Raw genomic sequence first — 534,924 nt, forward strand, 5'->3', positions numbered from 1 at the left:
TGAGTCTAGAATATACCTTTGGGAGCCATTAGCATGTAGATGGTGTGTAAAACTCTGGGAGTGACTGAGATGATCTGGGGGAGAGGATGAGGTATGCAGAGAAGATGGCCAAGACGTAGTGCTAAGTCTTTTAGAGGTTGAATCAAGGAGGCTGAAAGAGGATGGAAGCAAATGGAGACTGAGGGGTGATATCAGAGGAGACTGGAAGATCTTCAAGGAAACCAGAGGAGCTTAGAGACATGATTCCCAAAAGTGAGTGCTATTAGAAAGCAGAAGCACCTAGAGACTGTCATACAGAGTGAAGTAAGTCAGAAGGAGAAAAACAAATATCGTATATTAATGCATATATATGGAATCTAGAAAAATGGTACAGATGAACTGGTTTGCAAGGCAGAAATAGAGACACAGATGTAGAGAGCAAACGTACGGACACCAAGGGGGGAAATTGGGTGGGGGGTGGTGGTGGTAGGATGAACTGGGAGATTGGGATTGACATATATACACTAATATGTATAAAATAGATAATTAATAAGAACCTGCTGTATAAAAAAATAAATAAAATTCAAAAATAAAATAAAACACATTAAAAAAAAAGAAAGCAGAAGCAATCTCTTGTTTTATCTTTTCTCCCACAAAGTAATTTTTCAGCTATCGCATGATGGCTCAAAGTTAATTTCTTCATGTAACTTAAAACTTAGCCATACTGAGACTATTCATTATAAGCTGAAGGTACTAAGTAATTAATCTGCTGTTGTGTAGCGTAATTACAATCCTTTCATCAATCTTTTTTGCCTATTACTGTTTATTGAAATTTATACTTAGAATAAATGTTACCCTTAGAAATACTTTCATTCTTAAATTGCTTCATAAGGTTATTTTTGTTCCCAACTGCCTGTACTTTCATCTTTGTATGGATATCACAATATAGTTGTAATCAGAGCTGGGTAGAGTGGGGTGGGTGGCTGGGTGAAATGAAGGAGCATCAGGACAGGTGGGCTATTAAAGGAATTATAGTTGACCCTCTGTATCCGTGGTTATGCGTCCATGAATTCAACCAACCATGGACTGAAAATATTAAAAAAAAAATTTGGAAATCTCCAAAAAGTAAAACTTGAATTTGCCATGTGCTGGCTACTATTTACATTGTATTTACAACTGTTACATAGCGTTTACATTGTATTTGGTATTATAGTAAACTAGAGATGATTTAAAGTATACAGGAGGATGCCTGTAGGGATATGCAAATAATGCGCCATTTTATATGAGGAACTTGGACGTTGGTATCCTTAGGGGTCCTGGAACCAATCCCCCACTGAAGCTGAGGGCCGAGGGCTGCCTGTAGAATTATCCTCACTTATATACCAGTGTCTTTAAAGTTACAGATATACTGCAAAGAGATCATAAAAGTTGCTTTAAAAATTGTGGGATGGATATTAATATTTCATCTGCTCAACTAATATAGATTTAATAAATCAACTTATCAGGCTGTGTGCTACTTAAACAAAGCTAAGTTTGATTTGATTTTCTATAACATTATCAGAAAATTAATTCTGCTTCATTGTGGATGTTGCCAAATAATTTCCTTGGTTTTGAACTACTTCAGGGAGGTCTTAAATAAATGGAGCCAAACACGCATTTTCATAGTTGATTTTATCTGTCCTCTAATATCCTGACTTATTTTATTATTTAGAAATGTACTGGAAGCGTCAGTCACCTTGACCACTGGTAAAATCCATGTTATTTTCTTCTCTCAGAGGAAATTTTCCTTTCAATTTAGGTACCGTGTAGTGTTTCAGCACTGCTCTCTTGGGCCACGAAGAAAATACTGCACTCTCTAGTATTACAGAAAATCATATACAATTACGGAAGGCAGCCTTTGCTTGAAGTTATTTCTTACTGGCCCAGGCAGTGTTTATCATTGCATATGGAATATTTTAATTTTAGATAAAATGCTAAAACCATTTTTTATTAGCTTTAAAGTATCAGCAAAATGATTTCTCTTATAATTATTGTTTCTGATACAGGTAGGACAAAGTGTTCTGAATTTGTACCTTCATGTTAATTTCAGTTTGAAAATGTGAGAAGTGAAGGCTTAGAAATCTGTCTTGTCATCATTTATGGACACTAATCTCTCTCTCTCCCTGTCTTCCTCCCTACTTTGCTCTCTCTCCTCTTTCTTCTTCTCTTCTGTTTCACAAAGATTTAAAGCGGCATGCAAAGATATAAAGAATAAGTTAAAATAAATATAAGAGCAGTAAGAAATAGGAGGCAATGGAAAATATAAAGGATAGGAAAGTAGAAGGGAATTAAGAATGAGGTTAAGTGCCCAGATTCTCGCCACAAAATCACATGTACTTGTGAGAGGCAGGCTGTGAGTGGAAACTAAGACTTCTAACTGGCAATATGAGGAAGGAGAAATATGCCAGTCACCTAGAATAATCAGCGTTATTCCTACAGTGAGACCAGAAAGACTGTTTTCTAGCCTTGACCCTCATAGAGGAAACACTATGTAGCGTAACAAACAAAGTCTTTACCAACATTCTTGATGATTAACGGTAGGGATCATTTTCCTGTGGGCTTATGGTATTAAGCCAAAGTGCAACTTAGTAAAAACAATTCAGGTTCACAGGGATGGGAGAGTGGAAGGGGTACTTACCGTATAATGTGGTCAAAGTGAAATACTCCCTAATGATCTACTGTAATTTGGATTATATAATATTTAGATGAATGGTAAGTTTCATATCCTTGAGGACACTAATTTTTAAGCTACAGGTTGCATCTGTTAGAGGATAATAAAATTAATTCAGTGAGCGGCAACCAACATTTAAAAAGGGGGAAAAAAGTAGAAGAGTACAAAATAGAAAAATCAGTGTGTCTTGAGAAACGTTTCATGATTTCTTTCAAATGGGTGTACTGGGTCATGATGCAAAATGAATTTCTTACTGTGAGTCTAGTTCAAAGGTTTGAAAAACCCTATATTGAGGCAATTCTCATAAACTGTCTTCCTTGCCTAATTCTGCGGAGGGTACTGCTTGGCAGTAACTGTAAGATGATATCCCTGGGCAACACCTTGAGGACGCAATTCTGAGTTCAGTCATCAGCTGTGGGATGGAGTGTGGGTGCAGCGGTGGGAGGGTAGGGGAGTAGCTCTGGCATACATTTGGAAAAGAGAAATCACTGACAAGCCTTCCACCCTGCGGCATGACAGTAAACCAAGACGCTTCACACCAGGGGAGCAAGAGGAAGGTCTGCAAAACTAAATTCACAGCTTAGTGTGCAGCCTCATCTATAACCTAGTTAAACACTGAGAGTCACCCATCCAAAATAATAATTTAGGTCCTTTTTACAGGTGATAAGTAGACTGCAGGTCTCATAATAAGTAATAAGTTGACTGCATAGTTGTGATAAAATCACAGAATAACCTCTAGACAGGTACCTTTTGTTTCCACAAGGTAAGTCTCCCTGATGCTAAAGATTATTTCAACTCTCTATAATTTGATTAATTTCATCAACTATTATTTAAAAATTCAACCTATGTCACTCTCACAAACTTCAAAAGTAATTTCCTGTGTGTTGAAGTGAAACCATTAGAAATGTCTCAGAAAATATGACTTCATACGTGATAATTCCTACATTCCATTTGCCCCATAATTAAACCCATGAGGAATCACATAAAGGGAGGTTATAACACTGCCTGTCTTATAAGTTATTCTAGTTTTTAAAAAAGATTTACTTGGAAATAAGTCAGATAGAGAAAGACAAATACTGTATGATATCACTTATGGGAATATCTTGGGAATCTAAAAAATACAACAAACTAATGAATATAACAAAAAAGAAGCAGACTCACAGATAGAGAGAACAAACTAGTGGTTACCAGTGGGGAGAGGGAAGGGGGGAAGGGCAATACAGGGGTAGGGGATTAAGAGGTACAAACTATTAGATATAAAATAAGCTACAAGGATATATTGTACAACATGGGGAATATAGCAAATATTTTATAATAACTATAAATGGAGTATAACCTTTAAAAATTGTGAATCACTATATTGTACACCTGTAATTTATATAATGCTATGTATCAGCTATACTTCAATAAAAAAATGAGCCTAAAAAAAAAATAAAAAAAAATACTTGGGTATTGTGAATTGTCTTTTCATTTTTTCTTTTTTAAAAACTTTTATTGGAGTATAGTTGATTTACAATGTTGTGTTAGTTTCAGGTGTACAGCAAAGTGATTCAGTTATACATACATATATATCTATTCTCTTTCAGATTCTTTTCCCATTTAGGTTATTACAGAATACTGAGTAGAGTTCCCTGTGCTATATAGTAGGTCCTTGTTGGTTATCGATTTTATATGTAGTAGTGTGTGTATGTTAACCCCAAGTTCCTGATTTATCCCTCCCCTCCCCCCCACCTCTCCCCTTTGGTAACCATAAGTTTGTTTTCAAAGTCTGTGAGTCTGTTTCTGTGAATTGTTTTTTCACTGGCCTTGTCTTATCCACCATCTGTAGGCTTCCTGAGGTCAGTGACAATGTTATGTAAATCAAGTGAGTTTACTAATATGTAATTTCTACACAATGAAATTCACCCTTTTCGTATGTACAGTTCTAATGAATTTTGACAAATGTACACAGTGTTGTGTAAGCACCATGGAAATCAAGGTATAGAACTTTTCCATCCCCACAGAAAGGTTCCTTATGTCCCTTTCTAGTCATTCCTCTTTGACCCTAAGCCCTTGAAACCACTGGTCTGCTTTGGTCCATATTATAGTTTTACCTCTTTCAAAATGTCATTTAAATGGAACCATATAATATGTAGTGTTTCGAGTCTCATTCATTTTGTTACATGTACTGGCAGTTCCTTCTTAATGCTGAGCTGTGCTGAGCTGTGTTCTATAAACGACCTATTTATCCAGTTACCCATTGATGGACATTTATGTATTTTCCAGTTTTCAGTGATAATCGCTAAAGCTATTGTAAACATTTATCTACAGATGTTTGTGTGGACCTATGGCTTCATTTCTCTTAGGCAGATGCCTAGCTGGGTTGCTGGGTCACATAGTGAATGTATATTTAACTTCATAAGAGCCAAGCTTTTCTTGGCTACAGTCATTCGTCACTGATTGTTGGCCAAGGATCAATGCTGATATGGAAAAAAATTGGGTACATGTGAATGAAAAACCACCAGCCAGCCATTAATCCCAATGAAATTATTACCAGAAAACATAGGAAAATTGACTGAACTTGCCTTCTACCTCCTTAGTTCCCCTTGATTACTCTGAATTTGTTGCAAATAAACACAGAAATGGCTCAAAGGGAGCAGAAGACAAGCTAGAGAAACAACTGAAAGTGTGCTTAATACATAAATTAGAAAATGAGGGACTTCCCTGGTGGCGTAGTGGTTAAGAATCCACCTGCCAATACAGGGGACAGGTTTGATCTCTGGTCCAGGAAGATCCCACATGCCGTAGAGCCCATGCACCACAGCTACTAAACCTGCACTCTACAGCCCGTGAGCCACAACTACGGAACCCGAGTGCCACAACTACTGAAGCCCGCACACCTAGAGCCCGTGCTCCACAAGAAGAGAAGCCACCGCAATGAGAAGCCTGCACACCACAATGAAGAATAGCCCACGCTCGCTGCGACTAGAGAAAGCCCATGTGCAGCAATGAACACCCAATGCTGCCAAAAATAAATAAATTTATTTTTAAAAAATGAGTGTCTAGAGAAGTAAGGATTAGATATGCTTACAAATCATGCAGAGTGCTTGCTTTTATCATCTTCCTACTTTGAACTAGAAAAATAATTATATTTCTAAAGATGCTGGCTTCAGGTTAAAAGAGTTGAATTTACGTGCAAGTAACATAAAAGTGACTTAGATTATTTCTTTTGAAAATGCAATCTAAAAAATCAATTTTGTATTTATTGCGATAAGTTTTAGTCACTTCCACAGAGACACCTCAACAAATGCTGTCAGACTGAAATGCTCCCTGATCGTCAAGTGCTCCAATGTATTGCCATAAATAAGAAACCAGCCACAATATGAAATTCACATTTTAATCAGTCTCTCTGTCTGAATTTCCAATGTGTCTTTCCTTGTGATTTTGTATCCGTAAAATCTCAATTAATTATTTTGACTGAGGCTCAAAACACCGTCCATTCAGTGAAGAGCCATTTTATGTATTTAGTATTTATTTATTTAACATCTTTATTGCAGTATAATTGCTATACAATGTTGTGTTAGTTTCTGCTGTATAACAAAGTGAATCAGCTATATGTATACATATATCCCCATATCACCTCCCTCTTGCATATCCCTGCCACCCTCCCTACCCCACCCCTTAGGTAGTCACAAAGCATGGAGCTAATCTCCCTGTGCTATGCAGCTGCTTCTCACTAGCTATCTGTTTTACATATGGTAGTATATATATGTCAGTGCTGCTTTCTCACTTCGTCCCAGTTTACCATTCCCCCTCCCTGTGTCCTCAAGTCCATTCTCTACGGCTGCATCTTTATTCCTGTCCCACCCCTAAGTTCTTCAGAACCATTTTTTTCTTAAGATTCCATATATGTGTGTTAGCATACGGTATTTGTTTTTCTCTTTCTGACTTACTTCACTCTGTGTGACAGACTCTAGGTCCAATCACCTCACTACAAATAACTCAATTTCGTTTCATTTTATGGCTGAGCAATATTCCATTGTATACATGTGCCACATCTTCTTTATCCATTCATCTGTCGATGGACACTTAGGTTGCTTCCATATCCTGGCTATTGTAAATAGTGCTGCAATGAACATTGCAGCACATGACTCCTTTTGAATTATGGTTTTCTCAGGGTATATGCCCAGTAGTGGGGTTGCTGGGTCACATGGTAGTTCTATTTTTAGTTTTTTAAGGAACCTCCATACTGTTCTCCACAGTCGCTGTATCAACTTACATTCCCACCAACAGTGCAAGAGGGTTCCCTTTTTTCCACATCCTCGCCAGCATTTATGGTTTGTAGATTTTTTGATGATTGGCCATTCTGACTGGTGTGAGATGATACCTCACTGTAGTTTTGATTTGCATTTCCCTAATGATTAGTGATGTTAAACATCCTTTCATGTGTTTGTTGGTAATCTGTATCTTCTTTGGAGAAATTTCTGTTGAGGTCTTCTGCCCATTTTTGGATTGGGTTGTTTGTTTTTTTTGAAATTGAGCTGCATGTGCTGCTTGTATATTTTGGAGATTAATCCTTTGTCAGTTGCTTCGTTTGCAAGTATTTTCTCCCATTCTGAGGGTTGTCTTTTCGTCGTGTTTATGGTTTCCTTTGCTGTACAAAAGCTTTTAAGTTTCATTACGTCCCATTTGTTTATTTTTGTTTTTATTTCCATTTCTCTAGGAGGTGCGTCAAAAGATCTTGCTGTGATTTATCTCATAGAGTGTTCTGCCTATGTTTCCCTCTAAGAGTTTTATAGTGTCTGGCCTTACATTTAGGTCTTTAATCCATTTTGAGTTTATTTTGGGGTATGGCATTAGGGAGTGTTCTAATTTCATTCTTTTACATGTACCTGTCCAGTTTTCCCAGCACCACTTATCGAAGAGGCTGTCTTTTCTCCTTTGTATTCTCTTGCCTCCTTTATCAAAGGTAAGGTGACCATAGGTGCGTGGGTTTATCTCTGGGCTTTCTATCCTGTTCCATTGATCTATATTTCTGTTTTTGTGCCACTACCCTACTGTCTTGATTACTGTAGCTTTGTAGTATAGTCTGAAGTCTGGGAGCCTGATTGTTCCAGCTCTGTTTCTCTTTCTCAAGATTGCTTTGGCTATTTGGGGTCTTTTGTGTTTCCATACAAATTGTGAAACTTTTTGTTCTAATTCTGTGAAAAATGCATTGGTAGTTTGACAGGGATTGCATTGAATCTGTAGATTGCTTTGGGTAGTATAGACATTTTCACAATGTTGATTCTTCCAAACCGAGAACATGGTATATATCTCCATCTGTTTGTATCATCTTTAATTTCTTTCATCAGTGTCTTATAGTTTTCTGCATACAGGTCTTTTGTCTCCTTTGGTAGGTTTAGTCCTAGGTTATTTTATTCTTTTGTTGCAGTGTTTCCTTAATTTCTCTTTCAGATTTTTCATCATTAGTGTATAGGAATGCAAGACATTTCTGTGCATTAATTTTGTATCCTATTTTATCAAATTCATTGATTAGCTCTAGTAGTTTTCTGGTAGCATCTTTAGTATTCACTATGTATAGTATCATGTCATCTGCAAACAGTGACAGTTTTATTTCTTTTCCGATTTGGATTCCTTTTATTTCTTTTTCCTCTTTGATTGCTGTGGCTAAAACTTCCAAAACTGTGTTGAAAAATGGTGGTGAGAGTGGGCAACCTTGTCTTTTTCCTGATCTTAGAGGAAATGTTTTCAGTTTTTCACCATTGAGAATGATGTTTGCTGTGGGTTTGTCAGGTATGGGTTTTATTATGTTGAGGTAGGTTCACTCGATACCTACTTTCTGAAGAGTTTTTTTTTTTTATCATAAATGGGTATTGAATTTTGTGGAAAGCTTTTTTCTGCGTCTATTGAGATTGTCATATGGTTTTTCTCCTTCAGTTTGTTAACATGGTGTATCACATTGATTGATTTGCATATATTGAAGAATCCTTGCATTCCTGGGATAAACCCCTCTTGATCATGGTGTATGATCCTTTTAATGTGCTGTTGGATTCTATTTGTTAGTATTTCATTGAGGATTTTTGCATCTATGTTCATCAGTGATATTGGCCTGTATTTTTCTTTTTTTGTGACATCTTTGTCTGGTTTTGGTATCAGGGTGATGGTGGCCTCATAGAATGAGTTTGGGTGTGTTCCTCCCTCTGCTATATTTTGGAAGAGTTTGAGAAGGATAGGTGTTAGCTCTTCTCTAAATGTTTCAGAGAATTTGCCTGTGAAGCCATCTGGTCCTGGGCTTTTGTTTGTTGGAAGATTTTTAATCACAGTTACAATTTCAGTGCTTGTGATTGGTCTGTTTATATTTTCTATTTCTTCCTGGTTCAGTCTTGGAAGGTTGTGCTTTTCTAAGAATTTGTCCATTTCTTCCAGGTTGTCCATTTTATTGACATATAGTTCCTTATAGTAATCTCTTATGATCCTTTGTATTTCTGCAGTGTCAGTTGTTACTTCTCCATTTTCATTTCTAATTCTGTTGGCTTGAGTCTTCTCCCTTTTTTTCTTGATGAGTCTGGCTAGTGGTTTATCAATTTTGTTTATGTTCTCAAAGCACCAGCTTATAGTTTTACTGACCTTTGCTATCGTTTCCTTCATTTCTTTTTCATATATTTCTGATCTGATCTTTATGATTTGTTTCCTTCTGCTAACTTTGGGGTTTTTTTGTTTTTCTTTGTCTAATTGCTTTAGGTGTAAGGTTAGGTTGTTTATTTGAGATGTTTCTTGTTTCTTGAGGTAGGATTGTATTGCTATAAACTTCCCTCTTGGAACAGCTTTGCTGCATCCCGTGGGTTTTGGGTCATTGTGTTTTCATTGTCATTTGTTTCTAGGTATTTCTTAATTTACTCTTTGATTTCTTCGGTGATCTCTTGGTTATTTAGTAGTGTATTGTTTAGCCTCCATGTGGTTGTATTTTTTACAGTTTTTTTTCCTGTAATTGATATCTAGTCATATAGCATTGTGGTCAGAAAAGATACTGGATGTGATTTCAGTTATCTTAAATTTACCAAGGCTTGATTTGTGACCCAAGATATGATCTATCCTGGAGAATATTCCATGAGCACTTGAGAACAAAGTGTATACTGTTGTTGGATGGAATGTCCTATAAATATTAAGTCCATCTTATTTCATGTGTCATTTAAAGCTCATGTTTCCTTATTTATTTTCATTTTGGATTGTCCATTGGTGAAGGTGGGGTGCTAAAGTCCCCTACTATTATTGTGTTACTGTTGACTTCTCCTTTTATTGCTCTTAGCATTTGCCGTATGTATTGAGAGGTGCTCCTATGTTGGGTGTGTAAACGTTTACAATTGTTATATCTTCTTCTTGGATCGATCACTTGATCATTTTGTAGTGTCCTTCTTTGACTCTTGTAATAGTCTTTATTTTAAAGTCTATTTTCCTGATATGGGAATTGCTACTCCAACTTTCTTTTGATTTCCATTTTCATGGAATATCTTTTTCCATCCCCTCATTTTCAGTCTGTATGTGTCCCTAGGTCTGAAGTAGGTCTCTTGTAGACAGCATATATATAGGTCTTATTTTTGTATCCATTCAGCCAGTCTATGTCTTTTGGTTGGAGCATTTAATCCATTTACATTTAAGGTAATTATCAATATGTATGTTCCTATTCCCATTTTCTTAATTGTTTTGGGTTTGTTACTGTCCGTCTTTTCCTTCTCTTGTGTTTCCTGCCTAGAGAAGTTCTTTTAGCATTTGCTGTAAAGCTGGTTTGGTGTTGCTGAATTCTCTTAACTTCTGCTTGTCTGTAAAGGTTTTAATTTCTCTGTCAAATCTGAATGAGATCCTTGCTGGATAGAGTAATCTTGGTTGAAGATTTTTCCCTTTCATCACTTTAAATATGTCCTGCCACTCCCTTCTGGCTTGCAGAGTTTCTGCTGAAAGATCAGCTGTTAAGCTTATGGGGATTCCCTTGTGTGTTATTTGTTGCCTTTCCCTTGCTACTTTTAATATTTTTTCTTTGTATTTAATTTTTGGTAGTTTGATTAATATGTGTCTTGGCGTGTTTCTCCTTGGATTTATCCTTTATGGGACTCTGCGTTTCCTGGACTTGGTTGACTATTTCCTGTCCCATGTTAGGGAAGTTTTCAACTGTAATCCTTTAAAATATTTTCTCAGTCCCTTTCTTTTTCTCTTCTTCTTCTGGGACCCATATAATTTGAATGTTGGTGCACTTAATGTTGTCCCAGAGGTCTCTGAGACTGTCCTCAATTCTTCTAATTCTTTTTTGTTTACTCTGTTCTATGGTAGTGATTTCCACTATTTTATCTTCTAGGCCACTTATCCTTTCTTCTGCCTCAGTTATTCTCCTTTTGATTCCTTCTAGGGAGTTTTTAAATTCATTTATTGTGTTGTTCATCATTGTTTGTTTGCTCTTTAGTTCTTCTAGGTCCTTGTTAAACGTTTCTTGTATTTTCTCCATTCTATTTCCATGATTTTGGATCATCTTTACTATCATTACTCTGAATTTTTTTCAGGTAGACTACCTGTTTTCTCTTCATTTGTTTGGTCTGGTGGGTTTCTATCTTGCTCCTTCATCTGCTGTGTGTTTTTCTGTCTTCTCATTTTGCTTATCTTACTGTGTTTGGGGTCTCCTTTTTGCAGGCTGCAGGCTCGTAGTTCCCATTGTTTTTGGTGTCTGCCCCTGTGGGTGAGGTTGGTTCAGTGGGTTGTGTAGGCTTCCTGGTTGAGGGGACTGGTGCCTGTGTTCTGGTGGGTGGGGCTGGATGTTGTCTTTCTGGTGGGCAGGGCCATGTCCGGTCATGTGTTTTGGGGTGTCTGTGAACTTAGTATGATTTTAGGCAGCCTCTCTGCTAATGGGTGGGTTTGTGTTCCTGTTCTGTAATTGTGTTCCTGTTTGTGTAATTGTTTGGCATGGGGCGTCCGGCACTGGAGCTTGCTGGCTGTTGGGTGGACCTGGGTCTTAGTGTTGAGATGGAGATCTCTGGGAGAGCTCTTGCTGAGTGATATTACGTGGGGCCCAGAGGTCTCTGGTGTTCCAATATCCTGAACTCGGCTCTCCCATCTCAGAGACTGAGGCCTGACACCAGACCGGAGCACCAGGACCCTGTCAGTCACATGGCTCAGAAGAAAAGGGAGAAAAAAAGAAAGCAAAATAATAATAAATTAAAAATATTATTAAAAGAAAATTATAATTAAAGAAAGAGAGCAACCAAACCAATAAATAAATCCACCAATGAAAAGAAGCGCTAAAAACCAAACTAAGATAAACATAAAAATCAGAAACAAATCAGTCACAGACAGCAAACCCCAAGTCTACAATTGATTCCAAAGTCCATCACCTCAATTTGGGATGATTCCTTGTCTATTTACGTATTCCACAGATGCAGGTACATCAAGTTGATTGTGGAGCTTTAATCCGCTGCTTCTGAGGCTGTTGGGAGAGATTTCCCTTTCTCTTCTTTGTTCTCACAGCTCCCAGGGGCTCAGCTTTGGATTTGGCCCCGCCTCTGCGTGTAGGTCGCCGGAGGGCGTCTGTTCTTCGCTCAGACAGGACAGGGTTAAAGGAGCCGCTGATTCGGGCGCTCTGGCTCACTCAGGCTGTGGGGAGCGAGGGGTACGGATGCGGGGCGAGCCTGCGGCGGCCGAGGCCGGCGTGACATTGCACCAACCTGAGGTGCACCGTGTGTTCTCCCGGGGAAGTTGTCCCCGGATCCCGGGACCCTTCCAGAAGGCGAGGTGTGGATAGTGACCTGTGCGTGCACACAGGCTTCTTGTTTGCTGTAGCAGGAGCGTTAGCGTTTCATGCCCGTCTCTGGGGCCCGAGCTGATAGCCGTGCTCGCGCCCATCTCTGGAGCTCATTTAGGCAGAGCTTTGCCTTCTGTGGGCAGACCAGGAAGGATCCCCTCTCCTCATGCACCCTGAAACAATGGTCTCTTGCCTTCTAGGCAGTTCCAAACTTTTCCTGAACTCCCTCTTGGCTACCTGTGGTGCACTAGCCCCCTTCAGGCTGTGTTCACGCAGCCAACCCCAGTCCTCTCCCTGGGATCTGATCTCCGAAGCCCGGGCCTCAGCTCCCAGCCCCCATCTGCCCTGGCGGGTGAGCATACAAGCCTCTCAGGCTGTTGAGTGCTGGTTGGCACCAATCCTCTGTGCGGGAGTCTGTCTGCTTTGCCCTCTGCACCTCTATTGCTGCACTCTCCTCCATGGCTCCAAAGCTTCCCCCCACTCACCCCCCTTCTCTGTCAGTGAAGGGCCTTCCTAGCGTGTGGAAACTTCTCCTTCTTCACAGCTCCCTCCCAGAGGTGCAGGTCCTGTCCCTATTAGCAAAGACAGGATTTGCTAATTGACTGTTGGTGTGTGGGTGGGGACAAGAAAAGGCATAAGACAAAGATGAGGCAACAGGTAGTGCAATGGGAGGCAAACCAGGGGAGCATCACATTTGGGGAAAAGAGCGAGAGGTGTGTTTTGATGAGATTGGTTCTGAGATGCCTATTAGATAAGGAAATGTGTCAAGGGGGCAATTGATACATAAGTCAAAAGGTCAGAGAATAGTTTGGTGGCAGAGATGTAAACTTTCAGCAGGTGAATGTTATGTATTCATCTGGGGGGTCTGGAGAGAAGCAGAGAGAGAGAGAAAAAAAAGAGAGAGAGAGACTTAGTTATGAGAAGGAAACAACTCTGGAAAAAGTAGTGAAGAACCTTTCCATTTAGTGTAAAGGCAGAAGAGGAAGAACCAGAGGTCAGATGGAGAAAGAAGATCCAGGCAGAGGGTTGAAGAGGACTTTTCAATGAGTTAAGAGGAAAACCAGGGAAGTACATTGTCACGAAAACAAGGGAGAGAGTATTTCAAGTCAGGAGTGCTTAAGTATATCAGATGCTACTGAGAGGAGGAGTAGAGAACTGGCCGCTAGATTTGGCAACGTGGTAGCGCTGATAACTCTGACAGACAACCTGTAGGTTCATAGGGTCAGAAGATAGAGTGTAGGGGATGGAGGAGGGGACAGGTGCTGAGGAAGTGGACACTTTTGAGAGGTTCTCTACTGTGAAGTAGAGAAATGGAGATGAAGTATAATCTTGGGCCAAGGGTGAAGGTTTGCTTCCTTTCTTTTAAAAATATGCACTGGAACATGTTTTTAGGCCGATGGACACAGCTGGGTAGAAATAGAGACTTGATGATATGGGAGAGAGAGGGGATGATGACAGAGTGAAGATCTCGAGAAGGCCAGAGAGACAGGATCCACCAAAACAAGGTTTGAACTTGAGTAGGAGGAAAGACACATTTTCTATTTCAAGGAGGGGGAAGGAGTAGAAAACGGGCGCTGGTGCAGGAAGGTTTATAGATTTGGTGATAAAAGATGAGTGATTTCCTGTTTGATGACTCCCATTTGCTCCATGAAACATGAAGTGAGGTAACCAAATGAGGGGAATGGGAGAAACTTGAGGAGTGAGGAAAAGGTATAAAACAGTCCTCCTGGAGAGCGGAAAAGCAATGGGGAAATGCAGTCAGATTGCTGGTGTTTCGAGGGCAACTGGGGTTTATGGTCGTGAGTGTTAGGTGAAAAATCAGTCGACTTTCCAGTGTGATTTTCTGCATTAATGTTCAGCTGTTTAGTTATCCATGTCAAATGGTGACATCAACCAGGGATCTCATTTTCTACTGGTAGTTACATTTAGGGACAGAGGGGTAAAGAAGATGGGCTGATGGTGAAAAAATGGTGGGGTCCGTGGAGTGGAGGTCTTAATAAGGTTCAAGAATTTTGTCAGTGGGGTATTGAACAAGTGAGCTAGAATGCCTGCAAGTGATGACTGGAGAATGAAATGCTTGAAATTGAGATTTTGTTGGTGGAGCCATTTCTGCTGATAAAACATAGGGCCTAGGATATAACCACAGTGTGGGTGCCTGTGGTGGAATGGGGCAACGTACATTAGAGACGGTGGCATTAAACAAACTAGAGACCCAAGTGGGTAATCTTGTGAAAGTTGATGTCATTATGTGACTAATGGCCATAGTTTCATGGAGAGGAAGAGCATACGTAAAGAAAGGGGGACGGCAAAGGACTAGCAGATGACAACGAACAGGAGAAAAATGAGGTGGTGTATTCAGGCGGTCTGCACAGGCAGGGAGAAGAACATGTGCTCTCTGCTCACCTCTTCCTCTCCCCCTCACCTGCAGAGAATGAAATTCACTCTTTAACTCTTATAACGGCCTACAAGGCTCTGCACGCTCTGGCCTCCTCGTCGACCTCTCCTATCTTTTCTAGTGTATTTCTGAATATTACCCACATTCCAGCCGCAATGGCCTTCTTTCTTAACCTTGAGAGGCCAAACTCTTCTATCTCAGGGCCTCTATATGTACTACTTCCTGTGCTTTAGATTCTTTTCACATGAACGGCCCCGTCTCAGCCTTGGCTTATATATCATTTCTCTTCCTTGACCTCATACATTTAGATGTTCCCTCTTGTAGTGCTCTTCTTCTGCTTTGGGGTACTTATCAGAATTTGAAAGTATACATTTAATAATTGGTTTACTTTTTAATTATTTATGTTAGCTCCATGAAAAGAGAGAATTGTACTTACAGTAACTGGTAGGCAGCTCAGCAGAGGAGTGCAACCTAGTGAACTAGGTGTGCAGGCTCTGGGGTTAGCTGGCCTGAATTCAAATCCCAGCTCTACCAATACTATTTATGTCATCTTGGGAAGACTACTTCACCTCTCTGTGCCTTTATCATTTTCTACCCAATCTGTAAGAGAGAGAAAATGATATTTGTCTCCTGGTGTCAGTGTGAGGGTTAGAAATAATACATACAGTTGGAATACCTACCACAGAGTAAGTGCTCAATACTTTTTTGCTAAAGGATACTGTAAATTAACATTCATTGATTCAACTTTCTATTGTGATTTCCATTTGTTATAGAAAACTTCTTTTAATCGTTCAAACATATCCTCTCCAAGTAATCAAACCTTTCTAATGTTCAGTTTCTTCAGCTATAAAATGAGGAAACTGGGCATTGTGATCTCTTTTTTTTTTCTAGTTATAAAATATTCAATTATATGACTGTACAATAGGTTTTGTTTTTCTCCTTTGACTTGTCATAAAAGCAGTCATCCTCAGTTACTTAAAACAGTGAGGGTTTTTCTTTGTTTTCTTGTTTGTTTGTTCTAATAAGAGTTGGAGGACAGTGGAATCATCTAGGAAGTTTTTAAAGTTACAGATACCTTTGGCTTTGATTCTGGCTCAAGTGGGGAGAGAGTGTTGTAGTTTAAAAATCTCCCCAGCTACATCAAATCTCCACCTCCAGCTTCCCCCACTGATCACCTTCTGTGACCTGTCCTATTGAGAACCATTGCTTTAACACATATTATGAAAGAAGAGATGTTTAGCATTACTGCATGTATATGAGCCAAACATTACAGGTTTTCTTTTTTGGATAACATGATGACTACAACCATGTACCACTGATTTTCCCCAGTGGAAATTGTTATTTATGTCTCTGTTCCAAAAATGATTCTGTTCGTGGCTCTGTGCAACTACATCTCCCCAATCCTTAAAACTTCTGTATCAACTAGCGTTTTATTATCACAAATCTCTCTAAATTAAATACACTATAATAATGATGTGAAAGGATTGTAGTCACTTGAATTTTCTTGTAGCCTATTGCAGTGAAAATCTGTTTAGATTTTAAAAGGCATGATATCTTTGAAGTATGTTGCAATCAAATCCCAATGAAAAAAATCACCACAAATCTAGTTTTCCAGTATAACATTTTGGATAAATGTTTCATTCTACTTGTCTGGTTTGCTTCAGCTCTTCACTTTACCTCCCAACCAAATAAAGGAAAGGCGAAGGCAGATTTACAAATGACAGGGGCATAGGAGTTGGGTCAGGTGTGGGATGTTTGACCTTAGTAACCACCAAGCTTTGGTGCCTGGAAAGCCCAAGGTGGATTTTTGGCTTTCTTGATGGTGGAAACTGATTTATTGGCTTAGGTGGTAGCACTGACCTAGCTCACCTCACGGCACTTCATATGCCTTGGATAGACATCCCCTGAGGCCCTTGCTCTCTGCACCTGCAGTGAGGGAAATTTCTACAGCTTGAGGAGTCCTACTCTACAAAAACCACATAAAGAGAAACATTCAATAGAAAACTCTGAAACCTAGTCTTACCTCTCTTTCATATTCTTCTTAGCATCTTAAATTTTTCAGGTATAATCAATTTTGCTGTGTGAAATTTCCACGTCAATCAGCACCTGCCCCCAAAAGCTTTCCAGATCATTTCTAATTTATACCTGCCAAAGCCCAGCTCCTGTTTTGCAAGGGGTTTGTGTAGGAAAACTTTTATCTGGGTTGAGGAATCTTTTTGCAAATTCTTGTCTACATTTGCTGTTGCAGATGTAACTGAAGCTCTAATCAGCTCATTATGTCAACACTCTCTTAACAAAAAAAACCTCCCAGTGTTTCTGATATCACTGAACATCTGAAATAGAAAAACATAGTTTCTGTGAAACTTTGAATGGAAAAAAGTTTGTCTATTCTTTAGTGCTGAAAAAACTCAGGCAATTTATTTTATGCAGACTTAGTGAGAACATTTCAGAAGAGAACTTGGAAAATTCTGGCACCAAGAAATGTTTGTTTCACTTTGTGTTTAGGAGAGTAAAGTCTAATTGCCTTTTAGCTCCAAAACACAGAAGCTTGAGAGAATTGCTTCTCCATTCCAGACGTCTTCTCTGAACTTGAAAAAAATTCAATATTTTGTGAAGATTAAGACCAGAGCACACAAGTGTGAAAGCATTAACCTCCCAGGAACCCTAGAGGGAGCTCCCACTTTTGAGTGTGGGTTACAAGCACACTTTAAAAAAAGTTTTTATTTTTATTTATCTATTGATTTTAATTTATTTTTTATTGAAGTATAGTTGACTTACAATGTTGTGTTAGTTTTTAGTGTACAGCAAAGTGCTTCAGATATACACATATATATATGTATACTCTTTCATATTCTTTTCCATTATGGCTTATTACAGGATATTGAATATAGTTCCTTGTGCTAGGATCTTGCTCTTTATCCATTGTATATATAATAGTTTGCATCTGCTAATCTCAAACTCCCAATCCATCCCTCCCCCACCCCCTCCCCCTTGGCACCCACAAGTCTGTTTTCTATGTCTGTGTGTCTGTTTTGTAAATAAGTTCCATACGGTATTTGTCTTTCTCTTTCTGACTTACTTCACTTAGTATGATAATCTCTAGGTACATCCGTGTTGCTGCAAATGGCATGATTTCATTCTTTTTTATGGCTGAGTAGTATTCCATTGTGTGTGTGTGTGTGTGTGTGTGTGTGTGTGTGTGTGTGTGTGTGTGTGTATCACACATCACCTTTACCTATTCACCTGTCAGTGGGCATTTAAGTGGCTTACATGTCTTGGCTATTGTAAATAGGGGTTATAAGCACACTTTGATTCAATTCCACAATGTTTAATATGTGCCTACTAAGTGCAAGACAGTGTGGGAAATAAGTGTGAATGAGTCTTCTGGGAGTTCACAGTCTAATGGGGGAGGCTGAGATTTATGCATATGATTTAAGTTAGGGAGACCATGAATGATGTGTTAGGGATATACAGGAGAGGCTCTGGCACATGGGAAGGGGCTAGGAAATCTTAGGAAGCTTCTTGAGCTGAGCCTGGAAAGATGTGGCTGGCATAGTGGTTTCTGAAATGCTTTCTGTTTCCTATTAAGTATCACATACCCTTGGAAATAAACCAACTCTAACATTTAATCATTCATTTACTCATTCAAAAATATTGAGGACTCACTGTGGGCCAGTTACTGGACCTTCCTGGATTTACTCAATATTTATTCATTCAATACATATTATTTGAGCACCTATGACAATCCAGTCACTGTCCTAGACTCTTCTGCCTAGGACTGTAATCTCTTCCTAGGACAATAATCTGAAGATGGTCAGCTGCTGGAACCAGCTTATGACCATGGAGTCCAATTCATTCTCCCAATCCTTCACAACCAATCCAATGTTGTTTACCTTACTACCATGACTGGATTTTTTTTCCAGGGACCATTTTAAATTTAATTGATATCATAGTTTGGGAAAAAAATGATGGACGAGGAGACAAACTTGAGTTCTAGTCCTGGACTCACTACTTACTATCTTCATCTTGAACAAGTCAGCTTCTCCCTGTCTGTTCTGCACCTTTAAGATGAGAATAATAATTTTGACGTTTTAATATTAGAGTGGGTAGTTATGAGGATTGAATAAGAAAAGGTACCTGAAGGCTCCTCATCAGCTATGAATCCATGTAAAAATGGAATATTTTATTGATTAGCAACTTGCTTGGCACAGAAGGTACTAGACATTTGTAAAATATTTGATGACAATGAGGAAGATGATGGTAGTAAATGCTTGTTGCTGTTGAAAACTATCAATACACCCAACAAATGATATTGGAAATGGGTCCATAATGGACTGAGTTGTGTTCCCCCCAAAACTCATAAGTCGAAGCCCTAGCCCCGGTGATTGTATTAGGAGATATGGCCTTTAAAAGGTAATTAAGGTTAATTGAGGCCATAAGGATGGAGCCCTAATCCAGTTTGACTGGTGTCCTTACAAGGAGAGGAAATATACCAGGAGTGCTTGTACACAGAGGAAAGGCCATGTGAAGACACAGCAAGAAGGCAGCCATCTGCAAGCAAAGGAGAGAGACCTCGTGGGAAAGCAACTCAGCCAGCACCTTGTTCTTCTACTTCCAGCCTCCAGAACTTTGAGAAAATAAATTTCTGTTGTTTAAGCCACCCAGTCTGTGGTATTTTATTATAGCAGCCCTTACAAACGAATACAGGATCCTTATATAAACTTGTCGTTTTTTTCACTTTGTTAATGGTTTATGCACACCACAACTAAAATCATCATTAGAAGACAGAAACTGTGGAATAAGGCTCACTTGGAGTTTTAGAACTGAGTCACTTAAAAACAGTAACAACAGATTCAGCGGATTACCAGATATTTAACTGCTATAAATTTGAGAAAGAAGTTGTGATATTCCACCTGATATAATTGTTCTTTGTTGAAATGTCAACTGTAGGATTTTGAATTATACTCAGCCAATTTTACACCAACTAATGCACATCTGTGAAGATGCACAGATGTGTGATTTGCAAAAATTTATCTATCTATCTATCTATCTCCTAGTAGAAGGGTCAGATGTTAGAATAATGCCCATCAAAGAAATGAAATGCCAGAAGTCTGCAGTTCTTCACTGGGCTCATTTCTTATCCAGTAGGGATTATATTTATATATGCTTTGATATCTTGTTTTCATTCAGTGTGGGAAGTTTTTCATTTGCAACATATATGTCCCTGCCTTCTTCAAATCCCCAAATATATGAAGTGAGAAATACTACTTGTTTTATTTTTGTATTTCATGTATCTACACTATAATTTTATTTTGGGTTCTTTATTTTTTTAATTAAACAAGGATTATTAATTCATGGCTAAAATGATAACTAGTCTTCAGAATGAATCACTTGGTACTAAAATGTAGGTTTTAGAGTACATATATTTCAGTTTTTATTCTCTGATAACCATAAAGCATTATTTTATGCATATACGTATGTTAGCTAGTTTTCATTTGTTAAAACTAGCTAACATTTTAATCTGATAATGACTCAAGTGGAGGGTTATTCTGAAGATTTGGCAGAACAAATGTATCCTTAACAAAGAAGTGGAATGATTTGAAAGTTCAGAAACTGATGTAGTAATTAATGTGGGACTAACCACACCATCTTTTGGTTACCAAATTGGTGTAACCAAATAGTTGATAGCAATAGATGAATAGACGCTATGGACAAATTATGCAGTATAGTAATAATACAGTGAACAAAGAGGACCCATTCCAGTAATGTACTTCGTGGTCAGAAGCTTTGTTACCAGAAGAAGAAATAAAGCAGGAAAGTTAGCCATACATTCATGATAGAGTAGTGATGGGGGTGGGGATGGGGTAGGACAAAAGTTACCCAAAAGCATTAACACTGATGTGACTAATTTAGCACGTTTAACCTTGAGAGCGGTTCCTTGTTAATCTATGAACAGTCCAGTCATCATTTATTGTCTGCTTAATACTACTCATCCTCACGCTGATCCTTGGTCTAGTCTCTTGCCCCTCAAAGCATGGTCCGTAGACTAGCAACCTGAGTCTTATTAGACTTATTAGAAGTGCTGACAGGGAGATGAGCTCAGTGATTTGTGACCACCTAGAGGGGTGGGATAGGGAGGGTGGGAGGGAGGGAGACGCAAGAGGGAAGAGATATGGGAACATATGTATATGTATAACTGATTCACTTTGTTATAAAGCAGAAACTAACACACCATTGTAAAGCAGTTATACCCCAATAAAGATGTTTAAAAAAAAAAAAAGTGCTGAATTTAGCTGCACCTCAAAGTGCAGACATACTGACTCAGGATCTGCACTTTACCAATATCCTAGGTGATTTACTCACACATTAAAGTTGGAGAACACAGTTCCTCTCTACTTTTAAGTGTGTAAGAATCACCTGAATACCTTATTAACATGGAGATTGTAGATTCTGATTTAGTAGGTGTGGGGTAGAGCCTGAGATTCTGTGTTTCTAACAAGCTCCTGGATGACACCCACGCTGAGGGGGACCACACTTGGGCTAATCAGGATTAGAGCAGTGGTTCCCAGACTTCTCTGATGATAAAGTCACCCAGAGAACCTATTAAAAATGCAAAATTCTAGGTATATTACCAGAACCATTGAATTAGAATGCTCTGGGGAGTGACCTGGGGAAAGGTTTGACTTTTAGTTTTTTTATTTTTTTAATACTTTAGGTAATTATCATAAGACGTTTGGGAAACTCTTGTAGGCCAGTCCTTGTATTTTGTACACACCATCTAATGCCTCAAAATAGGACACACTCACCAATTACTCAATGACTAGGGTTGTATAAACACTTCTATTTGAATGTTCAGTGAATTCCTGGACATATTTGTTTTCCTCAAAATGATTTTACCTAGCAGGGGAAGATAATTTTACAAAAACATTTACTTTACTGTAGCTTTCTTTGTTTTGTGGTGTCTCTCCAGGAATGTAAGAGAGGATGAAAAGGAAAGAAGAATCCACATAGTTAAAACACTTTCTCCACCTTGGAGGTGAATCATCAGCCTGCCATTCTCTCCATCATCTTTCCCAGCTTCTCAGGGTGGGGTTTTGCTCTGGCCTCTCTCACCATGTTTTCCTGAACGTAGAACCTTTCCCAGGGACCTCAAGTCAGGCTGGCCAGCCAGAAGCAAGTCTTTCTGGAGGCCACTGGTCATTCTTTGGTTGGTGCCTGCCTCCCCCAGGGCAAGGCTCCAGGAGTATGGCGGACTCTCCTAAACTCTGAAGGCTTATTCTTGTAGCCTTCAGTGCCTTGCAATATATTTTGACCTAATTATTATAAGAATTATAAAGAAAATCATTTTTAGATAATTTATTGATGCATTTCTTGACTGTTTTCATTTCCCAAATCCCATTTTCTTGCATTGTTCTCTTTACTTGGAATGGCTTTTCTTCCTTCATTTATCTGAAAGCTACACATCTTTCACTGTTAGCTTTAGTCTCCATAACTCATGAGCTTCTCTTGGAAGTTCCATCTCTTATCAGTTCTCTGTTCCTTAATTACTACAGTACTAACATTCATACACAGGAAGGTATATGGGTAAGGTAATAAGAGAAGGAACATGTTTCAGAGTCAGAAGATCTGGATTTCAATTCCATCTCTGCCACTTACTAGTTTTATGGCTTTGGGCAAGGGATTTAACATCTCTGAGTTTCATATGAAAACGGGAATTATAATATCTACTAGTGTTTACAGGGGACTCATGAGATCACATTTGTAAGGAAGCTTGCACAGCGTATGAGACACTGCAGGGATCCAGTAGTTCATAGGTCTTGTTATTATTACTGTTACTACCATGTATTACAATTTAACTGCTCCATGTGTATAAGTTTTTACCTGCTTTAAAAATAACCAAAGACAGAAATAATATTTGACTCTGTTTTTGAATTCCTTTTGGTTCTCAAAATGGTGCAGGTCTTTGGACAAAGGTTTAAAAGGTGCCACTTGAAGATAAAATGTGAAACCCAAAAATAAATTCAAGAAGTTCTGCCCCCAGAGTTAGGAGCCAACACAGACACAGACACAAAACACAGGGTACCAGCTGCAGCAGCATTTTCCAAATGACGCTGTGTAGAATCCTGTAGATTCTATAAGATGATCTTGGGAAATGCATAAACTGAAAAAAAATCCTTGAGTTGAAATTAGTTTAAGAAACATTGCTACCTACAGACTCTTCTCAACTAATGACTAATATCAAAGCCTTGCTGTTAAGAAATCTGTTGAACTTAGTTTAACCAAGTGTTTTCCAAATGGTTTGACTGTGAAACACTTTCTTTTCTTCCCACTTAACACCTATGCACAGTAGACCTTTGACTGGTGTAAGAACCATTATCGTGACCTTCAGAGATAGCTGTCTGACTGATCTTTGTTCTGTTTTCAGCAGCTCTGTGTTCAGCAAAGTACTAATCTAGGCTGTGTTAACCTAGAGAGGGCAGGGGTGAGCCTATGCCTCCATACACTATTCTATACCTTATTTCTTTGTGATATTTTGTTTTGGTGAGTTTCACCTGGCTCAGATGAGGTCATCCCCAGCACACATCTAGACTGCTCCATCAGCAGAACTGTTTCAGCCATGTGTATATAAACACACATATAAAGCTTATATTTGAGCTTGATTTGGAGGAGGGCAATTGAGTTTCACTTACTGTATTGTTCAAGTGGTGAGAATTGGGTTTCTATGCGACTACAGCTTCATCTGGTCAAGAAAATATTGCTGATGTCATTAATGCATCTCCTTATTAGGAGAATTTATTCTCTTAATAGGCTTTATTCTCTATCCTTTAGATAAGTAAAACTTGTTTGTGATGTCTGTGCCTGGTCTATCACTCTAAACCTACTCTTGGTATTTGTCAATGTAGGGGTCATTATTATCCAATAAATACCGGAAATATTTTCCCAGGAGTAACCCAATCCTCCATTTTGATTTGGAAGCAGTTTATATCTTTCTGTGCTTTTAAGAAGCTATCATTGTCAAATGTAAAAAAAAAACCACATTTTAAACTTAGAAATTACATTACAAAATTATGGTCTCAACCAACGGTCATTAAACTAACGTGCCCGATTAATTGTGCTCTCACTAAGTTACTTATCCAAAGTAAGATGTGCTTGATCTCACACCTGATTGTTAGTTATACTTTTTATCACACTTTCATAATTTAATTAGATATTACATATCCAATGACAAGAGTGCAGAAGATTGTTGTTGAATGCTTTGTATAAAAACTAGTTAAAAAGTAAACTGTCAAAAAAAAAACCCTAAAAAATAAGTTGCCAGCTCTTTTACGTGGCGCCTCAGAGGCGGTCGGCCGCTTCAGAATGAAGCTGAACATCACTTTCCCGGCCGCTGGCTGCCAGAAACTCTTTGAAGTGGACGATGAACGAAAACTTTGTACCTTTTATGAGAAGCGTATGGCCACAGAAGTTGCTGCTGACGCTCTGGGTGAAGAATGGAAGGGTTATGTTGTCCGAATCAGTGGTGGGAACGACAAACAGCGTTTCTTCATGAAGCAGGGTGTCTTGACCCATGGCCGAGTCCGCCTGCTACTGAGTAAGGGGCATTCCTGTTACAGACCAAGGAGGACTGGAGAAAGAAAGCGCAAATCTGTACAGGGTTGCATTGTGGATGCCAATCTGAGCGTTCTCAATTTGGTCATTGTAAAAAAAGGGGAGAAGGATATTCCTGGACTCACTGATACTACTGTGCCTCATCGCCTGGGGCCCCAGAGAGCTAGCAGAATCCGCAAACTTTTCAGTCTCTCTAAAGAAGATGATGTCCGCCAGTATGTTGCGAGAAAGCCCCTAAATGAAGAAGGTAAGAAACCTAGGACCAAAACACCCAAGGTGCAGCGTCTTGTTACTCCACGTGTTCTGCAACACAAATGTCGGCGAATTGCTCTGAAGAAACAGCGTACTAAGAACAATAAGGAAGAGGCTGCAGAATATGCTACACTTTTGGCCAAGAGAATGAAGGAGGCCAAAGAAAAACACCAGGAACAGATTGCCAAGAGACGGAGGCTGTCCCCTCTGAGAGCTTCTACTTCTAAGTCTGAGTCCAGTCAAAAATGAGATGTTCTAAGAGTAACAAATAAATAAGATCAGACATCAAAAAAAAAAAAAAGTTGCCAAAATATTATTGCTGTAAAATTATGTGTGGGTAAAACAATTATAAAAGTTGGGAGAGGGAGGGTCATAAACATCTGGAAGTGCCTTTAAATTCCTGGTTCACTTAAAAGACATTAAAACTGGACATCATAGATAATGTATTATCAATTATAAAAAGACAACAGAGAATTCCAATCCGTGAATCCTTATGGTAATGAAAAGTTTGATTCTAAAGCAAATCTTGGTGAATGGATGTGTTCTTATGCTTTTAGTCAAAATAAATTATGTATGGTATACAAGTTTTATTACGTATTGTTTTTTAAAATGACCTTCTGGTTTAACTATCTTTCTTTCTCAGTTAACTGACCAACTTGTTGGTCCAGTCCTGTTATACTGGACAAGAGGCTTCTGTTGTACGAACACTGTGATAAATGAAGCTTCAGATTTCCCCCTGTCATTTCAGCTCTCCTCCCTCACCCAGCTGTAATGTGAACATACTGAAAACCACAGAACCCTGTGCTCCTTTTAACTGAAGTTGCTGCATCCACCTTTTGGCTCATTTCTGCTCTACAGTCTATGTGCAAAGTGTAAAAGATGACAAGTAGGCTTCCCCCTTGCTTCTGGATCTCTCAGCTATTACAGCCATTGCCTTACTCTCTCTGAATTCCTGAAGTCCAGACATTTGCCTGTCTGAATCCCAGAAACCCAGTTTGTCTTTCTTAGCACTTCATTCCCTTCTTTAAACTGGCGACTTGCTTTGGTAGCGGACAGCTCAGATTCTCTCACCTTTGCTTCACCTCCTGACTCATAGGTCTCTCACCTGTCCTGCCTATGCTTTCCATGGCCTCATACGTCTCCGAGTTGAGCTTATGGTTGATGGTCCCTTGTCTTGGTCTTCACCTGGCAGTGTCTTCATCTTCGAGTTTTGAATTTCCTAACTGGATGGTGAAGTGATTTTGCCCTTTTTACTAGGTGTTTCAGCAGAGGCAGAAGGCTGAAACTTAACTGGGATGGCAGCTATTCTTTTCATGTATTGCTCCCAGTTCTGTTCTTTGTTATTTTGAACTGATAAAGGATAAAGCTTGGAGGGACTCATCTCTTGTAATTATGCAGATTGTTCACAGGCATCTATAGTAACTGTCCACCACATGATCTCAAGCTAGCTCTGGATTATTAATTGTATATATCTTGATCATGGTTTTGGCTTTTAGGAACCAAGGCTAGGAGTTCAATCCAGCCGTGGAAGGCTGGTGGATTTTGCCAATAAACAGATAAAGAGGAGCGAGGTGGGGTGGCGGTGGTAGTGGTGGCAGTGAATGGCTGTTCCTTATTGTAAAGATAAACTATATTCTTAGGTCATGGTAGAGAGTAAACTCAATGAAGTTATGAATACAGAGGCTGAAAGGGAATAAGAAAATAACGCTTTTGCTTAGAATACTTTGTAGGACAAATAATACTTTGTTTAGAGTTTAAAGTTTAAAGAAGGAACTAGAGTAGTTTAAAACATTTTTTTAATCATTTAAAAAACTGAAGTATAGTTGATTTACAATGGTGTGTTAGTTTCAGGTGTACAGCAAAGTAATTCAGTTATACATACATACATATATGTGTATATATATATATATTCTTTTTCAGAATCTTTTTCTTTATAGGTTATTACAAGATACTGAATATAGTTCCCTGTGCTACACAGTAGGTCCTTATTGTTTACCTGTGTTATATATAGTAGTATGTATATGTTACTCCCAAACTCCTAATTTATCCCTCCTCTCCCTTTCCCCTTTGGTAACCATAAGTTTGTTAAAACATATTTTAGACTTAATATTATTACAGGAACAGAATGAGAATGAGAACATACATCACCCTGTAGTTCTGTTCCTCACACCTCTCTCCCCAGATACCCTTGCGTGATGCTGAATCAGGGCTGTCCAGTGACATAGCAGATAACAATCCACATGAACAAGTACAAAGGTCAATATGCCTACACCAATTATTAACCCAGACTGAATCTCCAGTCTAACCATTTATTTCCAAATGGACTTGTAGATGTTATTACATGGTTTTATAGCTCATTCAGTATTGAGACGTCTACTTCTGTTTGGAATTTATCTGTTAGATTTAGATAGCACATGTGTTGGAAGTATTAATAAATGTGACTCAGTCTTAACTAAAAAATAGTCTACAGTGATTCTACTTCTAGTATCTTTCAGTTCTTGATTAGCAAGGCAAAAGCTTAGGGGTGTGATTCAGTGATACAGAAGACAGACAGAGTATATTGCATACTATGCAAAAAAACCCAACAAACGAAACAAACCCTAGTATCCTGGGTATAGGTACAGGAATAATTTCCACAATAGAAAAAGACACCGTATCTTTAGGTAAAGCAATACTGGTAGTGTAGGCTTCTCCTACACAGTAGGGTATGATAACTGTCCAGATACCTTTAGCAAAAAGACACCATCGCATGCCATTCAGCCAATAGCTAAAAGCAAAAGATCCAAAAACAATAAAGAATCTTATTGGTATTAGTAGACCATTTGTGACTGCTTCTGCTTGATACAATGAGGGGTGATAATTCAAACAAAAGGGATGTAAATGAATTTGCATGGTGTATACTAGCAGTAACACTAATTTAAATTACCTTCATTTATGGATACATTGATTGTTAAGATGCAAAGATTTCAAAGCACACATCAAAGATTCCTTCGTTGACATATGCAAAATGTTGTACATAAAAATTTCTTCCACTTAATAAGCCATGTTACAAGATCAATTTGGAACCTGCTTGCTGTGCTAAAAATATATGATAAAAACACAGTTCCAGGGCTTCCCTGGTGGCGCAGTGGTTGAGAATCCACCTGCCGATGCAGGGGACACGGGTTCGTGCCCCGGTCCGGGAAGATCACACATGCCGCGGAGCGGCTGGGCCTGTGATCCATGGCCGATGAGCCTGCGCGTCCCGAGCCTGTGCTCCGCAACGGGAGAGGCCACAGCAGTGGGAGGCCCGCGTACTGAGAAACAAACAAACAAACAAACAAAAAAACACAGTTCCAAAGATCTCAGCAGAATGTAGTTTTTTGACAGAAAAGGTACGATAACGTTGAGTCATGTCTCGGGGTTCTCATGAGGTCTGCTTCACACTTCCAAACAGAAGCTTCCTGTCCTAAACAGGTGATTGCCTGAAAACACTTTAAGAAGGTCCCTTCCGGGTTATATTAGCATCAGACTATGTGCACTAACTCCTATGAAGTTACGTTTACATAATCATGTATAAGGCAGTGATTCAGCTCTGAGCAAGCACTCTGGATCTTTGTTACATAGCATTTTTAATACAAGGCAGCCATACACCTGTGCCATAGCCTTGTCTCATCTTTGGGTGACAATCTGAACCAAGTATCTCCTCTCACTAAACCTCTCTACTCCAACCACTTCATTGTCTCTTCGAGCAGTGCCTGTATAACTGATGTACTGAAAGAGCCGGGAGCAGGAAACTGAGGCGCTAAAGCAATATTTTATCTTTGTTTTCAGCCCCTTTAAACTTGGTCTCTGACTTTGTTCTTCCACACTCCTGGAGAAAAAATTCTAGGCAAGTCCTAGATTTTTTTGAGACTCTGAAATAAAGAACAGTATCATTTTGGTGATTAAAATGTCCAGTTGAGTGTAATAGACAAAACTCCAATCCTCACTTGATCGATATGTCCTCTTCTCCCCTAGCCTGGGCCTGATTCACTCTGGGAGCCTGTAAGGGGGGTGGGTGGGTGGGGATGTGATGGGCTTCTTTCTCCTCACCGCCACCTCCTTTCTTCAATTGTTAGATAAGGTTTCTAGCCTGTGTCAGCTTGCACCCAGGGGGAGAGGAAATTAACAAAAGGCATGGTTCAGACATTTTAGGTAAGGTTGTAAGGCTCTAATGTTGCCCTGGTTTCTTCTGGGAGTGATGGAGGCACTTTAGCTAACTCTTTCCCCAGTGGGGGGTGTGTTTTTGTGTGTATGTGTGTGATCTACTTTCTAGGGACCTCTGATTATAGTGACATTGTTGTACTCAATGCCTACTTATATATATCTCTATCTATATATATCTCCCTAGCTTAACCACGGGATTTTTTGGACTACCCCAAACAAATAATCTCTGTTGGATCCCTTCATCTTTTCAGGCAGAGGGAGATACCTTTTAAAATAAATAAAGGTACCTGACTTCTCCCCCATAGGTCCCTTTGGCCCTGAGACATCTCAGGCATCCTTTCCCCATCATCAGAGGAAGTAAACCTCACTCCCATGTACGTTCTCTTGTTCCTTAGTGCCAGATGGGTGGTTCCAGATACAGCCTTGCTCTTAATTTCCTACTGGTAAGAGTCATTCTTCATCCCCCTCAAGTGCCAGGGAACATGAAACGAGTTCTCTCAGTGGTTCTTCCAAAGTCTCTCTCACCTGGCCTGAAATAACGAGGAAAGGTCTCTGCTGCATGCTCTGTGGATGTGTGAGATTCTGCGTGGTCCACTGACAGCTCCCCAGAGCACTCTCCCTCCCTGGCATCTCTGACATCATCGCCATTAAGCTGGAGGTGGGTAAGCATTAGTGCCGGTGGAGCTAGGTTCCTACTCTCTTAACTTGCCCTCCTCTTATTGAGTCCGTGACAGACATTGTTTTTACAGACATTTGGAGTGTCTGCCAAAATTCCTCAAAACCAGGAAAAAACCAAATTTAACATCTTGTTACATTTGCATTTGATCTTGTAATATGGCTTATTAAGTGGAAGAAATTTTTATGGACAACATTTTGTATATGTCAATGAAGGAATCTTTGAGGGATGCCCAAATCCCAATGTCTTTATTTCTCCCAGTATGAGCAGAAGTGAGGGCAGGGGGACTAACAGAAAAAACCTCAGTAAGTGTGTGACACAAATAAATGTTTAGTTCCCCAAACAGAGGGAAAATAAAAGATAAGAAGATGCTGAAACCCAGAAAGTAATGTCAGACTTACATGCACAAATGGAAAGGGACCAATATAAGAAGCAGGTTAGTATGTTAAAAACCAGCTGAGTCTACCTCAAACGAATAGGGGCACATCAGAGGAAAACAGCACTAGAAATATTTCCTATTGCTACCAAGAAAGATGTGATGGAATTGATGTCCTAGAATCATGGTAAATTCAAGAGCTGAGGGTTTCAAAATTTTTGAGAAATGCATGTCAGAAAACCTATTGGTTCCCATTGACCCCTTGAAAGCAATGTCTCTAAAAGTATCAGCAGGAGCTTCAGCTCAGGATACTGGCAATTGTCAGACAGGTGTGGGGATGAGGGAGCAACCTACCCTAAGAGGCAGGTTTCATGGGCCTAAGACATCCAAGAGCTAGAGGCACTGGCAACAGCCACTGGGGCTTAGGGAACGCATGTCTTGAGACAGGAGCAGGAGACAGGACTGTGGAGAAGACAAGGCTGCAACAACATGGGCTGTTCTGACTTTGGAGTGAGGGAAGCAGTGTCTCTAGTGCCAGCTTCCTAGACAGCGCCCATGCTTAGCACAGCATACCGAGAAGACAGGGCTTCAAAGGGAAATGGAAATTAAGAGTTTTTAAACATGAGATGGGGAAGAAGACAGCTTGAAGTAAGATGTTATGGCTGGGGGTGTCACCATAAGGTCATTTTCTAAATTTTGCAAGAAGACCAGAATGTCTTAAATGCCACTTTCTAAAGGAGAAGGTGCTGGTGGGATTCCTCTACCCCTCCTCCTTACCATAGGCCATGCCCACAGGGGTCATCACCAACCTCTTGAGGTGATATTTCTCCTGACCCAGTTTGGGTCACGAGTTCTGGACTTTGGATGCCTGGCAGAGATGCATCATATTCCCTGAGCCTGGAAAGCCTCTTCTAGTGTTTCCTCTGATGACCCTCCTTCCTCCAGATACAGTCTCTGCTTGATGGTAACCACCTCCAATGCTGCTGCAGGAATGCATGCTTTCCAGGAGAAAGTCCAAGTTCTACTGTTGAACGTACTCCACTTCTACCAAGGCAGTATTACCAAGGGAGACTCTTGGTTGAAAGTGAGCTTAATGAGACATATTGGAGGGAATTTGGGACTTTTATTTCTTTGGTCTTTAACTCACAAGGGTCTGTAATTTTGGACTTTAATTTTCATCTAGAAATTTACTCATGGAAAGGTTTGTAGTGTTCCAATGTGAGGCATATTTTATACTATTGATTTTTCTTGTCATTTAGGTTTATTAAAACCTCCGTTGTGCTATTTGGGCAGCATGGCAGGGTATAATTTACGATGAGAAATAGAATGGGGGGTAAATTTTTAGCTTCAGGTAAAAACATGGTCATGGAGTTAATTTAAAAGTTCCAACCCATTTTAGAGCTCTCTGAGGACAGAAATTGGAAGGGTCATCATCATTCCAAGAAGAATAAACAAAGGAGCGATAGTCGCGGGGAGCAGCCACATGGAGGTGGAGGCAGGGCTGCCCTGATAACCTGCTCTTCTCCTGCTAGGGGTCCACCTCACCCCTGGCGACCACAGCTGAGCTGGTGAGTCAGATGGCTTGAGAGCAAATGGTTAGAAAATGTAAGGGAGGGACCAGTTTCTCCTTTTGCCCGTGCTCCTCTTGACCCATAAATCAGGAACTTATACCCTGTAGGAAATATTGGGGAGTAGCTTCTGTCCCCTCTTATGTCCCCTTCAGCCACACCTTTCTGAGGGAGAGACTCGATCCTGTTACCGAACCAAACTTGGGTCTGCTTGCCCGACGCACAGCAAAGCCAATCCACTGACACCGAGCTGTGATGAAGGAAAACACAGCATTTATGAAGAGGCACCCAAAGTGGGGCTAAGCAAGGAGAATGGGCAGCTCATCCATGAAAGACCAAACTCCCTGATGGCTTTTGGCGAATGGTTTTATAGGCAAGGTGAGGGAGTTTGGGGTCGGTAGAGGCAAATTATTACATTTAGAATGGATAAACAACAAGGTCCTACTGTAGAGCACAGGGAACTATATTCAATATCCTGTGATACACCATAATGGAAAAGAATATAAAAAAAGAATGTCTATATGTGTATAACTGAGTCACTTTCCCATATAGCAGAGATTGCCACAACATTGTAAATCAACTATACTTTAATAAAAAATATTAAAAGTTTTAAAGGCAGGGTGAGGGAGAGAGTTGTGGGGTGTCTGATCAGCTTGTGGACATTCTTCTGATTGGTTGGTGGGGGGGGTAACCTGGGGTATTTCAGGAGTCAACATCATCAACCTTCTGGTTCCAACCGGTCTGAGGTTTACCTGCTGGTGGTCCGCAGTGAACTTCTTCCACCTGGTGGGAGTTTTATTATCTGCCAAACAACTCAAGGATATGGCTCAAGATATTATCTATATATAAATAGATAATATCTGTATATTACTGAGGAGGTACTAAAGGTCCTTGACTTTGTTTTATGGCTAAACTATTACAGTATTATTTTGGCTAAAGCTTTTCTTCAAGCAAGAGGTGGGGAACACAGTAGGGGCGGTGTTTCTGTTCCGGGAAGGCACCACAGGGTCCTGATTGGTTTCACTCCCTGCTCTTCGAGGGGAACCAGACCCAGGCTCTGCCCCCATGCAGGGAGGGCTGCCCCTTCTCGGGGGTCAGCCTTAGAGTGATGAGATTCATTGTGAGGGTAAACAGGGAAGTCTGATTCAGGCTGCAAGTCAAAGCCATGCTCTTCAATATAATATTACCAACAAAATATGATATTTTGATGCCCGTTTGACCCTCTGTTTATTTCTCATTTTGTCCAGAACCTGTAGGGGTGGGATTATCCCTCTCAGAAACCCCAATTCTATTACTAAGCCCTTAAAAAGAATGAAATAATGCCATGTGCAGCAACATGGGTGGACCTAGAGATTGTCATACTGAGTGAAGTAAGTCAGACAGAGAAAGACGGATATTATATGATATTGCTCATATGTGGACTCTAAAAGGAAATGATACAAATGAACTTATTTACAAAACAGAAACAGACTTAGACTTAGGGAACGAATTTAGGGTTACCGGGTGGGAAGGGATAGTTAGGGAGTTTGGGATTGAGATGTACACACTGCTGTATTTAAAATGGTTAACCAGGGACTTCCCTGGTGGTCCAGTGATTAAGATTCCGTGCTCCCAATGCAGGGGGCCTGGGTTTGATCCCTGGTGAGGGAACTAGATCCCGCATGCCACAACTAAGACCCGGTGCAGCGAAAGAAAGAAAGAAAGAAGGAAAGAATTTTAAATAAATAAGTAAATAAAATGGATAACCAACAAGGACCTGCTGTGTAGCACAGGGAGCTCTGCTCAATATTATGTAACAATGTAAATGGGAAAAGAATTTGAAAAAGAATGGATATATGTACATGTATAACTGAATCACTTTGCTGTACACCTGAAACTATCACAACATTGTTAATCAATTATACTCCAATATAAAATAAAAAAGTTAAAAAAAAGAAAAAAAAAGAAACACCAATTCTCCTGACTCTCATCAAAGGATGGAATTTTAAATACAGCCTCCAGGTTGCAGGTGCAGACCTCTGCCCACCTCTTGGTCAGTTGGTCACTCCCAACTCTCAGCCCCTGGTGCTTCTTGGGGGTAGGATGACATGGAACAGATGGGATGATCTGCAGGAAGAATGTCAAAACAACACTTGGCAATTATGACTTTTTAGTATTTCTCCAGGGAAGAAGAGGCTCTGACTCTACATAACCAGTTACGTTTATTGACACAAAAATACAAGGGAAAACGTCTGAGGAAATATAAGAATTTGATATAAATATCCTCTGACAGCAAAAACCTCCAGGTGCTTTAAATGTATGCTTGTTAAAGCATCTTGCTTTTATTCTTCTTGGTGGTCTATTCACAGGATTTTATTGCTATCTTTCTTTCCAGCCTTTTGCCTTTATTCTATTTAGGGAATTACTCTTACCTCCACCTTTGGGGACTGATTTTTGCTATTAATATAAACCATGAACCGTTGACTGGGGAAAATCCTAGACTCACTGCTTGATTCTCACACAGATGCCTAGCATTCCTGTCAAAATTTCCTCTTTTGCCTGAGCTATAAATCCCTCTGTCTGACTAGCTGCCCCGAGTCCTTGGTCTGTTGAGCGCCCTGATCTTCAAATCCTGCTCTGTCCCTTGGCTTAGTCTGATAACCTACGTTCATGACATAATGTCTGTCTTGAACTTTGTGCTGGAGCATATATGTGTGCCTTTGCCTGGGAACTAAGTTAATAAGATCGGGTGGGTCAGTGGTCCACCTTTCTGTCCTCACAATAAGGATGGTTTTTGTGTGTGTTTACAGGCATGTGGATTTCTCATGGACAAGCTCTCTGAGTACTCTGAAGCCTTGGGTGTTAGCACTTTTGCACTGTCTTTTATTCTAAAGGGTTAAGCAACAATTTACAGATATGGAAAAAAGAAACAAAAGACAAAAAGAGAAGAAGAAATTTGACTAAGAAAAAAAAGGAATAGGATTGGAAAAATAAGATGAAACCAGGGATGAGGTTAGCACACAAAATGCATGCTGAGGCCTGCCACACTGACTACACTTGGGCCACAGATTTGCCTTTGAGTTTTCTAGCAGCCAGTGCAGAGAAACATAAAAATACATAATATTTTTGTGCATGTAGTAAAAACTTGTTCAAAAGATGGATGACTATTCTTTTTCATAATTTATTTTTTTTAAGTTTAAAATTATTATTTTTTTAAATAAATAAATTTATTTATTTATTTTTTAAACTTATTTTTGGCTTTGTTGGGTCTCCGTTGCTGTGCATGGGCTTTCTCTAGTTGCAGTGAGTAGGGGTTACTCTTCGTTTCAGTGCGCGGGCTTCTCATTGCAGTGGCTTCTCTTGTTGCAGAGCACTGGCTCTAGGCATGCAGGCTTCAGTAGTTGTGGCACACAGGCTCAGTAGTTGTGGCTCGCGGGCTCAGTAGTTGTGGCTCGCGGGCTCTAGAGCGCAAGCTCAGTAGTTGTGGTGCATGGGCTTAGCTGCTCCACCGCATGTGGGATCTTCCTGGACCAGGGCTCAAACCCATGTCCCCTGCACTGGCAGGAGGATTCTTTTTTTTTTTTTTTTTTTTTGGCGGTACGCCGGCCTCTCACTGTTGTGACCTCTCCCGTTGCGGAGCACAGGCTCCGGACGCGCAGGCTCAGCGGCCATGGCTCACGGGCCCGGCCACTCAGCGGCATGTGGGATCCTCCCGGACCGGGGCACGAACCCGTGTCCCCTGCCTCAGCAGGCGGACTCTCAACCACTGCGCCACCAGGGAAGCCCTGGCAGGAGGATTCTTAACCACTGTGCCACCAGGGAAGCCCTGGATGACTATTCTTGATGTTTATTCCTGTGTGGATGCTTTCCGTGTTTTTGTAAAGATCATTCTGTGAAATTTAATGAACCACACCATCAGTCATGTCCTCTTGGTAAGACAACAGCAAATATTCTGGGATTTTTTCCTCTTGGCATCATCCCACAATGGGCACAGCTGACATGGTTATGAAACACAGTCCGTTCAGTCAGAGCAGTTCTACAGGGACCAGACAATGTGGTCAATTGTCTGAAACCCTCAGAGTTTCAACTTGATTCAGGACAAATTGAAGTTTACAATTTATATGCTGCTTATGCAAAGCTTAGGGAATTCTTAAATAGTGCCTCTCTCAATGGATGCTCACTGGGAGGCAGTGGGCATGATTTATGGTTACTTTATAAGTTCCTGGAGTGCAGACAGTTCATATTCAGAATCTTATTCCTTAGATTCTTAGAAACATAAAAATCTTCAGGTGAGCTGGAAAGTAGGACTGACATTCTCTTTTCAGATTTAGCGATCCTAATGAGGATCCCATTTCCTAATAGAAGAGGTAATTCACATGCACAGGATAGTAGTTTTGCTTCTCTGAAACACAGTGAAAAATTGTTGATACAAGCAAAATAGTTCTATTCCTTGGAGCCTGACTACAATAATTTTAGCCTTGACATGTTTTGAAGTCGGTGTTGGAGGAAAGTCAACTCAACCATAAAAAATAATTCAGGGCTTCCCTGGTGGCGCAGTGGTTGAGAGTCCGCCTGCCGATGCAGGGGACATGGGTTCGTGCCGTGGTCCGGGAAGATCCCACATGCCGCGGAGCGGCTGTGCCCGTGAGCCATGGCCGCTGAGCCTGCACGTCCGGAGCCTGTGCTCCGCAACGGGAGAGGCCACAACAGTGAGAGGCCCGCCTACCGCCAAAAAAAAAAAAAAAAGTATATTGGGAAAGAATTGTTACATTTTTACTATTTGAAACACAGCTGTTTTTAGTTTAGAAAGGCATCAGGTAGAATGTTTTCAGCAGCAAACAACCAACGCCTTATCGCTAAAGACTTAAAAATAAGGAGATTTATTTAACTCCCATAATAAGTGCCTGGGTAGGGCAGACTGCACGGGTCGCTTCAGGTTACCTGTGTCCTCCTCTGAGAAGCCCTTTGCTCCACCCTCTTCTGTGTATTAGTGCCATCTGCAGGCTGGTAGCAGAATTACAAAACAAGTTTCCACAATGCTAAGAGTTCTCAAAGTGAGGTTCCAGACTGGCTTCATGAGGATCATCTGGGAGCTCATTAGGAATGAAATTCTCAGGCTTCCTAAATCAAAAATTTGGGAGTGGGGCCCAGCACCCTATGGTTTACAAAACACTCCTGGTGATTCTTGGCTCACTCAGCTTTGAGAAACAATGGCTCAGACCAGAAATTTTAAATCCTAGCTGTGCACTGGAATCACCTGTGGAACTTTAAAGACACCAGATGCCAGAGCTCTACCCCAGAACTGTTGGAATTGGAGGGAGGGGGGTATCAAAAGGGGAGGAAGGAAGGGAGGGACCTAGGCATTGGTACTTCACAAGGTTCCCTGGGCTGAGAAACTCTGGCTTCACCTAACTGTGACCCATCCCCTGGGCTGGGAATAGCCTGGACCCAGACTTCCCTGAACACATGGTGTTGTGAGGAAGGTAGACGTCTGCACAGCATCATGGTCTTGTTGGGAAAATGATGGCTGGTGGGAAGGCTACCAAGTGCACCTTCTCAGATGGTCCATAGTTATAATCTCAGCACAAATCCAGATTTGCTCTCCTTCCTTCTCTTAATGTTGTAAAGTATTTTCATATTGTTATATAGTTTTATTTCATTGTTATTGCCTTAATGTCTACACAATGAATTGAATCATTTTGAAGATGAAGTGTATGTAATTTTCACAAACTTAAGCAATGTTCATGAAGACGATGAGGAGCTGGTGTTATATAAGCTTAAAATGACCATAGAAACAGGTTCTGCAAAGCTATGCTATCAGAGGCATAGTCGATGTGTGTGTGATGATGTGTCAGACATGAGGAAAACACAGCTTTGGGGGGCTGTGCTGAGTGTTTTTCTACCTTCCCTGATGACAGGACCTGTATGAAAATAATTCCAAGCAAAAAACTGCGCAAAAGGTTTTCTCAGCTGTACTCTGTAATCAGTAGAATACTCGGTCTTTTACGTATGAGATAGAAATACCATGATTCATGTTGGACAGTTAAATATTTGGGAAGTCATTGCCAGATATTTCCTGATTCTCTCTTGACAAAGATCACACGAAATGGGAAGAAGACCAGTTGACAAATCAAACAATATCTTGTAGGTATGTCAATTAGACACCTATAAGACTTACCTACAAGATAGTGCGCTAAGGGATATGCAAGAGAAGGAGGGAGATCCCTGCTCTTGAGGCACTTATATTATTGCTGAAAAATGAATCTCTGCATATGAAGTGGTAGCTAATTCAAGGAACCAGCCAAATAACTAGTAAGAGACTGTGCATTTATGAAATAGCTACTAACAATGAGATTAATAGGTGTTTAGTGGAAGGCTTTGGATGAGGGTGATGTGGGACACACTTACAGAGGTTTGATTGCAGCAGGATTCCAAAGGATGGACAGCATTTAGATCGACACAGGGAGGATCATGGGGCAACATAGTAAGGCAGGGGAAAGGCACAAGCAGGTGTAGTGGCTTTTGAAGGTGAAGGAGAGGTGTGTGACTGGTAGGGGGAGAGGGGAAGGATTTGAAAAGTAAGATAAAGTCCATTCCTATTGTGCTTCTGCTTAAAGCATCTGGATTTTTTGCATGCCAAATATGAGTTGGAGACTTGTAGAAAATGAGGTAGGAGATATAGGTGTGGGCTAGATCATGGAGGTGTTTGTGAGCCATGTTATGGTCTTAAGCTTTCATTTATAAAATGGGACTAATATCTCAAAAGATTTTCATTAGGGTTAAATGAATTAGTACAAGTTCACGGCACATAGTAATGGGTTTGGTAAATGTTTTCTATTATGAGTAGTATTAGTATTAGTGTCTTATTAGCAAATGGGAGACCCTTAAAGAATATTAAACAGAAGGCACAAATTATCCAATTTGCATTTTCAAAATTTCCCTGGCTGTAGTGTGGAGAATGGACTGATGGCAGAGGAAAGGATAGATGGAATAGGGAAATTAGGAGGAAATTACAATAATCTGGTTGAGAGGTAGGGCCCTGGATGAGCCAGTGGAAATGTGTTGGATTGGTATCTGTAGTACTTAACTGGATATTTCTTGCAACTATCAAGCTAATAATTATTGAGTTCTTAGACCATGTGCCAGACACTGTCTTAGTGAAAGAGTATAATGGTAAATAAACAAGAGAGGCAAGATTCTTTTCCATTTAGAGCTTAGATTGCAATAGGGAGGGTAGATAAAACACATGCAAACTAATAGGTAAAAGACCTACCAATTGGGATAAGATTTATAATGGGAACAGACAAACAAGGGACTAAGAAAATAACAAGTCAATGGTAGAGGTGAGGCTAGATTTCGATGCTTCTTTTAGGAGAGGCTACTCCAAGGTGACTTCGAAACTGGGAACTAAATAATGAGAAGAAGTTGTCCAGCAAAGAAGGGTCCAGACATTGGCAATGGCACCCACAGGATGGAGCTAGCATGGGAACAAGAAGAGAAGCCGTGTGAGTGGCCGTGAGGGAGGTGTGGGAATGGTGGGGGGAGAGGTGTGTGACTGGTGGGGGGGGAGGCGTTCAGGAGCCAAGTTATGCAGAGTCTCCCAAGCCTGGAAAAAGAGTTGACTTGAACTACAATGTTTGAGGTATGAGTATGAGAAAGACTTAGAGCTTCTGGTGATATTGTGGTGATGTTGGAGAAGAGACTGAGAAGTTGTGAAATGAAATAATAAACAAATGAGGACACGCCATGAAAAAGGTATAAACAAAATGTTCCGTTCCTCAAAGGAAGGCGTTGCAGTAAATGTGTCCATTTTAGATGGATAAGCCTGGGCATATAGAATTATACTCGCTAATGTAGTCAAACCACTACTGAAGAGATCTCTCTTCTATTTGACTAACACTGTAAAGGGCCTTTAATATTAAAAGCACTAGTTTAATACCATTTTTTAAAACCATAAGGATAGGTTTTTCTGTTCTTTTTGTATAGGTGAAAATGGTAGATATATCTGTACTAATTTTTAAAATGCCTTTCTGAAATTTCAGCTAATTTTAAGTTGTCTTTTTCTCTTAAAATATTTTTTTTTAGTATCATACATTTGAAAAACCATTCTTAACAGGCAAGTTCAGTAAAGTTAACAGATAAATGAATCTTAGAACCCTAGAGTCCTAGAAGCCTAAGGGCAGCTATGTCTCATCTTGTCCAAATTTCTACCTCAGGTCAGGATTCTTTCCTACAAAGCCCCCTATTCTGCAAAGAACAGCTCATCTCTGAGCTGGTTCACCACTTACACACCCAGACCGACCTACAGGCAGGCAATACTAATTCCTCTACTTACATTGAAACTTACATTGATATGATACCCGCTTTCTTTGAATTTCACACACTGGCTCTAATTTTACCTTCTGAATTAACAGAGAAGACATCAACATCCTCTTGCTTTAAAATATTTCGTAATGATGGATTTAGTTCCTGTGTATCTTCACAAGTATTTTCCTTTTTGAAGTCAAAATATCTTCTATTTCTTCAGACATTTTTAGAATAAAAAATATCTGTGTCAGATTACCTCATCAATCTGGCCAGCCTCTTCGATCTCATATTTAATGGTCTTCTGATCGTTAAAACTTAACAAAGTTAAGAGTAACTAGTCTTGCACTGTGGTGCATGAGTAGCTAAAACCCCTAATTTTCATTTGAATTAAGGAAATTTTCTTCTAGCCTGGACTTGTGTCTTGATATTTTTCTGAACAAAAGTTTAGGATTTTACAATTATCTTTATTTAAATTTTTTCTTTTTCTTCTAGGTATCAGTTAAGTATTTTGAAAAAACTTTGAATATTTATTCAGCCAGCCATTGAATTAAGTACATTCTAAATTGTGTTCAAAAGATACTAAGCAACCATTATCATGCCATCTTTATTCATTCACTGGAAAAATGATAGAAAGTCATAGAAAAGAACATAGTTCTGGGACAAAACTCTTGTGTCTTTTTAGCAGTTTGACGTTAATCCATTAATTTACACTAATGATTAATTGCTTATCAAGTGCAAGGTACTTCAATAATTGCATTGCGTACATTATTTAATATAATACAGCAACGCTGTAAAGATTGTATGACAATATTATTTCATTCTTATCATTGGAAAAAACCCCAAAACTTAGAAACAAAGTAACTTCTCAGGGTCACCTGAGCTATGGAGCTAAGATTATAACCCAGACAGTCGGAGACTGAGTTCATGCTTTTAATCACTAAATAGTCTTCTATTTGAGCCAGCTAATTATATTATCATCCAGTATTTCTCATCTTGATCTCAAGAATGCAACTGAGTATTTTGTCCAACAGTGGCCTAAAATTCATTTTCAAAATATTTAACTTATTTCTCTCATTTACTAGTATTTTACCTCAATTAAAAAAAAAGAAAAAAAAATTACTCTATGTGGAAACATTACAATTTCTTTATTTTAAGGACTTTTCCTTTAATAAGGTGTAAATACATACAGAGTCCATCTGAGTCATTTATTCCTCAATATGAATGAGACTGGCTTTGATTGAAGGAAGAAGATAAAGCATCATCGTTCTTTACCTACGTTCCAATCAGAAACGATGTTGGGACATAAAGTAAACCCAAATCAAGATAGTCAGTATAAATAGAAGTTATTTGGAGGATTCTTTAAAGACAAAACCTCACAATATTTGAGAAGCAAACAAAAATAGCACATAAAAAATAAACCTGGGCTTCCCTGGTGGCACAGTGGTTGAGAGTCCGCCTGCCGATGCAGGGGACACGGGTTCGTGCCCCAGTCCGGGAAGATCCCACATGCCGCGGAGCAGCTGGGCCTGTGAGCCATGGCTGCTGGGCCTGCGTGTCCGGAGCCTGTGCTCTGCAACGGGAGAGGCTGCAGCAGTGAGAGGCCCGCGTATCGCAAAAAAAACCAAAAACCAAAACCCAAAAAACCCCCTTAAATTTGGGGGAATACTGTCAAATAAAAAGAGGAAAGAAATTAAGGCATTCATAATTCCACCATTTAGAGATAATCCCTTTTAGTAGAAACATGTAAATTCTAGACCTTTTTCCATATTTCTCTTTTTCTTTTCTAAATTTGTAAACTTTACTTTTTAGTGAAGTTTTAGGTTCACAGCAAAATGGAGTGGAAAGTACAGAGAGTTCTATACACCCTGCCCCCACCCATGCACAACTTGCCCCGCTATTTATATTTCTCACCAGAGTGGTACATTTTTTATAATCGATAAACCTACATTGACTCATCATAATCACCCAAGGTCCGTAGTTTACATTAGGTTCACTCTTGGTGTTGTACATTCTGTGAGGTTGGACAAATATATAGTCACCTGAGTTCACCATTATAGCATCATACAGAATAGTTTCACTGCCCTAAAAATCCCCTGTGCTCTGCGTATTCATCCTTTCCTTCTCCTAACACTGGCAACCACTGATTCTTTTACTGTGTCCATAATTTTGCCTTTTCCAGAAGGTCGTACAGTTGGAATCATATAGTATGTAGCCTTTTCAGATTGGCTCCTTTCACCCAGTAATATGCATTTGTTTCCTCTATGTCTTTTCATGGCTTGATAGCTCATTTCTTTTTAACCCCATAATATTCCATTGTCTGGATGAACCACAGTTTATTTATCCATTCACCTGCTGAAGGACACCTTGGTTTCTTCCAAGTTTTGGCAGCTATGAATAAAAATGCTATAAACATCGTGTGCAGGTTACTGTGTGGAAAAGTTCTCAGTTCATTTGGAAAAATACCAAGGCACAATTTCTGGATCATATGGTAAGAATATATTTAGTTTTGTAATTGAGGAATACATTTTAAGTTCAACTGAGCCATATCGAGGTTTGAATTGCAAAGTTAGGTTTCTTGAGCGCTCATGATGCCTCATCTCTCTTTCTCTCTTATTTTTGATTTTCCTCTCCAGCCTGACTTCTTCCTGTTCTGTTGCTCTGTTGTAAGTTCGGCTGGTATGTGGTGCAGATCCAGCATGAATCAACACATAACTTTCCTATTCAGTGTACATCGTTCTCTGGTGGTCTCTATTCAAATTTAGGAAGGGGGAAGTCTGATTGGCTCAATCTAGGCTGTTTGATTGGATCGATTGGTTTCCTCCAGCGTGAGTGTTCAGCCAGCTGGGGCCAAAGGGCAAGGCCAAAGCTTTTAGACCTGCTCTTCAGGAGAGGCGTAGAACATAGTGAGGGTGGAGCAACTTTCAAATCAAGGAGTTTCAGCTGGGAGGTTGTGTTAGCTCTATACCATTAGATACTGCTGATCTCAGTTACCTGTTTCTCTGATCTAGTTATTAACAATAGTACTCCCTTGTAATTTCAAAACTATGCTCATTTGAATGGCAAATTATATGTGGACCCTAAGTACAGCCTACTTAGAAGTTTTGACTGGGATTATATGGTTATCAGGTACATGGTAGGGAGGTATTCTAAAAATCTCCTCTCCTGCAGACTTCTCTGTGTGTTTCGTGGAAAGTAAACTGCATGGTATAAGTAAAACAAGAAAAAGAAAAACAAACTAGGCCCCAAGTTATAGTCTGCAGGAGTTGCATTACATTTGTTTCAGACTAAGTAAATATTAGCTCTTAAAAAAAAGAAAACATGAAACATTTCGGAAATTTTCTGAAGTTGACCATCTTCTATGATTAACCTACTTTAGTTAAATGCAAATGAACATAAATGTCTTGCTGGTCCAATTTACCCGTCAATTAAAGAGCTCTTATTTTTTGCATCCCTCCAATATTTGAGCAAACCAGACATTTAATGGCAATACTTCTATCACACAAATTCAGTAGTTCTTCCTGAAAGGTAATTAACATGTAAATAGTTGGCTTTTGTACCCATTTAACCAAAGAGTGTTTTTTTTTCTTTTTTTAAAATTTTCTTCTCTAGCATGCTTTTCTTTTAACATCATTTAATGAATCTCAAGCAGTTCTAACATTAAAATATATTTTTAGCTTTTTAGGATTACTTTAAATTTACTTTCGCTTTAGTTTTGTAATGCTAAGTAAAGAGAGAAAAAAAAGGAGTGGATTCTATAAACTATATTGGTCCTTGTCACAGGCAACAAACATTTGTCAAGATATGATTATATAGCCAAGATGATGATAATCTGCTGTTTTCAAGGATAAATATTCTAATGGTAAACATGAATCCTTTCACATTATTCCCTTATGTTTCTTTTATTGCATTCTTTAAATAAGTCACAGAGGACTGTATGTAGGGAATGAAATGAAGATCAAATTAGAACTTGATTATCAGAAGTTTGGGAGATGGTTGTTCAAGTTTAACTCTCTGCACTGGTATTATTTCAAAATCCTCTTAGGAAAAAATCTATAGACTGCTCTGAGGATATGAGTATTGTAAACAATAATTTTGACAATCTGCTTGACATCAGCCAAGTGACGAAAAGGATGAAAATGTTCTGAAGTGGAAGGATAAAAAAAGTTATGAAAAAGTGCTAGTTTCCAAGTGTGATGAGCCCTACAGTTAGAATCACCAACTTATCAAATACCATTATAATATCCAATTCAACATAATGGGGCTTTTTCCGTAGTCTGGTCTACAGTCCACGCAAGCAAGCATTGCTTTTCTTATGTCAATACAAAGGAATTTATTACACTAAAAGCTTATATAAGAGAAATGAATGTTGACTGCAAATCTCTGCTGCCCAGTCAGCAGACTACTATTAAATGGAGACATTGTCCTTCTGAAAAGGAGTTGGGTACAGTAACTCCTGGAATACAATGGGTGATATTTTTAATGCATTTGGACATGCTTGATAGATTCCCCACCCCCTTCTTCTTCCAGGGCTGCAGATGCTGGTATCTAAGACAGAGCTCTGTCCTCAGACCCAGCCCCACTGTGGTTGATGGCATTTATGTTTTAGGATAGGCTCAAATTGTATCTCCTGACCAATACCATCATCTCATGATTACCAGCTAACTTTAGGACACCCAACCCTTTTATCACTACTAGGTCTCAATATGACCAGTAAGCAGTCATTCATCAGGAATTACTCTCTAGCTGCTTCACATGTGTATATGTATTGACCACCTTGTCAAGGACCATGTGTTCCAGTAATATGTATTCTTTAAATGTCAGGTACTACAGTGAACAAATGAAATCACTCTTTGATTGTTGAATAAAGAAAGCTAGAGGCCACACAACTTTTAAAATTGTTTCCCCATTTTACTACTTAAATGCAGATACTCAGAGATGGATTTAATATAAAACGAACTAGGCTTAAGCTTTAGGGCCCCTTCCTTGCAGGCCCCCCTTTAAGGCACAGAGGTGGTCTTAGTGTGTGTTCACATGGTCACGTGATTTTGTAAAATTTGCAGTAGTTGTCATTTTAACCTTAATTAGTTAACACTGTTACCTCCTTCCACATATACTTACCCCTGTCACACTTCCTCTCATAGTGAGTGGTATTAGAGTGGCTGTAGGCATTTTGGGATCTAGCTAAGGGGAATTTGATTTACTTTGGTGTTAGTGGGCTGTTTTTACATGGCTTGCAGTCATGTCTGACCCTAGGTTAGTTATTGTCTTGGGGTAGAAACAGCTTCCAGGAATATGCCCCCTGCTCTTTGTAGTGAATTACAAAGGGGCAGCAGGGCTAGAGAGGTTGTATCATGATGTCCTATAGTGCCCAGCTCTGGATGTATGTTGAGAGTAGAAGAGAAATAAGGTTCAAAATGTATAGAATCAAAAGCAAGTATATGAGAGAATCTTCCAAGTATTAGAACTTAATTTTTTTAAATCCCTCACCTATTTCTTCCCTTCCCCCACCCCTTCTCCTCAGGCAACCACCTGTTTGTTCTCTACATCTATAACTCTGTTTCTGTTTTGTTATGTCCTTTGCTTTGTTTTTTAGATTCTTCCATGTATGAGTGAAAATCGTATGGTATTTGTTTTTCTCTTGTCTGGCTTATTTCACTTAGGGATATACTTTCTATATCCATCCATGTCATTCCAAATGGCAAGATTTCATTCTTTTTTATGGTTGAGTAATAATATATTCCATTTTGTGTATGTGTATATCATATCTTCTTTATTTTTTCCATTCATCTATTGATGGGCACTTGGGTTGCTTCTGTATCTTTGCTATTGTGAATAAAGTTGCTATGAACATAGGAGGGCATATACTTTTCTAGTTAATGTTTTCATTTTCTTTGAATAAATAGCCAGAAATGGAATTGCTGGATCATATAGTGGTCTATTTTTAATTTGGGGAAAATCTCCGTACTGTTGTCAATAGTGGATGCACCAATTTACATTCCCACCAACAGGGCGCAAGAGTTCCCTTTTCTCCACATCTTCGACAACAATTATTTGTTGTCTTTTTGATAATAGCCATTCTGACAGGTGTGAGATGATAGTTCATTGTGATTTTGATTTACATTTCCCTAATGCTTAGTGATGTCGAACATCTTTTCCTGTGCCTGTTGGCTATTTGTATGTCTTCTTTGGAAAGACGTCTGTTTAGATCCTCTGCCAATTTTTAATCAGGTTTTTTGGTTTTTTGATGTTGAGTTGTGTGAGTTCTTTGTGTATTTTGGATATTAGTCCCTTATCATACATATTGTTTGCAAATATCTTCTTCCATTCACTAGGTGCCCTTTCCATTTTGTTGGTAGTTTTCTTCCCTGTCAAAGTTTTTTAGTTTGATATAGTCCCATTTGCTTACTTTTGCTTTCCTTTCCCTTATCTGAGGAGATAGAGCAAAAAATATATTACTAAGCCTGATGTCAAAGACCTTACTGCTTACATTTTCTTTGAGAAGTTTTATGGTTCCAGGTCTTACAGTTAAATCTTTAATCCATTTTGAGTTTCTTTTTTTTCAAGGTGTGAGAGAGTAGTCCAGTTTGATTCTTTTGCATGTAGCTGTCCAGTTTTCCCAACACCATTTATGAAGAGGCTGTCTTTTTCCCATTGTATATTCTTGCCCTCTTTGTTGTAGATTAACTGCCTATATAAGTGTGGCTTCCTTTCTGGGCTCTCTATTCTGTTCCATTGATCTATGTGTCTGTTGTGTGCCAGTACCATACTATTTTGATTATTGTAGCTTTGTAGTATAGTCTGAAGTCAGGGAGTATGATTCCTCAGCTCTTCTTCTTTCTCAAGACTCTTTTAGCCATTCAGAGTCTTTTGTGTTTCCATACAAATTTTAGAGTTATTTGTTCTAGTTCTGTGAAAAATGCCATTGGTATTTTAATAGGGATTACATTTACTCTGTGTATTGCCTTGGGTGGTATGGTCATCTTAACAATATTAATTCTTGCAATCCATGAACATGCTATATCTTTCCATCTGTTTGTGTTATATATGAAGAATACATGCACATACACACACAGAACACTAACACCACTAATGCCAACAATAAAAACGTTAATGGAAGTTTGACAGCATTCTCAGTAAGTTTGTGTTACTTTACTGATAGTGAGGTATGAAACAGATGAAATATTTTTCAAATTATTAATAATCAAAAAATATGAAGCCACAAACTGTAGGAGCCATCTCAAGGGGAAACTGAAGCTTAGGCAGTCAGTTAGACAACTTCCTAAGAAAACAAAAATAAACTATTTAGTGATGCACCCTTCAAATGTATTAAATTTGTGTCAAATTTAAACACTCAGAACAAGTAATTTGTGTCAAATTTAAACACTCAGAACAAGTAAAAATCTTTTCTACCTTGTTGGCTTATTTTTCATTCCCCAACATGGTGTATTGTACATCTATCTCCTTGTAATGTGCTAGTTCTAGTTAGTTTCTTTACCCAATATGCTGTCTTTAAATTCTTTCCACTTGGTCAAATTCTACCCTCCCTCAATATGCAGATCAAATCCCACTGCCACCTCTAAGAAGGCTTTTCTGACTTTCTGGCAAACAGAGCGATCCCCCTCCAAATGCTTTTGTACCAGTTTCTCAAAACCATCTTGTGACATCCCTTGTATTCTTGTCTCTATTAGCATTTAATTTTTTGTGTCTCAGTTTTATTCCCCTTATTAAATTCAGATTTTATTAGGGGCTTTTATTAGTCCTATATAATTATTTGAGGACCTAGAAGTGTAGGAATTAATGCTATTTTTGAATTAGTGCCTCATGAATGACTAGTTTTAAATCTGAGAATAAGATTTTAAGTGAGGGAGATCAGTTTGTCAGTGTAAGTTGCGGGGGGGGGGTTCCACTTGCTGAGATTAGACTACAAATATTTATTTTATTTTGTTTTGATGGAAGTGGAAACAGCTTAATATTTAAGAGTTTCTAAAGTGGTTTTTTTTTTTCCCCCGTTTCTATAGAGGCAGAGACTTGAATTCACATTTAAGGGAAATTGGCCCCCTTTTTTGGATCTTTTTCCTCCTCTTCTCCTCTTCTTTCTTTTTCATATGAAAAATGATAAGTAAATATTTGTATAAAAGATACAAATATACTCCAGGATATCTCATCTTTAAAAAATTCTCCCCTATATCCATTCCAACTATGGTCTCATCTTTTTGCTCCTCATTCACAGCATAATTTCTCATAGTCAATATTTGCTATTTCCATTTCCTATCTTTTCCTTTATCTACATAATTGAGTTTCTGTTCCCCTCTTTACTCCATTACAACTACTCTTGTCAAAGTCACAAATTATTTCCATGTTGCCAAAGTCAATGGTCATGTCTCTGCCTGGCAACACTTCCATCCACATTTACAGAATTCCACCCCAATGAGAACCTGTTACCAACCTCTGTGAACATAGTCAAAATGACAGTAAAGGCAGGTTGACAACAACCCTGGAATATGCAAAAAGAAATGGATGAGTGAACCAAGACTTGCTAGTAAACGGTAAATAACCCAATGATCACCATGGACCATCTTCTTTGGACACTTTAGGCAGTGGTGTGGCCAGAGCACCTCATGTGTCTGGGACACTTCGCAATACTACAGATAGATATAGTCTAAAAGTTTTGTTCCTATAAGGATATATTTTTATAAATCTGGGTTTCATATATAATGCATTGAAGAAGGTATAAAAAATCATGACCTTCTAGTTATGAATAGGGTGAAATGTTCACTTCCTCAGTTTTACGTGATGACTAGCACCACCATGCAGAGTCAGACAAGGCCATCAAGAACTCATTGCTAAAACACCAGAACTAAGATGAACTCCAGTGATTGGCTCTTTCAGCTAATGGAGACTTTCAAATTTAGCAAAAACAGAACGCTTTAATTTCAGTAAGACAAGTTCTTATTTTAAAGAAAAGACTCTAAAGCTGTTATTTACAGACACACAGTTCCCTGTGTTGCAAGTCCATGGTTGGAAGTCTATGTTTTGTCATTAATGGTTACATTAATGGAAGATGTGAGTTGCTTACTCTGATTATGCCATTTACATTCGTAGTCACTCAGGATATTTTATACTTACTTAAAGCAGACAACATTTTTGAATTTCAACAAAATACTGGCTAATTATGTTGCGTGGTAAGAGAAGTCTAAGCAAAATCCAGAGTTCCAGCAATATCTAAGCAAATCCCGGCTTTGCTCAGAGCCATTTTCCCATCCACATCACATGTCTGTGGTGGGCCTCAGCACCAACTGAGTAATACGGAGCATACACTTCAAGGGAGCCAAAAGGAAGGGGAAGGAGAGGGTTTAAAAGAGGAGAAAAGAACTGGAGCAGAAAAGAAGGGAGAGCCTGAGTCTGGAATAGGATGAAGGTAGGGTAGTGATGTCAGCTGGGGCCTTCCAGCAGGGTGTCAGAAAGCTGAGAGCTTGGTGAGGACCGGCAGGAGCGTGGAGGGTGGTGCAGGGCTCATCCCTACCCATAATCCACTCCTCTGTGCTTTAGTAATGGAGAAGCTTTAAAGAATTCCTGGAAGAAATTATAGCTTTGAGTTATTGGGACTAGGAGGAAATTGTAAACATTTTTGAAATTCTGGTACCTATGATCACTTCATATCAGAGTCAGCAAAGACTAACTGCTAAAGGAAAGCTGAATCTAATATTTTCTAAGGTTTAAAATAGATAGGGAAAACAAAAAGAAACCATAGTATATTGTTTATATTGTATAATAAAACTTTCCCTCCAAACAAATTGCTTTCTTTTTTTTTTTTTTTTTTTTTTGCGGTACGCGGCCCTCTCACTGTTGTGGCCTCTCCCGTTGCGGAGCACAGGCTCCGGAGCGCAGGCTCAGCAGCCATGGCTCACGGGCCCAGCCGCTCCGTGGCATGTGGGATCTTCCCGGACCGGGATACGAACCCGTGTGTCCCCTGCATCGGCAGGCGGACTCTCAACCACTGCGCCACCAGGGAAGCCTTAAACTGCTTTCTTTATATATGCAAACAAAAAAAACCAATTCCTAGCTTAAAGGCTGCTAGAAATGTCATTATCTGTAGTTATGAAAAATAATACAGCACTGAGAAAAAGGAGGCTAATTAACTTTTCATGGTACACGCTAAGTGAATTTTGAATACACGGCAGATGCATGCAGAAACAATGCAGGATTACTCTGAAGTTCATCAGGGATGTCTAAGGAACAGATAAATGTTTAGCTAAAGCAGAAATAAAAGAAGACCGTTGAACCATTCCTGGGGGTTAATGACAGGCAAAGGGACTGTTGTGTTTGACACTAAAGCAGCGGCAGTGGGGGGACCTCCCTTGTGCAGTTTATCAGCTGTTAATTCATGGTCATTCTTTGTATGCTGATATTGGTTTCATGGGGAATCTGAGAACAATTTTCAAATATGCATTAAGTGATTCCATTTTACGTCAATTTAAGGAACGTAGCAGATGAGTGGGTGATATGAATATAACAGAACCCAAATTTCCTTTTTTGTCTCAGTCTTGGCACAGATTTGAAGTACATCTATTCATCTTCCATCTATGTATAGCATCCTCTTAAAGACAAATATGGAAAGATATGTTTTTCTAGAGAATAGAGAAATAAGAACAAAAGAATATGACCAGCACGGCTTTATTCTGAATGAAGTAACAGTGCATTTTAAGTTATTCAGCTCTTAAAATGTTACATGGGTCACAGATATGGGGCTTAAAACCAAAATCAGCAAAAGAGTTTTGTTTGGCTTCTTAGCTTCTGGCTCCGTGGACTTCTAACCCTATTTATCTTTTGTGGAGCTCATCAATTTTTTCTTTTTTTTTTTTTTTTTTTTCCTCACTTGTCTGTTTGCATGACTGCATTTGTTAGATATAATTTTGGGAGGGGGAAAAAAAAGCTTCCAGGGGAAATTGCTTCCCCAGCTGAACTTTTAAGACCTTCAAATGGAGTCTTCATCCTGAGTCTGCATTCAATTGTCGCCCAAAACCGACTGTATGGTTTTTCCTTTCAGTGCCTCTGTGATGTGCTAAATGGTGACTTCTTTTCTCTCCGGGGTTCTGATTTCTAAAAAAGGCAACCCAGGGAACATATCATATGGATAGCCTACATTGTAGCTACTGGGATTATCTTCAAGCAGTTGTGGTTCTCAGATACTCCATTTGCTTTCATTGGTAGAGGGACAAATAAGAGGCAAAGAGTTTTGGATCTGTTGCCTTCTTCACTCAGACAAGCAGAAAGCTTTGGTGGAAGTTTGGGTTCCATGAAGGGGAACAAGATGAACCTTTGGGACCAGGTCATATGGATAATGCCCTGCCTTGGCATGATTTTTCATGTCTCCTGCTGGAATTCATATAGAACCACATGGAGAGGGAAAGCTCTATTCCATTTTGGGATTGGCCCTGCTAATCAAGAATTAACCTCACTTGTACGCATCAGATTTTAGGAATCATTTTCCCTACAAAGCCTCTCTGGGTTAAGGAGTGCTGACACTCCCGTCCCACTGTATGTCTCCTCCTTGATGATGGTGTTTGAGAACCTTCCCTCAGCTGTCCCAGAGTGACCATCATTCTGTTGCATGAATACTGTAGACTCGTCTGCCACCAACAGCCCAGTGTCAGACTGTCTAGCTCAATGGCAGAAGATCTTTTTCTTTGGTTATTTTCTAGATTGAGAGCAAGCTGTTTGTTCTCCTTGCAGAGATGTACGGTGGATTTTAATGCAGGGATTTGCTTTTAAAGATTAAAAAAAATTATTCTCCATACTCTTTGGTAGAATTAATCATTTTAGGATGTCTGATAGGAGCTATACTGAACCATAGAAGGATTATATCCCCATAGGACATTCATTGAAAGATGACAGTATTAATTTAAGTGGGAAAATTCTCAGCTAATTTATAAACAACTTGGTGGGATTGAGTGGTGGTTTTTCATTATGAAGATGTAACATTTCAGTGAATAAGTCCTATTGAATTCGTTACAGATGTTCATATTTGGGTTTCCTCCAGTCTCTTTCTAACATGCTATAAATACATCATCAATGTGAAATGCCATGATGATCGAAATTTGTTACAGCAAATGTCTTTGTAGAGCAAAACAGCCTGTGTATTCTGCGCCATCTTGCGGATAGCAGAACTTCATGATAAGGAGCACAAAAGAAGCATTTCCCACATGCTGTTATAAAATTTAAGTTGTCTTTTGTATTTGAAGCTGTCATTATTGGTGAGAAGACAGACTGTTCCAGGATGTAGCTGAATGCCTTACCATGACCCCAAGACACAGTCAGGTGGTAAATGGCTCAATAAGTGAAATATCAGTGGAGATACTTCCTGAGGGACTATGAGAAATCCCCATGGGGGTGCTTCAGGGGGAGAGCCAGCTTCAGAGGGTGCTTCAGGGGGAGAGCCAGCTTCAGGGGGTGCTTCAGGGGGAGAGCCAGCCTCAGGGGGTGCTTCAGGGGGAGAGCCAGCTTCAGAGGGTGCTTCAGGGGGAGAGCCAGCCTCAGGGGGTGCTTCAGGGGGAGAGCCAGCTTCAGAGGGTGCTTCAGGGGGAGAGCCAGCCTCAGGGGGTGCTTCAGGGGGAGACCCAGCTTCAGAGGGTGCTTGAGGGGGAGAGCCAGCCTCAGGGGGTGCTTCAGGGGGAGACCCAGCTTCAGAGGGTGCTTGAGGGGGAGAGCCAGCCTCAGGGGGTGCTTCAGGGGGAGACCCAGCTTCAGAGGGTGCTTCAGGGGGAGAGCCAGCTTCAGGGGGTGCTTCAGGGGGAGAGCCAGCTCAGCCTATGGTGTTTTTCTTCGGTGACTGGTCATGCTGCACAGTAGTCTAAAATAACTTGTTTTTAGAGCTGGTATGTCAGTCTTTTTTAAGGGCAGTATCAACCCAAATGTTTCCAAAGACTGAAGGTTCTGGGATCTCCAGAATGTTATATGTTGTATTTCTCTGATTCATCTGTGTTTAAAAAAAATTTCTTTTTTAATTCAGCTGTGTTTGTAATGAATAATCACACAGAAACAACACTCTACCATCCCAGGATGGATTAAGAAGTATAAATAATAATAATAAATGGTTACCAAATTACCAATATACATTTCATTTACTGAGTGACTCATTTCAATCTCAAGATTGTTAACATTGTCTTATGAGCTATAGATTTCTCTTATAGAAAGTATCACTTTGTAATTGTAAGGCTGAACGCATGAGTAGCTGTCAGTCAAGGAAACAACTTGCTTGATACTTGGCCAAGGGCTGCATGGTTTTAGTGGCCACCTACATGAAACACTGAGAGAAAATGAATATTTAAAACATTTCTGATGAGTGAACAGAAATATCTGCTCTTTATGTGTGAGCAATGCCATGACTTTATTTCTTAGGGTCTGCACTCTTAGGCTCTCTAGTTGCGTCTACTTTCCTGGTCACTGCCTTGCAGGTGGTTGGGGGAATAATTTAAGAGGAGAAGGGGATCATGGGAAGAGATGGAACAGCTGCTTCTCATAGCTCACTTCATCTCTTTAGCAGCAATGTGGTACAAAGACATGCATGTAGACTTCGAGTTTGCATAAGCCTTGTCTCCAGCTATTTCCCTGACAATCACTGGCCGTATGACCTTGGAAATGTTATTTAATATCCTGAGCCACAGTTTTATCTTCTGTAAAATGGGAGTACTACTACTGCTCCTAACAGCTGCCTTAAGGCATAGCTGTGAGAATTAAATGAACTAACGTATGTATGTCAAGCACCTAGCACGACTTCTAGTTTATGGCAAGCCCTCAATAAATGCTAGTTTTACTTTACCACTGTCCTGTATATTTTCCTTGATCCTGCTTTTTCCTTTTGACTTCCTGAGCTGGGAGAAAATTGTAAGCATGACTAGGTTAGTGCAGAATTGTAGTATTTTAATCCCTCATCGACCCCATTGAAAGGCTCCTGAGGTTAAATTGCTAAAACTGATGAATATACGTCAGTCCCTATCTTACTTGATCTTCATAGCATTTCACTCTGAGAATAAAAAAGTCCCCCTCACCTAGGAAAAGTCTGATCCTTCTATAGCCATGGCCATAACCAACAGAAAAGGTTTTAAACTTTTAAATTAATCAGTGACAGTTCTATGACTATGTTAGCAAGCAAACCCCAGAACTGGTTTTAAACATCTCTGATAGGTCAGTGACAACTCAGTTCATTGAATATGCCTTTGAAAGCCAACCAGTCAGGGACAGACTGACATTTAGAGAGTCAGACAGTGGGAAGTGGACTGGTTCCAGGAAACACTCTTCAAAGGCTGAGAAGTCAACTCACTCTTACCTCCGTGACCAACTCAAACCCAAACAAACTCATCCTCACAAAAATCTATATAAGATTAGCAGTTTGCTTTCCTGAATATGACCGAGCTTGACCAGAATAGCTCTCCTTTCCTCAAGAAAGCAATACATTCAGCTTTGATTTTTGTGTCAGATTTTCTCTGGTAGTTTTATCTTTTGATAATTTTACACAGATAGCTAAGGCTCAGCCAGGATTCAGACATTCTAGCAGCTTAGACCCGGTGCTTCTACTCAGACTTTGCTTTTGCTCCTTCTTCCCCTCTGCCCTTCTTCAATCCTGGTGTTCCCTAGGGTTTTATTCTTGGCCCCTCCAGTTTTGCACACTCTCTGGGTGATCTCTCCCACTCTAGTGGTTTTAGCTGTGACCTTAATGAATCCCAAACCTACATCACTAGATAGAAATGTTTTTACTTACAAGTTAATCTGTCCACTGGATATGTCCACATGATGAGGTACCTCGGATTGGATGGTTCTCAAGCAAAATTCATCTTCACAGTCAATCTGCCACTTCTGTATCCTGTGGCCCAACCACATAAGCCAAGACCTAAATCGCCTGTCCTACGCTCCTAACTATAGTGAAGTTAAATTTTACTTTCTGAATATCTATGTGCCTGCCCTCTCTTTTCAGGCCCCATTCTCATCTTTTGCTTGTATTATTAGAATAACACCCTAAATGGTCTCTTTGAGTTTAGTTTTGCTGCGTTTCAAATCCTCACTCAGGTCAGGGCGCTCTGTGTCCCACTGTACCAATTGTGAAGGCTTTGCTCAGCTGCAAATAAGAGAAAACACAGGTAGTGGTGATTTAAATAATACAACGTAAGTTTTCTGCAACCTGAGGGTTTGTCTCGAGGTACCAGTTCAGAGCTGACTGAGTGGTTCCATGATAGCATCAAGGACCCTGGTTTTTTTTACTTCTGCTTTGCTATTATTCACTGTTGGGTTTTTGTCCTCATGCTTGATGCCTCATGATTGCAAGATGGTAGCTACAACTCTATGCAGTAGGTCTTACTTGACAGCCTTTATGTTTCAAAGCTTTGTGAACGTCTGTTCTTTTTTTCTAGGAAGACAAAATTTTCACAGAATGTCCCTGATGGGTTTACTCTCACAGTTCATGGGTTAGAACTGGGTCCTGTAGCCCTCTTAGCTATAACGTGGGTTAGCAAGTAAATGTTTCATTTTATTCCCCCAACCTCCACCATGGGAGGTGGGCAAGGAGAAAAGAGGGGAATAGATGCATTGGCTAACTAGCAGTGCCTACCCCAAACTCATCAACTAATCTCCTGCCTAAAACTTCTCAAATGAATCCCTGTTGCCCATAGAACAATGCCCAAGTTTCTTAGGATGGCGTATAGACGCCTTCCTCAACTGGCCCCTCTAACGTTGTATTTCCTGATATTTTTCTTTCACCCACCCTCCACTTTTGTGGAGCCGGGGAAGGGAGGAGAATCTGAGAGATTAACTATATTATTTCAAGTGAGAAAGCATTTAGCTAAAGGAACTGTTTAAATTATTACACTGAATAGAGTTTAAATTAATATTTCTTTATATTATCCTGTGCGTAGACACATATACAAAGATTAATACTGTTGTATACAGAAAAAGAAGTTACATTTTCTTTGCACAACTGAGTGTGGTGTGGTAAATTTGCTACCTATTAGACACTGGAAGAGATTGGGGAAGTTTGGATCATTTGGGAAATTGCCTAATATAACAGCTGATATCTTTGCAATTTAAGATCTCAGGGAACAAAGTTTAAGAATTTCCTCAAAGACAAAGAATTATGTTTTTAACAGATATATTATTTTAAAAATTTTATTTACTGTGGTAAGAGTACTCAGCATGAGATCTACCCTCTTAATAAAATTCTACGTGTACAATACATTATTGTCGACCATAGGTACAATGCTGTACAGCAGGTCTTTAGAGACTATTCATTCATCCTCTTAACTGAACCTTTGTGCCCGTCGATTAGGAACTCCCCACTTCCCCCTCCCCCAGCCACTTTAACAGCTTTATTAATTACAAGTTTTACCCCTAGACAAATAGACCCACTCATAGTGGCCTCAACACCAGAAATGTTTTGTCTCATAGTTCTGGAGGCTGGAAGTCTGAGGACAAAGTATCAGTAGCGTGGGATTCTTATGAGACCTCCCTCCTTGGTTTGTAGATGGCCATCTTCCTGTGTCTCCAGGTTAGTCTTCTCACTCTGCGTGTCTGTGTCCTAATCTCTTCTTCTTATGAAGACATCAGTTATATTGGATTAGGGCCCATCCTAATGACCACATTTTTATCTCTAAATACAGTCACATTCAGAGATACTGAGGTTTACAACTTCAACCTATGAATTCTGGAGTGATATGGTTCAGCCCATAACAAAAACAACTCAAACCTAGATAGCCTTTCCAACTCAGATTTTGTGAACTTTCCCTTCCTACTGCTTTTGCCACACTGACAGAGTGTATGATAACCCTGGGAGACTAATGAGATTAGCCGGAGGTGATTAGCAGAGCTAAGGTCCATACCATTCTCATCACCTAGAGGAATGAAACACAAATGGTTAATTGTTACTGTAAATTTTTCAAAAGGGGCTGTAATGAGCAAGGGGATGGTTTTAGTCATTGCTTTCTGCTTCGTGAGCATCTCATCCGGTTTATGACATTAATACCGTCATTGCCTTGGGCCTCATCTATTATGGTAAATCCCTGCAAAAGTGCAAAGGCCAACATTCCGTTATGTCTCAGAATAAAAGACAGAGGTACGTCAACGATGGAGACTTTTTCTTCTCCAGGAAATACCTCTGATGAATAGGACTGCGTCAGCGTGCTGTGCTTTTTGGGAATGGCTAATGAGGAATTGTGATGCAATGTCTGGGTCTGCTTTCACAGTATGAGCAAGATGCTTTGGTTGAAAACAGCAGACAGTGTATAAGAGGGAAAATGGATTAGTTTCTTGTTTTCTCCTGGATTACTTTTTTATTCAAACCCCACCAAACACTGAGGATATTTTAGATCCTGAAACCAGCATGTTTAATAGCAATAAAAAGGGTAATAAAAAATTGAACCAATAATTGTTTATTTAGTGTCTATGTATATGTGCCAAATACCATGCTGAGAATGTAACGGATACAGGGAAATTTAAGTCTCTGGTTCCCTATTATTCCTCAGATTCAGTATTTACATTCCAGTTGGAGAAACAAGATGCATATGAGGAAATTTAAATACAGTAACAGCCTGAACCACAGCAGAGAAGATAATAAATAATTATTGCTGAATGAGTGGAATAAACACTAAAGCAAAGAAATTTTGTGGAAGAAGAGGTCCTTTCCAGCCGTGTGGGTAAAAGAAGGCTTAAGGAGGGAGAAGAAATTCGAGCTGAAAGGAAAACAAGAAATGTCTGGAAGGAAAAAAAAAAGATTTTGAAGGCGATGATTAGGAAAAAAATTGAGTCTTATGGCAAGTTCTAGTAGAACTGAAGTAGAAGTACATACAGTAGGCTACATAAGATTTTATCCTGGCATGGAAAAGTCACTGAAGTTTTGGAACGATAACACAAGGTGATGAGATTGCCATTTTAGGAATAGTTCAGACACTGTTATATCATGCTTATGTGTGGAGTGACTAAGAATCTGAAATATGCAAGGTGGTATAGAAAAAGGAGGGTAAAATGGAGGGAAACCAAAAATAAAGAATGGGATGAGCTTGGTGAACACTGCGATGATGTGAGGGAGAGGAAAGAACAGAAGGTGATGCCTGGGGTGTTAAGCCTGGATGAGCCTGGGGACCTGGAGGAGAGTGATGAGATTAGTGATGAGTGATGACATTAGTGACTTGGGGAGTAAGGAGAGAACACTATTTCTCTCTGAGAGGATGAAGAGCTTCCTAGATGGGGCTGGCTGGAAGTTCAAGAGGGAGTATGCTGTGGGTAGTTGAAGATGTAGGTTTGAGAGGCAGGAGAGCAGCTAAGGCTAGAAGGACACAGTGAAGGGTCATCTTTATAGAATAAGAAAGCAAAACAGGGAATTTAACAGAAACAGGCTAGAAAAAGTAAAATTTGAAAATAGAAACAAATAACACTTTAGTTATTAGCAGCTGGAATTTTCCTTTTTCGTCCATCTGAGTATGTAAGTAAAAGTATATATATATCTCCCCACTTTAAAGCAAATAAAGGCAATCTGGACTCTGATATATGCGACATTTAGAGGAAATTATGTATGCTGATTTGTACCTGTGAATGAGCACAAAAATGGCGATAATTTTTATGACTCAAGTAATCATGTTTTGGGAGGGTGAAAGGAGTATGATAAACAGATACGAGATGCCTCTGTGAATCAGATAAGACAGACGTGATACTGCTATCACCATTGTCAGTGTGATGGCCATTACTACAGTGGGTCAGGTACTCAATTACACATAACATTTTTAGGTCCCATTAAAAAAATAACTTATCAAAAAGTCAAGCCCGTGTTCATAAACCTAAGACATTATGTTCTGACTTTTAGTACATTTAGAGAATTTGATGATGTGGAGTTAAACACAAGCCACTTTAACAAGTGCTTCCTGAACATATGCATGACACTGATGGGGTCATGGAAGTCTACAAAGATAAATTAGACACTGCCTCCCTCTGGGTGTAAGGAAACAGTACACATTCATTAAGTACTTGCTTAACATGAGCCAGGCGCTCTGCTCAATCCATGCTAGCCTTCACCATATGCGTTATCTTATAATCCAGTGGAAGATGAGACACATATCCAATGACCTAAAATCAGCTAAGCCTCGACAAGTCAAATGATAGAGGTTAGCATATGAAACAAGGAGAATAATTGCAGCTGGGAATAGCCAGGAAAACTCTTCGTACAAGGTAATAGCTGAGCTGGACTTTGACACATGAGCAGGAAAAGGAATATTTTTTAATAGAACCATCCAAGTGACATGAAGGCAAAATCAGTTGCTAGAATGAGTTTTCAGCCTGTTAATATCAGACATAGGCAAAATCACTGAAAAGTTATTTTATTTAGTCCCTCAGTTCTAAGTAAATGGCCAAATACACTGACATCTTAGATGAAATGCTCTGAAAAATTTTGTGTGCAGATATGAAATAAAATTGGATTTTTCAGTATTGAAAGTATTTAGAAGAGATTCTTTGATCTGTGGTTGGCTGTTTGTGGTTGGTAAATGTGATGGTTAAGTCAGTGGTTGACAGGGGTTAGTGGGGAGGGAGGATGAATAGGCAGAGCACAGAGGATTTTTTAGGGCATTAAAACTATACTGTATTAATACAACATTGTAAAGCAATTGCACTCCAATAAAGATGTAAAAAAAAGAAAAAACAGCTATACTGTATGATACTGTAATGGTGGATCCATGTCATTATACATTTGTCCAAACCCACAGAATGTACAATACCAAGAGTGAAACCTAAAGTAAACTATGGACTTTGAATGATTATAAGTCAATGCAGGTTCATCAGTTGTAGCAAATGTACCATTCTGGTGGAGGATGTTGATCAACGGGGGCAGAAGGTATATGGGAAATCTCTGTACCTTCTGCTCACTTTTGCTGTGAACCTAAAACTGTTCTAACAAAGAAAGTCTATAAAAAGAACATAAAACAAAACAAAAAAACTAGGAGAAGTTCCGGGGAAGTCAAAGTGCCGAGAGCCAGTTGCAATGCAACATGGCTGTGATTTGTGAGCTCGGCAGTGGCGTGGTCACAGAGCAGCAGGTAAATGCACAAATGTGACTCTAGCATTCACACTTGCCTATTTTTGTTTTCTATTTTTCAGTTGGCTCTTCCTTCCACATTCTCCTGAATAGGGTTTAAAATAGGAACAATTTATCTCCACACCATACAAATACAGTTGGGGCTAAAACTTAAGTGAGGCAACAATGAGAATAATTTAGATAAACATTTTTAAGACCAGATATTTTATATTTTTCAAATGCTAAGGGAACATTTATTTAGCAAGACCAGCACATTCTGTAGGGATACAGGGCAGAGGAATTTAGACAAACGTTGCAAATACTAAAATGCATCATACACGACTGTCAGGGAACATTGATGGAAGCCCCATGAAAGCATTGAACAATACAGAGTAGTAGTTGTGTGATCCTCCTAAGCTCATTTAGAAATCAATCTTTGCTGATAAATAGAAACACACTCTCCAGTATTTCTAGCCCAATTTCATTTCGGAGGAGAAGGAATCTGCTTGTCACTTTGCAGCCCTCACTTGGAGGCACAAATGAGAGTGTCCACATCAGGAACCCTGTGCCATGGTCATTGTAATCGTTGTGTCATTGCTCATATCAAATGGCGTAGGTGAATAGCCACTGTATCTTTTTAAAGTACTTTGATGATGTGAAGTACCACTTATTAAACATTAAAAGTGCAGGATACAAAACTGTATGTAGTATATGATATCTATTTTGTAATATGTTTGTGGGCTGAGTTTTTCTAGGTTTCATTAGTCTAGCCTATGTGTGCAAATGAAGTCTCATGACTGCCTGTGTCACAAATTTTGCTGTCCATTGCCTCAATTTGTATAATTCAGCCTCACTGGCTGTGCCTAGGAGTTCCTGAAGCTGTCTCCTATGAACTTACAAAGAGTTCTATCAGTTTTGTTTACTTTAGGTTGCTTTGTTGGTATTGAGCAGCTATAGAGTTCAGGGTACTCAGCTTAGATTCAGGCTGGGATTATACACATACAAATCCAGATGCACACAGAAAAATGAGATGAAAATATACTGTTTTCTCCATGTCATGAGATTATGGATGGATTTTTTTGTACGTTTTTTTGTATTTTCCTAATTATTTTCAATAAACCTGTTGTGTTTTTAAAGAAGAAAACGAGATAAAGTAAGAGGAGAAAGGGAGAGGAGGAGGAAGGGTGTGGTGGAGAGAGAAAGAGAGAGGGAGAGGGAGATTGAGAAGAAAATGCAGAAAGTAAACCTCACCTTTTGGATCAAGGAAATGATTTTATGAATTATGTTGAAAATGCAACAAAGTCATAGACTCTTTCCACATTGGAGGTTACCAGTTGTAGAACTATACACTGAACTGCTTGCAAGCTCAGTGATTGGGTGGGCTGCTTGGAAACTCAGTGACTTGCTGAGAAGCTGGAGAACTAGCAGTTTTTGCCCACCACTCTGCAACTCTGAGGGAAAAGCAAGTCCTTTTGCTCCTGTGGGTCTATCTTTCCTATCCGTAAAACAGGAGACTTGAGCCAGGTCTAATAGATTTCTTGCATCTCCATCATGTGGGACCATAATTCTGTGAGCAGCCACGTTCACTGAAGCCCCATAGAGATGGTGTGTGGATTGAGGGTGTCTGAGAATCCTACCTGGACTAGGTAGAATGGGAGTCTGGTTTGAGCAAACACAGGTGACAGTGGATGTGAAACGAATGGTGTGGGTTTCCTGGAAAATGGCTGGAGATTTGTGGGACTAATAGGAGCAAGTGAAGCTTAGCAGTGTGTGTAGGAAAAGATGTGGGTGAGCAGACTCCTGGAGCAGTGCGAGACTGGAGTGCCTGCGTGCTTCTGGCCAGTCTCCTATCTTTCCTGTTCAGCTCAGGAAAGATCTGGAAAAATGAGTATAGGTGGAGGATCCCCAGGCTGCCCCTTGCGGAGGAACATTATTATATATTAGCATTTCCTAATTCTAATGATCCCAGTAATCTGTATTTTTCTAAGAAGCCTGACAACTCACTAAATAAATAAGGATTTGAAGTCCACTATATCTTGTAGTATTAAATACTGCCCTTCTAAACTTGAGTTTAGGTGCCAACGTGACCTACAGAAGGATCGTTCTGTTATGTGGCTCGACATACCTAGACAGTCAGCTCCTGAAGTATTGATGTCTCCGTATTTTTCCATTTCTGAGTCTACAAACTTTATTTCTGTGGTGGGTTGGTGTTTTTTTCCCATGACAGTAATTATGCACAATCTTTAACTCTAGTTTTTAAAAAACTGAATGGATAAAAGTAAATATTTCATTTGAAATATTAGACAATTTTTCGAAAGCTGATCCCATTCTTCTCTGAAAATTCAATTTCCTTAAGAAATGTGCATCTTGCATAGCTTAATATTGGCTGCAGCAACTCTTAATGCTGCTGGAATTTGAGGACATTTTGCAGCTCTATAAACAGGATGAGTGTCTGTGCGTGTCTTCCTTTCCATGTGCTCTCCCATCATCATCCAGCTCAGCTCTCTCCAACTCAGGGGACAGCTTACAACAAAAAGCAAGAGGTTGAACAGAAAGACCCTGAGGAGTTAATTTCAACATTAAGAGGCATGTAAATAAAATAAAATAGTGCTCTATTATTTTCAGTTTATTTACATACAGTATTTCATTTAAGTAGTTTATATGTGCTGTAATGGATTGGAAAATTTTGCTGATTTGTGTTTAGCAGTTTTATTTGAGCCACCCTCTTTATGTCCCGCATACCCCTCCATTTCCACAATCACCATTCAATGTTATTCCTTCATTTAGTAAATAGATATTTAACGACACAACATGATAGTGTACTAGGTGCTGGAGATACAATAGTGAAAAGACAGATATGGACTCTGTGGGGCTTATAATCAAGTGCACAAGGTAAACTTTCAACAAGTTCTTCCATACATGGTTGGAGAGTGTTATCTAAGAGAAAATAAAGAGGATTTGGGGAGCATAAAACAATGAGTCAGGGATAGTGTAACAGTCAGAGTCCCAACAGAATTCTACTCAAACGATAAGGCAATTTACAGAGGTGTCAACAGGCTTATGTGACCAGCGGATGTTGAGTTATTTAGAGACTAGTATCATGGGGGAGCCTTTATATATTTCACCTGGTGAGAACTAGCACTGAGAAGAGGGCATGGCCACTCCTAGAATCCCAGAGTCAAGGCAGGGGAGGAGCAAGGGCTTCTCTTGTTACAGAACCAAACTTGAGTCCACTCACCCAACACGCAGCAAAACCAAATTACTGACACTGGGCTGTGGTGAAGGAAAGTACGGTGTTTACTGCAAGGCACCCGACATGGGACCAAACAAGGAGAATTGGCAGCTCACACTCGAAAGACCTAACTCCCTGATGGAGTTCAGGGAAGGGTTTTTTTAAAAATTGAAGTAGAGTTGATTTACAGTATTGTGTTAGTTTCAGGTGTACAGCGAAGTGATTCAGTTATACATACATATATATCTATTTTTTTCAGATTCTTTTCCCTTATAGGTTATTACAAAATATTGAACATAGTTCCTGTGCTATACAGTAGGTCCTTGTTAGATGTCTATTTTATATATAGTAATGTGTACCTGTTAATCCCAAACTCCTCAGGAAGGGTTTTTAAAGGCAAGATGAGGGAGAGGGTCCCAACGTGCCCAATCAGTTTGTGGACATGCTTTTCATTGGTTGGTAGTGAGGTAACTGGGTGGTATTTTGGGAGTCAACATCATCAACCTTCTGGTTGCAACCTGTCTGGGGTCTACGTGCTGGTGGTCAGCAGTTAACAACTTCTACTTGGTGGGGGTCTTAGTATCTGCAAAACAACTCAAGGATATGGCTCAGGATGTTATCTATAGCCCTTGAGGAGGAACTAAAGCTGTTTTGTCTTGCTTGACTATTTTCCTTTGTTTCTGCATTTTCTCACTTTTCTGATTAAATTTGCTCTTTGTAATTCAGAGAAGACCTAGGGAGCTAAAGCTTTTCTACAAACAAGAGGTTGGGCACACTGGGGTCTGTCTTCAGGAAGGTCCCACAGGGTCCTGCTCAGTTTCACTCTCTTCCCCTGAGGTCTCTCTCTTCTTGCCCTCTGCTTTCCTACAAGTGCTTCCATTGCCATCCCAGCCAGAACCATAGGGCAAGGGAGCCCCAGTGAGGCAGGTGGTAGGTCTGAACCTTCTGGTACACAGAGCAGGGTAGGAAAAAAGAGAAAGGACTGAGGATGAAGGAGAAGAAATGAGGAATCACCATTACAAAGAGCCTCCTTAAGAAACAGATGGTTTCAGTTGAAATATGAAGGACAAATAGGAATTAGCTAAGCTAGGAATGGGGAAACAGGAGGTCACAAACCTGGGAAATGGCATGTTTGAATGTCCTGATGTGAGAAAGCAAGATATACCCAAGGAACTGAAAACACAGCATAAGGCTGGCATAAAGAGAACCAGGAAAACTGTAGCATGAAATGAAATATATTAATGATTCAGGATTTTATCTTGAGGGTAATGGGAAACCACAGAAGGCTTTGAGTAGAAAATACCCTGAATCAATTTCACACTTTAAACGATTATTCTGACTCCTATGTGGAGAATAGTTTGGAGCAACCAAAAACAGATGCAGGGAGGTCAGCTAGGAAAGTGTGAGAAATGGTGGTGATTAAGGAATAAAAAGAAGTGGACATATTTAAGAGTTATTAAGTGGGTAGATCATCAGGACTTGGGGATTAAGTGGGAATGGATGGTGTGTGATGAGGAGTGTCAAAGATGACTCCCAGGTGTTTGGTTGAGAAGTTGTAAAAACACCGAGAAGCAGCTTTGGGAATTGGACATGAGTTTGTGTCACTCATGGGTGGAGATATCCAGTAGAGAATTGGATATGTGACTCAGGACCTTGGAGAGTGCCATCTGTGCTAGAGATTCTGGTTTGGGAGTCATTGGCACATTAATGAAAATCACAGGAGCATGAATGAGATTATCCAGGGACAGAATGTCAACTTAAGGCATAAAACATAGAGCCCTAAGGAATGGAAACTTTTAAAGATTCTGTTGAGAAGGAGTGAGTTAAAGAGATTGAGAAGCAGCAAAGAAGAAACAAAACCAAGAGCAGCTAAGGGAGCAGAGTGCTTGGAAGAAAGGAAGCCATCAGCTGTGTTGCATTCAGGTTCTGATTATCTTGTGATGAACAACTGCAATGAATTCTTCCTGATCTTCTCATTTCTGGAGTCCTCTTTTTTGGTGTTGACAGACATAGAGATGCAGGAATCATTTTTTGCACATTTTGTTTTTGTTCTATACTTTCCCTTCTCAGGAACTTTTAGGAACTTCAAAACACAAAAAGAAATTCTTACTTCAAGATCTTAAAGATTTCTACTAATTAATTTTCTTCACTTTGGCTGCCTTAGAATGAGTATAATAATAATAATAGAATAAATACAATAAGAACAGAATAAAGTAAGTATAGAGTAGTATTTTTATTACATATATATTATCTTTACTACAGGAATAAATGAGGGTGAGCAGCATACAACTAACTAAAAGCCAGATGTGAAATCCAGCAGCACTCTCTGGTTTTATAAAAAGATACTTTCGAGCTTCCCTGGTGGCGCAGTGGTTGGGAGTCCGCCTGCCAATGCAGGGGACGCGGGTTCGTGCCCCGGTCCGGGAGGATCCCACATGCCGCGGAGCGGCGGGGCCCGTGAGCCATGGCCGCTGAGCCTGCGCGTCCGGAGCCTGTGTTCCGCAACGGGAGAGGCCACGGCAGTGAGAGGCCCGCGTACCGCAAAAAAAAAAAAAAAAAGATACTTTCATCTTCTGAATGAGAGGGTGAAGAAAGCTGAGGACCAACACTGGAACTTAATAGTCAGAGTAGATGAACTTCAAAAATGCCTTGATTGAGGACTTCCCTGGTGGTGCAGTGGTTAAAACTCTGCGCTCCCAGTGCAGGGGGCCTGAGTTCGATCCCTGGTCAGGGAACTAGAACCCACATGCATGCCGCAACTAAGAGTTCACATGCCACAACTAAGGAGCCAGCAAGCCACAACTAAGGAGCCTGCCTGCCACAACTAAGACCCGGTGCAACCAAATAAATAAATATTTAAAAAAAAACCCAAAAGACTCCTTGTTTCCACTGCAGGGGGTGTGGGTTCAATCCCTGGTTGGGGAAATAAGACCCCGTATGCCGTGCAGCCAAAAAAAAAAAAAGAAAGAAAATTTCTTGAACTGAATAAAAATGAAAATACAACATAACCTAAAAAAATTATGTAAAAAAATGCCTTGACTGGAATGCTTCATAAGTGATGTCGTATCCTTGTCAGGACATTGCATCTTGAGACTCTGATGTCCATCTGTCCTTATGTTGATGTTAATTTTTGAATCCAGTCAACAGGTTCAATTCTCCACCATATAATTACTATCTTTTTTCCTTGTAATTAATAAGCAATTCAGGGGAGATGCTGTAAGACAACTCAAATTTAATAAAAATTTCCCCCTAGATTTAGCATCATTGACGGTACTCATCTGAACCAGCCTTTAATATGATGGTTGCAAAATGGTTATTTGCCCGCTCTAGCTCTTCTACATTTTTCTGTCCGCACTTGGCATTTTTACTGTAAGCAAGATCCTGCCATTCTCCCCCATTTATTGATTTATCCTTGATTGATTTATTAGATAAATGAATCACGGATTCCAGTTTTTTTCAATGGTTTATAATTCATTACTGTCCTTAATGATTTTAGTGCCCAAATGATCACAGATATGACCAGTGTGAGCCAGAGGGTTTGCTTCATGTGCCTTGTGACATACCCTATCACTTGCTGAGTACTTCCTTACTTTTTGGCATAAGATTTTCCAGTTTCTTCTTGCACATTTCCAGTTTCTACTTAAAATTCCCAAGTTCTGGAATCAGCCATGTCTCTGAGGAGTCCTCATGTTTTCTAGTGAGGAATGGTATTAGAGATCAATGCCTGGGTACTTGGTGTGTTCATTGCTACTGGGATGTCTTTGCTTCTAGTCCCTAGTGGGCAGATCTAGGAAACATGCTTGTGTATACACATATAAACACACATACTTAAATACACACACATAAATATACATGTATACATATACAGGCATATACACATACACATACATATTTTAGAAATTATAAATCACATCAGTACCACCAATTCTAAGTTCTCCACACAAAGTTCTTTTTTACTTTTCCCCATTCCATATTTGCATACTCCTTCTTCCACAGTGAAAATCCAGGTTCTCAAAAACATCAATATATTTACTCATTTGTTCATTCCTGCAATGCATCTAAAATAGTTTCAGAATTGCTTTGTTCAAACCATTACAAAAAACCTACAAAAATAGTTCAGGATTTGTTTTTGGTTATTTGTCTTTGGGTGCCTTTTTGGCACTCTATCACTCCTAGGGCTGAGGGTATGTGGTTAAATACTGTGATCATATATTGCTCGGATTAGCATTTTCTCTCCCACCCTCTTAGGTGTGGCTATGTTATTTATTTGAAATACTGGTAATTTCTTTCAGTTTGCTTTCAGCTTTAGGTTTTTTTCCCTTTCTCCATCTTGTTGTCTAACTTTATTTTTAAATAAAAAGAACGTTAACGGACTTCCCTGATAGCGCAGTTGTTAAGAATCTACCTGCCAACACGGGACATGGGTTCGATCCCTGGTCCGGGAAGATCCCACATGCCGCAGAACAACTAAGCCCCTGCACCACACTGAAGCCCACGCACCCTAGAGCCTGTGCGCCGCAACTACTGAGCCCGCGTGCTGCAACCACTGAAGCCTGTGTGCCTAGAGCCCATGCTCCGCAACAAGAGAAGCCATCGCAATGAGCAGCCTGCACACTGCAATGAAGAGTAGCCCTTGCTTGTCACAACTGGAGAAAGCCTGCGCACAGCAACGAAGACCCAATGCAGCCAAAAATAAATAAAATTTTAAAAAAGAAGAACATTAACATGTTCCTCAAAGTCAGAACTATACAAGGTATTCTCAGAGAAGTGTCTCTCCCTCTTGTATTCCTTCCACTTCCTTCTTTTCTGCCTTAATATGTAACCAAGTTCACTGTTGTAGTAGATTGAATAATGGCCTCCCCAAAGATATCCATGTCCCCATCCTTGGAAACTATGAATGTTACCTTCTATGGCAAAAAAAAGGATCTTCTCAGATGTAATTAAATGAAGGATCTGCAGATGAGGAGATTATTCTGCATTATCTGGGTAAGCCCTAAATTCAATCACAGATTTTTTATGAGAGGCAGGAGGAGATTTCACGAATGGACAGAATAGGAGAAGGCAATGTGACCACAAATGCGGTGATTGGAGTGATGCAGCCACCAGCAGCTGGAAGAGGCAAGGAAGAGATTCTCCCCTAGAACCTCGGAAGGGAGGGTTGTCCCTCCTGGAACATTGACTTTGGCTTAGTGAAGCTGATTTTGGATTCTGGCCTCGAGAACTCTAAGAGAATGAATGTATATTGTTTTAAGCCACCAAGCTTGTGGCACTTTGCTACAGCAGCCATAGGAAACCAGCATAATTGTCTTCTGGCTTCTCTGCATTGAGACTCTAAGTACTGTCCTAACTTCCTTCCTGCACCACCCGCCTTCAGCTCACTTCCCCGAGTATTCACTGAACTTCCACTGTGTGTACAGAGTATGGGGTTTTACCGAGGGGGACATCAATGCTGCTTGGGGCTGAGAAGCTTTGGGAGTGGGAATTCAGGAAGAAAGCCCGGGGAGCTGGTTTTACTGTCAAGCACGATTCCCGCCTTCCTTCTGTACTTCCTCTCTACAGGCTCAGCCCAGGTTTCTGTCCTTGACCTGCCCTTGCTCCACGGGCCCATCCTGCTTTCCCTCCTACCACCACACCTGGGATTTGATTCATGCTTTCCCCTAGGCTATCCACGCATCGTCTGGCTCCTTGGGAGCCTCTTGCTGACCTGCCTCAGTGGTCATCCCCCTCCTTTCTGTTCGACTGGTTTCTGCTTCTACCCAGAACACAGGTGGTACCCTTACAGACTCATCTGGACCTCAAGAAGGGACTTGGACTTTGGCTTCCTGTGAGGCAGTGTGTTCTCTTACAGATACAGCTGTAGGCAATTTGCAGTCTCTTAGCTCCCGTAGATCTTACCTTCTATCTTCTAGAAACACTAAATATTTTCAGACGTAAAGTGATCAGTATGTCTTCAGAAAAGATTGTAAGGTTTGTCATGCCTTCAAGAGAGTCAGTCTTTTTTTATATTTTATCCTATACGGTATCTAGCACAATGCATTGCACACAGTGACCCTTTGAAGACTGTTTTGTACTCACTCAAAAAACAATTCTTTGTTGGAGGATCAAAGTTCACGATCAAGTGAACTGACTGCTCACTCTGTATCCTGGCAGGGAACGGGTCTCTCAGAGGCCCAGCCAGGATGAAGCAGAGCCTTTGAAGAGGAATGTAGGAATACAGGCAGGATTAAACTCATGCTGGGAATAAAGGTTGAAAAACATTACCTTAGAAGCAAAATCACTGGGTGTATTTATTTCAAAGAAAAAGAGCAATGTGGTGATGACTGATGATGAGATGGTTTATGGTATCTGTCTGAAAAGAATTTACCTCCCTGCCTGTCAGTTTAGGGCAGGGAGTCAACGTGATGATGCTAGGGTCTGAAATTCTGAAGTTCTAACATCCAGGTTATGGGCAACTACTTCGAGAATCTATGCCTACAAAACAAAAGGAGTGCAAACTCAGCAAAGGTGCTGGAGCCCATACAGCCGCGTGGAACAAACCTGTACCTTGAATGTGACACTTCTTTCTTTGAACCTTTATTTTTCTCAAAAGGGCACACCTAGAGTTCTGAAAGAGCGATAAGAATAGCAAACAAAAAAGGAGAGGGGCAGAGGAAAGGGTTTGTATTTACGTGACATGGAAGAAAGAGACCCTGAATATTTTTTAACAAGATGAGTATTTTGTGTCCACAACTTTATAGACGCGATATGCCAAATTCTCAAACTCGTGTTCTCTATTTCTGTGTTCTGGGAGAGAAGGATGGGATGTAGAGAGTGACAAGAAAGTGCTCTTGGGAACTCATTCTTGTGTTTGTTGAGAGTGTGGTGGTAACCCTGGTCATGCCATCTCCTGGTTCTCCTATTGCGCCGTGAATTTTATGCAACTGTTGCCATTTGGGAAAAAAGGAGCAACAAACTCAGAGTCAGAAAATGGTCTGTGTGCTGCTTTGCTTTGCTCTCTTATGGTCTTTCCTTTCTCAGCAAATGGCAATGCTTTTCTACCAGTCATTCTCGACATTTCTTACATTCTATCAGCAAATCCTGTTGGCTCTGTCCTAAAAATATGTCTGGAGTTTAATCACCACTCACAAATTCCACCACTACTACCCAGGGCCAGGCAGCCTTGATTATGACTTTAGCCTCCTTACTGGTCTCCTTGTTGTAACCTTGCCTCTTTACAGTCTGTCCTTCAGACAGTAGCCAGAGGGATCCTTGTAAAAATATAAATCATGTCCCATCACTCCTCCGTTTGAAGCCCTTTGATGGCTTCCATTTGGCTCAGGAGAAACAATGATTTTCTTCTAAAAGGAGGCCTGCAATGTCCTCCATGATCTGGCCGCACCCTATTACCTAGTCCTACTTGCTTCCCGGCTGTTTCTTGAACTCACTAAGTATGTTGATGCTGTAAAGCCTTTGCTGTTCCTTTTTGTCTGTAACATTCTTTCTTCAGAAATTGTTTTGTTGCTTACTTTGCATGTCAAAGCCCTGTGGATATCAACTTACCAATGAAGTATTTCTTGGCAAGAAACATTAACTCTCCCTCCCTAGCATCCCTGTCCCTCTTTCACTGCTTTGTTTATTTCCAGAGCACTTGTCAACATCTAGTATAGTATTTATTTATTTATTTATTTTGCGGTACGCGGGCCTCTCACTGCTGTGGCCTCTCCCGTTGCGGAGCACAGGCTCCGGACGCGCAGGCTCAGCGGCCATGGCTCACGGGCCCAGCCGCTCCGCGGCACGTGGGATCTTCCCGGACCAGGGCACGAACCCGTGTCCCCTGCATCGGCAGGCTGACTCTCAACCACTGCGCCACCAGGGAAGCCTAAAGCTGTGTTTTTAATTGTAAATTATTCAACCTTTGTCAGTTATTTAAATTTAATCTACACCAATACCTTCCAAAGGCCAAACATTTAATGAGGTGTGGCTAATGACTATAAAAAGTGCTTGTCTTCATAATGTTTATACATTATTTCAGTGTGAACTCTCCTTAGGATAAACAGGGATTTTTGAACCGTTTATCATCTCCAGGTTATCTGTAACAATGCTGCTTTTGACTTAAGGGCTACAAAGTACATTAATTGTGATGATTAATCTACAGTGTATTTACAATACAAAGTACCTAATAAGAATTTCATGTTATAGTCAATTTTAATTTAAACACAGTTAACGGGGTTCTTTGCGCTCTTGTGGAAAAAATTCTGAGACTACTTTGGTTTAGTCATTTAAAAATCTTTGAATTACCTGTTAAAATAATCCATGGTATGTTAAAAAATTTAATAGTCTTTAGAATATCATAAATACTAATACTATCCTGCCCCTTTTCTTCCTGCCTCTCGGCCCACTTTCCAGAAGTCAATCCCCTTAACCCTTTTAGCTGTTTTCTATGGCATTTATCTATCTTTTCTGAACAATATGGATATTTTGTTATTTTAAAAATTTATTGAAAACATAGTCTATTGAACTTATCCCATCAGTGGAGAAAGGCTATTTGTGTGTGATTGGGGTAAGATAATAAATTTCTAAAAAGCCAAATTAGGGCTTCCCTGGTGGCGCAGTGGTTGAGGGTCTGCCTGCCGATGCAGGGGACACGGGTTCGTGCCCCGGTCTGGGAAGATCCCACGTGCCGCGGAACGGCTGGGCCCGTAAGCCATGGCCGCTGAGCCTGCGCGTCCGGGGCCTGTGCTCTGCAACGGGAGACGCCACAATGAGAGGGCCGCCTACCGCAAAAAAAAAAAAAAAAAAAAAAACAAATTATACCCAATGCTGGCAAGGATGTAGAGGAACCAGAACTCACACTACTGTGGGAATGTAAAATGGTACAACTGCTTTGGAAGAGAATTTGGCAGTTTCTTAAAAACGTTAAGTGTGTACCTACCACGTGATCCAGCCATTCCATGCCTAGATATTTACCCAAGAGAAACAAAAGCATATATTCATTAAAAGACTTATACATGGATGTTCATAGCAGCTTTACTTGTAATAGCCCCCAAGTGGAAACAGCCCAAATGTTCATCACTAGTGAATGGAAATAAGCTGTGGTATATCCACATAAAGAAACAGTACTCAGTAGTACATTCATAAAGAAATGAACTACTGATATACAGTACAACACGGTTGACTCTCGAAGTATTTATGTTGGGTGAAAGGATCATGACAAAAAAGAGAATATACTTGAGGATTCCATGTATATAGAATTATAGGAAATGCAAATTAATTTATCGTTGACAGAAAGCAAATCATTGGTTGCCTGGGGATTAAGAGGAAGAGAAGTAGAAGAGGGGGATTACAAAGAGACGTGGGAAAATTTGGGGGTGTGATGGATACGTTCATTATCTTGATTGTGAAATTGGTTTCATGGGTGTAATCATATGTAATAATTGTACAATTTAAATATGTACAATTTATTGTATGTCAATTATACATCAACAAATCTATCAAAAATAATTTCAAAAGCTATAAATCTATCTCTAATTGCATGCAGCCTGAAATATCTTCACAAGCTATGTCCTTCCATAGTTACTAATTTTCACTTTTCCTAACATTTTCATCTAATTTTTATTCATTATCACACTTTCTTAATCATATTCAAATGCAAGATAACATTTGATTAACACACTGAGCCTCTACTCTTTGCCAGGCACCATGCTTGGATGTTTTCACTCACATTATGTTATTTATACATGTGTGAATATGTACATTTAACTTAACCGCTACTTTTTAATGCTCTGCTAACACTAGACCATTAACTGTCCCATACATGCCTTTCATTCCTGCATCCAGATCTATGCTCAGGTTCTCTCTGAGTAGAAATTCCTCTTCATCTGGTTTCTGGTTCTTATTATTAGTATTTTATTAAAAACCTAGCAGAAGCCCTTACTCCTCTAAGAAGCATAATCATATCACTCATAATTTAATCTCTCCTTTCCCTGTGTAGCACAGTCTGCCTCATATTAGTGTCATTTATGTGTTTATGTAAAGTTCTCTATCCTATTATGTTATGAATATTGGAGAGGACTGTTTCTTATTGCTCTTCACATTTTCAGCCAATCCTTGCATGTGGGGGACACTCAACACACATTTGTTGAATTGCATTTCTACTTTTGATGGAATTTTTGTACTGTTTCTCTACTGCATTCTACCCACAGGTGTCCTTTGCCCTTCTAATATTTATGTCTCATGAAATTTAAAGTAAAAAAGGAAAATTTAAAATGCTGGAACATAAGTTTTTTTAGGTTAGTCTCTTGATCCCACCTTCTGCTTTCTCCAATTTTAAAAAAACAACAACTCTGAATATGTGAGGACAATTTTTAGTTTTCAAGGAACTCTAAGACATAAAACACACATATTACATGCAAAATATTTCTTCGACAGTTCTCTGTGGGCAGCAAAAACTCACATGGTCCAAGATAGTGGTTTTGTTTGCTGCTCTTATAGTCTCTGAACTGCTGCCCTCACGTCAGGATTCCCTCAGTGCAGTTCTCAAAATCAGGTTGTCCTTCCAATTTTTATGCTACAAGGTGTTTTTTTCAAATTCATTTCCCCCTGACCTGGCTAGTTTTGCTGCTCAAACAAGATAATGGACTATGGGGAAGAATAAGAGCCTCACATGTTGTAGAAGCTGAAGAGATGTTTAAATCATGAATGAATGAATAAGTGGTTTTTAAGGACAGAAAGCCATTACCATTGAAATTTCACTCACTGCCCAGAATATCAAGGTAAGAGAATCAAATCAAAATTGAGTCAAATTGTGTTTGGGGATGTTTTCAGTTAAAATCAAGAATCAGAGAATCTGTTTTCAAGGCTTCCAGCAAAATTCACACAAAATCGTACACAAAATTGCACAGTGTCCATATTGGAAATGTGCTAATTTCCCGGGTGAATGTTTTATTAGTTTTGAGTAGAGAATTAGATCAGAAATGACATGAAATCTCTAGCCTCTCAAACTCTAGACATATCTATCCAACTTCCTCCTTACATATCCACTTGGATGTCTCAAAAACACCTCAAACTCTAGGTGTTCAAAACTGAATTCCTAATCTTTTCCCCTCAAACCAGTTCCACCCGCAATTTTTCGATCTCAATTGATAACAACTTCCTTCTTCCAGTTTCTCAGGCACTAGCCTTGGAGTCGTCCTTGAGTCCTCATTGTACGTCACCCCTACACCCATTTCACCCCTCCGTTGTCACTATCCACCTCCAAGCTGGCATATATCTTGCCTGGATTTTGGCACTTGCTTCTGACCTGTCTTCCTGCTTGTCTCCTGTAGTCCCTTATAGTCTCTTTAATGCAGGCAGTATAGTATGATCCTTTGAAAATGTACATAACAGAGCACTCCTCTGCTCAGAACCCTTCAGTGGCACCCCATCTCACTCAGAGCAAGTTCCTGGTCTTACCTGCCCCAGCACACCCTCTCACCTACTCCCCTATTCCTCTTCCAAGTCTCCCCGCTCCAGACTGGCTTTTGCTCTTCTCCAAAATGCCGGACAGGCCCTACCTTAGGGCCTGTGCTGCAGTCCTTTCCTCTGGCCAGACACTCCTTTCCCCAGAATTGCGTGGCTAATTTCCTTACCTGTTTTAGGTGCCATCCTCATACTCCCAACCCCCCTTCTCCTACTCTACTCTCTCCTTTTTCCTTAGCCTTCACTTGTATTTATCATTTATTGTCTAACTTTCCCTACTAGAATATAAGAACCACAGATCAGGAATCTTTGTTGAATTAATGGGTATACCCAAAGTTCCTAGAGTATGTGTGAGACACACAGTGGGTGCCCAAGAAATATTTGTTGAAAGAATTGAGACCATTGTCTTAGAAAAAATAGAGTATAAAATATTAGTGTTTGTCCATCTTTTCTGAGGATAATACACAAAAATATCGTAGCTATATTAGTATAAGGGAATTAAGTTAGATCCAACTTAATTAGAAAAAGCTTATATAATTTTATGATCTTAGGATGTTTAGAATTTACATATATTTCATATCATACCATCTGTTTTTAAAGAGTATTTTTAATACTCTGAGGGAAATATATATATATATACACATATATATATATATATATATTTTTTTTTTTGCGGTACACAGGTCTCTCACCGTTGTGGCCTCTCCCACTGCAGAGCACAGGCTCCGGACGCGCAGGCTCAGCGGCCATGGCTCACGGGCCCAGCCGCTCTGTAGCATGTGGGATCCTCCCGGACCGGGGCAAGAACCCGTGTCCCCTGCATCGGCAGGCGGACTCCCAACCACTGCGCCACCAGGGAAGCCCGAAATCTATATTTTTAAATAAGACTCAGTGATCTCAATATTATTATAGATAATAACTGTGCTATGTGTGTGGTGGTTAGTAAGAAGAAATAGTATACCCCAAATGTATGGGTAAACTGTTAGTCAGTAACACATACATACTGAAGGCAAATTTCCAGTGGTTATCTTATTGTGGACTACAACTTGGAAAACAATTTGTTAGATGATTGATCCACGGTACTGATGCCTTACATACGTTATTGAAAAGAAACAAAAACATTGCTGTGAAAGGGATGATAGCAAAAACTTTAGTGACCAACAGAGCAAGGCACTGGCCAATCAGGATGGTCACTGCTCTTCTAGTGACATCAGCCCTGCTGCCCATCCCTGATGTCTCTGGGAAAAAGAACCCAGGACTGAAGTTTATTGATCTTTCACTTCAAAAACTAGGAAAAAGGAAGACAGAGAAAGCATTTCCAAACAATGGGAATCAATAGTGACTTTGGCCAGAATTCAAATCCATGCCCTGAAATGAGAGATGGTAATGGGATCATATTCTACAGAAGCACTTAATAGCTAAGGGCATGTGACATACGAATATTTTGTTTTTACATACATAAGTTAGGGATGGTCATTTGAGAGACAAAAGAGCTGATTTATCAAATAATTCTAACGGAGTTCTCTTATGCAATAATTATCCCTGGTAGGTTTAACATATATTTTAATTTTAACAACCTGATTTCCACACTACTGTTTTTTTTTCACACTACTATTAAGGAAATAATCATTTGTGTAAAACGTAGTATACTTTTGTCTAAAGACCTGAGTTGGGAAGGAAAGAAAACAAAGGACTTAAGAGAGTGCTCCAAAATTTACTTGGAAGAAGAACACTAGCTTTTTTGCCAAGATGTTACAGTTTGGGAACTATGGAAGATATGACTACTTTGGTTTAGTGAGGTTTCAGAAGCAATAGTTTTTGGGTTTTTTTTTGCGGTACGCGGGCCTCTCACTGTTGTGGCCTCTCCCGTTGCGGAGCACAGGCTCCGGACGCGCAGACTCAGCGGCCATGGCTCACGGGCCCAGCCGCTCTGTAGCATGTGGGATCTTCCCGGACCGGGGCACGAACCCGTGTCCCCTGCATCGGCAGGCGGACTCTCAACCACTGCGCCACCAGGGAAGCCCCCAGAAGCAATAGTTTTAAGATTCTTTTGCAATGTCTCTGAAGCCCCTGCTGTGAAAATGGCAGCACAATATGGAAAGTCCAAGTAATCATAACTGGAAATAACAGAACCCAGCAGCTGATAAAGGTTATTAGATATTAGAGCAACACATTCTTTTGGCAATGGAGGCAGAATGGGAAACAAGAAAAGTTCTTTATTTGCTGGCAGTCACTGAATAATAGGCTGTACATTTCCAGTCACTCTGAGAAGGGTGAGCCTTACCATTGGGAGGGACCACCCCAGATGCTAAGTAGCCACCAGGGAAAAGCAAAACGTAACTGAACAGCCAACACCCCGTTTGTTGAAAGACACCTTTTAGACACTCAATCCCAACTGACAATGCAAAGAGCGGAGGAAATCTCAGACACCACTGATGCCAGTCACCGAAGCACTGATCTTTATTCTTGGCATAAAGTAGAAAAAGAAACAGTACCTAGACTTTTTTAAAAAAATGATTTTCATAAATATGCATTTGTCGTTACTTTGTAACTAAAAAAGAAAAGAAATTCAATTAATGATCTGTCCTTTCAATTTGGGTTTTTATGATCAAAAGAGCACCCTCGAAGGCTCATTTAATCCAGGTGGTTTTTCTCTTGGCTGGTGTCTGGAGGAGAGTCAAGGCTGAGAGATGTTAATTGCAAGAGAGGAGATGGATGCAGGTGAGAAATAAGTTCAATTTATTCACAATCACTGAGGCCTAAAACTATTTTTTGACTTATCATAAGATAAATAGTACCAAGAAGCACACTGCATGTGAATATTTACATAGAAGAGGATTTGATTAAGAACAGTGATCAACCATAACATAAATAATGATTGTAGGAAAGTAAAGCCTGGGCAAGTTTCTTAGTCACAAATGAAGAATGGGAAACTGTATTTTGCCTTTCTTCAGTGAGAAAGATCATTATTCCTAATGAGTTTTTCATCTTTTCTTTTCAGTTATTCAGAGTTCAGGACATGTTCCTTTATTCTGTTCTCCCAATGAACCAAGAGCTGCATTTCTACTCTTCTTCCTTGAAGTCCTTTTTTCTTTTTGAATGGGCTTCATAGTCTTGTCTTATCCTCCTATGATACATCATATATCTTTTGCCCAGCCTGATTCAATCTTTCCAGTTTTTGATCCTTCTTCACTGTGGGGAACTTGTTCCAGAGCCTTCTGGACTTTCTCACATCCCTTATTTCCTTCAAAGTTGTTTTTGTCTCTCCATTTGTATTGACATAGCTCACCCTTCCACTTAGATAATGTCCAGTCTCAAGTTCATGGTGATCAAGCATCCCATATGTCAGTCCTTAAAAGTTCTCATAGAGAGAATGAATAAAAAAGGGACAAGCTGAGACAATTACAAGCCAGGAAACATTTTAAGGACACTTTCATGATATAGTCTTTGTTCAGTTAACAAATGAAGCTAGATATAAATATTTATTTATTCATAAACTAATGTTTATTAAACTAGTATTTAATCAGCCATTGTCTGATTTCCTCATACCTCCTGGGCTTTGGGTGTATAAAGTTAGAGTTTTAAACAGATATATTCATATGTGATATGATGATTTTCCTCAGATGATATAAATTGCAAATGGAGTGTAACTTATTTTCACTTCATAATGTGTATGTGTCTTGGGAAATGGCTAAATGGGTTTTCTTGCTTTAGATTTGATTCAATTGAATGAATAAACTTTCACTGACTTTTTAAATTAAACTTTTAATTTTGAGATAGTTGTAAATTCTTATGGGATTGTAAGAAACAAGAGAGATCCTGTGTACCCTTCCCAAGTTATCTCAATAGTAACATCTTGAACAAGCACATTACAGGATATTGACATTGATACAGTCAAGATACAGAACATTTACATCAACATCAAGGTGCTTCATGCCACCCTTTTATAGCCACATCCACTTCCCTTATTCCCACCCCCTCCTTAACCCTAGCAACCACTAATCTATTCTCCATTTCTGTGGTCTTATCATTTCAAGGATGTTATATGAATGAAATTATGAAGTATATAAACTTTGTGACTGGCTTTTTTCAGTCAACAGATTCTCTAGAGATTCAACTAATTGTTGCATGTATCAATAGTTCATTACTTTTTATTGCCAAGCAGAATTCTATGGTATGACTGTATAGCAGTTTGTTTAACCATTCACTCATTGAAGAATATCTGGATTGTTTTGGTTTGGGGCTATTATAAATAAAACTGCTATATGCATTTATATACAGGTTTTTGCATGAACATAATTCTTTATTTCTCTGGGATAAATGTCCAGAAGTACACTTCCTGGATCTTATGGTAGCTGCATATTTAGTTTTTAAAGATTGCCAAGCCATTTCCCGGAGTAGCTGTACCATTTTACATTTCCACAAGAAATATATGAACGATCCAATTTCTCTATATTCTCACTAGCACTGAAGTCCCTTTTTTTTATTTTAGCCTTTCTAGTAGGTGTGTAGTAGTATCTCACTGTGGTTTTAATTAGCAATTCCCTAATAGCTAATGATGTTGAACATATTTTCACAAGCCTATTTGTTATCTTCTTTTTTAAAATTTTTATTTATTTATTTATTTTCTTTGCAGTACGTGGGCCTCTCACTGTCGCGGCCGCTCCCGTTGCAGAGCACGGGCTCCGGAGGCGCAGGCTCAGGCTCAGCGGCTATGGCTCACAGGCCCAGCCGCTCCGCGGCATGTGGGATCTTCCTGGACCGGGGCACGAACCTGTGTCCCCTGCATCAGCAGGCAGACTCTCAACCACTGCGCCACCAGGCAAGCCCTGTATCTTCTTTGATGAATGTATCTTCATGTCTTGCCCATGTCTAATTAGATTGTTTCCTTTCTCTCCACTTTTTGAGTTTTTCAAGTTTATTAATTTCAAATTCCAATTGTTTTTTGATGGTATATTGGAAATGAATTGGTTTTTGTGTATTAACCATGTATCCTGTGACCTTGCAATAATTATCTATTAGATCCAGGAGGTTTTTTTTAACATCTTTATTGGAGTATAATTGCTTTATATAATGATGTGTCAGCTTTATAATAACCTGCTTTATAACAAAGTGAATCAGCTATACGTATATATATATATATATCTCTCTCCATATCTCCTCCCTCTTTTGTCTCCCTCTCACCCTCTCTATCCCCCCCCTCTAGGTGGTCACAAAACACTGAGCTGATCTCCCTGTGCTATGCAGCTGCTTCCCACTAGCTAGCTATTTTACATTTGGTAGTGTAAGGAACGGCACCAAAAACGGAGGAGAGCTTAAACAAGCTTTATTTGGGAACGCTCACGGGTGAGGTTCACTGGTCCGAGAGAAAGGGGCCAGAGAAGTCGTGCCCGGGTGCGGGCACGAACAAAATTTATAGGGGTAGACGCAGGGGAGGCGCTTGCTGTGTGAAGCAGCCCCCTGTTTTGTAATCTTTCGGGTGTTGTGGCAATGTCAGGTGTCGGTTGCATCAGCCTCAGAGCCGTTGGTTCTGCCCCTCAGGGAGCGGGAAGACCGGGGCTGAGTGGAAAGTCCCGGGTCTGTTTCCTGAGCAGGTGGAAAGTCCTGGGCTGATGCCACTCGTGGGTCCGGCTGCATCAACCACCCTGGCGGGGGTTCCGTCTGACTCCCTGGGCCCTTCCCCGGACCTGCTGGCCTTACATCCCGACTTCTTTGGTGTAATGGGGCGACGTTTGGTCTCTGGCTACTTCCTGCTGTACGGGGGCGCCGGAAGGGAGTCGGGCGGCTAGCGGTCTGGAGGTTAGGGGAGGGCAGCAGCGGGGGGTTCTGTGGGTAGTAAGGTATATGGGTGGAAGAGCATCTGATTCACCGCCACCCGAGAGACTTCTTGTATACGGCTGCGGAGAAACCTGAGTAAACGGGGCAAGCATGAATAGGATGCAGATAAGGATTAAGGGGCCTAGGATTGGTGTCAGCCAGGTATAGAGGGTGGACCGCCACCAATTGGGGATGGGGGAGGTGGATTGTCGCTGCCTGCATTGGAGTTCTTCTTTTAAGTGCCAGAGAGCATCTACATTGTCCTCAACGACCGCTGTCTCGTTGATATAGTAGCAGCATTCTTCCTGTAGGAAGAGGCAGGTACCTCCTTTGTCGGCTGTCAGAAGGTCCAGGGCGCGTCGATTTTGGAGGGCAACTCGGGCTACTGAGGTGATCTGGCGCTGGAGGGAGGTGATGGAGGCGGCAGAAGCCTCGATGGCTAGCTGGAGTTTCTGTTCTAGGTCACGGGATGTTGAGACACTGTGTGTTAGTGCTCCTCCCCCGATGCCCGCAGCAACGAGAGAGGAGGCGAGGGAAATGCCTGCGACCATAGGGAGAAAGATGGCCCTTTTTTGTCGGCCAAAAAGTTGTGTGGTAAGTGAGAGAAATTCGGCTTGGCCATATAATGTGAGTTGTGGAACAAGGGTGATGGGGATACATGGGAAGGGGGAGGAAGAGTTGACCTCTTTTGTAAGGGAGCCGTTACACCAAAAGAACAAGCCTGGTGGGGCCCCCACTGGCGTAGTTACAGGGAGGGATGAATTGCAAGGGAGTGCATCATTAGTTAGGTTTGGGCGGCTGCCATAGCAAATTGTGAGGTTCTTTTTTAGCTATTCCGATCCGTTCATCTACAAAGAGGTGGAAAGGACGGTCTGGGTTAGGCAGAGAAAGGGGAGGGGAGGATATCAGGGTGTCTGTGAGGGTGAGAAAGGCCCATCGAACAGTGGAGGGAGAGGTAAGGGGTCCTTGGGGGGTTTCTTTAGCAGCTAAATATAGGGGTTTAGCAAGAAGAGCAAAGTTAGGGATCCAGTGTTGGAAAAATCCTATTAGGCCCAGAAAGGAGAGAATCTGGTCAGCTGTCTCTGGAGGTTGGAGGTCGCAGATGGCCTGCGTGCGGTCGGCTGTCAGGCTCTTTGTTGTGGGGTAAGGTGGATTCCCAGGTAGGTTACTGAGGGTGTAGACAGTTGGGCCTTGGTTGGAGAGACCCGATAGCCGCGAGAGCCGAGATAATTGAGGAGGTCAGCAGTGTGTTGTTTTGAGAGGCTGAGAGATGGGCTACAGAGAAGGAGGTCATCCACGTATTGGAGGACTATACTGGGGGTGAGAGGGCAGGAAGCGAGGTCCCGCGCCAGAGCCTGGCCAAAGAGGTGGGGGCTGTCGCGGAAGCCCTGGGGAAGAACCGTCCGGGTGAGCTGGCGGGAAGCCTGGGTATCTGGATCTGTCCAGGTGAAAGCAAAAAGGAAGTAGGAATCAGGGTGTAGAGGGATAGAAAAGAAGGCGTCTTTGAGATCGAGGACCGTAAAACGGGTGGTGGACGGGGGAATATGGGAGAGCAAAGTGTATGGGTTTGGCACGACTGGGTGGAGGGGAATTATCGCCTCATTGATCAGTCGGAGGTCCTGGACCAGGCGGTAATCTCCTGAGGCCTTGCGGACAGGCAGGATGGGGGTGTTGCAGGGAGAGTCCGTGGGGATGAGGAGCCCCTGGTCTAAGAGTCTGGTGATAATAGGTCGTAAGCCCCTTAGATGAGTTTCAGAAATGGGGAATTGGGGCCTGGATGGAAACTTGGAGAGGTCTTTAAGACGGATTAGGACAGGGGGGTGGTGTGTCGCTATTATGGGTTTTGATGTGTCCCAGACCTGGGGGTCTATCCAGTTGGGGGAGATGGGAGGAGGAAGAGAGGAGGGAGAGGGTTCCGCTACCAGACAGAGGAGGGGGAGCAGGAGTTGAGAGGAGGAGGCCTTAGGATCAAGCCTGGCCAGTTGGAGAGAGGCCCCTAATTGGAAGAGAACATCACGACCTAGCAGAGGAACCAGGCAGGACGGTATGACTAAGAAAGAATGGCCTCTCGATGTAACATGAGAGGGGGCCGGTCTGGAGCGGGAAGGACGGCTTACCGTGGATGCCCATAACCGAGATCTGGGAAGGAAAAACTGGCCCGGAATATGTAAGCAAGACCGAATAGGTAGCCCCTGTGTCCACCAGGAATGAGATGGACTTACCCACTACCTGTAGCACTACCCTGGGCTCGGCGAGGGTGATGGGGGTCTTCGAGTCCAGGTGTTGTCAGTCGTCAGCCAATCCCAGGAGTTTGAGTGGTGGAGCCGTCGGGTCGGTCCGCCCTCCACGTGGAGGCGCTGAGGGAGGGCCGGCCATAGGGCAGTCACTTTTCCAATGGCCTGTTAGCCCACAGTCAGGGCAGGGCTTGGAAGGAGGCCGGGGATTGGGACATTGGCAAGCCCAGTGCCCCTCTTTTCCGCACTTGACGCAGGCCCCTGGTGGGGTTGCCTTCGGCGGGTCCCGTGGATGTTGTCCATGGGAGATGGCCAGCCACAGGGCGGCTACGAGGGCTTGGGTCTGGAGGGCCACGTTTTGGTGCATCCGAGCCTGTCGACTGGATTCTGCCAAATCCTCACGGGCATTGTAGACGTTAAAGGCCATTTTTACCAGGTCTCGGATGGGAGTCTGGGGGCCGTCCTCTGCCCGCTTAAGTTTTTTTCTGCTATCAGGGGCTGATTGGGTGATACAGTGGGTGGCCAAGACAGTTGCGCCTGCGGGGGTGTCAGGGTCCAAGCGGGTGTAGAGTTAGGGCCTCTGTAAGGCGGTTGAGAAAAACGGCTGGATTTTCACTGGGCTCTTGGGTTATCTCTTTTAGCTTTTCGAAGTTGACAATCTTGTGGGAGGCAGCCTGCATACCAGCCAAGAGGCATTGGATCATTAGATCGCGTTTGCGGTGACCGTCTTGGCCGTCCTGATAACTCCAGCCCGGATCGGTGTCAGGAACGGCAGTGGCTCCGACGGGCATAGAGTTATCAGTGAGGTGGACCTGATCTGCGTGGTTTCGGGCAGCAGTTTGAATTCGTTCCCTCTCGTCGGGGGTCAGAGTGGAAGATAGGATCACAAAGATGTCGTGCCAGGTTAGATCGTAAGCTTGAGAGAGGTAGCGAAATTCTTTGATGTAGCGGGAGGAGTCGGCAGAGAAGGAGCCTAATCGCTTTTCTATTTGAGAGAGATCTTGGAGGGAAAAGGGAACATGAACTCTAACCAATCCTTCCGCTCCGGCCACCTCTCTTAAGGGACAGAGAAGGTTTGGGTCTTGGTAGTCGTGGTGGTGAGAGCGGGTGTGTGAGCTGATTGGCGAGGAGAGAGAGGTGGAGGGGGAGGAAGCGGGGGAAGGGGAAGCCAAGGGGGAGGTTGCCGGGGGAAGCAGGGGAGCGGTGGGGGGTGCTGGGGTGGGCTCAGGAGGGAGAGGGGCTGGTCCAGGGTAGGGTGGGGGTTGGAGAGGAGCTCTGGAGCGGGGAGAGAGGTGAGAGATTCGGGTGGGTCGGCTAGTGGAGAGGGGTCATCGTCAAAGGAAATTAGGGGCTTGGATGTAGTAGATGTTTGTTTGGCAAGAAGGATCTGGGAAGTGGAACAATCGACGCATAGGGAAGGGCAGGAGCGTAAATACCAGAAGGCCTGGACTAGGGGACCTCGGACCATTTACCTGTCCTGCGGCAGTAGTTATCTAAATCGCGGAGGATGTTGAAATCGGAAGTCCCTTCAGGAGGCCATTTAGATTGATTGTCTAGAGGGTACTGTGGCCAGGCCTCGGTAGAATAGAATGTGAGCCGCCTGTGGCGGAGGTCTTAAGAAAAGCCGAGTTTTGTAAAGTTGGCCAGGAGACACCCCAGTGGTGCCTTAGGATCTGGTTTGGATTCTGAAGTCCCCATGACCTCCGGTCTGTCCCCAGGTGAACAGAGAAAGAGAGAGACGTCTCTGGTCTCAAATCTCTGGTAACGGCGGATCGGAGAGCAGTCAGGCGGTTGGGACGTCTCCACAATCACCCGAGGCTCGGAGGGAGGATGGAGGAGTCCCTGATGCAGCCGCGGTTAAGGACAGGGAGTCTGGTGGGTAGGGACCCCGGGGGTCAAGGGGAATGAAGGAGGAACTTACCCTGCTTCTGCTGGATCGGGTGGGTGAGCAGAGGTCCCCGGTCGTCCCCTGGTGGGGAGGGGTGGCCCCGCGGTAATTTGTGGGGCTGGGTACCCCTCCCAGGTTTCGGCACCAAATGTAAGGAACGGCACCAAAAACGGAGGAGAGCTTAAACAAGCTTCATTTGGGAACGCTCCCGGGCGAGGTTCACTGGTCCGAGAGAAAGGGACGAGAGAAGTCGTGCCCGGGTGCGGGCGCAAACAAAATTTATAGGGGTGGACGTAGGGGAGGCGCTTGCTGTGTGAAGCAGCCCCCTTTTTTGGTAATCTTTTGGGTGTTGTGGCAATGTCAGGTGTCAGTTGCATCAGCCTCAGAGCCGTTGGTTCTGCCCCTCGGGGAGCGGGAAGACTGGGGCCGAGTGGAAAGTCTCAGATCTGTTTCCTGAGCAGGTGGAAAGTCCTGGGCTGATGCCACTCGTGGGTCCGGCTGCATCAACCACCCTGGCGGGGACTCCATCTGACTCCCTGGGCCCTTCCCCGGACCTGCTGGCCTTACAGGTAGTGTATATATGTCCATGCCACTCTCTCACTTCGTCCCGGCTTACCCTGCCCCTACATTCTTCAGAACCTTTTTTTTTTTTTTTTTTAGATTCCACATGTATGTGTTAGCATACGATATTTGTTTTTCTCTTTCTGACTTACTTCACTCTGTATGAAAGACTCTAGGTCCATCAACCTCACTACAAATAACTCAATTTCATTTCTTTTTATGGCTGAGTAATATTCCATTGTATATATGTGCCACATCTTCTTTATCCATTCATCTGTCAGTGGACACTTAGGTTGCTTCCATGTCCTGGCTATTGTAAATAGAGCTGCAATGATCATTGTGGTACATGTCTCTTTTTGAATTATGGTTTTCTCAGGGTATATGCCCAGTAGGGGGATTGCTGTGTCATATGGTAGTTCTATTTTTAGTTTTTTAAGGAATCTCCATACTATTGTCGATAGTGGTTGTATCAATTTACATTCCCACCAACAGTGCAGGAGGGTTCCCTTTTCACCACACCCTTTCCAGCATTTATTGTTTGTAGATTTTTTGATGATGGCCATTCTGACTGGTGTGAGGTGATACCTCACTGTAGTTTTGATTTGCATTTCTCTAATAATTAGTGATGTTGAGCATCTTATCATGTGCCTCTTGACCATCTGTATGTCTTCCTTGGTGAAATGTCTATTTAGGTCTTCCACCCATTTTTTTAACTGGATTGTTTGTTTTTTTGATATTGAGCTCCATGAGCTGTTTGTATATTTTGGAGATTAATCCTTTGTCTCTTGTTTCATTTGCAAATATTTTCTCCCATTCTGAAGGTTGTCTGGTTTATGGTTTCCTTTGCTGTGCAAAAGCTTTTAAGTTTAATTAAGTCCAATTTTTTAATTTGTTTTTATTTCCATTACTCTAGGAGGTGGGTCAAAAAAGACCTTGCTGTGGTTTATGTCAAAGAGTGTTTTTCCTATGTTTTCCTCTAAGAGTTTTATAGTGTCTCATCTTACATTGATGTGTCTAATCCATTTGGAGTTTATTTTTGTGTATGGTGTTAAGCAGTGTTCTAAATTTCATCCTTTTACATGTAGCTGTCCAGTTTTCCCACCACCACATATTGAAGAAGCTGTCTTTTCTCCATTGTAGGTTCCTGCCTCCTTTGTCGTAAACTAGATGCCCATATGTGCATGGGTTTATCTCTGGGCATTCTATCCTGTACCATTGATCTGTATTTCTGTTTTGGTGCCAGTACCATACTGTCTTGATTACTGTAGCTTTGTGGCATAGTTTGAAGTCAGGGAGCCTGATTCTTCCACCTCCATTTTTCTTTCTCAAGATTGCTTTGGCTATTCAGGGCCTTTTCTGTTTCCGTACGAATTGTAAAATTTTTTGTTCTAATTCTGTGAAGAATGCCATTGGTAGTTTGATACGGATTGCATTGAATCTATAGATTGCTTTGGGTAGTATAGTCATTTTCACAATATTGAGTCTTCCAATCCAAGAACGTGGTATATTTCTGCATCTGTTTATGTATCTTTGATTTCGTTCATCAGTGTTTTATAGTTTTCTGAGTACAAGTCTTTTGCCTCCGTAGGCAGGATTATTCCTAGGTATTTTATTCTTTTTGTTGTGATGGTAAATGAGATTGTTTCCTTAATTTCTCTTTCTGATTTTTCGCTGTTGGTGAATAGGAATGCCAGAGATTTATGCATTAATTTTGCATTAATTTTGCATCCTACGACCTTACCAAATTCATTGATTAGTTCTAGTAGTTTTCTCGTGGCATCTTTAGGATTTTCTATGTATAGTGTCATGTCATCTGCAAATCTGTGACAGTTTTACTTCTTCTTTTCCAATTTGTATTCCTTTTATTTCTTTTTCTTCTCTGATTGCAGTGGCTAGGACTTCCAAAATTATGTTGAATAAGAGTGGCAAGAGTGGACATCCTTGTCTGTTCTTGATCTTAGTGGAAATGCTTTCAGTTTTTCACTGTTCAGTATGATGGTTGCTGTGAGTTTGTCATATATGGCCTTTATTATGTTTAAATAGGTTCCCTCTATGCCCATTTTCTGGAGAGTTTTTATCATAAATGGGTGTTGAATTTTGTCAAAAGCTTTTTCTGCATCTATTGAGATGATCGTATGGTTTTTATTCTTCAGTTTGTTAATATGGTGGATTACACTGATTGATTTGTGTATATTGAAGAGTCCTTGCATCCCTGGGATAAATCCCACTTGATCATGGTGTATGATACTTTTAATGTGTTGCTGGCTTTTGTTTGCTGGTATTTTATTCAGGATTTTTGCAACTATGTTCATCAGTGATACTGGTCTATAATTTTTTTTTTTTTGATAACTTTTTCTGGTTTTGGTATCAGGGTGATGGTGGCTTTGTAGACTGAATTTGGGAGTGTTCCTCCCTCTGCAATTGTTTTGAAAGAGTTTGAGAAGGATGGGTGTTAGCTCCTCTCTAAATGTTTGATAGAATTCACCTGTGAAGCCATCTGGTCCTGGACTTCTGTTTGTTGGGACATTTTAAATTATGGTTTCAATTTCATTACTTGTGATAGGTCTGTTCATATTTTCTATTTCTTCCTGGTTCAGTCTTGGAAAATTGTACCTTTCCAAGATTTTGTCCATTTCTTCGTGGTTGTGCATTTTAGTGGCATATAGTTGTTTGTAGTAGTCTCTTATAATCCTTTGTATTTCTGCGGTGTCAATTGTGATTTCTCATTTTTCATTTCTAATTTTATTGATTTGCATCCTCTCCCTTTTTTTCTTGATGAGTCTGGCTAAGGGTTTATCAATTTTGTTTATTTTCTCAAAGAACCAGCTTTTCGTTTTATTGAACTTTGCTATTGTTTTCTTCATTTCTATTTCATTTATTTCTGCTCTGATCTTTATGATTTGTTTCCTTCTACTGACTTTGCGTTTTCTTTGTTCTTCTTTCTCTAGTTGTTTTAAGTGTAGGGTTAGATTGTTTGGGACTTTTCTTGTTTCTTGAGGTGAGATTGAGTTGCTGTAAACTTCTCTCTTAGAACTGCTTTTGCTGCATCCCATAAGTTTTGGGTCATCATGTTTTCATTGTCATTTGTTTCTATGTATTTTTAAAATTTCTTCTTTGATTTCTTCAGTGATCTCTTGGTTATTTAGTAGTGCACTGTTTAGCCTGCATGTATTTGTGTTTTTTACATTTTTTTTTCTGTAATTGATTTCCAATCTCATAGTGTTTGAGATGCTTGATACGATTTCGATTTTCTTGAAATTTCCAAGGTTTGATTTGTAACCCAAGTCACCTATCCTGGAGAATGTTCCGCGTACACTTGAGAAGAAAGGGTATTCTGCCACTTTTGGGTGGAATGTTCTATAAATATCAATTAAATCTATCTGGTCTCTTGTGTCATTTAAAGCTTGTGTTTCCTTATTTATTTTCTGTTTGGATGATCTGTCCATTGGTGTAAGTGGGGTGTTAAAGTCCCCTACTATTATTTTGATACTTTTATGTCGATTTCTCCTTTCATGGTTGTTAGCATTTGCCTTATGTACTTAGGTGCTCCTGTGTTGGGTGCATAAATATTTGTAATTGTTATATCTTGCTCTTGGATTTGCCTTATGTACTTAGGTGCTCCTGTGTTGGGTGCATAAATATTTGTAATTCTTATATCTTGCTCTTGGATTGATCCTTTGATCATTATGTAGTGTCCCTCCTTATCTCTTTTAACAGTATTTATTTTAAAGGCTATTTTATCTGATATGAGTATTGCTACTCCAGCTTTCTTTTGATTTCCATTTGCATGGAATACCTTTTTCCATCGCTTCACTTTCAGTCTGTATGTGTCCCTAGGTCTGAAGCGGGTCTCTTGTAGACAGCATATATATGGGTCTTGTTTTTAATTTCCGTTTAGCGAGCCTGTGTCTTTTCGTTGGGGCATTTAATCCATTTACATTCTGGTTATTATCGATATGTATGTTCCTATTACCATTTTCTTAATTGTTTTGGGTTTCTTTTGTGAGTGTTTTTCTTCACTTGTGTTTCCGGCCTAGAAGAAGTTTCTTTCCCATTTGTTGTAAAGCTGGTTTGGTGGTGCTGAATTCTCGTAGCTTTTGCTTGTCTGAAAAGCTTTTGATTTCTCTGTTGAATCTGAATGAGATCCTTGCCAGGTAGAGTAATCTTGCTTGTAGGTTTTTCTCTTTAATCACTTTAAGTATATCCTGCCACTCCCTTCTGGCTTGCAGAGTTTCTGCTGAAAAACCAGCTGATAACCTTATGGGGATTCTTTTGTTTATTAGTTGTTGCTTTTCCCTTGCTGCTCTTAATACTTTTTCTTTGAATTTACTTTTTGTTAGTTTGATTAATATGTCTTTGTGTGTTTTTCCTACGGTTTATCCTGTATGGGACTCTGTGCTTCCTGGACTTGGGTGACTGTTTCCTTTCCCATGTAAGGGAAGTTTTCCACTATAATCTCTACAAATATTTTCTCAGACCCTTTCTTTTTCTCTTCTTTTTCTGGGACCCCTATAATTCAAATGTTGGTTCATTTAGTGTTGTCCCAGAGGTTTTTTTTATAGCCTGGGAAATGCCTCATAAGATTCAGATGGGTGCACATTTCTTTTGCACACTAGGAGACAGTCAAGTGTGAAAAGGAAGGAAGGAAAGACAAAACCTGACTGCAGGAGTGGGTCTCAGACACATCAGCTTGAGCAAGTGACACATGGAAACTGAACATCTACAAAATGATCTCCTTAAAGTTGCCAAAGCCATGTACCCCTAGAAAGTCTTCAAACCCCTTCAGGGGTGTGCATATATATTTATACATATGCATATGTATATGTATATGTGTGTGTGTGTGTATATATATATATATATATATATATATATATATATATATAAAGCTAATTATTATGTTCTCATTGGAAGAATTGAGACAGAAATCAAATTCAAGCAAAAATTCACTTCCCTGAGCTCATTTGTCCTCAAGTCCTCTGCAAAATTTCTTGCCATACCCACACACGCAAATGGCTAAGATGTTTCATCTTAGGAGCTCCTTCTACTGGCAGTGGCTTCCTGGAGTGGTAATGAGGCTTGTCAGATTGAGTCTTAGCTCTAATGAGTGCCGAGAATTCCAGGAAGATGGCGGAAGAGTAAGACTCGGAAATCACCTTCCTCCCCACAGATACACCAGAAATACATCTACACGTGGAACAGCTCCTACAGAACACCTACTGAACACTGGCAGAAGACCTCAGACCTCCCAAAAGGCAAGAAACCCCCCACGTACCTGGGTAGGGCAAAAGAAAAAAGAATAAACAGAGACAAAAGGATAGGGTCGGGACCTGCACCAGTGGGAGGGAGCTGTGAAGGAGGAAAGGTTTCCACACACTAGGAAGCCCCTTCGCGGGCGGAGACTGTGGGTGGCGGAGGGGGAAGCTTCGGAGCCACGGAGGAGAGCACAGCAACAGGGGTGCGGAGGGCAAAGCGGAGAGATTCCCGCGCAGAGGATCGCTGCCGATGGGCACTCACCTGCCTGAGAGGCTTGTCTGCTCCCCCCGCCGGGGCGGTCGGGGCTGGGAGCTGAGGCTCGGGCACCGGTCGGAGCGCAGGGAGAGGACCGGGGTTGGCGGCGTGAACCCAGCCTGAAGGGGTTAGTGCACCATGGCTGGCCGGGAGGGAGTCCAGGGAAAAGTCTGCACCTGCCGAAGAGGCAAGAGACTTTTTCTTACCTCTTTGTTTCCTGGTGCGCGAGGAGAGGGAATCAAGAGCGCTGCTTAAAGGAGCTTCAGAGATGGGCGCGAGCCGCGCTAAAAGTGCGGACCCCAGAGACGGGCATGAGACGCTAAGGCTGCTGCTGCCGCCACCAAGAAGCCTGTGTGCGAGCACAGGTCACTATCCACACCGCCCTTCCGGGGAGCCTGTGCAGCCCACCACGGCCAGGGTCTCGTGATCCAGGGACAACTCCCCCGGGAGAATGCACGGCGCGCCGCAGGCTGGTGCAACGTCACGCTGGCCTCTGCCGCCGCAGGCTCGCCCCAAACTCTATGCCCCTCCCTACCCCCAGCCTGAGTGAGCCAGAGCCCCCGAATCAGCGGCTCCTTTAACCCCATCCTGTCTGAGCAAAAAACAGACAACCTCCAGCGACCTACACGCAGAGGCAGGGCCAAATCTGAAGCTAAACCCCTGGGAGCTGTGAGAACAAAGAAGAGAAAGGGAAATCTCTCCCAGCAGCCTCAGAAGCAGCGGATTAAAGCTCCACAATCAAGTTGATATACCCTGCATCTGTGGAATACATGAATAGACAACCAATCATCCCAAATTAAGGAAGTGGACTTTAGGAGCAAGATCTATGATTTTTTTCCCTTTTCCTCTTTTTGCGAATGTGTATGTGTATGCTTCTGTGTGAGATCTTGTCTGTATAGTCTTCATTCCACCATTTGTCCTAGGGTTCTATCCGTCCATGGTTTTTTTTTAAATTTTTTTCTTAATCAATTTTAATAACGTTATTATACTTTACCTTCATTCTTTCTTTCTTTCTTTCCTTCCTTCCTCCCCTCCTTTAGACAACGAATCATCCGAAATTGAGGAGGTGGTCTCTGACAGCAAGATTTATGATTTTTCCCCATTTACCTCTTTTAGTGAGGGTGTATGTGTATGCTTCTGTGTAAGATTTTGTCTGTATAGCTTTGCCTCCAACATTTGTCCTAAGGTTCTATCCGTCCCTTTTTTTTCCTAAATAAGAATTTTTTAATTCAATAACTTTATTATACTTTATTTTATTTTTACTGTATCTTCTTTCTTTCTGTCTTTTTTCCTTCTTTCCCTCCTTCCTTCCTTCCTCCTTCCCCTCCCTCCCTTCTTTCCTTCTTTGCTTCTTTCTTTCTTTCTTCCTTCCTTCCCTCCTTTCCTTCTTTCTTTCCTCATACTTCTACTAACTCCCTCTACTTTTTCTCCCTTTTATTCTGAGCCGTGTGGATGAAAGGCTCTTGGTGCTCCAGCCAGGAGTCAGGGCTCTGCCTCTGAGGTAGGAGAGCCAACTTCAGGACACTGGTCAACAAGAGACCTCCCAGCTCCACATAATATCAAACGGCAAAAATCTCCCAGAGACCTCCATCTCAACACCAGCACCCAGCTTCACTCAACGACCAGCAAGCCACAGTGCTGGACAACCTACACCAAACAACTAGCAAAACAGGAACACAACCCCAACCTTTAGCAGAGAGGCTGCCTAAAATCATAATAAGGCCACAGACACCCCAAAACACACCACCAGACGTGAACCTGCCCACTAGAGAGACAAGATCCAGCCTCATCCACAACACAGGCACTAGTCCCCTCCACCAGGAAGCCTACACAACCCACTGAACCAACCTTAGCCACTGGAGACAGACATCAAAAACAGCGGTAACTACGAACCTGCAGTCTGCAAAAAGGAGACCCCAAACACAGTAAGATAAGCAAAATGAGAAGACAGAAAAACACACAGCAGATAAAGGAGCAAGATAAAAATGCACCAGACCTAAGAAATGAAGAGGAAATAGGCAGTCTACCTGAAAAAGAATTCAGAATAATGATAGTAAGGATGATCCGAAATCTTGGAAATAGAATGGACAAAATGCAAGAAACAGTTAACAAGGACCTAGAAGAAATAAAGACGAAACAAGCAACGATGAACAACACAATAAAAGAAACTAAAAGTACTCTAGATGGGATCAATAGCAGAATAACTGAGGCAGAAGAACGGATAAGTGACCTGGAAGATAAAATAGTGGAAATAACTCCTGCAGAGCAGAAAAAAGAAAAAAGAATGAAAAGAACTGAGGACAGTCTCAGAGACCTCTGGGACAACATTAAATGCACCAACATTCGAATTATAGGGGTTCCAGAAGAAGAAGAGAAAAAGAAAGAGACTGAGAAAATATTTGGAGAGATTATAGTTGAAAACTTCCCTAATATGGGAAAGGAAATTGTTAATCAAGTCCAGGAAGCACAGAGAGTCCCATACAGGATAAATCCAAGGAGAAATACACGAAGACACATATTAATCAAACTGTCAAAAATTAAATACAAAGAAAGCATATTACAAGCAGCAAGGGAAAAACAACAAATAACACATAAGGGAATCTCCATAAGGTTAACAGCTGATCTCTCAGCAGAAACCCTACAAGCCAGAAGGGACTGGCAGGACATACTGAAAGTGATGAAGGAGAAAAACCTGCAGCCAAGACTACTCTACCCAGCAAGGATCTCATTCAGATTTGATGGAGAAATTAAAACCTTTACAGACAAGCAAAAGCTGAGAGAGTTCAGCACCACCAAACCAGCTTTACAACAAATGCTAAAGGATCTTCTCTAGGCAAGAAACACAAGAGAAGGAAAAGACCTATAATAACGAACCCAAAACAATTTAGAAAATGGGAATAGGAACATACATATCGATAATTACCTTAAATGTAAATGGACTAAATGCTCTCACCAAAAGACACAGATTAGCTGAATGGATACAAAAACAAGACCCTTATATATGCTGTCTACAAGAGACCCACTTCAGACCTAGAGACACATACAGACTGAAAGTGAGGGGATGGAAAAAGATATTCCATGCAAATGGAAACCAAAAGAAAGCTGGAGTAGCAATTCTCATATCAGACAAAATAGACTTTAAAATAAGGACTATTAAAAGAGACAAAGAAGGACACTACATAATGATCAAGGGATCGATCCAACAAGAAAATATAACAATTGTAAATATTTATGCACCCAACATAGGAGCACCTCAATACATAAGGCAAATACTAACAGCCATAAAAGGGGAAATCGACAGTAACACATTCATAGTAGGGGACTTTAACACCCCACTTTCACCCGTGGACAGATCATCCAAAATGAAAATAAATAAGGAAACACAAGCTTTAAATGATACATTAAACAAGATGGACTTAATTGATATTTATAGGACACTCCATCCAAAAACAACAGAATACACATTTTTCTCAAGTGCTCATGGAACATTCTCCAGGATAGATCATATCTTGGGTCACAAATCAAGCCTTGGTAAATTTAAGAAAATCGAAATTGTATCAAGTATCTTTTCCGACCGCAACGCTATGAGACTACATATAAATTACGGGAAAAGATCTGTAAAAAATACAAACACATGGAGGCTAAACAATACACTACTTAATAATGAAGTGATCACTGAAGAAATCAAAGAGGAAATCAAAAAATACCTAGAAACAAATGACAGTGGAGACACGACGACCCAAAACCTATGGGATGCAGCAAAAGCAGTTCTAAGGGGGAAGTTTATAGCAATACAAGCCCACCTTAAGAAGCAGGAAACATCTCGAATGAACAACCTAACCTTGCACCTAAAGCAATTAGAGAAAGAAGAACAAAAAAACCCCAAAGCTAGCAGAAGGAAAGAAATCATAAAAATCAGATCAGAAATAAATGAAAAAGAAATGAAGGAAATGATAGCAAAGATCAATAAAACTAAAAGCTGGTTCTTTGAGAAGATAAACAAAATAGATAAACCACAAGAAAAAAAGGGAGAAGACTCAAATCAATAGAATTAGAAATGAAAAAGGAGAAGTAACTGACACTGCAGAATTACTGCAAGCAACTCTATGCCAATAAAATGGACAATCTGGAAGAAATGGACAAATTCTTAGAAATGCACAACGTGCCAAGACTGAATCAGGAAGAAATAGAAAATATGAACAGACCAATCACAAGCACTGAAATTGAAACTGTGATTAAAAATCTTCCAACAAACAAAAGCCCAGGACCAGATGGCTTCACAGGCGAATTCTATCAAACATCTAGAGAAGAGCTAACACCTATCCTTCTCAAACTCTTCCAAAATATAGCAGAGGGAGGAACACTCCCAAACTCCTTCTACGAGGCCACCATCACCTTGATACCAAAACCAGACAAGGATGTCACAAAGAAAGAAAACTACAGGCCAATATCACTGATGAACATAGATGCAAAACTCCTCAACAAAATACTAGCAAAAAGAATCCAACAGCACATTAAAAGGATCATACACCATGATCAAGTGGGGTTTATTCCAGGAATGCAAGGATTCTTCAGTATATGCAAATCTATCAATGTGATAAACCATATTAACAAATTGAAGGAGAAAAAACATATGATCATCTCAATAGATGCAGAGAAAGCTTTTGACAAAATTCAACACCCATTTATGATAAAGGCCTGCAGAAAGTAGGCATAGAGGGAACTTTCTTCAACATAATAAAGGCCATATATGACATGCCCACAGCCAACATCATCCTCAATGGTCAAAAACTGAAAGCATTTCCACTAAGATCAGGAACAAGACAAGGTTGCCCACTCTCACCACTCTTATTCAACATAGTTTTGGAAGTTTTAGCCACAGCGTCAGAGAAGAAAAGGAAATAAAAGGAATCCAAATCGGAAAAGAAGAAGTAAAGCTGTCACTGTTTGCAGATGACATGATCCTATACATAGAGAATCCTAAGGATGCTACCAGAAAACTACTAGAGCTAATCAATGAATTTGGTAAAGTGGCCGGATACAAAATTAATGCACAGAAATCTCTGGCATTCCTATATACCAATGATGAAAAATCTGAAAGTGAAATCAAGAAAACACTCCCATTTACCATTGCAACAAAAAGAATAAAATATCTAGGAATAAACCTACCTAAGGAGACAAAAGACCTGTATGCAGAAAATTATAAGACACTGATGAAAGAAATTAAAGATGATACAAATAGATGGAGAGATATACCATGTTCTTGTATTGGAAGAATCAACATTGTGAAAATGACTCTACTACCCAAAGCAATCTATAGATTCAATGCAATCCCTATCAAACTACCACTGGCATTTTTCACAGAACTAGAACAAAAAAATTCGCAATTTGTATGGAAACACAAAAGACCCCGAATAGCCAAAGCAATCTTGAGAACAAAAAAAGGAACTGGAGGAATCAGGCTCCCTGACTTCAGACTATACTACAAAGCTACAGTTATCAAGATGGTATGGTACTGGCACAAAAACAGAAAGATAGATCAATGGAATAGGATAGAAAGCCCAGAGATAAACCCACACACATATGGACACCTTATCTTTGATAAAGGCGGCAGGAATATACAGTGGAGAAAGGACAGCCTGTTCAATGAGTGGTGCTGGGAAAACTGGACAGGTACATGTAAAAGTATGAGATTAGATCACTCCCTAACACCATACACAAAAATAAGCTCAAAATGGATTAAAGACCTAAATGTAAGGCCACAAACTATCAAACTCTTAGAGGAAAACATAGGCAGAACACTCTATGACATAAATCACAGCAAGATCCTTTCTGACCCACCTCCTAGAGTAATGGAAATAAAAGCAAAAACAAACAAATGGGACCTAATGAAACTTCAAAGCTTTTGCACAACAAAGGAAACCATAAACAAGACCAAAAGACAACCCTCAGAATGGGAGAAAATATTTGCAAATGAAGCAACTGACAAAGGATTAATCTCCAAAATTTACAAGCAGCTCATGCAGCTCAATAACAAAAAACCAAACAACCCAATCCAAAAATGGGCAGAAGACCTAAATAGACATTTCTCCAAAGAAGATATACAGACTGCCAACAAACACATGAAAGAATGCTCAACATCATTAATCATTAGAGAAATGCAAATCAATACTACAATGAGATATCATCTCACACCAGTCAGAATGGCCATCATCAAAAAATCTAGAAACAATAAATGCTGGAGAGGGTGTGGAGAAAAGGGAACACTCCTGCACTGCTGGTGGAAATGTGAATTGGTACAGCCACTATGGAGAACAGTATGGAGGTTCCTTAAAAAACTACAAATAGAACTACCATATGACCCAGCAATCCCACTACTGGGCATATACCCTGAGAAAACCAAAATTCAAAAAGAGTCATGTACCAAAATGTTCATTGAAGCTCTATTTACAATAGCCTGGAGATGGAAACAACCTAAGTGTCCATCATCGGATGAATGGATAAAGAAGAAGTGGCACATATATACAGTGGAATATTAACCATAAAAAGAAACGAAATTGAGCTATTTGTACTGAGGTGGATAGACCTAGAGTCTGTCATACAGAGTGAAGTAAGTCAGAAAGAGAGAGACAAATACTGTATGCTAACACATATATATGGAATTTAAGAAAAAAAAATGTCATGAAGAACCTAAAGACACAGACCTACTAGAGAATGGACTTGAGGATGTGGGGAGGGGGAAGGGTAAGCTGTGACAAAGCGAGAAAGAGGCTTGGACATATATACACTACCAAACGTAAGGTAGACAGCTAGTGGGAAGCAGCTGCATAGCACAGGGAGATCAGCTCGGTGCTTTGTGACCGCCTGTAGGGGTGGGATAGGGAGGGTGGGAGGGAGGGAGACGCAAGAGGCAAGAGATATGGGAACACATGTATATATATAACTTATTCATTTTGTTTTAAAGCAGAAACTAACACACCATTGTAAAGCAAATATACTCCAATAAAAAGAAAAAAACAGTTCCCAGGGGGATGCTGAAAAAAATAAAAAAATAAAAATAAATAAATAAAAAGAGTGCCATGGTTGATTAGCAATATCTGGCAGGATGGAGAAGTGATAGCATAAATGTCATATCAATCCTCCCACCTTAAATTCAGAATGACCGTACCAATGTCTTCTTGGGTCAGTCTCCCAAGGCAATAGAAATCAAAGCAAAAATAAACAAATGGGACCTAATCAAACTTACAAGCTCCTGTGCAACAAAGGAAACCATAAACAAAATGAAAAAACAACCTACGGACAGGGAGAAAATATTTGCAAATGATGTAACCGACAAGGGCTTAATTTCCAAAATACACAAGCAGCTCATACAACTCGATAAGAAAAAAACAAACAACAGAATCGAAAAGTGAGCAGAAGACCTCAATAGACATTTCTCCAAAGAAGACATACAGATGGCCAACAGGCACATTAAAAGATGCTGATCATCGCTAATTATTAGAGAAATGCAAGTCAAAACTACAAGCAGGTACCACCTCACACTGTTCAGAATGGCCATCATCAAAAAGTCTACAAATAATAAATGTTGGAGAGGGAAAAGGGAACCCTCCCACATTGCTAATGGGAATGTAAGTTGGCACAGTCACTATGGAAAACAGTATGGAGAACCCTCAAAAAACTAGAGTTGCCATATGATCCAGCAATCCCACTACTGGGCATATACCCAGAGAAAACCATAATTTGAAAAGATACATGCACTCCTGTGTTCATAGCAGCACTATATACAATAGCCGAGACATGGAAGCAATCTAAATGTCCATTGACAGATGAATCGATAAAGAAGATGTGATGTGTGTGTGTGTATATAAAATGGAATATTAGCCATAAAAAAGAATGAAATAATGCCATCTGCAGCAACACGGGTGGATCTAGAGATTATCATACTAAGCAAAGTAAGTCAGAACAAAAAAGACAAATACCATATGATACCACTTATATATGGAATCTAAAATATGACACAAATAAACATTTCTACAAAGCAGAAACAGACTCACAAATGAAGAGAATAGACTTGTGGTTGCCAAGAAGCAGGGTGGGGGTGGGGGGAGGGAAGGATTTGGACTTGGGATTAGCAAATACAAACTAGTATATATAGGATGGATAAACAACAAGGTCCTACTGTATAGCACAGCGAACTATATTCATTATCCTGTGATAAACCAGAATGAAAATAATATAAAAAAGAATATATATATAACAACTGAGTCACTTTGCTGTACAGCAAAAATTAACACAACATGGTAAATCAGCTATACTTCAATAAAAATGTTTTTAAAAGTCAGAATGACCTAAACAAACTACTTTATTTGAAGGTTATTTGGCTACCTGACCTTTAGTTCCTAGAACTCTGAATGTAGGTACATTCCAAGGAATACACATTTTTAAAGGAAATGTGCATGAGTCTTACTTTATCATACACATGTTATCATAAGTAAATGTAGGGGGTGGAGTCAAGATGGCGGTGTGGGAAGACGCCAAGTTAGCATCTCCCCACAACTAGGGCACCTGCTGGCCACTGGCGGGGGACCCTGATGCCCAATGAGATGGGAGGAACCACAAGTGAACCAGTAGGACATGGGGGGACTGAGGGGGGAGGAGAAGGAGAGGCCAGACAGGATGGGAGACCCTGCGGTCGGGGAGATCAGGAGAGGCAGGTGGGAGAGGCACTTTGGGAGGAGAAGAGGGCGTTTTCCCTGCCCACTTGGGCCCGGGGAGTTTGCTGAGCTCCCAGGCCAGTCCCCTGCCCGCCAAGGCCACCCTTTTCCACCCCCCACCCCGGCTGCATTGGTCCTGGGGGCATAGGAGGGAGGCCAGGAAGATCAGGAGAGGCAGATGGGAGGGGCCTTCTGAGAGGAGGGCATTTGCCTGGCCCACTTGAGCCCAGGAAGCCTGCTGGGCTTGCAGGTGAGGTCCCCTGCCCTCTGAGACCAGGGGTGGGGGGTGGAAAAGGGTGGGCCCCTTCTGGGCCCCTTCTGTTCCTTGAGACTAAGCCCCATCCCTCACAGCCCCCAAGGCCTTTTCCAGCCCTGTGGGTCCTGAGCATTGGCCCCGCCCACCACCCAGCCCTCACCCTTGCTTAGGCCCCACCCTCCACAGACAAGGCCTTCCCCCCAACCCTTTTTTTTTTTTTTACATCTTTATTGGAGTATAATTGCTTTGCAATGGTGTGTTAGTTTCTGCTTTATAACAAAGTGAATCAGTTATACATATGTTCCCATATCTCCTCCCTCTTGTGTCTCCCTCCCTCCCACCCTCCCTATCCCACCCATCCAGGCGGTCACAAAGCACCGAGCTGATCTCCCTGTGCTATGTGGCTGCTTCCCACTAGCTATCTACCTTACGTTTGGTAGTGTATATATGTCCATGCCTCTCTCTCACTTTGTCCCAGCTTACCCTTCCCCCTCCCCATATCCTCAAGTCCATTCTCTAGTAGGTCTGTGCCTTTATTCCCATCTTACCTCTAGGTTCTTCATGACATTTTCTTTTTTTTTCTTAGATTCCATATATATGTGTTAGCATACAGTATTTGTCTTTCTCTTTCTGACTTACTTCACTCTGTATGACAGACTCTAGGTCCATCCACCTCAGTACAAATAACTCGATTTTGTTTCTTTTTATGGCTGAGTAATATTCCACTGTATGTATGTGCCACATCTTCTTTATCCATTCATCCGATGATGGACACTTAGGTTGTTTCCATCTCCGGGCTATTGTAAATAGAGCTGCAATGAACATTTTGGTACATGACTCTTTCTGAATTATGGTTTTCTCAGGGTGTATGCCCAGTAGTGGGATTGCTGGGTCATACTCCTCCACCCTCTTCGGTGGGGACTCTGTGTATTTTTTCCTTTTCACCTTCTTTCCTATCACATAACACTTTTCCCCTGGAAAATAACAATGGTTAAACAGGTGGGCTTTGCTGATTTTAATTCCAGCTGTTTGGGCAGTGGTCAGGAAATCGCAAATTCCACTTCTCCAATGCATAATACTATATTTCACACTAGAAGGTATTCAATAAATATTTATTGAATAATATCAAACATACTTGAAAAAATATTATCCCAGTAGCAACAAGCACAGCTATCGCCCAGATCTTGGTCTCTAATACCATCCTCCAATTAAAGCAACCAGAGCTCCTGGGAGGAATGGCTGATTCTAGGATTGGGGCAGGTAATATATATATGAGCCTGGAGAATCTATAGTACAGGAAAGTGAGAAAGTTCTCGAAAATAAAAAGCCCACAATGATGGGGGTATTTCAAAGGGACATGTGAGCCAACTGAAAGAGTTCTTAATGGTCAAAGCTGGAACAGTTTACAACAAAATAAACAATATAGTACTGGATTGTAACCCAAAGTATAAAATCAATATCCATGAGTTCATATCAATATAAATAAATGATTGGCTTAATAACAATAAATGAGGAGAGTGGATAAACTTCCAGTGCAGAGTTTACTGTCACACTCAAGGAGGTGGAGAATAACGCCCCACTCTTTTAGGTGTGGGCTGTACATAATGACTTTCTTCCAAAGAGTACAGTATATGCAGAGGGTGGGGAAAGACTAAACTGAAGTGGAGAAACCTGAAAAACAGTACCTCAGCCAGGTGATCAAAGTTCACATCAACGTGATAAGTCATATTGACAATATAGATCATTGTTATAATATGATGAGAATGACACTGTATCTCTGTGGTCTTCCTCCCAGAAACTTGTAACGCCAATCTAACCATAAGAAAAATATCAGAAAAATCCCAGTAGAGGGACATTCCACAAACTACCTGACCAGTATTCCTCAAAAGTGTCAAGGTCATCAAAAACAAGGAAAATCTGTGAAACTGTCAAACCTAAGAGTATCCTAAGCAGACATGACTATGAAATGTAATGTGATATCCTGGGTGGGATCATGGAACACAAAAAGAATATTAGATAAAAACTAAAGATTTTGTTCAAATATTAAAAATACGGGCTTTAGCTAATAATAATGTGTTCATTAATTGTGGTTCATTAATAATGGTTCATTAATTGTGACCAATATACCCCACTAATATAAAATGTTAATAATAGATAAAACTGGGTGTGGGGTATAAAGGCACTCCCTGTACTATTTAGCAACTTTTCTGTAAATTTAAATCTATTCTAAATTTTTTTTAAGAACTAAGTTAATTTTTTATTTCTTTACAGAATTCAACTGGTAGTAAATAGCTGTATCTCTCTCATTCTTAACGTAAAAACTCAAAAGCATTTTATTAAAATTCTTTTATGCTTTCCCTTTGCTGAAAATAACTAAAGAGATGTTTTAATCACAGTATGATTTTACATACTGATCTAGCTACCTGAAGTTGGTAAAGACATTTTAATTTCAATCCTTTACCTCGAAAGTCATCAAAAAGAAGACAGAATAAAAAAGAGGAAAAAAATCCATCTTCAAGAAAGCAAATGTAATCTTAACATTTGACAAGTAGAGCTCAAGTGTTTCATCCAAAACCAACTCTGCTGGTGTCTTTGCTGTTCACTCCTGAAGCCAAGTTCCTCCCTGTCCCTTTGGATGAAAATTCAGACAGATTCCAGGGGTCTTATGGTCATTCTCAGATAATTAGAAGTCCTCTGATATCTTTAGTAAAACTTAAAAAAAAAAAAACTGTCTCATTTCAATAATTAACTTCTCCAGCTCAGTGTAGTAAAAAGTTGGTCTTCATCCAAAGTTAAATTTTCTCCTCTCTGGCAAACTTAAACCAGCTACAGGGAGCATGTACAATAGTAAAGGGTAGGAACGTTTTTTTCTTCTTTCCATCTCTGCCTTAGTTTTTCCCCTCTTTCCTCTTCTCACCCTCCATGCTTCCTGAGCCTATGGGTTGGTTGGGGCAAAGGATAATTGGTCAACAAAAATATGACTAGACTGGCCCTGTCTGGGACAGGTGCTCTCTGGACCTGACTCATTAATCTCAGAGGGCACTTTTAGGGATCCAGTTTGGGGACACAATATTTCTGAAGATCTCTTGTCTGCCACCCCCTTGATTAAACACTGCCTCTCTACTCTGGTTGCTCATGTCCTTCCTCAGCACTGGGCATCTTATGGTACCCTTCCAGCTCCTACCTGCCAAGGCCTCCTCACCCTATCGGCAGCTGTCTTGAACTTTATCTAATAAAAGTCACTCGCTATCTCTCATTTATGCCCACATCTGGCCCATGGAAACAGTCATACATCTTGCCTCCAGTAAGCTCTGGTAGCTTATGTTGTAACGATGCATTTCTCTCGTTCATTCACGCTGCTCTCAGAGCAGCCTGCCAGAGTCACGCACCCTTTAGATTTCTTAAGGTCTGAGCCAGACACCAATCCCCTGGGCTACTCAAGGTCCAGAGAATCTGAGTAGACCTGGAGACTCTCCTTGCCCTAGGCTTAGCATGAAGGATAGGTCCTCCTTCTTCATGCTTATTGCGGGGAGTAGGGGCAAAACTGGGCATCCCAGCACATGTGGGATTGTTGTCCTAATTTTTTAAAGGCTAACGATAGATGTTCAGCTAAGAGTTGAAAAATACTGGTTTTTGACCACTTCCTCCTTTGTGGGTCCTGCAGGTGAGGACCGTGCACCTCACTTTGTAGTGTGCTATCATTTGCCTTGGGCTCTTAGCCGAAACTGAGACTTAAGTAGGTCCTTCAGTGCACTCTCTTATATAAGGAGATCAACATAACCAAGGAAATAAACAGAGTACCAAGCACGCTGGGCAAACACTATGAAATCTGGACCATAGTAAAAGAGGAAGTTAAGAGCTAACACTTAAGTAGGGGATAGAATTTCCTAATCATAAGTGGCACAGTTCTAAAGAAGACCAATCAATTGTCTTTGCATCAGAACAAGTTGTGGAGGTGTAGGTCATCCAAGGAAGACATGGAGAAAGCCTATGGAGAGATCCAGATTCCCACAAAAGAAGAGCGGAGGAGGCGAAACCAAAGAGGAATTATACTCTCAAACCAATTCAACTGTTCACAACGCAGCCTCAAAAGTCCTTTGTATTTTAACTAGCAACATAGAAAAAGCAACCCAAATGTTAATAATAGTCATAACTAACGCTTAGAGAGTTTTGATTTCGTGCCAGGCGTTTCTCTAAGTGAGTTTGCATGTTCTACTTCATTTAACCCTCATAGCAGCCCTGTGAGGTGGGCATCGTAACTATCCCACCTCCCACTTGACAGATGAGGAAACTGAGTCACGGAGACAGAAAGTAAGTTGCACCAGGTTATACAGCAAGCAAATGTCAGAGCTAAGATTTTAAACCAGGCAGTCAGGCCTCAAAGACTGCTATTAATAATGACTCTAATGCTGTGGCTCTTTGAGGTTGAAGTAACTTGATTATCATTTCATTTGTTTTTAAATCTTTCCAGGAATTGTCTACAGCTATGAAAAGTTCAGTAAACAGAAATCTCCAAGTTTCAGCCAGTAGTTCCAGAGCTTACGACACTCTGATCAGTTTTCTGGAGGAATACAAAGATGGGTAAGATACAGCCCCAGTCCTCAAAGAACTTAGGGTTGAACTGAGGGTCAGATATGGATAAGAAAGGGAAGATGTACCTTGATTCCCACTGTAGTATAAGATTTTATAAGTACAATGAAGAGAATCAGCAGAGCACTGAGGGTGAGAGGAATACATATATATTTCCTTTAATCTTCAGAACGCAAGGAAGCTATTATGATGCTCATTTTCTATGAGGATTTGGAAACAAGATTGCTTAATAACTTGCCCGAGTTGACAGGAGTTTTGAGGAAGCAGAACTGAGATTCTCCCTGCATCCATGCAATGTCCCATCTCTTTCTCTGCTTGCTGCACTGTGGGCAGGAGGGAGGCCATCTTAGTGGAGGAGAACAGCAAGAGCAACGTAAGGGCAACAGTAAGGGATGAGCAGGCTTTCAGGACGTTGGGGATGAGAATGCATTGAGTTTGGGAACAGGAAGAAGGAGAGGAAGTCCAACAGGTAGGAGGGTCCGGACAGAGGCATCCTGTGGCCACCAGACTGAGGACTTGACGTGGCGAGCTACGGGGTATCACTGAAGTTGTATGGGCAGGGAGGCAACGTGCAGCCAGAAGAAGTAAATGGGATAAGGTGGAGACTTGACTGGAAAAAGGGGAAGAAAGAGGCACAGAGGAGGCTACTCCCACAGCCCAGTTCTTATAATGAACACTGGTTAAAAAAATTGAAAAGCTGCAGCATCTCAGTAATCGTTAAGCTGTGCAAAGACCAAAGGCAAAGGATAAATACATTATAAAGATGTAGCATTTGACAGAGGCAATAGGCATCCCTAGGGCTAAATCAGAAGCTGCAGAATAATAAATACTCGCTGTGTATCTAAGGTGGGACTGTGACATACATATATGTCTTTGGGAATGGCAGCCCTACCTTGGTATAGACAAATGGAGGTCAGGGGAGCCCAAGAACTAGAATTTTCTATAATTTTTATTTAGAAACAGAAACGTAGCAATAACAATTGGCTCCTTATTCTATTTTTGTACATGGGTCAGCATTTGAGTTTCATCAGTTTAACAGAGCAAAGGAAAAGATTGCATCCTGATGACAGGGACCCAGGGAGAGGCCCACAAGCTTGATTATATGTAGCACATTTGATACACAGGCTTGTTTGTGTTTTCTCCCCACCCAGAGCGTCTGGGGTCCTTGTGGACAGAGCCAGAGCCCTGTATTTCCTTCATATCCTCCACAGGGCTGGAGGCACAGCACAGGCTTCATAAATGCTTCTTTAAAGGGGAAAGTAAACCACACAGACAAAAAAGAAGGGAACAGCTAAATGGACAGTATGACATTTTAGAGCATGAGTAACATTTACATGAAAGGCTCTTACTCTCTTCTTGCCAGAAAAATGTCCAAAAATTCTCACTTACACACAATGAGGGTATTCAGAGGTAAGACCATTTAATGGATTGGACCTGTGAGAAAACTGCAAATTCCCTGCTCCCCTTTCCAACAGAGGTACACTTGAGGAGTAGGAAGGGGGCAGGGGAGAGAAAGAGAAAAAGAGTAGAAGAGAGTAAGACTTCTTTTTCTTCTTTACATGGTACCCAAGCTGATCGAGGCAGAGAGAAGCAGACATTCCCAGCCTCATTGCAGATGCACAGTTGTCTCTCCCCAGTGCTCAGAAACTTCCTCTGCAAGGGTAGAAATACTATGATCCAGTTTCTTGTAGAGAGAATCATCACACCGATCTGGAGCTTTTCCAGTGTCACATAACTTTTAGATTCCTTCCCCAAAATGCCCACTTATCAACTGTCTTTCAGTTGGACATTATTTTTTGTAAGTCATGTTGTTGCCAATAAACGATTTCTCATATAGGTTTACAGAAACATTTCTAAAAGTGACTGATGCCTTTGAATAATTATTCAATTCAGGAATATTCATGGGGTGCCTACTTTATGCCAAGTCCTGTGCCAGGTGTTGAGAGACAAAAATACTTTAAGACTCAGTCCTTCCTTACAAGTAATTCCCAGTTCAGTGGGGGAGACAGGCACACATCAGGTTAACTATTCCATAACGTAGCAAGCACAGCATTTTCGATCTTCACAGATAATCATAAGCGTAATCAGGGGAAAAGCCTAATGTGATCTAGGTGGCTTGGGGAAGACAGGAGGCCATGCAAGATTTCTAGAACTCTTGAGTCCTGAACAGATCTTTAAAATGGTGGAATTTTTTTTTTTTTAGGAGAAAATGAAAGGAAGAGATAAGAGTGGAGTTGTATTACATGAAAGAGAAGATCATAAACAAAGAACAGCATAGAGGTAAGAAACAACATGGCTTCTGTGCCAAAGTACAAGTATTTCAGGGTTCCTGGAACAATAATTATTGGACAGGGAAAAGGACGAAGAGTCAAGTGAAGCCACACACAGAGGATCCTGTGAGCTGTGCTAAGAAGCCGGGACCTTCTCCCATTAGGAGTGGACAGGGAGTCAATGAAGACTTGCAATCAGGTTAATGATATGATCCAGTTTGGTTTTGAACGAGTCCTTCTAGCAATTATCAGTGTGTGGAAAGTTCGAAGGGGGCTAGAACGAAAGCAGCGAGGTTAGCCTCTAGGTAGTGGTTGAAGCTCCACATGAGTAAAGGGATGGACAGGAGACTGGAGAAAAGTTTAAGGGAAAGCAGTGGAAATTGGTGATTAACCCTGTTATTAAGCTAAGGAAGAGGGAAAGATCAAGATTTCAAGGGGGATGCTACAACCAAGGCTACAAGAGAGGAGCACAGGACGGGGACAGAGCTGTTGAGTTAAATATTTGACATGTGTCTGAGGTGCCTCTGGAACATCTGAGTGGAAATATCCAGCAGACAGTTGAATAAATGGATGTGAAGTTTGAGATAGATTCTAGAGCTATAATTTGGGAGTCAGTTAACCACTTCTGCTTGTGACCCACTTAAAATATCCTGCTTGCAAATGCTGTGCAAACTCACTCTCTTAGTTGAAAAATGACATATGACTGGCTCACGTTGACATTATACTTATTTCTCTCAGGGTTTGTGACACTGTGATAATTTTAAAGAACATAAACTCTAAAAGAAACACCTATTAAAAAAAAAGCAATTAATTTCTCATGTACTCGTGAGAAGAAGAGACCCTAAGGATGCAGTTTCCATGGAACTGCCTTTGTTTCTCTAAAACTCAATGTCAGGTGGGGCTAATAATGCCTATACGTACTGACTACGTAGCTGGTTATCGACAGAATCAAGCTGAATATTGTGTTTTGAATAATCCCAAACAGTAAAAAGGCTTTTGCTGTTGATAGACTTAAAAAATACTAAGAAGTTTCTTTTTAAAAAAATTTTTAAATTGTTACAATATTGCTTCTGTGTTTTTATTTTTTGGTTTTTTGGCTGTGAGGCATGTGGGGTCTTAGCTCCCTGACCAGGGATCAAACCCACACCCCCTGCATTGGAAGGCTACGGTCTTAACCACTGGACCACCAGGGAAGTCCCAAAAGTTTCTAATTTTTGACTTGGGCATCTGGCTACTTATACATCCTTAATTTCTTTCAGAGACAACATGAGAATATTATATGAAAGAAACCGAAACTAGAAAAAGAAAGAAATCCATAGCAGTTTTATTTTTATGTATACAGAGGCCTGTGCTTCATTAGGCAGTGAATGTATCGGATCTCCATTAAGTCATTGGTGACACTGGCTCTACAACTCCAAATAGATCTGGTTTCTGTAACATCAGAGCACTGAACTAATTCAATTTTAAGGGCAAAATGCCAGGAGCTAGGAGGATTTGAAGGATAGGGAAAAGCATAATTAGATAAGCTGCAAGACTTAAATATGAACAATCGTTATGGCTGAGAATACGAGGGATGCAAACCTAGAAAAAACGCCCTTCGCCATTGGGAAATCTGACGACATTGTTGTCCAAAGTTAAAGCCACATGGAATGAAGTCACTGTCCCTTGGTTTCACTCGATCTCATCATGCACATCATCACCCAACTTGCCACTCTACAAAATGACCTCACTAATCTAGTTTTAATCGGCGTCTATAGAGTTTTTATTTACCTATTTCATTTTTGCACTTGTTTAATACATCCAGTTCCTAGTGTGCCTTCTATGTCTTTCTACATCTGTGTCGTGTTAGCATGACATGACACTTTTAAGCTGCCCTTGGAGTGTTTCACAAGGGGTGTCCTGCAGAAGGCTCTCTCCTTGTGGAGCAAGAATGGCTGAGACAGGATTTTGTGGTCAAATAAAAATGGGAGGGCTTCCACGGTGGCGCAGTGGTTAGGAATTGGCCTGCCAACGCAGAGGACACGGGTTTGATCCCTGGTCCGGGAAGATCCCACATGCTGTGGAGCAGCTAAGCCCGTGCACCACAACTACTGAGCCCGCGCACCACAACTACTGAAGCCTGCGCACCTAGAGCCCATGCTCCACAACAAGAGAAGCCACCGCGATAAGAAGCCCACGAACCACAACGAAGAGTAGCCCCCGCTCGCCGCAACTAGAGAAAGCCAGCATGCAGCAACGAAGACCCAACACATCCAAAAGTAGATACAATTAATTAATTTTAAAAAATGGGAAATTTTCTATTCTGCATTTCCCTCTTGGAGATTCAGGATGAACACTAGCATAGTAAAGGCTCTGCAAAAAAAGAAAACTGCTCAGCCTTTTAAATCTACCATTAAACTTGTCTGACCATAGACCCTTTCTTCTGGAACAACTATTAACAGCCTCAGAAGCTAGAGTCCAGTGAATCTACTCTGGGAAATAGCCCTAGAGGGTGGGTGGAGGATGGAAGCCTCACATCACACATTTATAAAAAGAACTGGATAAACGTTTTAATACAGTCTACCGTTTGTATCCATAGAACAGAGGAATAAGAAGCCTGGGTTTCAGCCCTGAATATGCAGCATTGAGCGTATTTCGTATTTTACACCTCTTTTCCTCCTCGTGGATAGGATGGGGTAATGTTGAGACTACGAGTCACTACATATTCAAGTACTCTGGGAAATAACAGATGTCATTTATTAAGTGCTTGCTGTGTGCCAGTATTATGCTAAACACTTTAAAACATCGCTTTTTAAATTCTCATAATGCCCCATTATTAAGTTTATAAATTTTAAAACTGAGGCTTAGAGAAGGAAGTAACAAACCCAAAATCAATCAGCTAAAAAATACACCAGGCATGTAAAACCAGTCTGTTGGACTCCAGAACACAAGCCCTAGCCACTACTGATACCCAGGCTCAGTGGCTTAGTCAAGAGGCAACATAATTACTTAGGTATTCCATATATTTCACTTTGAAATGCCATCATGAAATCACTTATCCGAAAAGCTGTTCTGCGTCACTGGGGAAAAGAAGAGCGAGGCTTTGTCTGCCCAGCCTGACAGTGTCTGCTTTCCACTCCGTCTCAGGAGAGACCAATGCCAAGCGAGCAGGAAAGGAGCAGGGTGAGGGTGGTAGAACTGGCCGTGGCAGTGATGCTGCTGGCCCCAGGTGCCACCATATCTCCGACATGAAATGAGCAGCGTGTCAATACTGATGCTGAAATTTGTGAGAAAAGCACATTGTTTAAGGAGTCCCCATAAAACACAGGCATTTCATTTCAAAGCTGAAAGTGCCTTTCATTATCCCATAGTCACTTGCCCACAAGGACTATAAAAGATTATTCCGTCCATCTCATCTCTCTTTGCCACACCAAGGCCATGGTGGTGAGGGTAAAGCCAAGTGGGGGTTTGTTGAGAGTGGAGCTAGGAGGGATGAAAGGATTGTGTTTTTATCCATCAAATAATATTTGTTGAATGCCTACTCTTCTAGGCCTTAGGGATACTACAGAAAAAGAACCAAGCTGTGAAATTTATATTTTTTGATAGATTGGATTATTGTCCTTAACAATAGGATTATTGCATCTAATTAGATCCCCATTGATTGTCAGGTGACTTGGCCTTGATCCTGTGAGAGGAGCATATATTCTACTTGCCTTTTTGACTTTGTGCTTGGTTACATGACATGCTTTGGCTAATGGAATATGAGCAGATGTGACTGTCACGTCTGAGCAGAATTTTTAAATGAGATTTCCTGCTTTGGCTCTGCTTCCATTTATATTCCTGCCTTTCACCATAAGGACAGTTTATCCTAGAGAAAGAATGTTTTTTCAACTCAAGTCTTGAAGTGGAAGCCAGCCTAGCTGAGCCTGAGTGAGCTCAGAAGAACCAAGAAATGCTGCAGCCTATCCACAGCCGTCGTGTGACATAAGCAAGCGATGAATGTTTGTTGTTGCAAACCACTGGGGTGCTGGGGCCATTTGTTGCTGCAGCAAAACCTGACTGATACACATACTATTTTGGAGATACGACAGTATGTACATATGTAATATGTCAGGTAGTAAAAGTTCTATACAATTGGCGATTCACTTTGTTATACAGCAGAAGCTAACACACCATTGTAAAGCAATTATACTCCAATAAAGATGTTTAAAAAAAAAGTTCTATACAACAAACTTCAGCAGAGTAAAGTGAAAGGAACAGATTTGGGAGTGGAGCTTGATATGGCATTAAGGTAGTAAGCAAAGGCCTCTCTGCCGGAGTTGCATTTGGGATTTTGTCTTTTTTTTTTTGTTTTTTTTGACCGTGCCTCACGGCTTGCGGGATCTCAGTTCCCCAACCAGGGATTGAACCCTGGGCCACAGCAGTGAAAGCCCGAAATCCTAACCACTAGGCCACCAGGGAACTCAGAGTTGCACTTGATCACAGACCTGAAGGAAGAGAGGCCAAGAAATATGCAGGTAATTTTAAGAAAAACATTCCGGGCAGAGGGAGCAGCAAAAGTAAAAGCTCTTTTGGGGATGAGGAATATAGGGGATGAAGACAGTTTGCATAATTTTCAGATTCCAACAGGCTATCTCACTGTGGATTATTTATAATATCTGTAGATGTGAAGTGGAAACTGGAAGACATTATAGGATGGTACGATTTTATTTCTGGAAAGCTCTTGGACATCCTCATCTCATATCCTCATTTCGTAAAAAAAGAAATTGCAACTCTGAGAAGTAATTTGCTTAACGTCATGCAAACAGACAGATTTTGGATTAGAACCCAGGTTTCCCGACTTTAATTAAAGTTCAAGAGCATGTGTGCATGCAGCTTGGCAATTGATCCGTGAAGAAATAGAACAGTCAGAAGCTGGGAGGAAGCAAGTGATGCTGCCTATACCAATATCTGAATTGACTAACACCACACTTGAATTCTCCAAGACAAAGCTACGCTACATACACCACTCAGTTGTCACCACGGACCCAATCATAGCTATTTTTAAGGTAACTGCACTTTTAAATGATTGAACAGTCCCAAAACATTTGGTTAGCTAGATCTCTACCTCTGCCATCAAAGTATATTTATGGAGAATCAATATATAAACTTAAATTATAAGCACACTGGAAAAATAATGTTGATTCTAGAAATTATCTTGCAAGGGGAAGGTCTTTTAAAATATGATATAAAACTCTGAATCATGAAGCATTGAAAGATTGAATGATATACAAATTTTAAACATATGTATCAAAAGAGATTATAGTAAAGGCAGTAAAAATAAAATATGGGGAAAAAACATTTGCAACTCAGCTGACAGAAAAAAGAGCTATTTTGTTAACGTAAAAGATACCTTTAAATTATGGTTAAGAAAAAAACAATAATAAAAAGGGCAAGGGACATGAATAGACAATTCATAAAAAAAAGAAATAAAATGCTCAAAAGGAGATGAAAAAGTGCTCGTCCTCTCCCATAATCAAACAAAAAGAATATTAGAACATATAAATAGAATTTTTTATATCTCACTGGCAAAACTTAAAAGCCTGAGGAGAGTCACTGGGGAGAACGCAGTCAGCCAGACACCTTCCCACGTTGCTGGTGGGAGAAGCCAGTAGCAGAATCATTTTGTAGAAAGCCTTGGCAAGATCCATAAAAATGGAAAAGACACGTTCCTGTGGCCTAGCAACTCCACACATAGGAATATGAACTTGAATATTCATCCTCTGAGTAAATATTTAGTGAGTATTTTCTATGTACCAGTTTCTATACTGGGAGCTGGAGACCAGCGATGTACAGGGAAGTGTGGTGAGATCTGTCAGAGGATGAGGGTTTGTCATGCAAGGAAACTGTCGGGACTTTGTACTAATGGAATAGGAATTAGAAAACCTAACTTTAGTTCTGCTTTTGTGGCCAAATTAATGCAATAACCTTGTACTTTAGTTTTTCTTTCAGTTAAAACAAGATTTGAGTAGGTTATAGCTTGGGTCCTATTTACCTCTAGAATGTTTATGACTTAAAAGTCCTCTCTGGGGTTTAAAGCAGAACCCACCTTTAGCAAATAGGGGAATGGGTGTGTCCAGGTCTTGCTGACACCCCAGACGTCTCAGAATCCCGGAGGGGTGGGGATCACTCTTCACAATGGGGCATTTTCTGGATGGTCTTTTTAGAACATAAATTCTACTTGATGGGAAATGATTCAAAACATCGTGTATAGTAAAAAAAAAAAAAAAAAGGTGTTATGAACAGAGCACAAAAATGACATCTACTTTTAAAATAACATAATATACATCACAAATTTTCTATTTGCTGCTAAAGCCTGTTTCACTTTCCTTAGTCATTGCGATAAATGAGTCAGGACTTGGTGGTTAGGATTATTTCAGTGGAAACCTTTCAGAAGTGCTGTTCTAATCCTATTGCTAGCTACTGGTCATAGAGTTGTATGTTGCCTTTTTGAAACCTTATTTTTAAAGTTTGATTCTGGCTAATTTTTCCCCTGAATTTTAGTTCCTCAAGAAGAGACTTCTAGCATCTCTTCACAGCGTAACCTTTATTCCAAACTGTTCTCATCCATGGAACAAAGTATATCTTGCCATTTGGCCAGCAAATGGTCACAGTTTTTAGGAAGCAACGTTTTTCCTCAACGACTTGCTTCCCTCATCAATACGGTCCTGACATTCTCCTTATCAGGCAAAGATCCCAGAGTTCAGACACTTCATAACAGGCCAGGATCCCTCGAAGTCCACAGGGGCTCCATACAAGTTGGTTTTTTGTTCACGTCTATTTTATTTTTCATAACTTTTCTCCATACAAATTTTCCATTTTGTTCAGTAGGCTGCATCCCCAGTGATTAAATTTCTTGCTCCATTAATTATGATTCATAAACCTTCCCTGTCTATTAAGATCATTTCCTTTGACACTCAAATTCCCCTTTGTGTTCCAGTAGGGAGCTGGTCAAGGAGATAAAAACAGGAAGACTACCATTTCAGCTGGCAGCCATGCAAATTTACTATTATCTTTGAGGTTTTAAAGGACGTGCTATGACTTCAGGGTATTATTGAATGTCACCAATTGACAAGAGTATTTTAAACCTAGAGAAAATTTTTTTTTAGTAATAAATTTGTTGGCTGTTATTGTGCCAGCCTTTGTGAATATCCACTATTGTGTTTTATTCATCCTGAAAATGCTTTTGGTAGTATAAGGAATGTTTGGCTGGGCAAACACATAGACAACCAGAATGATTTCCACCATTTCTTAATAAAAAACATTCTGCACACTCAGAAATCAATTACTTATTTTAACAAAATGAAAAATGAGTTCTAGTTTTACTCTTTTTTTAATCTCCCTACATATCATTTTCTGATTTAAAAAATGCACATCTTTTCTTCATCTTGTAAATAAACCTATCAACGTTGGATCAGATTTGTCAACATTTTAAAGTATTTCATTGCTTCTTTCAAACTTATTATTTGGAAGTATTATAATGAAGAAAAATGAAGTTTACTTCCTCCTGACCCCTTCTCCAACTTACTGTACACTCTCTTTTACCATCCTATGTTATATTCTGACACAACAGGGCAATTCTCTAAGATAAAATTATATTCTTTTTTTTCTTGGTACCAGTTAAGGGTAGGTCCCTAAACATGGTAGCTTGGTTTTACCAATTTAAATGACATTATACACATATATTCTCTTGTCTCTGGCTCCTTTTACTAACACTGTTTTTATAAGATTCACGTATGGTGTACATCACTGAAGTTCATTCATTTTCATTATATTCATTACATTCATTGTGTGACTATACCAAAATTTTATCCATTCTACTGTTGATAGACATTTAGGCTGTTATTAGCTTTTGGCATTTAGGAACAATACTGCTATACATATTCTTGAAAAACGTATCCTAGTGCATATATGCCAGAGTTTCTTCAGGTTATACACACTGAAGTGGAATTGCTGGGCCATGAGTATGTGCATCTTCAACTTTACTAGGTCAGGCTAAACTGTTCTGCTAAGTGTTTATACCATTTTAACTCTTGCCAGCAGTGTATTACAGTTCCTATTGCTCCACAGTTTCCTCAAGACTTAGTATTATCAGACTTTAACTTGAATTTTAAAAGGCTGTAGCTCTGGTTATAACCACTGCGATAACCATAGCCCTGAAGCAGCAAGGCTGTGTGATGCTAACCTCTAAGATCACTCCACCCTCTCTAGAAAACTAACGCTCCCTTCCCTCCTCCTTGTTTCCTTTGCAAACTTGATCTCTGTCTCCTACCAGGCTGGGCCACCCTCTGTCCCGATCTTCACTCCTTCTCTTCCCCCCCTTTCCTTTCTTCTTTTCCTCCCACTATTGTTCCTAGAACCTTCTCTTCCATTGAACCTTCTTTTTCAATTAGCTCCTTGGCCTGACTCCATCTCATTTCAACAGCTACTATTTATTGTACTAATTATAGGCTTTGTTCTCTTTTTAATTTCAAGAGGCAGGTAAGTGGAGACCATTTCATGTCCCCCAAAATGTCTCTGGATTGGACACGCCAATCATGATGGTATCACTCATATTCACTATCCTTCTAAGGGGAGTAGCCTCTGCCCACAACCCCTTAGGCTATTGTGGGATTTGAATTATGTGACTCGTATGATTCCTTCTCTGGTCACAGCCCATTGAACCAAGTGTGGTAGTTGACCCAAAGTCAGTCAATCCATGAATAGCAGTCCATGACCTGGCCCTGTAAGAAAAGATGAACCAGGCCAATTTAATTCTTTCTCTAGGGTAAATGAGTTGAAAATGAGGACTTTTATCAATAGAAACAGGAAATAAAAGGTAGTTTATAAAAGTCATGGGGGTCCACATGCAAACCAGAGATATGGGGAAGAGAAGCTATAAATAAGCAGACATTATACAAAAGAAAGAAGAGGGTAAGGGCGATTGGTGGTAGCAGGTGATTGAGAAGTAGACATTAACTATAGAGCCCAACTGTAGGACCACATGACCCATGCTGGTGGTCCCAGGAGCCCTTTGGACCTGGTTCTGGTTCCTATAAGGCCAGGATGTGACTGTATTCCTGGATGCTTATGAAGAATCTCTCTTGACTTCTGCCCCGTCTACAGCCCTCTGTTAAACATTTTCATTAACTGAGATAAGTTGAGAAAATTCCCTCTGTATGCTACAAGCAAAGAGCTGATCTAGAAAAACTCTAAATTTTTTATGTTTCTTCTCATGTGGGGCTCTTAACTGATGTTTCCCCTCAGTAGGCCGTTGGCCTTCAATGGAGGCTGACCTTCAAATGCACCTGCACACGACCCCTCTGCTCTTATAATTCACATTTGTCTCTCAGCACAGAAAGTTGTTATGTTCAGTTTGTTAAAGGGGCCACCAGCTGTTAGGTTTTTACATTTTTATCCATAATTTTTATCAAGAGAAACTATTTTTACTGAAAACTCTACCAGGAAGGATGTAGCAATGCATATTCCCAAATGGGAGTTTTTGTGTCTTCACACATCTCTATGAAGGGCACCCCTGAAGCCAAAGGATAAAAATACAACAGTGAAGATAAGACATGGTAAAAATAAACACAACATGTGATCTTGAGGGGATAACAAGGATGGCTGCTTTTAAACTAACATACACCAGACACTGAATAATGGTTTTAGATGTAAAACTCCAGCCTCTCCCTGGTTTTAATCCAACATAAGCATTCTCTAGGTTGGTACTAGGACCTTTTCCAAATATCTTCACCCTGACTATGAATTCTCACTAGTATCCCTGATGTTACAGATGAATTAGCCACTGAACTTTAATAATTCCGTGGGAAGAGATCTTCAGGAAGAGATCCAATCAGCCAACAAAAAAGAATTATACAGTCACAGAAGTTGTTCCACACTTGAGAAGGGATCAAGAGTTCAGCAAGTGAGGAAACAGGGTCCTTGAGTTAAAGTGACTGACCCGGGGTCACACAGCTCTAGAGGAGCCAGGATCAAAACCCAGATATTGTTTTCCTTTTCTTCAGAGCTTTGACCATTTATTTATACATTTTCCCAAAAACAAATTAATAAACTTCTGCCAAATCTTTACCTGACCTGTCAGTTTGAATCCCAGGGTATAGAGTTTCCTCCAGTCATTGAGAGTAGCTATGACTCTGCATCTTTTTTTTTTTTTTTTTTTTTGCGGTATGCGGCCTCTCACTGTTGTGGCCTCTCCCGTTGCAGAGCACAGGCTCCGGACGCACCGGCTCAGCGGCCATGGCTCACGGGCCCAGCCGCTCCGCGGCATGTGGGATCTTCCCGGACCGGCGCACGAACCCGTGTCCCCTGCATCGGCAGGCGGACTCTCAACCACTGCGCCACCAGGGAAGCCCGACTCTGTATCTTATGGAAGGCAAGTGAGCTGATGCAAAAGCAGGGCAAACACAGATATAGGAAGACATTCAGGTCAGTAAGTACGAGAGGCAGAGAGGCATGAATGGGAGAAAAATGCCATCAGGGAAGATGAGTGGTACACACACATTTTGGCCTACTTACTAATTTTTCTTAGGCCTTCTGTTGGCTAAACTGAAGTCAGTCTAATTTTCACTATATGCTGATAGAAAAAAAAAATAGATGATGTAATTATAGAGGCACATGATTTTGTAAGATGTGGATGATGAAATTAGGAAAACCAAAATAAAATCCAAGTTTTGTGTTGCAGGAGATATAAAAGGAAATGAGAAAACATTCTTAATATGGAAGACCAAGAAGAGAATAAAGGAAAATCGTTTATAATCATTGGAAGGAGGAGAGTTTTTTCTTAATGCTTTAAAAAAATTTTATGTTATTTAGAAAGCAGAAACTGTGGCAACTTGGGAAGATGAACAGGAAGCTTCCTTGCATAAGAAAGGAAAATTCAGATTCCACATAGATACCCAAAGCAATCTTTTCAAAATGCAAATCTGATAATGTCTCTATTGTTCCCCACTGTTGTTAAAAGACCAAAATCCTACATACATATACGAGGCTTTGCCTCACATGGTTCCCTGTGTACCTCTCTAGCCTCCTATTCATATTCCATCAATTTCCTTCCTCCATCACAATTTGCCCCTCAAGCCATGCTGATCACTGTGGCCATCAAATCCATCAAGAACCATGTTCCTTCTCCCCCCAGGGCCTTTGTAAGTGCTCTTCCCTCTGCCTTAATCCTCCTTCTTCCACCTGAACGTTCACCTTCACCTAGTCAGCTCTTACTCATGCTTCATATCTCAGCCAACACATCAGTTTCTCAGGAAAGGGCTCTCGAGTCCTCCTGACCCCAGTTTGAGTCCCATTTTTATGGCCTATGTATATTTCTTTTATACCAGTTATGATAGTTGCATGGTTACATTGTCATGTGATCATTTGAACTAGTCTATCTCCCCTACTACAAACTGCTGGGCAGCCCCCACTTCCCTTTCTGCTCACCACTGTTACCCTGAGTGACCAGGATAATATCTGCTACATATTTGTTCTGCCAATTAACATTTGTTCAGTTAGTATTAAATGCTAGAAATAAAACCTGAGATCTATGGTTTTTTCCTATAATATTTGCAATGGAACACAAAGTGAGAATCATCAATCTTTTAACCTGCTGTGAGGTTAATGATTCCAGAAGAGCAACCAATAAGAATGAGGTTGGAAGGATTTATTCTTGGAAACTATATGAGATACCTCTCTTATAGAATTTATTGTGAAAATTAAATGAATAAATAGAATAAGTGCATCATTAAGTATAATATGTATAAAATATATAAAATAATATCTAGGCCCACAGTAAAAATTGACTACATATATTATTGCTACCATTATTGTTTTTAAAATCAGCAGAAAATTCAACTTCCTGTATTAGTACCTAGGTTCTCATCTAATGGGACTGGGCAAGTGGGGTATAAAGATGCTAAGACATTTTAATAAATCATAAGAAAAGCCATTTCAAAACCCAAATAACACAGGATGAGGGGTCAGGAGACTGGTTCTGATCTAAGGTCTGTCAGCCCTATGTGCTGACAAAGATTCTTTGCTTGATAAAACTTTAGTCATTATCCTGAACCTTCCCCTGTGCCCATCTGTGCACTTCCGTGAAAATGCCAGTTTTAGCAAGAACCCTCATAATTCAATTTAGCAAGCTAAATGATAATAAAATCATAGTAAGCAAAATGGTAATAAAAATACAACATATCAAAATCTTGGGATTTAACTAAAGCAGTGCCTAGGGGGAAATTTATGGCTTTAAATTCTTATATCATAAAGGAAAACAAATCTAAAAATCCATGGCCCTTAAAAACCTAGAAAAACTTAAACCTTAAAAACCTAGAGAAAGAAGTGCAAAGTAAACCTGAAGTAATCCCATGAAAGAGAATAATAAAGAGAGGAAAACAATTAAAGAAAAACCAGACAGATAATAAAGAAAATTAGCATTTCCAAAAGGTAGCATTCTACAAAGATATTTTATATTTTTTTTGATTTTTTTTTAAATTTTTTAATTTTATTTTTTTATACAGCAGGTTCTTATTAGTCATCAATTTTATACACATCAGTGTATACATGTCAATCCCAATCACCCAATTCATCCCACCACCACCCCCTTGCTGCTTTTCCCCCTTGGTTTCCATAGGTTTGTTCTCTACATCTGTGTCTCAATTTCTGCCCTGCAACCTGGTTCATCTGTACCATTTTTCTAGGTTCCACATATATGCATTAATATGTGGTATTTGTTTTTCTCTTTCTGACTTACTTCACTCTGTATGACAGTCTCTAGATACATCCACATCTCAACCAAATGACCCAATTTCGTTCCTTTTTATGGCTGAGTAATATTCCATTGTATATATGTACCACATCTTCTTTATCCATTCACCTGTCGATGGGCGTTTAGGTTGCTTCCATGACCTGGCTATTGTAAATAGTGCTGAAATTAACATTGAGGTGCATGTGTCTTTTTGAATTATGGTTTTCTCTGGGTATATGCCCAGTAGTGGGATTTCTGGATCATATGGTAATTCTTTTTTTTGTTGTTGTTTTTTTTTAAAGCAGAGGTCTTCTTAGAAGCCCATATGATTTAAATTTATTTATTTATTTATTTATGGCTGTGTTGGGTCTTCGTTTACCAAGTGCCAAACAGCATTGGAAAATATTCCTTTGTAGGTATATCCCACTGAACATTCACCACCCCAAGGATAAAGAGAAAATCATAAAAGCAGAGAGGAAAAAAACCCCCAAATTACCTGCAAGAGAACAGAACCAGACTGACTTGAGATTTCTCATTACTAACAGTGGATGCTAAAAAAATTGAGCAACATTTTCAAAATTCTTAAGGTAAAAGATTTAGAATCAAAAATTTTATACCACAGTTTATTTTCAAACACATTTGCAGACAAGTAAGGATTTATAAAGTTTCCTATGAATACATCCTACACTTTAAATATTAATTTGTCAAGAAAGGAGTACGATCAAACAAAACAAACATTTCAGGATGAGGGTCGTGTGGGATGTGAAAGTATTGATAGCTACTGTCACTCAGAATAGAGAAGAAAGATGGCAATAAATTTAAAGAAGATTCATCAGGCCTTGATTCTTGGAAGCTTCTACTATGAGTGGCAAAGTTTTATTGATATGGAGCTCTCATTTATGGCTTCTGCCATAATAGTTGATTCTATAGGGAATAATGTTTACATGTTTATATTGTATTGACACATCCCATTTGGGGTTTCATTTTAAAAATTATCCTACAGGAGAAACAAAGAAGGCATATAGAGAATTCTAAGAGAATATATAGAGATAGATTGAAAGATAGATAGATGATAGATAGATGATAGATATAGATAGATTGGTAGATTATTGTGAACTCTAGAAGTATAAAAATAAAGATAACTAAAAATGTTTGGGAAGTAGACTGAGAAAAAGAGGTGGAAGGAAAATTAATGTGATAACTTCTTCAGGTTTCATTGCAGAAGATCAATAGATAATGTCTAAAGTTTATAAGTTTAGAAATAGAAGTATGACAGCTATGAGAAAAACCAAGTCAGAGGAAAAGTTTAGCAAAGGTTCCCCTGTGAAGGTGGTGCAGAGGAGCTGCCACAGGAAAATAGTTAAAGGAAGAGTCATACTTTATATTGCATGCCTTCTCTACAGTTTTAAATTTGTTACTGTGTCCATGGAATACTTCCATGATTAAAAGCTAGTTTATAAAAACAGAAGAAATCATATAAAAATGAACTTACAGTTAATCCATCTTTTGGCTGTGGAAAAGGGAAAACTCAATTGATCATCTGCATGTATTTTTCAATGCATTCAGAAATACAAAAGAGCATTAAAAACACTTCAGCTGTGCATAAAAGATCTAAAAATGTTAATGCCCTTCAACCAAAGACCGCCAGGGCTCTGCAGACCTCTTGCACTGAAGGAGAATGCCCACGAGGGGGTGCTATAAAGCCCTTCAGGGAGGGCGAGTTAGAAAGATGCTATTATAGGATTTAGGCTTTGGGTGGGTAATTTTGGGGAGAGTTGAAGGAAGCAGGGGCTCACTCTAGATTGAGTGCTGTCAGAAAGCAGGAGCAAGTCTATGACTGTGTGTCTGAACAAATCTGATCTATGGGGAGGGAGGCTTAAAATGGGGATACAACTGTAGTTGGTAAAGAAGTAGCCATCACTCATTTTAGCTGAGAACTGGGGATGTTTGCTATTTTGTGGGTTGCATGGTGTTTTTGTTTTGACTCATTTATCATATGGTGTCAAAGTGACCTTGTCTGATGTTCTGTGAATTTCTGTCCAATAGGAGAACAGCATGGCCTGGCTGTAAGCATCAGACCAGTTTCCAGCAGTCAGGGGCTGCTTTTGGCTTTCTCAGAAACAAATGAAGGAAAATATCTCTTCTTAACATGTGTGAGCTTGTACTTGTCTGGTGTGGAGTTTGAAGCTGCTCTCCTTTAGGATATATAACTATATCAATAAATTTTATATTATGTATCATCTATAATTATATATAATATATATATAACATATATAAAATATATATAGCATATAATTATGTAATACTATATAATTATAGAGTATATATTATATATAATTATGTAATATAGTGTATAATATTATATATATTATAAAAATACATTTATATTTATGTAATTTTATTTTGCCAGAAACAATGGTCACTGTGGTGAGCTCTGTTACCACTTGCTCTTCTCCAAAGACTCTCTTCTCTTGGTTTTGTTGATTTTTCTCTATATCTCTGACCTTGACCCAATCTCACAGAAATTTCCTTTTGTGCTTCCACACTCTCTCCCCAGCTGATCTCATCCATTCCCATAGTTTCAAATACAATCTCTATGGTGATAGGTTCTAAATTTATGTCTAACTCTGGCCTCTCCTCTGACCTCCAGACTCATTTATCCAACTGCCTACTTGACATCTTCTCTTGAAATTCCACAAAAATCTCAAACTTAAGGGCTCTAACAAGGAATTTATTGACTTTCCTCTTCTGGTCTTTGCCATCTCACAAAACAGTCCCACCATCTACCTAGATGCTCAAGCTTGTGGCCCGGGAATCAGGCGTGATTCACACATACCATCAGTCCCCGGATCTCATCCACCAGCAGATCCTGCTGCTGCTACTCCAGAAAGCATCTCATACCTCCCCCACTTCCCACCTCCTCCGCAGCCCAGCTCTGGTCCAAGCCCTTCATCGTCTCCATGACACCAGCTTTCTTATTAGTCTCTGGGCTTCCATCTTGGATCTCTTCCCAAGGTATTCTCACAACAGCCAAAGTCGTCTTTTATTTATTTATTGGCCGCGCTGTGCAGCTTGTGGGATCTTAGTTCCCTGACCATGGATTGAACCCCAGCCCTCGGCAGTGAAAGCGCAGAGTCCTAACCACTGGATCACCAGGGCATTCCAAAGTCAACTTTTGAAAGCATAAATACAATTAAATCACTTTCCTCTCACCTTGAAATCCTTCAATAACTTTCCAGTGCACTTTAAAATAAAATCCAAAGTCTTGCCCACAGTCTGTGGCCTGCATGACTTACACTCTCCCTACGTGTCAGACTGATCTCATCTCAGATGTCCCTCCCCACCCAACACATTCTTCTTCAGATTTTTAAATACTTTCCAAGTTATCAAGCTCTTCCCTATCTCAGAGCCTTTGAGCTTGCCCTTCCTGTGAAACCACCCACAAAGGCCTTTCTCCACCACCTTCCTTCCCATGGGAGGCCCCTGCTCATCCTTCAGTGTGTGCTTCAGTGTTCCCTCCAGAAAAAGTCTGTCCTTGACCTCCCTGTCTAATTAACTCCCCTAATTATCATGGCATCAAATCCTTTTCATTTCTTTCTTAACACTTACTGGAATGCATAATTATGTGTTAGATAATTTAATAGCTATCTCTCCCTCAAGAGTAAAAGTTCCAGCAAGGCAAGAGCAACAGCTGTTTTGTTTTTCACTCTGGTTCTGCATTTAGCACATATGCAGCGCTCAGTAAATATTTGTTGAATGGAGAGACATATTAATCCGTTATCAGTTACTGATATCTTTGGATAAGTTAGGTTTGTTCTCACCAGCTTCAGAACACTACAGGAGTGAAGGAGGGTAGTTAAAAATGTAGGAAACATCAAAGAACATCAAAATGGACTCTTGTGTCTTCAGCAGGTTGAACATGAACAGAGGGTGAGGGGATTCAGCCTTGGTAAAGGAGAAAGATCAGTGCATTTGGATGCAGAAGACTGATGGTCTGGACCAGATGCAGGAAGTTGAACAGTTCACTTAAGGCGCTCTGTGGTAAGCTGAATAATGACTACCCAAAGATGTCCATGTCCTAATTTCTAGAATATGGTGCCTTACATGGAAAAAGAGACTTGGTAGATATCATTAAATTAAGGATCTTGAAATAAAATCCTGGGTTATCCAGGTGGCCCAGTGTAAGAGGTCCTATAAGGGGAAAGCAGGAGGTACAGAGTCAGAGATGGAGATGTGCTGACAGAAACAGAGTAATGCAGGGCCATGAGCTAAGGAACGCAGGCAGCCTCTAGAAGCTGCAAGAGGTAAGGAAATGGATTTTCTCCTAGAGCCTTCAGAAGGAACACAGCCCTGCCGACCCACTTAAATTTCTGACCATCACAAGTGTAAGAGATAAATCTGTGTTGTTTTAGGACACTAAATTTGTGACAATTTATAACTACAATAGGAAATTCATATAAGCTCTAAGATTTATCTCTGAAATCTGTCTTATTTGCTTTTGTTAAGCTTTATCGCTGTTGTTGTTGTCTCTCTGTACTAAAGTATAAGTTATATAATAGAACAGGCTACATCTGTTTCCCACTGTTTTATTTCCAGAACCTAGAACGAGACCTGACACAGAACAGGTTTTAAATAAATGCTTCTTGAATCAATGAGAAGATGAACACAAATTCCTATCCAATGGAAATATTGTAAAGGGCAATATGCAACTCTGAATTATAGGCTATTTGCAAGAGTTGAGAAGAAGCCGTTCTCTCCATTCTCCCGTTTTTCTCTTTTTTTCTTCTTCTAAAAATTTTTATTGGAGCATAGTTGATTTACAATGTGTTAAGTTTCAGGTGTACAGCAAAGTGTTATACGTATACATATACCCACTCTTTTTTCATTCTTTTCCCATGTAGGCCATTACAGAGTATTGAGTAGAGTTCCCTGTGCTATACAGTAGGTCCTTGTTAGTTATCTATTTTATATAAAGTAGTGTGTACATGTCAATCCCAATCTTTTTTTAACTCTTTCATCCCCCTGCTGCCTCCCCATCTGGTCTCCTTTACCTCTCTCCTCATTTGTTCCTCCTTTACTTAATGCCCTTTTACCCACTTCTTTCTTTAGGCTCTCTACCCTTCATTATATTATAAGATATACAACTGTCCTGCTTGGGGATCCAGGAATGACTGGACTATATAATTACAGAGATAGCCACTTCTGATTTAAATATATGTCATCCATGCAGCCCTGTGCCCTTGATTAAGTTTACTATCTAATCGTGATGTGTTCATTTACCTTAATTTGATTAGACCATCGTGTGTGACCAAAATCCCTGGATCTGAAATTGCTCAAACTGATCACAAAAATGTACCATAATGTAGTGACTTGGAACATGTTTCCTTTTCAAGGGACAGTCATGTCACATGCAATGTTATCGAGGCAGGCAAATTAATTCCTCTAGGGAGAGGCAGTGCTGGAAAGGGGGCTGTGACCCAGCTTTCTTCCTCTCGCAGGCCTGCTGGGTAATCCTGTCATGTACTCTGGTTTACCAGGGAGCGTCTGTGGGTTTTTCTGGGATGTAGGTTTCAAACAAAATTATGTAAAAAGTGTGTGTGTGTGACAGAGAGAGACACAGACAGACAGACAGAGAGAAAGAGAAAGGCAACAAGCATACTGTATATATTATATGAAAAAATCTGACAAAATACAGACGACTCTACCTTTTTAAGCTTATAATTGGTGCTTTTAAGTATTCAGTGTTTGTTAGGTGAGATCATACAATCCTTCTCAGGAGGATTATTGACTGAGAGGGGTAGATGACGGGCCTCTGCAATGCTGGTCTCTCACACTTCTTTCCCTGAAATTCAGATGCAGGAGGGGTTGTGAGGGAGGCTAGGAGGAGAGAATGTTCACTATGGTGACCTTCATGAGGTAAGCGCTCAGGAAGCCTCCTCTGTGGGAAAATGTCTCCTACTCACATTTCAAACAGACATTCATTTGGGTGAACAGACTCCTATTTTGATTTTTTACTACTTAAATTTGTGAACACCTTTCTTTCTTGAAGATGGCAGCCTCACTGATGCATTAGTCCAAACAGGCTTGCTTAGCTCTCATATATGCATGATGTGGTGTGTGTGTGTATGTGTATGTGTGTGTGTGTGTATCAGAGAGCTCTTATCCTCTACTGGACACAGAGAAAATTACAAAAAGGATGGGGGTGTTCTTCAAACAATTAAGAGATAAGTACCTCTTGGGTAGTTAATCCTGTTACCGATTTGTATCTTTACTAATTTCAGTTACAAGTCACAGCAACATTTATCCAAATCAATATACAAGGAATTATTTCAAAGTTTTCTGTATTTATGATTGATGCTGTATCCATTCATTTCTTCATTTAGCAAATTTTCACCAAGTGTCTATTATGATACACCAGACTCTATGGTGGTTGCTGGAATTGCAATCATGAAAAAGAAATCTCCCTGCCCTTCTAGAGTTCAGAGAACAGTGGAGAGAGTAATATAAAACAGGTAAATTGTACACAATTGTGGTACAGACAATTCTTCTCAGACAATTTGTAATGCGGGATATCCATTAAGCCACACTGAACCACAGAACAGGTGAGAGAAAAGTCTTTTCAGGATCCTGAAATGTTCTTCTCTGTTGACATGGACAGTCCAGTAAAAATCAACTGTCTTCAAAGTAGAACCCAATCCCTCTTCCCTCAATGTCACCATTTAGGGAGGTCCGTCCCTTGGCATTGGCATTGGGTATGTGTGCTTAGCAGAATGAGAATCCAAGAAGTTGCCATTAAAGGCAGACAATCAAGTCACTTGTTGTTCAGGAAAGGTTACTTTAAAGACCTCTATTTTTATTGTGAAATATCATACATGCAAGATATGTATAGCTGATTTGGAGGTGGGGCCTCTAGGATGTAATTAGATCATGAGGGTGGAGCCCTCATGAATGGGATTAGTGCCCTTAAAAGAAGAGACATGAAAGAGATGATCTTTCTCTCTGCCATATGGCAATAAATAACTACATTCAAACCAAGAAGAAGGTTCTCATCAGGAACCAAATTTTCCAGCGTCCTCCTCTCAGTCTCCAGCCCCACAACTGTGAGAAATAAATTTCTATTGTTTAATCCACCCATTTTTGTTATAGCAGCCCAAGCAGACTAAGATATATATATATATATTTTAAGAATAAAAATAAAATAAAATTCATCTACCACCAGCCAACTTAAAAAAATAGAATATAACCAGTATCTTTGAATCCATATGTGTGTGCTCCCCTCTGAGATCCCCCTTCCTCCTCCAACCCTTGCTTGCCCAGAAGTAAACAAAACCCTGTATTTCTAATTACTCATTTGCTTGCTTTTCGAATAGTTTTACCACATATGTACATATCCCAACACAATATGTTGTTTATATTTTCTGATTTCGCACTTTGTATAAATGAATCACACAGTATGCTTCTATGCCTTTCTCTTACACTCAACATTTTGAGATTTAACCACAATAGTGTAGTGTAGCAGTAGTTCATTTTGTTCATTGCTGTTTAGTATTTCATTTGTGAATATAACACAGTTTGTTTATCCATTTTACTGTTGATGGACATTCTGTGCTTTTATCAACAGTGCTGCATGGGATTTCTGTATGTGGCTCCCAGTATGTGTCTGCAAGAGTTTCTCTAGGGCATGTGCTGTAAACATCATTAAGGCTGATCACATATATTCTGCTGCTGTTTCCCATCAAGGCTCATGTCAGGATTACACTTCACTGCCCACGTAGTTTAGGTATGGCCATGTTGGGCTAATGAAGTGTGAGCTAAAGTGATATGTGACATTTTGGGGCGGCAGGTTTGAGAAGCAATACAGGCAATGTTCTTTTCTCTCTTCTATAGTGCTGGAAGGGTTCCACATAGTAGCTGCTCCATCAGCACGAATCCCTGAGAAGGGGTGACAATGACATAGAGTCTGATCTCCAGCCAACCCATAATGACCATGTATCATGGGCCATGTATTGGGTCTGTTACCCAAAGCATTTTCTAGCTTTCCGACTGATACAGAAATTGGTACTAGGAGTGGACTTGTTTAGTATGCATCTATTCAACTTCAGTAAAATATGCCAGCTGCTTTCCAAGAAGACTGAGCCAATTTTTATACTACTTACCTAAAGTTGATGAGAGTGTCTGTTATTGCACAGCCTTGACAAAAATTGGTATTTTCCAACTATAATTTGAGCTGATGGAACTTTAGGAGATGGTGTCATTATTTTAATTTTTCTTTTCCTGATGACTAGTGATACATTTTTGTATGTTTATTAGGCACTCAGCTCTCCTCTTCTGTGAAATGCTTGTTTATAACTTACACCTATATTTCCATTGACTTATTTTCTGTATTTGTGTAGTGTTAGTCTTTTCCTTATTGATTCATTTAAGTTCCTTAAATCTTCCCTCTGTGCCTCTCTAACCCTTCTTCCTGTCTTATTTTTCTCCATAGCATTTATCACCATCTTATATATTATTTACTTGTTGATTTGTTTGTTGTCTTTCTCTCTCAAGCTAGGATGCAGGCTCCATGAGGTCAAGGACCCCCTGGACCTTTTTCACTGAAGAATTCCTAGTTCCTAGAGAAGTGTCCAGTACATAGAGGGCATCAGGTAAATACTTGAATAAATGAAAAAACAGTCACGTGAGTTGGCAACAGTACCTAAACATTGAGTATCTGAACACTGAGTATCTGAACACGGCCAGTTTCCCCATGTAGGCAGGTTTTTGCCTGATACCTGTAGACCCTTGAGCTTGATGGATTTCTGGTCCGATGGGGACTGGATTTTAAGTCCAAGTCTGAATCCAAAAATTTGAGAAACAGAAACACTGATGTCTAAGGGCAGGAGAAGATAGATGTCTCATCTCAAGCAGAGAGAGCAAATTCGCCCTTCCTCCACATTTTTGTTCTATTCAGGACCTCAATGGATTTGTTTGATGCCCACCTACATTAATAAAGCAATCTTCTTCACTCAGTCTACTGATTCAAATCCTAACTTCTTCTGGAGATGCCTTCACAAACCCAGAAATGATTTTACGAGCTATCTGAGCATCCTGTATACCAGTCAAGTCACATAAAATGAATCATCACAAGTCTACCCCTTGTCAACTTGGCACCCGTACACAATTTCTTAATCTCCAAATAAAGACAATAATAAAATCATAATTCCACCTAACATGAAACAGCTATCCTGTGTAACACCAAAAGTGCATTATCCCTTCCCAAGAAAAGAAGATAAAATCCTCGAGTGATATTTACTCTTCTCCTGATACCCTATAACTTAAATACTATGATGTAAAATTAACAATATTTAAATACTGATATAAAGTCAATACATTTTATGTTACATAAGAAGGAAATAAGAGAGGGAAGAAAACAAAGATATTTGCTTGATATATGTATATATGCCCACAAATATATGCATAACAAAATAAGGAAGAAATTCATATGACAATTACAGTCCTTGTTTCTATAACTGGTTATGTGGTCATAGCTGGTATTTTCAACTACCTTCTGCTGCTACACATTCTGTATTTCCTTTGCCTTCAGCAAGCACCTCAGCTAGTTGTGGTTCTTCACCTGGCAGATGGTGGCCCATGGTCAACCATTCAGTCTCTACTATGGCCCAAGAGCCTCACTAGCATCACACACAGGAAGTCCATCTATGCAGTTATATGTTACCAAAGCCATTCAGGAAACAGACTATACACTTGGATCTAATTCTTAACAAGTTCACACAGAGAATTTTCATATAAAACCACACTCTAGATTTTTCCTGTTAAAGAATAAAATGAACACAAAATCACCTCCTATGGTTTTTTTTTAGCAAACTATCTTCATGACAGGCAAGTTTACAGAAGTTTTTCTTTTCTTTAGCTACTTCCTTACCCAGAGATCAATAATTAAGCCTATGAATGGCTGGTTTCTCTTCAGACTCTGTCCTGCTCACTCAGCTGCCATAATAATAGCCCGCATTTGATGAAGTTCTCCTAAAGGAGTTAGGTTAAACATTACACAGTTTTAAATCTAGAGTGCCCAGGACATTTGTTGAGACCCCTGTTACAGCCTCTGAGCACAGCCTTTCTGGCACAGAGCACACATTCGGGTAGCTGGGGCTCTGCATGTGGCTGTAAAACAAAGAGCCACAACCTTGAGGGATCAAACATGATCCAATGATAAAGTTACTACCTTTATCATTCCTAATGTCAGGGAGAGAGGGCTCTTCTCATCCTTTGAATAACCACTGGGGTCTACGATGTGATTCAGACTAACAAGGCACCTGAGGGATTCCTCTCCATACTGCTGCCCTGCCCCAGCCTTCAGTAGCTGCTGCCTTGCAGGAGGGGAAGGCCTCATGTAGCTGGCTCTCATCTCTCCCATCATGACTCCAACCTTGGTTACTTGGCATACTTGGTGAAGGTCTGTGATGGGCTGATGAAGGCTGCTCTGTGGCTACAGCTTCTAATCCTTCACTCCAGCCCACACGCAGACATGAAGTTTGTTAAAAATTTGGCTAGTTTCTCCTTCACCTCCTACTGCTGTTGTGCTAGAGAAGGTCTCTTCTCCCCCAGGAAGGGCTCATCACTTATTAGGATTTAGTTCATTTGGGTTTCTTTGAGTCCTTAGATCACTGAGGTTTTCTTTTTTAACTATGATTATATAGTTAATATTGCTTCTCATTGTGAAGGTGGGAGTTCTCATCACCAGTGACTTTCTAACTAGAAACAGAAGGTCTGTAATAGATATAGGGACAAATAAAACCTATAAATATGCCAAGCAAATGTTATTCTTTCCCTATAAATACTTTTAGATGAGAAATATCAAACACCAAAACTTTTTCGGTGCTTGGAAAAGCAAAGATGAGAATCAACAGCATTTAAGCTCTCAACTGTTGCATATGCTCTGAAAAGTTCTAATTAACTGCCAAATGAGATAGTAATATATTCATTAAATTTTATTTCTAATTGAAAAGATGAAAATATTCATTAAAATATAGTGTAGGGGCTTCCCTGGTGGCGCAGTGGTTGGGGGTCCGCTTGCCGATGCAGGGGACGCGGGTTTGTGCCCCGGTCCGGGAGGATCCCACGTGCCGCGGAGCGGCTGGGCCTGTGAGCCATGGCCACTGGGCCTGCGTGTCCGGAGCCTGTGCTCCACAACGGGAGAGGCCACAGCGGTGAGAGGCCCACGTACCACAAAAAAAAAAAAAAAAAAAAAAAAAAAAAATATATATATATATATATATATATATATAGTGTAATTTTAATTCTCTAGAAACAGGATGTAAATATCAGGTATAATTTTCATTAAATTTATGAAGCGAGAAAGCATCTACATCCTGCTACATATGACTGTAACTTAAATTTTGTTTGGTTACAGAAAAAGAAGTAATACTTCTTAATGTTCTCTTAATAATTTCCCTATAGTAATTGTTTTTCGAGTCCAGGTTATTTTGAGCTCTTCTATGTTTTCCTCTCTCACCCATTTCTATATACATAATAAGAGCAAGGGCAAGGCAAAACACTTAAGAAACCCTAAAGTTCATGTCTAATTTTGGTCTATGGTACTCTTATTATTCCAACAGAAATCAAATGGAAACTTACATGTATAATATCAAATAATATAATGTAATATATAATATAAATATATGTGTAATATATAACAATGCAATGAATAATATAAACTAAGGGAAAATTATAGAAATAGAAGAGATTTCAAAAATCTTCTGGTCCAAAAAAATTAACTTACAGAAGGAATTGAGACCTTAGGAGGAAAAGAGATGTGTCTAAAGCCACACAGCTGGTTGGTACCTAAAAGTGAACTTATTGGGTCATAAGGTAACTATACATTTAACTTAATAGATGCTGCCAAATTGTTTTCCAAAGTGACTGAACCAGTTTACCAGTTTACCAGCATTATGAGAGTTCCAGTTATTCCACATCCTCAGCAGCACTAGACATTGGCAAAGAAATTAAAGATGATACAAATAGATGGAGAGATATACCATGTTCTTGGATTGGAAGAATCAACATTGTGAAAATGACTCTACTACCCAAAGCAATCTACAGATTCAATGCAATCCCTATCAAACTACCACTGGCATTTTTCACAGAACTAGAACAAAAACTTTCACAATTTGTATGGAAACACCAAAGACCCCGAATAGCCAAAGCAATCTTGAGAACGAAAAACAGAGCTGAAACAATCAGGCTCCCCGACTTAAGACAATACTACAAAGCTACAGTAATCAAGACAGTATGGTACTGGCACAAAAACAGATCAATGGAAAAGATAGAAAGCCCAGAGATAAACCCACGCACATATGGTCACCTTATCTTTGATAAAGGAGGCAGGAATGTACAGTGGAGAAAGGGCAGCCTCTTTAATAAGTGGCGCTGGGAAAACTGGACAGGTACATATAAAAGTATAAGATTAGATCACTCCCTAACACCATACACAAAAATAAGCTCAAAATGGATTAAAGACCTAAATGTAAGGCCAGAAACTATCAAACTCTTAGAGGAAAACATAGGCAGAACACTCTATTATATAAATCACAGCAAGATCCTTTTTGACCCACCTCCTAGAGAAATGGAAATAAAAACAAAATAAACAAATGGGACCGAATGAAACTTCAAAGCTTTTGCACAGCAAAGGAAACCATAAAAAGACCAAAAGACAACCCTCTGAATGGAAGAAAATATTTGCAAATGAAGCTACTGACAAAGGATTAATTTCCAAAATTTACAAGCACCTCATGCAACTCAATAACAAGAAACCAAACAACCCAATCCAAAAATGGGCAGAAGACCTAAATAGACATTTCTCCAAAGAAGATATACAGACTGCCAACAAATACATGAAAGAATGCTCAACATCATTAATCATTAGAGAAATGCAAATCAAAACTACAATGAGATATCATCTCACACCAGTCAGAATGGCCATCATCAAAAAATCTAGAAACAATAAATGCTGGAGAGGGTGTGGAGAAAAGGGAACACTCTTGCACTGCTGGTGGGAATGTGAATTGGTACAGCCACTGTGGAGAACAGTATGGAGGTTCCTTAAAAAACTACAAATAGAACTACCATATGACCCAGCAATCCCACTACTGGAAATACACCCTGAGAAAACCATAATTCAAAAAGAGTCATGTACCAAAATGTTCATTGCAACTCTATTTATAATAGCCTGGAGATGGAAACAACCTAAGTGCCCATCATCGGTTGAATGGATAAAGAAGATGTGGCACATATATACAATGGAATAGTACTCAGCCATAAAAAGAAACGAAATTGAGCTATTTGTAATGAGGTGGATAGACCTAAAGTCTGTCATACAGAGTGAAGTAAGTCAGAAAGAAAAAGACAAATACCGTATGCTAACACATATATATGGAATTTAAGAAAAAAATATGTCATGAAGAACCTAGGGGTAAGACAGGAATAAAGACACAGACCTACTAGAGAACGGACTTGAGGATATGGGGAGGGGGAAGGGTGAGCTGTGACAAAGTGAGAGAGAGGCATGGACATATATACACTACCAAACGTAAGGTAGACAGCTAGTGGGAAGCAGCCGCATAGCACAGGGAGATCAGCTCAGTGCTTTGTGACCGCCTGGAGGGGTGGGATAGGGAGGGTGGGAGGGAGGGAGACGCAAGAGGGAAGAGATATGGGAACATATGTATATGTATAACTGATTCACTTTGTTATAAAGCAGAAACTAACACACCATTGTAAAGCAATTATACCCCAATAAAGATGTTAAAAGATAACTAAAATAAAATAAAAATAAATATATAGCTATAACCTACAAAATAAAACAATAAGGTGATATCTCATTGTGGTTTTAACTTGCATTTGTCTGATGACGAATCATTTTGAGCTGTTTCATGTGCTTATTGGCTGTATCTTTTGTGAAGTGCCTGTTCACATCTTTTGCCTTTTTATTGGTACTTTGTCTTTTTCTTATTAGTTTTAGAACTTCACATATTCTGTATATAAGACCTTTGTATTGTAAATAACTTCTGGTCTATGGATTTCCTGTTCACATATTCAGTAATTTATCTGAGGTCACACAGGTAGTCTTCTGTTAAAGAAGTTCTTAATTTTAATAAAGTCCAATAGTTGTTACTTTGCTTTGTCACTTTTGTGATGACTACCTCTTGGGTCTTCTGGAAGAATCATGGCTGACCAGAAAGTCGTGAAAATAGTTTCTTATACTAGAGCTTAATTTATTTCTGTCTTCCAATAAGATGCTTAAAGTTCTATGATCCACTTCAAATTAATTTTTATGTATAGTTTGATATAGGAGTCAAAGGTTCTGTTTTTTTCCCATGTTTCTAATTGCTCCAGCACTATTCATTGAAAAGATCATCTGTTCTCCTCACTTAATAGAAGTGATACCATTTGGTAAACCAAATGGTCATATATGTATGTTTCTATTTCTAGCATCTCTGCTTTATTGTTCTGTTTGTCTAGCTTTGCACCAATGCCAAGATGGCTTAACTACTACAGTATTACAACTATACTGTAAGTCAAGATCTGGTGGAAGAAGACCTCCAGATTTATTCAAGACTGTCTTGGCTATCTGTGGCTTTTGCATCATCACATACAGTTTGGAACCATGTCTGCCAATTTTCACCCCCGAGGAAGCTACTCTGATTTTGACTGAGGCTACATTGAGTCCACAGATAAATCTGAGAAGAATCAACAGCCATATTGAATCTTCCAATACATTAATATATAGTATCTCTCCATTTATACATCTCCATTTAGGTCTTCCTTAATTTCTTCATTGTTATTTTAATGATAGATGTTTCACACATGTTTCCTTAAGTTAATTCCTAGGTATTCAAAGTTTTTGATGTTTTTATAAATGCTATTGTTTTTAAATTTTATTGTTCCAACTCTTGGGTGCTAACTACACAGAGACACAATTGATTCTTCCATATTGACCTTGTATTTGGCAACACTGCTAAATCCACTTATTACTTACAATAGTTTATAGATTCTTTTGGATTCTTTATGAAGCAATCACATTATCTAAGCATAAAAAGTTTTACTTCTTCCTTTTGAACCCACATGCCTCCTGTTTCCCTTGCATTATTTCCCTAGTAGTTCCTCTAGTATAAGAATAGAAGTGCTGATTGGGAACATCCTGGTCTTGCTGTCAGTTTCGGGGGAAAGCTTTCGTATTTTAACACTGAGTATGGTAATAGCTGCCCCTCTGAGACCCTTTTAGTCAAAGCCAGAACCTCAGTGAAAGAGGAAATGAAGAAAATTATTTTCACCAGCACAAAGAGGTGACAAAAGAGCCTGCATCCTGGCTAGGATTCTGGGTAGAATGTAAGAAATTACAGCCCCCACCTGCCTGCACTCATATAAGGTATGGTTTGAGTTTAAACTACCTATATGGTGTAAAAGCCTCTCAAGTACAAATTACCCTAAAAGTCAGTCGCTGAGACATTCAGCATTATCAAATGCAAAACCTATATGGAGGGATGCATCTCTGGGCCATGGGGCAAAAGATTTCTATAGATAAAGGCCTACTGAGGGTGTGCTCACAATATGAAACAACAAAGCACAGGAGAAAAAAAAAAATCCAACATGATCATGAGCTTTTAGAACAGGACATTTTGATCTTCAAGAACGGCAGATAAAATAATCTGTTAGACACTAAAAAATAAGTATGTTAAAATTAATATAAATCTGATTAAATCCACTTAATATGTGTAACAGGGAGAGAAAAGGAGGGAAAAACACTAAATTTCTTACCACAGCAATGAGTCAATAAATACTTTTTTGTTCTTGAAATTAAGTTAGAAAATTAATTTTAACTGAAGCCCCAGAGCTGCAGCTTTCCCCAGCATCCCACGCATCCTTGCTACATCATCGTGGACCTATCCTCTTGAGAACTGCTGTCATCCAGGAAGAGAGCTGAAACTGTATCAGCTTGGACACAATATTGTCTCAGTAGTCCATTTTTAAAAGAACCAGTACATGCATCTTAAAAATTTTATAATCTACTTAAATGGCTTTTCAAAGGTTATATTCATATCCATAGAGAGCATTAAAAAGCATTCACTAACATGGAAATATTTCAACAACATGATATATAAAGAGCAGATGGCCTAGAAGTATGTATAATATAAACCTGCCGATATAAAATTATCTTTCTATGGATCCAAAAAGCCATATGGTGGTACTCACAAAGAGAGGTCTGGAAGAATGTTCACCAAAACATTGATTGTGATTATTTCAGGGTAGTAAGATTTCCAGAGATTTTTGCTTTCATTTTTTTAGACCTTTTTAGTTTATTCGAACTTTTACAAGAGAAAAATTAAATAAGGAACTAAATGAAGGTCTAACTTAAAATTTGTTTTTAACTATTAGATTTGGAATTGGGACTGGCTTTTTCTTTAAAAGAGTAATTGGTGGGCTTCCCTGGTGGCGCAGTGGTTGAGAGTCCGCCTGCCGATGTAGGGGACACGGGTTCGTGCCCCGGTCCGGGAAGATCCCACATGCCGCGGAGCGGCTGGGCCCGTGAGCCATGGCCGCTGAGCCTGCGCGTCCGGAGCCTGTGCTCCGCAACGGGAGAGGCCACAACACCACAACAGTGAGAGGCCCATGTACCGCAAAAAAAAAAAAAGAGTAATTGGTATAAGATATTTTATATATATATATATATATATATATATATATATATATATATATATATATATATAAACTGAATCACTGGGCCGTACACCTGAAACTAACGCAACATTGTAAATCAACTATACTTCAATTAAAAAAAAAAAGTTTACCAGCCACAAGTAGATCCAGTTGATTTTCAGTGGCACAGATCATTTAGATGTTCACCCTTCCTGTCATCTGATTGCTGCTCCGTGTGCCTACAACCCTCTGCCCCCAGAGCCGGAAGAAAGCCATCTCCCTCTTTCACGGGAGAGTCCTTCAGACATTTGGAAATAAGCTCCAGGATTTTTTTTCCTCTGCCTCCTTTCCTCAATGGCATCTCATTCTCCAAGGTTAAATATTTACCATCCTGACCGTAAATCTCCTGCACACACTTCAGGTTATCATTACTGTCTGTTCAGCATAGAAGAAAGTGAGACTACACCCATCTTTTTTCTGGACCCTTTGATTCTAATTCACACTAAAATCGTATTAGTTTGGGGGGGGGCAGTCTTTTCACATGACTGATTATTTACACTGATTTTCTCAATTACAACCCTTATTGATAAGTGATATTAGTCATATCTCTCCTACAATTATAGAAACAGTTGGCGTTTTTAACTCAAATGTTAGCCTTTCAGTTATATCTATTAAATACCTATTTCATATTAGAACGAGAACATCATTATTTTGAATACTGAGCCCGTCATCTGATGTGTCCTCTACCCCAGCTTTGTGACATCTTCACATTGCTTCCATGTGCCCTCTGTATCTTCATCCAAATCACTGATGAAACGTTGAATGGAGCAAAACCACAGGTGGATTTCTAAACCATTAACCAGTTGTTTCGCATTCTCTCCCATCCTTCAGCCCATTAGGGATCTACTTCGGTTTATTGCTGATATTTTCCACACGCATTTATGGGTCTACTTACAACCTTGCCCTGTGCTCTGGGAGGCTAACCTGTTTGGACGGGTTCCCTGGCCTCTGGCAGTTGGGTGTTTTGGCCAGTAAGTGGCACCGACTGAAGTTCAGAGGGGAAGAGTGAGGGGAAGGCATTTAATCCCCGACTCTCTCTCTGTCAGGTCCTGTGGTTTGGCCCTGTTTCTCTATTAAACAGTGCATACAGGAGCCCTCTCTTCATTCTGGAAACCTCTCCTTTCCCTGGCCCCTTCAGGCTGTGGGTGGTAAAAATTCTCCACTGTTACCAACCCCTAGGTACTGTTACCAACCCCTAGATACTGTACCATCCCATGCTGGTTTTCCTAAAACATGCCCTATCTTTGCAAATAATCCCTTTATTAAATGCTCTTCAATTAACCTGTTTGAATGTTCCATTCCTACTGGGATCCTGACTGATCACTACCAACTATGATATCATTCATCCCACAGTTCTCGATATTTTTAATATTATAATGAAAATACCATGAAATGTTTTGAGAGGGAAACATCAAGATAGACATGATTTAAAGATTCCCTTTATTTACTATTCTATTGACTTATCTATAAAAGGAATTAGAACTAATCTGTCATCGTCTGTTTTTTGTTACTTATGCAGCCTCCACAGTCACCTCCCCTCTACACTCGAAGAGTGAGTTTGGTTTTTTTCTTGAAAATTTTTTTTTTTAAGATTGACAGGAAGTTCATCACTATATGATCTGAAATACTTAGTTTCTTGCCCTTTTTGAAAATCAGGTTATTTGCTTAATGCTAGAAAATCCTTGAGAATAAATATGTTTAAGTAATATCCCTAGATTTACTTCAACACTGAAATAAAAATTTGCCCTGTAGTGACGAAGAAGAGTAAAAAATAATGAGAAAGCTAGACGTTTTAAATAGGATTTTTTCTCGCTTGAAATATCTTCTTTTTCTGATTATAGTATCATATACGTGCATCATAGAAAACTGATAAGGCCCAAAGCAATATAAAATGAAGAAGTAAAAGTCAATCACATTTTTACAATTTGGAGATAATATGTATTTCTTTCATTTGCATTTTGTATAATTGGAATCATTCTATTTATACAGTTTTACCTTACTCTTTGGAAAAGTCATAGTATATGTTAATAGTAACATGGAAAAGCCTTTGATAATCTTTGACTTGGGGAAACCCAGTTGTTACGATCTCCATGCCATAACTCAGTAGGCACAGCATCTACTTGGTGACAGCAAACCCAAATCGTGGTCTTCAGAAAGAAAGAAAACTCTCTAGAGCAGTCCTTCTCAATCTGCAATGTGTACATGGTAAATCTGGGATCCTGTTAAAGTGCAAATTCTGATTCAGTAGGTCTGGGGTGGGGCCTGAGAGTGCATGGCTAACAGGCTCTTAGCGATGTCAGTGGTGCTTATCTGGGGATCACACTCTGAGAAATAAGAATTATTACTTGGGTAGTAGTGAAATTCATGAGCACGTTAAAGTTTCTGAAGCATGGATCTAGAACAATGGTTCTCAACACTGTCTTGAAAAATAACACCCAGAGATCCCTGTTTTGTAAAAACTTACCTAGTAATTCTGACATGCAGTGAAGGTTAACGACTACTTCTCTAGACCTAAATACAGAGCATGATGGCAAATGTAACAATTACAAATAACTCACATAGCCTTGGTTTCTAATCTCAATTGGAAAGAAAAAAAACAGCAACCACCACAAAAAGCAAAACAAAACAAAGTCCTGACCATCGTGTAGGAAGGCTGGTGCCACAGCTGAGAAACCACAAATCAAGATTTTGATGTGGAGCACACAGGGATTTCAACTGAATGGAGCCACCTGAACCCAAACTGGTTTGGAAATCTCATCAGCATGATTTACCCTGTATGATTCCACGGCTTCCGTTTAAGTTCTTCAGTAATTAGCTTAGGCAAATTTTAGAAGTGACACATATCCCAGCTTGGATTGCCTGGGTATTCAGTCACAACAGAGACCCAGAGGCCATGAGTCAGAAAAATATCTGTGCACACTATCTTTTGAGGCACGGGAATTGAGAAAGTAATCACCAATCTTTCTTAGCATGAGCTCTGTTACTTCAGAGCAGGACAGATCGGTTTGCATTTAGTTTTGGCTGGAAGACCGTAAACAATCAAAGCCTGGAAAGTGTCGCTGCTTACGGAGCCCTCCCTTTACAATACCATCAATGACTTTCATTGTGTCCTTTCTTCCACCATCTGGACAGGACAATAAATTGGATGGGAGCTGCTGCTGCCTGTATTTCATAGAACAACAGAAAATACACTGGAGCCTGTGAAAGTGCAATTTTCTTTGTTATGACAAGGAGCGGCACAAAGCCCATGAAGAGGCAGTTTGGTGACCTTGCCCAGGCCTCTGGGGCTACTTGCACTGCCTCTTGTGCAGGATGCCTTCACGCTACGGGGAAGGCACAAGAAAGGCGTGTGGAGGAACTCTCTGCTGGGCTTCGCGTCCCTGTGTTACATACTCCACTGTGATCCAGCCCTGGGTCTACTGCCTGACTTGGGAATGTCAACATTTCTCAATGGCCCTCAGGTTCCTTATCTGTAAAATGAGCTAATTAGACAAAATTGTCTCTAGGACCCTTTTTGGACCTAGCATCATGTGAGTTCTAATAATAAGGGTAATGATAATAATAGCTAATTGTATGGTCAGGCCCCATAAGACGGCTGTTCTCTTGTTCTCTGCATGTACATCTCCTGCCCAACCCGGCCCTGCCTCTCCCTCATCTTATGCACATGATTGCCTCCCCTTCCTAAGTTGAAAGTTTAATCAGAAACTACCTGTGCTGGACCCCCAGCTAACGATTGTTCTAGCCCTCAGCCCAGAAAAGCTCCAGCATGTTCGGTCATCAGCAGGAAAGGGCCCTCAAGATGGTTGCTAACCCAAAGAGCCAGGGGGGACACCCTCCAGCAGTCCCCCACCCCCCCAGGCAGCCAAGGAGCCCTTCTCATGCCCCTATAACTGGTAGCCTCCTTCTCCCCTGGGCAGCGAAGAGTGCTGGATTGCTACCGTGTCCTGCATGCCGTCAGCCGTCAGTGTACGTGGTGGGGTGTTGCTCGGGGACCTTTGCTTCTGACTTGTAAGGTTCCCTGTCCAATAAATCACTGATGTCTCCGTCACTGACTCCAGACTCTTTCTTCGGTCTCATGACTGAGCAACTGCAAGGACTGCAGGACTGTGGGGCACAGCCCAACACTAACATTTATTGGGTCCTTCCTATGTGCCAGAAACTATTCTAAATACTTTATGGGTATGGACTCATTTAACTATTTTTTTTTTTTAGTAGATATCTTTTTCTCTCAATTTTATAAGTGAGAAAACAGGTTCAGAGAGGGAAGATGACTTACTCAAAGTCACACAACGGATACGTGGACGAGATAGGATTTTAACCCAATAACCCAACCTTAGAACTTGAGCTCATAACCACTCCACTCAATTTTCTCATGCTGATGTTTACATTTACCCTTCTCTGAATATTTTATGAAACTAACCATAACTATTAGAGAGCAACGGCCAAACTGAGCAAGGAAAGAGGCAGAATCTAGCAAGGTCATCAGGAAAGTTCCTCAGTGAAATTGTTCTTGTTTCCGTAACTCCCTATCTGTCCAGTTTTTTCACTCAGGTATTCCAGCTGCCGTTTGATTTCACCAAGATGCTTCTTTGACCTCCCCTCTCATTGTTTTCCTTTTCAATCAGCAGCCTTCTCTCTTCACTCGCCTTCCCATTATAAATCTCATGCTCCGTCACATCAACTGTTGTCTTACCAACTCCTTTGCTCCATTTTCTTTCCACTGACCCACTTAGGCAAAAAAAAAAAAAAAAAAATCCTCAATGCATTCACGTGCCCAATTCTCTGAACCCACACTAGGCTTCTAGAGAAAAATCACACAGCCTCCCAAGTGGGCTTCACTTGAAAATCACAAGCTCCCGCTTGACCGGAGCCTTTGGTGCTACAGGTCAAACTTCTACCTCTCCCTAATCAGCCTCTCCTCCATTCACTGCAGGGCTGATTTCAGAGCTTCCTCATTTTTCAGGACTCCGATCCTGCCACCTTGCCCTTGCTCACGGCAAATTTTCTCTTCTCATTCTCAGGGAAAATAGAATCCATCAGGCGGTACCTCCCTCAGCTCTTGCAAATTTACCTGCACCCACACTCACGCCTTCTTCCTTCCCTCTAAAACAGCAGAAAATGAATCTCTTCTCCCAGCTCATATTAATCTTCTGCTGTGCCTTGAATTTTGTCTCCCTCTCTCTCAGGGACTTGATTTTTCAAGTACCCCATCTTCCCTTTAATCTCTCACTCTCTACTCCGGCTCCTTTCCATTACAATTAAACAGGCTCAGGTGCCCATTTAAAAAGAAATTTTCTCTCCACCCCTCCATCGACTGCCCTAGTCTTTCCTCTCATTTATAACCAACTTCTTGAAAGCATTATCCTCCCTTGCTGTCTCCACACTCTCTTTTCTACTATTTCCTACTCACTACAAAATGGCTACTATTCTCTTTTACTCTTTCGAAATTTTGTTTATTGAGATATAGTTGATTTACAATATTATATTAGTTTCTGGTGTAGTGATTTGGTGTACATAGTGATTTGATATTTTTATAGACTATACTCCATTAAAGTTATTATAAAATGATGGCTATATTTCCCTCTGCTATACAATATATCCTTGTTGCTTATCTATTTTAAACATAGTAGTTTGTACCTCTTAATCCTCTATCCCTATATTTCCCCTTCCCCCTCCCCTCTCCCCACTGGTAACCACTAGTTTGTTCTCTATATCTTTGAGTCTCTTTCTGTTTTGTTATATTCATGTGTTTGTTTTATATTTTAGATTCCACGTATAAGTGATATCATATAGTACTTGTCTTTCTCTGCCTGACTTATTTCACTAAGCATAATACTCTTTAAGTCCATCCACGTTGTAGCCATTCTCCGTTACTCTTATTTGATTTCTCAGCAGCTGTGTGGACATTGGAGGGCACTCCTCCCTGAAATGTATCCCCCGCCGCCATGAGTGTCTATGTTACCACCTGCTCATGGTTTTTGTCTTGCTTCCCTGGTCATAGTTTCTCAGTCTCCTTTTCAGCCGTTTCTTTCTCTTTATCACTTAAATGTTAAATGTTATAACCATATTTCTTCAGAGTTAGGGTCCCCTCATACTCTTCCCGGGCCAGCCCATCTAATCCCACGGCTTCAAGTGTCATGTTTATGCTGATGATTCAAATATACATCTTTGCAGCTCAGACTTTTCTCCTGAGCTTCCAATTCACACACTACTTGGGCATCTCCATATGGAGGCAACACACAGGGTACCAACCTGTCCAAAACTGTACTAAATTCATTACCACCCACCTGAAATCTACTGTTCCTTTGTGTTCCCTAATGGTAATGCCACTGTCTTAGCAAGATACCTGGTGATCAACATCACCTCCTCCTTTTTCTTAATCACTTACATCTAATCGATCACTATGTCCTATTGAAGCTATGTCTAGATTCACTCTCTCCACCGTCACTGCTATTTCCCTTTTCCAGGTCACCATGTTCACTACCTTGACAACTGAAACAGTCTCTTAACTTGTCTGCATGCTTCCCATCTTGACCTGCCATATATTCTCCACCTTGTGGCCAGTTACATTTTTCTAAATACACATCTAATTATTTCTCTCCTCCTTTTAATACCCTTTGATGTCTGCCCTTTACCTTAGAATAAAGTCATAAATACTTACCACGGCTGGCATGACCCCTTGAGACCTGACCTGACCCACCTCTCCAGCTTCGTCTCTGGACATTCATCAAATGTGGCATGTGATGTGACAGCCATATTGAACTCCTTTCAGCTTTTTGAAATTGCCTTGTTTACTATCACCCTCAGGTCTAAGTGTACATTATTACTTCCGCCTACAATATTTCCTATTTAACTTCTCACCTTTCAGGTCTCAATTTGGAAACCAGGTCTTCTAGAAAGCTTTCCTTAACTCCCTACAATATCCTAAAGTACTGAACTTTCCCACTGGAATAGAAGGTCCTTGAGGGCAGGCATTTTGCCTGTCTTGTTCCCCCACAGGATCCCAAAAACCTAGAACAGAATCTGGGATAGTAACTGTTCAACAAATGTTTGTTGAATGAACGGATGAATGATAATAGCATTTATCATGCTTTTTGATTACAGGAGGTTAAGTGAGAGCAAGGACCATAGGTATCTTAACAGTATTGTATCCTTAACACCCAGCACTATTCCTGACATAAATTAGGCATTCAGTATATTTCTGCTGAATAAATGAATATATGAATAACTTTTAGTTAATTTTGGAACCTTCAAAAAAGGCATTAATAATTTTAAGCACAGTAGGACTACAATTGGTAATGACATTTTCATTCTTCACACTTGCTTCAAGTAGGACATGTTGGTTTTGTTTGTTAGGCTTGGTTTGTCCATGTCTGTGGACCATTAATAGTCAGAAAATACCCTTTGTTATGGCTGTGCTTTCAGTATTACTGTGTAGTGCTAAAGTGCCTAAAACAATTTTCTTTAGTCTCTCTACATAAGCCAATTTCACAAGTTAGTACCTTTATGTTTTTTTGGCTGATAAAGAAATTAAGCTCTTGTAATATCAAGGAACATTATTCAGTTTATCATTCTAAGTCAAACATTTCACATCATTCAGTTTTGAAATAATTCACATCAATATATTAATATAACCTAGACTTGGCTTTGGTGTATGCTTTCCGGAAACCAAGGACACAATGATCCCCCTGACTCAGCACTACTTGCTAAACTCCTTCTTGGAGGGGCAGGGATAAAGATCAAGTAGAGAAACATAAAAAATGTCAGAAAAACAAGACTTGGGCATCAGAGGCTCAACCAGTTTTCCCTTTCCCTCTGCAGGTTCCCCCACCCCACGTCCCATCATACCTACACTTACTCCGTTCCTGAAACAACTGTGGTTTTACTTCCTATGCAAGATCTGTAGAGGTGTCACCTGGTGGCACCTGCTCAGAACCCTCTCCACATTTTCTGATGTCATTCCTGCTGCAGAACCTCCTTACTGAGCACCGCATTATCTCAACGTCAACTCTCCTTGCCAGATGACGGCCCTGGGGAAGCTGATCAGGCCCTGGGTCTTATGGACCATCTCCAGGTTGCCCCCACCAGCATACTTGCAGGGGGCTGGGGGGGACAGGGGAGAATCTCAGGAACATTACTCCTGCCCACCAATCCTTTGATTGACAGCCTTTTTTGGGTGGTAAATTGTTTTTATTTTTTTTAATTAAAAAATTTTTTAATTGAAGTATAGTTGATTTACAGTGTTGTGTCAGTCTCTGCTGCACAGCAAGGTGACTCAGTTATACATATACATACTTTTTTTAAAAAAATTCTTTTCCATTATGGTTTATTCCGGGATACTGAATATAGTTCCCTGTGCTACACAGTAGGACCTTGGTATTTATCTGTTCCACATGTAATAGTTTGCATCTACCAAACCCAAACTCCCAGCCATTCTTCTCTCCCACGCCCCTCCCCTTTAGCAACCACAAATCTGTCCTCTATGTGACTGACAGCCTTTTGAGTTGGTGAGTTATCAAGGCTCTGGCCTTAAGTGTGTGACTAGAAGAAAGCCCCCCCTGAAAGCCTGGATCATTTGAGGGAGCTCATGAAATCACTCAGGGTTGGGGGTAAAGGCATCTTCAGCAATCACCTGACCAACCCCTACATTTTCAGCTGACGGAATTGGAGGAGAGGCGATCTGCCCACCTTGCAGTGCCGGTGAGTGGCAGCGTCAGGCGCAGGCCCCCATATTCCTTCTGCTTCCTGGAGGCATTCATAGGTCTTTGGAGCAGTCCCTTCAGCTGGGGAGAAGTGACTGTTGATTGGTCCTACGATGCCCTCTGCAGCGCTCATGGGTGGGAGCCATCTGCCTCTGTCCCTTTCACTTAATCCAGCATGGATCATCCCGGAGGGCAGGCAGCAGGAGGGACACGTTCCCTCTCTTCCTACACAGGCCTATATTTAACCTAATGTGTTTGTCTGAGTGGTTAGATTCCATGGAGATGAGTGCCATAGAAATAAAGAGACCAAACGATGCAGGCGATGGCACAGGCATATAAGGGGGGGTGGGTGGAGGGAGAGACAGAGAGACAGAGACAGACAGACAGGAAGAGCGAGAAATAGAAAGCTAGAGAACAAGAGGGCAAGTGCATGAGAGCCTCGAGGGTGAAGTGCCAGAGAGGACCGGCAGGGAGGCCGGCAGGGGTCTTGGAAACAGGGCTGCCTCCTGGGCTGCCCGCCTCCACCCCATTCATTCCTCCAGGGGAAATGACAATCTGCCTCGTGGTATTTTTGTAATCCTCCAACAGTTCATCGCAGACGTGAGCGATCTCACGGCAGAGATGGACGCAGAATAATTCCAAACTGCCACCAGCTGTGGCGTTACACAGGGGAATGTCAGCAAAGGAATTAAGATTTTATTTTCAAATACAAAGTACCAGCACCTGAGCCAAAACAACAACGCAGTACACTTAACAGCTGAGATTATTTTATTCTCAGATGACTCAAGTTTCAAAATATAAATCAAAGTTTGTGTTTAGCACCCAGGTAGACATGACAGCACAGGCGGTGTGCCTTTCAATTAACTATCACAGGAGCAGATAGCTATACCAGCACAATTTGCTTAGTTTACTGGAAATCCAGAAGCAAAGATCCAAAGATTCTTGTTGGGTTTTTCTTACAAAATTTGTCAGAAAGTAAAGATTTGGCCCTCCACATAGCCTTATTTTATAAAATCTGTATGAAATCAAATATGCCAATTGTTCGCTGGCTTCCTCATCCAAGATGAATCTTTATAGGAATGGGAGGAGGGCGAGGACAGAGAGAAGATACTTTAAACAGCAACAGAAGTCCAGTCCTGAACTCTGTACATTTGTAAATCTGTCTGAAGTGAAATGGCCCTGTAAATCAGTACAGTATACGAACGGCCAATAAAATTTCACGTATGTGACGGCTCAGCACAACAAACCTAGTTATAATTCCGATTAAGATGCTATGCAATCCTAATAATAATAGGATCGGCCCTCCATATCTGTGGGTTCTGCATCCATGGATTAAGCCAACCGGAACAAAATTTTTTTTTTAATTCCAGAAAGTTCCAAAAAGCAAAACTTGAATTTGCCGGGGGTTGGCAACTATTTACATAGCATTTACATTGTATTACATGTTATAAGAGATGATTTAAAAGATAGAGGAGGATGTGCATAGATTACATGCAAATATTAACGCCATTTTATATAAAGGACTTGAGCGTCTGTGGATTTTGGTATCTTAGGGGGGTCCTGGAACCAATCCATCAAAGATGCCAATGGATGACTGTACCTACAATTTTTAAAGTGTCTTCTATATGCAGGCATGCATTAAGTATTATAGACCATGATTTTGTTTGAGCCTCTCAATAAACCTTATTTTACTGACAAGGACTCAAGACTCAGGGAGGTTAAATAACTTGTACAAGTACAAAGCACCAGGAAATAGTGCAGCTGGAATTTGAATGCCAGCAGCCCGACTCCAGAACTCTTAACCATTACAACACACCCCCTAACCCCTGAAATATTCTATGCCCAGAAAAGGTGATACATAATTTGTTTAGCCCATTAAAAGGATGCCGATCAGTTATACTGCCTGATAACTGCAAAATACGCAAGTTCCATTGTGCCAAAGAAAATAAATGTTTTTGAAATCTTAAAATTTAACTGTGGAACAGGAGAGGGAAAGACTGGGCAGATGGGAAATAACTATAGAAAGAAGTACAAGGAAGGCATTCTGTTGGGTCTTCGTCTTTTTAAGTCAATCCCACTAATTTTTTAGCACAGCTTTTTGATAAGGAAGTTTTCCACATCTCTTATCTCCCTAGGAATAGTACCAGAGGTCATGCACATTTGCATATTAAATAAATACATATACAGAAGTTCATTATGTCAGCCATTGCCTGTTGTCTAAACAAAAAGGCCTAGCATTATGACAACTGAGAGGGTGTTTGGACTGTTACAGGATTAAAGTGTTCACATCTGAGGGCATACCCTTCCCATGTACAACAATGAACACTGATACGTCAACAGTACTTGAATAAGGCCTGCCCCCTTATCACATCAGGAAATACAATCACAAGTCATAAACAGCAGCTTGCCTTGGCTTTGCTTGCCTATGATGAAATCTGCTATTTATCAGCCAAACAATCAGACTATTTGTTAGATAGCACCTTGACACCTTTGTCAAAACACAACGATAAGTACCTCAATATAGTTTCTTACACATGGTTGGTAAACAATAATTGTTGAATAAATTATGATAGTAGCTACTGCTTATTGAATACCTACTATGTGCACTGTGCCATATATTTGGGTTCGCCAAAAAGTTCATTCAGGTTTTTTCCATAAGATTTTACAGAAATACTAAAAATACAACTACCGTACGTTCCAGCAATCCCACTACTGGGCATATACCCTGAGAAAACCAGAATTCAAAAAGAGTCATGTACCACAATGTTCACTGCAGCTCTATTTACAATGGCCAGGACATGGAAGCAACCTAAGTGTCCACTGACAGATGAATGGATAAAGAAGATGTGGCACATATATACAATGGAATATTACTCAGCCATAAAAAGAAACAAAATTGAGTTATTTGTATGGAGGTGGATGGACATAGAGTCTCTCATACAGAGTGAAGTAAGTCAGAAAGAGAAAAACAAATACCATATGCTAACACATATATATGGAATTAAAAAAAATGGTTCTGAAAAACCTAGGGGCAGGAAAGGAATAAAGATGCAGACGCAGAGAATGGACTTGAGGACACGGGAAGGGGAAGGGTAAGCCGGGATGAAGTGAGAGAGTGGCATGGACATATACACACTACCAAATGTAAAACAGATAGCTAATGGGAAGCAGCTGCATAGCACAGGGAGATCAGCTCAGTGCTTTGTGACCACCTAGAGGGGTGGGATAGGGAGGGTGAGAGGGAGACGCCAGAGGGAGGGGATATGGGGACATATGTATATGTATAGTTGATTCACTTTGTTATAAATCAGAAACTAACACACCATTGTAAAGCAATTATAACCCAAGAAAGATGTTAACGAGGCTTCCGTGAAGATGGCGGAAGAATAAGACGCAGAGATCACCTTCCTCCCCACAGATACACCAGAAACACATCTACATGTGGAATAACTCCTACAGAACACCTACTGAACGCTGGCAGAAGACCTCAGACCTCCCAAAAGGCAAGAAACCCCCCCCCCCGTACCTGGGTAGGGCAAAAGAAAAAAGAAAAAACAGAGACAAAAGAATAGGTACGGGACCTGCACCAGTGGGAGGGAGCCGTGAAGGAGGAAGGGTTTCCACACACTACGAAGCCCTTTCGCGGGCAGAGACTGCGGGTGGCGGAGGCGGAAAGCTTCGGAGCTGCGGCGGAGAGCGCAGCCAGAGGGGTGCGGAGGGCAAAGCGGAGAGGTTCCCGCACAAAGCATTGGTGCCGACCAGCACTCACCAGCCCGAGAGGCTTGTCTGCTCACCCGCCGGGGCCGGCGGGGGCTGGGAGCTGAGGCTCGGGCTTCGGTCAGAGCGCAGGGAGAGGACTGGGGTTGGCGGCGTGAACACAGCCTGCAGGGGGTTAGTGCACCACGGCTAGCGGGGAGGGAGTCCGGGGAAAAGTCTGCACCTGCCGAAGAGGCAAGAGACTTTTTCTTACCTCTTTGTTTCCTGGTGCGCGAGGAGACGGAATGAAGAGCGCTGCTTAAAGGAGCTCCAGAGACGGGCGCGAGCCGCGGCTAAAAGCACGGACCCCAGAGACGGGCATGAGACGCTAAGGCTGCTGCTGCCGCCACCAAGAAGCCTGTGTGCGAGCACAGGTCACTATCCACACCCCCCTTCCGGGGAGCCTGTGCAGCCCGCCACTGCCAGGGTCCCGGGATCCAGCGTCAACTCCTCCCGGAGAACACACGGCGCGCCTCAGGCTGGTGCAACGTTACGTCGGCCTCTGCTGCCGCAGGCCCGCCCCACACTCCGTGCCCCTCCCTCCACCCGGCCTGAGTGAGCCAGAGTCCCGGAAGCAGCTGCTCCTTTAACCCGTCCTGTCTGAGCGAAGAACAGACGCCCTCTGGCGACCTACACGCAGAGGTGGGGCCAAATCCAAAGCTGAGCCCCTGGAAGCTGTGAGAACAAAGAAGAGAAAGGGAAATCTCTCCCAACAGCCTCAGGAGCAGCGAATTAAAGCTCCACAATCAACTTGATATAACCTGCATCTGTGGAATACCTGAATAGACAACCAATCATCCCAAATTGAGGAGGTGGACTTTGAGAGGAAGATTTGTGATTTTTTCCCCTTTTCCTCTTTTTGTGAGTGTGTATGTGTATGCTTCTGTGTGAGATTTTGTCTGTAGAGCTTTGCTTCCACCATTTGTCCGAGGGTTCTATCCGTCCTTTTTTTTAAAAATTTTTTTCTTAATAATTGTTTTTTATTTTAATAACGTTACTATACTTTATCTTTCTTTCTTTCCTTCCTTCCTTCCCTCCTTTAGACAACAAATCATCCCAAATTGAGGAGGTGGACTTTGAGAGCAAGATTTATGATTTTTTTCCCCTTTTCCTCTTTTTGTGAGTGTGTGTGCTTCTGTGTGAGATTTTGTCTGTATAGCTTTGCTTCCACCATTTGTCCTAGGGTTCTATCCGTGTTTTTTTAAAATTTTTTATCTTAATAATTATATTTTTATTTTAATAACTTTATTATATTTTATCTTTATTTTATTTTACTTTATCTCCTCTTTTTTTCCTTCCTTCCCTCCTTCCTCCCTCCCTCCCTCCCTCCTTTCTTTCTTTTTCTTTCTTTCTTTCTCTCTCTCTCTCTCTCCTTACTTCTACTAATTCTTTCTTTCTACTTTTTCTCCCTTTTATTCTGAGCCGTGTGGATGAAAGGCTCTTGGTGCTGCAGCCAGGAGTCCCTGCTGTGCCTCTGAGGTGGGAGAGCCAACTTTAGGACACGGGTCCACAAGAGACCTCCTAGCTCCATGTAATATCAAATCGCAAAAATCTCCCAGAGATCTCCATCTCAACACCAGCACCCAGCTTCACTCAACGACCAGCAAGCTACAGTGCTGGACATCCTATGCCAAACAACTAGCAAGACAGGAACACAACCCCACCCATTAGCAAAGAGGCTGCCTAAAATCATAATAAGTCCACAGACACCCCAAAACACACCACCAAAATCAATAGAATTAGATATGAAAAAGGAAAAGTAACAACTGACACTGCGGAAATACAAAGGATCATGAGAGATTACTACAAGCAACTCTATGCCAATAAAATGGACAACCTGGAAGAAATGAACAAATTCTTAGAAATGCACAACCTGCCAAGACTGAATCACGAAGAAATAGAAAATATGAACAGACCAATCACAAGCACTGAAATTGACACTGTGATTAAAAATCTTCCAACAAACAAAAGCCCAGGACCAGATGGCTTCACAGGCAAATTCTGTCAAACATTTAGAGAAGAGCTAACACCTATCCTTCTCAAACTCTTCCAAAATATAGCAGAGGGAGGAACACTCCCAAACTCATTCTACGAGGCCACCATCACCCTGATACCAAAACCAGACAAGGATGTCACAAAGAAAGAAAACTACAGGCCAATATCACTGATGAACATAGAAGCAAAAATCCTCAACAAACTACTAGCAAACAGAATCCAACAGCACATTAAAAGGATCACACACCATGATCAAGTGGGGTTTATTCCAGGAATGCAAGGATTCTTCAATATACGCAAATCAATCAACGTGATACACCATATTAACAAATTGAAGGAGAAAAACCATATGATCATCTCAATTGATGCAGAGAAAGCTTTCGACAAAATTCAACACCCATTTATGATAAAAACCCTGCAGAATGTAGGCATAGAGGGAACTTTCCTCAACATAATAAAGGCCATATATGACACATCCACAGCCAACATCGTCCTCAATGGTGAAAAACTGAAAGCATTTCCACTAAGATCAGGAACAAGACAAGGTTGCCCACTCTCACCACTCTTATTCAACATAGTTTTGGAAGTTTTAGCCACAGCAATCAGAGAAGAAAAGGAAATAAAAGGAATCCAAATCGGAAAAGAAGAAGTAAAGCTGTCACTGTTTGCAGATGACATGGTGTTATACATAGAGAATCCTAAAGATGCTACCAGAAAACTACTAGAGTTAATCAATGAATTTGGTAAAGTGCAGGATACAAAATTAATGCACCGAAATCTCTGGCACTCCTATACACTAATGATGAAAAACCTGAAAGTGAAATCAAGAAAACACTCCCATTTACCATTGCAACAAAAAGAACAAAATATCTAGGAATAAACCTACCTAAGGAGACAAAAGACCTGTATGCAGAAAACTATAAGACACTGATGAAAGAAATTAAAGATGATACAAATAGATGGAGAGATATACCATGTTCTTGGATTGGAAGAATCAACATTGTGAAAAAGACTCTACTACCCAAAGCAATCTACAGATTCAATGCAATCCCTATCAAACTACCACTGGCATTTTTCACAGAACTAGAACAAAAACTTTCACAATTTGTATGGAAACACCAAAGACCCCGAATAGCCAAAGCAATCTTGAGAACAAAAAATGGAGCTGGAGGAATCAGGCTCCCTGACTTCAGACTATACTACAAAGCTACAGTAATCAAGACAGCATGGTACAGGCACAAAAACAGAAAGACTGATCAATGGAACAGGATAGAAAGGCCAGAGATAAACCCACGCACATATGGTCACCTTATCTTTGATAAAGGAGGCAGGAATGTACAGTGGAGGAAGGACAGCCTCTTCAATAAGTGGTGCTGGGAAAATTGGACAGGTACATGTAAAAGTATGAGATTAGATCACTCCCTAACACCATACACAGAAATAAGCTCAAAATGGATTAAAGACCTAAATGTCAGGCCAGACACTATCAAACTCTTAGAGGAAAACATAGGCAGAACACTCTATGACATAAATCACAGCAAGATCCTTTTTGACCCACCTCCTAGAGAAATGGAAATAAAAACAAAAATAAACAAATGGGACCGAATGAAACTTCAAAGCTTTTGTACAGCAAAGGAAACCATAAAAAAGACCAAAAGACAACGCTCAGAATGGAAGAAAATATTTGCAAATGAAGCAACTGACAAAGGATTAATCTCCAAAATTTATAAGCAGCTCATGCAGCTCAATAACAAAAAACCAAACAACCCAATCCAAAAATGGGCAGAAGACTAAAATAGACATTTCTCCAAAGAAGATATACAGACTGCCAACAAACACATGAAAGAATGCTCAACATCATTAATCATTAGAGAAATGCAAATCAAAACTACAATGAGATATCATCTCACACCAGTCAGAATGGCCATCATCAAAAAAATCTAGAAACAATAAATGCTGGAGAGGGTGTGGAGAAAAGGGAACTGTCTTGCACTGCTGGTGGGAATGTAAATTGATACAGCCACTGTGGAGAACAGTATGGTGGTTCCTTAAAAAACTACAAATAGAACTACCATATGACCCAGCAATCCCACTACTGGGCATATACCCTGAGAAAACCATAATTCAAAAAGAGTCATGTACCAAAATGTTCATTGCAGCTCTATTTACAATAGCCCGGAGATGGAAACAACCTACATGTCCATCATCGGATGAATGGATAAAGAAGATGTGGCACATATATACAATGGAATATTATGCAGCCATAAAAAGAAACAAAATTGAGCTATTTGTACTGAGGTGGATAGACCTAGAGTCTGTCATACAGAGTGAAGTAAGTCAGAAAGAGAAAAACAAATACTGTATGCTAACACATATATATGGAATTTAAGAAAAAAAATGTGATGAAGAACCTAGGGGTAAGACAGGAATAAAGACACAGACCTACTAGAGAATGGACTTGAGGATATGGGGAGTAGGAAGGGTAAGCTGTGACAAAGCGAGACAGAGGCATGGACATATATACACTACCAAATGTAAGGTCGATAGTTAGTGGGAAGGAGCCGCCTAGCACAGGGAGATCAGCTCAGAGCTTTATGACCGCCTGGAGGGGTGGGTTAGGGAGGGTGGGAGGGAGGGAGACACAAGAGGGAAGAGATATGGGAACATATGTATAACTGATTCACTTTGTTATAAAGCAGAAACTAACACACCATTGTAAAGCAATTATACTCCAATAAAGATGAAAAAAAAAAGATGTTAAAAAAATTAAATTAAAAAAAGATTTTACAGAAAAACTGGAATGAAATTTTTGGCCAACCCAATATTTCCCAAATATCTCCAAATCTCATAAAAGTCATACAAGGAAAGCAATATCATATTCACTTCCCGATATGAAAATGGAGGTTCTTAAAAAATTTACTGATTTACTCAAGACGAAACATAATAGCTTCTGCCTATGAGAGCAGGCATTTAAAGCCAACTCAAGCTAATGCCGAAGTTTTCTTATTTCAACCATAGAAGGAAGGGGGGTGGTGGTGAGGGAAAGGGAAAGTGAGAGTATAGGAGGCAAGGAGAAAAATCTGAAAACTTTCTTTGAACTTGCACGACTTCAGGATTCCACCTCTTTCATACCTTAGGACAACAGTCACAAAAAGAAGAAATTATACTTTGTGAGTTTTCAGATAATCAAGTTGTCTGCATGACATGCAAAACACTGATCAGACAAGCCCATAATGAGTGGAAAGAAACACTGTAGGCAGGTGTTTTCGAAAGGCAAATAAGGGTAAGCAGCGTGTTGAAGATACTAATTTTCATGATTGCCGCCTTTGTTATTTTGCTTCATTGTCCCTCACGCTGCTGGTCTAAAAATACAAAATAGCATGAAAGAAAATTAGTTTTCAGGGCCAGTTATCTTTTGAAAAGCCATAAGAAAAAAAATGAGAATAAAGAATGGACTTTCCTGAAAATGCCCTTTCCCCTTTCAGTCTTCAACTTTGCTTCACAGTATGTACATGTGGCTCTACCTTATTTGTCCCACTGACAGACCACTAGTCATGAAATTCAAAGTCCAAGAGATAAACTCTCAAAAAGAAGGCAGCTGAGGGAAAAAACAAGTTGATTTTTTTGTGTATTCCAAAATGTTTTTCTTCTTATAAAATTTTTTCTGCATTTTTTTTTTTTTCCAGTTGGCAATAAATAACTTTTAGGGAAATAAATGTGAGCAGACTTGGTCAAGTGACTGGGATGAAGAGAAGGCTTTGCCATCTGTGAGGAGTACATTAGAATAGAATCGCTCCAGGAAAAGGTTATTTGTGTTGCCTGCCTTTATGAGATGACATTTAAATAAAAGTACTGTTTCACTTTTAATTGATCCCTGTACATTAAAAGGCATCTCAAAGAGAAGTGTGGTGTGAATAACTGAATCATGGGCTGTTTGTGCAGATGGAGAACCTTGCAGGCTCTGTGTGTGGAGATCCATGGTGACTATAAGCTATTTGAGGAAATTTGTATCCTGGGGCTTCTCATCACACTATCTCACAAAATGTCAACACATTGATGCACAGACATTTTCATAGTCTCTCAACAACAAGTTTCTGAAATAGTTTCCTATACATACAGTGAGGTTTTACGTATACCTTGATAACCTACAGGCTGAGCTTAATTAGAATGGGTGTGGGTGTGGATAGGGGGTGAAGAGGGAGAGGGAGAAGAAACAGAAGAGGGAGAAGGAACTTACAACTTAGGGCAACAAAATTTCCTTTGCCTGAAGATGGTGCTGGTTTTGGTTACCCAGTTTCGTTGCATATTACCATGTCCGGAATACATGGGCTCTTCAGAATGAAAACTAGAATTCATTCTCCAGCTGAGAGATATATCTGAAAAATTATGCGATCTGGAACTGCTCAAACCCCAAAATTTTAAATTCTCCTGGGAAGAGTCTCCCACTCCCCTCTTTAGTAAGTACTATTTTCAGATTTTTAAATCTGACCTATTCACTTGAAACTTTTATTTCTCTCTAGGTTTTCCTTCCTTATCCAGCTTGTAGTCAAACTTCCATATCTCTTGTGTTGATCTAAAGCAAATAGACTACTAGGTATTTCTCCAGCAAAAATGGTTTTTTTGGGATCAGCTGAGGATTGCAATTTGGGGTCTGTAACCATGGTGAACCACGGTGCAACTCTCTGCATGACAAGGTAAACAGAGCACTTTTTAATTAAACCAACAATTGTTGAATTTCCAATCTTGTTTTTCCTTTTCTGGTGCCAAAGGTTGGGCTTCTTTAGCCAGGTTTTCTAAATTATCATTTGGGGAAAGACTCCTTTAGACTATGACAGAGGTTTGGCTGCCGCTAGTTCCTTTAAGGGAGCATTCCTTGCAGAAATGTCAGCAAGGTGATTTCCCTTAGTTCCAGAGAGTCAAGTTTAGAGTGCCCTGGAATATTAAGAGTAGCTAAGGCGGCAGGTAAAATTATTGCACCAATAATCCCTGAACATAGAGGTCATTTTAAGTTTTATTTTTGCTGGAAGTAAGGAAGTCATGTTGCTTCCATGACATTCCAAAATCATTTGCTACTCTGAAAGCATATATACTATCTGTGTAAATATGGGCAGTTTTGTCCTTGGTTAAAGAAAAAGTTTATTTAAGAGCATGTAATTCAGCCTCTTGGGCTATAGTAGCCACAGGTAAACATGCTGCCTGAACAACATCAAAAAGAGTTGCAATAGTATCCCCAGCGCTACATTTGCCGTTGTTACCTTTTAAATAAGAACCATCAGTGAACCATTAGAAGTCAACGTTACCCAAAGCAATTTCCTACAGATTATCAGAGGAGTCAGGTGGTGATCCAACATCATTAAGCAGTCGTGAGGGACTCTGTCAGTGATGGAGGGGAGAAGAGTCAGCAGGATTAAGGTTATTACAAAATAAGAGTTATATGAGGAGCAATTAACAAAAGGACTTCACAGGAGGTAAGTCAGCTGACTGAGAAACATTGAGTGTGATGAGAATTCAGGAGGACTTCTATTGCATGAGGTACAAAAATGGTTAAAGGAATCCCACAGCCATTTTCTTGGTGGCCTTAACCAAAAAGGCAGTGGCCATAATGGCTCTAAGGCAAAGGGGGTATCTGCATGCCACAGGGTCCAGTTACTGTCTATAATACCCTATGAGTCAACGGTAATCCCCATGTTTTGGGGTGAGTACCCCAAGGGTACTCCCTTTGTTTTCATAGGCAAAAAGGAAAAAGGGAATCTGATTTGGGACACCCATGTTCAGGTAGGTCTATCAAACTTTCCTTTAAGGCCTTGAAGATTATGTCATCGAGTCCTTCTCATAAAAATGGATTGGGGTTGTTATTGTTGAGTAAAAACATACCAAAGATTTGCCCAGAAGAGAGAAATTTGGAAGGCAATTTCAGTAATAATCAAATAGCATGAGAAAACCTCACGGTTGGCACTTAGTTTTGGATTCCGGGAATCTTGGGACACCGTGAAATCTATCTGGACCTAGTTGAAGCCCTAAATATCAAACCCGGGTTTGGGCAAACTGCAATTTTCCTTTGGCAATCTTAAGTCCCTTTAAGGCTGAAAGTTTTAGCAAGCGAATGCTGTCTTCCTGTGAGGAGGCTTGAGAAACAGAGCAAAGAAGCAAATCATCCACATACTGAAACAAAGTTGAACCTCTAGGGAACCTTACATCATCCAGATCAGCCTTCAGGATTGGTGAGGAAATAAGGAGTCTCAGTAAAACCTGGACTCATCACTATCCAGGTGAATTGTTTGTTTCTTCCCAAGTGAAGGCAAAAAGGCATAGGGTAGCTTCATCAACTGGAATACCAAGGAATGAAATGCATAAATGAATTGCAGTAAAGAATTTAGTTCCAGATGGAATGAATGTTCGTAATGTATGAGTGTTAGGAAAAACAGGATGTGGTTTATTGCTTGGGGGTCCTGGACAAAGCCCTTAGGTTTTCTCACTGGTAAAATGGGAGTGTTACAAGGGCCAATGAGGCCTGAAGCCTTGTAATCTCCTATTATGGGCTTTATGCCTTGGAGGGCTTCTTCACTTAAAGTGTATTGATTAATTCTGGGAAGAGGTTTGGAAGTATCTATCTGAATCTTGATGGGAGGTGCCCTGTGAACTTTGCCAGCATCAGCTGGAGATTTTGCCCATACGGAAAGTGATAGCTGACTCAGTAGGGACAACTGATCACTGTTTCCAGAATCAGCTCTAGTACCATCAGAGACAGAACAAATAAAAGATGTCAAAGGGTCATTTAATTCACCTGGTTAGCTTTTTTGATGATTACCATCAAGTTCTAGGACTATTTCTCCCTTTTGGGAGAAAAAAAATTCTGGCATGATACTTCTTTAAGAAATCTCAGCCTAATAAATGGATAGAGGGAGGAACTAAAGAGAAAAGGGTATGTATCTCTCAAAGGGCCTAAACAAAAGGAAACAGGTTCAGAGACAGGAACCTCTTAAGGTTCCTTGGAGATCCCCACTATATGAACTGTTTTAGTACTCTCTGAGGCAGGGGCTGCTTTACAGTAGTGGGACTGAGCACTGGGAGTGTGGCTCCAGTGTCAGTTAGGACTGGAAGAGATTCATCCCCAATCTGGAAAAATGCTTCTCTGAGCTGATTAAGAGGGAGGATTGGGAAGGGCCCCCGTAGTTCCTTGGAGCTCTGTCATTGAGAATTGGGAGGACACTGGAAAGGCTGGTTAGAGGTCTGAAGGCACTGAAGCACTTAAATGTATAACAATCTCTTTTCCAGTGCCCTGGCTCTTTGCAATAATAGCAGAAACTAGAAGCATTTTGGTTTCCTTTAGAAGCCTTCGTTTGCTGGAGTTGAAGATTAAGAATTTTGGTTGTCTTGCTTTGAGATGGCTTCATCTAGAGTTTGAGAAAGCCAGTTTGCCAGATCTGGAGTGGACACAGTTTCCCATCCCATCTGCACATGAGGAAGGACCTCAGTCTTTAAACATAATCTCCAGAGTCCCTGAAGGGGGGTTGGGGAACACCCTCAAAAAATATTTGGAAAACTGGGATCCCATTTCTCAGATGTTTTTCTATAGAATAAAAGAATAATTTTCAAACAGCTAATACAGCTCAATTAAATTCAAGCAGCTTAAACTGTTCAAGTATCTCAAACAACTTGTGACTCAAACAAACAACATGCAGGCTTAATACCAGCTAGTTCTAAGGGAACAGCTTGGTCCTGGAGGAGCCAGGCTGAAGGCTTCTAAGCCAGTTCCCGTAAAACAGCCTCTATTCCCAATTATCGTACAATTTAGGCACAGTCTCAGTGAAGCAATCCCTGTTCCCAAAGGAATGGGCCAAAGTCTTATCAGCCACTTTCAGATGAAAGAGTCTGATCTCAAAATCAGACCAAAGTGTCAAACTTCGGTACTTGCATGCAGAACAAGGCCTTAATCAGCAAGGACGAAATCTTAAAATAAATCCAGAATAAAACCTAGAAATCTTCAAACACAAAGACGGAGGCTTAGATTGAGGAGAAAAGACATAGCTTAAAGCACCGGGGTCAGCAAGAAAAGCGGTGAGAGAGACAATGAGCTCCATGTGGGAACCTCACTTGTTTGCTCACCAGCCCCAGCACCCTCAGGGCTCTTCTGTGGTCCTCACATGGGCACCAAAACGTTGACCGAAAACAGACTGCCAGTTATTTCCCCAGCAAAAAAGGGGGGGGCGTTATTTGGGACCAGCTGAGAATTGCAACCTGGGGTCTGCAACCATGGCAAACCATGTGCAAGTTCCTGCATGGCAGGGAAAGAGACCCCTTTTACGGAGGGGAAAAGGAAGTCAGGAGACCTGTATTAAACAGGGAGTCCATGGCTTTTCATTGGCCAAGTCCTTGCCAGGAAAGAAGAGGAGTCTTTCTTCTTGCTGGGCTCAGCAATCATTGCAGGATGTGAGTGCTCCCCCTTTTGGTCTCCTGACTCTATTTAATTGAGGTTTCTCTTTATTGATTTTTTACACTTGTTATACTCTTCCTTTGAGCTCACAGTTCACCTACCCCAGCACACTTTGCATAACAACTTTTTAAATAGAAGTAAACCATTTGCAAGAGGGATAATATTTTGCAAATATTAAACTAACTTTAACTTTCTTCTTAAATCTTATTGCCTTGTAGCCTTCTACCCTCTGAGGCCAAATCTTTTTTTTTTTTTTTTTTTTTTTTGCGGTACGCGGGCCTCTCACTGTTGTGGCCTCTCCCGATGCGGAGCACAGGCTCCGGACGCGCAGGCTCAGCGGCCATGGCTCACGGGCCCAGCCGCTCCGCGGCATGTGGGATCTTCCCGGACCGGGGCACGAACCCGTTTCCCCTGCATCGGCAGGCGGACTCTCAACCACTGCGCCACCAGGGAAGCACTCTGAGGCCAAATCTTGAGGTTTATGTCCCAGGACAAAACTGTAAGCTTAAACAGCAGACTAGAGAGAAGATTTTCCAAATTCCTTTAGCTTACTGAGTACTAAGCCTTGATAATTGAGTTGTCTCTTCTAAGAACCTTGAGCCTTCCTCCCATGCAAGCTGGACCCTGAGGCTTCCTGCCCTATGAGACGATGAGGACCTCAATTAAGGGAAAAAAAAGAGAAGCCTGGTCCAGCCAGCCTGTAGCAAGAAGAGGGACAGAGAAAGGGAAATAGAAGTGGTAGGGGGAGTCAGTCATGTATGTTCCCATTCACCCTTTTCAGATTTCAACCAAGAAAAAATGGAGAGGGCTTCCCTGGTGGCACAGTGGTTAAGAGTCCACCTACCAATGCAGGGACACAGGTTCAAGCCATGGTCCGGGAAGATATGCCATGGAGCAACTAAGCCCATGTGCCACAGCTGCTGAGCCTGCGCTCTGGAACCCACGAGCCACAACTACTGAGCCCACATGCCAAAACTACTGAAGCCCACGTGCCTAGAGCCCGTGCTCCGCAACAAAAGAAGCCACTGCAATGAGAAGCCCGCGCACTGCAATGAAGAGTAGCCCCCACTCGCCACAACCAGAGGAAGCCCACGTGCAGCAAGAGACCCAACACAGCCAGAAACAATAAATAAAAATATAATAAAATAAAATTTTTTTTAAAAAGGAGAATGTTAGATACATTGAAAAAGATCTTGAAAGCAAAGGATTTTGTCCTATTTCATGTTTGGACTCATGGAAGACTTTATCTCACACACTATCCATGCCTACTCATCTCCATTCTCCCTACTGGCAAGTGAGGGATCAGCCATGATTGACAGTCACTGCTTTAGACTCTTATCAAGCCAAGAGAGACTGGGCAATATCACACATGTTGCACACTCAGCCATGAGGGCTACCAGGATGAGCAGCAGCCAGGCACACAAGGAACATCACCATGGAGACAGAGAAACCACAATATTTGAGGACCACATCTTCCCAGTCACCAGGAGATCATGCAAGCCACACCACTGCCCACACCCCCAGATGCCATTTTGGAGAGGAGAAGGTGGCGACCAAGATGGCCCTCAGCCTGACTAAACTTTAGACCAGCTTCTCCCCAGCTCCAGACTCTAACCCCCTGTTCTTATAGCATCTACTCCAGTAAATACATCATTGTAAATTCTTTCTCTGCCTCTTTGAGATATATATACATTATTTTTCTAATTTTTTAACTTATTTATTTTTGGCTGCGTTGGGTCTTCGTTGCTGTATGTGGGCTTTCTCTAGTTGCGGCTAGCAGGGCCTACTCTTCCTTATGTTGTGCAGGCTTCTCATTGTGGTGACTTCTCTTGTTGTGGAGCATGGGCTCTAGGCACATGGACTTCAGTAGTTGTGGCATGTGGGCTCAGTAGTTGTGGTGCATGGGCTTAGTTGCTCCGCAGCATGTGGGATCTTCCTGGGCCAGGGATTGAACTCATGTCCCCTGCACTGGCAGGTGGATTATTAACCACTGCCACCAGGGAAGTCCCGATGTACATTTTTTTTAAGCCTCTTGCCAGTATTACAAGCCAGAAATATCTTTCTCAAGGCTTTGGAGCCATCTCTTTGAAATGTAAGCCTCAAGGGAAATAGCACCCCTATCTCCTAGTTTCTGTGAGCCTAACTTCAGCAGGCACTTTGCTCCAATGTGTAAAACTACCTCCTGTCATAAAGACACACAAAAAGTCTGCTTTTCCTTTGGGTAAAAGCAAATTTGCAAACACTGATGTCCAGTGCTCTCTCTTCCCCAGGTGCTTAAAAATCCTCCTACTCTTTGTTTCAGCAGAATTGCATTCAGACTGAGTTCTAACCTCTTTCCTCTACTGCAATAGCCTTAAGTTAAGCCTTCCTTGCCTGTTTACCTTTGTCCAGTGCAATTTTTGCTTTGACAGTGGAGAGAGCAAAAGGAAAAAAAAAAATCTCCAAAACACTAGTGTTTTTTTTTTCCTTAACAATATTGAGAGTTGCCCAAAGGAAATATTAAAAGTGTTTCACATCAAATTAAGATTACCATATTGGAATAAAAGTTTTTATTTTTGCATTTGTTTCATTTTGCTTTCACTTGGTATCCAGCAAGTAAAGCCTGGGAGTATAAACAGAGCAGCTTTATGTGAAATAATCAACATTTTCTCTGCTTATCTGACCACTAGAGTCCACTTTTACCATTTACCTCATTCTCTGTAACAAGCTCAACATTCTTCCCTGTAACATCGGTGTCTACCAGAATACTGGAAGGTCCTAGAGAACAAGAACCATATCTTAGCATCCTTTCTCCCACCCTTACCTATCACACATCTAGGCATAAACTAGACACTCACGTATTTGTTTAATCCACCCATCAGTTAATACTAATGAGCAAATTCTGTGTCCCTAGCAATGTGCTAACTGCTAAGACTGAAAAGAAATGTGAATCAAGGTCCTGATTTTCAGGTACTTACAAATTAATTGACAAGAAAAGACACACACAGGATGATGGATAAATTATAAAATCCAGGTACCTTTTGACTGAGTTATTCAAAAACTAAGGTATTTTGAAAGTTCAGAGAAACAACCAGAATAAGAAGGGGAAATACAAAACTTGAACAGAACTTTTTAAAATTTTGTTTTAAAAACTACTGAACTCTCTCACTTCGTCCCAGCTTACACTTCCCCCTCCCCGTGTCCTCAAGTCCATTCTCTACGTCTGTGTCTTTATTCCTGTCCTGCCCCTAGGTTCTTCAGAACTATATTTTTTTCTTTTTAGATTCCATATATATGTGTTGGCATATGTTATTTGTTTTTCTCTTTCTCACTTACTTCACTCTGTATGAAGACTCTAGGTCCATCCACCTCACTACAAATAACTCAATGTCGTTTCTTTTTATGGCTGAGTAATATTCCATTGTATATATGTGCCACATCTTCTTTATCCATTCATCTGTCAATGGACACTTAGGTTGCTTCCATATCCTGGCGATTGTAAATAGAGCTGCAATGAACATTGTGGTACATGACTCTTTTTGAATTATGGTTTTCTCAGGGTATATGAGTAGTGGGATTGCTGGGTCGTATGCTAGTTCTATTTTTAGTTTTTAAGGAACCTCCATACTGTTCTCCATAGTGGTTGTATGGACATATATACACTACCAAAGGTAAAATAGACAGCTAGTTGGAAGCAGCCGCATAGCACAGGGAGATTAGCTCGGTGCTTTGTGTTCACCTAGAGGGGTGGGATAGGGAGGGTGGGAGGGAGATGCAAGAGGGAGGAGATATGGGGATATATGTATATGTAAAGCTGATTCACTTTGTTATACAGCAGAAACTAACACACCACTGTAAAGCAACTATACTCCAATAAAGATGTTAAAAAAAAATAAAATAAAAACTACTGAACTTACACAAAAGTAGAAGCTACAACAAACCCCCCTGGGAACCCATCCACCCATCACTTAGCTCCAACGACTATCAGTATTTTTCCCTACTGTTTATCCCCCTTTGGAAGGATGGGCAGCATTTAACAGCAGCCCCACCTGGCCCCATGTGATACGAAGTCTTGCTACTTCTGAGACTCTGACTCGCCTGGTGAAACTTCCCTTTTGCTCATTTTGCTTCGGCCATCCTGGCCTCTTTCCTCCAGATGCAACACAGCAAAGTACCCTCGTGCCTCAGGGCCTCTGTACTCAGCCTGGGGCTTCCCCTCTCCCCTACCCCCACCCCTCCCACTACACAATGTGCCCCTTACTCTGTGTGGGCCTCTGTTCCAACAGAGTCTACTCAGAGAGACCTTTGCCAGTGACATTTAAAACAGCACCCTCTACCCTCCTCTGTGCCCTTTAACTGAACTTCTATTTTCCACAACATTTATCGCTACCTGAATGGTGTGTCACAGTCTCTTTTCCTATTTTGTCACTTGCCTCCCCAACTAGAGTATAAGTTTCATGAAGGCTGGTACCATGTCACAGGACCGAGCAGAGCACAGGCACTTGACAGATAGATGTTAAATGGATGAAAAAAGAATGAATGCCATTCCCTTTGCTCAATAAATCTTCCTTGGCTTCTCATCAGAGAGCAGAAGTGTGCCTGGGTGGCCCATGGGCTAAATTCAAGGGATAGAAATGTGTCGCCTGAACTGCACCAAGTTTGAAAAATTTAAATTAGTTGACGGCATTTAGAAATGGAGAGATTTCATACAAATTCTTCTCTAAACAACTTTTTCAAGTGAGAATAAAATAATTCTTTGAATAATTTCTTTAAAATCTTGCAAGATCTTGCACTTCTGGGCTCATAACCTCACATAGCAAAAATGGAGAGTAAGAAGCAACTGTCTCTTCACACAGGCACGAGTTTTCTGATGGTCTTTTTTTCCCGTTGTCTTTTTTTTTTTTTTTTTTTGAGCCTCGGCTTGTGGGATCTTAGTTCCCTGATCAGGGATCGAACCCGGGCAGAGAAAGCACGGAGTCCTAATCACTGGATCACCAGGGAATTCCCTTCCCATTGTCTTTTTTTTTTTTAATTTTTATTTATTTATTTTATTTTTTGGCTGCATTGGGTCTTCGTTGCGAGTGCGCGGGCTTCTCATTGCAGTGGCTTCTCTTGTTGTGGAACACAGGCTTTAGGTGCGTGGGCTTCAGTAGTTATGGCACATGGGCTTCAGTAATTGTCGCTTGTGGGCTCTAGAGTGCAGGCCCAGTAGTTGTGGCGCATGGGCCCAGTTGCTCCACGGCATGTGGGATCTTCCCGGACCAGGGCTCGAACCTGTGTCCCCTGCATTGGCAGGCGGACTCTCAACCACTGTGCCTCCAGGGAAGCCCCCATTGTCTTTTGATGTTTGCAGTTGTGCTTTCCTTTCTCATTCATTTCTCATTCATTTCCAAACCCTGCCTGGATCCTGAGGGCGTTCGAGTTCACACATCTAACATCTAGGGTCTTCTTACATTAATCGTTTCTGAGAATGGTCTGCGCTTTTCAGCTCTGCGACTTTTACCTTACTCCATTTGCCCAGGTGAACAAAGAATCATCTTCTATTTCGGACGCCACGATCACCCATGACTTTGCATCAACAACATGAAGTGGGCTCAGGTGCTTCTACTGATCCTCAATTCAGTCTTTCCTCCCAATTTATATATTTCTAATTCCAAAAGGCCAGGTCCTAGGTTATTTCATACTTACTGATTTTCTTTTGATAACCGAATAGTAGAACTAAAACTGTAACCACTAGGTAAGGAGATAGCATACTGTTTATATGCTAATCAGAAGTCCTGCCTTCAAACACAGCACAGAACAATTTCTATGAATCTTTCCAACCTTCTGTAACCTCCCCTCCCCTCCCCTCCCAAACTTTGCATTAAACAATCAAATCAGTGACGTGAGATCAGCCGGGTAGGAATTTACCTACCCAGCCACTCAGGAATGGTGCCTCCCCCGTTCACCCAGAATTTTGACATTGACACTTCAGATGAAATCTTTTCTATCCCGCTTATTCCCCATGCAGGGAAAGAAAGCTCATCTTCGGATTTACAACAGAGTATAATAAATTGTCAGGGGAAGGGTTTGTTCTGAAAAAGGGTAATTCATTCCAGATGAGGAAATATTTCTAATAATTTAGATAGAAGTCATCATCCTTTCAGGAAATTAAAGACAAAAGCAATCAGAATGACAAATGAAATCATTTCACTGGTAAAAATAAATGAATAAATAAATCTAGCACAGGAAACGACAAGGTCCTGTGCTCTTACAGCAATGTCATCAACAGCATCTGTAACTGAAATAGGATGATCTGTCACCAAATCAAGGCAAGGCGCTGCAGACACCAGAGAGAGACAGCCCGGTGCTAGGTTGGGGGGGCTCCACTGGTCTCGTGGCAAATGGAATAGGTCACTGGCTGCAACGGGCAGTGAAGCTCACAATTAATATAAACAGACAGAAGTACAGGGTGACCAAGGACACACAGACGTAGAGACAGAGATAAGGAAGAACACACCTCTAAAAATATGAGGTCTGTTTGAACCTCTTCTGAAGGTGTACTAATTGTCTCCCTGATGCCTAAAGACCTCTTGGGATCTTCTGAGTGAGATTTCGGGTCATGTGTCTATTAACAGACCAAAAAACAAACAACAAAAATTATGACAATGAAAATAGGTAAGTATAAGGGTAATCGTCTTCCCTTCCCCGAGATCCTGCCTGGATCCTAAAAATAGGAGCTTCCAGCACTTAAACTCTCTTGAGGAAGTACTGGGAACATACCTGGTATGCTATTTCCTGTCCATACTTAAGGGATGACAGATTCACCTAGGGAAACCACTGAGAGGTTGACACCGATGGGTTGGCATTTTTCCTATGGGCAGGCACGCATCAGCAATCGCTGCTCACGTGTAACTCCATCTCTTATGATCTATCTGGTGTTTCTTGTCTTATGGACCAACAAAGCCAGAGCTCTTCAATGCCTCCCATTGCCCATATAATAACCAGAGCCCCCTCCCCAATTAGAGTCCAATTTCAGCTTCTTGTCTATTACATCCACAACATTAATAGAACTGATAAGTCGGTCCTATTCAGCCCCTGTGTCTGCTATCAATTGATTCAGAATCCAAAAGAGAGATCTTATTAATTAGACTCTCAAATCCCCAAAGTGTAGAGCTAAATCTCTACTTTCTTCTTCTGGCAAACAACTGAAACACTTCTCCCTTCTTAAGGCTACTTCCAGTGTTTTGATTTCCTCTGACTGTTCTGCAGATGTGAAATCAGATAGGTTAAGCTTCTCATTCATTCATTCAGCCTATGGCAAACCTGTATTACATGTTCTTACTCTGGAAGGTCCACAGATGAGCTGCAAGGGCCCAAGAATCTCTTAAATGCAGGTGCATATGCAATTTTTTTTCTAGAAAATGGGACAAAAAGTTTCCACTGATTCCAAAAAAGTTTCATAACATAAAAGATGTTCTATTGAGACACCCAGACAAGTAAAGAGGAAATTGCAATAGGGCAGAGGTTTCCAGACTTTGTCTTTTATGTATCATTAATGTTTTCATGTGCCCCAGGTTAAAAGAAATACCTAACAGTTCAATTTATTAAGTAGCTAGGTCCAAGTAACTTAATACAGTGGTCCATGTGATGTCCAACAGCTCTCTGGGTCTAAATTTCAAAATTTGAAAATATCCTGTGAATTTGCTGAAGCAACACCTCAATGAACACATTGTGAAGCTCAGATACAGTGCAATAAACATGATGATAGAAGGAACACCAGGATACTAAAGGCCCTAGGAGAGCCTGTCCTAATCTTGGGTTCCAGGGAAGGCTGCCTGGAGGATGTGTTGTCTAAGGTAAGTGTATGATGCTCAGAATTTAAGGTGCAGATGGGCTTGTGAAGGGGGCAGGTATTTCAGGAGCAGGAATGTATGTGGTCCTGGGGTGGGAAGGGTTTGGTTTGAAAGGAGTAACAAGCACAAAGGTGGGAGGTGAGCGAGTGGTGAGAGAGGAGGCTGCATGGTAGGCACAATCCAGTGTACCCCAGACCTTTTAACTGTGCTGAACTATACAAACCTCATCTCTTATTCAAAGTAGGCTTTGCCGTGTTCCACAAAGTGAAGTGACAGTGACATGATCAGATGTGAGCATTAGCAAGCCTTCCCTGGCTGCAAACAGGTTCAGGGCAGCAAAACTGAAGGCAGCTTAATTTTGTGGACTGTTTATCTCAGTGGATGGAAGAATTGATCATGTGAAATCTTTGTATGTGCACTTCAGGTAGAAGCAGCTGGCTCTCTGGAAAGTTCCTAATGATTCGCAGAGAAGGGCTTATCTGAAACAGGAGTTTTAAACTGTGCTGGGGGACCCTGGTGTTCTACGGAGGCACCCAAAATGCTGCACAGGTTTAAACTGACGGATGAGCCTGTTGTACTTGGTGGGGTTTCTAGTTTGAAGAGAGTGTGCCCTTAAAAGTGTCTGTAACGCACGGCTTTCAATCAAGGTGACACTGTCCCTACAGTGCTCTGTCAGGTGGGAAGGTGGTGGAAACTGTGCGCCCCTGTTCTTTGTGACTTATTTTGAAAGTGGGAGAGTGAGGTGTGAAGCTTTGGGAATGAATGAACTAAATAAGCCATTTATTCATCTCTCAAAAAAAAAATAAACAAAACTGATGGTAGCAAGACTAGTTCATTTCCAAGTACTCCAAGCAAAAAGTAGGAATAAACAGGGCAATGCAGAGAGGAGTTGGGGAAAGGTTGAGTACTAACTCTCCTTCCTCTCTGTCTTTAAACAATTCTATCTGCCAAGAATAACATTAAAATACCCCAGGTGGAGAATCGCCTCTGCAACAGACCAAGGCCCAAAACTTCCTATATTATTGTGAATTCTTACAACCATGCAAAACAGTATTATTATCCCCATTTTACTGATTAGGAAATGACTAGCTCTTTTTCCTATTCCTTTCCTGGCCATATTATCATGTTGTGCTTCTTACAAAGCAACCTATTATCATATTAGCTAATTCTGTTAAGGGATAGGAGCACTCAGTCAACCTGCATGTACCCTTACCCTAGATGGGTGCAGACAATCACGATGCTGACTTTGTATCTAAATCACCTACTCTTCCTTTTTTTTTAACATCTTTATTGGAGTATAATTGCTTTACAACGGTGTGTTAGTTTCTCCTGTATAACAAAATGAATCAGCTATACGTATACATATGTCCCCATATCCCCTCCCTCTTGCTTCTCCCTCCCACCCTCCCTATCCCACCCCTCTAGGTGGTCACAAAGCACCGAGCTGATCTCCCTGTGCTATGCGGCTGCTTCCCCCTAGCTATCTATCTTACATTTGGTAGTGTACATATGTCCATGCCACTCTCTCACTTCGTCCCAGCTTACCATTCCCTCTCCCCGTGTCCTCAAGTCCATCCTTTACATTTGCGTCTTTATTCCTGTCCTGCCCCTAGGTCCTTCAGAACCTTTTTTTTTCTTAGATTCCATATATATGTGTTAGCATATGGTATTTGTTTCTCTCTTTCTGACTTACTTCACTCTGTATGACAGACTCTATGTCCATCCACCTCCATACAAATAACTCAATTTCGTATCTTTTTATGTCTGAGTAATATTCCATTGTATATATGTGCCACATCTTTATCCATTCATCTGTCGATGGACACTTAGGTTGCTTCCATGTCCTGGCGATTGTAAATAGAGCTGCAATGAACATTGTGGTACATGACTCTTTTTGAATTATGGTTTTCTCAGAGTATATGCCCAGTAGTGGGATTGCTAGGTCGACTGTTCTATTTTTAGTTTTGTAAGGAACCTCCATGCTGTTATCCATAGTGACTGTATCAATTTACATTCCCACCAACAGTGCAAAAGTGTTCCCTTTTCTCCACACCCTCTCCAGCATTTATTGTTTCTAGATTTTTTGACGATGGCCATTCTGACTGGTGTAAGGTGATACCTCATTGTAGTTTTGGTTTGCCTTTCTCGAATGATTAGTGATGTTGAGCATCCTTTCATGTGTTTGTTGGCAATCTGTGTATCTTCTTCGGAGAAATGTCTATTTAGATCTTTAGCCCATTTTTGGATTGGGTTGTTTTTTTGTTATTGAGCTGCATGAGCTGCTTGTAAATTTTGGAGATTAATCCTTTGTCAGTTGCTTCATTTGCAAATATTTTCTCCCATTCTGAGGGTTGTCTTTTCGTCTTTTTTATGGTTTCCTTTGCTGTGCAAAAGCTTTTAAGTTTCATTGGGTGCCATTTGTTTATTTTTGTTTTTATTTCCATTTCTCTAGGAGGTGGGTCAAAAAGGATCTTGCTGTGATTTATGTCATAGAGTGTTCTGCCTATGTTTTCCTCTAAGAGTTTTAGAGTGTCTGGCCTTACATTCAGACCTTTAATCCATTTTGAGTTTATTTTTGTGTATGGTGTTAGGGAGTGTTCTAATTTAATTCTTTTACATGTAGCTGTCCAGTTTTCCCAGCACCACTTATTGAAGGGACTGTCTTTTCTCTATTGTATATTCTTCCCTCCTTTCTCAAAGATAAGGTGACCAGGGCTTCCCTGGTGGAGCAGTGGTTGAGAGTCCGCCTGCCGATGCAGGGGACACGGGTTCGTGCCCCGGTCCGGGAGGATCCCACATGCCGCAGAGCAGCTGGGCCCGTGAGCCATGGCCGCTGAGCCTGCGCGTCCGGAGCCTGTGCTCCGCAACGGGAGAGGCCACAAGAGTGAGAGGCCTGCATACCGCAAAAGAAAAAAAAAAAAAGATAAGGTGACCATATGTGCGTGGGTTTATCTCTGGGTTTCTATCCTGTTCCATTGATCTATCTTTCTGTTTTTGTGCCAGTACTATAATGTCTTGTTTACTGTAGCTTTGTAGTATAGTCTGAAGTCTGGGAGCCTGATTGTTCCAGCTCCGTCTTTCTTTCTCAAGATTTCTTTGGCTATTCGGGGTCTTTTGTGTTTCCATACAAATTGTAAAATTTCTTGCTCTAGTTCTGTGACAAATGCCATTGGTAATTTGATAGGAATTGCATTAAACCTGTAGATTGCTTTTGGTAGTATAGTCATTTTCACAGTATTGATTCTTCTAATCCAGGAGCATGTATATCTCTCCATCTGTTTATGTTATCTTTGATTTCTTTCATCAGTGTTTTATAGTTTTCTGAGTACAGGTCTTTTGCCTCCTTAGGTAGGCTTATTCCTAGGTATTTTATTCTTTTTGTTGCAAAGGTAAATGGGAGTATTTCCTTAATTTCTGTTTCAGATTTTTCATCATTGGTGTATAGGAATGCCAGAGATTCCTGTGCATTAATGTTGTGTCCTGCTACTTTACCAAATTCATTGATTAGCTCTAGTAGTTTTCTGGTAGCATCTTTAGGATTCTCTATGTATAGTATCATGTCATCTGCAAACAGTGACTGCTTTACTTCTTCTTTTCCGATTTGGATTCCTTTTATTTCTTTATCTTCTCTGATTGCTGTGGCTAAATGTTCCAAAACTATGTTGAATAATAGTGGTGAGACTGGGCAAGCTTGTCTTGTTCCTGATCTTAGTGGAAATGGTTTCAGTTTTTCACCACTGAGAAAGATGTTGGCTGTGGCTTTGTCATATATGATAGCCTTTATTATGTTGAGGTAGGTTCCCTCTATGCTTACTTTCTGGAGAGTTTTTATCATAAATGGGTGTTGAATTTTGTCAAAAGCTTTTTGTGCATCTATTGAGATGATCATATGGTTTTTATCCTTTAATTTGTTAATATGGTGAATCACACTGATTGATTATATTGAGGAATCCTTCCATTCCTGGGATAAACCCCACTTGATCATGTTGTATGATCCTCTTAATGTGCTGTTGGATTCTGTTTGCTAGTGTTTTGTTGAGGACTTTTGCATGTATGTTCGTCAGTGATATTGGCTTGTAGTTTTCTTTTTTGTGGCGTCTTTGTCTGGTTTTGGTATCAGGGTGATGGTGGCCTTGTAGAATGAGTTTGGGAATGTTCCTCCCTCTGCTATATTTTGGAAGAGTTTGAGAAGGATAGGTGTTAGCTCTTCTCTAAATGTTTGATAGAATTCACCTGTGAAGCAATCTGGTCCTGGGCTTTTGTTTGTTGGAAGTTTTTGAATCATAGTTTCAATTTCAGTGCTTGTGATTGGTCTGTTTATATATTCTATTACTTCCTGGTTCAGTCTCGGAAGGTTGTGCTTTTTTAAGAATTTGTCCATTTCTTCCAGGTTGTCCATTTTATTGGCATATAGTTGCTTGTAGTAATGCCTCATGATCCTTTGTATTTCTGCAGTGTCAGTTGTTACTTCTACTTTTTCATTTCTAATTCTACTGATTTGAGTCTTCTTTTTTTTCTTGATGAGTCTGGCTAGTGATTTATTAATTTTGTTTATCTTCTGAAAGTGCCAACTTTTAGTTTTATTGCTCTTTGTTAGCATTCCCTTCATTTATTTCTAACCTGATCTTTATTACTTCTTTCCTTCTGCTAACTTTGGGTTTTTTTGTTCTTCTTTCTCTAATTGCTTTAGGTGTAAGTTTAGTTTGTTTATTTGAGATTTTTGTTGTTTCTTGAGGTATGTTTGTATTGCTATAAACTTCCCTCTTAGAACTGCTTTTGCTGCATCCCAGAGTTTTTGGGTAGTTTTGTTTTCATTGTCATTTGTTTCTAGGTATTTTTTGATTCCTTCTTTGATTTCTTCAATGATCTCTTGGTTGTTTAGTAGTGTATTGTTTAGCCCCCATGTGTTTGTATTTTTTACAGATGTTTTCCTGTAATTGATATCTAGTCTTATAGCGCTGTGGTCGGAAAAGATACTTGATACGATTTCAATTTTCTTAAATTTATCAGGGCTTGATTTGTGACCCAAGGTATGATCTACCCTGGAGAAGGTCCCATGAGCACTTGAGAAGAAAGCGTATTCTGTTCTTTTTGGATGGAATGTCCTATAAATATCAATTAAGTCCATCTTGTTTAATGTGTCATTTAAAGCTTGTGTTTTTATTTATTTTCATTTTGGTTGATCTGTCCATTGGTGAAAGTGGGGTGTTAAAGTTCACTACTATTATTGTGTTACTGTCAATTTCCCCTTTTAAGGCTGTTAGCATTTGCCTTATGCATTGATGTGCTCCTATGTTGGGGTTCATAAATATTTACAATTGTTATACCTTCTTCTTGGACTGATCCCTTGATCATTATGTAGTGTCCTTCTTTGTCTCTTTTAATACTCTTTATTTTAAAGTCTATTTTGTCTGATATGAGCATTGCTACTCCAGCTTTCTTTTGATTTCAATTTGCATGGAATATCTTTTTCCAACCCCTCACTTTCAATCTGTATGTGTCCCTAGGTCTGAAGTGGGTCTCTTGTAGACAGCATACATATGGGTCTTGTTTTTGTATCCATTCAGCCAGTCTATCTCTTTTGGTGGGAGCATTTAATCCATTTACATTTAAGGTAGTTATCGATATATATGTATCTATTACCATTTTCTTAATTGTTTTGGGTTTGTTATTGTAGGCCTTTTCCTTCTCTTGTGTTTCCTGCCTAGAGAAGTTCCTTTAGCATTTGTTGTAAAGCTAGTTTGGTGGTGCTGAATTCTCTTAGCTCTTGCTTATCTGTAAAGGTTTTAATTCTCTGTCAAATCTGAATGAGATCCTTGCTGGGCAGAGTAATCTTGGTTGTAGGTTTTTCCCTTTCATCACTTTAAATATCTCCTGCCACTCCCTTCTGGCTTGCAGAGTTTCTGCTGAAAAATCAGTTGTTAACCTTATGGGAATTCCCTTGTATATTATTTGTTGCTTTTCCCTTGCTGCTTTTAATATTTTTTCTTTGTATTTAATTTTTGATAGTTTGATTAACATTTGTCTTGGCGTGTTTCTCCTTGGATTTATCCTGTATGGGACTCTCTCTGCTTCCTGGACTTGATTAACTATTTCCGTTCCCATATTAGGGAAGTTTTCAACTATAATCTCTTCAAATATTTTCTCAGTCCTTTTCTTTTTATCTTCTTCTTCTGGGACCCCTATAATTTGAATGTTGGTGTGTTTAATGTTGTCCCAGTGGTCTCTGAGACTATCCTCAATTATTTTCATTCTTTTTTCTTTATTCTGCTCTGCGGTAGTTATTTCCACTATTGTATCTTGTTGGTCACTTATCTGTTCTTCTGCCTCAGTTATTCTGCTATTGATTCCTTCTAGACAATTTTTAATTTCATTTATTGTGTTGTTCATCATTGTTTGCTCTTTAGTTCTTCTAGATCCTTGTTAAATGTTTCTTGTATTTTCTCCATTCTCTTTCTTTGATTTTGGATCATCTTTACTATCATTACTCTGAATTCTTTTTCAGGTAGGTTGCCTATTTCGTCCTTATTTTTGGTCTTGTAGCTTTTTACCTTGTTCCTTCTTCTTCTTCCAACCTGTCTTATTGTTTGTTTGGCTTGAGAGGTCCAGTACTGGAGTTTTCAGGCAGTTGAATAGAGCTGGGTCTTGGTGCTGAGATGAGGATCTCTGGGAGGTGTCACTCCGATTGATATTCCTTGGGGTCTGAGGTTCTCTGTTAGTCCAGCGGTTGGGACTCAGAGCTCCCACCACAGGAGCTCGTGCCTGACCTCTGTCCTGGGAACCAAGATCCCACAAGCTTCATGGTTTGGTTAAAAAAAAGAAAGAAAAAAAAGAAAAACAAAAAGAAAGAAAAAAAGGAGCAGTATTATATCAAAGAATAAAAAACAAAACAGAAAGATAAAAATTATATTAGGAAAAACAAAACTATAATTGAAACAACCACTCGCTGAGGGTTCCTCCCATCCCCTTATGTGTCTGTGGTCCCCTTCCTGTGCCTGGTAGGTGCCCTAGTTGTGAGGAGACATGAATTCTGCATCCTCTTGGTATGCCATCTTGACTCTGCCCTGGTTAGACTTAAATGCAACAGAGGGTTTCATCCAGCAGCCCAAGATGTCACCAATCTACACGTGAGCTTCTATGTCTTAGTCTCCATCAATCGCACTTCTTCCTGCTCCCATTTCTTCCTGCTGCTCAGAGAGCACATAGCCCTCTTTGTCTTTTTGAAGAACAATTTTGAGATCCCTCCAGCTCCTTCTTGACTTTCTAAGCAAATCTCATCCTTGGAAACAGAGAATACCTAGAAAGGACCTTTTTCATTATCTTCCTAGCTTCTGGGTCCACAACAAATTTATTATTTATATCCATTGAAAAATATGCCATATTTTTTATTGTAATAAGAGCTTCCAAACTCTTTTTATTATTTTATTAATAAAGTCTACCACACTTCTATGGTTAGATTTACAGCTTGGCTCTCTGAAAACCAAAGCTAAGGATAAAGATACTAAAGATAATAAGAAATCCAGAGTCAGTTTTAAATCACACAACAGGGAATAACCCAAGCTTATGAATAAGCCACATTCACTGAAACTTAGCCTAGAGCCTCCTTCGTCTTCCTTGGTCTAGAGTGCAAAATGGAATTTAGACTGCCTCCTTAGATCTGGCAGGAAAAGCTAAAATCTTGAGCCTCATGAGTGCTCTGTAAGGTGTGCAGAACTTAGATCCCATGAAAGTTAAAGCTCCTGCCTATCAACCCAGCTGGAAAATACTGTTGATGCAGTACATGCTGATTGTTTAACCAACACATGAAGGATCTAATCCCATCCCAGCCTTCTTGTAATAGCAAGCCAAACTGAAGCAGGCCAAACTTTAAAACCTAAACTCACTTGCCCTGGCCACACAAGTTAAAAGTCCATCTCACCAACCCCCAACTCTACCCACAATGGTAGTAACTAGCAGCATCACACAATACAGACACCTGCAGATGCCAAACTTGACACAATAAAAACAGGGCCTGACCCATTCCAAAGTCTCAATCTCTGTGAGTGTTACTTTTCTCCCCAAGTTCAACTCCTTGTTTATTTCCCAAGATCCTCAGCCCATGTACCAGATGTTGGGATCTGGGGAGGGTCACTTAAGGACACCTCTGTTCACCATCTCCCTACAAAGGTTGAGCCTGCCCCCTGAAATTTAGACAGCTTAGAGGAGCAGAGCAGAATGTGTGCTTTCTGCAGCTAGACACATCGCAACAAGAAAGGCCAGAGGAAAGGACTGAGCTGGGGGTCACTGTCAGATTCTACCCTCAAACTCTAGAATCGGAAAATTCAAATCTCTTGCCCTGGGTAGGGCAGAGTAAGGGATGTTAAGGAAAATATCTCTCTTTGTGGAAACTAAAAGTGGGTAATAAGTACTCTTCCAACTTTGATCATGAATTAATATAGGACCCAACCTGAACTATTTAGTGTTGTTTTCCTAGGAAGAGAGAAAGCAGAGAGTTGGTTTCATACAAGATTTTGACTTTCTTAGGAACCATGAATTCAGGGAGAGGTTGGTTTTAGCTGCCATATTTTAGTTATGAGAGCTATGTGCTAGAAAAATAAATACAGGTTGATGGTCATATTACCAAAACAATATAAAAGTGATGCTCAAGGGTGACTTAACAACAGCAAAACCATGTGAAATTTGGGATGCTGTGAAATGAATAGCAGTTAATGATTATTTCCACTGTTCTGAATTATTTATGAGATTTGAAATAAAAATTTAATGATTGTAATAATGTAATAAACAAGAATTTAAAGATAATTCTTATAATATTAAAGATAATTCTTATAATATTAAATATAGTTCAATAATATTGAACTTGAAATTTATTTTATATTAATAAATCCATGAGTAAACAGATTAGAGTAGACGGGAGTCTGCATTTATGAGTGTATTGATGGAAATTTTCTGCCAAAGAATTTAAACAGGATTGTTTTTCTAAGGACATTTCCTCATAGAAAGGTTTTTGTAGGTTACCAAATATCCTGAGAACTACAAAAAATTGCTTGACACAGATCCCTGGCCAAAAGAACATCAACTGATAACCTCAAGAGATTCTAGCAAAACTAAGATAGATGTAAAACATCAACAGAGAAAACAGACCTTCAAGTCACTTTAGTCCTGTATAAACAGAACCCACACGGGCATTCCACCAAAACCACAAGTGTCTCTCATTCTCTTCTTACTAAGTCTGGTCCCTCAGGTAAGGTCTCTAGTCAGTGCTAACTCTGGTGACTCACAACTAAACCATGTACCTGTCTGTAGTTGGTGATGAGACTTTGTGACAATTCTATTAAAAGTAGGAATTTCCCGTCACACTGCAAAACACTATATTGTTTAATTTGACAGAATGTCTTCCTGACAGGCAGCTGTCACTGATTTTTGAGCTATCCTTCTAGAATACTTACCAGAACAATAAAAGGAAGGAAGAAATACTTCTTATCTGGGCATCACATTTTCTCCAGTGGAGACTTTCTTACTAGATAGCATAGAAACATCCTTGTAATTAAAAAGTCTGAGAAGTTAAAATATGTGTTGGCCATGAGAAGGGGCTGTTATGGACATCACGGGCATCAGGACACAGTTTACGACGCTAAATTGTGTAGCTGTGTGCTGCCCTGGTTTAAGTGCAGGTTAGGATTAAGCCAATGTAGTTTTTCCAACAAAAAGTAATTTTCCAAGCCCTATGTTTACCTTGCCCATTCCCTTGTCATTTAATCTTACAGAAAACCTAATAAGAATGTACTTTGAAGGGTAAAGGAAGAAAACCAAACATTCCGTTTGGTACTTACCTAAAAACATATATATATATATATATATATATATATATATATATTTCTAAAAATTTATATATTTACATATATATATGTATTTCCTCAGCAAACATTCTATGAAGTTATCAATATTCTTCCTTCCAAATTCTCAATGTCCTCCCTTGTATCTTTTTCTACAGGTAATAAGTCAATCCAGGAAAAGAGTCACCTCTTTTCAAATAAGAACAAAAATGAGAACTTAAAAATATGAGGAGCTTGGGGGATGGATGAAAATGGCCTTCCGTTCTATTCATTTAATGGCCCAAATCTGCACATCAGAACACTCTCCTTTCCCAGCACAGAAGCAGTCTCTTTAAAAATAATGTCAATTGAGACAAGTATATTATAAAACAAAGAAAAAAAGAGAAGGAAAACAAAACACCGCTTCACTGCTTTCCTTACCCGAGAATATCTCCCTCCCGTTCACCTTTCTATTTTGGGGCAAATCTATTTGGGGCTTTACTGGGTCTTCACTAGCAGTAAACTGACAACTGAAGATTTTCTGCTGCCCGGCAAGCATTCACATGGAGTGACGGGCGCTCCTCGACTGCCCACCCCTCCCCACGCCCTCTCTTACCACCAGGCTGAGTGTCCTTTCCATCTTCCCCATTCCCAGCGCTCCCAGCTTTGGCTGCCAGGCCCAGAGGATAACATACAGCCCAGAGGCTCTAGGGGCTCCCTGGGGAGTTCAGGCTTAGCTCCTAGCTGATCTCCAGTCCTGCCAGATCTCTCAGAGTAGCTACAAAATGGATTAAATACTTTCGAGGTCTCGTCTGGAAGTCTGTCCACCAGTTATAGCCTTCCTTTCCTAAAAGAAACAGGAGGCATGCCCTTGAATTCTCACAGAGATTTTTCCACCCTCACCCTGGACGCACGTATCTTACAAGCCATAGGACATTCTTCTTGAGGTCTGCTATTGATCTGCCCGGATCCCTCCTGTCAAATATTCCCCATTGGTCAAAGTTTTCACCATGAGGAATTAACTTTCCCCTACTTAGGAGTTTGCAACATCCAGCCCTTTCTCTTTGTTCTTCTCTCACAAAGTTAGATCCCACTCTCTGAAGTAGGGTTAAATATGAGTTTGGAGGTGGCCAGATCTGTAGCTACCAAACAGGTGTCAGAGAATTTGTGTATTTATGCTGGTGAAAATATTGTATCTAGAGAAGAAAATATAATTCAAGCCACCAGTTAATTAAACTTGGAATAATTCATTGTCAATCCCACATCTTCTGCACAGGTCAAACAAGTGGATAAAATGAAAATGTGATGGCATTCACCACCCTCTGCCTTCCTCCCATGTCTTTGCAATTTTGGTACAGGACGGTGGAGAGAGGAGACTTTCATTCCACTCTTGCTACCACAGTATCCTAAACTCCACCCTTTAAGGAGCTAAGATAGGAGCATAATTATTTACTGTACACCCAGGAGCTGGAGAAATAACCACAGGATGGTTTGATGGATCCATTCAGTCTACTTTAGGATGCATCTCACCTTACAGATGAGAAAACTGAGTGAAGTAACTAAGTGCAAAGTGCCGCCCAGGACAGTGCTATTAAAAACCACCCCAAAGTGATTTCTGTAATGGAAACTAGCCATTCTGTCAGAGTAGCTATGGCCTCTGTTGTTTCTGTTTCAAAGTCTTTGTCCTGTCCCTAATAAATACATTCTCTTCACAGCTGGCGCTCGTAGAAACAAGAATAGTTCAGAACAGAATATCCCTATCGTTTATGATGTACTTGAAAAACAATTTCACATTGTCACTAAAGTCACCTGTGATTTGTTTAGACTGCATCACTTTAGCGCTTCTGAAGTTCATGCATTCTTCTTTGTCACTTCTCCGCTCCAACACATAGTCATTCCAGTCATCATGGGGGCAACTGAATGTGATCTACCTTCTCCCACGATCTTGGTACAACTAATACATCATCAGACTTTGGAAGTCTTGAGTGTGATGGCGTATGCCAAAGCTTAGATTAAGCCTGTTCCTAGAGCTGAATGCCATCTTAAGCTTGTGAGAAGGCAACATATCCTGTTCTTTATCTTGGTGTGCTTTAGGCATTTTGCAGAGCCCTTTTCTTTTACGGGCCCGAGTCATCTTTACAACTTCCATCAAATGTTATTACTATCTGTCCGCAGATTTCTGGATCCATATCAAATTTTCACCCCAGTAAATCCGTCCTAACAAAATGGATGAGAGGCTGAAAAGGCAAGAGCCACAGCCAACTCCCCAAATTCATGTCTTGAGCAAAACACAGTTCCTGAGGCTTAACAGAGATGTCACAATGATTCAGTCTCTTGCTCCTTGCCTGGAGCTGCCCGGCTCCCAACCAAGCCCTGCCACCATGTGACCCTAACTTTGTCTCTTCTCTGACCTAGAAGTTGGAGAATTTAGCTCAGTCTTTATTAAAGCCATACTCACCAGCTCCTTATATCCCAGGAATAACGAGTTTCTGAAGATGCCAGGGATCAAGTTTGTTATTTTTTGTCTATTTTGTTATCTTAGTTGTTCTCAAAATAGCTTTACTCACTTTACAACCCTTTAAGTACCTTTAAGTGTCCCATGTACATAAAGGATAGCAGTAGAAATATGAAGTGGAAAAATATCAGAGTCAAGATTAGTAATGAGGCATAGTTCCCAGCAGTTATAAACTTCAGGACAAAGAGAAACATCAATGTCTGGCTCCACAGTCTTGTGATGAACCGTTTGAATTTTTGGCACTTTTGTTTTATGCCTTATGCTATCTCTCTGCTGTTACTCCCTCTACAATCCTCCTGTCAATGGAAGAAGTTCTAAGCGTTACCCTCGGCCAGGCTTCTCAAACTTTAACGTGTGTCTCACTGACCTGGGGATCTTGTTAGAAAGTAAAGTCCCACTCAGTAATGCCGGTGGGGCCCAAGATGCCGCGCAAGGTGCCAGGCGACGCTGATGCTGCCGGTCCGCAGACCTCAGGTCACCCCTTGAACAGCGAGGCAGATGACAAGCTGCTGGAGAGAGGGAAGAAGCCTTACCACTGCTGCACCCACTTCCCCGATCACCCCTGACCCCAGGCCTCCATACCAACAGATCACTCAGTTAGTATTTGTTAACCCAACAATCAAGGACAGGCACTGCTCATCACCCTCTCCTGTCATGATCACGTCCCATTCCCAAGCCCCATGACCATGTTGCTTATTGGGTCTGTGCAGCAGGACATCAAGTCCTCCCAATTTGGCCTCCTGTATCTCTCTCACATGTGCTCCCTCCTTTGCCTCTTAGATCTTATGATCTAAGTTTCTCTAGCCTGTCTTCCCTCTAATCCTCTAATCCATCCTTTCTATTTTCCGTCACATCTTATGGAAAAACGCGAACGAACGTTTTGGCCAACTCAGTATTTCTGCCAGAATGATCATCCAAAAACAGGGTTCTCATTGCCTTGAGAAAAAGATCGAATCCCCCAGCCTGATAGAATACAAGCCCCCTTCACCTTCTGGCTGATGTTCAAACTGCCAGGCTAATATCACACCTCTTCCACACGTAAATCCTGGGCGCCTGCCATGCAAAGGAGGGCCAGGCTCCCAGAAGAGACCATGTTCTTTCACCTCCCTGCCTTGAACATGCCTTAATCTCTCTCTAGAAGATTCTTCTCCTCGCCTATCCCTTCTCTTTAGGTGAAACTCTTCCCACAAAACCCAGTTCAAATGTCATCTGCTCTCTGAGGCTTTTCTGAATTCCCTTCTCTCAGGCAGCCTTCTTCTGTATGCCTGACCCCTTTATGTTCTCCAAGCACACATTTTGCAATGTTTCCTTAGATTCCTTTACCTAGCTCTCTCTCTCACTAAAACTGAGGGTTCCTTGAGACAAACTGTGTCCTTTTTTTATTGAAGTGTAGTTGATTTACAATGTTGCATTAGTTTCAGGGGTACAACACAGTGATTTGATATTTTTATAGATTATACTCCATTTAAAGTTATTATAAAATATTGGCTATATTCCTTGTGCTGTATGTTATATCCTTGTATCTTATCTATTTTAAACCTAGTAGTTTTTGTCTCTTAATCCCCTTTCCCTATCTTGCCCATCCCCCTCTCCCCCTCCCCACTGGTAACCACTAGTTAAACGGTATCTTATTCGTCTTCCGGCTCCTGCCTCCACTAATGTGCAGAACAGTGCCTGATACCTAAGGGCTGCTCAGTAAAGTTTTGCCGTGTAAATAAATGGGGAGTAACACAGCTGTAGAAATACATTCCGACGACTTGCATGCCTGGGTGCTCACGGCCCCAGGGAAACCTGCTTCCCCACCACACACTTCTCTCACAGCACTTTGCCTGACCTCCAGTATGAGAAGACCTCCAGTACCTGGAAGGGGAAGAAGTATAAAGAGTAGATGGGGCCCCAAAAGCCCCAGTCTTGGCCTGAATATTTGGGCCTTGCCTATAAATGTCAGAGAGGAGCAATTTTAAAGATGTCATGCCAAAATTTCTTTCAGGAAATTAAATCTGGTAATAAACAAGCAGACAAATTTAAAGCTTAAAGGGTAAAGATCTCTTTTGTTTTTGTTCTTTTTTTTTTTTTTTTGTCTTGGCTAAGCACGATGTTTGAAATATTCACATGGAACGTGGGAGACATTTCACAGGACTTATTTATGACTAACGAGTATGCGCTCCTCTGGGAAAGGCACGATGCTTGTGGCGCGGGTTCAGTGCCTCTGAAACCTTCATTTATTAGTTGGGGATCAACTCCCACCCTCCTGATGGAGCGTCCTCCTATCTTCAGGCTCAGAGACTGGACTGCGTGCAGGGTACACAACCACAGCTGCTTCCTATTCAGGTCCGCCATGAATTCCAAATGCCCGGTGGGATTTCTTTTCCTGCAGGACTTACGCTGGGTGAGAACATTTGCCTTGACTAGTCCTGGCACTTGCCTGGCTGTTCCTACTTGCCCTCCTCCTCCCATAAGCCAAACAAAAAACACATTTTCTGAAGTAGACAGCATCGAAGTCATTTCTTGCCACCTTTTTTTTTTTTTTTTTTTTTGCGGTACGCGGGCCTCTCACTGTTGTGGCCTCTCCCATTGCGGAGCACAGGCTCCGGACGCGCAGGCTCAGCGGCCATGGCTCACGGGCCCAGCCGCTCCGCGGCACGTGGGATTTTCCCGGACCGGGGCACGAACCCACGTCCCCTGCATCGGCAGGCGGACTCTAAACCACTGCGCCACCAGGGAAGCCCCATTGAAGTCATTTCTTTTCAATGCTGTTCAACTGCATTTTTTTTTTCTTCACACCAATCAAGTGATGAAGGAACGGGAGACAACTCCGGGTGCTCCACTGAGCCTCTTCATTTTGCCGATGAAGAAACTGAGACCTAGTGAAAAGGAGGGACTGAGGCAACTCTGCCTGGTGACAGAGATGGAACCAGAATCCCTGAGTGCTGGGCTAGTTCCGTCTCTAGTCACAGTATCTGACTATTAACTGTACTTTTTATTAAACTTCATGGATATTGGAGTGAAAACACCTGGGTTCAACTTGTGGTCCTGCCAATTTTTAGTTCTTCTTGATAAGATACTGAGCCCAGTATTGTCACCAATAAAACAGGTAAACAATAATTACTACTCCCACAAGGTTACTGTGAGAAACAAATGCATTATGATTAAAGAAGTGTTTTGTAAAGACTAAGACATGTTACAAACATTAATTACTGTTACCTCTTTCTAACAAGCAGTTTGTCAAATTTTTTGCTATGGAATTTAATAGAATTTTGTGCCACCTAAAAATGAAGACAAACTGATTTTAAAAGTATTTACAATTCTAAAAGAACACATGTGAACTGCATAAGGTGAAGGGATTTCTTTGAGCTGTAAATTTGTCTTTAGTATTTCTTTTTTGCTACTGGCCATGTCCCAACACACCTCTTAATCAGTTTCAAGTATGTCAGTCTTGAGTATGTCAAATTTATTTTGAGAATTAGCCAGGATGCTCCAGCCACTGGCCCTCATCCTTTCTCCTCAGTCATTTTTTGCCTTTGGGACATCTAATGTCAAGCTGAGGTTAGGACAATCATAGTAATGACTCAGGGGACTTCTTCACCAAGTTTCCTTGAAGATTCAACAATTCAACAGAAATTTAAGTACCAACTGTAATAACGATAACTAACACTTGCATAGACCCCAACCACTAACAAAGCCATACCCACACAATCTACAGAGGAAGGGAACTTCTTTCCCCATTTAACAGAGGAGGCTCCCTGATGTAAAACAACTTTTTCAGGTGCCCTAGTGGCAAGTTCTGATACTAAATGCAGTGTATCTCCTATTCAGCACACTATTGCCTTGGTTACTCCCAAGGTTTAAAAAGAGTATATCTTCCCAAAGGAGTATCCAACGTGTGGGTACAAATAAGGGTGGGAGAAGAAGTTCTGAGACTTCTTGAGTCGTTTTTTAAATTTGGCGAAAATCCTTATGTGGTGTGTATTTATTATCGTAGGCTGTTAGCATTGTTAGTGAGGCTCAACAAGAGGCAAATGGAAGATGTTAAGGACAGTTTGCCACACGGTTGGTTTTGCATGGATATACATCCCTCTCCCTGTCGGTGACGTGACAGCACGAAGGAAGGAGGGAAAGTGTCCACGGGGACAGGCTCCAAGTCAGAAGCTGAGGGTGGGAAGCAAGGAGCGTTCTGTCTGGGAAAGCCTATGAATTTCACCCTATTTGCCAGATGCGAACAGAGAGAACAGTGAGGTTTAGATGCATTTAGTGTTCATGCTTGCCAGCCGCTGCCCACATGGGGTTCAGATCCAACCTCCAGCAACAGCTTTGCTTTCCTGTCTCACTGCACCCATGTACCCTGGGTTGGCAGAGCCAATGCTTTCATGATGTTTTATTGCTTAGATATCTGGTACAAGGAGACCTGTTTCCCTGGGCTACTTGAAAACTCACAAAACACGATTTGGCTGACCTCACGTGTTCGGCGCTCAAGTGTAGCAATAATATTTAGTACGAGAAGTTGACAGGATGTCAGAAACACCTCGACTCAGACACTGCACCTCACAGCCACCTGGTTCTTGGAGCTGCTAGCAGCCGCCGTTTCCTCTTCCTGGGCCCGTTCCCTCCAGGGTGCTCACAGAAGCCACCCAAAGGCCAGAAAATGACTAGGAAGCCTCACTGGGTACTACACGCCTCTGCGGCCAGTTAGGGTCTGTATCAAGGCGACTTGACTGTCCCCCAGGCTCCCGATGCACTTGTCTGGGCCTCCTTTAATGAATATCCTCTAATTTGACCCAAACACAAAATCACTAACTCTTGAGCCCTCCCTGATCTTTTCAGGCCTTCCAGGGTGCTGAAGATTTCTCCACCCTGTGTGGGAGAAACAGGCCTGGCTACATCATTTGTGGAGCCCACTGCAAAGTGAAAATGCAGGAACCTTATTCCAAAAGCAGGAGAAAACGTGCTTTAAAAGTGCTTGTATACAAACTTTGTCTTTCTTCCATGGCTTCTCTCTTCACTCATCATGGAATTTTTAAAAATTTAGTATTTAATGTTATTATAAATAAAGAAAAAATTTTAACTTATAGTCTGAATTTGACCATTCATCTTGATGATATTGTGCAACGCCAGTTTTAAATGAAAATACAAGAGCACTTACCTCATATGCAGCATCACCAAAATTACACAATTTGTATATCAGAACTGGTACAAGCATATGTATGTTTTTCTAACCAGAAGAGTGGGAAAACTGCACAAAACAAAATCACCTGTTTTTCTTGCACTTGTTTATGTATGCATATATGATCTAACTATCTTTTTGGCTTGCTGATGTGAAAGGAAGGAGCGAAATGATAAGAAACTCTGGGTTACCCCATCTTTCCCTTTCCTTCTATGTCATCATTTCAGCATAAGTGGTTGGCTAATGCAGGGAGGTACAGGAGTGGGAAAGAACGTGATAGAGACCCTTGGTCATTTGTGTTTCTTAGGATGCTACTGCCTTCTTTCTGTGCTTGAAGCACATTCTGGTTAGAATGGAAAGCCTGGATTATCAAGATTGTCATCATCTCCCCTCACTCAATCCTAGATGTAACGTGCTTACCTCGTCCCCGCCTTGAGTCTCACTGATCTCCCATGCACCCTCTAATCATGGGTACCCTGTGCTGATAGCACCCTGGGCTCACAGAATCCTGTGCTCGTGGGCACCCTCTGGTCATTGTATCCTGTGCTTACAGGGCTCCCTGTGCTCAAGGGCATCCAGTGTTTTGGCATCCTGTGCTCATGGATATCCTGTGCTCATGGACACCCTGTTTTCAGAGACACCCTGTGCCCATAGGCATCTTGTGCTCACGGGGCATGGTGAGTGCTATAAGCAAGTGAGGAGGGAAATGACCGACCACAAGCATATTTCACATATCTCCTTCCTCTGCACCTTTCATCCCCCCACTGTACTAAATGTATAAAGATGTAATGATCAAGAATTTCAAGATAGCAACAGCAGAACGTTAAACCCAGTTTGGGGCTCTTTTGATCACAGGTCCCTTTTAAGCGCCATTCCTCAAGGGACTGCACAGGTCCCAGGCCCATGAAGCCAGCCTGAGGCCCAGTCTGGTTGGTTTCTCTCCTGCTGATTAACTCTCACTGTAATGAGCCCTGGGATTCTTGACAACTTTTCTTACCGTCTCCCAGATTTAACCCACTTTATGCCATGGAACTCTGAGTGGTGCATGTACGTTAGGGCCCTCGCTCCTGCAGTCTCCGGTCTCCTGTCCTGCCCCCTCTTGCTGACCTCCAGCCACTACTAGTGTTGCAAGGGAATCAAAAACAGGCAGCTTCTAGGAAACCACTTGGCAAACGCATTCCTGTGTTTGAATATGTCAGTGTGCCACCTGCAGTGTAATTCCTGAAAACAGCCAAGATAAAATCTAATTGCTGTCTCTGTAATGATTTACTAAAGTAACACAAGCTATGATTGTTAACATTTTCCTAGAGCAATAGATGGTCTATGAAGCATCAGTGAGGCAAAGTCAGGTTTAAATCTAGAACGTGCCCATAACCATTATAAATCAGACAGAAGAGTTCAAGTTTCAGCTCTACCACTAATGATACAAGTAGCTTAGCTTCCAGGAGCCTTGGTTTTCTCCTCCATAAAATGGATCATTCATCTCACAGTATTGTTTTGAGTCTAAGGTGGTAATGACTGTAAAAGGACTTTGCAAATTCTAAAATGCTTTACAGTTTGTAAGGTGACACTATGATGTGAATTGTAACTTAAGTTTGGAAACAAAAAATATCTTTAACATTAAATTGAAAACTGAGTACTCTACCCCCAAAAGTACAAGGTTTGGAGAACATAGGAAAAGAGTCACCTCCTCTGTTCCTCGTCTACCCCCTCAACCCTAGTTTCCATATGCCCAGAGAGAGGGGATAAGATGTAGACTTTGGAGGTGAATGACAGCGAGATGGGGTAGACACAGCTAAACACGTTATTGTAATTTGGTTAGTTAACAGCATATCTTCTCTGCTTACTACTAAGCTCCACAAAGGCAGACCTTTTGTCTTGCTCTCTGCTGTATCCTTAGAAGCCAGCGTGCAGTAAGTGTTCAGTAGTTATTTTTGGAATGAATGCATGAATAAGGAGTAAGGGGAAGAACAACAGACTGAGCGCATGGCTGAGGATGCAATGAGGAGAGGAGAGGGCGGGCGGAGGCATCGAGATGCTGTTGTGCTAAAGCTCATCCTCTGACTTCTGGTTCTCATCCCAACTACTGATTTATCCAGATGCCAAGGTGAGAATGCTAATGTACAATGTGTACAATATATCCTTGTAGCTTATTTATTTTATACATAGTAGTTTGTACCTCTTAACCCCCTACTTGTACCTTGCCCCTCCTCACTTCATCTCCCCACTGGTAACCAGTAGTTTGTTCTCTTTATCTGTGAGTATGTTTCTTTTTGGTTATATTCACTAGTTTGTTTCATTTTATAGGTTCCACATATAAGTGATAACATACAGTATTTATCTTTCTCTGTCTGACTTATTTCACTAAGCATAATGTCCTACAAGTCCATCCATGTTGTTGCAAATGGCAAATTTTTATTCTTTTTTATGGCTGAGTAGTATTGCATTGTGTATATATGTGGGGGGTGTGTGTGTGTGTTGTGTATATATAATGCCGCACCTTCTTCATCCCACTTAGGTTGCTTCCATATCTCGGCTACTGTAAATAATGCTTCTGTGACGTTGGGACGCATGTATCTTTCTGAATTATGTTTTCTTTTTTTTTTTTTCAGACGTATACCCAAGATTGGAGTTGTGGGATCAAAAGGGGATCATATGTAGTTCTATTTTTAGTTTTTTGAAGAACCTCCATACTGTTTTCCACAGTGGCTGTACCCTGCTTAAAATTTATATATGGTTGCTGGAACTACAGCAGCCATACTGTCACCATGAGGCACTTGAGGCTGGAAGCCAGCACGAAAGTTTTCACAGCAGAATGATGGAAAGAATTTGGTACTTTTATGATATTGTACCGCCACTGCTACAGTGCTGACTGCTTCCTCCAACCTTCATGTTATGTGAGAGAGAAATAAAATCCTGTCTTGTTTAAACAACTATTATTTGGGTTTTCTTTTACAGGCAGCCAGATTAAAGCTCAACTGAATCTCAGCTTAGTAGAGCAGACTGAAAAATCTAAAAAAAAGATGAAAATATTACAATATTTAGTTAAGAAGATATGTGATAAAAATAATAGTGATGTTTTCATATCAGGAAATAAAAGATAGACAACTCAATAAATGTTATTGGGAAATGGGATGGGATAACCATCTGAAAAAAATGAGATCCCTACTTCACATGTTCACACTAAATTTCATATGTATCAAAGATTTAACTGTAAAAAATAAAAGCATAAAAGTGCAAGAAGAAATCATAGAATTTAAAAAATTTTTTCAGAGGGAAGAAGATCTTTCTTAACACAAAAGGTAAAGGCCATGAAACAAATGATTGAATTTTATGTAAATTCAGTTACAGAAAAATAAAGAAAATGTATACAACATTGCAAAAATTCATAGGCAGAATCAAAAGAAGACTAACAGACTGAGAAAAATATTTGCAACTCATATCACAGCAAAGGAATCTTTTTTTGATATATAATAAGCTCTACAACCAATAACTAGAAGACCATCGATGCAGTAGAAGAGTAGAGGGTGTGAATAGATGGGTCACAGAAAAAAAGCAAATGACCTCTCAGCATAAGAAAAGATGCTTAGTTTCATTCTGGGCAATACAAATTAAAATTAAACGGCGTAGCATTTTAACTCATCAGATTGACATATGGTGGTAAGGAGAAACAGGACTTTACTTGTATATATTGCTGGTGAGAGTATAAATTGCTTCAAACATAAATTGAGAAAATTTAGCAATATCTTTTGAAATTTAAAATGCACGTACCCTTTGACTTATGGATTCAACCTCTAGTCACTTATCCCCAAATATACCCCTACATGTGTGAAAGGATTTATCCATTCATTCAACAAATGAGTGCCTACTCTATTGAAAGCTCTCTTCCAGGCACTCTATATATAAGGATAGCCACTAGATAGGAGATTAGAAACAAACTAAGTATCCACAAATAAAGGCCTGGTAAAACAAATTATGGCGCATCCATGCAAAGACAGATTATGAAGCTATTATAAAGAAGCAGGAACAAATGTAGTGATATGGAAAGATGTTTTGAAACATAAGCTTCCTGAGGGCATGGATTTTTCTTTTGCTTACTGTTGTATTCCTAACACATAAAACAATGTATATAGCACACATTAGACTTGCAACAAATATTTGATGAGGTAATAAAGTGAGAAAAAGCAAGGCACAGAATGGTGTGCTACAATTATTATATGTGGGGAAATATGAATATAAGATATATGAATATATATATACATACACACTTCTAAATGCATAGACCATCTTTGGGTGCATAAGAAACTGGTAACATGGATTGCCTCCAAAGAGAGTACTAGGGAATGGGGGGCCAGGGCAGGAATTAGACTCCCTTCATACCATACCACCTTTTCTACTGTTTGAATGTTGTGCCACATGCATTAATTACGTCTTTAGAAAAGAAGTACACAAGTTCACCACATCTGCATCTCTTCAGATCCTATTTTGCTTCCCCACAAGTGCTGGCTCAGGTAGGAATCAGCACACTTTGGTGGTTTCTGAGACAATTCCAGCAAAATGCTAGGCATTTTTCATAAATGTATTCCTCTTGCTAACATTTAATAGAGGCATGGCTATTAACCCTGCACCTACTCACAAGCAATTAAACTGAGATGACAAGGGACTGAAATGACTCATTCCCAAATACAAAAATGTGTGTGGATCTTCCAGGCTCTCGTAAGAAGACGATAATCTTCATGGCTGCTCAAAAATTTCAGCAGGTATTATTTGTTAGTTCAGCTCTGCTCAGAAACCTTTCCTGAGACCTCATCCTACTGTCACTCCCCCAACACACATGCCCTCAATATGGATCAACATTCCACAGCTGTATTTTCAAAGTGCCCTGCGATTATACCTCTCAAAACTTTAACTCAGGACATTGAACTTTCTTATATTCTTATCTGTCTCCCACACTAGACCGAGAACTGACTCCTTGTGGAAGGGACCATGTTTCAATGTTTCTATAACTCTGACAACTAGCACAGTGCCCAGTTTAGTAATTTCTCAGCAAGTGATTGAAAAGTTAATATAGGAAGGATTGAATGAATAGTTCAGGTGCCTTTTGCAAGGAAATCCCAGCCCCACAGGTAAGCATTTTTGTGACAGGCTAGAGGCTTGACTGAGTCAGATGTTACCCTCAGTGGAGAGATAACCTAACACAATGGGTGGATATAAAATATATCCACTAAAATGGCCACCATTAGTACCAGAGGAATAGTACTGAGACTCCAGCAGAAGGGCAAGTCAGAGGTCCAGTCGGGAGAAGAGGTGAAAGGCCAGGGCTCTGCAGAAACAAGCAAGATGCAGAGTTCGAGACAGAACAAGTTCAAACTCTTAAAAAGGTTGACCCTGAATGTGGCAAAAGAGCTCAGGCCTTGGTTATCAGGGTGGGCCAGAAGCTCAAGGGAACATAGAATGGCTAAAACATACAAGGCTGGGCCGGGCAAAGAGTTCGTTCTGAGTTTACATCAGGGATTTTATCCCACTGTGCCAAGAATGGTTCCCATACAACACCGTCCTACCTGTGCAAGAGTTGCTGACACTTCCCCATTTTTCTTATTGATCACATCCAGCTGAAGTTGCAATTGTACTGATGGCGGGGGAAGGCGGTGGGAGAGGAGGTCTCAACACCCAGATTTCGTCTGTTGAACTCTGGGTCGATAATTTTCAGTTTTGTATTTAATTGTTCCTAATTATTCTGTGGGTGTTAATTGGGCCTCCCAATACATTAGAAGCTCCCCATAGGCAGGAAACCTTCTTGGCATCCTTCAGGAGGCCTTGCAGAGTACAGTGATCACTTGCTGATTGACTAATTGAAATATGCATCCTGCCCACAGGCAAGACTCAAAATAGTGCACTATGTTCTTGTTCAGACAAGGAACCTGTCTGAACTCTGTCATCTGCAAATCCTTTTCACCTTGCTGAGGAATGTACCTTTTTAGGATAATGTACATATGTATCAGTAGTAATGTTAGGTTAGCTCTTCTTGGCAGGAACTGGTTTTTATTAGCATCCTTATTATTCTGAAATTCTATTTGTACAAGCACCTCACAGGGTAGAAAATTTGTTCTGGATTCAGGTACAAATGTGTCAGTTGAGAGTCTTCTGATGAAACATAAGAAGGGAGACCCAGGCCCTAGCCTCAACTCTCCTGCCAGTTCATCACAGGATTCTAGCAGGCTCTCCATCCCACCCCCATGCCCCACCTCCAGCCTCATCTTCCTTGACCCTAGGCGAGGCTCTGGGCTGGATGGCTGTTAAGGTCTCTCCTAGCACTGGCCTTCTGTGACTTTACCTCTGACCTCTCTCTGCAGTTAATAGTGCACCCTGCCGCCACGGATGCTGAGGAAGGTGGACAGACCACATTTAGCCTTTTATTTACAATCTCAGGAATAACTCAATTTTAAATGCTAGGGGCTAAGGAGACTTCTTCCACTCAGTTATAACTGGAAGTGACATTACTAAGCAAGTGGTCTAGAAATCTTATTGCTAATCATTTCTTTTATGTAAAGATATCAATATTCCTGTGAAATATGCAAATTTGGGGCATGAGGGATAACATATTATCTGATGAGCTGGATGTTTCAGATTGACTACAGCATGGAAAAGATTCTGAAGGACGAAGCAAAGGATTTAGCATGAAGAAATGGAAAGAGCAATGGATTTAAAATTTACTCATCTGTGTAACATGTGGGGCTTAGTTTCTTCATCTACAAGATGTAATAATAGAATCTCTTCTATTAGCTTTTGGGGAAAGAATTAATAATACGTTTGTAAATCATTTACATGTAAAATACAATAAAGAATTTTTAAAATTTGTATTGAGCATTCCTACTGTTATTTTTGGACAAAGACCGTTCAGCAGAAGTGAAGGATCATGAAAGGACAGAAGCATCAGGATGGAGAAAAATAATGTACTAGCACCTCAAAGCCACAAAAACAACAAGCATTACAAATAGGTGTATTGATTTCCAAAAGCAATGCTTTGATATTTTTCAAGTTATTACAACATCAGCTATGTAATAGTAATTTTTCTATAGAAAAATGACTATTATCAACAGGATACCAACCAGTGAAGATCTCACCTAGGAGACACACCTACACGTGTAATCTATAGATGACTGTGATCAAGGCACAATCATCAGACCACACAATTGGACAAGCCAGGAGGAATGAGGGGGACAACCTTTCCAGTAAGAGCGTGGCCATGCGTCATAGTTGCCCTGCAGAAGTAGGACGGATCACTATCCAAACTTGTCTCCATTGTCAACACTGATGAGCCAAAAAAAATTTTTTTAACCTGATTTAAAAATAAAGAAAATAATGCTGTATAGCATATTTGGAAGTTACAAAGAGAATAAATCTTAAAAGTTATTACAAGAAAAAAATTTTGCAAGTTTGTATGGTGACAAATGTTAGACATTTTAGTGATCATTTTGCAATACATACAAATATACAATTAAAAAATTGAACTTATTTACAAAACAGAAGTAGAGTCACAGATGTAGAAAACAGATGTATGGTTACTAGGGGATGGGGGGAGGAATAAACTGGGAGATTGGGATTGACATATATACACTACTTTGTATAAAATAGATAACTAATAAGAACTTACTGTATAGCACAGGGAACTCTACTCAATACTCTGTAATGGCCTATATGGGAAAAGAATCTAAAAAAAGAGTCAACATATGTATATGTATAACTGATTCACTTTGCTGTACACCTGAAACTAACACAACATTGTAAATCAACTATACTCCAATAAAAATTAAAAAAACAAATCCCCATTTAAATTACATATTAGTCAATTTCTCCTTGCAATTCGTTCAGTTTTTACTCTCTATATTTTTTGTTTGTTTGTTTTTGTTTTTTGGGGTTTTTTTTTTTTGTGTTATGCGGGCCTCTCACTGCTGTGGCCTCTCCCGTTGCGGAGCACAGGCTCTGGACGCGCAGGCTCAGCAGCCATGGCTCACGGGCCCAGCCGCTCCGCAGCACGTGGGATCTTCCCGGACCGGGGCACGAACCCGTGTCCCCTGCATCGGCAGGCGGACTCTCAACCACTGCACCACCAGGGAAGCCCCTCTCTATATTTTTGAGGATTATTTTCTTAAAAGAATACATGTTTCTGATTATATATTCCTAGCAAATTATTTTCTATGTAATGATATTTTTTCTTTTTGCTAATAATGCTTCTTGTCTTAAGGGTTATTTAATTTAAATTAATATCATTACATCAGCTATATTTTGATTAAAACTGCATGCTATATCTTTTTCTATCCCTTTATGTTAAAAAAATTCCTTATAAATATGTCTTTGGGAAAAAAAAGTATGTCCTAGGTATACCTTTTATAAAAACAGAAACAAAACATATTACTGAAAAAAAAAATAGGCAAAAGACCTGAATAGACATTTCTCCAAAGGAACCATAAAAATGGCCAACAGATATATAAAAAGGTGGTCAACATTATTAATCATTAGAGAAATACAAATCAAAACCACAGTGAGATATCACCCCACACATGTCAGAATGACTATCATCAAAAAAGCCAAGAAATAACAAATGTTGGTGAGGATGTGGAGAAAAGGGAACCCTATTCCACAATAATAGTTGGAGACTTCAATGCCCCATTCCCAATAATGGATAGAACAACCAGACATATGATACGTTTTAAAAAAAAGGACTTGAACAACACCATAAAACAACTACACCTAACAGACATACAGAGAACAATTTCACTCAACAAAAACAGAATACATGTTCTTCTCAAGTGCACATGGGATATTCTCCAGGATAGATCACAGAAGTGTTGGCAAGTATGTGAAGAAACTGGAACATTTTTGCACTGTTGGTGGGAATGTAAAATAGCCCAGCCACTGTGGAAAACAGTATGGTGGTACCTCAAAAAATTAAAAATAGATTTACGCGTGATCCAGCAATTCCACTTCTGGGATATACCCAAAAGTATTGCAAGCAGGGTCTCAAAGAAATATTTGTACACCCATGTTGATAGCAGAATTATTCTCAATAACTATAATAATGAGGCAACCCATATGTCCATTGATAGATGAAAAGACAAGCAAAATGTTTTACATGACACAATGGAATATTATTCAGCCTTATTTTTAAGAAAATTCTTACATATACTACAACATGGATGGACCTTAAGGACATTAAGCTAAGTGAAATAATTCATTCAGAAAAAGGAACCACTTACATGAGGTACCTAGAGTAGTCCAATTCATAGAGACAGAAAGCAGAATGGTAGTTGCCAGGGGATGGGGGGAGCGGTAAATAGGGAGTTATTGTTTAACAGGTACAGAGTTTCAGATTTGCAAGATGAAAAGAGTTCTAGAGATGGATTGTGGTGAGGTCTGCACAAAAATATGAAGGTACTTAATACTATTAAACGGTACACTTAAAAATGGTGAAGATCAGGCGAATTCTATCAAACATTTAGAGAAGAGCTAACACCTATCCTTCTCAAACTCTTCCAAAATATAGCACAGGGAGGAACACTTCCAAACTCATTTTATAAGGCCACCATCACCCTGATACTAAAACCAGACAAAAATGTCACTAAAACAGAAAACTACAGGCCAATATCACTGATGCACATAGATGCAAAAATCCTCAACAAAATACTAGCAAACAGAATCCAACAGCACATTAAAAGGATCATACACCATGATCAAGTGGGGTTTATCCCAGGAATGCAAGGATTCTTCAATATATGCAAATCAATCAACGTGATACACCATATTAACAAATTGAAGGAGAAAAACCATATGATCATCTCAATAGATGCAGAGAAAGCTTTCGACAAAATACAACACCCATTTATGATAAAAACCCTGGAGAATGTAGGCATAGAAGGAACTTTTCGCAACATAATAAAGGCCATATATGACAAAACCACAGCCAACATCATCCTCAATGGTGAAAAACTGAAAGCATTTCCACTAAGATCAGGAACAAGACAAGGTTGCCCACTCTCACCACTCTTATTCAACATAGTTTTGGAAGTTTTAGCCACAGCAATCAGAGAAGAAAAGGAAATAAAAGGAATCCAAATCGGAAAAGAAGAAGTAAAGCTGTCACTGTTTGCAGATGACATGGTGTTATACATAGAGAATCCTAAAGATGCTACCAGAAAACTACTAGAGTTAATCAATGAATTTGGTGAAGTAGCAGGATACAAAATTAATGCACAGAAATCTCTGGCATTCCTATACACTAATGATGAAAAATCTGAAAGTGAAATTAGGAAAACACTCCCATTTACCATTGCAACAGAAAGAATAAAATATCTAGGAATAAACCTACCTAAAGAGACAAAAGACCTGTATGCAGAAAATTATAAAAGACACTGATGAAAGAAATTAAAGATGATACAAATAGATGGAGAGATATACCATGTTCTTGGATTGGAAGAATCAACATTGTGAAAATGACTCTACTACCCAAAGCAATCTACAGATTCAATACAATCCCTATCAAACTACCACTGGCATTTTCCACAGAACTAGAACAAAAAATTTCACAATCTGTATGGAAACACAAAAGACCCCAAATAGCCAAAGCAATCTTGAGAACAAAAAACGGAGCTGGAGGAATCAGGCTCCCTGACTTCAGACTATACTACAAAGCTACAGTAATCAAGACAGTATGGTACTGGCACAAAAACAGAAATATAGATCAATGGAGCAGGATAGAAAGCCCAGAGATAAACCCACACACATATGGTCACCTTATCTTTGATAAAGGATGCAAGAATATACAGTGGAGAAAAGACAGCCTCTTCAATAAGTGGTGCTGGGAAAACTGGACAGCTACATGTAAAAGAATGAAATTCTAACATCATACACAAAAATAAACTCAAAATGGATTAAAGACCTAAATGTAAGGCCAGACACTATCAAACTCTTAGAGGACAACATAGGCAGAACACTCTATGACATAAATCACAGCAAAATCCTTTTTGACCCACCTCCTAGAGAAATGGAAATAAAAGCAAAAATAAACAAATGGGACCTAATGAAACTTAAAAGCTTTTGCACAGCAAAGGAAACCATAAACAAGAACAAAAGACAAGCCTCAGAATGGGAGAAAATATTTGCAAATGAAGCAACTGACCAAGGATTAATCTCCAAAATTTACAAGCAGCTCATGCAGCTCAATAACAAAAAAGCAAACAACCCAATCCATAAATGGGCAGAAGACCTACATAGATATTTCTCCAAAGAAGATATACAGATTGCCAACAAACACATGAAAGGATGCTCAACATCATTAATCACTAGAGAAATGCAAATCAAAACTACAGTGAGATATCATCTCACACCAGTCAGAATGGCTATCATCAAAAAATCTAGAAACAATAAGTGCTGGAGAGGGTGTGGAGAAAAGGGAACACTCTTGCACTGTTGGTGGGATTGTAAATTGACACAGCCACTATGGAGAACTGTATGCAGGTTCCTTAAAAAACTAAAAATAGAATTACCATACGACCCAGCAATCCCACTATTGGGCATATACCCTGAGAAAACCATAATTCAAAAACAGTCATGTACCACAATGTTCATTGCAGCTCTATTTACAATAGCCAGGACATGGAAGCAACCTAAGTGTCCATCAACAGATAAATGGATAAAGAAGATGTGGCACATATATACAATGGAATATTACTCAGCCATAAAAAGAAACGAAATTGAGTTATTTGTAGTCAGGTGGATGGATCTAAGACTGAAGTAAGTCAGAAAGAGAAAAACAAATACTGTATGCTAACACATATATATGGAATCTAAGGAAGAAAAAAAAAAGGTCATGAAGAACATAGGGGTAAGACGGGAATAAAGACACAGACCTACTAGAGCATGGACTTGAGGATATGGGGAGGGGGAAGGGTAAGCTGTGACGAGGTGAGAGAGTGGCATGGACACATATACACTACCAAACGTAAAATAGATAGCTAGTGGGAAGCAGCCACATAGCACAGGGAGATCAGCTTGGTGCCTTGTGACCACCTAGAGGGGTGGGGTAGGGAGGGTGGGAGGGAGGGAGACGCAAGAGGGAAGATATATGGGAACATATATATATGTATAACTGTATAACTGTGTATAACTGATTCACTTTGTTATAAAGCAGAAACTAACACACCATTGTAAAGCAATTATACTCCAATAAAGATGTTAAAAAAAAGAAAATAATAAGACCTGGTCCTGGAAGATCCGCATGCCGTGCAGTGCAGCCAAAAGAAAATAAATAAATAAACAAACAAAAACACTAACCTGATCCTGGGTAGGAGCACACAAGATGAGATATCTGGAGACTCCAGTGTGTGCAAGGAACCCGAGCAAAATCTCTAGGGCTGGTTGAGCACCTGCTCAGAGTATGAACCTAATGAATATGGAGAATGGAAAAATCTGACCTCAGGATCCTACAGGGAGGTTGCTTGTGCTGCAGAAGAGGGTTCCTGCTGGATGCTGGAGATGAGAGCAGACAAGCAAGGTAAGCATGGTGTGCAGTTTTGAAGGCCAGGGCTAGAAGTTTTCACTGGATATCTAGAGTAAAACTCAGAAGCTACTCAAGGATTCTGAGCAACGCTGTGACATGAATAGACAATTACATCTATTTTCTCTTCTCAGTTTTCCTAATATGACAATGAGAGCTATTGCCCACATATATATAGAAGACTTGGATGAAACCAGTCACTTGATTTTCCCTAGGGCTTTCAGCTCCCCTTATCCAATATTTAGCCAAATTAGTTGTATCTTGTCTAAGAAGTGTGCATAATGCCATTTTTTGTTATTCCTCTTTTTAAATTATTTAAAAGAATTCACCTCTTACAATCAAATGATTTAAAGGCTGCTGTAGAGACTATACTTCTGTTAATTCACCCCTATTTTGTTTGTTTCTCCACGCACATATCACTGTTGATCACACCCAAGTCCAAGGCTACTATCAAAAAATAAATAACTAAATAAAATAAAAGTCTCTGTAGGGCTAAAGTCAGGCCATCCCCATCACTTCCTGTTTCCTCCCTCAGTGCGGGGAGGAGAGGAGCCTTTATCTTGCTGCCTGAATCCCCAGGGCCATGGCCTTGCTCTTCCCCTTCTCCCTCTCGCTATGCTTCTGATACACAGATAAGCCACCTAAGACTCAGAAAGGAGAACCACAAAAGAAATGCTCTAGAAAAAAAACAAGCGATTAAGATTCAAGTACATTTCCCCTATTTTCTTATTTTTTTAAAAAGAATATATATTATATATATACATATCTATGTTGGCAATGATAAGGTGTTCCATTTCTCCCGTTAGTATATAACTTTACAAAAGGAAGAATTCAAAGTCAGGAAATGGAATAACAAGAGGGTTGTAATTTGATAAGGGAAAAGAGACAATTGTACCTGCCACTTTACTAAACACCAGTAATCTTGCTTTGGCCCTCTCCCCATTACAGGCATGAAAAACCTTCCCAGACCATACAGCCTGCTCTCATTACTGCACATCCTATTTCTGTCTGCCTATCTAATTATCTTCTTAGAAACAATCTCTAAAGGGAGACATTTCACAGAATAGAAACAATATACCTAAAGTAGTAGACCTGAAAGGGAAGGGCTGCAAATCAACACTAACAGAGGAAAAGTGCTGGTTTATAGTGGTACCCCCCATTTTCAGGCCTCTGTTCAGGCTTGGGGCAAGGCGGGGGTAAGGTTGAGGTGCTTTACTTGCACCCCAAAGGTTGGTGGATGGCTGTTTGAATACATACAGATTGGCAAAGAAAGGTCTTTATGGGGATGAAAAGAAATAAAGATGTAGAAGTGGCAGCCCTCTGCCCAGGAGGCCACAGTAGAGTTAAGTTCTGCTCTCTGTATGCCCCTGTGTGTGACTTGCCTAAAATCAGAGTCTATTTCCCTTTCCTTTTCTGGACAGAGGTACCTCTTCTCCAGAGGTTCCTTCACCAGGCTTTTAGGCAGCGCTACTGCTAAACAACAGGGAGAAACTGTTACCAGTAATGTGCTTCTAGAAGGAGGCCATCTGCTTTCTCTGAGAAGGGGAATCCACTGCTGAAGGTAAACTTTAGGCAGGCGAAGAGGCAGCTGGCTACCTCTTGTTAATTTCAGAGTTCTAAAAGCAGCCCACACCAAACACACAAACACATACTCGTGCTTGTCATAAACCTACAATGTCCCCACCACAATACCACCTTACTGTCACTATCTCGCTTTAAGACAGTGAATTTTGGGGGGCCTGAAGGTGGAGTAGAGAGGTTCATGAAGCAGAGAGCATGAGAAGGAGAGTGAGGGACAAACCTGGGGACAGCATCCCTGCTACGTACCTTCCGAGCTTTAAGAACCTAGGCAAACCCTCCCAGGCCTCAGATCCCTCAAGTGTGCGATGAGAGAGGAGTACAGGTTATCCCTAAAGCTCTTTCTAATCCAGTGTTTCACTATTCCACTCGATCTCATCAGATACTCCTCGAGCCGACTGAGAAGCAGAGGGGGTGCGTTGGAGAACACAGGTGCATAGGAGTTGAGAGCTACCCAGGTCCTGTTCCTGGCTCTGCCACTTACAAGTTAAGCATCTTAGTCCTGTTCTCACTGCAGGGCAATCATGGGGATCAAATGAGATAACATGCATCCATCCATCAGCTTTGGTGCATAACAAACCACGCAAAATGGCAAGAAATAACAAGCACTGGCGTGGGTGTGGAGAAAAGGGAATCGTCAGGCACTGTTGGTGGGGATGTAAATTGGTGCAGCCGCTATGGAAAACAGTATGTGGGTTCTTCAAAACATTGAAAATAGAACAACCATATGTTCCTGCAATTCCACTTTTGGGTATTTATCCAAAGAAAATCCAAAAGAATATTTATCAAAAAGATATATGCACCCCTATGTTCATGGCAGCATTATTCACAATAGCCAAGATATGGAGACAACCCAAGTGTCCATCAATAAATGAATGAAGATGTGAGGTGTATGTTTATATATCATATATATAAAATGCACTACTACTCAGCCAGAAAAAGAATGAAGTCTTGCCATTTGCAACAACACGGTTGGACGTAGTGGGTATTATGCTGAGTGAAATAAGTCAGAGAGAGAAATACCACATGATTTCACTGGAACCTAAAAAACAAAACAAATGAACAAACATCACAAAACAGAAACAGAGTCAGAGATACAGAAAGCAAAGAGGTGGTTGCCAGAGGAGAGGCGGTGAGGGGATGAGGGAAACAGGTGAGGGAGAATAAGAGGCACAAACTTCCAGGTGCAAAGTAAGTAAGTCACGGATAGGAAATGTACAGTGTGGGGAATACAGTCAATAGTAACCGTCAATAATATCTTTGTATGGTGATGAAAGTGGTCAAAACATACACACGAACAAAGAAGATATATTATAAATTTAAAGGAATACTGCTAATGTTGGTTTCCTTGCAAACATTTGGTTTGATTTTTTTTTCTAACTTTAAAAATGCTTTTGTTGCTGAATTATCCGCTGAGTCCTTCATAACCCTCTGCATCGTCTCTGAGCGGTTTACCTGAATAATTCATTGTCACTAAAGTTAACAGCTGGGCCCTAACATATGAGAAAGAAGAGGCAAGGAAAGGGTGAGAGAGTGAGGGTATCTGGGTAATGTGAGGGCACCACGTGGCATCAAAGACCTCTGGCTTCACAGTCTTCCAGGCTGGTCCTGGTTGTGGAACTTGAGGAGCTGCACAGAACTGACAGCACCTCTGCCCGGGGGTTCTGTATAAAGGGAATTATCCTAATTCAAGCAGGTCAGAGCATGAGTCAAGCTGTGACAAAAGCTGATAGGAAAGAGGGGGGACAGGCAGTTGGAAGTGGACTGGAAAATCTAACCTCAGCTATAGGAGGGCCTCCTATACTAGCATTCATCTGTAAGACATCGTCAGAGCAAGTTAACTGATCCATCAATAGGGCCAAATGGCTATGGTAGGTTGTGAACAGCCAGGGTAATTAAAGGCTAACATTGGTTCCAAGCTATTCACAGCAGAATCCCAGTCAGTGGCTGAGGACATCAAGAGAAAGATCTGATTTTTCTCACCTTCCATCCTGAGAAGACTTGTAAAAGCTAGGCCAAACCCAGAGCTGCAGAGAAGCTGGTTGGAATTCAGAGCGGTCCCAGTCTCAGGGATATAAAATTCAGGTTGGAGAATTGAGCTGAAGCCTCATCCAGCTGCCAAGGCCAATAGAGGAAAGATTAGGGAAAGCTCAAATTGTGACTGATGGCAGGGGACAGTCAGGATTCACTCCAGGGACGCTGGGTCTGTGCCAGCACAAATAATTCTGTATTCACCTACTGCAGCTGAGTTGCTAATGGGCTTCTCGCTCTCCTCAGGATTGACTCAGGTGCCACATGGGTCTGAGTCTGCAAAGGAGTCTTCAGTTACCCAAGCTAACAGAAGCGGAGAGCCCCTCTAACTGCCTTGATCGCAGATCTGCTCACCTATTACAAAGGAGACAAAGCAGTGGTTCTGAGCACCAGCTATAGAGACAGGCCCTGGGTGGAAAGTCTAGCTTTGCCAGTTACTGTCTATGTGATGTGGGCATGCTGCTTCACTTCTCCATTAATCAGCTTCCATAAAATACAGATCACAACTGTCCCTACCTTGAAGGATGCTGAGAGAATTACTGAATTGAGTTCATGGACATAGAGGGTGTAGAAGTATGAGCACCTTGCAAATGGTAAGTGCTAGTTTTACCACTTGGAGTCTTTCTTCTCTCTGCTAAAATTGTCCATCTACCATGGTGTTTAAGAAAAGAGTAAGATCAGACGTCTTATGCTCAGAGCTCTTAAAAACTTCATCTTTTAAAATTGTGTGACCATCCACTTTTAATTAATATTTAGCAGGTTTGGTCAGAGACTCAGATTACTTCAGCCTTGCTGAAGTTTTTTCTTTGTACTTGGCAGTTCTAGCTGAGTCTATTTATCACGGCAAAAGGAAGAGAAGAAGCTTATAAGTATGAAGTTATAAACACATTTAGAGGTACCTTCTGGTGCCTCCTTCTGGAAGATGGTTAGCCAAGGGCAAAGCACCTTTGAACCAGGGGAATATAATAGCCATTAAAATACAGTATATAGGTGACCCTTGAACAACACAGGTTTGAACTGCACAGGTACACTAATATATAGATTTTTTTTTCAATAAATATGTACTACAGTACTACATGATCTGAGGTTGGTTGAATCCGTATGCAAAACCACAGATAGGAAGGCCAATTGTAAAGTCACAGGTGGATTTTTAACAGGGTGGGAAATGGGGTTAGCACTCCCAACCCCCATGTTGTTCAAGGGTCAACTATACAACTGCTGGTGAGCATGCAAAATGGTGTAGCTGTATGAAAAGGAGTATGGAAGTTCCTCAAGGCATTAAAAATAGAACTACCATATGATAGAGCAATCCCACTTCTGCATATTTATCAAAAAAATTGAAATCAGGATCTTGAAGAGATATTAGCATTTCTATGTTCATTGCAGCTCTATTCACAATAACCAAGACATGGTAACAACCTAAATATCCATCAGTGGATAAATGCATAAAGGAAATGTGGTGTACACATACAATGGAATATTACCCTGCCTTTCAAAAGAAGGAAATTCTGCAATATGTGACAATGTGGGTGAAGCTGGGGGACGTTTTGCCAAGTGAAATAAACCAGTCACGAAAGGATGAATACTGCATGATTCCACTTATATGAGGTTTCAAGAATAGTTAAATGTCTGGAATCAAAGAGTAGAATGGTGGTTGCCAGGGCTGAAGGAAAGGGGAAATGAGAAGTTACTAATCAATGGGCGTTAAGTTTCAGTTAAGCGAGAAAAAAAAGCTCTTGAGATCGGCTACACAACATTGTACCTACAGTCAACAATAATGTACACTTAAAAACCTGTTACATGGGTTAAAAAATAGATAGTGTACAAACATGTCAAATTATATACAGCTAGCCCTCCTCATCTGCAGGTTCTGCATCTATGTTTGGTTGAATCCGTGAATGTGGAGGGATGACTGTACTATTCCACTTTACATGAGGGACTTTAGCATCAGCAGATTTGGTGTTCATGGAGGTCCTGGAACAAATGCCCCCTGTATAACAAGGGATGACCATAATGTTGCTCAATAATTAAGAGGCAAAGGGTGACATAATCTCATAAGGTTTTGTCTCCCAGCTGTCTTCTGAAGACTGTACATCCTTCAGCTGTGTTTGCCCCTAAAGAGAACTGTGTCCTGAGCAGCTGTATACAAGTGACCAAATAAAGCAAAATACCTAAGGCTCCCAACGAAAGAGAGTATATGCTGTGTGTCTGGCTCTAAATCCCACATCAGAAAGTCTCTGTCTTTTCTAAGTTTCCCTACAGCCTAACAGTCCTACTTTCAAAGCATTTCCATTTAGCCATGTATTCTCAAAATAAGATTTTTCAGTGGTCGGCTGTGGCAAATGGCTGCAGCAAGCCCTGTGAGGAGTTAAGAGGCGACACCAAATTTAGGTTTTAGCACTTATCTGGATGCGTATGACAGTTTAGTTGTATAATTTCTGCTCTCTGTCCCACAGCATCTCTAGAACGAAAGATGTGTCAGGGAAGACAAAATGAGGAGTTACGGCCTCTTCCTTGGAGAAATACATGAAATCAGAGAAGAGTACAAGATAGGATAACAGCTCAGAGCATGCCCCACTTTAAAATGTGTAAAGAACTTGCCTGTACATTATATCATGTAACCCTCAAGATCTGGGGCTTTCTGAACTAATGTCCACATTTGACAAGTGAGGGCCTTGAGGCTTATGAGGGATAACTGACTTGCACAAGACGACAATGCTGGTTTAGAGCTGATGTTTGGCCTCTTAGCAGGTCTGTGAGGTTTCTTTCTGATTCCCCATCCCATGGTTCTATCACTGAATCACCCTGATGTTCAGTCTGCCATCTAAGTTTAGAGAAACAGAGGGTCCAGTTAGAAGTCCACTTGGTCTGGGATAGACATTTCATGTGGACAATTCCAGGGAAAAAAAATCATGGAAATATGGTGCTGCTGGGTAGATGCCAGACACGTTTGGTCCCTGAACCCCAGCTCCCCAGATGGAATTAGTTCTAGGGGCCTAAAGATGAACCAAACAAAAATGAGGACGACTATAACATAGAAACTTAAAGAGTTGCCACTCATATTTCCCAACTTTAGTGGGTAATATTTCAGGATGAACCACAAAATGTCCTTTTGATTCTAAATCCTCTGTGCTCTCTTTCCTTCACTAGAAACTATGTGGCATGGCATGAGGAAAGCTCTATCAGATTTACTTCAAATATAAGTCACAGAAAACTTACATAAGATAAATAACCTACAAGGACCCGCTATATAGCACAGGGAACTATACTCAATAGTCTGTGATAACCTATATGAGAAAAGAATCTAAAAAAGAATGAATACATGTATATGTTTAACTGAATCACTTTGCTGTATACCTAAAACTAACACATTGTAAATTAACTATACTCCAATAAAATAAAAAACAATAAATAAATATCACAGAAAACTTTACCTATTTCGTATTCTTTTTTTTTTTTTTTTGCGTACGCGGTCCTCTCACTGTTGTGGCCTCTCCCGTTGCGGAGCACAGGCTCCGGACGCGCAGGCCCAGCGGCCATGGCTCACGGGCCCAGCCGCTCCGCGGCATGTGGGATCTTCCAGGACCGGGGCACGAACCCGTGTCCCCTGCATCGGCAGGCGGACTCTCAACCACTGCGCCACCAGGGAAGCCCTATTTCGTATTCTTGTGTATACTTTTCTATAACTTAAGAAAAATTATTCGCCAATACCATAGGGATGAGTGAAGACTACTTACTCCCCACTTATCAAATGCAAACTATAACTATTTGAAATTACAATGCAACACGCAAATTGTGTGCCTTGTTAATTGAATAGTGGCTAGCTGCATCCTTCTTAGCCTTCTCAGCCATAGGCTAAAGCAGGCTGGTTTTCCTCAGATGCTTGTTGACATCCACGCCTATTAGTGCCATCTGCCGCCTCCATAGGGCCTCCACCTGCCCTGGGGAGCTTCCTGTGTTCTTCTAGTGGGGGCCACTGGGTCAAAACCACAGATGCTTCTGTATCTGTTCTCCTAGTCCCCAATGACCCACGCCTTTTCAAAGAGAAGTGCATCAGACCCTATGCCCCAATTCTCTCACTCAAGATGATCAACCAGACACTTTCAAGGGTCCCAAACCTCTTCCTTCTGAAAAAAAATCATAAAGAGAAGTAGAATTATGTGGGTGTTAACGCAAGATTGGATTTTTTTAGATGATCTCGTTTAATTCCCCCATTAAATGAGGGAAGTAAGCCCAATTAAGAAGTTAGATCAGTTTAGATGATAAGAGGTAAGTGAAGAGGAGTCATTCTGTGTGCAGGAAAGTATTATGATTTAAATAGTGCTTAGGGGGCTTCCCTGGTGGCACAGTGGTTAAGAATCCATCAGCCAAGGCAGGGGACATGGGTTGAAGCCCTGGTCTGGGAAGATCCCACATGCAGCAGAGCAACTAAGCCCGTGCGCCACAACTACTGAGCCTGCGCTCTGGAGCCCGCATGCCGCAACTACTAAGCCCACGTGCCACAACTACTGAAGCCCGGGTGCCTAGAGCCCGTGCTCCACAACGAGAGAAGCCACCGCAATAAGAAGCCTGCGCACCGCAACGAAGAGTAGCTCCCGCTCGTCGCACGTGCAGAACGAAGCCCACGTGCAGAAACGAAGACCTAACACAGCCAAAAATAAATAAATAAAATAGGTTAAAAAAAATAGTGCTTAGGTTCGTTCCGGGAAGATGGCGGAAGAGTAAGACGCGGAGATCACGTTCCTCCCCACAGATACACCAGAAATACATCTACGCGTGGAACAACTCCTACAGAGCATCTACTGAACGCTGGCAGAAGACCTCAGACCTCCCAAAAGGCAAGAAACCCCCCACGTACCTGGGTAGGGCAAAAGAAAAAACTAAACAGAGACAAAAGGATAGGGACGGGTCCTGCACCAGCAGGAGAGAGCTGTGAAGGAGGAAAAGTGTCCACACACTAGGAAGCCCCTTCGCGGGTGGAGGCTTCAGGAGGCGGAGTGGGGGAGCTTGGGAGCCGCGGAGGAGAGCACAGCAACAGGGGTGCGGAGGGCAAAGCGGACAGATTCCAGCGCAGAGGATCGGGCCGACCGGAACTCGCCAGCCGAGAGGCTTGTCTGCTCGCCCGCCGGGGCGGGCGGGACTGGGAGCTGAGGCTCCGGCTTTTGTCGGAGCGCCGGGAGAGGACTGAGGTTGGCGGCGTGAACACAGCCTGCAGGGCGTTAGTGCACCGCGGCTGGCCGGGAGAGAGTCCGGGGAGAAGTCTGGAACTGCCGAAGAGGCAAGAGACTTTTACGTCCCTCTTTGTTTCCTGGTGCACGAGGAGAGGGGATTAAGAACGCTGCTTGAGAGAGCTCCAGGGACGGGCGCGAGCCGCGGCTAAAAGTGCGGAGCCCAGAGACAGACATGAGACGCTAGGGCCGCTGCTGCCGCCACCGGGAGGCCTGTGTGCGAACACAGGTCACTAGCCACACGCCCTTCCGGGGAGCCTGTGCAGCCCGCCACTGCCAGGGTCCCGGGATCCAGGGACAACTCCCCCGGGAGAACGCACAGGCGCGCCTCAGGCTGCAACGTCTCGCCGGCCTCTGCCGCCGCAGGCCCGCCCCACACTCCGTGCCCCTCCCTACCCCCGGGCCTGAGTGAGCCAGAGCCTCCGAATCAGCGGCTCCTTTAACCCCGTCCTGTCTGAGCAAAGAACAGACGCCCTCCGGCGACCTACACGCACAGGCGGGGCTAAATCCAAAGCTGAGCCCCTGGGAGCTGTGAGAACAAAGAAGAGAAAGGGAAATCTCTCCCAGCAGCCTCAGAAGCAGCGGATTAAAGCTCCACAATCAACTTGATATACCCTGCATCTGTGGAATACCTGAATAGACAACCAATCATCCCAAATTAAGGAGCCCTGTGGATGAAAGGCTCTTGGGGCTGCAGCCAGGAGTCAGTGCTGTGCCTCTGAGGTGGGAGAGCCAACTTCAGGACACTGATCCACAAGAGACCTCCCAGCTGCACATAATATCAAACAGCAAAAATTTCCGAGAGATCTCCATCTCAACGCCAGCACCCAGCTTCACTCAACGACCAGCAAGCTACAGTGCTGGACATCCTATGCCAAACAACTAGCAAGACAGGAACACAACCCCACCCATTAGCAGAGAGGCGGCCCAAAATCATAATAAGTCTACAGACACCCCAAAACACACCACCAGACGTGGACCTGCCCACCAGAAAGACAAGATCTAGCCTCATCCACCAGAACACAGGCACTAGTACCCTCCACCAGGAAGCCTACACAACCCACTGAACCAACCTTAGCCACTGGGGACAGACACAAAAAACAGCGGTAACTACGAACCTTCAGCCTGCAAAAAAGGAGACCCCAAACACAGTAAGATAAGCAAAATGAAAAGACAGAAAAACACACCGCAGATGAAGGAGCAAGATAAAAACCCATCAGACCTAACAAATGAAGAGGAAATAGGCAGTCTACCTGAAAAAGAATTCAGAATAATGATAGTAAGGTTGATCCGAAATCTTGGAGATAGAATGGACAATAGAATGGACAAAATGCAAGAACCAGTTAACAAGGACCTAGAAGAACTAAAGATGAAACAAGCAACGATGAACAACACAATCAATGAAATTAAAAGTACTCTAGATGGGATCGATAGCAGAATAACTGAGGCAGAAGAACGGATAAGTGACCTGGAAGATAAAATAGTGGAAATAACTACTGCAGAGCAGAATAAAGAAAAAAGAATGAAAAGAACTGAGGACAGTCTCAGAGACCTCTGGGACAACATTAAACGTACCAACATTCGAATTATAGGGGTTCCAGAAGAAGAAGAGAAAAAGAAAGGGACTGAGAAAATATTTGAAGAGATTATAGTTGAAAACTTCCCTAATATGGGAAAGGAAATAGTTAATCAAGTCCAGGAAGCACAGAGAGTCCCATACAGGATAAATCCAAGGAGAAATACGCCAAGACACATATTAATCAAACTGTCAAAAATTAAATACAAAGAAAACATATTAAAAGCAGCAAGGGAAAAACAACAAATAACACACAAGGGAATCCCCATAAGGTTAACAGCTGATCTTTCAGCAGAAACTCTGCAAGCCAGAAGGGAGTGGCAGGACATATTGAAAGTGTTGAAGGAGAAAAACCTGCAACCAAGATTACTCTACCCAGCAAGGATCTCATTCAGATCTGATGGAGAAATTAAAACCTTTAGAGACAAGCAAAAGCTGAGAGAGTTCAGCACCACCAAACCAGCTCTACAACAACTGCTAAAGGAACTTCTCTAGGCAAGAAACACAAAAGAAGGAAAAGACCTACAATAACAAACCCAAAACAATTAAGAAAATGGGAATGGGAACACACATATCGATAATTACCTTAAATGTAAATGGACTAAATGCTCCCACCAAAAGACACAGATTGGCTGAATGGATACAAAAACAAGACCCATATATTTGCTGTCTACAAGAGACCCACTTCAGACCTAGAGACACATACAGACTGAAAGTAAGGGGATGGAAAAAGGTATTTCATGCAAATGGAAACCAAAAGAAAGCTGGAGTAGCAATTCTCATATCAGACAAAATAGACTTTAAAACAAAGACTATTAGAAGAGACAAAGAAGGACACTACATAATGATCAAGGGATCGATCCAAGAGGAAGATATAACAATTGTAAATATTTATGCACCCAACATAGGTGCACCTCAATACATAAGGCAAATACTGACAACCATAAAAGGGGAAATCGACAGTAACACATTCATAGTAGGGGACTTTAACACCCCACTTTCACCAATGGACAGATCATCCAAAATGAAAATAAATAAGGAAACACAAGCTTTAAATGATACATTAAATGAGATGGAGTTAATTGATATTTATAGGACATTCCATCCAAAAACAACAGAATACACATTTTTCTCAAGTGCCCATGGAACATTCTCCAGGATAGATCATATCTTGGGTCACAAATCAAGCCTTGGTAAATTTAAGAAAATTGAAATTGTATCAAGTATCTTTTCCGACCACAACGCTATGAGACTCGATATCAATCACAGGAGAAGATCTGTAAAAAATACAAACACATGGAGGCTAAACAATACACTACTTAATAATGAAGTGATCACTGAAGAAATCAAAGGGGAAATCAAAAAATACCTAGAAACAAATGACAATGGAGACACGACGACTCAAAATCTATGGGATGCAGCAAAAGCAGTTCTAAGAGGGAAGTTTATAGCAATACAATCTTACCTTAAGAAACAGGAAACATCTCGAATAAACAACCTAACCTTGCACCTAAAGCAATTAGAGAAAGAAGAACAAAAAAACCCCAAAGTTAGCAGGAGGAAAGAAATCATAAAAATCAGATCAGAAATAAATGAAAAAGAAATGAAGGAAACGATAGCAAAGATCAATAAAACTAAAAGCTGGTTCTTTGAAAGGATAAACAAAATTGATAAACCATTAGCCAGACTCATCAAGAAAAAAAGGGAGAAGACTCAAATCAATAGAATTAGAAATGAAAAAGGAGAAGTAACGACTGACACTGCAGAAATACAAAAGATCATGAGAGATTACTACAAGCAACTCTATGCCAATAAAATGGACAACCTGGAAGAAATGGACAAATTCTTAGAAAGGCACAACCTGCCAAGACTGAATCAGGAAGAAATAGAAAATATGAACAGACCAATCACAAGCACTGAAATTGAAACTGTGATTAAAAATCTTCCAACAAGCAAAAGCCCAGGACCAGATGGCTTCACAGGCGAATTCTATCAAACATTTAGAGAAGAGCTATCACCTATCCTTCTCAGACTCTTCCAAAATATAGCAGAGGGAGGAACACTCCCCAACTCATTCTACGAGGCCACCATCACCCTGATACCAAAACCAGACAAGGATGTCACAAAGAAAGAAAACTACAGGCCAATATCACTGATGAACATAGATGCAAAGATCCTCAACAAAATACTAGCAAACAGAATCCAACAGCACATTAAACGGATCATACACCATGATCAAGTGGGGTTTATTCCAGGAATGCAAGGATTCTTCAATATACGCAAATCAATCAACGTGATACACCATATTAACAAATTGAAGGAGAAAAACCATATGATCATCTCAATAGATGCAGAGAAAGCTTTTGACAAAATTCAACACCCATTTATGATAAAAACCCTGCAGAAAGTAGGCATAGAGGGAACTTTCCTCAACATAATAAAGGCCATATATGACAAACCCACAGCCAACATCGTCCTCAATGGTGAAAAACTGAAAGCATTTCCACTAAGATCAGGAACAAGACAAGGTTGCCCACTCTCACCACTCTTATTCAACATAGTTTTGGAAGTTTTAGCCACAGCAATCAGAGAAGAAAAGGAAATAAAAGGAATCCAAATCGGAAAAGAAGAAGTAAAGCTGTCACTGTTTGCAGATGACATGATACTATACATACAGAACCCTAAAGATGCTACCAGAAAACTACTAGAGCTAATCAATGAATTTGGTAAAGTAGCAGGATACAAAATTAATGCACAGAAATCTCTGGCATTCCTATACACTAAGGATGAAAAATCTGAAAGTGAAATCAAGAAAACACTCCCATTTACCATTGCAACAAAAAGAATAAAATACCTAGGAATAAACCTACCTAAGGAGACAAAAGACCTGTATGCAGAAAATTATAAGACACTGATGAAAGAAATTAAAAATGATACAAATAGATGGAGAGATATACCGTGTTCTTGGATTGGAAGAATCAACATTGTGAAAATGACTCTACTACCCAAAGCAATCTATAGATTCAATGCAATCCCTATCAAACTACCACTGGTATTTTTCACAGAACTAGAACAAAAAATCTCACAATTTGTATGGAAACACAAAAGACCCCGAATAGCCAAAGCAATTTTGAGAACGAAAAATGGAGCTGGAGGAATCAGGCTTCCTGACTTCAGACTATACTACAAAGCTACAGTAATCAAGACAGTATGGTACTGGCACAAAAACAGAAATATAGATCAATGGAACAGGATAGAAAGCCCAGAGATAAACCCACGCACATATGGTCACCTTATCTTTGACAAAGGAGGCAGAAATGTACAGTGGAGAAAGGACAGCCTATTCAATAAGTGGTGCTGGGAAAACTGGACAGCTACATGTAAAAGTATGAGATTAGATCACTCCCTAACACCATACACAAAAATAAGCTCAAAATGGATTAAAGACCTAAATGTAAGGCCAGAAACTATCAAACTCTTAGAGGAAAACATAGGCAGAACACTCTATGACATAAATCACAGCAAGATCCTTTTTGACCCACCTCCTAGAGAAATGGAAATAAAAACAAAAGTAAACAAATGGGACCTAATGAAACTTAAAAGCTTTTGCGCAGCAAAGGAAACCATAAAGAAGACCAAAAGACAACCCTCAGAATGGGAGAAAATATTTGCAAATGAAGCAACTGACAAAGGATTAATCTCCAAAATTTATAAGCAGCTCATGCAGCTTAATAACAAAAGAACAAACAACCCAATCCAAAAATGGGCAGAAGACCTAAATAGACATTTCTCCAAAGAAGATATACAGAGTGCCAACAAACACATGAAAGAATGCTCAACATCACTAATCATTAGAGAAATGCAAATCAAAACTACAATGAGATATCATCTCACACCAGTCAGAATGGCCATCATCAAAAAATCTAGAAACAATAAATGCTGGAGAGGGTGTGGAGAAAAGGGAACCCTCTTACACTGTTGGTGGGAATGTAAATTGATACAGCCACTGTGGAGAACAGTATGGAGGTTCCTTAAAAAGCTACAAATAGAACTACCATATGACCCAGCAATCCCACTACTGGGCATATACCCTGAGAAAACCATAATTCAAAAAGAGTCATGTACCAAAATGTTCATTGCAGCTCTATTTACAATAGCCCAGAGATGGAAACAACCTAAGTGTCCATCATCGGATGAATGGATAAAGAAGATGTGGCACATATATACAATGGAGTATTACTCAGCCATAAAAAGAGACGAAATTGAGCTATTTGTAATGAGGTGGATAGACCTAGAGTCTGTCATACAGAGTGAAGTAAGTCAGAAAGAGAGAGACAAATACCGTATGCTAACACATATATATGGAATTTAAGAAAAAAAAATGTCATGAAAAACCTAGGGGTGAAACAGGAATAAAGACACAGACTTACTAGAGAATGGACTTGAGGCTATGGGGAGGGGGAAGGGTAAAAGGTGACAAAGCAATAAGGAGGCATGGACATGTATACACTACCAAACGTAAGGTAGATAGCTAGTGGGAAGCAGCCGCATAGCACAGGGAGATCAGCTCGGTGCTGTGTGACCGCCTGGAGGGGTGGGATAGGGAGGGTGGGAGGGAGGGTGACGCAAGCGGGAAGAGATATGGGAACATATGTATATATATAACTGATTCATTTTGTTGTGAAGCTGAAACTAACATACCATTGTAAAGCAATTATGCTCCAATAAAGATGTTTAAAAAATAAATAAATAAATAAATAAAAAATAAAATAAAATAAAAAATAAAAAAAAAATAGTGCTTAGGAAAAATTATTAAGGCAATAAAACATCAATTTCTAGAAAAGACCAGAAGGGGGAGGAATAGCTAAAAAGCAATGGCAATAATCCAAGGGTGAGGTAATGATGGTATTGGAAACCAGGGTAGGGGAGTGGGAAGGAAGCAGGAAAATACAGCAAGGTGTGAATCAATGACACACATCAGAGACCACCCCCGAGCTTTGTGCGGGTAACTGGAAGGGAGGTTTGTGATACCATGAAGTTACTCAGCGGATATTAGTAAAGTGTCTCATATGTGTCACTCTGCCAGATAGATGCCAGCCATGTTACTGAGAACAAGAGAGACAAAGCCCTGGCCTCATGGTGTTTATGAAAAACATCAGGGAGAACCGGTTAAGTGATAGAAAAAGGAAAACAACGTTGTTATGAATGTTGGAGTGGCACCCAGGGTTCAGCTGGAAAACAAGAGTCGATCTGGAGAATCAAAGGGACCTGCAGAGAGAAGGAACTAAAAAGGTCCACACTCACTAACACTAGTCAATTTTCTCTGCTCACCGCCTCTTCCAACCTTTTTTATCCAGTATGAGGCAAAAGTAGGAAGCTGTTTTTTCTCTCCCTGAAATCCCTGTTCTCCCCTCTACAGGTGTCCTTTCCTTGTAATTGTCCCTCAGGTGCATCTCTCAAAGGTCACGTTACATCTTCCAGTGCAAATAGAGTGATACCTGGAAGACCTTTCTCTGCCTGGCCACATCCCCCTTGGTTTCACTGCACCCATGACCCATCTGGTTGGCTTCTTCAGGTTTTATTTAGTTCTGCCATTTCTACCAAAGGTAGAAAAGGTTTTTTTTTTAATAAAAAACCTGGATGATAGAATTGTTTGATCACCAGGACAGAGAGTCCCATGTCTTAAGAATTAACCTGTTTGTCTTTCCCTCAACCTTGACCCGGATTTTCTATTTATTTTAATGGTGCAAGCCCCCAACACACCCAGACTGTGATGCCCTAGCTTGCTTTCTTCCTTTCCTTAAGAAGAATATGTTTTTGTCCAGATCAGAAGCAAAAGTGTGGAAAAGTTAGGTTGCTTCTCCAGACGGTGAAATGGCCCTTAGGTAGCTAGTGAAGTGTCTGGCTTGACATCCACATACTGAGAAGGAGTGTGCAAACATATTTTAGTACCTTTAATGAGACCTTTGTACCCTTGGCACTTGGGGCCAGATGTATCTACCAAACTAGGGGAACAACAAAGATGGACACTCTGTCCCTGAAAAGTTGGATCCAGAACAAAATCCCCAATCAAGTTTTCAGTAGCATTAGAACAAGAGAACCCGACTCTGAAAATAGAGCCCCAAAGGGTGCAGCATAAATAGAGTATTTCTCTTTCTTGATTTCTCTTGCTCAACACTAAATGTATCGGTTCCCCAAATCCAGCCCCAAAATAAAAATAAAAATAAAATAAATAAATGTCAATAACTCTTTAATTATGAAATAAGGACAAAGTTTAGTTTGGACAATACAATGCTTCCAACCCAGAAAGAAACTCTATGATTTTACCAGGTATAAAATGAAGATTCTACTGAAAAGCACAGCTATATTTTTCAGACTGATGAAGATAAAACTAATATTTATAAAATACCCTGTTTTAGGCACTGTGCTAGAAATTTTCCACAAAGCAGAGTTCTAGTAGGACGAATTAGACATATGACAAGCCAAAATGCTAATTTTTAAAAACTTGAAAAAGAGTATCATTAAATGGGCTGCTTTTTTCATGAGTTACTGATTATAAAGCTAAAAAGAAACAAAACATGATTTGAACTGGCTGCAGTAAGTGAGATTACTGGAGATGAGACTGCAGTCGATTTTCAGCACTTTGAGGACTTATCGTCATCAGAATCAGAAATCTTGATTGGAAGCCAAGATTAAATATAAGATTGCACTTACAAAGCTGTAGCCTGTCATTTCATCCCAACTGTTATATTACTAGCTATTAATTTTCAGTTTATGTCTTTGTAGGAAGTAGTGGGGAAAAAATTAGTCCCATTTCATATAAAAGGAGGTGGAGCTAAAGAGAAGTTAAATGATTTTTTATTTAACCTTCCACAGAACATCAGTAACTGATACCAAATTAAACCTAACTTGCAGCTACAAGAATTTATGCCCTGGATGTTACCATTTTTCAACACTGAAAATGAATTCTTATCAGACCATCTGCAGAGCTTTAGCTCTCAGTTACTGAGGAGTAATTTGTTAAATACACTCACTACTCTCAACCCCTCCTTTCTTGCTTCTACCCACAATGTAATCTTTAGGGAAGTTGGAGACTTTGATCTTTGGAAGTAATAGCACATTGTTATCCAGTTGCAATGAAATGAGTCAGCCCTGGGGAGACCAAGTCTCTGCATTCCATCCAGAAAGCAGTCCACTCAGGTATTACAAATCATTCCTGAAATAGGTCTCCCTGCAATTATCAGAGAAGAAAATCTGAGAGAGGAGAAAAAGAGAACTGAGGAAAGCAAAATCAATTGTTTTAAAATTTAAATCAGTTCTTTCAAAATTTTGTTAGTGTTCCTCTCATAAAGGACAATTCATTTTCTAGTCCTCCTGGATTTACTGGAGCAAAGGGTGATGACTTCAATATGAATTTCATCTGTGGGAGATCAGAAAAAAATCAGACATCAAATCTACGTACATACGACTGGGGAGCAATGTACACTTGGCATGGCGGCAGTCTACAGGCAGCGGGAGCGCTGGAAGAGCACAGGGTCGGGAATCAGATGTGTGCTCTGACCCTGGCTCCACCCTTCTCTCATTACGTAGGCCTTGGCGGTGCATGACTTTTCAGAGTCTCGATGCCCTTCCTCATCAGTAAAATGGGTATATTTTTCTTCACTTCTTCCCAGGGTCGCTAAGGAATGGACATGCACATGTAGCTGCACTGCATCAACTTAGCTAGAATGCAACTACATTTCCCAGAATTCCCTTCCCTGCATAATTCTAGGTTAGTCTGGGCTGCAGGAGGCATTAGGAAGGATGTGGAAGGTGGTAGTGAAGCAGCAGCCATCTTTTCGGAGGCTCGGTGCAGAACCTGAGGCAATGCTGCATCTCACACTCAGTGCTGCTTTTCTGCAGAGCCCCCTGGAGGGGTTGGGGCAGCAGCCGGGCCTCAGCGCCCGCAGCACTCACGGTCGTGCTGGCTTCTTCTTCAGCTTCTCTGAGTCCTAGGCCAGGAGCTTGTTAAACGCCATAATATAGAACCCCAGCTTCACCAAAATACACTCCATCAAGGATTAAAGGCAGGGAGACACTGACAAGAAGTCCAGTCCATCCTTGTGGGTTACAGCTCATCCATTCCTTGCTGCCCCACTTCACATCCATCTGCCCCTCTCAAATGCCTGCACTGCTGCCTCCAGAATGAAGCTTCGGATACAGAAGAAATAATCTCCCCCAGACTATTTAGCTTCTACGATTGCATAAGGTCAAATCTCTAGAATACATCCACTACCATATATAAAGAAATAGATATAGATATAGAAGTAGATAGATATAGATAGATCTCTCTATATAGAGAGATCTATAGGTGTAGATATAGAAGTAGATAGCTATAGATACTGATAGATAAAAATGTGTCCTATTGATTCCGCTTCTCTAATGGAACCCTGACTGATACAGCATCCTCTTCTTAAAAACATGAACTGTTTATCTCAACATTCTCAGCATCGAGCACATCAATCAACGTAGCAAGTTCTCAACAAGTTATTAAATTCAAAATATTTTTTTGGCAAATTTTCAAGCATTCAACAAAAGTAAGGTATTATTCTAAATGCAACGATCACCAAAACAAAATGGCAATTAGCTAATGAATGGAGTTTCTTGATAACATATTAGTAAGATGAATTGCTGCCTAGAAATATTTTCTGCCATAATCAGATAAATTTATATATAAGAATTTGCTATGTCTGATCCCTTCGCATAAAATTAAACCTTGCAAAATTTAAATTTGAAAACATTTTCATTCACTGCTTTTTTTAACGACACAAAGAGGAAGCTGTTTGCACCCCACTAGTGGTGATTATTCCAGACTGTAAATAGAGAATATTTATGATGAAAAATATACTAGTGAACACATTTGAAATGGGTAATATTATTATGTATAAGTGGGATGTTTTTATCCTTTCATTCTCTAAGACAGTAGAAAACACATGTTTACTGGTTTTAAGGATGATCACAAGGTTAAAATCATCTAAACAAGGTTTTTAAAAAAATTTTTATTGGAGTATAGTTGCTTTACAATGTTGTGTTAGTTTCTGCTATACAGCAAAGTGAATCAGCTGTACACATACATATATCCCCTCTTTTTTGGATTTCCTTCCCATTTAGGTCACCACAGAGCACTGAGTAGAGTTCCCTGTGCTATACAGCAGGTTCTCATTAGTTATCTATTTTATACGTAGTATCAATAGTGTATATATGTCAATCCCAATAAGCCTTTTATTTACCAAAGGTTTACCAAAAAGAAGATATATGCATATTTTGGGGACTTCCTTGGCGGTTCAGTGGTTAAGACTTAGCCTTCCAACGCAGGGGCTGGTTAGATCCCTGGTCAGGAAGCTAAGATCCCACAAGGCTTGTGGCCAAAAAAAACCCCAAACATAAAGCAGAAGCAATATTATAACAAATTCAATAAAGACTTTCAAAATGGTCCACATCAAAAGAAAACTCTTTAAAAAAAGAAGATATATGCATATTTTTAAAAAATTGTAGAGAACTCTATAGGCATCAAAAATCTCTCAGCTGTAATAGTCATGTTCCAAAATATGACTCAGCAAAGGAAGTAATGGCAGCAAAACACCAAAGACTTAGAAAGCCAGGGAATTGAAATAGATGCAATCGTGGCCAGTGGGGCAGCCACTGGGACTTTGAGGTGCAGAAAGTCAAAACACCGACAGCCAGGCAGGTAAGACATTGTACCAAGAATGTCTGTTCATAGGAAGTGGGGTCCCTGTCCTCAGAGGGATGGTAGAAGAGGAAGAAGTATAAACAATGCAATTCCTGCACCAAGGTTATGGGCCATGAATTCAAGGACTGGATTATTCATTCATCTATTCCCCTAGATTTCTCTTCTTGTTTCTCAGTCTACACCGCCCTCCTGAGCCATGTTTATATCTACACCTTTGGCTTAAACCACCAGTCATATTGTCATGTTTCCTAAGTTTACATTCCAGCCCCAAGTTCTCTCTGTAGTTAGAGCCATAGAGCCCTATGAATCCATTACACAGCATCTCATGGGTGCACCACAGCATCTCAAATTCAACAGAACATGGTCCTCTTTCCTATACTCCTTAATTTATCAATGAATTCTGTTAAACACATACTGAATGCCAAACATTTGCCAGGTTCTCAGGATTCAATGACAAATTAGATGTTCCCACAAGAAATTTAAAATCTAGTGCAACAGTTCTCAACCCTAGCCACAAATGAAATCACCTGGTTTCTTGAAAATGCACCAAAGCATGGTCCCTCCCCTTAGATATTCCAATTTAATTGATCTTTATTGAAGAGGAAAGCACACTATTATTTTTTTTTAAAGTCCTCTAAGTGATTCTAATGTGTAGCCAGGGATGGAAAACCCTGGTATATTGGAATACCAGCCTATGGTCCATGTAAAAAGAAACTTGGAAGTTACATTAGACCTCGTACTTTCTGCTACTTCCAATATCCAATTAGTCACCAGATCTTATGGGAATGCCATAAGATCAGTTCTTAAATTTCAGGCCCTATTGTCACGGTTATTTCCACTGCCTTTGATCGGGCCACCTAATTTCTCCAAAATTTTGGCAATCATCTCCTGACTTGTCTCCCTGCCACTGGTTTTTCCTCCTCAAATCCATTCTCTACAAAACAACAAGAATGATTTTTCTAAAACACAGTTATGATCGTACTAAACTCTAGTTGCATGTATCAACATATGAAATAAATATATAAACATATAAATGCAAAATAAGAACGTTAAATGAAAAAGCAAATCATATAAGAATATGTTCAGTCTGATTCCATTTTAAGATCAAAAAAAGGCAAAACCAAATATGTATACATATTTTTAAAATAAATTTCTTATTAAAGAAAGACTTACATGGAGAAAAGTGCTCAAATAAAATCATACAAGCTGAAGCATTTTCACAAAGTGAAGGCAGCCCCTACTCAGGTTAAGAAATGAAATACTACCAGCATCTCAGAAGTCTCTGCTTGTGCCCCATGCCAACCAGTCATTTTTCTCTTCTCTCAGATGGAATCAACTATCTGATTTCAAATACAGATTTTCCTGTTTTGAACCTTATGTAAATAGGGTCATATGGTATATATTCTTTTATATCTGGCTTCTTTCAACAACATTACTTTTGTGAAATTCATCCATGCCATAGTATATAGCAGTGGTTTGTTCTTTTTCATTGCTATACAGGATTCCACGTATGAATATTCTAATTTATTCATCCATTCTATTAACGGCCATTTGGGGCTTTTTCCACTATGGGAAATAATAGTGCTATGAACATTCCTGAACATGTATTTTAGGGCACTGAGGCATGCATTTCTCTTGGGATATTTCTAGAAGTGGAATGGCTGTGTCATGGGGTATGCAATGTTCAGCTTTAGTAGAAACAGTCAAACAGTTCTTCAAAATGATTGTACCAGTTTATTCTCCCAGCAGGGGCATCTAAGAGTTCCAGTTACACCATCACTGAAAATTGTAATTTTCAATCTTTAATTCTAACCCTTTGGAAGGTTGAGTAGTGCTATCCTATTTTGTTTTTGTTCTTTTGCTTCTTGTGTTTTTTTAAATTTAATTTTTATTTTATATTACAGTTGATTTATAATGTGGTGTTAGTTTCAGGTGTACAGCAAAGTAATTCAGTTAGACACTTACATATTTTTCATAATTTTCACTTCCCTAATGACTAATAAGAATGAGCATCTTCCACGTGTTTGTTAACTGTTTGGATATACAGTTGAGTCTTGAACAATTCGGGGGCAAGGATGCCCTACCCTACAGTCAAAAATCCACATGTAACTTTACAGTTGGCTCTCCGTGTCCTTCGTTCCACATCCACAGATACAAACAACTATGGATCCTGTAGTACCATAGTATTTACTTTTTTTTTAATTGGAGTATAATTGCTTTACAATGTGGTGTTAGTTTCTGCAATGAAGTGAATCAGCTCTATGTATACATATATCCCCTCCCTCTTGGACCTCCCTCCCATCCCCCCACCCATCCCGCCCATCTAGGTCATCACAGAGCACCGAGCTGAGCTCGCTGTGCTATACTGCAGATTCCCACTACCAATCTGTTTTACACATTGTAGTGTATTTATGTCGAACCTAATCTCCCAAGTCATCCCACCCTCCTCTTCCCCCCGTGACTGTAGTATTTACTCTTGAAAAAAAATTCATGTATAAGTGAACCTGCACAGTTCAAAACCATGTTGTTCAAGGGTCAACTGTACTCTTTTGTGGAGCGTCAACCAACTATCTCCTTCAAATTGCCTTTGTTTAAAATCTATTGACCTATTGTTTAAAATCTATTGTCATTTTCTGGACTCTATTTTGTTGATTTGTATGTATACCCTTTAGTCAACACCACAATACTTTGATTACTGTAGCTTTTTAGTAAGTCTCAAAATAGCGTAGTGAGAGTCTTTTGGCTCTGTTGTTCTTTTTCCAAATTATTTTGGGTATTCTACTTCTTTGCCTTTCTGTATAGATTTTAGAACCAGTTTGTTGATTTTTACACACATACACACACACACACAAACTCACACACAAATTCTGCTGGATTACAGCATTATTCACAATAGCCAAGGTATAGAAACAATCTAAGTGTCTGTCAGTGGATGAATGGATAAAGAAGATGTGAGATTATGTATATGTGTGTGTATACATATACACATATATGTATATAAACACACACCAAAAAAACAATATTATTCAGCCATTCAAAAGAAAGAAATCTTGACATTTGCTACAACATGGATGGACCTTGAGGGCATTGTGCTAGGTAAGGTAAGTCAGACAGAGAAAGACAAATGCTGTATGATATCACTTATATGTGAAATCTAAAAAAGTCTAACTTGTAAAGCAGAGAGTAGAATGGTGGTTATCAGGGACTACGGGGTGGGGGAACTGGAGAGATGTTGTTTAAAGGTACAGACTTACAACTAGTAGACAAATAAGTTCTGGAGAGCTAATGCACAGCATAGTGATTATAAGCAACAATCCTGTATGATAGGGGAGTTTGGGGGAGAATGGATACATGTATATGTATGGCTGAGCCACTTTGCTGTGCACCTGAAACTATCACAACATTGTTAATCCGTTATACTCCAAAATAAAAAGTTAAAAAAAATGCCGTATGATAAACTTAATAGTTGCTAAGAGACTAGATCTTAATTGTTCTTACCACAAAAAAAGAAATGATAATTATGTAACATGATAGAGGTGTTAGCTAATGCTAGGGCGGTAATCATATTGCAATATATAAATGTATCAAACCTTAAATTGTATACCTTAAATAAACACAATGTTATATGTCAAGTATATCTCAATAAATACATAGACGCATATATACATACATACATACAAAAACAAACAAACAAAAATATATGAACTGGAAAAGAAGGGGGAAAAAAAATTCCTCTCATAGCCTCCAGAAGGAAGCAACAGTGAATTAAAAAGGAACAACAGTGGTCTGTGAAAATTGATAGTTTGAGCAGTACCATTTCATCTTATTCAAGAAAGTGTCCTGTTTTCTTCAGACAAGGAGTCAAGGCCTGTCTCCACAGGAAAGGGGGAGGAAGGTAGTTCTGTATGAAGGGATTTTATCCAGCCTTCGCAGGACCTGGGACAGGAGATATTATCAAGTCTTCAGCTGGATTTTTTTTTTTTTTTTTTTTTTGCCATGCCCCATGGCATGCATGACCTTAGTTCCTTGACCAGGGATCGAACCTATGCCCCCTGCAGTGGAAGCACGGAGTCCCAACCACTGGACCGCTAGGGAATTCTCTAGACTTTTCAAATTGTTATAATTTAGGCTTACATGAAGAGCTCTGCCTCTGGGCATAAGAGTGGTGTGTGAGTATATTTTTCTGTGTCTGTGTTTGCATGTGTGTTTCTGTATATGTCTGTGTGTGTCTGCTGGGAGCTAAAACAGTGTGTATCCCACCTTAATGATGCCTGTGGATTCTGTTCAAAGTCTGGACACCCAGGACAGCCTGCTGACACAGCTCTTCCTAGGGTGTGGCCGGGGGTGTCCTAGGATGTCCACTGTACCCACCACCCCACAGTTCCTGCATATTCCCCACAGTTCCTGCATATTCTCAAGTCTGATTGTCCAGATCCCTGTGAATTCTGTGAGCTACAGGATTATCTCATTGAATTAATTCTGCTTGGTTAGAGTTTGTTTCTGGTATTTAGAGTCAATAACCCTGATTGGTCCAGATGCTTATAAGGAAAAATTACCGCCACAGCACCTGCACCTAGAACTCTGAAGAATTTTCACACAGTGAATGCAGCCCCTGTTCAGATTAAGAAATGTATGAATCAGGGACTTCCCTGGCAGTCCACCAGTTAAGACTTCACCTTCCAACGCAGGGGGTGTGGGTTCGATGCCTGGTTGGGGAGCTAGGATCCCACATGCCTTGTGGCCAAAAAGCCAACACATAAAACAGAAGCAATATTGTAACAAATTCAATAAAGACTTCAAAAATGGTCCACATCAAAAAAATCTTCAAAAAAAAAAAAGAAAGAAAAAGAAATGTATGAATCAGCTTCTCGGTGCCTTGGGGCTAGATCTGTTAAACAGAAGGACAAAGAGAAGTAAAATGTGAAGTGAGATAGAAAACCCAGGGAAGGTGTGTTGAGAGACTACAAAACTCATCTGACCCCAAACAATTGAAAACAGGGATTCAAACAAGCCCACAGACATGCATGTTCATTGCAGCACTGTTCACAATACCCAAGAGGTGGGAACAGTCCAAATGCCCATCAACTGACAAACTGATAAACAAATGGTGGTTCATCTATACAATGGAATATTATTCAGCCATAAAAGGAATGAAGCTCTTTTACTTGCTATAGTGTGGATGAACCTCAAAAACTCGCTAAGTGAAAGAAATCAGACACAAAGGGCCATATATTGTATGATCCCACCTATATGAATGTTCAGAATTGGCAAACCCACAGAGACAGAGCAGACTGGTGGTTGTCAAGGGCTGAGGATAAGGGAGGGAAGGGGAGTGACTGTTTAGCAGGTACAGGGTCTCCTTTAGGGATGATGAAAACCAGATAGAGACGATTGCACAGCACTGTGAATGTACTAAATGCCACCGAATTGTTCACTTTAAAATGGTTAATTTTGTTTTGTGAATTTCACCTCAATAAAAGATTAAGATAAAAAAATCCTGGTGGAATTTTGGTTGGACTTGCAATTTAATCTATAGATCAATTTGGAGAGAATTAATATCTTAACAATATTGGGTCTTCCAATCCATGAACATGATATATCTCTTATTCAAGTCTTTGATTTCTTTCATCAGTGTCTTTTAGTTTCCACATACAGATCTTGCAAATGTTTTGTTAGATTTACACCTAAGTACTTCATGGTTTTGGTGCTATTAAAACTGATACTTTTAATTTCAATTTCTAATTATTTATTCACAGTGTATGAAAATATGATTGATTTTTGCATAGTGACCTTGTTAGATTCACTTATTCTATTGGTGGGAGTTTTTTATATACAGGAAGTCACACTGTCTGTAAATGCCGACAGTTTTAGTTATTCCCTTCTCATTCCTTTTTTTAAATACAGGAAGTCACATTGTCTGTAAATGGGGACAGTTTTAGTTATTCCTTTAGTATGACTTTCATTTATTTTTCTTGCCCGCTGCAAAGGCCTATAATACAGTATTGCATAAGAGTGAGGAGAGGGGACATCCTTACCTTGTTACACATCCAACATTCATAAAGGTTTTCAGGAAGACATCCTGTAGATGATTTTGAACAACTAATTGAATGTGGATGGTACTCCACATCATAAAGTGAAAAGAGACTGGGCACTGGAGTCAGCTACATTGGGTTTAAAAGCTGTCTCTCGCATTAACCAGATTCCAAGTCTTAGTTTACTCACCTATAAAACAGAGGAACTAATATTTATGTCATGAGTCAGGGTGTACGAGAATTAAGAGATGATATATAGAAAGGACCTGAGACAGTACCTAGCACCTAAGAGGTGTTCATGTAGTCCCACCTCTACCACTTACTTTGTGACTTTGGACTTTGTAACCTTTCTGGGTCTCAAGTTTCTCATCTTTTAAAATGAACATAAGTTATCATACCTACCTCACAGGGCCATTTAAATTAAATTAGTGGGCTTCCCTGGTGGCGCAGTGGTTGAGAATCTGCCTGCTAACGCAGGGGACACGGGTTCGAGCCCTGGTCTGGGAGGATCCCACATGCCGCAGAGCAACTAGGCCCGTGAGCCACAACTACGGAGCCTGCGCGTCTGGAGCCTGTGCCCCGCAACAAGAGAGGCCGCGATAGTGAGAGGCCTGTGCACCGCGATGAAGAGTGGCCCCCGCTTGCCACAACTAGAGAAAGCCCTCGCACAGAAACGAAGACGCAACACAGCAAAAATAAAATAAATTAATAAATTAAATTAGTAATTTAAGCAGAGTATTTAGAAGAGTGCTGGCACATATGAGGTATTATATAAATGTTAACTGCTATCATCACCATCATTGATATTTATTACTATTACACTGCTAGTTTACTTAGGTATTGGTTATTTATTGCTACATGAGAAATTGCTCCCAAAACAATGTGGCTGAAAATAATAAAGAGCATTTATTTGCTGACGATTCTGCAGTGGGAGCAAGGCTGCACCTCACATGATGTCAGCTGGAGGAGCTTAGATGGGCTGGAGAACCCACGGTGGATTCACATCCATTTCTCCCAGCGGGATTGCCACCGGGGTGGCTGGAATGGCCAGGGAAAGGCTGAGTTTCTATTTCTTTGTAATCCCGCATCATTCAAGGCCTTTTTCCGACATGGCCACCCACTTGGAAGGAAGGTAGTCAGACTCGTTTAAACTGTTGCTCTGGGCTCCGAGAGGGCAAGAGCAAAAGCTGCAAGGTCTCTTAAGGCTTAGGCCTGGAAATTCTAGAATGTCATTTCTACCACATTCTGTTATTCAAAGTGAGCCTTTGAAGCCAGGCAGATTTAAGGGAAAGGAAATAAACTCCATCTCTTAATGGGAAAGGGCAAAGTCACACTATAAAATTGCACGCTGGATGGGAGGAACTGTGAGGCCGCCTTTGGAAACAATCTACTACAGGTTCTGTACACTTTCTCAGAAATAGCCTCAGGTAACTACACCCAGACCCATCTTCCCATTGTACAAGAAAATCTAGAAAATACCTTCTAAGTCAGCTATTGACTCAACTAGTTATGTATTCAGTAGCAGTGTCTGGACAGGAGCCTCTCTTCGTGCTATAGCAGGGTCCTGCTGGGTGGTCTTGCTGCATCTCATCAGGAGTAGCTCTGGATGTGGATTTGAGAATCTTTTCATAACGAGCACAATTTCAGCCTCATTTAGTTAATGGCGATCAAAGCTAACGTACAGCATCTGCTTATTGGCTAGCTTTGCCGGCCAGGAGTATAGGACTCACACCTAGAGAGAAGCAGACCTAGTGTGTGCAAGGCAGGTACTTCTTGTGAAAGGAGAATGCCCATTAAAGGAAGATGTGTGGAAAAGGAGGCACAGGCTTGTTAAAATATATCTAGTTGCCGCTGTGGTCTCTCAGTACCATTGTAAGTTTGTTGTTTATATTTAAAGTACATTGTATTTAGAGATTATCTGTATTTGTCTAGGCCTCTTTGACTACTAAGGTAATCATTTAAGGTCTGTCCATAGTTTCCATTTTGATAAGCAAAATTTAGCCTGTGTATCTACTCCCAGGCTCAAAATATAATTCCCACTGGGAAGCGAAAATAAAGCTTCCACCTGCCCACTTTAAAAACTAAATGATTTTTTGAAGTGTTGTTTATCTGCAGTGTCCAGGCAGATCTTGACAAAACTCAGAATTGCAGCTGTTCTTTTCATCATGGCAATGGTACTTAATTAATCCATGAAGGTTAGACTTCCTGTGGTTACCACTGACCCTACCCGGCACCCTCTGTGAGGCCAGAGTCAGCATTTGCAGTATTACCCTCTTCCCTCCCCTCCTAATAAATCCAACTTCTAAAGTGTTGGCAACGTCAGGGGATACAGAGTTACTTAACACACCTCAGCAAAACTTTCAAATTTTCCTCCTTAGATCTCTAATATCTTCTCTGCTAAAGTTCTTCTCCCACTACAGAACCCTCATGTCTCCCCTGCAGCCCCCCTTTAATCCCTGTCTATTCTCACAAGCATCTTCAACTTCAATGCTCCACTCAACAAAACAAAGCCTTCTGTGGCCGACCTTCCTTATCCCCTTGCTCCAAAGAAAGCAGTTCTCGAATTATCGATGTTGATGAGGGTGAGTCCAGTGAGAAGGCTCCTGCTCTTCTGTCTCCAAACAATGTATCGAAGATTTCACCAGACAAAGCGTATCTTTTGGGGGTAGAGGAAGAGAAGTGAGGTAGGGAGTGCTTAGAGCAGGGAGAGACTCTGCTTATAAGAAAATAAAGAGCAACATTGGCATAGAAAAGGTAACTGCCTTATCTGTCCTCTCTTTCTATTTTGCCTATCAGATAGACTCCTTGCCCCTATTACATGAGAAAAATCTATTATAATACATGAGAAAAATATGCCACCTTCTAGTCAAAAGCAACCAACGAAGAAGCTTGATTTAAATGTGTCACCTTCCTACCATGAGCCCAGCACTGAGCTAGGGACAGGAAAGTGCAGCAGAATTTTCTCTCCTTCTGAAAACTATCAACTTTCTGGAGACTTCCAGACATGTAATTCCTGAAGAACAGACACTATAGGAAAGAATCAAACACCTAACATGTGATTCGAAGATCAGAGCTATAGAAATTCAGAGAAGGGTGTGGTCAGAATTGACTGGAGCAGTCAGGAAAGATTTCAAAATCTGTCTATGCAGGCATGGTGACATCATGACCAATGCTGAAGACAATTTTGCTGGGTATAGATTCTGGGTTGACAGGTTTTTGGTTGTTGTTGTTGGGTTTTTTTCCTCCAGTATTTTAAAGATGTTGATTCATTGTCTTCTGGCTTGCAGAGTTTCTGAAGAAAGTCTGCTGTAATTATAATATTTCCTTTGTTCCTCTGAATATAAGGTGTCTCTCTGTGTTTTTAAATTTTCTGGATGTTTTCAAGATTGTCTCTTTATCTTTGGTTACGAGATGTTTGAATATGATGTGTCTGAGTGATTTTTTCAATATTCATCCTCAGTGTGGTTCTCTAATATTCTTAGATCTGTGGTTTGATATCGTTCATAATTCTTAGAAAATTATCAACATTACATCTTCATATATTATCACACCACATTCTCTCAATTTTCCCCTTTGGAGAGTCCAGTTATACCTATGTTAGACTGTTTGATATTATCCCAAGCTCTTGGGTGCTCTGTTTTTACAGGCATACCTTGTTTTACTGCAGTTTGTGGCAATCCTGCATTGTCAGATGATGGTTAGCAATTTTAGCAATAAAGTATTTTTAATTAAGGTATGTATGTTGTTTTTTAGACATAATGCTATTGCACACATAATAGACTACAGCATAGCATAAACATAACTTTTATATGCACTGAGAAATCAAAAAATTTGCGTGGCACACTTATTGCAATATTTGCTGTATTACAGTGGTCTGGAACCAAACTGCAATATCTCTGACGTATGCTTATATTCATTTCACTTTTTTTCTTTGAATTTCAGTTTGAGCAATTTCCTCAAGTTTACTAATTCTTGTCTCAGCTGTATGGAAACTACTCATAAGCCTGCTGAAGGCATTATCATGTCTGTATTTTTTATTTCTAGCATTTTCATGTGACTCTTTCTTATACTTTCCATCTCTTTGTTAAAATTCTCAACCGGCTATAGCATGTTTTTACTTTTTCCATATTGGAGCATCTAACATATTAACCAGACTTATTTTAAAATCCCTGTCTGGGCGAGAGAGAGGCATGGACATATATACACTAACAAACGGTAGATAGCTAGTGGTAAGGTAGATAGCTAGTGGGAAGCAGCCGCATGGCACAGGGATATCGGCTCGGTGCTTTGTGACCGCCTGGAGGGGTGGGATAGGGAGGGTGGCAGGGAGGGAGACGCAAGAGGGAAGAGATATAGGAACATGTGTATATGTATAACTGATTCACTTTGTTATAAAGCAGAAACTAACACACCATTGTAAAGAAATTATACCCCAATAAAGATGTTAAAAAATAAATAAATAAAATAAAATAAAATAAAATAAAATCCCTGTCTGATTTCAATATCTGGATTATCTCTGAGTCTAGATTTGTTCACTGTTTTGTCTCTTCACAGTGGGCTTTTTCTCTATTTTTACGTGTTTCATAATTTCACGATTTTCCGACATAGAGTATCTAAAATATATACTGAGGTAAATAATATTTATGCCTGGAAATTTAAGTCAATTTAGCCAGGGGCTAGATTTGTTTGTTGTTGTTGCTATGGTTACTGCCAGTGTACCATCAGCTTCAAATCCCTCTGGCATTAGCTTTCCATTTTTTTAAATAGAATTGGGTCACTTGCCATTTCGAAACCACTTATTGGCAAGGGGGATGGAATTGTCATAACTGATTTAGACTAGCAAGCAGGAATCATTCCTTGAGTCTGGATGTGATCAGTTTCCCAGAATAATCTATCTATCCAATTTATGAAGAAAATCAGAGTCTGTTAGTAGGGGAAAAGTAGGAAATGACTGTTAGATATACATCAACTTTTAGATTAATGCACCAAGACTAAATTTTGGTGAGTTTTGTAACTTACCTTAACCCTATGTCTACAGTTCCACCCCAGGCTTTGAGAACTTGCTACTCTGATGATAAAATGTACAGAGAGCTAAACTTAAGCTAACAAGAGTTTCTCCAGAATTCAGGCCCATTTATATTTCTTGCTTTTTTACTGTATGCCACCCTCTAATACTGTGGTCCAGCAGTGTCCCTGAATCTGTGTGGAAGTCGGACGTTCTCCTACTCTGTATTGGACTGGGTGATACTGTTTGTCCTTTCACTGGAACAGTAGCTCTCAAATTCTAGTGAGCCATCTGTGCAATCATTTTCTTCCTAGCATCTTCTCAAAAATAAAAATATCTAACATTTATATTAATTCTTTACCAATTATGAAACTCTCTTGCATATAACATTCCCCAAAACCTTACAACAGTAATTGAGATGGCTCTGACTCAACCACCCACATTATTCATACTACAACTTCTTGCCTCTAATTTGCTGCACCTTTACCATCTAGGTGATGCCAACATCTTGTCTTTTGGTCTTGTTCTCCAAGATTTCCCTAGGATGTACCCAGTACCTACTTGATGTTCATGGCTATCCACTCAGAAAATCTTCCTTAAAGTCACCCAAATTATTGCTTCCCTAATTCTAATTAAAGTTCCTATCCTCTAAGTGCCCTGACTTCAAGCTAATTGTAGTGGGGGAAATTCTTCTTACCAACTCACCCTAGGGTGCAAAGTATTGACAGAAACTTACTGAGAGGATCAAATATGAATTAGGCATCAAAAAGTGTCTTCATAAAAATCATGTAAGTCTGAATTAGGTATTATTTCACTACAAAAGTTCGTGAGATGACATCAAATCCTACTGTACACAAGTAAAATGAAGTTACTATCTTCTTCAGGTTTTAAAGTCAAACATTATTTTTAACTGATGGTGATTAAGGAAAATGTATGTTGTTATTATAATAGCTGTCTTGATTTATATCAAGCTTACATTAGCTTAAAATAAAAGATTTCAAAGAAAAGAAAATACGAGGCTTAGATTTCCATTGATTTACTTCCTTGCTGAACGTGTCTTGCAGTCATCCAAATGCTCTGTGGCTTTGGGAGAGCAGCAGAGGAAAATTGAAGCCGTGCCTTTGTCAGGTGACATTATGCAGTCCATAAATACTCATAGTTGCTTACATTTCTTCTAATATTTTGTGGCACATCACGGAGAAATGGCTGTTACACAATGTCCCTTCAGCATGGATCTAGATGAAACTCTGCTCTATCTATGAAGGCAGTGCCTGGTTTTCAATCATTATTTGCACATTGATAACATCAAAGAAAATTTTCAATTTTATGAGCCTTTTTCAGAAACTTCAAAGGCTATCAGTGTCTTTTAAAAGTTGGGGAGTAAAAAGAAGCACTTTGCATCCGGAAGCATTGCTGCACGAATGCTTGTGTTCCAAGTGTTTGGCAGCTCGTCACTCTTTATACCATCATATCTCATAGATTTTTGCATAAGTCTTCATTGGCATGAATGATTCAGTTCTGAGCCCATCCTCTTCTCGTAACCTCTTAGGCAACCATATACGTCCAAGACAATACTCTCTCTCATATGATGCTGTGATCTCCAGCTGGTCTTGATTTCATTCTCGAGCCTCTAGGTTCACTCTCTACACAGCAGTCAGTGAGGTTTTAAAAATCTTTTAAAATGTTATATGAGATCATTTCTAATTTAAATCTCTTCAACTGTTTCCCATTACCCATAAGATAAAATACAAACTTCCCACAATGCCATAAGTGATCTGACACCTGCCTACTCACCTGGCCTCAGTTCATATCATTCTCCCTTTTTCCACTAAGCTCCAACTACCCTAGCTTCTTAAGTTCCTTGAGCTTATAGTAGGATTCTAAGTTCAGGAACATTGCACTCAGAATTTTATTTTTCTTGGCTTTCATATAGCTAGATGATGTTTGTTTGTGTGTTCTGGGTTGGTATTTTGTTTTGATTTTGCCATTCAAACTTCAGCCTATGTACATTATCTTCCTTGATCGTCCAACCATCCAATCCAATCTAAAGCAGCCATCTAGCTATACTGGTTAGTTTTTTATATTTCTCTGTACAGCACTTTTCACCACTATCTAATATTTTCTTTTCTTATTCATTGGCTTTTTATTTGTGTGCAACTACCCACAAGAATGTAAACCGTATGAGAAGAAGGATCTGGTCTATCTGGTTACTGTTATATCCTGAGTCCACAGGGCAGTGTGTCTTACACATTGCAAGAGCTCAATAAATATTTGTGCAATGAATGAATTGATAAATGGATGAATGAGTGTCAACTGCACATTGATACGGCCTTAGCTATCTGACCTCATCATGCCTCTCCAACCCCTTTGTCTCTTCCAACTGGCTTCCTTGGCCCAAGCATTCCTTCCCTGTCTCTTTGCCTAGGCGAAGCCACTTTACCCTTTAATTCTCAACTAAAATGAACAAATGAAGTTTATTTATCCTTACTTGGTGGATTTTTTTGTGGGGAACAGCATAAACATAAAGTTAATCTTTTGAAACACAGCCCTGATGCCTATAAAACCAACCATTATGAGCGTTAAATAGAAGTATGTCAGTAGGTATCTAGATCTGATGGAAAGATGTTCCATAAGTATTACTTCACTTCTCTCTTTCCTTTACCACTGGACCAGGGTTGGTCCTAGAGAGCATTGCATACGGCTTAATACCTCCTCCAAATTTTTGCTGGGACAGCTCACACATTATTTCCTTAGAAATTTGATGGGAAGGTAGTATATGAATTGGAAGAAGTGATTTCCACTTCCATTTCCTTAGCTTCCTCATGTGTGTTTGATGAGGATATTTAATCTCTCTGTTGCAGTCTGTAATGAGGCAGTTATGTTAACATCATGAGAATAAACAAAATGCAATCTCTAGAACCATACTTCTTCCATTCCTGGCTTTAGCTCCCTGTTCTCTCCATTGAAAAGCCTTTTTCCTCCAACTTCATCTGGTGAAACATCATCCAACCTTCAGAAGAACTGAAGTCCTTCCCTTGCATATCATCTTCAACAGCCCTACCCCCAGGACAAGAGTACATATATGTGTATACGTGTGCATGTGCACACACACAAACACGAACACACACAATCCATGGAGTTTTTTTCCCCAGCAATTTATCTTCTTTGACACTTCTAATGTTATCTACATAACTATTTCCCAACAGATTATGAGTTTTTAAGGACAGTATATACTTATTCTTTCACAACCCCATGGCATGTGAGCATTGAACACAGTAACAACAGAAAATGAATTGACTTTGGTGTCCATCTCTGTGGAGAACTGGGAATTTACAAATAGTTTATCTTTCATGTCCTCAAAATAGTACAGAGAATTTTATGCCAAAGTGATGTAAAGTAAATAACCTGAAGAAAAATGAGAAAATTGGAAATAATCAAGAATTTGCTCACCACTTCACTGAAGCAACTTTAACATATGTATATGAAAGAGGAAGCAGCACGCTGGGAACCATGCAAGGACTAGCATTAGAAGAAAATACTCCCTGCCTTTTCTGCGGGGATCCTCCAAACTCGCCCAAAGTGCCAACACTTCAAAAGTCCACCTAAATATCCCTTCTGATGAAATAATATTCTAAGATACAGTGGAAGTACAGTCTTTGGGCTCCACATTTTAGGCACTGTCCAAAAAAAAAAATGTATTTTAAAGCCTGGCTCTGGTGTTGTGGAATCTGTTAATTGAGAACAGTTCCAAATGGCAGCAATACGTGTTTCTGCAAAAAACGCTGGATACCTTAACATACTGAAGAGCAAGTAGCAAATTAGAGCTGGGTACCGCATTGTACCAGAGGATTGGATGGAGCCCCAGAGATCTGGACAAGTCATGATGCGAAAAGGGAAACAACCACCAAAGAGCATGTATATAAAGAATGAAGCCACATGCTGGATGAGCAGAAATTAATGAAATAGAAAATAAAGATCAACAAAGTAAAAAGTTTATTCTAGTAAAATTGCTAAACGAGGTAAAAGACACATAGAGTACACAGAACTGATTAATATTTTCTAATTTAATTTTATCTCCAATATCTCAAAGAAAATACTGGCTCAGTGACTAGAAGAATAATCTCGAATAGCTCAACATGAACATATATAGGGGCTTCAGGATGATGCAAAATATTCTTTTGCCATTTCCATCAGGATGAATTCAATTCACAGAGTCTGCCTCTGATGGGCACCTGGAATTCTCTCCCCATTGACCTTGCGGCCCCTCTGCTATTTCACAACTCAAACTTCCTTTCAGGGTTTCTACTCCATATTTCCCTTAATTTTTATAACCCAGGGGACCTATTTCTTGGTATGACCCTGGCTGGGGGGATATATTCCTGGCTTTATCCTAGAAGGGAATGTGGATCCTCACGTTCTTCAAAGCAGAGTACCAACAAGACAATGACTGTCTTGCTAATGTTTATTACCTTTTGTAGAGAAACTCAGATGTGTGGGTAATCAGCATATTGGCCGCCGTCAGGAGTAGGATTGCACTGATGACAGACACACAACCTCGGCTAAATCATATATGGTTTACTTATTGAAAATACAAAGAAGGAAGACAGTACACATTTCTGGAAGCTAACACCTAAAGGACTGAGCACCAAATCAGACTTGTGGAAGCTCAGCTGGCCCCCTTCAAGGCCGAAGTTATATACAACAGAACTTATGTACACATAAGACGGGAACAGTTCTGTATGGAGTCTAGCTTGGAAATGTGCAAAAGACCACCCCAGCTGAGCCAGTTACACACCATCAGTCTCAGGGTTGTACAATGGGCCACATGACCACAGAGCTTCAGGCGTGTGCATGTTATGCTTTGCTCATCGATACCTCACAGCCTCTCCACACCTAAATAGCCTGGTCCATCTATATGCCTGAAGTGAGAACCTCAGACTTAGAACAAGGGTTTCTTGCCCAACTGTGCATGTCGAGGTCACAATCATTTAAGGTATTACCAGGCAAATCCTGCAGTGTATTGTTATGCTAAAAAATCCTTCCCCCAGTAAGGATGGGAAGAATGAAGCAGAGGAAGAGAAAGAGCCCCAATCCCCCTCTGGTTGGAGAGTATTTCATGGTATTTTCCTATCGGTTTCTGTAATTTCCAACCCATGTATAAAAGCCTAAATTTTAAAACTAGTTTTAAAAAACGAAATAAATTGTAGTGCCATAGGAGTCCTTTAAGGACAAACACCATGGTCCTACCCATCTTTTTTTCTCTCTTTAGGCATGGTGTAACAGAACTAAATTAGGAGAATTAGCCCCGCCTAACTGGTTACTTGCTCTTCTAAAAAAAACAAAAAAGGAATTCTTAATCTCTGAATGTTAACAATTTTTATCAGCAGCCTTGGTGAGAGGCATGTTTGCAATACTGAGGCCATGGCTTCCCATTTGGGAGGGTCTGCTGTCTCAGTCTAGAACATGGCTAATTATCATGGAGTATATGACAGGAGCAGGACCTCTTTCTATCTTTTCTTCATCTCCTATCTTCCACCTACTTAATACACTTAAATATTCCAGTCCTCACTAATTTAATCTCTCCTTTTTTCCTTTTTAAAATTTATTTAAAAAATAAGGTCAATACAACCATAGAACCTTGGGTCATCACTCTTATTTCTCAGTGTTCTCGTATTTCTCCACCCTGTTCTCAGCATACTTCTTAAAAAACAAAAATATTTCCCTTAAAAACAACATTTCATTCTGATAAAGAACCTGGATATGTGTGAAAGGAGTTCTTACTCACTTGGATCTCAGGATTATAGGACTTATTTTGTGATTTGGTTTTATACAACACCTTAAGTCACCCACTGATTTAATTTTTACATGATCCACTGAAGACTTAGAAGAAATTGTTGTATTTTAATAATCTTCCTCTCTGAACCCTTGTCTACATGTCCTAGATGTACTCACATGTAAATATATGTTCCCATTTTTGGAGATCCGTACCCTCTGATCTACACAGAGCAATGTCACGAATTCTAGTTTAGAAATTCTTGCTCCTCCAAGTTTTGGTTTAACTGAACAACAAAGTTTGGACCTCTGACCTTTCAAGGGGCTTAAGAATAGAATTTTGGAACCCTTTCTGGCACAGTCTACAGCTATTTTTCCCATTTTTGGAATCTGTCTGCTCTTTTCTTCATACAGAAGAAGGCTGCACATGTCTCTGTCGTCAGTCAACCTGAGAAATTCCCCCTATTATTTATAATCTAGAAACTAGAATTTCTCATAATATAAGAATTTTGCTCTGTTTAAAAAAGAAAAAGACCAGCAATTTTGCAAAAGTTTCCCACCTTTGGAACATTTTCATGGGGGGGAAAAAAGACCACCTTCTTCACTTTGTCCCCCTTTACTACACCTGAAAGCCCAACCTTGTTGGACTGAACAGGAAGACAGACTGCTATCAGTGAGGATAGGATGGAAGACAGAAATTATTCATTCATGCCAGAAGCAAAAGCAAGGCCAGGCAGAATTCTGAGATCTCAGTCTTGGGTTACCTGTAAGGTTGATAGAAAGCTGAAATGGTACTTGGAGAGAGACTAAGTTCTCCGATTGCAGTCCTTGTAGGCTAACATTCTTCAGAAACTCTCATCCTTTAATTAAAGCAGGAAATTGCAGACAATGCTCAGAGAAGAGCTACACATCCATGATTATAGGGACATCTTCTGGCCTAGGGCTTATTACAATGAACTGTATTCTTCACTCTGCTGAGAAACATGCAGAGGTTAGTGGGCAGTTGCCGAAGTACTTAGGACAGGCCCAGGGATTGTACGGCAGCCCACTCATTCATGGTCACAGGCAATTTCTCCTCCTGAGGAAGGGACTTGTTCCTGGGATTCTGTCAGGAGTATGGACCTCTTTTTCCACAGGCATTAATTGAACAGCAGTGAGTTCGCAGACTGACATGCGGTTCGGGTACCATTGATCTTAGGTACAGTGTTAGAAAAATCCAATGCACCGCTTTAAAGTGCCACAAAAGCATCCTGCTTAGGATACTACAGTTAGAAACAAGGAGAAAATCCATTGAACCCAAAGTGATGGGAATGGAATTATTTACTGAATCAACTGAGATTCTTATGAGAAAAATTAATGGTTCAGATCAGCCCTGCAAAAGCTTTTTTAAACGCTTCTCTGAAAAAATATTATTTTACCTTAATTTATTCTTTGAGATCCAAACACCTTTACGAAATAGCTATCTTCTTCCACTGTTTCTGACACCATGTCATAAAAAGGACTATTACTGCATTATGAAGGAAAAAACTCTGATTTTATTGCAGTTCTGGCATTTACCATCTATTGTTTCTTTTTTATTATTTATTTATTTTTGTTTCTTTTTTTAGAAAGGTTTTTAAATCTCTATAACTTGATTTCCTCATTTCGAAACTGAACAATATATTCATGAAATAATATGTTCATGACCTCACTGCGAAGATTTAAAAGTTTGTAAAATATTTTAAAAGTTAAAATCACTACATATGTATAAAATACTAATATTATATACATGGTACATACATCAGAAAAACATGAGATCAGACTATAAGTTATATAAGATGAAGATAAAGTAACTCATCTGCTTTTTTGAATAAATATGCCAGAATTTATACATCCAAATATGTGCTGCCTTTTTCAAAGTGGATTCCCTGAGAGGCACACTAATTTAATAGGAAGCTATTGCTCAAAATATGTTTGATTTTTTTTTCCTGGAACTGCTATCAGAAGCCAATTTATAAGCAATAAGAAAATCAATCCTAATTAGTTTGTCATTAAATCTTTTTTAGCATCAAAACCAGCAGTCGTAGTTTGACCCCCATGCCACATTCATCAGACTTAGGTCTGTTCAGCTCATAGCACTTAAAAAATTAGTCACACTAAAAAAAAAAAAAACAACTGGCTTGGATTTTCAAAGTGAGTGTTACAGACTCTGAAAGCAATTCCAAAGTAATAGTTCCATAAATTCTTCTTTAATAAGGCAGTATTATTGGAACAATTGCGAAGCTTCCAAGATAATGTTTTAGATATGAACAGCACTATATGCATGACTAAGTTCTGACTATGTTTTTCAAAAATCAGTTCCAATACACTGGCCCTGCTTCAAACATTACAAGAACTCTCAAGGACTCTAGCACCCCTAAAGGGAGTAGAGGATTGACTGATGAGAAGTCCATACCTGATACCACCTAAGCTGATAATTGTGAAGTTGTAATTTTTCCAAAATTCACCTTAGACAATAATACGTTTTGAAATATTAATTCTATTCATGAAATTCTATTGATCAATTAAATCTGTATGTTTAAATATCAGGCTTTGTTGGCTAAGACAAAATGAAGTGATACCAAATATGAGGTCAGATGCAAGGACCGGAAACAGACCTGTTATTAAAGCAACCATTGCCCTACATCATTTTTCTTGTTTGAATTAGTCAATGCTTACAGTAGATTAAAGGCAACCACATTGAGAGTCCGCCTGCCGATGCAGGGGACACGGGTTCGTGCCCCGTTCCGGGAAGATCCCACGTGCCGCGGAGCGGCTGGGTCCGTGAGCCATGGCCGCCGAGCCTGCGCGTCCGGAGCCTGTGCTCCGCAACGGGAGAGGCCACAACAGTGAGAGGCCCACGTACCGCAAAAAAAAAAAAAAGGCAACCACAGATTCTTTGCCCTCCTGTCAATATCCCCTTCCTCTGAATCTTGGCTGGCCCTTAGACAGCTATCACCAATGGAATGCAGTGGAAGTAATGCTGTCTAGTTTCAAAGTCTGAACCTTAAGAAATCTGCATCTTCTGCATTCATGCTTGAAACATTTCCTTTGGCCACCATACTGTTAGGATCTCAAGTCCCATGAAGCATATGGAGGAAAATCGAGACACTGTGGTTGACAGTCCCAGCTGAGCTCCTAGAAAAGCCAGCACAGACTGGGAGACGTGTAAGTGAGCCCTCTTGGTAGTTTCAGCCTCATACCGTCCCCAGATAATCACAGCCCCAGCTGACACCACTTACAGTATAATCTAACACTACCACTTACTATTTATATTTCTGGGGTAAATTATTTAATCCTCTGTGCCTCAATTTCCTCATTTTAAAACTGCAACAATAATAACACCTTCCTTATTGGTTTGTTATTGATAAAAGGGAAATAAAATATTGAAAGCATCTTCGTAACAGAGTAGGTTTCATCAAACCAATATATAAATTTGCCATTGCCACATTGTTTTTACTTAATAAACCTAGCCAGCGATCTAATGTAAGCTAAGGAGCACCCTCATACCTGATATCTCATTGAGAATCTCTTGCCACTTCTTATTCTTTAGCTTTATTTCTAGGAAATGTCAAGAACATTGATTAAGGGTTTCCCTGGTGGCTCAGTGGTTAAGAATCCACCTGCCAATGCAGGAGACACGGGTTCGAGCCCTGGTCCAAGAAGATCCCACATGCCGCGGAGCGACTAAGCCCGTGCACCACAACTACTGAGCCTGCATTCTAAAGCCCGCAAGCCACAACTACTGAGCCCAGGCACCTAGAGCCCATGCTCTGCAACAAGAGAAGCCACCGCAATGAGAAGCCTGCGCACCACAACAAAGAGAGTAGCCCCCACTCGCCACAACTAGAGAAAGCCCACGTGCAGCAACAAAGACCCAATGCAGCCAAAAATAAATAAATGAAAAAAATAAAAATTTTTAAAAATCTAAAAAAAAAAAAGAACATTGATTAAAGGGACTCACATGGCAACTGGACTCCTACTTGTTTCTTGATGAGGACACTGGCAACAACTCAGCAGGAGTTTGTAACAGATTTTTCTTCAACTGAACATATTCTGATTGTCACTGTCATCATCATCATCATCATCTTTTGCTTATTCGTCATGACTTCTATGAGCTTCGATGAAAATTATCCAGTCAGATTACATTTATCATGTGCAACTACAGCTTCTCTCCTCCATTGGACAAATACCCTAGAACAGCGGTCCCCAACCTTTTTGGCACCAGGGACTGGTTTCATGGAAAACACTCTTTCCACGAATTGGGGGTGGGGGGTATGGTTTAGGCGGTAATGTGAGTGATGGAGAAATGGGGAGTGGCAGATGAAGCTTCGCTCACTCGCCGGTACCAGTCCGCGGCCCGGGATTGGGGACCCCTGCCCTAGAACCAGAGGTCATGTCATGTCATGGAACACTACTGCACAATAAAAAGTAACCATCATTGATACATGCAATAAATTGGATGGATCTTGAGGACATTATCCTGAGTGAAAAAAGGCAGTCTCAAAAGGTCACTACTGTATAATTCCATTCATCTTATATTCTTGAAATGACAAAATTTTAGAGATGGATGACAGGCTAGTGGGTGTCAAGAATTAGGGATGGTGGAGGAAAAAGGGTTGGCCGTGGCTGCAAAGGGATAGCAGGAGGGCGATCTTTGTGGCGATGGAATGGTTCTGAACCTTAACTGGGGTGCTGGTTACACACATATACATAGGTAATAAGATGGTATAGAACTATACACACACATAGTATCAACATCAGTCTCCTGGTTGTGATATTGTACTATGGTTATGTAACATGTAAATACTAAGGGAAACTAGTCAACTAAACATATACCTACCTATACCCTAGCAATGCTAGTCTTGGCCATATGCCCAAGAGTAGTGAATGCTTATCTCCATCCACCAAAAGATATATACACGAGTGTTCAGAGTAGGTTTACTCATAAAAGTCATAGACTGGAAACAATCCATCAACTGGAGAATAAATAAATAAAATGTGGTGGATTCATCCAGGGGAATATGGCATGGCAATAAAAAAAAAAATGAAACTGCTCATGGATGAAACACTTGGATAAATCTCACAGACCTGGTGTTGAGCAAAAAAAAAAGCCAGATGCAAAGGAAAGCGTTCTGTATGTAGAGAAGTCAGAAAAATGGTTACTTCCAGGATAGTGTCATTAACCAGCAAGGGGCATCAGGAAACCTCCTGGAAATAGTCTATATCTTAATCTGTGTAGTGGTTACACAAGTGTATACATATGTAAAAACTCCTTAAAATATATGTTTCAATTAATATACCTCATATTATGCATTTTATGTCTCAGTTAAAAAAAGAGGGGGAAAATGCAGAATGCTGAACTTATTGGCGTATCATGATACATCAAACAAGACAAGCCTCCTGAACCGGTAAGCAACAGGATCGCCTCTCTTGCCCTGTTAGTTATGAGTGTGGCACTGCTGATAGGAAGTAGGTGAAACAGAGAAGCGAAAACGAAGATATTCTAATATTGAAACTAATAAAATGCTGTGAAATTTGTCAGTCGGGCTTGAACCAGGGTCCTGACCAGAGTCCACAGAACGGTAGACACTCTATAGGACACTCTGTAGGTAATGTGATACACATGGGGGTCTCTGTGTCCCTTTCAACTGCCCCAAGTCCCTGGCACTGGATGAATGACCTGGTGCCTGTAACGTAATGTGGTTATGTCAGATTTTAAAAAAAAAAAAATCTTCAGGGAAAAAGCAAATCAAAGTAGCATAATTCTCATTACTTCAAAGTTGTGCTAATTCCACAAAAATGGTCTGCCTTTAATTTAAAACATTAAAATGAGATCTCTTCAAAAAGCAAAATTTTGACACACTTCTGTCAAGAGGTCTCGGGATGAAGGACAGAACAAGCTGAGGTTTGAACTTCTTAACTTTTACGTTATATTTTAATTATGCTGCTATTTTTATTTGTGGTTCTTAATATGTTTCTGTCGCCATCACAGAACACTGGGGAATCCCCTTTGCATCTAACATAATATGAAATAATTCCCTTACTCAGTAACCCAGAACTGCAGGGCCTTGGGTCACAAGCTGAGGATTACCACACGTCTGCAGGGGGAATCATTTCTATCGGTTTCATTAAAACTATTTTATTACTTTGCTGAAAAAAGCAACAGGATTGTGGCATCAAGGAGGAAACAATTCATAAACTTGCATAAAGTTTATCTGCTCTTTGCTTATGTAAACACAGCAGTTTAGGGTAAAAATCTGGTTGTGTTTAATGTAACCCAAAAAGCATTTCTATGACTCCAGCCCTTTCAGATTCCTCTAGGAATCCTTAGAGGGTGTCTTTCCTGGAATTATGAAGCAGTTCTTTAGGCCTCCATGTGACGGATACCACTTTCCTCCTTTCCGGTCTGGATTCCCAAAGGCCTCTTGCTGAAGCCAGTGAGACTGGCCCATGAAGCCCATACAGAAGCACCAATTGTACATCCTCCCCTACTTCTTTGTTATTCCACTTGCATATCAGTCTAGTTAATACAGTTCAATTACACTCCTTTTATCTTTATGCCACTTTACATAGGATCTGAAGCAATTAGACCTGCCACCTTAAAAACATCTGACCTTTAGGACAGTGAAAACACTCTGATACCATAGAGATGGATACATGTCATTAAACTTTGTCCAAACTCATAGAATGTACAACACCAAGAGTGAAACATAAATAAATTACGGACTTTGGGTGATTATGATGTGTCAGTGTAGAATCATCAATCGTAACAAATGTACCACTGTAGACTATGGGAGAGTCAAGATGGTGGACAAGGAAGACATGGAACTCGCATCTCCTCACAACTAGGGCACCTACCAGGCACTGGTGGGGGACCACGGACACCTAAGGGGACGGGAGGAACCCCCAACGACTGAGTAGGATGTGGGGCATGAGGGGAGTGAAGGGGGAGGAGAAGTGGAGGCAGGATGGGACTGGTGCCCCTGAGGGGCAGCTGGGGGAGGGGAAGGGATCCCACGCCTGAGGGGGGAAATTGGGGGACCACTGGGAGGGCAGATGATCAAAAGGGAGTGTGGTCAGGTTTCCCCTGCTCTCTTGGACCCCCAGGAACCTGCTGAGATCCCAGGCCCGATCCTCTGCCCACCGAGGCCCCCTCCAGCCATGCAGGTCCTGGGGGAGTGGGAGGGAGGGAAGGGTGAGCAAAAGTAAAGGCCGGACCTCCAGGACCGGCACCCCTGAGGGGCGGCTGGGGGAGAGGAGGAGTTCCTGCACCCAGCGGGACCCACCCATGGTTAGGGGTCCAGCAGCGACTGGGGAGACGCTGGGGGAGATGGTGGGGGAGGGGCGCGAAGGAAGGGAAGGGAACGCAGCCAGTGCTTTCCCTGTCTTAGGTGCCCGGGAGCCTGTTGGGCTCCCGGGCCTAATCTTCTGCCCTCAGAGCCTCCCTCCTGCTGCGCAGAGCCCCAGCCCCGCCCCTGCACTCCCACTCAGGGCCCTAACTCTGCACTCGGAGACCCCCTCCAACCTGGCTGGGCTTAAACCCCACACACATACCCTCACCCAGGGCCCTACCTCCAAACTCTGGAACTCCACACTCTGGACACCCCCCACTTTGGACGTGCTGCCTCACCCCTTCCACGCAGGTCCTAAGCAGAGGCCCTGTCCCACGCATGGATATCGCCCCGCCTAGGCCCCGCCCCCAAAACCTTTTCCAGCCTTGTGGGTCCTGAGCCTAGGCCCCGCCCCATGCTCAAACGTCACCCCTTAGGCCCCGCCCCACCCTAAACCCTGCCCTTGCCTAAGTTCCACACCCCTAAACTCTGCCTCCCATACCAAGGTCTTTTTTTTCTTCTTCTTTTAGGTTGGGGTTCTGTTTTACCTTGTTGTTATTGATTCATTTATATTTCTATTTTTTCTAATAAATCATTTATTTTTCTAATTTTATTTTATTCTTTATTGTTCTGCTCCTTTTGGCTTGTTCCCTCCCCCTCCTTTTTTTTTTTCTCTTGTGGTTTTGTTACCTTGCTGCAGTTCCTTCAATTATATTTTTATTTTTCCTAATATATTTTTTATCTTTCAAATTTTATTTTATTTTTTATTCTTTGTTATTGTATTGCTCCTTTTTTTCTTATTTTTTTTTTTTTGCCCCGCCATGCAGCTTGCAGAATCTTGCTTCCCAGGCTGGAGGTTGGCCTGAGCTCCTGAGGTGGGAGCGCTGTGTCCAAACTGCTGGACTAACAGAGAACCTCAGACCCCAGGGAATATTAATCGGAGTGAGGTCTCCCAGAGGTCCTCATCTCGGCACCAGGACCCAGCTCTACCCAACTGCCTGCAAACTCCAGTGTGGGACCCCTCAGGCCAAACAACCAGTAAGACAGGAATACAGCCCCACCCATCAAAAAAAAAAAAAAAATGAAACGACCAAAAAAACGTGTTACAGAAAAAGGAGCAAGGTAAAAACCTAAAAGACCAAATAAATGAAGACAAAATAGGCAACGTATCTGAAAAAGAATTCAGAGTAATGATAGTAAAGATGATCCAAAACCTCAGAAACACAATGGAGAAAGTACAAGAAACGTTTAACAAGTATCTAGAAGCACTAAAAAGCAAACACACAGTGATCAACAACACAGTAACTGAAATTAAAAATACTCTAGAAGGAATCAATAGCAGAATAACTGAGGCAGGAGAACAGATAAGTGACCTGGAAGATAAAATGGTGGAAATAACTGTCAGGGAGCAGAATAAAGAAAAAAGAATGAAAAGAATTGAGGACAGTCTCAGAGACCTCTGGGACAACATTAAATGCACCAACATGTGAATTATAGGGGTCCCAGAAGAAGAGAAAAAGAAAGAGTCTGAGAAAATATTTGAAGAGATTATAGATGAAAACTTCCCTAACATGGGAAAGGAAATAGTCAATCAAGTCCGGGAAGCACAGAGGGTACCATACAGGATAAACCCAAAGAGAAACATGCCAAGACACATATTAATCAAACTATCAAAAATTAAATACAAAGAAAAAGTATTAAAAGCAGCAAGGGAAAAGCAACAAATAACATACAAGGGAATCCTCATACGGTTAACAGCTGATCTTTCAGCAGAAACTCTAAAAGCCAGAAGGGAGTGGCATGACATATTGAAAGTGATGAAAGGGAAAAACCTAAAACCAAGATTACTCTACCCGGCAAGGATCTCATTCAGATTTGACGGAGAAATTAAAACGTTTACAGACAAGCAAAAGCTAAGACAATTCAGCACCACCAAACCAGCTTTACAACAAATGCTAAAGAAACTTCTCTAAGCAGAAAACACAAAAGAAGAAAAAGACCCACAAAAGCAAACCAAAACAATTAAGAAAATGGTAATAGGAACATACATATCGATAATAACGTTGAATGTAGATGGATTAAATGCCTCAGCCAAAAGACACCAACTGGCTGAATGGATACAAAAACAAGACCCATATATATGCTGTCTACAAGAGACCCACTTCAGACCTAGGGACACACACAGACTGAAAGTGAGGGGATGGAAAAAGATATCCCCTGCAAATGGAAATCAAAAGAAAGGTGGAATAGCAAGATTCATATCAGATAAAATAGACTTTAAAATGAAGACTGTTGGGCTTCCCTGGCGGCACAGTGGTTGAGAGTCCGCCTGCCGATGCAGGGGACACGGGTTCGTGCCACGGTCTGGGAAGATCCCACATGCCGTGGAGCGGCTGGGCCCATGAGCCATGGCCGCTGAGCCTGCGCGTCCAGAGCCTGTGCTCCGCAACGGGAGAGGCCACAGCAGTGAGAGGCCCGCGTACCACACACACACACACACACACACACACACACACACAAAATATATATAGAGAGAGAGAGAGAGAGAGAGCGAGAGAGAGAGAGAGCGAGAGAGAGAACCTAATTTTATTCCATCTGTTGTGCTTCTATATGACATTTCTTCTAAACAAAAAGTCTCTGATTAAAACAAATTTTAAAATCACAGTTGAACAATCCAATGGCTCACAAAGACTGGGAAACCGAGAAATATATGGGGGCTTTATTATTTGCAAAGCAGCCTGTGCATTCACCCTGGTGATCTCTTCTGATAGCCTTTCACCCACCAAGGAAAGGATGGCTCCTTTCTTCCTCAATTTCTCTGCAGCTCTTTAGCCCATAAACCAGTTACCCCATCATTTTACTTATTTATATTTAATGTTTTAAATTTATCTTTTTCCTACAAAATTTGGAAATATACATAAAATAGGAAAAACATTTAAAGATTATTCCTGATCTGGGAATTCCCTGGCAGTCCAGTGCTTAAGACTCCATGCTTCCACTGTGGGGGGCATGGGTTCGATTCCAGGTCAAGGAACGAATATCCCGCATGCCACACAGTGCAGCCAGAACAACAAAAAAAAGATTTTTCCTGATCTTACCGTCCAGAAATAAACAATATAATGTATTTTTACAGGGATTTATGCATAGATTTTGGTTTTGTTTTTTAACCAAGTTGCGCTTGCACATCTTACACAATTTTTTTTACTCTGCTGTTTTCATATAATATCATAAACATTTTTCTATATATCTATATTCCTTCTTTTAAATGGCACTGTAATATTTCATACAGTGGGTGTCCTATAGTTTACTTAGCCTTTCCCCTATAGCTGGGCATTAAGATTGCTTCTAACTTTCTTACATTTAAATAACATTATGATGAATATGCACATGAAACATTTTTTAAATTATTACTTACTTAGGGCAGTTTCTTTTATATAAACTCATAAAAGTGGAATCACTGCATTAAACAGCATAAATAATTTAAAGATATCAACATCCTTTGCTTTCTAAAAGCCATATAAATTTGCACCATCTCACTCATAGTGTTCCAGTGACTGCTTCTTGCCCTCACCAGCTTTGGTAGCCCATAATATTATATTTTCCTATGACTAGAAAGTAAAACCCAAAGAATAGAAAAAAACCACAAGCTACCTTCAGATTTTGTTTTCATTTGTAGTAATACCAACCTTTATAAGCTAAAACTAGATAAAACAAATGAGAGTAAGTCTGATTGTGATCACATTGTTGGGAATTTAATTCTAGCTTCCCCAGGTGGAAAGCTAATAAAGATATATTTACAGCTTAAAGTAATATACGTGATTCAAGAAAAATGACATTACTCTCCTTGCAAACTAGTTCTTTATACTCTCTTACCATTCTCTTGCATTGGAACCTGGTGAAAAATTATACAATTGGATACTCCTAAGATTATGTGCAGACATTTACTTTTATCCAAAGGTTGTTTTCAACGTTACATCTGTAAAGTCATGAAGTTCTGCTGGTTTACAGAGTAACATATAAGCTACCTGAAATAACAACTGAAAAGTAAGTGGCAAGGAGCATTGCTACATGAGCCTTTATTTTTAATGGAATGTAGATAATTTCTAATTTTTCTCCAGAACAAAGACTTGAGCCTAGTTGGCAGTTAGTTGTCATAAAAGAGTAACAGATTGCCTTTCACTCTAGAATCCACCTTCCCACAATGAGAATACTAGAACTGTATCAGAACCTTTTCTACCCAAGGTAATCAGGTAGAAAAAAGCTGCACATTAAGGAAAAATGTACAAGATCTAAAGCCAAGCTTTCTGCCCAAATAGTGAGGAAGATGGTACCAGACATGAACAAAAACCAAAAAAATCTCAGCCACTGGTGCCAACAATTTTCAGTGACCTCTCAAGGAGGGCTCCTCTTATATCCTTTGACTTCAACCATACCTGTGCCATGCCGCATCCTTGAGGCCAGAGCTGGTGAGACAGGTAATGATATTACACAAATATCTGTTGGGTACTTTTTAATTCTAAAAAGGTTAAGAATTGCCACTTTATGTCTCCAATTCCAAATTAAATGGAAAAGTGGAAATTAAGAAAGCACAGCAAAGCTTTCATATCCCCCATGTTTGTTCATAGTATAGATTAATACAGTGTATTCCCTGTCCCCCAATCGTACGTGAATAGTTTTCAATTTTGTCCAGCCAAACTTTTTAATCAAACAAGCAACAAAATAGACTCTTCATCCACCTTCTTTTAAAGCAGCTGAAGAAAATGAAATGTCCTGAAGGTAGACCGCCAAAGGGAAAAAGACACTACAGAAAGAGCTTGGGTCACTCACAAGCTAAAAGATCAGACACAGAGAGACTGACAGATAAGACCAACCTTAGCTTTCTATGACATCCCCCTTTCTCTTCCTTTGATTATTGATGATTTTGGAATCTTTTTCAATAGATTTCTGTCCCATTTAAAGGGACATAGATGCTGTTATAGATAGTTTCCTGAAAACCACAGGTTAAACGATCTAAAGTCATCACTGCAGTAGTTCATAGCCTTGGTCATGCGTTAGAACCACTGGGGAGCTTTTAAAAACAATGTCCCAAGCCAACTAAATCAGAATTCTGCTTGGGCAGCGTGCTATGCCCAGGCCTCAGTATTTTTTAGCTCCCTCAGCATTGAGCTGTGTACTAGACTTGGAGCCCGTGTTTCTGTGGCATAAAAAGTAATAATCTCATAAGACCCTGATTGGTCACAGTTGTTTATTGTTCAGGTTGAAAAAAAAGTGATAGGGAGGGACTAAAAGGTATATTTTAGGAAAGGGGACTTAGAGATAACCTAATTTTATTCCCTCATTTTAAGTGTTAGCAGGGAGTCTCCTTTCCTTTAATATGCAAATTCTAATGACTTTTGAATCACCCATGCTTGAAGTTTATTTACCAAACCTGGTTTGTAAAGAATTCTCTTTCTCCAGATGCTTCTTGGAATCCTCAGATAATGTGCACAGCTTCCGGGTCCACCGTTCACACTTTCCCCAAGTCCCTTTCCACCTCAGCCAGGCATCTGGCTCCAGGCTGTTTGTCCTGCCCCTCTGAAGCCCACTCGCTGCTCAGCCCTCCCCAAATAGCCCCCCTCCCAAACACAACTCAGTCTGTATTTTCTCCACCTGCACCTCTCAACACCATTTCAGTGCTGATTTGGGCTTGAAGAAGAACAATAACAAAAAAGCATCTCATAACTGCCACTTGAGAGGCCACCCTCGAGGGTACAACCTCTCCCTGTTCCATCCTTTCTTTCCCTCCCTTCCTTCTCTGGGGTCCCTTGTGTCATCTCATGGCATCGGGAGAAGCACCTGGTTCTTAGCCATCATCCCAAATTACCCTAAAGGAAAGCAATCTGCAGCCATGCCATTATGCAGAGACCATTGATTTCATTTATTAAGGGAGCAGATTAGCTCATTATTGGAACCACAACACCTCCAAAGCTCCCTCCAAGAAAAGGCCATTTACTTCAAATCTCCTTGATCTTCAAGAATAAATCCATTCAAACTAGCCCAACCTTAAAGGAAATTTTATTGGAGAAATAACAGGGGTATTTATTTCACAGAAGTCAAGAATCAGCAGAACAAAGCTGGGTCTCATGAGGACTGGAATCAGGAATCTGGAAAATCAGGACCTCAAGTAGTTTTCTCTATTGGTCCAAGATCAGGTGGCCTCTTTCTTCCTTCTTTCTACGCATAGAGACATAAGGGAGCATGATGGATTGGGGAGACTCTATAGCGCCACTTGACTGTAAGGCAGGGCACCAGCTGAGGAACAGACTGAACATAGGGTTGGAGAAATAGTCAAGGCTTGGCACATCTCAGGCACCCAATCAATATATATGGAACAAAAACAAACAAGCAAACAAAACAAACAAACAAACACACACACACACAAATATATATATATATATGGAATAGGTGCATGACAATGACTTTTGTTTGGGAAATGTTGTCAATTATTTAATGGCACAGGACCAACAGGAAATTGATTGGTGATCAGAAGAAATCTGTGGCTGGCAATAGAGATTTGTATTACCAGCCTGAAGTAGTAGTTTGAACACCAAGTCAATAAATCACACAGGGAGACTACAAAGAGAAAAGAAAAAAGAGGCTAAGGACGGATGCCTGGGGATACACTGGCATTTAAGGGATAAGTAAAGAAGGAAGAAGCTGAGGAGGAGAATGAGCGAGACTAGTGAGAACAGTAGGAGGAAAACAAAGAGCAAGCAGCGTTGCACAAACAACAGCAGATGGTCTTCAAGAAGAGAAAGTGGAGAAAAGAGACAAAGGCTGCCCTGAAATCAGTGTTAGGAACCAAGAGGCTCTTTCGCTGCTCTTGATGAGCTTTGGTTCAGAGGTGGGCTGGGCAGAGGCCAGGGTGTGTGTGCTGGCTTGAATGGGCCGTGGGAATGTGGGCAGTGGGTGGGACCACTCCTAAGAGGGTACTCTCCTTGCTGTTTTCACACAATCTATCTCATCTAATCGTCACAGAAATCCTGTGAATCAGGGATCATTATTCCTATTAATAGATAAGAAAACAAACTCGGAGAAACTTTTTTGATAACCCAACCTCCATTTCTGATAGTATAGCGGACAGATATTCTGTCTGCACACAACCCTCCTAGAGCAGAACTAAAAATGTTCATTTTATTGCTATATTTCATGCCATCCTGTATGATAACTATAAATATTTTAATATATTTAATATTAGCATTTTTTAACTTCCAAGGTTACAAAGCTAAAGGAGATATTGCCTATATTCAAACTGCAATCTGTCAGACCCAAAATTCACATTCTTTGTTGGTTAGTTGCTTTGGGGGAATTTTGTTTTAACTTAAATAGTACAAGTGACAATTTAAAATGCCAGAAAATGTCAGGTTTTTCTTCTCTGGCCCTATTCCACATCATTTTTCAAGTGTTGAAATCAAAACCGAACACTGTTTTCTAAGCATAATCTGAGCAACACCAATTACAGCTGCTCCAGATGATTGCAGATCTACTGAGTGTTTTTTCCTAGCATCTTCTCTGGAACTGAAGTTAGCCAATTCCTTACTGTTCGAGGCCTCTGTAACTATCAAATTGTGCCTTCAATTGCATTGAAAGTTGATCCAAAGTTCAACAAACTTCACTTCCTGCTAATCCATACTCCCAAATCTTCTTTTTATCCTTCCAATGGCTATACACAATTAGGACAGGCCTAAAGCTTGCATAGGAATCCCGGAAAAATTCATTTTGGGTCAAGCTCAAGGTTTGCGGGGTCTTATGTTGATTAAAACCTTTGTAAATGAGTATGAAGAGAAGAGAATTATCCCTGACTTCACCCACGCTGCTAAGGAAGACGCTGGTTAAGGTACAAGAGTTACCCAAAGCCTTGGCCACGGCTACCTGCAAACTACCTCAACTGTAATTAATCCAGAACCTGCCCGGTCATGTACTGGCCTGGGAAAGGAGTCCTGGGATTTGTCAGAGATAGGTTATTGTGAGAGAGAACAATAAACAAATAGAAATTTTCTTTGCTGTGTTTAGGAATAATCACTTCTTACTGTTTGCCTCTCCATTCAAGCATGAAGAATGAATGTCAAGAATTCCATGCCAGCCTCAGGAGGAACATAGCACAGGGTTTTACTCTGAAACAGACTAACATTCAGCAGAGCTCTATAGCAAAATTGTTCTTCACATTCCCCACTATGTATTTTACAGGAAGAATATGATATTGGGCATGACCATGAAATCCTAACATCCCAATGTATGTAGTAATCACTAACATAAGTAATGTGTGGAATAGGTGTGTCTTCTGATCTTTTTCAATGAAGAGACTGAATTTACAAATTCATTTCATATTTAGAAAACAAAACTGGGTATACAATAGGATCAAACTGTTGGAAAATACACATAGATGTGAAATTCTGTCAAATGAAAGTGAATATTATAATTATTATAATAATAGATTTAATTTATTTTTTATTTTTGTAGACTACATTCCATTATAGGTGATTACAAAATAATGGGTATAATTTTTTGTGCTATACAGTAAATCCTTGTTGCTTATCTATTTTATATATAGTAGTTTGTATCTGTTAATCCCATACTCCTAATTTATCCCTCCCACCAGTCCCTCTCCCCTTTGGTAAACACAATTTTGTTTTCCATGTCTGTGAGTCTGTTTCTGTTTTGTATATACATTCATTTGTGGGTTCTTTTAGGTTCCACATATAAGTCATATCACATGGTATTTGTCTTTCTCTGTCGGACTTATTTCACTAAGCATAATATTCTCTAGGTCCATCCACATTGCTGCAAATGGCAGTATTTCATTCTTTTTATGGCTGAGTAATATTACATTATATATATGTATATATATATACACATATTATATATCATATTATATACACACATATATATATTATCTTCTTAATCCAATCATCTGTTGATGGACACTTGGGTTGCTTCATGTCTTGGCTATTGTAAATGCTGCTATGAACACTGAGATGCATGTATCTTTTCAAATTAATATTTTCATTTTTTCCAGATATTTACTCAGGAGCTGAATTGCTGGATCATAGAGTAGTTCTATTTTTAGTTTTTTAAGGAAACTTCATACTGTTTTTTATAGTGGCTGCACCAATTTGCATTCCTTTGTGCAAATTCCAATTTGCACTCTTACACAAATTTAAGTGTAAGAGGGTCCCTTTTTTCCCTCACCTTCTTCAACATTTGTTACTTGTAGACTTTTTGAAATAGCCATTCTGACAGCTGTGAGATGATACCTCATTGTGGTTTTGATTTACATTTCTCTAATGCAGTGTCGAGCATTTTTACATGTGCCTGCTAGCAGTCTGTATGTCTTCTTTGAAAAAATGTCTATTCAGTTCTTCTGCCCATTCTTTGATAGGATTGTTTGTATTTTGATATTGAGTTGTATGAGCTGTTTATATATTTTGGATATTAACTCCTTGTCGGTGGCATTGTCAACAAATATTTTCTCCCATTCCGTAGGTTGTCTTTTCATTTTGTTGACGCTTTCCTTTGTTGTGCAAAAGTTTTTAAGTTTAACTAGGTCTCATTTGCTTATTTTTGCTTTTATTTCTTTTGCCTTGGGAGACTGAGTTAAGAAAATACTGCTATGATTTATGTCAGTGTCCTGCCTATGTCCTCTTCTAGGAGTTTTATGGTTTCAAGTCGTACATTTAGGTCTTTAAACCATTTTGTGTTTATTTTTGTGTATGGTGTGAGGGAATGTTCTGATCTCATTGCTTTACATATGGCTGTCCAGTTTTCCCAGTACCACTGTCTTCTGAAGAGCCCGTCTTTTCTCCATTGTATATTCTTGACTCATTTGTCATAGATTAATTGACCATAGGTGCGTGGGCTTATTTCTGGGCTCTCTATTCTGTTCTATTGATCTATGTGTCTGTTTTTGTGCCAATACCATGCTGTTTTGATTACTTTAACTTTGCAGTCTGAAATCTGGGAGGGTTGTACCTCCAGCTTTGTTCTTTCTTCTCAGGATTGCTTTGGCAATTCTGGATCTTTTGTGATTCCATATCTATTTTAGGATTATTTGTTCTAGTTCTGGGGAGAATGGCAGGAGTATTTTGATAGGGATTGCATTAAATGTGTACATTGCTCTGGGGAGTGTGGCCATTTTAATAATATGATTCTTCTAATCCAAGAGCATAGGATCTTTCTATTTCTTTGAATCATCCTCAATTTACTTCCTCAGTGTTTTATAGGTATCGGTCTTTCATCTTCTTGGTTAAGTTTTAAGACTATAGGTCTTTCATCTTCTTGGTTAAGTTTATTCCTAGGTATTTTATTCTTTTTGATGCAATTTTAAATGGGATTTTTTTTCTTTCTCATAGTTCATTATTAGTGTATAGAAATGCAACAGATTTCTGTATATTAATCTTGTATCCTGAAACCTTGCTGAATTCATTCATTAGTTCTAATAGTTTTTGAGTGGAGACTTTAGGGTTCTCTATATAGAGTACCATGTTATCTACAAATAGTCACAGTTTTACCTCTTCCCCTTCCAACTTGAATACCTTTTATTTCTTTTTCCTGTCTGATTGCTGTGACTAGGACTTCCAATATTATGTTAAATAGAAGCGATGATAGTGGGCATCCTTTTCTTGTTCTTAAATTTAATGGGAAGGCTTTCAGCTTTTCGCCATTGCATGTTACATTGACTGTGGCTTTGTCGTAAATGGCCTTTATTGTGTTGAGATATGTTCGCTCTATACCCATTTTGATGAGAGTTTTTATCATGAATGGATGTTGAATTTTATCAAATGGCTTTTTCAGCATCTATTGAGGTGAATAATAGATTATTCTTAATTTCCTATTTATATGTCTATATTTTCTAAATCTTAAACAATGAGCATGTTATTTTTACAGTAATCGCAAAGTAAATGTTTTTCCACAGTCATTTTTTCATGGTTCACAGTCATTGTTTGCATCAATAGGCTATAGGGCTACAAGGAGGTCAGACGATGTGTGATTCAAAGATCAGAACAGGGACTAGTGAAAGTTCCAGAAGACAGATCTGGATCAGTATAAGGCTAAAGTTCCTAATAAGTCAAGCTCTTCACGAACAGCAAGATCTACCTTGGGAAGTAATAAGATTCAGGTTTTTTTCTCACTGCTCCCTCTCTATGCCCACTGACAGACAGAGGATGGAGAGGTTGCACCCAGGAGTCAGTATGACACAGACAGCCCCACTAGAGAGACTTGCAGCCAGACAGAGATGCTATTTCCATGTTAATAAAGAATTAGCGGTGGACATTTTGCACAGAGTATGAAAGAAAATAATCCTTGATAGTAATACAGTACATTAAAATTTTCTGTTACATGGACTTTGAACTTTTGCAGATTAGAGACAGAATTTTTGGTCAGTAGTAAAAAGAACGTGAAACACAAATAATAATCTTCCTACCCAAACACCTGTGACAAGAATGATATGGAGTAAAAGAAGGTCAGCAAAGTCTAGACTATAAAACAGGAGAACTCATCCTGAGTTATGGCAGAGGTAACCTGGCTGAGTGCTTCCACTAATATTTTTAACGAAGATAAACTGGAAATTAATAACAGAACCCTAATGTGTGATTGATGAATTAAATCCTTTGGTAAGACATAAAACTTTTGTTACTTGTTGAGGATGTAGTCATTCTTCACAAATCTTTTCTATTGTTTTCAAAATGCTACGGAATAATTTCAGAAAGATCCGATACGCAGCTATCAGGACCGGGTAGATCAAGATTCTCATGAACGCACTGAGGAAAAATAGGAAACAAAACACTTGAAGAAGTAAGGTTTGCCAAAATTTCTGACTTAATGCACAAGTTAGAGTAAATTTAGCAGAGTGTCAATCACACTTTCCAAAACTTCAGGAAGAACATTTCAGACCATGACTAAAGAAAGTTACTCTTTAAAAAAAAAAAAAAAAAAATCACAGTTCTAGGTCAATTAGCATGTGACCTTGACACTCCTTTGCAAAAGACAAATCAACAATCTATTCAATGACAGTGTTAAACAGTGATATCTAATGGCTCCTGGGCACCAAAACCTCTGTTTACAAACTTAATACAAATATCTAATTCTTTGAAACATTCCCCTGATGGAATAGATACAGTAACTAACTGGTGCTCTGCATAGCAGTGCCTCATTATTTACCCACATATAACAGTTCTTACTAGTCCTAAAAGCCAGAAACATGTTTTATGAGATCTCAGTTTTCTCTAATTACCTAAATATATGACTGTAAAATCTAACAAATTTTTAAAATAAAATTTATTTTAAACCAGTTTATTTTGTAAAAAGAAAAACATACCCTTTAGGGCAGTAAGGAAACTCTAGCAATCCCACTAAAGTTTCACAGTTCCAGGAAGAATTGCGAGACTCGCCTTTTAAAAGTTTGGCACCATGGTAGTTTCATTCTCCTTGCACCACACGTATGATATAGCTTTCAACAGGTAAGCACTCACTGCCTGGAGGAATGAAGCCAACCTCTCCGGATCAATTGAACACAGCGTTACTGGGAGCTTCTGGACCACAGTGATAGACTACTCAGTGTCAGCTGTAGGGTAGATAACTATTGGATTGACTCAGCCTGGGCCCCAGGTGGCTAATAGTATTTGAGAATACTAACAGTTTTTTAATTCGACTGACTTCTCTGGGAAATACTCAGAATCATTAACTTTAAACTAAAGAATAAAGACTGTGAACAAGATTCTACAAAGGAGACTCCTGCCACCATACTGTTTCATAAAACACCTTTATTTTAAGACATTTGGGGGTGGAAGTGGGATAGTAAAAGATGAGAAGATGAAACACTTCTTTCAAGTTCAAGTGCCCTACCCTGGCTCCTCTTAGAGAAAGGTTCTAAACTGAAATCAAAGAGCCCTTTCTAAATGTGAGCAGATTTGGTATATCTATATGTACCTATTCCCTACGGAGAAAGTATAAGGTTAATTAGACTCTCAAAAAGGTTAATTACCCAAAAATGTTAATAGTCACTGCAATGTGTGACCTAATTTGTGAATTCATGGTTTGCAAGATTTAATTCTGTTTAGTGAAGAAGTCTAATTAAAAACAAACACAAACTTGTGTCCAGTGTGACACAGATGCCTGGTCTCAGAAGGATATGCTCACTTGTATGTCACATATTTCAGGTTTCTGCAGCTGTGAGTAATAAAGGTTTTGTGGTTACATCAGAGGCAAACCTATGACTAGATACTACTTTTCATAAATTACGAAGTTGGGATTAACATATACGCACTACTATATATCAAATAGATAATCAACAAGGACCTACTATATAGCACCGGAAACTCTACTCAGTGCTCTGTAATAACCTATATGGGAAAAGAATTTTAAAAAGAATAGATATATGTATGTATGTAACTAAATCACTTTGCTGTACACCTGAAACTAACACAATATTGTAAATGAACTATATTCCAATATAAATTTTTTTTAAAAAGCAGTTCTCTCTTACCATATTCATTCATTCCAGAAATATTTATTGAGCATTTAATGGATGTGAGACACTGCTCTAGATGTCTGGGATACATCTGTGGAAAAAAACAGAGATTCCTGCCCATGTGGAACTTGTATTCTAGCAAAGCAAGATAGACAATAAACACAAGACTTAATACATGAGTAAAGCATATAGTATGTTAGAATGTGGCAAGTACTATGGAAAAAAGAAAAAGTAGACCAGGATCTGGAGTGCCAGGGGTGGGCTTTGGTTGGGTTGCAATTATAAACAGAATGGTCAGTGAAGATCTCTTTGAGGAGGTTACATTTGAGCCACGACAGGTGAATTTCTAGATAAGAGCCCTTCTAGGCAGGAGGAACAGCCAGCGCAAAGGCCTTAAGTTGACAGTATTCCTGGGGGGCTCCAGGAAAAACAAGGAGGCCAGCATGGCTACAGTGCAGGGAGCAACGGGGGAAGCTATAGGAGATGGCATCAGAGAAGTAATACAGGTACAGCATTCAAGACCTTGGGGGCCACTGGAAGGGATCTGGCTTCCATGATTTCACTCTGAGCTTGGGATGCACATGGCATCCTCACAGGTCTTTGTGGCACAGATGGATGCAGTTTCCTCTGGACAATCAGTGGTGAGCTACAGGCTGCTTTTGAAGGATGGTCTCACCCAGCATGGACAGAAGTACAGAAAATAGGGCTCTTGTGTAGACCATGGCTGGAGGTTACTCAAGGCCAGCTACGTGGTGTCTGGATCCTAGCACTGCTCCTTCCCACAGTATCCCTCCAGGTCCAGACCCTGGCCCCTGTTCTCACAAACTTTACACCTGCCCGTGCTCTCATCTCTTTCCTTCTCCCCAGCCCAGAGAATCCTTCCTAACCTCGGAAGTGGGGGGAAACCTGACTCTTCCCCCTCATGAGAATTTTCTTCTCCATCAATTTCTATGCATTGAGGTCTCTCCCCTTCCTCCTTCTCCAGATGTAGGCAAAATACTGACTCAGATTTTTTTTTTCCTATTTCTAGAAGTGTGTCACTTCAATCCCAAATAAGTGGAGGCAACAAATGCAGCACACTTGTCTAGATAAGGAAAAGGACGAGCCACAGGGTAAAAAGATGTATCAATAACAAAGCACACCAACGAATATTTTTAAAATACTCTCAAAACATTTATTTCAGACAAGTCATTTGTTCAACAAACTTTTATGGTACACTTTCCACGAGCCAAAATATATGCTAAATGTGAAGAGCCAGCTATGAATGGAGACTAATCCCTGCATCCAGGACCACATAGCCTAGTGGGAAAGGAAGATGGGTGACAATAAATTACAGCATGTGAAAGGTGACAGTATAGCACAAAGCATGCACAGACAGAAGTTAGTCTCATGAAGACAGCATGCAGTAATTTGCACTGTAAGCGTAAGTTTTCTAACCACAGGCAAGTGCTAGCTAGTGCTGGTCATTCGAGTGAAGAGAAAGTGAGGAGATTTAAGAAAGAGGCACCTTTAACCAAATAAAGAAGTGCTAGATTTCCAGCACTGAAGTACAGAATATCAAGTCTCACAGGGACTCAGGTCTGTGACATGAGCAAGTCCTCCTCATGCTTTAAATGGAGACTAGAAAAAGAAGTTGTTCATGAAACTCTTTCGACACGTATTTATCCAGTGCAAAATGTGCTCCTAAAGTGAGGAAGCAATCTAGTAGGAGTTGAAATGTCAGTTAAGATTTTGGTGGGAGGATAGACGCCGGAAACATAAAACTTGACGGACAAGTCAGGAGAACGTCAGCACCCTGGTCAGCTCTTCTCAATTTGAGTCTTCATCCTCTCACAGGTCATGTTTCTGTGTATATGGTTCACAACACACACTTGCAAATGATGACTTCCCCACAAAGTACAGGGGATTTAGGAACATTTTTCCAGTCCCAGTTCTCTGGGGAACCAGTGTGGCTAAGGCAATTTTTCTGCTCCTCTTCTGTATGTCCCATGCCTCTCTTTTCCCATCTATATATAGGGATGCCTGGTTCCTGCCTCAGTTTCCTTCTTACTCATCCGAAAAAGCTCTACCTTTGCTAATGGATGATGCCAAAGTATAACGTTTAAATACTAAATTATTATCAAATGACATTTTTGGAAAGTTTTAGTTCTCTCCCCCTACAGTTGCCTTTGCTCTTTGGCAACCTGGGAGAGCCTGGACGAAGCTGCAGCTTTCTGTCTTTTTGACACCACTCTCCATTTGGAGGCTCATGAGTCTCTGCCAAAATGAGCGTTATTCTTCTGTTGAGATGAAATGAAATGCATGAACCCCTTTTTGGTCCGGAAAAGGCACTTTCTGCCTGGAATGTGATCTGAAAACAAACTCTCATTGCATAGCATTAACTATCTCTCTGGAAACAGGAACTTGGGACTGGAATGGCTAATCATGAGATTCCCTCTATCAAGGTGGCTACATGGGGATACAGACAGGCTCCTAGAAAGCACTATTGGAGGGCAGAAGAGGAAGCATTTAAATCAACCTTGAAGGGCCAGCAAAGTTTGCCCCCAAGAAAAGAATTATGAGCTGACTTTTGAAAAATGGGAATATGTTTTTCACTAGGATGACATGAGACCCAGAAAATGATAATTAAAATTTTCTAAGACTGCTGAAGGATATGGGTGAGGGTTCAGACTTCAAATAAGAAAAGCAAATTTTACAAAGATGATATCATAAAGCAGGGGTTAATAAACTGTACTTGTGTCACTGGACTACATGGACTGATAAGGATTTGAAGAGGAAATGAAGGGATGACCAAAAAGGCAGAGTCCCTTCCCTAGTTCAGCCAGAGCAGCTTCGTTGTACATAATGTGGTTTCATCAATTAAAAAATTCTATTAGAAAAACGTAGTAATCATATTAATGATTGTTTTTAAAGATTTGAAAAACATAGTATTGGAAAATTCATCCTTTCTCTCTTTAAACACAGCACCATGGTAAGCCACAGACATTCCTCTGAGAATACTCTACTGTGAGAGTTAGACAAACGTGTGTCTGCATGTCCTGACCTCACCGTGGGGCACCAGCATTTTCTGGCTCCTCAGACCTTAACTGTGAAATGATACAACTCCTGGGCCCAAACAGAAAGCTGTGTGAGGTTCCAAGAATAGGAAAGAGAACACTGTGAGCGATAAGACTGAGATCTGTGGGAAGGGGCAGTGCCAGGCCGTCCTCCCAGCCCAGTCTCCTTCAGCTGGGTCTCATGAGCAACAAATTGCCCCTCCCTGGCCTTCTTTCACCCTGCTGTGGCTTCCTGTTCAGTGTGCGTTTCAGACCTGATATTAGCCAAAGACTCTTCTAACTTGGACTTGGCATTTCTCCACAACCAAGCTGTGGAGTCCCTATGACTCTCACTTTGAACTTTCCGGATGACTTAAGTTCCTCCTTAAAAACACATGTTCTCACCTCACAGGGGTCCTCATAGTTTAGAAAATATGCACAACTGAAGTAATACCATTTTGACTCCTAAAATATTCCCCATAAGATGATCAATGATATTTACTAAATTCTGAAGGAATTACTTGGAATTTTTAAATAAACAGAAATTCCACTGAAAATCCTTGAAAGAAAACTACTGCCCATGGACAAGACTGAAAAATTATATGTCTTGGTTTTCTACATCCCCAAACAAATGCAGGCTCCAAGAATCTGGCTGGTATATGGAATTGTTTACTTCCAGGACCATTAATCAAAATACATTCTAAATGTCATTCTTACCAAGTAAATATTAATGTACATGAGTCTTTTCAGAGTCACTAAAGGTCTGCTTCAGCTTGCTATATGGTCATTCATACTGCAGTAACATCAGTGCTAGACTTAGAAGCCAATTAAATTGTTGAAAGATGAGAAAATGGACCTGGATCTTCCTAGAATCCCATAATGGGTTTTAGGAAAAGGAACTTCAGTTCAACACTGTTACTCTACAGATGAAAAAACCAGAAAGGTTTAGCAGCTTGCCCACAATTACCTGAAACTTTTTGTCCTCAGACCTTATCTGCAAAATGATACTTCTGGCCCAAAATGAATTCAAACCATGGTACAGCTGGAACCAGGACCTGATCTGGGGGTTCTTTCCACCATTCCACACAGAATACAAAAGGGAAAAAGAAGAATTAAACCTGGCCAGGGCAGTAGAAGTTCAGGAGGCCACAAGAGCATCCAAGTTATATTTAGATTTCTAGTAATTCCCCCAATAGTAGACATGTTTAATCTGAGGTCTATGACAATGAGTCACATTGTGGGGGTGAAAATGTCAGCACCAAATGGAACAAGTGGGGCCCAAACTGCTGTTCCCAATGCTATTATGTGAACTGGTGCCAGGAGGGCTGCACAGGAATTCCTGGAATTACTGAAAAGTCCAGATTCCAAGGCCCTCGGAGGAGATTCTGATACAAGAGATCTAGGGTGGGATTCAGAAATCTGTGTGCTGTATAACGAATCTATCTGATGCAGAGTCATGTTCAGAACCTTTGAGACCCCTTTTCACACTGCCCTTCTGTTAAAGGACCCTTCCTTCAAGTTCTCAGTAGGATTTTCTCACAGAGGGCCAGCTGGGAAAGATGTGAGACAACGAGAAGAGGTCTCCGTGTTTGAGTTGTGGCCTGCTTGTCTGTTTTTAGTTAACAGTGCTCCCTGTGACTCTCACTTGGTACATGTAATGATGATGATGATGATGATGATGATGATGATGACGATGATGAAAACAAGGACAGCAACCACAGCAATAACCATGGATAAAGTCTACTAGACAAGCGCTTCTTAAACTTGAACGTGCATAAGAATCCCCTGGGGATCCTATTAAAATCCAGATTCTGATTCAGTAGGTCTGAGATGGATCCTGAGGCTTTGCATTTCTAGCACGTTCCATTAAGGCCAGTGTCGCTGGTCAATGGATGACACGTCGAATAGCGAGGCACTAGACTCTCTAAAGTGGCTAACTAAGGAGAGCAGAGTCGATTCAAACTCATTAAAGATCCAGCAGGTCCCTTAAAAAACTACAAATAGAACTACCATATGACCCAGCAATCCCACTACTGGGCATATACCCTGAGAAAACCAAAATTCAAAAAGAGTCATGTACCAAAATGTTCATCGCAGCTCTATTTACAATAGCCAGGAGATGGAAACAACCTAAGTGTCCATCAACAGATGAATGGATAAAGAAGATGTGGCACATATATACAATGGAATATTACTCAGCCATAAAAAGAAACAAAATTGAGCTATTTGTAATGAGGTGGATAGACCTACAGTCTGTCATACAGAGTGAAGTAAGTCAGAAAGAGAAAGACAAATACCATATGCTAACACATATATATGGAATCTAAGAAAAAAAAATAGCATGAAGAACCTAGGGGTAAGACAGGAATAAAGACACAGACCTACTGGAGAACAGACTTGAGGATATGGGGAGGGGGAAGGGGGAGCTGTGACAAAGTGAGAGAGTGGCATGGACATATATACACTACCAAACGTAAAATAGATAGCTAGTGGGAAGCAGCCGCATGGCACAGGGAGATCAGCTCGGTGCTTTGTGACCACCTAGAGGGGTGGGATAGGGAGGGTGGGAGGGAGGGAGACGCAAGAGGGAAGCGATATGGGAACATATGTATATGTGTAACTGATTCACTTTGTTATAAAGCAGAAATTAACACGCCATTGTAAAGCAGTTATACTCCAATAAAGATGTAAAAAAAAAAATAAAAAGAAAATAAATAAATAAAAGAAAAAAAAAGATTCAGCATCTCAAAAGGCAAAAAAGCTGAGTACTCCTAGAAACAGCACTATAACCTATCGAGGCAGTCAGGTATCACTGCGCAGTGATTCATAAAAGCCGTGAGGGGCAAAATGGCGTCATTAATGGTCTATATGCCAAAGAAACAAAAACTAAAACAGGCCATTGCGTAAATCTGTCCCAGAGACCCCAGGTCACAGGGTTTTATGCTTGTTCGTTAAGTTGAGAAAGACCTGCCATCCTTTTGAGTCACAACCTTGTGATTTGTCCTAGCTCCACTAGCCCCACAGTTGTTTGTTGCTACTCGAAATGAACATGAAACTATTCTGGAGAAGCCACAGAAGCAAGACAAGCTTTACGTTACATCTGGATCCTCCCCTTCCTTTTACAAATCCCAAAACAGTGAAAACAATCCCCTGCCAGGTAAGGTTCTGTGGAAGAAACACCTTGCACACAAAGTTAACCATTATTTGAACAGTTAAGTGAGCACTAATGACGGTCTCCAGAAAATCAGAAAGCAGTTCTCAGCTGAGAGTTAGGTATAGAATCATTCCAACTACATTCTCTATTCCTTTTTGTGTTTTTATACCTTTTGCCTTCATCAGACCAGAAAACAGAATTTAGCAAAATGCAGAGCCCATCGTAAGTGATCAGTAAATACTTAAAAATTGATTGACTGGGACTTACCTGGTGGTCCAGTGGCTAAGACTCTGCTCACAAATGCAGGGGGCCCGGGTTTGATCCCTGGTCAAGGAACTAGATACCACATGCCACAACTAAGAGTTTGCATGCTGAAATTAAATGAATAAATAAGTAAATATTACAAAAAAAAAAGAGAAAACTGGCATGACTTTAAAAAAAATCGATTGATTGATACACACAAATCCAGATACTTTTAAAATTTAAGATTTTTTATTACTGGATGCCCCAAAACTTTTAACTAATAAAAAGGATAAGCAAAACTGGGGGGAAATAAAAATTTGGGGGCTAGAGACTCAGTTATATGCAGCAGATATTATCAATTGCCCAACCAAAGGGATCTTAGTTCCTCGCAGGGATTGAGCCTGGGCCCCTGGCAGTGGAAGCGTGGAGTCCTAACCATTGGACCACCAGGGAATTCCCTCCTCCCTTCTTCTTGACTGGCAAATCCCAATTTAATTCAGGATTTGTTAGAGATTTTTTTCTCTTCGTGAAGGCAGAGGATAAATCAGCTTAAGCCAGACACACAAATCTTATCCCCTCCTGTCAGTGAGTGTTCTAAGCATGGGCACATGACCCTAGGCTGGCTGATGGAATCTGTAAAGTTTTCTAAGACTGCTGGAAAGGATTCTCCTCTGTTGACTAAGACTAGAAAGTTCTGTGCTCTCCTCCTTCCTTCCTGCTTAGGACACCATTTTAGGACATGAGGTTTGGAGTTGCTGCCACAACTTTGTGACCATAAGGCAAAAGTTTATCCAAATGTTCTGACATTACTGAGCATGGATCCAGCCCTGGAATGGGCTACCTCTTAGCTCCTTGTTATGGAAGAATAACAAACCTCAACGGTCTAAGGCACTTTTAGTGAGGTATTCCACTAGTTGTAGCAGAGAGTATATTACTAATACAATATGCTTCTCCTTATTTGTATGTATTTAGTTTAAAATCTCATACAGACTTACCCAAAAGAACAATTAAGAAATCCATGCTTAACGAGTTTTTGAGATAATCATTTATTGGTTTGGATTATAAACTGACACTTATAAAAGGGCTAGCTGAACCTAGGTGTGTACCATGACATGTGGAAAAAATCTCACATGAGTTTTAATAGAGGTAATCATTTATATAGTCATTCATTCATTCAATTGTAAAGAAAAAAATGTTGCCTGCCATTCCAATTCTACAAGGATCAAGCCATTAGCCACTGTAGTCACCCACTGACAGTGCACCCTGAGGGGAATTCAGGAAGCAGAAAAACAGGAAGCATTACGTGCTTTTGATATACTGGCTTCTAGGTTAGATACATATCTGATGAAAAGTTCAATGACCCCAGATTCCTGCATCTTCTCATAGAAAAGCACTAAAATCATCTGTTCTTTGTGACTATCAGTAATCTTTTCATACCTGACTACAAGTTTTTCCCAGCAAGAAAGTTCATATATATGCTGGCTCCTCCCTTACCTCTTCAGAGGAGTTCCTCAGTGCTGAGAGCCTGTCTCTGGAGCTATAGTCCTCTGAATAAAACTTAACTCACCAAAAGAAAAAAAAGAATGTATATATGTGTATAACTGAGTCACTTTGCTGTACAGCAGAGATTGACACAACATGGTAAATCAACTATACTTCAACAAAAAAAACGTAACTCACAACTTCTACATTGTGCTCTTTTATTTCAGTCGACACAACAAATACCAACATTTATCTGATATGTTCTAGGTGGAGGAGCCGTGCTAGGCACTGAAGAGGCAAGACAGCTAAATTTCCTTCTTCATGGAACTTACATTCTAGTGGGGCAGAGAGGAAATTAACAAATTTATAAATATGATTATTAATACCAAGGAGAAAAAACAGAATAATTATGTAAAGAGCAACTGCAGTATTATATTTAAATAAGGTTGTCAGAGGAGGCTGGGACATAAGGCAGAAGCATAAAAATCCAGTGGGGTGTCACTCAATCCAAAGAGCTGCCATTTCCCAGCAGAGCAATGATCAATCAACCCAACTGTCACGTTCCGAGGTATTTGGGGCTGATCAAAGAAAAGAATGTGACCACAAGAAGCAGGAACCACAACATGTTTACTGGCTGGTGCTTGGACAGGTTTGCACGACAGGGGACATTCCTCACAGCAAGAGTCTGTAGAAAGGCTATAGTAGGAGGGGAGGGGTTACAAGTCAGAAGAGGAAGAGGGCTGGGGAACTTATGGGAGAAGTTCCATAAGCGTTGGAGAAGGGGCTTACGTGTCTGCGTGACTTTTCACTGTTGAGTATGATGTTAGCTGTGGTTTTGTCATATACGGCCTTTATTATGTTGAGGCACGTTCCCTCAACAACAACTTTGTTGAGAGTTTTTCTCATAAATGGATGTTGAATTTTTTCAAACAATTTTTCTGTATCTATTGAGATGACTGTATGATTTTTATCTTTCATTCTATTAATGTGGTGTATCACATTTATTCATTTGCATAAGTTGAATCATCCTTGCATCCCAAGGAAGAAACCCACTTGATCATGGTTTATGATCATTTTAATGTGCTATTGAATTTGGTTTGTTGAGAATTTTTGTATCTTGGAAACTGAGTTCACAGGTACCTGCCTGGAGCTAGGGTTTCGGGGGGGTGAAATCACAGAAATGTGTCTTGGGGGGCTCCAAGGAGTTCTGGTTCTTTATGTCTCAGCACAGAAAGAATTCAGCAACAGGCAAAGTGATAGATAAGAAGTGATTTATTAGAATAGGATGCTTGTAAGGCTTCCAGGTGGGCAGGTGAGAGGGTGCTGCACCCCTAGAACTTAGTGGGCTACAGTTTTATAATCAAAGGAAAAGTAGGGAGGGGGAGAGGACCACCTTCTTCTTCATTCTTGAGTAGACATCAGTTCCTCCTCCATGTCGGGTGAGGGAGTTTTCTTGTCCCTATATGGTCAAGCTGGGACTGTCATGGTGCAATGGAAATGAGCAAAAAGGTGGTAACATATACTAAGAATGGCAAGTCATCTCAGGTTTCAGTATAATGCCACCCTTTCCTTATACTTTTGTGTTTAGTGTGCTCAGAGGAGCATGTCCTAAGAACTGTTAACTTACTGAGCTCACTAGGCAGGATATGGGTCTCATTCCACCATTGTTTTATTATTTGGGGGCATGTTTCATGTTTCTGTTGCATGGTTTTGTTGCTAAGCAAACTTGCTTTCTTGAGTGATCATTAACTTACAGGGGTCTCCCACACTTTTTTCTTTACTTACAATCTCCTAGTGGAATTAACTATTTAATCACCTACTTTGTCCCTTTACTCTGTCCCTGTCAGGTGCTGAGTGGGAACCTGGGGCCGTAAGAGCTGCCCGGAGCCGTGGGAGCCAGCCAGCATTGTGGTGATCCGGGAGCCCGGGTTTGTACGACATGCAGGTAGCCTGGTGCCAGAGGACCACCTGGTGCTACTGGAGCTGGTACATGCCAGGATGAGCCAGGGGTCTGGTGTAAACCTTTCTGAAGATATGCTTTATATATTTAACTTCTATGGGGTATTTTCCAAAGTTAACAATCAATGTAGAGTTGATCTGTCAAGGAACGTGGTTATATTTTTTAACATATTCAGTAAAGGTCCACTTTAAGAAGAAAGCAAAGGCAGCTCAGTTAAAAGCTGTCAGACACACAGATGCTCTGCTAGGGCCATATAATGGCAAAACAGAGCTTGCATTCAGCCTGAGAGTCTGTAACTAAGCACTCCATAAGAACAAACATTTAAAAGACAACTGGAGTATGCATTTTATGCATTAATTTCTTGTGATGACAAATGAAATTAATGTAAACCACAAGACAATTCTTCACCCGAAAAAAATTAATCCTTAAAAATACAGGTGTAAGCAGAATTTTCTTGGAAGAATGCATTAATCTCTCTTCCTTCTTGGAGCCAAAATTCCTTTCAAAGCTTCCTTTTGAAAAGTTAGGTCTATTTTACTGTTTATAGACATGAATCTCACACTGAGACCCTGGTCATAGGCAAAACAGGTCCTTCCACATTTAAGTCTCAGTCACAGCAGGTCAGTCAAGTTAATTCTAGTTGCTGCACAGGTAAATCCAAAAGATCTCAATTCCTAACACAACAAAATTAATTCTAGTAAAATCTAAATTAGAGACCAGTGAGTGGTCTTCCATGAATTGATAGAGAAATCCAGAATCCTCCCATCTGCCATGCCCTAAAACAGGACCCAGAAAATTCTTTCTGTAAAGGACAGCTAGTAAATATCTTAACCTTTGCAGGCCTGAACAGTCAGTCCCTGTTGCAACTACTCAAGTTTGCTGTCGTAGTAGGAAAACAGTCACAGACAATACCTAAACAATGAGCTTGCCTGTGTCCAGTAAAACTTGATTTAAAATAGGTGGTGGACAGGATTTGACCCACAGGCTGTAGTTTGCCCAACCCCTGCCTTAGAACTTCAGAGTGTTTTGCTTCTAGCCAAGTGACAAGAGAGAGCACAGGAGACTGTGCTAGAGGTTTTTCTGGACCAGGCCCAGAAGAGGCAGACATTCGTCGGTCTGCATGGCATTGGCCAAACCTCAATCAAATGACCACATAAAGCAAGAGTGGGAAAAGCAGCCTCACTGTTTGCCAAGAGATAGGAGAAATGACATTGTTAACACATGGCAATTCTGCCATGGTCCATCCTGCTTGTCACTAAATTTCAATGTTACACTTCCTCGTATCTAGTAAGCACCTCCACACAAGGTGCTTACAAAGCCCATGAAGTCACTGCAGCCAGTTCAAAAGGCAGGCTCTCCCCTTAAGCTATCAGTTCTATCAGGTGACTTCCTGTAGCCCAGCAGATAGGACGTTAATAAAAACAGTGACTTAAGAACTAAGTATCAAATTATCTGTCCACTCCTGCACAAACAGCCTACATCCAATGGTGAGGTGGGGACAGGATAATTGTAATAAAATGTCCCATTCAAAATAGGAAAGAATGTAAGATACATAGCAGTTCTGGGTCAACGAAAAAAGAAAAAAGAAATCCTGCTGGGCAGCCATAGTGAAGGCCCTCAACTCTGGGAGTTGGGGAAGTTCCTTATTTACACACTGATTCTGCTCTTGGAAGGTACTCTTTTGTCCATCAGTTTCCATGGCCACAGACACTACCTTCGGAGATTTTTCTCTGTCCACTAACCTGCAAGGCCATATCTGAAACAGACATTTGTAGGCTGTGCATCTTTTGCAGCCCGCTTCCTGCCCAAGGTTGTTTTAAGGTCTCTAGTCAGTCCCAAACTTAGAACAGGTTCATGCTTTTTTTGGCAGTAGAATCCCTCAAAAATTTTGTAGGCCAGAAGCCGTTTCCAGTCAGTTTTAAGTGCCAATCATCACACCCAAAATTCTTTCTCAGACATAGTTCTCAAACCTGCCTTATTTCTTAGCTTCACCCCACGTCTGTCTGTCTGTCTCTCTCTCTCCCAATTTAATGATGAATACATTGAGGCTATCTGAAATAATACAATTTAGTGTGAAGGTAACACTGTTAATCTGAGTTGTGTTTAACTGAAAACTCTTACTGGTCTTTTTCAATAAATCCCTTTTAATCTTAAAGCCTACTATTCAGAGTCCAGAAGTAGGTGCCTTTTGCAACCTGTAAGGACCTTAATATGTAGAATTTCTCTATTCCCTTAATTATCTGCTTAAGAACTAGCCAAATCTTGCATTATCTCTTTATTATACTATTTTTCTCAAAACAGTCAATGACAGCCAATATAATCACAATGACGCTCATTGATGCCAGAGCTACATAGTCCTAGGCAAATATATGCCTTCCAAGTTGTCACAGGTGACTTTCTTGGCCGCTCCGTGCAGCTTGTGAGATCTTAGTTCCCCAACCAGGGATGGAACCCGGGCCCCCAACAGTGGAAGTACCGAGTCCTAACCACTGGACCACCAGGGGAGTCCCCACAGGTGATAGTTTTACCAAACATTTTGCCACAGCAAAATAGAGCCCTTCAGCCTTCCAGGTGACTCTATCTCTTCTTTATTTGCCACCACCTGACCATCAAACCAATGATGCATATTTTAATTTTTTGTATTATGTCAGTATCCAACTCTGGTACCAGTTGCAGTAAAAGATAATCTCAGTGGACTCACAGATGTTTATTTCTCACTCACATGTATTCTAGTCACGTGTTGAACCGTCCACCTTCCCCACAGAGCTTCAAGGACTCAAATTCCTTCTATCTTGTGTCTCCACTCTCACCTGAAACCAGCAAGTCCTGAGCTTCTGGCCAGAGGTGAGGGACAGAGAAAGATGGCTGGGCTGAGTGCTTTGCAATCAGACTTGAAAGAGCTCACATTCTACCCACATTCCAGAGGCCAGAACTTAGTCACCTGCTGTGTACCAGAAGCTAGAGGAAATAAGCTTTGGTGGACACATAGCAGTCTCTGCTGTAAACAACTCTAATATTGCTCCCATCATGTAATTAGAAGAATATAGATCTCGCTATTCTAGAAGATAGGCTGGAAGATCTGGCATAATCAGAAATCAACAATTTTAAGCCCAGGACCTTGGAATCTTAGAGTTAGCAGGGGGAACTGCGGAGATCAGCTAGTCTAACTATTTCACATTATAGATTGATTAAATGATGCTCAGATGGGCATAAGGAATCAGTGGTAGATATAGGACTAGGGCACTGGTCTCCCACTCAGGTCAGGGCTATTGTAGAATATGCCTCCCTGCCTTAATTCTTCCTAAATTCATAAACTCACTGTAGGCTAATGAACAAAAGCAGGATTTTAAAAACTTTTTTTACATATAACTCTTAGTAGATACAGGAAATAAAATAACGTCTAATTAGAAGACAAATAAAATCCTTTGGTCAGAATTTCAGTGGGAATTAGGTTTGTTTGTGTGGTCCTAAGGGAAACATTTTTTTACTCCAAAGATGAGATAAATTTGGTCTGAATGTTGTTTCTCAGACTTTTTCAAACTGTTTGGACCTAGAGGATCATTCAGATCAAAGCCAAGAAAAACTACTGTTTTTGTAAAACTAAACAAAAATGAAATAGAGAAGTGTTTGCAAAAACTTCAGGAAGCAGCAGGGGGTGATAAGGAGGACATAAGCTTATTGTTGAGAGAAGCAAGAACAAGTTGTACTCTTCCACTCCCAGCTCTTGTCCTTGGAATAGGTAATTATCCTTTCCAAGTCTACAAATAACTGTTCCTTCTCTGCCTTGTTTCTGGGGTTGTGATCAGGGCAAAATGAGATTATGTACACAAAAGTGATTTGCAAGTTGAAAATCAAGATCAGAGAGAACGTTATCATCTTCAAATGATCAGTAATAAATCTTCTACTTTAGTCTTTAAATCTCCATAAAATCTATTATAGTCTGTGTGCTCCTCAGAGAGCACACATGAACCTAGGTAATTTGCTATATTAATTTTTACTCTATCTGTTTCCATAATTACTGTTTGCTATAAAAATGTACTTAGATTAAATTCTCAATGTTTTCTCTACTTATGCAATTACAAGGGCAATATAATCATCAGGGATTAGAAATGCAAAACATACTTTTAGAAAGGCATTTACAAACTGCAAAATGTAGTCAGCTATCATAACTTCATTTTAAAAAATATATAAAGGCTAATTAAAGAGTAATGAACTGATATTGAGAAATATTTAAGAATAAGGTCTTAGTGAAGCAAATAACAGAACTAAGGAAAGATATATTTGATTACAAATGCCTAAAAGTAAAAGAAGGAGGTAATAACCTGGCAAAAAAGTTCAAACACAATAATGGGTAGAATCAAGAAACTTAAGAAACTTGTTTGATTGCGAAGCCTATGAGGAAAATAATCCCTTTAGAGAATTATTCTACATGCCAGTGTGGACTGGGTTTCTTATTTTCAAAGGCTGGTAGAAAATCCCAAAGAAAGTATTACAGAGAACTGGCCTTCTCTATCAAAGGGACAAGATACATGATTTTAAAGGTCTTCACTCTGTATTGTAGATTTTACAGCAAAGCATAATTTATTATATTGAAAGATGGGTTCCATCTAGAGCCTGACTCAGAAGAGTTGATTCCGAAGAAACCTAATATTGACAAGTTTCCTAATCATTACCCAGTAAGGCAACCCCTATATGCACCCCCATTCCTACCTCTAATCCAAAAACCCATCCAACCAGAGAAATAGTAGATAGCACCAACTCAAAATGATCTTCAAGGCCTATGAAAAAAGGTCTCAACACAATGGGAACGCCAGCAGGAAGTCAAGATGAATGGATTGCTCTTTTAAAAAAAGTGGTAAAGGACCAATTAGTCTTATGAATACTTCTTCCTAGTTCCCTGGTCACAGGTAGGCCTCCACTTGTCCCCTTGTCAGTCCCTATGTGTGCCCATATAAGGGTGAGTCTTTTTGATAATATGACCTGGAACTCTGTACAACATTTTTAGTATGACTAATTATGGTTGTGAAAGCTAGAGAATAACAAGAGATCCTCATGCTTTTTGCACCTAAAAGATAAAGGAAAGCCAGAGATGAAGATAAACATATGGAGATACAATTCCCTTTTCATCAGAGATTCAAACCAAATGAAATAGTTCAGCTCAAATTTTGTTCAGGGGACATTCTGACTGTTCTGCTTTCTCCCAATTCAGTGATTTCGGGGGAAAAGTATATACAGGCTCAGTTCTGGTTCAAACCAGTTCACTTCTTAGGAAGAAAACTGAAGCATTTATGATTGAATACAAATGTAATATTTGGATTCAGTTCAAATTAGTATAGTTCATTCCAGGTTAATGTTTGATACAAGTCTCTGCTTTTCAACTGTTCATTTTATCAGTTATAGCCCGAGGAGAAGAAAATATATATTAACAATTGCCAGAAGAAAAATAGGGACACACCATTCATGGCTTTAAAGGAGCCAAGAATCTCATCCGATGTTCTGTTGTCACATCATTTAGAGCACATAAACCCATGTTTTCCAAGAAAACTCTTAGCATAATCTTCAAACAAACATTTGCTCCATCCTTCTTCTCACAAAGCAACCAAAATTTTTTCTAACTAGTCTTTTCTAGAAAAATGATAAATTAGAAAAATTTAACTCTTCATTCCTTTTATGAAGTGAGATTATGCATGGTAGTTTTATATACAGTGATACGTATATAATAATTTGACATATAGATATGCCCACACAGATACATACACATATGAATACATATATAAAGGGTAGCAGAGAAGGCGTTTTAGGTTCACTGAGAGCAGGAAAAAAGCAAGTGAGCCAACAAAAACAGACTTATCCGACAGGCGGGGGTATCTGAGATTCTTTCCTGGATCAAAACCCACTGCTTAGGGACTTCCCTGGTGGTCCAGTGGTTAAGACTTCATGCTCCCAATGCAGGGGGTATGCGTTCAATCCCTGGTCGGGGAACTAAGATCCCACATGCCATGCAGCACGGTCAGAAAATTGAAAAAAAAAAAACAAACACTGCTTAAAATGTATTTATTCTGTAAGTACATTTGGTAAGATGATTTACTGAGCTATACATGTGTGATTTGTTTGCACAGAATTTTCCCTCTTCTATTCAAGACGGTCTATCTCTTCATAACTTGGAGCTCAATGTAGAGATTTACTGAAGAGATAGAGGGGGAGATAGAAATGGTGAGGGGAAAAAATGGAAACGCATCATTGTCAATCCATAGAATAGCCCCTGCTCCAAGCAATATCCCAGCAATGCAGCACAGGAGAATAGCACCATGGTACAAACCCAACCCACCACCACAGTCCTGCTCCAGGCCCCCATTTAGAAAGAAAGTAGCAGGACACAAAGCTTCAAAATACTGCACATCTGTATCCTTTTTCTATGGCTGCTATAACAAATTACCACGAACCTGGTGACTTAAAACGCAAATTCATTATCTTATGGTTCTGGTGGTCAGAAGTTCAAAATGGGTCTCACTTGGGGGAAAAAAATCAGGGAAGGGCTGAATTCCTTTGGAGGCTCTAGAAGAGAACCCATTTCCTTCCCCTTTCCAGCTTCTAAAGGCCACCTTCATTCGCTGGCTTACAGCCCCTTCCTCCGTCTTCAAAGCCAGCAGTATAGCATCTCTGATTCTCTCTCTCTCTGACTTTTGCTTCCTTTGTCACATCTACAACCATGACCCTCCTGCCTCCCTCTTATAAGGACCTTTGTGATTACGTTGGGCCCATCTGGATAATCCAGGCTTGCAAATGAAGGCATTAGGGCTTGTCTTGATGAAATGGAGACTCAAGGCCCTCCTCTAATCTCCACACCCTTGTTAGTCTTGGAATTCTTGTGCAACACACAAAATGGAAGAAAGCCACAATAACAACTAAGATGTAGGCTGAGTCAAAATGATGTTGAGATTAAGAAAGAGTAGAAATGTGACATTTCTTGTTTGTACAGTAATCTTTGTGCCTCCAACAGAAAGTTGTGTTTTTCTTCCCTAACTGCATTACCTCTGAGTCCTCACTACTGAAACTCATCTGCTACAATCACGTTGGCAATTAACAAGTATCATATCTACTAAGCACTTCTTATCTGCAGAGCACTATACCAGGAACGACAAACAATACAAAAGAATGAGAGAGTAGACATCTCTCCTCAGGAAGTAATATGTATGAAAAGCATAGGTGAGATCACTTACAGGAAGAAGCAGCTAGCACGACCATGTAGCATGCTAAAGTATATTTTGCAAGTAATAATTGTTCCTGGACACTCAGATCCTTCCTACATTTTATCCTTACTGAACTGATAAAAATCTATTTGGGTTTGAGAGGGAGTCTATTGAAAAACCATATAAACAGGAAACAGATAAACTAAGAGTAAGAACAGAAGCAAATAAACATCACAAACTTCTGCCAGGAAATGAACTGACCAGCAAGACCATGGGTGAAGCTGGGCAAAGGAATCTGGAAGAAGGGATTGTTTAGAAACCACTCTCTCTCCAGACTTTGTGCCTATCACTAAGGCCAGCAAAGTGTAACCCAGAACTACTTCTTATCCCCATTTTAAGACAGGCTGACTTGAGACACTTTACCCAAGAGAGCGGTAAGGGTGAGAATGAGGGGTGAGGATGGGAATGGTGGAGGAAGTGTGGATAACATAGTGAAAAGAGTGGCTTAATTTGATTTGATTCAACACCATGTGTGAATTTAAGCCAACTACTCAACTTCTCTATGCCTCTGTTCACTCTATAAACACAGGAATAATAACACTGCAAAGAACTTCTTTGAGAATTAAATACAATAATATGCCACCCAACATGCAAGCAGGAGAAGACACATACCTTAATGAGAGTGTCCTGTCTCTACCACCCCACACGCACAAAAGCTCCTAGCTCCAAGCAGAGTGTCTCTAAAAGAGTAGCTACTTAATACAGGTTGGTTTCCTTTTCCCTTTTTTGCAACCATTATTGATAAGGAAGATTAGAACTAAGAACCGCTCTCATTTCTGTCACCCTGAGCAAACTTCACAGGATTCATTGCACAGGTTGCTGATTCTCACAAGTACCCATGCCCTTGAACCCTGTTCCTCATTCTCCCTCTCACCCTCTCCCTCCTAACACACCTCTAGCTCAGGGCTTGTGATCTGACAGGCAGAGTTAGCATTCACAGTAAGATCAACAAAGGGGGGCTTCCCTGGTGGCGCAGTGGTTGGGAGTCCGCCTGCCGATGCAGGGGACACGGGTTTTTGCCCCGGTCCGGGAGGATCCCACGTGCTGCGGAGCGGCTGGGCCCGTGAGCCATGGCCACTGAGCCTGCGCGTCCGGAGCCTGTGCTCCGCAACGGGAGAGGCCACAACAGTGAGAGGCCCGCGTACCGCAAAAAAAAAAAAAAAAAAAAAAAAAGATCAACAAAGGGGACTGAGGATCTAATTCTGGAACCTGTGCCTCTCAGCAGTCAGAGAGGTCTGCCAGTGACAGCTAAATATGAAAGCGAGAACTTTTAATATCACCCTTGAAAAGACAGGTTCTTTTCACTTCTGTCGCAGCTTCAACCTTTATTTTAAAAACACAAATGAAATGTTTGGAGATAAGACATATGGAGCCAAACATTTTGTACTTTGCAAGTTTCTACCTATAAATGAACTATTTAATTTAGCAAGACTGTATATCATAGAGGCTACTTTTAGCCACAAGTACCAAAAATCCAATTCAAAGTTGCTTAAAGTGAAATATACTGGCTACCAGTTCTAAAAGTTTAGACACAAGGTGAGCTTCAGGGCTTACTTTATCCAGGGTCCTCTCCTCTTTTTTCGCTGCTGTTCTCTGAGATTTGCCCTCCTCTAATCATCCTTGGTCCTTACACTTCTAGTCCTCACATCCATGCACAACAACTTTGGAGAAAAAGGAGCCACTTCCCGAAACTTTCCCAGGAGTATCAGAAACCCCAGAAAATCCATAGATTTCCCAGGGTTCCACAGAAACCCCAGAAAATCTCTCCTCTCATTCCACTGCCCTGAACTGGGTCACATGACAATCCCTGAACCAATCACAGGCAAAGGACGTGAGACTACTCTTAGACCAATCAGGTCAATGGTTAGAGCTAGAGGCTGCCTCACTTTCCCTGAGACACAGGGACAAAAAATGGTGTTCTGTAATGATGGAGGGGGGAGTGGATCCTTGTAAGCACCCAGTAGTGAACATTTCAGCTTTTATTTTACACAAACACATCTGATTCCACTTGAATGAGAGTATATAAACCGGATTTACATTAACAGAGTTTAACAACAGAGAGAAGTTGATGAGTTCTTTTAGCAGAAATAACGAATACCCAAATGGCTGATATCCTCCAATCATGTCCAACGTAGAATATCATACACTTCTTCAACTGTTCCATTGTTTAAAACATGCCTGGAACTCCTCTTTTAGAAATTTCGCCTTTTGTTCTCTAAACTTTATTCCTAGGTGAGCCCATCAATTCCCATGGGGTTAAATATTATCTGTATACTGCTGACTCGCAAATTTCTATCTCAAATTCACTTCTGAGCTCTAGATTTGTATTTAATTTGCCTACGTGGCAGGCACCTGCTTTCAGGCATCTCAAACCTAACACATTCCAATAAAAGCACAGTACTCCCCATGGCAGACTTCCCCATCTCAGGAAATAGCCTTGGCATCTAGCCCATTATTTAAGATAGAAACCTAGGACCAATCTTCCTTATGGGTGTGTGTGTGTGTGTGTGTATTCATATGTGTGTGTGTGCACTCACATACACACACATACATGCACATGTGCTAGAAGAGGTCATTTTCCAGAATGTTGGCATTGAAGGGGATCTTGACAATCATCTGTTCTAGTACTAGCCCTTCCCAATTTCCCAGAAGAATAAGACTCTAGAAGGAGGAATGATTTGTCCACAGTCAGATGGCCAGTTTTCAGCTGAATTGTGACCAGAACCCAAGTTTTAGAACCTGGCCCCAAATCTAAAAACCTTTTTCCTAATCATCAGTTGGACTCTCAAGGTGATTTCAAACTTCATATCATTACCAACCTTTTATTCTATGGGTTTTTCTAGCTCTTTCAAGGCAACTTTTGCTATCCTTATAATTATGTAACCCACAGAAACAATTCCAAAAGTTTAGACAAGCTTGCAAGTCTACCTGAAGGAAAGGAACACCAGTAAAGTAAAAGTGCTGTGTTTCCTCTAAGTCTCAAGCAGCCTTCAGATACAGCTTAATCCGTTCTACTGCTTTCATTCACAGGCGCAGAACCTGTAGATACTTTAGCCATGAGGGATCAGCTCTGCAATTCTGAGTGCAGGCTGCTAGAAAGGTCTCGTGGCACATTACAGGGAGTTCACATCGGAGGAATGATGACTCACTAATTTAAAGCACTGCCATTAAATTTAACAGGGTCCTTTTTTTCTGGCTAGAGAGAAAAGAAAGGCTGATATTTACTTAAAGGGACCCTTAGATAAAATTGCCAGAGAGTGGACTTAACAGCCTGTGCTGGTTGCAGGCTCAGAAATCACAAACCTAGAACTGATCAGGGTAGAGCCAACCTCATCTGTTAAGTCAAGAGGAGCTCGTAGCTGGAGAGTCAGCACAGAAGACTGTGGTGGAGAGGAGAGCCTTCTGATCTCTCGGATATGCTGACTGCTGGGCTGACTCCCTGAAGCAGAAATGTAAGGCTTCCTGTTCCCTCCCTCTAATTAAAGGGGTCTCAGAGCAGGGCTGTCTCTAGGTTCTGCTTTTGCGCTCCTGAACTTCTCAATTATTCTGCATGGTGAGCCTGTCCCGCTTGTGTGGGACTCCCTGGCTTTCCCTGAGCTCGCAGAGAAAGCTCACAGGATCCTGCCTCAGCTGCAAAGTTCTGTGCCTCCTGCTACCTCTGGTTTAGGCCCTAGATCAAGGGTAAAATGGCAAGTCCAGCCACTATGAGCAGACAGACATCTAACCTCAGTTATTCATTCTGTGAGCGCACAAATCACAAGACTTGCTTCTCCAACTAGCTTCTGCCCTGTCTTTCCGACCCACTGGCTGGCTTATTTAAGAAGAACTAACATTTGTTTATATTTGCTTTTATTACCTGTACTTTAGGAGACCAATGCAAGAAAAATATTGCTGCAATTTACATCAAAGAGTGTTCTGCCTATGTTTTCCTCTAGGAGTTTATAGCGTCCTGTTTTACATTTAGGTCTTTAATCCATTTTGAGTTTATTTTTGTGTATGGTGTTAGAGAGTGTTCTAATGTTTGCCATTTGCAGCAACACGGGTAGACTTGGAGGGCATTATGCTAAGTGAAATGAGTCAGACAGAGAAAGACAAATACTGTATGCTATCACCTATATGTGGAATCTAAAAAATACAACACACTAGTGAATAATACAGAAAAGAAACAGACTCACAGATATAGAGAACAAACTAGTGGTTACCAGTGGGGAGGGGAGGAGGGGTGATACAGGGGTGGGGGAATAGGAGGTATAAACTCTTGGGTATAAGATAGGTTCAAAGATGTATTGTACAACACGGGGACTATAACCGATATTTTTTAATAAATGTAATTGGAAAGTAATCTTTCAAAATTATATATTAAAAAAGGAACTAACATTTACTGTATGTTCCATGTGCAAGATTTAATTTGCTAAGTCTTCACAATAAGACTTCGTGGGTGTTGTTATTAACCTTATTAGGTAGATAAGGAAACCCAGGACTCAGGCACATTGAGTGACTTGGCCAACACTGGATTCAGTCCCAGCTCAGAAACCTACATTCACAGCATTGTAATCTACAAAGACCTGCTCTCTGGTTTCTGGATTCTCCTCTTGGCTTCATAATCTACTTCTTGTCCTGACTTCCTGGCCTGGCAGCCTCCCATCCAGATGAGCTTCAAATCTTGCCTGTCCTAGCTCCCCTCTTGGCAGTTTATAAGAACCTTCTAGGAGGACCAGACCCTCCTCGTCTCCACCTTAATCAACATCTGCAGGACTCAGGGTTCTCACTGGCTCTACACGCCAGACTAAAGACCCTTGACCATTTACCTACACATCAGAAAACAGGAAAGAAGAGCACAGAGAAGCATTCATTTAACAGTCATTTATCAAGACTTTTTGCATGCTGGGCAAGATGCTGGAAGCTGGGGCTATAGCAGGAAACAAGAATGACATGCTCCCTGCTTTCAGGGAGCTCCTATTTTAGTGAAAGCAGAAAGACAGTGAGTAAATAAACCCCAAAACTAAAGATGCTTTTACATAATGACAAGTACTATGAAAAAATAAAACAGCATGATACGACAGATTTTCAAGAAAATCATCCACATGTGCCTGAAACACCTAACACCAAAATGCATGTATTAATCTGCTCATAAATCACAGGAAATTGATGGGATTTGCAGACTACAACTATTTTCTATTGTTCTTAAGCAAAGAAGGCTAAATTGGTTCACATATCTGCCCCCAATGAAGCCCCAGCTTACAGCTTCTTTGTTTAGAAATCTTGCTGTAGTGTTCTTTTAATACATATCTAATTACAAAGAAAGTTTTATCTTTGTAACCCCAATAAAGCAAAGGAAAGTGGAAATTGGATATCCCCACAGGCCCATAACTTCTGTCTTGGGATAACAGACAAAAGGGCTTGTCACAGGCAGCATGCCTCTGGAACAAGGTCTGAGACACAGACCTGCATTAGGTGAATCACTGGGTGTGCCCTTGGGAATAACAAATCAGTGAAGTTATTGGGAGTGGAGGAAGCAGGAGTGGGCAGAGGAGAAACTGACATGTGACGTAGGTGCCTATCCATAGGAAGCAGTGGAGCTGATAGCCTTTCAGAGATGTCCCAGTTCAAGACAACAGGACAAGATCTTTGTAACTCCTAACCTCCAACAACTAGTCTTTGAAAGGGGTCTCCCCTGGGGAGGGTGAATATACTTGGGCAAGTGCAGCTCCCTTTGCTGGAGGGCAGGTCCTGAGGAAGGACTCAGCTATGACTGTCAGCAGCAAGTCTTCCAGCAGCTGGAGGAATGAAGCCTCGGTACTGAAGGGCAGATCTGTGTAGCACACCTCAGCATACACTCTAGGCTCAGAATATCCACATTCTTTCCGTGAACAGTTGCTGAGTTTCCCCACAGAGGCTTGAATATGAGTTGTGTCCTGGTGTCCACAATGTCTCTATGGAAACCTCCCTAAGAATAATCCTCGTCCAGGACTGTTTATCTAGAATATCCAAGAGTCCAACCCTGTTAGCAAATGGTGATTGAAACCCTTTAATGGTTTTCAGTCTTTGAAGACCATGCAGCTTCTATCTCAGTTATGGTCTACTCCAGCAGACAGAGAGGCACTCCTAATTCTGGCATACCTAAATATAGAAGCAATGTAATAGAGAAAGGAATAGAGGGTGGTCAGGGTGGGCCCCTCTGAGAAGGCAGCACTTGAGATGAAAACTGAATGATAAGCAAGAGGGCAGTCACGCAAATATCGTGGGAAGAAGATTCTTCTTAGAAATAAATGCAAATGTCCTGAGGAAGAAATATGTCATATTCTCTAATAGTTCATATTCTCCAAACATTTCAATATTTCTTCAAGAGAATAAAAAAAGCAAGTGTGGTTGAAGGTTCATGAGTTGGGGGAGAATAGTATGAAATAAGGCTAGAGATACAAAGAACAGATCTTTTATCTATTCAACATTGCCTTAGTGAGTTCCTACTTCATGCCAGGCACTCTTCTAAACTCTGGGAGATACAGCAGCAAACAAGTAGACCTTGTAGATCATGGTAGAGAATTTAGATTTTATTCTAAGGGCAAGTGGAGGTCACTGAAAGATTTTAAGCAGGTAAGTGACATAGTCCAAGTTATTTTCTAAGATGGTGATTTTCCCTGCTTTCAGGAGAATAGAATTGAAGGATGTCTAGCTAGGAAGAAATATGGTAATCCAGCAAACAACTGTAGCAATTTGGGTTAAGCTTATGAAGTGAAGACGGAGACAAATAGATGGACTTGAAATATGTTCTGGAAGCAAAGCTGACAGGGATTACTGATGAAAGAGACATAGAGAATAAGGGAAAGAAAAGACTCAAGAACAACTCAAATTTTTGGCTTGAATTACTGGAGGGATAGACAATGGTATTACTTACTGAGAAGGGGAAGATAGAGAGAAACCAATCTGCAGATAAACATCAAGACTACTTGATATTAACTTTGACATATTTATTGTACATCAAATGTAAGTCAGATAGGCAGTTTCATATATGAATTTAAAGCTTAGTGGAGAATGTTAAAGATAGAAATCTTTATGTCATCAGCATGTAGTATATGGTATTTAAAACCAAAGTGTTGATGGGATCACTGTATCAGTCAGCTCAGACTGACATACCAAATACCATAGACTGAGGGACTTAAAACAATAGAAATTTATTTTCTAATAATTCTGGAGGCTAGGAGTCTGAGATCAGGGTGCCAGCCTGGTCAGATTCTGGTGAGGCCTCTCTTCCTGGCTTGCAAACAGTTTCCTACTCACTGTGTTCTCATATGGCAGAGGGAGAGAGAGAGAGAGAGAGAGAGAGAAATCTTCCTCTTCTTATAAAGCCACAGTCCTGTCAGGTTAAGGCCCCACCCTTATGACCTCATTTAATCTTAACCTCCTAAAGATCCTATTTCCAGATGTAGCCACATTGGCAACCATTTCAACATATGAATTTGAGGAGAAGCACAATTCAGTCCATGGCAATTACCTAAGAAAATAATACAAGTAGAAAGGAGATGAAGGCCCAGAAGGAGCCCCTGAAAGGTATTCCAACATCATAAAAGGAAGGCAGAAACAGATCGAGAAGCAGTAGCTGATGAGATAGGGGGAGGTACTAAGAGAACAAAATGTTTCAGGAAAAGAAAGAAGCACACACTGTGTGGCATGCTTCTGAAAATTTGTCTAAGATAAGAACAAACAAACAGACACTGTATGTGGCAAGAAAGGGGTGACGTTGGCAAGATCCCTTTCACCAGGCAGAAAGGATGGAAATCAGATTCAAGTGGGAAGAAGAGAGAAAAGGAGATGACATAGAAACTGAATACAGACAAGTCTTCCCAGTGGGTTAGCTGTGAAGGGGAACAGAGAGATGGGCCAGAAGATGGAGGAGGTCATGGGGTGGGAGGTGAGAGAACAAATAGCTTCTGACCCAGGACCAAAGGGCACAGTCCTATCGTTTGGTCTGTCCTCAGAGACCCTTTTGCTCTGCCTGTTTTGTGGACCTTCCTCAGCATCACCCTCTTCTTGTCCGTGTGGGGTCACAATCTCTCTTCATTTCCCTTAGTTTCCTGGTAGCACGACACAGTCAGCAAAAGACCAGACCTTAGAGCCAGAATCTCAGCATTATCACTAGCCAGCTGTGTGACTATGGACAAGTAACTTATCCTATCTGTGCCTCTGATTCCCTGTTTATAAAATGGAATTGATAATTATAGTAGTGCCTTCCACATAGTTATTATAGAGATTCAATTAGCCAGGAGATTCAAGTCATTCAAATAGTACATGGCCAGTGCTAAGAAACTATTTGTAAAATAAATGTATGTACACTTTGCAAGAAGATGCTTTGCATTTCTGGAATTTCAGGCAACAATTGAACTAGCCTAGAGAACAGGCTGGCATTACAGTGAGTGGCTCAGTAACACTACCCAGGAGGCTGGCATCATAATGATATATGTGCTTATCTTGTTCAGAATTTGATTCCACTTAATCTAAAGCAGCTCTTGGGATTCAACAAATCCTATAATTCTTATAACTGATTTCGCCAGAATAATATTTAATTCCTCAAAATCAGTCAGCATGAGGCAATTTTAAATAAGGTCTCATAACAATAATAATCTTATTGTAACCCCATCGCTAAGGCTTAAACCGGAGAGTGTCCATTTCCTCTTTATTCCTACCACATAATGAGTTAGTCTTAAGTATCTAGTTATCTATTGTGCAATGTCCATCACCACGGTTCTATAACAAAGAGTTTATCTTCCTTTTTCCATTTATAGTATCTTATAGCACTCTTGAGAGATTTACACGTGCATAAATCTGTTACCTGTGTTTAGAGCTTTAAAATAATAAACCAAAATAAAATTTCAGTTCATGTTTTTCCCATGCTATTAATGAAGCCAAAGTTTATTTTGAAAAATGTGCACCAATTCATATCTACATGAAATGTTCTAACTAAGATGCCTTATCCCAAATACACGCTACTATGGGCTGAATTGTATCCCTTCAAAATTCATATGTTGAATTCCTAAGCCCCAGAATCTCACAATGTGAGTGTATGTGGAGACAGATCTTTAAAGAGATAATTAAGGTAACATGAGGTCATAGGGGTGGGCATAATACAGTATGACTGGTCTCCTTAGACAAAGAGATTGGGACACAGACACACATGCAAGGAAGGCCATGTGAAGACATAGGAAGAAGACAGCCATCTATAGACTGTCAACCTTTAAAATAAAAATGTAAGCGGTTTAGCCAGCAAAATGGAGCTTATTCAGGAATAGCAAAGGAATTGTGATTCAGGGTGTGCAAACCATGGGGAACCATAGGCAAGTCCAGAGAACAAAGGAGAGGAGAGTTCTTTTATAGAGGAAAGGAAGTTGGGAGGGCCTGTTTTGAATGAAAGTTCATTGGAAAGAGTGAGGGTTGTGGCAGTTTCTCATTGGCTGGGTTGTTGTTGAACAAGGAGAAAATCTTCTTTCTTCCTGCTGAGGTATGTAACGTGAGCTTCTTCCTGCTGGGATTGTAAAGTCAGCTGTGTTGAGTGGTTCATGTGTGAGAGCTCCTCCTTCCAGTCTTCTTGACTCCATTTTGAATGAGGTTTTCTTTTATTCATTTTCACAAAGCCAAGGAGAGAAGTCTGGAATAGACCCTTTCCTCAGAGCTCTCAAAAGAAGCCAACCCTGCCAACATCTTAATCTTGGACTTCCAGACTCCAGAATTGTGAGAAAATTAATTTCTGTTGCTTAAACCACCCAGTCCATTGTACATTGTTATGGTAACCCTAGCAAACTAATATACACACTATAGGATAGACCTGCAAGTAGTTAGAAGTTTACAGCTTAGCCATTAGCAAGTCTAAATCCTATAGTCAGGTCAAACCCTGAGTCAAAGACTTGATTTCTGAGTAGGGTTCATTATGCTAACAAAAAGTTCCCTGCTCGTTGCTAACAGGATTGCCACCAGTAATTGGAAAACTCTCAAAATAAGTAATTTCAAGGAAGGTCTCTACTATGTCACTAGAAGCCCAGCTAAAACTGTCCTTATATCCTGAGAAATGAGCATTAATATCTGTAAGAGTGACATTGCAGCACAAATATAATTAACTTTAGAACATAAAATGGGCATTTGTTAATGGTTATCATGTTTGTCTCTAAAATTCAGGTAACTGTCTATTAACGCTGAAACAATAGCATCTTGAGGAAAACACATGCATTGATTGTACTAATGTTTCATGAATTCTGTGTGTTTTTTCCAGCGGTTATGTGGCATCTCCTGAGACTATCAGAATATGATGGACCATTTATCATTCTAATTGAATCCAGATTGGCTGTTGATAGCTTCTAAGGGCTCACATACAGAATTTCCTGCCTGAAAAAAAAATGTGTGAATACAATCCAGCTAGCAAAAGAGGTGTAGTCTAACTAAAAACACTTAAGATTGGAATCTTGCATCCAACTTGTAGCTTCAACTCTGTTCTCCTAGCAACACTCAGGTGAGAACAAGAAGGCACTACAGTCCTCTTGGCTTTTCTGGTTTTCTCTTCAGAGCTGTTCTAAGAGGATGTCCTTCAACCTCACCTATGTGAGAAATGAGGATGCTGACACAGGACTGGAGAGTCAGCAAAAGCCAAACTTTACCTAGCCCATGTCACCGTGGGGTTAGCAAAAGTTCTCATCTCTAAATATCTGTGGTCCCTCAGTCTCGAAATTCCCTTCCTCACTCCCACCCCAAAGTCACACATTCAATGATGAGGACAGACACCACATGTTATTTGTGTTTGTATCCCCAGATCGAAGAACAGACTCCACCAATATCTACTGAATAGAATATTGAAGGAATAGGTAATCAAAGTATGTTTATTGAACTGAACTGAACTGAAATCTCTTTTTAAATGAAATCCTTGTGGAATCCTAGTACCTAAAATGAATCAAGGCAATATTGCTCTGATCTGAAGGTGGAGGGGAGCTCATCAGCTCAACCTTCCCTTCAAACACTCCTTTTCCCTTTCCCCATCGCTACACAACACACATGACCACCCGAGGCATCTCTGTGGAATATGGTGTGAAAATCACAGGCAGTAGCAGAAAGAGCCCTAGGTCAAAGTCAGAAGATCTGATCTTCAGTTATGTGACATTAGCCACTTTTATTAACATTTCTTTACTTCATCTCTCTCATCAGTAAAGTAGGAAAAATCATACTATCCATGCCACTGGCTAAAATGCACTATCAAAGTACACAGTACAGTAGCTAGAGCTTAGATAATCTAGTCATTTCTCAAGTGGCACGAAACAAAGAAAGACGTTATAGTTTCTCTCTTCATCTAGGCACCATAAAAAAAGTCCTCTTTTCTTTCCAACTTATTTGAACTTAAAAAAAAATTTCACCCATTTCTCCCACTCACACCCTCACCACCACATCTAGCAACCACCAATCTGTACTCTGCATCTATGAGCTTAGTTTAAATTCCACATATAAGAAGCTTCATATAGTATTTGTCTTTCTCTGTCTGACTTCACTTAACGTAATACCCTTGAGTCCACTCATGCTGTGGCAAACGGCAAGATTTCCTTCTTCTTTATGGCTGAATAGTATTTCATTGTATATATGACACAATTTCTTTATCTATTAGTCCATCAGTGGACACTTAGGTTGTTTCCATGTCTTGGCTATTGTAAGTAATGAGGCAATGAACATGAGGGTGCATACATCTTTTTGAATTAATGTTTTCCTTTTCTTTTGATAAATATCCAGAAGTGGAATTGCTGGATCATATGATAGTTCTATTTTTAATTTTTTGAGGAGCCTTCTATAGTGGCTGCACCAATTTACATTCCCACCAACAGTGCATAAATGTTCCCTTTTCTCCACTTCCTTGCTAACACTTATTTGTGTTCTTTTTGATAATAACCATTCTAACAGTGTGAGGTGATATCTCACGGTGGTTTGATTTGCATTTCCCTGATGATTAATAATGTAGAGCATCCTTTCATGTACCTGTTGGCCATCTGTATGTCTTCTTTGAGACCTATATCTACTCAGATCTTTTGCCTATTTTTTAATCAGATTGTTTGGTTTTTTTCGTTTGTTTTTGGTTTTAGTTGTATAAGTTCTTTATTAATTTTGGATATTAGTCCCTTATGAGATGTATGATTTGCAAATATTTCCTCTCATTAAGTAGGTTGCCTTTTCATTTTATTGAAATGTTCTTTTTGCTGTTGTTGTTGTCCAGAGGAGAAATACCGTTATGAATGAATCACTACATGACAGTAGCCAAATACTTTAAACAAAGTGGCTCCCCAGCCCCAGTCCCTGTCTTTATTAGGAAATACCCAGGGCTAGTAAACACAGTATTTTCAAAATCCAGTGATTTGATCTCATACTCATATTGGATAAAGACTCAGTTGTTCATTTACGGGGATTTTTCCTCTAGAGCCAGACACTTAGGCCAAATTATATGGACATGTTAAATCTGAATCAAAAATTGCATAATAGCACATTTCCTTGGCTTTCATTACCAAGCTAAATCAAAGTATGATTAAGAACAACAACAAAATACAGTAGAGCACAACAATTTCCAGCAATGTCAACCATTAAAAGGGATAATAAATAAAGCTAATTCATTGCGCATACAGCAGAGCGTTAACTGATGACTCAAGTGTCTGTCAAAATTGTTCAGGCACATCTGGGTGCTGCAGGCCATTTGCACTGAATCAGCCTCCCAATTAAAATATTTCCAGCCACTGGGAAATCACAGATCTTTCTAAATATTGGGACCTGTTTCCAGTGGGCTACTCTCTGAGTACCCTACATTTTTCTCCAGGACTCTTCCTGGGGTTAAAAAAAGCAGGGCAAGGGGGAAGCAATATTTTTTGCACTAAAACCTCCTTCTACTGTCTAATTCATTCTTCCTTTCCCTCCTAATATCTCAAATGCTTCATACAGAGGGAAGAAGTATGCATGACAATTGATAAAAGAGCCCTTAATATGGGATATTCACTCCAAAAAGCATAGAAGTGGAGACTCAAGTCTGGATAAACTTTGTGAGCAATCTGAGACAGTGAAGATTTCGGAACTTGGAAAAACCAGTCCTTGGAAACAGGCCCATGGAGTCCTTGACGTTAGTACCTTTGGGTAGAAGCGGGCCCCTAGAAATCAGCTGACCATACCCATTTATTAAATCTGTGACTAACTAAACTGATGTGTCAATTCTGGTCCACTGTGTAGGTCCTGGAGCAGGGCCACCTGGACTTGAATGCCAGTGCCACCACTTATGAAACCTGTCACTTTGAACACTTTATGTAATCCTCAGCCTACTTCTCATTTGTGAATGAAGGATAATAAAGCTGCCTATCTCACTGGGTATTGCGAGGATGAGTTGTGATCAAAAACACATGTTATGCACTGGTACATGGTAAGTACACAATGATTGTTAGCTTAGCTCTTGGACGACCAACAAATGAAATAGCTCGTCTCTTATATGATCAATGTGTAAATGCCCTTAATCTTCATTATTCACTATCACTTAAAGAAGTTCTTTCATACTATTCCTGATGTCCAACCAGATCTAGAAATAACAAAATGGGTTCTGTATCCTTGCCTTGTTCTTTATTGCATCTAGTTGCTCTACGGAAGTTAGGGAGATTCCAGTTCCCTGAATGAGCTGGTTCTTCCCAAGTCCAAAGGAGAGGAAAACGAAGCAACAATATAGAGGCCACATTGTGTGTGTTTTCTATCGAGTAGACAAGACACTCTAAGGTTATGGTGATTGAGAAATGTCAGAACCGATTCTGAGAAAACCATAGTGACAGTTAACCTAAATCCAGAGGATCGTAACACTCAGTTTCATGGCAACCTGACCACCACTGTTGTTTGCTCCTTGATTACCAGTCACTGGGAGCCAAGACAAAGATTTCCCACCAGTGCCTGGGCTCGATGCTCTCATTTTACACACAGTCTGCTTTATTCTTATACATAAAGGTGGAATAATCACCATCCACTGATGTGACCATGGACAAACTAAAAAAAAAAAAAACAGAACAACAACAACAGAAACAGTATAATTACTCTCTGGTATGAGCAAGAAGTCATTGGAGAGCATATGATTTTGTGTGGCCTAGTATTTAACAGCTATGTAGCTGAGAATAGAATAAGGCCTACTTACTTCTATTTCACATTAGTGAGTCATAGAATAATATGATCCAGGGTTAATAGGGACCTCAAACTTATCAATGGCTCTGTCATAATTCACCAAAATCAACTGATTTACAAAGACCAAAGCACCAAAAATATATTTGTAAATCTCTTATAAAGTGTAGAAATGGCCTTTTTGTTTAGAAAAAGTTAAGGGCCACTTTTACATATAAAAATAATGAAAAATAAAATAAAATAAAAAAAAGGTCCAAGATAATCTGGGAAAGCAAAGATCGAAAGAATGAGAACAAGACACCATCATGGAATAAGACAGAGAAACAAGAGCTTTGCCATATTTCCTCTGAGGATAAGCACCTATGTGTTCAGATGAGCCACTGGCTACTGAGGATAAGAACCCAGGGGGATCCTCAACCAACCAAAGGCAATTTATTCATCTTTTCTGAAATATAAATGTAGAAGAGAAAAGAGAAAATAATCTGAGAGGGAGGGCAGGTGCCCTGAAGATAGGGAAGTGAGAATGCCTGCTGACAACAGGGAGGAGACACTTTGGAAGGTGGAAACCTTGCATGGGGGTGTTTTAATGGAAATGCTGTGCATGGCGGACATGACAACTCTCTATAACCCCAAAAAGATTCAATAAAGAGTATTCACATGGGCTTCCCTGGTGGCGCAGTGGTTGAGAGTCCGCCTGCCGATGCGGGGGGCGTGGGTTCGTGCCCCGGTCTGGGAGGATCCCGTGTGCCGCGGAGCGGCTGGGCCCGTGGGCCGTGGCCGCTGGGCCTGCGCGTCCGGAGCCTGTGCATCGTGGCGGGAGAGGCCGCGGCGGTGAGAGGCCCGCGTACCGGAAAAAAAAAAAAGAGTACTCACAGATGAAAACCTTCTTATAGTTGGAGTTCATCTGGAAAAAAGTAAAGGGGATCAGTTCTGTGTCCTGGCTTACGGAGTCAACAGCAAAGTGATAAAGTAATGGGAATTTTAAAATTTACACATGGAAGACTGGGAGGCAGAGGTTAGGGTGCCTGGAACTGGTAGAAGAATAGATTTGGAGAGAGAAAGTGGGAAAGTCCCAAGAAAAGTGAGAGGTATCCATCATTGATGGCCAAAGACCTTTTAACAACAGTCATATTTTTTAACATTCAGTGTTAGATTAGTTCCTGTTCTGTGAATATATCCCATTCGATTATTCCAAAACCTTCATTAATTTTAGGTTATAGCAATATATTTTATGTCTGATGTATCTTCCCTTTAATAATTATTATAAAAATATCAACATTTTGGACAAAATATAAAACAACTTTCTAAAACCACTAGCGAGCAATGAAAAGCAGGCAGAAATAAGGAGATAGGAGCCTTGAAAGAAGGAAAGTACACGAATGATACCCAAATTTAACAGACTTTTTCATTTACAGTGCTTTCTGGTTGCCACTAATAGTACTTCCCAGATGCACAGGAGGGGAGCCCATACAGAAAGGAGAGGTGCCTAGGGAGTCGGAGATCAAAGTTTAAGGTTACCACACTGGTGGGAAATTGGGTGAAGGGAATCTAGAAAGGAGAGAACTACAGAGAGAAAAGTCACAAAACCTAACTAGATCCTGCATGCTGCAACTAAGAGCCTGCATGCCACAACTAACAGAACCCACATGTTGCAACTAGATATCTCACATGCCTCAACAAAGATCTCGCACACAGCAACAAAGATTCTGCATGTGACAACTAAGACCTGGCACAGCCAAATAAATAAATAAATAGTTTTTTAAATGCCCTCAAATGGTTACTGACTCCTAAAACGAAATGCAAAGAGCAAGACTGTAAGGAATCTAGTGGGAAGCAGCAGCTGGAAAGATAAGAAGTGAGATGTTAGCAGCTGCCTAATAGCATGAATATAGCAATTAAGATGAAGTCCTGAGCTGTTACTAAGATATCAGAGGAGCCACACCTTAGAATTAAAGGCCATATCCCAGAACTAAGGGCTGAAGTTTTAGACTAAGGGGAAAAAAAACACAAACCTATCTCAACAAAGTTTAGAACCAGGCCACTGTAGGATCAGAGTAATCAGACAATCCTCTTTAGAAGAAGGTGATCAAGTTCTTATCCCACCCACCCCTGCAAAAAAAGGGTAACTATTCGAGTTGATAGATGTCTTAATTAACTTGAATGTGGGAATCATTTCACTATACATATATCAAAGCATCACATTGTGCCCTTTAAATATGTTGCAATGTATTTGTCAATAATACCTCAATAAAGCTGGGGTGGGGGAGAAAAAAAGAAGGTAATCAAGTGTCTACATTGTATCATCCACAATATTCAATATACAAAATAAGTCAACAGACATGCCAAGAAGGACAATGTAACATAGTCAATAAACGGAGAGGAATAGATGACCCAGATGATGGAATTAACAGCCAAAGATTTTTAAATAACTTTATAAATATTTTAAATTGATAGAAAAGGATGCATATAAAGAGGGAATAATTTCAAGAGAGATGTGGAAATTCTAAAAAGAAAAAAAATCAAATTGAATTTCTAGAATTAAAAAATACAATATCTAGGGCTTCCCTGGTGGCGCAGTGGTTGAGAGTCCGCCTGCCGATGCAGGGGACACGGGTTCGTGCCCCGGTCCGGGAGGATCCCACATGTCGCGGAGCGGCTGGGCCCGTGAGCCATGGCCACTGAGCCTGTGTGTCCGGAGCCTGTGCTCCGCAACGGGAGAGGCCACAACAGTGAGAGGCCCGCGTACCGCAAAAAGAAAAAAGAAGAAGAAGAAGAAAAAATACAATATCTAAATATTTTAAAATATTTGGGATAACATCAAATTGAACACTGCAAAATAAAAAGGATCAATGAACTTTAAGACAAGTAAATAGAAATTACTGAAACTAAGACCAAGGAGAAGAAAAGACTGAAGAAAATTTTGAGAAACAATTCTTTTCAGTGTGAAGTTATGCACCCACAGAAATCGTAAAATTAGTGTGAGAGTCGAATAGAACATTTTTAGACTTGCAAGATCTCAAAAGACTAACCATCCATACACTTCAAAGCTACTGAAGAATGTAGCCAATCAAAACGAAGGTGTAAGTCATAACAGAGGAAGAGACAGAACTCTGTTGAGTGTCTGAGGGAATAGGACAGGGAAAAGAACTAAATCCTCATCTCCCACAGCAGGAAGTCAATGAATAATGCTTGAAATGGAAAACTCAAGATATAACAGTAAAAGTCTGTGTTTTGGAGCTGTGGGTACTACCAAAATAACCAGCCAAAAGAGTTCAAAGTAGTTGCCTTTGGAAGAAGAATTTTGGCTCCAGAAGGCGGAGCAATCAGAGTTCTGCTGCTTGCCATAGTACTGTGGAATACTTTATTCCTTAAATAATAAGATTATTTAACCTTGATTAAAACAAAGCCTTAATTTTTTTAAAAATATATAAGATATATACAGTATCTGAATAACAAAAGAAGAGTAAAACTAGAACTTAACCATAAAATAAAAAATGATTCTTCAGAGAAGAAAAATTGAGGGGGGGTGGGGGGGGTTTAAATCTAGGGATTAGGTTAACTAGTAAGACTATGGTTTCTAATTTTAATTTGAAAACTTTCATAATGAGATTAACTTATTCTAGGGAGGTTGTAAGAACTATTTTTAAAAGGTAACTTAATCCATAGGAATTTGGGAAAAGAAGACAAGTGACTGTGAAATCAAATGAGCAAGCAGATATAATAATCCCAAATGGCTAGAAATCTTGTATTTCAGGAGAGGGGGAAAGTAAAAGAATTTTCCTTTAGACTGTATTTCTACAATTGTAAAAAGACAACAACAAAAAAGCACAAATAAATCTCTTGAAAAAGACATAAAACGATTACTCTTGGTAGAGTGCTATAGTCTACTGCGAAGGGAACTGTTTTCAGGTAACCTTGGGTTGACAGATGTGTTACCAAACCCAGTGCTTTTCAACAGAGAGGCTGGAGGTAATGCAGTGTATTATCTTCTCTGCAAGCATTTCACCAACGCAGATCGAGTCCCTGATGTATCAACACTTTAGAGATTTAACTGTGCTCATATAATTATGACAAGAAAACATAGAACTCTCTGCACATTATCTAGTTGTAAAGATGCTTACTCTTATTCTCTTAATTTCATTAGGAATTTTTTAGTTAAGAGTTTATAACCACTGTATAAATCATGCTTAGTATATTAATAGGAGGATAATGCAGAAGACAGAAAAATATAATTATTTTTTGTTAGAGAGGTAAAAGAAGAAGGTAAAAGGAGGAAAGAGAACTAGCATTTACTGAGTACAGACCACCATTTAGAGACATTATCTCTTGAACTGTAAAGTAAGTAGCTATTTGTTTTATTTCAGATTCCCTAGAAAACAGAGCCACAGGCAAATATTGAGAGTTAACGTTTTTGGGAGAAAAGCAATTTCAGGGCAGCAAGGAAGAGCAAAAGAGAAATGATACAAGAACTTAGGAAGTAATTCAAGGCATTGCTGACACTTAACTTTTGCCTTGCATATTGATTTTGGAACCTAGCCTCATGAAAGTGACTACTGCTGGGTGTGCTGCCTTCCATGCTATCCCTTAGAGAGATAAAAAGTCGACTTTTTTAGATTCCATATATATGTGTTAGCATGCGGTATTTATTTTTCTCTTTCTGACTTAACTTCACTCTGTATGACAGTCTCTAGGTCCATCCACATGATTACAAATAATTCAATTTCGTTTCTTTTTATGGCTGAGTAATATTCCATTGTATATATGTGCCACATCTTCTCTAGGTCCATCCACATGATTACAAAAAACTCAATTTCGTTTCTTTTTATGGCTGAGTAATATTCCATTGTATATATGTGCCACATCTTCTTTATCCACTCATCTGTCGATGGACACTTAGGTTGATACCATGTCGTGGCTATTGTAAATGGATCTGCAACAAACATTGTGGTATATGACTCCTTTTGAATTATGGTTTTCTCAGGGTATATGCCCAGTAGTGCGATGGCTGGGTCCTACGGTAGTTCTATTGTGGGTTTTTTAAGGAACCTCCATACTTTTCTCCATAGTGGCTGTATCAATTTACATTCCCACCAGCAATGCAAGAGGGTTCCCTTTTCTCAACACCCACTCCAGCATTTATTGTTTCTAGATTTTTTGATGATGGCCATTCTGACTGGTGTGAGGTGATACCTCATTGTACTTTGAATTTGCATTTCTCTAATAGTTAGTGACATTGAGCATCCTTCCATGTCTTTGTTGGCAATCTGTATACCTTCTTTGGAGAAATGTATATTTAGGTCTTCTGCCCATTTTTGGATTGGGTTGTTTGGTTTTTTGTTATTGAGCTGCATGAGCTGCTTGTATATTATGGAGATTAATCCTTTGTCAGTTGCTTTGTTGGCAAATATTTTTTCCCACTCTGAGGGTTGTCCTTTTGTCTTCCTTAGGGTTTCCTTTGCTGTGCAAAAGCTTTTAAGTTTCATTAGATCACATTTGTTTATTTTTGTTTTATTTCCATTTCTCTAGGAGGTGGGCCAAAAAGGATCTTGCTGTGATTGATGTCATAGAGTGTTCTGCCTATGTTTTCCTCTAAGAGTTTGATAGTGTCTGGCTTTACACTTAGGTCTTTAATCCATTTTGAGTTTATTTTTGTGTATGGCATTAGGGAGTGTTGTAATTTCATTCTTTTACATGTAGCTGTCCAGTTTTCCCAGCACTATTTATTGAAGAGGCTGTCTTTTCTCCATTGTATATTCTTCCCTTCCTTAGCAAAAATAAGGTGACCATATGTGTATGCATTCATCTATGGGCTTTCTATTTTGTTCCACTGATCTATATTTCTGTTATTTGGCAGTACCATACTGTCTTGATTACTGTAGCTTTGTAGTATAGTCTGAAGTCCGGGAGCCTGATTCGTGCAGCTCCATTTTTCTTTCTCAAGATTGCTTTGGCTATTCGGGGTCTTTTGTGTTTCAATACAAATTGTGAAATTTTTTGTTCTAGTTCTGTGAAAAATGCCATTGGTAGTTTGAAAGTGATTGCACTGAATCTGTAGATTACTTTGGGTAGTATAGTCATTTTCACAATGTTGATTCTTCCAATCCAAAAACATGGTATATCTCTCCATCTGTTTCACCTTTAATTTCTTTCATCAGTGTCTTGTAGTTTTCTGCATACAGGCCTTTTGTCTCCCTAGGCAGGTTTATTCCTAGGTATTTTATTCTTTTGTTGCAGTGGTAAATGGGAGTGTTTCCTTGATTTCTCTTTCAGATTTTTCATCATTAGTGTAGAGGAATGCAAGAGATTTCTGTGTATTAATTTTGTACCCTGCTACTTTACCAAATTCATTGATTAGCTCTAGTAGTTTTCTGGTAGCATCTTTAGGATTCTCTATGTATAGTATCATGTCATCTGCAAACAGTGACAGCTTGACTTCTTCTTTTCTGATTTGGATGCCTTTTATTTCTTTTTCTTCTCTGATCGCTGTGGCTAAAACTTCCAAAACTATGTTGAATAATAGTGGTGAGACTTGGCAACCTTGTCTTGTTCTTGATCTTAGTGGAAATGGTTTGTTTTTCACCATTGAGGATGATGCTGGCTGTGGGTTTGTCATATATGGCCTTTATTATGTTGAGGAAAGTTCCCTCTATGCCTATCTTCCGGAGAGTTTTTATCATAAATGGATGTTGAATTTTGTCGAAAGCTTTCTCTGCATCTATTGAGATGATCATATGGATTTTCTCCTTCAATTTGTTAATATGGTGTATCACATTGATTGATTTGCATATATTGAAGAATCCTTGCATTCCTGGGATAAACCACTTGATCACGGTGTATGATCCGTTTAATGTGCTGTTGGATTCTGTTTCCTAGTATTTTGTTGAGGATTTTTGCATGTATGTTCATCAGTGATATTGGTCTGTAGTTTTCTTTCTTTGTGACATCCTTGTCTGGTTTTGGTATTAGGGTGATGGTGGCCTCATAGAATAAGTTTGGGAGTGTTCCTCCCTCTGCTGTATTTTGGAAGAGTTTGAGAAGGATAGGTGTTAGCTCTTCACTAAATGCTTGATAGAATTCGCCTGTGAAGCCATGTGGTCCTGGGCTTTTGTTTGTTGGAAGATTTTTAATCTCAGTTTCAATTTCAGTGCTTGTGATTGGTCTGTTCATATTTTCTATTTCTTCCTGGTTCAGTCTCGGAAGGTTGTGCATTTCTAAGAATTTGTCCATTTCTTCCAGGTTGTCCATTTTATTGGCATAGAGTTGCTTGTAGTGATCTCTCAGGATCCTTTGTATTTCTGCAGTGTCAGTTGTTATTTCTCCTTTTTCATTTCTAATTCTATTGGTTTGAGTCTTCTCCCTTTTCTTCTTGATGAGTCTGGCTAATGGTTTATCAATTTTGTTTATCCTTTCAAAGAACCAGCTTTTAGTTTTATTGATCTTTGCTATTGTTTCCTTCATTTCTTTTTCATTTATTTCTGATCTGATCTTTATGACTTCTTTCCTTCTGCTAATTTAGGGGTTTTTTGTTCTTCTTTCTCTAATTTCTTTAGGTGTGAGGTTAGGTTGTTTATTTGAGATGTTTCTTGTTTCTTAAGGTAGGATTGTATTGCTATAAACTTCCCTCTTAGAACTGCTTTTGCTGCATCCCATAGGTTTTGGGTCGTCATGTTTCCATTGTCATTTGTTTCTAGGTATTTTTTTATTTCCTCTTGGATTTCTTCAGTGATCTCTTGGTTATTAAGTAGTGTGTTGTTTAGCCTCCATGTGTTTGTATTTTTACGGTTTTTTTCCTGTAATTGATATCTAGTCTCATAGCATTGTGGTCGGAAAAGATACTTGATACAATTTCAATTTTCTTAAATTTACCAAGGCTTGATTTGTGCCCAAAGATATGACCTATCCTGGAGAATGTTCCATGAGCACTTGAAAAGAAAGTGTATTCTGTTGTTTTTGGATGGAATGTCCTATAAATATCAATTAAGTCTATCTTGCTTAATGTGCCATTTAAAGCTTCTCTCTCCTTATTTATTTTCATTTTGGATGATCTGTTATTGTTGAAAGTGGGGTGTTAAAGCCCCCTACTCTTATTGTGTTACTGTTGATTTCCCCTTTTATGGCTGTTAGCATATGCCTTATGTATTGAGGTGCTCCTAGGTTGGGTGCATAAATATTTACAATTGTTATACTCTCTTCTTGGATTGATCCCTTGATCATTATGTTGTGTCCTTCTTTGTCTCTTGTAATAGCCTTTGTTTTAAAGTCTATTTTGTCTGAGATGAGAATTGCTACTCCAGCTTTCTTTTGATTTCCTTTTTCATGGAATATCTTTTTTCATCCCCTCACTTTCAGTCTGTATGTGTCCCTAGGTCTGAAATGGGTCTCTTGTAGACAGCATATATATGGGTCTTGTTTTTGTATCCATTCAGCCAATCTATGTCTTTTGGTTGGAGCATTTAATCCATTTTCATTTAAGGTAATTATCAATATGTATGTTCCTATTACCATTTTCTTAATTGTTTTGGGTTCGTTATTGTAGGTCTTTTCCTTCTCTTGTGTTTCCTGCCTAGAGAAGTTCCTTTAGCATTTGTTGTAAAGCTGGTTTGGTGGTGCTGAATTCTCGTAGCTTTTGCTTGTCTGTAAAGGTTTTAATTTCTCTGTCAAATCTGAATGAGATCCTTGCTGGGTAGAGTATTCTTGGTTGTAGGTTTTTCCCTTTCATCACTTTAAATACGTCCTGCCACTCCACTCTGGTTTGCAGAGTTTCTGCTGAAAATCAGCTGTTAACCTTATGGGGATTCCCTTGTATGTTATTTGTTGCTCTTCTCTTGCTGCTTTTAATATTTTTTCTTTGTATTTAATTTTTGATAGTTTGATTAATATGTGTCTTGGCGTGTTTCTCCTTGGATTTATCCTGTTTGGACTCTCTGCACCTCATGGATTTGATTGACTATTTCCTTTCCCATAGTAGCGATGTTTTCAACTATAATCTCTTCAAATATTTTCTCAGTCCCCTTTTTATTCTCTTCTTCTTCTGGGACCCCTGTAATTCAAATGTTGGTGCATTTAATGTTGTCCCACAGGTCTCTGAGACTGTCCTCAATTCTTTTCATTCTTTTTTCTTTATTCTGCTCTGTGATAGTCATTTCCACTATTTTATCTTCCAGGTCATTTATCCGTTTTTCTGCCTCAGTTATTCTGCTATTCTGATCCCTTCTAGAGAAAATTTAATTTCAGTTATTGTGTTACTCATCATTGTTTTTTTGCTCTTTAGTTGTTCTAGGTCCTTGTTAAACGTTTGTGTATTTTCTCCATTCTATTTCCAAGATTTTGGATTAACTTTACTATCATTGCTCTGAATTCTTTTCAGGTAGACTGCCTATTTCCTCTTCATTTGTTTCGTCTGGTGGGTTTTTATCTTGCTCCTTCATCTGCTGCATATTTCTCTGTCTTCTAATTTTTCTTAACTTACTGTGTTCGGTGTCTCCTTTTCACAGGCTGCAGGTTCGTAGTTCCCTTTTTCTTTTTGGTGTTTGCCCCTAGTGGGTAAGGCTGGTTCAGTGGCTTGTGTAGGCTTCCTGGTGGAGGGGATTGGTGCCTGTGTTCTGGCGCGTGTGGCTGGATCTTGTCTTTCTGGTGGGCAGGGCCGCATCTGGTGGTGTGTTTTATAGGTGTCTGTTAACTTAGTATGATTTTAGGCAGCCTCTCTGCTAATGGGTGTGGTTGTGTTCCAGTCTTGCTTGTTGTTTAGCATGGGGCATCAAGCACTGGAGTTTGCTGGTCGTTGGGTGGAGGTGGGTCTTAGCATTGAGACAGAGATCTCTGGGAGAGCTCTTGCTGAGTGATATTACGTGGAGCCCAGAGGTCTCTGGTGGTCCAATGTCCTGAACTTGGCTCTCTCACCTCAGAGACTCAGGCCTGACACCAGGCTGGAGCACCTAGACCCTGTCAGCCCCACTGACGAAGCGGCTTCTAGTGTGTGGAAACTTTTCCTCCTTCACAGCTCCCTCCCAGAGGCGCAGTTCCTGTTCCTATTCTTTTGTCTCTGTTTTTTCTTTTTCCCTACCCAGGTACGTGGGGAGTTTCTTGCCTTTTGGGAGGTCTGAGTTCTTCTGCCAGCGTTCAGTAGGTGTCCTGTAGGAGTTGTTCCACGTGTTCTGGTGTATCTGTGGGGAGGAAGGTGATCTCCGCATCTTACTCCTCTGCCATCTTGAAGGTCCCACCGGCAGGTGGATTCTTAACCACTGTACCACCAGGGAAGCCCTAGTTATCTATTTTATATATAGTAGTGTGTATATGTCAATCCCAATCTTTCAGTTTATTCCTCCCCTGCCACCCCCCAGTAACCATAAGTTTATTTTCTACACCTTGCTTCTTAAAGCCTTCCATTCCTTTGGTTTCCATCATAGCATACTGTCACTTGTCCCCTAACTCTCTGTCTCCTTTGAAGTTTTATCCATTTTATCTTTTTCACAGCCAGAGTCCTGGCAGAAAACACATGCTATACTCATAGTTAATGCGAAGACTCTTTACAGGTTTGGGAGGGTGAAGGCGGGCACCTGGGGATGGGGTGAGTCAGCAGGAAGTCATTACTGCCCCTATGTTTGAAGGGGCAAGAGGACGGAATGCTGTTACACAAGCCTAGAGAGTGCTGGGATCCTTGGAAGATGGGATACCTGAGAGGAGTTGTAATAAAGAATCACAGCCTCACCAGAACCACATCCAGGTGATGAGGGAACAAAGAGGGGGTAGGAAATAAATCCCTTGACCTTTTTCTCTTCCTACTCCCAAATTCCCATCAATGCTTCCCATTAGCTGACCCACCCAGAAGCCAGAGGCAAGGAAGCCCAGGTAACACAGTCAGGAGAAGTAAACACCCCACTCCCAGCACAGAGCAGGGCAGAGGAGGGCTGGGAGTGGGTGAGAGGAGCAAACTGAAAATCAACACATTCCTCCACTGCCTGGTCATTAATTTAGCTTTCTTTAAATGTTGGAGCTCTCCAAAATTCACGCTCAGGCTCTTTCTGCTTCTTACACTATCCTCTCTACTGGGGAAATCTCATTCGTGCTCACAACTTCAATTTCTATCTATAATCAAATGGCCCTTAAATGTATATCTCTTGCCCAAACTCTCCTCTGAGTTCCAGATTTCAATATTCTCTTGACTTCTCCATGTGGATATATTAAAAGAACTAAGTCTCATCAAATTAAACATTTCCAAATTATCTCATGGCCTCCTTGCCACCTCCCACACAATATAAAGCCCAGTTCCTCTTCCAGTATTTTCTCTTGAATGGCACTACCTTACATTCAGTAACCCAAGCCAGAAACTTAGGAATCTTCCTTGAGACTTTCATGCCCCTTGCCTTCCAACATCTAATCCAGTAGATCTTTGTCTACTTCCCTCCATCTCCACTGACTCATCCTGGGGCAGCTTCTCATCTGAACCACTGCAATAAACAGTAGTTATAATTACCAGTCCTCTTCTATCCAGTCTGGATGGCTCACAATTCATTCTCCATTCACAGTCACACTGACTTTTTTATATGTAAACCCATGCATGTTAACACCACTTCCGTCCTACCCCTACACCAGCTTAAAACCTTTTCCATTGCTTTTAGGATAAAAACCAAAAATATTAACATAGCCTACAAGGTCCTATAAATCACATCCTCTGCCTCTTTCCCTCACCCTCAACCCTCTAGCTGAATTGACCTTCTCTCAGATCATTAAATACATCACACTTTCCCACACCACAGTGCCTTTGCACATATTCTTCCCTCTAAATGAAACACATTTCCCTCATGCTTCTAACTTTAACTCAGCTTTTAGATTTCAACATAAACTTTACTCTTTATAGAAGTCTTTGCTAATTTTCCAGAGAGAATCCACTCCTCTTTTACATACTTTCATGGTACCATGTTCCTTTCCTCTATAGCACTTATTTTGACTTGTAATTATAATTTACATGATTATTAAATTAATAACTATCTATCTCCCTCTATATTGCTTTTCTATTGCTGGAAAAGTACTGGCTTAAAACAACGATTGTTGTTTCTCCTGATTCTGTGTTTGGCTGAGGTTCTTCATGCCACTCCACTGTCAGGTAGATTAAGAACCAGGCAGGCTTGGCGGGGATAGCTGGAAGAGCTGAGACTCTCTCCCTGTGTGATCTTTCATCTTCAAGAAAGTTCAATCAGACTTCTTCACAAGGTAGCAAAAGTGTTCTCAGAAGGTAAGAGCAGGGACTTCCCTGGTGGTGCAGTGGTTAAGACTCCACAATGCCAATGCAGGGGGCCCAGGTTTGATCCCTGATCAGGGAACTAGAACCCACATGCATGCCACAGCTAAGAGCTCACATGCCACAACTAAGGAGCTAGCAAGCTGCAACTAAGTAGCCTGCCTGCCGCAACTAAGACCCAGTGCAACCAAATAAGTAAATAAATATTTTTTTAAAAAAAGAAGAAGAAAGTAAGAAAAGAAGCTTCAAGGATATCCTATAAGATCACAAAAGTTGCATTTTGTTGCTCGAGCAAGTCACAAGGTCAACCTAGATTTTAGGTATGGGAAAATAGGCTCCACATCTTAAAATAAACAAGTGGGACTACATTAAACTAAAGAGCTTCCACACAGCAAAGGAAACAATAAATTGAAAAGGCAACTTATAGAATGAGAGAAAGCATTCACAAACCTTATATCTGATAAGGGTTAATATCCAAAATACATAAAGAACTCAATAGCAAAAAGGCAAATAATCCACTATTAAAATGAGCAAAGGACCCAAATAGAGATTTTTCCAAAGAAGACATACAGATGGCCAATAGGTATATGAAAAGATGCTCAACGCCACTAATCATCAGGGAAATGAAAATTAAAACCACAATAATGTATCACCTCACACATGTTAAAATGACTATTATCAAAAAGATGAGAAATAACAAGTGTCGGTGAGAAAGTGGAGAAAAGGAAATACCTGTGCACTGTTGATGGGAATGTAAATTGGTACAGCCATTATGAGAAACAGTATGGAGGCTCCTCAAAGAATTAAAAATTGAACTACCATATGATCCAACAATCCCTTTCCTGGGTACATAACCAAAGGAACTGAAATCAGTGTCTTGAAGAGATATCAGCACACCCGTGTTCACTGAAGCATTATTCACAATAGCCAAGATACGGAAATAACCTAAGTGCCTGTCAGTGGATGAATGGAAGAATTGGTATATACGTACAATGGAACGTTATTCAGCCGTGATAAAGAAGGAAATTCTGCCATCTGCAACAACATAGATACAACTTGAGGGTATTATGCTAAGTGGGATAAATCAGAAACACAAATATTCTATGACATCACTTATATGTGGGATTTTAAAAAGCTGAACTCATAAAAACACAGAGTAGAAGGGTGTTTACCAGGGACTGTTGGGTGGGGAGATAGGAAAGATGTTGTTTAAGGGTACAAACCTGCAACTAGTAAATAAATAAGTTCTGGACACCTAACGCACAGCATAGTGATTATAGTCAATACTGTTATCGTAAACTTCAAAGCTGCTAAGACACTAGGTCTTAATTGTTCTCACCACACACACAAAAAATGATAATTATGTGACATGATAAAGGTGATAGCTAACGCTACAGTGGTAATCATATTGCAATACGTAAATATATCCAACCAAGAAGTCTGTACACCTTAAACTTCACAAATGTTATATGTCAATCATATCTCAATATAAAGTAAATTTTAAAACTTTTATGTTCCACCTCTTGATGGGAGGAGCTGCAAATAATGTGTGACCATGTTTAATATCTCACACAACCTCTAGAATGTAAACTCCACAAGGGCAGGAAATGTGTCTCTCTTGTTCATTGCTTATCCTCATTCATGTATTCAACATATATTTGTGGAATGCTTGCTATATGCCAGGCACTCTGTGCATAGTATGCACAGAGCTCTGTTATTTCAATGAACAACAAAAAAATCTGCTATAAAATATAAACACAACACTTTATTCAATGCAGACACTGACTTCATCTGTATATTATTAGAACTAAGGTGATGGGATATCATGGAAATAGCTCAAAGCTTGAAGTGGGAGAACTAGGGTCCAAGAATAATTTTCCTCCTTATTAGCTGTGCGATTTTAAGGTTGTGACTTTTCTAGAACTCAGTGGAAACAGGGTTGAAAGAGATTTTTGTCCACTTTATTCACTGATTCCAATGAATACCAGAACAATGCCTGGGATATAGTAGGCGATCAATAAATATTTGTTAAATTAATGAATGAATAAATGTTTAAAAAAATCATTACTCTCCAATCCTCTTTCCAATTCTAATATTTTATAATTCTGGTCCCTGGAATTCCAATAATTGTTTCATGGCATTTTACTTCCAAATATTTTCTACCTCTGGCAATGGAAATAGCTAAACCTATTTGTTCCTATAATCTCAAAATTCAATGCTGTAAGTCCCTAAGCCTCTCCAGCTGAGAGAGAAAAGATTCTCACCATAGCCAGATCAACTGACCACAGCCTTTAGTGGGTTTTGCTTATTTATTAAACATTAACAAAAGGGATCTTTGAGTAAAGGGATCAATTATCCGCATCACATCTCACAATACATACAACCTCAGCAGGGCTCTGCTAAGTATAACCTTTTGGTGGGAGCAGAGAGAAAGTTCCATGAATATCATTTTCCCTATCTAGGGCAGACAGACTAACAGGCCACAACATCATTTCATAGCTTGCTGTTACTATGGCTTTTCTTCTAAGACAATGGTTATAATGGCCCATTTTCGCCACAGCATTACAAAACTGCAAACAGCTCTGACAAGTGTGGCTGCTTCCCGTCCATCCTTACTCATAGATGACATTGTGATATGACACCAGCTGACACTTCCATGAGGTGGCAAAGCTATTATATCTCAGCCAAGGCAGCAAGTGCCCCCAAAACACCAGGATCAGCCACCCAGAGCCCTTCAAAGGGCAGAGGACATCTTCAGGTTGCAGGATCTGAATGTTGTCCCAACCTACCTCATGCCCCAGCCAGGGCTATCAGCCAAGGTTGTTCAACACCCAGCATCTTGCACCAAAGGCTGCCTGCAGTGGGTTGCAATTGCTTGGTCACTGTTTTTCAGATCTTCTGCTTGGCACAGAAAGTATAGTTGAAAAGGGCAAGCCTGGTGAATCAGACAGACATGACTCTGATGGTTACAAAGTCATGTGAACTTGGACAAGGTCTACCAGATAGGTGTGTGAGATTCAGCTTGTAGAGACTGAAGCAAGAATTTTTTTTTTTTTTTGTGGTACGTGGGCCTCTCACTGTTGTGGCCTCTCACGTTGCGGAGCACAGGCTCCGGACACACAGGCTCAGTGGCCATGGCTCACGGGCCCAGCCGCTCCGCGGCATGTGGAATCCTCCCGGACCGGGATACGAACCCGCGTCCCCTGCATCGGCAGGCGGACTCTCAACCACTGCGCCACCAGAGAAGCCCTGAAGCAAGAATTTTTGCTCTGCTTGTTTTGATGTAGGAAAATCATTGTTTTGCTGTTGTTGTTTTTCGTCATCGAATAATAAATACAGCTATGACTGCCTGCTGCTCGATCCTAAATGCCCACCCTAACTGTGGGGGACTTTTACTATCTATTTTACTTATTTTTGTGTAGTTGATATTTTTAATGATTACCCTTATCCTTTTCCAGCGATAAAAGTATATTACATACTGAATATCCTTTTTTAAAACTTGTATTCTCACATGCGCCTCTAGGAGCACTGAGATCCACTGCTCTAGTTTTCCAACTGGAAATCAAAAAGTTTTATTTTTAAGTAAATACATGTGCTTGTTAATTAAAAATCACTGAGTATGACCATTACACGTTCAAAAAGAAATCTGAGACAGCGAGATACACAAGAGCGAATTCTCAGAGAATGAATAGTTGCCTTTTAGGATGCTTGATGGCATGAGAAGGCTTTTTGTACTTAGCAAGTGTGATAATCATATGAACCCTGCTTCGTGTGCTTTCAAGTGAGAGGCTTCCTATCCCTCACGCCTGCCTGAGCCCTGCCTCGGGACTGGGAGTTGGTAATGGGCTATGGCTCAGAGAGAGTCAGAGTGTCAGTGACTTGGTATTTAGAAAGCTGAAAACATCATGGTTTGTTTGCTAAAGTGTCCAAATAGCTATGTCAAAACAGCTACAACAGAATAGCTCAAGCAAAATGTCCAGTGCCCTTCGAGACTGTGCATATAGAGCACTGTGCATATGCTCGAGCATATAGTAAGTGCTCAATAAATGGTGGCCATCATATCGCTTTCCTTTGCTGCTGCCATTCTAGATTCCTGGTACTGGCAACCAATTCAGCAGACAATTGCTAAGCACCTACTATGCCCCCGGAGCTGGCCCAACACCTGCAGGAGCAGAGAGGAGCAGAGCTATCATCGCCAGCAGGCAGCTCTCCTGATTTCCCTGCAGCCTTCCCACCAGCTGACCCAGCAACATAAAACCTCTGCCAAGGCTGGCATAGGGGATGCAAGAACTGGCCTGGAATGTTTTCTTTGAGCTCCAACTCATTTATTATTGTGTTTTTATTCATGCTTGCAGCTGCTGCTATAGCGTGCCTTATGTTTGGAAGCTGAAAAATACAAGTAAGGGGAAAGAAAAGGTGTTTTCCCTACTGAAGTTTTCAACATTTAAAGAACAACCAAATTTTAAAATTCAGGGAGATGTTTAGAGAAAACAGTAAAGACTGAAAATATAGCTCTGTGCTTCTGATGCATTTTGGAAATAATTCAGGAAAAAAATTGAAAATGCAATGTATAGACCTGGAGGGGAATTAAAAGCTAAAACATCATGGGTATCTGGTGCCCCCCAAATTCTTGCACAGCCAGGGTATTTGGTTCTTAGAGTTGATGGAATTTTGTTTGTGACAATGACCCAGGTCTGTTCAGGTATTTATTAAAGATGTGACATGCTTCTCATTACACGTGAGGGCCTAATTGGTTATAGAGAAAAACAAAACTGCTTTCAGGCTAAATAAAATCTCTAAATCCAGGCTTTGAATATTCCTTAAAACATGGGAAATTTAGACTATCCCGATAACTAAAGGCCAGGGAACATTATGAAATCACAATCTGTATTTAAACTTGGTAGTCTGATTACAAATCCACAGTATTTTTTATAATTTTTGAGACTGGGGGAAAGCTTTGGTAGAATATCAATACACAGAGAGCAATCGGAGAACTCAAGAAAAGCAGAAACTGAAAGAGTACAGATTTCAAAGAATGCAAGTGTGGTGAGTGGCTGTGCAGAACTGAGGCAAAGTTAGAGTTTGGAGGAGGAGGAAAGATGCATCTAGGTTTCGTGGGGCATGAGGTTCATATAACTGAGGATGGGGAGATCCTCTTTAAAAGAGAAATAAAATAAAAATTAAAAATACAAAATTAGGTCCAGGGCTTTGGAAGGGGCCCATGCAAGGGAAGGGTCTGAAGCTTATGCTTCCTTAGTTTCATAGTAAATCTACCACAAATTAAGACAGAGAAAAAAGATTCATGGACCAAAATTCTTGAGCTGTGAATTCTCATCTCGCCTCTCTCATCGATACTTTGTAACTATGAGTGAGTTCTTGATTCTCATTGCTCTTCCATTTCTTACCTGGCCAGCGGTGCCTGTGATCCATGAAACAGTGAAAAAGAGAAAGGCCTTAGAATGTTCATGGAAACGACTGGAAGGGGCTTGTAGTTTGAGACATACCTATGAATCAATAAAGATAATTGGGCCTCCAACATACACTTCCCTCTATAATTTTTATTTGCATCATTGAATAATTTATACATCTCTACATTCAATTACTTAATCAGCTGACAACATTTATTGAGCTCCTGCTATGTGTCAGCTGTCATGCTAAGTGCTGGGAATACTGAAGTATAAACAAGACAGGTAAGGTCCCTGCTCCTTGTGGGGCTTCATTTAAGTTGAGAGTAAGAGAATGATAAGTGAGTAAGAAAAAAACCACAGCAAAATGCTAATGGTAATATCCATGAAGAAAACAAAGCAGGATAATAGAATAAGGAGACATTTGTTTATTAAATTAACTTCTATAATATCCTCATTGTAAGAGATGCAAAGGTGAAGGAAATGAATCGTGACCTTCAGGGCGCTTATCTAGTAGAACAAATAAGACAAACTACAACACGAGGAGGGCAGGAAGGGTCAAATATTTTAAGAGAGATAGAAGAAAGGGGGGGGTGGATATTCAAAGGAAGGGGGAAGAATAAGAAAGTTTACCTGAAGGAGCTGACATCTGAGCTGGGGTTCAAAGGACGGGCAAGTTTTACCCAGACAATTATAGGATTCGGAGGAGTAGAACACCCCTGTGAATATCTAAGATGCTGAAGCTTAAATATTCCAAATTCAGTGAGATCGCATCACTGCTCAGAACTAACATCTTTAAATGCCCAGTCAGACTATTTTAGTATTTTTGGTTTCTTAGAATGTCATCTATATATTTCACATAGCTACAGAACCTTCATGAGAAAACTTATTACCATGCATTTTTACCTGATGTACATGTAAGAGTCACTCAGGAATACATCAGCATTATTTTTCATTAAATGTGACTTAGCTACAGCAGATTGCTAATTAAGTTGCAGTTTATCAACACGTTGAAAGTGTTTCCACTAATGTCAAAAGCTCATTTGCATTGCTGTATAACTTTAATGTTATTTAGTTTTGAGGGCATCTTAAAGGTTGGAGTTGCAAGGATATTTGCCTGCAAGCCAAAATAATTTGAAGATAAGGTTGACATGATATTTTAAATTGTATTGAAACATATTTGGGGGGAAATGAAATTATCTTCCTCCTCAAGATAGAAGGTCCTTGTCATGACCCACCATCCACAACTTTAATAAATCCTTTTTTTCTATTGACTATTCTTTAAAATTAACTATGTAAATCTAATAAGCGCTCCATCTTTCAAAGGTCAGGGAGGAGTTTCTAATACTGGAACATCTCCCCTTCTCCACATACAGTATGAAAACAGAATCCACGAATCAAGTGTTTTGGGGTATTGGTTGCTTCTTTTATTGTGATGTTGGCCTTTATTGCTGTTGCTATTGTTGTTTGCTTTATTTGTTTTTATGACAACACAAAAACATTATCATACATTCCTCTCCAAAATATGACTGCTACGCTAATCTATATTTCAATTCTAGGAGGAGATGAAGGAAAGAAGGAAGGAAGGGAGGGATGGAGGAAGGAAGACTAGGTGGCTGATAAACCTGCTCTAGAAACAGGTAGCAAATTTCAAGTTCCCACTCAAAGAAGGCAAGCTTCCTCCTTTTATTGTCTTCCCAAATCTCTTCCTTCCCAGTTATTTTCTTATGTTGCTACGATGGCGATGGTGGTGCTGGTCAGGGTGGCCATGGTTCCAGCCACATTCAGCTCCTGTCATAATGGGTACTATCTTAGAAATGAGGCTTGCCTGACCTTGGCAATACCAACCAGGGGAAAGACTATTTGACCAGGACCGGGTATCACAGCATTAGGAAACAAGCAGAGTTGACCCCAGCAGCACAGCCATAATACCCAGCGACCCAATGGTGCCTGGAGCTCATAGGAGAGTAGGACTTCAGGGTCTCTCAACTGTTGTTGAGAGACAACCTTGCAATCTGTCACTGTCCCAGGAAATCCTGCTATCATGGGCACCCAGTGCCTGCTCTTTAAGGAGCAACAATTAAGTCAAAAATTCAACTTTTTATTTATGATTAGCAATCCAGCTGCTAATATACTTCCTGCTCAGAAACTGGAGTGTCCTTCTCCTACAGTGGGGACAGGGCGCTGTCACTACATACATATGGGGAGAAAGCCTGGAGCTGATGGCCAGAAATTTAGAAACTGCCTTAGTGACATTTCATTTGTTTTCCAACTGAGAGGTGGAAGTTACTTTAAATCAGTTCTCTTCATCATAACAGAGTTCGCAAGTTTGCCAATGAAATACTTTCTTCTCCTGAAATACTTTCTAACCAACATAATTTTTTCTCTAGGTTAATCAACACAGACAAAATGCTGTCCCAAGAAAGAAAATGGCAAAAATGGCCTTAGTTCTCAAGACAGAAGAAAGGGGATGAGGTTGGAGTTCCATTTAATCATCTTTTCTTACATTCACAGAGAATCATTTGCAAGGAAATTCCTAGGAGAATGGAACACAAGCTTCCACGTAGTGTGGTCAAGAAAAGTCCAATATTGAGTTTTCCTTTCACTGGTCCATGTCCCAGGAGTGATAATGGCCTCACTCCCAAGCCTCCACCCCAGTGCTCACAGGCTGCCCTGCTCTCCTCTCCTCTCTGAGCGCCAGTTCTGACTCTGGTGCTCCAGGGTCCTCTTCAGCCTGCACCTGCTCTAGTCATCTTCTTCCCCAAACTTCATCCCTAACATACTGCCTCGATCTCCAGAGTTACTGGCCCCAGAATCCATACTAATACTCTCTGTCCATATCTGGAGACATCGAGGTACTTCATCTTGCACTCTTTGTTCACAACTCTTTCCCAGGACTCTGACCTCTGTTACAGTCTCCAGTGGGTACAATTTCAAGTCCTAGTCCAGACAACTCCTGTTGAATCCCATAATCCCGTGAGGCTTCTGTCCATAAGCCCTACTCTTTCCCTCATCTTTTCCATGAAAAGAGATTATCATGAGCTTCCTGGGAAACGTATGGCCCTTGGGCATAAACAATCCAAATTAGCAATAAAAGCAGCATTAAATTAAGAGTAAAGAAAGGGATGTCTCTCTCTAGCCTGCATCTGACTGATGAGATCACACCCATGATACGTTTTAAGTATGTTTAAAGAGAATCTGAAGCAAGTTAATAAAAACAAAAGTGTGCACAAACATGAAGAGACTGGTTGATGAGGGAAAATCCTAGAGATGTTAAATGTCTCAGAAAAGACTTAATGAAAAAGGAGTCCACAAACATTTAAAAATATAAACTAGGCAAAGAAATGAAGAAGTGTTTGAAGAAATAAACCCAGAGAAATAAAATTAAGAAAAACATATAAAGCATAACATGAAGAAATAAAAATATCAGTGAGTTGAATACCAAGAATTAAATTTCCAAGGAAAGTGAGTTGCTGTCATGTGCACTGTCCACATGTTAAATTGACTATGATCCAATAAAGTTTTGTCCAATAGCAATGAAGTAATCGTCACTCCATAAGCAGAGCCCTCCAGTAGGACTGAGGTGAAAGGGCAACATTATCCTGTGCCTCTAGGAATCAAGTTCTGCTGACTTCTGATCTAGGGAGGTGTGATTAGATTTTAATATAGGCAAGTCCCTAAGCCAAGAAACTAATAAACGAGACTGTTAATAGATACTAATACTAAAACCCCAGTTACACCAGGAGACGACTATTGAACTCCAAATAAATATTTATTCATAAAGTAAAGCACAATTTTCCTCTAGGAATTGTCCCTCATTCTCATCCAAAACTTGTTTCATCTTATTAGCCTTGCGAACCGCAGCAGCCAAAACTAGAAGTAAAATTCCATCCTGGCCTCTCTCTTCCAAAATCAGTGTGGGATACGGGGATAAAACACTAGACTTAGTGTAGGAACACCTAGGTACCAGTCATGATCCCGTTGTTTATAAGATTTTTGGCCTCGGGTAAGTCACTTATCTTGAGCTCCTTTGCCTCGTTCATCAAATGGGGATGTTATTGACTAATATCTGCCCTCCCTAAATCATGAATTGCCGTGATGATCAAATGAAATGATGGCTGTAAAAGGAACTGCAACTGGAAGAGTCAAGAAGGGCTGCCCGGAGACATGTGAGGTGACTCTGAAAGAACAGACAGGTGGGACTTCCCTGGTGGCGCAGTGGTTAAGAATCCACCTGCCAGTGCAGGGGACACGGGTTCGAGCCCTGGTCAGGGAAGATCCCACATGCCGCAGAGCAACTAAGCTTGTGTGCCACAACTACTGAAGCCATGCACCTAGAGCCTGCGCTCTGCAACAAGAGAAGCCACCGCAGTGAGAAACCCGCGCACCGCAACAAAGAGTAGCCCCCGCTCGCTGCAACTAGAGAAAGCCCATGTGCAGTAAGGAAGACCCAAAGCAGCCAATAAAGAAATAAACAAATAAATAAATTTATTTAAAAAAAAAAGAACAGACAGGAGAGATGTGGTACGAGGTCATTTCAGGGAGAGGAAATATGGATGCAAGAGAGACAGACTGGTTTCCAGAGAACAATGGGTGGTAACTAGTATGTCTACAAGGCCCAAGGTGTTAGGGAAGATGGGCCTGAAGAAGGGCTGGATCAAGAAGGACTCTGCGTCCAGCTTAAAGAACTCACATTTTAAGCCGGGATGAGCTGTGCTGAAGTTGGATCTCTAATCGTTTCCCTCTCTCAAAGAATCAGCAAGGACAGGAGCCCCCTCAGCACACACGGTCACATATTTTTTTACCATAGAGTAAGTTTAACATGGACAGACACTAGGGAAAGGATCAGCAGGGCACTGCTTATTTCAGAGAATTTTTGCTACCAAATCAAAAATGTTCTGTTGATCACAGACTTCACACCCCTTAAGCCATAGAAACAGCTTTATTATAGGAAAACTTCAGTCACTTAGACAATCAGATAATCCTAATTCCTGCCATGACCAATGGTCCAAAACCACAGAAAAAGCGTCAGTTCTCTTTCCCAAGACCCTATTAATTCAATCTTCAGGTTTAAAGATCTTCTTCGAAAATCACAGAACAATGATGGCTTTTGAATTAGTGACACCTCCTCCCAAATTAAAAATGCTTCTGTGAAACAACTTCCACATAGCAGACACCGAGGTGGAGATTTTCACATATAATGTCCCTTTTAATTCTCCTGAAGACATGGTTTCTTCTTTAAATTTAATATCATAAAAATCAATGAATAAAAATCAATCTCATAAAATCAATCTCATAGTATCTTTTGAGATAATTAGCATAGCCCAGAGGGTTTCCCCCCCAAAATGGGAGTCACTAGTTTAGAGGGAGAGAGGCCTCTCAGTGGCTCCAGCCACTATCTACCTTGCTACCCCTAATCTTTGAACTCCTGTTTTGAAATGTTCTCAAATCTTCATTCATGGTGATAGTACTGTTTTCTTTCCTTCTTTTCACTAAACTCCAAAAGAAATGGCTGGTCAGCCCACTCAATATATAAATGCATCTCTCTCTTTTTTTAATTGTGTAAGTAGCCAATAGCAAAACACATCCTCCCACAGAGTTCTGAGCTGCAATTCTTTTCACAAAACTCTGGCACCCAATAATGCCAGAGGGAAATAAATAATCCACAAATATCACTGAAATAGGTCAGGGCGGACAGATGACTCAACCATCACCATAACTCTTAGGTGCAAGCTGAGAGTAATAAATTACTTTTCTTTCACCTTCTCTTGTCAGCAACTTGGTAATGTGACAAAATTCTCTCTGAGAATGTATAGACTTAAGCTTTTGTCTCTTCCACAATATTATAAGTACATTTTCCCTCCCTCAGACATCTCCAGGTAAGGAGGTATAAAATACCAAATAAAAGGTGACATTAAAATTATTAGCCAAGTTTTCAGAAGTCAGATAAACTAAACAAGAAGTTTCCAAAATTCCTGACTGCTGACTCTGAAAATATTTCAGTAAAAGTAGCTTCTGGGAACAGTATGGTTTATAGTTTCACACTTACTGACTCTTCATAGCTTGAAATATGTCTAGAGGTTTTTATTCGTGTCAAATTCTCTCCATGAAGCTTTGATTACTTTCAGAACTACCTTCTCTTGAACATACCTCACTTCTACAAGCAGGTCTTTGGCCTAACTTTTTGTGTTTGTTGTAGTCAAAGTTAGTTTAGGAACAAGGAATAAACACAGTTCAAGCGAGTTCAAATAAAGAGGGCCTCGCAGGACATGGAGCCATCCAAAGTCAAAGCAAATACTGTCTCAGCCTCTTGGTCTATTTCTTTATCTAAATCTCTCTCCCCACCAATCTCCACACTCCCCCACCCCACTCCGGCTTCCATCTGTTTCTCTGTAACTGCTGTAGTATCTGGGCTGCAGATAGAATTTCTTATTCATAGTTTCTCTAACTGCCCCCAACTTTAGCTTGTAGGTGGTTTTGCCTTTAAAGGCACTGACCTTGACCCCAACATTACACGACCTCAAGATTCAGCACCTACCACAAACTGAGTCTTTTGATTCAAGTTGGGTTTTTTTTTATAGCTCTGCTCCTCACAGAATTTTCCTCTGCTATAATCACTTTATGTTTTTTTTAAATGTTACTTATTAATTTTTTTTGGCTGTGTTGGGTCTTCGTTGCTGCACGCAGGCTTTCTCTAGTTGCGGTGAGCAGGGGCTACTCTTTGTTGTGGTGCAAGGACTTCTCAATGTGGTTGCTTCTCTTGTTGTGGAGCACGGGCTCTAGGCACATGGGCTTCAGTAATTGCAGCAAGCGGGCTCAGTAGTTGCAACACGCAGGTCCTAAAGCGCAAGTTCAGTAGTTGTGGCACATGGGCTTAGTTGCTCCGCGGCTCATGGGATCTTCCCGGACTCCAGGGATTGAACCCCTGTCCCCTGCATTGGCAGGCGGATTCTTAACCACTGCACCATGAGTGAAGTCCTGATTCAAGTTTTTGAGAGGAAGAATCTTTGGCGAACTTGCCAGACAATGGATTAAGTCCACTGGGAGAGGTGGCCACCACAATCCAAACAGCTTAGCCAGGGGACAAGGTCACATGGGCACTTAGGCACATCCTTGCAGCAGGGCTATGTGTCAATAGGATGTAGTTGCAGAGACAATAATATGGCAGGGCAGCCCCCCCAGTGTTGTTTCAGAAGTATAATTAGATTCACTCGGAAAGCTGATGATTCATGTAATTCTTCCATTATAGCCCCAAAATGGCAGGAGCTGGATGAAAACACGTGTCTTGGTAGCACTGGGCACATTAAGCCCAGCATTCCCACCTCCGACATGCTCTTGGTCCCAACAGAGAAATAAAAACCCCCAAGTTAGTAAATACTTTCAGACACAAAGTACCTCTCTGCTTACTCTAATTATGACATTGGATTTAGATGAAGTTCCTCCTGAAAAGCAAAGCAGTTTTCAGAAATACTGCTGAAGTATTTCAGACCATTATCTTGTTACTGGACTTCTTTCTTTTTCTTTAAAAAAAAAAAAAGTACTCACCTAGTGCTTACCTGAACTACTTAAATTACCTGAGCTTCTTAAACGTTTAACTTTAATGTTAAATAAAATTAATCAAATCCAGTAATATGTTAGGTGTAGGCTTTTGCTTTTGCTGCAAGCATGGCTGACCCCTCCCAGGCTCTTGACATACACCTGCCAGACTAGTGGGCCCAAATTGAGCAAAAGGCCTGGAACAAAGGTGGCAAGCAGCCTCTACCTGTCCTGGGACCCTTGCATCCTCCACTAGTCGCCCTGCTCTTCCCCTGTCTGGGGAGCTCCCTCCGGTTTCTGAAGCCCAGCCTGAACTACAGGCTCCAGACCCTGCAGCCCAGCTGGAGTCCATTCCCTTTTGTTCAGGCCGACTCACCTGCATCCCCAGTGCCTGGGTCTCCTGGCCCACCTTCCTGAGCAACGCTGCCCGAGGCTCCCGGTTTCCGGACACAGAGTACCTTCCATGAACTCCAAGGCCTGTCCACCGTGCACACCTCCTCACTCAGTCCTCACACCCACTTTCTGTATCACATCTCACACCCACCACCGGGTGATTCTGGTGACTCCAGATTCCGTTTCCCACCCAGGTTTGTGATGCTCTTACACCCATCCCTGTCCAAATGCCCTGTGCTTCCAAATCCATGGCAACTTCTCCTCACACTAGATTCCCAGTTCTGGCCCCTCCTGCCTTTTCATTTATGGGACTAAGTGATGTTATCGAGTTAACATATCAGAGCAATTAGTTCCTTTGCCTAAAATGAGAAGACAAAGGGCTCATTGAACGTACTACATGTGACTCAGCACATTTAGCAGACTGGCCAAAGCATGCACACCTGGACAAGGGAAACTGAACTTATGAAGAGACAGCTGTGGAACATTTCTGTCTGCTTCTAAGAAGATGCCAACGGGACCCGTGCTTCCTCTACAAATTCCACAGGCTGCTGATAGAAATGATAACACAGTTCACCAAATAAAAAGACCAGAAGACTGAAAAGCAGAGATAAAGGATGGTTTGCTTTTTCAGATTCAGATTTTAAACTGTATAAGCAATTACATTTAAAAACTGAATGTCTGAAAAAATATTAAAATATGTATTTAAAACTTAGATCCCTGTGATTTATTTTATAACTGGTAGTTTGTACCCCTTAATCTGCTTCACCTACTTCACCCTTCCCCCACCATTTTTCCCTTCGGCAACTACTAGTTTGGGAATACTGTCAATATTTTGTGATAACTTCATATGGTGTGTAATCTATAAAAATATCAAATCACTATGCTGTACATCTGAAATTAATATAATACTGTAAGTCAACGATACTTCAATAAAAATAAATTATAAAGTTAAAATTACAATAATTACCTATACCTAGAGTAGAATGCACTCTAATGTTTAATTAAACATTAATTTAAGTATTTGAACACTTTATTTAAAAAAATAAAATAAAACTTAGTCCATCAAGTAAACTCACTTGGTAAAACTGAGCATGTTCTTTGATGATAATAATGCTCACATCATAGAGAAGAAAAAACATTGTTATGAATTGTGACTTGAATCTTGGACGTGACAAAGGAGAACTTCTGTTAATTGCCTGAGAGAGAAAAAACTTTGGAATATTAAGTCTTACTGGGATCTCTCCCGTTTCCTGTATCCCATTTTTTAAAGTCCTCCATGGGATAATCCAGAAAAGATTTCATATCTTTTGGAAAGTACTATTCTCACTTCATTATATAGTGAAATTTTTAATAACCTTTCTAGCCTTAAGTCTTACTTAAATGAGAATAAAGTAATAACACTGGATAAGGGAATGACAGAATGTAGGTTAAGTTAAAGAATATTAATAGCCCACACATTTTATATACCTCTGCTTCAGGTATATAAACAAATTTGAGGAATGAGAACATTTTTCAACAACCATTAAAGCTGAAAAAATCTCTTTGTCAAACAAAGAGAAGTCTTGAGAGACTAACTGTATTAGTCTACTAGGACTGCCATAACGAAGTACCACATACTGGGTGGCTTAAACAACAGAAATTTATTTCCTTACAGTCCAGAGGCTAGAAGTCCAAGTTCAAGGTCTGGTTTCTTCTAAGGCCTCTCTCCTTGGCTTACAGATGGCCACCTTCTTGCTATGTCTTCACATGGCCTTTACTCTGTGTGCACACATCCCCCGTGTCTATGTGTCCAAATTTCCTCTTCTTATAAAGACATCAGACATGTTGGATTAGGGCCCACCCCAATGGCCTCCTTTTAACTTAATCACCTCTTTGAAAGTTTTACCTCCAAATAGTTACGTTCAGACTTCAACACATGAATTTTGGAGGGACACATTTCAGCCCATAATCCTTGTCAAACTATGTTTTTTAAAGTAAGAATTAATAACTATTAACCAAGCTGAGTTTTTTAAATACAAGGGAAACAGTACTCCAGTAGCTCAACAGTCTTATCCTGCTGGATCCTCAAAACAAACATGAGTGATCCACGTGGAGCCCCCTGAGGTCACAGAGCAGATACGAAGTGTTGACTTCACTGGTGTGGCTATCAGAAAATACCCTAATTCACAACGCCTTATTGAGTTCTCTACATTTCCAAAATGGATGCTGGGGGTGAAATCTTTTGTCATACATGCATTCTGATTTTTAATTTAGAATAAAGATTAGAGTAACGGGTACAGATTCTGATCATAAATTCTTTTTAAACAACTTTACACCAGGTCCTTACAGATTTTAAGCCTAATGTAACATAATCTAAAAGAAATGAAACAGGGTATTAAAACTTCTTGCATTATTCAACGATAAAAATGTACCATCAAAAAAAGAAAAAGCCTTAATTAAAAAAGCAAATGGGATAAAATATTATCAGTAATGCAGACAAAAAGTAACAAAAGTATACTAATAATTTATTATAAGTCAGAATTAGTAATGATCACATCTAGAAGAAGGTAAGAAATGTTACATTTATGAATAAGAATTAAAATAATATATAAATTATAGATAGAAAAATAAAGTCCTAAACATATGGAGAGAGACATAGATTCACAAACAAATTTAAAATGTTTTGCACTCTGGAACAAAAAATTAAAATTACTCTAAAATATTGAAAGGACATGCCAACAGGGATTTTAAATCACAATTAATGAATACATAAAACCGAGCAAATAAACTGAAAAATAATGTGAATATGACGAATAGAAGTAAATAAAAGAGATTTTTTTTTCTCTTTAAAATGAGTTCTTATAGAGATTTTGTGAAAAAAAACAAACAAAACAAGTAAAGGAAAAAATAGCATTAAAGATAGTTCAACTGAGCTATGTATTTTTTGCAATTCACTGGAAAACAAAGGATAATGCCATCCTTAAATGCATAGTTAAACTATGCTTTTAAATCACTGTGGAAAAAAATCCATTATAATCAGAACAACACATGCACAAAAATCTAACATTTAGATTCTTTCAAACAATATCATAAAATAAATTCTTTAAAAAAGTTTAAAAAATTTAACTCATAAGTACATAGATTGTTTCAATCTTTGACTTTTTGTTTCTCTGCCAACAAAAGACAGCAACCAAAATTAGGAAGTATTTTCCAAAATAAAGAACAAAAAGAAATAAGAATGGCATTCATATATTTGGCAATTCAATATTCATTAAATACTTCTGATCTGGCAGGCTTTGTGCTAGGCAGATACAATAATAATTGAAGTAGCAAGTTTTTACTGACTCTTTACTATGTGTTAGGCACCTGTGCTAAACACTTTTTATTTATTACCCATTAAATCTTCACCCAAAAAGCCTATGAGGTCAGTACCATACCCAAAGGCAAGAACAGATGGATGTCAGAGCTACACTAGGACCTGAGACATCTGACTCCAGGCATGAACTCTTCAGTGTCACTGCCAAGGTGCAGAGGACCCAGGACCAGCTCCTAGAGGGGTCATAAACGAGTGCTTAACCTGCTAGAAATGTTAATGATACAGTCAAGGCCACAGTGACCATGAAGAAAACTCCTTCTCCTTAATTTATTCATTCAACAAATATTTATTGAATGGCTGTTCTGGATATCAAGGGCCCGGCAGTTGACAAGACAAAGTCCCTGTCCTCATGTAATGTGCATTCACCTAAAGAAACACGCAATAAAAAAAAGTGCGCAATTTCAGTTAGTGATAAGTATAAAGAAGAAATGCACAGCATTTCAGGGAAGGCCTCTTTGAGGAGATGACATTTGGACAGAGACCTGAATCTCAGTGACGTGAGGACACCAGCCTTGCAAAGATCCAGGGAGAGCATTCCAGGCAGAGCGAAAAGCAGATGTAAAATCCCTAAGTCTAGAACAAGCTTGGCGTATTCCAGGTCCCAGGGAGAGGGAGAGAGTGAACATCAGATACAAGGGCAGAGAACTAGTGGGGACCAGATGACAAAAAACCTTCAAGGACAAGGTTAAGAAGATTTTTTAAAATCTTTTCATTTGGAAATAATTTCAACCTTACAAAAAGTTTAAAGAATAATAGTACAAAGAAGATTCAAATGGCTTTTATCCAGATTTGTATATTGTTAACGTTTTACCCCATTTGCTTTATCTCTTGTGGTGTGTGTGCCTGCGTGTGTGTGTGTGTACAATTTTTTAGAACCCTTTGAGAGTAAGTTGCATGCATCTTGGTCCTTTGCCCCTAAACGCTTCAATGTGTATTTCCTAAGAATGAGAATATTCTCTTAGATAATCACTATATAGTAATCAACCTCAGTAAATTTAACATTAATACAACACTTTTGTCTAAGCACCATGATCCAGTTCTATCAGTTGATCTAATGACAATGTCCTTTACAGCCTTTTTCCCCTCCAGTACAGAATCTTGTCTAGAATCAGGGATTTCATTAGTCTTCATATCCCAAGTAAAACATTACTTACCATGGGTTGGTCTAATCGTTCCTTGGAGAGTAGGTTCAGGTAATGGATCCCAGCCAGAACACTACCTGAGTGATATGTTCTTCCCAGGTTAGCCCATCTGGAGGCACTCAACGTCCATCTGCCCCTCATGTTAATTTTGATCACCCAGTCAAGGTGTATCTATTTCTCCACCATAGTTACAATTTTTTCCTTACAATCAATACATCACAGAAACCATGTAACTATCCTGCCCTTCATCAAAATTTCCCTATAAATTCAGCATCCATTAATGAGTCTTAACTGAACCAGTCTGTACCATGATGGTTGCAAAATGGTGATTTGGTTGTCTCTTGGGGTTTTTTTAAATTTATTTATTTTTGGCTGCGTTGGGTCTTCGTTGCTGTGCGCTGGCTTTCTCTAGTTGCAGCGAGCAGGGGCTACTCTTTGTTGCAGTGCGCGGGCTTCTCACTGCGGTAGCTTCTCCTGGGGCAGAGCACAGGCTCTAGGCGCACGGGCTTCAGTGGTTGTGGCTCACGGGCTCGAGAGGACAGGCTCAGTAGTTGTGGTACATGAGTTTAGTTGCTCTGCGGCATGGGGGATCTTCCTGGACCAGGGCTTGAACCCATGTCCGCTGCATTGGCAGGAGGATTCTTAATGACTGTGCCACCAGGGAAGACCCAAAATGGTGATTTTGAACGACAAGATTCCTTGCACGTTTACTGGTTAGTCCTTAGCATTCTATTGTAAGTAAGAGCCCTCCCCTCTCCCCATTTATACATGTATTTATTTACTTATCATCAGTATGGATTCATGGATTTCTATTTTTCCAATGGTATATAAGTCATTAATGTTTTTAACAATTTCAGAGCTCAAATTTCCCCCTTCTTCCCTTCAAACTGGTTCATATGTTCTTGTGATATGATCTCATTATTTCTGGGAGCACTCCTTTATACTTTCTGGCATAATGCCATCCAATAGGATTTTCTGCAATGCTGGGGATTTTCCATATCTATGCTATCCAATGCTGTAGCCACTGGCCCCATGTGGCTACTGAGCTTTTGAAATGTGGCTGGTGCAAATGAGGAACACATTTGTTAATTATATTTAATTTTAATTAATGTAATTTTAAATAGCCACCAAAACTAGTGGCTAACATAATAATCTAGCAAGATGAGATATTCTAGGATCATCTTTTAACCTACCCTGCCTCAGCCCTGGAATTAGCAACTTCTCCAAGGAGCCCTGTTTCCTTTCAAAAGGGAATGATATTAGAGACCAAGGTCTGATATACATACATAGATATTATACACACACATGTACATACATAAACTTGTGCACATATGCATATATACAGAAATAAATGAAAAAGAAATGAAGGAAACGACAGCAAAGATCAATAAAACTAAAAGCTGGTTCTTTGAGAATATAAACAAAATTGATAAACCACTAGCCAGACTCATGAAGAAAAAAAGGGAGAAGACTCAAATCAACAGAATTACAAATGAAAAAGGAGAAGTAACAACTGACACTGCAGAAATACAGAGGATCATGAGAGATTACTACAAGCAACTCTATGCCAATAAAATGGACAATCTGGAAGAAATGGACAAATTCACAGAAAAGCACAACCTTCCGAGACTGAACAAGGAAGAAATAGAATATAAAAACAGACCAATCAAAAGCACTGAAATTGAGACTGTGATTAAAAATCTTCCAACAAACAAAAACGCAGGACCAAATGGATTCACAGGCAAATTCTATGAAACATTTAGAGAAGAGCTAACACCTATCCTTCTCAAACTCTTCCAAAATATAGCAAAGGGAGGAATACTGCCAAACTCATTCTACAAGGCCACCATCACCCTAACACCAAAACCAGACAAAGATGTCACAAAGAAAGAAAACTACAGGTCAATAGCCCTGATGAATACAGATGCAAAAATCCTCAACAAAATACTAGCAAACAGAATCCAACAGCACATTAAAAGGATCATATACCATGATCAAGGGGAGTTTATCTCAGGAATGCAAAGATTCTTCAATATATGTGAATCAATCAATGTGACACACCATATTAACAAATAGAGGCAGAAAAAACATATGATCATCTCAATAGATGCAGAAAAAGCTTTTGACAAAATTCAACACCCATTTATGATAAAAACTCTCCAGAGAATAGGCATAGAGGGAAATTACCTCAACATAATAAAGGCCATATATGACAAACCCACAGCCAACATCATTCTCAATGGTGAAAAATTGAAACCATTTCCTCTAAGATCAGGAACAAGACAATGTTATCCACTCTCACCACTATTATTCAACATAGTTTTGGAAGTTTTAGCCACAGCAATCAGAGAAGTAAAAGGAATCCAAACCGGAAAAGAAGAAGTAAAGCTGTCACTGTTTGCAGATGACATGATACTATACATAGAGAATCCTAAAGATGCTACCAGAAAAATACTAGAGCTAATCAGTGAATTTGGTAAAGTAGCAGGATACAAAATTAATGCACAGAAATCTCTGGCATTCCTATACACTAATGATGAAAAATCTGAAAGAGAAATTAAGGAAACACTCTCATTTACCATTGCAACAAAAGAATAAAATACCTAGGAATAGGGCTTCCCTGGTGGCGCAGTGGTTGAGAGTCTGCCTGCCGATGAAGGGGACACGGGTTCGTGCCCCGGTCCGGGAAGATCCCACATGCCGCGGAGCGGCTGGGCCCACGAGCCATGGCTGCTGAGCCTGCGCGTCCGGAGCCTGTGCTCCGCAATGGAGAAGCCACAACAGTGAGAGGCCCGTGTACCGCAAAAAAACAAAAACAAAAACAAAAAAACTAAAAATAGAATTACCATATGACCCAGCAATCCCATTATTGGGCATATACCCTGAGAAAACCATAATTCAAAAAGAGTCATGTAGCACGATGTTCACTGCAGCTTTATTTACAATAGCCAGGACATGGAAGCAACCTAAGTGTCCATCAACAGGTGAATGGATAACGAAGATGTGGCACATATATACAATGGAACATAACTCAGCCATAAAAAGAAACGAAATTGAGTTATTTGTAGTGAGGTGGATGGACCTAGAGTCTGTCATACAGAGTGAAGTAAGTCAGAAAGAGAAAAATGAATACTGTATGCTAACACATATATATGGAATCTAAAAAAAAAAAAAAAAAAATGTTTCTGAAAAACCTAGGGGCAGGACAGGAATAAAGACACAGACGTAGAGAATGGACTTGAGGACATGGGAAGGGGGAAGGGTAAGCTAGGACAAAGTGAGAGAGTGGCATGGACATATATACACTACCAAATGTAAAATAGATAGTTAGTGGGGAAGCAACCACATAGCACAGGGAGATAAGCTCAGTGCTTTTTGACCACATAGAGGGGTGGGATAGGGAAGATGGGAGGGAGACGCAAGAGGGAGGAGATATGGGGATATGTGTGTACGTATAGCTGATTCACTTTGTTATAAAGCAGAAACTAACACACCATTGTGAAGCAATTACACTGCAATAAAGATGTTTAAAAAAAATGAACATATAGGAAAAAAGTTTTTTAAGAAAGAAAATAACTCCAGGGAGCAGAGCAAGTAGTCACGAAATCTTCAAAGTATAATAATTAATTCTTATCAGTAGACAAGAGAAGATATTGCATTTTAAATATAAATAGGAGACTGAAAAAACAAAGCACCATCAGAGAACAAAAAAGACATCTCGGAAGTTAAAAATACTATAGCAGAAATGAAGAATTCAAGAGAAGCATTGGAAAAATAAAGTTGAGAAAGTCTCCTAGAGAATAAAACCAGAAAATAAGAAATAAAAAAATAAGAAAATCAGCGGATCATTAAGGCAGGGGTGGGGGAGAGTGGCGGCTAGCAACTAAATAAGAGTCATTCCAGAGAGAACAGAATAAATATTCTGTGTTCTATAGCTTTGGTGTATTTTTATAAAATGTCTCATTTTTTTTAGAGCAAAGAGAGAAGACATTTAAAATTCATAACCCTTTAGATTTGTCTGTTGAGAAGACACTTCCAGACAAACCCGAAAGGATCATTCATATTCTACCTGCAGTTCCTTCCAACACACATTTAGGCTCATTATTCAAACCAGGAAAGGATTACCAAGTTAGTTTTCTCTTTTCCAAGCTATGCAAAACAGTTTCAATAATCTAATACAATTCATATATATATATATATCCCCTACTGTTTTTATCAAAGAATTTCATCCAGGTTTGTCACCCTACCTCCAGCTGTGCCTGAGTATCACTAGAGTTCAGTCTCTCCAAACAATTCTCCAGTCCTCTGGCAGGTGTGGAAAGGGCTTCATCTGACTTCAGGGAGTGGGGCAGGAGTCCAGGGTCCTAGCTGTCTCTTTTAGACACTTCCAACCAATCAAGATCCTCTCCTCACCACAGAGGAAGTGTCTGGTACCTGCCTTCCACCCTGCTCCTATCCCATGTGCCTCTTATTGGAAGTAGACATTAGACACATCCCACATTTGTGTACAAACACAAATTCCTATGACCAATTAATTTCCAAAAGGGTTTCCCCCCAGATTTCTAGGCACAGATGCAAAAGGGCTATATTTACCGACAGACACTTATAAAAGACTAACTTTTTGTACCAAGGGGAAAGGCGCTTGTTTTGTCTCTTACAGACACACAGAGATGTGACAGCCTCAGTTTTTATAACTTCAGCCAACATCAAGAGCAAATATAGATCCATGGAAGTCCATTATGCTATTGATATTTTACCTTTGAAATTGTCACAGACCTTTAGATACTTCCACACACTTTTCAAAGGCTCTCCCAAACTAACCTTAGCTTTCGGTCTCTAAACTGGAAGACAGCAGGCCACCCAGGTCCTCCAGGCTCTCACCCTACACACAGCTTCCGGCAGCCAGACCAGATCGTTTGCAGAGCTCTGTTTAAAAACAAACAAACAAAAAAAACCAGCCTTTTAATCATTTAGTCAATTTTCACCCAGCATTCATGATTTATAGGAACAGATTCTTTTCGTTTCTAATTTTAAAATGAGAAAGACGTTTTAACCAGAGCAGGTCGGTGGCCATCAGACTTTGGCACATGAGCTCAGAAATGGAGCACACTTGCCGCTCTCTCATTAAACTTGAGGGTCAGTAATAACAGCATCAGAACATGAAAGTCACAGAGACACAAAAGATATTAAAGTTACACTGATTGTGACATTCCTTGATCCAGGAGCTATTTCTTCATTATCTTGCATGCTTTGAAGGTGAATACACATTTTTTTTTCTCTTGAGACCAAGACAAATAGCAAAGATGATTTTATCAGTAGTCAGAAAGGCAAATATTCAACAGCACAGGAAATACCTTATTAACCCCACAGTTGAGACAGACTATTGTTCTGACTAAATCAAGTCTAGTGACCCTGTGAGAAAGAGATGGGTGACCCAAATGCCAGGAAATAAGAGAACACTCAATAAAAACAAACAGACAAAAAGGTCATATGTAAGGAGTCATCTAGATTGCTGTTATCTCCTACCCAAAGAGAAGAGATGCCCTGTCTTTGATAGTAAACTTAAAACACAAAGATTAAAAATATATTCCAGTGTTTCCTCCAAGAATGAAGGCAATAGAAGAGTTGTCTTAAAAACAAAACTAGATTAAATCTATAATCAGAGGAAGTAAAGGTAAAATATTTATTGCCAGATAGTAAGATTCACCTAGAGAACTGAAAAGAGCAAATCTGTGTTCTTGGGGCCCAAGAGATGCACATCTCAGACAACACAGTGTCATTGACTCCCACAGTTGAATAGAGTTGGGTGATTTTATTGGGACCTATAACTCTCCCATAGATCCATGGAATATCTATGGTAACTGTGCAAGAAAAACTCAGAAACAAAAGGTCAGCATTTAAAAAGTAATTTTATTTGAAATTTTACATGTTATATTTCAGAAGAACTGGGCTCTCAATAATGGATATAGCAAATATTTAAGGAAAAATCCTCAAGGTTTCATTTGTCTGTTTAAAATTCTCAGTGGTGGAAAATAACGGTTACGCCACACAATTGTTGTATCTGCCAGGATCTTACTTCTCTGTCAATATAGCATTTAGTTAGGGAGGGATCAACTTACAGGAAATCTATCTTGCAGACTACAGGAAACATGGTGTTTGTGGTTGCGTGTGTGTGTGTGTGTGTGTGTGTGTGTGTGTGTGTGTGTGTGTAGTATGTGTACACATGCACTTTATGTTTGAGTGGGTTTCCGTGTGCTTAGATAAAATGGCAAGAGGGTAAGGTACCTGTTTTACTGCCTCACATTTCTATGACCTAGTTGTACTTCCTGTTTAAAGTACATCACATGTAAGGCCTCGCATCATAGCTAATACTTTACAGAGGTTTATTTGAAAGCCAATTATGTATTAAGAACTATCCTAAGTATTGGAAATATAGTCGTTAAGACGATTTTAAAAGCCCCCGCCCTCATCTTTGAAAATTGAGACTAGCTTTACTCATTCTAACATCCCTCAGAGCACCTCACTCAGTACTTCACGTATACATAATATATGCCATAGAAATTATTGTTAAATTGAATTGAGTTTTTATTAGAAGTTGACTTCTAAATGAAGTTTTATTGTAGTAATGCTATTGTAAATGGGTATCTGGGTCCAATTATTGTTTCAATCAAATGTGAATTGATTAAAACATTATTTTTCACAAACACACAATACACCAGCACTGAGACTAATGTTGGTTAGAAGGAATCACCAAAATTGTTGGTTAGATACTAAAACATTAATACCTAGTGATAGCTGTTTTAATCTTAAGCTCAACTATTTCCATTTCTGAGTCATTACAATTAAAAATCCTCTTTTATTTATACATAGATACTTGAATTCTGCCTTTTAAATTAAAGATAAATTGTTGAAGGCCTCCCATATCGTGTGAGTCAGTAAGACTTTTTTTTTCATCCAAAGCCGGTTCACAAGAGTACACAGGTTTTTTTCCTCAATCATTAATATTGACAGATCCCTTCCCAAATCAGTAAAAATTTGCCAAGCTGTGGGCAACTCCAAGGCAGAGCCTCTCTCTTCAAAATGTTCAGTACAACACCTGACACAGGGTAAAGTCTCACCCAGTGATTGTTAGATTGGACCACATTTATTGCTTTTGACTAGGAACCCTGTCATCACACAACACTACAACTGATTTCCTTTGACATTTTTTTTCTCTAGAATCTAACTTCATTCTGTCTAACTTTGAAGATGATTTGGGAACTCAAAAATGTAGCATATTTTACGTTACCCACGTAGACTAAAAATTAAACATTTTCTTAAGTATAGGAAAAATTCTTGAACACTTATGACTTTTAAAAGTAAGTCAAGGACTTCCCTGGTGGCGCAGTGGTTAAGAATCTGCCTGCCAGTGCAGGGGACATGGGTTCGAGCCCAGGTCCAGGAAGATCCCACATGCCGCAGAGCAACTAAGCCCATGTGCCACAACTACTGAGCCTGTGTTCTAGAGCATGCGAGCCACAACTACTGAGCCCGCACACCCAGAGGCCTTGCTCAACAAGAGAAGCCCCCACAATGAGAAGTTCACGCACCACAACAAAGATTAGCCCCTGCTCGCCGCAACTAGAGAAAGCCCACGTGCCTCAACGAAGACCCAACACAGCGAAAAATACATAAATATTTTAAAAATAACTATAAAAGTAAGTAAGTCAAAAGTAGTTTTAGTTTTGTGATTTTGGTCTCCTAGATTATATTAGATGCCTCAGATATTTTCTTTTTCTTTTTAATTGAGGGACAAACTCAGAATCTTTATAATGATTCATTTATTCTGTTTTATATTGCAAGCAACAAAACATTATTTTTGTTCCTCCTAGACACAAAACCATACTTTAGGCAGGAAAAAGCACCTCTAGCCTAAAAATGTCTTGCACCAGCACTTCTTTGTAAAGGAGGGTCACACTAAATATATATAGTGGGACAAACGTCCATGTGTTCGGATGTGCAAAAAGCAATATTTCTATATATTTCTGTAGTAACATAATTTCCTTCAAGCCCCCCCCAATTCCATCTGATGAGAGAGAATACAATCTTAGTCAACTCTGCTGAAGTTAGACGTTTCCATTAAAATTCAATAAAATTTAGTTAGAAAGTCAATATAGGACTTTTCTATCACCATTTTTCTCCCCCATTTAGTATCTTCTAAGTTCCTGGGGCAGCGATGACCTAGTGTCATGGCATGAGGATGAGACATTTGTCCATCTTGGACTCTGTGTCCAGGCTCGATCCTCTGTACATGCTGAATTCACTGTCCTGGGAACAGGAACCACAGTTCAGGCAGGATTATCAGTGCCGGCTGGATTCACTTTCCATACCAGTTCCCTGTGGCCCTTAGGTATGGTCATTTCTTCTCTACACTGGCATCTACACAAGCATCCATACTCTCAGGAAGACTCCAGCTACATCTTCCACTTAATTTCCATCAAAAGCATCATTTGTCACAACTCTAGACCACTCTGGGTGGGCCAGCTCTCTTTCTCAGCCTGGAGTGGCAGGAACCCTGATGGAGTGGTCTTGGGTGCCCTCCGTTCCTCATACTGAGACTCTGTATCTGCTATTCACATAGACTGTCTCTAGTCACTGGCCCTACAACAGGGTAGGGGTGGGAGTTCCAGTGCAGTGCTTTCCAGATAAGAAGACAAACCTCTCTTCTGCTCTCAGATTCCCAGACCTATGTATGGCTGTATTGCTAATCTGAGAGGGGAGGGGCAAGAAACAAGGCCCCTTTTCAGAAACCTTCAATAGCCTCTATGTATTTTGCTTACATTTCCAACAATTTTTGCCTTCTCCCTACCTTTCAGAATACTTATATAGTCTGAGAGAGAGAGAGAATACTTATTGTTTAGGACAAATAAATTGACCTGAGAGCTCTGCTTTTGAAATCAAAATTCAAGTTCTTAAATCTCAAAATTATTCTCTGTCTTGGCCTTCAGAAGAACTTTTAAAAAAACCCACAAATCTAATTTTTTTCTCCTTCTGCTCTTCCATAGTATCAACCTACCCTGAGGACAGCAATCCTAGAATGTTCCAGCTACCCAGACTGTGGGAAAGTTGAGATGTGTGCATATTTCAGGGTCCGGGCTATAAAAAGAAGCAAAATTAGTTTTTTCAAATACAGGATGTTTAATACTAGCAATGAATTTGGAAGGTGTTGGAAAGCTAGTAGAACAAAAATTGGACTTTGAGATAACCCTAGAAGGCAGCCATCACCCCTAGGGCTTAGAGAACAAAAAGGAAAAGATGGATGTTACCAGATCCTAGGACCTCAGATGAAGCGCTGCCATGGAGTTGGAGTTATGACAGTGAAGGGGTGCTCTCAGCTGGTGCACAGACCTCTGGGCAGCGGTGGGCCCACATGGTTGGTACTCGGACCCCTGAGGGGACACTGCAGTCTGGTGCTTGGACTCCTGAGAAGGTACTGCAATGGCTGGCTCTCAAACCTCTGAGGAAGGCACTGCTCATCTGATCTTGGATTCCTGAGTCAGTTCCTTGAACGACTGGTGCTCAGATCTCTGAGAGGGCAGCGCCCATCTAATCTTGGACTTTTCAGGGGTTATGCATGCTTCCCAGTGGCACTCAAAGCTCTGAACTGAGGTCTCTTGAGGGCCATGTTCCAGTACTCAGAAGAGGTACTGCACAGCTCGTGCTTAGACTTCTGAGGAGGAGGCCTTGCAGCTGCTGTTTGGCAAACCAAAAAATGCAGGAGCTGGAAGCATCTGCTGCTCCTGTATCTCCTTCTGCTGAAAGGATGCTTACAGGACCTGGGAACAGGATGAGTGTCCCTTCTCCCTTTCTCCTGCTTTCCAGTCTCCTGCTAGTTCCTCCCTTTGGATTGCAAAGGTATCTTGAAAATGTAGTTTGCAGACTCTTAGACTGACAACATAGAACCAAGTATAGACGGGTGGGCATGAGTTAAGAAACAATAGGTTGGTAGCTAGTACAACACAAAAAAAGATGTGTCCATGGAGGGAAGGATAAAAAGAATACTTCAAAGTGTTGTGAAGGAGATACTTTTCAAGCAAACAGTCGTACTGCAAAAGTACCTGGACCAGGCATGAGTTTCCCCATCTGCTTTCTATCAAACAAGTTTATAATTCATTTTTTTAACATCTTTATTGGAGTCTAATTGCTTCACAATGGTGTGTTAGTTTCTGCTTTATAACAAAGTGAATCAGCCATATATATATATATATATATATATCCCCATATCTCCTCCCTCTTGCTTCTCCCTCCCACCCTCCCTATCCCACCCCTCTAGGTGGTCACAAAGCACTGAGCTGATCTCCCTGTGCCATGCGGCTGCTTCCCACTAGCTATCTATTTCACATTTGGTGGTGTATATATGTCCATGCCACTCTCTCACTTTGTCCCAGCTTACCCTTCCCCCTCCCCGTGTCCTCAAGTTCATTCTCATTTTTATTTTTTATTAACAAAAGGTTAGAATTTACTGTCGCATGAGATTAGAGAACTAAAACTTGGCTCTGCAACACTAAGAAGGCACCCTAATGAAATGAGACTTTTAGGACAGGTATTGATACATTTTGCTAGAGAAACAAGGGAAGAAAAATAGCCTCTGCCCACTTGAGCAAAGCCTGCAGTGGAAGACCTCAGGAGTTTGGATCTGTATCATCTGCACCACCACTCAGCACAATCAGAAGAGGTAGGGTGGGGTCAAGTTCACCATCAGTTCAACTTGTATCTGTGGTTCCCTGGCCCTGACCAATCCAATACAGACTCTTCACTTCTGATCACAGACTTTGAGTTTGTCTATGGCTCTTCTCAAGCCCCTGCCCTAGCTCCATCTCCCGATTTGGGCTTTCATTGTCCCTCCTTTGGTCTTTGTGATAGTTAATTTTATGTGTCAACTCTGCTAGGCTATGGTGCCCAGTTGTTTGGTCAAATACTAATCTAGATATTACTGTGAAAATGTTTTACCTGTTTTTATTGAAGTATGATTAACAATAATTAATATAAGTATATTATATCAGGTTCAGGTATACGACATAGTAATTCACTATTTATACACATTTATAAGATGATCACCAAAGTAAGTCTAGTCACCCTGTCACCATTTAAAGTTATTACAATACCATTGACTCTACTCCCCATGACACATCCCCATGACATTTATAACTAGAAGTTTGTACCTCTTAATTCCCTTCACCTATTTCACTCATCCCCGCCAGCCTCATCTTCTCTGGCAACCACTAGTTTCTCCTCTGGATCTGTGAATCTGTTTCTGTTTTTATTTTGGAAGGTTGTGTTTTCATTTTTATTTGTCTCTGGGTATTTTTTTTTTATTTCTTCTTCTTTGATTTCTTCATTGACCCACTGTTGTTTGGTAGCATGTTGTTTATTCACCATGTGTTTGTGTTATTTCCAGTTTTCTTCTTGTAGTTGATTTCTAGTCTCACAGCATTGTAGTCTGAAAATATGCTTGATATGATTTTAATCTTAAATTTACTGAAACTTGTTTTGTGTCCTAACATGCCATCTATTCAGGAGGATGTTCCACGTGCACTTAAAAAAAATGTGTGTTCTGCTGTCTTGGGATGAAATGTTCTGTAGATATCTATTAAGTTCATCTGATCTAATATGTTGTTTAAGGCTAGTGTTCCCATATTGATTTTCTGTCTGAATGATCTACCCATTGCCGTAAGTGGGGTATTAAAGTTCCTTAGTATTATTGTATTACTGTCAATTTCTCCCTTTTGTTCTGTTAAATATAAATATGCTTTATCTATATTTAGTTGTACTATGTTGGGTGCATAAGTACTTATAAGTGTTATTTTGTTTGATTGACTCTTTTATCATTATGTAATATCTTTCTTTGTCTCTTGTTATAGCCTTTGCTTTTAAGTCTATTTTGTCTGATATAAATATTGCCACCCTAGCTTTTTTGTTTCCATTTGCATGAAGTATCCTTTTTCATCCTTCACTTTTAGTCTCTGTATCTTCAGATCTGAAATGAGTCTCTTGTAGGCAGTATACAGATGGGTCTTGTATTTTTATCTGTTCAACCACCTTACGCCTTTTGATTAGAGCATTTAAACTACTTACACTTAAATGGTACCTATTGCCATTTTGTTCATTGTTTTCTTGGTTTTTTGTAGTTCTTCACTGTTCTTTCTTTTTCTCTTGCTCTCTTTTTATTTTGTGTAGGCTTTAACTAATTACTGTAGTTATAGTTGATTTTACTACCTTTGTCTTTTAACCTTCACACTAGTTTTGTAAGTGGTTGATCACTACCTTTACTATATGTTTGCTTTACCAGTGATATTTTCTTATTTCCATATATTTTTTTTGATTTCTAGTTAGGCTTTTTCTTTTCCAATTAAAGAAGTCCCTTTAACATTTCTTGTGTGGCTGGTTTAGGTGTTATGAACTCCTTCAGCTTTTGTTTGTCTGGGAAATTCTTTCTCTCTCCTTCAATTCTGTATGCTAACCTTGCCAGGTATTCTTGCCTGTAAGTTTTTTCCTTTCAGCACTTTGACTATATAGTGCCACTCCCTTCTGGCCTCTAAAGTTTCTCCGGAAGAATAAGCTGATAGTCTTACGGTGGCTCCCTTGAACATAACTAGTTGTTTCTCTCTTGCCTTTAAGGTTGTTTCTTTAACTTTTGACATTTAAATCATAATATATCTTGGTGTGGATCTTTTTGGGTTCTTTGATGGGGGGGCACTCTCTATGCTTCCTGGACTTGAATACCTGTTTCCTTCACCAGGTTAGGGAAGTTTTCAGGCATTATTTCTTCAAATAAGCTTTCTATCCCTTTCACTCTCTCTTTTCCTTTTGGGATGCCTATAGTGCAGATGTTAACATGCTTGATGTTGTCCCAGAGATCCCTTAAACTACTCTCTCTCTCTCTCTCTCTCTCTTCTTGATACATTCTTCTGCATCCTCCCTAAGGGGTGAGGGGTTTGAGTCCCATGTTGGGCTTCTCAGCTTCTTCTGCATCATCTAATCTGCTGTAATTCCATCTAGTGTATTTTTCATTTCAGTTATTGTAGTCTTCAGCTCTGGTTCTTTTTTATATTTTCTCTTTGTTGAAGTTCTCTCTGTGTTCATTTATTCATCTCCAAGTTCAGTGAGCATCATTCTGGCCATTACTTTAAACTCTTTATTAGGTAGATTACTTATCTCTGTATCACTGAGATCTTTTTCTGAGGTTTTGTCTTATTCTTTCATTTGGAATATATTTCTCTGTCTCTTCATTTTGCCTAACTCTCTGTGTTTGTATCGATGTATTAGGTAGGTAAGCTATGTATCCTGGTCTTGAAGGAGTGGCCTTATGTGGAAGGTTTCCTGTGGGACCTAGAAGAGCAGTCCCTCCTGGTCACCAGAGCCAGATGCTTCAAGGGTATCCCCTGTATGGGCTGCATGTGCCCTCCTTTTGTGGTGGTGCCACCGTTGTTGTGAGCACACGGGTGGGAAGGACTGGCTCCTAGCCTGACTGTCTCCAAGGCCCTGCAGGAATGGCTGTGGACATGCTGGTGGGCAGGGCTGGCCCTCCCGGGTCAGATCCACTTTGTGGGGGAAGGGGTACTTGTCAGTGCCAAGGCCGCCTACCAGGTGTGGTAAGGTGGGAGCTGCTTTGGGAGGCACTGATCTCAGCTAAGGCCACCTGCTGGGTATGGCAAGGGGGAGTCACTTTGGGGGAATTTTCAAAGCCAGACATTATGGGGGTTCATCCTCCCATTGCAGTTCTCCAGAGCTGAGAAGCCCAACATGGGACTCAAACCCCTCACCCCTTAGGGAGGACCTCTGTGTTTGTGATATTCCCTCCCCCTTGTGGGTCACCACGCTGGGGGTGAGGGTCCTGACTAGACCATATTTCTGCCCCTTCTACCTACCGCGATAGTGGTTTTTTTCTTTACATCTTTTGTCGTAGAAGAGCAGCTCTGCTAGTCTTCAGCTTGTTCTCAGAGACAACTGTTCTACATGTATTTGTAGTTTTGGTGTGTTCATGGGAGGAGGTGAGCTCAGGGTCTTCCTACTCTGCCATCTTCATCCTCCCTCCTGAAAGTATGTTTTAGATGCGATTAACATTTATAATCCGTAGACTTTGAGTAAAGCAGATTACCCTTCCATAATGTGGGTGGGCTTCATCCAATCAGTTGAACGCCTTAAGAGCAAAAACTGTGGTTTCTTGAAGAAGAAGGTATTCTGCCTCAAGACTGCAACATAAAAATCCTGCTTAAGGGACTTTCCTGGTGGCGCAGTGGTTAAGAATCTGCCTGCCAATGCAGGGGACACGGGTTCGAGCCCTAGTCTGGGAAGATCCCACATGCCACGGAGCAACTAAGCCCGTGCACCACAACTACTGAGCCTGCACTCTAGAGCCCGCAAGCCACAACTACTGAGCCCACAAGCCACAACTACTGAAGCCCACATGCCACAACTACTGAAGTCCATGTGCCTAGAGCCTGTGCTCCACAACAACAGAAGCCACCACAATGAGAAGCCTGCGCGCTGCAACGAAGAGTAGTCCCTGCTCACCACACCTAGAGAAAGCCCATGTGCAGTAATGAAGACCCAACTCAGCCAAAAAACTACAAAAAACACACGCGTGTGTGCGCACACACACACACACACACAAAGTCCTGCTTGAGTTTCCAGGCTGCTGCCTTGTGGAATTTAAACTCAAGACTGAAGCATCAACTTTTCCCTAAGTCTCCAACCTGCCAGCCTGCCTTACAAATTTCAGGCTTGCCAGCCGCGCAATTGTGTGAGCCAATCCCTTAAAATAAATCTCTCTCTGCATATATATATGTATATGTGTGTGTATTCTATTGGTTCTATTTCTCTAGAGAAACCCAACCCATAGACCCCTCACACCCCCCTACCCTCCCCCAATATTAATTTAAGCCATCACTGGTTACTGCTGTTTTGGGCTTCCAAGTCTAGTTGTGAGCACAACTTTTGAAATACCCATTGTTGGGTTCTAAGTACATTCCTGACCTGCTCTACAGACTCCCCAAACACTTTCAAGGTCTCCAGCAGCCCCAACAAGCGTCCTGTCCTCCTGAGTGACTGGGAATGGAAAATCATTTACTATTGTCTGCTGCCTCCTCATCACCATGGTATGGCATGCCTACGGCCCTCACGTTCTGGCTGCAATTATTCATTTGGTCCTGACAGCCTCTCATGTGGTACACACTGAGCAGCTGGAGCCCCAGAGGTCTGCTGGAAAAGTAAGTGGAGATGTTGACAAGAGGGGGCTGAGGACTTACACAGAAACCAGGCAGAGTGAGGGGCATCACCATGAGCTTCACCTACTACCCCACCATGTCTAGGGGGAAATCTAGGGATATCTGTCATGAAGGAAAGAACTGTGGCTTTGTACATATATTTTAACATGACTTAAAAAATGAAAGATTAAGTACTGTTCAAATGATGAAGTATCCAACCGCTAAATTGTTTTTCAATTTTCCCTAGAAAGGAAAACAAGACTTGGGTATTTTCAGACTGATTATAAAGGTTTTGCTATGGATTTTATTGAAGTGTATGTGTCTGGCTGCTTTTTTGTGGCTAAAAGCCATGCTCATCCAAACTACTGATATCTTTCTGTCACTCTAATTGCTCCACAATCCACTTTGAGGAGCTCTTAACAGCTTTCCCTTCTATTTTGAAGTACTGCCGAGAGTTGAGACTAATGTTCAAGCAAGTAGCCTTCTCTACAAGCATCTCAGTGCACAAATTGTGAAAGCGAAATATTTACTGAACATCCTCTCTCTGAGACCAGTGAAGACGTTTGATGAAACAGATCTAATGATCTTTTATCTGTCCTTATTCTATTTGACCTCCACCATTCATTTTAAAAAACATTTACTAAGCCTTACTGGGTATCCAGCTCTATCTAGGCCCTAGGGACAAAGAAATCAACAAGACATGGTTTCTGCTCCCCAGTGAAGTGAAAGAAAGAGGGAGGGATAATACCAAAATATGTGTGATGGGTCCACAAACACATGTGAATTAAATGGAAAAGTAAGTGGGGATGTTGAAGTATGTGTGAAGGAGCATAGAAAAAGGCCACAGTATCTGGGCTGGGATTTCAATGGATGGCTTCCTGGAGGGGGCAGCAGGAACTAACTCATAAAGCGTCAGTAGGAGTTAGCTCGTTGAATGGGGGAGAGAAGGTGGCCCAGAGGAAGAAATCACTGGTGTAAAAGTAGCAAAGCATGAGACAGCAGGAGCATTCTAAGAACTGTCGGAAGATTGACTAGAGGAAAACAAGTGTGTGGGAAGTGGCCAGATGTGAGGCAGGACAAAATGGGGGTGGGGGTGGGGGCCCAAAGGAGTTTAAAGGTGCATTCTAAGAGCAATATGGAGATAGACTGCTGTGAAATGAGGGGGGAAAGCAGAAAGAGTCTTTAGAAATTTATTGGAACAGCCCACATGAGGAATGATGAGAGCCTGAACTAAGGAACTGGCTGAATCCTCCTGCTGTTAAATGACATGGCACATGCAAGAGAAGAAAACGGCAGCTGGTGGGTGGACCCAGTGTGTTGACTTTGAGGAGCTTACAGATCAACAAGACACAAGGTTCTGGCTAGAATATACATGTGGGAAATGAGTGTGCGATTAGCATTTAAAAGAATGAGTATGGTTAAAGTCTCCCGGTGTGCAGTAAGAGAGGAAAAGTAACCTCAAGATAGAACTTTTAGGAGTGACATTTCATAAAAGACAAACGGTAATAAGCTTGAAAAATAGTGGAGCGGCCAAGAGGAGGAAATCCAAGAGACAGCAGCATCAAAGAAACTTTAAAACTGTGGACTACCTAGTGCAGGATCAGAGCAAAGGCTGATAGAACATGGGAAATAGAGGTAATGTTACAACTAGGCTTTGTTCTTTGCCTTCCTGAGCAAACCATATTTCACATTGGGCATCCATCTGCCTACGGGAGGATTAAATTTGTTACATAAGAAATGCAGAGAAAGAAAAAAGATACAGCAGAAACTAACACAACATTGTAAATCAACTATACTCCGATAAAAATTTAAAAATAAAAAAGAAGAAAGGACACAAAATAGGTCAGTTTTTTATACCCTATGTACAAATTGGATATGCAGCAAGACAATAAAACTTGCTCACCAGGATGTTATCTGAGGAAAAAATAGGCTGAAGGACTTAGAATACGGGGTTTACTAATGTGGAGGGCTGTTCCCTAGCCCTACCAACAGCCAGGACAGAGAAGGAAAGATATAATAAAGAAGAAATAGAAGAGACATCTGGCTGTTTCTGGCCTGCAGGGAGAAAAGAGAGACAGAGATTGGAAGCTGTCAAACTTGTGTGTCCTCATTTCCCCTCCCTAGACTTCGGGGGAATGTGTGTCATACAAGTGAAGATAAAAATCAATGATAGTGAATTGTTTCAGCCACTATGGAGAACAGTATGGAGGTTCCTTAAAAAACTACAAATAGAACTACCATATGACCCAGCAATCCCACTACTGGGCATATACCCTGAGAAAACCAAAATTCAAAAAGAGTCATGTACCAAAATGTTCATTGCAGCTCTATTTACAATAGCCCGGAGATGGAAACAACCTAAGTGCCCATCATCGGATGAATGCATAAAGAAGATGTGGCACATATATACAATGGAATATTACTCAGCCATAAGAAGAAACGAAATTGAGCTACTTGTAATGAGGTGGATAGACCTAGAGTCTGTCATACAGAGTGAAGTAAGTCAGAAAGAAAAAGACAAATACCGTATGCTAACACGTATATATGGAATTTAAGGGAAAAAAATGGCATGAAGAACCTAGGAGTAAGATGGGAATAAAGACACAGACCTACTGGAGAACGGACTTGAGGATATGGGGAGGGGGAAGGGTGAGCTGTGACAGGGCGAGAGAGAGTCATGGACATATACACACTAACAAACGTAAGGTAGATAGCTAGTGCGGAGCAGCCGCATGGCACAGGGATATCGGCTCGGTGCTTTGTGACCGCCTGGAGGGATGGGATAGGGAGGGTGGGAGGGAGGGAGACGCAAGAGGGAAGAGATATGGGAACATATGTATATGTATGACTGATTCACTTTGTTATAAAGCAGAAACTAACACACCATTGTAAAGCAATTATACCCCAATAAAGATGTTAAAAAAAAAAAATCAATGATAACGAGGACTTCCCTGGTGGCACAGTGGTTAAGACTCTGCACTCCCAATGCAGGGGGCCCGGGTTCGATCCCTGGTCTGGGAACTAGATCCCACATGCATGCCGTAACTAAGAGTTCACATACCACAACTAAGGAGTCCGCGAGCTACAACTAAGGAGCCAGTGAGCCGTGACTAAGGAGCCCGCCTGCCACAACTAAGACCGAGTGCAACCAAATAAATAAATAAATATTTTTTTAAAAAATCAATGATAACAACATAGACTATAGCCACCCACTCATTTCCTCATAGAAGACTCCGGGAAAAGAGCACCTTTCAAGTTGCCCCCTCCCCCCCACAAAGACAATAACCTGGGATGCAGCCACATCTATGGGGTTGTGCAGTGTGTGCATAAAGAGGGAGGTTCCAGGTCGAGCTTCTCAAACCTCCCCAGTTCCTGCGCTTGTGTAGCTGAGGGACAGTGGGCCCACCAAGGGGCCTGTTGGGCAGAGCAAGGTGACCTCGTGGAGGAAGCTTCGTAGGCAGTGGGGAAGCAGGTTGGACAAAGGCCACAGCAGTCACTTGGGAACAGACTGAGGGCTAAGTCAGCCCGGACACTGACAGATGCTTGCAAAGAGAACAAATAAAGTGACATGAGTTGTAGACTGTCTATCAAAGGGCCAGCAGCACCCGTTCAGCCAAGAGACGTTGTCCCTGAGACCAGCAGATAACTGTGAGCATACCTCCCAGGATCAGCATGGGCCAGGGAGCCCCTTCCCCGACACACCCGGATGCCTCCTTAGGGAAAGAAGCAGGAGCTGGAGAAAGGCATGTGAGAGACTGAGTGAATATCTGTCCCAGAGAAAAAACCAAATTGATGATATCCTGGCCTTGTTTATCCAGATGATACATTCAGTCAATCTCTTTTCCCGCTACGCCATAGCGAATATTCAACAAAAAGATGAGAGTCATTGTAGGTAACATAAAGCATTTTTTTCTTCACGTTAGAGTGTAAGGACAATTTGCAACCTTGCAATATAGGAAAAAAAATGGGGAATGACATTTTCCAAAGTAGTTTCCACTGAACACTAATTCTTCAGACTGTTGACAGATATTACACAGGCACAAAAATAAATAAAAAATTAAAACCTAGGGTCATTTAAATTGGGCTGAAAAATAAACAGAAAGTATTTAATGCAAAGTCTTCTGAGAGTGTTTACTTTGCTTACAAAAATTCTGAATCTCCAGGAGAACAATATGGAATGCCCCATTTCCCATATATATGTCTGAGAACTTAATCTTCACAGACCATCTCTCTGAAGCACTTCTAGTTTTTAAAAACAGAGCTATCTCCACATATTTAGGACAGTGGGATCGTGAGCCCGTTAGTCCACTGTCTTCCCCTCTACTATGGTTCATCAGATGGCAACTTGAAATATTGCTAAACAGGAAAGAAAGTACAGGGCTAGCCCTGAGCAACATTTTTGAAGCAGAAGAAACTAACATTTGTTGAGCACAGAATTCCACCTTCCTCCACCCTGGACACGTTTCTTCTCCCTCTTTTCCTCCTAATAAAAGTCTCAGACTTTTTTTGTATATTCTAAACTACATTGATCATTTATGGACCATGATAGCAGACCAACCACACAAGTTCCTTTCTCTTTCTCACAAGAATCAGTAGCAGAATGGGTAAGAGTCTGGAGCCAGACTGCCTGGGTTTGTTTGAATTCTGCCTCAATACTTTCTAACTGCGTGATGATCTTAGGAAAGTTACTTAACCTCCCTGACCCCAGTGTCATTATCTGCAAAGTAGATTGAATAACAGTACCTACCTATTGTACCAAAAGCAGTTATTTCCTATGTATATGTATATCTATTAAATGCCCTAACAATTCAGGACATTGTACACACTACATGTATTTTAGCTGTTTTTCCGCTTGCCAAAGTATTAGCAAAGGAATAAAAAAGGGCTGAACTCACAATGACAAAGAGAATAAGAAGAGCCATCAATCAGGTGATTTCAGTAAGTATACAGAAGACACAAACCAGATAAAGGAACACTACAGACAGAGCAGAGCAGAGGAACCCACAACCTAGCAACATGATTGGCAAAAGTTTTCTGTAAAAGCCAGATAGTAAATATTTTAGATCTTGTGAGCCAAGAAGCAAAATTGAGGATGCTATGTAATTTCTGTTGCAAATAAATACTCAATTCTGTCCCTGCAGAATGGAAGCAGCCACAGACAACACACACATGATCGAGCAAGGCTAGGTTCCAACTGAATTTTATTTACAGACACTGAAACTTTATTTGACATAATTTTCACATTTCATAAAATATTATTATATTTTAATCTAATTTTGTTGTGGTAAGAATACTTAACATGTGATCAACCCTCAACAGATCTTTAAATGTACATTATTGTTTACGGGTACAAAATTGTACTACAGAGCTTATTCATCCAGCTTAACTGAAACTTTACGCCCATTGATTACTCACTCCCAATTTCTCCTCCATCCCAGCCCCCGGCAACCATCATTCCACTCTTTAATTCTATGAATTTAACTATTTTAGATTCCGATTATAAGTGGAATCATGCAGTATGTGTCTTTCCTTGACTGGCTTATATTACTTACCAAAATGTCCTCAAAGGTTCATCCATACTGTCACATATTGTAGAATTTTCTCTTTCTTTTAAGGCTACATAGTATTCCATTGTGTGTATATACCACTTTTCTTTATCCATTAATCTGTCAATAGATATTTAGGTTGTTTCTGTATCTTGGCTATTGTGACTCATGCTGCACACATGGAAGTGCTAAGTATTATTCATCTGATAATTACCAAAATTCCATTTAAAGTAAAGACACTAAAATGTAAATTAAAATGTAAAAACATTTACATGAGATAGCCTAATCCACCAGATGGCAGACAGCAGAAGCAAGAAGAACTACAATCCTGCAGCCTGCAGAACAAAAACCACATTCACACAAAGATAGACAAGATGAAAAGGCAGAGGGCTATGTACCAGATGAAGGAACAAGATAAAACCCTAGAAAAACAATGAAATGAAGTGGAGATAGGAAACATTCCAGTAAAGAATTCAGAATGATAGTGAAGATGATCCAGGAACTCGGGAAAAGAATGGAGGCAAAGATAAAGGAGATGCAAGAAATGTTTAACAAAGACCTAGAAGAATTAAAGAACAAACAAACAGAGATGAACAATACAATAACTGAAATGAAAAATACACTAGAAGGAATCAACAGCAGAATAACTGAGGCAGAAGAATGGATAAGTGACTGGGAAGACAGAATGGTGGAATTCACTGCTGCAGAACAGAATAAAGAAAAAAGAATGAAAAGAAAGGAAGACAGCCTAAGAGACCTTTGGGCCAACATTAAATGCAACAACATTCACATTATAGGGGTCCCAGAAGGAGAAGAGAGAGAGAAGGGCCTGAGAAAATATGTGAAGGTATTATAGTCGAATTTCCCTAACATAGGAAAGGAAATAGCCACCCAAGTCCAGGAAGCGCAGAGAGTCCCATACAGGATAAACCCAAGGAGAAACACGCTGAGACACATAGTAATCAAATTGGAAAAAATTAAAGACAAAGAAAAATTACTGAAAGCAGCAAGAGAAAAACAAAAAATAACATACAAGGGAACTCTCATAAGGTTAACAGCTGATTTCTCAGCAGAAACTCTACAACACAGAAGGGAGTGGCATGACACATTTAAAGTGATGAAAAGGAAAAACCTACAACCAAGATTACTCTACCTGGCAAGGATCTCATTCAGATTCGATGGAGAAATCAAAAGCTTTACAGACAAGAAAAAGCTAAGAGAATTCAGCACCACCAAAGCAGCTCTACAACAAATGCTAAAGGAACTTCTGTAAGTGGGAAACACAAGAGAACAAAAGGACCTACAAAAACACCCAAAACTATTTAGAAAATGGTAATAGGAACACACGTATTGATAATTACCTTAAACGTGATTGGATTAAATGCTCCAACCAAAAGACACAGGCTCGCTGAATAGATACAAAAACAAGACGCATATATATGCTGTCTACAAGAGACCCACTTCAAACCTAGGGACACATACAGACTGAAAGTGAGGGGATGGAAAAAGATATTCCATGAAAAAGGAAATCAAAAGAAAGCTGGAGTAGCAATACTCATATCAGATAAAATAGACTTTAAAATAAACAATGTTACTAGAGACAAGGAAGGACACCACATAATGATCAAGGGATCAATCAAGCAGAAGGCATAACAATTATAAATATATATGCGGGCTTCCCTGGTGGCGCAGTGGTTGAGAGTCCACCTGCCGATGCAGGGGACACGGGTTCGTGCCTCGGTCCGGGAAGATCCCACATGCCGCAAAGCGGCTGGGTCCTGGAGCCATGGGCGCTGAGCCTGCACGTCCGGAGCCTGTGCTCCACAAAGGGAGAGGCCACAACAGTGAGAGGCCTGCATACCGCAAAAAAAAAAAAAAAATTTTATATATATATACACACCCAACATAGGAGCACCTCAATACATAAGGCAACTGCTAACAACTATAAAAGAGGAAATTGACAGTAACACAATAATAGTGGGGGACTTTAAACTTCATTTACAACAATGGACAGATCATCCAAACAGAAAATTCATAAGGAAACAGAAACTTTAAATGACATAATAGACCAGATAGATTTAATTGATATTTATAGGACATTCCATCCAAAAACAGCAGATTACACTTTCTGCTCAAGTGCGCATGGAACATTCGCCAGGATTGATCACATCTTGGGTCACATATCAAGCCTCAGTAAATTTAAGAAAATTGAAATCATATCAAGCATCTTTTCTGACCACAACACTCTGAGATTAGAAAACAACTGCAGGGAAAAAACGTAAAAAACACAAACACATGGAGGCTAAACAATACGTTACTAAATAACCAAGAGATCACTGAAGAAATCAAAGGGGAAATCAGAAAATACCTAGAGACAAATAACAATGAAAACATGACGATCCAAAACCTATGGGATACAGCAAAAGCAGTTCTAAGAGGGAAGTTTATAGCAATACAATCCTACCTCAAGAAACAACAAACATCTCAAATAAACAATCTAACCTTACACCTAAAAGAACTAGAGAAAGAAGAACAAATAAAACCCAAAGTTAGCAGAAGGAAAGACATCATAAAGATCAGAGCAGAAATAAATAAAATAGAAACAAAGAAAACAATAGCAAAGATCAATAAAATTAAAAGCTGGTTCTTTGAGAAGATAAACAAAATTGATAAACCACTAGCCAGACTCATCAAGATAAAAAGGGAGAAGACTCAAATCAACAGAATTAGAAATGAAAAAGGAGAAGTAACAACTGACACTGCAGAAATACAAAGCACCCTAAGAGACTACTACAAGCAACTCTATGCCAATAAAATGGACAACATGGAAGAAATGGACAAATTCTTAGATAGGTATAAGCTTCCAAGACTGAACCAGGAAGAAATAGAAAATATGAACAGACCAATCACAAGTAATGAAATTGAACCTGTGATTAAAAATCTTCCAAAAAACAAAAGTCCTGGACCATATGGCTTCACAGGTGAATTGTATCAAACATTTAGAGAAGAGCTAACACCCATCCTTCTCAAACTCTTCCAAAAAACTGCAGAGGAAGGAACACTCCCAAACTCATTCTATAAGGCCACCATCACCCTGATACCAAAACCAGACAAAGATACTACAAAAAAAGAAAATTACAGACCAATATCACTGATGCATATAGATGCAAAAATCCTCAACAAAATACTAGCAAATGGAATGCAACAACACATTAAAAGGATCATATACCATGATCAAGTGGGATTTATCCCAGGGATGCAAGGATTCTTCAATATAAGCAAATCAATCAATGTGATACACCATATTAACAAACTGAAGAAGAAAAACAAAGTGAGATGTGATCATCTCAACAGGTGCAGAAAAAGCTTTTGACAAAATTCAACACCCATTTATGATAAAAACTCTCCAGAAGATGGGTATAGAGGGAACCTACCTCAAAATAATAAAGGCCATATATGACAAACCCACAGCAAACACCATTCTCAATGGTGAAAAACTGAAAGCATTTCCTCTAAGATCAGGAACAAGAAAAGGATGTTCACTCTCACCACTATTATTCAACACAGTTTTGGAAGTCCTAGCCATGGAAATCAGAGAAGAAAAAGAAATAAAAGGACTACAAATTGGAAAAGAAGAAGTAAAACTGTCACTGTTTGCAGATGACATAATACTATACTTAAAGAATCCTAAAGATGCCACCAGAAAACTACTAGAGCTAATCAATGAATTTGGTAAAGTTGCAGGATACAAAATTAATGCACAGAAATCACTTGCATTACTATACACTAATGATGAAAAATATGAAAGAGAAACTAAGCAAACACTCCCATTTACCACTGCAACAAAAGGAATAAAATACCTAGCAATAAATCCACTTAGGGAGACAAAAGACCTGTATGCAGAAAACTATAAGACACTGATGAAAGAAATTAAAGATGATACCAACAGATGGAGAGATATACCATGTTCTTGGATTGGAAGAATCAATATTGTGAAAATGACTATACTACCCAAAGCAATCTACAGATTCAAGGTAATCCCTATCAAATTACCAATGACATTTTTTTCAGAACTAGAACAAAAAATCTTAAAATTTGTATGCAGATACAAAATACCCCAGATAGCCAAAGCCGTCTCGAGGGAAAACAACGGAGTTGGAGGAATCAGGCTCCCAAACTTCAGACTATACTACAAAGCTACAGTAATCAAGAAAATATGGTACTGGCACAAAGACAGAAATATAGATCAATGGAACAGGATAGAAAGTCCAGAGATAAACCTATGCACCTATGGTCAACTAATCTATGACAAAGGAGGCAAGGATATACAATGGAGAAAAGGCAGTCTCTTCAATAAGTGGTGCTGGGAGAACTGGACAGCTACATGTAAAAGAATGAAATTAGAACACTCCCTAACACCATACACAAAAATAAACTCAAAATGGATTAGACACCTACATGTAAGATCGGAAACTATAAAGCTCTTAGAGGAAAACATAGAAAGAACACTTTTTGACCTAAATCACAGCAAGATCTTCTTTGATCCACCTCCTAGAGAAATGGAAATAAAAACAAAAATAAACAAATGGGACCTAATGAAACTTAAAAGCTTTTGCACAGCAAAGGAAACCATAAACAAGATGAAAAGACAACCCTCAGAATGGGAGAAAATATTTGCAAACAAATCAACAAACAAAGGATTAATCTCCAAAATATATAAACAGATCATGCAGCTCAATATTAAAAAACAAACAACCCAATCCAAAAATGGGCAGAAGACCTAAATAGACATTTCTCCAAAGAAGACATACAGATGGCCAAGAAGCACATGAAAAGCTGCTCAACATCACTAATTATTAGAGAAATGCAAATCAAAACTACAATGAGGTATCACCTCACACCAGTTAGAATGGGCTGGAATAGGCATCATCAGAAAATCTACAAACAACAGATGCTGGAGAAGGTGTGGAGAAAAGGGAACCCTGTTACAGTGTTAGTGGGAATGTAAGTTGATACAGCCACTATGGAGAACAGTATAGAGGTTCTTTAAAAAACTAAAAATAGAATTACCATATGACCCAGCAATTCCACTACTGGGCATATACCCAGAGAAAACCATAATTCAAAAAGACACATGCACCCCAATGTTCATTGTAGCACTATTTACAATAGCCAGGACATGGAAGCAACCTAAATTTCCATTGACAGATGAATGGGTAAAGAAGATGTATATATTCCATATATACAATGGAATATTACTCAGCCATTAAAAGAAACGAAGTTGAGTCATTTGTAGAGATGTGGATGAATCTAGAGACTGTCATACAGAGTGAAGAAAGAAAAACAAATATCGTATATTAACATATATATGTGGAACCTAGAAAATGGTACAGATGAATCTGTTTGCAGAGCAGAAATTGATACACAGTAGTAGAGAACAAACATTTGGACACCAAGGGGGGAAAACGGTGGGGTGTGGGGTGGGGGTGGTGGGATGAATTGGGAGATTGGGATTGACATGTATACACTGATGTGTATAAAATGGATGACTAATAAGAACCTGCTGTATAAAAAGATAAATAAAATAATATTCAAGAATAAAAGAGAAAAAAAAGAAAGCTAAATCTACTTTTAGGTTTGTGAAAATTAAACCAAATAAAAAAAAAAAGTTTAGGGCTTCCCTGGTGGCGCAGTGGTTCAGCATCCGCCTGCCAATGCAGGGAACACGGGTTCGTACCCCAGTCCGGGAAGATCCCACATACCACGGAGCAGCTGGGCCCGTGAGCCATGGCCGCTAAGCCTGTGCGTCTGGAGCCTGTGCTCCACAACGGGAGAGGCCACAACAGTGAGAGGCCCGCGTACCGCCAAAAAAAAAAAAAAAAGTTTACATTTGTGGCAATTGGATGATGGTGGTCAAAAGGTACAAACTTCCTGTTTTAAGATAAATAAGGACTAGGGATGTAATATACAACATAATGATTGTAATTAACACTGCTCTATGGTATATTTTAAAGTTGATAAAAGAATAGATCTTTAAAGTTCTCATCACAAGAATAAAAACATTTTTTGTAAGTACATGAGGTGATGGATAGTAACTAAACTTACTGTGGTAATCATTTCACAATATATGTAAGTCAAGTCACCAGCTTTTTCTACTGTAGAGATGTTTGTTTATTAAGTACATGAGCCAAACATTCACATAAGAATTGCCATCTGTATCAGAACCCTGTTTAATTCTGCCTGGTACTCTCTTTCACTGAGATGCTGAGTGTAGTTCAGGAGGAGAAAAGACAGCTGTCATGGATTTTTTCCCCCAAATCCTCATCTCCAGCCCTTACTTCTCTCCCAGATCCAGTTCTGCATTTCTTACGACTGCTGAACACTTCTACTCAGATGTCCCACTAACACCTTGACTCAATATGATTATAACAATAACCTCTTTCCCAACCACTCATTCTACTTACCTCAAACATCCACTCAAAATTCCATCAAACACTTCTTTCAATTTGCTACCCATATTTGTTAAGTTGGTAACCAACTTATGGAAAAAGCTAGACTCTTCCAAGCAAATAGAAACTCCTCTATGTTAAGCCAGCTCTGTTGAAAATTATTTTCCATCTCCAGGTGAGATCATGGGCAGGTTTCTTCATTTTACAATCTCTTGGTATCAAAAAGTCATCTGAGGATTCTGGGAAGATGGCAGAGTATGAAGCACCAGGAATCTGTCTCCCTACCTAGAAAATAACTGCACTAGAAGAATCTGATATAACTATTTTGGAACTTTGGAGTCTACTGAAGACTTGAAACTTCCAGGGGAAGGAAGCTGTAGCACGAAAACAGCTACCCATCCCAAACCCCAGCCTAATGGCAGGCAGCTGTGTTCCTGAAGCAGCTTGCAGACAGCTTGTGGGAGTCAGAGTAGGCAAAAAGGACCCTGTCCTCCAAATATTAAGGGTCTGTTCTCTGATCACTGATTGCTACCTCAGATCATAAAGATGTAGATGATGAAGTGGGCAGTCATTGTTGTTGAAACTTCCTCCATTGTTTCAAGCCCCTCCAGCTGAAGTGACTTCCAGGGGATTTAAAGGGTCAGCACAATTTTCTTTTTTCCCCTTTTTGGAACCAGATATTAAAGACTAGGACATTCAAAAATAACTGCATATATGGGAAAAGTTAGAAAGTAACCATGCATGTCCAGGGTAAGGCTCAGAAAAGATGTGAGAAGACCTTAAATTTATACCTCAGACTGATCCTCAGCATATAGACTGCCTACAAGAATTAAAAAAACAAAAACAATTAAAAAAAAAAACAGCAAACCCTTGGGAATGGGGAAAATCTGCTTTCTGGAGTTACCACATTATTAGGCTAAAATGTCTAGTTTTCAATAACAACAAAAAAATCATAAACCAAACAAACAGGAAAGTATGGCCCATTCAAATAAATCAACAGAAACTGTCTCTGAAAAAGACCTGATGACAGATCTATTACATAAAGACAATAAAACATTGTCTTAGAAATGCTCAAAGAACTAAAGAAACGATGGGAAGAAAGTCAATAAAACAATGTATGAACTAAATGGAAATATCAATAAAGAGACAGAAAAGCTAAAGATAACCTAGAAGAAATTCTGGAGCCAAAAATTACAACTGTAATGAAAAATTCACTAGGGGGATTCAAAGGCAGATTTGAGCAGGCAGAATAGAGAATCAGCAAACTTGAAGATAAGACAATGAAAATTATTAAGTCTAAGGAACAGAAAGAAAAAAGACTGAAAAGTGAAGAACCAAAGGAACCTATGGCACACAAACAGACCAAGCATACACACTGTGGGAGTCCCAGTAGAAGAGAGAGAGAAGGAAAAGGGAAGAGAGAATTATTTGTAGACATCCTGGCTGAAAACTTCCAAAATCTGATGAAAGGTATGAATATAAACATCCAAGAAATTCCACCAACTCCAAGTAAGATGAATTCAAAGAGACCTACACTGTGACACACTCTAACCAAACTTTCAAAAAACAAAAACGAATAGAATATGGAAAGAAGTGATGTTTGTCCCTTCCAGGTACTGGACCATAAAAGTCTCCCATACAGTCCCCCATGATCTGTATTTTTTCCCCATACACCTGCTCAAAGAAAAAATCCTGAGTCCTTAAGCGAGGGTGAAACCAGGGTGAAACTCAGGAAAAATTCTGAGTCCCTAAGAGAGGGTCCCTGAGCCACTGCAAAGAAGGCTGCTCATTGAATACCCTCTCTAAAGAAAATGATTGAGAAATAAACCTCTATTTTGTTATACTACTGAGAGTTCAGTGCCTATCTAACTCTACTGAGAGTTGGTGCCTACACCAAATAATATAATTTGCCTGTGTTATTTTGTTGCCAGGAATAACTACCCTATTATATCTGGCTGTCAAAATGCTTAAAAGCCCAGCTCAAATGCCACTTCCTTCTCTAGTCATCCAGCCAAAATTACCTATTCCTCTTCTAACATTACATATATAGATATATAGAGATATATATTTTATCTTTTTATATTGCCAATCACATTTAATAATATTTGTGTCCATGTTTTGTCTCTACAGTACACTGTATTCTTTCAGAAGGCAAGGATCATATTTCTTTTCCTTTGTATGTCCCACAGTATCTAGTAGAGTTTCCTGTACTGACACTATCTACATATTGAATTATACAGACAGTTTGTGTTACACATCATTCATCTCCCTAAATCACCCCTGCAATAGAAGGCCATCAGGTTGGTCCTCCTGGTGGATAGTCTGTACATTGAAAACCTGATTTTCCATTTCTTGAATGCTGTCTTTGCTCTGAATCCATCACCTCTTTTCTGTCCCTTTTTTGGACATGCATATAGGCAGCTTTCTTTCCTAAAGCCCCTCCTTAAAGCTAAGTTATGTCCATCTAGAAGCTCCCACTTGTCACTGACCTTCGGTTCATAAAAAATAATTTTTTAAAAGAGTCATTACAGAATCTCAATAGTTTATCCATACCTCCCACCCAGTCTGATAGGAAGGAGTTGCCACACACATCCCTAGGCATACTCTCTTCCAGCACGTGCCTTTTCACCCAGAGCACCACTTCCTCATACATGTTGGAAGTCAAGTTTTCTTCCTAGTACTTCCACAGTTGGCTGTTTTAACTGTTTCACTGCATTACCCTAAAGATCAAGCTTATTGACTTCTCTTACTCTTCTCTTACCTTTTCTAAAGTTTAACCTTTACTTAAAATGTTTAAGTAGTATTATCGATCTTATTATACCACTGTAAGTATACAAATTATTTTCTGCATATTATCTCACTAATCCTAATCACAATCATATGAGTAAATTATTATTATCCCCAATCTATAAACTTAAAAAACTGAGGCTCAGAGAGGTTAAGTAACATACTGTAGGCCACACAGCTACTAAGTAGCAGAATGGCTCCAAATAATTAAATAAACAACTTCTCTGTTCACGTATTTTTCAACTATTCATCTTCACACTCTGCTCTTCCAGGGAAAATTTCTGTGTCCCACAGGTTAAGTCCACTGGAAGTGCTGTCACCCACTGTCAGAGCCAGGGTCCTAGGACAAGTTGACCTGGGGAAACTGTTTCATTCCTGCAATCTTAGGCAAAATAGCCAAAAACGGTGTCCTCGAGGGCCAGAAACATGATCAGGGAAATGCTGTCAAACATAAAATTTCAAGGGTCAGGAGAGAACAAAAATGAGAGGATGGGCCTCTAAGTTGACAGGACAGAAGCAGGTACAAGAAGAGAGCTCAAGAGGGTAGTGAGTAGTGATGCCTACAGCTCACTGTGTGTGGCACTGGAGGAGTTAGACTTGAGAGGGTGAATTTTTGGTTTGGAAAAGTAGAGGAGCTTTAAAGTCTTATACAGGCTTGGACACTAATTTCCAAATTTTCCTTAGAATTCTAAACTCCTTTGGGCTTTGAAGAAATAAATATAGATTCGTAGAGAAGAGGAGGCTAAGCATTAACGTAGAATTGTATTATCTCATATGCCTACTTTTGAGATTGAATACGAAAAAAACACCAAATAAAGATATAAAATCTAGGGCTTCCCTGGTGGCGCAGTAGTTGAGAGTCCGCCTGCCGATGCAGGGGACACGGGTTCGTGGCCCGGTCCGGGAAGATCCCACGTGCCGCGGAGCGGCTGGGCCCGTGAGCCATGGCCGCTGGGCCTGCATGTCCGGAGCCTGTGCTCCACAACCGAAGAGGCCACAACAGTGAGAGGCCCGCGTATCGCAAAAAATAAATAAATAAATAAAGTCTAGATATCCCCAGTCATTTAATGGAATGAGATTTGGAGCAGAATTTCATAATTAGGATATCCAAAATATTACTCTTACTTGTCTTTGAAGATTTGAGTGGAACAATATAGATCTGAAGCCTTTTCAGCCTCTACTTTTATCAAGGGCATTTTAACCTTCACTGTGTTTCACATTCAAACTCCTCAGAGAGAGTAGCTCCTAGTCTCAGTTGATGACTGTCATCTTTGTTGGGCAGAACTTTGAGCCTGACCACTTCCAAGACCACTGCTTATGCCATACATGGACTCACCTTGAATCAGCTGCTCGTTCTTCCTGCAACCTGCACAGACAGCGTATTTGGGTTATGCTATGTAGATCATGGCCATCGTTCACTTTCAAAGGTGATTTACAGGTGAAGAGTTGTTCTACTAAGCAAAAATTATTCTAACAGAGTGTGCCCCTAGAAGTCTTTATTCCCCAAAACTTTGTAAGTGTAGTTGAAGAAGGGGGGAATTGCTTTACCTAAACTTGAAAATAATTAAAGTTCATTATTTGGAAATTCATTCATACTAACACACTAAAAGTAAGACCAACATAAATTCATAAACTGCCATTAGGCTTCTCTAAAACTGTTTAAATATTATTTTAACAGCCTCATTGTTTTTCATATGTGTGTGTTCTTCTTAGCTTCCCAGCTGAAAAATCCTTGAAGGAAGAACCACGTCTATTAGTTTTTTATCCCTGACAACATCTAAGACTCTGTGCTCACCAAGGGTGTTAAATAAATGTTGCTGACTGACTGAACCCGAGGATCTAGGGAGTTATTGAATAGTTGACTTTAACTGCTTCATTAACTGTCTGCATCCACAGAGAGCAGAGATCAGCTGTTTAAAGTCATACACAAGAAAGCCTCTGTTCTATAATGTCAATAAAAGATATTGAAATTAGAGTGATGGGGTCCAAAAGGTGAGCCATAAAGGAAATTATTTCTACTCTATGCGAGAAGATCTGAATATTCCTTCTTTCTCTGCAATCTAATAAAATATTTGTTAATAGGTCAACAGCATGAATTGAAATTTTCTGGGCGCTAAATAAATTTTGCTTAAAGTGACCCAATCCTGTTTACTGAGATTCTAGAGAAAAGTCAAGCAGGCAAGAGTTTTTCTTTTCATGCCAGGGTCTTCCTCAATTACAATGAATCAGGCTTGTGTTTGGGATTTTGTTTTTTAGAAACTTGCCAGTTGAAAACCATTTTAGGCTTGCCGCAAACTCACCAAAATAGGTGACTTTGAATCAAGGAATAAACTTGGTTTAATGGCAGTAGCTCTCTTGGGCTGGAGTGAGTATATATGCCTTGTTCTGAAGCTTTTCAAGAATCAGATTTCTGAGTAATCAGAAAATCTTTACATATAACACTTTAATTGCAAGGGCACGTACATTAGAAAATATTGTATTTGTTTTAGGTAAAATTTTTAAAATTAGATAGGACCTGACTACTCCCCTCTTAAAGAGCTGTGCAGATTTTTCAGCCTGATTGAAATAGTGACTTTCCCTATCATTGCAGAAGATGACAGTAGGCTTCTTTACCTGTCAACTGAAAAATATGTGTGTGTATATGTGTGTATCTTATTGATTCTATTTCTCTGGTGAACCCTAATATACTAGAGATATTTGACCATAGACCCCTTTGTGGAGAACATCTACTAACATTTAGAAGGACATCAGTGCCCTGTGGAGCAAAGTCTGTGAGAAATCTTCTGTTGTCTGGTTCAAGCCAATAAGCAGACTTGAGAAGAAAAGGCACAGGATTCTGGAGCCAAAGAGACCACAATTCTGCCATTACTGGATTCACATGACCTCGTGAAAGTTACTTACCTTCTCTGAGCCTCAGTTTCCCAAATGCAAACTAGGCAGTAAGGCAGAAGTCATAGATTGTTGTTATTCTTAAATAAGACAATACTTTATACTATATTGCCTGTCATTGAAAAAAAGCTTTTCTGTTCTTCCCCAAAGGAAGGATTATCCATCCCCCTTAGGAGGACAGAAGAAAAAGAAAAGTAGCATTCTCATTAGGATAGTACTTACTTATAGATGAAGGAAAATTAGGATCAGTTAAGGGTCAGTTCTCTTCTTCTAAAGTTAACCCCCAAATATAAAATGCATCAAAAAATAATATGTCAGCCATGCTAAAAGAAGTACAATAGTAAAGGCAAAAGAAATGGGGCATGGAAAAAACCCTTTCCTGCCATGAACTGTGAAAATCAGAAGACTATGTCTGGGGCTTGGAAATGGACAGAACATCACTGGTCCCTGACCTAAATTCTCTAAATATCTTGCACACTCCAGAGCAGGACAAACTGATCATCCCGTTTTTGTGATCTAACATTAGGGATTTAGACCTAACTCTAATTTATCAACTGCTGAAATCCAGTCTAACCCAGATATTCAGTTTCTTTTTTGATGGTATTGATGTGTGATAACAACCTCTCAGGCCTTGACAAAGAACAGCCAGCCTGCACCATAGAGAGAGAAAACTCAAAAATACTAACAATGGAGTGCTAGGTTAGAGAAACTTAGTTACCCAAACTTCAACTCCTGCAGTAGACTTGTCAGCATGTCACACAGGGATTTAATTTAGTAGCTTTCCAACATATGGGCAACATATGGTCTCAGTAGTGCCCTGCTACTGGCGTGGTTGAGGAGGAGAGAAATATAATTAGACATCTGACAGGCAAGTGGCTGCTATCACAGTTCAGTCAAGGCTTTTGCAGAGGACACTAGATCTTTCTAAAACACAGGTTCCACTGCAGCTAAAGAAACTGTACGGTTTTCTTTTGCTGACAAATAAGCATTCGTTTGTTTCAGAGTCTGATGGTAAAGAAGTGATGGAAATCATAAATCCTCTGCTCCTAATTCTCTCCTCCAGTTTCCTATGGAAAAGTGTACGTGCCACCTATGACATATGCAGTGGAATGTTAGGAGGCCAAAACGTTAATATTATTCTTACTCTCCTCTCCTTGAGAATGCACACATCCAAACAATTTGGTTTGCGTTGTCAGAAACTCCATTCTGTGCATTAAACGAAGAGGGACCTAAGGATTCTGTATGAAGCCAGCAAAATACGCCCTAAACACCTACATGGGAAAGGGCTGGGAGAACAAATGCTTTCTCCAACCAGATTGTAAGCTGCTCAAAGTCAATGAACTATCTTGACCATTACCCTCCAACATTATCATCACCTCAACCAACCAGCACAGTTCTTACCATCCAGCAGTAATTCATAAATATTGGCCAATGTATCAATATTTTTCCAGTATGTAGACTCCATGTGCATGGCCTCTTGAAAAAAGTGCAATAAAATCAAGCAGGAGAAAAGTGTGATGCTTCCTTTGTGCTCACTGTCTTTGTCACACACAACAATGCCTGGCAGTAATTCAGCCCACAAGAAGGTTTGATTTTTCTGAGATCACTTTTTTGGAAGCAAACAGCGTTTTCTCCAAAGAAACCACATAAAAATTTCAACCAAGTTTTACTTCTTCTGCTTTTTTTTTTTTTTTGAAAAAGCAAGCATGTGTATGCTTATTTTCAAAGAAGAAATTTTCTTGTTTAAAGCTGATCTCTTGTTCATATCCAGTATTATAGACAGTGTTTCTGTCTCCCCAAAGTTCCTATGTTGAAGCCCTAATGCCCAATATGATGTTATTTGGAGGTAGGGTCTTTGTAGGTAATTAGGTTTAGATGAGGCCATGAAGGTGGAGCCCCATGGCGGGACCAGTGCCATCTGCAAGCCCAGAAGAGAGTCTTCAGCAGAACCCAAATATGCTGGTACCTTGATCTCTGACTTCCAGCCTCCAGAACTAAGAAAATAAACCTCAGAAAACTGTTTAAACCACCCAGTCTGTGGTATTTCATTATAGCAGCCAAAAACATCCAGTAAAACAATGCAGATAAACACAATTGAGAATAGAGCTAGTGGTTACATGGGCAAGGAGAGCAGTGATACAAGGAGGACACACACTCATGAAACCAGCATATAAGGATGTTACATTTCCCCTCCTCCTGCCAGATGCATTAGGGGATTTTTCTCTGATTTCCCCTAAGAGGACCTGGTTGAGAACGTGGAGGCAACTCTCAGAAAATTGTGGGAGCCATCAATGACTGGGTTCCCCTGGACTATTTAACTCTCAGAGTTGTCTACACTTAGCCTCCAGCAACTCATCAACTAGGGTTCAACTTTCCTACCTGGCACTGGATTCTGTGGCAGTCTCCACTTATGACTCATGGCTCCAAACTGTAACAATTAGAGATAGCCTCATCCACTGGAGGGCAGACAACAAAAGCAAGAAAAAATACAATCCTGCAGCCTGTGAAACGAAAACCACATTCACAGAAACATAGACAAAAGGAAAAGGCAGAGAACTATGTAGCAGACGAAGGAACAAGATAAAACCCCAGAAAAACAACTAAATAAAGCGAAGATAGGCAACCTTCCAGGAAAAAAATTCAGAATAATGATAGTGAAGATAATTCAGGACTTCAGAAAAAGAATGCAGGCTAAGATCAAGAAGATGCAAGAAATATTTAACAAAGACCTAGAAGAATTAAACAACCAACACCTAGAATTAAAGAACAAAACAAAGAGATGAATATTAAAATAACTAAAGTAAAAATACACTAGAAGGAACCAATAACTGAGGCAGAAGAACGGATAAGTGACCTAGAAGACAAAAAGGTGGAATTCACTGCCCCAGAACATAATAAAGGAAAAAGAATGAAAAGAAATAAAGACAGCCTAAGAGACCTCTGGGACAACATTAAACACAACATTCATATTATACGGGTCCCAGAAGGAGAAGAGAGAGAGAAAGGACCCGAGAAAATATCTGAAGAGACTATAGTCAAAACTTCCTTAACATGGGAAAGGAAATAGCCACCCAAGTCCAGGAAGCACACAGAGCCCCAGGCAGGATAAACCCAAGGAGACACACGCCAAGACACATAGTAATCAAACTGACAAAAATTAAAGACAGAAAAACTATTAAAAGCAACAAGGGAAAAATGACAAATAACATACAAAGAACTCCCATAAGGTTAAGAGCTGATTTCTCAGCAGAAACTCTACAAGCCAGAAGGGAGTGGCATGACATATTTAAAGTGATGAAAGGGAAGAACCTACAACCAAGATTACTCTACCCAGCAAGGATCTCATTCAGATTCGACGGAGAAATCAAAAGCTTTACAGACAAGAAAAAGCTAAGAGAATTCAGCACCACCACAGCAGTTCTACAACAAATGCTAAAGGAACTTCTCTAAGTGGGAAACACAAGAGAAGAAAAGGACCTACAAAAACAAACCCAAAACAATTAAGAAAATGGTAATAGGAACATGCATATTGATAATTACCTTAAATGTGAATGGATTAAATGCTCCCACAAAAGGACACAGACTGGCTGAATGGATACAAAAACAAGACCCATATATATGCTGTCTACAAGAGACACACTTCAGACCTAGGGACACATACAGACTGAAAGTGAGGGGATGGAAAAAGTTATTCCATGCAAATGGAAATCAAAAGAAAGCTGGAGTAGCAATACTCATATCAGATAAAACAGACTTTAAAATAAAGAATATTACAAGAGACAAGGAAGGACATTACATAATGATCAAGCGATCAATCCAAGAAGGAGATATAACAATTATAAATATATATACACCCAACATAGGAGCACCTCAACACATAAGGCAAATACTAACAGCCATAAAAGGGGAAATCGACAGTAACACAATAATACTGAGGGATTTTAACACCTCACTTACACCAATGGACAGATCACCAGGACAGAAAATTAATAAGGAAACACAAGCTTTAAATGACACAATACAACAGAGAGATTTAATTGATATTTATAGGATATTCCATCTGAAAACAGCAGATTGCACTTTCTTCTCAAGTGCACATGGAACATTCTCCAGGACAGATCACATCATGGGTCACAAATCAAGCCTCAGTAAATTTAAGAAAATTGAAATCATATCAAGCATCTTTTCTGACCACAACACTATGAGATTAGAAATAAATTACAGGGAAAAAAACGTAAAAAACACAAATACAGGGAGGCTAAACAAAACACTACTAAATAACCAAGAGATCACTGAAGAAATCAAAGAAGAAATCAAAATTACCTAGAGACAAATGCCAATGAAAACAAGACGATCCAAAACCTATGGGATGCAGTAAAAGCAGTTCTAAGATGGAAGTTTACAGCAATACAATCCTACTTCAAGAAACAAGAAAAATCTCAAATAAACCACCTAACCTTACACCTAAAGGAAATAGAGAAAGAAGAACAAACAAAACCCAAAGTTAATAGAAGGAAAGAAATCATAAAGATCAGAGCAGAAATCAATGATATAGAAACAAAGAAATCAATAGCAAAGATCAATAAAACTAAAAGCTGGTTTTTTGAGAAGATAAACAAAATTCATAAACCTTTAGCCAGACTCATCAAGAAAAAGAGGAAGAGGACTCAAATCAATAAAGTAAGAAATGCAAAAGAAGAAGTTACAACAGACACTGCAGAAATACAAAGCATCATAAGAGACCACTACAAGCAACCCTATGCCAATAAAATGGACAATCTGGAAGAAATTGACAAATTCTTAGAAATGCACAACCTGCCAAGACTGAATGAGGAAGAAATAGAAAATGTGAACAGACCAATCACAAGTAATGAAATTGAACCTGTGATTAAAAATCTTCCAAAAAACAAAAGTACAGGACCAGATGGCCTCACAGGTGAATTCTATGAAACATTTAGACAAGAGCTAACACCCATCCTTCTCAAACTCTTCCCAAAAATTGCAGAGGAAGGAACACTCCCAAATACATTCTACGAGGCCACCATCACCCTGATACCAAAACCAGACAAAGATACTACAAAAAAAGAAAATTACAGACCAATATCACTGATGAATATGGATGCAGAAATCCTCTACAAAATACTAACAAACAGAATCCAACAGCATATTAAAAGGATCATATACCATGATCAAGTGAGATTTATCCCAGGGATGCAAGGATTCTTCAATATACGCAAATCAATCAATGTGATACACCACATTAATAAACTGAAGAATAAGAACCATATGATCATCTCAGTAGATGCAGAAAAAGCTTTTGACAAAATTCAATACCCATTTATGATAAAAACTCTCCAGAAGATGGGCATAGAGGGAACCTACCTCAACATAATAAAGGCCATATACAACAAACCCACAGAAAACATCATTCTCAATGGTGAAACTGAAAGCATTTCCTCTAAGATCAGGAAGAAGAAAAGGATGTCCACGCTCACCACTATTATTCTACATAGCTTTGGAAGTCCTAGCCATGGCAATCAGAGAAGAAAAAGAAATAAAAGGAATACAAATTGGAAAAGAAGAAGTAAAACTGTCACTGTCTGCAGATGACATGATACTATATATAGAGAATCCTAAAGATGCCACCAGAAAACTACTAGAGCTAATCAATGAATCTTGTAAAGTTGCAGTATACAAAATTAATGCACAGAAATCTCTTGCATTCCTATAAACTAACAAAAAAAGATCAGAAAGAAAAATTAAGGAAACAATCCCATTCACCAATGCAACAAAAAGAATAAAATACCTAGGAATAAACTTACATAAGGAGGTAAAAGACCTGTACTCAGAAAACTATAAGACACTGATGAAAGAAATCAAAGATGACACAAACAGATGGAGAGATATACCATGTTTTTGGATTGGAAGAATCAACATTGTGAAAATGACTATACTACTCAAAGCAATCTACAGATTCAGTGCAATCCCTATCAAATTACCAATGGCATTTTTTACAGAACTAGAATAAAAAATCTTAAAATTTGTATGAAGACACAAAATACCCCAAATAGCCAAAGCAATCTTGAGGGGAAATAATGGAGCTGGAGGAATCATACTCCCTGACTTCAGACTATACTACAAAGCTACAGTAATCAAGACAATATGGTACTGGCACAAAAACAGAAATATAGATCAATGGAACAGGATAGAAAGCCCAGAGATAAACCCGCACACCTATGGTCAACTAATCTATGACAAAGGAGGCAAGGATATACAATGGAGAAACGACAGTCTCTTCAATAAGTGGTGCTGGGAGAACTGGACAGCTACATGTAAAAGAATGAAATTAGAACACTCCCTAATACCATACACAAAAATAAACTCAAAATGGATTAAAGACATAAATGTAAGACCAGATACTATAAAACTCTTAGAGGAAAATATAGGAAGAACACTCTTCAACATAAATCACAGTAAGATCCTTTTTGACCCACCTCCTAGAGAAATGGAAATAAAAACAAAAATAAACAAATGGGACCTAATGAAACTTAAAAGCTTTTGCACAGCAAAGGAAACTATAAACAAGACAAAAAGACAACCCTCAGAATGGGAGAAAATAGCTGCAAACGAATCAACGGACAAAGGATTAATTTCCAAAATTTATAAGCAGCTCATGCAACTCAATAACAAAAAAACAAACAACCCAATCCAAAAATGGCAGAAGACCTAAATTGACATTTCTCCAAAGAAGACATACAGATGGCCAGAGGCACATGAAAAGCTGCTCAACATCACTAATTATTAGAGAAATGCAAATCAAAACTACAATGAGGTATCACCTCACACCAGTCAGAATGGGCATCATCAGAAAATCTACAAACAACAAACGCTGGAGAGGTTGTGGAGAAAAGAGAACCCTCTTGTACTGTTGGTGGGAATGTACACTGATACAGCCACTGTGGAGAACAGTATAGAGGTTCCTTTAAAAACTAAAAATAGAACTCTTATACGACCCAGCAATCCCACTACTGGGCATACACCCAGAGAAAACCACAGTTCAAAAAGACACATGAACCCCAATGTTCATTGCAGCACTATATACAATAGCCAGGTCATGGAAGCAACCTAAATTCCCATCGACAGATGAATGGATAAAGAAGATGTGGTACATATATACAATGGAATATTACTCAACCATAAAAAGGAACAAAACTGGGTCATTTGTAGAGACGTGGATGGACCTAGAGACTGTCATACAGAGTGAAGTAAGTCAGAAAGAGAAAAACAAATATCGTATAGTAACACTTAAATGTGGAATCTATAAAAATGGTACAGATGAACCGGTTTGCAGGGCAGTAATAGATTGGGATGGACATGTATACACTAATATGTATAAAATAGATAACAAATAAGAACCTTCTGTATAAAAAAAATTTTTAATAAAAAAAGTACTGTAACAATTAAAGGAATATAATCAAAAACAAAACAAAACAAAAAAAAACACAGGATATGTTTTCCTCTGACTTTCATTTAAAAGATAGGATGCTGTGGAATTATCAGAGTCAGGCAGGCTAAGTCTACCCTTGTCAGCAGTCTAGGATCTACTGATATGAAAGTTAAAAGTCCTTTGACAGGACACTAAGCACAGCCACTGAGGTTGAAGGTGAACAAGCAGATCTCCAACAGCCCCCAGAGACAGATACACAGGGAGAGCATTTGCAAAGTCAGATCTTAATTTTCAGATTCATTGGAATTTAGTGCTATGAATTCCAAAGTCCACTCAACTTTCTACAATATGTAGACTTACTGTAGCTCTAGTCCCTAAGTCAGTAAGGTCTCTTGGGTATTTTGGAGCTGTTCACTTTCATCCCATGTTGCAGCATGCAGAATTTTGTAATATTTATCAGCTGTGTACCTTGCGCAATGATAACAGTAATAGCTAACACTTACCAAATGTCAGGTACTGTCCTTGGTGCTTATATTTACCCATTACATTCTCATGAGGTGGTTGCTGCTATCAGTCCCCTTTTTACAGAGGAGGAAACTGCAGCACAAATAAATTAAGGAACTTGCTGAAAAGTGAGACTAGTAGTTAGTGGCTGCGTTGGAATTTGAACTCAGTCTGGTTCCAGATACCTCTCTCTGTGTCTACTATGCTGCAGTTTACTTAGCTGCTCAGAGCCTCACTGTATTCATGTACAAAATGAAGATAATGATTCCTCCCTTGTACAACCGTTTTGGTATCAAAGCCAATTTATATAAAGCTCATAGCACAGTGCCAGGCACACAGTTCACAGGTCCTAGGTAAACGGTGGTGGCGGAGGTGGGAACAGTAATAGCAGTAGTAGCTGTTGTTGCTATCATCATTGTCTGTTGTTGCTATCATCATATCATCTACAACCAAATTCATCTTGCAGTCACTACATAGGTAACAGAATTCAAGGGGACATGTATCTATCTCTATTGGTTGGTTCCTAAAATAAATAATAAAACACACACTAATAAACGTGAATTCAGGCATGCAAAGTAATCACTTCTAAATTGTTTGCCATGCCACTTACCCTAAACATCAAGTTTTAGACTAAATCTGCAGGAAGAGTGTAGTAGGTAAAAGATAACCACAAATTCTTACTATTCCTTCTATTGAAGAAGTGATTCTAATTTCCCTCACCTTGAATCTGGGCTGGCCTTAGCGAATTGCTTGACCAATAGCATGTGACAGGATTGACATTCTGGAAATTCTGAGATAGGTCTTGAAAGGCTTTCAGCTTCTGCCTGGGCCACTTAGAATACCTGAGCTCCATGTAAGGAGTCCAATTCTCCCAAGAAGCTAAGGCCAGTCTCCCCACCACCATCAAAGTGGCAGACATGTGAGCGAAGCCATTTTGAACCATTCAGAGCAGCCCATCTGCCAGCTCAGTACCACCAAGGGACCTCTAGCAGCACTACATGGAATAGAAGAATCACGAGAATTCTCAAATTGCTGATCAACAAAACAGTGACATATTACAAAATAGTTGTTTTAAGCCACTAAGTTTAGGGGTAGTTTGTTAAACAGCAGGAGTTAACTGGAACAGAAAGAATTCCAAAATACGAAATGAGAAATTGCACAGAACTATGCCCTGGGAGAGAATAATTTTGGATTCAGCTGCCAATCAATAGACTCTAACTGAGTGATGTTGAGTGGGCAGCACCGGTCAGAGGAGAATGTTTTTATTGGAAAAAAGGAAATGTGTCAGGGTTAGTTATAGGAATAGAATGTGTGATGTCAGTAAATTCAAGGTAACGCTTACAAGTTACCAAGACCTTGTGAAAACAAAGTAAGAGGACAGAAACTGGAGACTATTTTCATTCTTGTTACAACAAAATTGAAACAAATCAAGAACAGAATTTGATCAGATGGAGGAGAGGGTCCAACTGAGACTAAAATGCATGTGCCATGTAGGTGCCCTCAGCAGCAGAATCCTCTTAGGTTAATGATACCACAATGAGAAAGTAACACGCAAATTAAGCTTATAATAATTAAGGCAGAACTAATCCCACTTTGAGGAAGGATCTGGAGAGAAGTGAAGGAGCCATTTTTGCAGCAAATAAAAGATGAGATCCTGAGGAAAAGAATTTGAATTATGCATAAGAGGATTAAACAGGGACCACGTGCTCAGAATTTTTTATGTGGCAGTCCTGTGATGTCTCCCTCTAGCTTGGGTCAGTGAAAAAATAGACGTGAAAGTATTATACATACATAGAAGCAACCTGGCCTGAAATCAGTAGAGTAAGGTATATGAAACAGCAATCACACAGTCTTAAAAAATTTGCAATTCCTTTTATTGTTTTAATTGAAATATAATTGACTTACAATATTATATTAGTTTCAGGTATACAACAAAGTGATTCAATTTTTTTTTTTTTGCGGTACGCGGGCCTCTCACCGTTGTGGCCTCTCCCGCTGCGGAGCAGAGGCTCTGGACGCGCAGGCTCAGCGGCCATGGCTCATGGGCCCAGCCACTCCGCAGCATGTGGGATCCTCCCTCCTGGACCGGGGCACGAACCCGTGTCCCCTGCATCGGCAGGCAGACTCTCAACCACTGCGCCACCAGGGAAGCCTGATTCAATATTTTTATACATGACAAAATAATCACCACAATAAGTCTGGTTACCATCTGTCATCATACAAAGTTTTCACAATATTATTGAGTATAATCCCTATGCTGTACTTTACAAGCCCATGACTTATTTTATAACCGGAAATTTGCACCTCTTAAACTTCCTTGCCTATTTCCCTCATCCCTCACCTCTGTCAACCACCAGCTCATTCTCTGTATCTATGAATCTGTTTCAGCTTTATGTTTGTTCATTTGTTTTGTTTTTTAGATTCCACATATAAGTGAAATCATGTAGTAGTTGGCTTTCTCTGTCTGACTTATTTCGCTTAGTATGATAATCTCTAGGTCCATCCATGTTGCTGCAAATGGCATTATATCATTCTTTTTCATGGCTAATATTCCACTGTATATATGTACAACATCTTCTTTATCCATTCATCTGTCGATGGACACTTAGGTTGCTTCCATGTCTTGGCTATTGTAGATAGTGTTGCAATGAACTTCGTGGACCCTTCCGTTGTGATGGGGCTTACTACTGTGGACGTGCTGGTAGACAGGGCCCCCTGGTCCAACTGGCAGCCAGACCCTGCCTTGAGTGGTATCTGCTGGCCCACTGGTGTATGTGGCTGGGTCCTGGTACAGCTCACTGCAGGGCGTAGGAGGTCTGGCGCTATTCTGCTGGTTGGTGGACCTGGTCCCTGAGTGGCTGGCTGCAGGACCTTTCGGGGGTGCCCAAGGCTGATGCAACTGGGCCAGGTCCTGGTGCAACTGCCTGGGGCAAGGGGAACCTGTGCAATTCTTTTACTTAACCTATACAATTCCCTTCTGGGGGCAATAACAGCACCTTCATTTCTGGAGTTATGAACAGAGCTATTAAACAACTTATTTAAAGCCATGTAACAGCTCATAAAAATTTGTAAAACAAGGTCACTTCTGATACGTAGGACTTTATTAATCTCTCTCGCTCTCTCTCTCTCTCTCTCCCCCTCTCTTTGTCTCTCTCTCCCCTCACTCTATTTCTTTTTTTGTCCTAGGAAGTTAAGAGATTTGATATACTAAGAAAACTTTTCCTGAGTATTGTCATGCAGATATTTCAAAGTAGCCCTCATTTTGTCTATTCTTAAACAGCCCAATAACAAGGAAAAAATCTGAAACTATCCAAGGAAAAGAAACTAATAAGGACTTTATTCAATGACACAATATGGCCAATATATTGATTCCAGGGAATTTCTGTCTGAAGAAATGTTTGCTGTTGAATCCAGCACTGCTAGGTGGCATGCTAAGGTTAAAAATAGCTGGGGGCTTCCCTGGTGGCGCAGTGGTTGAGAGTCCGCCTGCCGATGCAGGGGACACGGGTTCGTGCCCCGGTCCGGGAAGATCCCACGTGCCGCGGAGTGGCTGGGCCCGTGAGCCATGGCCACTGAGCCTGCGTGTCCGGAGCCTGTGCTCCACAACGCGAGGGGCCACAACAGTGAGAGGCCCGCGTACCGCAAAAAAAAAAAAAAAAAAAAAAGCTGGAAAAAATGGCGTTTTGCTGCCGTCCAATATCGATTTATACATAATTTCCCAGCAGCAGAAATTCTGACCCACAAATACTGATTTTTTTATTTGCCAAAAAAAAATCAAGTTTAAAGAGATATTGCAGCTTCAGAGATGTCTTTCGTTTTATCTTCTTTGTTTTTAGTAAGAAAAGAGATTAAAGATTTTGTTAAAAGTAAAGACAGTCAACAATCCTTGAAACACAAACTATTGTCTAAACAATCCATCTTGGAAAATATGTTGCTCCTTATGCAATTTAAACACAGACTTAAGACAACCCCACAGAGAAGAACGCAGATTTTATTTTATTTTTAAATATTAAGCAATTCAATACCTTGCTTTATCTTCTAATTAAAAATAAATAAACAAATTAACTGCCAGTGGACAGAATCACCTCGCAGGTAATTTTCTTTTTCTTTTTGATCCATGATCAATTTTATACACACACACACACACACACACACACACACACACACACACACATATATAGTCTTGTATTACTTCATGTTTCTTTTGTCTCCAAGAAGGTTTTGAACTCCCTTAAGCTCAGGAACTATGTTTTCTTTTGTGCTCCCCACTGCATAAAGAACAGTTCTAGACATACAAGATAATATATTTTTCTTAAATTGAAATTCACACAAAGGAACATGTTCTATGATATACTGTATTTTCTTCCAAGCATTATGCAAGATTTTTAGAAAGTTGGTGAAGGTTTTTACAAGTGTTTGCAAATTTTCAACCTTGTTAATTAATAAGAAATTTATAAAAACCTGATTAATATTTTTATCCTAGGAAGTAACGTTTCATAAAGATCAAATAGTGAGTGTTCCTAATTCCCAGGACAGAGATCAAAAGATTGTTTAAAACTTTGTATTATTAGAAGTACATTGCTAACAAAATCAACAGGGAAAATGTAGAAGGTGATATATTTATACCCTAATCACTAATGAAAGAATGAGATATAGAGTCTAGTAAGTTTCCAAAGAGATGTCTGAAAAAAAGTATGACCTATATATCATTTTGTGTTTGCAAGCATTTTAAATTACTGAAGATTCTATATGATGACAAATGTCTAACAAACTTTTTCTTAATTTCCTAGCAAAATATCCTTGAAGACACACAAAAATGAAAAAGCTGACTTTGAGACAAAATGATAAGAAAAGATCTTGGAAAATCCTGGTGGAATTCTCACTAAATGCATCATCAGTCAAGATGGATTGAGATGTACATTACTGAACCATGTATCGCCTACTCCACCCTCTGAAACAGAAGAAAAGGGCACCCCACCCCCAGAAAATCAGTACTGAAGACAAAAATGAGAAGCTCGGAAGAAAATAATGAGAAAGATAATACATGTGGAGGATAGAGGGCAAAGAGTTAAGAATATACATTTTCCAATGAAAGGAAAAATAATGGAACACAAATGATAATCAAATAGAAGAAAACACCTCAGTTGAAAAAACACATGAGCCAAGTATTCATGGGGATCCTAGAAAAAAATAAGACAAAATGCAGACATATACACACACACACACACACACACACACACACACACACACACACACCATTCCATAATTTCAAAGAAAAAGAGAGTCTACAAGTATCTGGGGAAAATATCTGCCTCACATTTCTCTCCAACCCTAAACATACCAGAAGACAGTAGAACAATCAGATTCTGATGAATGATGAGTAGCAGGTCACAGGTGTGACATAGGAATTTTATAGCTATTCAAGTAATTATTCATCTGTGACAGAAACAGAAAGACTTTCTCAAATAAGACTAAAAAACATACTACTGAAGTATGTCCTTGTTAAATTTAAATAAGACAAGATTCCCAAGATCTTTGTTTAAATAAGAAATTGGCAGAGTAATTTTATTTTACCTCAAGCATGTGAAATAAGAGGGAAATAACAATGATCTCCTTCAGATTTCAGAGTCCACAAGTTTTATAGCTTTTAGAAAAAAATGATGGCTACTATAAAATTATCACCAAGGCAACACATTATTAAATAAAACAACCAATCAAAATTACTGACCTTTCAGAGATGAAAGGTTAATATCAAAAGTAGTTAGCAACAATCTCTGGAATCCAGGTACCTTATAAAAATCCTTATCTAGAATTAATATAAGCAAGAATAGTTTCTGTTTTTCTCTGCAAGTGCAAAGAAAGAGGAAACAAACATTTCCTTCTTATATCGCACTGTCTTCTTTTCTTCATGATTAGGAGGGTCTGCATTTCAAGCCTAAGTACTGCGATTCCTTTGGTTACCACTGACAGAAAAAGAAGCAGGTTTAGGAAGCTCAAAGCATATAATATGGAAAAGAAAGGACAAAATAGCATTCTGAGCATTGGAATGTGGAACGTATAATGCTTGGCATCTCACTTTCCCAAGGACATTAATAAGAGATTTATTCCAACTGTCAGAAGGATGAGTCAGTCTAATGTGGACATCTGCGTTACAATCCCAAGGTAAGTCTTCCTCACTTACGTAAGCAGGTTACATAAACTCCCTAAGGCTCAGTTTACTCCTCTGTGAAATAAGAATGTAAAATTGAGCCTATACCGTTAGATTCCAATAAGAATCAAACAAGACAGTACAGGTAAAATATTTAATACAGTGTCTGATGTACAATAAGTACATAATATTTAACTTTTTAATATAATAAATTATCTAATAAGGTTATTCCTATAGAGGAATATATTTATGTTAGTTATCTACTGCTTCATTACAAATTACCCCCAAATTTCAGTGGCTTAAAACAGGAAGCATGTATCATCTCACAGGAGTTTCTGAAGGTCCGGAATCCAGGAGCAGCTTAGCTGGGTTTTCCTGGCTCCACATCTCTTACGAGGTTGCAGTCAAAATGTTGGTTGGAGATGCAGACATAGACATCTGAAGGTTGTCAGGCCAGGAAGATTCACTTCCAAAAAGACTCATTCACATGGCTGTTGGCTGGAGGCCTTGGTAACTCATTGGCCAATGGCAAGAGCCCTCCTTGAGTGAGCAATTCAAGAGAAAGAAAGGAGTGACAGTATCTTGCATGACCTAGTCTCTGAAGGCCCACATCGCCACTTCTGCTTTTTTCTATTCATCACAAGCTCATCACTAAGTCGGCTCACACTCAAGGAAAGGTGAACTGGACTTCTACCTCTTGAAGAGTATCACATCATTTGTGGAAATATTCAAAACCACCACAATTTTATTTGTGTATCATGTGCATATATCTCTAAGAAAGAGAGAGCTATAATTAAAATTTTCTTTTTTACTGATATAGGTGACATATAACATCATGTAAGTTTAAAGCACACTACACATTCATTTGATACATTTATACATTGCAAATCAAAACAACGAGATATCACCTCACACCTGTCAGAATGGCTATCATCAAAAAGTCTACAAATAACAAATTGCTGGTGAGGATGTAGAGGAAAGGGAACCCTTGTACATTGCTGACGGGAATGTAAATTGGTCCAGCCACTGCGGAAAACAGTATGGAGGTTCCTTATATAACTAAAAATAGACCTACCATATGACCCAGCAAGTCCACTCCTGGGTATATATCTGAAGAAAATGAAAACACTAATTCAAAAAGACACTTGCACACCAATGTTCATAGCAGCACTATTTACAATAGGAAAGACATGGAAGCAACCCAAGTGCCCTTCAACAGATGAATGGATAAAGATGTGGTATATACATACAATGGAATATTGCTCAGCCATAAAAAAGAATGAAATTCTGCCATTTGCAGTAACATGGATGGAACTAGAGAATATTATGCTTAGTAAAATAAATCAGACAGAGAAACACAAATACTGTATGATATCACTTATACCTGGAATATAAAAAATAATATGAATGAATGTATATAGGAAAACATAGACAGACTGATAGATATAGAAAACAAACTAGTGGTTACCAGAGGGGAGAAGGAAGGGCAAATTGAGGGTATGAGATGAAGAGATACAAACTACTATGTATAAAATAGATAAGCAGGCTTCCCTGGTGGCGCAGTGGTTAAGAATCCGCCTGCCAATGCAGGGGACATGGGTTTGAGCCCTGGTCTGGGAAGATCTCACATGCCGTGGAGCAACTAAGCCCGTACACCACAACTACTGAGCCTGTGCTCTAGAGCCCGCAAACCACAACTACTGAGACTGTGTGCCACAACTACTGAAACCCGCACGCCTAGAGCCCATGCTCCACAAGAGAAGCCACTGCAATGAGTAGCCTGCACACCACAATGAAGAGTAGCCCCCGCTCACTGCAACTAGAGAAAGCCCGCACGTAGCAACGAAGACCCAACGCAGCCAAAAATAAATAAAATATTTCTAATAAAAAAATAAAATAGATAACCAACAAATATATATTGTATAGTACAGGGAAATATAGCCATTATTTTATAATAACTTTTAATAGAGTATAATCTGTAAAAATACTGAAGCACTCTGTGACATGCCTACAACTAATATTATAAATCAACTATACTTCAATTTATAAAAATAAATTTTAAAAAAATTTTTAAAAAAGAAAGGGGGGGATAAAGAGGAAAACAAGAAAGAGGAAGAAGAAGGGCTGTTGAATTTAGGGTGTTATGGGAGATCAGAGACATAAATAGAATATGTATAAATAACTACACCTGAGCTGCAAATGACAGCTCGTAGAAATTAAGCATATGCTCAGGGAATACCAGGCACTGTGTTACTTCATTAAATCCTCATAATATTTCTAGAAGTTTGTTATTATTATTTTCACTTTAGTGGGAAAACTAGGACTCAAAGGGAATAAATAACTTATCTTTAAGGTCACACAGCTAGATAGCGATAGACCCAAAATTGGAACCCAGAACTCTGACACCAAAGCCTCTGCATTGCATCTCATTGATGACATGTGACCATGCCAATGCCAAATTGGAAAGTCCAGATTCTGGCCCCCAGTAATTGCTTTCATACTTCTCTAACCTAAGTCTCTACAATTGTATGCAAGAAGCTATGGGACCGGTTTCAGATGGTGTTACATTTTCATAATCTTAGTGCAGAACTGAAAAGAGCAATTTTCCCACTCATCCAAGAGTAACATAGACATGAATTGAATTAGTTGTGTCTCTAGACAATAAAAGAGAATAAGCTGATTTTAAAAAGGAAAAAATTTATATCTTAAAGTAGCTTTTCAGACAAGCCCACATTGTCTTTATTCCAAGGACAAGAACCAGAACCCGCCTAATAGTCTCTGACTCATAATTTTGATACCTGATATACTTCTAAACATGCAAGTCATATCCTACACTGTCCTGATAAGGCAAGGAATAGTGAATAACATTAAGTGTGTCACAATATTTTTCCTTTTGTAAAGTTAATTCATATTAATAACGGTTATTCCATTAGAGTTACCATTATTATTACTTTATATCATTTGATTCCCATTTGGGAGCCAAAGAATTATAATGTGTGGGGCATTGTGTTATATAATAATCAAGGTACCAAGGTGAGTACATGGTGGACTTCCAAGAAAACATGAGAAGATAGTATTCTCTACTCAATTATTATGCCATAAGTGAATAATGCACTTTCTCTCTGGATGATCCCATCGAACTTCAGAGTTTCATATATCACCTCTGTGCTGATAATTTCCAAGTTCATATACTCAGCACTGAACTCTCTCTTGAGATCCAGTTATTATATATTATTGACTGCTTATATGTCCAATATGATTCTCAAATTTAATAACTGCAAAACAGAACTACTGATCTGTTTTCCTCCAGTCTTTTAGGGCTCTTCCACTTAGTTTACTCAAGTCAAAAACCTAGGAGTCTTGATTCTTTTTTTCCCTCATCATCTACATCCAATTCATTAGCTAGTCATATTGGCCTCATCTCCAAAGTATCCTGAATCCATCCACTTACTTCCAGCTACAATGCTACCTTTCTAGTCCAAGTTACCATCATTTCTCACTTAGACTATTACAACAGAACTGCTCAGCTGCCTTATTCCCATGACTCTCCTAAATTAAGTCTCATTAGAGCAAGCTGCTTAAAACTATCCAAAAAGCTCCTGATGCATTTAAAATAAAATCAACACTCATTACCTTAGCCTATTAATATTAATTTGAACTGTTTCTCTATATCAGTTTGGGCTCAGTCAAATTAGAGATCCATTATGAGCGATACAGAATAAGATTTATCGTAGAGGTCTGACACTGGGCAATGTGAGAGCTAGTAAAAGAGTCTATGGGACGGTGGGGAAGATGGCGGAAGAGTCAGACGCGGAGATTACCTTCCTCCCCACAGATATATCAGAAATACATCTATACGTGGAACAACTCCTACAGAACGCCTACTGAACACTGGCAGAAGACCTCAAACCTCCCAAAAGGCAAGAAACTCCCCATGTACCTGGGTAGGGCAAAAGAAAAAACAGAGACAAAAGAATAGGGACGGCACCTGAACCAGTGGGAGGGAGCTATGAAGGAGGAAAGTTTCCACAAACTAGGAAGCCCCTTCGCGGGCGGAGACTGTGGGTTGCGGAGGGGGGAAGCTTCGAAGCTGCGGAGGAGAGCGCAGCAACAGGGGTGCGGAGGGCAAAGCGGAGAGATTCCCGCACAGAGGATCGGTGCCGACCTGCACTCACAAGCCCGAGAGGCTTGTCTGCTCACCTGCAGGGGCCAGCAGGGCTGGGAGCTGAGGCTCGGGCTTCGGTCGGAGCGCAGGGAGAGGACTGGGGTTGGCGGCGTGAACATAGCCTGCAGGGGGTTAGTGCGCCACGGCTACACGGGAGGGAGTCCGGGGAAAAGTCTGGAGCTGCCGAAGGGGCAAGAGACTTTTTCTTACCTCTTTGTTTCCTGGTGCACGAGGAGAGGGGATTAAAAGCGCTGCTTAAAGGAGCTCCAGAGACGGGCGCGAGCCGCGGCTAAAACTGCGACCCCAGAGACAGGCATGAGACGCTAAGGCTCCTGCTGCCGCCACCAAGAAGCCTGTGTGCGAGCACAGGTCACTATCCACACCTCCCCTCCCGGGAGCCTGTGCAGCCCGCCACTGCCAGGGTCCCAGGATCCAGGGACAACTTCCCTGGGAGAACGCACGGCGCGCCTCAGGCTGGTGCAACGTCACGCCGGCCTCTACCGCCGCAGGCCCGCCCCACACTCCTTGCCCCTCCCTCCCCCCCCCCCCCCCACCCGGCCTGAGTGAGCCAGAGGCCTCGAATCAGCGGCTCCTTTAACCCCGTTCTGTCTGAGCGAAGAACAGACGCCCTCCGGCGACCTACACGCAGAGGCGGGGCCAAATCCAAAGCTGAGCCCCTGGGAGCTGTGAGAACAAAGAAGAGAAAGGGAAATCTCTCCCAACAGCCTCAGGAGCAACGGATTAAAGCTCCACAATCAACTTGATGTACCTGCATCTGTGGAATACCTGAATAGACAACCAATCATCCCAAATTGAGGAGGTGGACTTTGAGAGCAAGATTTATGATTTTTTTCCCCTTTTCCTCTTTTTATGAGTGTGTATGTGTATGCTTCTGTGTGAGATTTTGTCTGTATAGCTTTGCTTTCACCATTTGTCCTAGGGTTCTATCCGCCCGTTTTTCTTTTGTTTTGTTTTGTTTACTTAAAAAAATTTTTTTTCTTAATAATTATTTTTTATTTTAATAACTTTATTTTATTTTATCCTCTTTCTTCCTTCCTTCCTTCCTTCCTTCCTTCCTTTCTTTCTTTCTTTCTTTCCTTCTTTCTTTCTTTCTTTCTTTCCATTTTTTCTCCCTTTTATTCTGAGCCGTGTGGATGAAAGGCTCTTGGTGCTGCAGCCAGGAGTCAGTGCTGTGCCTCTGAGGTGGCAGAGCCAACTTCAGGACACTGGTCCACAAGAGACCTCCCAGCTCCACATAATAACAAACGGCGAAAATCTCCCAGGGATCCCCTCCTCAACACCAACACCCAGCTTCACTCAACGACCAGCAAGCTACAGTGCTGGACACCCTATGACAAACAACTAGCAAGACAGGAACACAACCCCACCCATTAGCAGAGAGGCTGCCTAAAATCATAATAAGTCCACAGACACCCCAAAACACACCACCAGACGTGTACCTGCCCACCAGAAAGACAAAATCCAGCCTCATCCACCAGAACACAGGCACTAGTCCCCTCCACCAGGAAGCCTACACAACCCACTGAACCAACTTTAGCCACTGGGGACAGACACCAAAAACAACGGGAACTACGAACGTGCAGCCTGCAAAAAGGAGACCCCAAACACAGTAAGATAAGCAAAATGAGAGACAGAAAAACATACAGCAGATGAAGGAGCAAGATAAAAACCCACCAGACCTAACAAATGAAGAGGAAATAGGCAGCCTACCTGAAAAAGAATTCAGAATAATGATAGTAAACATGATCCAAAATCCTGGAAATAGAATAGAGAAAATGCAAGAAACATTTAACAAGGAACTAGAAGCACTAAAGATGAAACAAGCAACGATGAACAACACAATAAATGAAATTAAAAATACTCTAGAAGGGATCAATAGCAGAATAACTGAGGCAGAAGAATGGATAAGTGACCTGGAAGATAAAATAGTGGAAATAACTACTGCAGAGCAGAATAAAGAAAAAAGAATGAAAAGAACTGAGGACAGTTTCAGAGACCTCTGGGACAACATTAAACACACCAACATTCAAATCATAGGGGTTCCAGAAGAAGAGAAAAAGAAAGGGACTGAGAAAATATTTGAAGAGATTATAGTTGAAAACTTCCCTAATATGGGAAAGGAAATAGTTAATCAAGTCCTGGAAGCACAGAGAGTCCCATACAGGGTATATACAAGGAGAAACAGGCCAAGACACATATTAATCAAACTGTCAAAAATTAAATACAGAGAAAACATATTAAAAGCAGCAAGGGAAAAACAACAAATAACACACAAGGGAATCCCCATAAGGTTAACAGCTGATCATTCAGCAGAAACTCTGCAAGCCAGAAGGCAGTGGCAGGAGATATTTAAAGTGATGAAAGAGAAAAACCTACAACCAGCATTACTCTACCCAGCAAGGACCTCATTCAGATTTGATGGAGAAATTAAAATCTTTACAGACAAGCAAAAGCTGACAGAGTTCAGCACCACCAAACCAGCTTTACAACAAATGCTAAAGGACCTTCTCTAGGCAACAAACAGAAGAGAAGGAAAAGTCCTACAATAACAAACCCAAAACAATTAAGAAAATGGGCATAGGAACATACAAATCGATAATTACCTTAAATGTAAATGGATTAAATGCTCCCACCAAAAGACAGAGACTGGCTGAATGGATACAAAAACAAGACCCATATATATGCTGTCTACAAGAGACCCACTTCAGACCTAGAGACATATACGACTGAAAGTGAGGGGATGGAAAAAGATATTCCATGCAAATGGAAACCAAAAGAAAGCTGGAGTAGCAATTCTCATATCAGACAAAATAGACTTTAAAATAAAGACTATTAGAAGAGACAAAGAAGGACACTACATAATGATCAAGGGATCGATCTAAGAAGATATAACAATTGTAAATATTTATGCACCCAACATAGGAGCACCTCAGTACATAAGGCAAATACTAACAGCCATAAAAGGGGATATTGACAGTAACACATTCATAGTAGGGGACTTTAACACCCCACTTTCACCAATGGACAGATTATCCAAAATGAAAATAAATAAGAAACACAAGCTCTAAATGATATATTAAACAAGATGGACATAATTAATATTTATAGGACATTCCATCCAAAAACAACAGAATACACATTTTTCTCAAGTGCTCATGGAACATTCTCCAGGATAGATCATATCTTGAGTCACAAATCAAGCGTTGGTAAATTTAAGAAAATTGAAATTGTATCAAGTATCTTTTCCAACCACAATGCTATGAGACTAGATATCAATTACAGGAAAAGATCTGTAAAAAATACAAATACATGGACGCTAAACAATACACCTCTTAATAACGAAATGATCACTGAAGAAATCAAAGAGGAAATCAAGATACACCTAGAAACAAATGACACTGGAGGCACGATAACCCAAAGCCTATGGGATGCAGCAAAAGCAGTTCTAAGAGGGAAGTTTATAGCAATAGAATCCTACTTTAAGAAACAGGAAACATCTCGAATAAACAACCTAACCTTGCACCTAAAGCAATTAGAGAAAGAAAAACCAAAAAACCACAAAGTTAGCAGAAGGAAAGAAATCATAAAAATCAGATCAGAAATAAATGAAAAAAGAATGAAGGAAACGATAGCAAAGATCAATAAAACTAAAAGCTGGTTTTTTTGAGAAGACAAACAAAATTGATAAACCATTAGCCAGACTCATCAAGAAAAAAAGGAAGAAGACTCAAATCAATAGAATTACAAATGAAAAAGGAGAAGTAACAACTGACACTGCAGAAATACAAAAGATCATGAGAGATTACTACAAGCAACTCTATGCCAATAAATTGGACAACCTGGAAGAAATGGACAAATTCTTAGAAATGCACAACCTGCCAAGACTGAATCAGGAAGAAATAGAAAATATGAACAGACCAATCACAAGCACTGAAATTGAAACTGTGATTTAAAATCTTCCAACAAACAAAAGCCCAGGACCAGATGGCTTCACAGGCAAATTCTATCAAACATTTAGAGAAGAGCTAACACCTATCCTTCTCAAACTCTTCCAAAATATAGCAGAGGGAGGAACACTCCCAAATTCCTTCTACGAGGCCACCATCACCCTGATACCAAAACCAGACAAGGATGTCACAAAGAAGAAAACTACAGGCCAATATCACTGATGAACATAGATGCAAAAATCCTCAACAAAATACTAGCAAACAGAATCCAATAGCACATTAAAAGGGTCATACACCATGATCAAGTGGGGTTTATTCCAGGAATGCAAGGATTCTTCAATATACGCAAATCAATCAACGTGATACACCATATTAACAAATTGAAGGAGAAAAACCATATGATCATCTCAATAGATGCAGAGAAAGCTTTTGACAAAATTCAACACCCATTTATGATAAAAACCCTGCAGAAAGTAGGCATAGAGGGAACTTTCCTCAACATAATAAAGGCCATATATGACAAGCCCACAGCCAACATCATCCTCAATGGTGAAAAACTGAAAGCATTTCCACTAAGATCAGGAACAAGACAAGGTTGCCCACTCTCACCACTCTTATTCAACATAGTTTTGGAAGTTATAGCCACAGCAATCAGAGAAGAAAAAGGAAATAAAAGGAATCCAAATCGGAAAAGAAGAAGTAAAGCTGTCACTGTTTGCAGATGACATGACACTATACATAGAGAAGCCTAAAGATGCTACCAGAAAACTACTAGAGCTAATCAATGAATTTGGTAAAGTTGCAGGATACAAAATTAATGCACAGACATCTCTAGCATTCCTATACACTAATGATGAAAAATCTGAAAGTGAAATCAAGAAAACACTCCCATTTACCACTGCAACAAAAAGAATAAAATATCTAGGAATAAACCTATCTAAGGAGACAAAAGACCTGTATGCAGAAAATTATAAGACACTGATGAAAGAAATTAATGATGATACAAATAGATGGAGAGATACACCATGTTCTTGGATTCGAAGAATCAACATTGTGAAAAATACTCTACTACCCAAAGCAATCTACAGACTCAATGCAATCCCTACCAAACTACCACTGGCATTCTTCACAGAACTAGAACAAAAAATTTCACAATTTATATGGAAACACAAAAGACCCCGAATAGCCAAAGCAATCTTGAGAATGGAAAATGGAGCTGGAGGAATCAGGCTCCCTGACTTCAGACTATACTACAAAGCTACAGTAATCAAGACAGTACGGTAGTGGCACAAAAACAGAAATATAGATCAATGGAACAGGATAGAAAGCCCAGAGATAAACCCACACACATATGGTCACCTTATCTTTGATAAGGGAGGCAGGAATGTACAGTGGAGAAAAGGACAGACTCTTCAATAAGTGGTGCAAGGAAAACTAGACAGGTACATGTAAAAGTATGAGATTAGAACACTCCCTAACACCATACACAAAAATAAACTCAAAATGGATTAAAGACATAAATGTAAGGCCAGAAACTATCAAACTCTTAGAGGAAAACATAGGCAGAACACTCTATGACATAAATCACAGCAAGGTCCTTTATGACCCACCTCCTAGAGAAATGGAAATAAAAATAAACAAATGGGACCTAATGAAACTTCAAAGCTTTTGCACAGCAAAGGAAACCATAAACAAGACCAAAAGACAACCCTCAGAATGGGAGAAAATATTTGCAAATGAAGCAACTGACAAAGGATTAATTTCCAAAATTTACAAGCAGCTCATGCAGCTCAATAACAAAAAAAACAAACAACCCAATCCAAAAATGGACAGAAGACCTAAATAGACATTTCTCCAAAGAAGATATACAGAGTGCCAACAAACACATGAAAGAATGCTCAACATCATTAATCATTAGAGAAATGCAAATCAAAACTACAATGAGATATCATCTCACACCAGTCAGAATGGCCATCATCAAAAAGGGTAGAAATAATAAATGCTGCAGCCGGTTTGGAGAAAAGGGAACACTCTTTTTTTTTTTCTTTTTTTTTTTTTTTTTGCGCGGTACGCAGGCCTCTCACTGTGGTGGCTTCTCCCGTTGCGGAGCAACAGGCTCCGGACGCACAGGCTTAGCGTCCATGGCTCACGGGCCTAGCCGCTCTGCAGCATGTGGGATCTTCCCGGACCGGGACACGAACATGTGTCCCCTGCATCACCAGGCGGACTCTCAACCACTGCGCCACCAGGGAAACCCAAAGGGAACACTCTTGCACTGCTGTTAGGAATGTGAATTGGTACAGCCACTATGGAGAACAATATGGAGGTTCCTTAAAACACTACAAATAGAACTACCATATGACCCAGCAATCCCACTACTGGGCATATACCCTGAGAAAACCATAATTCAAAAAGAGTCATGTACCGAAACGTTTATTGCAGCTCTATTTACAATAGCCAGGAGATGGAAACAACCTAAGTGTCCATCATCGGATGAATGACTAAAGAAGATGTGGCACATATATACAATGGAATATTACTCAGCCATAAAAAGAAACGAAATTGAGTTATTTGTAGTGAGGTGGATGGACCTGGAGTCTGTCATACAGAGTGAAGTAGGTCAGAAAGAGAAAGACAAATACCGTATGCTAACACATATATATGGAATCTACGAAAAAAAATTGTCATGAAGAACCTGGGGTAAGACAGGAATAAAGACACAGACCTACTAGAGAATGGACTTGAGGATATGGGGAGGGGGAAGGGTAAGCTGTGACAAAGTAAGAGAGTGGCATGGACATATATACACTACCAAACGTAAAATAGATAGCTAGTGGGAAGCAGCCGCATAGCAGAGGGAGATCAACTCGGTGCTATGTGACCACCTAGAGGGGTGGGATAGGGAGGGTGGGAGGGAGGGAGACGCAAGAGGGAAGAGATATGGGGACACATTATATGTATAACTGATTCACTTTGTTATAAAGCAGAAACTAACACACCATTGTAAAGGAATTATACTCCAATAAAGATCTAAAGAAAAAAAGAATTATATTGAATAGTTTTATAATTAGTGTTTGCATGTACTTTAATACATAACTTCATATTGATGTTTGGGAAGAAGAGATACATAGGAAGAAAGGCTGAGGGTAGAATGTGGTGGGGTCAGAAGAGAGGGAGAGGGAGAAGAAAAGGGAGAGAGAGGGAAAAAAAAATAGTGTCTATGTAAGGATGTTGTTCCTGTATCTGATGCTGCGAAAGGAAGGATGAACATGAAGTGAGGGAGGGCAAGAATGAGCTGAAACCTTCAAGGATAGGCTAGAAGCCATGAGAATGAAGTAGAACTTGTGTCTGTCTCAATTTCAGTGACGTGAGTGACCTGCAGAAGAAGCTGATGCTCTTCATCCTGGCTTTGCACACATACCTGGCCTACATTTAGGAGGAACTGAAGGAGACCCGGCAGCAGCTGGAGTACCTGCAAGCTCAGCTGCTGTTCCATGACAGCACCGTGAGCCAGCAGGTCAGAGACGATGTGTGTGGACAATGTCTACACGTGGACATTCTGAACACAGATGTGACTGCTCCTTTGCTTACATCTTCCAAATCTCATGCAAGGGTCTCCCCTATTCAGAATCATATAAGGAAGGCAAGGCTCCAAGCTCTAGCTCAGGTAGATTAACACAGTATAAGCCTACCACTAGCCACCTCTTGTGAATCTGGCCCAAACACACCTCTTTTAACCATACTTAAATTATAAATAATGACAGTAGAAAAATTATGTTTCTGCCTAATTTTTCTAGCTGAGTCACCCTCTCTGTTTGATATCTTGTAATTTAAACACTGAGATATAAGAAGTGGTTTGCTGATAAATGTTTAGTAACGAGTTCTCTGAGGAATTACAAACCATGATACATACTGTTTGCCAGTTTCCATTGTATAAATCCTCCCACCATGCTCAATTTCATGGCACCAAATGTGATATCACTGAAAGCAGAGTTGAAAAGAAATACACAGTAGCACATCAATATGTTGTATTTCCATTACTCAGCCATAAAAAAAAGAATGAAATAATGCCATTTGCAGCACATGGATGGACCATGTTAGAGACGATCATACTAAGTGAAGTAAGCCAGACAGAGAGAGACAAACATCATATGATATCACTTATATGTGGACTCTAAAATATGATACAAATGAACTTATTTACAAAACAGAAACAGACTCACAGACATAGAAAACAAACCAAAGGGGAAAGGGAAGGAGGAGGGGTAAATTAGGAGTTTGGGGTTAACAGCTACACACTGCTGTAGATAAAATAGATAAACAACAGTAACCTACTGAATAGCACAGGGAACAATATTCAATATCTTATAATAACCTATAACAGAAAAAAATCTGAAAAATTATATATATATATATGAACTGAATCACTTTGCTGTACACATGAAACTAACACAACATTGTAAATCAAGTACACTTCAATAACTATATATATTATATATGTATTTTATATAATATATATTTTTATATATATAATATATTATATATATAGTATTCCCACCTTACAGATACCATATATATAAACAACCTCCAGAATACAAACAATAGTAAAATGTAATATACCTAATTATAAAGTGATGAGTTTGGGGTATTTGTTACCATTATTTTAATGCAATTTATTTAATTATAAGTTTAGATAATTTAATTTCATATTGACTCTGTTAAGTAGAGAATAGCTATCGCAGAGGATGGCACTGAAAGGTATTTGGGAAGTGCTTGGTGAAGATAATCAGTCCCTTGCAAGGCAAATATCTTCTCAGGGAGAAGAAGGGCTGCTTCCGGTGAGGGAAACTCAGCATAATTTAGAGGTTAAAGAGCCCTAGCTTCAAGAGAATTTTCCCATATATCTTTCTCTCAATTTTCAGGGTCCCATTCCTTCCCAATCCAAGCCCTAAATTGACACAAAAGACCTTGAGAGATTGAGAATTCAATTTATCCTGCTATTTAGCCATATACAAGCCTAGACTTTGGGGGTGTTTGTTTTCAGAAATCGCAGCCCTACAGCTACAGGAGATAAGTGGGGTTTTTTATAACAGTAATAGAAGTTATCTGGAAATTTGAAGCCCTATACTCATCATTTTCGTTCTACCTCTATTCCAGTGCATATATAAGCAACCACTCAATCCCATTTCACTCCCAATTTTCATTAAAATGTTTTACGGCAGCAAATACTTGATCCCCTAAGGGTCTTTTACAGACATTTGATTACAGGTAACTACAGGTGGTAATATTATTAACTGTTTACCTCTGCACGCTATGAACTACCAGTGTCTCCTTTACCACTGGAAACAGGATTATTATGTCTCTAAATTTAATCAGATCAGAGAAATAATTCCTGAGAATAAAGAACTAATTCAGAGAACCAGTTCAGAAACTCTTTTTTAGGGTCCTATTTTTCTGGAACCACTTCCTGTACCAAATTCTGTGGAGTTAGGGTTTCATCAAAAGCTATTAGACGAGTTTGACCTTAAGCAATTGCAGAAGGTGGTCAAACAGTCTATATAAGGCTGCTGCTTCCATACCTGGTACCTCGCTCAATGTTAGCAAGGCCGGTAATCTGGAAGAAAAGATAGGTGGAAGAGAGCGAGGACTAATGTGAACTTGAAAGAACAAGCTGGACACCGAAAGTAGGAACTTGGAGCCCCCTTATGTTTCTCACTACCTCCAGGCCTCCAACTTGGATGATAATGGGTGATCTGCAGGAGGTGCTTGCACCTTCACCACACAAACACGTGGTCCAGGATTCAGAGACGCTTAGGGAGCAGTCTGGCAGGAGCTGGAAGAACTGCAAGCATGCCTGCCACCACATGCTGCTAAGGTGAGTCAGCAGATCAGCAAGAATATGGGAAATCCAACAGTGCCAGATGGTACACCAACCCTCTGCATATAAACGTGGATACTGCTTTTGAAATGTTGCTATGGCCAACCCTAATCTATGACTGTACAGGGAAGGGAGTTCTGGCAAATGTAGTTCCAGCTTAGCTAAACAAACAAGTACTAAATCACCACACTGCTCCACCTCTATGACATTGCACTCCACTACATCTTTCTGCTCTAAGAATATATAACAATTCATTTCCACCTCAGGGCCTTTACACTTGGCCGCTCCTTCTGCCTGAAGCGCTCTTTCCCCAGATTCTAGCATACCTAGCTTCTTCTCATCATTCATTTCTCCACTCACCTCTTCCCTTATATAAAGTATCTCTTGTTCCTGGTTGCTTTCTGTAGTGAACATTTTTAGTTACTTAGCCAGCATCAATTCCTCCCTCTTTCCTTAATAATAGCAGATAGATCTTTCCCAGGTATCTACCCACTCCCATGCAGCCCCTCTCTTCCAGATCCAGGGATGGACCCTGATTGGTTTACAGTATCAGAAGATTTTATTCCCAGCCTCAGTAATTGATACAGTGATGGGCAAAAGCCTTAAGTTAATGAATCTCAGTACCTTTTACTAAAATGCAGAAGCCCTGCTGAATATGAACAAGAACACATGGGACCCTGACACATGATTCCTGCCAGTAGACAGCCTCCTACCCAGCCCTAAGATGAAGCCTCTTCTGTGGACTACAGAACAGAAGGGTGAGAAAATTGGGTCAGTGTTAACACTGCTAATCTCCTAGATCAACTAACCCCCAACTTTTATTACCTCTGTATTTTCAGTGAAGTGAACCAATACATTCCCATGTTATTTAAGCCACTTTGATTGGGGTTTTTTGTTTGTTTGTTTGGGGGAGTTTTTTCTATTGAGTTATAATTGACACATACCTTTTTTAACAAAAATCATCGTACATGATGCAACCCTATCATACTGTACTGTTTTATTGTCTTCAAAGCAAGTGTTGCTATCTGTAATTATCTTGTTTGTTTACTGTTTGTCTTTTTTTAAATGTCTGCCACCTCCACTAGAATATAAGCTCAATGCAAGTACAGACTTTGAGTATTTTATTCCAAACTCCTAGAGCAATGCCCAGCAAACATAAGAACACAAAAACACCTAAGGAATTAATGAGAACATGGATCTCGATAGTCTTCTCTTTCTATGGAATGTAAAATATAGAGCAGGTACCAGCGCTGCCATCTAATAATGGTGTGTTTTAATTCTGTTGGGCCACCAATCCCAAATTTGCCTTTCTTTTGTTCTGCCTTGATCATTTTGTTTAGAGCTGAGCTCTACGTGGAATGGTTGTGAGTATAACATAATTGCTAAATGACTAGCATATCTGCATTGTAAAGCATCATGGGTGTTCAACTGAAAACTTATAGCTGAAGACTGAGATTGCTACGTAAGGCAACGGCTTTTTTTTTTTTTTTTTTTTTTGCGGTACGCGGGCCTCTCACTGCTGTGGCCTCTCCCGTTGCGGAGCACAGGCTCCGAACGCGCAGGCTCAGCGGCCATGGCTCACGGGCCCAGCTGCTCCGCAGCATGTGGGATCTTCCCGGACCGGGGCACGAACCCGTGTCCCCTGCATCGGCAGGCGGACTCTCAACCACTGCGCCACCAGGGAAGCTCACAGCTAACTTTTTAATGTTTCTCATTTCCCTAAGCAGGAGGTACTGATTTTCCACTTAAGCATACCAAAAACACAGCCTCTGTTTTTCCATTAAAGAGTCTCTAAAGATTCTCTAAGAATTCATCAGCTGGCCGTGAGGGTTACAGTTTTGAAAAGGAAAGCAACAACAGAGCTAATCCATAGGAAGATAAAGAAATAAACCTGCTCATCCACCCTTAGGATTTATTTTCTAATTTTCCTACTGCTTTTCCTCACTTGGTTTTTACACAGCTTAGGAAAGTGGGTAGTACAAAGGGTCATAGTTTCCGAAACACATGCTTTCTCATGTAATCTGTAATGTGCCAGAAGACATGGGAACTAGAAGTGGAAACTCCAGAAACCTGGAAGTTATTGACATTGTGGAGGTACTAGATGCAACAATAGGCTTCACCATCAATCGTAGTGGTGGTGGCATATTACTACTCCACCACTATTAATGGTAATAATGGCTAACACTTATCCAGCACTTACTATGGACTGCACACTGTGTTAAGGGCATCACAGATTCTAATGCATTTAATACCCACCACAACTCTTTTGCAAATAATATTATTTATGCCAATTTTAGAGACAAAGAAACTAATGCAGAGAGAGATTAAATAACTCACTAAGTGTCGTTGTGCTAGAAGTTAAAGTAATATGCCATAAGAAAAGAGACTTGGGTATAGGGGGAGGTCAGGGAACTATTGTCCTGGAATTAGATATAGCAGACATCACTGTTACTTGTGTCACATCATCTCTGTATGGGCTTAGACTCAACTACTGCCAGCATCCTGCTTCAAGCCTGAGCTTCTCATCTTTCCACATTCTGCCCAAGTACCTCCTCCCAGGTTGCCAGAGGTCACTTGGCCCTCTTTCTAGGTCAGCTGAGAAACAAACACATTCAGGAGGCAACCGTCAACCGATGGGGGACAGAACTAGTGGATAAATGCCCTAGCCTCCATCTTTCAGAGGGGCAATTCTTCCCTGCCTCACTCTGCCAACTCTCGCCCACCTGCTTGCTGAATCACCTTCCAAGTAAACTACCTCTCCCCCAGGTCCTTTTCTTAGGCTCTGCTTTGGGGGAAGCCAACCATGACACATTTGATCCTTCTAACTAAATAAATGATGTAATAAACATAGTTTTAACCTCATCACATTTATCAAAATTTAGCAACATGCTCATTACATTGTTCTGATTGCTTTTAATAATTTGTTTTAAAAATCTTAGGAACTAGCAGATTTGGGGACAGAGAAATTGTGGGGCTTTTAAAAAGAACTATTTTTAGCACTTGCTGAAATATTTCATACTAAAGAGAAAATCCTTTCACTCAGCAAGACACTGATTAGATCTTTAGGTAACTGTTCCCATAGCAACACTCTACTCTGCAATATTCAATTATTTTTCAAGCCCACCTCCTCAACCGGAGACCAGAGTTCATCACATATAGCCACGCTTTCCAACTCTGTCTTTCAATGAAATGCTTCTTAGTTGTCAGCATATGTCTACAGTTTTCCCTTATTTCTTTTCATCTTACTACAATAGTGAATTTAATTAGTTGAAAACATTTCACTAAAGCTATTCTGTATATTGGTATAAGATGTTTAATGATATAAGAAAAATAGGGACTTCCCTGGCAGTCCAGTGGTTAGGACTCTGTGCTTCCACTGCAGGGGGCATGGGTTCAATCCCTGGTCGGGGAACTAAGATCCCACATGCCGTGCAGAGAAATAATAATAATAATAATAATAATAACAGCACTGTTTTATTAACCAAATATTCAAGACCTTCTACAGATGTGCTCCAAACCTACCTATTACTAGCACTTGCTCTTCCTGGAGGCAGGAGGCTTGAGTTGTAATATATACTTGGGTGCTGTCAGCAGCCGTATTTTCACTTTTCACCTGAACCAGAGAAGCAGAGGAAGTCAATCAGCCATGAGAGAGGCAGCTGGATAGAGAGGAACAGAGAAAGAAGGCTCTTCAGGTGTTCGATTTGAGGTTCCAGTTCTATCCTTACAGCTGAGTGCAACCCTGATCTTCTGATCCATGAAACGCTTTGTGTCCTTTCTTACTTAAGGTAGTTTAAAGAGTTCATTACTTCAACCAAAAGAGTCGCATCACAGGAGCCTCTAGGAAATAATTAAATCTACAGTGAAGAAAAGCACTGCCAGGGCTTTCCTGGTGGCGCAGTGGTTGAGAGTCTGCCTGCCGATGCAGGGGACACGGGTTCGTGCCCCGGTCCGGGAAGATCCCACATGCCGTGGAGCGGCTGGGACCGTGAGCCATGGCCGCTGAGCCTGCGCGTCCGGAGCCTGTGCTCTGCAACGGGAGAGGTCACAACAGTGAGAGGCCCGCGTACCGCAAAAAAAAAAAAAAAAAAGAAAGAAAGAAAGAAAAGCACTGCCTGTGGAATTTGCCTTGGTGAATAGATACCAGATAGTATCCTATCCCACAGAAACCAAGTGCTGGAGATTATCTTTCAAGACAGGGGGCTTGCAGGCACCCAGAGCTCTTTAGCTTGTCATGAATTGTGATATCTTTAATAGTATTTTGTTTGAAGGAAGGAGAATTAGAAGTGAGGTAAGGAGTTTAGGGCTTCTCTGGTGGCCCAGTGGTTAAGAATCCACCTGCCAGTGCAGGGGACATGGGTTCAATCCCTGATCCGGGAAGATCCCACATGCCACGGAGCAATTAAGCCCATGAGCCACAACTACTGAGCCTGTGCTCTAGAGCCCACGAGCTACAACTACTGAGCCCACGTGCCACAACTACTGAAGCCCACACACCTAGAGCCAATGCTCAACAAGAGAAGCCACCACAATGAGAAGCCCACGCACTGCAACGAAGTGGGGCCCCCACTCGCTGCAACTAGAGAAAGCCCACATGCAGCGACGAAGACCAAACACAGCCAAAAATAAAAAAATAAATTTATTAAAAAAAAAGAAGTGAGGTAAGGAGTTTAGATGAGGGTATTACAGAAAAAGTGAGGGAATATTGTCCCAATTTCTTTCCTCCCAGCTTACTCTTCACCAAAGATTCCAAAGTATACCTCTCAAACATGATTGTTCTAAGATCATTCCTTCAGACTGCCCTAGACCACTTCTTGGGAAATCAGTTATTTCGTGGTTTTTCAGAGAAACGTTCATCAAACAAATGAAAATCCAAGGGTTTCTTCTCCATCTCCTCTGCTATGAATTTTCAAAGCAAACATACACCATGAAAATACAGTCCTATTTCCCTGTTTACAGCACAAATAGAGTTGAACGCAGGGCAATTCACAAAAAGCATTTGGAGCTCCCATTTCTGCCACTCCCTAACAATGTTATTTTATGCAAAGAACTTAAATTCTCCAGAACAGGGTTCTTTATATTTAAAATGAAAGAGTTGCCACCATGTGATTCAGCAATTGCATTGCTAGATATTTCTCCAACTGATTTGAAAAGTAATGCTTTATTCGTAATTGCCAAAAACCAAAAAGTCCCCACCCCCCATACATACCCAAGATGTCCCTTGATAGATGGATAAACTATGGTACATATATGCACTGGAATATTATTCCACAGTAAAAAATAAAGAGCTATTAAGCCATAAAAAATAAAATAAAATAAAGTAAAATAAAATAGTTGTATTAGAAGATTTTTAAGGCGTCTCCCAACAATAAAAGTCACATTCTACCTAAATCCATTGGCCAAACACCACTCTCAGACACGATGATCCTGGAGGAGCCAATACAACAGAGAACTGACCTGTGGAGTGGGCTTCATCCTGAGAGCCACACAACCCTGGTTGCAACACCCCAAGTTACCACCCAGCCTACTTTGCAGCTACTTGCATCTACAGCTAAAACCATGCTTTAGCAACTATGCCTGCACCTGAAAATAGAGCACTGATTTGTGTGAACTACCCAGGTCTAGAATCAAGACTGAAAAATCTACTGACTTTTAACAGTGATTCCCTAACTATGTTTTCTTTTTTTTAATTCATTTTTGGCTACATCGGGTCTTCGTTGCTGTGCACGGGCTTTCTCTAGTTGCCGCGAGCAGGGGCTATACTTTGTTGCAGTGCGGGGGCTTCTCTTGTTGCAGAGCATGGGCTCTAGGTGTGTGGGTTTCAGTAGTTGTGGCACACGGGCTCAGTAGTTGTGGCTCGCGGGCTCTAGAGCACAGGTTCAGTAGTTGTGGCACACAGACTTAGTTGCTTCGCAGCATGTGGGATCTTCCCGGACCAGAGCTCGAACCCGTGTCCCCTGCATTGGAAGGCGGATTCTTAACCACTGTGCCACCAGGGAGGTTCCCTACTATGTTTTCTTATTAGAGTGTTGGGTACCGGGAAATGAGAAGACTATGGACACAGCAGAAACACGAAGTTTCATCCATTTTAAGAGCCACTTTTAAAATGTATATTTTATAGTTCAGGATTGGTACAGATTTGCTCCTAGTCATGGAGCAAAGGGCATTTTGATCAGAGAAAATCAGAGGAAGGGATCTATCTGCCTGCAGTAACAACCACAATTACAGCATCCCTCAGGAGAAGTTTTAGTCTATAAACTGCTTTCCCAAACTCTATCTCTTTTGAGCCTCACTAGACAATTATTTTGATTTTGACTTTACAATGGACGTACCTGAGGATTGGAAATTAAATGTATTTCCCATGATCTCACTGTTAATTCGTGCTTCTGACTTTAGCTAAACTATTCTTTCCTCTATCATTTTCCCTCGTGCTATCAAGCTGAACCTCTAACCCGAACTCATCTGTACATCTGCTTTCCTCCCATAAGTCACAGGAAGAAGAATACTGTGTTTTGATTTCTTGAGTCAATTTCCTGGATGCTTTGTTTTACACATAGATCATATCCTTAATAAAAGATGTGAGTAGTAAAATATATTTTTTAAAGTCACTTTTTTCATACTTTAACAAATCTGAAGTGAGGATGTGTTTTGGAATTGTTATTGCCCAGCCACTACTCTTGCACGGCCATGTTTGCAGAAAGGGTACCAGTGGCTTAGGAAAGAATCCTGATGACAGCATGAAGCATGCTTTTAAGAAATGTTGGGTCACTAGTGCTGTGGCACAGAGGAAAATAATGTGTGCAAATCACAGACACTGACAACCCAATCAAAATACAACCCGGAGTCTAAGTTTTAATGTGAAGAAATTTTAAGAATACCTTAATCAATTTGTTTTCCTTATATTTTTCTTTTTATGAATACACAGTGAGTGATTGTGAGAAAAACCCATGCAAAATTTATCTAAAAGACCCTCACAATTAGCATAAGATAAAAAATCTAAGTAATAAAACATCTTACTGTGGTTCAACTGGCAACATTTTTTTCTTAGTAGCACAGAAAACAAAGGTGCAGCTTGCAATTAACAGGTCTTAGATTTGATAAATAAATTAGTAATTAATCCAGCTTAGACATACACTTGAAATATAAGGGCCTCCATTCACCTCCTCTCAAGGTTGTACTTTAGAACTTTGTGGGAACAGTTGCGAGTACAGAGCAGACCCATTCCCAGCCATCTGGAGGTTGTGGTCACTTCACACAAGAAAGAAAGAGCCACCCAAAAACCCTCCAGCCTCACTTTCTAATGCAGTGAGTTCCAGTTATTGAAAGTTCTCCCATTTCACCTATCAAATGAAGTACTATCCTTAAGAGGTGGGGCAACTCAGGGGGTAAAGAGAATGAGGATGATACTTTCCCAAAATATTCCAAAAAGATAAAAGTATAAGAAAACCCTTTCAGGAGTTCCCTGGTGGTCTAGTGGTTAGGACTTGGCACTTTCACTGTGGTGGCCAGGGTTCAATCCCTGGTCAGGAAACGGATCCCACAAGCCACGCTGTGTGGTGAAATTAAAACAAAATTCTACTTTATGAGATTTATGTGGGATGTTTGTAGAGTATGTGGCACATAATAGGCTTAAAAAATGGTCACTACTGTTAGTATTATTTACTAATTCAACAAATATGCAACTAGCACCTACTATGTGTTCTTTCTAGGTACTTGGACGAGATCACTGAACGAAACACAAGACCCTTCTCCTCACCAGGTTTACATTCAGGCAAAGGAGAGAGAGACAATAAACAACAAATGAGTAAATGAAGCAGCATATTGGAAAGTGATAAAAGCCAAGGGGAAAAAAAGCAGGAAAAAAAAAAAGAAAGAAAACCTTTCATTTTATTCTATTAAGCAGAAATTTTGAGAGAGAGAGAAAAAAAAGGCACCACTACAAAAATCACACTCAACATCAAGAAATTATTTCCTTAGAGTTCCTAAGTGAGGTGAGAGGCAGGAAATGATCCCAGTGTATAAAAGTCACATTTAATCAGAAAAAATATTGGACAAGGATAAACAAGAACTTGGGCAGGCATTGTCAAACTGCCCTTTATGGGACAGATTATTAACTGCCAAATATTTATTGAGCAACTTCTGAGGATTCAGATATCCTGAAAAGCCAGGGAATATAAAATTAAAGACATGTTCACAGTGTAAAAAGCATGAAAAAGTCAGGAATTAAGACAGGCATTTCACACCAAAACAAGTATGATTAAGAAAGTATAATTAAAGTGCTCAGTAGTGCAATACTGATAGCATGATACCAAACATGATAAAATTCTGCCCTTAAGAGATTAGTCACGTTATTATTTTTAATAGCTATTTTGTACCCAGTTTGTATGTTAACATATACGTTTTAGGAATAATTTATGATATGACTCAATTTGTTCATTTTTTAGTCAATTAGAGTACCACTGTACTGCTCAGATCACCTTCTAAGATATAAAAGTTCATTCTTGCTTATCAAGTTAATTATGATATAAAATTTAACTTCCCATTGCTAAAATGTGTGTACTATAAGGACGTGATGTGATCTGTTAGGATGTTCAAGCTAAAAATTCACAATGTAGTTAAATAGCAAGTGCTTAATAAGTAGTTTCTGAGTTAAATACTTCTAACATTAAAACATTGATAAAATTCATGAGTACCTAAGACAAATGAAACAAATTTGAAGCACTATATCAGAAGTTGACAGCCAAAATGTTTAGATACCCCTTAAATGTGATTTTCAGAGCTATAATTTTACTGAAGTGACTCTTACTGAAGACAATGGCCTCTTCAGTTTTTTTTTGTTTTTTTTTTTTTTTTTGCGGTACGCGGGCCTCTCACTGCCGCGGCCCCTCCCGCTGCGGAGCACAGGCTCCGGACGCGCAGGCCCAGCGGCCACGGCCCACGGGCCCAGCCGCTCCGCGGCACGCGGGATCCTACCGGACCGGGGCACGAACCCGCGTCCCCTGCATCGGCAGGCGGACCCCCAACCACTGCGCCACCAGGGAAGCCCCAGATTTTTTTTTTTATTAAAAAAATCCCTAGTGTTGACAACTCAAGAGTCTGAAACTCTTTCCTCCTTTGCTTTCTCCAGTTACCGTCTCCTGGTTCTTCTGTTCTCAAGTACTGCTCAGTGTTATAACGGGACAATGTCCACTTTTACTCCACAAACTTTTCCTGAGCTACTTTATTTCATTCATGGTTTCAATTCCCTCCTATACGTCCATGATGCCTAAAGACCAACCATTTTCCAAATCTCCAGCTTCCTACTGGATGTCCTACATACATGTTAACATGGCCAAATCCCCACATCTTGCTGTGCACTCTTGCTCCTTTCCCCACCTATGTCCCACACTGATTCTTCTTCCTGTTCTAGTTCTTTCCATCAAGCAAAAGTTAACGGTGACTTTTTCTTCTTCCATTTTAACCCCTAAAAATAAAAGTTCTTATTCTTTCAATTAAAGAAAGGAAAAGAGGGACTTCCCTGGTGGCACAGTGGTTTAAGAATCCACCTGCCAATGCAGCGGACACGGGTTCAAGCCCTGGTCCGGGAAGATCTCACATGCCACAGAGAAACTAAGCCCACGCACCACAACTACTGAGCCTATGTGCCACAACTACTGAAGCCCATGCGCGTAGAGCCCCCGCTCGCCGCAACTAGAGAAAGCCTGCGCACAGAACTGAAGACCCGACACAGCCAAAAATAAATAAATAAATTACAGCAAAAGAGAGAAAGAAAGAGAGGAAGAGATAGATTGCATTTTGCCCAAAGGAAGAAGTAACCATCAGAATCACTTTTAAACACATCCCACTCAATCAATGACAACTTCACTTCAGAAACCACACTTCTAGGGACTTCCCTGGTGGTCCAGTGGTTAAGACTCTGTGCGTCCAATGCAGGGGCTGCGGGTTTGATCCCTGATCTGGGAAATTAAGATCCTGCATGCCAGGTAGCGCGGCCAATAAATAAATGAATAAAATTTTTTAAAAAAGAAAAGAAACCACGCTTCTAAACGTTGAGCATTCAATGACAGCTTTTTGTTGTTACAATCAACAACAGCCTCACTCTAGTAACCATGTTTCCATGGCTAACAGGCAACCAATCACTAAAATTCCTGTCAATGGATGTTCACAAATTCACAATCTCCATGCTTCGTAAAAGCAGTTTACTTCTCAGGGAGACTGTATAGTACAAGCATAGCAAACTCTTCTGTAACAAGCAATAAATTCAGTTTTAGATACTAAGTGATGCATTCTTCCTTTGAACGCCAAATCAGTTTCTTAACTCTATTAATTCTACCTATAAACTACTTCTCAGTTTTCTCCCCATTCCACCCCATTGCTGCAACTCCTTGTCACCTCTCCTAACTATTGTTCACTCTACACACCATCTGATTCCCCTCCCAGTGTTTATGTTCCTTCAGTGTAAGCTGTTAACGGGGTTGCCCTGTTTAAAGTCATTCTCTGGGGCTTCCCTGGTGGCGCAGTGGTTGAGAGTCCGCCTGCCGATGCAGGGGACACGGGTTCATGCCCCAGTCCGGGAAGATCCCACATGCCGCGGAGCTAGCGGCTGGTCCCGTAAGCCATGGCCGCTGAGCCTGTGCGTCCGGAGCCTGTGCTCCGCAACGGGAGAGGCCACAACAGTGAGAGGCCCGCGTACCGTAAAAAAAAAAAAAAAGATCCCTCTTCTATGAAGAGTATTTGTCCTTTATGAAATTTTTCCAACTCCTTAGACAAATAAGTCGCCCCCTTGTCTGTGCTCCCACTCCTCTGTATTTCTATCTCTGTTACCTATTATATTGGTTTGAAATAGTTTGCTTACAAAATTGTCTCCACCACTTTCTCTATTTCTTCAGAGCCTGGCCTACAGTAGCGTCTCTATAAATGAATGATCAAACTTGGACTGGAAAAGTGATTTTTATAAGTGTATCTTTTTGATTTCCCTCTTTCATAACATTAAAAAAAAAACTTTTGAAACTATGGAACTATTGAAGGAAGACTATTTGAGAATATTAAATTAAGTTCATGAAGTCTTCTCTAAATCTTAGAATTTTTAACTGTAACTTTGGAGAGTGGAATAATGGAATTCTTCCATATGGGGAAAAAATGATTTTATTGATAACATAACATGCATTTTTAATTAACGAAAATGTTTAGTTCATTCAAAAGTCTGAGTCAGCTAAAATGCAGGTCCAGAGCTATTTGAATCAGGAGAATGCTACATTTAAAGTTATTTTGTGTTAGTCCTTAATTTGAGAATGTTTTTTAATATATTCTGAGAGTAAATCGTTAAGTATCACCTGAAATTTCCAAGTATATATGCTTCGGTTTTAGCCCTTATTTTTTAAAATAAATCAGATTCTTCAGAAAACTTTATTTTTCCAGAGTAGCCTTAAAACTTCAATGTAGCCACCTGATTGTCAATTCTGATTTTAAAGCCAACACCATCTGTTGCAGATTTGGAAAGAGTATTTTTGAAGAAATAACTTCAAGCTGTTTCTTCATAAAGATAAAGATTGACATTGTCATCATGAACCTGCCAGCCCGGGGAAGCTCAACTCAGGTGCTGGGACAACCAGAGATCCTGTTGTGCAGGCATGCAAATGGGGTTAGACAGCTCAACAGCAAGGCTCAAAACAACTGAGGAGAAAGCAGTCAAGTTACAAGTATTGCACTTTGCTCATGGATCAGAGAAAAATAACATTTACATAAAAGAAATGAGGACAATTCAGTGCTGAAGACATCATTGTAGTCAGAGACCATTGCTGGTGTATCAGTCAACATGCTCAAATTAAAAACAAAAAACAGGGCTTCCCTGGTGGCGCAGTGGTTGAGAATCTGCCTGCTAATGCAGGGAACATGGGTTCGAGCCCTGGCCTGGGAGGATCCCACATGCCACGGAGCAACTAGGCCCGTGAGCCACAACTACTGAGCCAGCGCGTCTGGAGCCTGTGCTCCGCAACAAGAGAGGCCACGATGGTGAGAGGCCCGCGCACCGCAATGAAGAGTGGCCCCCACTTGCCACAACTAGAGAAAGCCCTCACACAGAAACGAAGACGCAACACAGCAAAAATTAATTAATTAATTAATAAACTCCTACCCCCAACATAAAAAAAAAACAAACACCAAAAAAAAAAAAAACCCATAGAGAATAAGCCAAAGATACTACAGCTTATATTAACCACTATTGTATTGAAATAAAAATAGGTGAAGGCAAGGGAAAACAGAAAGGTGTGGGGTGGAGAGAGAAGTTTGCTCTTTAATCGTTGTTATGAAGGTAGTATTTAATTTAATTTTTAATGACAAAAGTTGAGATCTTCCAACATGTAAGTGTTGGCCCCATTGGCATGAAGTTAAATTCTGAGTCTTAATCAATGTTTTAGTATAGACTCTGTGTGGCAGATTGTGTTTTCAGAAGTGGCCACAGCAGGGACTTCCCTGGTGGTCCAGTAGGTAAGACTCCGCACTCCCAATGCAGGGGGCCCGGGTTCGATCCCTGGTCGGGGAACTAGATCCCGCATGCATGCCACAACTAGGAGTCCGCATGCCGCAACTAAAAATATCCCACATGCCACAACGAAGACCCGGCGCAGCCAAAATTTAAAAATTGTTTAAAAAAATGGTCACAGCAACATTTCCAGTCCTACATGCTCTCCCAGAACCTTGCACTCTCTTTGGATCTGGGGAGGACTTTGTTACTGCCTCAATGAACGGAATGCAACAAGAGTGATGCAGCATGACTTCTGGAGTCTAGCTAATATAGTGTGAGGAAGACCAAACTAGTTCACACAGAGAGCCCACATAGAGAGCAGCTGAAGTCCCAAGCTATTAGCTGATAGCTTGGGACTTCAACATTACATAAGAAAATTTAAGACTCAAGCAAGGTCGTAGTAGTTATCTACTGCTGCATAATAAACTATGCAAAAACAAACTATGCTGGCTTAAAACTATAAATGTTTATTTCATACAGCTTTTATGGGTTAGCGATTCAGGGGTGGCTTAGCTGAGTGGCTGTAGTTCAAGGTCTCATGAAGTTGCAGTCAAGATGACAGCTGAGTTTCAATCATCTGAAGGTTTGACAGGGGCTAAAGGATCTGCTTCCAGTGTGGCTCACTCACGTTCCTGGCAAGTTAATGCTGGATATTAGCAGGGGCTTCCATTCCTTACCCAAGTATCCCTCCACAGGGCTACTTGAGTATCCTCCCAACATGACAGTTGACATCCCCCGCCCCCAGAAAATTATTCCAGAGGCAGCAAGCTGGAAGCTACAATGTCTTTTATGATCTAACTTCATAAGGCATACTTCACCATTTTCACAATCTCCTGTTGGTTACACAGGTCAGCCTATTCAGTGTGGGAGGGGACTGCACAAAGATATGAATACCAAGACTCAAGAATCATTGAGAGCCATTTTGGAGGCTGACCATGACAGGGATTTAACATTCAAATAATAAGAATTCCTGAAAAGATGATAGAATAAATCATCAAAGAAATAGTATAAGAAAAATTGCCAAAAATGAAAACTGTGAATTTCCAGATTGAAATTATCCACCAGCCGCCCAACACAACAGATGAAAATAGAACCACAACAGTGAAAATCATCATAAAATTTCAGGATACTGGGAACAAAAACAAGCCTCCAGGTAGGGGGCTGGGGGGAGGAAGATGGCCTACAAAGGACCAGGAAACAACTTCATATGAACAGCAGCCAGAAGCTAGAAGCTGGAAGCCAGAAATCAATGCCTTCAAAATTCTCAAAGAAAATTATTTCCAACCTAAAATTCTACACCTAATCAAACTGTCACTTAAGGGTAAAGCATAAAGGAGAATAAAAAATTCAAAGTTTCAAAAATTTACTTCCCTGGCACCCTTTCTCAGGAAACTACTAGAAGAAGTTTCTCCATAAAATGAGAGATTAAAATATGAAAGAGCATTCCAAAGATGCAGACATAGAGAATGAACTTGAGGACGTGGGGAGGGGGAAGGGTAAGCTGGGACGAAGTGAGAGAGAGGCATGGACATATACACACTACCAAGTGTAAAATAGATAGCTAGTGGGAAGCAGTTGCATAGCACAGGGAGGTCAGCTCTGTGCTTTGTGACCACCTAGAGGGGTGGGAAAGGGAGGGTGGGAGGGAGACGCAAGAGGGAGGGGATATGGGGATATATGTATACGTACAGCTGATTCACTTTGTTATACAGCAGAAATTAGCATTGTAAAGCAATTATACTCCAATAAAGATGTTAAAAAAAGAAAGAAAGAAAGAAAGAAAGAGCATTGCAAGAGTTACTGTAAATAGTAAATAGCAGAAGAGGAGCAAAAGGATTCCCCAGGATAATAGCAAAGGAAGATCAAATAAAACTTTATGCCAGACACAGAGAAGAGAAGTGAGTCTGGGGAAAAAGAGAGAAAAATCTTCCTTTTCCACAGTGAGAAATCAATATATAATGTCTAATGACTGAAAAATCAAGAAGCATGTAACACAAGTTTGTTATTTGGAGACATAGAGGTGAAAGGTAAGATAATAATCAGCTACGAGAGCTCAAAGGCTTTGGGGAGAGAAGAACAATGGAGAGGAGAGGAGCTTGCTGTTATTTAAATAACAAACTTGGTCAAACTATTTGACTCTTTAAACTATGAACATATATAAGTTTGGATATATTTTAAAAGAGAGAAAGATACTAGGAAGAGATGGTAGCTCACTTCTGCCTCTAGACATTGATGCTCTGGACATGATATCTTGAACTACTACAGTTGTTCCCTTGAAGAACGCAAGTCCACACACTGAGGGCAGCAAAGAAGAATTCTGGAAAGACCTAAGTGCTGGATAACATCAAAGAACCACTGAACTAACCAACCCTGAAAAGCACTGTGCTTGAAATTCTTACTTTGTGAGATAACATCTTTTCTTTTTCTTTCTTTTTTTTTTTTTGATGGTTAAACTTTTATTTTAACTTTCAGCCAAGCATTCTTATTAATAATTATGGTAAGATTAGCAGAACAAAAGAGTGATTTGGCAACAGTGGCTATACAACTCAAATTTCAGTTCTCCATGTAATAACTTTCTAATTACTAAAATACAGGAGAAAAACATACTTCAAAACTTTGCATAAGTTCCAAACATATGTTCAAGGCCTGAGATCAGGTAGTATCAGATACATGATAAGGTAAAATGTATTTCCCTGATAGGTACCTTTTCTGTGTTCATTCATTTTTCCTGCATTTTCCCGACCAACTTTGGGGCATTGGGCTAAGTTTGGGGTCTGCATAGATGAAAGATATGGGTTTTTCTCAAGTAGTTCCCAGCATGTGGGAAGACAATCAGGCAAAAAAAAAAACACAAAAAACCAAAGTAATGAATGTGGCCCTAGCCTGGAGTGTCTGGAAATGACCTCGGGTAACCTTGAGGTCACTCCTAGGGAATTAGGAAGAGTGAGTTATGCCAAGGTTACTTTTGAAGATGAGAAGTGGTGTCTAGTTGAAATAGTCCAGGAATAACTCAAATGAATTGCCCTCTTCAATGTGACCTGAGAAAAGGAATAGAGAGTTTATGGGTTTTTAAAAAAAGAGTTTATGGGTTGAAGTTTAAAAATAAATAGGAAGGTGTTGCAGCACATAGTGTTGTAGTATTTTCTCTTCCAAAAAATGTTAATGGGATGAAGACTTGATTACTTGTAGAGAAAGAAAAGTGGAGAAAATCCTAACTCTGAAGGGTCTATAATTCACTAGATAAATGTGTTTCAAGCTATTTAGAGGGGAAGAAAAATCAATTCACGTTTTCAGTTATAGCTATAAACTCAGCTATTCTATTAGTCAAAGAAAATCAAGGGATTTGGATATTATTAATTAAAGGTTATTTTAAAATTTCCTCATGAATAATTTTGCAAATCTAGGAGTATAATTTAAATATTTTTCAATGCACAATCTTGTTTTTCTTTGTCTTGAAATTATTTAAATATGACTCATTTTTCTACTGCTACAATAGTTATAGAGAAGAACATGCAGGATAAGGCCAGAAGACCATTTATCAAAGTGGGTAATTAATACTTTGCTGTCTAATTTGTTTGAACTACATTAAGTGTTTCACATATAATATTCCATTATACTTTATGTACTCATTAGTTGCCTAGGTCTCTAATCAGTGGAATGTCAGCCAGGTTTTCACTTAGCCATCAAAATGAGTTTGCCTGTTTAGTTCTTGATTTTGTTACCTTGCAAGCAAAGCCAACAAATTGGTATAACTCATATTTTTCTCCAAAATGTCTGCAAAAAATATGTAGTTTGATTCAAATTGCTAGCAAAGCAAATATTCTTCTAGTTGATATGATGCTTTCAACAGCCTAACAGTGAAATCAGTCTTCTCAGAATGAATGACAGGATAAACCTGAAGAAATTTAATTGAAAAATATTTAGTCAATTATTCGTTAATTACATCACACATATGAAATGTATCTAACTTGAATTCCACATGTAATAGTGGCATAAGCAATAATAACCGTTAATTATCTCATACATAATCTCACATATAGATGGTTCCAGATTTGGTGCAATGTTTCAGGAATGTCATCAAGGACCTTTAACTCTGGCATCTTCAACGTGTTGATTTTTAGGTCTTTAGATTTTTAAGATATTGTCAACTCACAGTCACAAGATGGCTGCTGCAGGTCCAGGCATTACATTCTCATACCAACATCCCAAGCAGGAGGGAAAGGATGGATGGATAAGAAAGGAAAAAATTTCCCAGCAATTGAAAGCTGACTTTTCTTTATGGCAAATCACAAGAGATACTTGGCAAAGGTCAGTGGAATTTCCACAGTTGATTTAGACAAATTTTGATTCATCTTCTAGGGCTGTGTATTAGTTTCCTATTGCTGATGTAACAAATTACCACAAACTTGTAGCTTAAAACAGCACAAATTTATTTTCTTACAGTTTTGCAAGTCAGAAGTCCAAAAGGGGTCTCATGGGGCTACAATCAAGGTGTTGGAAGGGCTGAGCTCCTTCTGGACACTCAAGAGGAGAATTTCCTTGTGTTCTCCAGGTTCTAGAGGCCTCCTGCACTTCTTGGTTTATGGCCCCTTCTTCACAACACTCCAACCTCTGCTTCCATCATCATATCTCCTCTGACTCTCCTGCCTCCCTCTTTCCCTTATAAAAACCTTTGTGACTACATTGGACCTACCCAGATATTCCACAATATTCTCCCCATCTCAAGATCCTTAAATTAACCCCATCTACAAAGTCCCTTTTGTCATAAAGGGTAACATTTTCACAGGTCCTAAGGATTAGGAAGTGGACGCCTTGGGGCTGGAGGACCTCATTCTGCCTAACACAGCAGAGGGGAAGAAGTGGCTCTGGGGTCAGCAACCATCAGTGTTGGCCACCCTCTATCTACATTCCCCCACGGCTCATCAGGTTCATCCCCTCCCCTCTACAAGTGTCAGAAAGGAAAGGAAAATAAGTGCTTTGTTTGTATTTAATTATGAAGGAATATTGTCTTCTAAAAGCTATTGGTGATTATAATTTTATTGCAGCAGTCAAAAGCCAGACTTTCAAATGCGCATGTTATTTTCTACATGCTAGCATAAGAGTATTAAAATGTACAGAAGCAAAATTAGAACAGAAGGAAGAGGTAAGAGTTCTTTAGATAGCTCTAATTGCATTGTTTTGCATATGGATTGGTACAATCCATTCCAAATGACTATATATTTTTCCAGACTCCTTTTTTATGCTTTCTTTGAAAAGAGGAAAACAGTAGACAGGGAAGGGTACTAGTAACTTGACAGTTCAAACCAGTAGCTTAAAGGTCACACTATTGACTTTGTAGCAAATCTTCTATTTTAAGAAATAAAATAATAAAATCTCTTTTATAACCAAAATAATTAGCAGAGGCCAAACTTATTCTCCCTGATATCTCATGCAGCCTTGAAAAGGGATTCTGAATGTTGTTGCTAGCATGAAATCACTGTAGCAGACAAGAAATAACATCCTACAGGGTTTGTTTATAATCATCATGAGGTATTACCTAACAAAGATGTTCTTAGATAGATTATGCTTTAGAATTGGGCACGCAAAAAAGGTAGTAGTTTATTACCAACTCTTAATGTAGCTGTGACCACAGAGATGCAGAACATGAGGTGTTTGAGGAAATAAATAAGGAAAATTTATTGACACAGAACAATTTTTGAAAAGCAGGTGGAAAAGCTTTATTCACGGCAGGAGGCTTTTCCAACACCCTCCTTGGTGTGTAGTGTTAGAGTTGTAATTCTTCTGGGAGTATTCTTAGAGCCCAGCAAAACTTAACAGGACATTCTGACCTGGGTCCCGTTTCCACACTCACTCACTCAGTTCGTAATAAGGCCATCCCAAGGCTCTCGTCACTGTCTCTCTTTCCCCTGAGGTGTACTGCAAAAACATCATTTTTGTTTTGTCTTCATTTCACTCCCTCCATTTCACCTTAACCCACAGATCTTCTTTTCTCAAAAACTAACAGCCATCAGTTCTTCTACCTTTTGCAAGCAATTTAGTTTGATCTTCATACTGCTGGCTTAGAAGTCCCCTGAGTCAAGGGATCTGAAGTGTTCCTGGAAGCTTTGAAGGAAAGCTACTCTTTAAAGAGTCCCCATTTATTTTACCTGTCAGTCCTGTGTCTTCTTATATTCCTCTCTCCCACCTCCATCTCACCTTCCCCTTAGCAAACTTAGCAATATAAGATTCAGATTCATTAAAATGTTGACTCATGATCATTGTCTGAAGTCACTGTCTTAAGAAGGCAAGAGGTAAGCACACATAATATGTATTTGCAGTGAAAGAAATACCTATCAACAATAAGACCATGAAAAACTCATCCCTGCATACAACACTCTAAGTTTTTACATAGAACGGGTTCAGATGGTCTTTGTGCCAATGCACACATTCAAAACTAGCTTCATGCTTAACTTTGGTTTGAATGTTTAAATAAAATTGATTTTAAAACAATTCCTACCCTTTTGAAGATAAAAGTCACAACATGCTGAATTTGAGAAGTCGGCTTTGAATATTTCGTTTAAATAAGAAATGGATATATTGCCCTGAAAATATTTGGGAAGCTCAATATTGAAGAATTGACTTCAGGTATTGAGTGAATTCAAGATAAATTTATACTTGATCATTTGAATGTCCAACAATTGATCCTGATGTTGTCCAGCTTGTCATTGGATGTATGTTTAGTTTCCTACAGATTGCCTTGTAGGAAGACATTTACTGTATTCTTCAATTTTTTCCACAGTCCTCAAAGTAGCTTATCTAACATAGGGGAAATGCCTTAACTATCCACTGGCAGTGCTGTTTCATCAAACAAGTAATGTGGAATTTGGAGTCAGAATTTAGCCAGATTTTATCTTTCCTGTTCTTATAACCAATTAATCCTTCCAATATCCCAACACTTAAGTAACTTACCAATTTTTTCTTAGATTTTAATATTCATTTACTATTCATTTGGTACGAAATGAAATTTGGTACGAAAAATGAAATTTGGTACGAAATAAAAAATCAAAATCAAAAAATCAAAAGTGAAATGTTGATTTTACAGCATTAACGTACAAAGAAATGTTATCAAAAAGTAGCTTAAAATGTCACTATTTGCAGATGATGATATTATACATAGAAAACCCTAAAGACCCTACCAAGAAACTGTTAGAACTAATAAAACAATTCAGTGAAGTTGCAGGATACAAAATCAATATACAAAAATCTGTTGCATTTCTATACACTAACAATGAACAATCAGAAAGAGAAATTAAGAAAACAATCCCATTTACAATCACATCAAAAGGAATAAAAGATTTAGGAATTAATTTAACCAAGAAAGTGAAAGATTTGTACACTGAAAACTATAATACATTCATGAAAGAAACTGAAGAAGACACAAAGAAATGGAAAGATATTCCACGCTCATGGATTATAAGAATTAATATTGTTAAAATGGCAGTATTATCTAAAGCAATCTACAGATTCAATGCAATCCATATCAAAATTCCAAAGGCATTTTTCATAGAAATAAAAAAAAATCCTAAAATTTGTGTGGAACCAAAAGACCCCAAATAGCCAAAGCAATCTTGAAAAAGAAGAACAAAACTGGAAGCATCACACTCCCTGACTTCAAACTATATTACAAAGCTATAGTAATTGAAATATCAATACTATGGTATTAGCATTAAAACAAGACAGGTCATTGGAACAGAATATAGAGCCCAGAAATAAACCCACACATATATGGTCAATTAATTTTTGACAAAGGAGCCAAGAATATACAATGGGTTTTCTTCAATAAATGATACAGGGAAAACTGGATAGGCAATGCAAAAGAGTGAAACTGGACCCCTATCTTAAACAATACATAAAAATCAACTCTAAATAGATGAAAGAACCGAACATAAGACCAGAAACCATAAAACTCCTAGAAGAAAACATAGGTGGTAAATTCCTTGACATTGGTCTTGGTGATGTTTTCTTGGATTTGATACCAAAAGCAAAAATCAATAAATGCAACAACATCAAACTAAAAAGCATCTGCACAGCAAAGGAAAGCATCAGCAAAATGAAAAGACAACTATTATCAAAAAGACAAAAATAATAAGTATTAGCAAGGATGTGAAGAAAAGGGAACCCTTGTGCACTCTTTGTAGGAACGTAAATTGGTAAAGCCACTATGGAAAACAGCATGGAGGTTTTCCAAAAAATTAAAAATAGAACTACCATATGATCCAGCAATTCCATTTCTGGGAATATATTTGAAGGAAATGAAAACACTGTGTTGATGAGATATCTGCACCCTCATGCTCATAGCAGCAAAATTTACAATAGCCATAACATGGAAACAACCTAAGTGTCCATCAAGGGATGAATGGATAAAGACGTGTGTGTGTGTGTGTGTGTGTGCGTGCGCGCGTGTGCATGTATAATGGAATATTATTAAGACATAAAAAAGAATGAAACCTTGCCATTTGTGACAATATGGATGGACACTGAGGGCATTATGCTAAGTGAAATAACTCAGACAGAGAAAGACAAATACCATATGATCTCATTTACATGTGGAATATTAAAAAAAACAAAAATGAGCTCAAGCTCATAGATACAGAGAACAGGTTGGTGGTTGCCAGGGGAAGATGTCAGGAATGGGCAAAATGGGTGAAGGGAGTCAAAGGTACAAACTTCAAGTTATAAGATAAATAAGTCCTGATATAATGGTGACTATAGTTAATAATACTGTATTGTATTTTTTAATGTTGCTAAGAGGGTAGACCTTAAATTTTCTCATCAAAAGAAAAAAAATTTTGTAACTATGCACGGTGATGGATTTTTTTTTTTAATGAGTGCATTAGTATTCATTTATTTATTTATTTTTGGCTGTGTTGGGTCTTCATTGCTGCATGCAGGCTTTCTCTAGCTGTGGTGAGCGGAGGCTACTCTTCATTGTGGTGCGCGGGCTTCTCATTGTGGTGGCTTCTCTTGTTGTGGAGCACAGGCTCTTGGTGCAGGGGCTTCAGTAGTTGTGGCACGCAGGCTCAGTAGTTGTGGCTCACGGGCTCTAGAGCACAGGCTCAGTAGTTGTGGCAAATGGGCTTAGTTGCTCCGCAGCATGTGGGATCTTCCCTGACCAGGGCTCGAACCCATGTCCCCTGCATTAGCAGACGGATTCTTAGCCACTGTGCCACCAGGGAAGTCCTGACGGAGGTTAACTAAACTTACTGTGATGATCATTTTGAAATATACACAAATATAAAATCATTATGTTGCACACCTGAAACTAATATAATGTATTTTTTTGTAATTTTAATTTTTTATGCATTGTTTCCAAAATATATATTGCAACATGCTACAGTAATACACACATAATTTGCAAATATATACACACATATTGGAGAGTATTACTTTTTATAATGGATAGGGATGCATGATTTAAAAAAGAAGGTGTGGAGGCTTCCCTGGTGGCACAGTAGTTGAGAATCCACCTGCCAATGCAGGGGACACGGGTTCGAGCCCTGGTCTGGGAAGATCCCACATGCCGCAGACCAACTAAGCCTGTGCGCCACAACTACTGAGCCTGTGCTCTAGAGCCCGCGAGCCACAACTACTGAGCCCGCATGCCTAGAGCCCGTGCTCTGCAACAAGAGAAGCCACCTCAATGAGAAGCCCGCGCACTGCAACAAAGACCCAATGCAGCCAAAAATAAATAAATAAATAAATTTTTATGTATATTAAATAAATAAATAAAAATAAAATTAAAAAGGTGTGGAGACTAAACTGGCACTTCACAAATGTTGATGGGCACATAAGTCACCTGGGAGATATGTTAAATGCAAATTCAGGTATAGCATGTCTGATGTGGCTAAGACTCTGCATTTCTAACAAGCTGCCTACTGACGTCCATATTTTGGTCTGGGCCATACTCTGAATTGAAATTAATATAATGTATATGTCAAATATACTCAGTTTTTAAAAGTAGTTAAACAAGTATGTTTTCCTACTTGTTTACTGTTCATAGTTAAACAAGTATATCAAGAAAGCCCGCTTCAACAAGTGGTGTTAAGAATGCTGGGCAACTCCATGTAATACAATGAAATTAGAACATTCCTAACACCATATGCAAAAATAAACTCAAAATGGGCACTTCCCTGGTGGTCCAGTGGTTAAGACACTGCTCTTCCATCGAAGGAGGCATGGATTTGATCCCTGGTAGGGAAACTAAGATCCTGAATGCTCCACGGCAAGGCCAAAAATAAATAAATAAATAAATAAAACATACTGATTTAAAAAAAAAAAAATCAATATGGTTTAAAGACCTAAATGTAAGACATGACACCATAAAACTCCTAGAAGAGAACATAGGTAGAACCTTCTCAGGCATAAATTGAAGCAATATTTTCTTAGATCAGTCTCCCATGGAAAAAGAAATAAAAGTGAAAATAAACAAATGGGACCTAATCAACCTTAAAAGCTCTTTCACAGCAAAGGAAACCATCAACAAGATGAAAAGACAATCTATGGAATGGAGAAAATATTTGCAAATGATGCCACCAACAGGGGGTTAATATATAAAATATACAAACAGCTCATACAATAAAAAGATGTGGTGTATATATATACAACAGACTATTACTCAGCCATAAAAAAGAATGAAATACTGCCATTTGCAGCAACATGGATGGACCTAGAGAACATTATGCTTAGTGAAATAAGCCATACAGAGAAAGAAAAATACTATATGATATCACTTACACATGGAATCTAAAGATAATACAAGTGAAATATGTACAAAACAGAAATAGACTCACAGACATAGAAAACAAACATGGTTACTAAAGGGGAGAGGAAGAGGGGAGGGACAAATCAGGAGTATGTGATTAACAGATACAAACTATTATACATAAAATAGATAAGCAACAAAGATTTACGTACAGCACAGGGAATTATATTCCATATCTTGTAATAACTTATAATGGACTATAATCTAAAAAAAGTAACAAAAAATCAAATCACTATGCTGTACAGCTGAAACTAACACAATATTGTAAATCACCTATACTTCACTAAAAAATTAGTCTAAATTATGACCAAAAAACTCTGGAGTATATTAACTTAAAATTGGTTTCAATAAAATTTGATTTTAAAATGACAAATTGCTGAATTAAGGGAAAGGTATACCTTATTTGTGGACAGGAATACTGCAAGGATGCCAATTTTCCTTAAAATAATTTATAAAATGAATGTGATACCAATTAAAATATCAACAAGAGCTAATTTTAAATTTCATATGTGAAAATGAACATTCAAGAATAGTCAGGATAGGGCTTCCCTGCTGGCGCAGTGGTTGGAAACCTGCCTGCCAATGCAGGGGACACGGGTTCGAGCCCTGGTCCAGGAGGATCCCACATGCCGCAGAGCAACTGAGCCCCTGCTCCACAACTACTGAGCCCATGTGTGACAACTACTGAGCCTGCGCTCTGGAGCCCGTGCTCCGCAGCTGGAGAGGCCACTGCAGTGAGAAGCCCGTGCACCACAGTGAAGACCCAATGCAGCCAAAGATAGATAAATTAAATAAATAAAAATTTTAAAAATAAATAAAACCCGACTTAATTGCAAAAAAAAAAAAAAAAAGAATAGTCAAGATAGTCTGAAAAAGAAGAGTAATCAGGGCAAACCCAAACGTACCAGATACTCAAATACATTATTATGACACAGTAATTAAAATGGTATGATACAAGTGCATGATTAGACAGACAAACCATGGAATAGAATACAGACATTTAGAAGATTATATGGTAGACTTGCAAATCAAAGGAGGGAATGAATTACTCAACAAATGCTGTTGGGAGGGACTTCCCTGGTGGTGCAGTGGTTAAGAATCCGCCTCCCAGCGCAGGGGACACAGAAGCAAACCCTGGTCCAGAAAGATCTGACATGCCGTGGAGCAACTAAGCCCGTGCTCCACAACTACTGAGCCCGTGCTCTGGAACCCGCAAGCCACAACTATTGAACCCATACACCACAACTACCGAAGCCCATGTGCCTAAAGCCCATGTTCTGGAACAAGAGAGGCCACCACAATGAGAAGCCTGCACACCGCAATGAACAGTAGCCCCTGCTCGCCACAACTAGAGAAATACTGCGTGCAGCAACAAAGACACAATGCAGCCAAAAGTAAATAAATAAAATAAAAATTAATAAATAAATGCTATTGGGAAAATTAAGTAGCACTTTACCAATTTGCATAAAAATATAAATTGGGGCTTCCCTGGTGGCGCAGTGGTTGAGAGTCCGCCTGCTGATGCAGGGGACACAGGTTTGTGCCCCGGTCCGGGAAGATCCCACATGCCGCAGAGCGGCTGGGCCCGTGAGCCATGGCCGCTGAGCCTGCGCATCTGGAGCCTGTGCTCTGCAACGGGAGAGGCCACAACAGTGAGAGGCCCGCGTACCGCAAAAAAAAAAAAATATATATATATATATATAAATTGGATTGCTCCTTATTCTTTACAGAAAAATTAATTACAGACTAAGTGTAAAAATAAATACTATCGAGGCATTAAAAGAAAATATAAAGAGTTTGTTTAACTGTTCTGGGGTGGAGAAAGACTTTTAAGTATGCCACAAAATACAGAAAACTTAAAAAGAAGATGATAAACATGACCACATATCATAAAAAATGTTCTGCCTAGGAAAAAGAGCGCAAAGTCAAAGGTCAAATAACAACCTGAGAAAAATATTTGCAACATATATTATAGACAACAGCTACCTTTGTTAGCATATAAAATATTTCTACAAATCAATAAGGAAAAAACCAAGAGCCTCAAAGAAAAATAGGGGAGGACATCATTCAAAGTAAAGGAAACCAATGGCTTTCAAAGACCTGAAATGAGGCTCAGCATTACACATAATAGCCATCTGAATTTACAGGTACAGTGGGATACCATTTTTCACCTATTATATGAGCAATGACCCAAAAATATGGTAACATTGTGTTGTTTTCCTGTATCAAAGGAAACAAACATGCTAAATCGTGGTTGGTAGGTTGCAAATAGGTACAGCCTCTAGAGCAAATATTTTGGCAATATATATCAGAATCTCAAACTCACATACCCAGAGATCCAGCCCAAGAGAAAGAAAACCAATAGGAGATAAATATAGATAGATATAGAGTATATAGATATTGATATGGATATAGATATGGATATATAGATATAGAGTATAGATATAGATAGATATAGAGTACAGATATAGATATAGATATAAAGGGAGATTTATTATAGGAATTGGCTCACACAATCTGCAATCTGCAAGCTAGAGAACCAAGAAAGCAAATGGCAAGAAGGACCTTCAAGATGGCGGAGCAGTAAGATGTGGAGATCACCTTCCTCCCCACAAATACATCAAAAATACATCTACATGTAGAACAACTCCTACAGAACACCTACTGAACGCTGGCAAAAGGCCTCAGACTCCCCGAAAGCAAGAAACTCCCCACGTACCTGGGTACGGCAAAAGGAAAAAAGAAAAAACGGAGACAAAAGAATAGGGACAGGACCTGCACCAGTGGGAGGGAGCTGTGAAGGAGGAAAAGTTTCCACACACTAGGACGCCCCTTCACTGGAGACGGGGGCTGGGCAGGGGGGAAGCTTCAGAGCCACGGAGGAGAGTGCAGCAACAGTGGTGCAGAGGGCAAAGCAGAGAGATTCCCGCACAGAGGATCGGTGCCAACCAGCACTCACCAGCCCGAGAGGCTTGTCTGCTCACCCGCCAGGGCGGGCGGGGGCTGGGAGCTGAGGCTCAAGCTTCGGAGGTCAGATCCCAGGGAGAGGACTGGGATTGGCTGCATGAACAGAGCCTGAAGGGGGCAAGTGCACCACAGCTAGCTGGGAGGGAGTCCAAGAAAAAGTCTGGAACTGCCTAAGAGTCAAGAGACAATTGTTTCGGGGTGCGCGAGGAGAGGGGATTCAGAGCACTGCCTAAATGATCTTCAGAGATGGGTGAGAGCCACGGCTATCAGCGTGGACACCAGAGACGGGTATGAAACGCTAATGTTGCTGCTGTAGCCACCAAGAAGCCTGTGTGTAGGCACAGGTCACTTTCCACACCTCCCCTCCCGGGAGCCTTGCAGCCTGCCGCTGCCACGGTCCCCTGATCCAGGGACAACTTCCCTGGGAGAACACACAGCCTCAGGCTGTTGCAACTTCACGCTGGCCTCTGACACCACAGGCTCGCCCCGCATTCCTTACCCCTCCCTCCCCCTGCCCTGAGTGAGTCAGAGCCCCCTAATCAGCCCCTGCTTTAATGCCCTCCTCTCTGGGTGGGGAACAGATGCCCTCAGGTGACCTACACGCAGCAGTGGAGCCAAAACCAAAGCTGAAACGCAGGAGCTGTGAGAACAAAGAAGAGAAAGGGAAAATTATCCATGCAGCCTCAGGAGCAGTGAATTAAATCTCCACAAGCAACTTGATGTACCCTGCATCTGTGGAATACTTGAATAGACAACAAATCATGCCAACATTGAGGCAGTGGAATTTGGGAGCAACTGTACAGTTGGGGTCTGCTTTCTGCGGCTGACTAGTTTCTGATTTACATGGTTATCTTAGGTTGGTTTTTAGCGCTTGTTACCATTGGTGGATTTGTTTATTGGTTTGGTTTCTCTCTTCTTTTTTTTATTATTCCGTTTTTATTTTTTATTTTTATAATTTTTAATTTTTTTTTATTTTACTAATATACGTAGTTTTTTAGTTTGATAACTTTATTTTTTCTTTCTTTCTTTTTTGTCTCACTTTTCTTCTGAACCATGTGGCTGACAAGGTGTTGGTGCTCCAGCTGGGAGTCAGGTCTGAGGCTTAGAGCTGGGAGAGCCAAGTTCTGGACATTGGAACACCAGAGAACTCCTGGCCACATGTAATATCAATTGGTGAGACTTCTCCCAGAAATCTCTGTCTTAATGCTAGGACACAGGGACATGCAACGACCAGCAAGCTCCAGTGCTGGACATCCCATGCCAAACAACTAGCAAGACAGGAAGACAACCCCACCCATTAGCAGAGAGGCTGCCTAAAATCATACCAAGTTTACAGACGTGCCAAAACACACCACCGGACTCGCTCCTGCCCACCAGAAGACAAGATCCAGCCTCATCCACCAGAAGAGAGGCACCAGTACCCTCCACCAGGAAGCCTACACAACCCAGTGAACCAATCTTACTAACTGAGGGGAAACACCAGAGACAATGGGAACGTCAAACCTGCAGCCTGTGAAAAGGAGACCCCCAAAACAGTAACTTAGGCAAAATGAGAAGACAGAAATACACAGCAGATGAAGGAGCAAGGTAAAAACCCACCAGACCAAACAACTGAAGAGGAAATAGGCAGTCTACCTGAAAAAGAAGTTAGAGTTATGATACTAAAGATGATCCAAAATTTTGGAAATAGAATTGAGAAAATACAAGAAACGTTTAACAAGGACCTAGAAGAACTAAACAGCAAACAAACAATGATAAACAACACAATAAATGAAATTTAAAATTCTCTAGAAGGAATCAATAGCAGAATAACTGAGGCAGAAGAACGGATAAGTGACCTGGAAGATAAAATAGTAGAAATAAATACCACAGCTCAGAATAAAGAAAAAAGAATGAAAACAATTGAGGACAGTCTCAGAGACCTCTGGGACAACGTTAAACGCACCAACATTTGAATTATAGGGGTCTCAGAAGAAGAGAAAAAGAAAGGGATTGGGAAAATACTTGAAGACATTACAGGTGAACAATTCCCTAATATGGGAAAGGAAATAATCAAGTCCAGGAAGAACAAAGAGTCCCATACAGGATAAATCCAAGGAGAAACACAACAAGACACATATTAATCAAACTACCAAAAATTAAATACAAAGAAAAAATATTAAAAGCAGCAGGGAAAAGCAACCACATACAAGGGGATCCCCATAAGGATAACAGCTGATCTTCCAGCAGAAACTCTGCAAACCAGAATGGAGTGGCAGGATGTATTTAAAGTGATGAAAGGGAAAAACCTACAACCAAGATTACTCTACCCAGCAAGGATCTCATTCAGATTCAATGGAGAAATCAAAACCTTTATAGACAAGGAAAAGTTAAAAGAATTCAGCACCACCAAATCAGCTTTAAAACAAATTCTAAAGGAACTTCTCTAGGCAGGAAACACAAGAGAAGGAAAAGGCCTACAATAACAAATGCAAAACAATAAAGAAAATGGTATTAGGAAAATGCATATAACTACCTTAAATGTAAATGGATTAAATGCTCCAACCAAAAGACACAGACTGGCTGAATGGAGAAACAAGACTCGTATATTTGCTGTCTACGAGAAACCCACTTCAGACCTAGGGACACATACAGACTGAAAGTGAGGGGATGGAAAAAGATATTCCATGCAAATAAAAATCAAAAGAAAGCTGCAGTAGCAATTCCCATATCACTCAAAACAGACTTTAAAATAAAGACTATTGCAAGAGACAAAGAAGGACACTACATAATGATAAAGGGATCAATCCAAGGAGATATAATAATTCTAAATATTTATGCAACCAACATAGGAGCATCTCAAGACATAAGGCAAATGCTAACAGCCATGAAAGGGGAAATTGACACTAACACAATAAGAGTAGGGGATCTTAACACCCCACTTCCACCAATGGAGAGATCAACTGAAATAAAAATAAATTAGGAAACACAAGCTTTAAATGATACATTAAAAAAAAGATACTTAATTGACATTGATAGGACATTCCATACAAAATCAACAGAATAGACCAGAGGACAGACGGCAGAACCAAGAACTACAAGCCTGCAGCCTGTGGAACAAAAACCACATTCACAGAAAGACAGACAACGTGAAAAGGCAGAGGACTATGTACCAGATGAAGGAACAAGATAAACAACTAAATGAAGTGGAGATAGGCAACATTCCAGAAAAGGAATTCCGAATAATGATAGGGAAGATGATCCAGGAACTCTGGAAAAAGAATGGAGGCAAAGATCGAGATAATGCAAGGAATGTTTAACAAAGATCTAGAAGAATTAAAGAAAAAACAAACAGAGATGAACAATACAATAGCTGAAATGAAAAGTAAACTAGAAGGAATCAATAGCAGAATAACTGAGACAGAAGAACGGATAAGTGACCTGGAAGGCAGAATGGTGGAATTCATTGCTGCAAAACAGAATAAAGAAAAAAGAATGAAAAGAAATGAAGACAGACTAAGAGACCTCTGGGACAACTGTAAACACAACAACATTCACATTATAGGGGTCCCGGAAGGAGAAGAGAGAGAGGAAGAACCCGAGAAAATATTTGAAGAGATTAGATTCGAAAAATTCCCTAACATGGGAAAGGAAATAGCCACCTAAGTCCAGGAAGTGCACAGAGTCCCAGGCAGGATAAACCAAACGAAAAACACAGCAAGACACATCGTAATTAAATTGGCAAAAATTAAAGACAAAGAAAAATTATTGAAAGGACAAAGGGAAAAATGACAAATAACATACAAGGGAACTCCCATAAGGTTAAAAGCTGATTTCTCAGCAGAAATTCTACAAACCACAAGGGGGTAGCATGATATACTGAAAGTGATGAAAGGGAAGAACCGACAACCAAGATTACTCAACGCAGCAAGGATCTCATTCAGATTCGATGGAAAAATCAAAAGCAGACAAGCAAAAGCGAAGAGAATTCAGCGCCAGCAAATCAGCTCTACAACAAATGCTAAAGGAACTTCTCTAAGCAGGAAACACAAGAGAAGAAGAGGAGCTACGAAAACAACCCAAAAACAATTAAGAAAATGGTAATTGGAACATACATACCGATAATTACCTTAAACGTGAATGGATAAAATGCTCCAACCAAAAGACACAGGCAGGCTTCCATGGTGGCACAGTGGTTGGGAGTCCACCTGCCAATGCAGGGGACACAGGTTCATGCCCCGGTCTGGGAAGATCCCACATACCGCAGAGCGGCTGGGCCCATGAGCCATGGCCGCTGAGCCTGCGCATCCGGAGCCTGTGCTCCGCGACGGGAGAGGCCACAACAGTGAGAGGCCCACATACTGCAAAAAAAAAAAAAAGACACAGGCTTGCTGAATGGATACAAAACCAAGACCCATACATATGCTGTCTACAAGAGACCCACTTCAGAACTAGGGACACATACAGACTGAAAGTGAAGAGATGGAAAAAGATACTCCATGCAAATGGAAATCAAAACAAAGCTGGAGTAGCAATACTCATATCAGATAAAATAGACTTTAAAATAAAGAATGTTGGGCTTGCCTGGCGGCACAGTGGTTGAGAGTCCACCTGCCGATGCAGGGGACACAGGTTCGTGCCCCGGCCCAGGAGGATCCCACATGCTGCAGAGCAGCTGGGCCCGTAAGCCATGGCCGCAGAGCCTGTGCTCTGCGGCAGGAGAGGCCAAGGCAGTGAGAGGCCCCACGTACCGCAGAAAAACAATAAAGAATGTTACAAGAGACAAGGAAGGAAACTACATAATGATCAACAGATCAATCCAAGAAGAAGATATAACAATTATAAATATATATACACCCAACATAGGAGCACATCAATGCATAAGGCAACTGCTACCAGCTGCAAAAGAGGAAATCAACAGTAACACAATAATAGTGGGGGACTTTAACACCTCACTTACACCAATGGACAGATCATCCAAACAGAAAATTAATACAGAAACAGAAGCTTTAAATGACACATAGACCAGATAGATTTAACTGATATTTATAGGACATTAAATCCAAAAACACCAGATTACACTCTTTTCTCAACTGCACACGGAACATTCTCCAGGATAGATCACATCTTGGGTCACAAATCAAGCCTCAGTAAATTTAAGAAAATTGAAATCATATCAAGCATCTTTTCTGACAATAACGCTATGAGATTAAAATCAATTACAGGAAAAAAACGTAAAAAACACAAAAACATGGAGGCTAAACAATATGTTACTAAATAACCAAGAGATCACTGAAGAAATCAAAGAGCAAATCAAAAAATACCTAGAGACAAATGACAATGAAAACATGATGATCCAAAACCTATGGGATGCAGCAAAAGCAGTTCTAAGAGGGAAGGTTATAGCTACACAAGCCTGCCTCAAGAAATAAGAAAAATCTCAAATAAACAATCTAAACTTACACCTAAAGGAGCTAGAGACAGAAGAAGAAACAAAACCCAAAGTTAGCAGAAGGAAAGAAATCATAAATATCAGAGCAGAAATAAATGAAATAGAAACAAAGAAAAGAATAGCAAACATCAATAAAACTAAAAGATGGTTCTTTTGAGAAGATAAACAAAATTGATAAACCTTTAGCCAGACTCATCAAGCAAAAGAGGGGGACTTTCCTGGTGGCGCAGTAGTTGAGAGTCCGCCTGCTGATGCAGGGGACACGGGTTCATGCCCCAGTCTGGGAAGATCCCACATGCCACGGAGCGGCTGGGCCTGTTAGCCATGTCTGCTGGGCCTGTGTGTCCAGAGCCTGTGCTCCGCAAAGGGAGAGGCCACAACAGTGAGAGGCCCATGTACCGCTAAAAAAAAAAGAAGAAGAAGAAAAAGAGGGAGAGGACTCAAATCAATAAAATTAGAAATGAAAAAGGAGAAGTTACAACAGACACTGCAGGAATACAAAGCATCCTAAGAGACTACTACAAGCAACTCTATGCCAATAAAATGGACAACCTGGAAGAAATGGACAACCTGGAAGAAAGGGACAAATTCTTAGAAAGGTATGACCTTCCAAGACTTAATCAGGAAGAAATAGAAAATATGAACAGACCAATCACAAGTAATCAAATTGTAACTGTGATTAAAAATCTTCCAACAGACAGAAGTCCAGGACTGGATGGCTTCACAGGTAAATTCTATAAGACATTTAGAGAAGAGCTAACACCCATCCTTCTCAAACTCTTCCAAAAAATTGTGGAGGAAGGAACACTCACAAACTCATTCTATGAGGCCACCATCACCCTGATACTAAAACCAGACAAAGATAATACAAAAAAAGAAAATTACACACCAATATCACTGATGAATATAGATGCAAAAGTCCTCAACAAAATACTAGCAAACAGAATCCAACAACACATTAAAACGATCATACACCATGATCAAGTGGGATTTATCCCAGGGATGCAACGATTCTTCAATAAACACAAATCAATCAATGTGATATACCATATTAACAAACTGAAGAATAAAAAACCATACGATCATCTCAATAGATGCAGAAAAAGCTTTTGACAAAATTCAACACCCATTTATGATAAAAACTCTCCAGAAGATGGGCATAAGGGAAACCTACCTCAACATAATAAAGGTCATGTATGACAAACCCACAGCAAACATCATTCTCAATGGCGAAAAACTGAAAGCATTTCCTCTAAGATCAGGAACAAGACAAGGTTGCCCACTCTCACCACTCTTATTCAACATAGTTTTGGAAGTCCTAGCCATGGCAATCAGAGAAGAACAAGAAATAAAAGGCCTACAAATTGGAAAAGAAGAAGTACAACTGTCACTGTTTGCAGATGACATGATACTATACATAGAGAAGCCTAAAGATGCTACCAGAAAACTACTAGAGCTAATCAATGAATTTGGTAAAGTAGCAGGATACAAAATTAATGCACAGAAATATCTTACATTCCTATACACTAATGATGAAAAACCTGAAAGTGAAATTAAGAAAACACTCCCATTTACCACTGCAACAAAAAGAATAAAATATATATGAATAAACCTACCTAAGGAGACCAAATACCTGTATGCAGAAAATTATAAGACACTGATGAAAGAAATTAAAGCTGATACAAATAGATGGAGAGATATACCATGTTCTTGGATTGGAAGAATCAATATTGTAAAAATGAGTATACTACACAAAGCAATCTACAAATACAATGCAATCCCTATCAAACTACCAATGGCATTTTTCACAGAACTAGAACAAAAAATTTCACAATTTGTATGGAAACACAAAAGACCCGAATAGCCAAAGCAATCTTGAGAAAGAAAAACGGAGCTGGACGAATCAGGCTCCGGGACTTCAGACTATACTACAAAGCTACAGGAATCAAGACAGTGTGGTACTGGGACAAAAACAGAACTATAGGTCAAGGGAACAGGACAGAAAGCCCAAAGATAAACCCACACACATATGGTCCCCTTATCTTTGATAAAGGAGGCAAGAATATACTATGGAGTAAAGACACGTTCTTCAGTAGGTGAAAACAAGACAGCTACATGTAAAAGAATGAAATTAGAACACTCCCTAACACCGTATATAAAAATAAACTCAAAATGGATTAAAGATCTAAATATAAGGCCAGACACTATAAAACTCTTAACCCTTAGAGAAAAACATAGGCAGAACACTCTATGACATAAATCACAGCAAGATCCTTTTGGACCCACTTCCTAGAGAAACGGAAATAAAAATAAACAAATGGGACCTAATGAAACTTCAAAGCTTTTGCACAGCAAAGGAAACCATAAACAAGACGAAAAGACAACCCTCAGAATGGGAGAAAATATTTGCAAATGAAGCAAGTGACAAAGGATTAATCTCCAAAATATACAAGTAGCTCATGCAGCTCAATATCAAAAGAACAAACAACCTAATCCAAAAATGGGCAGAAGATCTAAATAAACATTTCTCCAAAGAAGATATACAGATTGCCAACAAACACATGTAAGGATGCTCAACATCACTAATCATTAGAGAAATGCAAATCAAAACTACAATGAGGTGGGCTTCCCTGGTGGCACAAGTGGTTGAGAGTCTGCCTGCTGATTCAGGGGACACGGATTCGTGCCCTAGTCCGGGAGGATCCCACATGCCGCGGAGCAGCTGGGCCCGTGAGCCATGGCTGCTGAGCCTGCGCATCCGGAGCCTGTGCTCGGCAATGGGAGAGGCCACAACAGTGAGAGGCCCACGTATCGCAAAAAAAAAAAAAAAAAAACAACAAAAAACTACAATGAGGTATCACCTTACACCGGTCAGAATGTCCATCATCAAAAACTCTACAAACAATAAATGCTGGAGAGGGTGTGGAGCAAAGGGAACCGTCCTGCACTGTTGGTGAGAATGTAAATTGATACAGCCACTATGGAGAACAGTAAGGAGGTTCCTTAAAAAACTAAAACTAGAACTACCATATGACCCAGCAATCCCACTACTGGGCATATACCCTGAGAAAACCGTAATTTCAAATGAGTCATGTACTACAATGTTCATTGCAGCTCTATTTACAATAGGCAGGACATGGAAGAGCCTAAGTGTCCATCGACAGATGAATGGATAAAGAAGATGTGGCACATATATACAGTGGAATATTACTCAGCCATAAAAAGAAATGGAGTTATTTGTAGTGAGTTAGATGGACCTAGAGTCTGTCATACAGCGTGAAGTGAGTCCGAAAGAGAAAAACAAATACCGTATCCTAATACATATATATGGAATGTAAAAAAAATATGGTTCTGAAGAACCTGGGGGCAGGACAGGAATAAAGATGCAGACATAGAGAATGGACTTATGGACACAGGGAGGGGGAAAGGTAAGCTAGGACAAAGTGAGGGAGTGGCATGGACATATATACACTGCCAAATATATAATAGATAGTTGGGAAGCAGCCGCATAGCACAGGGAGATCAGTTCCGTGCTTTGTGACCACCTAGAGGGGTGGGATAGGGAGGGTGGGAGGGAGACGCAAGAGGGAAGGGATATGGGAATATTTGTGTACCTATAGCTGATTCACTTTGTTATACAGCAGAAACTAACACAACATTGTAAAGCAATTATACTCCAATAAAGATGTAAAAAAACAAAATAACGGGCTTCTCTGGTGGCGCAGTAGTTAAGAATCCACCTGCCAATGCAGGGTGCATGGGTTCGAGTCCCGGTTCGGGAAGATCCCACGTGCTGCGGAGCAACTAAGCCCATGCACCACAACTAGTGAAGCCCGCGCACCTAGAACCCATGCTCCGCAGCAAGAGAAGCCACCAGCAATGAGAAGCCTGGGCACAGCAACCAAGAGTAGCCTCCACTGGCCACAACTAGAGAAAGCCCACACGCAGGAACAAAGACCCAACGCAGCCAATAAATAAATAAATAAATTTATTAAAAAAAAAAAAAGCAAATGGCATAATTCAGTCCAAGTTCAAAAGCCTGAGGACCATGGGGCTGTGAGTATAAGTTCTGGTGTCCAAGGCCCGACAACCAGGAGCTCCAATGTCCAAGTGCTAGAGATGATTGACATCCCAGCTCAAAAAGAAGAGAGGGAATCCACCCTTTCTGCACCTTCTTGTTCCATCTGGGCCCCTAATGGATTGGATGATGCCCACCCACATTGGTGAGGGTTGATGTCTTCACTCATCCCTGAATCAAATGCTAATGTCTTCCAGAAACACCCTCACAGACACACCCAGAAATAATGTTTCACCAGTTATCTGGCCATCCGTTAGAACAGCCAAGTCGATATATAACATTAACCATCACACCTACCTTTACAAGGTCATGAGAGTGCCATCATATACACAGGCACCAACTTAGCAATGAAGAAGAGGGAAAGGAAATAACTCTGGAAGGCTGATAATTTATCTAAAGAGACTGTTTTAAATGAAAAAGAAAATTTTAACCAGAAAAATACTAAGTTAACTTTAATTAAGAAGTTTAAGTTATAGTTTCCATACTCATATGATAGAGGTTTAAAAGCAATAAAGATAAATAAAGAACCTTCACGGTTTTTGGTATACATAAGTGTCTGTTAAATGTTAACCTCAAAGCCTAGGTAATACATGGAAAAGGTGTGAACTAAAAAAGATGGCAGTAAGGATGGACAGAAGAATATTCAAGAATCCAATTGGGGGCTTCCTTGGTGGCGCAGTGGTTGAGAGTCCGCCTGCCGATGCAGGGGACACGGGTTCGTACCCCGGTCTGGGAAGATCCCACATGCCGCGGAGCGGCTGGGCCCGTGAGCATGGCCGCTGAGCCTGCGCGTCCGGAGCCTGTGCTCCGCAATGGGAGAGGCCACAACAGTGAGAGGCCCGCGTACAGCAAAAAAAAAAAAAAAAAAAATCCAACTGGATGTAGACAGCATAGGAAAAAAGAAATCTATGTGTCAAGGTTTCATGTTTGAATGCTTTACTTGGCAGTGGTACTATTCACTGATATGTGCCCTGGCCTCTTTCTGAGTTCACCATTGAGTGGTGGAGCTAATAACTATGAATCTTCTAACGATGTGATAGGAAGCAAGTAGGAAAGGCAAATAGCCTCCCTTTCCCCACCAAATTTACCATCCTTTTCAGGGGTGAATCCTGGTCTCATGCGGATGTTACTTCCTCCAGAAAATGCTGACCTGAGCTGGACTCCGTAGCTCATCTGTGAAAAATCTGGGATAAGGTTTCAATAATGACTTGGGTATAACAAGAAATAAACTAGAAAACCTAAACCTATAAGAGATGAGTCGCTTTCCAGAGACTGCAGAACCCAGTGCATTCTGGGTCCTACAGTGGGTACCAACTTGGTGATCCTTCTCACTCCCTGCTAAAAAAATAAAAAGTTCGGGAATTCCCTGGTGGTCCAGTGGTTAGGACTCAGCCCTGTCACTGCAGGGGCCTGGGTTCAATTCCTGGTCAGGAACTAAGATCCCACAAGCCACACAGTGCAGCAAAAAAAATCAGTAAATAAAATAAATTAAAAATAATAAAAAACAAAATATAGGGGCTTCGCTGGTGGCACAGTTGTTAAGAATCTGCCTGCCAATGCGGGGAACATGGGTTCTAGCCCTGGTCGAGGGAAGATCCCACATGCCGCGGAGCAGCTAAGCCGGTGCGCCACAACTTCTGAGCCTGCACTCTAGAGCCCTCAAGCCACAACTACTGAGCCCACGTGCCACAACTACTGAAGCCCACGAGCCTAGAGCCCATGCTCCACAACAAGAGAAGCCACCACAATGAGAAGCCCGTGCACCACAACGAAGGGTAGCCCCTGCTCGCCACAACTAGAGAAAGTGCACGCACAGCAACAAAGGCCCAACACAGCCAAAAATAAATAAACTGCAAAATGTCATTTAAAAAATTAAATTAAATTAAATTAATAAAGTTCATGCTTAAATATCTACTCTTGAAATCTCAAAATCCCTCTCCTATCTGCTGCAGGTTTGCCATCCATGTACTGACTTCCACTGAGAACATACTACTTGCCTTTAAAACAATAATGAGAGGGACTTCCTGGTAGTCCAGCAGTTAAAACTCCGCACTTCCACTGCAGGGGCCGTGGGTTCAATCCCTGGTCGGGGAACTAAGACCCCATTGCCACGCAGTGCAGCCAAAAAGTAGGAAAAAAAACAAACAATAATGAGGGATCTTACCCCACTGGGATGTATCTCACTTCATGGTCTCAGCCAACAAATTATGTCAAAATATATCACAATCCACCTTACATCTCTACAAGACATAGATGCACACAATACTGAAGAACAGGAATAGTTTCCTTGCAGTTTGCTGATTCAAAGCAGAGAACAGGGAAGATAACTTTGACAGGCATGTTAAGAATGGCAAGACACAAAGACCTGAGATCATAAATTAGGTAAGAAACAAACCAGGTCCATGAAGGAAAACTGTATCTAATTTGGAAATGGAACAAGATGTTTACTAAGAGTGTCAAGTTGAATGTGCTATCCAGGTTTCTTGTTTAAGATCAAGTAAACTGGAGTCCTTACACACTAAAGAAGAGGAATAGGAGTAGGTATGTGTGGTGGTGCACCTCTGAATCTTGCTTCCACATCTTCCCAGAAGCCCAGCTGTGGTCTGAGAACAGATGGAGAACTTCACAGTGAAGTTATATGAGGTTGATCTATGCCCCCTTCATCTTCTCTGCCTCCACACACCAGGTCCATGAAGGAAAACTGTATCTAATTTGGAAATGGAACAAGATGTTTACTAAGAGTGTCAAGTTGAATGTGCTATCCAGGTTTCTTGTTTAAGATCAAGTAAACTGGAGTTCTTACACACTAAAGAAGAGGAATAGGAGTAGGTATGTGTGGTGGTGCACCTCTGAATCTTGCTTCCACATCTTCCCAGAAGCCCAGCTGTGGTCTGAGAACAGATGGAGAACTTCACAGTGAAGTTATATGAGGTTGATCTATGCCCCCTTCATCTTCTCTGCCTCCACACAAGCATTATAGTTTGATAGCCCCACAGACTTTGAGTGCCTGAAATTACAGACAATGACTTCATTCAAGTTGATTCCATGAACAGAAACAAATTCCACCACATTTGCATTAGACAGACATCATCTTGACTGTGTAATGTCATTTGACATAAATTTTCTAGTATAGAGGTCTATCATTTAACCAAGAGATAATTTAGGTTAAGTTGCCCCCTAGAGGCAGCTGGAAAAACACTAAAACTGTCTAGAAATAAGAGAAAGTCCAAATAAAATGTTAGTAAACAGAAAATGCAGAAATGGATAATAGAATCCTTACATTTTACATATTTCCTGTTTTCAGAACAAAGACTGGAGAGAAGATCTCTAATCATCTGTTTTACATAAATATTTACCCCAGTTGCTGAGATACAATTTTTTTAAAATCCTGTCCCCCAAAAAAATGATCTTCTGGTAAATTGGTATCACTCAGTAATTCAACAACAAATGAGATGGCAGAGCATAAAGAAAGACAACAGACAATCAGAATAGTTGATTTTCCCAGAAATAAATATCGATTTCTAAATGCACATTTGCTTTAACAAGCTGCATACTGGTGTGACTTTTTGATATCGTTGTTACAGTTTTTTTTTTGGTTTTTTTTATTTTGTGGTACGCGGGCCTCTCACTGCTGTGGCCTCTCTGCTGTGTTGCGGAGCACAGGCTCCAGACGCTCAGGCTCAGCGGCCATGGCTCAAGGGCTCAGCCGCTCCGCGGCATGTGGGATCTTCCCGGACCAGGGCACGAACCCGTGTCCCCTGCATCGGCAGGCGGACTCTCAACCACTGCGCCACCAGGGAAGCCCTGTTGTTACAGTTTTTAAAGTTCTGTTTTTATATCATTAAGAAATCTTTTGTGTGTCACTTCACTATACCCACTGATCCGATTTAAAAATGGCTTTTAATCAAGAAAAACAGGGAGGTGTTGATGCTTCGCTTTTTGTGGCATGCATAATGCAGCTGGAATTTTCCATCCCCAAGTAAGAATCCAGTGCAATCCTCATTCCCTGATGAGAGTTCCAAAGGAAAGAAAAGGACCAGTTTAATGATTGCTGAAGGCAGTGGGCCTGTAATACCATTGACTACAATTTAGAGTAAGAAGTTGCCTGCAGAGGAAAATGGGCCTGGTTCAATTGCAATTATTGATACTTTCAATCAACAGCATTTTCGTTTGTGAAAATAAATTAATGCCAGGTATAAAAGAGGAGTTCAAAGGCTCAAACTGAAATTTAAAAATAGTTTAGGGAAAGCAGCATAAAGCTGATTTGAAGATGATAAATATTTAGAATTTAGAAAAAATAAGCCTCAGAGTTAATGAGTTGGGAGAAGGGACAGAGCTGGTAATTGACCATTTCTTGGGTAATGATTAATGTATGTAAAAATGTAATTTACTAACTGGGAAATGTTCACTCCTTTCATAGCATAATGGTTTCCATCTTCTAAAAGAGATCTCTAAAATTAACCATCAATGAACAACATTTCTTTAAAAATAAAAAATTCCCGCACGTTAAAGTTCATATTCTATTGTGTTTCTACACAAGTATGTCCGACATCTCAATAAATTTTTAAGATCAACTGCTTACTTGCACAATTTGTATATGTCAGGTGGTGTTACATAACTAACACACATCACTTAGCGTGTTAAGTGATAAAAGACTTGCATGCAAAACAACAATGAATATTTAAAAATGAAAAGTACATCCCTATAATAATTGTTCAATTTAGATAACTTCAAATTACAAAGAACGTAAACTAATACAACTTGTTCTATGCTTTTAAAACTTCTAGATGTAGCTCAAATTGGGATTTGATAGGGAATTCCCTGGCGGTCCAGTGGTTAAGACTCCATGCTTTCACTGGCGCGGCCAAAATAAAAAAACAAATTTTTTTTAAAAAAAGGATTTGATAGATGGCAAAAGCTTCCAGGCCTCACATTTTATCTGAGGCTGTGTTTAGTAGCCTAATTGTGAATTGTTTCAGTGGTACCTGGAAAGCCCATTCCAACTAAAGTTTTCTTTTTAATTTTCTGCCATTATCCCTGCAAACTTCCTATTCAGAAACTGCTACTCTGATTTCACAAAGGGTTTGAGGCAGTTTTCACTCATGCCAGATGTCAACTGCAGTTTAGCCAGGCACCCTGCTCCATATCTTCTCATATCCGACCCAGGCTAATGGAGGAGTCTCCATTTCAAACACTGCCCATCACTGTGGTGAAGAGAAAAAAATGTTCTGGAGGGTCCCACAACTGGCTATTTAATGCCTTGATCTCAAAGTGATACGTATCATTTCTGATTACAACTAACTTGTCACATGGCCCTGCCCAACCACAAGAGAATCAGGAAAAGCAATCCTAACCAGGGGGAAAAATGGAAATATTTAAGAAATAGTGTTTATGACTCTCAGAGAGGTATCATCAGTTTTTTGCTATTACGAACAATGTTGCAAAGAATAACCTTGTATAACTATCATTTTGCAAGTATATCTGTAAGATTCCAGAAATGGAATTGTTGGACCAAAGGTTTTAACCATTTGTAATTTTGATAGATATTATCAAAGTTGCTTTAAATAGCAATCTCTACAATCCGTTTAAAATTGGACTTGTAGAATTTCAAATTATGCATGAAATTTTTTTTATATTTTATTTTTTAACATTTTTATTGGAGTATAATTGCTTTACAATGGTGTGTTAGTTTCTGTTTTATAACAAAGTGAATCAGTTATGCATATATATATATCCCCATATCTCTTCCCTCTTGCATCTCCCTTCCTCCCACCCTCCCTGTCCCACCCCTCTAGATGGTCACAAATCACTGAGCTGATCTCCCTGTGCTATGTGACTGCTTCCTACTAGCTATCTATTTTACATTTGGCAGTGTATATATGTCCATATATACACTACCACTCTCTCACTTTGTCCCAGCTTACCCTTCCCCTTCCACATGTCCTCAAGTCCATTCTCTAGTAGGTCTGTCTTTATTCCCGTCTTGCCCCTAGGTTCTTCATGACCAATTTTTTTTTTTATATTCCATATATATGTGTTAGCATATGGTATTTGTTTTTCTCTTTCTGACTTACTTCACTCTGTATGACAGACTCTAGGTCCATCCACCTCACTACAAATAACTCAATTTATGCATGAAATTTTTAGAATACCTCAGCTGAGTAAATCTCAATGGATTTATGAGATGTACACACAAATAGCTGTATTATGTGGCCATTTATGTTAAATGTCACCGGAGTACTGGAAATGACACTCTGAGTTAGAGTTGTCCCAAGCAGGGGGGATTACATCCAGTTAAAATGATTCATCAAGGTTTCACAAAGGAAGCAGGTTTTAAATGGGGCCTTATGGATAAATCATTCTCTACCTTTTCTCCTCTGAAAGTCCTTTCCTCAAATCCCTATAGCTATTATGAACAAGCACTAGAGCCAGGGTGCCTGAGTTTAAATCCCAGCCCCACCACTGACTAGATTTACCTTCGGCAAAGTACTTAAACTCTTTGTTGTCACTACATCCTCCCATAAAATCCTCCAGTGCTTTCTCTGGCAATCTTTGTTTTCTATGCCATCTTGTAACGGTAATCAATTATATAAGTGACAGCAGCCAATCGCTGGCTTAACTACCTGCAGTGCAAGCAATAGTGGCTTCACGGCCACCTCCCTCCTTGCTTGTGAATGGAAGAGGAATTATTTCACAGGCTTGAATTGACTAATGAATAAATGGCTAGGAGTCATTTTGAGTGAAGGACTTCCAGTTCTGTAGAAACTATAAAACTGACTTTCCATCCCTTCCAAAATAAAATATTTAAATTGTAAAGTTCAGAATCTCAGCCTCTGAAAGCCATATATATGTATGGCTTTCAATAACTGTCAATAACTGTTGAGCTATCAATAACTTTACAGCTGATATCAAAAACGATGGCTGCATAGGGTAAAACGCTGAAGGTCTGTTAAAGCCTACAAGCTGATACATGTAATATCACTCAGGTAATTTGTTTTCTTCAAGTTAAGAACAATAAATGTCCTTTTATTTAAATGACTGATAGTTGGGTTTGCTACATCCTTCATTTTAAATATACATAAATATACGTGTGTATGTACATATATATAATATATATGTCTTTTTAAAATATACACCTTTGTATGTTATGTTTTTCTCCAGCTTTACTGAAGTATGATTGACAAATAAAAATGTGTATCTTACGTTGTAGAATGAGATGTTTTGATATATATATACATTGTGAAGTGATTACCACAATAAAGCTAATTAACATATCCATCACTTCACATAATTACCCTTCCTTTTGTGATGAGAACAATTGATATTTACTCTCTTAGCAAATTTCAGGTATGTAATATATTAAGTATAGTCACCATACTATAACATTAGGTCTCCAGAACTTATTCATCTTATTCATAATTTAAAGTTTGTACCCTTTCACCAATATCTCCCCTTTTCCCCCACCCCCCAGGCCCTAGCAACCACCATTCTATTCTCTGTGATTATAAGTTCAACTTTTTTTTAGATTCCACATATAAGTGAAATTATACAGTATTTGTCTTTCTGTGCCTGGTTGCTTCACTTAGCATAATATCCTCCGGTTTCATCCACGTTGTTGCAAATGGCAGAATTTCCTTCTTTTTTTAGGCTGAAAAATATTTCATTGTAGTACATATATACCACATTTGCTTTATGCATTCGTCCATCAATGAACACTTAAGTTGTTTCTGTATCTTGGCTATTGTGAATAATGCTGCAATGAACACGGCAGTGAAGATATCTCTTTGAGATAGTGATTTTATTTTCTTTGGATATATACCCAGAAGTGGGAGAGCTGGATCATATGGTAGATCTGTTTTTAATTTTTTTGAGGAACATCTATTCTGTTTTCCATAATGGCTGTATGTATGTGTGTGTGTGTGTGTGTGTGTATATATATATATATATTTTTTTTTTTTTTTTTTTTTTTTTTTTTTTTGCGGTACGCGGGCCTCTCACTGTTGCGGCCTCTCCCTTTGCGGAGCACAGGCTCCGGACACGCAGGCTCAGCGCCCATGGCTCTTGGGCCCAGTCGCTCCGCGGCATGTGGGATCTTCCCAGACCAGGGCACGAACCCGTGTCCCCTGCATCGGCAGGCGGACTCTCAACTACTACGCCACCAGGGAAGCCCCCTATATGTTTCTTAATATGCTTCTCTTTTTGAGATTCTAAAAAAAAAAATTTGTTTAAATAATTTAGTTTTTTTACTGACATATAGAAATATCTATCAAGTTTCATAGATATGGAGCACATAAAATTACCCTTAAGCTTAGATTGATATGTAGAAATAATCACTTTAGTTTGGCATTATAATATCTGGGCTCATAAATAATATCAATACTCCAACTTCAGGTAATTTGGGATTTTTTACCCCCAATAAACATTATTACTGTTTTTTAGACTTCCTTTCTATTTATTTTCATGCTTATATCAGTCATAAAACAGAAAACACATCACTAATTTAAACAGGGAAAATTTAATATACAGAATTGTACACTGATATGTATTAGTTATCTATTGCTATGTGACAAATTATCCCAAAATTCAGCATCCTGAAACAATAGACATTTATTATTGTCTTAGTTGGTTCAGGCTGCTATAACAAAATATCACAGGCTGAGTAGCTTATAAACAGCAGAAATTTATTTCTCACAATTCTGGAGACTGGAAGTCCTAGATCAGGGTTCCAGCATGGATGGGTGAGGGTCCAATCTTCTGGGTCACAGACTTCTCTTTGTGTCCTCACAGAATGGAAACGGCTAGGGATCTCTTTGGAGCCTCTTTTAAAAGAGCACTAATCCCATTCATGAAGGTTTGCCCTCATAACCTAATTTCCTAATACCATCACCTTGGACATTTGGATTTTAACATATGAATTTGGGGGGGGATACAAACATTCAGACCATAGTAATTATCTCACAGTTTCTGTGGGTCAGGAATCTGGGAGTGGCTCAAATGGGTGGTTCTGGTTCAGAATCTTTCCTGAGGTTTGTTATTTTTGGTAAACTCATTTGAGGAAAAACAAACCCACAGAGTCTACAGAGGAGACCATGGTCAATGGTTGCTGCCTAGTTCCAGCTTCTCAAGCTCAAGTTCCACATATCTGACCTCCCTGCCATAATCAGCCCTGGAGGAAGTGAAGTTAATCCCGTCCTCACCCCCATCACTGTGTCCTCAGGGAGCAGCCCGATCCAAGTGCTATGCCTTCCCCAGGACCCTCACTATTCTAATGAGCAAATGTTTGGCCACAAAAGAAAGTAAGAATTCTGTGAAAGGGAAGATATCAGCTGAAATAAATAGCATTTTTTCACTATTAAGTGACTACCATAAAGCAAGATAAGACTAAGAGCAATGTGGAGGATTCACTGCATGGGTGGTCAATTATAATGGCCTTCTAGCAAGACCCCTATTGATTTACTGTTTAGGTTGAAAAAAATATTAATTATTTAAATAGAAGGTCAAAATCAACAATATAGTTTTGCACTGCCTGTGAAGAATGCTAGGAATCTCGGGCTTCCCTGGTGGCGCAGTGGTTGAGAGTCCACCTGCCGATGCAGGGGACACGGGTTCGTGCGCCGGTCCGGGAAGATCCCACATGCCGCGGAGCGGCTGGGCCCGTGAGCCATGGCCGCTGAGCCTGCGCGTCCGGAGCCTGTGCTCCGCAACGGGAGAGGCCACAACAGTGAGAGGCCCGCGTGCCGCAAAAACAAAAAACAAAAACAAACAAAAAAGTTTGGATGACTATGTCATCACTAAGTACTACCAGGTGATATCTGTCCTCTTGTGTATCTCTAAAAGTAGAATCTTTTTTGTTCCAAGTGAAACCAGATGACATCGCAGGGCACTGTGATACTGAACCAGTACTAGTTGAACCAGAAGAAAATGGTTGGGAGAATTGAGTTCATCACATAGCTTACAGGCACACAATGATACAGGTACAAGAAACTCCAAAGAACCTGCATCTAGCTCAGGGAACAGCAGATTGTAGGCGCTTCACAAAATCTGAAGAGGAGGGAGGAAGGAAGGAGACATTTACTAGAATGTGAACAGAGATGGTGTTGGGTGATAGGACTAATTAGAAACTGCTGTTTTAATTACTTTATCTTTCTTTTTAACAGAGCTTACATTTCCTTTAATAATCACGTAAAATAAAAGTATATAGTGAAAAATGTCCATATTGTTCAATATAATGCTACTGATGTGTTATTTTTATAATACTTGAGGCTCCTGATACTTTATAAAATGCTGTGAGACTTCTAGTTTCCAGTCTGACATGTAAAGAGCTTGGAAATTGTAATTCCCATCCTCATATCTAAAAAAAAAAAGAACTGAACAAAGCGAAAATCAACAACTCTGCTTAGATCCACCAGAGAACTGAGACCATAGGGCAAACCACTGCCCTGAAAACTGGAGAAACTGAAGAATACAGAGAATCACAGCTTACTGGAGCAGAAGCTGCTGCTAGAGCCTGGAAGGACCTCTTAAAGGACAATTCACTAATTTCTGGATACTGAGTTTGGTCTAACTTAAGAGATAAAAACTCCAGGGTGCCCAGCTTCAGGGGAAACCTCACATTTTTTGAGTTTTACCTTCAAGAGCCCCTCCACATTCTCAGAGTGAAGATCAGAGAAAAACCCCCCTTGTGCTTGTGGCAGTGGAAGGGAAAAATTAACCATTTTGAAATAAGCCCAGAGCATTTCTTTTTCCTCAGCAACTGCCTGTCCCCAAAGAAAACTAACATATGTCAATCGCTTTCCTAAATGCCAGCAATGAAAAATTAGAATTTGAAATTAAAAACACATCATTTACATTAGCACTCAAAAAAAGAAATATATTAGTATAAACCTCACAAAATATGTACAAGATCTACATGAGGAAAAATACAAACTCCAATGAATGAAATCAAAGAATATCTAAATAAACGGAGAGATAGTTCATGTTCATGGATAGGAGGACAAAATGTTGTTAAGAGCTCAGTTCTTCCCATTTTGACCTATAGATTCAAATGCAATCCCAATCAAAATCCTAGCTAGTTATTTTGTGCATACTGACAAACTGATTCTAAAGTTTATATGGAAAGACAAAAGACTCAAAATAACCAACAAAATAGTGAAGAAGAACAAAGTTGGAGGACTGACACTACTTAACTTTAAAGACTTAATATAAAGCTGCAGTAATTAACACAATATGGTACTGGTGAAAAACAGACAAATCAATCAATGAAACAGAATAGGAAGCACAAAAATACACCCACATAAATACAGACAGCTGATCTTTGACAAAGAAGCAAAAGCAATTCAATGGATAAATGATAGTTGTATTAGTTTTCTAGGACTGCCATTACAACATATCACAGACTGGATGGCTTAAACAACAGAAATTTATTTGTCACAGTTCTGGAGGCTAGAAGTCCAAGATCATGGCGTCAGCAGGTCTGGTTTCTTTTGAGGCTTCTCTCCTTGGCTTGCAGATGGCAACTTTCTCACTGTGTCTTCATATGGTCATCTCTTGGTCTGTATATGTGTCTGGTGTTTGTAGTCCCTTTTTATAAGGATATCAGTCACACTGGATAAGAGCCCACTCTAACAACTCATTTTAACTTACTTCTTTGAAAGCCCTATCTCTAAATACAGTCACATTCTAAAGCACTGAGCTAAGGCTTCAACATATGAATTTGGGGGGCTAGGGGGGACACAATTCAGCCTATAACAATAGTCTTTTTGATAAATAATGCTGTAACAACTGGACATCTACATGCAAAAAGAAAAAAAAATAACCTAGACAGACCCTACACCTTTCACAAAAATTAATTCAAAATGGATTATAGACCTAAATATAAAACATAAAACTATAAACCTCCTAAAAGACAACATCAGAAAAAATTTAGGTGACCTTAGATTTGGCAGTGAGTTTACAGATACAACACCAAAAGCAGAACCCATGAAAGAAACAATTGATAAGCTGAACTTAATTAAAGTGTAAAACTTCTGTTCTGTGAAAGACACTGTTAAGAGAATGAAAAGACAAGCCCTTATTTCTGAATATATAAAGAACTCTTAAAACTCAACAATAAGAAAACACACAACCCAATTTAAGAGAAGGCAAAAGATCTGGACTGGGCTTCCATGGTGGTGCACTGGTTCAGAATCCGTCTGCCAATGCACGGGACACAGGTCCGAGTCCTGGTCCAGGAAGATCCCACATGCTGTGGAGTAAATAAGCCCATGCGCCACAACAGCTAAGCCTGTGCTCTAGAGACCGTGAGCCACAATTACTGAAGCCTGTGCACCTATAGCCCATGCTACGCAACAAGAGAAGCCACTGCAATGCGAAGCCCACGCACTGCAACAAAGAGTAGCCCCCGCTCACCTCAACTAGAGAAAGCCCACGCGCAGCAATGAAGACCCAATGGAGCCAAAAATAAATAAATTTTTGTAAAACAAGGCAATAAAAAAAAGAAAAGATCTGAACTGATACCTCACCAACAAAGATATATGGATAGCAAGTAAACATAGAAAAAGACAATCAATATCACATATCATTAGGAAATTGAAAATTAAAACAATGAGCCACCACTATGCACCTATTACACAGACAACACCAAATGCTGACAGGAATGTAAAGCAACAGGAATTCTCATTCATTGTTGGTGGGATGCAATATGGCACACCAATTTTGGAAGACAGTTTGATAGTTTCCTACAAAGCTTAACATAGTGTTACCATTCAATCCAGCAACTGTACTCCTGGATACTTATGCAAATGAGTTCAAGATGTATATCCACACAAAAACTTGCACATGAATATTTATACAAGCTTTATTCATAATTTCCAAAAATTGGAAGCAACCAAGATGTCTTTCAATAGGTCAATGGATAAACAAACTGTGGTACATCCATACAATGAATATTGTGGGGCAATAAAAAGATATGTCCTATCAAGACACAAAAAGACATGCAGGACACTTAAACACATATTGCTAAGTAAAGAAGTCAGTCTGAAAAGGCTACATATTGTTATGATTTCAACTATATGGTGTTCTGGAAAAGGCAACACTATAGAGACAGTAAAGAGATCAATGGTTGCCAGGGATTTGAGGGGAGAGATGAATAGGTGGTGTACACGAGATCTTTAGGACAATGAAACTATTCTGTATGATACTTTAATGGTGGATACATGATATTATGCATTTGTCAAAAACTCTAAAACTGCTATGGACTCAACTGTGTTCTCCCGAACCCTAATCCCCAGCGTGACTGTTTTTGGACATAGGGCCTATAAGGAGGTAATTAAGGTTAAATGAGCTCATAAGAATGGGGCCCTGCTATGATAGGATTAGTGTCCTTATAAGAAGAAACACAGAAAGCTCTCTCTCTCTCTCTCTCTCTCTCCTCAAGCACAAAGGAAAGATCATGTGGGCACACAGAGAGAAGCCAGCCATCTACAAGCCAGGAAGAGCTCTCACCAGAAACAGAACCCTACTGGACCTTGATCTTGGACTTCCAGCCCACAGAATTGTGAGCAAATCAATTTTGGTGTTTTAGCCAACCGGTCTATGGTATTTTGTTACAGAAGGTTGAGCAGACTAATACAAACACAGAATGAACCCTAATGTAAACTATGAACTTTAGTAGCATATCAATATTGGTTCGTTAATTGTGATAAACTTACACTCACTAACAGAGATGTTAATGATAGTGAAAACTCAGTTGGAGAGGCGATGTGGATATGGATATAGGGGAACTCTACTTTCTGCTCAATTTTCCTATAAACCCAACATCTGCTGTTTAAAAAAAAAAAAAGAAGTCTCTCAATTTGAGAAAAACACTTTGACAGAGAACTTTTGTGATTTTTACTATATAGTATGTGTTTCATAAATGTTAGGATCTGACCGTGCTCTATAGCTATAAATATATCACCAGAGATTGATAGCTGTGTATGTTCATCAAAAGTTTTCATCTTTTGGGACTTCCCTGGTGGTCCAGTGGTTAAGAATCCACCTTCCAATGCAGGGAATGCAGGTTCAATCCCTGGTCAGGGAACTAACATCCCACAGGCTGCGGGGCAACTAAGCCTGCATGCTGCAACCACAGAGCCCCTGAGCTCTGGAGCCTGTGCACCACAACTAGAGAGAAGCGCAACCGCCACAATGAAGAGCCCATGCACTGCAATGAAAGATCCCGTCTGCCACAACTAACACCTGACGCAGCCAAAAATAAAACTAACTAAATAATTTTTTTTTAAGTTTTCATCTTTTTGGGAATTCCCTGGAAGTCCAGTGGTTAGGACTTGGCATTTTCACTTCCCAGGGCCCAGGTTCGATCCCCAGTCAGGGAACTAAGATCCGCAAGCCACATGGCACAGCCAAGGAAGTTTTCATCTTTTTGGTCTTTAATGAAAATGTAGTTTTGCTGACAAGGAGGAAACTGCTAAAATATTTGTTTTAAAATATTAGGCTTCTGGGACTTCCCTGGTGGTGCAGTGGCTAATAATCCGCCTGCCAATGCAGGGGACACGGGTTTGATCCCTGGTCCAGGAAGATCCCACATGCTGCAGAGCAACTAAGCCCATGCACTGCAACTACTGAGCCTGCGCTCTAGAGCCCACAAGCCACAACTACTGAGCCCGCGTGCCACAACTACTGAAGCCCACACGCCTAGAGCCCATGCTCCGCAACAAGAGAAGCCACCTCAATGAGAAGCCCGTGCACCACAATGAAGAGTAGCCCCCGCTTGCCGCAACTAGAGAAAGCCCACGCTCAGCAACAAAGACCCAACGCAGCCAAAAATAAAATATAAATAGGGTGGGAGGGAGGGAGACGCAAGAGGGAAGAAATATGGGGACATATGTATATGTATAACTGACTCACTTTGTTATAAAGCAGAAACTAACACACCATTGTAAAGCAATTGTACTCCAATAAAGATGTTAAATAAATAAATAGGCTTAAAAATTTTTTAAGATAATAATAAAAATAAATAAAGCTTTCAGCCTGCACACAAAAAATAAAAATAAAATAAAATATAAATAAATTTCTTTTTAAAAATTTTTCTTTAAAAAAAAAATTAGGGTTCAATCTGAAACAGAACCACAGCCCCTGAACCTTCTACCTCATAAAGAATTATCCAGTCCAAACCCTACGGGTTTCTCAACCTCCAAAATTAACATTTTGCACCGGATAATTCTATGTGTGTGTGTTGGGGTCGGGGCGGGGGTCGCACAAGGGCCACAGGGTGCTGACCTGCACGTAGTAGGATGTTTAGCCATGTACCTGAACTCTGTCAACTAGATGCCAGTAGCAACCCTCATGCCTGCCTCCCTACCCCTCCCACCTCCTCACTTCTGTCACGATAAGACATCTCCAAAGATCACCAAGTTTCCTATGGGAGTGAAAATTGCCCTCAGTTGGGAATTCACTGGCATCCAGCAGTTAGAACTCCACGCTACCACTGCAGCAGAGGCATGGACTTGATCCCTGGTCGGGGAACTAAACTAAGATCCCGCAAGCTGTGCGTGACCAAAAAAAAAAAATTACCCTCAACTGAGAACAACTTGTATGAAGGGATTTGATACAGGGATTGTGGAAGCTGTGGCACCGTAAGGTTGGGGTCTCCAACTCTGATGAAGGAGCTTGAAGTCCCCAGGGTAGTCAGGAAGGGAAGATGGACATAGAGTAGGGATGAACAAGACGGAACTGGAACTCACCAGCCTGAGCTGGATTCCCACAAAGAGGGACTGACACCCAGGTTTCTTCTTGCTGCCTCTGGTGTTGGTGACAGGGGTATCCTACAGAAGCTGGGGCTCTTGGTTGCAGAACTAAACACACACCTTGCCCAAGAGTCAGAGAAACTGAAAGAAGACCTGGGGGAAGGTGGAGCACTTGGTTTCAACAATGTGAACCAGAGGATAAGCAGCAATGTCTGTGAGCTACCAAATGGTTACTGCTTCACTTCCACCCTACCAGTCTTGAGCAAGAATCTCTCCTGTGGCTTACCCTAACCGGAAATACCTAGGGAAACAGTTCAGCCTCATCAGCGCACTACAAAACCATTGCAAATACTCTCTTTTTAATGTAGTAAAATGAAAGTGTTCAAAACTGGTCAAGTAAGCTCATCATAGATTTTATTTTCAAATGAACTTCAAAGAAAAATATAGAAGTACACTGGTGAATCTGCAGGGACCTTCAACTAATTATACATTTTCCCCCAAATATTAACTCCATTCAGTTTATAATCATATTCTGCCTCAGATGTTACCTGCTCTGTGGCCATATATAAATCAGTCTTCTAAAATCAATTGAAAACTTGATCTAATACCTGTGGAATATTTATAATTTATAGCTACAGAGGCCAGATGTTAATGATAAGGAGAACTAATAACAAAATATAATCTAAATGAACCTCTAATCTGCTCCCAACCTCCCCCTTCTCTGCTAAGTATCTAATTTTATCTCTTCAAGACAGGGTAATCTTAAATGGCCTGTATTTACATAATGCATTTGCTATAGATGTTTCATTCCCAACTAATTAGTTTAGAATCCATCTGCTAGAGTCTGAAGGTGTCCTTGCTGGGGCTGGTTATATAGACCCTTCCCTATAAATGATCACGTTGATTAGGAAAGATGAAGTGTATCCTCTCTCTAATATAGAAAATCTAGATAATTTAGAATGTTCTCTCACAATAGCCTATTTATAACATTAAAAAATAAGACAAAAACCCTGCAAATAACAGCACAATCTCTCCTGCTTCCCCTTTGTTAGGTTTCCAAGAATATGAGGTGGGGGGGCTTAACTGGGAAACAACTTAGAGGATATTATCACATTGGTTCAACAAAGTCTTTGTGAAGATATCCCTTTCTGCATCAGGGTTGGACTGGGCACTGCCTGACTCCAACTGGCTGGACACCCATGGAGTAAATCATACCTCCTCTAAGATCCTATGACCCAAACATTTCTGCTCCTGTGCTATACCAGAGCCTTAAAAGGGTCTTGGCCACCAAAGGGTGTGTGTTCTGAGATCAGCAACATATTTTAAAGTGATACAGATACTCTCTCTATCAAGGAGATCATATCATTTATCTATCTCCCAGTGAGATTGCAAACTTCCATATAAAAGTATAAAAAGAATTTCGAATTTACATGTTTCATCTCCTTAACTGCAGGAAGTCATTTCTCCTCAAGAATTTTCGGGAAGAATCAGGGGTGTTTTCACTAGCCAGTGGGTCTGCCGTTATTTATAGCTAGCCACTACAAACAGGCCAAAACCCCACAGCTTCAAGCCTCAAAAATCTCTCAGAGGCATCACTCTGAGATGGAACTCTTCTCCTAACACATGTGCTCCAAACTGGGTAATCAGTCAGTTGTCAGGCTCCCAAGAGATGGCACTGATGCTTGTGCAACATGTAGAGACTATTCTTTCTGTATTACACTCAGAGAAAGTGTCCCACAATAAACTTGCTTGAGTCCTAAAGTCAGCAACTTGTTGCAATTATTAACACATACACTTTCTCCTGGGATGCACAAACCAAGGGTTGACCTCTGCATTGTTGCTGGAACCTCTTCAAGATGGAGTGCTGTTCCTGAGCATGACCTAACCTGCCAGACATCCTCCTGTCTTCCAATGGATTCTTTCTCACGGTTTTGGTCATGCTCTCAATGGTCTAAGACTTCCACTGAGGTCCTCACCCTCGATTTGCCCAAAATGTCTGTCTGAACCCTTATTGAATGGTGGGGTTTCCATCTTTTCCCCCAGAAAGAACTCAGCTTACGTAAATAGTTCAAAGGTGAAGAGGTGTGTCTCCTAATTCCACCCAACAGAGTCTGTTTAAAACCCAGATAACAAGGTCTCCGTCCGAGGCCTCCGTTGCTGCGAGGCTCGCGGCTTCCCTCCTGTCTCTTTAAATGGTGGGGCCAATGGGCCGCCCCGGAAGCTGCTACGGGGTTGGCCCCGCGCGCCGCTATTGAGGGGCGAACCAAGATGGCAGCGGCTTTGGCTCTGTGAGTTAGACGGAAGAGGCGACGAAAGAGGCGGCAGCAGCAGCGGCGGAAGGAAAGGGACTCCCAGTAGCCAAAAGCGCTCGTGCGCCAGGGGGCTCTCGGAGTCTCCCGCGTAGTGGTGGCAGCTGCAGCAGGACCAGGCGCCGGTCAGCTTCGGATATTTGAAGCAGGGGAGCGGAGCGCAGTCTCCGGCTGCGGAGGCAGGGCCAGGCATAAGGAAGGAAAACATGGCGGTGGCGGCCTGAGGAGGAGGCGGCGCGGGAAGCAGCTTCACAGAGATCATGGCGGAGGCGGGAGCAGGGCAGTGAACGGCGCCGCGAGTTCTTAGCGCGGCGGGGCGGGAGGCTGCGAAGCGCTGCGCCGCCCCCTCGGGCGGCTGGGTTCGCTGGGCCTGGACAATAGTGCCGAGGAGCCGGAGGCGAGGAAAGGCGGGGGCCAGAGCTCAGGCCCGGCGGCGGGCCATGAGGGCAGCAGCGCGGCCCCAGGGCGGCCAGCGGCGGCAGTGAGGCCGGGGAGCCCTCCGCTCGTGGGCGTCCTCTCGCCTCGGCTCCCGCCTTCCCTGGACCCCCTTCCCAGGCGACTCCGGCGGGGCCTTTGCCCTGGCCCCCGGGCGGCACGATGACCGACACCCGGCGGCGGGTGAAGGTTTACACACTCAACGAGGACCGGCAGTGGGACGACCGGGGCACCGGGCATGTGTCGTCAGGCTACGTGGAGCAGCTGAAGGGCATGTCCCTGCTTGTCAGGGCCGAGAGCGACGGTTCTCTACTTTTAGAGTCCAAAATAAATCCTAATACTGTATACCAGAAACAACAGGACACTTTGATTGTGTGGTCTGAAGCAGAAAATTATGACTTGGCCCTTAGCTTTCAAGAAAAAGCTGGATGTGATGAAATCTGGGAGAAAATATGTCAGGTTCAAGGAAAGAACCCATCAGTGGACATCACTCAGGACCTTGTAGATGAGTCTGAAGAGGAGCGTTTCGATGATATGTCATCGGCAGGTTTAGAATTGCCATCTTGTGAATTAAGTCGCCTTGAGGAAATTGCAGAACTTGTGGCATCATCTTTACCTTCCCCCCTGCGTCGTGAAAAACTTGCACTAGCACTGGGAAATGAGGATTACATTAAAAAGCTCTTAGAGCTTTTTCATGTGTGTGAGGATTTGGAAAATATTGAAGGACTGCACCACTTGTATGAAATTATCAAAGGCATCTTCCTCTTGAATCGAACTGCTCTTTTTGAAGTTATGTTCTCTGAGGAATGTATAATGGACGTCATTGGATGCTTAGAATATGATCCTGCTTTATCACAACCACGAAAACATAGGGAATTTCTATCTAAAACAGCCAAGTTTAAAGAAGTGATTCCCATATCAGATCCTGAGCTGAAACAAAAAATTCATCAGACATACAGAGTTCAGTATATACAAGACATGGTTCTACCTACTCCTTCAGTCTTTGAAGAAAATATGTTATCAACACTTCACTCTTTTATCTTTTTCAATAAGGTAAAAATTGTTGGTATGTTACAGGAAGATGAAAAATTTCTGACAGATTTGTTTGCACAGCTAACATGAAGCAACAGATGAGGAAAAAAGACAGGAATTGGTTAACTTTTTAAAAGAATTTTGTGCATTCTCCCAAACGCTACAACCTCAAAACAGAGATGCTTTTTTCAAGACTTTGTCAAACATGGGTATATTACCAGCTTTAGAAGTCATCCTCGGCATGGATGATACACAGGTGCGAAGTGCTGCTACTGATATATTATCATACTTGGTTGAATATAATCCATCCATGGTACGAGAGTTTCTCATGCAGGAGGCACAACAGAATGATGATGATATTTTGCTCATCAACCTCATTATAGAACATATGATTTGTGATACAGACCCTGAACATGGAGGAGCAGTCCAGCTTATGGGCCTCCTTCGAACATTAGTTGACCCAGAAAACATGTTAGCTACTGCCAATAAAACAGAAAAGACTGAATTTCTGGGTTTCTTCTACAAGCACTGTATGCATGTCCTTACTGCTCCCTTACTGGCAAATACAACAGAAGACAAACCTAGCAAAGATGATTTTCAGACTGCCCAGTTGTTGGCACTTGTATTGGAATTGTTAACATTTTGTGTGGAGCACCATACCTACCACATAAAGAACTACATTATTAATAAGGACATTCTCCGGAGAGTGTTAGTTCTTATGGCCTCGAAGCATGCTTTCTTGGCATTATGTGCTCTTCGTTTTAAGAGAAAGATTATTGGATTAAAAGATGAGTTTTACAACCGCTATATAATGAAAAGTTTTTTGTTTGAACCAGTAGTCAAAGCATTTCTCAACAATGGATCCCGCTACAATCTGATGAACTCTGCCATAATAGAAATGTTTGAATTTATTAGAGTGGAAAATATAAAATCATTAATTGATCATGTAATTGAAATTTACTGGAAAGCATTGGAAGATGTAGATTATGTACAAACATTTAAAGGATTGAAACTGAGATTTGAACAACAAAGAGAAAGGCAAGATAATCCCAAACTTGACAGTATGCATTCCATTTTGAGGAATCATAGATATCGAAGAGACGCCAGAACAACAGAAGATGAAGAGGAGATGTGGTTCAACACAGAAGAAGATGACATGGAAGATGGAGAAGCTGTCGTGTCTCCATCTGACAAAACTAAGAATGATGATGACATTATGGATCCAATAAGTAAATTCATGGAGAGGAAGAAATTAAAAGAAAGTGAGGAAAAGGAGGTGCTTCTGAAAACAAATCTTTCTGGGTCGGCAGAGCCCAAGTTTCAAGCTTTCCCTTTCTAGTGGAACAAAGACTACCCTCTCCAGCCAGTCACCTGCAATAAATCTGCCTGGTTCTCCAGGCTCACCTGGATCCATCCCTAAAAATACATCTCAGACGGCAGCTATTACTACCAAGGGAGGCCTCGTGGGTCTGGTAGATTATCCTGATGATGATGAGGATGATGATGAGGATGAAGACAAGGAAGACACGCTCCCTTTGTCAAAGAAAGCAAAGTTTGAGTCATAATGGCAACTGCCTGTGATCAGTACCTGTTGAGAAAACTGGTTCTCTACCCCTCCCCACCACAAAATCTATAACAAAGCAGTGGCCTCTTGTGAATGACTGACACAGCTCAGCTCGCACACTTGACTTCTGCTCATCAAGTGCCAATTCAGTGGAGCAGGAGGAGGGGATAGTTATACATTTAGGGGGAAGACTTACACCTTCGAGGTCTAAGCTTGGACCACACATTGCCCTTTTCTCAGGGAAGGAAATGGAAACGAAAAGCCAACAGGGCAGGGGTTTTGAAAGTGGAACTCTGGATTGACTGGTCAGTTGCTACAATCAGAATATGCTTTCTCGGACCATGTTTGAGACTCAGAAGAATAGGCTTTTCTGCCCTAATTCTTCACTAGTTAAGAATGCCAGCAGTTTCTTTGTATAAAGAGACCTGCCTTTAAAATCGTACATTCTGAACATTTTAGTCAAGCTACAGCAGGTTTGGAAAAACCTCTTTGGGGGAGGGGCGAATATGAAGTTTCCTCTTTTTTATCTATTCCCTTTGCCCTTCACACTGCAGATTTTTTTTTTAAGTGGGGATTTGTCCCTACTTGATTAAAGATTGAGTGAAATTCTAGATGTGGTCATTTGTGTCATAATTTTTTTGTTTCATTTTGTTTTTGATTTTTTTTTTTTCTCCTGAGTGTATGCTTAGTTGTTGAGTATATATATTTGGGACCATTAAAAACTTTTTTGATGTAATATAACCTAACATTGTGCTGGTAAAAAACAAAACAAAACAAAAAAAACCCAGATAACACAACTTGCTACCCTTCTTTTTATTTCTAACACTTTTCTCCAACAGGCGTCAATAACAGAGATGCATAAACTGAATCTAGGTTATTGTTAAGGAATTATTTTAGACATAAATATGGAATCTCCTGGTGGTATGGTCATTTTAACAATATTAATTCTACCAACCCACAGACATGGTATATCTTTCCATCTGTTTGTGTCATCTTCAATTTCTTTCATCGGTGTCTTATAGGTTTCTGAATACAGGTCTTTTACCTGCTTAGGTAGGTTTATTCCTAGGTATTTTATACTTTTTGATGTGATGGTAAATGGGATTGTTTCCTTAATTTCTCTTTCTGATAGTTTGTTAGTGTATAGAAATGGAACAGATTTCTATATATTAATTTTGTATCCTACAACTTTAGAAAATTCATTGATGAGCTCTAGTAGTTTTCTGGTGGCGTCTTTAGAATTTTCTATGTAGAGTATTATGTCATTTGCAAGCAGTGACAATTTTACTTCATCCTTTCCAATTCTGATTCCTTTTATTTCTTTTACTTGCCTAATTGTTGTGGCTAGGATTTCCAATACTATGTTGAATAAAAGTGGCGAGAGTGGGTATCCTTGTCTTGTTCGTGATCTTAGAGGAAATGCTTTCAGCTTTCACCACTGAGTATAAGGCTAGCTGTGGGTTTGTCATATATGGCCTTTATTATGTTGAAATATGTTCCCTCTATGCCCACTTTCTGGAGAGTTTTTATCACAAATCAGTGTTGAATTCTGTCAGAAGCTTTTTCTGCATCTACTGAGATGATCACATAGTTTTTATTCTTCAATTTGTTAATGTGGTGTATCACATTGATTGCTTTGTGAATACTGAAAGATCCTTGCATCCCTGGGATAAATTCCACTTGATCATGTTGTAGGATCCTTTTAGTGTATTGTTGCATTCAGTTTGCCAGTATTTTGCTGAGGATTTTTGCACCTACGTTCATCAGTGATATTGGCATGTAACTTTTGGGGGGGGGCATGTAATTTTTTGTGTGTGATACCTTTGTCTGATTTTGGTATCTGGGTGGGTGATGCTGGCCTCATAGAATGAATTGGAAAGTGCTCCTTTCTCTGCAGTGTTTTGCAGGAGTTGCAGAAGGATAGGTGTTAACTCTAAATGTTTGGTAGAATTCACCTGTGAACCATCTAGTCTTGGACTTTGTTTACTGGGAGTTTTTAAATTACTGATTCAATTTCATTACTTGTAATTGGTCTGTTCATATTTTCTATTTCTTCCTGGTTCAGTCTTGGGAGATTGTACCTTTTTAAGAATTTGTCCATTTCTTCTAGGTTGTCTAGAAGACAACATACAGTTGTCGGTAGTAGTCTCATATAATCCTTTGTATTTCTGTGGTTTTGATTGTAACTGCTTTTTTATCTCTGATTTTATTGATTTGGGCCCTCTCCCATTTTTTATTGAAGAGTCCGGCTAAAGGTTTATCAAATTTGTTTATCTTTTCAAAGAACCAGCTTTTAGTTTCATTGATATTCTCTATTTTTTTTTTTTTTTTTTAGTCTCTATTCATTTCTTTCTGCTCTGATCTTTATGATTTCTTTCCTTCTACTAAATTTGGGTTTTGTTTGTTCTTCTTTCTCTAGTTCTTTTAGGTGAAAGGTTATGTTCTATAATTGAGATTCTTCTTGTTTCCTGAGGTAAGCTTGTTATCACTGTAAACGTCCCTTTTAGAACTACTTTTACTACATCCCATAGGTTTTAGATTATCCTGTTCTTTTATTTGTCTCTAGATATTTTTTTATTTCCTCTTTGATTTCTTCAGTCATCCATTGGTTGTTTAGTAACATATTGTTTAGCCTTCACGTGTTTGTGTTTTTTGCAGTTTTTTTCTTGTAGTTTATTTCTAGTCTCATAGCATTGTGGTCAGAAAAGATGTTTGATATGATTTCGATTTTCTTAAATTTACCAACACTTGTTTTCTTGGTCTGTGATCTATCCTGGAGAATTTTCCATGTGCATTTGAACGGGATGTGTATTTGGCTGCTTTTGGATAGTGCTCTATGTCAATTAAGTCCATTTGGTCTAATGTATCATTTAAGCTAGTGTTTCCTTATTGATTTTTTGTCTGAATAATCTGTCCATTGATGTAAGTGAGGTGTTAAAGTTCCCCACTATTTTTGTGTTACTATTGATTTCTCCTTTTATGTACATTAATATTACTCATATATATTTAGGGTCTCCTATGTTGGATGCATAAATATTTACAATTGTTATATCTTCTTGGATTGATCCCTTCATCATTATGTAGTGTACTACTTTGTCTCTTGCCTTTATTTTAAAGTCGATTTTGTTTGATATAAGTATTGCTACTCTGGCTTTCTTTTGATTTCCATTTGCATGGAATACCTTTTTCCATCCCCTCACTTTCATTCTATGTGTGTCTTTAGATCTGAAGAGAGTCTCTTGTAGGCAACATATATATAGGTCTTCTTTTTGCACCCAGTCAGTCACTCTGTATCTTTTGATTGGAACATATGTTCTGTTTACACGTAAGGTAATTACTGATATATATGTTCTTATTGCCATTTTGTTAATTGTTTGGGGGTTGTTTTAGTAGTTCCCTTTTTTTTCCTTTTCCTTTGTTCTCTTGTGATTTGATGATTATCTTTAGTGTTAAGTTTGGATTCCTTTTTCTTTTTGTATTTTTTTTTTAACATCTTTATTGGAGTATAATTGCTTTACAACAGTGTGTTAGTTTCTGCTTTATAACAAAGTGAATCAGCTATACATATACATATGTCCCCATATCTTCTCCCTCTTGCGTCTCCCTCCCACCCTCCCTACCCCACCCCTCTAGGTGGTCACAAAGCACTGAGCTGATCTCCCTGTGCTATGCGGCTGCTCCCACTAGCTATTTTACATTTGGTACTATATATAAGTCCATGCCAGTCTCTCACTTCGTCCCAGCTTACCCTTCCCCCTCCCCATGTCCTCAAGTCCATTCTCTACATCTGCATCTTTATTCCTATCCTTCCCCTAGGTTCTTCATAACCTTTTTTTTTTTTTAGATTACATATATATATGTGTTAGCATATGGTATTTGTTTTTCTCTTTCTGACTTACTTCACTCTGTATGACAGACTCTAGGTCCATCCACCTCACTACAAATAACTCAATTTCATTTCTTTTTATGGCTGAGTAATAGTCCATTGTATATATGTACCACACCTTCTTTATCCATTCATCTGTCAGTGAACACTTAGGTTGCTTCCATATCCTGGCTATTGTAAATAGAGCTGCAGTGAACATTGTGGTACATGACTCTTTCTGAATTATGGTTTTCTCAGGGTATATGCCCAGTAGTGGGATTGCTAGGTCATATGTTAGTTCTATTTTTAGTTTTTTAAGGAACCTCCATACTGTTCTCCATAGTGGCTGTATATTCCCACCAACAGTCCATTTTCTCCACACCTTCCCCAGAATTTACTGTTTCTAGATTTTTTGGTGAGAGCCATTCTGACCGTTGTGAGGTGATACCTCATTGTGGTTTTGATTTGCATTTCTCTAAAGATTAGTGATGTTGAGCATCCTTTCATGTGTTTGTTGGCAATCTGCACATCTTCTTTGGAGAAATGTCTGTTTAGATCTTCTGCCCATTTTTGGATTGGGTTGTTTGTTTTTTTGATATTGAGCTGCATGAGCTGCTTGTATATTTTGGAGATTAATCCTCTGTCAGTTGCTTCGTTTGCAAATATCTTCTCCCATTTTTGTGTGTATTACAGAGTTTTGGTTTATTGTTGCATGAGGTTTTTATAGATATAGATAGAGAAGATATGATATATATGATATATATGATTGATATATGATTGATATATGAAGATATGATATATGATTGTTTTAAGTTGCTGATCTCCAAATTTCTAATGCATTTTTAAAACCCTGCATTTGTACTCTCCTCCCTTCATGATTACTGTTTGTTTGGTTTTTTTAATTAATTATTTATTTATCTTTGTCTGGGTTGGATCCTTATTGCTGCACACAGGCTTTCTCTAGTTGCAGCGAGCGGGGGCTACTCTTCGTTGTGGTGCGCGGGCTTCTCATTGCGATGGTTTCTCTTATTGCAGAGCACGGGCTCTAGGCGCACAGGTTTCAATATTGTGGCATGCGGGCTCAGTAGTTGTGGCTCGCGGGCTCTAGAGCACAGGCTCAGTAGTTGTGGTGCACAGGCCTTGTTGTTCCGTGGCATGTGGGATCTTCCCAGATCAGGGCTCAAACCCGTGTCCCCTGCATTGGCAGGCAGATTCTTAACCACTGTGCCACCAGGGAAGTCCCATGATTACTGTTTTTGATGTCGTATTTTACATCTGTTTCAGGTATCTATGAACGGCTTATTGTGGATATGATTTTACTTCTTTTGCCTTTTAACCTCCCTACTAGCTTTGTGCGTAGATGATTTACTGCCTTTACTGTATGTTTGCCTTTACCAGTGAACTTTTTCATTTCATAATTTTTTTTAATTGAAGTATAGTTGATTTACAATGTTGTGTTAGTTTTATTTCACAATTTTCTTGTTTCTAGTTATGGCCTTTTCTTTTTGCCTAGAGAAGTTCCTTTAACCTTTGTTGTAAAGCTGGTTTGGTGGTGCTGAATTCTTTTAGCTTTTGCTTGTCTGTAAAGCTTTTGATCTCTTTTTCAAATGTGAATGAGAGCCTTGCTGGGTAGAGTATCTTTGGTTGCAGTATTTTCTCTCTCATCACTTTAAATATATCATGCCACTCCCTTCTGGCCTGCAGGGTTTCTGCTGAAAAATCAGCTGAAGCCTTATGGGAGTTTCCTTGTATATTATTTGTTGCTTTTCCTTTGCCACTTTTAATTTTCTCTCTTTATCTTTAATTTTGTCATTTTAATTACAGTGTTGCACTTTGGGTTCACCCTGTATGGGACTCTCTGTGTTTCCTGGATTAGGCTGACTGTTTCCTTTCCCAGCTTAGGGAATTTTTCAATTTAGTTATATTTCTCACTTACCTTGGAGAAGTAGCCTTCTGTAGGAGACATCCTATGCATACTAGCAGCTCACTCCCCTCTCATCACCCAAGCTATATGCTCTAGGGGCTCCTGTTATGAGGGCTGCATGGATCCTCTGTTGTGGCAGGCTGAGTATGTGGCTGATGTGGTAGGCTTGGTTGGCCCCTAGTCCAGTTGGTTGCAAGGTCCTGCCTTGTGCTGAAGCTCCTGGTTACTAGTTTTGGGGGCTGGGTTATGAGGCAGGTGACTGCAGAACCCCCAGGGGCCTTGGGGATAGTGCTGGCTTACTGATGAGCAAAGTCAGGTCCAAAAGACTCCAGGGCTGTTGCCCACCCACTAGTGGGTGAAGCCAGGTCCTGGGGTTAGTATCAGACTACTGGCAGGCAGAGCTGGGTCCTGGAGTCTGGCTGTAGGGCTCAGGGATCCCAGAGCTGGTTTCAAATTGCTGGGGGGGTGGTTCCTGACACAGTTGGGTACAGGGTCTGAGGTGTCCCAAAGGTTGTGTTAGCCTGCTAATGGGCAGGGCCAGGTCAGCTGTAGGCAGGCTGGGTCCACAGGCTGCAGGATCGTAGGTCTCTTGCATCTTGTGTCTGCCCCCTGGTGGGTGAGGCTGCTCTAGATGCTACTGCAGCCTTCCTGGAGGACAGGACCAGTGCCTGCTCACCGGTGGGTGGAGCAGCCTTATGGCCCTCTGATGGGCAGGGCCATGTCTAGAGGTGTGTCTAGAGGCAGCTATAAGCTCAGGAAGTCTTTAAGCAGGCTATTTGCTGATGGGTGGAGCTGTCTACCCAGACAGTTAGTTGTTTGGCCTAAGGCATCCCAGCACTGGAGCCTACAGGTCTTGGCACTAATGAGCTGGAGGGAGGATCCCACAATGGCGTCCACCCAAACCAGTACCCCATGTGGTAAAAGGAGCTCCCAAGTATGACTGACACCAGTGTCCCCAGGGCGAGCCACAGCCACCCCCACCCTCCACTTCTCCAGGAGGCTCTCCAAGACCAAAAGGTAGGTCTGGCCCAGGCTCCTATCAAATCACTGCTTTTGCCCTGGGTCCCAGTACATGTGAGATTTTGCACGCTCCATTTAAGTGTGAAGTCTCTACTTCCCCCAGTCCTTTGGGACTCCCAAAATTAAGCCCCGCTGGCCTTCAAATACACATGCCCTGGGGGCTTGTCTTCCCAGTTCAGGACCCCCAGGCTGGGGAGTCTGATGAGGGGCTAAGAGCTTTCACTCCTGTGAGAGAACCTCTGCAATATAACTATTCTCCATTGTGTGGATCGCCCACCCAGGAATATGGGGCTTGATTACATCACAAGCCTGCCCCTCCTACTTGTCATACTGTGATGTCTTTCATTGATGGTTGTTCTGCAAATAGTTGGGATTTTGGTGTGCTCATGAGAGGAGGTGAGCTCAAGTCTTTCCACTGTGTCATCTTAGCCAAACTCCCTCAATACATTCTTTAAAATACAGTACACCTGTTGCCCAAAAAACAAAAACACAACAAAGAGTAGATGTTTAATGATGTTGATTTCTTGTGTGATGATTGGAAACCTCATTTCAATAATTTAATAATAAAATGATAATTACATTTCAAAATAATGAAGATCTTGGAAAGACTCATTAAAAAAATGAAATATTTTTAGCATAGCAAGTATGCATATTTTTATATTCTATGTGTGAACATCATTTTATGATATTAACATATCAAGAATCTCTGTATTTGCATAAACAGAATCACCAATCCCAGTTCTGCCAGATAATAAACAGTTTACTGAATTTAAAATTCCAATTTGTAGGACTAACTTTTATTTCAGTGATAATTGCTCTCAAATCAATGACTGCAACATCACTGCTTTAAAGAATGGGGCATGAGTGCCCTCTTGTGATAGAATAAGCATTTAAATGAATTTGTAAATATCTTTCAGTTGCATATGAAGTAATTTGAACTGAGTCATTTCACAAACACAAAATGCCCTCTATTGCTAGACCAATTTGTACCAGTGCTTTTAAGTGTGGAAATAACAAATACCTGAAGAACTTGATTAATGTTAATAGACAATATGAATAAGTCACGTAAAAATGCTATTCCTTCAAGTATTTTGGTAGCTCCAATAAAAGTCAAATATGACAGAGGCTCTTTCAACTGATCATCACTTAACTGTCTCGCAAATGCTCTCCATTCCTGCTTAGCAGCTAGACGTGCTCCCAGAACATGAGGAAGTCTCAGGACCTTCCAGGTAGGCTCTTGTATGCTTCACCTCTCTAGCTCCCAACGGGTGGAGTGTCCACTTTCCAAGGGTCAGTTGTTTGATCCTAAACCTACTTATATCAATTGTATTTGTACTCAAATTATGTAAATAAATTAAATAATATGGAAAATAATTTATTAAAAGAAAAGAACATGTTTTTAGATAAAATAAAACTAAGTTGGATACTTTGAAATGACTTCAGAAAATGTAATCAGGGAAAAACTTTCTGAGATTGTACATGGGTAAGAAAACTTAAAAAATCAAGAATAGAAGTCATAAAAATCTAAAAGAATTATAAATACAGTAGCATCAAAACATCAGCAGGCTACTTAAAAAATAATTTTTAATAAAAGCCTTAGCCTAAAATCAAAAGGCTGGTAAAAATACTCCTTTTCATATTTTATACTAAAATATTTTAGGTACATATGATCTTTTTGAATGATTCTCTACTTTAATTGACTCTTCTGATTCAATGAGTCTGAAGGGTACTTTTTCCCCCATCTGCTCACACTTTATATATATTTAGTTAAAAACTTGTATGGGATGTGGATCTGGCCAGATTCTAAAATGAAATTGGGTCTGTGTGACCTGAAATACAAGAAATCTGTCCCTGGTTAAAAATTAAACCATAATTTGGGACTTCTCTGGTGGCGCATTGGTTAAGAATCCAACTGCCAATGCAGGAGACATAGGTTCAAGCCCTGATCCAGGAAGATCCCACATGCCACAGAGCAACTAAGCCTGTGCACACCAACTACTGAGCCTGCACTCTAAAGCCCGTGAGCCATCTTTTTGGACCCACCTCCTAGAGAAATGGCAATAAAAAGGAAAATAAACAAATGGGACCTAATGAAACTTAAAAGCTTTTGCACAGCAAAGGAAACCATAAACAAGATGAAAAGACAACCTCAGAATGGGAGAAAATACTCGCAAATGAAGCAACTGACAAAGGATTAATCTCCAAAATTTACAAGCAGCTCATGCAGCTCAATATAAAAAAAAAAACAACCCAATCCAAAAATGGGCAGAAGACCTAAATACACATTTCTCCAAAGAAAATGTACAGATTGCCAATAAACACATGAAAGGATGCTCAACATCACTAATCTTTAGAGAAATGCAAATCAAAACCACAATGAGGTATCACCTCACAACGGTCAGAATGGCCATCATCAAAAAATCTACAAACAATAAATGCTAGAGAGGGTGTGGAGAAAAGGGAACCCTCTTGCACCATTGGTGGGAATGTAAATTGATACAGCCATTATGGAGAACAGCACAGAGGTTCCTTAAAAAACTAAAAATAGAACTACCATATGACCCAGCAATCCCACTACTGGGCATATACCCTGAGAAAATCATAATTCAAAAAGAGTCATGTACCAAAATGTTCATTGCAGCTCTATTTACAATAGCCCAGAGATGGAAACAACCTAAGTGTCCATTGACAGATGAATGGATAAAGAAGGTGTGGCACATATATACAATGGACTATTAGCCATAAAAAGAAACGAAATTGAGTTATTTTTAGTGAGGTGGATGGACCTAGAGTCTGTCATACAGAGGAAGTAAGAAAGAGCAAAACAAATACCATATGCTAACACATACATATATGGAATCTAAAAAAAAAAAGGTTATAAAGGACCTAGGGGCAGGACAGGAATAAAGACGCAGACGTAGAGAATGGACTTGAGGACACGGGGAGGGGGAAGGGTAAGCTGGGACGAAGTGAGAGAGTGGCATGGACTTTTATATATACTACCAAATGTAAAATTGATAGCCAGTGCAAAGCAGCCACATAGCACAGGGAGATCAGATCAGTGCTTTGTGACCACCTAGAGGGGTGGGGTAGGGAGGATGGGAGGGAGACTCAACAGGGAGGAGATATGGGGATATATGTATATGTATAGCTGATTCACTTTGTTATAAAGCAGAAACTAACACACCGTTGTAAAGCAATTATACTCCAATAAAGATGTTAAAAAATTTAAAAATTAAAGAAGACTTGAAAAAAAATGAAGCCTGTGGGCCACAACTACTGAGTCTGTGTGTCATAAGTACTGAAGCCCGTGCACCTAGAGCCCGTGCTCCGCAACAAGAGAAGCCACGGCAATGAGAAGCCTGTGCACCACAACGAAGAGTAGCCCCTTCTCACTGCAACTAGAGAAAGCCTGCATGTAGCAACAAAGACCCAACGCAGCCAAAAATAAATTAATTAATTAACTAAAAACAAATCAAACCATAACATTTGGCAGTGACATCTGGGAATATTTGTGCAAACTTTTGACCCCAAAATTACACTGCTTTTACGTTGCTAACATCAATGTTTTGTATAAAAAGTTTATGTACATGACAATTGTCTGGAATCTTCACCAAAGTAGGGCATTCCACACTCATTTTAAATAAAGCTAAATGACATTATCTAAGTCGGAGCATAGTTTTTCATGGTGACATGACCAACTACAGCAACAGATCAGAGGGCTTCCACCTCATTTTTTAAATAATTTTTTAATTACCCAGGAAATTGTGAATATAACTAGCTCAAATCAATGTAAATGGCCAATGTTTTACTGAATTACATTTACTTTAAAAATTTTAAGCACCTACTATGCATTCCTTCTGTTTTTTCCTTGAACTTTTTACAGCAATCTCAGAAACTGTCACACTGATTGGCAGATTTTGATATATAATTGTCTTATTTTGGATTCCATGATAGAATGTAATTGTGAAAGTACCAGAATACATGTATTCACACATTATGTACTCAATAATTACTTAGCGTTTACTATGTGCCAGGTTCTGTTCTTAGCCAAATGGAAAATAAAACATAAAAATTCCTGGCCTTGTAGAGCTTACATTTGGTAGGGAAGAATATAAAAACCAAGAAACACAAAACTTAGTGTGTTAGGAGGCGATATGTGCTTTAGATAAAAACAGAGGAGAGAGAGACAGGTGGGGAGTGTTGGGCCAGGGCTGCAATTCTAAATAGGCTGGCCTAGAAATGCAAATAGAAACCACAATGGGAGATCACCTGTCAGAATGCCTATCATCAAAAAGAACACAAATAACACTGCTATATTTAAAATAGGTAACCAACAAGGACCTACTGAAGAGCACAGGGAATTCTGCTCAATATTCTGTAATAACCTAAATGGGAAAAGAATTTGAAAAAGAATAGATGTATGTATATGTATGACTGAATCACTTTGCTGTATACCTGAAACTAACACAACATTGTAAATCAACTATAGTCCCAGACAATGATGTAAATTCCCAGTTCAAGGGCAGGAGAAGATGATATGAGATGTCTCAGCTCAAACAGTGAGGCAGGAAAAAAGGAACAAAATCCTCCTTCCTCTGCCTTTTGTTGTATTCAGACCCTCAATGGATTGGATAATGCTCACCCACTTTAAGGAGGACAACCGACTTTACTGAGTCTACCAATTCAAATACTAATTTCAGCTGGAAAAAGAAATTCTGACATATGTCACAACATGGATGACACTTGAGGACATTATACTGAGTTAAATAAGCCAGTCACAAAAGGACAAATATTGTATAATTCCACTTATATGAGGTAGCTAGAGTACTCAAATTCACAGAGAAAGAAAGTAGATTGCTAGTTGCCAGGGCCCAGGGGGAGTGGGAACAGGGAGTTACTGTTTAATGAGTATGAAGTTTCAATTTTGCAAGGTGAAAAAGAGCTCTGGAGATGGATGGTGATGATGGTTACTCAACAGTATGAATGTATTTCATGCCACTTGACCATACCTTTAAAAATGGTAAAGATGGTAAATTTTACATTATGGATATTTTACTACAATAAAAAAGGTTTTAACGAAGGAAAAAAAAAACAAAACTATAGTCCAATATGAAATAAAATTTAATAAAATAAAATTTTTTTAAAAGGAGTAAATCCTGAGTTCTCATCACAAAATAAAATGATTTTTTTCCTATTTCTTTAATTTTGTATCTATATGAGATGATGGATGTTCACTAAACTTGTGATAATCATTTCATAATATATGTGAGTCAAATCTTTATGCTGTACACCTTACACTTATACAGTGCTGTATGTCAATTATGTCTCAATAAAACTGGAAGAAGAAAAGAATACATAACAAATGTTGGCGAGGATGTGGAGAAAAGGGAACTCTGTACACCGCTGTTGGAAATGTAAGTTGGTACCGCTACTATGGAAAACAGTATGGAGGTTCATCAAAAAACAAAAAACAGAACTACCATACGATCCAGCAGTTCCACTCCTGGGTGTATATTTGAAGAAAACAAGAACACTAATTTGAAAAAATGCATGAACCCCAATGTTCATAGCAGTACTATTTATAATAGCAAAGATATGGAAGCAACCTAAGTGTTCATTAACAGATAAATGGATAAAGAAGGTGTGAAATATACATATATTTGTACACACACACACACACACACACACACACACACACACACTGGAATACTACTCAGCCATAAAAAAAGAACGAAATTTTGTCATTTGCAACAACATGTGTTGATCTCGACAGTATTATGCTTAGTGAAATAAATCAGACAGAGAAAGAAACACTATGTTTCACTGATATGTGGAAACTAAAAAATACAACAAACTAGTGAATATAACAGAAAAGAATCTGACTCACAGATATAGAGAACAAACTTGTGGTTACCAGTGGGGCGAGGGGATGGGGGAGGGGCAAGGTAGGGGTAGGGGATTAAGAGACACAAACTACTATGTATAAAATAAATAAGCTACAAGGATATATTGTACAGCACAGGGAATATTCCCAATACTGTAAAATAAGTATAAATGTAGTATAATCTTTAAAAATTGTGAATCACCATGTTTGTACCTGAAACATATATTATAAATCCACTATACCTCAATTTTTTTTAAGTTTTTAATAAGATATAGTTGAAATTTTGATAGTATATAATAAGAGTCTAATAAATCCTATTTCTTTTCAGAAATAAATTATTTATTAATCACAACAATTGCTTTACTTTTAGCAAATTATACTTTCTAGTTTTAAATACTGAAAATCTTAGATTGCCAATTAGGAATAATTTACCAGGATCAATTTTTTTCTCTCCGTATTTTGGAATTTAGTTTTAAAATTCAATAAATAAATAAATAAGTAGGCTGGCCTGGGAAAGCCACACTGGGAAGGTGACGTTTAGGTCAGGACCAGTAGGAGGTGAGGGAATGAGCCAGGAAGAAACTGGAGGAACAGCAAACCATGCCAGGAGGGGCACAGCCTTGACAAGGCCTAGTCATAAAGCAGTTTCACTTATAAGCAGAGTAACAATATGATCTATGTCCAAAGCAGGACATATGTATTAGGCAGCCTGCGACATGAGTTCCAGCAGCAATAAAACTACGGGTATCTGAAATGTAGTAATGCTCTCTTCTATATTTCTTTTTATTAAAAAAAAAATACCTATCTACTACCCTAGAATTAGGAAAACAATGTGTTTTTTCATGAAGTATGACAGCATGATGGTGAAAAGTGCCCTGGATTCCATACATGAAACTCCAGCTACAATTTCTGCTCAGCCCAAGGCACTCTACTAGTGGTAATAACAAGCTACCTAACGAACATGAAAATGGAGAAATACAGGAGTCCAAGTTAAGATATTTGTCCATTTTCCACTAAGACAGGTTTTTAAAGAAATGAGAACCTACAGTTTTGTCAAGTTCAGATTCATTTAGTGAAAAAATGAATAATCCTTGAACCTCATTCCCTGAAGTTCTGCCTGGGAAGTTTTCTGTCCAGGATACTAATCCTTTGCATAGGTACATGTTTACCAAGGCACAGATGTTAAAGTCACAACTTTAGAAAAATGGAGAAAACACATGACAAACTCTTTAAAAATATAGTAAGTTCTTGTCAAGAGAGCAGGAACCAGCCAGACCTTTGAGAAACACTGCTGTAGGTGTGGGAAGGCAGCTCAACCACTGTTTTGTTACATAACATCAGATAAACTGCCTTTTCTGCATCTATCTTCCCATTTTTTAAATATGGAAATAATAATATATGCTTTACCCACTGCACAATATTAATGTTAGATAACATATGTTAAAAGGCTTTGACTAATATAAAGTACTATACATTGTCAACATCATTAATCATTTATTGATTATCTACTATAATTAAAGCAATATGATATATGTTTATTGGGGACTGAGAGCCAGGATACCAAAAAAAAAGAAAGCAAAACCTGGATAACATCTGCCCTACGCATGGAATACAATTAGAATTGTATGAATAATGTATGTGCTTTATAGAAATGCATGCAAATACTCACACTCTCTTAAATAAAGCCAAGCACTTAGTAAAGATTACAACTGGAATAAATTATTAGACAGTGCTGAGGTTTTGGAGATTATCTAATGATGATGCAAAAGTTTGCCAGGAATAGTCACTGAAAGGAATTGAGAGTTTTGTGATAGAAGGTGAGTTAGTACATAATGGGAGAAACAAAGAATAATGGGAAAAAAATAAGAAAAATTACTTTACAGTTTCACTAGAGATAGAACCAAAACAAGAATTGAAATAATGAGGATTTTGTCATTTGAAGGGGAGAAATTTGGTCTTGGCCACATTTACTTTACCTTGACAGAGTGGCTGCAAGACTATAATCAGGGTCCCAGGTCATGTTAGATCATTGAATTGGAAGAGCAAGCTCAGATTTAGGTTGTAAAAGTGTTAATCTAATAAAAATTTCTCCTGGTGTACCTGGGTAAAAAAAATGGAGTGAGATTAAAATAATTGTTTTAGCTGTAACTTCCTAACAATGAATAATAAGGTCAGTAGGTAAAGTATTACAAAGACTTCTCTTTCCTTCCATCCATTTTATAAACACCAAGCCTCTGCTCTTCTCTTGGGGCTGGAAGAATTTGGTTAGACATAGCTCCCCACTGTCCCTTCTGCCCACCTTCCTTCTGGACTCCGTCCCATCTGGCCATGCTCTTTCCTTCCAGATGTCTGTTTTAGCTTTTGGCCCATAATTTCTTTTGGACTGCACATATTATCCCTTGCTTTTCAAAATCAGCTGCCAGCTGTAAAAGAAAAATTGTTCCAAACCTGGTCTGGGGCAGAACTTTTTACTTGATGTAACATCCAGCCTCTTTCTGGGAAGAAATGAGCATTCCTGATAAAATGCTTAAGCAATTTTCAGATAAACTTTAATAGAATTAAGATTTGTTCTAGGAAAGTCAAGTTGGGTAACAGCTGATATGAATCCAACCAGGAAGTTATTGGTGATGAACACAGTTTCTATAGAGACTTAAAGCAGAAACCAAATTACACTGGGTTGAGGAATAAAGGAGAAGTAAAGAATTGTAGACTGCGAATGTAGGTGACTGTTTCAAGAAGCTTGGCGGGGAAAAGCAAGGGAAAATGAGGTGGCAGCTTGTTTTGAAGGACAATGGACGTGATTATGTTTATGTGTGGAAGGAAGGGAGGAAAAGAAACCTAGGAAAGGAAACTAGATGTTGGCTTTTTGTTCCTGAATAAAAACTTTTGCCTCTTGTTACAAATAAGATAATGTGCTCTGATTTGGTTTCGCTTATTTAGAATAGGTAAGTACTAGGAATCTAGAGCTGGAGTAAAGCTTATTTTTAGAACCTGGCATTAGAGAGGCAGCACAATATAGGGTAGGGTCTCCTCAATTCGCCTGCCCACTAAACTCACATGAGGATCTTAATAAAAGTAAAGATTCCAGGGACCTGTGCCAGACCCACTGAACCAGAACATCTAAGAAGAAAGGCCTGGAAATCTGCAGTTTTCACAAGTATCTTATGAGCAAGCAAGGCTGAAAGAAAAATGGTGTAAAGCACACACTGGAAATCAGAAAACACCTGGGTTCAAATCCTTCTTCATCACTATTTGGGCTTGTACGAATTATTCTACCTCCCTCAGTGGTTGTGTCATGGACAAAATGAAGTAATACACGTAAAGTGCCTGGTACACACAAATGTTCAACCTATATTTGGTACCTTTATTCTTAAAAATAAGACTTGTTTTAGGAAACTCCACTCCCCAAACCCAGCTGACTGCCAGTGAAAAGTCTAGTAACCTCTAGTGAACCAGATTTTGTTAAAATAAATCTAGTCTGAGGATTACATAATCATTCTCTTTTCCTATCAAATGGTCCTAATGGGAGTGAATCTTTGAATCAGCCTGCAAGGGACCTTTTGCCCTTGCAGCAAGATTGTAATAAAACATCGACATTACTCCTAACTAAATTTTTTAATAAGATCACAACAATTTGAGTCTGCTGAATTTATCACAACAATTTGAGTCTGCTGAATTTTTCCAACCCCTGGACTGTGTTTACTTCCTGGCACTAATGTTTTTACTTTAGCACCATTCCATATATTCTGATACTGCCATAAAATGGTCTCCCACAGCTAACCCAGCTGGAAAGACAGAACTGTACAGGCTTTTATTAGAGGAGAGGCGTGAACTTGAGGAGGGCTACATTGTCCTCTCAGGGATAGGAATTCAAGACTAGGAACTTTGACTCACAAGGATGTTACAGCAAAGCAATAGTCATAAAATATCCAGTAGTCCAGATGCTGGAAACTGGTATAAACCAGAGAGAGAGAATTGTAGATAGGATCTTTCTAAACAGCTAGAATATCATATCAAACAGACATCAGGGATTGAGTAAAGCCCTAAACAGAGAACAAAGTGTAGGATACAAACGTTGGAATAAAAGATTAGAGCTGAGCAACTAGAGTTAATTGGATCAATGGATATCTTTGGCCTGAGGCCACCTTGTTGAATTTAAAGGAGACTCACCCCAGGGAGTAATGCTGGGCCTGATAAAGAAGTTTAAAGCTGGAGAGTGTTTTTGAATATCAGTAATTGACCTGGATTTGGGCTTTGATTTTCCTGCTTCTCCTTTTGTTTATTTATGTAGTTGAAATATCTGCATTCTTTTATTTTCACTTAATAAGGAGGGATTAATTTGGTCACTTTACCAGACTCAGCTTCACTTTGAACAGGCTTTGCTCTAATGGGCTCAGCTTTGGATTAAAGTTACAGCAGCGGGATGAGGCATATTGCAGCAGCAATCAGGGACCAAAATGGCAGTGTGGCAGAGGGGCAAAACTAAAAAAAGCAGAAGGACAGTAAATGTGAAGCATCTTGGGAAAGGAGATGGAAACAAAGGCCTAAAAAGACTAGGTTACTCCAGTGTAGCCATCCTAGAAAGCAGAGAGGGAAGCTAGTGAGTTAGGTGAGGGAGATGGTGGGTCAGTGAGATGCGGTAGAAGAAAGAGCCAAACAAACAGGTACCAAAAGAGGTCTCCAATAACCCAAGTACTGGAATCACTGAAAAAAATACTTTGAACAAGGACTCCTTCCCTCTACCCAGAATGCTTTTCTCTGAGATATCCACAGGACTTACTCTCTTATACAGACTTGATCAAAACGTGTCCTTTATAGCAAAGTCTTCTCTGTTCATCCTATCTAAAATGCCAACACCTTCACACACACACACACACACACACACACACACACACACACACACACCCCCATCTCCTTCTCCAGCTGTCTTGTTTTTTCTGGGTTTTTGGTATTACTACGGATATACGTTTACTTCTTAAAGTTTCAATTCACTAGGAAGATATAACAATTCTGTATTTGCATGTACTTAATAACATGGCCTCAAATATATAAAGCAAAATTTACAGAACTATAAGTAGAAATGGATAACTCAAAAATTATTTCATTAACTGATAGAACAAGCAGATGAAAATTCATTAAGAGCAAGATTTTAACAATGCATTACAAATTTGATCTAATGATCTTATCTAGATGACTACACCCAGCATCTGCAGAACATATTCTTCTCCAGTGCCCATGGAACACTCACCAAGGTCAAACATACACTGGGCCACAAGCAAATCTCAACAAACTTCAAAGGATAGCAATCATAAAGTATGTTTTCTGACCATAATGCAATATCAAAAATATATCTAAGAAGTCCCTGTATCCAGAAATAGAGACATAGATGTAGAGAACAAATGTATGGACACCAAGGGGGAAAGTGGTGGGGAGGGGGGTGGTGGTGGGATGAACTGGGAGATTGGGATTGACATGTATACACTAATATGTATAAAGTAGATAACTAATAAGAACCTGCTGTATAAAAAAATAAATAAAATAAAATTTAAAAATTAAAAAATAAAAAGAATTCCCTGTATGTATAGAAACTAAAAACACACTTCTAAATAACCTGTGGGATCTGTTGTAATTATTTGTTCTTTCTGTTCTTTCTTGTTTATCACACCAGAGGTCTGTCTATACTCTTCAAAAAATCAACCTTGACTTTTGTTTATTTGTTTTTATGGAAGTATAGTTGACTTACAATATTAAATATCCATATAAAATATTAGGTATATTCCCTGTGCTGTACATTACATCCTTGTATCTTATTTATTTTATACCTCTTAATCCCTTCACCAAATCCTCTTTCCCCTCTTTCTGACCCTCTCCCCACTGGTAACCACTAGCTTGTTCTCTGTATCTGTGACTCTGTTTCTGTTTTATTATAGTGACTTTTAAGTTCCACATATAAGTGATAACATACAGTATTTGTCTTTCTCTGTCTGACTTATTTAACTAAGCATAATACCTCCCAGAACCACCCATGTTGTTGCAAATGGCAAAATTTCATTATTTGTATGACTGAGTAATAAATACACCATTGTGGTATATACACCACATCTTCCTGATCCGTTCATCTGTAGATGGTTACTTAGGTTGCTTCCATATCTTGGCTATCTTAAATAATGTCACTATGAACATTGGGATAAATGTATCTTTTGGAATTACCATTTTTGTCTTTCCTGGAAAAATAAGTGGAATTGCTGGGTTAATTAATTAATTAACTGCTGACAGTTTTTTGTTTTTTGTTTTTTTGGCCATGCCACATGGAACTTCCCCAGCCAGGAATTGGACCCAGGCCACAGCAGTGAGAGCCTGGAATCCTAACCACTAGGTCACAGGGAACTCCCTGGTAGTTCTATTTTTAATTTTTTGAGGAAACTCCATACTGTTTTCCACAGTGACTGCACCAGTTTACATCCCCACCAACAGTGTACTAGGGTACCCTTTTCTCCATATCCATGCCAACATTTGTTACTTGTAGACTTTTTGATGATAGCTATTCTGATAGGTGTGAGGTGATATCTCATTGTGGTTTTGATTTGCATTTCTCTGATGATTAGTGATGTTGAGCATCTTTTTATGTGCCTATCAGTATGTATTTTTGGGAAAAATACCTAGTCAGGTCCTCTGCCCAATTTTTAATTGATTTTTTTAAAATATATTGAGTTGTATGAGTTCTTTATATATTGTGTATTAATTCCTTATCAGACTTATCATTTGCAAATATCTTCTCCCATTCAGTAGGTTGCCTTTTCATTTTGTTGATGGTTTCCTTCACTGTGCATAAGCCTTTAAGTTTGATTAGGTCACATTTGTTTATTTTTGCTCGCTTCTCTTGCCTGAAGAATCAGATCCAAAAAAATATTGCTAAGACCTATGTCAAAGAGTGTATTGCCTGTGTTTCTTCTAGATATTTTATGGTTTCAGGGCTTACATTTAGGTCTTTAATCCATTTTGAGTTTATTTTTGTATATAGTATGAGAAAATATTATAATTTTATTCTTTTACATGTAGCTGTTCAGTTTTCCCAACACCAGTTATTGAAGAGACTGTATTTTTCCCCATTGTATATTCTTGTTTCCTTTGTGATACTAATTGACTATATGTGCATGGGTTTATTTCTGGGCTCTCTATTCTGTTCATTTATCTTTGTGTTTTTGTGCCAGTACCATAATGTTTTGTTTGGTTTTTTTTTAATATTTATGTATATAGATGCATCAGGTCTTAGTTGCATTTTAGTTGTGGCATGCAGGATCTTGTTCCCTGACCAGGGATCAAACCCAGGCCCCCTGCATTGGGACCTTGGATTCTTAGCCACTGGACCACCAGGGAAGGCCCCACCATAATGTTTTCATTACTGTAACTTTGTAGTATAGTCTGAAGTCAGTTCTTTTTGCCAAGATTGATCTGGCTATTAGGGGTCTTTTGTGATTCCATATAAATTTAGGGTTATTTTTTCTAGTCTTGTGAAAAATATCATGGGTATTTTGATAAGGATTGCATTAAATCTGTAGATTGCTTTGGGTAGCAAGAACAGTTTAACAATATTAATTCTTCCTATCCATGAGCATAGAATCTCTTTCCATTTATTTGTACTGTCTTCAATTTCCTTCATCAATGTCATAGTTTTCAAAGTATATGTCTTTTACCTCCTTGTTAAACTTATTCCTAGGTATTTTATTCTTTTTGATATGATTGTAAATGAGATTGTTTTCTTGATTTCTCTTTTTGATAGTTCATTATGAGTGTACAGAAATGCAACAGATTTCTGAATATTAATCTTGTATCCTGCAAATTTACTGAATTCACTTGTTAGTTCTAATAGTTTTTTGGTGGCTTCTTTAGGTTTTTCTATATATATAGTATCATGCCATCTGCAAATAGTGAGAATTATATTTCTTCCCTTCTAATCTGGATGAGTTTTACTTCTTCTTCTTGACTGATTGCTGTAGTGAAGACTTCCAATACCATGTTAAGTAGAAATGGCAAGAGTTGGCTTCCTTGTCATATTCTTGATCTTACAGGAAAAACTTTCAGTTTTTCACCACTGAGTACGATGTTAGCCATGGGTTTGTCATATACACCTTTATTATGTTGAGGTATGTTCCCTCTATACCCACTTGTTGTAAGAGTTTCTATCATGAATGGATGTTGAATTTTTTCAAATACTTTTCTTCCAGCCCTCCTGTAAGCCCTACTGATTTTCAAATCCACTAAGGGGGCTCGTCTCCACAGTGCTGGACCCCAGAGCTCCAGTGCCTAATATGGGGCTTGAACCCCTTGCTCCTTAGAGAGGATCCCTGAGCCTGTGATAATCCCCTCCTCTTCTGGGTCACCCACTAGAGGTGTGGGTCCTGACTAGATCACTTCTTCTCTCGTCCTACCAGACTCCATGTGGTTCTTCCTTTACAGCCGTGGTTGTAGAAGAGCCATTCTGCTGGTCTTCATGTCGTTCTCAGAGAGAGTTGCTCTATATGTAGTTGTAGTTTCAATGTGTTTGGGTGGGGGAGGTGAGCTCAGGGCCTTCCTACTCTGCTATCTTGACCCCGGTCCCTGTCTTGTTTTTCTTCTTAGTTATTATCGGTGTCTGACACATCATATATTTTACTTATTTATCGCACTTAGTCTTACCCACTAAAATGTGAACTCCATGACAGAGATCTTTGTCAGTTTGTTCTTTGTTGTATCCCCTACACCTAGAACAGCACTGGGCACATATTGTTACTTAACACTTAACAAATGCTTCTTACAATAAATATTGAAGAGTTTGTTAGCAAATCATGAAGATAACTTGTTAAAAATAATTAGAAGTACCAGAACATAATTTATGCATCCTGTTGTGGGGAGGTGGAAGGGAAAGATAGTACTGAGAAAATAATTTAATAAAGAGTATCATGAACCTTAGAATAGAAAAGGGATCTTGGAAAAAATCTAGTTGGAAACTATCCTTGTTATGGACTGATTGTTTGTTCCCCACCCCCAAGAATTCATATTTAACCTCCAATGTGATGGTATTAGGAGGTGGGGCCTTTGGGAGGTACTTAAGTTTAGAGGTTATTAAGGTAGAGTGCACATGATGGGATCAGTGCCCCTATAAGAAAGGAAAGGACAACAGAGTTTCCTCTCTCTGTAATGTGAGGACACACAAAGCAGGCAGCCACCTACAAGCCAGGAAGAGAGCCCTCATCAGGAAGTGAATCCGCCAGCCCCTTGATCTTGGACTTCCCAGCCTCTAGAACTGTGAGAATTAAATGTCTTTCGTTTAAGCTGCCCAGGCTGTGGTATTTTGTTCTAGCAGCCCAAGCTGACTAACACAATCCTAATGAACTTTAATAGAATATTGGTTAAATAAATTATGGTATAGCCATATGACTGAATACTATGCAACTATTAAATAAAGAATGAGTAAGCTATTTGATATTATAGAAAGATCTCAAGATACACCATATTAAAAGAAAAAATCAACATGAAAACAGTATAGATGAGTACTGCCCTTTGTATAAAAAGGAGCAAAACCAAGAATATGTCTTTGTATATGCTTATATAAACATAAAGAAATGTTTGAGGATACATAAAAGGGAAGAAAGTAGGGTAGGAACTAGACAGATGGTGGACAAGCATGAAGAAACACTGCACTTCACAATATTTTACATTTTTATTTTTGAACTATGTGAACAAATTGCCTTTTCAAAAGAATAAGTTAAAAAATGTAAATCCCTGACCTCCCTCTGGAACTCAAGACTGCCTGCCCAACATCTCCCCTGAAGTGTCTCATAGGCTTCTCAAATAGGACATGTCCAAAATGGAAAATCTGATTTTCCCCCTCAAACCTGCTCCTCTCCCACTCTTCCCTAACGCAGTACAACACACCAGCCACGCTCTTACTCAAGTTCCAAATCTGAGACCTACTCTTAATTTCTCTTTTTTCTACCCTAGTGAATTTGTGAACAAGTCCCATTGTTTCTGCCATCATGACAGAGCCCTAATATGCCCACTTCTTACTGTTTCTACCATTATTACTCCAGTCCCAGCCACTGTCACCTCTAACCTGGACCTCTGCGATAGCCTCGGAGGTGTTACTCAAAGTAAGACCCACAGACAAGAATTGCTTGTTTCTAGCCCACAACAACATAAGAACCTTGCACTAAAATGAAATACAACTACTTCGCTAAGCATAATATTGAGTTCAACTAACAATTTTTTTCATAGCAAGACTTTCTTACTTTTTTTTGGGGGGGGGGGTACGCGGGCCTCTCACTGCTGTGGTCTCTCCCGTTGCGGAGCACAGGCTCCGGACGCGCAGGCTCAGCAGCGGCCATGGCTCACGGGCCCAGCCGCTCCACGGCACGTGGGATCCTCCCAGACCGGAGCACAAACCCTCATCCCCTGCATCGGCAGGCGGACTCTCAACCACTGCGCCACCAGGGAAACCCCAGCAAGACTTTCTTGATAAAAGAAGGGATACATTGATTTGTGCTCTGGAGGAAGCTCTGTATTTCTTTGCAGAGCAGCCCTTCACTATTGCTGCTGTCACTGCTTCCACTCTTGCCCACTTAAACATATACCCATTCTTTGCACAGTACCCCAAAATTATTTTTAAAACATCAATCACATCATGTTGCCCCCAGCTTATAACCCTCCAGAGCCTTCCCATGGCAACTAGAATAAAATCTAAGCCCCCTGGGGCTTCCCTGGTGGTGCAGTGGTTGGGAGTCCGCCTGCCAATGCAGGGGATGCGGGTTCGTGCCCCAGTCCAGGAGGATCCCGCGTGCCGCAGGGCGGCTGGGCCCATGAGCCATGGCCGCTGGGCCTGCGCGTCCAGAGCCTGTGCTCCACGGCGGGAGAGGCCACAACAGTGAGAGGCCCACGTACCACAAAAAAAAAAAAAAAAAATCTAAGCCCCTTACCAAATTCTAAATGGACTTACCTGACCTGGCCCATCTCTCCTTCATTACACTCCAGTCAAGTTCTTTCCCATCTCTGGGCCTTTGGGCCTTCTGTCTGGAATTATACGCTCCTATATCTTCTTGTGGCTGATAGAGTGTCATTATTTAGGTCTTAGCTCAGATGAATGGTGATATGGTGAAGGTTATAAGTGACCTTATCCCCCCCAGCTTTTTATTTTTTTTTGCTTTTAGGAAATTTTAAATGAAATATATGACTCTCTTCCTGAAGTTGGACAGAATCTTATGCTATAGATTATTGTGTTATGAGCTGAATTGTGTCTCCCAAAAAACTGTACAGTGAAGGCTTAACCCCTAGTACCTCCAAATGTTAATGTACTTGAGATAGGATCTTTTTTTTTTTTTTTGCGGTACGCGGGCCTCTCACTGTTGTGGCCTCTCCCGCTGCGGAGCACAGGCTCCGAACGCGCAGGCCCATAGGCCACGTCCCACGGGCCCAGCCGCTCCGCAGCACGCAGGATCTTCCCGGACCAGGGCACGAACCCGCGTCGCCTGCATCGGCAGGCGGACTCTCAACCACTGCGCCACCAGGGAAGCCCGAGATAGGATCTTTCAAGAGATAAATTAAAATGAGGCTAACAGGGTGGGCCCTAATCCAATATGCTTGGCCTTGGTCCTTATAAGAAGAGGAGATTAAGACACAGACACACAGAGGGGGAAGAACATGTGAAGGCAACCAGCTACAAGCAAGGAGAGGCCTCAGAAGAAACCAAGCCTGCCAGCACTTGATCTCAGATTTCTAGCCTCCAAAATTGTGAGAAAATTAATTTCTGTTGTTTAAACCACCTAGTCTCTGGTACTTTGTTATGACAACCATTGCAAACTAATACCTTGTGTATTAACTAACATCTCCCCTGATTTGCTTTGAGTACTGCATCCTAATTTTTCCTTCTTTCCCTCTGATATATTATTTATTTTATTTTTATTTTCTCTGTGTGTTTATGTAGCCACCTCAAATCCTTTCTGGAATCTGTTGGTCCCCTGAGGTATGTCTGATAAAAAAGTGGGATTAAGATTAATTTGCCAGTTCTTGATAAATCCTCCTGGTTGATTGGACTCAACACATCTTCTTATTGCCTGACTGGATTCTGCATTCCTTTTATATTTTCTTTGTGTGGCATCAACTCTATAGCTATTTAATTGACAGGCTAGGAGAGACAGATATGAACAGATATGAACAGGTAATTGCTATCCAACAACAAAGGGCAATCTTAGAGATATGTACCTGGCACTGTGGTAGCAGGAACCAAGGCATGTTCTACTCCATTTGAGTAGGAGACCACTAAACTGAATCTTGAAGGATGAGCAGGTAGTCCAAGCAGAAGCAGTAGCATGTATTGTACAGAAGCATGAAGCACAGATTGTATGAGATACATGAACTAGTTTAACCACAGTATAAAGTATACCTGGGGAAATGTGGAGAAGTGAGCCCGGCCAAATGAGCAAATACCCACAAGGCAGGGTTATATACTTCATACCAAGGAGTTTGAATTTTTCTGATAAGTAATTGGGAGTCACTGATGAGTTTTAAGAAGCAAAGTATCATGATTAGAGTTTCATTTTAGAGATTGCCTCTGGCAGCATCACAGAGGGTGAATGCAAAGCAGATAGATGAGTAAAAAGAACTACAGAAAAAAAATTGAAGGGCAATTTGACAACATCTGTCAGCACTAAAAATCTGTATACTTTTTGACTCAGCAATTCCACTTGGAGGAATTTATCCTATGAGTCCACTTGCACACATATAGAAGGTATATACAAGGTTATTCATAGCACCTAAATGTTCAGTAGTCACACATGAAATGAAATAAAGCTATTTAAAAAATGTTATGTATTGATATAGAATGATTTCCAAAAGTTATTAAACTACAAAAAATTAATTTGCAGAACAACATGCAGTATATTTCACCTCTTAAGTAAAAAAGACAAACAAAAGTATTTTATGCATTTAATATGCATGCAGTACATGAAAAAAAACAACATATGCATAAAATATCTCAGGAAGGAAACACTAGAAACTGATAGCATTTAGTTGCTTCCAGAGAGGTGTACTGGGTGGATGAGATGAGTGGGAACAGACATTTCACTAGAGCTTTTGAGTCTGGCATCATGTGAGTGTATTACCGATTCCTAAATAAATAAATTCAGTGTTAATTTAAGGGAGGGAGGTAATCCTGGTCGATAGAGAGGGTCCCTGAATTAAGACAGTAGCAATCACAGGTGGAGAAAAAAAGGGGTAGATAAGAAAAAGTTAAGGAAACAGAAACAAAAGAATTTCATGACTCTATAGAGATGACACATAAGAGAAGAGAGCTTATAATAGCCCCTGATTTCTGACCTGGGAAACTAAGTGACTATATTGGTGCCACTTACCAAGTTAATGAATGCAAAGAGAGTAACAAGTTTAAAGAAAAGAAAATGCATACAACTGGGGACATGTTATGTTTCAAGTGTTGTGGAGCCACATATTTATTGGCTACTAGGTAATTTATTCATCCAGTGAAGTGTGCTAAGTAACAAGAGTATATAAATGGTGGGAAAATGACCTGTCAGAGAGGTACTGGTCAAGAGATACAAATAGAAGATTTTGGGACTTCCCTGGCAGCACAGTGGTTAAGAATCTGCCTGCCCATGCAGGGGACGTGGGTTCGATCCCTGGTCTGGGAAGATCCCACATGCCGTGGAGCAACTAAGCCCGTGCACCACAACTACTGAGCCTGCAAGCCACAACTACTGAGACCACGTGCCGCAACTACTGAAGCCCGCGCGCCTGGAGCCCATGCTCCACAACAAGAGAAGCCACCACAATGAGAAGCCCTTGCACCGCAACAAAGAGTAGCCCCTGCTCGCCGCAACTAGAGAAAGCCTGCGTGCAGCAACGAAGACCCAACACAGCCAAAAATAAATAAATAAATATAATAAAAAATTTTTAAGTTTATTAAAAAAATAAAGAAGATTTTGGAGCCATCAGAACATACGTGGTTGACATGAGTTCAATCATGTGTTCTCTGCCCGCCCCTACCCCATCACCGCCCCACACCACCTAATTCATCTGTTGCGGTCCTAATCCCCAGTACCTCAGAATGTGACCATATTTGGAAATAGGGTCTTCAAAGAGGTAATTAAGTTAAAGTGAGGTCATTAGAGTGGGCCTGAATCCAACATGACTGGTGTTCTTGTAAGAAAAGGAAATTTAGGCAAAGACATGAACAAGGAGAAGATGATGTGAAGACAAAGGGGGAAGACAGCCAACTATAAGTCAAGAAGCCTGGCAGCCCTAACAAACCAATACAGTGATTGTAGGCAGTAGAAGCCGTAGGCATGGCTTTTAATTTTTTTAATACAAATCATAGAGGATTCTAGGAATATTGCAGCAGAAGCAACATAGCTTTTGGATCTCCCCAAATTTCACCATAAAAACAAATACAGCAATTAGAGTAGTAATATAAACAGCGCACAGACAACATCTACAACAAAACTAGGTTAAAGGTAGCTTTACAAACCCCAAAATGTGAGTATGTGGGCATAAAAACCAACAGCTACAAGAGCTGCATGGTATCAGTAACAGAGGAAAGTAAAGAGAAGCAAAAGACAGCCGATTGACCTGAGAATCCAAAAAAAGCCAACAGGTGTTCACTGAAACGTTCAAAGGGTCAATTTAAGAATAGCAGCTGAAACTAGGAAGGGTTTTGCACACTCTAACATCAGGGGTCCATATTAAGGTCTGAAAGGGATGGAGCAGTCTTGACAATATGATCTCTCAAAACTAACCAGCAAAAGGACCTCTCAAGTATAACCTAACAAAGTCTTCACTGGTGAATTCTACAACATTAAAAGAAGAATTAATACCAATCCTTCTCAAATTCTTCCAAAAAGCAGAATAAGAGAGAACACCTCCAAACCCATTTTATGAGGCCAGCATAACCCTGATACCAAAGCCAAACAAGGACACTATAAGAAATATCAGGCCAATATCCCTGATAAGCTTGAGGGCAAAATATTTCAACAAAATATTAGAAAACCAAATTCAGGGCTATATTGAAAAGATCATATACCATGAACAAGTGGGATTTACTCCAGGGATGCAGGGATGTTTCAAAATTCACAAATCAATCAATGTGATACGCCATGTTAACAAAATGAAGGATAAAAATAAGATGGTTATCTCAATAGATGCAGAAAAAGCATTTGACAAAAGTCAGCATCTGTTCATGATAAAAAATTCTGTCAACAAACTGGGTATAGAGAGAACACATGTCAACCTAATAAAGGTCATATGTGACACAGCTAACATCACACTCAACAGTGAAAAGCTGAAAGCTTCTCCTCTAGGATCAGAAACAGGAGAATGTCCACCCTCACCACTGCTATTTAGTACTAGAAGTCCTAGCCAGAGCAATTAGGCCAGAAAAAGAAATAAAAGGCATCCAAATCAGAAAGGAAGAAGTAAAATTGTATCTGTTGCAGATGACATGACATTATATATACTCCACCAAAAATCTGTTCAGATTAATACAACAGTTCAGTAAAGTTACAGGGTATAAAATCAATATTCTAAAATCAATTGCATTTCTATACACTAACAATGAACTATCAAAAGGAGAAATTAAGAAAACACTCTCACGTACAATTGCATAAAAAAGAACAAAATATTTATGAGTAAATTTAACCAAAGAGATAAAAGATCTGTACACTGAAAACTATAAGACATTGATGAAAGAAACAAAGAAATGGAAAGATATTCCATGCTCATGGATTGGAAGAATTAATATTGTTAAAATGACCATACTACCCAAGGAAATCTACAGATTCATTTCAATCCATATAAAAATTCCACTGGGATTTTTCACAGAAATAGAAAAAAAATCCTAAAATTTGTATGAAACCAGAAGACCCTGAATAGCCAAAGCTGGAGGCATCACACTTCCTGATTTCAAACTATATTACCAAGCTATAGTAATCAAACACTATGGTATTGGCATAAAACACATAGATCAATGGAACATAATGGAGTGCAGAAATGAACACACACATATAAGGTCAGCTAATTGTGACACATAATCAGAAGAGAAACACCCCACCCCACCCCAGCTTTGGTTGGTTTGGTAAATGTAACTATGATATAGCTTATGTGTTTTCTCTTGTTCTTTAATTATGTGAAACTGAAAGGCTGGTTTTCTTGTTTCCCTTTCTGGAAGATTTCTTTTTTTTAATATGTAAGTAATTTGACCAAGTTATAATGCATTTTTCAGTTTAAAATCCCTTCCTTAAATGAAACTATAAGGTGGCCAAATACCTGAGGACCAAATTTATTCTAGTTATAATAAATTTAATATTTTTAAACGTAAAAAAAGAGAGCCAAGAATATGCAATGAGGAAAAGAGAGTTTCTTCAATAATGATCTTGGGAAAACTGGACAGTCACATGCGAAAGAATGAAACTGGACCCCTCTCTTATACCGTACACAGAAATCAACTGAAAATGGATTAGAGACTTGAATGTAAGACCTAAAACAGCAAACTCCTAAAAGAAAACATAGGGGGTAATCTCCTTGACATTGGTCTTGACAATGACTTTTTGGATTTGACACCAAAAGCAAAGACAACAAAAGCAAAAACAAACAAGTGGGACTACATCAAACCAAAAAGCTTCTGCACAGCACAGAAAACCATCAACAAAATAAAAAGGCAACCTATCGAATGGGAGAAAAATCTGCAAATCATATATCTGATAAGGGGTTAATATCCAAAATATACAAAAAACTCAAACAACTGAACAGCAAAAAAACCCAACAATCCATTTTACAAATGGGCAGAGGAACTAAATAGACATTTTTCCAAAGAAGACATACAAATGACCAACAGATACATGAAAAGGTGCTCAACATCACTAACCATCAGGAAAATGCAAATCAAAACCACAATGAGATATTACTTCACATTTTCTAGAATGGCTATGGTCAAAAAGACAAGTTATAATAAGTGTTGGTGAGAATGTGGAGAAAAGGGAACACTTGTGCTCTACTGGCAGGATTGTAAGTTGGTGTAGCCACTATGGAAAACAGTACAGAGATTCCTCAAAAAATTAAAAACAGAGCTACCATAAGAACCAAGAATACTTACATACTTCTGGGTATATATCCAAAGGAAATGAAAACATGACCTCAAAGAGATATGTGCACTCCCATGTTCATTGCAGCATTATCCATAATAATTACATAGCCAAGATATGGAAACAATCTACGTATCCATCAACAGACAAATTGATAAAGAAGATTTGGTATATATAAGCAGGAATATCATTCAGCTATTATAAAGAAGGAAATTCTGTCATTTGCGACAACATGGATGGACCTTGAGGGCATTATGTTAAGTGAAATAAGTCAAAGAAAGACACATACATTATGCTATTGCTTATACGTGGAATCTAAAAAAGCCAAACTAATAGAAACAGAGAATAAAATGCTGGTTACCAGGGGCCGGGGTTGGGGGAAAGGAAAGATGTTAATCAAACAGGACAAATTTCCAGTTAAAACGTGAATAAGTTCTGGGGTTCTAATGTGAAGCATGGTGATTATAGTTAATAATACTGTATCACATACTTGAAAGTTGCTAAGAGAGTAGATCCTAAATGTTCTCATCACAAAAAAATAAATGGTAATTATGTGACATAATGGAGGCATTAGCTAAAGGGTATGGTGGTAATTATTTTGCGATACATAAAATCAAATACATGTATCAAATCAACACCTTGTATACCTTAAACTTACACAATGTTATATGTCAATTATACCTTAATAATGCTGGGGGAAAAAAGAAATATGTGAATAAAATTACTGGATTTTGAAGAAAAGAGAGAAAAAAGAATTTTTTGTCATTGAGACAAAGGACAAAATCACTTAAATGGGCAAGAAATTCAAATTGTCATTAGACTTTTCCACAGTAATGCTTTATGCCAAAGGAAAATAGAGTAACTTATTTAAAGTACTCCAGGAAAGAAAATATGACCAAGATTTATATACAGCCAAACTGATTTTCAAAATTAAATGCTGCAAGTGAACAGTTTTCAACATACAAAAACTCACAGAATATTGTTCACGTGAGCCTTTCCTGTCAAATCTACTAGGGAATGAGATTCAGATAACATGATGACTAGAGAAATATTGACATAAGAACTATCGGTTAACATCAAATATTTATTTACATATAGAACTAAGATTAGATGAGGAATACAAGAGACTATGTAGTACATAATGGTTATATGCATTTATAATGTTGTTACAGTACTACTGTGCCATACATCTATTTTTTTAAACGTAGGGACATGAAGAGAGCATACACAAAATTAATTTTTTTCAGCAACTACATGAATGGTGGTAGTGTTGGTGCTGTTTTTCTAAGAATATTGCATGTATAATGTGGAATAAAATAAACAAGTAATTATGTGATATTATAATTATGTCATCCCCAATATACTTGAGAATTAGGATTATTCCTCTTGTGAAAAGGAGATTTAGAGATCACAATTTTATAATCCCTAAAGCATTAATGGATTTAGGCATTGTTTCACTGTCTGCTTCCTGAAAGAGACAACCAGACGTTATGTACCTATTGAATCTAGATTCAATGTACTAAAAATACGGAAGATCAAGGAACAGGTTAAAATATACTACGAGGATATAATCCACAAAATCAATGCTCTAAGAAATTATAGAGGTCAAATGACTCAATTTCTTCAACAAATAAAATATGTGGGAAAAGATACAGATAGACAGACTAAAAGAGACTTAAAAGAAAGAACTAAACAATGATGTTTAGGGAGGCACACATGGGTGATAAAAATTTTATTAAAAAGACAAAGAACTGGTTCCATAAAATTAATGATGGTTGTTACATCTAGAGGGGTAGAAATGGGTTTGTGATTAAGATGAGGCACATATAAGGCATCTAGGGTAGCTGGCAAAATTCTATATCTTGACCTAAGTGGGAGTTATGAGGATGTTCAACTTTTAATAATTCATTAATGTATATATTGGTTTTCTACAGTTTTCTGTCTATAATATGTTGGACACATAAAGACTTAAAATAAGTAAAAGGAATCCTCCTATACTGTTGGTGGGAATGTAAATCGGTGCAGACACTATGGAGAACAGTATGGAAGTTCCTTAAAAAACTAAAGGTAGAGTTACCACATAATCCTGCAATCCCACACCTGGGTATATATACAGAGAAAACTCAAAATCGAAAAGATACATGCACCACAATGTTCACTGCAGCATTATTTACAATAGCCAAGACATGGAAGCAACCTAAGTGTCCATCAAGAAATGAATGGATAAAGAAAACATGGTAGGGACTTCCCTGGTGGCGCAGAGGTTAAGACTCTGCGCTCCCAATGCAGGAGGCCCGGGTTCGATCCCTGGTCAGGGAACTAGATCCCACTTGCATGCCACAACTAAGAGTTTGCATGCCACAACTAAGGAGCCGACAAGCTGCAACTAAGTAGTCCACAAGCCACAACTAAGAAGCCCACCTGCAGCAACTAAGACCCGGCACAACCAAATATATAAATAAATATTTTTTAAAAAGAAAAGAAAACATGGTATATTTATACAATGGAATGCTACTCAGCCATAAAAAAGAATGAAATAATACCATTTGCAGCACCATGGATGGACCTAGAGATTATCATACTAAGTGAAGTAAGTCAGACAGAGAAAGACAAATATCATATGAACTTATTTACAAAACAGAAATAGACTCACAGACATGGAAAACAACTTATGGTTACCAAACGGGATAGTGGTAGAAGGTAGGGAAGGGTGAGGAGATAAATTAGGAGTTTGGGATTAACATATACACACTACTATATATAAAATAGATAGACAACAAGGACCTACTATATAGCACAGGGAACTATACTCAATATCTTGTAATAACCTATAATAGAAAAGAATCTGAAAAAGAATATATATACATATAACTGAATCACTGTGCTGTACACCTGAAACTAACACAACATTGTAAATTAACTATACTTCAATTTACCATGTGGCATGGCCAAAAAGAAACAAAATAAGTCATATGTATTAGGGTTCTCCAATAGAAACAGAACCAATAGCATATAGATCTAGACCTAGATCTAAATCTAGATCTATATAGATCTATCTATATAATTAGATATCTATATAGAGAAAGAAAGATTTATTTTAAAACATTGGCAGGAATTACAGAGGCTGGCAAGTCCAAAATCTGCAAAGTAGGGCAGCAGGCTGGAGACCCAGAGGAGTTGTAGTTCAAGCTTTACACAAAGTTCATCAATTTAAATGTTAATCTCATCCAAAACACACTGTCACAGAAACACCCAGAATAATATATGACCAAATATCTGGGCACCATGTTCCACCCAAGTTGACGCATACAATGAACCATCATATCATATACCTGCTGAATGCCAGGCCAACATCCATTTATCCATGTAAGATAAGTTCAGCTGTGAATACTTGAGAATCTACTTTGGGGATATTAAAGACATGTAAAACAGAGGAAAAGACGTGATTGCAAATATTTCTAAGCAAAAGATATATCTATACTTAAGGTTCTAGTGCAAAAATTTAAAGGATGTAAAATTAAGAACTTTTTCAAATAGTGGAAAAATCTAAAGCTGGTTTTAAAAAAGTGTATCATAAGCAGTTACTTTGTGCGAGGTCATTCTGTCTTTTCTAAAACTGAAGAGAGAAGGCAGTAGAGCAGTCAAGGGATCACAGATATGTCCCCTGCATCGGCAGGCGGACTCTCAACCACTGCGCCACCAGGGAAGCCCCTCCCACCTTACTCTTTTACCAAAAGCTAACTTGACCCTTTCTTCTTCTCAGCACTGAGAATCTAAGAGTCAGAGGAAATGAAACTAACCCACGGTGCTTCACCAAGGTGGCCCCCAATGGATACTAACAAGGCCCTAGAAAGATTCTCTGCTGGGCATAACGAGCCAGACTCAACTAAATTCAACAAGTTTGAGCCTTGAAACCTGGCAAAAAATCTGACTATTAAAAAATACGGTGGAGGGACTTCCCGGGTGGCGTAGTTGTTAAGAATCCACCTGCCAATGCAGGGGGCACGGGTTCAAGCCCTGGTCTGGGAAGATCCCACATGCCACGGAGCAACTAAGCCTGTGTGCCACAACTACTGAAGCCTGCGCGCCTAGAGTCCGTGCTCCACAACAAGAGAAGCCACCGCAATGAGAAGCCTGTGCACCGCAACGAAGAGTAGCCCCCACTCACCGCAACTAGAGAAATCCCGTGCACAGCAACAAAGACCCAACTCAGCCATAAATAAATAAATAAATACACACACACACACACACACACACACACACACACACACACACACACACAGAAAAATACGGTGGAATCTGCACTGACATTATCCCATTTCTTCTTTCTACCTGAATAAGGATCAGTAGACTGGCTCTTAACGTATAAAATACTCTAAGACATGTGTCCACATGGCTTCCCTGATTCCCAGATTTTAGATTTGCTCAAGCACATTTCCTAATTCTCATCAGAATGATAAGTAACTGTTGAAGATCTTTATCTTGTTAGTATTGTTTCCCTTTGTGTCTGTTAGGATTACCCTTAGTTGCATATGGGAAACCTCTAATTAAGAGCATCTTAAATAAAATAGAGCCTATTTCTCTCACACGTAGAAATCCAGAGTTAAACAGTTCAGGGTTGGTACACAGTTGCTATCTGAAAGTTTTATCTCTCCAAAATTTGTATGTTGAAACCTAATGCACAATATGGTAGTATTAGGAGATAGGGGCTTTGGAAGGTGATTAGGTCAGGAGGGCAGAGCCAACACAAATGGGTTAGTGCCCTTATAAAAGAGGTCCTAAAGAGCTCCCTTGCTCCTTCTGCCATGTGAGGACATGGTGGAAACACGCTGTCTATGAACCAGGATGTGGGCTCTCGCCAGACACTGAATCTGTCGACACACTGTGCTTGGACTTCCCAGCCTCCAGAACAGTAAGAAATAAGAGTTTTGTTCTTTATAAGCCACCCAATCTCTGGTATTTTGTTGTAGCAGCCTAAATAGACTAAGAGTCCCACATTTCTATCTTCTGCTGCATGATCCTGGTGTATGACTTGCACCTTCAAGGTTATCTCATGGCCCTAGATGTTTTCTGGAGGTCTAGTCACTGTGTCCACATTCCAAGCAGCAGAGAGAAGGGCAAGAAAGACTGAAGGATGAAAAGGTGAGCACTCTCCATTTTAAGGTGTCTTCCCCAAAATCCTGCCTAAAAATCTCCACTTAAATCTCATGGGCTAGAACTTAATCACGTAGCCACACTCAGATTCAAAGGAAGGTAGGAAGGCATCTTGCCATCCCAAATAAATTCAGAGCTCTATTACTAAGGAAGAAGATGGAGGAAGGAGGAGAAAATAGATATTGGGAGAAAAATAACTGTCTTTACCGTAACCTACCACAAGGATTCCCCACCTTCCAGGGTTTCCTCCCCACTCCCTTCTTTTAAACACACAGAAAAACTGAAAGGATAATGAATAACCTTATACGAACCAACTAGAGTCAATAATTGTTAATAATATTATCATATGTGCATGTTGGGGGGAGAGAGAATATGGTAAAAATACATACATATATGTCAGTGTGTGCACACACATACACATACACAGATGTATGTATCTCACATACGTACTGCTGAACCATTTGCCATGCATTATCCATAGAAACTAAGCAAATACATGAAATGTATGTGTGTGAATATTTGTCCAAACCATATGAAAGTAAGGTACAGACATCATGAAGCTTTGCCTCTAAATATTTCAATATGTATATTCTAAGAATTAGGAGATTCTCCTCTATAAACAATAGCATTCACACATTTAAGAAAATTACAATACCCCAATACTACATAATATCCAGTCCAAATTCAAATTTCTCGGTTGTCCAAAAAATGTCTTTTAACTGATATTTTTCAACCAGAATTTATCAAGGTTCCCTCACTTTATTTGGTTGTTATACCTTTAGTCTATTTTAACTCATGAGGGTTTTCTAATGGCCATGAAAGTATAAATTATAGCTGTTTGATGTCTATGTTCAGAGCATGCAGTGTGTACATAAGGTCTGTCCATAATGTCTGTCATGGTTAATGAATTTTGAATGTAATGAAACCCTTTCCAAATAAGTTGATTTCCGGGACTTCCCTGATGGCACGGTGGTTAGGAATCCACCTGGCGATGCAGGGGACACAGGTTGGATCCCTGGTCCGGGAAGATCCCACATGCCTCGGAGTAACTAAGCCCAAGCACCACAGCTACTGAGCCTGTGCTCTAGAGACAGGGAGCCACAACTACTGAAGCCCACGTGCTGCAACTACTGAAGTCCACGTGCCTAGAGCCCATGCTCCGCAACGAGATAAGCCACCACTGTCCACAACTAAAGAAAGACTGAGGGCAGCAACGAAGACCCAATGCAGCCAAAAACTAATTAATTAATTAATTTTTTAAAAAAGTTGATTTCCAGTGTGTCTTTCTTAAAAGGTTATATTTTATTTTCTATTCTTATACATAAGTAACTCTCAGAAGTAAACTCTTTCCATTTCAAAACCCTCATTGTATAATCATTTCACAAAGTTGACAAGGTCTAATTACCTACACAATACGAGTTGGGAAAATTCTGTCTATGATCGGCTATTAAATAACATTTCTGAGCTAAAGTCTCCTGATCCATGGCCTTGCAATGCACTGGCATTGAAGGACAGTACATGCATTTCAGGTTCCTCCATACACCTGAAATAGACCAACCAGAATATCACAGGAAAGTACAGTGTGACAAGAGCAAAGTAAAAATGTACATCTAGGAAGCCACACACTGTAGCCCATTTCCAACTCCACTTTAATTTTTGTTTTTAAGAAATTACTGAACCACTCATGACATTTGATACTTAATAGCTGAAGTACTTACAAAATATAGGCAGTCATCACATTTGTTGTATGATAAAAATAACTGGCAACACTTTGCAGTGTGTTAGGAATTTAATAACATGCAGAACTTTGGCCACAATTTCATCCTCTTAAAATACCTTTAAGAAATCTACAATAGCTGTTTGTCATCTAGCTGTTTGTCTTTTAGAGAATTATGAAATTCTCTAAAACCAGAGTTTAAAAATAACACATGGTTGTGTATTGTAAAGCTAAACGGTGAAATGGTTGCAAACCTTACTCTGAGGATTTAGGATTCTATGATTATGTCCCTCAAGACATTATAAAATGATAACTAACCAACAGCAAGTGTATAAAATTTACTGACAAGGTATGGAATTCAATTATTATATGCATTCCCAGCCAGTTTCTAGGCAATCATTTGCTTGCAGCCATTCTAAACAATGCTTAAGAATGATCCAAACATCTTATTTAATACTGCCTAAAGTTTGCTTGTGAGAAGCTGAAGTAAAAGGGGTAGTTAAGGTCAGGCTGGTATACAGAAATCAAAAGCTTAATTCACTTTGGCAAAGTTGACAAAATAAGCATATTCTTTATCACATATATGAGTACATGTGTACTTTTTTAAAAATTAATTAATTAATTTTTATTTTTGGCTGTGTTGGGTCTTCGTTGCTGCATGCGGGCTTTTTCCTAGTTGTCGTGAGTTGGTGGCTCCTCTTCGTTGCACTGCACGGGCTTCTCATTGGCGGTAGCTTCTCTTGTTGCAAAGCACGGGCTCTAGGCGCGCGGGCTTCAGTAGTTGTGGCTCGTGGGTTCTAGAGCACAGGCTCAGTAGTTGTGCATGGGCTTCGTTGCTCCGTGGCATGTGGGAATCTTCCCAGACCAGGGATCGAACCCGTGTCCCTGAACTGGCAGGCGGATTCTTAACCACTGCACCACAAGGGAAGTCCCTACATGTGTACTTTTTTTTTGTTTTTCAGTACGCGGGCCTCTCACTGTTGTGGCCTCTCCCATTGCGGAGCACAGGCTCCGGACGCGCAGGCTCAGCGGCCATGGCTCACGGGCCTAGCCGCTCCGCGGCATGTGGGATCTTCCCGGACCGGGGCACGAACCCACGTCCCCTGCATCGGCATGAGGACTCTCAACCACTGCGCCACCAGGAAGCCCCATGTGTACTTTTAAATGCACTTAATCCTAGTTCATTAGAACAGGATTGTAGAGGTAAATATTATTGACAGTCCCAACAGGAAACATATGGATAATTAGAGAAAACTTCAATAAATAGACTATTTACAAGGTGGACAACATGTAGGAAAACCAAAAGGATAAAATAATATCGTGAGGCTCGTTGAGCTTTACTACTCTTGTGTCTGAAGGGGCAAGGGAAGAAAGAGAAGAGTGGAGAGGGCCACCGTAACAGAAGCTTTCCCTTCAGTGGAGGCCAACAGCAACCCCCTCCTCCCTGTGACCTCCTGCTGAGTTTCCCTATTGGGCCAAACCAATGGGAAGCCAGAGGACAAGGAAATTCCTTGATGCAGTCCATTTAGGGCAGCCTTCCAGAGCACAAAGCACGATGAAGAAGGTTAAAAAGTGGATCTAGAGTGGGAAATAGAGGATATTTAACACAGTAGATTTTTTTAATGAGATAAACTGAGGTTGATATATCACTTCAGTCCATGGATGAGCTTCAAGTGGTCTAAAAATTAGTAGAAACAGGTGGTTGTAAATCATTTTTGTAATAGCCTTGATGAATCACACCTCTCAGTACTATTCACACCTCTCAGTACCCACACTCTTGGGTACCCCCTCCATACTAACTCTAGGCTTGGCCATATGACTTCATATGAACAAAGAAGTGTCAGCATACATGATATAAGCAAAAGCTTAATAGGTAACCTTTTGGAATACTGCCCTGTTACTTCCAGGCCATGAAGAAGCCTGGGATGAAACACCATGTGGAAAGAGACACCCAGCTATCCTAGTTGTGCCAGCTGAGCCCACCCCCAGCAGATTGGTTAACTGAATGCCTCAGCATGAATAAGCCCAGTCAAAACACTGTCCAGTCAACCTACAGAATCTTGAAATATGAGAATTGTTTTTGTTTTAAGGCACTAAGGTTGGGTGGTTTATGAGGCAGCAATAGATAACTGAACACAACTTGATTTCTACTGAGGAATGGCTAAACTCCAGGGCCACAGGAATCAATTATGTTCAAATGATATCCTTACAACCCAATTCTCTCTGCCTCTGAGCTCAGCTCTACTCTTTCCCTCTGTGTACTGACTTAATTCTCAGATAGGTTCTCCTCTTGTGGTCAAAAGGTGTTTGCAGCACTCCCAGATTTCACATCCTCTATGCTCAATATGCAAAAAGAAAGAGAAAGCTTCTTTTTCCCAACAGTTGGACAAGAGTCAAGTCTACTCTCATTGACTTCAACTGGGTCATTTCCACCTGCAGGCCAGTCACTGAGGCTAGGTGGTTAAGCCAGTCAGGCCCTACTCTAGAGCTGAGAGGGGTGTAACTGCATCCAAATATTAATAATATGAGCTGAGGGTAAATGAAAGATCCACAAAAAAGTAAAAGAACTTGGAAGAAGGGGGATCATTGTGGATGTAAGGTGGCCAAAAGCTGATAAACTTCTAGTACAAATCTTAAATGCACATCTCCATCCTTCACCTTTCTCCCAAATTCTAGGCTTGAATATTCAATTGCATACTTGGAATCTTGTATTGGATGTGTCCAAACATCTCAAACTTTGTCCTAAACTGAACCACCCATGGAACTCGGAGGTGGAGGGGTGCTCCCCTTGCTCTTTATCGTAGCTCCCAAATCTTATTCCTCTTTCCTCCTACAAAAGCCCCATAATTGGGCTTCCCTGGTGGCGCAGTGGTTGAGAGTCCGCCTGCCGATGCAGGGGACACAGGTTCGAGCCCTGGTCCGGGAGGATCCCACATGCCGCGGAGCAACTAAGCCCGTGCGCCACAACTACTGAAAAGCATGCGCCTGGAGCCCATGCTCCACAACAAGAGAAGCCACTGCAATAAGCAGCCCGTGCACCACAAGGAAGAGTAGCCCCCACTCGCCACAACTAGAGAAAAGCCCGCACGCAGCAATGAAGACCCAACGCAGCCAAAAATAATAAATAAATTAAAGAAGCCCCATAATCTTTGAAGTAGGGCAGCGTATTTTTACACTAGCTCTTTCTCCTTGTTACTGTCATCTTTCAAACACTTGGGTCACATCCCCTCATTCACTGATGACTCTAGCACGTTTTGTAGTCTTTATTCCCACTACTCATCAATTACAGTGTCAACATCCACGGTGATGACCCACCTGACACCTTAGACTCTCAGTTCCCCAACCTCCTTCCCCACAGTGATCATTTCATCCTTCCACCTCAACCACCCACCCCCACAGTAACACTGTTGACCCTGTCTGTACCAACAATTACAGTACCTCCAAAAGCTCAAATTCCAGAATGCTACTTTCTAATCCTCCCATTTCCTATCTTTTCTAGTTTTCCCACTGCAGCTTTTCTTCAGCTATAATGAAACCTCCAGTCCATGGACACCATCACTTTCTCACTACAGATGATCCTCTTACCCAGTTTATATTTCGTTATTAATTGTTCAAATCATTTCCTTGCAAACACCCTTAACTCTCTCAGTCAGTCCTTTCTTCCTTCATTATCTTGCCTGACAAAGCTTTAGCCCTAGTTATCCCAATTAATCCCCCCTACTCCATGCTGGCATCCAAATGTCTGAATATTTCTAGAAATAGAAAGTTCACAGCTTTACTTGCAATAAATGTATGGCCATAAATTTCATGTGCACTCCACACTGTGAACCAATCCTATTTCACTTCCCTGGTCTGTCTGCTTTTCTACTCTGCATACTGATAATTTCACACATCCTTTCTCTTTAAACCTCTTGTACTTCCCAATTTTCCATTCTCAGTTGATGACCTTGCCTCGTAGTTATTTGAGAAAATACAAACAATGACTTCCATTATCCGTACCTGTACTTCCTGCTGTCAAGCAAGTGACATCTGTTGCTCACCACCAGGGGCAGCAGTCTCAGGATGTCAACCTGCATGGTTTGCAGGTGTCAGGGTCACCGAGAAAGACACAGTTCACACGGCCACTGGATGGAACAACACTTCACTCACAGAGAGAAGAGACGGAGCAAAGATCAGCCTCAGTAATGAGTATCGGTCCCCCATGGCCAGCACACCTTATCCCACAGCCAATGCAGGGAGATGGTCTACACACACCTCTCCTGTGCTGCAGGTAAAGGATCTCCTCCTCTCCCCACCAGGTTCAGATATAGCTGGGGTTAGCCAGGTGCCATATCATGCACACACTTTAAGCAGAACGAAGAATTACATATCAAACCCAGAACAGGGAAAGATATTCCCAAACGATTCCACGTGTCCCATGATATGCAGCCATGCAAGGGTCAACAGGCTATACATAACTGTCTTTCCCAATAGTCCAGCCCCCAACCCTTGCTCAACCACTGAAATAGCAGATAAAACACATCAAATATGGTAGGAACACCCTCCGCTCCCAAATCTGGAGATGGAACTAGGTCCAGTGGGGCCCCTGAACAATTCACATGGATGCAGTTTACTCGCAGAGGCTCCATGGTATTTTGGGACAGCAGTTCATCAGGGCCACAAGGAGAACCAGACCCAGGAGGGTGATCAGACCTCCCTCAGGGATGGTCCCTAATCAAGAACCCCAAGGGCCTGGAGTAAGCTAACTGAAGAGTTTTCTGAGAAGAGTCTAGGGGGACTGCAGGTATACAGCCGATAATCATCCTGCCTGAGCATGGGTCCTCTCCAGCTCAGTTTCTACCTTTCCTTAATTACTGATATATACACAAGTGTTGGCAATAACACAAATGCCATGATGTTCCACCAGCAGATCAAGGCTATTTGGTTGTCCATTACCACCACCAGCTTAGCTAGTGAGTTCAGGGAGTCTTGTCTGTTTTGGAGTGCGTGGAGAGTGTCTGAGTCATTTTGTACCAGCCGAGCTATCACAATGGGAATATGGGATTAGAGCCTTAACCTCTAATTTAGAGGGACCTCGCTCTGTCCAGTAGCATTGGTAGAAGTCTTCTGTAGGGATCTCATCAATTTTTGTTTTGTCTATCCAGGTTTAACAACTGAAGCCATATTGCTGTGGGTCAACCCTGTTCTCTCCTTCATTCCTCCTCTGTCTTCCCTTGAGTTCCCCTTTTGGCCTCTGGGCATGGCTCCCCATTGTTGGTTTTCTAACTGTTTAGCCCAAATTGTTGGAAACCACTGAAATCATTCTATTGTTTTGATCCCAAACAGGACATTTCAGTGGAGCTTTTCTATTTCTTGTCCCATAGTCATTTTAGGGGACAACTGTAGGGTTAATGGGGTCTTCCACTGGAGAGCCCCCTGTCACATGAAGGACTCCACTGCATCATCTACATCCCCAGGGTCAGGGTCATATAGGCAGCATCTATGGCTTTTACCTGAAATGCAGTTATGGCTTTATGAGTGGTTTTCCAGGGGCTCCTAGTCTTAGGGAAGTCCCTACCGTTGGGAATACCGTGCTCATACTCTTTGCAATCCAGATCAAGAGCAACATGGGCTTATCCTTTTCACTGCCCCGTTGATTGCCCTGTTCCATGTGGGCAAAAACACACTGCAGCCAGGGGTCAGTGATTAGCTTCCCTGGACTGCATCACTCAGTCTGAGATATTTAAGTCTGCAAGGCCCCCTAATCAACCACATGCACCATTCAAGTCACATGAGACCCCCCCTGGCCTCTGCCCATATCTGTCTTTCAGCTTTCATATTTCATTCTGAGAGAAGGACCTCATTTCATCAGTTACATTTTCAGCAACACCATGAGTGGTTTTGTGTTGAGTGAAAACAAGCTTTACTTGGGGTTTTTAAACAACCCAAATCAGGAGGAGCTTCCTACACAGGGGCCTTTGACTCCCCTTGGGTGTCATCTGCAACCCCTTGCATGTGGAAGTTAGGGGCTGGTGTAGGAGTGTGAAGGTGGCCAGAAGCTAAGCTAATTCTCCAAAAATTTTTAGGGCCCACCTCTTGCATTCTGCCCTTGTCCATAACACCAGTTTATCCTTGTTGACAAGGAGACTGTCGACATCTCATTTATCCCCAGTCAGCTAGAGGGAGGTCATCCCCCCCAGGGAGCTAGCACCACCCTGGGATGGCTGTGCTGATGAACCTTGTGCCATGGTATACTTTGTTGGTGACCTTGCTCACTGCACCAAACTGTCAAGCAAGTGACACCTGTTGCCTACCACCAGAAGCAGCAGTACCAAGCTGTGTACTCACTGCAAAGTTTGCAGGTATCAGAGTTGCCAAGAAAGACACAATTCACACAGGCACTGGATGGAACACTTCACTCACGCAGAGAACAGACAGAGCAGGATCAGCCTCAGTAGTGAGTATGGCTCCCTCATGGCCAGTGCATCTTTCCCTACAGCCGATGCAGGAAGATGGTCTACACCTACCCCTCCTGTGCTGGTGAAGGACCCCCTTCTCTCCCCACCAGGAATAGATTATAGCAGAAGGGCTGGCCGGGTGTCATACGATGCACATGCTTAAAGCAGACCAAAGAAAGTACAAATCATGCCCAGCACAGGCTGTGAGGACTTCTTATTTCCACGTAAGAAAACGTTCTGAACAGGCCCAAGGCATGCTCTTATGCAGTTATGCAAGGGTCAACAGGCTATGCGTGACTGCCTTTCCCTACACCTGCCTTATCTCTGGTTCTAACAATCAAAGAATACAAAGACCTCCATTTGTATTCTGCAAAGGATCTCCTCTTGCCTTCTCGAGGATTTTGCTCCTATAACTTTTTGCCTCTTTTTCCAGCATCATAAATCTCCACCCTCTACTAAATCAATCCCATGAACATATAAAGATGCTCTAGTACCTCTCAATTAAAAAGCAGTCCCTCACTCTTACAACCCTCTCCAGCTACAGACACATTCTTGCCTTCTCACCTTACTTACTCCTCAGTCCTCTTCAACTGTGCTTCCGTCATCCCTATTCCACTTGTGACTGTGTTCACTGGTGATCCTCATGTGGCCAAACCCCACAGTCATTTCTGTTTTCTTACCTGACCTTTCAACATTCATGCTAATTGACCTAACTCTCCCTGAAACTCCCCACTTTCTTTCTGAGATATCGCACTCTCCACCTTTCCCCCCAAGGCATTTCATTTATTGGCACTTCCTTCTCTGCTGGAACTCTGAAAGTTTGCAGCGCTCCAAGGCTCTGTCCTGGGCTTTCTCCTCTTTATTTATACTCCTTCCCTGATGCTCTCACTCAGTGTCATGCTTTAAATACCTTACTCATGCCAATGGCGTTCAAGCCCTAACCTCTCCTCTGAACTTCAGGCTCATGTGTCAAACTGCCACCTTGACTTTTCCAGATACATGTGATTTTTTTCCCCCTTTTGTAGATCTTTAACTTTACTACTTCACCTGCTTAAGTTAAACTCTACTATTTCATGAAGTATTCACAAGATTTTCTTCAATTTGCAGTTGTCTGTCCTGCAACGAAACCTAGAGTTTACTGACCAGTTCAGTTTTAGACACTGGAAAAATGAACATTAAGAGATAAGATTCTTTAATTCTCGTATTTTTAAATTTTTTGATTGAGGTATAATTGACATACAACATTGTATAATTTCAGCTGTACAACATAAAAATTCGATATTTGTACATATTGCAAAATGATCACCACAGTGACTCTAGCTAACATGTGTCACCATACATAGTTACACAATTGTTTTCCTTGTGATGAGACTTTTCAAATTTACTCTCTTACTAACTTTCAAATATGCAGTACGGTATTATTAACTATGGTCACCCTGCTGTATGTGACATCCCCATTACTTATTTATAACTGGAAATTTGTATCTTTTGACCCCCTTCACCCTTTTCGCCCACCCTCTATCCCCCACCTCTGGCAACCACCAATCTGGTCTCCGTGTCTTTTTGACCTTGGATTTTTTTTCTTCTCTTTTTCTTTTTTTCTTTTTAGATTCCACATATAAGTGAGATCATACAGTATTAGTCTTTTTCTGTCTGACTTATTTCACTTAGCATAATGCCCTCAAGGTCCATTCAGGCTGTCACAAATTGTAAGATTTCATTCTTTTTGATGGTTGAATAATATTCCATCGTGTATATATATATACCACATTTTCTTTATCTATTCATCCACTGATGGACACTTAGGTTGCTTCCATATCTTAGTTATTGTAAATAATGTTGATATGAACATGGGGATGCACATATCTTTTGAGTTACTGTTTTCATCTTCTTCAGATAAACATCCAGAAGTGGAATTGTTGGATCATATGGTAGTTCTACTTTTAATTTTTTGAGGAACCTCCACACTGTTTTCCATAGTGGCTGTACCTTCCCACCAACAGAGCACAAAGGTTCCCTTTTCTCCACATCTTACACTAGCATTTTTTATCTCTTGCCTTTTTGAGAACAGCCATTCTAACAGGTGTGAGGTGATATCTCACTGTGGTTTTGATTTGCATTTCCCTGATGATTAGTGATGTTGAACATCTTTTCATGTATTGGGTTAGCCAAAAAGTCCCTTCAGTTTTTAAGAAACAATAAAAGACACATTTTTCATTTTCACCAAGAACTTTATTGAACAACGTATTCACCGTTTTGTTCCACTACCTTCTGCCATTTTTCAGGCAACTTCATAATTCCATCTTCCCAAAACTTTTTATCTTTTCAAGCAAAGAACTGTTCCAGGTGCCTCTTACAGTCTTCCAGGTAATTGAAATTTTTTCCATTAAGAGAATTTTGTAAAGACTGAAATAAATGGAAATCCGAAGGTGCAATGTCTGGTGAATATGGCAGATGAATCAAAACTTCCCAAACTGTAACAGTTTTTGCCTGGTCATCAAAGAAACATGCAGTCTTGTGTTATCCTGATGGAAGATTATGCGTTTTCTGCTGACTAATTCCGGATGCTTTTCGTCAAGTGCTGCTTTCAGTTGGTCTAATTGGGAACACTACTTGTTGGAATTAATCGTTTGGTTTTCCGGAAGGAGCTCATAATAGAGGACTCCCTTCCAATCCCACCATATACACAACATCACCTTCTTTGGATGAAGACCAGCCTTTGGTGTGTTTGGTGGTGGTTCATTTCACTTGCTCCACAACCTCTTCCATTCCATATTGTTGTACAGTATCTACTTTTCATCACCCATCACAATTTGTTTTAAAAACGGGATGTTTTCGTTACATGTAGTAGAGAATCACAGGCGGAAATATGGTCAAGAAGGTTTTTTTTGCGTAACTTACGTGGAACCCAAACATCAAAGTGATTAACATAACCAAGCTGGTGCAAATGATTTTCAACACTTGATTTGGATATTTTGAGTATGTCGGCTATCTCCCGAGTGGTGTAACATTGATTGTTCTCAATTAATGTCTCGATTTGATTGCTATCAACTTCAACTGGGCTACCAGACCATGGAGCATCGTCCAGCAAATCTCCAGCACAAAACTTCACAAATCACTTTTGACACATTCGATTAGTTACAGCACCTTCTCCATACACTGCACAAATCTTTCTTTGCATTTCAGTTGCGTTTCTACCTTTCTTGAAACAATAGAGCATAATATGCCAAAAATGTAGCTTTTCTTCCATCTTCAATATTAAAATGGCTACACAAAAATTCACTAATTTTGATAAGCTTTTTTAAATGCACGCTGATATGACAGCTGTCACAACACAATCTAATAAAATTGTTTCGAATGAAGTTAAAGATAACTAAGTGCTGCTAGAGCCAACTTATGGAAAAAACTGAACAAACTTTTTGGTCAACTCAATACCTGTTGGCCATCTGTATGTCTTCTTTGGAAAAATCTGTCTATTCAAATCCTTTGTCCATTTTTCAATTGGATTTTTTGGGGTTTTTGCTACTGAGTTGTGTGAGTTCTTTATATTTTTTGGATATTATCCCTTATCAGATAATTCTTATTTCTGAAAGCTGACTTTTTTCCCACTTTGGAATAAGTTAATTATGTTTACGTTACCTAACTTAGCATACATATGTTTCCCATGATTTAACCAAAAGCTGTAATTGTGAACTTTTTTCTCATACATTCATTATCTAACCAGCTCTTTATGTGTATTGACTATGTGCTCAAATGCTATCTACTACAGGATATCTGCACACACTACGGTACCTATTTTAGGCAACTGCTGCTGGCCCTTTTTTCCTTTCTCCCCACACTCATTTGTGCACATGACTTCACTCATCATCTTCATTAGTTTGCCAAATGGTCCTTCTCTAGCCCCGACTCTTCTCTTGGGCTTCAGTTCTACATTTCTGATGGTCCACTGGACAAATGTAACCAAATGTTCCCCTCAAAATCTAACAAAACCAAAACTGAATCTTCTTTTTCCTGCTCCCAAATCAGTCATTTCTGACTTGCCTCTTCCTGTCAGTGGAGCTGCCATTCTCTTGCCTGCCTAGGCTCCATTCCACTTCCCCCACAGATCATCACATTCTACCATCTCCTCCTTTAACACAGCCACAGCATGTTTTGGGTACAGGATTATGAATCTGGGGTCAGAAGGACTTGGGAAGTTAGTTGACCGAGATCTCTATGCCTCATTTTCCTCATCTTTAAAGTATACACCGGGATTGTTTTGAAGATTACATGATCCAATGCATACAAGAACCCAGTAGCACATACGTTCTCACCATGCGTTGTTCTCTTCCCTGCTTTCCATCTCCGTGGACAAAATTATAGTGGTGTCCCTCACAATATCTCATCTAAATGATTGCACTAAATTTCTAAACACTGCTTTTTCTCTCCAAACTCTTCCTAAAACACTATTTGGTTCACACTATAATCTTACCTAAAAGTCTTTAATGAATGTCTAATTTTTAAAGCAGAGGTGTCTACACTACTATATATGAAATAGATAATTAATAAGGACGTACTGTGCAGCACAGGGAACTCTTCTCAATACTCTGTAATGACCTATATGAAAATAGAATCTAAAAAAGAATATATATGTATATGCATATATGTATATGTATAACTGAGTCACTTTGCTGTACACCTGAAACTAACACAACATTGTAAATTAACTATATTCCAGCAAAAATTAAAACAAAACAAAAAATAAAGCAGAGGTGTCTAAAATTGGGTGGTTACTTCTCACTAAAGTATAAACTCTTTCGGGAAGGGCAAGGACTTTTGTGTATTCACATTAACCTTCCCTGAAGCACAATGCATGCACCAGGGGCTCAGTGAACATTTCTTCCAAAAAAAATGATTAAAATGATGATCTTATCTGAAAGTTTGCAACAGAATATGAGGAGTTGTTTTCAGTATGCTAAATTCTTCAAGGATACTTTTAATTTCAGTTCTGACCTTTATATGGTCTTTCTTAACTCACTTAAAAATATTTGGTAGCATTTCGCTTGTCTGCTTTAGGTGTGGGAGCAATAACTGTTGGCTTCATTCCTCAGTATGTTTTTCTGTTCCTTGAAGAGATAAAAGTCTTGAATGAATTATGTACTGACTTTACAGTCATCAAGCCACATTCACTGGAGGGCAGTGTTGTCACTAATCAGGCTCTAAATTCATTTCATTTTGCATTGCATTTGTTAGAGTTATCCGTTTATGAGTTAAAAGGAATATGGGAGTCTTTTTTTTTTAAGACTGGAATATATATCAGATGTGCACTACTGCACTTACCCTAATACAGCGGTTCTCAAACTTATATATGTATATGAACCACCCTAGACCTGGGCTGTCCAATACAACAGCCACTAGCCATGTGGCAATGAAGCACCTGAAATGTGGGCAGTCAAACTGAGATGTGCTGTGAGTGTAAAATATACAGTGGATTTTAAGGACTGAGTACATAACTTATGCTGATCATATATTGAAATGAAAATATTTTGGCTCTGTTGGGTTAAATAAAATGTACTGGAATTAATTTCATCTGATGCTATTTACTATTTTAAATTAAAAGTGGCTACTAGCATATTCAAAATTACATATATGACTCACATTTGTGGTTTATGTTATATTCCTTTTAGCACTGTCCCAGATGCTTGTTTAAAATACTTCCTAGGTCCCACTTTTGGATATTCTGCTTTAGTACCTCCAGGTTAGGAATCAGAAATCTGATACTTTTTATCTCTCCAAGTAATTCAATTGATAAGTCAGAGTTTTATACTGCTTTTGACCAGATGATTTTAAGGGTCCTCAGCACAGCAAACAGTGATTCAAAGAGAACAAAGGGAGTAACAGTTTTCGGTTTCAATTGTGTGACAATGGCCACCCATAACAGTCATACATGTTTCTCAATTAGCAAAACACACTTCAAAACATAATCACAACACAACCATTTTATGGGAGTGGAAGGAAGCTGGGAACAATTAAGTAATATCTATCACAAATCTAAGTGCACATAACTGTTGCCTCACTTCTAGAAATCGATCTTGCCGATCTTCTCACAAGCTCACTATGATATACTTGTAATTCACTTCGGCACTATTTGAAATAGTGAAAAGCTGGAAAGTTATGAAATTATGACACATCCAACTGAATACTATGCAGGCTATAAACAAGAAGGTCATCTATATGTACTGATACAGAAAGATGTCTATGATACTTACCGGGGGCAAAGCAAGTTGCAGAAAAGGACACAGATCCTATTTGCATGTGAAAAAATACGTACATATATGTGCATAGAAAGTTTCAAAAACTGTTAATATTGGTTACTGTTAATAGCAGGGAGAAGATTCCCAGCGATATGAAAAGGAACTTTTACTTTGCTTTTTATATCCTTTTGTACTGTTTTAGTTTTTTTAATATTAGGAATATGCAAATTTACATTGTACAGTACAAAATGGTTATTTTCAAATATACATAACGCCCAGCCAAGTAAACACTTCATCGCTTAGGTTCCTGTTATAGAAATTTGCTTTTCACTATTAACTTTTAATCTGGAGTTTGGTCTTCATTTTAATTTTCTAAAAAGCCACCGCATATATTCATTCATTTGTTTATTCAACCAGTAGTTACTGACCACCTGCGTTATGCCAGGCACTGTTCTAAGGCAGAAAAATAAAGAGCGGTGCACCGGCGGAGGACAATAAACAAACGCACATGTACATAATAACTAGTTGTTAAGTGCTATGAAGACCTCAAATTTCAAATGCCGAAATGTTCTAATGTCACGTGCTCCTGTGTGTGCATATACGTACGTATATTTACCCGTACTTACTAATTAATGCAATCATAGCTACTGAATTGAAGTGTCGTTTGGATAAAGCATTCTGGGAAATTTCTCAAATTAATCTTTCTCCTGCATGCATTATAATGAATTTTGTACAAAAAGATGTAAAGAGCAAAGCCTTTTTTTTTTGGTTGTGTGAATTTAGGAAAATTACTTAGCTACTTCAGGCCTCAGTGTTCTCCTCTACCAAGCGGAGGATTTACCTCTCGGGTCTCCCGTCTCGGGGTGAATTCTCTGGGCGTATCAGCGTAACAGCAGCGCCCTGCGCCCGGCGGCGTGTGGGTGGGGCGGGTCCCGCGGAGCGCAGCTGGGCCGCGTGCCGCGCGGCGGGCCGGCTCTCCCGAGACGCGCGGCGTTCTCGCTGTGGACCGGAGGAGAAACACGGTGCTTTCACAGACTTTTTTCACCCGAGCATTTCTGCCCGCCAATTTCTCTTTCCGGGCGTGCAGCGGTCGCCCGGCGTCAACTCCCGCAGGCGCCAGCCAACCAGCCAGCCCGACTTCTCGAGCAGGTCACCCGGTGAGGCCGCCCTACGCTCAAGTCCACTGCTACACTCAAGTCCACTGCCGGCCCCGAGCCGCCCCAGCCGTCGCGGGCAGACTTGGCTCAGTGTAGGTGGTAGCCTCGCCTGCAAAGGCGGCTCTTCGTTTAAATTCTGGCGCCACTCCCGCGCCACGTAGGGCCAGACTCCGAAGCGACAGACCGCGGCGAGCCAGCGGGCGCGCGCCCGGGGCTGGGCGTGCGCGCCGCGGAGGGACGGCGCGCGCACCACGCCCCGGAACGAGCCCCCGAAAGAAAAGAGCCGCCTGGCGCGCTCTCGCTCCTCCCATCAGGAGCCGGTCACGCCCCCTTACTCTACAGCGTCCAATAGATGCGAGAGGGAGGGGCGGCCTCTTTCCGGCTCGGGAGAGAGTATATAGGGAACTGCTGGCGAGACCGCTCGGTCTTTTACGTCAGGACTTGGGATCTACCGTGTGGTTCTAGGTAAGCGGGCGTTGCGGGCGGTTGTCCGAGCGAACCCGGGCGGCGCAGCTTAGGTTGGGAGCTGCAGTAAGGTGAAACGATTTCAGAAATTGGAGCTTAGAGTGCGGTGATGAAAACTTGGACGTGGGGAACGCGCCGCCGGGCCGCCACGTGTCCCGAGTCGTGGTGGCGGCCGGCTTCGAGCGTAGGCGTGCGGAGGCGGCCGCTGGTGGCCGCGCGGCCTGGTTGTTACGCCCGGGCAGCCCCTGACTGAGCCTGGGAGGCGACCGGCAGAAGACAACATTCCTGGGATTTGAGGGCGGGGGTTACCCTTAACGTTAAGAGCAAGAGTCCTGTGATAGGGTGTCTTTCTCCCATGGCCAGATCAACAGTTATTTCAAAACGGGCAGCCCCGGACTCGGCGTGAGACTGAGTTGTATTGTGCCGAGGTGGCGCTGTGTGCAAATAGGATTATTGAAGGGGAGGAGTTTAGTGCTGAAAACCTTGAACTATGACATTCTGTGAGAATGCTTAATTTTAAATAGATGCCCCGCAAGAACAATGGCTTTAGGTGTAACGGAGCTGTTATGTGGAGAGGCAGAGGTAAGGGTTGTTGAGGGCTTATTTTTAAACCGAAGGAGTAAACCTGTTGATTTACAGAAACGATGATGGAGCATCATTTGAAATTAAACTTCTTTTTAGATGCAAAGGAAAGTTCCAAAACGTATGGGAGAAGGTTTGCTGGAAAATGACTTGGTTAAAACTTGACAATCTTACCAGGTGTGTATTGGACTCGTATTAATACTTTGAGTCTGCATGTGTTTAGTCCACATGTAGAGTAAATGAGAAATTTTTTTGTCCTCGAAGGAACATCCTGCAGGTCGATGAATGCTAATGAAGCTATGACCGTCACCGATTGATGATGAACAGCTTCATTTGAAAGTAAGTTATGTGGCTTACAGCATCTACTATAGCATTCCGTAGTACTTGCCTTTTAATGTTGCTCTGGTTTATGGTAAGTGTCAGTGTGATCGAGCTTAATGGAGTTTGGTCTGATCAATGAGGAAAGCTCTTCCTAAACGGATTACCTGAAGAAAAGTATGTACGGATTCGGCTTCTGAGATAAGACCAATATGCAGATATGAGATAACAAATTTTTGTTGCCTGGATTTTATAACTGAGTTTTCTGTTAGCTTATGCCTCTTATAGGGGAAAAACTGTTGCTTCACACTAGTGTTTTTCTTCTCTGCCAACAGTGACAGGGGTCGCTGTCCGCCTATTGAAAGAGGCCAGTTTGCCATGAAGTTCCTAAGGTGTAAACATGTCTGTGAGTAGAGATATTTTGCTTAACAATCAATCTTGTGTCCTTGGTCTTATCTATGATGATCCTATCCCGAACCTGAAGTTCTGTTGAAAAAAACTTATATACGGATCTGGCTTCTGAGATAGACCATTATAAGGACGACAGTATTTTTGAAAATTCCTTTAAATAAGTTCTTGAGATGTTGATAGTCTTGTAAATCTCAAATGTTCTTCCTTTTCTAGGGCTAGTGCCACGAGATTTACTTGTCTGTTGTATGAAAAACTGGTGATCAGGAAAAGCTCTTCATTTTATGGACACGGAAAGAAAACAAAACTCAAGACAGATTATTTAATTTTGAAATTGCATTTGTAAAAAGATTTCTGAGCCAACGTCAAATCTAGATTAATGCATCCATAAGATTCAAGCCATTTCTGTTTAATCTTGTCACTGCCCTAGAGTCATAACCTGTTAGCCAGTATATTATTGATACTTTCTAGCTCTGAAACTGTTTTTAATGGAAAATTATTTTTCAGTTGTCCAGCCTTGTAATTAAATAATTCTGAGTGAATGTTTAACCTTTGGTCACCTGTCTGAATTTAAAATGCATAATTGTAAATACAGCCAAGTGAGAGTTTATACTATTGTAGGAAAATCCTTAGAAGGGAGAGATGACTGGGTTTGGCGATCACAAGGGGATATGGAAAACCTTGGCTTTGTGCAGGGTACTAAGTATTACAGAATTACTGAAGGTGAGGGCAGAGGAGAGAGACAGGACCTATGACTGGGGTGAGGGGAGGTAAGCCAGGCATCAAAACGATCCAGTATACTAGCTGAATTGTGGAATATTTAGTCCTAGTATAATAGTAATATGAAGGGGTATTTATGCTAAAAATGGGGAGGAGTAATGCTGAAAATTAAGGAAGAGAGCACAGCATAGAAGTCAGGAGCCATGAGGGAAGGTCACTGATAAAATCTGGGTTAAAACTGGTCAAACATTGTACAGAATGGATTAGTGTAAACAGTAATAGCATCTGATCTAACCAAGGTGGTTGGGCTCCGTGCATAATCATTTTCCCTAAATAGCTGCATGAATAAATTGTTCCCAAGCCCATATTTAAATGTCAAAGTTAGAGTGCCAATATTCTTGTCACCTTATAATGAACTCTGTTTCTTAAAATGTTCACCTGCCTTGGTGAGAATTCAGTTGGGTCCATGCAGCTCAGTCAGGTTCATGAGACTGATAAGCCTGTAGTGGTCAGGCACATAGTGAATTTGGCCCAAGTATTAAGACAGTGTACAAAAATGGGGCTCTGAAAATGTTTCTTGCAGTCCGTGTACAGCATTGTGTTACATTGTTCTTTATTGCACTCGGTGTATTTGGAAATGAGGAAACTTTGCCACTGCAATCTGCACCGTTGATCACTGATCTCCCTTACCCTGCTTTATTTGGTTGGAACTTTTACAACATGCTCGATAAGATCTGTTTCACACACTGACATCTTAAGTACCTAGATACCTTAACTACCTGGCACTTGGTTGTCAGTAAATGTTAAACAAACAATGAATGATTAAAGACCAATTGGGATCTACACAAAACTTGCAGAGAAAACTGCCCTTTTGTCAAAGTTGGCAAACATCAGTCACTTCAAAACAAGGCATGAAATGAATAAAACTTGGCTTTAGAGCCCTTTGACCTTTTTTCCCTCAGTCCCTTCTGGTTTTGCTCTTTTCCCTCCCAGTCAGTCTTATAATATTTCCTTAGTTGATAAAATCCAAATAATGTACATATACTTCATTGCACTATACTAGGTCCTGCCAGGGAGGTCAAGGGTAAAACATTTCCTATGTCCTCTGTCACATCAATAGTTGTACGAGATACCAAGAAAGAAGGCAAGATACAGGGATGCAAAGAACTGAGAAGATTGAACAAGTGATACATTTAGGCGTAGGAGACACCAACCAAAGATGGTATGCTGAGGGCGGTAAATTGAGAATTTAGGCATCAGTTGGATGGATAGATGTGGGACAAATAAGGTGGAGGATAAGACTGAAATGGTACAGTACCCCAAGCTTTTTGAGCAACAGAGAACTAAAAAAAAGCTATCATTCAAATTCCCTGAAACTTGACATGTTTTCAGTAGGAAGAGACATAGTCACTTATTGAGCCCTACTGATTTTGCAGGGTACACACTTGACAAGAGATGAGAGTTGGGTCCAGAAAGGTACAATTTTAGTGGAACTTAACTCAACATAGCAGCTTCCTTTTAAATTACCGATTGATTTAGTAGCACTTTTCTTTCGCACAGCAGAGGTCTTGTTATCCTCTACGGCCTTCTGATTTGTGAATGCTGACCTAGCTGGACAATAGGCAACTAACTACTAGCTAAGACCAGGGACCTTAAGCTGTTATCTGGGTAAGGGATTTACCTTCCAGAGCATATCTGCTAAAAGAGGCAGCGTAGATTAAAAATCAAAAGCCTGAAGACATAAACGAATAGGACTGAAATAGACCAGGATCTGCTTGGTGAGGGCTGGTTTCAGATTGAACGAGCAGATTCTACATGTGTGTGACTTGAGCCAATAATTTTCCCTGCGTAACACCATGCCTCCAGGTTATCTTAAAATACAGTAGGCTCAATCCTACCTTTTGGTGTTTTCTAAATTAGTTCTATTGCTAGAAATCCAATATCCACTGCACTTGGCTTCCCAGTCAGGTGCCCTGTGAACTGATTATACACTTAATAATCCTTGCTGTTTGCCCAGCCTGTGTGAAAGCTTTTGGCTGTTTCATGATTTTTAAACCAGTTCACCCATTAAATTTAGAGCCTTTGAATCCCAGCCTACTAGGATAGTCTGCTTATCTTTTGTCAATTCCTCCTCCCTGGGGGTGGGACCCTCCTTCCCATATTTCTTCCCAAAAGCTTGGTTCCAGATCCAGATAGTATTTAAAGCATGGTATTTATAATTACCTCACTGAATATTGCCACTGCCTCTGGCATTGTTCCACCTCACTGATTCTACATTTTGGGGTATGTACAGAAATCAGGTCAAAATAAAGTGTGCCATGAAGCTTTGAAAATTTTATGGACCATTTTGAGGTGGGGCGGGAAGGGTACCTTTCTAATATGAGAACCACTCAGTCTCATTCTCAGAAGTCTTGGCCTCTTCCCCCTGACCACTAGTCAGTCCATCTCTGAGGTCCTGGCATGCCATGCAGCTGAGTTATAACAGGAAATAGATTTAATCTCACAGAATCCCACATGGAGTACAGTATGATCCAACGTACTTGGGAACTTTACCTTAGTTATGCTTACTCAGTTGATTATAGTTCCTTTCAAAGGAGTATTAACAACGCAAAAAGCATTTCAGAATTCTCATAGAATTCATCATTTGAAGAAAATATTTATAAATACAGTACATTACTGAGGTCAGGAAACTGGATGTGCCCTTGCCTCCTAACTACTGAATACAGTTACAGAACAATAAATGGTTCATTTTTAAAGTGTACAGTTTGATGAGTGTAAGTATGCACCCATGAAACCATTACTGCAATCAAGATAGTGGTTAAATCCATCTCTCCCCAAAGCGCCTTTTTGCAGAGGCTTGATTTTGAACATGGTAAGTTTGAGATATGGGGAGAGATCTGAGCTGGAGAGTCATCATGTGGATGGTATATTTAAAGCCATAAGGTGAGATCACCAAGGGTGTGAATACCAATGGAGAAGTAGTCCAAGAGTTGAGTCCTGGGACATTCCAGGAGTAAGACATTTCAGGTTTATTTCAAATCCTAAAGATGATTTTGTATCAACAAAAACTGGGAAACAGAAATCTGTTGTCAAGTTCAACTGCCGCATCTGAAACAAACTAGATAGAAAATCAAGGAGTTTCAGAAAACAAGGGTGAGAGCTAAGCAAATAATTGCTTGGGGTAATGAGGCTGGAGGTCAGCATAAAATTGAAGGAGTTAATATCCAAGGACAACTTTGCAAAGTGGCCTTCCAGAGAGAAGGAGATGAGGAATTTACGAAGTGTGTTAAAGGTTTTCATCAGACACTGAACTTGGAGAAGTGGAGTTGACTACAGACAAGTTAGGTTTGCCTTGCGGTGCTAAAGTGCCTGATGAGGCTGAAAACTACCAAGTGTAGTAGTTAACATAATTCTTCACTACTCTTCTATGGAGCTCATCCATGTGGGAGCAGAAAGCAGATCAGTGGATTAATCCAAAATTAGGGATAAACTGGACAGGAGGAGCAGAGTCATGATGGGCCAATCAAGGGTGTAGATGAAAGTAGTGTTAAAATTGACCTTGAGATCCAGGTTGATTAGGGAAAAAAATCAGACTGCTGGAAAACCGTCCCAGGTAATAACAAAGATGAGATGTACCATAGAAAGATGATGAAAATGAGGTAAAATAAGATCCTCTCCAGTTATACTATAAAATGACCCTTAGCAGTTGTATTTCTAATTAGTGTTTATCTCTCTGGCCCTAGAGTGTGTTCTTTTCAAGCAGAAACTGCTCTTTCGCTTCTTAAACTCTGTGCCTAGTATACAATGTAATGACTCCCATTACAAATTAGTCTCATTAAAATGGAATTCAGTATGCATATTTAGGGTGGGCAATGATGGTATGATCTAAGTTCTCCAAAAGAGATAAAAGTAATGAGAAAAGTTGAAAACTTGTGATGGACTCAATATTTGTGTCCTCCCAAAATTCATATGTTGAAGCCTTAACCCCAGTGTGGCAATATTTGGAGATGGAGCCTCAGGGGAAGTAATTAAGGTTAAATGATGTCATAAGGGTAGGGCCCTTGTCCGATAGGATGAGTGTCCTTGTAAGAAGAAGCACCAGAGAGCTCACTCTCCCTCTCCATGTGCACCCATGAGAAGGAGGTCATGTGAGGATACAGTGTGGTGGTGGCTGCCTACAAGCCCAAACAAGAGGCCTCAGAATAAAACCTGCCTTGCCGGCACCTTGATCTTGGACTTTCCAGCCTCCAGAGCTATGAGAAAATTAATTTCTATTGTTTAAGCCATTCAGTCTGTGGTATTTTGTTATGGCAGCTCTAACAGGCTAAGACAGAAGTAAAGGATAAATGGCCACTGCTATAATTAGGGGACTTTATATTTAGCTAAAGATTTATGAGTAATAACTACGGAAAAAGTCCATGCAATGTAATGTCTCTGGTTTTATACATTTTCCCTTTAGGTTTTTACTTATTACATTGAAACTGGATTGACAATGCACTTCCTTTTTTTTTTTCTTTAAATGCACTTTCTTATTGAATAATAACAAACAGCTGCCACTCACAAAGCTTTCCATCCTGTTTCAACATCAAGATCAGTTATTTAAGAAATAGATAATTTTTCAATTAAAAAAATCTCAGTAAAAAAACTAGAGGGAATTCCCTGGCAGTCCAGTGGTTAGTACTCCTTGCTTCCACTGCAGGGAGCACAGGTTCAATCCCTGGTTGGGGAACTAAGATCCCACATGCTGCACAGCATGGCCAAAAAAAAAACAATTAGAGATAGAAATTAAACTATCTTATAAAGTGAATGTTATCTGAAGTCTTATGGTTCACAGGAAAACCTTTTTAACATAAATGAAATTAGATCTTTTATAATCACCTCATATAACAAAAAATGGTTTAGGCTTACTAGATATTTCACAGGGTAAAATTTCCTTGTTGTATATGAACGTTAAGATTGCAAAAAAAATTTTAACATCTTTGGTAACTGATAGGTCATATCTATCATGATTTCACTGTTTAATGAAAAATACTTGGTATAAAATAATGGCTGACACTTCTATAGTTCCTTTTATTTTCCACAGTACTTTGACATACATCATCTTGGTTTCTCCTACAGTAACCCAGGGAGTAGGCATTATTAGTATTTACACAATTTATATGTGAGTGAACTGTGAGACTTAAAATATAGGATGCTTAAGGTCTAGATCACTGGAAGGAATGATTTCATCATTATCTGTATTTTGCACACTATAATATAGACTTTTTAGTTTGGGTGCCACATTTAAGAACAGTGACAAACTAGGGGGCAACCTAAGGATGAAGACAAGCGTTCTAGAAACCATGTCATTCTAGAGAATATTTTAAGGACTTGGAAATACTTAACCTGAAGAAGTGAAAATCAAGGGAAGGCATGATAACTATTTTCAGATATTTGAAAGTACTTCATGTGGAATAATAGTAATAATCCCATCTGGTAGGTACTATGATTAGACCAATTTTACAGATGAGGAAACTGAGACTTAGAAAAGTAACCTAATGAAGGTCGCAGGAAGTGAGGGAATTAGATTGAAAATCTGGCAGTCTAAATCAAGAGATGGTGTTCTTACCCCACTAAATACCTTCCCGAGAGGAGTAGTTACCTGAAGTGTTTCTTTGGAAGACACAAAGGAGATCAATGAAATAAAAAGGCAAACTGCAACCTAAAAATGAACTTTCCAATAACAGGATGTACTGTCTCCTTATCACAGTCTCCTATCAGTGTGAGCTGGAGGAAGGAGGGTGGTCCTAGTCAACTTCAAAGACCACTCTAAGTCTAAATTCAGATTCTTGACTTGCCCAAGGTAACCCAGCTAGTTAATGACCAAGTTGACAACCAACACCTTCTATCCCTCTCTCAGTCCAGTGCTCAATCCACTGATAGTGTGGTGCCCCAATTTTTTTCCTGCAAAAATTTATATTTCCTCAGAATTCATTAATCTATGGGAATGGGAAAGATGGTACAAACCAAATAACTTTAATCAACTATTTTTATACAAAAGTACAATTTGGGGCCTGTTACTAATGGTTGATCAATTTAATTATATTAGTGCCACAGAGGCCTTAAGCAGACTAAACTTCTCTGGGGCAAAACAGTAAGGTGTATTCTTTGGGGGTACATCTCAATTCTGATTTTTTATTTTCATCACTGATGTAGACTTGCAGTTTAAATTACATTTCTTCTTCAGAAATGAATGCAGAAACATTGCTCAGAGTCTGAACACAGACCCAGAAATGTCAAGATAGTTTTGAAATTCATGGACCTGTTTCCACATATCTGAATAAAGCTCAGTTTCTTGATGAGTTTTGTTTGCTTTTTTTTTTTTTTAATTTTTAATTGGCACATGGGATCTTAGTTCCCTAACCATGGATCGAACCCGCCCCCCCTGCAGGGGAAATGCGGACGGAGTCTTAACCACTGGACCACCAGGGAAGTCCCAAGTTTTGTTTGCTTTAAATTCAATCTGTTCCTTTGAAGATCAAGGCACACTAAGAGGTTAGCTGTGGGGTGATTCAGAAATATCCTAAGGTTTCACTCTTTTGTTCATTGAACAAATAGGTCCTGAATAGTTACCACGTGCAGGTACTGTCCTAAGCACTGAAGATACAGCCGTGAACCAAACGAACAGAATCCCTGCCCTTGTGGAGCTTACATTTTAGGAGGAGGAAAAGAAGGATAAATTATAAAGTATGTGAGAAATTATAAAGTATTTGAGAGAATGAGAAGCAACATGAAAAAGAAAATAGAACACAGGACATTGGGAGTGGGTTTGGGGAGGGAGGTAAATACTGTTGTGATTTTTAAATACAATTGACAGGATAGGCTTCAATGAGAAGGTGAGATTAAGCAAAGATTTACAGAGAGTGAGGGATTGAGCTATGGACATATCTGAGCAGAGGGCATTCCCAGGACAGTTGCCCAAAGACAGGTGCATGTGTGTTAAAGAAAGAGAAGAAACACGGCACGCGGATCATGTCGGGTCTTATGTGTCATTGAAAGAATTTTGCTCTGAGTAAAATGGGAACCCGTGTAAAAGGAAATACAGAAACTGAAAGTATGATTCATGTGCATCAAAACCTGTGAATCCTACCCCTATGGCCCAGATTGTAGTCTCTACCATTTACCATTAAAAGAAAACAGGGCTCATTGGAGAAATGACTGATTACAGAGCTGAGGCAAGAAATGTACAAGATGCGCCTTCTGCATCTTGCTATATAGTATAAGAGAGCAAGAAAGCTATCAGACATTTGCGGTTGTGTGAAAAGAACTCAGGAGCCAACTTGGAGCATCTCCTACTGTCCAAATATGGAAATGCTGACTATTATCAAGGATGATAACTACAATAGACTGAGATACATAAAATATGTTCAAATCTGTGAATTCATAATGATACCTTAAAAGAAAAACCTGATTTTGATGCTGTTAGAAGATGCTAGTGAACCAACTTATCAATTTCAGAACTGGCAAATAAGGGACTTTCCAACACCAACTGCAGTAACAGATAATCAGATTGAAAGTGAGAAAGTTTTTTATTGATGTATCCCAGTTCGTAACTGAAAAAGATTGACAGAATATCACCATTTGTAACATCTCTTGAATTAATGTACCAGCAGTGATCATCCGTGTTGGCTAACATTAAAAAAAAAAAAAAGAGAGAGGGAACAGAGTCTAAGTGGCTGACTGGATGTTTTGGGGTCGTGTCAACAGCATGCTACTTGAAAATCTGCTTTCCACAGGAAATATGCTTTTTTTTCCAACAAAGATGATATATTTACAATAAATAATATTTTCCATCAAAGAATTTTTTTCAACAACGATGATATAATAATTCTTTCCAACAAAGATGATATATTTATCCGAAGATATTGGCACTCTCCATTGTGCAATAATGTCACATATCTGCAAGTTGTCTGATGAGGCTCCCCCAAAAGAGTTCCTTGGGGCTTCCCTGGTGGCACAGTGGTTAAGAATCTGCCTGCCAATGTAGGGAACGTGGGTTCGAGCCCTGGTCCGGGAAGATCCCACATGCCTTGGAGCAACTAAGCCCGTGTACCACAACTACTGAGCCTGCACCCTAGAGCCCATGAGCCACAACTACTGAGCCCACATGCTACAACTACTGAAGCTGATGCACCTAGAGCCCGTGCTCCACAACAAGAGAAGCCACCGCAATGAGAAGTCCGCGCACCGCAAGATGCCGCAACTAGAGAAAGCCCACGTGCACCAACGAAGACCCAATGCAGCCAAAAATAAATAAATAAAAACAAAATAAATAAATTTATCAAAAAAGAGTTCCTTGGGTGAGTCTAACAAAGAAAATCTAGAAAGCTAATTATTGACATGAATAAAATAACACGAGATATATCACTTCAGCTTCAGTGGCATCTTGGGGAGGTGAGCTTGTTATATACACTTTAAACACTTCTGTCAACTAGTGATATCAGTCCTGGCCATAGTACTGTTGTCTATCTTAACTAAATAGCCGTATCTCAGGAAGTACAATACACTCAATCCATATTAATGTTTATTCTAGATTTACGGTTAATAGATGATTCATATAATAGTACCTCTAATTTCTTTGAACATTCTTCTTAACTTAGCATAAATATAACCTACTAAACTTAGATTCCATGAAATCCAAATATAAGAAACTGTCTCCTATGCAATTTTCAATTTGCTATTTACTTGGTATTTAAATTATTTATCAGTTTTTAACTGAATAAAGAACAAATTTGCAGAACACAAACTTCCAGGGTAAGTAAAATATGGTTTTTTTTTTTCAATTTTAGGCGTAGGGTTCTGGGGCGTTTAAGTGTACCTAATTTCCTAAAAGCTATAATTTTTTCTTTTTTACCTATTAAAAATTATCTTATAATTTTTTATAAAAAAGGTATCTTATAAGATAAAAATAAGGAAAACATTAAGCATAAAATTAAAATAACTCACAATTCCACCGTTTAGAGTTAAACCACTGTAAAAAAAATTTTAATATCTTTTTCTATGTAGATATAAATTTTAATAAAATTTAAATTTTACTGTATGGTTTGTTTTCCTAATTTTTTATTTAATATTCTGTAATGACAATTTTCAATACCATTAGAAATTCTTCTACTCATTGGCAACATGGAGAACATTTCCTTTTTTTTTGTGGCCGCGCAGTATCTTAGTTCCCCAGCCAGGGATCGAAATCCCGCCCCCGGCACTGAAAGCACCAAGTCCTAACCACTGGACTGCCAGGGAATTCCCAGGAACATTTCATTTTAATGTATATTTAATATCCAAAGACTGGAAATTTCAATTGCTTTGAATTTTATCATGATGACAAATTATACAGCAATAAAATTTCCAAACAGGGCTTCCCTGGTGGCGCAGTGGTTGAGAGTCCGCCTGCCGATGCAGGGGACACGGGTTCGTGCCCCGGTCTGGGAAGATCCCACATGCCGCGGAGTGGCTGAGCCCGTGAGCCATGGCCGCTGAGCCTGCGTGTCCGGAGCCTGTGCTCCGCAACGGGAGAGGCCACAACAGTGAGAGGCCCGCATACCGAAAAAAAAAAAAAAAATTCCAAACAGTAATGCTGCACTGGTTATCTCTGGATAGTGGGTTTATATTACCATCCAAGAATTAAATGCCTCAGGTAACATATATTGACATTGATGTGCAGCCGTTCTAGTCCAAACTGCCTCCCAGCAGGTGTCCTGTATCCTAATCTTATTTATTTATTTATTTATTTATTATTGAAGTATTAGTTGATTTACAACGTGTTACTGCTGTAATTATCAGACGCAAACTAGTGTATAAAGGATGCATAAACAACAAGGTCCTACTGTATAGCACAGGGAACTATATTCAATATCCTGTGATAAACCATAACAGAGAAGAATATGAAAAAGAATGTATATATATGTATAAGTGAGCCTCCTAATCTTTTCCACCATCCAGTCTACAGGGTGAGAAACTACCACACGTCCTTAACCATGTTTTTGTGCCTTCCTTCTACCTCCTTGCACTAATTAAAATCTGGTTCTCCCCTCAGGGCACTGCTTTCCTTTGCAGGCTTCTTAAGTTCTCTCCTTCAGATGTGGAAGTTAAGGTCAATACCTTCCTTGCTTCCCACTGCCACTTCTTGACAATTATTCCTCCATTTTTATGTACAACCCCCTGATTTTTTTAGGCTTATCCCACCTGGCTTGCCACCCTTTGTCCTGACTTAAGGTTTTTATTTTCCAACCTTCTAATTACTACCCCTTATTGATTTTGAAGACTTTGGGACCAGGTTTGCTGTCCTATTTTATGTCATCTGTCTCCAATGTCTACACACCAATGTCCAAACAATCTGGCTTCTCAGTTGTTTGACTTCCCTCTACCCTATCCCTCCACACCCAGCATTCTTATCTGGGATCCACTGGCCTCCGAGGAGCCATGGGTAGAATTTGAGGGGTCTATGAATGTGGACAGGGAAAATCTATGTCTTTATTTTCACTAAACACTAATTGAAGTTTAGCATTTCCTTCAATAATAAATGGATGCAATATACCACAGATTTATTAGCAGTATATATGGTGCTGTCAACCACAGAAAACACAGCTATTTTCATGTATATTACAGTTCATATCACATAGAAATACTTTAAAATTTTCACCTATGTTTATTTCTACCTAAAAATCATGCTCCTTTTTAAGCCTGCTGCTAGATCTTGTTGTTTAATGCAAAGAAGCACCTTATCTTAGTTCATTCAGGGTGCTACAACAAAATACTACATCTTAGGTAGCTTATAAACAACAGAAATTTATTTCTCACAGTTCTGGAGGCTGAAAGTCCAAGATCAGGGTGCCAACATGGTCGGGTGAAGGCGCTCTTCTGCGTCACAGACTTTTCATTGTATCTTCACATAGTGAAACGGGGTAAGAGAACTCTGTGGGGTCCCTTTCTTTTTTTTTTTTTTTGGCCATGCCACTCAGCATGTGGGATCTTCCCCAACTAGGGATTGAACCCAGGCCCCCTGCATTGGGAGTGTGGAGTCTTAACCACTGGACGGCCAGGGAAGTTCTCTGGGGTATCTTTTATAAAAGCATTAATCCCATTCATGGGAGCACCACCCTCATGACCTAATCACCTCTGGAAGGCTCAACCTCCTAACACCATCACATCGGTGTTAGGATTCCAGTATTTGAGTTCTGGAGAGACACAAACATTCAGATCATAGCTACATTATTGTAGCACACATTTGGTTTGTTTAAATATTTTGGCAACTATATTTTAATGTAAGGGCTTTCATATGTAACCCCATATATTTTGTTTTATGCATTTAAAAATATTTTGAGACTGAGTCCATAGGCTTCACCAGAGTGGCAAAGTAGTTCATGCACAAATAGTTGAGAACCTCTCATTATAGGACAGCTACATGTAAAAGAATGAAATTAGAACATTCTCATGAGTTCCCTGGTGGCCTAGTGGTTAGAATTCCGGGCTTTCACTGCCATGGCCCAGGTTCAATCCCTGGTCAGGGAACTGAGATCCTGCAAGCTGCTCAGCACAGCCAAAAACAAAACAGAACAAAAAACAAACACCATTCTCTAACATCATATAGAAAAGTAAACTCAAACTGGATTAAAGACCTAAAGGTAAGACGGGAAACCATAAAACTCCTAAAGGAAAACATAGGCAGAAACCTCTTTGACATAAATCATAGCTATATGTTTTTGGATCTGTCTTCCAAAGCAAAGGAAATAAAAGCAAAAATAAACAAATGGGACCTAATTAAACTTAAAAGCTTTTGCAGAGCAAAGGAAACCAATGACAAAACTAAAGGACAACCTACTGAATGGGAGAAAATAATGGCAAATGACATGACTGATAAGAAGTTCATATCCAAAATATATCAACAGCTCATACAAATCAACATCAAAAAAACCCCAAACAGCCTGATTGAAAATGGGCAGAAGACCTGAATAGACATTTTTCCAAAGAATACATGCAGATGGCCAACAGCCACATGAAAAGATGGTCAACATCGCTAATCATCAGAGAAATGCAAATCAAAACCACAATGAAATGTAGTTCTCAGCATCACATATCACATTGTTGATAGCCATTCTCATACCTGTCACAATGGCTATCATCAAAAAGAGCACAAACAACAAAGGTTGGCGAGGATGTGGAGAAAAGGGAACCTTCCTCATTCACTCTTGGTGGGAATGTAAATTGGCGCAGCCACTGTGGAAATCAGTATGGAGGTTCTCAAAAAACTAAAAATAGAACTACCATATGACCCAGCACTGCCTCTCTTGGGTATATATCCGAAAAATACCAAAAACACTAATTAGAAAAGATACATGCAGCCTAATGTTCATAGCAGCATTGTTTGCAATAGCCAAGATATGGAAGCAACCTAAGTGTCCATCAACAGATGAATGGATAAAGAGGACAAAGATGGGGACTTCCCTGGTGGTCTAGTGGTTAAGACTCCACACTCCCTATGCAGGAGGCCCGGGTTCCATCCCTGGTCAGGGAACTAGATCCCACATGCCGCATCTAAAGATCCAAGCAACTAAAGAGCCAGCACGCAGCAACGAAGATCCCATAGGCTGCAACTAAGACCTGATGCAGCCAAATAAATAAATAAATAAATATTTTTTTAAAAAGAGGGTAATGATGAATGGATAAAGAGGATACACACACACACACGCACGCACACACACACACCCCTACAGTGTAATACTTAGCCATAAAAAAGAATGAAATTTTGCAATTTGCAATAACATGGATGGACTTGGAGGGTATTATGCTAAGTGAAATAAGCCAGACAGAGAATGACAAATACTCTATGCTATCACTTATATTTGGAATCTAAAAAATACATCAAACTAGTGAATATAACAAACTAGAAACAGAGTCACAGACACAGAGAACAAACTGGCAGTAACCGGGGCGGGGGGGGGGGGGGGAGAGGGAAGGTGGGAAGAGGCAACATAGGGGTAGGGGATTAAGAGGTACAAACTACTATGCACAAAATAAATAAGCTACAAGGATATATTGTACAACACAGGGAATATAGCCAATATTTTATAATAACGATAAATGGAGTATAACCTTTAAAATTGTGAATCACTCTATTGTACACCTGTAACTTATACAGCAACTATACTTCAATTGAAAGAAAAAAAAGAACCTCTCATTACATATCAATGGGCTTCTCATTGCAATATTCCCTATCCCCTTATTCCTGTTTTCTTTCCTTGGCTACTACTCGGCAATACCCCAACTACGGATGAATCCAACCATTTGCCTTGCTGCAGAAATCACACAGCAGGGCAGATTTGTGCCACTATACGTTCATGGTCTCCAACCCCAAGCAGGCCCTCAATCCGACTAAGCACTCTTTTTTCCCTTGTCAGTCTTCCTTCCCATTTCTGACTTTCTTTCTCCTCCACACTTCTTAACTCTTCCCTCCTCTGCCTCAACTTTCCCCTCACCTCAGCAGAGATTTCACCCTCCTGTTCATGGAGAATTTTGAAGACTTCGGATGACAGTTTCCTTACACCAACCATTATATGTATCCACTGTTTTTTTTTTTTCCTTCCCTCTTACTGCAATGGAATGGTGTCCCTCCTCTGATCTAAGGCAAATTCCTCCTCCAGTTCTCCAAATCATATTCATTCATTCAACAGTTATTAAATCAGGATTCCCCCCCCAAAAAAAAGACATGTTGAAGTCCTAAACCCTAGTACCTCAAAATGTGACATCACTTGGAAATAGGGTCGTTGCAGGTATAATTAGTTAAGATGAGGTCATCCTGGAATGACCTCATTAGCGTGAAGCCCTAATCCAATATGACTGGTGTCCTTATAAGAAGATGGTCATATAAAAACAGACACAGAGAGAATGTCATGGGGCAATGAAGGCAGATTTTAGAGTATATGGTTGCAAGTCAAGGAAAGCCAAAGGTTGCCCACGTACCACCAGAAGCTAGGAAGAGGCATGGAAGATTTCACAGGGAGCATGACCATGACAACACTTTGATTTTAGACTTCTGGCTTCCAGAACTGTGAGATAACAAATTTCTGTTGTTTCAAGCCACCCAGTTTGTGATACTTTGCTAAACCTTCTCTGGCCCCTAAATCCAGGTGAGTCATTCTTCTTAAGAGCTCTAACAGCATCTTTCCCCTATCACTGAACTCGGATGACTTTTGGTCTTGTGAGGGAAGGGACAATGTTCATTTGTATCTCCATTGTTGAGCACAAAATCTGGCATTCAGCAAGTGCTCAAAAATAATATTGCATTAAGGGCTTCCCTGGTGGTGCAGTGGTTGAGAGTCCACCTGCCGATGCAGGGGACACAGGTTCGTGCCCTAGTCCGGGAAGATCCCACATGCCGCCGAGTGGCTGGGCCCGTGAGCCATGGCTGCTGAGCCTGCATGTCCGGAGCCTGTGCTCCGCAACGGGAGAGGCCACAACAGTGAGAGGCCCACGTAATGCAAATAATAATAATAATAATATTGCATTGCATTAAATTTTTTTTCTATTTTCTATGTAGAGTACATTACACTATTACCTATACACCCCCTTGGACTTGAATATTTTCAAGGTCTATGATTATTTTCTTAGGATAAAGCCCTAGAAGTAAAACTATAACTGGATAATAGAATATAATCATTTTAAAGTCCTTGACATATATTGCTAACTTCATTTCCAGATGTTTATTTTCCTAGATTTATTTAGGAAATATTGCAAATTTTTACAATATTCAGTCAGTCTCATCCAGAGCTATGCTCTTTCTACCCATTTATATGTCTTATTTTTATATTACTCAGGGTAAATTTTGTAATTTTTCTGATATATGATCTTCATATTTCTTTTAAAGGTAACTAAATGTTTTATATGTTTGTGTATGCCTATGTGTGTAAATATAAACATATGTGAAATCATTTCTATTGCAAATCAGAAGTCTTTTCCACCATATTTTTATTACCAGCTATTGCTGGTATATAGGAAATCTAATGTGTTGGTGATTGCTTTCTTATCTGGCTACTTCAGTGACCTTTCTTACTAGTAATAAAAGTATACAACTTTATCATCTGTAAATAATGATACATTTATTTTCTCTGTTCCACAGTTATGCTTCTTATTTGTTTCATATCTCATTTTAATTGCTAGAATTTCCAGCACTTGTTTGATAATGGTAATAAGGACAGGTTTCCTATTGTATGCCTTACTTTAATGGAAACACTTATATTTCAGTGTTCAGTGTGATATTGCCTGGATTTCACAAAAGTATTCTTTGTTATTGTAAGAAAGTTTTATTCATTTTCTAGGTTACTATTATTAAAATTCAAAAGTAGATAGTATTTTTATCAGACACCCTTTTAGCATCTATCTAAATGAATATATAGCTTCCTCCCTTTGACTTATTGATGTGATGTAATAGAGGAGGTATTTGGGGATAAACTCTACTGTTTTTTCTTTTTAATCAGTTGTAGAATTTAACTTGTAAGTACTTATTTTATTTAGGATTTTAACATTTCTTTTTGTAATGGAAATTGGTCTGCTTGTGTGTGGGGTGTGTTTGTGTGCGCGCACACGTGTGCATACTCTATCAGGTTTTATATCATGATTTTATATCATGATGCTTTTATAAAATGATCTAAGAAAGTTTCCTTCTTTTTCTATTTTTTGTAACAGTTTATATAACATTGTAATTATATAGTCCATGAAAGAATCCACCCTTTAAACTATATAGGCCAAAAACCCTTTGAGGAGTTATAAATTCTTTTTCAATTTCTCTCATAGTTTTTAAGTCCCTATTTTCTACTTCACTTAATTTTGATAACATATTTTTCCAGAAACTTTTCAATTTTATCAATATTTCCAAACCTATATCCAGGTATTATGAAGTAGTACACAAATATTCATCATTAAAAATAATCTTTGTTCTTCTACTATCATTCTTTATTTTCTGAAGTGTGTTTTCACCCTCTTTCCCCAAACAGACTGCCTGACATTTGTTTGCATTACTGTTTCTTTAAAAGGAAAAATAGTTTGGGGGTATATATATCAATTCCATTATTCTTTTATTTTTCAATTAATGTTTTCTGGTTTTCTGTTTTAAATGTATCTTACATTATTTCATAGTTCTTTATTTCTGATAGGAATGTTATGCTTAGTTCATTTATTTTCATTCTATATTTTTCCAAAGTGGAAACATGTAATATTATATAAATTTGCCTCTAAGTGCAGCTTTGGCTGCAGTCTATAAATTTTGCTGTAAATATTACACTGCAAATTGGCTTTGGCTTTGGAATTAGGCTAAAATATGCTGTTACACTATTATTACATTTCATGTTTAGCTTGTGGGTGACTGAATTGTCAAATGCAGACTTCAAAAGAATTCAAGGTATCTCTGAACTTGTGTGCAACCAATGACCATGTGGTCAAAATATTACCGTCATCTTTTTTTTTTTTTTTTACCGTCATCTTTAATCAGAGTAAGTACATCAGTAATGTGAACAAGCCTTGTCATGTGGACATATTTTTAACATCTGAATATAGGACAAGCATTCTAGATGTTTCCTGTAGTAAAATCTATTCAATATGCTTTATATGTTGCAATTCTGTCAGTTGAAGGATATGAATATATTTATTATTGTAAGAGTATAATATTGCAATAATTAATGATGATTGTGAAAGGTAGGTAAAGGTGTCCAAAATATACATATTAAGTGAAAAAAATCAAGTTATATTAATAATACTATATATATAATAGGAAACCATTATTGTCAAATATATGAATATAATATTAGTATCCAGAGTGATAAAATCAGAAGAAATATATACTGTTTGTATTTTTATACAGTAACCATCTCTGGCAATGAAGTTATAGGACATTTTACCCTCTGTTTTATATATTTATATAATGCTTGAATTTTTATCAGGATCATATATTATCTTTTATAATAAAAAATAATAAAATATATTTAAAATAAAAGCAGGACTAAGGATATACAGGTTAGTAGCCTGATAAGCTATGTGCTTCTCTTTCTCTTCTTGGAAGATTCTATGACTCAGTTATCTAGGATGTTTATTTCCTCACACTTTTCTTGCTGGCCTTTTAACCACTTGACTTACCACTATGCATATACAAGGAGAGAAGAACTAGTCAATTATGTCACATTTTATCAGCTATGATGAAAAAATAGACACAATAATGTAATTGATTCATATAAATGGTTAAATTGTAAATAGGTGTGTTCTAATTGGCCATTTTGTGCTAGATCAAGGAACTCAATTTAGCCAAATAAAGAGAGTATTACTTCAAGGACACATAGGATGGGGTGGGCATTCATAGGAGGGGACTGAGGAATTTGAGACTCAATGATAGAATGATTGTCCAGTCAACACTTACAAGATCTGGACCTGGCGAGGACACAGGACCAAGGAGGCTCAAAGGCCTGATGAGTTGTGTCTCCTCTCTTGCTGTGTGTGACCTTTCTCAGACTAACTTTGCCCATCTCTGGATATTTGCTTTATTTTCCTTCTGCTTTCCATTGTTCTATTCCATCCATCTCTACTATTTACATCTATTCTCTTCGCTCTTGCCTTCTCCAAAACCTTTCTCCTTTTTTCAACTCCTCTCTCCTCAACCTTTTTCTTTCTATTGACTTCATCCACAGGTATATATGTGTATATACAAGATAGAAAGATATATATCTGTATCTATCTATCTATATAGATAGATAGATATCTCCCATCTTAAAAACCAAAGCAAACAAACCAAGACAAGCCAAAAAAAAAAAACCTAATCTGAACCCACATCCCCCTTAAGCAACAAACCATCTCTCTGGGCCCTTTCCCAAAGGCCCCAAAAGAACGGTCTGCCTGTGCTGCCTGCACGTCCCCTCTCTTTGGCCCCTTATACCACTCTAATCTGGCTCTTGCCAGCATGTCACTCCTGAAACTGCTCTTCTTAAGAAGTTCTATTCCAGTCTTACCCCGAATTCTTTTTTTTTTAATGTTGTTTTAAAATTTTATTTATTTTGGGCTTCCCTGGTGGCGCAGTGGTTGAGAGCCCGCCTGCCGATGCAGGGGACGCGGGTTCGTGCCCCGGTCCGGGAGGATCCCACATGCCGCGGAGCGGCTGGGCCCGTGAGCCGTGGCCGCTGGGCCTGCGCGTCCGGAGCCTGTGCTCCGCAACGGGAGAGGCCGCAACAGTGAGAGGCCCGCGTAACACAAAAAAACAAAAATAACAAAAAAAAACAAAAAATTTTATTTATTTACTTTTGGATCTGTTGGGTCTTCGTTGCTGTGTGCAGGCTTCCTCCAGTTGCGGTGAGCGGGGGCTACTCTTCATTGCTGCACATGGGCTTTCTGTAGTTGCAGCGAGAGGGGGGGCTACTCTTCGTTGCGGTGCGCTGGCTTCTCATTGTGGTGGCTTCTCTTGTGTGGAGCACGGGCTCTAGGCGCACTGGCTTCAGTAGTTGCGGCACGCAGCCTCCGTAGTTGTGGCTCTCAGGCTCTAGAGCGCAGGCTCAGTAGTTGTGGTGCACGGGCTTAGTTGCTCTGCAGCATGCGGGATCTTCCCGGACCAGGGATCAAACCCATGTCCCCTGCATTGGCAGGCGGATTCTTAACCACTGCGCCACCACCTTACCCCAGTTCTTAACTGCATTCATTCAACATAGTTGACCACTTCCTCCTTAAACACCCTGCTTTCTTTTCTGAAACATTGCTCTCTCTTGGTTTTTCTCCTACCTCTTTGGCCATTCCATCTCATGCTTCTTTACAGGCTTCTCGCCTACTCGTTCCTCTATAAGTTGATCTTTCTGGGGATCAATCCTTGGACTTCCTGTCCTTGCTCTTTTCCTACTCTTCTACCTCAGTAATTATATCCATTCACATGGCTTTAAATACATTTATTACAAGACAATTGAAAATGCAAACGGGTTGTTCTAGATCAATGCTGTCCAATATAACTTTCTGTGATGATGGAAATGTTCTGTATCCGTGCTGTCCAGTACCATGGTCAGTAGCTACATGTGGCTAGTGAGCACTTGACAGGTGGCCAGTGTGACTGAAGAACTGAATTTTAGATTTTATTCAATTTCAGTTAATTTAATTTGCCACATGGGATTGGTGGCTATGGTACTGGACAGTTTGGCTCCAGATTAAAAGAAACTGAAGAAACATTAAAAAAAAAAAAAAGCTACTCAAGAACTTGGTTAAATGTAGTGAAAAAGAGTTGCAGAGGTGGGTTTCAGCTCGATCTCTCTCTTCCCTGGTACTTTTCCCAACTGTCAACACTGATAACCAACAATGACTCCAAGCCTGCCACCAACCACAAAACAGCCTTCCACATAGATCTCCACTAGTCCTCCTTCATGGTCCCCCCCACTGCCAGCAACTGGTTGTGCTAGGCTTCCCAGATTCCCCTGCAAGGTCTCCTTATTCACCCAGGCTTCAGAAGGGCTGGTTAGTGACTCAGCTCTCATTCTCCAACTCTCCTTTTGGACCATTGCTTCTCCCAGCATATAAATTCTTATTCCTATAAGAAACCCCTTATTCCAGAATACTCATAATGGTTCTGCTTCTCTAATTGACTCCTAACTGATACATTCTTGACAACTGTTACTCTACGTCTTCACCAACTCAGCAAATGGCACCAACATCCATCAATTGCCTCCTAAACTCCCTACCATCAGTCTATCACTAATTCCTTCGCAAACTAGGTTCAAAATACACACTGAGGGGCTTCCCTGGTGGTGCAGTTGTTAAGAATCCGCCTGCCAATGCAGGGGACATGGGTTTGAGCCCTGCTCCGGGAAGATTCCACGTGCTGCAGAGCAACTAAGCCCATGCACCACAACTACTGAGCCTGCTCTCTAGAGCCCGCGAGCCACAACTACTGAAGCCCATGAGCCACAACTACTGAAGCCTGCGTGCCTAGAGCCCGTGCTCTGCAACAAGAGAAGCCACTGCAATGAGAAGCCCACACACTGCAACGAAGAGCAGCCCCCGTTTGCCTCAACTAGAGAAAGCCCGCACGCAGCAATGAAGTCCCAAAGCAGCCAAAAATAATAAATAAAAAAATAATAAATAAATTTATATTAAAAAATACACATTGAGTATGTCCACTTCTCTCCTTTTCCTCTGCAATACCCTTGTCCAAGTAACTCCTATCCCTTACCTGGTTCCATGTCCATCGTCAACCCCCAACATCTATTCTGTTTCTAAATACTAACTTTAAACATTGGAAACATTTCAATGGCTTCCTATCATACTTATTTACATAGTTCTGCATAATCTATCTCCCACCAACTTCTCCAAACTCATCTTGGGCCACTCTCTCCCTTACCAAATATGCTCCAGTCACACTGGCATCTTTTCAGGAAAGGCCATGCTTTTTCTCCCCTCACACATGCTATTCATTCTGCCTGGAGTATTCTTCCAGCCCCCCTTCATTCCTCACTTTAAACATCACTTCCTCAGAAATGCTTTCCTTGACCAACGCAATGTAACACTGTACTTCGTTAATTTCTTCTTTGCATTGATCATATTTTATAAATATTTAATTAATTTATTTATTCTCTCTTTTTTCTCACTTAGCTGTGATCTCCATGAAGGCAAAAGACATTTCTGCTTTACTCATCTGGTGCTTCATTCAGTGCCTTGCGCATAACTGGTGCTCAAAATGTATTTGTGGAATGATAAATATAGTGAGGGGATTCCTCTTAGCTTCTGCTAATTTTAGTTTGACATGACCTCTCATGGCCCCAGCTCTAACTCCCTCTTCAAGACACTGACTCTTATCTTTGGTTCTGTTCTAGGTATGGTCTGGTACCTGATGCTGGTCCAATTAGTTGTGACAAGGCAGGGGTGAGTGTGCAGAGTAAAAATGTGACAGCCTAGGCTGATGCTTTAGCAGGGCTTTGGGGTAAGGTTACCCTTGGGAAGAGCTTTGGGACACAACATGATGACATGTTCAGTGAAAAAATTATCACTAAATTTTCCTTTTTTGTGCCACGATTCATCTTGAATATCTGAACAACCAAAGATTGCTTATATTCTGGGACTCCATTCAGAGTAGAGTGGGAATACTTTGACAGAAACATTCTTTCAGTTTATGTTTACATAATCCTTGTTCTTTTTGTCATTACTTGTATAAAATCTGTGGCTTCTTGTAATTTAATCCATCAACCCTATTGTAAATGTTGAAATGCAAACAGCTAAAATGAGACTGAACTTCTAATTAAAAAAAAAAAAGCTAAAAGCAATAAAAAGGATACCTAGCATTTCGAGTGTATTTAAAATGTCAGGACCTTGGGACTTCCCTGGTGGTGGACTTCCCAGTGGTTAAGAATCCACCTCCCAATGCAGGGGACGTGGGTTCCATACCTGGTCAGTGAGCTAGATCCCACATGCATGCTGCACCTAAGGAGCACACGTGCCGCAACTAAGGAGGCCGCCTACCGCAACTAAAACCCGGCGCAACCAAAATAAATAAAATAAATAAATTTTTTTAAAAATGTTACTATAAAATATCAGGACCTTAAAAATTAATAGATATTATTTTTTAGAGTGTTTTTAGATTTAAGAAAAATGAGCAGAAAGTACAGTTTCCATATACCCCTCTCCCACCCCTTTCTCCTATTATTAACATTGTACATTAGTTGGTACATTTGTTACAATTGACAAACCAACATTGATTCATTGTTATAAACTTAAGTCCATAGTTTACATTAGGGTTTACTCTTTATGTTGTACATTCTATGGGTTTTGCCAAATGTATATGTATCCACTGTTATGGTATCATACAGAATAGTTTCACTGCCCTAAAAATTCCCTGTTACACCTATTTAACCCTCCCTCCCTCCCCCTGAACCCCTGACAACCACTGATCTTTTGTGGTTTTGCCTTTTCCAGGATGTCACATAGTTGAAATCATGTAGTGTATAGCCCTTCCAGATTTACTTCTCTCACTTAGCAAAATGCATTTAAGATTCCTGCATGTCTTTTCATAGCTTGACAGTGCATTTCTTTTTTTTTTTTTTTTTGCGGTACGCGGGCCTGTCACTGTTGTGGCCTCTCCCGTTGCGGAGCACAGGCTCCGGACGCGCAGGCTCAGCGACCACGGCTCACGGGCCCGGCCGCTCCGCAGCATGTGGGATCTTCCCGGAACGGGGCACGAACCCGTGTCCCCTGCATCGGCAGGCGGACTCTCAACCAATGCACCATCAGGGAAACCCGATAGTGCATTTCTTGATAGCACTGAATAATATTCCATTATATGTGTACTAAAATTTGTTTACTCATTCACCTATTGAGAAACATCTTGGTTGCTTCCAAATTTTGGCAATGATGAATAAAGTTGCTATAAACATCCTTGTGCAGGTTTGTGTGCGTGTGTGTGTGTGTGTGTGTGTGTGTGTGTGTATACTTAAATTTTCAACATATTTGAGTAAATACCAAGGAATATGACTGCTGGATCATACGGTGTATGTTTGTTTTGTAAGAAACTGCCAAGCAGTCTTCCAAAGTGGCTGTACCATTCTGCATCCCACTAGCAATGAATAACCGTTCCTGTTGCTCCACATCCTTGCCAGCATTTAGCATCAGTTTTTGTGATTTTGGCCATAATAACTGTTGTGTAGCGGTATCTCACTATTTTAATTTGTAATCCTCGAATGACATATGATGCTGAGCATTTTTTTTCATATGTTTATTTGCCACCTGTATATCTTCTTTGATGAGGTGTCTGTTTAAATATTTTGCTCATTTTAATTTTTATTTATTTTTATTTTTTTAAAAAAATTTATTTATTTGGTTGCACTGGGTCTTTAGTTGCGGCACGTGGGATCTTTGTTGTGCAGGATCTTTAGTTGCTGCATGGGAAACTAAAGAATTGCGGCATGCGGGATCTTAGTTGCGATGTGGGATCTTAGTTGCAGCATGCTGGATCTAGTTCCCTGACCAGGGATCGAACCCAGGTCCCCTGCATTGGGAGCACGGAGTCTTACCCATTGGACCACCAGGGAAGTCCCTTGCTCATTTTTAAACTGACTTGTTTGCTTTCTTATGGTTGAGCTTTAAGAGTTCTTTGTATATTTTGAATACTAATTCTTTAACAGATATGTGTTTTGCAAAGATTTCCCCCCAGTCTGTAGCTTTTCTTTTCATTCTCTTGTGCAGTGTCTTTGCAGAGCAGAAGTTTTAAATTTTAACATATCAGCCATTCAATTACCATGAGAAAGAGATGTTGCAAAAACTTTCTTGATTATTAGAAAGAGTGGATTGAATGACTTCCACAGTCTCTTTTGACTCTAGGTTTTTATGGTTCTGTGAAAAGAACAATGGTGTGTTGTGAATTTTTCCCATATGAATTCTAGCCCCCCCTTCTCATTATAACATTAATATATGGTAATTGCAAAAAGTTTAGAAAATATAGAAAAGAAAAGAAGAAAATATGATATTAAAAAAATAGTTTGGCATTTAATAGTGGAAGAATTTGGATGACAAGCAAAACAGGCAAAGAGGCATGACTTTATGCCTGCCTTTGATTAATTGCAACTTAACAGGTCTCCATTTTCTTACTAATTCAAAGGTTACATGGATGGAAAAACAGTAATGAAGCCCATAAATAATTAACTTAAAAATATTTATTGCAACAAGTTAAGCATTACCAAAGTGTATGAAGTAAAAAGTGGTGGTCTCCCTCCACTCCATCCTTCTAATTGTAATTGTTCTCTAGAAACAAAAATCTTAATATCCATCATACCTTGTTATACACATTCACACAGACCTGCAAGCTTCATGAGCCAGGGGTCAATCTGTGTCTATCTTGACATACAATATTGTGAACCTAGTGCCTAACACTGAGCTTAGTACACAGAAGGTGCTCAACTGAATGAATAAATGTCACACTCTACATTGTTCTCTAGGTGGCTTTTAAAAAAAAATTAAGAATGTAACCTGGATCTCTTTCCATGTAAGGACATTGGTAGCTACTTCATTCTTTTCAATGGCTCCAGAATAATCCACGCTATGGATGCACACTATAATTTATTTAACCAGTCCCCTATTACTTGATGTTTAGCTTATATACATTTTTACAAACAAAACACACATGCACACACACACATATATGTATGTTACAAACAATGCTTCAGTAAGCATTATAGTCTAATTATTTTGTAAAAAAAAGTCATATCAATCTATCCTCTCACTCTCTTGGGGAGCATTAAGTCACCTGGCCACACCTGGCTGCCCCAGAGGCTGGAAGTGGAATTTCTAGCTGGACGGCAGGTACCAGGTTACAAGGCATTCATGGTGGAAGGATGGAAGAACAGACTTGGGAGAGCAGGGCTTAATAAATACGACTATTATTTATTTATAAAAAGAAAAAAATCTCTCATTTCACTAACAGTGAACGTGTCAATTTCTCCACAACCACAGTGGAGATGATATCCCAAATCAGATATTATCAATGTTTGTCATTGTTGCTGTTATTTTTGCTTGGAGCAAGGGTTCATATAACGTGAACAGCTGGCTATTTTGTTGTAAAGGAAAGTTGGGATTCAAATGAGGAAGATCTTTAGTGGCAAATAGGACATTTGAATATTTTTAAGCCATGAGAATCCAGAGAAAGAGTTTGAGAAATTTTTTAAATATATTGCAAAATGTTTGAGCTAGAAGAGGTCTTAAAATATTATCTCTTTCAATGCACTTCTTTTATAGATGAGGAAATCGAAACTCTGAGAAGTGAACTGATTTACCCAAGCCCACGCTACCCATTAGTAGCTGATCTGGGATTAGAATCAAGGTTGTTTTGGGTCTCAGCCTATCATTGTTTGGTTCTATTCAGTAAATACTGATATTTATTTATTGAGCATCAAATCCTGTGTTTGGTACTAAAGAGGATTCAGATAAGTAAGGACACATATTTACTGAGAATTTTTTGAGAATTTTCTTGTGCCAGATCTTTCACATACATTTCAATCTAGTCCAATGCATCTATCGTACCAAGTGAATCAATCTATCTACTAGTTTCTTGTTTTTTTCTGTTTTTTTTTTTTTCAGTATTATTAGGGATTCCCTATGTTTCAGTAATAGTAGTAATTCTTGGCATCAAGCCTGGAATAAGAAGTTCCGCAGGTCAGGAGGAAAATTATACCATTGTTTCTCTCAACAAGATGTCAACTGGAGAGCATAGCTGATAGCTTTTTTCTCAGGCCTGCTCAGGGCATCTCTCTCTAAGTTCCTGTCTAGGTCCTTAGTGTGTGCCATCCTGAGAAATGCCAGAATTGAAAGAAGGCCACCTGAGGCTGGGAGAATGGCAGAGATGTGGCTGGGGAGACATGTGGGACAGGTCATGGAAGGCTTTGTTGATCTAGTTAAGGATTTGGTTCTAAGTGTATTGGGGAGCTAATGAAGGGTTTTAAGCAGATCTTATCTGCATTTAAAATCCAAACACACACACACAGACACACACACACAGACACACACACTCATGTGCGCGCGTGCACGTGCGCGGCTTTGAATGGATTAGAAAAGCTGCAAGGATGGATGAATCAGGAGGCTCTATCATTAGTCCAGGTGGTAAGTGATGGTAGCTTATCCCCTGGGTGCAACACAGAAGTGGAGATATATTAGGCAGACAAAATTGACAGGACTTGATTAATTGATACGGCCTTGAGGGAGAAGGTACTGTCCTGAATGACTCCCTGGTTTTCAGCTAATGCTGCTGGATGCAAGTGGGTGATGTTCACTGAGATGGGAACTCTGGAGCTGGATGATGAAGGGGACGATGTTGTGCTCAGTTTTTTGAAATGTTGATTTGGAGTGCCTAAAGCCCACAGAAACGTGCCGGGTGGGTAGGTTAGGCAAAGGAATTAGAGATCAAAGAAGAACTAGAGACTTCAATTTGGGAGGTCTGGTCATCTGGTAGATGACATTGCCTAGGTACAGGCTCTTCTTCTCCTTCCTCTTCCCCATTCCTCTCCTTCTCCTTCTTCTTCTCCTTCCTCCCCCTCTTCCTCCTCTTCTTCCCCCTCCCCCTTCCTCTCCTCATTCTTTTTTTTAAAGGAAGTCTTAAAAAATAAGTGTTGGATGGTTCAGATCTGTTGTTTTTATTCCTTCATCTATAAGATTACCCAGTTTTTATTATATTTTTGTATTAAACATTTTGGTTATTTGGTTTCATTTATAACATTATCTACAACCTTCGAATTATGAACTAAAATCCCTATTGCTGAATTAGCTGAATACAACAGCAGGTCCATGTATGACAGGAAGAAATTTTAGGTAGTAGAGTGCCCAGATAAACCGACTGGCTAGATAGTCTTTTGGTCAAAATATTTCAAAAATTTCATATCTTGATCCAGTTACTAATGAAAATAATCTGGCATACGAAGTGTTTAAGCACTTTGAGGAGTATTCATCTAACTTTTTGTTTAGGGAACCAGTGAGCTCTTGTTTTTTTAATGAAAAGGACACTTTCTGTTTTTCATTACAGCTGCATTGAACAAAATTAGTATCCATACGGCGTCTGAAATTCAAATGCCTTTGTCTTGTCTTTCTTGTACCTAGTATACGGTTACAAAAGAAGGGTCACTACAGTTAAGATTTAATTGCCAAGATTTTCGAAAAAAAACACAGATATGCTCTTCATAGTTGCTCTAACCACGCAGCTCTGTGCTGCTGCAAGTTGCTCAAACTGTGCCGTGAAGAAGCCCTTAACTGCTGAAAAGGCCAGAGACTGAAACGGAGTATTGCACAACTCTTCACCACCCAGCGGTTTTGCTTCCAAATCTGGCTTTCGTAGCATCCCAAAGCGGGAGCCGCTCCTCGCTCCACTGGAGCCAGCCGGTTCCCCCTCAAAAGCAGCCGGAGTTTCCTCGTTCGAGCCCCGGGCGTCCCTCCCTCCACCCAAGGTTCCCGTGGAAGGGAAGCCACGCGGGCGCGGGGCCCCGGAGTTCCCACTGTCCGGCCGGGGAGACCCAGTCTCCCAGGAGGGACTCCCGCACTCGAGTCCCGCCGGCCAGGTGGACCAAAGGTCCGCGGGCTCCACGCCGCTCCCCTCCCCCGCCGCCCCATTGTCTGCCTCGCCCCGCCCCGGGGGACACGTGCGCCTGCAGCTTCCCGAGCGAGGAGAGCGCGGGGCGGCGGCGGCGTGGACACCGCCTGGAACGACTACGCGGCCGCGGCGCCCGGGGCGGGGGCCGGGCGCGCACGGACCGGTGGGTACGCTCCGCGGAGCTGCGCTCGCGTTCCGCGCCCCCCGCCCCGTTCCCCGCCGGTCCGGGACGGGGCGGGGGGTGGGGCGAGCGGGAGCTCGGTTGGGGGGCGTGCGCGTGGTGCCGCGGTGGGGGTGGGGTGGGGCGGGGTGGGGAGATGCCTGTCTCCTGACAAAGGAGAACGAGTGGGACACGCTGAGCCGGCCCGCCCCGCCCCGCTCGGAGGGGCGCGGGAGGGGGAGTGCCGGGAGGGGAAGGGGCGGGCCTTTCATTCACTCTTGGCCCCTCCGCCGCCGCCGGAGCGGAAGGGCGGGGTCTCGCGCCCTCCTGTGTGGTGAGGAGCGAGGGAGGTGGCGGGCGTGGGGGCGGAGCCCGCGGGCGCGCGTCCCGAGGCGTAAGCTACGTCGTCACGTCAGCGCGGGAGAGAGAAAGAGAGGAGCCGAGTCGGCCGGGACTGGGGGGACGGGGCCGAGAGACCGAGGGAGGGAGCGAGCGTGCGAGCGTGCAAGCGAGGAGGGGAAGGGCGGCCACTCGTGCCTGAGCGGCCGCGGACAACACTGCGGGCGGTTGGGGAAAGGAGCAGGGAGGGGAAGAAGAAAGGCCTAGAGGAGAGGCGGACGGAGGCTGGTGGTGGTGGGAGAAGGAGAAGGAGGAGTTGGAGGCGGGCAGGGGCTGAAGGAGTGAGTGAGAGAAGCGGACGCGCGAGGGAGGGGAGGGAAGGGAAGGGGGGGGTCACGCGGAGGCGCGCGCGCGCACTGGGAGCGCGCTCGGAGGCGAGTGGAACTGGATCGGGTTTGCTGCCAGCGGCGTGAGCTTCGGCCGCCATTTTACAACAGCTCCACTCGCGCCGGACCCAGGGAGCAGCGAGCACGCGTTGCCCGCAACCGGATCTCCTCGGACAGGATTCCTCCACCGCAGCCCGACGGGGAGGTAACGACCGCCGGGACCCGGGTCTGGGAGGGGAGTTCCGTGACATTGTGGAGTGAGCTGTGGGATGGCGGTGCGGGGAGAAACCGGCTTTTCTGGAAAATGGATTCCAAGGAAGAGGGGAGCACGTTGACTGGGGCTGCTTGGGAGTAGGCCGCGGCCCGCGCCGCCACTTCCTTCTCCCTTCCATGTGCTGCTGCCATTCGGGCTTTGTCTGCGGCGCTCCAGGGAGGAGGCGCCCCCGTGGCCCGCGCGGACCACGAGCGGCGGCGGAGTTGGTGCTGTCGTGGCCGTCGCCGCGGCGCGGGAGTGGGCGGAGAGGAGCCGGTCCTGTCCCGCAGCCGCGCGGCGGGGTTGGGTGGTGCTCGGGGTCCGGCGAGCGTTGGGCAGTTCGCGGAACGCCCTCGCGCCGCCGGCTTGTCGGCCCCGGCCCGGGGGTGGCACCGCCGGCCCCCGCGCCGCAGTCGCTGCCGGGACCGGCGAGGGGTGGGGGGCTTGCACCGCGCGCCGCGGCGCACGTCTCGGCGGGCGGGCGGGCGGCCGGCGGTCGCCGGCGCCCGGGGCAGAGAGAGCCATGTGTCACGGCCGAGACGGCGGCGCTGGGGGGCGGGGAGAGCCTGTGGCCTGGCGCCGCCGCGGCCTCGGTGTCGAGGGGCGAGGTTGTGCTGCTGCTGCTGCTTGCTGGGGGCTCTGGCCGCGGCTTGGGGTTGCTGTTGGGAGCCGGTGACGGTGGTCTTGGCCTGGGACTCGGTGGGTTTTCGTGGAAGGAAGTTGTAGGACATTGGAAGGCGCAGAGCACGTGTTTCTGCTGGGCTCCCGGGGGCCGCAGCGGTGAGGCTGCCGCTCTGGATGCGGAGTCGGGGGCGGGCTTTGGGGTGTGCGGGTGAAGGGTGGAGAAATTGGGTGGTGGGAAGGTAGCTTGTGTGAGCGCTTTGTTCTTCGCAGGCTGTTGTTACCGATCTTTAAGCGGCAGGCGGGAAAAGCGCGCACTTCGGGGGTTTACCTTTGAGAGGGAAAAGCCCAGCTTTGCTTGCTCCACACACACCTCGTTCGCCGTACGGGCACAGCTGCATGTGGCACGCTGGCTCGTCCTCGTGCTGGTTGGGCTCCATTTGTAATGTGGTTTTTCCTAGGGAGTGTTAGCAGGTGAGTCAGGGGTGGTGCTAAGGAAAAACGTAGTGGATCCGTCCTTCTGTGCCCCGCGCTCCGAATGTGGCTTGTCAGGCGACAGTGACTTTCAAGTAAGGCCTCTTTAAAGGGAGGTGCAGGCTGACTGGTGTAGAAATTGGTAGAGAATGTAAAGATTGGGGCTCTCATATTGTCCTCTACCCTTTCTGAAGATCCTAGTTTAATTTTGCTTATTGCGTTTGAACAGATCTCTGGAAACATGGCTACAGAACATGTTAATGGAAATGGTACTGAAGAGCCCATGGATACTACTTCTGCAGTTATCCATTCAGAAAATTTTCAGACATTGCTTGATGCTGGTTTACCACAGAAAGTTGCTGAAAAACTAGATGAAATTTACGTTGCAGGTAAGAACTAACACTTGCAAAATTATATCATGAAATTTTTCTATTGGATTTCTGGCTTTGAGCTAAAATAGCAACTTTTTGTGGTTTCCAATAAGTGTGGGACCTGGAGTTTTGCCTTGTTGTGCTAGTTGTGAACTAGAGGTTAAGGTGTATAGAGGGAGGGAAGAGAAAGGGTTAGGAGGTAAAGGCTGGCTGGCCAGATGGATAAGTATACGATGGTAGCAACAGCTGCTAAATATTGGAAGCAGGCCATGTGACTTTTTGGGGGTATTTTTATAGTAGGATTCTTGTTAAATAACTTGGTAACTGTAGACTTGTAGTCTGTCTCCGTGTGGCTCTTGCTTTTTCTAGTGGTATTTGAAATTGAGTAGAGGTTCATTTGTCATGCTCGGTACTTCGTTGGTTGGTTTTAGAATTTGTGAGCCTATATATTTGCTGTAGAAATAGGGTTCAGAATTGTCTGATTTAGACACAGAACAAGATTAAAAAAAAGTGGTTGAGAGGCCTTATTTAGTTCATAATGCCGTTCAGAATAGCTAAGGTATGTGTGTTTTTCATCATATAGATGATAAGGGGGCATGGAAGAATTCTTAGTTGGCACCTATATTGGCAAACATGGTCTTTTTTAAAAAAAAAAACCTTCTAGAAATATTAAAAGTTGACAATTAATTAAGTTTTTTCTTCTCCAGGGCTGGTTGCACATAGCGATTTAGATGAAAGAGCTATCGAAGCTTTAAAAGAATTCAATGAAGACGGCGCATTGGCAGTTCTTCAGCAGTTTAAAGACAGTGATCTCTCTCATGTTCAGGTAACATTAATCTAGTGTCAGTGTAAAAACAATAAAAAACCTGAGTAGTTTTGATAGTTCAAGTTTTATTTATTTAGGTACGTTTAAGATAACTATTGTTAAATATGATTGGAAAATTCGTTTGCAGAACAAAAGTGCCTTTTTATGTGGAGTCATGAAGACTTATAGGCAGAGAGAAAAACAGGGGACCAAAGTAGCAGATTCTAGCAAAGGACCAGATGAGGCAAAAATTAAGGTATGTCTTTAAAAACTTTCTTTTTTACTCCTTTCAGTTTTAAAGTTTTTTTTTTTCTATTTTCTAGCTTTGGTAAATATTTCTTGGGTGTGAAATGGGTGTGTGTGTTTTGTTTTTCGTGTTTTTTTGTCTGTTTTTTGTGGGGGTTTTTGATGTTGCGAGTTAATGACCATGAGATAATTTGTTAATCTTTTGTAATTACTGTTTTTCCTGCCTTTAACAATTTGTTTCTAAAACAGTTCTGAAGTTTTTCTTCTTAGCTAGCTACTGTTTCTTAAATCTGTGTTATTGGTATTCTAAATAAAAGATTTAGAGAAATACAGCCACCATATTTTTTTAGAAACCTGCAAGTCCAGATTAACTGACAGTGGAACCAAAATGGGAGGGGATCTGCTCACCTCATACTGGTGGAGTGTGTGCATTTAGCAGCTGACTGCTTTTCTTAGGATTCTCAAGCCCCCAAATTAAATGGGTTTAGTATTTTAACACTGCCTTCTTTTCCTTCCATTAGTATGGGTTTTAAAGGCCAATTTGTTCATTTCTAGAAGCAGCTTTTAAGGATAAAATGGATTACTGTGGAAATGTAAATGAGGAAACTGAGGCTGAGGGTAGGTTTCCTTTGCGCTCCCCCCACCCCCAAAGTCAGAAGAGTAAATGGCCTCAAAGTCAACTAGGTTTTGATCTTGGTGTTTTTTAGTTGTGTTGAGTTTTTAGTTCATAGAAAATATGACGGTGATCATACTAGTTTTAATCTGGTACTCTTAATACAGTGTGCCACTGCTCTTGAACCAAGGGTTATGGTTTAAGAAAATAAGTTACTAGGAACAATAGAGGTGTCAGGTGTGTTTTAATGCTGTGGGAAGAGAGAAGCTTGGAATATGGAGTTAGACGTTAAGGCTATCTATAAGTTTGAGCCTTTTGCAGTTGTAGCTGTGGGTGAATTGTGTTTGAGCTATAAGTTTAGTTTTTCCAAAGAAATGGAATATAGTTGTTACTCATTGTAATTAATCAGTTGCAATTAAGTCTATACTGAGACAGTTATTAAAATTTTATGAAAAATTGAAAATTTCGTTTGTGAGATTCAGTTCTATCTTTGGAAGGGAGTGGCTTAAAGCATTAGTGTGACTTAAATTGTGGCAAGAAGGCAGACTTTTTTTCTTTTAACATCTTTATTGTAGTTTCTGCTGTATAACAAAATGAATCAGCTTATGTGCAAACGTATATCCCCTTCCTCTTGCATCTCCCTCCCACCCTCCTAATGCCACCCCTCTAGGTGGTCGCAAAGCACCCAGCTGATCTCCCTGTGCTACGTGGCTGCTTCCCACTAGCTATCTATTTTACATTTGGTAGTGTGTATATGTCCATGCCACTCTCTCACTTTGTCCCAGCTTACCCTTTCCCCTCCCCGCGTCAAGTCCATTTTCTCTACGTCGAAGACAGACATTTTTATAGGATGTTTTTCAGAGGGAATAAGTTTTTCCTTTTTGTTTTTAGCGAGTGACATAAGAGGTATTATTTGGGTCACTTAAAGATTACAGTGAAAGAAGCGCAGGGATTACATATGGGAAAAAGGGAAGAAGGAGCCATTTAATGGTTTAGTTTATGTGATAGTAATAGATTTGAGTTTATTTTTGTTACTAACCCAATGTTGCACTGTTAAGCACATATATTTGGAGATAATAGAAAAAGACTACTTAAAACATGTAGCACTTTCTGGGCTTTTTTGTTAAGACAATTTAGGAATAAAGGAGTTATCAGTTACAGTATGTTTTCATAATATATTTTATGTTCTTTGGGTAGAAAATATTTAAAATCTATCTAGGTGTTTTCATTTTCAAAGACTAAAGTGACCCCCAAATCACTTAACAGCATTTTGATAAGTTTTGTCCTGTGCCTAGTGTTTCTTTTTATTTCAGAATTTATCATCTAATTATTGGGTTGCTTTTATTATTCAGAAAACCAGTTTTGTGCTTTGTGGGTGCGATGGTGGAAAAGGAATAATTCTTGTTTTTTCCTTAGGCTAACTTTTTTCTAGTCTTTTTGCTTATAATAGAAGATGAAGAGAAATTTTTAATGCTCTGAGTAAATATGAGTTGTGTAAATTTAACAGTTCACTTTTAGGGAGGTAATATATAGAGGTTATGTCACATTGTTGCAGCTTCATAAAGTTTTCAAAATCATTTTGGCTCTCATTTTTTCTGAGTGATCCATGCTGTCCTGTGAAGCATGGTACTTGAATGTCAGATGAATAAGAGGTCATTTTTCCTGCAACCCCTAAGTTTCTGGACTTAATTGGAGGAGTGTAATTTCTATAAAGGTTGGTGAAACTCCCAGAATGGCGGTAGGTACCTAGAAGTGTGGGTTACAGGGAAATTTATTGGGTAAGAAAGCTAGATTTGGGAGAGAGAAGTTATCCATCTCCTTCTTTAGGAGAGAATTATTTTCAGCCTAATTAGGTGCAGTCCTTTTTTAGAAGGGCCGAATAGGTACACGTTGCCTTGAAAGTTGTTGACGGATCAATATTTAGTGTTGTTCACTGAGCACTACTCAGTAATTAATTGGAGACCAGAAAATAATTTGACCAGGATCCTGAAATTTTCATTATAAATTAGGGCATATTATAAATTACAAGCATACATTAAAAGGGGAATTCTGAAACACAACAGAAATCTGTAAGTAGGGAATGTTGCAAAGATCCATGGAAAGATTTGAAGAAGATTGATTTTAAACTGCTCAGTGTATGGGTGTGGTCTCATGAATGAAATGTATTGATGACATTTGAACTTTTTAAGGCGCTCTTGGAAAGAACAGGATACACACTCGATGTGACCACTGGACAGAGGAAGTATGGGGGACCGCCTCCAGATTCCGTTTATTCAGGTCAGCAGCCTTCTGTTGGCACTGAGGTAAAGAGACTAAAAACTTGTACCCTTTGTAGTAAATGTACAGGTGTCTGGTTCTCTAAAGAAACTCTCCATGGTTTTTACTTCATATTTAATTTACAGATATTTGTAGGGAAGATCCCAAGAGATCTGTTTGAGGATGAACTTGTTCCATTGTTTGAAAAAGCTGGACCTATATGGGATCTTCGTCTAATGATGGATCCACTAACTGGTCTCAATAGAGGTTATGCGTTTGTCACTTTTTGTACAAAAGAAGCAGCTCAGGAGGCTGTTAAACTGGTGAGTTTTTTTTTCTTTTCAGTTTTCACATTCTCTGTTTTCATTTAAAGCCAGGACTTTTCTTAATTGTGTTAACCAAAGGTTTTTGAAGTGCTGATTAGGCACTGTCCCATTTTCTATGTACACATTGTAGCAGTATTTTTTGCATGTATAGTTGAACTGACTCAGGATGTATAAGGTAGTGTGGTGGAGTTGAAGTTACTGGTGCTTTGAATTTGGCTTAGCAATTTTTTTTTTTCAAGGAGTGTTAAAAGGTTTAAGAAAGTAACTGTAGTAGATAGGGCTCTTAAAGGACCATATCTGGCTGTCCCTTTTTCGAAAATGTTTCACAAAGACATTGTGATGATAACTTTCTAGTTAATGAGATAAAGGATTTTATGTTGAATGGCAGTGTCTGATTTAAAAGTACTAGATGTCGGGTGAGGACCTAGTTATTTTCCCAATTTAAAGAATTTTAATGTTTCAAACTATGGCTTATATAATTCTCCTTCAAATTAGTTTTATTAAATTCTGTGACAGGTAGTTTCTGTGTTTTGTAGTTGAAGATGGAAGTTAATTTCAATCCAAGAAATACATCAAAAAGTACAGCTGGGGAGGAACTTTTGTAAATGGTTCACTATAGCAGATGATGTTTGTTAGTTTTGCGTTATCTGACTTACACACGTTTTATGGGTACTTCTAAGCAAACTTGAACTCCTTAGAGTGATTTCATCCTGAATTTTATTTTTCCTTCCCTCACCATCATATATATCACTTTTTTTTTGTTTTTTTTTTTTGCGGTACGCGTGCCTCACTGTTGTGGCCTCTCCCGTTGCGGAGCACAGGCTCCGGACGCGCAGGCTCAGCGGCCATGGCTCACGGGCCCAGCCGCTCCGCGGCATGTGGGATCTTCCCGGACCGGGGCACGAACCCGTTTCCCCTGCATCGGCAGGCGGACTCTCAACCACTGCACCACCAGGGAAGCCCATATATATCACATTTTAAGGCAAACCTTAAGGAGAAAAAGAAAACAAATATACTTACTTGGTTTTGCTTTTTGTATTGCTTGGATCTCTCCATTGGTGTGTGTAATTGAACATTGTAAAGGTTAAAATTAGAAAAGTATGCTACTTGGGAAGAATAAAGAATTCAGGAGTTTAGATATTTCTTTTTAAATCATGGCTGATTTTCTTTTCTTTCAAAGAGTGCTTTCTATTTCAGAAGGGAGAGTATGTATAGCTCTAGGGGTCCATTCAATGGTAACCTTTGAACTGTCACGTTTTTAGTTTAAACAGTTCAGGTAAAACTGAGGACTCTTTAGAGTTCTGGAAAGATACTTTAGGAGTCATCCAGTTGAATCTATAAAAGAATAGAACGTTTTGCTAGGTAGTAATAAAGTAGCAGTAAGTTTCAGTGTTGAAATACATAATGATTGAGAAGGCAGTGAGACTATCTTACTGCAAAAAGCTAGTACAGAATTTAATGATGTCAGATCCAGTTTATTTATGACGTATTACATAAAGCTTTAGTTTTGCTTAATAGGTGTGATTATTTAGTGTTACAAGTAATGATTTGTGTATTAATATTTTTTAAAGGAATCATTAAACAAACATTTGTAGACTACTTAATTTTTGTTGCCAAAATACACTAATTATGGTAGGTCGTCACTAGAATCTATTTCTAGATGATGTTCAGAATTCTTATAGTAAAGAAACATCATTAGAAGATGTTATATAATCCAGTCCTAACATCACTATTTTGAGTGCCAATAAGTACACATGAAATATGTCTCAGTTTGGGCAATTGCCTTGGCTTAACAGATCATGTAGTCCAAAGTTGCATTGCTGTAGGCTTAGAGTAGTCTTAGTAATGTAGTTAAGTTTTTCAACTGTAACACAGAAATTTCCAGGTAGCCAAACAGCCATTTTGATTGGTCTGTGAGCTAGCTCTTGTCCTAAATCTTTTAACATTTTTTTCTGGGTTTGTGATTTGAGTCCTTATCTGGGGGCATAATTATTTTTTACTATCTGATGAATAGGAGGCTCTGTGCTTTATTGTCTTTTTAAGGGTATTCTTAGCACTGGGATGAATTGGACGTATTGTCATTGCTTTTTTAAAAAGGATGCTTTACCATAGCTAGGACTATGGTGATAATAGAATTGGGAGATTTGCCTTAATGCAACAGTAGAAGAAAGGACTAGACTTTTGAGGAAATAAAACATTCTAGAGAAATAAAAAACTGAAGTTGATTAGGATGTTTTTTGCTACCTTGTTTTGATTCCTGGAAGTGAGTACCCTTCCTAAATGTATTTTTTAAGGAAGCATATTTTGAAAACTACTTCTACTCGTATCATGTCACGAGTCTACTTGAATTACAGCTTTATCCAAGGTGAATTTTTATATAAGGTAGTTGAACTGTTGTTCTAGTTGCACATAATCAGATGTTGAGAAAATGCCTTTTTTACGTTATTTATAGATGAGGCAAGATTGAAGCACCATCTTTTTGCTTTCCTGTACTTTGTGTCTTGAGAAATACCTTCGATTGAGTTGAGATAGTTTATATATTCAGCCTTATTTTTTGATGTTATTCAACAACGACACCCCCCCCAAAAAAGACTAGATTTTAAGTTTGCATCTGAATTATTTGTCAAATGGGTTGATGTTAACAGCTGAAGAAGAGGCATGAAGTTAGAAGCAACTGCAAACTTCTTAATGACCCTATTTTCAGCTAACATCTGCCTTGTATTTGGGGGAATAAGAAAATTCATCCCTAAATGATGACAATGTAGCTAAGGAAGCAAGATTTAAATTTGTGAAAAGGTGAATAATAGCTACCACTTGTGCTTGTTGAGGCACAGGAGCTGTGCTAGGTGCTACATTATTACCTTTAAAGATCACTTCAACTCATTCTTCAAGGTAAGTGAAATATCTTCCTTTTGCAGTAGAATAAATAGTCTGGGTGGCTTGCCCAGAGCCGTACTGGTTTAGTTTGATACCAGGTTTGTTTAGCATGTGCTTATCGTTAATTAGACATAACAATTTAAGCCAGCAGTATAAGTTATGTTGCCAGGTAGCCTGATTCTTCAAATTATGTAGTGGTTTAGGTAGTGTTAAAAGGAATTCAGAGTGTAAGTCGTCTCTACTGCCAAATTTATTTTTGGCATCTAACCAATTTGTACCATCTTCCTGCTACCATCCTAGCCTAAGGTACCATTTGAAGAATCCTTCTAGCTAGTCTCACTGCTTTCCATTGCTCCTTTACAGTCTTACCTTTTAGCTGTGTAGATTAGATCGCAACAGTCCCATGCTGAAAACTCTAATAATGGCTTCCAAACAAGGTTCTATCTGATCAGGTTTTTGCTTACCTCTCTCTTCCCATTCTTCTTTATTACCCTTCCATCCACACTTTGCCTTTTTTGTCCTCCACAAAAGCTATGAGCATTTCCATCTCAAGGCTGCCTTCTGTTCTTTCTCCCACTTCTCCCAGTTAGCACAGCTGCTGTCTTATCAATCAGGTTTTCTTAGAAGGCCTTTCTAAGAAAGGCTTACCACCCAGTTGCCCCATGACAGTATACTGAACATGATAAAAAAAGGAATGCTTAGATGTACTTAAAATTATTTTTTAACTTTGAAAGATTATTTGCTTCTCTCTTCCCATCAGAAAATTTGCTCTTTTTTCCTGTATCCCCAGCATTTAGAACAGTGCCATTATAGAGTAGGTACTAGGTAAATAACCTGACTGGCTGACCAGGCAAGTGTGTATATGTATTTGTGTGGTGTGCTGCTGGAATTGGAGCCCAGGGCTACTGGCTCTGCACTGCCCATTATGGTTTCTATACAATGGAAGTGTCCTACTGAAAATACCTTTGTTACAAAGACTGGAATACTGACTTCTATTTGCACATTAAAGGTTATGACTTTAATAGCCACTGATAGTTTATCACCACAGTGGTTGTATACACCAGTGTACAACCATTTTGATGAATGCAGCTGGCAAGACAGGTCGACAGAATATTTTAGTAGCAATTAGCAAGTGTTTAGTGTGTTTAACATGAAAACTTTTACTATGGCCATACAAGGTAGTTTGATCCAGTTCTTGACTTTGGGGTTTCTAGGACTTGAGAGGCTAACTACAATTAAAGTGGAAGCATGTGGTTCACAGGGTAAAGGAGGGATGAAGGGATCGATTGCTCTCGGTTGAGGTTGTTAGAGAACGCTTTGTGATAAAAAGGTGTGAGCAGGGCAGTGAAGGAAATAGATGAATAGTTGAAGCACTGTTTTGTGGAAAGGGAGGTAAAACTTGTATAAAGTCAGTGCTAGAAGGCAGTAGGCATGACTGCTGGGCTGAGTTGCATGGTGCTATTAAAGTTTTGAGCCTTTGTATGGGTTGCATGATGTAAATAACGGTATAGGTTCTTTTTTTTAATCAGTGATATGAATGAGGGCATAGTTGGACTGCTTGGAACGTTTGGTGACTTGAATCTATATGTAGTGGTTAATGCCATGGATGGCAAAATAAGGATCTGAAAAGATTTTGATAGCCTGGGACAGTAGTTTACACCAGCAGGATGGAATTGAGTGGGGCTGAGAGTCAAGTCCTATACATGACTAATCCACAAGTAAGCTGTAGTGTGTTAGTGGTGTGGTGTGATTGCCAAATAAGCCAAGATAATCATGGACTACATGTTGCAGAGGCCTGGTGTTTAGAAGTGTAAGAATAGTCTCCAGCTTACTCTAGACTCCTCAGTCTGCCTCTATAGGATTGTGTTATGGATGTCACTGTTTGATGACACTCTGGGAGGCAGTTCCCAATTTCAGAGAAGTAATGATTAGCCAAGCATAGAAGGGGGATTGAGTCCTAAGCATTGTGTGCAGGTATATGAAGTGCTGTCATTTGGAGGAGGAAATAGACTTATTGTAGAATTTTTAGGGAAGTAGGTTTGGCTCAAGGTAAAGAAGACTTAAATGGACAGGCTTGGGAGGTAGCGGCTTTGCTGCTGTAAGGGTTAGGACTGAGCAGCCACTTCTGGATCAGTTTTCTAAGTCCGAGATTGCTGAATTTCCGGGGATTTGGTAACTGATTGGCTATAAGGGAAGGAAAGAGTGAATTGATATTTTGAACGTAGATGATGGGAATGTTCCAGACTGTACAACTCATTTTGGTGTTCCGAAATACTGAAACTGCATTGGTTAGTGTTCAAAGTTCATCTTTATTTTATTTGGTTACCTCACTGTTACTGGATCTGAAAGCTAGATTTCTAAAATTTGTTAACTTCAGTGCCTACTCTTCTAGAGTTTGGAAAAGATTACGTTTTCTTTTTTATTTTGATACTATCATATCGTCCTGATTACTAACCCTTGAGAGTAAGGGTTTATCAGCATTAAATTAGAATCTCTATTAAGGATCAGAACAGTTGTTTTGGTAATGTTTTTCTACCATCCAAGTCACTGTTAACTCACCAGCTAACACCTGCTAGGATGCAAAGTTGATTTTCGAATTTAAGGTGATAGATTGGTCTTAAAAATGCTAGAGTGAGAAAAGTTAAACAACTCAAATATACTTATAAAAGTGCATGCTTAACCTGTAGATGGGGCATTTCTTTAAGGAATGTTTATTTCTAGGCACGTTTGCTTTATTTGGACAGTATGCTATGTGCAGAGGGTCACCTTTGCTCCTTTAATGACTTCTTTTCATTGGAGAGCCAATTTACTCTCTATGGGTCAGCTATAATTGTTCCAATTTTTTAAATTAAAAAAATGTGGATGAAAAGTTAGTTTTCTTTATAAATCCTACTAAATATTCATGTCTTCATATTGTTCAGAGACTACAGTCATTTAAATACCTTCTACTTACCCCGCCTTGATTAACCATAGTGAGGATAGGTTAGAAAGGAAGAAACTTTTCTTTTGTAGATAATAATAGAAACAGTCATTACTATTTTGAGGCAGCATTGTTAAGTAAATAGTCTCTGCTCTTAGAATATTTGGAAAGAAATACAATAAAGGGAAAATGATACCAAATTGTCATCTTCAAAATAACTCCTCTTTCTCCCTTTTTAAAACTTTGTATTTCCTTCCATTCTTTTTCTGATTTTAATTTTTTTTTTTCAATTTCTGGAGTTACAGACTAAATGACCAGATTGAAAGCCATTGATTTGTCACTAAGGCTGGCTACTTGATCCTTAGATATAAAAATCTAGGGAATGTACATGTCGTAAAGCAGTTTATTGTGTTCTAAAGTTAACTTGTTTGTGTAATAGGGTATTGTAGTCTACTTGTCCATAATCCCATGCAATGGTGGATTCAGCCATAGGTCTAATATCTGCCTGTAACCGCATATTTTTATTTTTAAGAGGTGTTTGGTCTAAATAGAATATAAATGGTATGAGAAAATGAAGTCCAGGGCAGGATTTCTTAACCTCAGCACTATTAATGTTTTAGAGTACATAACTTTTTATTATGCTGGACTATTTTGTGAATTGTAGGATGTTTAATAACATATCTGGCTTCTACCTACCCACTAAATACCAACAGCAGACCCCACCTCTAGTTGACCAAAATGTGTGTGTGTCGGAGGGCAGCAAATCACTCCTGTTGGAAACTGCTGATCTGTGTTAACATAGAAGGGTGTTTTTGTTGGCCTTTATAGGATTTAGGGATTGCAGAATATTTGGTTGAGCTCAAATCTACAGGTATGCAGAGGAGTTTAGATGGTGAAGTTTCAGGGAAAGCGTTATAGTCAGAGGTTGAGCAGTATGAAAACTGTTTGAGAACTGATGTAAATAGCTGAGATTATAGTATTGTGGAGAAAAGGGAGAAGTGGTAGGGATTTTAGGACGGACTTAATGACATCCAAGGGTTTAAACTTTGTTTTGCTGATGCGGAGTCCATTGTGGGATTCTTTTTCAATAGGCAAAGTTGTGATTTAAAAAAAAACATCACCAGCATAAGTGTAAAGCATAGAGAGAATCCTGAGATCATGATGCCCAGAGACTTGGATAAGCGTGAACGGAGTCGGTGGGGTAAAAAGTACAAAACTGTTCTGAACTGAAGGAAGGATGTTTGAACTTCATGTTTAATTTTGAATATCTGGAGATGGAGAAAAAGGGAGAGGGAGGAATCAGTTTTCTGACTTGTCTGTATTTTCTTCACTTATACCTGATATACCTGTTACGCAAGAATGGGAATAACAGGGATAGGAACTTTTTGGGTTTTGCCTCTGCGGTATTCCGTTTTATGGAATATGGTTACTTGAAGATTGTTTACTTTTTACTGTAGTTTTATAGTAGTTTACCATAATCTACTTGTCTTTCTCCAACTTCATTGTAGGCTTGGTGAAAATAAAATGGGGGAGAAAGTTGGATCTGATTCAGAATAACAAGGTTCTCCTTTTAGATTTAAGTATTTGAAGCCAGAAATCCCTTATTGTAACTTTTTACAAGTGATTAGGGGAGATGGAAAAATAAGATTTAAGTGCTGATTAATAGAAAGGCAGAAAGCTTGCTGGCACTGGAATCTGTTTCCCTTGCATGAGAATAACTAGTCGGAAGGATGAATTTAAGTAGAAAATAAGGTATTGTGGAATCAGTAATTTGGAATTTAAGCTGCTTACAGACTAGATTCTTACCAAATTTGCTAAATTTCAAGGACTTGACAATTTTTTGCTTTAATTCATAAACTTGGTTAGTGTGTTTTGTCAGTACAATCTTCCTGTCTCAGATTATAATTTTTTAAAGGATAAAAATACTTGATAAACCTAAGTGTTGAAGTTTTAATTTGTTAAAAGATTTTGCTTTTGTGTATGGGATTTGCATATCTTTCTATAATGAGCACCTATAGTAGGATATTTTAAGTATTTTTAAAACATGCACTTTTCCGCCTTTCAGTATAATAATCATGAAATTCGTTCTGGAAAACACATTGGTGTCTGCATCTCCGTTGCCAACAACAGGCTTTTTGTGGGCTCTATTCCTAAGAGTAAAACCAAGGAACAGATTCTTGAAGAATTTAGCAAAGTAACAGGTAAGTTGGGTTTACTTGGAAGGAGGTTCAACTTCTAATATTTAAGGTAATGTCATGCTTTTGTGTGCCAAGCACTGTTTTAAGCACTGCATTTATTGACTCGTATTCTCACTATAGCCATATAAGATGAGTAACTCCATTTTTCAGATAAAGAAATAGAAGGTTTTGGGAAATAACTTGCTGAATGTTATGTAGTTAGTAAGGAATACGGCTGGGATTTGAACTCAGTCTGCAGAATCATTGTTGTGCTTCCCCTGTTTTGGAAAATTGTATTTCTTTCTGTGTTTTTATGCATTTTGAGGTGCTAGTTGACATTCTTAGTAAAAATGTTTGATAAGTAATAACCTGATTTTCCAAATTACAGGAATGGTAAGTACTCTTGCTATAAGCAGAGATTATACTTTGTCAGTATGGTGTAATTTCTTTGAATTGTAAAGCATTTTTTATAAGTTTCCAAGTGACAGGCTTTTGTCATTTGGAAACTAGAAAAAATAGTTTTGTCTGCCTAGAATATTTAGCAAATTATCAGCCTGTTACCAATTTCCAGGAACATTTGAAATTCTTATACAATACTAAGATAGTCTCTATTTCATTTGAAGTAAAACCATGTCTGAGGCCAGAAAAGTGCCATTAAAAAATTAGTTTTTACTTGCATGGGGTGAAAAATTTCTAACCATGTCTGATTTATACTTCTGGTTTTCCTAAAACAGCTTTGTAAAGATTTCATACCTCTCTGTCATCTAATTAATGGAAGCAGAGAAAAATTTCTAACCATGTCTGACTTATACTCCTGGTTTTCCTAAAACAGCTTTGTATAGATTTCATACCTCTCTGTCATCTGATAAATGGAAGCAGAATAGTCCTCAGGTCTAAGTAAAAAGAATACATTTTCTTTTCTTGGGGATTTTTGCATTAGGAACACTTGGAAAGTGTGGATTAGGTGAATTATCTGGACTGGTTTTTTGAGAGTCCTTGGTAAAGATAAGAGATTATTTTTCATTCTGATATTCAGGTATAATATTAGAAAAATAAATCTTTTGATCTGCTTATTTTTGCTTATTTTATCTAATTTCTCTGGAATTGTTGCTTACTTTCAGAGGGTCTTACAGACGTCATTTTATACCACCAACCAGACGACAAGAAAAAAAACAGAGGCTTTTGCTTTCTTGAATATGAAGATCACAAAACAGCTGCCCAGGCAAGACGTAGGTTAATGAGTGGTAAAGTCAAGGTCTGGGGAAATGTTGGAACTGTTGAATGGGCTGATCCTATAGAAGATCCCGATCCTGAAGTTATGGCAAAGGTAATAACAGTTGAGTTAAAAATTTTTTTGTGGTGTTGCTGGGAGCAGGGGTAGGCTTTAGAGAGTGGAGGGAAACTTGTGTGTGCTTCCTTAAACCATATTTTTGAAAGTGAGAGAAGGGTTCTGTGTTAAAGGCCACACACGAGAAATAAATAACAAGTGCATGGAGGGTGAATATAGGAATTTATTCATGGACCGTCAGCTACAGTTGTGTAGCCATCATACTCTTATGATAAAGTAGGTAGCCTACATGCAGTGGAGATGATTCACTTTCATTTTTGTGTGGATTCGAAGAGCAGTTTCTTTGAGTTTTTGAGAGTGGCGCCATTAAGATTACATGGTTTTTGTGTTAAAAGTCCTACTCCTAAAAATAGTGAACTGTACTGGCCTCAGCAGAGCTGCTGCAGTTAAAAGGTTTAGCTATTATTAGGTATCGTGCTTCAGCAGTCAGTTGAGACATCTATGAAAACAAACATCTCTTGAGTCAACACTTTACCAGTGCAGTTTGCAGTTAAGTTATTCTAACCTTTTAAAGAATCCTCCTTAATGACGATAGGCTAGGAAATACAACTAGTTTACTAAAATCAAGAGAGGAGTGTGAAGTGTCAGAACAGTGAATATTAAAGGGTAAATGTTTTTGAGGACAGAAAATACTTAGGATTCATTCTTTTTTCCTTTGGCTTATTAAGCTCTCATTGGTCAGCCCTTTAGATTAAGAAATTCAGATGCTACTTCAGGTATTTTAGGAGGAAGTGATAGTGTTTCTTAGCCAAAAGGTTAAATTTGTAGTTGTACTTGAGGAGCTTTCAGGATTGAAGACTTTATCTTACCAGTGTTTTGAATATTGTTTCCTCTCTTCAGGGTTTCAAAAGCAGGTCCCAGTTAGTTTTGACTCCCTGTGTTAAGTTCAACAGCTATTTCAGATGGCATGGTGTTCACGTTATTAGGAAATAACCACGTCCATTTTAATTGTAAAATAATAACTAATGAAAAGTCCTGTGCGTAGCATGTTTTGTTTTTTGAGCAGCAAGTACAGCAGTTTCCCATACGCACACCTGCCCACATAGCTCTGCAGCCACACACCTGCCCACATAGCTGTGCAGCCGCACACCTGCCCACACAGCTGTGCAGCCGCACACCTGCCCACATAGCTGTGCAGCCTCCTGCACGATCAGTGTCCTCACCAAAGGGGTACATTTGTCATAATCAGTGAATCTAAATCGACACATTAGTATAACTCAGTGTTTACGTTAGGATTCCCTTTTGGTGTTCTGCATCCTATGGGTTTGACAAATGTATGTTGTATCCACCATTGTAGTATCATACAGAATATTTTCATTGCCTTAAGAATCCTCTGTGATTGCCTTTTCATCTCTCGTCCCCTCATCCCTGGCACCCACTGCCCTTTTTACTGTCTCCATAGTTTTGTCTTTTCCCAAATGTCACATAGTTGGAATCATATAGTATGTAGCCATTTAAGACAGCTTCTTTTACATTTAAGGTTCCTCCATGTCTTTTCATGGCTTGATAGCTCATTTCTTGTTTAATGTTAAGTAATATTCCATTGTCTGGATTTATTATAGTTTATCCAGTCACCTACTGAAGGACAGCTTGGTTGCTTCCAAGTTTTGGCAATTATGAATTAAGGTGCTATAAGCATGCATATACAGGGTTTTGTGTGGACGCGTTTTCACCTCTTTTGGGTAAATACCAAGGAGTGTGACTGGTGAATCATATGGTATGAAAGTATGTTTAGTTTTGTAAGAAGCTGCCAAATTATACCATTTTGCATTCTAATGCAGTGAATATGTTGTTCAATATTCTCAAAAGCATTCGATGGTGTTAGTGTCTTAGATTTTGGCCGGTCACTGTAACAGGCTTGTAATGATATCTCACTGTTTTAATTTGCAATTCCCTAATGACATGATAATTGAGCATCTCTTCCTATGCTTATTCGCCATCTGTATGTCTTTGGTGAGAACGTTCAGATTTTTTGCCCATTAGATCCAGCAGCATGCTCCTTGGTATTTACCCAAATGAGTTGAAATTTTAGTCTATATTTTATATTTCTGGTACTCCTCTAATGGGTTGTGACTAAAGTTAAGTTTGCAGGGTTGGGATGGTGGCATCTTGGAAACTGAATCCTTTGGAAATACATAGGAAGTTTCTGTTTCTTTCTTAAATTTCAGGTAAAAGTGCTGTTTGTACGCAACCTGGCCAATACTGTAACAGAAGAGATTTTAGAAAAGGCATTTAGTCAGTTTGGGAAACTGGAACGAGTGAAGAAATTAAAAGATTATGCTTTCATTCATTTTGATGAGCGAGATGGTGCTGTCAAGGTAAATAACTGGGGGAATTATCATAGGCATCTAACTTAGACTAATGATTTTTAGTCATCCTAAAATCAGAATGTTTTAGAAAATTGAAGGAAACTCAGAGGTCATGTAATTACTCAAGCTAACCTTCATTGGCCTTAGCAAATCGCATAACTTACTAAACTAAGTCAAAAAGATTAATAGTTGAAGAGCTGGATCTTTAAATGAAATCAAGAATCCTATTTTATCTCATCCTTCTAGTGTTAATAGTAAATGATTTTTTTAACTTTAAATGAATCATAGTTGTGAAAGGTCTCTTGTATTGATCAGTACCTACTTTTTTAAGGCTATGGAAGAAATGAATGGCAAAGACTTGGAGGGAGAAAATATTGAAATTGTTTTTGCTAAGCCACCAGATCAGAAAAGGAAAGAAAGAAAAGCTCAGAGGCAAGCTGCAAAGAATCAAATGTAAGTGAAAGTTGTACAGATTTTAATATTGATTAACTGGTGAATAACAGGTGAACAAATCTGTAACATGCCTTTACCTTTTAAAGAGGACTTGAAGTTTAACTTGAAAGCTTTGAGTCAAAGAAAAATGCCGAGAATCTCCAAAAATGTTTATTGAGCTCTTGCTGTTGACCATACTTGTGAAACTAATTGTAATTCTAAACAACTGGACCTCTGCATAATAAACGAAAAATCAATCTAGGTTATTTTCTACTGTATTTTACAGAATGTGCTCCTGAATACGTGTTTTAAATATTAGCTGCCCCAAAGTCTTGACAGTATGTTTGGTTAAAGGGTGGAGAGTTTTTTCTCTGAGGCAGGAAATATAAAATCTCCAATTATAATAGACTTTGTTTCCTTTGTGTCAGAAAAAAGACTTCTTTACCAATACATAGTGCCCATTACTGCCATCCCAAAGGCTTCATATACTATGCATGGGTTTTGAAAAATGAAATGAGTATAATTAATGAAATAAGCAAATAACAGTATTGAGATACGAAAACAAGTGTGTAAATGCATTGTATAAATTGGATCTTTTAAGGTTATCTGCTCATTAAGACAGTGAAGGAAACTTAGCTGTGTAAGAATGAAGTTTGCAATTTAAAAAAAATTTGGTAATTGATTTCTAAGGAGGAAGAGAGGGGTAATTGCTGTTTGATGGCGAGAACAATAATCACTAAACTATATCTCAGGTCAGTTTTCTGTCTGTTGCCCTGTGTAGGGGAAGCTTCTACTATTTCATAATCAGGGAAGCATTCACGTTCCAGTTTCTGTAATTAGCTGTGCCGTTAGGCAAGTTGGCAAGTTCTGAGCCTCAGTTTCTTTAATTTTAAAAGGGAAACAGATTAAATTATGTACGATGTCTTGTATAATGATTATTATCCGAGTAATCTATCTGTACTTGTTCTAGGACTAAAGAAACACGTGCTTTTTTTTTTTTTTTTTTTTTTTTTTTGCGCTACGCGGGCCTCTCACTGCTGTGGCCTCTCCCGTTGCGGAGCACAGGCTCCGGACGTGCAGGCTCAACGGCCATGGCTCACGGGCCCAGCTGCTCTGTGGCATGTGGGGTCTTCCCGGACCAGGGCACGAACCCGTGTCCCCTGCATCGGCAGGCGCACTCTCAACCACTGTGCCACCAGGGAAGCCCGAAACATGTGCTTTTAATATGCTTGGTGGTAGTATAAATGAGAAAAGACTTACAAAGAGCTAGGTTTTGAAGGAAGAGCTAATGCTCTATCTCAGCAGACCCCTGAGTATACTCTATGCAGTGAAAATAACTTTTTCATATCTCTTCCAGAAGACAATTAACTGATTGTGGTTTTTTAATGTAGTGGCAGAATGTAAGTATAGGAGATGACATTGGATAAGTGATTAGAGCACAGCTGTGACTTGATAGATGGAGGATGATACTAAGTCGAAGGTGTAGAATGTCAGTATATCTGTTAATATTTGAAAAGAATAGTCGAAAGGGATGACTGCATGTGATGCTGGCACTTTATCTTGCTGCAGTCATTCACTGATTTTTTTTTTTTTTTAAAAATTTAACTGCAGCACACATTTCTACTTACACCTCATTGTGTCCCTGTGAGTTGAGTACTCTATCTCCCAGTTTGAAATGAGGAAACTGAGGCACAGAGGTCAACTTGCCCAAGGTCAGTCACACAGCTAGTAAGTAGTGGAGTTGGATTTGAACCAAGGCATTCTGGTCCCCAGGGTTTTACTCTTACACACTGCACCAGGGTTTCCTCAGTCTCTGTGTAATTATTGCCATTTTGTGCATGTTGATTTTTGGTTATGGGGGCTGTCCTGTGCATCATAGGACGTTTACCAGCTTCCCTGGCCTCTTCCCGCTAGATGTCAATAGCAGCCCCACCCCCACTGCCGAGTGATGACAGCTGTAAACGTCTCTAGACATCATCAGAGGCCCCCGAGGGGGCAGAAGTATCTCCAGTTGAGAATCACGGCATGCTGTGGGCATTGTGTCACTTAAGAGACAGAAAAAGATGATTTATCAATTATTAAGAGAATCAGCACAGCACAACAAAATGGTCTTAGAACCTAGTGAACAGAGAGTAGCATTTTTTTATGTGTCCGTTGGAACAGGGCCTTTGTGATTTTGAGTATAAAATAACAAGCTGAATAAACACAAGAGTAAATTCTCATAAGGAAGGATTATTTTTTACATA

At 40.1% G+C, this 534,924-nt stretch overlaps 2 protein-coding genes, 2 long non-coding RNA genes, 2 other non-coding genes and 1 pseudogene across 13 annotated transcripts in view; 6 read left to right on the forward strand and 1 right to left on the reverse strand.

Annotated features, from left to right (window-relative positions):
• The first annotated feature begins 24,174 nt into the window (after positions 1 to 24,174).
• Positions 24,175 to 25,009, forward strand: LOC137205051 (small ribosomal subunit protein eS6-like). The gene has a single exon (XM_067702969.1). It carries the CDS (start codon positions 24,208 to 24,210, stop codon positions 24,955 to 24,957), a length of 750 nt encoding a protein of 249 aa, XP_067559070.1. The 5' UTR covers positions 24,175 to 24,207; the 3' UTR covers positions 24,958 to 25,009.
• A 59,857-nt stretch (positions 25,010 to 84,866) lies between these two features.
• LOC137204766 (uncharacterized) lies at positions 84,867 to 484,433 on the reverse strand. 3 transcript variants are annotated; one of them, XR_010933817.1, is made up of 4 exons: positions 483,857 to 484,433; positions 320,568 to 320,672; positions 260,862 to 260,965; positions 84,867 to 90,698 (listed from the first exon to the last, which is right to left on the reverse strand). It is a non-coding gene; the product is annotated as an uncharacterized lncRNA (long non-coding RNA). The 3 variants fall into 3 exon arrangements; XR_010933818.1 differs by having other exon boundaries at positions 483,808 to 483,870; XR_010933819.1 differs by lacking the exons at positions 84,867 to 90,698; positions 483,857 to 484,433 and adding exons at positions 254,425 to 254,496; positions 320,801 to 320,938.
• On the forward strand, positions 431,205 to 434,399 carry LOC137204763 (serine/threonine-protein phosphatase 4 regulatory subunit 3A pseudogene; annotated as a pseudogene).
• A 130-nt stretch (positions 484,434 to 484,563) lies between the features above and the next one.
• LOC137204765 (uncharacterized) lies at positions 484,564 to 486,494 on the forward strand. Its single transcript, XR_010933816.1, has 5 exons — positions 484,564 to 484,637; positions 485,319 to 485,396; positions 485,484 to 485,558; positions 485,873 to 485,943; positions 486,162 to 486,494. It is a non-coding gene; the product is annotated as an uncharacterized lncRNA (long non-coding RNA).
• On the forward strand, positions 485,671 to 485,740 carry LOC137205165 (small nucleolar RNA SNORD50). The gene has a single exon (XR_010934030.1). It is a non-coding gene; the product is annotated as a small nucleolar RNA SNORD50 (small nucleolar RNA).
• LOC137205164 (small nucleolar RNA SNORD50) lies at positions 485,991 to 486,063 on the forward strand. The gene has a single exon (XR_010934029.1). It is a non-coding gene; the product is annotated as a small nucleolar RNA SNORD50 (small nucleolar RNA).
• A 27,324-nt stretch (positions 486,495 to 513,818) lies between the features above and the next one.
• SYNCRIP (synaptotagmin binding cytoplasmic RNA interacting protein) overlaps positions 513,819 to 534,924 on the forward strand; it is a 29,062-nt gene continuing 7,956 nt past the window's right edge. For 3 of the 6 annotated variants that reach the window (XM_067702646.1, XM_067702648.1, XM_067702649.1), the window contains exons 1-10: positions 514,722 to 514,855; positions 516,228 to 516,387; positions 517,077 to 517,195; positions 517,323 to 517,430; positions 520,223 to 520,336; positions 520,436 to 520,612; positions 528,478 to 528,613; positions 529,711 to 529,916; positions 532,106 to 532,255; positions 532,578 to 532,699. In XM_067702646.1, coding sequence (XP_067558747.1) covers positions 516,240 to 516,387; positions 517,077 to 517,195; positions 517,323 to 517,430; positions 520,223 to 520,336; positions 520,436 to 520,612; positions 528,478 to 528,613; positions 529,711 to 529,916; positions 532,106 to 532,255; positions 532,578 to 532,699 — 1,280 coding nt within the window. In that variant the 5' untranslated portion in view covers positions 514,722 to 514,855; positions 516,228 to 516,239. Of the gene's footprint in view, positions 513,929 to 514,659; positions 514,856 to 516,227; positions 516,388 to 517,076; positions 517,196 to 517,322; positions 517,431 to 520,222; positions 520,337 to 520,435; positions 520,613 to 528,477; positions 528,614 to 529,710; positions 529,917 to 532,105; positions 532,256 to 532,577; positions 532,700 to 534,924 lie in introns of those variants that run through there. The other 3 variants (XM_067702647.1, XM_067702651.1, XM_067702650.1) reach the window with 3 other exon arrangements.

The sequence above is a fragment of the Pseudorca crassidens genome, chromosome 13 (genome assembly GCF_039906515.1).
Source record: "Pseudorca crassidens isolate mPseCra1 chromosome 13, mPseCra1.hap1, whole genome shotgun sequence".
NCBI lineage: Eukaryota > Metazoa > Chordata > Mammalia > Artiodactyla > Delphinidae > Pseudorca > Pseudorca crassidens.

Coding starts and splice junctions, on each gene's coding strand:
- LOC137205051 (XM_067702969.1), top strand. CDS start 24,208: ATGAAGCTGAACATCACTTTCCCGGCCGCTGGCTGCCAGAAACTCTTT.